Below are 544,970 nucleotides of genomic sequence, written 5' to 3' on the forward strand. Positions count from 1 at the left end.
ACAAAGATGTTGTCAGGGTTGGAGGATTTGAGCTATTGAGAGGTTGAATAAGCTAGGGCTGTTTTCCCTGATGTGTTGGAGGCTGAGGGGTGACCTTATAGAGGTTTATAAAATCATGAGGGGCATGTATAGGGTAAATAGACAAAGTCTTTTCCCTGGTGGGGGAGTTCAGAACTAGTGGGTATAGGTTTAGGGTGAGAGGGGAAAGATATAAAAGAGACCTAAGTGCCAACCTTTTCACGAAAAGGATGGTGTGTGTGTGTGTGTGTAGAATGGGCTGCCAGAGGAAGTGGTGGAGGCTAGCACAATTACAACATTGAAAAGGCATCTGGATGGGTATATGAACAGGAAATGTTTGGAGAGAAATGGGCCAAGGGTTGGCAGGTGAGGCTAAGGGTTTGTTTCCATGTTGTACAACTCTATACTCCAAAGTGAGGACTGCAGATGCTGGAGATTAGTGTCTAGAGTGTAGTACTGGAAAAGCATAGCAGGTCAGGCAGCATCTGAGGAACGGGTGATTTGACGTTTTGGGTATAAGCCTTTAGAAAGCAGAGCTAACATTTTGAGTCCAATCTGCTGAGTTTTTCAAGCAATTTCTGTTTTCATTTCAGCTTCCCAATGTCTACAGTTCTTTCTTTTATGAGTCTTTAGAATCAAAACATTAACACCATTTCTCTCCCTGCACAGATAGGAAGAGTTTCTCCAACACTTCCTGTTTTTATTTCAGATCTCCAACGTTTTTCATCAAGATAGCTACCAAACACTTGCTAAACACACTTTAAATAGATGCGTTTCCTCTCAATATAAATTGGAAAAATATAAGCCATGTATCTGACACATCGAATGGACATGGGAAACAAACCCATGGCAGATGGTCGAGAAAGATTGGCGGGAAATATAGATAGCGGAAATGACGCAAGGGGCAAACATGACCCAAATAAGGGAAGGGCAAGGCAAAACCAAAACGGAATTTTGTTTTTTTTTAAAAAAGGCGCATTGTTTCAAGATTAGACTGAATGGGCGTGTTACTTTTGTCTGTTATTTATTTTTGTGATTAATTTTGCCTCCCTGCCCCAACACCTTAGGGTTGACCTATGACCTGACGCTGATGTCCCCTAGCGACGGCGGCTGGAACACATGGTAACGCCGGCCCTGGGTTAGGAGGAGGCAGACACACACACACACACACAGAGAGTGTGAGTGAATGTCAGGAGGTGTTCCTCACCGCCATCACCATCCTGTACTACTCCGGCTTTAAATGAATAGGCGTCGCGCAGTGAGTAACGAACCCTTCATTATCCCGACTCTGCTGGAGAAACTTAACATTCACGACCCAATGTAACCCTTCCCCACCCTCCTCCCTCCACACCACCTTCCCTTTTTTAGCTTCTCCGGTGAGCCTTTCAGTTTCTTTTGTTATTTTCAATCGAAGTTTCAACCGGTCAAAAACATATTATTATTTTTCGTGTTATTATTTCGGCCGGTGGTGTTGGCGGCCACTTTATCAAGCGAGGAAGGCCGGTGTTTTCACCTCCCTGTCGAGATCCCATCTTGAGTATGTGGCTGCTCCTTTCCTTTGTGTGTGTCTCTGTCTCTTTCTCGTGCTTTTGAACTCTTCGAAGCAAATGGGAGTTCCCCCCCCCCCCCCTCATTCTTAGCCTCTTCCCTTCTCCGAGCACACTGTGCAGGTGTCTACCCGCTTTGTAATCTATTCTGTTGTATGTTTTGTTTTTAAATATTTTAAGAAAGGTTACGATAATGTTACATATGTTCTCTGAAGGAAATCTACACAGAGGGCTCTACTCTCACGAGGTTGCACTGTGAAAAGAAAAACTGCATTTAGATTCTGGTGCTTTTGAGGAGTCCCAAAGCCCTTTATCATTTGTGTCAGAGGATTCAATGCAGTGCATGTCTTCCACCTCTTTCCTACATTTTATTTCTGAATGATCACTTTTTTATGTTCAGTTCTGTCATTTAGCTCTCCTACCACTACTTGTAGGATTTGTGGCTATACAAAAGCTTTTTGAAGATTTGGAAATTTGGTTACACTCCAGTCTTCAGCAATGCATTCACCTGCCTGAATATTGGGAAGTCTGTTTGCATCTTTGTGATGCACTTAAGGTGAGGCTTGAATGGAGGAAATATTATAGTTTTAATTCACACACAATTCTGGCTTTCTTGTTTGCCTATTTCATGACATACCGTTTTCAGAGTTGGGAATAGGGGGAAGTATCCTTACATGCAACAAGCTGGTTTTCCATAGCAAAAGCAGAAATGGCTGAAAAGAAAACTCAGCAGGCCATGCAGCATCTGTGGAGAGAAATCAGAATTTCTGGAACCAAAAGGTTAAGTCTGATTTCTATCTGCAAATGCTGCCAGACCTGCAGTGCTTTTCCAGCAATTTCTGTTTTTGTTTCTAATTTCCAGCCTCTGCAGTTCCTTTGTTTTTTTTAAAGTGGACTTTCTACCATTTTTTCTTAAATGGCTTGTTTGTGATTTTAAAAATCATTTGAAGCATGTTTATGATTTGAATCTTTAATTTGCTTAATTTGGAGATTAGGGTTTTTGTTCATCTGGTAAAGAAAATGCTGCAGAAACTTTCCTTTTAAAATATTCAGCATTGGTAATCTTAAAAATTGGAATATAGTTTTTTAATGAAAATAAATGAAATAGTGTTTAGAAATGACATGGTTGTGAGAATTTTGGAAGTGACTGTTTTGAAGATCGTTTGAATGTCTACAAAGTGTTTTAATGTTATTTTAAATTTTCAAATATATTCTGTCACAATTTTGAATGGGTCAGTAGATTGTCATACTGACTTGTTACAGAGTGGAATTGGCAGCGGCCCTGGGAGAAGGTCACTTGTTCACCCTCTAAACTGAAGAAGTGTGTGCCAATTTTTATATCTTTGGAAGGGACAAAGTGGTGTATTTATAGTTGAATTCAATATTAGAGCTGAGTTTGCTTCATTTACTGTAACTGGTCATTGTTATATAAAAAACACCCCTGATTTTCCAACTTCAATGTACATGTTGTAGAGTCATAGAAATGTACAGCATGGAAACAGACCCTTTGGTCCAACTCGTCTATGCCGACCAGATATCCCAGCCCAATCTAGTCCCACCTGCAAGCACCTGGCCCATATCCCTCCAAATCCTTCCTATTCATATACCCATCCAGATGCCTTTTAAATGTTGCAATTGTACCAGCCTCCACCACTTCCTCTGGTAGCTCATTCCATTCACATACCACCATCTGCATGAAAATGTTACTCCTTAGGTCTGTTTTATATCCTTCCCCTCTCACCCTAAACCTATGCTCTCTAGTTCTGGGCTCCCTCTCCGCAGGGAAAAGACTTTGTCTATTTATCCTATCTATGCCCCTCATGATTTTATAAGCCTCTTTAAGGTCAACCCTCAGCCTCTGAAGCTCCAAGGAAAACAGCCCCAGCCTCTTCAACCTGTCCCAATAGCTCAAATCCTCCAACCCTGGCAACATCCTTGTAAGTCTTTTCTGAACCCTTTCAAGTTTCACAACATCTTTCTGATAGGAAGGACACCAGAATTGCATGCAATGTTCCAAAAGTTGCCTAACCAATGTCCTGTACAGCTGCAACATGACCTCCCGACTCCTGTACTCAATACTTTGACCAATAAAGGAAAGCATACCAAACGCCGCCTTCACTATCCTATCTACCAGCAACTCCATTTTCAAGGAGCTATGAACCTGCACTCCAAGTTCTCTTTGTTCAGCAACACTCCCTAGACCTTGCCATTAAGTGTATAAATCCTGCTAAGATTTGCTTTTCCCAATTTAAACTCCATCTGCCACTTCTCAACCATTAGCTCCTCTGATCAAGATCCTGTTTTAATTTGAGATAATCTTCTTTGCTGTCCACTGTGCCCCCAATTTGGTATCATCTGCAAACGTACTAACTATACCTCTTGTCAGGCTATTCAGTTCATCATGCCGGCTCTACCATTCACTGAGATCATGGTTCATCTGTTCTGAAATCTCTACTATCTGCAACAACCAACCACCCCATTCCCATAACTTCCTCGACTGTAGTTAGTCAAGGGAATCAGTCTATATCTAACTGTCCTCAAAAGGAAGCATCATTTCCACATCAACCTTTCCAAGCCTGTACTTCAGTCAAGTCATTCCTCACTCTTCTAAACTCGTGTTTGGGGGAAATGAAAAAGCCCAGCCTGTTCCAGCTATCATAAGCCAATTTAATCTAGTAAAGAAAACAACAAATGTTGAAGATCACAGCGAGTCAGACAGCATCCATGTAGAAAGAGCAAGCTAACGTTTTGAGTCCAGATGAATGTCCATCAGAGCTCTGAAGAGTCATCTAGACTCAACGTTAGTTTGCTCTCGCTGTGAGTTCTAGTATTTGTTGTTTTCGTATTATGATAGATTGAACAGGCTGGGCTTTTTCCATCTCCAGTGACCGACTAAACACTGACATTTACCACAAACCCACTGACCCCCACAGCTACTTAAACTACGCTTCCTCCCACCCCACCTACCGTAAAAATTCTATCTCTTATTCTCCATTCCTCCGCTGCATCTGCTCCCAGGAAGACCATTACCACCACAGAATATCCCAGATGGCTGCCTTCTTCAAAGACTGCAATTTCCCCTCCCACGTGGTTGACAGTGCCCTACAATGCATTTCCTCCACTTCCCGCCCCTCCACCCTTGAAGCTCACTCCTCCAATCACAACAAGGACAGAACCCCCGGTCCTCAACTTCCATCTCACAACCTCCGCATACATTGCATCATCCTCTGCCATTTCTGCCACTTGCAAACAGACCCCACCACAAGGAATATATTTCCATCCCTACTCATATCTGCATTCCAGAGAGACCATTCCCTCCGTGACACTCTCGTCAGATCAGTGTCCCCCTATCAACCCCCAGCACCTTCCTCTGCCACCAAACAAAGTGCAAAACCTCCGCCCATACACCCCCTCCCCAGATCGGGGAGACAGGACCCCATTTTCAGATGGTTTGAGAGAACAGGAAGACCACCAACCATCTTCCGGTAACCACACTGGTTCAATGTGGATTTCACCAGTTTCCTCATTCTCTCTTTTCCCCCCCCCCCCTCCATATCCCAGTCCCAAGTCTCCAACTTGACACTGCCCCCTTGACTAGTCCTACCTGTCCATCTTCCTTCCCACCCATCCACTCAACCCTGCCTTCTAACCTCTCACTTCCACCCCCACCTTAATCTACCCAGCACATTCCCAGCTACCTTCCTCCAATTTATCTCTCATCCTCACTGGCCCACAAGCCTCATTCCTGATGAAGGGCTTATACCCAAAACGTCAATGCTCCTGCTTCTCGGAAGCTGCCTGACCTACTGTGCTTTCCAACACCACACTCTCGACGCTGATCTCCAGCATCTGCAGTTCTCACTTTCCCCTGATGTGGAAACAATGCTTGCTTTCGAGAACAGTTAGATTTCCAGCATTTGTTATTTTCAGTATAGATTCCAGCATCTGCTGTAATTTGCTCCTACACTAATCTAATAATCCTCCTTTTAAACTATCTCCAACATGTTTTACATTCTTCCTTAAATAAGGACACCAAAACTGAATGCAGTATTTGAGATGTCATCTCATCAATCCCCTCAATAACTGAAGCACAATATCATTGCTTTTAAGTCAACTTACTCTCCTCAGAGTGCTAATGGAACCCTTTGCTGTATCTGCTTACTACCATATATACTCGTGTGAAAGTCAAATTTTTTTTAGACAATAAAGGTTCAATTTATAGCATCAATTATTACACTGGCAGTAGTTTTGAAGGGTTGAAGTTCATACTGCAGTTTGAAATACCATATTATTAGCAGAAGTCGATTTGATTGCTTAACTAATCCTGGGTAAAGAAGAAAAACACAGTGAATTATGGTACAGTTAATTATTGAATAAAAGCAAGAGAAACAAGAATGAATTATTGGCAGTAAATTTTATTTATACATACCAGTACAAAAATTTAACCTGTCAAAGATTCATTGCAATCCTGCAAAATCACACTGTTCAATACCATCATGGCCTGGTATAATGGCATACTTAGTGAAACACTTAAATTCTGAATGTAAAAGTGTCTTGAACGTTCCCGCCAAAGTCTTCCGTTTCCCTCCCGTTTATTTTCATGTTATGAACATTAGCAGCATTAACACATTTGTCAAAAATTAAAGATATTTGTGGCTAATATATCTCACTTCTATTCAGATATAATGGTACAATTAAAATGATTATCTTTTCAATGGTATTAACTTTTAGATATATAGTGAACAAAGTGCAATAAGTACCAATAGACTTAGTACCAGTCTGAATGGATGAATCAAAACATGTTGTAGTAAACCAAGTGGGATAAGTAGAGGAATGAATGGAGACTCAATATAGGAGACTCAATATAGTAAACAAAGAGCGATGAGTTGAGTTACCGGAATGAATGTGATTTTATTTAAGTGGGTTAATAGGAACATGCAGTTTCTTTTGTAAGAGGTTTATAATGTGATATTGTAGGATCAACGTTTACCCGCGATGTATGGAAAATACAAGATTTTTTGGCCAAAAAAAGATCTACTTTTACGTGAGAATATATGGTAATTTTTTTTGTGACTCATGCACAGGAACATTTACATCCCTCTCTGCCAAAGAATTCCACAAACTTTGTCTTTTCACTTTCGCATAATAAAATGTTTTCCATATGTTTGCCCACTCACCCACCTATCATTTTAGCCTGCAACCTCCTCGTAATCATTCTGCAACATACTTTTACAACCTAAGTAAAACAGATATTGTTTCAAATAAAAAAACAAACTGCTGAAGAAACTCAGCAGATCTGGCAGCACCTAGGAGAGACAATAGAGGAAGAAAGTGTTAATGTTTTGAGTCAAATATGACTTCAGAAGTTTGTAGACTTGAAATATTAACTAACTTCTTCCTCAGACGCTGTTAGGCCTGCTGAATTTCTCGAACACTTTTTCTGTTTTAATGATTTTTTTTTTCCCAGACTATCTTTGTCATCTGAAAGTTTAGTTGCTTAGATTTCATTCCCTCATCTAGATATTTTCTAATTTACCTGTTTAGCAATGTTGTTAGTATAAGACATAGGAGTGGAAGTAAGGCCATTCGGCCCATCGAGTCCACTCTGCCATTCAATCATGGCTGATGCGCATTTCAGCTCCACTTACCAGCGTTCTCCCCGTAGCCCATAATTCCTCTAGACAACAAGAATCTATCAATCTCGGCCTTGAAGACATTTAGCGTCCCGGCTTCAACTGCACTCCGTGGCAATGAATTCCACAGGCCCACCACTCTCTGGCTGAAGAAATGTCTCCGCATTTCTGTTCTGAAATGACCCCCTCTAATTCTAAGGCTGTATCCACGGGTCCTAGTCTCCTCGTCTAACGGAAACAATTTCCTAGCATCCACCTTTTCCAAGCCATATATTATTTTGTACGTCTCTATTAAGTCTCCCCTTAATCTTCTAAACTCCAACGAATACAATCCCAGTATCCTCAGCCATTCCTCATATGTTAGACCTGTCATTCCAGGGATCATCCGTGTGAATCTCCGCTGGACACGTTCCAGTGCCAGTATGTCCTTCCTGAGGTGTGGGGACCAAAACTGGACACAGTACTCCAAATGGGGCCTAACCAGAGCTTTATAAAGTCTTAGTAGTACATCTCTGCTTTTATATTCCAACCCTCTTGAGATAAGAGACAACATTGCATTTGCTTTCTTAATCACGGACTCAACCTGCATGTTTACCTTTAGAGAATCCTCGACTAGCACTCCCAGATCCCTTTGTGCTTTGGCTTTATTAATTTTCTCACCATTTAGAAAGTAGTCTATGCTTTTATTCTTTTTGCCAAAGTGCAAGACCTTGCACTTGCTCACGTTAAATTCCATCAGCCATTTCCTGGACCACTCTCCCAACCTGTCTAGATCCTTCTGTAGCCTCCCCACTTCCTCAGTACTACCTGCCTGTCCACCTAACTTCGTATCATCGGCAAACTTCGCTAGAATGCCCCCGGTTCCCTCATCCAAATCATTAATATATAATGCGAACAGCTGTGGCCCCAGCACCGAACCCTGCGGGACACCGCTCGTCACCGACTACCATTCTGAAAAAGAACCTTTTATCCCAACTCTCTGCCTTCTGTTAGACAGCCAATCCTCAATCCATCCCAGCAGCTCACCTCGAACACCATGGGCCCTCACCTTGCTCAGCAGCCTCCCGTGTGGCACCTTATCAAAGGCCTTTTGAAAGTCTAAATAGACCACATCCACTGGGTTTCCCTCGTCTAACCTACTTGTTACCTCTTCAAAAAATTCCAACAGGTTTGTCAGGCATGACCTCCCTTTACTAAATCCATGTTGACTTGTTCTAATCAGACTCTGCTCTTCCAAGAATTTAGAAACCTCATCCTTAATGGTATAAAAGGAGGCACTCCAAGTGGAGCTTGGGGCTGGAAGAATGGCCCAACTAAACTTGACAGGACAGGAGGTTGTCAGATGGGAATAGCACAATTGACCATGATTAGAGAAGTTGAGAATAATGAGTGCAAGTAATGTTTTTCCAATTCTGTTAAAAGTGTGAAAATCTAACTATAGCAATTCTAGCTCAGAATTATGAAAATAATAGATACCAAACTGATGAGAGTGAATAAAGATATGTGATTAGTGCAAGGTGGAGCTTTGGCTTTGTAAGGGCAAGAGATGATCTTGCTCTTGATGATAAAGAAGTCTAAGGATATTCTACACGTGACAGCAATATTAAACAGATTATCTGGTCATTCATCTTACTGTTGGACTTGTAATGTGAAAATTGTCTGCTAAATTTGTCCACATAGCAACAATGATTTATTCCTTAAGAATAATTCAATGGCAGTAAGCACTTTGAGAATTTCTGAAGTTGTGAAACTTTTAAATGCAAATTATTTCTAATCATCAAATGAGAAAAAATCAGTGGATGGGATGTAGAAGTGAATTATAATATAGTTCCTTAAGACTGACTTCATTTAATTTATCAATGTTGTTCTTTTCAACTGGGCAACTTTGCGCTGCGCAATTAACCATTGCAAAATAATAGTGCAATGCTGCACATTCTTAAGCATTGTGATTGAATTGCACTTGGCTTTGACAAAGAGAGGTGTCTAACACAGTACAAAAGATATGGAAAAGAGAAATGTGTTCAACATTTTAATAACTGCCAGGGGAGAAATAAGAACACAGCTGGCAAGCTAACATTGGTACAAGCAAATATATTTGCTGTATGGAACTGTATATGCCAGATCAGAAGCATTCCGTGTTGGATTGAATTGATGATTAATTCATTAGTTGAACATTTTCTTTTTTTAAAATTACTTTTTACCTTGGAATGTTGTGGCATTATGCAATTTTCCTCTTTTTTTAAGGACCATTCGTTCCCATTAAGTTAGGATCGTGGGAATATCACGTAATATAACTGACGAAAGTTAAGTGGTGTTGGATGATGATATGAAATTGATATTGCTAAAATAGTTTCAAGGGTCAGGAAGTCAGTAAAATAAATTGGGTGGAATTCAGCTACAATTGAATTGGTTTAAAGCACAATAGGACTGGCACAGTTTGTTCTTAAGTAAATGCTGCTGTGTATATGACTATAGAAATGAGACACTGATGTAATAATGTATAATTATAGTGTATTCTAGCGCTGCAAAGTATGTTCTTTGCTGAAGCTGATCTTGGAATTTCGAGCACTTGAACCAAAAAAGGGTGAGCTGAGTGTGTCTGCCATTGGGGTGAAGGAAGTTACATGGGCAAAGATGCTCAAGTCACAGTAAAAATAGTTCTTCCACGTCTATAGGGCTGAATATGAGAGTGCTCACACAGACCAGGTCAAAAAATAACTTGCGTCACAAATGGTTGACTGTTAATGAAGAGGTTTTCATAGAATCCATACAGTGTGGAAACAGGCCCTTCAGCCAATCAAGGCCACACTGGCCCTCTGACGAGTAACCCACCCAGATGCATTCCTCTACCCGATTATATTTATCCTGACAAATGCACCTAACCTGCACATTACTAAACATTATGGGCAATTTAGCATGGCCAATTCACCTAACCTGCACATCTTTAGATTGTGGGCGAAAACCAGAGTAAACCGACGTAGACACTGGGAGAATGTGCAAACTCCACACAGACAGTTGCCCGACGCTGGAATCAAACCCGGGTCCCTGATGCTGTGAGGCAGCAGTGCTAACCACTGAGCCACCATACTGTTTTCTTGATATCTAACCTAGGTCTATGCTTGCCTGACTTGAATGCATACCCTCTAGCATTTGTTACATTTAAACATGAATCTTTGATTAAAAACTGAACTTCCCCCTCCTAATCTGCTCTCTGATGTTCAACTTTAGTTCTGCATTGGCGAGGTCCAATGAGGCTTCATAATGGTGATGGCATCAGTAGAGCGGCGATGGCACCGAAGTGTAGCGACTTTCATTCGAGCGGCAGTGGTGTGGTAAAAGGGACTCTATTCTGGGCACCAGGCCCATGTCCAGGACAAAGCACTTAACAAGAAGACCTGTAAAGTTGAACACTGTTTCTTTATCTCAATTTTTATGCTTTTATATTTTGTGCTTTGGTTTTTTTCTATTTTAAGATGGTGCTGGCAAGTATATTTTCACTGTACTTCTGTAACAGCATGATATGTGACAACAAATTGAATCAAATTAAGGCCTTTTGGGCAGTGAAGCTGTGGAATAATAATGGGGAATCAGGAAATGGTTATGAATAAATACTGTACTTTGGATCTGTTTGACAGTAGAAAATGCTAATGGTATTCTAAAATGACTAAATCAGTGGGCAAAAGGAGAAGAGAAAATTAATACAGTAACTGTCACCAGAGGAAGAGGTCTGAAAGAAAGCAGCGGGGGCTAAACACTGATAAGTTCCATGGTCTTGATGCGATGCATCCTATGATATTAAAGGAAGTAGCAACAGAAATAGTGGAATACACTGGTATTAATCTTCCAGAAATCCTTAGCACTAGATAAGTCCCAAATGATTGGAAAACTGCCAGTATAAAATCTTCCTTTCAAAAAGAGAAAGAGACAAAAAAAAACACCTAATTATAAGTCAATTAGGTCAGTTAGCTTTGTCTGTTAGTCTGTTATAAAGGATATAATAGAGCATTTAAAAATACATTGTGTACTCAAGCAAAGTTAGCATAACTTGTTGAGGAGAAATCATGCCTGAAAAATGTTAGAGTAAGCAGGATAAATAAAGGATGTAATATATTTAAATTTTCAGAAGCCATTTGATAAGGTAGCACACATTTGACTCCTTAACAAGAACCCAAGGTGTTGAAGGAAGTATATTAGCATGGAGAGAAGCTGGCTAACCAATAGAAGATGGAGTTGGGATAAGGGCATTTTCAGAATGACAACCTTTTAACTAGTGAAGTTCCTTAGAGATCAGTGTGGGGCCACAACTATTTAATGTATGTTAATACCTCTTTAAGGAAAGTGATTGTATTATAGCTGAGCTTGCAGATGACACCAAAATAGATAGGAAGGTAAGTGGTGAGGATGACACCGGGTCTGCAGACGGGATTACTAAGAGGCCACAAACTTGGCAAGTGAAATATAATGTGGGAAAGTGTGAGGTTATGCATTTTGACAGGGAGCATCGAGGATCTGAATATTATTTAAATGGAGAAGGATTGCAGAAAGCTTTAGAATAGATGGATTTCGGAGTCCTCTTGCATAAATCACAAAAAGTTAGCCTCGAATTTCAGCAGGGAGTAGAAAAGGGAATTGGAATGTTGCCTTTTATTTCAAATGGAACGGCATACATAAGTAGAAGGCTCTGCTATGGCACTGGTCAGACATAACTGAAATACTGTGAACAGTTTTGGGTGCCTTTTTTAAAGAAAGATGTTGGAGGCAGTTCAAGAGGCTGATAACACACATATAGGGGGACTTACTTATGAAGAGAGGTTGAGTAGATTGGGCCTAAACTCAATGGCATTTAGAAGAATGAGAGTGACCTTGAAGCAGACCAGAGTCTTTGTGAACTTGACAGGATAGATACAGAAAGGCCATTTTACCTTGTGGGAGAATTTGGGACCAGAGGGCATCATCTCACAATAAGGGATTGTACATTTAAAACAGCGGTAGGGGTGAATTTCTCTAAATTGAGGCTAGTGAGTCACTGGAATTCTGTACCACCAAATGCTGTTGAGACAAGGTCATTAAGTATATTTAAAGCTGAGAGATTTTTAATTGGTATGGGAATCAAAAGGTATAGAGAAAAGGCAGAACAGTAGAGTTGTTACCAGCGCTCATGATCTCATTGAATAACAAAGCAGACTTTATAAGCTGATAGTCGAGATTAGAGTGGTGCTGGAAAAGCATAGCAGGTCAGGCAGTATCCAAGAAGCAGGAAAATCGACGTTTCGGGCAAAAGCCCAGCTACCTTGATAAGCTGATGGACCTACTTTCTGCACTTGTGTCTTATGATCTTATGGCATTAATTTTAATTCATTAAAAATGCTTGATATTGTAATTCAAATAGTGTAGTTTGGTATCATAGAATTATTTTCAACCTATTTGTTATGTGCTGGTTTATGCTCACATAGAGGTTCCTATAATGATGCTGAATACAGAAGTGGAGTTTACCTCTCACTCTGTCAAGGTACCAATTTGAATTTAATGTTAGGACAATAATCGGGACAGACCAACACTCTAGTTCAGCCTTTATGAATTTAGCTCCAGTTGAGAGCAAATCTATAGAATGGAGTTAAAAGAAGGAAAACTGGAGTCAGTGAGAAAATTCCCCACTGGTTGGAGTCATGACCTCGCTCGAAGAAAAAGTTTGTGCTTGATGGAGGCCAGTCATCTCAGCTGTAGATAATCTCTGTAGGAGATAGTGTCCTAGGCCCAATTAGCTTCAGTTGCTTCATTAATTACCTTACTCCATCATAAGGTCAGGTGGGGGCTTCCCTTTTTTTAATATAACTGACTGACTGCATAGGCTCCAAACCCATGACAACATCAATGTGTGTGCATGAAACCTTGAAGTGGTTGCACTTTCATGTGGCTTGGAGGGAAAGTTGGGTAAGAATGTCCCTAATGATTGCAAAACATTCAGCACCATGCACAATGACTCAGGTAAAATTGAGCACTAGGGCAGCATTCCGATTTAGCTGATGTGTAAGGTAATGTTTGCATGACCCAAGTGTCAGGCAATCATCATCTAGAATGAGAGAGCATTCAGCCTTTGCCAATGACATTGCTATCACTGCATTTCCCCACTATCAACAACCTGGATATTATCTCTGACCAGGAACTGAATTCTTCAGACCTATGTCATAACATGTCCAAACATGATTCGGAGACAGGTTGATTAAAATACCTATAAATACTGTGGCTACTGGAGCGATCAAATATTGGCAACTCTTGTAGTGAATAACTTGCTTCTTGTCTCCTTTGAAGCCTGACCACTGTCTAAAAGGCATAAGGTAGGAATGTGATGGAATACTTTCCACTTGGCTGGCTGAGTACACCTCCCAACAGCATTAAAGAAAATCTATACATTCCAGGAGAAAGCAGGTGGCTTGATTATCACCCAATCTAACTCCTTCAGTATTCGCACTCTTTACCACTGAAGCATGTGCCATCTAAAAGATGCTGCAACTCACTAAGACACCCTCCAAGCCCATCTCGTCTACCATCTAGAAGGAAAAGTCGATTGATGGATGGGGACGTCACAGCCTATAAATTCCTTGCAGGCCATGTGCCACCTTGATTTGGAGTTATGTTGCTGTTCCTTCACTGCCACTGGGTCAAAATCCTAAATTCTTTCCATAATGGCACTCTGGGTGAAGCTACCCCACATGAGCTTCAATATTTCAAGGAGACAGCTCAGCACAGCCTTAGCAACAGTTAGAGATGGACAATGAATACTAGCATGGTCAGCAGCACTTTTTTAAATCATTTGAATGAATTAAAAATGTCTTCAGACAGGTTTTGGGTCCTACCTCTCCAGCGTTAGAAGGAAAGTTAGTAGACATCTTCAATAATTTTATTATTTGTTCAAGCTAAACATTAACTTTGATCTATTATAACAATTGTGTTTTACCAGTTTAAATTCCAGTTTTAATTTTTATCGCAGTAAACCTTGACCAGTGATTTTTTTTTTATTTTGAATGAATGTTGGGCAATGCCCCTCACTGTCTTCATGTTTTCTTTAAGTTCAATATCGAATGAGTTCCTGAATAAATTTATATAATTAGTGAGAATACCAGCTACGTTTATCCCTTCTTAGTCCACAACTTTGTTACATTGCTTCTTTTTGAAAGTAATATGGTTGTAAAGAAAAGTATTGGAAAAGAGCAGACCATTAACTTTATTCAAAAACAGAAATTGCTGGTGAAGTGCAGCAGGTCTTACAGCATCTGGTGAGAAAACAACATTCATATTTCAGAGCTTTGTTTTATTAACTTTATCCAGATAAGCTTGAGAACTCAAACCAACAGTTTACATTCTCTCCTCCAAAAGATGTCTTGTTACCTATAACTGAACTAAGCTGAGTAAGTATTTACCAATGTACTGGTGTGTTTATGTAAGTCATTTACCAGTTGTGCCTCAAGGTTCAAATGTTGTGGAAGCTACTGTTGTAATCTAAGTAACTGGAATATGAATGTCCATATGGTCTTAATTCTTGTATTCAAAATTGACAAGTCCAAACTCATGTACTGGTTTATAGATTTTGAGCTAAGACATTCAGCTACCTTAGCGTCTAGTGGTAATATTTACATTTCATTGGGTACTGTGCTATCTCTAGAAACACCCAGAATAACTGCCTCTTTAATTATTCTCAGACTCTCCAAAGACAGCAGACTTCACTCAGTTTAGTATTATGCACATTTCTTTTCAATTGATATGATTTGTAAATTGGCACTGTAATGTCATTCCTCGCAAAGTATAACCTACGTTGGCACAGAATTTTTCCTGTTGTGGTTTGGAACCATATGATGATTTTGATACATGTTTATGCTTTACTGCATGCATGTTGGTGTCTACATGCACCATATCTAATCTTTTGCAAAATGTCAAAAATTCCATTGACTAGATTTTAGATTGCTTTTTCAACAAGAGCTAGATCGCTTTAGTGCAGTCAAAGATGAAAGGAACATTTCTAATATGTAGTCTTATGCTTATTTATCTATCTTGTTTAACCTCTTGTATTCATGGAAAAGAAGTACCAAACAAGAACAGTTTGTGTTTACAATGAAGCCTGAGTGCAGTTTTAAGGAAACAAATATGGTAAAAGCTGTGTCCAAAGTTTGCTGAGATGAACAGACCTTTTTTATTAGAGCTTGGAAATGCCCATTTACAAGAAATTAGTGAGGTAGCTATTAGTATATTGACCCTTTACATATCCCAGTGAGCCTGGAATTATTGGTACCTTCCAACAATGCAGCCTTCTCACAGATCAGTAAGATTCAATAATTAAGGTTTCTAAAAAGAGCTGTCTCGTGGATAATGCATTAAGCATTGCCTTTGCATTTTCCTCTATTGTTTTTAACAGATTTGCTTGTTTCCATGCAGTTCTTTACACAAGTTTGGTCATATTAATTTGACCCTTCCTTGCTTTCTTCATTCAGCCAAGTTCTATTCCAACAGGTTTATTTGGAAGTACTAGCTTTCAGAGTGCTGCACCTTCATCAGGTAATTGATGAACCTGAAGTAACTGAGTTACCTGATAAAGGAGCAGCGCTCTGAAAGCTAGTACTTCCAAATAAACACGTTGGGGTATAACCTGGCCTTGCGTGATTTTTAAATTTTGTCCAGCCCAGTCCAACACCAGCACCTCCACGTCTCGACTTAATTTAACCAGGCCTAGTACTTTATGGTTATGAATTGGTTTCCTTGGCTTGATACTCCCTTGTCAAGAAAGGGAATTCCAAACATTTTAATGGCATGAGAGTTTTAATAATGTAATAGGTGACATTTCTGGTGTAGGAAAGTTGAGGTATACGACTGAACACTAAGAGACTTAACATTCAGGCATTTCTTTGTAACAACTTCCTGATGTGCAAATCTGCTGGTTTAGATAATATAACATTTATATCAGTGAAAGCCAAATAAACTGATTCAGCTCCTTTTCTTGCTATATGGTCTTACCCAACAAATTTTGGCTTTCACATCAGCACTGACAGATGTATTGTTTCAGATTATTTACAATTCCATAAATGTTTACATTTTGTTGCCTAATGCATTGCATGCAACCTGAAGATTGGGTCTATGCCTGTGGCTTGAAGTGAAAAACAAAACACTTTCCTGTGATGCTGAAATAGTTGTACAAAGTGTAACGTCCAGATTTCGTATTACACAGAATGAGTCTGACAAGCTGCTATTGTGAAGCACTGACAAGGCCTTATGGAGTGAACATCTCCTTAATCATCATACTAACCCTATTTCTAAAAGAGAAATACATCAAATAAATTAAATGGTTCCATTTATAAGGATTAGTATCCAGCCGATTGAAAGAAAATATTCAGGACTGCAGCAATAAAGGAGGTAGATTGGGATTAGTTGACTTTTTTTGCAAGTAGCCAAAATGAACAAGTTGAGCTGAATGGTCTCCTTCTGGAAATCATTCTAGGATTCTGTGTTTCTAATTTGAGGAAAGGATAACTTATACTTACGTAGTGTAGTTTGCTATGACAGGGTGTAAGTAGAAGAAAGCGAGGACTGCAGATGCTGGAGATCAGAGCTTAAAAATGTGTTGCTGGAAAAGCGCAGCAGGTCAGGCAGCATCAAAGGAACAGGAGAATCGACGTTTTGGGCATAAGCCCTTCTTCAGGAATCGGTGTTCCAAGGTGCTTTACAGCTAATGATATATATTTGAAGAGTTGTCAAATTTTAATGTTGGAAACAGCAAGACTCCTTCAACAGTATTGAGATAATGCCCACATCACCTTAATGAACATCACTAAAAAAGGTTTACATAGTTTGACAATACAGAGCTAACTCCCTGTCCTTCTCTTAAGTCATATTATGGAACCTTTTAGCAGCTTGAGGGGACAGTTGCATGCCTCCATTCACCTCCAACTGTGTATACTTTTATGTGGGAGAAAGGTGAGGACTGCAGATGCTGGCGATCAGAGTAGTGTAGTGCTGGAAAAGCACAGCGGGTCAGGCAGTGTCAGAAGAGATTGAGAATCGTCGTTTCAGGCATTCTCCCTTCATCAGGATGGCTCGAAACCTCGATTCTCTAGCTCCTCGGATGCTGCTTGACCCGCTTGCTTTTCCAGTACTACACTCTTGACTCTGATCTCCAGCATCTGCAGTCCTTGATTTCTCCCACATAAAAGTGTACACTGACAGTAGGCAAGAGTGACAACCTTTGAACCATGATGGGCACACTTTGCCTTCAAGTCAACTGACTTTTAAAAGAATTTTATTTGAATTGTCTCGAGGACATATTTATTAATATTTCAGTATTATTGCTGCTAAAGCAGCCTGAAATAATAGGAACAACTAGAAAACTGTTGCTGGAAAATAGAGGTGGTCAGCAGAGCAGAAAGGTACTCACTTGTGGAATGGTCATAAAAAGAGACTGAGTTCTCCCCATTAGCCATACATTGGCTTTCTAGCCTGACTGACCTTGGATAAGCAGTGTGCTTAAATATAGAGGATTAACTTGCTGATTATAGAACATTTGGCCAGTTACCAAATATAGTCACAGCAAGCTGAAGAGCCCTTATTTCTGGTCCATTGTTTGAAGTGATTAGATTAAATGGTTAGTAATATTGCTTTTGTTCAGCCAGATTTTTTATCCCAAGTGATTTAGCCTAACAGCTTGGTCCACATGCAACTGAATACACAGGCTCTGGAATTAAATCTGGTGGTCATGCAACCACTCTTGGGTTTTGTAAAACAAAAACTGTTATTACTTGGTCTGACTTGCATGTAAATCCAGAACTACAGCAATTGACTATAAACTGCCCTCTGAAATGGGCATTTGACACACTTGTCTTCATAGGTAAGAACAAGGAGTATCGGAGTTGTGATGTCATGTTGTGGCTGTCAGGACATTGGTGAGACCACTTTTGGAATACTATGTACAATTCTGGTCACCCTTCAATAGGTAAGATGAGAGGATGCAGAAAAGCTTTACAGGGGTGTTGCTGGGACTGGAGTGTCCGTTTAAATGGAGAGGCTAAATAGGCTGGGACATTTTTCCCTGGAGCGTTCGAGAAGGAAGGGGTACATAGCCAAAGTCTTTTTTTTCCCTAGTGTGAGGGAGTCCAAAACTAGAGGGCATAGGTTGAAGGTGAGAGGGAAAAGATTTTAAAAGGACCTGCAGGAAAACTTTTCCATGCAGAGAATGGTGCATTGTACAATAAGCTGCCAGAGACAGTAGAGTAGGCTAAAACAATTGTAACATTTAAAAGGCATATGGATGGGTATATGATTAGGAGGGATTTAGAGGGAATTGGGCCAAATGCAGGCAAATGGTGGGTCTAGAATAGTTTAGGGTGTTTGGTTGGCATGGACGAGTTGGACTGAAGGGTCTGTTTCTGTGATATTTACGTCTGACTCTGTAAACCCCATGTGTGTACACCTGCTTCTCCTTATGCTAATTTTTACATTCCAGTATTGGCAAATAAGCTCTAAGTAAGATGTAGAAACTAGCAAGGAAAATTAAAATCAGTGGGGCTGAGGTGACTCTGAGCCTTTATTTTATTTAATGTACTAAATGGTATTAAATCTCCTTGGGACTCTGCCATAACCGCAACAGCCATTTCATTCAAGCGTTAAATGTGGTTTGCACAAAAGTTATCCATGGAAAAGGATCCATGAAGAAATGTCCAATAACAGTCTAATGGAAATGTTATGGTGAAATGTGATTTATATTGATGGAAAAGGCTGAACATTTCTAGAAGAATGCCTTGAAAACATCTGTATCGGGTGAAGAGAAAACTATCTGAAATGTTACAAAGTACAATTCCTGAAGCAGTAACACACAAGAAATAATCTCTGAAATTTGAAATCAATTTAAGGTTCTTGTGAAGATCTGTAGCTTGGGCTGTGGTTTGAGTTGTTGGTCAGTTTGTCGAGCCAGTTCGTTCTTCTTTGCAAACATTTTGTTAGATTAGATTAGATTAGATTAGATTAGATTACTTACAGTGTGGAAACAGGCCTTTCGGCCCAACAAGTCCACACCGACCCGCCGAAGCGCAACCCACCCATACCCCTACATTTACCCCTTGCCTAACACTACGGGCAATTTAGCATGGCCAATTCACCTGACCTGCACATCTTTGGACTGTGGGAGGAAACCGGAGCACCCGGAGGAAACCCACGCAGACACTGGGAGAACGTGCAAACACCACACAGTCAGTCGCCTGAGGCGGGAATTGAACCCGGGTCTCTGGCGCTGTGAGGCAGCAGTGCTAACCACTGTGCCACCGTGCCGTCTCCCCCGTTTGCCTCCGAACAACGCTTCATCCGGAGGCTACACAACACTGAAGATGTCACCCAGTAGGTGGATGAAACGTTGGCAAACGAAAACAACCGGCTCAGCGAACCAACCAACAACTCCCATTGAAGTCAGTTTACGGGATGTATTGTTGAAAGGTGTGGTGCTGGAAAAGTGGAGCAGGAGAGTCGACATTTCAGGCATAAGCCCTTCATTAAGAATGTCATTGGAAGGGCTTATGCCCAAAATGTCGACTCTCCTGTTTGGATGCTGACTGACCTGCTGTGCTTTTCCAGCATCACATTTTTTTTTTTTGACTCTTGACTCTCCAGCATCTGCAGTCCTCCATTTCACTTAGAGTGTATTGTTGGAATATTTCAGTACCAGGAGAATAATGTTAGTATGAGATCAAGGTGTTTTATTGAAATAGCAAGTAACTGGAAAATCTGTATCGTTCCTAAGGGCAAAAGAGATGTTCTGCAAGGCAGTTGCAAATGAGACTGTGTATTGTGAGCAGTGAGTGCAGTAGACTGGATTGAAATAAATGCAAGCTGTGTTTTGAGGATAGAGAATGCAGGTGGAAAGTATTACCTTCCCCCTCAAATGCAGATGGTGTGTCACGTGGAATATAGGAATTGTGTTAGGAATGGAGGAAGAATGCTGACAATGGAGGAGAGGGGAAGATTTATTTTGAGGTGTTAGAAATTACAGAGGATAATCCTTTGATTGTGGAGATTACCGGGATAAAAAGTGAGGGCAAGGGGCACCCTACTGTTAGGGGGAAGGGGTGACTGCAGAAGGATGGAAGATGGAAGAAATCCTCGGTTGAGGAAAGAATGTCATGACTGGGAAGGTGGCATCATCAGCACAATGAGTCCAAGACAGAAACTGTAAGAATGGAATGGCGTCCTTTCAGGAAATGGGTATGGTGTGAGGAGGTCTTCCAGTCCTGCTCAAATACTAGATGGTACTGAAGGTGATATTACCTAAGCAACCTGCTCATCTGTATTACACACCTCTAAAGCAGGTGGTACATGAATCTGAACCTCCTGGTTTAGAGATAGGATCATTGCCACTGTGCCACAAGAACTCAACAACTGGAGGACTTATGGATTGGAAATGTAGAATATCTATTCTAAACAAGGAGTAAGCTTTCACAAAACTAAAGCAACTATGGGGTCAGCCAGTTTAACCCCTCTGGTGGGAAAGTGCTTAGAATTAATAATTTAGGACTTTAACAAATTGGATTAATTAAAGAAAGCCTGCAGTGATTTGTTAGAAGGGCTTTGTGGTGATTTGAAGAAAGTTGGATGAGTGATCTAATGTGTGGCAACTATAAGGTGGATAGATGTGTAATTATCCACTTCCTTTGGAAAAACAGAATGGTGGTAAATGGTGTAAATTTGGTAAACATTGATGTACAAAGGGACCTGAAAGTCCTTGTGCATGACTTACTGAAAGAAAGCATGCTTGAGGGCTAATTTCTTAAGGGTTGTGAATCTGTAAAGTTCTTTACCACAGAGGGATGTTGAGGTAGTGTCATTAAGTATGTTTAAGGCTGAGATAGACTGACAGATTTTTAATGTGCAAGGGAATTGAGGGCTATGAGGAAAAGGCAGGAAAATGGAATTGAGGATTATCAGGACTGCCATGATCTCACTGCATAGTGAACCGATTCGGTGAGATGAATGGCCTACTACTTCTGCTCCTATTGTCTTATGGTCTTGTAACTGAATGGCCTCCTCTGTTTTGTGACTATTCTATGATTTGCATATACAGTGGCATCACTTTTTAAAACTCCAATGTCAAACATCATGTATGCTTTATTCTGTATTTTGAGATGACTCAATCTGTAACTGCAAACTATTATTTAGAATTAGTCATATAGAGTTTTTGCATCTTCGAATTTTGCTCTTGATTACCAGTTTAAGTAATTATGTCGCTAAAAAATATAATTATTCATATTGTAATCTTGAATCCACTGGTTGTAGTTTTCCTTTCCCACCATCTAGCACATTGCAACATTGCATTTCCCATTCTAAAGGATGTACTGTTATATGTGTGTATGTGTGTATACTTTATTTCAGTTTCAAATTATGTCAATTGTATTATTGAGTCCAACAAATGAACATAATCAAATTTCAACATCTCTTTTCTCACCTTTTTTGTGAGGGTCAAGTTTGATTTAATTCAGCTGGTGTAAAACATTTTGAAGAGTAGAGCTGATCACACAATACAGGTGTTGAAGTTATGGTTGGTCCATTCATTCTGGTTGTCTTAATATCTATATGGTTAAGATAAAACTACAACTGAAAAACATTGAGCAAAACTTAAAAATGCGACACATCTCTCTTGTATGATAGAATGCTTTTTGTTGCATGTAATATTGTGAGTGAGGTTGACTCATCATAGTATGTGAGGAACTGCTTATGTGTTACAAATTCTGTATCTGTTGTAATCAAGGAAACCTTTCCATTATTTTAGTTTAAAAAAAAAGGGTTTTATGTGCACTGATTCCAAACCCAGCTGAAATAATGCTGTTTGTAATCAGCAGATGTGACGCAAAGAAAAATGTGTTAGTACCAGATGATTGCTCATGAAATTGTACATGCAATAAAAGCAACTAATCTACTAGTGAAGCATAGTTAAGTAGTAGGAAAATAATTGAACCACAGCATCCTCATGAAAGTTAGTCCCTGTTTTACAGTTACACATTCTGCATTATAAATTGTTTTGTATTTCGAATGGAAAAGAACCATGAGATGCTGAATGATATAAGTTGACTGTTGCAGGATGAGTAGACAAGTGACAGATGGAATTCCATGCATAAGTGTGAGCTGATGTATTTTGGCAAAAGGGATACAGAGTGGCAATATATGTTTATTGATACAGTTCTGAAGAGCATGCAGCAAGGGCTTCGTCATTATCTTTGAAAGTAGCAGGCTATATTGAAAGTAGTTAACAAAACATACGGAGTCTACTTATGAAGTCTGAATACAAACGAAGTTGTGCTTAACTGTAACAAAGCTCTGGTTACACCAGAATGTTGTGGTTGGTTTGGTCACCACACAAAGAATGAGAGATTTACCAGACCATTTCTAGAAATGATGGAATTGTCAATAAACAGTGTTGTTCCTACATAGTGATTTTTCATGACCTTATGCACCTTTTACAGCCAATGAAATACTTTCATTGGTATTTTCACTATTGTGATGTCCACAACTCAGCAACCTAGTTATAAACAGCAGACTCCACAAATAACTTTTTTATGCTCAAACTCAGGATCTTAAGACAGAGTCAAAGCTGTCAAGGTTAAAGAAGTTATGGTTCTTCTTGAGATGAAGGAATTTCTGATAGAGGTACAAAATTATGACAGGTGATTCTTCATTTAGATTATCTAAACCTATGTTAGATGTGCTACACAGCTTGGAGATACTAATTTAAGACTTTTGGCGGGAGATGCAAGAACTTGTTTTGGCAATATGTGCAAATTAGCTGGAACTCCCTGCCAACAAGGTTAGTGGATGGCTTAGTGATGAATGATTTCAGAAGGAAGGTCAGTCAGCATTTGAGGGAATAAAACTGAAATGCTTCAATAGGCTGAGGAGTGGTAGATGCAATTTAATGTAATAAATGCAAGGTGCTGCATTTTGGAAAGGCAAATCAGGGCAGGACTTATACATTTCATACAAAGGAACTGGGGAGTGTTGCTGAACAAAGATATCTTGGGATGCAGATTCATAGTTGCTTGAAAGTGGAGTCGCAGGTAGATAGGATAGTGAAGGCAGCGTTTGGTATGCTTTCCTTTATTGGTCAGAGTATTGAGTACAGGAGTTGGGAGGTCAAGTTGCAGCTAAACAGGCCATTGGTTAGGTCACTTTTGGAACATGGTGTGCGATTCTGGTCTCACTCCTACAGACATGGTTCAGAAAAGATTTTCAAGGATGCTGTCCGGTTGGAGGGTTTGAGCTATCTGGAGAGGCTGAAAAGGCTGGAGCTGTTTTCCCTAAAGTGTTGCAAGTTGAGGGGTGACCTTTATAGAAGTTTATCCATGCCCCTCATGACTTTATAGAGTAAATAGACATGGTCTTTTCCCTAGGGTGGGGGAGTCAACAACTAGAGGACATAGGTTTAGGGTGAGAGGGAGATTTAAAAGGGCTTGAAGGGCAACGTTTTCACGCAGAGGATGATACATATTTGGAATGAGCTGCCAGAGAAATTGCTGGAGGCTGGTACAATTACAACATTTTAAAAGGCATCTGGATGGGTATGTGAATAGGAAGGGTGTATAGGTATATGGGCCAAATGCTGACAAATGGGACTAAATTAACTTAGGATATCTGGTCGGCATGGACGATTGGGCCGAAGGGTCTTTTTGTGCGATACATCTCTATGATTTAGCAAGAGAATGTGACTAACTATGTTGCATGACAAAAAGCCAGCAGGAAATGGATGGGCTGTAATCACTGATCTGAAAGGTCAACTGTGATAGGTACTATACGTCCCTGTATCTACTCTGCCGATTTTAATTTGTGGATAATGAATTGACCCTAAAATATCTTGTTTAATAAATCTGTTCTTCACACATGTATGCTTTTTAAAAAAAAAAATCCCTGGCAGTTTCACCATCAAGTTAAGTGAATCAGCATTTATTGTCTATCCCTAGATGCCTTTGGGAAGGTAATGGTATGCTCCCTTCATAAATCGCTGTGGTGTTACCCAAAGTACTGCTGGGAAGAGTGTTTCAGGATTTTTAACCTAGTGATCATGAAGGAATGGCAAATATAGTTCCAGATGGGAACTATAAGAGAAGGCAGTGGCCTAGGGGGAAGATAATGGCATAGTAGTATTATCGCTAGGCTATTAATCCAGAAACTCAGCTAATGTTTCTCAGTAGGTAATGAAATTCAATTTCAAGTAAAAAACCAATTTGGAATTAAGGATCTACTAATGACCCCACCTGGACCATCTGTGACACATCCCTCCCCTTCCTGGACCTCTCCATCTCCATTAATGACGACCGACTTGACACCGACATTTTTTTTACAAACCCACCAACTCCCACAGCTACCTGGATTGCACCTCTTCCCATCCTATCTTCTGCAAAAATGCCATCCCCTATTCCTAATTCCTCCACCTCTGCTGTATCTGCTCCCAGGAGGACCAGTTCCACCACAGAACACACAGATGGCCTCCTTCTTTAGAGACCGCAATTTCCCTTCCCACGTGGTTAAAGATGCCCTCCAACGCATCTCGCACACATCCCGTACCTCTGCCCTCAGACCCCACCCCTCCAACCGTAACCAGGACAGACCCCCCCTGGTGCTCACCTTCCACCCTACCAACCTTCGCATAAACCAAATCATCCACAGACATTTCCACCACCTCCAAATGGACCCCACCACCAGGGATATATTTCCCTCCCCACCCCTTTCTGCCTTCCGCAAAGACTGTTCCCTCTGTGACTACGTGGTCAGGTCCACACCACCTCCCTCCCGTCCTGGCACCTTCCCCTGCCACTGCAGGAATTGCAAAACCTACGCCCACACCACATCCCTCACCTCCATCCAAGGCACTAAAGGAGCCTTCCACATACATCAAGTTTTACCTGCACATCCACCAATATCATTTATTGTATCCGTTGCTCCCGATACGGTCTCCTCTACATTGGGGAGACTGGACGTCTCCTAGCAGAGCGCTTTAGGGAACATCTCTGGGACACCCGCACCAATCAATAACACCACCCTGTGGCCCAACATTTCAACTCTCCCTCCCGCTCAGCCGAGGACATGGAGGTCCTGGACCTCCTTTACCGCTGCTCCCTCACCACCCGACGCCTGGAGGAAGATGCCTCACCTTCCGCCTCGGAACACTTCAACCCCAGGGCATCAATGTGGACTTCACCAGTTTCCTCATTTCCCCTTCCCCCACCTCACCCCAGTTCCAAACTTCCAGCTCAGCACCGTCCCCGTGATCTGACCTACCGGCCTATCTTCTTTTCCACCCTCCTCTCTGACCTATCCCCTTCATCCCACTCCCATCCACCCATTGTACTCTTTGCTACCTTCCCTCACCCTCCTCCCTGACCTATCACCTTCATCCCTACCCCCACTCACCTATTGTACTCTATATGCTACTTTCTCCCCACCCCACCCTCCTCTCACTTCAGGCACTCTATATTCCTGATGAAGGGCTTTTGCCCGAAATGTCGATTTTACTGCTCCTCGGATGCTGCCTGAACTGCTGTGCTTTTCCAGCACCACTCTACTCCAGAATCTGGTTTCCAGCATCTGCAGTCATTGTTTTTACCTAATAGCCATAATCGATTGTTAGAAAAGCCTATCAGGCTAACGGATGTCCTTCAGGGAAGGAAATCTATTGTCCTCACCTGGTCTGGCCTACATGTGACTCCAGATGCATAGCAATGTGCTTGACTCTCAACTGTGTTCTTACATGGTCTACAAGCCCGTCTATTTTATCAATCACTATGGGGTCTTAAAAGAAGAACTGAAACTAAACAGACCACCTGGCAATAACTTAGGTGCTCAACCTGCACCTGCCATTGCCTTTTTATCAACCCTGAAAAGTCCTCCTCACTAACGTCTGGTAATAAATGCCAAAATTAGATGAACTTTCTCAGATTAGTCAAGCAACAGCCTGATATAGTCCATGCTGTCAGAATCGTACTTTACATGCAATGTCCCAGTCATCACCACCCACCACGATTCCTGGATGTGCCCTGTACCACTGGCAGGAGAGACCCAGCAGAGATGGTGGCACAGTGGTATACAGTTGGGAGGGAATTGCCCTTGGACGACTCAACATTCACTCTGGACCCCCATGAAGTCTCATGGCTTCAGGTGAAACTTGGCCCAGGAAACTTCCTGATTATCTTGTATCTTTCTCCCTTGGTTGAAAAATAAGTACTCCACCATGTTGAACAACACTTAAGGTGCAAAACTTACTGTGGGTGGGATGTTTCAATGTCCACTGCCAAGAGTATACCCTCCCAATTGTATACCATTGTGCCACCATCTCTGCTGAGTCTCTCCTGCCAGTGGTACAGGGCACATCCAGGAATCGTGGTGGTGGTGGTGACTGGGACATTGCCTGTAAGGTACGATTCTGACAGCATGGACTATATCAGGCTGTTGCTTGACTAATCTGAGAAAGTTCATCTAATTTTGGCATTTATTACCAGACGTTAGTGAGGAGGACTTTTCAGGGTTGATAAAAAGGCAATGGACCTATCTGGACAATTTTCCACATCGTTGAGTAGGTGTTGTAGCTGTATTGGAAGAGCTTGGCCAGGGATATGACGCACATGTTTTGGAGCACAAGTCTTCAGTACTATTGCTGGAATGTTGTCAGGGCCCATTAGTGTTTACAGTATCCAGTGCCTCCAACAATTTCCTGATATCACATGGAGTGAATCAAATTGGCAGAAGACTGGCATCTATAATACTGGGGACCACTGGAGGTAGCATAAATGGATTCTTCATTTGGCACTTCTGGCTAAGATTGCAGAAAATGCTTCTGATTTGTCTTTTGCACTGATGTGCTGGGCTCCTCCCTCATTGTAGATGGGCATATTTGTGGAGCCGCCTCCTTCAGTGGTTTAATTGCCCACCAGCATTCATGGCTTGATGTTGCAAGTCTGCAGAGTTTTAGGATCTGATTTATTGTTTGTAGGATCACTTCGTTCTGTCTGTGATTGGCTGTTTGGTACACAAGTAGTACTATTTGATAGCTTCATCAGGTTAACACTTATTTTGAGGTAAGTCTGGTGCTGCTTCCATCATGTCCATCTTCACTCTCCATTGAACCAGGATTAATTCTCTGGCTTGATGGTAATGGATGAAGGGCGATATACAGAGGAACCTCGATTACCCAGCATTCGGTCAACCAAATTTAAGATTATCTGAACAAGATTGTAAGATCCTAATGTGTGGCAAACTACGTAATCCAGCATTGATTTATCTGGTATTCGATTAACCAAACAAAATACTCCCTGCCCGTGTCCTTTGGACAATCGAGATTCCTCTGTATTAGGCTGTGAGATTGCAGATGGTGCTTGAGTACAGTTCTGTTGATGGTCCACAGTACCTCATGGATGTCAAGTCTTGAGTTGACAATCTGTTTGAAGTTTGTCCCATTTAGCACAGTTGATGCTTGTGAAGTGTTAACGACACTGTCGTGGTCAGGTGTATCTGCAGTAGATGAAGCGAAATATTATTTTCCCTTATGTTGGTACCCTCGCCAGCTGTTGCAGATCCAGTTTAGTAACAAGGTCATTTAAGACCCGACCAGTTTGATTGAGTGTTACTGTCAATCCAGTCCTGGTGGTGGACATTGGTTGAGGATTTCAGAGTACATTTTGCAACATTGCTACTTTATTCCAAGTGTTGCTCAACATGGAAGAGGTACTGATTTATCAGCTGAGGGAGGGTGGTACATGGTAATCAGAAGGAGGTTTCCTTGCTCATGTTTAACCTGAAGCCATGAGACTTCATGGGTTCCAGAGTTTTTGTTGAGGACTTCCAAGGGAATTACCTCTCCATTGTATACTACTGTGCCACCACCTCTACTGGGCCTATCCTGCTGGTGGGGCAGGACATAATCAGGGATGATGCTGGTGTCTGGGATATTGTTTGTAGGCCGTGAGTATAACTGTCAGGCTGTTGCTTGATTAGTCAAGAAAAGACAGCTCTCCCAATTTTGGCACAAGATCCCAGATGTTAGTCAGGAGGATACCATGGTTATTGCTAGGTAGTCTGTCCAATTTCATTTCTTTGTTGAGATTTTGTAGCAGTTGATACACCTAAATGGCTTGGTTGGCCATTTCAGATGGCAAGTGAAAGTCAACCATGTTTCTATGACTCTGGAGTCAGATGTATGCCAGACCAGGTGAGGATAGCAGAGTTCCAAGTCTGAAAGATATTAGTGAGCCAGATGGGTTTTTCTGGCGTTCAACAATGGTTTCATGGTCATCTGTAGATTTTTAATTCCAGATTCAAACCCAGGTCCCCAGAACATTAGTTGCATTTCTGCTTGAATAGTGTCATGGTAACATTAAGCCATTGCCTTCACTTGGCCTTGGAAACTTCTTCTGCAATACATCTTTGCATCCAATATACGCTGCTGTTACTGAGTTTCCTTTTAATGCCTTGTCTGAGCTGAAATGTCACCTTTTGTTTAATAAAACCTTAACTTATTTTGGGAATGCGACTTGAAAGAAGTTTTGGGATTTACATATTAATGAATCGAATTCTAAAAGATGAAAGACTTAACAGCAGTCTAGGTTTGTTCAATATTTTGCATCAGTTGTATGAAACTGATCTTTTGCTGTAAATTCTGTGTCCTGTGATCCTGCTCCACTAGCTACCTGATGAAAGAGCAGCACTCTGAAAGCTTGTACTTCCAAATAAGTCTGTTGGGCTATAATCTAGTGTTGTGATTTTTAACTTTGTCCATCCTAGTTCAATACTGGCACTTCCATGTCATGGTTACTGAGTATTGGTGATGGAGGGACTGAATGTTTGTGGAAGTAGAGCCAGTCGATCTTGGATAGTGTTCACCTTGTTGGTACTGCACTCATTTAGATGAATGGACAGTTTTCCTTCACACTCCTGTCTTTGTCCTTTTTATCTGTTGGATAGTTTGGAGAATCAGAAAGTGAGTTGCTCACTATCTGATTCCTTGTAAAAGTAAGTACTGTGGATAATGCAAATCTGAAATAAAAGCAGTGATGGAGAAGCTCGACAGGTCAGACTGCATCTATATAGAGAGAAAAACACTTAACGTTTTGAGTTCAGTGTAACTCTCCAGGCTTGTAAAAAGGCGTAAAATGTTGACTTTTATGCCGAGGATGGAGAAGAGGAGTGAGTGGAACAGTTTGTGACATTGCCGAGAGCAAACACCAAGGGGAGCACTGGTAGTGCTGAAGGATGAGTGCTAATGGTGGTGAGGTAGAGATGTAAAGTGGTATAAATGTTAGCTCTGAAAAGGAGAACATGGATCCAGTCTGTTTCTTTTAAACTTTGCTCTGAACAAAGAAGGCTGCTGGGATTGAATGTTGGAGATGCAATAAAGAAGGGAGAAAAAGTAAAATTTGAGGACAGAGGTAATGTTCTGGAAGTGTTTTGTTTTTATTTACTTGGACGTGGATCTCATGCTGAGTCGCATTTACTGCTCATTGCTTGTTCTCCTTGAGGAAGTGATGGTGAGTTGCTGCCTTGAACCACTGCAGTCTATTTGCTGTAGATAGACCCACAATGCTGTTAGGGAGGAAGTTCCAGGTTTTTGACCCAGTTGTGGAACTTAATATCGAGCCATAGAAGCTGTCATAGATGCTTCAGTGGAAAATGAGGAGATATTCCTCTAGCTTCCATTGCTTTTTGCTGGAACACTCGAAGTCCCAGGACAGAAATGTTAGCATTGGAGCAAAGTGGGTTATTGAAACGATAAGCAAGTGGTGAATCGGGGATATTCCACAAAGTGATTACCTAGTCTGCATTTGGTCTCACCAATAAAATTGATACTGTGATTTGAACAATGGATAGATAGGCTAGATAAAAGTATAAGTAAAACATTGCTTTACCTAGAAAGCTTGCTTAGCTCCTTGGACAGGCAGGAAGTTAATGCAGATAAATAGCAGATGTTACACCTTGTGCGATTGAATGGGAAGGCCTATGCAGAATGAGGAACTTTAATTGTGATAGCGAGTAGACCAGGATGTTACTTCAGACTACACTTCATGTTGTGCTTCCTGTAACGATTCCATTCTACTCTTCCTGTATTTCAGGCTCCATTGTATCTGTTCCATTGATACCACTTTGCACTGTGGTGACATGCAATGTATCCTGTTCCCTCGAGTTGTGGGGAAAGGCAGGAAAATGGAATTGAGGGTTATCAGGTCAGTCGTGATCTGAGTGTCAAAATGGAATTGATAGACAAATGGCCTACTTCTGCTTCTGTCTTTTGATTTTTGTGGTCGAACTCAAGACAGTATTTACACTGATTGCACATACAGCTAAACACAAGTCAAGAAATAGCTGTCAGAGATGCCCTCTTTTTGAAATTGTCTTCTGGTGGCACCTTGTCAAAACGTTTTCTGTGAAAATACATAAAACGGTGTGAACTTAACTATTGTAGATACAAGCTAAACTTGCCAGAAAGCAATAGACCTGGTCTGTTTTTAATAGTGTAGTAAGTTTTGATCATTATCAAACAGACTTTCTTGCACTGAAGATTAACTTTCAGGCATGAAGCAAAGTTCTAGTGTCATTTCTTTGCTGTTGTATGTAACCTAATTAAGGATGCAGGCAATTGTCTTTTTTGCATTAGCCACAGAAACACCATATTGTTAAGTGATTTGACTTGTGCTTGATCTACACCGTGATATTAATTTTTAAAAAGGTGTTCCTTTTTACCCTTCTCTCTCCCTCTTTTTTTTTCTCTTTCTTTCTGCATCTGATTTTTTTTTAAATTTAAAACCCCTGGTTCCAACTCTGCACTGCTTACAAATAATTCAGATTGAAAAATTTTTGCACAGTTGCTTGCTCTGCTTACACAGACTGGAGGCCTTATGGCACAGTGGTAGTGTCCCTTTCATTGAACCAGAATATCTGGGTTCAAGCCCCACCTGCCTGTAAGTTGTGTGGGAGCATGTCTGAACCAATTGATTAAAATAATGACATGCTGCACTTTTTTCAATAGTTAGCTGATGACAACTTTCAGTGCAAAAGCTCATTCAGAAACTTAGGAGCAAGTGTCATTGGCATCTTTCCATTTATTCAAGCTATCCTTGAATTGGAACTTGATCTGGCCTCAGCAAACTTGCTGTACAGAAAGACTCGATAATGCGCAGGTCTTCTGTCCTGCGAACGTGTTTCAGCCAGCAAAGTTACATCTGCTTGGTGAGTGCTAGCATACTTCAGAGATCTACCTTGGTAGAGTTACAGCCTTGGGTGAAATGCTGCACATGAATCACCATGTTTGAAGGTTAAAATTGTCGAGCTTTTTGTTAACTCTTAAGTTGTCCTTCTTTCACAGCCACCTATAACCAAGGTGCTATGAACAAGTGCAAGTATTAACATTCACTGCCGATCACCAAATCCACCACCTAGATTAAATGGTAAAACTTGAAAGCAGTAGAAGAATGAGAGAATTGCACTTTCAAATAGTCAGTTCTGGTATAACACGATAATTCTGTTTTTGTGTGATCTTGCGTTATAAGAAAATCATGTAATAGCTGTGCTATTTAAACTAATGGGGCAGGAATTGTGCTAAAGCCAATACAGGTAAGGAATATTTGCATTCACAAAACACGGTTTAAATTCTTCAATCACATTAAAGCCAATTTGCATCGAAAAAGAAACACCAGTTACAGCCAAACCAACTGTACTCTACTTTTTAACTTTGAAAAAAATCTAAAAAGAAATATACTCATGCTCTACTTTGAGGGGTGATTAAAAACACAAAAGGTGACAAACTTCTACAAATCATTAGTTACACTGATGATATGCACATTTATTTGTACCTTCTATTTGAAGGATTCTAAGGCAGTTGAGAAATAGGGATTTGCTAGGGTGATAGCTATGAGAAATAGGGACTCGTTAAAACATTGATAGACATATTTGAATTTGACATTGGTAGAAGTCATTTCTGGTCAGGGAATTATTAACTAGAGAATATAACTTGCAAGGTTATGTCAAAAGGAATGAAAGATGAGGTTTGGAATGCCTTTTCAAAATAATAAGTGGAAACAGCTTTTAAAATAAAGCATTAAGATTAAAAATGCATGGAATATGGTAGTATTGGTTAAGATTTTAAAATGAAAATTAGATGAAAAATTTTGGATGCATGCACTCTTAAAGAAAACAGTACTATAAATTACAGGAATGGTGCAGTAGTGTTGTGCAATCTCTGAACAGGATGATTAGGAAAATAGGTTAAATTGGGGAAAAAATATAGTATTATAAACAAATAATGTTACTCCCCAGGCCCACTGTCAAGAAAAGGCCGCCAGCATTCTCAAAGATCCATCCCATCCTGGCAATGTTTTTCCACGACCTCTACCATCGGGAGAAGGTACAGAAGCCTGAACAAGCGTACCAGTTTCTACCCTACTGTTGTTAGAATACTGAATAGACACTCAAACTCTTGGCATTCGCCTGTACATGTGTTTTTGATTTTGCCGCTGGTTAACTATTATTTACTTATCTATGCTACTTAATTCTGTGATCTGCCTGTATTGCTCGCAAGACAAAGCTTTTCACTGTGCCTCAGTACACGTGACCATAAATTCAATTCAATTCATGTTAGTTTAATAAGACCTTCAGTGTTTTGACAAGGGTCTTTCTCTTGGTATATGGCAATGGTTTCCCAATGAGACTTTTTTATTTCTAAATACTTCCACATGACTTTAGCTAGTTGAAAATGAGAACTCCACAAGCAGTTCCCTTCCAGCCAATGTTCAGTATTCTTTTTAGTGGTTCCCCTTGTTTGAGGTCAGAAATTGGCCATGTAGACCTTTTTTTCTCATTCTGCAGATGGGGACATGAAATCCAAGCTGTGGTTTAGGCAAGGTTCCAGGGCACTTCAAAGTTCGCATGTAGTCTGAGAAAATATGTATTAGACCTCCCTTACTGTTGTACTTTCCAAAGTTTGTTTGGCATAGCAATTGACTGCATGGGCAATGTACAGACAGTAACTTTGAGTCATATGATTTATTTGAAAAGTTCATCATGTATTACTGAAAGTATGATGGCTTTCAGGGTTGCATTATGAATTTTCAATCACTTCAAATCTGTTCATTTGTCTTTGGACTGGAAGGACATTTTTTGTGAAATGAAAACTTTTTGTATTCCCATTCTGAGCTTTGCACTATGCACTTTCCAATTATTTTATAGATTGGAAGTGCAGTGTAATTGATATTTCTTGAATTTAAAATGTGAAGGGAACTGTACTTTTTAAATTATAGTGTGGTGCAAAACTACAATATAATGTGATCTTCCATTTCTGACAAATGCTTTGATTTTTCAATTTTATGGAAAGCGGAATTAGTTTTATTTTACAAGCTATGAAATAAAGTTTAAGAATTAAAATAACCACCATGCTGTGCTTTTTAGCAACTAGCTGTTAATTTGAGATTTTACAGCAATAAAATAGAAAACTGGAAGTTTCATCGATAGCGGAGTTTTTCTCTGTACACGGGATATTAACTGTGGAAAATAATAGCACTTTGCACTTAAACTTTTATGTAATTTTCTTGCTGAGCAAATTGGATGTAATGGAAAACTGCTCTGGATTCAAGCTGCGAGTCATGTAAATGGAGAACAAAAATTTGAATCCAGGCTTAAATGACTGTTGAAAGTCAACATTGAGAATTAGGGAGGATGTACAGATAGTGTGCCTATGACCATATGAATTGCCTCTAATACTTTCATTGTTACATAGAGTCATAAAGATGTACAGCATGGAAACAGACCCTTCGGTCCAACCCAATCTAGTCCCACCTGCCAGCATCCAGCCCATATCCCTCCAAAAGTTTCCTATTCATATACTCATCCAAATGCCTCTTAAATGTTGCAATTGTGCCGGCCTCCTCCACTTCCTCTGGCAGCTCATTCCATCCCCGTACCACCCTCTCTGTGAGAAAGGTGCCCCTTAGGTCTCTTTTATATCTTTTCCCCCCTCTCACCCTAAACCTATGCCCTCTAGTAGAAGAATCCAACAGTCTCCTTTCACTATTTCATGAAACATGTACTGAATACTTTGGACAAATGTGTTGGTTTATAAGGTCTATATTTGCAGCATATTTTCGGATTATTTATTGTTCAATAAAGTTAAATTGTTTGGATGACTTGCAGCAATTAAGAAAGGAAATTCAACAACTTGCATTTCCTGTTTGCACATTCAGGACACGTGATATGAGAACATAATGAATGCAGTTGTCCACTTTGAAGGCAAATTGGGGCAGCGTGGTGGCTTAGTGGTTACCTCTGCTGCCTCACAGCTTCAGGGACGTGGGTTCGATTCTAGCCTCAAGCAACCCTGTGTGGTGTTTGCACCTTCTCCCCATGTCTATGTGGGTTTCTTTCAGGTGCTCCAGTTTCCTTTTTGCACAGTCCAAAGATGTGCAGGTTTGGTGGATTGGCTGTGCTAATTTGCCCCTAGTGTCCAGCAATGTGCAGGCTATGTGCGTTAACCGTGGGAAATACTAGGTCCTCTAGATAGGGTAGGGGGTGGGTCAGTGTGGACTCGATGGGCAGACTGATCTGCTCCCATGCTGTAGGGATTCTCTGATTCGAAGTGTGTGGGCACTCACCTAACAGAAGTAATTTTACTGGCTGGAACATGTTCCCAGGATGGAAGCAAGATACAAACCTGAGGATTTATCTGAATAATAAAGTAATTGGATGGATAGATCTTTGAACAGTGTGCGAGTTAAGGGTTGTGATAAGTAGGTGGGTAAGTGGAGCTGAGTCCACGAAAAGACCAGGCATAATCTTATTCAATGGTGGAGCAGGTTCATGGGGCCAGATGGCCTATTCCTGCTCCTATTTCTTATGAAGCAAGAAGACAGTGGGATGCTCAAAACTCTGATTTTAAGAACCCTTGCAAGTGTGGGAGACACTACCTGACAACTGAAAGTAATGGTAGCATCACGCAGATGGGTGCATGTTGCCATTATTATCAGTGAGAACTGTAACTTTAGAAAAGTCACCATTACTGAAATTAATGATACCTGATAACCGTCCTATGAGGCTCTTGTGACAGAATTTATTAGTCCTGAATTGTTCCATTTAGCAAAAGCGCATCATAGGAATCTTCCCCCTGTCCAATGGGTTTGATGCATATCTGTCACACATAGTTGGTAGGATGCTGAGATTATAAATCAGATTTATAAATGGTTTTATACTTAAAAGTACACTCTGCACAAAATGTATAACTGAGCAGATAACTTAGTTTCTCCCATTCCTAGAAACTGGTCAAATTCTAATCCATTCATCATTGATTTAATGTCACTGCAGCCTTGTAGAGTGAACGTAAGCTATTTGCAACAGTAATGAAAGTAATGACGGGAAGGGAAGTAAATTTGTCTGACCTTGTACCCTGCATACGCACACTGATAGTTACACTGGCTCATCCCCAGAATTGAGGGCTTGGCAACATAACTTGTTTATAATATTCAAACACATTTCTTATAGTATGCAGCATGTTGTACTAATTTGTTGTCTTTAGAAAAGGAGAATAACTTAAAATCAAAGACCTAGCAAACTATCAACATTTCACAAGTTCTGTCAGATTAATTAATGTAATAACTTGAATTGTCATTACCAGTACACAAAGTTCCTTTATTAACTTTTTTGTGTTTTAATAGTGTCGTGTACGAAAAGAAACCCCTTGCTCATCTGGAGGTTACATACCAAGTTTGTGTTAACACTCTGATCTTTATTCAGCACAACAAGACAGTATCATGTTTTATTTGGGGTCATGTTAGTTGATTTGCAGTGAAATAACATGCTCAAATTGTTAAACTAGAATTAAGTTTTTTCCCATTCTGGTGCGTAACTGTTTTGTTTAAATAACTTGAAATAATTTCACCATTTATGAGCAGGCACATGTTTAAGGGGGTACATCCCAGAGTTGGGGTCAAGTTTGCCATGCTGCCTTGCGCATCACAAGGACAACATCCTAAGATGCTTTTTTTTTTATTGGAATTTGCAGTGTCAGTTAATTCTCCATTTAAACTTTCCACAGAATTTCTTGGCATAACAGCCATGAGCAACACTTAAAAATTGCTAGTGTTAATGATAGACAATCCACCTCTCTGATAAGAAATATTACAAGAATGGGTTCTCATTCTGTCAATTTTGGAATGTTTTGGGGAGCTTCTAAAAGTCAAATTTAAAATAAATCAAATTTATCTTTCCTTGGTTTCGTCCCTTAATCTCCCCTTTCCCTCTTAAGTATAGAATCCCTATAGTGTGGAAGCAGGCCATTTGGCCCATCGAGTCCACTCCAACCCTCTGAAAAGCATCCCACCAGGACCCAACCTCCCTACCCTATCTCCATAACCCTGCACTTCCCGTGGTTAATCTACATAGGTGTCCAGGAATGTGCAGGCTATGGGGAATTTAGCAAAGCCAATCCACCTAACCTGGACTGTGGGAGAAAGCCCATGCAGACACAGGAAGAACGTGCAAACTCCACACACTGGTCTGAGAGTGGAATCAAACCAAGGTCTCTGGCACTGCAAAGCAGCAGTACTAACCACTGAACCACTGTGCTGCCTTCCTTCTTGATGCTTGCCTTTTATGATGTGGAGGTGCCGGTGTTGGACTGGAGTGGACAAAGTTTAAAAATTTCTCAGTCTCGGGTTGTAGTCCAACGGGTTCATTGGAAGTACTAGCTTTCAGATCGCTGCTCCTTCCAAATACACCTGGTGTTGTGATTTTTAACTTTGCTTTATTAAACATAACCATTGAATCTATTTGGTTTATGAGATAATGAAATAAGTTGGCAAAGTAGGAAATGGATTGCCACAGCTGATTTGGTAAAACAAAGGGGTTGAAAAGCTTGTTCTTAATTTTGTGAATGTACTCTGTTCAACACCCCCCCCCCCCCCCCCCACTACTCATCTACATGCTGCCCCTTAGCAACATTATCTAAAAGCATAATGTCAGGTTGTACTTATATGCTGACAAAACCCAACTCTATCTGTCACCACCTCTCAAGTCCTTCTGTCAGATTTTGCTTGTCTAGCATCTATGTGGTCCTGGATGTGCCTTTTCCAGCTAAATAGTGGGAAAGTCTGAAGCTGTTACCTTTTTTACTCCTTGATGCAAGCTTAATTCTTTGTTCACTCATCCCATCCTTGTCCCTGGTCATTCTCTATCCTAGGCTTAACCGCAACCTTTTGATGCCATGGCATCTTATTTATTCCTGACAGGAGCTTCCAGTCTGTCTTGGTGACAAAGGCAAGTTCCTCTGCAATAGTTTCTCTATCCACCCTTGCTTTGGGTAATTTACTGAAATCATCAATGGCTTTGTAATTTCTAGACTTGAAGTCACCAATACTTTGCTGGCTGATCTCCCATCAAACACCCTCCATTCAACTTGAACTCTTCCAGTCCTCAATTTTCTACCCACATCAGAAAATAATGAGAAGGAGGGAAGAAAGTATTAGGCTGCTTGCTGCCTGGCCTGAAAAGCAAAGATGGCAGTGAGCTCACTGACTAGTAAGCAGCTTGCTCCACAATCATGATCTGTTGCTGCTAATCTGAAGGTCAGAGAGTGAAACTTCTTCTCCTCACTGGGGACAAAGTTCCCAACCTCTGGAGCTACTGGTACGCTGTGCCTGCAGCTTCAATAGACTAGGCATCACCGGAGCTCCATATTAGTGCTGCCAGAACTGCACACTGCCCCTCAAAGGATGCTTAATGGATCCCACTGTGAGGTAACTCCAAGCATTAAGCAAGGAGCATTTGCTCACCTTGGGCAGGAGATTATGTGCAGAATTGTGAATAGCCAAGTAAGAATTAAAAATGGAGAAACTTTGTTCTCAGTGCCCAAGATGCCCACACACTGAAAGTGGTAAGTCTCCTTTTATTCCACTATTAATTTTTAAAAAATAAAGTCGACTGTCCATTCCCACTCACCTACATATGCTAGATTTTAACTTGTTCAAATGATTATTAATTATTTATTTACAAATGATTGGTGAGCTGCTAATAAATGGGCTGTTCTGGGCTCTTGGTCTGCCATTAATTTGATTTAATGTTTTTTCTTTATTCTTACATCAGATATGAGGGTCATTGGCAAGGGCACCATTTGATGCCCATGCTTAATTATCCTTTAACTATGCAGCTTGTTGATCTATTTCGCAGTGCACTTGTGGTCGCCACACTATCAGAAGGATGTGGATGCTTTGAAGAGTGTACAGAAAAGGTTTTCTAGGATATTTTCTGGTAAGGGGGATTAAAGCTATGAAGAATTATGGATCCCTAATCCCTGATTAGGAATAGTCAACATGGCTTTGTGTGTGAGAAATTGCATCTCATTAACTTGATTGAGTTTAATGAAGAAGTAACAAAGAGGATTGACATGGGCAGAGAGGTGGACGTGATCAATATGGACTTCAGTAAGGAGTTTGACAAGGTTCCTCAAGGTAGGATGGTTAGCAAAGTTCAATCACATGGAATACAGAAAGAACTAGCTATTTGAAAGCAGAAGTGGCGTGAATATTGAAGCCAGAGGGTAGTGGTGCACGGTTTCTTTTCAGACTGGAGGCCTGTGACCAGTGGTGTGCCACAAGGATCTGTGCTGGGTCCACTGCTTTTCGTCATTTTTATATACATGATTTGGATGTGAAGATAGGAGGTATGGTTGGTAAGTTTGCAGATGACACCAAAATTGGAAGTGTAGAGGATAGCAAAGAAGGTTACTTCGGAGTAAAATGGGATCTTGATCAGATCAGCCATTGGGCACAGGAGTGGCAGATAGAGTTTAATTTAGATAAATTAGGTGCTGCATTTTGGAAAAGCAAATCCGAGCAGGACCTATACACTTAATGATAAGGTCCTCTGGAGTGTTGCTGAACAAAGAGACCTTGGAGTTCAGGTTCATAGTTTCTTGAAAGTGCAGTCGCAGCATTTGGTCCATATCCCTCTTAAACCATTCCTATTCATATACCCATCCAGATACCTTTTAAATGTTGCAATAACGAAGAAGGCATTTGGTATGTATTGGCCAGTGCATTGAGTATAGGAAGTGGGAGGTCATGTTGTGGCTGAACAAGACATAGGTTAGGCCACTTTTGGAAAACTGCATGCAGTTCTGGTCTCACTGCTATAGGAAGGATGTTGTGAAACTTGAAAGGGTTCAGAAAAGATTTTCAAGGATATTGCCAGGGTTCAAGGGTTTGAGTTATAGGGAAAGACAGAATAAACTGGGGCTATTTTCCCTCACGCTCCGGAAGCTGAGGCGTGACCTTGTAAATGTTTATAAAATCGTGATGGGTATGGGTAGGGTAAATAGACAAGATCCTTTCCCAGAGTGGGAGTCCAAAGCTATAAGGCATAGGTTTAAGGTGAGAGGGAAAAGATTTGAAAGGGACCTAGATAAAACTTTCACACACAAGATGGGTGCACGTATGGAATGAGCTGCCAGAGGAAATGGTGGAGGCTAGTACAATTACAACATTTTTTAAAAGGCATCTGGATGGTATATCAATACAAAGGGTTTAGAGGGATATGGGCAAATGTAACTAGATTCATTTAGGGTATCTGGTCAGCATGGGCGAGTTGATCGAAGGGCCTATTTCCATGTTCTATATCTCGGACTCCTAAAGATTGGATAGACTGGGTTTCTTTTTGCTAGAACACAGGAGGTTGAGGGGTGACTTGATAGAAGCTTATAAGATTATGAATGCTATAAATAGAGTGGAAAGTTTTTTTTCCCAGGGTGGAAGGAATCAATTACGAGGGGACAAGGTGCAGCGGGCAGACTGGGAAGGGCAGGGGATGTTAAAAAGAGATGTGTGAGGCATGTTTTTCATACAAAGATTGGAATGCCTGGAACATTGCCAGAGGAAGTGGTGGAAGCAGACAAGTAGCAGCATTCAAGAAGCACTTGGATGAATACATGAAAAGGAAGGGAATAGAGGGATAAAGATCATGTAAGTGAAGAGAGTTTTAGTGTAGAAGGGCAAAGTGTGACGGCACAGGCTTGGAGGGCTGTATTGCTGTATTAAAACATACAGCACAGAACAGGCCCTTTGGCCCTTGATGTTGCTTCGATCTGTGAACTAATCTAAGCCCATTTCCCCCTACACTACCCATGTGCTTATCCAAGGATTGTTTAACTCTCCCTTGATAACAGTCAGCCAATGTTGCTGTATGTCTCAGTTCACATGTAATTCATCTCAGATCGGGATGACAGATTGCCTTCCCTAAAAGGCATTAATGAATCAAATGGTTTTGTTTTATGACGAGAATAGTTTCACCGTCACAATGACTTCTTAATTCCAGATTTTACAATTTCCACCAGCTCAAATTCAAGCATAATAAGAGAATATAGGAGAAGAACCAAAGGGTCCCTTTCTATGCTGTACATCTCTATGACTAATTAAGCCATTCAGCCCTTCAAGTCTGCTCTGTCATTCGACCATGGCTGAAAGTTTTCTCAACCCCATTTTCCTGCCTTCTCCCCATAACAATTGATCCTTTTTACTAATCAAGCATCTATCTTAAATCCGTTCAATGATTGCCTCCGAAGACTGTGGAGGACAAATGACTTGCACAAATTCACCACCTTCTGGCTGAAAAATTTCTCTTCTCATTTTGAAGGAATCGTCCCTTCACTCTCTATGTGGTCGGTTTCTAGTGTGTCTGTATCCCATCTTTTCAGAACAGTCTGTTTTGATCTAACATGACAGTTAGATCGCACAATAGCTGTGCCATGTAAATTAATGGGATTGGAATTGCTTTATAGCCAACACCGATAAGGAAAGTTTGCATTATACAAATAACTGTCTAAATGCATTAAAGCCAATTATGTTGAAGAAACATGCGTTATAGCAGAACCAACTGTATTCTTGAATTTTCATTTGAGATTCTCTCACTTTTACCACTGCCCCCATCCCCCAACAATCTTTCTAAACTCCATGAATCCGACCCAGATTCCTCAACCACTCCTCACGTGACAAGACCTTCATCCCAGGGATCATTCTTCAAAACCTCCTTTGGACCCTTCCACCACTAGCTAGCCCTTCCCTAGATAAGACATAGAGTCATAGAGATATTCTACGTGGAAACAGACCCTTCCGTCCAATTTGTTCATGCCGACAGGATATCCTAAACTAATCTAGTCCTATTTGCCAGCACTTGGCCCATAGCCCTCTAAACCTTTCCTATTCTTGTACCCATCCAGATACCTTTTTAAAGGATGTAATTATACCAGCCTCCACCACTTCCTCTGGCAGCTCATTCTGTATATGCAACATCCTCTGCGTGAAAAAATTGCCCCTTAGGTCTCTTTTTTTTGTATCTTTCCCCTCTCACCCCAAACCTATGCTGTCTAGTTCTGGACTCCCCCACAGGGAAAAGACCTTGTTTATTTACCCTATCCACACCCCTCATGATTTTATAAACCTCTATAAGGCCACCCCTCAGCCTCTGACAGTCCAGGGAAAACAGCCCCAGCCTGTTCAGCCTCTCCCTATAGCTCAAATCCTCCAACCCTAGCAACATCCTTGTAAGTCTTTTCTGAACCAAGGCTTGTGGAGAGGTGTGTGATCATTACCTAGGGAAGCAGAGTGGCAGAAGGCCTCCGCCTCTTTTGTAATCTGACGTCATACCCAGTGGTGGACGTGGAGGTGACAGTGGAGTCAGGTTGCTCCTGGTCCCATCGACCAGATTCGCTCCTTGAAGCCCCTGGTTATTCATTGTCATGGAGATTATCAGGGAGTTGGACCAGAAGAGCAGGAGGACAAGTAGCGACAGAAAATGACAATTTCATCCGTAAGAGGGTCTGGACCCGGGGTGGGGGTGGAAAGTTTAGGATACTTAGGGGTATAAGGTGGTGGGGCAGAAGGTGGGGACCCAGAAGACCAAAAGTTGTCGGGCATCTGTTGGCAATCTTTTTGTTTTTAGGGGGCTGATGGCCTTGCGCAACTTCTTTAAATTTATCTAAACACTGGAGCATGTAATTAGAATGCCAGGAGGGGTCGCTGTACCTACCCTCAATGTTTGTCCTCCTGTAATCAATCTTTTCCAATTTGAAGGAACCTCCTTGAGGCCAGTTGCCGTGGGACCACCCGTATGGGTTGGAAGTGAAAGCAATAGCAATCTACTGTCATATGTCTACTTCCAAACAATATCGATCTGTGACCCTGGCGGCACCAGGGCACCTCAGAACAAAACATTTACAGCCCAGGAACTGGGTCTTCGGCCCTCCAAGCCTGTGCCGATCCAAATTCATTGTCTAAATCTATTGCCCAATTCCTAAGGTTCTGTATCCCTCTGCTCCACCCCCTACTCATGCATCTGTCCATGCACCTCAAATGAACCTACAGTGCCTGCCTCTACTACCTCTGCTGGCAACGCATTCTAGGCACCTACCACCCTCCTGTGTAAAGCATTTTCCAAATATATCCCTCTTAAGCTTTTCACCTCTCGCCTTGAACGCGGGACCTCTCATTGTTGAATCCCTCACCCTGGCAAAAAGCTTATCTCTATCCATCATGTCCATACCCTTCATGATTTTGTAGACCTCAATCAAGTCCCCCCTCAATCTCCGTTTTTCTAATGAAAACAATCCTAACCTACTCAACCTCTCATCATAGCTAGCACCTTCCATACCAAGCAACATCCTCATAAACCTTCTCTGCATCCTCTCCAATGCATCCACATCTTTTTGATAATGTGGCGACAAGAACTGTACACAGTATTCTAAATGCAGTTGAACCAAAGTCTTATACAATTTTAATGTGACCTGCCACCTCTTATACTCAATACTCCATCCGATGAAGGCAAGCATACCATATGCCTTCTTGACCACACTATACACTTGTGCTGCAACCTTCAGGGTACAATGGACCTGAACTCCCAGATCTTTCTGCTCATCAACTTTTCCCAAGGGTCCTCCACTTACAGTATAGTTTGCTCTAGAATTAGACCTTCCAAAATGCATCACCTCCCATTTGCCTGGATTTAACTCCATCTGCCACTTCTCCACTCAACTCTGAAGTCTATCAATATTCTCCTGTTTTCTTTGACCGTCCCCTATGCTTTGTTACTCCACCAATCTTCGTGTCACCTGCAAACTTACTGGTCAGACCACCAGTGCCCTCTTCCATATTTCACAAAAAACAGTGGCCCCAGCACTCTGTGGAACACTACTGATCACCTTTCACCATTTTGAGAAACTCCCTTCAACTACTCCTCTGTTCCCTGTTGCTCAACCGGTTCTTAATCCACCTAGCCAGAACACCCTGCACACCATGTAACTTCACTTTCTTCATTAGTTTAGCATGGGGAACCTTATCACATGCCTTACTAAAGTCCATGTATATGACATCTTCAGCCCTTCCTTCATCTATCAACTTTGTCACTCAATATTAAGTGGGTAAGGCATGATCTCCCCCGCACAAAACAATGTTGCCCATCACTGATAAGCCCATTCTCTTCCAAATATAAATAGATTCCATCCCTCAGTACCTTCTCTAGCAACTTTCCCACCACTGACATCAGGCTCACTAGTCTGTAGTTATCTAGAATATCCCTACTACTCTTCTTGAACAGGGGGACAACATTAGCAACTCTCCAGAACTCCAGCACTTCTCCTGTGTTTAAGGATGCTACAAAGATATCTGTCCAGGCCCCAGCTATTTCCTCTTGCCTCCCTCAGCATCCTAGGATAGATCCAATCTGATCCTGGGGATGTGTCCACCTTTTAATATCCTTTAGCCGAACCAACGCATCCTCCCTCCTTATGTCAACGTGATCCAGAGTAAACAAGCTTCTGTCTCTAATCTCAACATTCATGTCCCTCTCATCAGTGAATACTGATGCAAAGTAATCAGTGAAAATCTCACCCATTTTCTCAGGTTCGATACACAACCTTTCTTCCTTATCCTTTAGTGGATTAACCTTTCTCAAGTTACCCTCTTCTTATATAAGAATAAAAGCCCTTGGGATTCTCCTCAATTCTGCTTGCTAAAGTTATTTCATGACCCCTTTTAGCCCACCTGATTCCTCAGTTAAGACTGGTCCTACTCTCCTGATATTCCTCCACGGTCTGTTCTGTTCTTAGCTGCCTGGACCTTGCATACGCTTCCCTTTTCCTCCTGGCTAGTCGCATGATTTCTCTTGTCATCCACAGTTCACGAATCTTGCCTTTCCTATCCCTTGTTTTCAAAGGGACATGCCTATCTTGCACTAGCTTTGAAAGCCTCCCACACATCAAATGTGGACTTTAGCTGCCCCCAATCCACATTTCCCAGCTCCTGCTGAATTTTGATATAATTGCCCTTGGCCCAATTTAGTGCTCTTCCCTTAGGACCACTCTCCCATCTTTGTCTACGAGTATTCTAAAACTTACTGAATTGTGGTCACTATTCCCAAACAAATCCCCTATTGCAACTTCTACCACCTGGCCTGGCTCATTCCCCAACACTAGGTCCAATATGGCTCCTTCCCTAGTTGGACTGCTCCAGAAGACATTCCTGGATGCTCCTTACAAATTCTGTCCCATCCAGACCTCTGACACTAAGTGTATGTTGGGAAAATTAAAATCTCCCATCACCACCCTGTTGCCTCAACAATCTTTACATAATCTGTTTACCTATTCATTCTTCTACCTCACGCTCACTGTTGGGAAGCCTGTAGTACAGCCCCAACAGTGTAACTGCACCCTTCGTATTTCTCAGCTCTACCCATAACACCTCACTGCTCAAGCCCTCCTTCATGTCCTCCTTTAGCGCAGCCATGGTATCATGTCTCTCTCTTCTCTTTTCTACCCCCCCCCCCCCCCCCCCCCAAATTTCCTTTCCTCCCTGTCCTGTCTGAAGCATCTACATCCTGGAACATTTAGTTGCCAATCATGCCCTTCCTTCAACCAAGTCTCTGTGATTGCAATACGTCATACTCCCAGGCAACAATCCAAGTCCTAAGTTCATCTGCCTTACCCATTATACTCCTTCCATTAACAGTATATGCACTTCAGACCACCTTTGCGTTCATCTGCTTTCTGTCTACCCCTCCCCTTAGTAATGCTAACTTCATGATTCTTAGTCTCTAGTCTCCACCTCACTGTCTACTAGTCTTCTCTTCTGGTTCCCAAACCCCTGCCACATTTAATTTCGACCCTCCCCAATAGCAGTAGCAAAATCTTCCCCCAAGGACATTAGTTCCAGTCTGGTTCGGGTATAGACCATCCAATTTGTAATAGTCCTACCTTCCCCAGAACCGGTCCCAATGTCCCACAAATCTGAACCCTTCCCTCCTACACCATCCCTCAAGCCTCAAGTTCATCCTGCCTATTCTTTCATTTCTACCTTGGCTTAGCACATGGCACTGGAAGCAATCCTGAGATCTACCTTTTTGAGGTCCTCCTCTTTTAACTTCTCTCCTCGCTCCCTGAATTCTGCTTTCAGGGCCTCATCTTGTTTTTCACTTCTATCATTGGTGCCTATATGCATCACGATAACTGGCTGTCCACCCTCCCCTTTCAGAATGCTCTGCAGCCGATTGGTGACATCCCTGACCCAAGCACCTGGGAGGCAACATACCATCTGGGAGTCTCGTTTTCGGCCACAGAACTGCTTATCTACTCCCCTTTCAATAGAATCCCCTATGATTATGGCCCTATGAGTCTTTTTCCTGCCCTTCTGAATTAAACATATTTACCATGGCGCTTCTGCGTCTTTTTTTGAGGGGACAAATAGAATGTGGGCTGTATTTCTCAGCAGGACATGGGTTACTTTTTCCTGGGGCCAGCCCACCTTTCTTATATTATGAAGTCATGGAGCCCATCATTGCTTCCTCCGTTCCAAAGCGATCTACGATCTGTGGCGAAATGAACAACAAACACACAGACAGACAAACAAACACTGGAGCTGTTGTCAATCCCTCTAAGTCACCTTAAAATGATTTCTGTCCTCTAGCAACAGGCTTTCGGGTCCCGTCTTATCACAGCATCTTTCCCTAACTTGGGATCAGCTTGTAGACTCAGGTTAGGATCACGCAAGCAGCAGTTTTTTTTAAATGCTTTAGGTTCACTCAGGATCCCGTAGTTAAGGGATCCTATGGGCTAACGCCAGATTGTTGAAGAAATCCTCCGGACTCTGACCTTGAGCATTGACAAACATTATTGCATGATGTCATGGGGAGAACACCATTCTTTAGTACGGTGCATCTCCAGTGCTTCCCAATTGCTGCGGATTTATATAGTACAACAAATGCCAAGCTGATAGTTTCTTAATCAGACTTAGAGCTACAGGATACTCTCTAAATGGTTTAATTAAGCATACAACCGGCAGAGTCTAAGACTGTACATAACCAGCTATTGTTCTCAAGCATTGAGTCAATACACACTCCAGATACTACGTTCACCCATTGATAACGTGTGGCTGAGTTGTGCTTTCTACAGATAAACGGTTCATGAGTTATGTTGTTGTTACAGAATGTTCGAGCAGGCTAGGGCCACCCAGGGCAATGGGCCAAGCCGGGCGAGAGCAACACCATGACTGACCACATTTTCTGCAAAGAAGCAGTCCAGCAAAAACAGCTTCCATACTTATCCTCACAGTCAGTCTGTCTTCTGCCAATCAGCCAATCCTGTATCCATGTCAATATCTTGCCCCAATACCATATCTGGTATCTTATTAGCAGACACCTCTGTGTCACTTTGTCGAAGACCTGGAAATTTTAATTAGATTGTGTTCACTGGCTGACTTTTGTCTAACTTGCTTGTTACCATCTCAAAGAATTTTAACAGATTTGTCAGGTATGATCTTTAATGAAGCCGTGCTGACTCAGCCCTATTTTATTTTGCCCTTTTGAGTACCCCACAATCTCATCCTTTCTAATGGACTCCAAAATCTTACCAACGAACTAGGATAGGCGAATTGGCCTACAATTTTCTGGCTTCTGACTGACTTGCTTTTGAAACAGGAGTGTTTACGTTAGCCATTTGTCAGTCCTCTGGGGCCCTTTCTGACACCAGTGCATCCTGAAAGATCACCACCAATGCCTCTACAATCTCCTCAGCTATCTCTTTCAGAACTCTGGGTTGTAGTCCATCATGTTTGGGTTAATTATCCACCTTCAGACCTTTAAGCTTCCCTCTCGATGTTTCCTTGGTGATGGCTACTTCATCCATATCTCCTCTGATTCTGTTGAAGTTTTGATGTGCTGCTGGTATCTTCGACTGAAAACTAATGCAAAGCACCTATTCAGTCCCTCTGTTCTCCAAAAACATACTATTCAAACTTCTTTTGTGTTACTAGCTACCTATTTGAGTCTGTATCCTCTAAGTGTTAGCCTGGGCCTCTGGATCTCTAGTCCTGTGATATTGGCATAATCTCCACTCCCACATTTAGAACATTAGATAATTCTTGGGTTCAAATTCCCTCTAACCCTCCCTACCTCTATAATCTCCATTTATGCAATGTCAGTAAAAGAGTGATCGACTTGCATTAGAAGTAGTAAAGAGCGGGTTCACTCAGCTGATTCCTACAATAAAGGGATTATCTTGTTAGGAATAGGCTGGATAGATTAGGCCTATACTTATTGAAGTTCAGAGCTTTGGCTCATTGTATCCCAACTGCTCGTTAAACATCTGTCTATTCTAATCCTATTTTTCCAGCCTTGCATTCTATAGTGTTTCAGGAGTGCGTCTAAGTACTTCTAAAATGTTGAGGAAGGCAGCAAATTGGAGTTAAAGTCGCAATCTGATCTAATCTATGAATAGTGGAACAGGCTTGATATGCCAAACAGTTTGCTCATGTTCTTATTTTGCTTTAATCATGTGGTCTAATTATGGTGCTGTTTAAGTGAAAGTCATGTTTGTCAGAATGGACAACAGGCAATTACTGCTACAGGCTGTCTTTTTGATCTTTATAATATAAAAGTGAAATTGTATAATTGAGAATGTAGCCAACCTAAGTTTGAAGTGGCTTATTATAACTTGGACTTTGTAAAGTGTTACACCCATCTAGCTAGTGATGATGCAAATGCACAGTGATACATTGCGATTTAATTTGTAGCATAATCTGCCTACAGTAAAAGAAGCTGTTGCAGCTTTCAACTCCTGACCAGTACACCATTGTTCTGACGTACATTATAAGATCCTTTCTTCCTCTTGCCTCCCTTAAAGGCCCCTCTGATGCAAGCTATGGTCTTTGGGGAGAAGGTTCACAATAGAGCTAGTTTGCTTTACTATAAAAATTTGATCAGTTTCCTGCTTGGCTCTGAACTTCAGCCAGCAGGCCAAATTTCCTGCCCCGTGTTCACCATCCTGGTCTATTTTCCCCTCCAGCTGTCTGGCCTTGATTTTTGGCTAGTTTCCCAGAAGAATCTGTTCTGGGATTGAAAATCACAAACTGCAGCTGACAGGTGGAAATCAAACTAAGGATGATCATTGGTGCTCAATTTTAAACAGGTAGAATTTCCAGCAGTTTAGCAGTATTCTCTTTTTAAAAATGCAGTAACTTCTCAATCTGTGGGCCTGTCTGTTTACCATCATACTTATGTATCTATATACTGTACTAAAGTAATCTGAAAGAAAATGTAAAGCTCAGATTGAGGAAAAATATTAGTTTTGAATCTATTCATAGTTTAATGTTATATATTCAGTCAGCTATCTTTTTGTAGGTTATTTAATGCTTTTTAAAAAAAAAAGTTACATTCCATGCAGAGGCAACAATTCATGAATCATTAGGGAATTGGTGATCAGGGTGTTTTTGGCTGCCTATGACATGAACAAGTAAACAAACTGGTTCATGTTTGCCATTTAAATTGGAGCTACAGCGAGATACTTTGCTGCTGCCAAGATGGATGAAAAGAAAATTGATAAATTGAAGTTTTCAACTGCTCCATACCTAAATATTAGTTAGTGGGAGATTTTACGACAAAAGTAAAATAGTATAATTGATCAGATGTCAAGAGTATTGTGCTGGAAAAGCACAGCAGGTCAAGCAGCATTCGAATGCTGCCTGACCTGCCGTGCTTTTCCAGCTCCACACTCTTGACTCTGATCTCCAGCGTCTGCAGTCCTGACTTTCTCTTAATTGATCAGATCAACCAATGGGCCAAGGAGTAGCAGATAGAGTTTAATTTAGATAAACGTGAGGTATTACATTTTGTTAAGACAAACCAGAGCAGGACTTATACAGTTAATGGAAGAACACTGGGGAGTGTTGCCAAACAGAGGCCTGTGGGTGCAAGTGCATAGTTCCTTGAAAGTAAAGTTACAGAGGGACAGGTTGGTGAAGAAGTATTTGGCAGGCTTGCCTTCATTGGTTAGAACATTTGGGATGTCATGTGGCTGTACAGGACATTGAGGCTGCTTATAGAACACTGCATACAATTCTGGTCACCCTTTTATAGGAAAGATGTTAAACTTGAGAGGGTGCAGAAAAGATTTACAAAGATGTTATTGGGATTGGAGCGTTTGAATTATAGGGAGAGGCCGAATAGGCTGGGGATTTTTACCTAGATCTTTGGAAGCTGAAGGGGTGACCTTTTAGAGGTTTATAAAATGATGAGGGGCATGGGTAGGGTGAATAGCCAAGGTCTTTTTCTGTGGGTGGGGGAGTCCAAAACTCGAGGCCAGAGGTAGAAAGTAAGAGGCGAAAGATTTAAAGAGGCGAACCTCTTTCATGGAGAGTGGGAGGTACAATTACAATATTTTAATTGTTATCTGGATGAGTATGTGAATAGGAAGGGTTTAGAGGGTTATGGGCCAAATGCTGGTAAGTGGGACTAGGTAGGATTGGAATGTCTAGTCAGCATGGACGAGTTGCACCAAGGGGTCTGTTTCTGTGCTGTACGGTGAGAAACTTGAAAGGGTTCAGAAAAGATTTACAATGATGTTGCTAGGATTGGAGGGTTTGAACTATAGGGAGAGGCTGAATTGGCTGAGGCTGTTTTCCCTAGAGCATCAAGGCTGAGGGTTGATGATCTTATAGAGGTTTATAAAATCACGAGGGGCGTGGATAGAATAAATGGACAAGGTCCTTTCCCTGGAGTGGGGGAGTCCAGAACTAGAGGGCATAGGTTTAGGGTGAGAGGGGAAAGATTTATAAGGGACCTAAGGGGCAACATATTCACGCCGAGGGTGTGCATGTATGGAGTGAGCTGCTAGAGGAAGTGATGAAGGCTAGTACAATTGCGACATTGAAAAGGCATCTGAATGGCTATAGGAATAGGAACGGTTTAGAGGGATATGGGCCAAGTGCTGGCAAATAGGACTAGATTAGGTTAGGTTATCTGGTCGGCATGGACGAGTTGGACCAAAGAGTCTGTTTCCGTGCTGTACATCTCTATCTCTGAGTAGTTTTATAAAGACACTTTATTTTAGTAGTATTGTTAATATTCATGAAGGACATACTTTTTGAAGAATTTTGGAAAAAGGAATTTGAGTTTTATGTACATACCTTACCTACCTTTTTAAAAGAGGCAATTGAAAGTTCACTGGAATTGAGTTTTTAATTTTAAACAAAGCTTCCAAGAAATCATTTGACTGTTGATAATTGTTTGCTCGCCTATAGACCCTGGCATGGAGAGGTTTTATTTTATCAAACTGAGTTGGAGGAAAGCTTGCTAAGAACTAACTACTCAGCTGGGGTCTCCCATTTCTGAAAAGAAAGCCTTCTGTGTCAGTTCAAAGTGAAATCTAGAAATGGCTATGTTGTTTCAAGTCTGGTGGCTTTCAAGTAGTAGTAATCTCATGCATCTCCTGACCGTTGTCCTTTTAGTATTGAGTTTACAGGTTTGGAAGGTGCTGTTGGAAGGGTCTTAATGAATTTCTGCAGTGCAATTGTAGATGGTGCACACTACTGCCACTGTACATTGATGAAGGGAATGAATATTGAAGGTAGTGGTCGGGGTACAAATCAAGTGAGCTACTGTGGTCTCAAGCTTCTTGAATATTGTTGGATTAGCACTCATCTAGGCAAGTGGCGTGTTTTCTATCACATTCCTGACTTCTACCATACACATTAGAGAGATATTGGGAGGTGAGCTGTAAGGTATTTGCCATCGATTTCCTAGCTTTTGATCAATATTATTGTTAGTCCAGTCCAGCTGAGTTTCTGATTAACGGTAACCCTAGGATGTTGATAGCTGAAGAATTGTGCTGCAGTAATGTCATTGAATGTCAAAAGGGTGATGGTTAGAATTTCTCTTGTTGGACATTGCCATTGCTTTGAGTATGAATGTAACTTGCCCCATATTTGCTCAAGCTATATTGTTGTTGTCTTGGTCTTGCAGCATGTAGATATTAACACCTCCAAACCCATCCCCCACCTCTGCCCACCCCAATCCATGCTGACCTTATAATGGAGGGAAGAGGATTTCAAGTTGATAATGGTTGGCCTTAGACTATTCAGCACAGATTGATTACCAACAACTGAGCTGAAAATGTGTTGCTGGAAAAGCGCAGCAGGTCAGACAGCCTCCAAGGAGCAGGAGAATCAACGTTTCTGGCATGAGCCTTCTTCAGGAATGAGCCTGACCTGCTGCACCTTTCCAGCAACACATTTTCAGCTCTGATCTCTAGCATCTGCAGTCCTCACTTCCCTCCTGATTTCCGACAACTACAGGCATCTTTCTTTGTGTTAGATATTTCTCCAACCAGCTGAATATTGCGCCTGATTTCCATTAATTCCAATTTTGTTAGGGTTGTTTGGTCCCACTGGGAGAAAGTGAGGACTGCAGGTGCTGGACATCAGAGGCAAAAAAAGTGTCGTGCTAGAAAAACAGCCGGTCAGGCAGCATCCAAGGAGCAGGGGAGTCAACATTTCATGCTGCGTTGGAGGGTTGAATCTGGAATAAGGTGGGGGGAGGGAAGATGAGGAAACTGGTAAAATTGACGTTGATTCCATGTGGTTTGGGTCCCAAGGCGGAAGATGAGGTGTTCTTCCTCCAGTCATCAGGTGGTGAGGATTTGGTGGAGGCAACCCAGAACTTCCATGTCCTTGGCAAAGTGGGAGGAAGAATTAAAGTGAGCGGCAACAGGGCGTTGGTGTTGTTTAGCGCATGTGCCCCAGAGATGTTCTCTGAAATGTTCTGCAAATTGGCGTCTTGTTTCCGCAATACAGAGGAGACCACATAGTGAGCAACGGGCACAGTAGATGAGGTGTTGGGAGCTCCAGGAATATCTCTGGATTTGGAATGATCCTTTGGGGCCTTGGATGAGGTGAGTGGGAGGTGTGGGCTCAGGTTTTACACCTCTTGCACCTTCCATCCCACCAACTTCCGGATACAGCACATCATCTTCCACCATTTTCCACCATCTAGTCAGACCCAACCACCAGAGTTATATTTCCCTCCCCACCCCTTTCAGCATTCCGCAGAGACCATTCCCTCGGCAACTCCCTCATTAGGTCCACACTCCCCAGGAACCACCCTCCACTCCCAGCACCTTTCCTTGCCACAGCAAGAGATGCAAAACCTGTGCTCAAACCTCTCCCCTCACCTCCGTCCACAGCCTCCAAAGGTTTCCCTACACATCGGCAGAGATCTTCCTGTACCTCCCAACACCTCATCTACTATGTCTGTTGCTCTCTATGTGGTCCCTTCTATGCTCGGGAGACAGGATGCCAACTTGCAGAACGTTTCAAAGAACATCATCTCTGGGACACGCACTAAACCACCCCACTGCCCTGTGGCTGGTCACTTCAACCCTCTGCACCACCCCCCTCCACCGCCAAATCCTTGCCCCCTGTGACTGGAAGAAAAACACCTCATCTTCCGCTTTGGGACCCTTCACCCGCACGGGATCAATGTCGATTTCACCGGTTTCCTCCTCCTCCTCTCTCTTTTCACCCCCCCTCCCTTTTTTTATATCCCAGATCCAACATTCCAGCCACCTATCCGCTCAACCCTCCACTCTGACCTGTCATGAACGCTCCTACCTTCATCCATTTATTGCATTTCATCCTCCCCCAAAATTCCTGATGAATAGCTTATGATCAGAACTTCCACACTCCTTGGATGCCTGACCAACTGTGCTTTTCCCGCGCTACACTTTTTGACTCTTTGGGCACACTGTCAAATGCAATCTTGATGTCAAGGGCAGTCATTTTCACCTTTATAACTTGACCACGTGGAGCAACTGGAGCAACCGATGCATTAAAATTTGCGTTCATGCATAATCTACTGAATCAAAGACTTTTGTTTTCAGAAAGCCAGTCTCTGATCAATTTTATTTTCCTTCTTCTTTGAAGAGTCTGTCTATGGTTGAGTGCTCTGGGGATAGTTAGAAGGATAAGCATTTGTACTTCTATATTGCTGATTCTGCAGAAATAATGTTTAATTCTGTGTTGATGATAAGCTCATAATTGTTTACTAACAAACTGAATTGTTTTTTAAAACCCTGATATAGATAGGTATTTAATTGATCATCTTGATTTCTGGAAACAAATTAAATAAAAAAGTGATTTATAACCTGCCCAATAGTGAGAACAGACTAACTGTGCACCACTCCAACTTTGGTCCAAATATCAAGTTGTGGCTTTTTGCAAGAGCTGATTGACTTACTCTGAGCTGAATAGATTCTTTGTCATCTAATTAAATTATGGAATTATAGTTTTGAAGGTACTGAATTGAATCATCTTTGTCTCACTTTCTGCTTTTTTAAAAAATTTCTTCAACTACATTAATTCTGAAGCTAAGTAACTGGTGTCCACTTTACAGTACTATTATTCTTCGCTCGCCTCCAAAAGGAGGATGAGCAACACACAGTTCTCCATCAGGTTTTCACATCCTTCCTTATAAGCACGCATTATAGTTTGGAATGCATTCAATTGATGGCAAGCTAAAGTTGTTTAGAAATAAATGATGTGGAATATTTATTTAGTCACTCTTTCATCTTCCAATTCCATCTCTGTTTTATTTTCTTGTTTTAAATATCACTTTCTTTTTGTACATTTTGTGACTTGCACAATGTCTGAAATGGGATACATGAAGCTCCCTACAGTACTCCAGTTGGCCTGAAGAATTCATACCAGACTTGAAACTTTACCTGTTTCGTACTCTCCACAGAAACTGCTCGACCTACTGAGATTCTCCAGTATTCTGTTTCTTTCAGAATTGCAGCGTCTGCTGTATTTACTTTTATTTCTAATGACCTAACCATTATCTTTTTAAAGTTAATAAATTAACTCTATTGTATTAGTCAACCTTTTCTGTTCTTGCCCGTGGGATGTCAAGACCAAATATGTTTTGAAGGTAAAGTGGAGTAAGTAGACAAGAGATTTTTGAGCGAGGGAATGTGCAGACAATTTAGATCACATTTTAAAACTTCCATTATTTCTGGCACAACTATGTTTTAACAAACCATCCTCAGAAGTTTCAGGTTAACTCTGTTTTGAAGAAAGAAAGGTTATTGAGTCATAGACATGTACAGCATGGAAACAGACCCTTCGGTCCAACCAGTCGATGCCGACCAGATATCCCAACCCAATCTAGTCCCACCTGCCAGCACCCGGCCCATATTCCTCCAAGCCCTTCCTATTCATATAGCCATCCAAATGCCTCTTAAATGCTGCAATTGTACTAGCCTCCACCACTTCCTCTGGTAGCTCATTCCATACACGTACCACCCTCTGCATGGAAAAAGTAGCCCCTTAAGACTCTTTTATATCTTTCTCCTCTCTCCCTAAACCTATGCCCTCTAGTTCTGGACTCCCCGACCCCAGGGAAAAGACTTTGCCTGTTTACCCTATCCATACCCCTCATTTTTTAAGCCTCTATAAGGTCACCCCTCAGCCTCCAACGCTCCAGGGAAAACTGTTCCAGCCTGTTCAGCCTCTCCCTCTAGCTCAAATCCTCCAAACCTGGCAACACCCTTGTAAATCTTTTCTGAACCCTTTCAAGTTTCACAACATCTTTCCGATAGGAGACCAGAATTGAACACAATATTCCAACAGTGGCCTAACCAATGTCCTGTACAGCTGCAACATGACCTCCTGACTCCTGTACTCAATACTCTGACCAATAAAGGTAAGCGTACCAAATGCCACCTTCACTGTCCTATCTACCTGTGACTCCACTTTCAAGGAGCAATGAACCTGCACTCCAAGGTCTTTTTGTTCAGCAACACTCCCTAGGACCTTACCAATAAGTGTATACGTCCTGTCGCACAAGTTAAGTACCACTGAATGTAAGCAACTTTTTTTAAATACAAAAGGAACTATATAATCAAAAGTATATTTGAACAGACTTTGCAAGATGTTTGGTTTTATTAGATGCTTGACTCCTCCCGTGACAATCGCTCAACAACAACCAGTCTAATTGTTTAGTTAAGTGCAAGTTAGACTGGTTATGTGATGTTTGGGAATGCTGTTGTTTAAAGCACCATAATTACAGAAGCAATATTGAGCTGAATTATAATTAAAGTACTTCATTATTTGATACAAAGATCAGATAAGTGGACTTCATTATTGTAACCTGTTTAGTTGCATACGTGTTGTTGATTTCTTTTGAAGTTGAGAAACTGTGTGTGTTGGTAGATATCATACTCCACAGTGGAGGTAAGCAAATGTTTGGTTCCAGCAATGAGACATTGGAATGTTGGTTCTTGGAAAATAAACACCAGAAGTATGTGCAGGTCAGATGAATTGGCCATGCTAAATTACCCATAGCGTTAAGTGCATTAGTCAGGGCTAAATTAGGGTAGGGGAATGGGTCTGGGTGGGTTACTGTTCAGAGGCTCATTATGGACTTATTGGGCCAAATGGCCTGTTTCCATACTATAGGGAATCTAATCTTAAAAAAAATACTGACAATCACAAAAATGCCTCTGTTTGACTTTGGACAGCAAATAATAAACTAATTGTTTAACAAATAGTTTTTTGACTTCTGCATGGCAATATTTGTTCACAATCTATGTGCCTCAAAGACAGACAGACAGAGAGGAAGGAATAGGTTTGCAAACTGAATAACTTTGGCCCCTTGGTCTAACAGTTACCTGTTAACAATATATTTTACCAAGTCACAAAGTTGTGAAATTTCTTATTTTGATTTCAAATTCCGGAAGGAACAAAGTTCTTACAAAATACATTATAGCTAATTCCGATGTGTTTTTATTAAAACTGATGGCTTTTGACTCTTAAATATCATTATTAAGAGGTTATGGTCACTGAAACAAAATTTTCCATTCTATTTTTCCCATTGAGAAAATGAATTATTTTATAATCCGAGCTTGAGCAGACAAAGCTTAAAGAGCCATTATTGATTTTTATTTTAAGGTATTTGGTTTTTCTCCTTTCACCTGTAAGCATTTTGCACTTAATCATGAGCAGTTATTTTCAGGCATTCTCAGTAGTTTTGCGGGTCTTAATTTTCCAGGTGTTCTCCTTGTTTTGTTTTTCAACCCTGATTTGTGGTGGTTTATGTCGCCTCGCTAACAATGTGAGGGAATGTAAATGTTGCTCTTGTGCTATTGTATTTGATTAATATTGTCCTTGGTGGCTCCTCACAGATGAGGATGGCTGTACAGACCAATGGGGCTTCTACAGGCTCTGTTGCACTTGGGGCAGATAGCGGTCAGGGTGAGGGGTGGTTGGGCGTTAGTGTGGCAGCACGCTCCTTGTGCTGTTTTCGCCTGGCTTCTACTGTTTGCTGGCAGCAAGTCTTAGGTGCTCGACGCTTTCCCAGATGCTCCTTCTCCACTTACGACAATTTTGAGATAGTGTTTCCCAGGTGTCTGTGGCAATGCTGTACTTCAACAGTGAGGCCTGCAGGGTTTTTCTGAAGCGCTTCCTCTGAGGCTGACCTTCTGTTTTGAAGCTGGGTGTAGAGCACCTACTTGGGTGTCTTGTCAGTCATGTGGACAACGTGCCCTGTCTATCATAGCCGATCAAGGGGAGTCAGTGCCTTAATGGTGGGAATGTTAGCCTGGTTGAGGATGCTGGTGTTGGTGCATCTTTCATCCACCACATTTGCAGGGTTTTGCGCAGGCAGAGTTATCCAGTGTCTTTTAGGTGTCTGCTGCGGACAGTCTGTCTCCGAGCCAAATTGGAGGGCGGGAGCCACCATGGCTCTGTAAACTGATTTTGGTGTCAGGTCAGAAATTGTTGTTCTTGAGCACTCTTTTCCTCAGACAGCCGAAGGGTGAGCTAGCACACTGGAGGTGATGCTGGATCAATTGCTGCTTTGGCTGACAGGACTCTCATGAAGTATTGGAAGTGGTTAATGTTCTCTATGGCCTCCCTGTGGACTTTGGTCAGGGGGTTCACTCTACAATGCCAGGCCAAGTTGATGGAGGTCTTGTGGGTATTCAGATTTAATATAATCAGAAATTGTATAACAACAGATATTTGCCAAGTTGAAGAATATATCAAAATCAGGGACAGGGCAGGTAATGACTAGCAATGTAACTAGGTTAATAAAGATTTTAGTTCTAGGTTAAATCTAAATACTACAGATGTTGGAAAAACTGAAATAAAAACAGAAAATGCTGGAAAAACTCTAGTCTGGCAGCATCTGTGGAGAGAAGCAGTTACATTTTGAATTCAGTATGACTTCTCAGAACTGGTTCTAGATAACCTGAAGTTACAATTCATTGCTGTTAGCTAAGAAATTATTTGGGTCACTGTGGGTCAACATGTTTGATGTACAGTCTGTTCTAATGTAACACAGTTGTTCTGTTCTCATGTGATCCTGTGTTACATGAAAATAGCGTAATAGTTTAAAGTATAACAGAGAATAATTAACTAACAACTATTTACAACTTCTTTCTCTAACCTATCCTTTACCTTCCCCTTCTCCAATACTAGTCTGATAAAATTCCTGATTTAAGATTTACCAAAAATTCAAATTTCAAAACCAGCTAGCTGTCGAATCTTCTCTTTATATCTTCCTTTGTCATCTTTTCTTCTTCTTAGGGATTTCTGTTTCACAGGTTACTGATCGATAAAGGTACCATTTTTAAGAGAGCTGTTTCAGGCAGTGTGCGTGCTGGTGGCTTGGCAGTTCTCTCTCAACTGTTCAGGTTTTCCTAGTCTTATACCCCCAAAGGATCGGATTATGTCATTGGCTTTTAAGATTTTTTGGGGAGGGGTGATATAATTTAAACCGATTGGCCAAATTTGAATTTGTTTTGTCTCCAGGCAACACGGCTAATCACGCTGTTTTGACCAAGTATTACATTTTTGCCTTATTCAGAACACTTGGTGCTGTGTCAGGTAGTTCTGTTAATTTTTAACTCTCATAAAGGTATAGTACACTTCTACACCTTCCTAACAACGGGAAGTGGATGAGGTCTGCTGGAGGGCATCATCGACCATGTGGGAGAGGAAATTGTAGTCTTTGAAGAAGCAGGTCATCTGGTATGTTCTGTGGTGGAACTGGTCCTCATGGGAGGGGAGGCGGAGGAATCGGGGAATGAGGGATAGCATTTTTACAGGAGGCAGGGTAGGAGGAGGAGGTGTAGTCCAGGTAGCTGCGGGAGTCGGGTTTGTAGTAGATGGTGTAGTGCTGGAAAAGCACAGCAAATCAGGCAGTATCCAAGGAGCTAGAGAATCAATATTTTGGGAATAAGCCCTTCATCAGGAATTCTGGTGAAGGCTTCTGCCCGAAATGCTGATTTCCCCAGCTCCTTGGAAGTTGCCTGACCACCTGTGCTTTTCCAGCACTACACTTTCGACTCTGACCTCCAGTATCTGCAGCCCTCACTTTCTCCGGGTTTGTAGTAGATGGCCTTGTTGAGCCGGTCACCATTAATGGGGAAGGAGAGATCCAGGAAGGGAGGGAGGTGTCTGAGATGGTCCAGATGAAATTAAGCTCAGGGTGGAACCTGTTCAACCTCCTCATGGGAGCACGAGTTGGAGCCGATACAGTCATCTATGTAGCGGAAGAAAAGCTGTTGAATGATGCCAGCGTAGCTGCGGAAGATGGGCTGTTCTACATACCCAATGAAGAGACAGGCATAGCTGGGGCCTTTGCGGATGCCCGTGACTAACCCTTGAGTCTGAAGGAAGTGGAAAGATTCGAAGGAGAAATTACTGAGGGTGAGGATCAGTTCAGCCAAATGAATGAGTGTCAGTGGAAGGGTACTGGTGGGGATGACAGGGAGAGGAAGAAATGGAGGGCTTTGAGGCCTTCGTCCTGGTGAATAGATGTGTATACGAACTGGATGTCCATGGTGAAGGCGAGTTGTTGGGAGCCAAGGGAACGAAAGTCATGGAGGAGGTGGAGGATGTGGGTGGTGTCCCGAACGTAGTTGGGGAGTTCCTGGACTGGGGGCATACGGAGTCCATTTGAGAATAGTCAATTATTCATTCAATTTGGTGCATATTCTTCCAAATAAATGAGATTTGGGTTGTTGCAAAGGGTACTTGCAATGATTATAAATTCCAAAACCACAGTGGACACCAGGATCCTGTAGTCTGTGTTGGAACATGGCATTTTTCTGATTGCTGCTAAAACTATGTCAAACATGCTGACCTACAGTGATCAGCAATATTTCTGGATTCCTGAGACTGTAAGATGTATGAGGAGAAGTTGGTTATACCCTTGCTTATTATCTCGTCAAAGAACTGAAATAAATCTGTCACAATTTTTCCCCTTCATGCAGCAATGCTGGCTCTCCTTAATCATGTGTTTCTGAATGCTGAGTTATTACAGCCTTTGGAATAACTCAAGTTTTCCCAATTACAGATGTTAAGCTAACTGATCTATTGTTACCTTTACAGTATTTTGAGTGTCTCCCTTCTTGAATAAGACTGTTACATTGGAAAACTGCCAATGTACTTTGGGATTTTTCCAAAATCTAAGCATTTTTTGGAAGATTGCTACCAGTGCATCTTCTATCTTGTAGCTACTTCCTTTAAAATTCTAGTATGCAGCCCATCAGGTCCAAGGGACTTGCCCGTTAGTTCTGGTAGTACCTATACTTTTTCTTCAGTGGTATAGTTATATTTATTTCACCTCAGCCACTTGGTTATTTAGTATTTTTATTTTAAATGCTGTTAGTGTCTTCTACTGTGAAGACTGCAAAGTGTTTATTTGACTCTTCTGCTATTTCCTGATTTCCTATTATACTTTCCTCAGCCTCATTCTCTAAGGGGCCAAGGTTTGCGGTTGCTTCTTGCTTCCTTTTCACATATTTGAAGAAACCCAGTTTCCACTGCTGTCAGTTATAAGGTTGTCCTAGTATTCGCTATCTTGCTTCAAAACCTATTACAGGTTGTTCTGCTATAAAACGTTTCATTAATCCAAACTCGCTGTGACACAGTTGACAACTTGGGAACAGTGTTTCTAAATTGTGAACTTGTAAGGAGTATATTGGTTATTATGCCATTCTGCCCCATTAATTTAAATGGTGCTGCTATTGCACGCTATTCTTAACATGGGATATCACCAGAACGCAAATACAGTGTTATAGCAGAACCAACTGTATCCTGTGATTTCTCACAGGTCCATGAGATTCCTACAATACAGTGTAGGGAACCTCAACAAAAGATTTGAGCAGCGCACAGCTGGTGAAACATTTTAGAATAAGCATTGAAAGCAGTCTGTGAAGAGATCCAAGCTGAGAGATGCTGCGGCAAATAATCTACTAAGTTAGAATAACTCAAAGGAAAATGAGAAGCAAATGAAATTGGATTTAAGATAAGTAATGGAGACAAAGGAGTATGATGGAAAGGCGGTTTCTTTGTAAATCTATAATCTATAAAACATTTGACTAGTTTTTGTATTCACATATATTGCATTATATTTTTATTGAATATTGCTTTTGAATATTTTGTCTTTGGTTGCTTGTTTATGATCTCCTGTTGTAAATTTTCACTCCGCAGAGGGAGTTTCTCTCACCTTGCCATTGTTTTCTATTTCTTATGGCTAGAATATTGAATGTCATGGTTACGTGCAAAAGAGCTTATTTCTGAGTGAACTGGCCACTCCCTGTTAAGTGATGGAAAACTGCACAAGTTCAAGTCGTCATGTCAGTTGGGTGTGGTAAGGAAACACAACTTGCCAAGGGTGTTATGAATGCTTATACAAATGAGTCCCTCAACACTTTATGTAATGTACCTGTATTTGCCTGCCTGTATTCTATATAATAAAATCTCTTGCTGTCACAACCATGCAGTTCTGATACAGTAGACTTGTAAAAGAAATGTTCTGAGCATTATTATTATTTTTGAAAGAAAACCTCTAATTTAAGTTTTGAAAATCCTTTCAAGTTGGAAGTCCGAGCAGACAACCATCTGTTACATTAGACTGTTTCAAAGCCAATTGTCATCTCAACATCAATCAAGGGAGATACTTAGAGTTTGAGTAACCCCCGTCAACAAAATGGGACCTTGTAAGGGTATGAGAATTTAAAACATTTGGAAGAACAAGAGACTAAAATGACTTCAATGTTATTAACTTTACCTGGTGGAACAGCACCACATTGTAAATTAACAACTATTTTGCTTTGGATGTGATAATTAAAGTCCCCTGTAAGCTGTGTGGTTGAACAGCTATTTGCAGGGGCCATGATCACCAATTGGCATGTGGGTACATGGACTTTTGATTCTAGAAGTTGTTGCAGCGCACAGACCCAGAAATGCTACACAGTGATAGAAAAAGATTAGAGGGAATGGAGGTGATTAAAAACAGGTTATGAAATCTGTTTAGTACAGAACCCCTTCTCAGAAATCTGAGAAATTTAATAAGATAGGGTTCTCATCCAAAAAGGACATAAGGATGATGCATAGCAATCAACTCCACTTGGCCAAATGTGACCAGAGAACTTGCAAGTACCATGTAATAGAACAAGTGAGGAATAAAAACCCATCTCTCTCACTCCACGTTGTCAAATCTTGCTATGCTGGTCTGTACAGGCAGACACTAACCATTCGGGTCCAGCAGCAGTCATAGCTGATTGATCAACTTTTGAGTTTCATTCTCTTCACTTTGGGAAGTGATAGGCGTGCAAAGATCTTACCTTCGTTTTTTATGTTATCCTTAACCAACTTTTAATTATTGTAGATATATTTTAGCTGATAATCTTACCGCTTATACTTGAATAACTGTAATACTTTTTCAATCATCTCACCTTCATTGCGTCTAAGACTAAAGCTTTGCATTAGCATATTTTCAAGTTGCAATATTCAATCTGAAAATGGGCTATTCACAAGCCTATACAAATTCTTTGTTCATGGGCCTCCCTGAAGAGATTTGATTTGTAGTTGTGATACTTTCAATTGAACAGTTAAGCACTGAAAGGAATATGCATGTTTTATGTAACTGTCCTGGATCTGTCTTGATTTATGTTGCAATAGGTGGTGGCAGTGTTTAGGTATTGTCAGGTGCTTGAGATTGCATTCAGATTCTTGTAATATTTGCTCTATTTTTACATACTTTTCTTTACATTCCTTTTTTTCAAAAACTTGAATTCCATACCAATGCACATTTATTGCTGTGAGCTAGAAACCATTATTGCTTTAAACCAAGAGCACACTGACCATATCTGGTTTACTTATAGAAGTTGTATATCAATTGATGAGGTGTCATAATTTAAAATAGCTTTTCCTTACCATGGCACTTGAGCCAATCATGATATGCTTATTATATATCTTGGTGTGCGTCTGTGTGAGCATTTTTATGTATAAAGACATATATAAATGATATGAGCTTCCCTGGCTGCCAGGAAAATAATGCTGATTATATTTTGTATCAGCTCTCTAAAACTGGTACCATGACAGGTTATCTCACATTTGTGGGTTTTTTTTTTAAGTGCTCAATCATATAATTTTGTCTTGAATTGAAGAAAATTAAAATGTAGAATTAACTTGGTTTTACAAATGTTAGTGCGTACTAAACCACAGTCAATCTGAAACATGTCCTGGTACTCTGGTGCAGGTTTTAAAAATGACTAATTCTTTGGGTATGAATGTTGCTGGTGAGGTGTTCCAAGTTCCCATCTTGAGCTATAACATTTTTTTGTGAAGCTGCGTGATGGGGCAGTTGAGATTCCATCAAGTTGATGTGGGATTAAGCGGATAAGAAAGACCGGTTTCTTAAAGGATGTTCACAGCTTGATAGCTTTATGGCTATGTTTTTGATTCTGCAGTTTGCCTTTGTGATAACATTCATGAAAGCATACTGCATTTGTATTTATGCAATTTCTTATTATCAGCCCAAAGAAACGGAGCTTCCTTCATAGGGTCTTATCAAATTGCTCACAACTATATTGAAGCTGTGATTTATTTTGTATAGAACTCATTTTTCTTTTTGTTTACATTTCTTTTCCAAAAACCACAACTTCCCTAATGAGGCACAAATAGGTTACAAGTTATTCTGTTGAACTCACTGTCCATTATTCCTGTGTATGCCTGAAAACCAGGGTCAACTTATTGCCCTTGTGTGCAGTGATCTTATGTAGGAAAGATGCTCTTGCTGTTTCGGTTAGCTTTGATGTTTCTCAATAGAGCCACCAGGTGGAGTGAAAGAGAAACATGTGAACCAGTTTGAAGATTGCAGTCATGAATGTGTTTATGAAGTTCTATTACATAATGAAAAGAAATAATTTGAAGCATCCGAATGGAGATTAATGGATGTTTAATTATGCTGCTCATGTTCTGTTGCAAAATAAAGCCCTAAAAGGAAATATAGGTACGTTCTACTTTGCAGTTTGCTAACAATAGGATTGTTGAAATTCATGAAGAGTTCCCCCCTGAGAGGAGCAGTTTTTTTTTGCTTTCCCAAGAACAGCGTGATGATTGACACTGGAAAATTTTATTTATTGTAATCATTTTTTTTCATTCATTCATTACCTGCTGAGTTTTTGTTTGGTGACCTGTTGGTACTACCCTGAGGCATTGCAGAAGCACTGCGTAGAAATGGAAGTCTTGCTTCACAACTTTCATACCATTCATGTTGAGATTACAAGAGTATTGCCAATTGTGCTGTTGAATCGACTATTTGCTTTGAGGGGAATTGTCGCACCTGTTACTCCTAAGCCCTTCTCGAAAGGGATCGGCAATCCATGTCACAATATGTAAAGAAATTGTATGTTCCAAATAAAAGTAATTCAATTTCTAATTGCCTCTAAATGCACTTTCTCCACAGTTTAGTAGTTGATTAAATCCCGGGTTTCGTTTTAATTAATGACTTTGGTAGGCTCAACTTACGTGAAGTTCTGTTCATTGTCCTCCCTATATCTGTGTTTGAGAAATGGGTATGTAAACTCCTTCTTCTGATTTTGTTGAACGACGCACTTCAGAACTTGTACTAAAATGAATAACATTCTGTTCTGTTGAAAAGGGTTGGACTGCTCTAGATGCTGGCATTAGCCCAGAGCAACCAGACCTAATAGATTTGTTCTACAGCCAACTGAATGGCTGTTCAGTTCCCCACAGAGGCAGCCTCTTTTTTTTTCTCTCTCTCTCTCTAAGTTGTCATTTAGAATTGCTAATTGGATACAGACTTTGCCTTTGCAAACATTGACTTGCAGGAAGTACATCGTTTGGGCATTCTCTTGAGAAGTAAGGGGAAAGTCCGAAGCATTCAGATAAGTTGAGACAAGGAAAGAACTTTGTGCAGCTGTATGGTGTGTTTCTGTCGGTTTTAGCTGGCTTGCCAGATGAGGTTTTCATATGTTTCTGTGCGTACATAATTTATGATTTTTTTGAAAACCACATTGTGTCTAGCTTGTTAAAGCAAAAAGCATTTGGGGGAAAAATGTGAATCCTCCTTTTGTTTTTGAGGGGAGACTCTAAGGAAATGCAAGCAGGATTTTACAGCTTTTGAGCAGGAAGTAACCACCACATTTTGCCACTCAGTAAGTTATTTCTGTTCTCCATTTAAAATACATGGTTAAGTGTACTTTCTGTTAGAAATCTGTGTTGGGCACAGTCTGCCTGAATTCTAAGTGAAAGGTTGAACCATTGAAACTCTAGCATGAAACTGTTAAGAGAACATAATATAATTTATGTTAGTAAACTATTAAGGTAGTCATGCACAATGTCTGTCACCAGTTCCTAAACTGCCTGCTAGTTGTTCTGCTCAGCTGTTTTTTCCTGGCTTTTAAAAGATATGACAAATGTAACAACTGTACAAAATAAAAGTAGTTCTTAAGTATTATTGTATATGCTTATTAAATTTCTGTAGCCTTATTCCATTTCAGCATTGGACAGAAGGACAGGATAATTTGTGTTGGAAGTGTCTGTACTATCTCTGCATGCATGTATATGTTAATGTTTGAAAATATTTGCAAACAACATTGTTTTGATGCATGATAACTTAGATGTTGCTTTGCTTGTGAGGATTAGTGCGCTGTTCTTTACCTGCCCAAAACTGCATACCTCAGTAATATCCAATAAAATGGTAATATCCATTTTTTTCAGGAACACATGTAACACATTTAAGGGAACCAATGGAAGTTACTTTATCTTATGAAATATGAGCGGTTGCCAAAAATAATCCTTTAGAAGATGTATTTTCTGTAACTTTAGTGCATTATAATACCTGATTTCCATTGCACTGATCTGAGGTGAGGCACACAATTGAAATATTTACAATTGCCCATTTAAGAAATCACTCACCATTTTGTTTTCAATAAAATGTTAGTGGATGCTAGAAGTCTGAAACAAACAGAATGCTGTAGAAATTCAGCAGGTCTGGTAGTTTCTGTGGAGACAAAAAGTTAACACTTAAAGTCTGGTATAACTCCTCTTCATTCTGAAAAATATATTTCCTTTGACTGTACTGAACTATCTTTTGTGAAATCGCTTTGGACATTACTGGTACCTGGAACTACTTGTTAATATATATTTTTATTTCGAATCATGACCTTCCAAAACATTATATAAGCTCTTTGGTTTTATTACATTGTCACTCAAGTGACAACTGAATCAGCAAATATAAATCATAGGGATAGATAAACCCAAATAGTTTTAAGTTTTAGTTTCAAGACTTAGTGTGTATTTACCAAAGAATATTTTAAGATGTCTGGTATAACCTGGGCTGTAGTGTTTGAGCTTCTTGCCTCTTGTCACCTTTTATATTGGATCAGTCATCATAGTCTCTGCACCTTCTCCAGTACTTGTGTTCAATTTTGGGTATCACATAAAAGTGCATTGCTGTAAATGAACTTTGCCTACAATAATGTAACACATCAGAATAATGTCAAAGTTAATTGTACTGTTGAATTCTGTGTATATTTTATTTGCCACAGTTCTCTAATCACAGAATTGTTATAGCACAAAAGAAGGCCATTTGGCCAATCGTGTTTCCACCAGTTTTCTGTGAATCTTGATTGGATGCACATTTCCTGCCTTTTCCCTGTAATTCAGTCTAGGTATTAAAATGATTATTCAATCAGTTCCAAAATTATTTCATTTAAGGCTCTTCCTTCCCATTCATAGTGTACTAATCAGTTACTTGTCAAATGTGCAAATCTGTAGGAGAGAAAGTGGTGGAAGTTCGTACAATTGCAACATTTAAAAGGCATCTGGATGGGTACATAAATAGGAAGGCTTTAGAGGGATATGGGCCAAATGCTGGCTAAATTAACTTGGGATATCTGGTCAGCATGGACAAGTTGGACCAAGAGGTCTGTTTCTGTATTTTGCATCTCTACGATTCTATGACAACAATATCAGGTTAATTAAATTACAACTACTTATGGTAGAACATGAACTCAAAATGACTGCATGAGAACTAAAACTTCTGTGTTCAGGATTGAAGGAGTGAGGTCATGAAGAGAATTTTTTTTATTTTGAGTCATTGTGTGGTTTGGGCTTTGAATGAGGGAGAGTCTTTATAGAACAGTAGAAATGGGTTGAACAGCACTTAATGCAGGATAAGTTAAGGGCAACAGAATTCAGATGAATTTATTTTCACAAATGAGAAACCAGGCAGGCGAGTGTTGGGATAGTTGAACCTAGGGAAGATTGATATGGACAGGAATTTAGGTGGTGGTGGTTCAGCCAAGGTAAGTTGAGCAATATTATGAAGTTGGAAATGGGCAGGCTTTTTAATGTAGGCAATATGGGTCTGGGGTTTGATGGGCTTTTGAATGTTTTGAACAAACTAGTTCAGTCTGAAACAGTTGGTGGAAAAAGTGGAGTTTGTGTTATGATCTTGGTAATTTTTATCATTTGCTCACCTTCTTGAAGTTTTTTTTTGAACATTGGTCTGCTTATATACAGGGATGATTGCTTTCTCTAGTTGGTGTAAAAGACAATGTTAATCTATATTCAGTCCTAGAAAATTAATACTGAAAAAAATGATAAAAACAAATTGCTGGAAAAACTCAGCAACTTATTCTGAAGGAAGGACACCTGGACCTGCAATGCTAACTCTGCTTTATCTCCACATACGTTGCCAGATTTTTTTTTCTTGCAATTTGTTTTTGTTTCTGATTTCCAACACTTGCAGTTTCTTTAAGAACATTATACACTGTCTGCATTGTTTTCTAGTCTAGCTTTCCTGCTACTCTCCTAACTGTAGCATTAAAGTGTACATTCTTGTTGTGCATGGCCACTTCTGGAAAATACAGGCATCTGGAACAACCATATCTTCTGGAGTCATCAACTATATGCCATAGTGCCAAGTTTTAAAAAAAGCAAATTATTTAAACTATGCAGTGAAGGCTAGGTGTTTAGAAAGATGTAGTTATTAAATTTAATTAGCTGGTGACTGGTGGTGATGCAATTTCATATTTATTCGAACAGGATTCAGGATGAAGTGGATTATCTAGTTTCGATATATAATATGCACTTAAAATGATTAACCCTTAAAACATTCGTCGTGTGCCTTGTCTGAATGACGAGTAATTGAATTTCCCGGCACTCTTTATTGATGTAGTTTTGTTGCAGTGCCATTCTCTAAGTTTAAAACAAAATAGTTTCTTAAAATATTTATTTCTTTATTCTTTTGTGGATTGAGTTATCACTGTCTGGGTCAGCATTTGTTGCCCATACGTAAGTGCATGTGAACTGAGTGATTTGGAAGGCCACTTAAGATTCAACCACATTGCTGTTTTTCTGGAGTTACATGTATGCCAGATGGGCTTGGCAGATTTTTACATCTTTCAACCTTCCCTTCACCCACACCACTGAATTCACTTACTCTTATTGACTCCTGATTATAAAATGTTGAGATTGTCCATTCCTTGTTTTCATAACCATTCATTTCCATGGCCTTCCTCTGTCTAACATCATTCGGCCCTACAATCCTCAGATTATGTGCTCTTCTCCATTTCTATCACTTCATCAGTTTTAATTGCGCTTCCAATAGGGATTGCTCTTTTGAATACTAAGGCACAAAGTCTTGAATTCATAACCTCTTCACCCCTTTTGACTCTCTCTCCTTTAAACTATCCCTAAAATCTCCCACTTTTATCCTGTTTTGGTCATCTTCAATTCCATATCCTTATGTTAGAGTCATAGAGATGCACAGCACGGAAACAGACCCTTCGGTCCAACTCATTCATGCCAACCAGATATCCCAACCTAATCTAGTTCCATTTGCCAGAACTTGGCCCATATCTCTCTCAATCCTTCCTATTTACATACCCATTCAGATGCCTTTTAAATGTTGCAATTGTACCATCCTGTACCACTTCCTCTGGCAGTTCCAAGATCAGTTGTGAATTTTGCTGTTTGTTGTTGATGTCAAGTTTGTCAAGGCTCCTGTGAAGTACTTTGAGATGTTATAGATCTTTAAATGCATATTGCATTGATCCACAAGGATATACAAAATTAACAAACATTTGAATTGAGAGCAGAAATAGGCCATTTGGCCCCTCAAGTGTGCTTCGCAATGCAATAAGATCATGACTGACCTGTTAACATTTCAAAATGTGGGCGGCACGGTGGCACAGTGGTTGTGGGCAGCACGGTGGCACAGTGGTTAGCACTGCTGCCTCACACGCCAGAGACCTGGGTTCAATTCCCGCCTCAGGCGACTCTGTGTGGAGTTTGCACATTCTCCCTGTGTCTGCGTGGGTTTCTTCCGGGTGCTCCGGTTTCCTCCCACAATCCAAAATGTGCAGGTTAGGCGAATTGGCTGTGCTAAATTGCCAGTAGTGTTAGGTGAAGGGGTAAATGTAGGAGTGTGGGTGGGTTACGCTTCGGCGGGTCGGTGTGGACATGTTGGGCCGAAGGGCCTGTTTCCACACTGTAAGTAATCTAATCTAAAAATCCACATTCATGTCTATTCTTGATGACATTTTTGGTTCCCTTGCCTAATGAGAATCTATCTACCTCTGCCTTAAAATTATTCAATGAACCTGTCTCCACTGTCTTCTCCAATTAGTGTTCCATAGTTGCACAACCATCTAAGAGAAAACAATTCTAATCATTTCTGCCCTAAAAAAGAAGGCACCTCATTTTAAAACAGCACCCCCTAGTTTGCCCACAAGAGGACGGGTCACTTCCACGTCCATTTTGTTGAGATAGTTTAGGATCTTGGACACACCAATCAGGTCACCTAACCTGCATATCTTTGGACTGTGGGAGGAAACCGGATCTTGCAGTGGAAAACCATGCAGATGTGCGGAGAATATGCAAACTCCACACAAGCAACCAAGGCTGGAATCAACCAAGGAGCAGGAAAATCGGCGTTTCAGGCAAAAGCCCTTCATCACGAATAGAGGCAGGATGCCTCCAGGGTGGACACACTGGATGCAGTCGGATGCTCCTCGGATGCAGTCCTCACTTTTTTGCCAAGGCTGGAATCAAACCCACCTCCCTGATGCTGAGAGTCAGCAGTGCTTACCGTTGAACCAACTTGCCACCCATGGTGGAAAGGCGTGGGGACTTGGGATTTGATTCCTGACTGTCAGATCTCCAGCCTTTTGACCTGTTCTTGTAGTCACAACCTCCATACGACTGGTCCTGTTCAACTTTTTGTCAATGGTAACATTCAGAATTTTGTAAATGAGAGTTTAATGGTGATATTGCCATTGAATATAGAGGGTGATAGCTTGAGATGATCGTTGCGCAGTACTTCTGTGGTGGGAATGTTACTTCTTGTTTGTGAGTCCAAGCCTAAATGCTGTCCAGGTCTTACTGCCCTTGGATATAGTCAGCTTTAATATCGGAGTTGTCTTAAATGATGCTGAACATTGTGCAACCATTAGCAAACGTCCCCACTTTTATGATTCCATGAAGGGAAGGTTATCCATGAAGCAGTTGAAGATGATCCTGAAGTGTTTCTGCAAACATGGGACTGAAATTACTGACCTAAAGTAACCGCAGCTGATTTCCTATCCAGCAGACTGTGTTTTCTCCAATTCTCCTTCACTGCAGTTCTGACAAGACTCCTCGTATTCAATCAAATGCTGTGCCATTGTGTCAAAGAGAGTATCTCTTTGTATTCCTCCCTCCCCTTCTCTCGCTCTATTGCTATCGCTCTCCATTGTTGTCTCTTCCTCTCTTCCTCCCTCTCCCCCTCTGTATGTATTCATAGCATTTAAATGATCTGCATTCCTGGACCTCCAGTCTGTTTAGACCTCCACTACTTCTAGCTTCTTAACATTTAGAAAGTTCCATCTTCTATCCTCAGGCCTTAAAGGGATGAGCTCATATTTGCCTGATCTGAAATGCATTTGTCACCATTTTGCCTACTTGTTTAACATATCAATTTCTGTAATTTTACTGTAATTCCATGTACACCATGGCCTGCAAATTTGAATGTGTGGTTTTCTCTCTCATCATCTAAGTGAGGAACACAGTGAATCATCAAGATCTCAATTCAGATCTTTATAGGGCACCACTAGTCAGGAGTTTAGTTGCCCTCTTCAAATGGCTTCGATTTTAACAACCCCTCAAATTGGAACAACAAATATTTGAAAGCACATTGTTGGCAAAGATGAAATATCTTCATATTTTATTTGTTATCCTTTTCATCATATTACTTTTAAAGCTGAATTTTGGAGCATTTAGCTTATGAGATGTGGAATTCTTATTGTTGATTTCCAAGTTGCAACTGTGTAGGGAGGAGCCAAACAGATGCTTCCCACAAGTAAGTGAGGGAAAACTGAAGGGAATCAACATAAACTACTTTTGTGCACATCCTAGAGGTCAGACCAACTGTCAAATTAAATAGCCTGGGAACAGGCTAAAACACATTGCAATCAAAATGTTTGGCAGTAGACTTTAGGTAGTAATTTAAATTACCTGATCAAAATTTGAATTAGGGTCATTTACACATTAAAGCATGTACTGTTAGAATTCAGTGATTTGAATTGTAGCTTTGTAAGAGTCACTAACAAGTCATCCAACATCCTATATTTAATCTGACTGACCCAGTGAGAAAGTAGTTGCAGTGGTTACATTGAAATCACTCTGTATCTATTAGTTGTTGTAATGTATGCAACAACATTAGTTTAACTACAAACAGTATTTGGCACATTGTTCTTGTGACATGCTGAGTGGAAAAACATTTTGATTTTCTTTAGCTAGAAGGCTCCATTTGGCACATTGATGATTGACTGACTGACTGCCATGAGAAATTGTTCAATTAACTTATACAATAGATTACTGCAATATATTTTGCTTCTGACTTTTTTTTTAAAAGAGCTTATTTCTGAAATTACTGTAAGCTGTTGACCACGAAAAATATATACACCTGTAAATTGTTTTGCAAACGTTTTTAGAATATATTCACAGCGTTGTAAACGACAAGGCTAAAGGTACTGCAAATATCTTTTTCTGTAGTCTCCTAACCTATAATTTTTGGAAACCAAAGTTTTTAATATTCCACTCCAGTTTCACAAAAGTTTAAATGTCTGTTCCATAAAGCTGGGTTTAGATCAATAATTTTGCTTGACAATGACTTTGTTTTACATGATTTAGGTCAGTGTGAAACCTTGAATTGCAGGACTAAGCTATAGAAAAGTGCAAGAATGCTTTGTTCAGATAACATATTTCCCATCCTAATACACTGTGTAGGTGTAGACACTGCACTTACAGAATGTATATAAATACTTGCATACGTGTGAATACCAATTTAACCTTGACCTATCCATCTGTGTAACCTCCTCTATTCCTACAACTCTTGGAGTAGACTACACTCCTCCATTTCTGGCCTCTTCAATTCCTGATATGAACTACTTTATCATTGGCCACTGTACATTGCATTGTCCAGATCTTAACCTCTAGAATCCCCCCCCCCCCCCCCCCCCCCATAAGCCTATCTTACTTTTTGAGAAGTTTCTTAATGAAAGCATGTATCCTGACCTAAAGTCATCTGCGCTTTGGTCACCTTACTGTGTCAGTGGTGATATATAAATAAGTACAACATGGAGAGAAAACAGTCAGTATTTCTGATCCAGTAAGTTTGTTTTCCCGAACTGTTTCTGAAGGAGAGTCACTGGTCCCAAAATGTTAATTCTGACTCTGCTTTTTCTCCATAGATGCTGAGTTTCTCCAGCACTTTGTTTTTGTTTAGTACAAACACATGTAGCAGTAAGTGTAGTAGTCGAGTCAGAATTTTTACAGCATGGTGAAAAGTTCGTTTTGCCATGTCCATATTGGTCATCAGCCATTTATCTATTCTAATCAAATTTTCCAGCACTTGGCCCTTAGCCTTGAAAGTTAGTAGATAAGGTAGGGGAGATCAAAATGTCTGTTTAGATGCTGTTCAGACCAGATGCTATCTGAGCCCTTTCGACAAAACTTTTAAATCTGATCATTTGTACCTTTTTTAAAACTAAAAGTAAAATAACTTTTTCTTGAATTCTTAAAGACTGCATTTGACACAAATGTGTTTAAAATTAATAGCAATGTCTTATGAAACTTTCTCACCACTGTTGTCAGATTAAACTTAGATTGCATAATGTATAGCAGATAGTTACATCTGTTTGCTGTGGAAACAAATTGAATATTAATACCGTTAGTTTAAGGGCTAGTTCAAAAAGCGATAATGTGATCTGAAATGGTAGCAATGTCATAACATTTGCCATTACCATTGTTTAACCATGATGCTTTAAGTGGGTTTAATTTACTCTTCACTGTTGTAATCAGCATAGCTTGTGATTTGATGCAGACGTCAACTATTTATGCACTGTCCTCCTTATAAACCTACTAAAAGTAAAGACTTATTGTTTGAAGTGTAACTAAATTGGTATTGGTGTACTTGGTCATAATTATTACTAAACAGTGTCTCTTGTCTTTGAAAGTCATTTTAAGTCTCATTCTGTGATAAGCGTTAGAGATTTTTAAAACCAATTTTAACTTTTTGCAACGTGTTTCTTAAATTTCAGTATCTGCTTCCAGCATGAGTATTTCCCAATCTGAACTGCTTCTCAGTCAAGTTATTTTTAAAAGTAGGGAAGGATATCTGTTTTTTTTTTTATTTCCTGGTTTGTTGTCTGAATTTAGCAATTGATTGGTATGTCAAATTTTACTTGATTTCATAGTCGCTGGGTTCAGGCAATCCCATGTAGCTGACACCATAATGGAATTGATTTAACACAAAATGTTAAATATTATGGCCAGCTTTCTTTGGAGTCAGAGTCGTAGAGACATGCAGCACAGAAACAGATCCTTTTGGTCCAACCCGTCCATGCCGACCAGATATCCCAACCCAATCTAGTCCCACCTGCCAGCACCTGGCCCATATCCCTCCAAACCCTTCTACTCCTATACCCATCCAGATGCATTTTTTAAATGTTGCAATTGTACTAGCCTCCACCACTTTGGTAGTTCATTCCATGCGTGTATCGCCCTCTGCATGAAAACTTTGCTCCTTAGGTCCCTTTTAATCTTTCCCCTCTCACCCTAAACCTATGCCCTTTAGTTCTGGACTTACCCCACCCCAGGGAAAAGATTATGTCTATTTACCCTATCCATGCCCCTCATAATTTTGTAAACCTCTATAAGGTCACCCTTCAGTCTCTGATGCTCCAGAGAAAACAGCCCTGCCCTGTTCAGACTCTCCCCATAGTTCAAATGCTCCAACCCTGGTAACATCCTTGTAAATCTTTTCTGAACCCTTTCAAGTTTCACCACATCTTTCTGATAGGAAGGAGACCAGAATTGCACGAGGTATTCCAACAGTGGCCTAACCAATGTCCTGTACAGCCACAACATGACCTCCCAACTTCTGTACTCCGTACTCTGGCCAATAAAGAAAAGCATACCAAACACCACCTTTGCTATCCTATCTACCTGCAACTCCACACTCAAAGATCAATAACAAATCATGTTCCTTGAACACAGACTGCAAAATCTGAGCCATGATATTCTGTCAAAGCAGAAAAATGAATTATTGATGGTGGTGTTGTGACCAAGGGTAAAATGGTATGGCCTCAGGTGGTTACCTTAGTCCCGTGTGTGTTGGTAGTTGTGCAGTTGCTAAGGAAACATTTTTTGTTTTCATGTGTGGTTTCCTATAGTGCAGCTGAAAAGGAAACAGCTGTCCAAGTCTAAGCATTTACTAGGTATTGATATGCCGGGAAGGGAAACTAAAATAATTCAATAAAAAATAAATTTGTGTTTATTGTGCAGACTGAACAATATAGCCTACATCAAGTGATATTTACTCAAGTGACTTTGTGCACAATGAAATGAACTTCTGAGAATTTCTTTTTTGATGTTTCTGTCGACTTAAGCTACTTTACTGGGATGGTTATAATATTTAATTCTCTTTCCTTCACTTATAGCATGCTTTTATCATTTAATTTAACATTCTAGAATTAATTCTAATTGAGTTGTAGTGACTGCTGTCTGTCTGAAGCATGACTTTTAAAATCATCTTTCTAAACTATAAACTCTGTTCCTGCACAAAGTCCAGAATTATTAGTCTTTGAAATGAATTTCCAGTTAAAGTTTTCACTATGCTGATTTCTTAATGAACAATAAATAGCTAATTAGAAATGGACTATCAGTGTTCATAGATCGAGGCCAAGGTTGCTTGCAAAATACTGCTGCCTGCTTAATTGGACTGATAGAATTACTGCAATTAATTTAAGTGAGGTTAGTTAAGGAAGCTAACTGAGCATGATCTGTTTATTATAAAGTAATTATTTTTAATTCCATCCTACTAAAATCTTAGTGACTCAGGAAAGCATGTGAATGATCACATGCATGCTTTTGCAGGAGTGGGGAGATCATTCAGAAGGATTTGAGCATAATTTGTTCTTGTGCTACTTGTAATTATTCCATCCCTTAATCTATATGGTAGGAGTCATGCATAATTATATTTACAAGTTTGTCTCTTCTTTAAGAAGCACCAGCTTGACAGAGACAGCATTAGATTGTGAGTATATAAATTTCAAATTAATATTTTAAGTTCCAATGACATTATGCCCCTTGTGCGACTGAAGTTGCCATCATGAAGTTTACTCAGCATTTAAATTGAATAGTTGTACATTGCTGCACTGAAGATCTAAAAAAAGTTACGTTATTACTATTGACTTCGTTAGTAAAGCTGTTGTGCAAATTAAATGGTACTTCTGCTCCTAGCAGACGGTTGTGCTGGTGAAGGTACATGAATGGCTGCCTGAGCAATGACCTGGTTCCATGACCTAGAATTTCCTGAACACTACTATTGTAACTGTTCTGTAGCTACTGTGTTAGCCGAGCACAGGATTTTGAAAAAGTTTGTGCTTCAAGTGAGGCACTTTGTTATTTCACCATACCAAAATATCCTGAGCCACCTTTCCCTGTCTGAATCCTGACTAAAGCTATTACGAGTTATAGTAATAAACTGCATTCATAGTCAAGACAGTGACAGTTGCAGAGCTCTTTGAATTGCAATTGCTTTCTTGCTACAGGTGGGTATCTTATAACAGGGGCCCTTGGTAGCCAGTGACCCAGATTTTTATTGCTGAAATAAAATCAATTTTAATTGCTAAATGCTAGTTGACCAATAATTTATCTCACCCAGTTGAAATCGGTTTATTTTACACAAAGCAGAGTTATTCAGTGTTTTTAAAAAAAAAATGGCAATTTCAAATGAACTCCAAATTAAGTTCTTCTCCTGTCATTGTCCTGCCATTCTTCTGTTATTCCCCCTTTTTCAAAACTGACATCATAGTCAAGTCATTCTCTGTGGTAGGACAAAGGTTTTACAAAAATATCTTGACTTAACATTTCAGTAAGGAATTTATTCATTTTCATTTGAGGAGCCAGGTTTTCCATATATGACTTTCTGTGGATTCAAAAAATGTTATGTATTCTCTTGCAGGAAAGTCCTGGGGCAGCCCTGAATAAAATGTATATACCAGTGGATGAGCAGTGGAATTGACTGACTCAGCTGCCACTGGGTTTGCATCAGGTTTAGTTCAATCCTGTTGGGTGAAAAATCTTGAAGCCTCCTTCCAATTAGATAATAGGGGTACTTATACCAAGTGGATTTAAGTGCTTTAAAGATGGCAACTTATCACGTTCTGAAGGGCATTGAGGGGTTGGCAATAAATATTAGTCTGGTCAACAAAACCCACCGAAACATCAGTGAAAATAGTGTAAATTAAAGTGTACATTTCACTGCTGAGATTCTACTACATGGAGGTAGCGTTCCACCGATTTATATATCTTGAGCCTTTGTTAGACTAAATATCAAATATATATTTTGTCTTCCACAAACACACAGCTAGCTAACTCTGATTAATAGCAATTGTGTTGTAGAATCTTAGTTTGAAAGGAGGCTATTTAATCCATAACTGTGCTGAATGTTTTGAAAGAACCATGCAATTAGTTATATTGTCCTGCTCTTCCCTCAATCCTGCAAATGTTTTCTATCGATAACATATCCAAGTCAATTTTTAACTAATGATTGAATCTCCTTTAATTACCTTTTCAGGCAGTACATCAAAGATCATGGAGAAAGTGAGGACTGTAGATGCTGGAGAGTTAATCAAAAAGCACAGCAGGTCAAGCAACATCTGAAGAGCCAGAGAGTCTATGTTTCAGGGATAAGCCCTTTAGGAATTCCTGATGAAGATCTTATGCCCAAAACGTTGACACTCCTGCTCTTTGGATGCTGCCTGTCCTATTGTGCTTTTCCAGTGCCTTGCATTTCAATTCATTCTAGATCACAACTTGTGCATATTTTAAAAAGAAAACTTCCCCCTCTGCTATTTTACAAATTATCAGAAATCTGTATCATCTTGTTACCAAATCAACTGTCAATGGAAGCAGTTTCTCCTAATTTTATATTTTGAAGACTTCCAGACTCATCTATTGTATGCTAGTGGCCAACACTATAATATATGCATCAGGTTTACATTAAATGCTTTCCTAACTGCATATTTTGGATTCTGGATATCCTTCTTCCAACATCATTAAATCAGATTGTCTGATCACAGTCACATTTCTGTTCATGAAAGCTCACTGTGTGCCAAATGACTTCTCTATGGACTGGTTTATGTTGACTGAGCAAATCACATTTCATAAACTTTGACAGTCTATCAGGATTGCATTCGATAATTCCATTTACCATTCCTTAGATGAATGATAGTAATCCTAATAACCTTACACAAGTTAAACATGCTCTTTATTTATTTATTTATTCATTCATTATTATTTATTTATTATTTATAAAATTATTTATTCATATGACATTGGCATTATTGGCAAGCCAGCATTTATTGTCCATCACCAATAATGGCAGCGGAAATGAGCCTTCTTGAACCATTGCACATGTGAAGGTATTTCCCACAGTAACGTTAGGCAGTTCCACAATTTTGACTGAGCAGCAGTGAAAGAATGATTTTTATAGTGCCAATTCAGCATAGTGAGAGACTTGGAAAGGAACATGGCAATGGTTAGGTCTTATGTGAATACTGCTTTTGTTCTTCTAGCTGTTAGAAGTCACAGGCACAAAGTAGCCATTTACAAGATGCACTAATGGCTATGCACTGCCACTGTGCTGGAGGAAGTGAATATTTAATGATGTGGATGGGATGCCAATCAAGTGGACTGCTTTGTATTTGTGTTGAGCTTCTCAATTTGTTATTGGATTGACACATCAGTCAAGTGGAGATAGTTCCATTTGTAACAGGAGGCAAATGCTACTGATGTTGGAAATCGAAAATAAAAATAAAAAATTGGGAAATGCTCTAAGTCCATGTAGAGCAAAACAAGATGATTCTTCATGTCAGTGACCTTGCATCGTACTTTGAGATTTGAATTCTTAATGGTCAAAAAACTGAGTGTCAAGGTCTGTCTTATTCACTGTAGAATAATCCAGTCTCTCACCTCTTGTAGCTGCGGTGTTTGTCAAATCCAATTAGATATCCTGTCAATTATGACAGTCACATTGTTGATGGTGATGAATTTGGTGATGGTGATGTTGAATGTCAAAGGAAGTTGGATAAACTTTCTTGGAAGATGATCATTTGCTGGTATTTGTATGTGCTAAATGTAACTTCCCATTTATCAAGCTACACCCAGGTCTTGCTACATATAAGTATTAGCCATTTCCTTTATCTAATGGAATGAAACACTGCAGTCATCAAACATGTCCAAATGCCCAGTTTTTGGTCTTACAATGGAAGAAGCAGCTGAAGCTGGTTGGACGATAATGTTCCTTCATTCACTGGATGTGGTCCTTGCTGGCTGGGCCCAGCACATTTTGTCTTTCCCTTGTTGCCCTTGGGAAGATGGTGGTGAGCTACTGTCTAGAATCACTGCAGTTCATTTGGAATAGCTACCCTCACTTTGCTGTTAGGGGTGGAGTTTGGGGATTTTAACTGAGCAATACTGAAGGGATATCAAAATATTTCCAAGTCAGGGTGATGAGTAGCTCGGAGGAAAAGTTGTAAGTGGTGGTGTTCCCTGTACCTGCTGTCCTTGTCCCCCCAGCTGGTAATGGTTTTATTGTTCTAGTGTTTGCTAAGTGTTGTCTAAGAGTTGAAAAATGTGGTGCTGGAAAAACACAGCAGGCCAGGCAGCATCAGAGGAGCAGGAGAATCGACGTTTCGGGCATTAGCCCCCTTCAGGAAGAAGGGCTTATGCCCGAAACGATGATTCGCCTGCTCCTCTGATGCTGCCTGGCCTGCTGTGTTTTTCCAGCACCACATTTTTCAACTCTGGTACTCCAGCATCTGCAGTCCTCACTTTCTCCTAAAGTGTTGTCTAAGGAGCCTTTGTGAATTTATGCAATTCATCTTATCGAAAGTACTCATTACCATTACTAGGTGTCAATGGTGGAGGGAGTGAATATTTTTGGATGTAGTGCCAGTCTCGAAGGCTACTTTTGTCTTTTGTGTTAAGCATCTTGAGCTGGGGAATGTTCCATCTTAGTGTCTTAAACTTGGTGGACAGGTTTAGTGTTGGAAATGAACAACTACCGGCAGCATGCCGTGCCTTATGGCTCTTCTAGCCATTTATATGGCTATTTCAGTTCAGTTCCTTGCCAGTGTTGAACCTCAGGATGTTGCAAGTGGGACATTTAGTCACTGAATTTCAAGTGGATGTGGGTTGGATTCTCTCTTGCTAAAGATGCTCATTGTTCAGCACTTGTACAAATATAACTTGCCACCGATATTGTCCAGATCTTGCTTTACTTGGATATAGACTGCTTCAATATCTGAAGGATTGTGAACACTGAACATTAGTGATCATCCCATTTTTGACTTTATTTTGGAGAAAGGTCTTTGAAGCAGCTGAAGCAGGTTGAACAATACTATTGCTTCCATCAATCGATCAAAGGTGGGCATGTTCACTATGCAAACATCAATGGTCAGTACCTTTTCATGACTCCTCTGGTAATTAAGACATTTTGGGTCTTGGACGTTGCCCTGATGAACACTCCTGCAGCAGTTTCGTAAGGCTGTGATGAATAGCCTCCATCAACCAGAAGCACATTTTATGCTTGAGTACCGAACTAGTAGAGAATTTTCTCTTCATTTCACTTTGTTTCGGTTTTATTGTGTCTTCTTGATGTCGTGTTTTATCAAATCCTCAAAATCGAGGTTAGTCACTCCATTTTTTTCTCTCTGGGTTTCAGCTCTACTCCATCTTTGGACCAAAACAGCAGTGAGGCTTGTGGAGCCAAATGGTCTTGGAGGAACCCGAACTGAGCACCAGTGTGTAAGTCGCCCTTATGTGAATTGGATCCTTGGAAAACATAATGTTAACATGAGTTTGTATTTAGTAAGACTACATCTGATCTCTGTTCTTGAATGAAGTGTCAGGGTGTCTAATTTGACTGTAATGACTCAGCCTTGAAAATGCCAACTCAAAGTGATGCAAAAATTTTGGAATATGTTTGAGATAATTAGATAAGCAAAACTGCAAAATTTTCACTCTGATGCCAATCTCTCCATTGAAGGAAACTCAATGCAAGTGAAAAAAGCAAGACTTCTGCTTGTTCATTCATGAAAGCAATACTGTGTTGACTTTTCATGGATTCTAGCTGACAACCTGCAAGATACATCGCTTGAAAATGTGTACCTTGCATCATTTGAACACCCTGTTTTGCTTGTGACTTTGTGTCGTCCCTATGTTTAGATGGGACCATTCCAGAACATGGGGATCCCTGGCACATTTTTCTGTAAAACAACTTTAACTTTTTCAGACATGTTTTATTTTAAATTTGTGACTTGATTTTTTTTTCTCTTTTTCCCCCTCCCCCCAAAAAAGCTGGTTTATGTCAAAACTTGTCAAAGGCTTCAAATGTTAACAACTATCTTTTTTAGTTTAAATGCCTCTAAAGTTAAAATTGAAATAATTCAAAACCTTTTTAAGAGCTTTTAGCATGTTATGATGTGAAGTTTCTTGCAGCTCTATCACCAGCTTTGTGTGCAAGCAAAATCAATGATCACTTGAAGAATGCAAATGTGACTATAGACTTGGCAACCACAAACTGTAGACCAAATAGCATGACAGCAAAACGGAACTCCTGAACAGATGGCCCTTTCGAAGCTTAGAATGCTAACTTACATGCCAAGTTTGTGCATTTGAAACATATTCTACTGTAACCTTAATTTGTGATGGCTTTGTATCTAAAATATACCAGATGCCTTTTTGAGTGCAAGCATGAGTACTTCATTTCTTTGCAAATAATCTTGCGAGTTCATTACAGTTTAGTGGTGATATGAGGTCCCTCTTTTTTTTTCATAAATTGTCAAACTTATGTATTGGAAAATTATAGGTTCAAGACCTACTCCACAACTTTTGTGAATGTAGTATTGAGGGATTGCTCGTTTTTCTTTTGAAGGTTAAACCAATGCTGCTCAGTTCTGTCTGTTTTGGTGTCGTCCCATTTTCCCCCTCAGTTGAAACAAAGCACTCAGACACAATATAGTTTTCCTCCTTCATCTTTATTTTGGGCCCTGGAGGGAGAGAGAACAATCACCATGTCCGCAGGGACATAGGTTCCTGGTCGTCTTCTCTCAAACAGCAGTTTCTTAATGAATTATATAGTCATTTTATAGGGAGGAGCATCTAGATAAGGCAACATACATATTGATTGTGTTGCCGCTTACAATCAGCAAGTGCCAATAGTAACGATTACACAACGCATGTTCTTAACCTTCACTCGCTTCACATAATGAATATTTTTTGCCTTGTTAAACTGACCTTACATACTGAATGCTTCCCATATTGTTGAATGGCTCTACACAATGAATGTTTTTCCACCTTGTTACCCCATTACCCTGGCCTCCAGCACCCCATTTTTAACTGCAAGTTCTTATCTGATCTGAGTCATACTCAGCTGAATCTCTTGTTTCACAAAACTAAAAATGTGACTCTTTCCCTTCCTGCTTATACCCTATACACATTCTCATTGGTACTTATGAAAGAACCCATGACAGTATTTGAAGGAAATCAGTTAATATCTTTTGAATGTTTTAACTAGCAGTCACCTCTCAATCTGCACCCTGAGAGATTGATCAACTGGTGATTTGTTTAACTTCCTGTTGTAAACCTTGCTGTGTGCCAACTTTTTCAAGTTGTTGCCAGGTTTCCTTGTCTGGCAACAATTCCAACAGCCGAATTTAATTCATTGACTGTGAAGCATTTTGGTATATTTCGAGCATGTCATAAAGTGCTATATTATATCAGACTTTTTTGTAAATTATGTTGGTAAACCGTAAAGTTGTCATTGTAAAAGAATATTCTTTATTCAAATTCAGATGTTCAATAGTGAACCCCAATTACAAAGGAACTGAAAATATTTAATAGGCTAGACTACAATGAGTTTGCTTCTTTTAATCCCTTAACCTTTTAATGCAAGTCTGAAACACATTTCCTATTTGTTGTTATTTTGAATAAATGCAGTAATGTGTGGTATACCTTTATTATCCCTTCTGCTTTGTCACAATGAACAATGGTGTTCTAAAATCCACACTTCACTTTAGTTGTCAACTATCATGAATGCTTAAGGTCCAAGTGGGTTCCAGACCAGATCCAGCCTTTAATCTGGATTTGGCCTGTTCAGATCTACATGTTGATGCAGAAGAATAACAAACATTAGTTGACTTTGCCATATCTGAAAGATTTCAACTTTGACAATTTAAACATAAACTCAGATGGCTGTAAGTCTCTGAAGTGTTGCATGGTAAGATTTCAAATTGTACATCTGGAGCTTTGAGAGCTGTCTTGAGGCAGAAATTTCTGAATGAAATGGTATCTTACCTGAAACCAATAGTGGAATAAATGGTGTGTTTTGTACTTGAATGTATTATATACTTGATTCTGGGAGAATGGTTTTTATGCCTGCTGCGTTCCTTTAGTAAATGATCATTGCTTAAGTACTCATAGTCTGTCAATACTGGTTTTTAGGTAGTTAAAAATCTCACAACACCAGGTTATATCAGGCACAATCACCTGATGAAGGAGCGTCGCTCCGAAAGCTAGTGTGCTTCCAATTAAACCTGTGTTGTGTGATTTTTAACTTTGTACACCCCAGTCCAACACCGGCATCTCCGAATCATGATTTTTAGGTAAGAATCTTTGGACAATGTTTAAAATTTAGGGAAAAAAAACGCAATACTGATCCTGTTTTTGTTTAATACTTATTCTGAGCAATCCTTTAGTCTCCCTGCCCTTTTCAAACAAGAGGATAAAGTCTCCATTCTTTGGCTGCTTCAGGGTTGTTGCAAACCAGCTGTTAGAGCATGAGGCTTGTTAGCTGCTTTTGAAAAGTTTTTGGCCTCAATTTGTAAAAGACTTATGATGAATGTCAGATATCAGTATGTTGGGGGTCAAACATTTTTCCCATCATGACACGCTAACAGGAAGAAAATATTAGTTTGAATGTTAAGACTTTTCTTAACTTAAATCTTAATATTCTTTGATATAATTATATGTATGAGGTTTTGGATGTTATGTTTTAGTTGACAATTTATACCTAAACTTAGCAGCATAAAAGTGTGTGCAATTATACTGGGACTGGCATCTGATGACTAATTTCTGCATCTACATACCAATGGAGTAGGAACAGTAATTTAAAAGTGAAATACAGCAGTTGCTGAAAAGTAGAAATAAAAATCAGGTAGCAGGTCCCACAGCATTTGTAGAGATAAAATCAGAATTGTCTTTTCAAGGGAATTATTTCTAGTCTTTTAGAATATTGCACACTATTCTTTTCCAATAAACCCTACTGAAAGGCCTTTGGAATCCGAGAGGGAAGGTAGACTTGACTTTTATGTAACAGCATTCATAACCAGAGGACCCCTCAAAAGGAAGAATTGGTGCCAAGCTGGGTATCATTTGCTTTAATTATGGCACTGTGAAGGTTCTTGGTGTTTCACTACATTGAAGAGATGATGTAAATGTGTTATTTTCTTTGTTTCAACACCTTGCATCATTTCACTGGTAATGGAGAGTAGACAAATTGGATGGTAATTAACTGAGCAGATTTGGCCTGCTTTTTGTGGGCAGGGCATAACTATCTAATTGCCCACAGCCATTAGGGTTTTGACTAGTTTCAGTGTCTTTTACATCTTCGTTACTGAAGTTTTCGTTGTGATATTCCTCCCAGGTTTCATGACCTTTGCTATGCCTAGTGTTCTTAGTTATTTTTTGTGGCTATCATGTGGAATGAATCAAATTAATTGAAGATTAGCAAGTTTGAAGCTGGGTGACCTTGGAAGGAGGCCAAGAGGGATCATCCACTCGGCACTTTTGAATTGCATTGCAATCACAAGTTTTCCTTTGGCACTGACATGCTGGGTTTTGTTATCAATTAAGGTAGAAATGTTTTTTGAACCTCGTGATCCTGTTAATTTTTTTTATCATTTGGGAACTGGTTATGGCAAGGCTATAGACTTTGATCTTATCTGTGGGAACACTTTTTTTTCTCCGTCTATCAGATGTTGCTTACCCTGTTGAAGCTTGTTAGTTGTCCTGTTTTATAGTTTCACAGGTTGGTATTTAGGCATTTTGGGTATGGTCAGCGCTTCTTCTGAACCATGCCTCATTGAACCAGGGTTGATCCCTATCTTGAATATAACAAGGTGCTGAACGATGAGCAGAAGATTGAGATGATGTAGAACTCTGCTTTTGGCTAAAAGTGCCTTACTTTTGATTTGAATGTAACCCATTTATATGATGTTAAGATCACATAACATGGTTGCTCGTTAGTGTGAAGACCCCTCTTCCTCTCCACAAGGATTATGCAGTTGTAACTTAAACAATTTGTGATGAACAAATACATCTGTGATAGGTTAGTTGAGGATTACATCAAGTAGGTTTTCCTGTCGTTAATTATCTTCCCACTTATCGCAATTCCAATCTGGTTGATACGTTACCCTTGTTGAGGAGTTTACACCTCCAAACTATTCAAAAAACCTACTAAAAATCCTTTTCCTCACTTTGTGATTCTGTTGTCATATCTGATGTGATTTAAGAAAGACATTTTCTTCATTGTCGGAAATATTTAAAGACCTGTGACAGCACCGAAATATCAAAAGTTATTGAATGATGATTGCAGATGTAAAATTATATTGAAATGGAGTTTACAGTTATCTTGCAGCATTATATCTGTTCCTTTCATTTTGTAGTGCCTTTGTCCCTTGTCCGCTGAACTATTGAGCATGTGAAGTATCTAGTTGCTTGATAAAAGATACAAAAAATGAGATGATACGTACATGATTATCTGTGGACAGAAGATTGCATCATGAAGCAGCAAACTTGTTTTGAATATAATTTCAGCTAATATTCGCTATATTAATGAACATAAGATGAGCTTCACTGATTGTAGCTGAGTGCTGGAAACCCATTTTAAACCATCTTTTTACTTATTCTTCCCAAAACACTCAAAAAAGGCTGCAAATACAGCAATAAATCTGTCTAAAAATCAACAATCTTCCTGGAAAATGTATTCAGTTGAACCTCCTTATGAAATGTGGCAATCAAAACTGACATATTGCAAAAGAGTGAATTGAGACTTAAGAGAATTTTTTTTTTTAAATCACCTAAATTATTTCCTACAGAGACAAAACCTAGCTTTCCAAAAAGGCAGTCTGATTCTTTTGAACAGTTTGATTTATTTTTGGGGTAATTTTGAATCAGTTATATGAATCCAAGCAATAAAAGGCAAAGACGTTTTGATCTGGCAATAGCACTCATCACAAAAATAATACAAAGGGTATGCAATGAAGGTGACTGTTGCTCCTTGTTGCCTAGATTCTTTGTCGGGACTGAACTGACAATTTATTACCTGAACTATATTCTCCTATGCTGAGTTGATTCAATTCCCATCTGATTCAATGACCAATCCACCTGATCTGCACATCTTTGGACTGTGGGAGGAAACCCATGCAAACACTGGGAAAATCTGCAAACTTCACACAGACAGTCGCCCGAGGCTGGAATCGAACCAAGGTCCCTGGTGCTGTGAGGCGGCAGTGCTAACCACTGAGCCACCGTGCTACCCAGGGTGCTCTGGTTTCCTCCCACAATCCAAAGATGTGCAAGTCAGGTGCATTGGCCATGCTAAATTGCCCATAGTGTTAGGTGCGTTAGTCAGAGGGAAATGGGTCTGGGTGGGTTATTCTTCGGAGAGTTAGTGTAGACTTGTTGGGCCGAAGGCCTGTTTCCACACTGGGAATCTAATCGATCAAAAAAACTAGTATTTGCAGTGCTAAGTCATAGCATATTTCGTAAGTGTTAAAAGTAAAATATTGGTGCTTATTTAGCTTTTGACATATTAATTTCCAATGAGTAAAGTGAATTCGTATTCCTTAATGCTTTTTAAATAAAAGTACTTCTACTTTCACTGTCTGCTTACTCATGTTTTAGTATTAATCATGCTTGGTGTCTAGTTTTTAATTACTGGCATGGTCGCTCAGTGGTTGGCACCGCTGCTTCACAGTGCCAGTGACTCAGGTTCAATTCTAACCTCGCAATTCCCTGTGTAGAGTTTGCACATTCTACCCATGTCTGTGTGGATTTCCTCTGGGTGCTTTGGTTTCCTCCCACAGTCCAAAGATGTGCAGGTTAGGTGGATTGGTCATGTTAAATTGCTTGTAGTATTCGGGGTTGTGGAGTTTGGGTGGATTAGCTGTGGGAGGTACAGGGTCGGGTTGGATGGAGGAGATGGATCTGGGTGGGATGCTGTTTGGAGAATCGCAATCTGTGTGGACTTGTTGGGCCGAATAGTCTGTTTCCACACTGCAGGGATTTGATGAAAAGCCAAAAAAAGTGGAGTTTAGGCTGTGATCTGTGTGTGTTTATCTTGGTGTCTGTTTTTCTAACTTTCTCTTTCCTATCCCCATACAGAAGAATTAAAATTTTTGGAATTGCTAAATGTTTGATATTATGAATTCTGATTTTCAATTTGTCATTTACAGAGCATATTTTCACCTGGTGGCTATGGAGGAAAATTCCCTGTAGGGGAATTAACCAGCACGTAGTGTGTTTGGGTCTTTTTTTAATAGCAACTTAAGCTTCTACATCGTGATTCTTTTATAGCAGCAGCAATTGCAGATTAATAATTAATATATGACCGTGAACCCTTACATCTAAAGGATAAGGGCAACAAATGCATGGGAACACCACCACTGCCAATTCCCTTCCAAGCCCCTCATCATCCTTAATGTGAAATATATCACTGTTTCTTCATCGCTGAATCAGAATCGTGGAATTCCCTCCCTGATGATATTGTGCATCAACCTACAGTATGTAGGCTGCGGTGGTTCAAGAAGGCAGTTGACGACACCTTCTCAAGGGCAACGAAGGATGGGTAATAAATGTTGACCAGCCCACATCCCAAGAATGAATTATAAAAGAAAAGTTATTGGATAAATGACTTCAGTGCCAAAAAGAGCAGCTTGCTTGTGTTAAATTACTAAACTGTTAGTAAATGGTACCATATATTTTGAAACTGATTTGCATTAGTATATCATAGCATTCAATTTGTCAACTTTTGTAGGGAGACAGTATTGTTTAAATGGTGATAGATTGGAAAAGGTTGATGCATGAAGGAACAAAGTACACTCCTCATCAACAGCAAGTATGTAGGTGCAGCACACAGTGGGAAGGTACATGGTATGTTGGCCTTTATTGTGAGACGGTTTGAATAAAGAGCAAGGAAGTCCCACTGCAAATGTTTAAAGCATTGATGAGACCAGACCTAAAGTATTGGCAGCTGCTTTGGCCTCCCTACCCAAGGAAGGATGTATTTGCCATAAATGGAGTGCAACAAAGGTTCACCTGGGTCCTAGGATGGATGATTTCTCATATGGTGAGAAATTGAGTTGACTGGACCTATATTCACTGGTGTTTTGAAAGGTGAGAAGGTGTCTTTTGAAAAGTGTGAAATTCTTGGGCTGGATAAAGTATACCATCAGCTGAGGCAGAAGTATACCATGGCCTGGGTCCAGATCAAAGGCTCACTGTCTCAGGATGTGCAATAGGTGAGATGACCAGAAATACTTCATTTACATAGTAGTGAACCATCAGAATTTTCTCCCACAAGAGGCTGTGGAGCTGAAATAATTGAATGTATTTAAGAAAGAAAGAGATTTCTGGAAGCTAACCATGTTGAGGGCTGTGAGAAAAACGCAAGACAGAGGATTAGCTATGATTATGTTGAATGGTGGATTGGTTCTGCTGAACCAAATAGCCTACTCTTGTTTCTGTTTCCAATATTTATACTCTCTGCATTTGTAGAATTGCCATGGTCGTCAATTGTAAGCCCAGTTTAACTTGTTTGAGGAATTTGTTTTTAACTTTGATATAGCAATGCCTATTAGAAACATATGGTCATGTCGTACATTAGGAAATAGCATAAGCAAAAATGATGAAGTGCTGGTGTTGGGCTGGAATGGACAAAGTTAAAAATCACAACACCAGGTTATAGTCCAGCAGACTTTCGGAGTGCTTCTCTTTTGCCCGAAAGTTAGTACTTACAAATAAACTTGTTGGACCATAAACTGGTGTTCTGTGGCTTTAGATTTTGTCCACAGGAAAAGAGCTTGAGTAACTCAGTCTCTTCAAACAAAGTTTTCTGTACATCTTGTCTGTCTGTTTTAGGATCCCTCAATGTCCAAGGAAACTACAACTATTATCAATCATGCTGACTGAATTGACCACCTTTGCCATCCTCCTCTATCCAGTATTCTGGCTGCCACGTGATCATCAAACTTCCTTTTCTTATGTTGCTAACCGATGCTGTGCTACATTCTTAGAAAAATGCATGCAGTCATCATTTACTCTGTCTAACTTTTTTTTCTAAGCTAGATGTTTAATTTTATATCGTAGGACATTTAAGAGTTCATAGTGAGGATATTTAAGAGGACAATGAAAGCCTTTTGGAAAAGTGCTGAAGGCAGGGACAAGGATTACAATGAGTGAAGGCTGATGGCATGTGGCCTGCCTTCTTGGTGCTTGTCTTGAGCTTTTAATAGGTCGAAGTATGAATTGAGCTATTCCAGAAAAACTATGCATGGTAGGAAAATTTAAAATTTGGAATATCTGGATAAAGGAGCTAAATTGATGAAGCTAGTCAACAGTGTAAAAGAAAGACTAGCTGATTCAAAAACTGTGATAAACATTTCTAAGACAGTGTAGATGATGAAATTGAGTCTGAAAGAATATTGTAGACTAAGAGAAGTAGAGGTGCAGTTACCTGTGAGAATGATTTCACTGGAGTTCACTTCCCACAGAAATATTAATGGCTGAAACATTGGAAAACCCTGATGTGTTTGCATATACTTCAAAAACTTGATTTTCTTGCATTATCGCACAATAATTACTATTTCTTACTGTTCATCTCAATCCAATACTCAATTGTTCTGAGGGGTGAAACTATATTTAACTTCTTGCAAATTATAAGCCAAGTATTTAGTTTGTTGTCCTGAAAAATTGAGTTTCTGGGTCTGTATCCCAATCAAATGACTGGGAAGATCTGGATTTTTTTTTTCATTGCTTGTTTCATTTTGAAATGTGGGAGAATGAAGGTTGAATAATAGGTTAGCAGGTGATGTCCCTTCATGCCAGTAGGGATTCCTTTACCTTTTGGAAAGAATGGCGAACTGTATCAGCACAAAGACGCTGGTGAAATGAATAATCAGTAAAGTCTAGAACCCAGTTGTCCTACATCTGACTATTGAATGCTTCGTTGATAGTGTCATACGCTGTTACTGATAGTAGTATAATATTCTAATTATTACCTGTTCACAAAAGATGCCAGTAATTTCAAAACCCTCAATTAATCTATAATTTTATTGCATCATCAATCTACATAAATAGATCTTGATAGAATTAATAATACAAAGAGTGTTTGCTTTTATGGGGAAATTTATAACTGGAGTGCTTCAACATAAATAATCAACAAGGAATCCAGTATGAAATACAGAAGAACCCTCTTTCTGTAAGGAGTGGTGAATATGTGGAATTTGCCATTGGAGGGATTTGCTGAATTAAATAGTAGATACAGCAGAAACTGGAGGCAGAAGACTGGGCATCAGGCAGAGAATTAAAATGGCAGGCATTTGGGGTCATATTTGCAGACTGAACAAAGGCAATTCAGAAAAGTGTTTAATCTCTCCAACACTGCTTTGTGAGCAGAGAACACTGTGCCCTAAATTAAAAGAAATACACATTGTGAAAAATATTTATAAGGCTATTATCATTTTTGGGATTTGCACTTATGAAATAAAGGTAGACAAACTAATTCAATTCAATTCAGGTTTACTGTCACATGTATCACAAGTCATCACTTATGGTACCATCTTAAGTACAAAGGTACTCTGATACAGAATCTCTGTATAAAGCAGAAGGATAAAGAAAACAAAGGTTAAGATGTTAAGCATTAAAGTCCTTCTTAAAAAGTTGAAAAACAAATCGAAACACTTACCATATATACTCATGAATAGGTCGATCTCATGTATTTTAGCCAAAAACATGTATTTTTCAAATCTCGTGTATATGTCAACCCGAGTTCTTCAGTTACAGATCAGAATTTGAGTCTGTGTACCTGCCCGTTGTGCTCTGCTCCAGTTTTTCAGTTTGTTGGCCATACAGCTCTGTTCAGAGCCTTTCAGTTCTCCAGATGTCACACGCTGCTCCAGGTTTTCAGAATGACAGTACTGGGCGACCGCCATATCCGCAGAGTCTGTTTCCACTGTTTGTTACCCGTGGTTTACCGCAGCCTGAACAAATTACAGGGAACATTCCAGAACCAGGGGCTGCTGGAAATGTAAATTTCCCATTTAAATGAATGGGTTCGCACCTATCCGCAGTTTTGGGCTGCCTTGGTAGATCTTGGAACGCATACCCCATGGGTACAGCGGTGGTGGGGACACTACTGTATTATTCTACTGTAGCGGGCAGAATGGAGACAGTTATTTTATAGATAAATATTCAATAATGGCCATAACTCTTTTTCCTTTTGTTTTATTAATTTGTGTAGAGATCTGGCTCTTGCTTGGTATGAGTCAAAAAAAATGGAAAAACATGAATTTCATCCCCTCAAAAACAATAACTTGTGTATTAGTCGACCCCCTAATTTCAAAGTACCACCTGTACACGAGTATATACGGCAACAGTTCAACACCACAGTCCATAAACACCTACCCATGCCAGACTTCAGTCCTCAAGGGCTCAACCTCTGCTACTTCGGGGTTTGACCTCCCCTCCACTGCTACCCCGGGCAGCCTGCTCTTGTTGCCTTGCCATCTCAGGCTGCCTGCTTCCACTCTCACCGCCAGCCAGCTCGGGCTTTAATCATGCCGTAATCATATATTATTCACGTGCATTCTCCATCTTCACTGCTCAAAGGAAAACAACAGACCTGCTCAGCTATTTCCAGAAATGTCCGTTCGAGCCAGAGATTTACAAACTCACTCCGTGACGTATTAAAATTCCCACTTGGATTTTGCTTTTGGTTGTCAGGATAACTTTGAATTTAGAAAGTAATTCAGATATTTATCTAAAACCGGAATCATTTTTGAAAAAAGTGTGGTTCAGTTAACTACCTCGCAGAATGCCTATATACCTGATTTTTTTTTTCTCTTTAACTCTTTCATGAGATATGGGCACTGTTGACTAGGACAGCATTTGTTGCCCATCCCCTATTGTGCAGAGAGTACTTAAGAGTCACCCACAAGCTACATTTAAGCCAGATCATGCATGGATGGCAGTTTCCATCCTAAAGAGCATTAGCAAAACACATCGGTTTTCCTTACGATTCATATGCTACCATCTGCTGTGGTGGAATCTGAACTCGGGTTTCCAGAATATTGCTTGGGTCTTTAGATTAATAAGCTAGTAATAATTATCATAGGCAGTTGCCTCCTTTTAAGTAAAGAAGTTTGTACTGCTGAATTTACTAAAGAGAAAATAAGTTAGAGGCCTTTGATTTAGTTATGGCTTCAGTTGCTCCCTAGCAGATTAATGAAGTTTTTGGTTCAAGGGTACAATTTTCACACTAGTGAAAAGAAGTATCCAAATGATTAGAATTTATTTTTTAAAAAAAATTCAAGTTGAGAACTGACGAGTTTTCAGCCAGCAGAACTAGAAAGATTCAAACTGTTTCGCCAGTCCAAGGAAAAAAGTGGAAAGAGTCAGTTAGAAAAGGAATTATATTTTTCTGGAAATTTAGTATCTGTAAAAGAATACTGTTGGGATATAGATCAAAACTTTTTGTTTTGCCATTTTATATTAAGATATTTCTGAACTATCTTCTATACGTATAATTTTCCTATTTTTTGTTTAATAAGATTGTCATTTCATTTAAGGAACATTTGTAGCCCCGAGAGTACATGTTCAGTGATTTACCAACACCATAATCAACTGCAAAAGTTAAACGTTTGACCAATCAGCCAGGTTCCACTCTGGGTTCTGACTTGACCGGACCATCGTAATAAGTAATTCTGCTTACAAAAGATGCAGTGTGACAGGACAGAGTGTTGGGATGATTGAGGAGTGAAAAAGAAAGATGTGTTATGGAAGGACATGCTTGCACTTGAAGGCTAGACTATAAAATGGCACTTTGTTCAAATTCCCTTTTGATATAGAGAAGTTTCATACCCTCCCTTTCCCCCCCCCCCCCCCCCCCTCATGGTAGTTGAAAGTTTGGTTTCTTCACTTCTGTCTACCAAAAGTAGATCTCAATAATTCGCATTTGATTTGGAATTTGTATAAACTCCCTATGCAAAAGATTGATTTGATCAGCAAGCTTTTAAGTGGCAGTCTAACCATTTGTTTGTTCTGCAGGCTTTCTATGGAAATAGATGGTATCATAGCTAACCTTCAGATCAGTCGATCTTGATTGGATCATTATTCATTTTCCATTGTGCAAAATCTAACTTGGACCAAAGTCCACCAATTTCAAAAATGAAATTACTCTGGAAAGGTCAAGTATCTCTGAATTGGATAATGATTAAAACAAAACACTCCACTTTGCTAACATGCAATGTCAACGCAAGTGGTGTGTTTCACTAACCAAATGGAGTCATCAGTCTAAAAATTACATCTTGCCTCCCACTAATTAAGTACCATAGTGTATAAGTTTTATTGCCAGTGTGAACCCAAGAATGTGCCAGAGGAAATAGTGGAGGCTGGTACAATTGCAACATTTAAAAGGCATCCGGATGGGTATATGAATAGAAAGAGTTTGGAGGGATATGGGCCGGGTGCTGGCAGGTAGGACTAGATTGGGTTGGGATATCTCATCGGTATGGGCGAGTTGGACCAAAGAGTGTTTCCGTGCTTTATGACTCTGGTCTGCATGTCTCTCTAGTTTATTGAATCAAACACTATGTTTCTCTGGGTAATCATAATTGGCTGTACTCCAAACATCCTGTGGCTACAGATCCCAAAAGGCCATGTGATGTGAATAGTAGAATCAGATCTCAACACTTCCTGAAAATTCCTAACTGTGCTAGTAACTATGCTAATTTAAGATTATTGATTGAGTTTATAATGTGGCTCAACTCTTACATTTGCTAAGAGTTGTATACACTCATACAGATTGACCTGTTCACTACAGGAACATAGGTAGCTCCTGTTGCATTGGATGAGGTATTGCCGTGGAAAATCAGAATCCGCTTGCCAACCACCAGCATCCTTTTCTCCTATAATACAAATTGACGTCAGCTGTTAAAATTTTGACACTGTTGGATTTGTCCTGATGAGCTAAAGACTATTAGACCTTTGGGTCTAAATCCTGAAACTTTCTCCCTACCAGCACTGTGGGTGTACCTGCATCTGACATCCCAAAAAGAGTAAAAGAAAACTTCCCACTGTTGCAGTTCAAATTGTACTGTGGACAAAGCTGTGGTTTAATATCTCTCAAAGAAGGCACCTCCATTGCTGCAGTACTAGAATGCCAAGAATGTTTTAAATTGAAGTATTTGGCCTTGAACTCAAGTTCACAACCTTCTGACTTGGCAAGAATTCTACTAACTGAAGTACAGCTCATGCCTGTGCTAGACTTAGCAGTGATGGAACAAAAAGTGTATAGTACTACTTGAGCTCTCAAATGTGAGAGCATTGTGGAGAAGCAACTAAATTCTGTACACTAACTAAACCACCTGATATTGCACATAAGAGAAAACCTTTTCCAACTGTCCAAATAGGAATGTAAAAGGAGGTTAAGAATGTTTAAAAAAATCTGGTTAAAATGTTTTCCACGTCTGATTCGATTGGTAACTGAAAAGCTGTACATTTCTTGGAACTTCTATAAAAAACCTGGAGTTAGTAGATTTCAGTGGTTAGATTCTTTTTTGGAGATGATCAGTGACTGTCATTTGTGTGGCACAAGTATTGCTTGCCATTTGTCAGCTCAGATATGGATATAGACTACTTCAATATCTGAGAAGTTGCAAATGGTCATTATCCTTGCACTGTTTCAAGGACAATGGAACCTTCACATTTTGCATCTCCTTGACTTTGCATGGAGCTGCGATACTATTCATCTGGGGGTTCTTAAGTTTTTAAAATTTGAACATTTCTTCCTACTGCAGATGTCGCTGGTTGGGCTAGCATTTATTGACCATCCGTAATTACCCCTGAGAAGGTGGTGGTGAGCTGCCACCTTGAATTGCTGCAGTCCATGGGAGGTAGGTACACCCCCACAGTGCTATCAGGAAGGTTATTTCATGGTTTTGACTCTGACAGTGAAAGATTGGCGATATAGTTCCAAGTCATGATGATATGTGGTTTAGAGGTAAACTTACAAGTGGTGGTGTTCCGTATTCCTGCAAATTTTTCGTTCTTCTGCATGGACATCTAAAGTTGGTGGTATTGTTGTGCACCTGTTGCCCTTGTCCCTCTAGGTGATAGAAGTTTAATATTTTGGCAATGTTATTGAAGGGAACTTGGTGAGATGCTGCACTACATCTTGTTAATGGTATGCACTGCTGTCAATATATGGTGGTGGAGGGAAATAATGCTGGAGCTGGTGGAATGGTTGCCAGTCAAGTGGACTGCTTTGTCCTCTATGATGTCAAGCTACTTGAGTGTTATTGAAGCTGCACTCATCCAGGCAAGTGGGGAGTATTCTATTTCTCCTATCTTATGCCTTTATAGGTTGTGAACAGGCTTGGGGAGTCAGAAGGTGAGTTACCTTCAGCAGAATTTCTAACCCCTGACTTGCTCCTATTGCCACAGTATTTCTGATTTGTACAATTTTGGTTTCTGTTCAGTGGTAATACCAGGATATTGATAGTAGGGATTCAGTAATGATAATAGCATTGAATATCTTGGAAAAGTGGTTAGATCCTCCTTTGGAGATGATCATTGTCTGTCACTTGTGTGTCACAAATACGTTCCATTTGTCAGCTAAGATCTGGATATAGACTGCTTCAATATCAGAGGAGTTGCAAATGGTCATTGTCCTTGAAGCGGTGCACAGATAATGGGACTTCACATTTCAGCAATTCAGAAACAACCGTTTCTCTACAATTCATTCCAAAATAGAATTTGGTTTGGGCCACTGTTTCTCTTTGATTTTAGTGTTAGTTACTGAATTCTGTTTAAAAATGCAGCATTTTCAAGTTGTATGAAATTACTGCTATTGAATTTTGTTTGGGAAAAAGTTGGAATTACCAGATTAACTTTGCTGCTTTCACATTGGCATACTTAAATCCCTGCCAGGAATTGGTTTTCAGTGCAATATGAGATTCATCTGAAAGCAGGAGTTTAAATTGCAGGATCTCACCTAAAACTGTAATACTATACTTAAATAAGTTGGATTAAGACCATGTTCTAAGGTGCAACGTTTGAACCTTTTTTTTCATCAATAGCACAATATTAATCAGGACAATAAGGTTGTAGAGGACAAATTACTCGCGCAGTTCTATTTATCCCAGATCATTACTAAACTATGTTTACTGTTACTATCTGCCTGATTGGGTAGCTTTTTTAGCAATTAAACCTATTGAAAACAGGATCTCGTGGAAAGTGCCAGGAAGTCATGATGGAATGATGGGCGGATTGCAAAATTGTTGGTAGCACTTGAGCCATCCTGTTTATTGACACGAGGATGGGAGTGCTTATGATTCAACAAACAATCTTTTATTTTGGAAGACAACTCCTGAGAAAATAACCTTTAGATATAATCTGGCAGGACATTCAACCATCTTTTTGCTTAAATGGCTACCATTGAGTTTTCTTTCAAGGCCTGCCATGGTGCACTATGAGTTCATAACTTGGATTGCTATCCAGTACCATTACCACTGGGCTGTACTGAGTACTAATATACTTCTGTCAATAGATATCTGCTTTCATTGGTTTTTGTGAGATTCTAGAGGGCTTTATTGTGAGCCTCAAAAGTTAAATATTTCTTTAAATATGTTGAATGTAAACTGGAATGCAAAGTTCAAAACCCAACTAGAATAGTCAAACTACTTTCTAGAGTTTAACCTTGTAATTCTGGTGTTTTGATTGTAAAACAACAAGAGTAAGGACAGTTTACTGATATGATTTGTCGTAGATTATACTAAATGCTCACATTTGAAGACTTGCAGAAAATAGGTGTTCACTGCTATGGCCATGAATTACCAGTGAATTTTCTGCTATAACATAGTGCCATACTGCTTAAGCTCTCTTATTTTATAGGACTCAGTATCATGTTCTTTTTTTAAAAAAAAAATCCTTACTTCTAAAATTCCTGTAGAAACCCTCCAAGGAAATACAACAGATTCCTGTGCTTTATACATATTGGTCCAATTTGTACATTTGAAATTATTAGTGTATGTTGTACCAGGATATTTATGAAAGTTAATTTTTGCTACAAAGTGAAGTTTTGTAGCTTTTCATAACTACTACTTTCTGTATGCAACTTATGAAAATATGCAATTTGATTGTAATATTTCTACATAAAAATAAGACATTGCATGTTGCAGATTTTAGTTTTTTAAAAACTAATACTCAGCCCAGCAAAAGTAAAACATTTCAGGTTGTATTATGCTCATTCTGTATTGGAGCCTGGAGAGCTTTGTAGGTTGAATTTCTGCAAGCTGAGACCTTATTGTGATTAATGGGGTTAGTGGTTCCACAGCTCTAATATGTAACTTTTTAAAAATAATTCCTATATCAAAGTTTGCTTTTTCTTTCTCCCTCTCAAAACTTGCAGATTTGATTTTTTTTTTAAGAGAAGGTTGGATCTCTAGTGTACTCAATTAACACTGGGTGTCTATTAGCACATGGAAATCTGACTCCAGAGCAAAATGCAATGCAGTATGATATCTGTAAGCATGAACTAAAAATGCACTAGTATGAATATCACAAATGGGTGTAAGTGCTCCAGGAATAGACGTTGAGACTTTACCTTTTTTTTTGTCACTGGAAATTAAATGATTTTTCCTGCGCCTGCTAAAATATTGATTACAGCACATTGTCGGATTTATCATTTAAAGCAGTTATTGGACCATTAATCACGCTAATTTATTTCGGAATCAATCGTTCATGTTTATAACCTTGTTTGTTGTGAAGATGCCTGTAAAATCTAAAGCTTATCTATAAACATAGTTTTTTCAATTTTTATTTTGCAGTGTAATCGTAAGCAAAATTGTGTTTGTGTGGGTGCGTCAATATTTCCATCTCCCCAAGGAGTTACCCATCACATTAGACTTGAGTAAAACTCTAAGTTACTAACTCAGTCCTTGAGCCTTCTGCCATTTATCTTTGATCCAGACCGTAACTCTAATTACCTGCATTTGTGATATAATTGATTGATTGATACTAATCTCAGTCTTAAATTAAGTTGGTCCTAGCCTCCATAGCCTTTTGAGGATGAATATTCTGGATTTTTATTACCTCCTGTGTAGAAAACGTGCTTTACAATTTCTGTCAAATGGTCAAGATCTAGTTCAAGATTATGGCTCTCCTGCTTTGGAGGGGGGGGGTATCACTTGACTCAAAACATTAAATCTGATTTCTCTCCACAGATGCTGCTAGGCCTGCTGAGTTTTTCCAGCAGTTTCTGTCTTTGTTTCTGATTTACTTTTGGTCTCTTCCAGCCAACTTTGGCCTATGATGGACAGGTAGTTTTTGGATAATGCATATTCCGGCAGTGCAATTTGGCAATAACGTTGCTGAAGAATTAGTGAACGGTATTTTCGAGACTGCTTATCACTGTTCGCAATAGCATGAGCCCAGCACGGATTGCTTCATATGCTTCATTCTGCGCATGCGCCGATGTCCATGCTGAAGTCACCGCATCGTTCTGTGTGCATGCACAATGTCAGCACCGATCTTCATGTCATTCTGTGCATGCTTAATGTCAGCTGTAAGAGCAGCTTTCTGTACACAGAGCAGCTTTCTTTATATTTTGTAAATGTATTGTGCTAAATTTATTTTTGTTTCATTAATAAATATGATTTCAACCTTCATTTGGGCTGTGCTACACTTTGCTCAAAAATCATCCAAAACCTTAACAATTGTTCGTGATATTTTTATTGGTCTGCCCCAACCACATTTTTCCCATAGGCCCCATTATTTATATTAAGTGAGGTTTTGCAGGAATGCAACAATGGCATTATAGGAGAACCATTTGTATGTGATTGTTTGAGAGAAGTGAAATGCTTTGAACTACTTGAAAATCTCTGGGGGAGACTTCTGAAAAGAAATGGACTGGGCACTGTCCACTAGTCTTGAACTGCCAAGTTTAGGGGGAAAAAAATTGTTTTCCTTCTTTCCTTTCATAAGGCCGGCCACTCTTGAGTTCCTTTTTCACTCCGTGACTATGCATGATTCATACTGATTTTTATTTTGCACTGACTCTTGTGCTCTGGTAAATCACATGAGGACCATTGAACACTTTGGTCCAACTTCACATTGGCAAGATTGGTGACAAAACAAATATATTTAGTGCCAATTATCAGTTATACCATGACAGGAAATTCTACCCCTTTTGTTTTCAATCCTCGGCGCTCCCTCAGATGAGAATGATTGATTGATTCTCTTCCACTCTTGGTGAGTCTGTAGATGGCTGTACAGATGATTACGGATAGAGGAAGATTAGTAGTTTGGGAGCCAATGATATTTCAAAATGCTTTTATTCCAATCACTGTTTTATGTGACTTTCTTAAGTTGAATAAGACAAAAGTGCTTACTGCTGGATTTCCATTCATTTATCCTGACAAGACGTGGAATTGCTTGCAATGTTGCAATATTCTGTTGTTGCTCCCTCGCTACTGCCTGGAAATAAGGTTTCTATGAATCTGAACAGGTGTGCAGTGACATAGCAGTTGGGATGTGCCACATGGGGACAAACTGGCTATCATAAGCAGCATTCTTTAAGATGCAGACATATTTGCACTATATGTTAAAGGTCTGTAAAGTAATATTGAAGGGATGTACAGTACAGCAATACAAAATAATAAGTGTGTTTCTGTAGGATTATAAGAATACAGGGGTCTAAGGTGTTTTTGCTCAAATCATTCAAGTTGGCAGGGCAATTTGAGAAAGGTGTTAATAAGGTATATGTGGTCCTCTGCTTTATAAATGACCTGAGTACAGAGTATGGAAGAATTAGTGGAATTTATAAAATGCTAAATTAGCTTAGCTGAAATATTGTGTACAGATCTGAGCATCAAAACTTAGGAAAGGTGTGAAGGCACGCAAGATTTGAGTGTGGTGCCAGAACTTGGAGATACCAATAAGGTAGAGAAATTAAAGAAGCTGTAGCTATTGTTGTAAAGGACAGCTGCCCGACTAATTGTTTTTGCAACGATCCTTTGTGAACATGTTGATTCAAATGATCCCGTATTATCATTCTATTATTCTGTGATTTAACAGAGCGATAGGGAAATGAAACATCCTTTAAGATTGAATTATATTCAAAGAATGTGGGTGTCACTGTCTGGGTCAGCATTTATTATTGCCCATCCCTGATTGCCTTTAAAGGTGGTGAAGAGCTGCTTTTTCTGACATGGTTTCAGTCCAGCGAAAGCGCTGTTTGGAAGGGAGCTTCCGGATTTGGATCCAGTGACATGAAGAAATAAGAATATAGTTAGTTCCAGGTCAGGATCGTGCGCTTCTTGGAGGGAAAATTGCAATGGTCACACTCCCATGTATTTGCCTCCCTTGTCCTTCTAGTATTTGTTTTATGTTGTGGCAATTACTATCATTGTACTTTAATCTTATTATGGATGAGACTAAACCCCTCAAAATATATTGAGGAGACAGCCTAGACCCTAACTTATTTTTGCAAGTAAGTGTAAGGCATTTCGTTCCAGATACAATTCAATTTGTCAAACTATTTGACTTTAAACAGTTTGTATTTTAACCTCAGCGTAAATATAGACAACATGAAAAAAGAAAAGAATTGGCTTAACTGTAACTCCGTTGAAATGCTTAACAAAATAATATACATATTAGCTACTAATTAACTGTTCCAATATAGTCACATCCCATAAACACACACTCTTGGCAAAGGCAAATTCAGTAAAATTGTCTCGTGCAATTTTAACAGTATGAAGAGAATCCAAGCTTTTAGTTGTACCAGAGAGAAGGAAAAAAAGCTTCCACATTCTGCTTCAAGACCCCCAGCAACTTCAGAAAGCTAGAACTAAAAATCCTGGTTCTGTGGGAGCTTGACCCCACCCATTCAGGCTGTTTCTATTGTTCCTGCTTTTTTTTTTAAAAAAACGCCCAAAGCCTCAAGCTGTTTACTTTACTGGCTTTGAGTAGACCACTCTATACCCCTGTCTCAACCTTTCTTCACAAAGTACACCACTTAAAGCCGTAGTATTGTCACAATTTTGACAAAAGTAAGTTTAAAGAAAAGTCGTATTGCACTTGAAATATTAACTGTTTCTCTTTCCACAGATGTCAGATATGCTGAGTTTCTCGAACACTTTGTTTTCATTTCTGATCTCTAAAATTTGCAGGTTTTGTTTGTTATTGGCAAGCATGTTTGGTATAGTTCTAAAAGCTTAAAGTCTAAAAGCGTTTGGACCAGGAAGAACAGTGGATCCAACTAGTCTGCCCTTTCAGTGCCTTCATGAATTTCTTCCTGTGGTTCTATGATGAATAACTGCATCTTAACACAATTTACTAAACCTTAGGTTGTATCCAGAACTGAATCACAAAAGACAATATTTGCAAGTTAAGGTCAACAAAAGGAAGTAGAAATGAAGGAGGATTTCTTTTATTTGAAAGAATGGTCAGTATGTAGAGCAAACTACATAGGTGATTGCCCTTTTTAAGGGCTTCAAGAGGGAAGAAACGTGGAATTTTGTGGCATTAATTTAGTGTTGTGTTCACAGATAGTGCCTGACTTGCTGAGTGAGTGTTTACAGCATTTTCTGTTTCTAATTTAAGATTGGTAGCATTTGTAGTATTTTGTTCTTGTTACAAATGGGATTCTAAGTTATTGGAACTGCTACAAATGGGATGATTCCCCATCTGAATCGCTACTGTATTGTTAACGATACCACCTCAGAGTGATTAGATAATATATTTCAATTAGCTAAATTTGTATAATCCTATTCATGTCTTATTATCTTTTAACTACAAAAATGTTTAAGAACTGAACAACTTGGAGTCTACTTAAAATGGCAAATGAAAGTGAATGTAGGTAGTTAAATTTGGAGCCGCTATACTTATTTCCTTCCTGAATTCACGCTAATACTGATCCAAATATAAATCATCTTTTATTATATACAAAAATATCTATTATTAGTTTCAAAATTGCTTGGGATCAGAACAGTTGTATGATTTGACTATTCTCTGTTGTCAGCAGGCCAGCCTAATAGCATTAAGGGGCCATTTGTTTCTGACATTAACAAAACCTGCTGTCAGTATCGTATGGTTTGGTACATGCAGTCACAACTGGTTTGGAGCAGTCACAGTCATTAGAAGCCAGGTTTGCAGGCAGAGCCTTCTCTGAAGATTCCATTTCTAGCACCTGGGTAGTAAGGTAAGTAGAGATTTGCAGATGAAGGAAGATGTTGATATTTGACAATTTAGTGGTTTCAACTTTGGAGCAGTATATTTGTGGACTTGTATCAAACTTAGTTAGGGTAGCACAGGTGCAAGTGAATGAGATTTACTAGAACTTGATCTAATTTTTTGTTAGTGCTTTCCTTCTAATGAGATTCCATGCATTGATTTCCAGTTTATGACTGGAAAATATATAACTGAGTGAGTGTATTATAAATGTCAAGAGAATGGAATTAGTTTTCATAATGTTACTATGGTATTGTCTTGCTTGAATTCAACAACATATTACACATGTTGCCTGGCAGTTGCTATACGGTAGTCCAATTATTGGGAATTTGGGTAGTTAAACAGAAGAGAACCTGTTTAGTATAGAAAATCTGCCTTTGGCTTGTTACGCTTGGGTTTCTAAAAGCAATATTTAGTCTCAGTACTAATTTGGGACACATTCTTGTTAAAATGGAAATGGTCTAAACTCTGCAGCTGATTTGTGCTGATGCGTGAAATGTTTACTGTCAGATTGACTTCCCTTTACAATTTTTTTCTTGAAACAAAAAGATTCTTTTTAAAGCATGTTGTTTCTTATAGAAGTCATATTTTCACAAGCTAGGCTATGCTCAAATGTTTAATGGAACAGCTGAACTAGCCACCCTAATAAGCTTGCAAATTTGATATTTAAGGTTCCAATCTCATATTATAATCAGGCATTTAATTCCTAACTTGACACATTGCTGCTCTGATTTACAATTCTAAACAGAAACTATGCATGATTCAGTTCCTCGATTTCTAGAGATTCAACCATGAATATAATGGTACTGCATTGCTTTCAGAATAAACAGTTGCCACAGAAGAGTGGGAGGAGTCTTCGTTTGCAGGGGTTATGTATATTTTAGGAGCTCTGCCCTAACCAGAACTTAACCACATGACCAAGTGTAGGAGAAGGTGAGGACTGGAGATCAGTCAAAAAGTGTGGTGTTGGAAAAGCACAGCCGGTCAGGCATCATCCAAGGAACGGGAGAGTCGACATTTCGAGGGTAAGCTCTTCATCAGGATATGACCAACTGTAGTCCAATAGAAACATGCTAGAGGAATATTTTTGTGTATAGTTGCAGATACCGTGCCCGTGGTGGGCGGCACGGTAGCACAGTGGTTAGCACTGCTGCTTCACAGCGCCAGAGATCCGGGTTCAATTCCCGCCTCAGGCGACTCTCTGTGTGGAGTTTGCACATTCTCCCCGTGTCTGCGTGGGTTTCCTCCGGGTGCTCCGGTTTCCTCCCACAATCCAAAAAAATGTGCAGGGGTTAGGTGAATTGGCCATGCTAAATTGCCCGTAGTGTTAGGTGAAGGGGTAAATGTAGGAGAATGGGTCTGGGTGGGTTACGCTTCGGCGGGTCGGTGTGGACTTGTTGGGCCGAAGGGCCTGTTTCCACACTGTAAGTAATCTAATCTAATCTAATCTAATAAATTTCAATGAGCTTTGTATAATTTTCATACAGCCTGAATCCATGCTACGTTAACTATGATAAGATTATAAGAGCAGGAATTAGGCCATTTGGTCTATTGAGTCTGCTCTGTCATGGCTAAGTGTTTCAACTCCATTTTCCTGAATTTTTGCCCATAACCTTTGATCCCCTTGGCAATCAAGAGCTTGTCTATTTGTTCTTCAATATACGCAATGACCTGGCCTCCACACTCTGTGACAATGAATTCCACAGATGCACCACTCTCTGGCTAAAGATGTTTCTACTTATCTCCATTCTAAAGGGTCTTTCCTTTCCTTTGAGGCTGTGCCTTCGAATCCTCATCTCTCCTGCTAATAGAAATATCTTCCCAATGTCCATATTGTCCAAGTCATTCAGTATTCTTTAAGTTTCAATCCAATGTCCTTCTGAACTCCATTGAGGAAGTTCCATAGTCCTCAAATGTTTCTCATGTTAAGCCTTTCATTCCAGGGATCATTCTTGTGAACCTCCTGGACCAGCTCCAGGGCCAGTGCATCCTTGATGAGGTATGGAGCCCAAAGTTGCTACGACACTCTAAATGTGATCTGACCAGTGCCTCATAACACCTCAGAAGTACATCGCTGATGGCAACAATAGCACAAGAAATGCAACATGATGGGAGTGGTGGGATTTTTCCTTAAAAAAACGAGGTTCTGAAAATCTCAAAACCTCAGACAAGCCTTGAAGCAGTACAGAAGCTGTATCTACAACAGAACCAAGAAAGAAAATCACTACGCAGTGTTGTTGAAATAAAGTTAAAAGAAATTCTACCTATTGTCAAAAACAGCACAAAACAAAATGATCTTTTAAACAAAATCAGCAACTGCATGTCTCCACTGAGTAACCTTAAAGTAGCAAGGCTACCATATATATGTTAGGTGTCAATTGCTTTGACAAAAGACCAGAAATATCAGATTAACTTCCGTCCAAATAACCTGGTATGGACTGAAAAGCCACAGATATCCTGTCTGAACGTAGGCTGTTTAAACAAAGAATAGGGCTATTAATTTCAAACTTAGCTATTGCAAACCACATAGTGAAAATAAAGAAATCAGAAACAAGAATCAAATAGTCAAAACTATTCTTGAGAGTCCGAGAGTGATCCCACTAAGCAATAAGAAGTGCTAGAATATCTGCTTCATATAAAGAAAACTTTAACATTCACCATGTAGAGTTGATATCTTATAGACAACAGCGACAAGACTTAATTGATCAGGTTGTCATAGGTGCAGTGACAAGGGTGAAGGTTTATTTTTCAGAAGCGGAGCTATCTGGACAGTTAATTAAGTTAAGTATAGCTTCAGAACTGATTTGAAGCTTTCAATAAAGACCTCTTGGAGAAAAACAAAGGTCACAACATTAACATGTGGCATTAAAGATGGCAGAGCATTGAAGCTATTGTAGCCAGACAACAAAACTGCAAGCATTAGGTACAGTTATCAGAATAGTAGCCATGATGCAGAAAGTGAGCAAGCTGTGTAAGAAGTGGGTCAGTTTCAAGCACTGCAACACCAACTTGCAGTTTTAGATCTTTATGGTGCAAAGGGTCACTCTAGGTGCCTATGCAAAAAGAATCTGAGGCGAAGAAGTTACCTCGGAGTACAACGGGGCCTTGATCAGATGGGCAAATGTGCTGAGGAATGACAGATGGAGTTAAATTTAGATAAATGTGAGGTGATGCATTTTGGTAAGTCAAATCAGGGCAAGACTTATACACTCAATGGTAAAGTCCTGGAGAGTGTTGCAGAATAAAAAGACCTTTGGGTGCAGGTTCATAGATCCTTGAAAGTAGAATTACAGGGTAGTGAAGGTGTTTTGAGTGCTTGCCTTTGTTGGTCAGTGCATTGAATGAATTGGGAGGTCATGTTGCAGCTGTACACAACATTGGTTAGGCCACGGTCTGAATACTGTGTTCAGTTTTGGTCTCCCTGCTATAAGAAAGATGTTGTGAAATTTGAAAGGGTTAAGAAAAGATTTGCAAGAACGTTGCCAGGGCGAAGGGTTTGAACCACTTGGAGAGACTTAATAAATTGGAGCTATTTTCCCTGGAGCTTCGGAGGCTGAGGGTTGACTTTATAGAGGTTTATAAGATCATGAAGGACACAGGGTGAATATCTAAGGTCTTTTTCCCCAGGGTAGGGGAGGCTAAAGCTAGAGTCTCTAGTTTAAGGTGAGAGGGGAAAGATTTAAAAGGGACTGGATTTGTTGGCATTTGGAATAAGCTGCCAGAGGAGGTGGTGGAGGGTGGTACAATTACAACATTTAAAAAGGTATCTGGATGGATACATGAATAGGAAGGGTTTAGAGGGATATGGGCTAAACTGAAAAATGTGTTGCTGGAAAAGCGCAGCAGGTCAGGCATCATCCAAGGAGCAGGAGAATCGATGTTTCGGGCATAAGCCCTTCTTCAGGAATGAGGAAGGTGTGCCAAGCAGGCTAAGATAAAAGGTAGGAGGAGGGACTTGGAGGAGAGGCGTTGGGAATGCGATAGGTGGAAGGAGGTTAAGGTGAGGGTGATAGGCCGGAGACGGGGTGGGATCAGAGAGTTCGGGAAGAAGATTGCAGGTTAAGAAGGCGGTGCTCAGTCCGAGGGTTGGGACTGAGGTAAGGTGGGGGGGGAGGGAAAATGAGGATGCTGGAGAAATCTGCATTCATCTCTTGTTGTTGGAGGGTTCCTAGGCGGAAGATGAGGCGCTCTTCCTCCAGGTGTTGTGTTGCCATGGTCTGGCGATGGAGGAGGCCAAGGAGAAGGCAGATGTTAAATTAAGGCAGGATCTGGTCAAGGTAGTTTGGAAACTGCTATTTGCAGATAAATGTGCAGCAGAACTATAGGGGGCCTTTAGAAATGAACTGAGGAGAGTACAGCCCCTTTTTCGGGTAAAATATGGGTGCAACAAGCGGAGAACCCTGACTATAGATAGGAATATTCAAGGCGAGATGAGATCGAAAAGAGGCTTTTAACAAGTATAAAGGGTGCAAATCAAGAGAGGCTGTAGTGGAGTTTAGGAAGTGCATTGAAGCAATTCGGAGAGTCTCAAGACATTATTCTCTCCTCCTTGATATATTGATATAACCCAAAGAAAGAGGGCCAATTAGGTACTAAGGGGATGATCTGTGTGTGGAGTAGAGCACTTTGATAAGGTGTTAAACCAGTACTTTGCTCCATCTTCACTAAGGTGGTCAAAAATATTGGTACGGAATTCAGGAAAGGAGAGACGGTGAGGTACTTCGAGTCATAGAGATGTACAGCATGGAAACGGACCCTTCGGTCCAACCCGTCCATGCCGACCAGATATCCCAACCCAATCTAGTCCCACCTGCCAGCACCTGGCCCATATCCCTCCAAACCCTTCCTATTCACATACCCATCCAAATGCCTCTTAAATGCTGCAATTGTACCAGCCTCCACCACTTCCTCTGGCAGCTCATTCCATACACGTACCACCCTCTGCGTGAAAAATTTGCCCCTTAGGTCTCTTTTATATCTTTCCCCTCACCCTAAACCTATGCCCTCTAGTTCTGGATTCCCCAACCCCAGGGAAAAGACTTTGCTTATTTATCCTATCCATGCCTCTCATAATTTTGTAAACCTCTATAAGGTCACCCCTCAGCCTCCGCGCTCCAGGGAAAACAGCCCCAGCCTGTTCAGCCTCTCCCTGTAGCTCAGATCCTCCAACCTTGGCAACATCCTTGTAAATCTTTTCTGAACCCTTTCAAGTTTCACAACATCTTTCCAATAGGAAGGAGACCAGAATTGCACGCAATATTTCAACAGTGGCCTAACCAATGTCCGGTACAGCTGCAACATGACCTCCCAACTCCTGTACTCTGACCAGTAAAGGAACGCCTTCTTCACTATCCTATCTACCTGCGACTTCACCTTCAAGGAGCTATGAACCTGCACTCTTTGTTCAGCAACACTCCCTAGGACCTTACCATTAAGTGTATAAGTCCTGCCAAAATTTGCTTTCCAAAATGCAGCAGCTCACATTTATCTGAATTACACTCCATCTGCCACCCCTCAGCCCATTGGCCCATCTGGTCCAGATCCTGTTGTAATCTGAGATAACCCTCTTTGTTGTCCACTACACCTCCAATTTTGGTGTCATCTGCAAACTTACTTACTGTACCTCTTTTATGCTTGTATCCAAATCATTTATGTAAATGACAAAAAGTAGAGGGCCCAGCGCCGATCCTTGTGGCACTCCTGGTCACAGGCCTTCAGTCTGAAAAACAACCCTCCACCACCACCCTCTGTCTTCTACCTTTGAGCCAGTTCTGTATCCAAATGGCTAGTTCTCCCTGTATCCCATGAGATCTAACCTTGCTAATCAGTCTCCCATGGGAAACCTTGTCGAATGCCTTACTGAAGTCCATATAGATCACATCTACTGCTCTGCCCTCATCAATCTTCTTTGTTACTTCAAAAAACTCAATCAAGTTTGTGAGACATGATTTCCCACGCACAAAGCCATGCTGACTATCCCGAATCAGTTCTTGCCTTTCCAAATACATGTGCATCCTGTCCCTCAGGATTCCCTCCAACAACTTGCCCACCACTGAGGTCAGGCTCACCAGTCTATAGTTCCCTGGCTTGTCTTTACCTCCCTTTTTAAACAGTGGCACCATATTTGCCTACCTCCAGTCTTCCGGCACCTCACCTGTGACTATTGATACAAATATCTCAGCAAGAGGCCCAGCAATCGCTTCTCTAGCTTCCCACAGAGTTCTCGGGTACACCTGATTTATCCACTTTTACCCATTTCAAGACATCTAGCACTTTCTCCTCTATAATCTGGACATTTTGCAAGATGTCACCATCCATTTCCCTACAGTCTATATCTTCCATATCCTCTTCCACAGTAAATACTGATGCCAAATATTCATTTAGTATCTCCCCCATTTACTGTGGCTCCACACAAAGGCCGCCTTGCTGATCCTTGAGGGGCCCTATTCTCTGAGGAGAAAGTGAGGTCTGCAGATGCTGGAGATCAGAGCTGGAAATGTGTTGCTGGAAAAGCGCAGCAGGTCAGGCAGCATCCAGGGAACAGGAGAATTGACGTTTCGGGCATAAGCCCTTCTTCAGGAATGAGGAAAGTTTCCTCATTCCTGAAGAAGGGCTTATGCCCGAAACATCGATTCTCCTGTTCCCTGGATGCTGCCTGACCTGCTGGGCCCTATTCTCTCCCTAGTTACCCTTTTGTCCTTAATATATTTGTAAAAACCCTTTGGATTCTCCTTTAATTCTATTTGCCAAAGCTATCTCATGTCCCCGTTTTGCCCTCCTGATTTCCCTCTTAAGTATACTCCTACTTCCTTTATACTCTTCTAAGGATTCACTCGATTTATCCTGTCTATACCTGTCATATGCTTCCTTTTTTTTTAACCAAACCCTCAAATTCTTTAGTCATCCAGCATTCCCTATACCTACCAGCCTTCCCTTTCACCCTGACAGGAATATACTTTCTCTGGATTCTTGTTATCTTATTTCTGAAGGCTTCCCATTTTCCAGCCATCCCTTTACCTGCGAACATCTGCCTCCAATCAGCTTTCGAAAGTTCTTGCCTAATACCATCAAAATTGGCCTTTCCCTCGCTATTTTAAAACAAATAGAATTATGGTCGCTGGCCCCAAAGTGCTCCCCCACTGACACCTCAGTCACCTGCCCTGCCTGGTTTCCCAAGAGTAGGTCAAGTTTTGCACCTTCTCTAGTCGGTACATCCACATGCTGAATCAGAAAATTGTCTTGTACACACTTAACAAATTCCTCTCCATCTAAACCTTTAACACTATGGCAGTCCCAGTCGATGTTTGGAAAGTTAAAATTCCCTACCATAACTACCCTTTTATTCTTACACATAGCTGAGATCTCCTTACAAGTTTGTTTCTCAATTTCCCTCTGACTACTGCGGGGTCTATAATACAATCCCAATAAGGTGATCATTCCTTTCTTATTTCTCAGTTCCACCCAAATAACTTCCCTGGATGTATTTCCGGGAATATCCTCCCTCCGCACAGCTGTAATGCTATCCCTTATCAAAAGGACACCTCCCCTCCTCTCTTGCCTCCCTTTCTATCCTTCCTGTAGCATTTGTATCCTGGAACATTAAGTTGCCAGTCCTGCCCATCCCTGAGCCATGTTTCTGTAATTGCTATGATATCCCAGTCCCATGTTCCTAACCATGCCCTGAGTTCATCTGCCTTCCCTGTTAGGCCCCTTGCATTGAAATAAATGCAGTTTAATTTATTAGTCCTACCTTGTCTCTGCCTGCCCTGACTGTTGGACTCACTTCTGTTCTCAACTGTATCCATCTCAGATCGATCTCTTTCCTCATTTTCTCCTTGGAGCCCCCCCTTACCCACCCCTTACCAGTTTAAATCCTCCCAAGCAGTTCTAGCAAATTTCCCTGCCCGTATATTAGTCCACTTCCAATTTAGGTGCAATCTGTCCTCCTTGTACAGGTCGCTTCTACCCCAAAAGAGATTCCAATGTTTGAAATGGAGAGTGAGGTGGTGTTTGAGGTTTTACCGGGCTTAAAAGTAGACACCTCCGAGTGTGACTGAGCTGTTTCCAGTGGCAGAGACGATGACTCCTGGCAATAGTTGGCGATTTCAGCACGCCTCCTGTGGGAGGTGAGGGAGGAAATTACAGGTACTCTGATTCAAATTTGTCAATCTTCTCTGGCCACGGGTGAGCTACCAGAGGACTGCAGGACCACTAATGTGCTTCAATCTTTTGAGAACGGTGTTAGAGATAAGTAGTAACAAGCTCGTGAGTCTCCTGTCAGTGGTAGGGAAACCACTGTATAAAAATCTGAAGGAGAGAATTAATCCCCAGTTTAGGAGCTAGGTTTTGATCAGAGATAGTCAGCAAAACTTTCAGGGGAAGATCCTACCTAACGAATTTGATTGCATTCTTTTTTGAGGTGGTGATCAGGTGTGTAGATGAGAATAATGCAGTTGATGTAGTTAATGTGGATTAAAGCAAAGAGTAGGTTTAGATTTATTGTCACGTATATAAAAATAGTGAAAAGCATTTTATCCCATGCAAAACACAAAGTGTCACCATGCTCTGAAACACTGAACATAATGCAAGACTTTATTGCAATAGAGTTCATATTTTCCTCTTGTTACCTTCCCCATGTCCTCCATTTGCTATTTCATATTGGCTGGGGTATATAACGGCTTCTGGGTCTCTGTTAAGAGCTCACCTCCACCATTGCTGCCACTCCCACAACTGCCATGGTGAACTGGAGCCATGACCCTGATCCCTTACCTCTTGTTCCTCCAGATGCTGCCAATTCTGAAGCTTCTGTGATCTCAGCACCAGAGCGCCCCATGGATCTGGGGCTGCGCGTGGCCTAATCCCAACCGACTCCCCTGCAAGGTAAAATAAAAATGAAAATACTGATGCCTTTGCTGTTGCTCAAACTGCCACCTATTGCCAGGATGAGTTGTCTCTGTCCCTGCACACCTCTGCTTGAAGCCTCCTCTGTTGCTGCTGCTGCTGAATATGCTCAGGAGGCTCGGCCAGCTCTCACCCTGTTGAAGATGCCGATGAAGGGTTTTAAAGCGAAACAAATTCTTTAGTCAACATTTCTTTAATAGTGAGATCGCGTTTAGAGTATTGTGTACAGTTTTGGTCTCCTTACTTGAAGAGGGATGTAGTTGCATTAGAAGCAAATTACCCAGGTTGATTCCAGAGTGAGGGGTTTGTCTTATGAAAAGAAGTTGAATAGTTCCTATTTTCTTTGGAGTTTACAAGATTGAAAGAGGCCTAATTGAGATCCACAAGAATCCAAGGGGATTTCACAAAGTTGACATAGACCGGATGTATCCTCTTGTGGGTCAATCTAGAACAAGACATCATGGTTTTAGGATAAAGGATATTTAAATCACAGATGCGGAGAAATTACTTCTCAAAGTTGTGAACTTGTGGAATTTTCTGTCCCAGAATGTGGTGATCACTGAATAAATTTAAGGTGGAGGTTTGTGGATTTTTAATGCGTAAAGGGTTATGAGGACCAGACGACCAAGATGTGATCAACCATGATCGTATTGAATGGCAGAGCAGGCTCAAATGCTGAATTGTTTACTCCTGTTCCTAGTTCTTTAGATTCTTTATTAGGACAACAACAAACACATCAACAACACATTAGATTTCAACACTTCTGTAAGTGCAGAACACCCAAGTATGAAGTCTAAATCTCTGGATCGTCACACCATTACAAGTTCCAGAAGGATTGTCAAACTAGCTACACATTACACAGATTCCTAACCTTTTAAATCCTTAAAGTTTCAATTCTTATTTATGTGTAAATGGTTTTGCAACCATCCTAATATGTCCATACTTTTATTCTTGAATTTATGTAATTTTATCATTGGGAAAGAAGAGGAATATGTCATGTCATTACTTCTAAGAGCTGAGTTGCTGGATGAGCTTGATTTACTAATAAGCCAAGGACCAGAATAGAGCTACATAACCAGCGACCATTTGCAGACCAGCAAAAGCATGCTTACAAAAGGATGATACATAAGTATTTAAATCTGTCACGGCAAGTAGTAGTCTGAGCTATTAAATATCAAGTAACCTGAATCAGCAATATACATTGTGTTACTCGTGGAAAAGTTGAATTTTTTTAAAAAAAATTTAACGGTTAAATTTATGGGTCGACTATTACATGGATACTACTTTTGAGGGGCTGAAATTCATACTACAGTCCAAAATACCATATTGTTAGCAGTAGCCCAATTGATCTAGCAAACAGGTATAGCAGATAATAAAGAGAATGGAATGTTGGCTTTTATAGCTAATGGAATAGAATATAAAGGTAAGGAAGTATTGTTGCAACTATACAAGGCATTGGTGAGACTGCACCTGTAGTATTGTACACAATTTTGGCCCCCCTTATTTGAGGAAAAGTGTACTGGCATTGGAGGAGGTTTGCTAGATTGATCCCAGAGATGAGGGGTTTACCGTATGAAAAGAGTTTGAACAGTTTAGGCCTATACTGTCTGGAGTTTATTAGAATGAGGGGAGATCAAATTGAGGTAATCAAGATGATAAAAGATATGGATAAAATAGACATGCAGCAGATCCTTCCTCTTGGGTGGCATTCTTTAGGATAACGGGTAGCAAATTTAAAATAGTTGGGGAGAAACTACTACTCCCAAAGTGATGAGAATCTGTAATTTGCTATCCAAAAGTGTGGTGGATGCTGGGACAGTGAGTAAATTTGAGGAGGAGTTAGACAGATTTGTAATTTGAATGGTTTGAAGTGTTCTGGAAAGAAGGCAGGAAAAAGGGGCTGAAGAGCATATCAGCCATGATTGAATGGCAGAGCAGACTCTTTGGGCTGAATAGCCTAATTCTGTTCCAATATCTTATGAACATATATCTAAATGAATAAAGGAAAAGAACACACATCACAGTAATATGATTGTATTCCATGAGTGCTATGGGGAACTGAGTTCTACTGAGCTGCACACAAGGGGAGGTTGTCACCTGCCTCTGACCTAATACATCTTAAACATTCGTGCCAAATTGGTGCAAATTGTACATCAAAACACAATAGCATGAAAAAAAAAACTTCCTCTTGTAACATCTATGCACAGCTTAATACCTTGATTCACAAATATTGACCTTATGTCTGTGAAGAACTAGGGTCGACTTTTGGCCAAAAATAGGGGGTCAACTTCTACATGTGATTGACTTTTACTGTACTATATATAGTACTTAATAAAAATATGACTGGGTAGCTTTAGGTGTTGACCAGTGTTACGAAGGAGAAGTGAAGGGAGAGGAGTTTGGGAAGTTTCTGCAACAAACAAAACCTGTTGTTTCATGAGCTTAGTTTTGGCTGCATTAATTAGGTTTAGAGGATCCTTCTGGTAGGCTGTGTCCACCAATTGAAAAAAGCTTTAGGAAAGGATTCATAGATGCCTTGTAGCTACTAGAAATCGGTGAGTTCCAAGGCAGCTGTTGCTGTCTTAGACCATGCTAATTCAAAACTTTGTCTCATCGCCTCACTGGGGATGACTACCCACAATTTGGGTAGCTCTGAGATGGTATTTTGATTTAGTAACTAAAATTTTTATGGAAGAAATATCTATTGGTTATTTGTTTCCTTTTACAATTATTGCACTGCTACATTAGCCCATCAAGTAAGACTGCATGTACATACAGGAGATTCTGGATCTATGAGTGTCAGTGTAGGAACATTCATACTTATGAACACAATCCTATGTATAGGGGTTTAATTTTAAAGACCCATATACAAATGTTTCCTGTATTTACGAATGGTTGTTTTATATCGTCCTGCGTGGGTGTTCCGACTTGGGTGCAAATTAACTTTTCCCCCAGGTTCTGCTTGTACACCCTAACTTTAGTAGACTTTGTGTGAATGAAGAACTCTACTAGTTTTGACTTGTTATTTGAATAAAGTGCTATAATGGAATTGCATACTCAATTCATTTGTAAATTCTGGAAAGAAAATTGTTTTGTTTGAGTTTAATTCAAATTATTCCTGCTGATCTGACCACTCTTGTGTTGAACAGCTTCAAATCTTCTTTTCAAGCAAACTCAAGTTAGCAGGAATAAAAGCAAAGTCTGCCCAAGCCAAAAATCTGAAATGAAGGGAAGTGCTAGAAACATTGAAGAACTGGTAGCATCTGTGAGCAGATAGTCAATAATATTGAGTCCAAAATTGCACTTATCCAGTTTTATTCCAAGTTAACAGAATATGCTTTATTAAAAATCTCATCAAAATTCATACCCACAGTACAGCTATGTGACAATTTTACAGATGTTTGCATTTTGAGAAAAATCATAGTGAGCAACAATGAAAAGCTGCTAAATGTTATCTTCAGTTGCATATCTATCTTTGAGGTTATATGAAGCATTTCCATCAAAAGGAAGTAGTTAAATGATAACTTAAAAACTTGCACCTATTAAAAACATCTGGTTCATTCAAATTTTAAAAAAAAATTCTGCCATGTATCAGGAGCCTGTTGTGATAGCACTGTTGATTATTTGCTGTTGTGTTGAGGGTTTTTTTGAGGCTAATATGGATCCATTTTTAATTGAACTTGAAACATTTTAGAGTATGTAATGCTGTCTTCATGCATTGTTTCTATTCTCTTTACATAGTATGTGAGCAGTCTACAACTTTCTTTGCACATTAGTATGGGAAATTGAAATCAGCCAAATTATTCATTTTAATATGTAGATATGAATGCTTGATAACAAATACCTGGCAAGAAAAATTGTTTTGATTACCCCAAAATATGGTATTGGAATTGGTGTAGAATGAACATAGCAAGTAATGTTTCTGAAGTATAAATATGAATTAAATGCTTTTGTTTAATAATTTTAATATCTATTTATTTTGTTGTCATTGTCACTGTAACTGCTACCAGTTACAGTTGTCTTTGCCTCAACATTTGATGACCAAAAGGAAAAGGTGAAAGCATTTTTCCCCCATTATTTTGGATCTCCTTGGAAACATGTGAGTGCACATTGCTGTTTTGAAACCAGTTCAAAAGAGGTGTATGAGAGAATGGTCACGGGTGCTGTTCTTTCGATGCCACCTCTGTGATGATTTGGAGATGCCGGTGTTAGACTGGGGTGTACAAAGTTTAAAAATCACAACACCAGGTTATAGTCCAACAGCTAGTGTGTTTCCAATTAAACCTGTTGGACTATAACCTGGTGTTGTGTGATTTTTAACTTTGTACACCTCTCTGTGAGGATGTCTGGGTGCTAGGAACGGAGTTGAAAAGATACATGCTAAAAGTGATTTTACATAGACCCAAGAAATGGGATTCAGGAGTGTTTTGTCCAAAAATCCTTGCAAACAAGACAAGTTAATTAAGCACTCAATGTATTGGATCGTAGCCTTTTTAACGGCAATATGGAGTACAAAAGCCAGGAAGCTATGGTAAACCAGCATAATGTATTTAGATTTCATATGAAACTTGTGTTCAATTTTGGACAGCAGACTTTGGGAAATTGTCAAGGAAGGCTTTTGGAAAGGGTGTTGAGGCACTTTACCAGAATGGCTCCAGAGATGAGGTATCACATTAAAATGGTTAGGTTGGAGACGATGGGATTGTTCTCCTTGGAGCAGAGGCAGCCAGGAGGAGATGATAAATCTCAATGGAGCTAGAGAGAGTAAACAAAGAAACTGCTTCCAATGGTCACTAGCTGGAAGACTTATCTAGAGGCAAAAGAATGACCACTCTCTGGAAGCTTGACACCATCCAGGACAAAGCGGCCTGCTTGATTTGCAGCCACCAATGTAAACATTAACTCTGTCCACCACCAGTATACAGTGGGAGCATTTATAGCTGCAATACAGCAACTTAGCAAGGCTTCTTCAACAGTACTTTCAAAGCCTGCAACTTATACCACCTAGAAGCGCCAGGGCAGAAGATACATGGGAACATCACCAGTTGAAAATTCTCATTCAAGTGACAAACTATCCAGTCTTAGAACTCTTCCAGCAACACAGTAGCTGTCCCTACAGCCCATGGTCTCCAATGGTATAATAAGGTGACTCATCTCCACCTACTGACAGGCAGTTAGGTATTAGAAACTAATTCTGGTCTACTCAGTGAACCCCACTTTCCATTGAAGAATTTTGTTAAAAAAGTTACATGAGGAAAAACCTTTTACGGTTTGAATGTATTGCCTAATAAGATGGTGGATATAATAGCTGTCAAAGTGGAGTTAGCTAAATACAGAAAGTAAATATTGCTAGGATTTGGGAAGACAATGAGAATGAGGGAAATCAGGAGGGCACAAAGGGGACACAAATAGCTTTGGCAAATAGAGTTAAGGAGTTGTGGTTCTGTTCGCCAAGCTGGGGAATTTGTTTTGCAGACGTTTCGTCCCCTGTCTAGGTGACATCCTCAGTGCTTGGGAGCCTCCTGTGAAGCGCTTCTGTGATCCTTTCTCCGGCATTTGTAGAGGTTTGAATCTACCGCTTCCGGTTGTCAGTTCCAGCTGTCCGCTGCAGTGGTCGGTATATTGGGTCCAGGTCGATGTGCTTATTGATTTGAATCTGTGGATGAGTGCCATGCCTCTAGGAATTCCCTGGCTGTTCTCGGTTTGGCTTGTCCTATAATAGTAGTGTTGTCCCAGTCGAATTCATGTTGCTTGTCCTCTGCGTGTGTGGCTACTAAGGATAGCTGGTCGTGTCATTTCGTGGCTATGTAGCTCACCAACTAAGCACATCGACCTGGACCCAATATACCGACCACTGCAACGGACAGCTGGAACTGACAACCGGAAGCGGCAGATTCAAACCACTACAAATACCGGAGAAAAGATCACAGAAGCGCTTCACAGGAAGCTCCCAAGCACTTAGGATGTCACCTAGACATGGGACGAAATGTCTGCAACACAAATTCCCAGCTCGGCGAACAGAACCACAACAACGAGCACCCAAGCTACAAATCTTCTCACAAACTTTGAAGAGTTAAGGAAAATCCAAAGAGGTTTTACAAATACATTAAGGACAAAAGGATAACGAGGGAGAAAATAGGGCCCCTCAAAGATCAGCAAGGCGGCCTTTGTGTGGAGCCGCAGAAAATGGGGGATACTAAATGAGTATTTTGCATCTGTTTACTGTGGAAAAGGATTTGGAAGATATGGAAAGTAGCAAAATAGATGGTGACAACTTGCAAAATGACCATGTTACAGAGGAGGAAGTGCTGGATGTCTTGAAACGCATAAAAGTGGATAAATCTCCAGGACCTGATCAGGTGTACCCTAGAATCCTGTGGGAAGCCAGAGACGTGATTGCTGGGCCTCTTGCTGAGATATTTGTATCATCGATAGTCACGAGTGAGGTGCCAGAAGACTGGAAGTTGGCTAACATGGTGCCACTATTTAAGAAGGGTGGTAAGGAGAAGCCAGGGAACTATAGACCAGTGACCCAGATGTCGATGGTGGGCAAGTTGTTGAAGAGAATCCTGAGAGACAAGATGTACATGTATTTGCAAAGGCAAGGACTGATTTGGGATAGTCAGCATGGCTTTGTGCTTGGGAAATCATGTCTCACAAACTTGATTGAGTTTTTTGAAGAAGTAACAAAGAGCATTGAGGGCAGAGCAGTAGATGTGATGTATGTGGACATCAGTAAGGATTTCGATAAGGTTCCCCATGGGAGACTGGTTAGCAAGGTTAGATCTCTCCGAATGCAGGGAGAACTAGCCATTTGGATACAGAACTGGCTCAAAGGTAGAAGACAGAGAGTGGTGGTGGAGGGTTGTTTTTCAGACTGAAGGCCTGTGACCAGTGGAGTGCCACAAGGATCGGTGTTGGGTCCTCTACTTTTTGTCATTTACATAAATGATTTGGATGCGAGCATAAGAGGTACAGTAAGTAAGTTTGCAGATGACACCAAAATTGGAAGTGTAGTGGACAGCGAAGAGGGTTACTTCAGATTACACCAGGATCTGGACCAGATGGGCCACTGGGCTGAGAAGTGGCAGATGGAGTTTAATTCAGATAAATGTTGGGTGCTGCATTTTGGGAAAGCAAATCTTAATGGTGAGGTTCTAGGGAGTGTTGCTGAACAAAGTGCAGATCCATAGCTCCTTGAGAATGGAGTCGCAGATAGGTAGGATAGTGAAGAGGTTGTTTGGTTTGCTTTCTGTAATTGGTCAGAGTATTGAGTACAGGAGTTGGGAGGTCATGTTGTGGCTGTACAAGATATTGGTTAGGCCATTGTTGGAATATTGCGTGCAATTCTGGTCTCCTTCCTATCAGAAAGATGTTGTGCAACTTGAAAGGGTTCAGAAAAGATTTACAAGGATGTTGCCAGGGTTGGAGCTTTTGAGCTATAGGGAGAGGCTTAACAGGCTGGGGCTGTTTTCCCTGGAGCGTCTGAGGCTGAGGGTTGACTTTTTATAGAGGTTTATAAAATCATGAGGGGCATGGATAGGGTAAATAGACAAAGTTCTTTTCCCTGGGGTCAGGGAGTCCAGAACTAGAGGGCATAGGTTTAGAGTGAGAGGGGAAAGATATAAAAGAGACCTATGGGGCAACTTTTTCACGCAGAGGGTGGTATGTGTATGGAATGAGCTGCCAGAGGATGTGGTGGAGGCTGGTACAACCGCAACATTTAAGAGGCATTTTGATGGGTATATGAATATGAAGGGTTTGGAGGGATATGGGCCAGGTGCTGGCAGGTGCGACTAGATTGGGTTGGAATAGTTGGTTGGCATGGACGGGTTGGACCGAAGGGTCTGTTTCCATCCTGTATATCTCTATGACTCTATGAAAGTAACTGGATTGCTTTTAGAAAAAACTGGCAGAGTCAATAGACCAGATATTCTTTCCCTTTGTAATGCTGGGATCTCAGGAGTCGCCTGAAGTAAATAACCCAGTTGGTAGTTTTCGCTGAAGATGGTTGTAAATACTTCAGATTTCTCCTCTGTGCTGGGCTGTCCCATCTTAAAGCTTAAAGATATTTGTTGAGGCTCTGAGTTGGTTTTGTTGTTCTCTGCCATTTACGACTGAATGCAGCAGATCTGACTCCATTGGTTGTGGGATGTCGTAACCCTGCCTATTGCATGCACTTTCCACAGTTTCGAGAGTGTGGTGTTGGAAAAGGACAGCAGGTCAGGCAGCATCCAAGGAACAGGAGAATGAGGCTTGTGGGCCAGGTCGTGGGGGGGGGGAGCTTGAGAGATAAATGGGGAGGGTGGGGCGAAGGTAGCTAAGAATGTAGTAGGTAGATGAAGGTGGGGGAGAAGATGATAGGTCGGAGAAGAAGGTGGAATGGATAGATGGGAAAAATGATGGACAGGTCAAGAGGGCGGTGCCAGATTGGAAGCTTGGGACTGGGCTAAGATGGGGTAAAGGGAAATGAAACTGGTGAAATCCACATTTAATCTCATGTAGGGTCCCAAATGGAAGATGAGGTGTTCTTCCTGCAGGCATCAGATGGTTAGGGTTTGGCGATGTCCTTGGTGAAGTGGAGGGGGGGGGGGGGGGAACTTTGAAGCGTTCAGCCACGGGGTAGTGGGCTTGGTTAGTATCGGTGGCCCAGAGATGTTCTCTGAAATGTTCTGTATCCCCGATGTAGAGGAGACCATGTCGAGTGCAACAGAAACAGTAGATGACATTATTGGAGGTACAGGTAAATTTCTGTCAAATGTGGAAGGATTCTTTGGGGCCTTGGAGGGAGGTGTGGACACAGGTTTTGAACTTCCTGCGGTGGCAGGGGAAGATTCCAGGAGTGGCGGGGGGCTGGATCTGACCAGGGAATTGCAAAGGGAATGATCTCTCGAAGCGCTGATCGGAGTGGGGTTTGTTTGTCGGTGGCAGAAGTGGTGGAGGATGATGCGATGTATACTTCCTGCATCTCTACCCTTGAACCCCACTCTTCCCAACGCAACAAGGACAGAACCCCCCCCCAGTCCTCACCTTCCACCCCCACCAACCTCTGTGTGTGTGTGTGTGTGTATATATATCACATCATCCTCCATCACTTTCACCACCTACAAACAGACCCCATCACTACAACTTCCCCTCCCACTCCACCAAGGGCCTGCAGTTCCTGGGCCTCATCTACCACCCAGTGCCTGGAGGAAGAACATCTTCTGTCTTGGGACCCTGCAACCACATGGAATTAATGTGGATTTCATCACTTTCCTCATTTCCTCTCCCCCCATCTGCCGAACCAGAGGAAACAGCTTAAAAATACGGGGTAGACCATTTAGAACAGAAATGAGGAGAAACCTCAGAGGAATGGATAGAGTAGACAGTCAGAAACTTTTTCCCCGGGTACAACAGAGTGTTACAAGGGGACATAAATTTAAGGTGAAGGGTGGAAGGTATAGGGGCGATGTCAGGGGTGGGTTCTTTACCCAGAGAGTGGTGGGGGCATGGAATGCACTGCCTGTGGGAGTGGTAGAGTCAGAATCTTTGGTGACCTTTAAGCGGCAATTGGATAGGTACGTGGATGGGTGCTTAAGCTAGGACAAATGTTCGGCACAACATTGTGGGCCGAAGGGCCTGTTCTGTGCTGTATTGTTCTATGTTCTATGTAAACCTCTTCACCCAGAGAGTGGTGGCTGTGTAAATGCTCTGCCCCAGAGGGCAGTGGAGGCCCAGTCTCTGGATTCATTTAAGAAATAGTTGGATAGAGGTCTCCAGGATTGTGGAATCAAGGGTTATGGAGATAAGGCAGGAACAAGATACTGATTAAGGATGATCACCAATTATCATATTGAGTGGTAGTGCAGGCTCGAAGGGCAGAATGGCCTACTCCTGCACCTATTGTCTATTGTCACCTTATCCCAGTCCCAAGCCTCCAACTCAGTACCACGCTCTTGACCTGTCTTTTCCAAATATCCGCACCACCTTCGTCTCCGACCCATCACCTTATCCCCCACCTTCATCTACCTATTGCATTTTCATTTACCTTTCCCCACCCCCCTCCCATTTATATCTCGGCCCCCCCAGCCCACAAGCCTCATTCATAATGAAGGGCTTATGCCCGAAATGACAATTCTCCTGCTTGGATACTGCCTGACTGCTGTGCTTTTCCAGCATCACAATCTACTCTGGTCTCCAGCCTCTGCAGTCCTCATTTTCTCCTAATTTTCCACAGTTTGGCATGCAGGTAGTTCTGTTATACTTTCATGTTCTGAATTTTTTTTTTACTTAGTGCTGGTCCAGGCATGCCGTCCTGTACACATTGAATCCAGAATTAGCCCCTTGGTGTGATGGTACTAGTAGAGTGGAGTATAGGCCTGCTTGCCAATTAGTACTGAGTAGTGCTGCTGCTAATGGCTGGCAGCATCTTGTATCTGGTCTCTATTTGCTAGATCTGTTTGAAATTTGCTATGTTTAGCAGAGGTAGTGCTACATAACACAATTGTTGCAGTGTTCAATACTGTCGTTACAGCCATGGACATATGCAGCTCCTAAAGGTTGATTGGTGAGGGTAAGATAATGTAGGTTTTGTCTCTTTGGTTTCCTTAATGCACATGGCAGACCCGGTCTAACAGCCATGTCCTTTACGATTGCCAACTTGGTGTTACGTTGAAGTCTTCCATCCAAAGTTCATTCTGCTGCCCTTTTTTTTTTTTTGCCTTCCATTCTTCTTTCAGGTGGTGTTCAGCATGGATTCAACATAGCTACACATTCTCCTAAACTGACCATTATAAACTCTTTTAACTGTCCAACTGTTTTTCTAGGTAAAAACAATGACTGCAGATGCTGGAAACCAGATTCTGGATTAGAGTGGTGCTGGAAAAGCGCAGCAGTTCAGGCAGCATCCGAGGAGCAGGGAAATCGACGTTTCTGGCAAAATCCCTTCATCAGGAATACAGCTGTTTTCCTGATGAAGGGCTTTTGCCCGAAACATCGATTTCCCTGCTCCTCGGATGCTGCCTGAACTGCTGTGCTTTACCAGCACCACTCTAATCCCCAACTGTTTTTCTCTCCTCTATTCTCCTGATCTTCTACATTTTTTAAAAAAAACTTTTTCCTAGCTATCATCAGCTCTGAAGAAGGATCACTGGACCCAAAACGTTAACTCTGATTTCTTTCCACAGATGCTGCCAGACCTGCTGAGATTTTCCAGCAATTTCTGTTTTTGCAACTTTTTTTTTTCTATTTTGGCTTGATAAATGTTGCTGGAGAACTGAATAAAAAAATTTGCCAGTTTTTTTATGGTCATCTAATCTGATTATTTCCTTTGTCCTGAATCAGACAAATGCCTTTGACTACTGTTTCACTCCTTCATGTACAGCTTACAACTCAAGTGGTATGATTTGGCAGTATTTACTGTATATGTGAGTTGGTGCATCAACTATTTGTTTTAATTCATGCAGATTGTGTAATGTATGAAACATACATATGTAATTACTTACAATATCTGAAAGTCAAAGAAGGCATAGCCTTCCATTAATGAATAATTACTGCTTCGAAAGATTATTTTAGTAAATTCAGTTGGCAGCAATCAAAAGATTTTACTTTGTTTCTAACCCCCTTCTAAAGAAGCTTTGTTCACTTTTTTGTTTTATCCTATTACTACCAGCTTATTCGGTCAGAATCGTAAAATTAAACATTAGTTAGGTGTGTTCTAGGCATATGATTTAATGACTTTATGCATTCCAACAAACAAACCCACCATACCAGTTAAGGTAGTTACTGCTGAAACTCTTGATTGCACCACATTGCTGAGGAAAAGGTACAGGAAGTGCTAAAGTACAATACTTAAAAGGCAGTAGAAAATTGGGAAATTTGCTCAGTTGTATTGCAAGCATGTAATATAACTGAAGAATGAGTTAGTCACAGCATAAATTCTTACTGTGGCATATGACAGTATGTCTAGTTTGTTTATACTAATGCTGATATTTCCTTTGTGAAAGCAACAAGGATTCATCACAGTTTAAACAAAATTATCTGAAGGTTAACATTTTAGATGTGGCATGAAACAAATTGCCTTGTCATTCAGTGGTTTAGATGCATTCAGTAGTTAAGTAATCTAAGATTGAAATGGGGCACAAGTCATCTTGCTCAACTGCTCTATTACCTTCCTGATTGTGGGCAGCTACTTAAGACAATTTTTTGTCTAATCTACCTTTTTATGCAACTCTTTTAAAATAACATAAATTTTCTCTCTCTCTCTCTCTCTCTAGTGGTTCAACAGCTCCTTTCAGCACACTTTTATGGAGTTTGTGAGAAACAGCAGTGGCTATTGCCCAGCACAACATAGCATCTTCTCAGACAAGTAAATTTGAGCAAGAACTTGAAGACCACCACTTTGGATTAACCATCAGAACTTTATTTTTGGCAAGAATAGGAGAAATAACAGACTTGGCCTGTTCAGTATCTCCAGTTGTGTTCCTACTGCCTTGAAATGCATCTCCAAATGGGGTGACTGAACTGCTGAGTTTAGAATTATACATGGTTTGAAGGAGAGTGCATAACAAGTGAACAAAGGAGGCTGATTTGAGAAGTTTCAAAGAAGAATATTTCCTTGCTGCAGTAAGAAACATACAATCCTATGAAGACTGTGCGCATGTATTAACTTGGAGAGATTGGGATCATATACTGACCTTGTACTAATACTTCTTTGTGCCGCTGATTCTGACCCCCCATGGCTCGGATAAATCGCCCTGCGCCCGTGGAAGTTAGTTACAAGCACATGAGGTTTCTCATTACCCACAATCCTACAAATGCTACACTGAGTGCATTTATAGAGGTGAGTCTTGAAGTGCTAAACATGTTTACAACATTCAAAGTATGCCGATGGGTCAAATTATGACTCTGATTGTGGTTGCATGAAGAATGATTGCATGACCAGAACATTTGGCTCCCACCAATGCATACTTAAGGTAGTGCCTTTTTGCTAACCCCAAAATGGAGTTTGAGTGATTTCTGTTTGGATTTTGTGTATTAATGGTTTCCTAGGATTAAAAATAATGACCAAATAGCTGTGCATCATTATTAACATCGATAATTACAAATCTATTGCAGCGCAGGAAACAAATGCTTATCTTTCTCTTGCACAAACTGATTCCGTTCCCCTCCTTTAAAACCACAACAGTCCATAAGGTACACCAGCAGTGACGTTAGGCAGGGAGTTCCAGGTGATACTGAAGGAATGGTGGTGTAGGATTATGTCATGATGGTACATATTTGGGAGTAAAACGTGCAGATGATGGTGTTCCTGTGCACCTGCTGCCCTTATCCTTCTAGGTGGTAAAATTCACAGATTTGGAAGGTGGTGTTTAGGATGCAGAACTCTAATATGGAGGGAGTAAATCTTGAAGGTGTTAAATGGGTATTTTCAAGTGGGCATGAGGGACGGAGGTATGTAACTACTGAATTCCTAACCTTGGGCTTGCTCTTATAACTGTAGTGCTTATATGGTTAGTCCAGTTCAGGTTTTGTTCAAGATGTTGAATCTCAAACGTTTGTGAAAGTGTGTAATTAAGGAGGCAAAAGAAAAGTTGGCCTTGAATGTAAGAGTAATGGAGTACAGATGTTGGGAAATCTTACTACAACTGTACAGGCCGTAGATGTGATCACACCTTAAGTACTACATGCTGGTTAAGCCTTCTTGCTTAAGGGGTATATTTATGTTAGAGGCAGTTCGGAAGAGATTTGGTAGTTTGATACCCAGGTTGAAAGTCACTTGCCTTTGAGGAAAAGTTGGGCCGGTTGTGCTGATACTCATTGGAGTTGAGCAGAATGAAAGGTATATCTTTTCGGAGGATTCTTGAGCTCGGTTACGTAGTTGTAGAATAAGGAATCCGTTATTTAAAATGGAAATAAAGAGCAACGTCAGCTCAGTTGTGAACCTTTGGAATTCTCTGTTCCAGGTAGCTGTGACAGCTGAACCATGAAATCTATTTATTGCCACAGTGGACAGATTTTGAAACATAGGGGAATCTATGGCTATGGGGAATAGACAGAAAAGTGGAACTGAGGCCAGAATCAGATCTGCAATTATGTTATTGAATGTCAGAACAGGTTCAAGATGCCTTATGTTCTATCTACTCTTTCTCTTGTTTCTTCAGTTCTTAATGTCTAGTCCCCAGATGAAGACTTTGCTTCTGACATTTATCACAATGAGCAATAAATGCTGCCTAGCCAGTGATGCCCTCATCCCGTGAATGAATTTTTTAAAAGTTTAAACTAATATTTAATGTGAAGCTCTCAAGTTACTGAAAAGTATAGCAATTTGCGTTGTCTTACTCTGAATTGAAGCATCTTGCACTCCTTCATCCTCAACCTTCATAAGTTCAAAACATGCATATGTTGGGTCCCTTGCTATTTTGTGGTTTAAATGAATGACTTGGAGTCTAATGTAGGAGGGTTGATGAGCCAGTTCATGGATGACACAAAAATTGGCGCGATAGTAAATAGTGAGGATAACCTTTGTAAGAGGATACAGATGATCAGTGGCAAATGGAATTCAGTCTGGATAAATGTAGTCACAGCTTGAGTATTTGTGCATTTCTGGAATCCAAGTTGTAGGAGGGATGTGATAGTACTGAAGTGAGTGCAAATCTTCCCTAGGCTGGAGAGTCTGTTATGAAGAGAGATTGAACAAACTGGGGTTGTTTTCCCTGCAGCAGAGGAGATTGAGAGGGTACACAGTTAAGATGTATAAAATTGAGGGGCATGGGTATACAGGAAGACACTATTCAGTGACTTGGGGTGTAGGTTTAAGGTAAAGGGCAGAAGGTTTGGAGGAAATGTGAGGAAAAGATATTTTTCACCCAGAAAGTGGTTAGAATCTAGAGCCTACTGTCTGGAAAAGGCAGACACACTCATAACATTTAAGAAACATTTATATGTGCACTCACAATGCCAAGGTATATAAGACCATGTGCTGGAAAATGGGATTAGAATAGATGGCTTTTGACTGGCATTGACATGACAGGCTGAAGGGCATTCTTCTGTGCTGTAGACCTGTCTGAGTATACACACAGAAATATGCAAGTAGAAGCCATTGGGTGTGTAATAGCTTAGTCTCCTTCACATCTGAAGGAGAAATAACTTTTGGGGTTTGGTCTTTAATTTGATTCTGTATAAATACGTCATGTGTAAAAATTATCACAATTCTGAGGTGGGGATAAACGGTTCCCGTAGAATAAAATAATGAATTCTGGATTAGTGGTGCTGGAAGAGCACAGCAGTTCAGGCAGCATCCAAGGAGCAGCGAAATAATGAATGTCCAGTAACCTAAAGTGAAATTTTAAACTTTTCTTGGAAGATGGAAAAGGGCTACCTTCAGATTCCAGATGCTTTCTTCTGAAATGATCCACTCAAAATTCATCAGGCATGATATCCTGATCTGCCCACAAATTGATTTCATCAGGTGTTACTATTGACACATTATCTGGTCCAATTTGAAACCATTTCTGTGATGCAGAGAGCTGTGCTAATGTAATAAATAATTCTATTCCTTAGTATTCTTTAACCAGTTCCTGTACTGCAATTCCAATCTGATTACATCAGAATACACTTACCAGGAACTTTGAACTGTAGATGATATGCTCATTTTAAATTGAAGCCATCTCCATTGAAGAAAGCAGAATTTTGAGCAAGTCTGACACTAAACCAATGACAGAGAGGCACAAGAGTTGTTTCTCATTTGTCGTCATAGGAAAATGGCAATAAGATTATTTTTGTGTAATGAAAATTTCTCAATTTTTGATTTTCAAAACCTTTATTGTTTTCTTAGAGTAAATGGAGAAAATGCCTGATTAAGTCCGAAGAAAATCTCTTTTTAAAGATAAAGAACTGAGGCAGGTTACAGTAGTGGAGGCATTTTTCCAAATGAAAGTAGTTTTGTTACGTCTACAAATGTAACATTTTATGAACAGGTGATCGTTCCATCTTTTGCAGATAGACAGCCTGTAGTTCAGAGTTTCATGAGCTCTCCAAACTAACCCTCAGAAGCCTAATGTAACCTACCAAATTTATTATAAGACAATTGGGTTTTAGTTATGGATCCCAAAGATGTTCACACAGTAATTCTAACTTTTTTGGATATTGACTGAAGACTAAAGCCAAGACTCAAGCATCATCCAACTTGAGACTCCTTGGAGGTTTAATCTTGGATCTGCTTCAATTCAATTTGCCACTTAAGCAATAATGCAGTTTCATCTCGGATTGAAAAATACTCTATACTGCAACATGAACCATTAACAGTTGAAAATATTTTTCGCACTTACAATTTTGGAAGTTTGCTATACTTTGACACTAATCATACATGTGCTCAGACCTTTGAGTAAAGGCGTTAGGGCACGAATTGACGTTGATGAGGCCTCTTGAGTACTGTGTGAAATTCTGATCGTTCTGCTATAGGAAGATTTATCATGAAATTGTAGAGGTTTTGAGAAAAGAATTACCAGGATGTTGCCAGGAATTTGAGTTATAAGATTAGACTGGCTAGGTTGGGACTTTTCTCACTGGAGCGTAGGAGGTTGAGGGGTGACCTTCTAGAGATTTATAAAATCATGAGGGGCAGAAATAAGGTGAGTAGCAAGTGTCTTTTCTCTAAGGTGAGGAGTTCAAAACTACAGAACATAGTTTTAAGGTGAGAGGAGAAAGTTTTACAAAGGACATAAGGGGCAACATTTTCATGAGGGTGGTTCGTCTCTGGGATGTGCTGCCAGAGGAAGTAGTGGATGCAGGTACAGTTACAACATTTAAAAGACATTTTGGTAACTACATGAATAGGAAAGGTTTGGAGAGACATGGGCTAAATACAGGCAAGTGGGACTAGTTTAATTTGGGAATATGATCAGAGTGGACTAGTTGAACCAAAGAGTTTGTTTCCATGCTAAGTGACTCTGACTCTGTATAGCTATAGTCAGTAAGAATACTGTGAAGTGGCTTCAAATTTGAGTAATATAGATTGCCAAGCTAAATGGGATGGTGCAGCTTAGAGCTAGTGCGATGCTCAGTTTTATGGTAATTGTGATAGTTGGTGCATTGTTGGCTGTTTTCTCCAATGTCAGTCCCAAAAATTGAGAATTGAAGGCTAATTTAAAAAGATATCAGTCTGAGTTGTTACAGCATAAAATGAGGCCCTTCAATTCATCGTGCCCATATCATTCTTCCAAAATCAATCAATTCTAATCCCAATTTTCAGCACTTATCCTGTAAATTTATAAGGTATGGCATATGAAGCGTTCATCTACATCGTTCTTCAGTATTTAGAGGGTTCACATCTCTTAAAGATGATGACAACTGAGCTGTTTATTCTCATCAGTCAAGTTTTGCTCATTTGAATGATCCAACTTCCTAAGTTGGACAGCTGTTGCAGATTGCATTAGAAATTCATTTTGTTCATTAATATCAGGTTGAATGTTAAGATTTTGTCCTCCAGCCCAGCTTATTTGATGGAAATGTATTCCATATACCCACAAACCTCTAGGTTTAACAAACATCCTTCAAATGCTGTCTAAATTTCCCTAACTTAAGGAGCCCATTGTTATCTGAAGGAAGTAATGGTTTAGTTTTGACAAGCATTACAGAATAAAAAATTGTACACTTTTTCTTAAATATTGAAATACAGAAGAAAAATTAAACTTGAACATTAGGTAAATGCCGCACAGAGATCTTAGAGGAAAAACGAGGAGGGAAATAACATTGTCCAAAAGGACATTGACAAGTTTGTGGAGTGAGCAGATAAGGTCCAATGCAGAGAAGTGTGAGATAATGCACCTTGGTTGGAAGAACAATGAAAGACAACATAAAGTAAGGGTACGGTTATAAAGGGAGTGCAGTTGCAGAAGAATCTGGGTGCACAGATCATTGAAGGTGGCAGAATAGGTGGAGAGGACTGTAAATAAAGCATGCAGTGTTCTCCGCTTTATAAATAGGAACATAAGAGTACAAGGAGGTGTTGTTATACAAGACACTTGTTAGACTTCAACTGTATTCCGTTCAGTTATGGGTTCCGCACTTTAAGAAAGATGAGAATGCATTGAAAAGAGTACAGAAACAATTAACTAAAGTTTCTCACACGAGGAAGCATTTTAGTAATGAGGATAGATTCATAAAGTTGGGACTGCTCTCATGGGAGAAAAGAAGGCTGAGAGGAGATACAAAGAGGTAAAAACAATGACTGCAGATGCTGGAAACCAGATTCTGGATCAGTGGTGCTGGAAGAGCACAGCAATTCAGGCAGCATCCGACGAGCAGCAAAATCGACGTTTCGGGCAAAAGCCCTTCATCAGGAATAAAGCTTTATTCCTGATGAAGGGCTTTTGCCCGAAACGTCGATTTTGCTGCTCGTCGGATGCTGCCTGAATTGCTGTGCTCTTCCAGCACCACTGATCCAGAATGAGAGGAGATCCAGTTGAGTTTTTCAAAATCATGAGTGAACTGAACAGAGATTGGATGAAGCAGTTTGCATTTGTAAAAGAAGCAATAATGAGAGAGATTTAAAGTGATGTGCAAACAAAGCAAGAGTGATAATAGAAAAAAAATTCTTTCACATAGCAATTGGTATACCCCAACAAATTGTAAAGGCAGATTGGATTGAGCCATTCAAGAGATCAGTGGATTTTTTGGATATTGATGGTGTGCAGAGATATGGGGTTGGGGGAGAAGCAGGAAATTGACACGAGATCATACAGCTTGTGCAGGCAATGATTTCCTTCTACACTCTTTTTAATGATTGTAAGATTCTGTGAAGCCTCTTGGTTTACCATAGTTTACTAGAAAAGTAGCAGAATCATTGCTAAAGGGTTCCAAATACTGTGTACACTCGTGTAAAAGTCAAATCTTTTCGACTTTTTAAAGGCTCAATTTATAAGGTCGCCTTGCAGGGGGTACTAGTTTTGAGGGGTTGAAATTCATGCTGCAGTTCGAAATACTATATTATTAGCAGAAGTCGATTTGATTGCTCAACTAATCCCAGGTAAAGAAGAAAAACACAATGAATTACAAAAAAGTAATTACCGGATGAAAGCAAGAGAAACAATGAATTACTGGTAGTAAATTTTATTTATACAGTCTATTTGAAAATTTTAATGTCAAAGATTCATTGAAATCCTGCAAAATCACACTGTTCAAAATAGTCATGGCCTGGTATAATGGCACCCTTTTAAAATGAAACATTTATTAAATTCTGCATGTGTAAACTTCTTGAACTTTCCTGCCAAATTCTTCAGTTTCCCTCCCATTTACACACTTGTGTAATGAACATCAGCAACATTAACCAATTTGTCAAAAAATTGAAGATGTGTAGCTAATATATCTCTCTTTTTTTAAATTCAGATCTAATGGCTCAATTAAAATGATTAGCTTTTTAACGATGTTAACTTTTGGATGTATAGTGAGCAAAGTACGATAAGTACTGATAGAATTAGTACCAGTCTGAATGAATGAATCAGAACGTGCTGTGGTAAACCAAGTGGGCTAAATACAGTTATGAATGAGTAGAGATGTAATATAGTAAATAGCGATGAGCAGAGTTGCTGGTATGAATGAGTGAATGCGATTTCATTGAAGTGAGTTAATGGTTGTAAGAGGTTTATAATGTGATATAGTAGAGTCAGTGTTTACATGGGATATATGGAAGATACAAATAGTTTTGGCCAAAAGTAAGGGGTCGACTTTTATGCAAGATCGACTTTTACACGAATAAAAGTAGTAAATTTGGGGGAATAATTATTTTCGAGGAGTATTTCTGTTGCACCAACTAGGTTTTCTTTCCCTTATCACTGCTCAGTGTCTGTCTTTTGTAGTGTTGCAGGAACCTGAGAGCAGGGCCTTCTGATCATGAGTCGCTTAACAACATTGATTTAACTAATGTCAGTGACAAACTGCAAACTTAGTGTTTTAGGGTCAATTATAGGGCAGACCTGCATGCACATTGCAGCAGATAGCTGGTTCTAATATGTATCTTTTTATAAAGAAGTATGCTATACAAAATTAAGATTATTGTGCTGAACCTTTATAAATTACTGGTGAAGCCTCGGCTGAAATATTGCCTATCAATTCTAGATATTACTCTATAGGAAGGACGTCAAGGTTTTAGAGACTGCACCAAGGAGATGCACTAGGATTTTACCAGAGATTAAAAGCATCAGTCACGCAGGGAGCTTAGAGATGCTGGGAAACATTTGGACTTGGAACAGACAAGGCTGAAGGGAAATTTACTGAAGTCATGAAAAAATTGAAATAAATGAGAAGATTTAGTTTCCATTGCCAATAAGGTTGATGATTGGAACTGTATTACCTATGGAAACATAGAAACAAATTTATAAGTAATTTTTCAGAAATAAAATAAATGTACTCGAGAAAAGGAAAATATTTTATGGTTGTGGGAGCAAGGATGTGAAACCTAGGATCGCTTTTTCAATGAGTTGAAATTGACGGAATGGACTAAATGACCATTTTCTGTGCTATGGTATCAATGTTAACATTTGCTGCTGTTGGCTATTAAAATCTCCAGGTTTAAATTGTTGAAGTCAGTAGGCTTAACAGGTATTTGAGCCTGACAACAATTACTTGACAACAATTACTTGCTTCATGTCATTCCAAAGCACTTCACAGATACCTTTCGAACAAAATAAAAGAAGGAACTTGATGAAATGACGGGAGACTAAGAAAGTAAATCTTGAGTGCCTTCAGGAAGGGTAAGAAGCAAAGATGTTTAAGAAGAAAATTTCAGAGTTAGCTGAAAGCACAATGTTAATAGTGGAATGAAGGCATTCTGAGGTGTAAAAGACTAGAATTGGAGAAGGCGTGGCTCAAGGAAGGTTGTATTACTAGATTAGATTATAGGTGTGAGGAGAAGGGTCCATTGAAAGAATCAAAGCTGAGGGTGAGAATTTTAAGATTTAAATGTTTCGGTCAGAACCCAGACAGTTGATGGTGCAAATTAGGATGTGAACAATAAAGTTTTAATTGAGTTCAAGTTATTGGTGGGTGGCAGATTGCCAGCTAACCAGGGCAGCATTGGAATAGTCAAGCCTGGAGACATCATCAGTTTGGAAGGGGGAATTCAGCAGCCACTGGACTGGGTTTAGTGCGGAGATAAGTCACAGATAAGAGGTAGACATAGACAGCAAATATCTCTCCAGTCCAGTACTTAAATCCCAAAACGCCAGTAGTTTGGAAGTTTTCTAGGCCAGCCCTGCAATTCACAGATTACTTTGACAGAACCTGTGACCTCCACCACCTAGAATCAGCAGGGCAGCAGACACATGGGAATGCCATGTATCCCTTCCACATTGCTCTCCACCCTATCTTGGGCCTTTTATTGACATGTTTTCACAGTCACTGAGTTAATCCTTGGGCATCTTCCTGACAGCAGGACATATCTAGACTGATTTAGACTGCAGCAGTTCAAGAAAGTTACTCAACACCATCTTCAGGGTAATTAGGAATGGACAATAAATTTTGTGAAAGCATTTTTAGAAGAATATCAGGCAGACTCTTAATGAAAATTAACTAACTCTTTCCTATTAAAAATAAGTATTTGCTTTTCAACCTATCATCCAACCAGTGAGAAATTTTGAATATGGCCAAAATGAATAAACCTACAGTCAAGTTTTACTTGTTCCTGTTTCTGAAATAAGGGCCAACTCCAGCTACATTTGAATTTTTTTTTAATTAGAAGATCCAAAAGATCTGAATTTGTATTAAATTTGGAGTTGTTTTTTAATTGGGAAAGACCCAACTTTCAAGCAGAATAAAAACAAAAGTACCTCTGATTCTTTCAGTCATCTGTCTTTTTTTCTGTATTGTCTGAAATGTTTCATGTGCTGTTCACTCCTTTAGGAACTGCAAAAATATGGTGTGACCACTCTTGTGAGAGTATGTGACGCCACGTATGACAAGACTCCACTGGAGAATGAAGGTATTGATGTAATCGTAAGTATGAAGTTTCACGTTAATTTCCATTTGGTTAAAGCAATCGTATGAACTTTTCCAAATAAAGTGAAAAAATCCAAATATTGAACTGAGCAAAACAACAAAAACCTGCTGTTAATGAATTGTGAATGAAGTGAGCATTTGGAAGCTTGCAATCTCAGAAATTTGTCATATCAATGCACTATGCTTATATTCAGCACAATGATTCAAACCTATTAGCACTCAGCCAAACTTCGCAAGTAAGTGCCTCTTTGCAGATCAAGATTTTTTTAAAGTGTTGGATTTATTAATTTTCAATGCTATGAAATATTCACTGAACTAATATAAACCACTAAAACATGACCAAACTTGCTTTTGCCCTTTCACGTAGAAATGTGGGCACAAATGTGGGAGCAGGAGTAGGTCACTCAGCCCTTCAAGCCTACCCCACCATATAATATGATTGTGGCTGATTCTCTATCATAATGCCATGTTGCACTTTCTCCCCATACCCTATGATGGCTTTAGTATCTAAAAATGTATCTATCTCTTGAATATATTTAGTGACTTATCCCCCACGGTCTTCTGTGGCAGAGAATTCTGTAGATAAAATACCCTCTAAGTGGAGAAACCAGGGAAGATATCCTCCTTGCATCTAGTATATGCAGTCCAGTTAGAATTTTGTATGTTTCAATCAAGGATAAATGTAAAGTCACCACAATCTTCGAGGATGTTAGGGTTGCACTCATCAGAGAGAGAGAGAGAGAGAGAGAGAGAGAGAGGGAGAGGGAGAAATGACTGGTAACTATTTAACCTGAGGTTCACCAAGCCTTTAGCAAGAAGAGAGATTAAGAAGCAGAATCCTTCATAATAACCTCAAAAGGTGTGGGAATTGAACATTGCCTCACAAACCAGCCGTCTAACCAACTGAGCTAATCTGTTTAGCTTACTACTTCTGTTCACAAGTCTCCCAAACAGCCAGCTTTTGATGTCATTATGCTGTTATCTCACCACCAATGTTGTCCTGTTTGTGCTCATGTTTATGAATAGTAGTTAATATTATCAGACACTTTTTTCAGAAGAATAGGTAAGTTGTAATTTTTTTAAAGTTTGCAGTCACTTCGATCTCAGTGGAGATGATTAAGTTGTCACAGATCATTCTTACTGCGCCATAGAACAACCTGCTGTAGAAGCGCATTTTTGGAGTCTTAGTAAATACTGCACTGGATTTATCTAGGGAAATATTCCATCTTGTATCTTTTCATGCCAAGACCCGACTTTAGCACTCACAATTTGTAAATGGCATTAGTCTAGTATTTGGTGACAGTCATAGGGGGCTGCAGTGTAGTGTGTTACTGAGAATGAAATATTGTCCCCAATCTTCACATTATGGCCTGTGGGTCAGGAAGCTGAGGATCCAGTTTCCCATCTTTCTATTCACCTTATCTACTTAAACCAATTTTCATTCCATTGTCACTTTTTAATTTAAATAATCCTATTTTTATGTTTCAATTCTCAGTTGTTAATACATTATTAGTAGAAAGGATTTTTTTGTATCTGGGATTTAAGTTTTTAAATTGCTATGCCAAATGTCTGGAACTCGACCGGTTTAAAATTTGCATTCCTCAATCTGTCAAATTCAGAACTTTTTAACAAGTTAGAAATTATCAGTTAACATCTTTGGCTCACTCTATAAAAATAAAATTTATACTTCATGGGAAAAAAAAGCCATGTGCAATATTACTGTTAAAAAAAACTTGTTGCTGAAACTTTTCATCTTGTATTCATTCTAACAAATGCAAGTACACCAAGTTTCCTCCTGTAGTATAACAATTTATACTACAGGAGGAAAAGGAGCACTTGACTTGTTGGCATGTCAACTCTGGCTGATGTGTTGTCATTAGAGAAATCCAGCTTTCCTAGGCTTCCAGGTAATTCAGAAAAAGGTGCAAAACTTACACTCTCCTTTGCAGAGAATGCATTCATGCGTATAAATATCACTTCCAGCAAGCTTAAATGCGCCATGCTTGAATTTGATTTGATTACCTTAAATTAATTGTCATTGTGGCTATAACTACAATCCAGATTGTTCAGTGTCTGTTGCCTATTTTTAGAATCGCATCTAACAGTATACAATTAACTTGGGTTTTGCTGGTTGAGCCAGCCAAAGGAACAAGTTTGATTTGGTGAGACAATCGTTGGGACATAACATCCTGTTTAATTGGCAAAGCACTGGTACTGAAGTTCAGACGAGACCTTTTCAATTGTGTTTTTGGACTGACTGCAGCATCTGATGAGTGGAAAGTAGCATTCACATCACCACTGCTTAGTTGCAGTGTGAAACAGCTTCCTTAACTACTTGTGGAAATTTCTGAGATACTTTGCCTTTCAAGAGTATTTGGAAGTCGACCAGGCACTTTTCAAGTGAATGTGGTAACCTTTTGCCCATTTGCAACTTTACACGTTGTTCAGCTAACAATGTTCTGATCAAGACAGGCTAGATCTTGCAAGAATTAGTAACAGTTCTCTGCAAACAAAAAGAATGTGTTCAAGTCTTGCATGGAGTTGGTGTTACTCAGGAGCAAGGAGAACCTTTAGTTCCCTGTTGCTTTATAATGTCCACACCTTGAACAGTTTACTAACCAATAGTCAATCTTTTCTAAAGTAAATTGTTGTGATCATTTGCCTGTTGGCATACTTGCATTTGTCCTGATGTGTTCAAGGTGAAAAGTGAGCTAGCAGGAAACAATGGAGAGAAATGTTCTGAGGAAGGCTCACTTGACTGTTGACTCTAATTTCTGTCCACAGGTGCTGCCAGACCTGCTGAGCTTTTCCAGCTATCTATTTTGTTGCAGATAAATGGGTCACTCTTTGATTTGGCAAGATGTAAGCCGAGGCATGGCACACTGATCAATGCTGGGACGTCATATAATCTATATCAATCACTTGAGGACTGAATGTATAGTTGCAGGAAATTGTAAGCACTCCTATGAGGAATAATTTGTCAGGTCACACTAGTTAACTCATTTCAGATAAGTCCTAATGCGCAGATGACAACTCTGGGGACCCTCGCCCTTTCCTCAAGCCGTGACTTGAATTGTCTTGCCAGTTAACTTAGCCATCCAAGAGGACCCTACCTTGCATCAAGGTATGTCTCTAGGTGGCCTGTGACTGTGTCCTGGAGTACACTATCCAAATGTTTCATTTACATCAGACTGTGCAGTTGACCGCACTCTGAGGAGCCCCACCCCACACTCGACATGTCTTAGAGTGTCTCTTAGTTTACTTAACCACCCAAGAGGTTCCTCGCCTAGCCATTACATTAAAGTGGCTATGATCATACTGGAGTCGCAACACTTGTTATTTCAGCACCTACTGCTCTTTGACACCCAGCAGACCCTTTTTAAAGTTCAGACATGACACCGTAAGGCGACACTGAAGAAGCCAGTGTTACACGTTACGATGGTACTCATGCAATCTGATCACTTTACCCATTGGTCCACACTTCTCATACACTGCTCGAAGTGCCAAATTGGTAAGGCAGTATGACTAAATGAATCACTTGACATCTAGATGTGCTTCATTGTCAAAGGACTTTATTGTTTTGCATTAGTGGGAAGAAAATCTCGGGGAGTACAGAGCATCTTCACTGAACAAAAGAAAGCAGACACTTTTTGTACATTGCTTTTAGCCCACTTTTAGCTGTTACAAACCAATCATGTTATTACTTGATTACCTATTTATCTAATCAGGTTAATGTTGTGACTGCCTGTTCAGTCAATAGACAGTTCTAGGTCTTCCCATGATTCCATACTGGTTCCACAATAATCTGTCCTGGCTCATCCACACCAATATTACGGTCAAGAAAACACACCAATGCCTGTACTTCCTCAGAAGGCTAAATAAATTTGGCATGTCCACAAATGATTCTTAGCATTTTTATATTTACATCATAGAAAGCATCCTGTGTAGATACATCAAAGTTTGGTATGGCAACTGCTGTTCCCAAGACTGCAAGAAATTAGACTTGAGCAGAGCCCAGTTCATCTCACAAGCCAGCCTTCCATCCATTGACTCCGTCAATACTTCCCATTGCCTCGGGAAAGCAGTCACATAATCAAGGACCAGTTATACTCTGTCCCACCACGTTCTGTCAGGCAGAAGATGCAAAGTTTGAAAACACATGCCAACAGTTTCAAGAACAGCTTCTTCCTCAGACTTGTGAAGTGACTTCCGGTATATTAAAGTTGATCTTCCTCTATAGCTGTAACACTATATTCTGCAATCTGTTCTATTACTTTGACATACTTCTGCAAAGGTATGATTTGCTTGGATAGCATGTAAAGCAATTTTCACTATCTCAGTGCATCTGACAAAAATAAATCCAATTATGGGCGGCACGGTGGCACAGTGGTTAGCACTGCTGCCTCACAGCGCCAGTGACCCGGGTTCAATTCCTGCCTCAGGCAACTGTCTGTGTGGATCAACTAGGTAAAAACAATGACTGCAGATGCTGGAAACCAGAGTCTAGATTAAAGTGGTGCTGGAAAAGCACAGCAGTTCAGGCAGCATCCAAGGAACAGTAATTGGGAGCAACGGATACAATAAATGATATTGGTGAATGTGCAGGTAAAGCTTTAATGGATGTGGAAGGCTCCTTTAGGGCCTTGGATGGAGGTGAGGAAGGTGGTGTTGGGCGCAGGTTTTGCAATTCCTGCAGTGGCAGGGGAAGGTGCCAGGATGGGAGGGTGTGTTGTAGGGGGGCATGGACCTGACCAGGTAGTCATAGAGGGAACAGTCTTTGCGGAAGTCGGAAAGGAGTGGGGAGGGAAATATATCCCTGGTGGTGGGGTCCACTTGGAGGTGGCGGAAATGTCGGCGGATAACTTGGTTTATGCGAAGGTTGGTAGGGTGGAAGGTGAGCACTAGGGGCGTTCTGTCCTTGTTACGGTTGGAGGAGTGGGGTCTGAGGGCGGAGGTGCGGGATGTGGGCGAGATGCGTTGGAGGGCATCTTTAATCACGGGGGAAGGGAAATGCGGTCTCTAAAGAAGGAGGCCATCTGGTGTGTTCTGTGGTGGAACTGATCCTCCTGGGAGCAGATACGGCGGAGGCGGAGGAATTGGGAATATGGGATGGCATTTCTGCAGGAGGTAGGGTGGGAAGAGGTGTAATCTAGGTAGCTGTGGGAGTCAGTGGGTTTGTTTTCTAAAAAAAAATGTCGTGTCAAGTCAGTTGTCACTAATGGAGATGGAGAGGTTCAGGAAGGGGATGGAGGTGTCAGAGATGCTCCAGGTAAATTTAAGGTCAGGGTGGAATGTGTTGGTGAAGTTGATGAATTGCTCAACCTCCTCGCGGGAGCACGAGGTGGCGCCAATGCAGTCATCAGTGTAGTGGAGGAAGAGGTGGGGAGTGGTGCTGGTGTAATTACGTAAGATGGACTGTTCTACATAGCCAGCAAAGTGACAGGCATAGCTGGGGCCCATGGCTACCCCTTGGTCGAGAGGAAGTGGGAGGATTTGAAGGAGAAATTAAGGGTGAGGACCGGTTCAGCTAGACGAATGAGTGTGTCAGTGGAAGGGTACTGTTGGGGACGTCGGGAGAGGAAGAAACTGAGGGTTTGGAGACCCTGGTCATGGCGGATGGAGGTGTAGAGGGATTGGATATCCATGGGAAGATGAGGCGTTGGAGGCTGGGGAAACGGAAGTCTTGGAGGAGATGGAGGGCGTGGGTGGTGTCTCGAACGTATCAAGGTAGGTAGAAATGAATTCAGTGTCTCCTGCCCCAATGGGTCGGCCAGGGTGGTCAGGCTTGTGAATCTTGGGAAGGAGGTAGAACTGGGCAGTGCGGGGTTCCCGGACTATGAGTTTGGAAGCTGTGGGTGGGAGATCTCCTGAGATGATGAGGTTCTGTGTTCTGGGAGATGATGGTTTGTGATGGGAGGGTGTGGTCATGGTCGAGGGGGCAGTAGGAAGAGGTGTCCTTGAGTTGGCGTCTGGCATCAGCATTGTAGAGGTCAGTGCGCCAGACTACCACTGCGCCCCCTTTATCTGCTGGCTTGTTGGTGAGGTCGGGATTGGAGCAGAGGGATTGGAGGGCTGTGTGTTGTGAGGGTGAGAGGTTGGAGTGGGGGAGAGGGGTAGAAAGGTTGAGGCGGTTGACCCAGGTTCAATTCCCGCCTCAGGCGACTGACTGTGTGGAGTTTGCACATTCTCCCCGTTTCTGCGTGGGTTTCCTCCGGGTGCTCCGGTTTCCTCCCACAGTCACAAAGATGTGCGGGTCAGGTGAATTGGCCATGCTAAATTGCCCATAGTGTTAGGTTAAAGGGGTAAATGTAGGGGTATGGGTGGGTTGCGCTTCGGCGGGTCGGTGTGGACTTGTTGGGCCGAAGGGCCTGTTTCCACACTGTAAGTAATCTAATCTAATCTAATCTAATCTAATCTAATGTCCCGGCGGCAGTTGGAAATGAAGAGGTCGAGGGCGGGTAATAGGCCAGCGCGGGATGTCCAGGTGGATGGAGTGTGTTGGAGGTGGGCGAAGGGATCCTCGGAAGGTTGGCGGGAGTCCTGATTGTGAAAGTAAGCTCTGAGGCGACGGAAGAAGTGTTCGACGTCACGGCATGTATTAAATTCATTAATGTGTGGGTGGAGGGGGATGAAGGTGAGTCCTTTGCTGAGGACTGATCGTTCATACTCCGTGAGGGGGAGGTCAGGGGAAATGGTGAAAACTCGACAGGGCTGGGATCTGGTGTGGGTGTGGAGCTGGGAGTGGTGGCGGAGTCAATAACTGGAGTGGGTGTGGTGGTGGGGGGAATGGGGGTGGTGTCATGAGCAGAGGTGGTGTTCCCCTCAGGGTTCTGGGGGGGGGGGCAGGGATGCACTCTATGCTATTATCTCTCCAACCCCACCCTCCTCTCACTTATCTCTCCATCCTTCAGGCTGTCTGCCTGTATTCCTGATGAAGGGCTTTTTCCCCGAAACGTCGATTTTACTGCTCCTCTGATGCTGTCTGAACTGCTGTGCTTTTCTAGCACCACTCTAATCTTGATTCTGTGTGGAGTTTGCACATTCTCCCCGTGTCTGCGTGGGTTTCCTCCCACACTCCAAAAGTGTGCAGGTTAGGTGAATTGGCCATGCTAAATTGCCTATAGTGTTAGGTGAAGGGGTAAATGTTGCTCTTCGGAGGGTCAGTGTGGACTTGTTGGGCCAAAGGGACTGTTTCCACGCTGTAAATAATCTAATCTAATCTAAATCACTTTTTTTTTCTTTGGGTCTTCCAACCTGTCAACCACATTACAGGCTTTAGCTCTTATGCTAATTATTCAGTTCTTCCCCGCTAATAGCTATAGCTTCTCTGCTTCAGACTGAATATCCTTGAGAATGCCGTTTAAATCCCTTACTGCCTGTATAATTAAAACACTTTTTTTTTTGTTGATTATCACCTGTGGCGACAAGTACCTGGGCGTCTTAACTGATGTCGGTTCGATGAGCTATACCAGATTTTGGACCAGCCTGAAAAGGGGTTTCTATCAACATTTCTCAAAGATGTTTCTTATCAAACTGTCTCTGTCTCTGTGATGCGGCTACATTTGCTTCTGTGTAACAGATCCCAAAAATGTAATGGGAGTGCTCCATTTTTTTTTTTTGGGACCAAAAGCTCAACTAACAGCACGCAGACTGATTCACAGGAATCTTTGTTACCTTTATCTAGTTACCCTGAATATACTTTCTCTATGAAGGCATCTAATTACTTTAGCCTTTATAGCCTGACTTTAACCAGCAAGCTGTAAGCTGCTGTTTCAGCTACAAATCTTCTTCAGCCATTTTATGTTAGCTGAAAACCACGTTCAGTTATGGGCAGCTCTTTACAGTTACTTTTCAATGCAGGTTAAATAACTATTCAAAACTACGATTCCTTATTTCTAATGAAATATTTGTACTATAAAATGTAATATTTGAACTGGTTAAAATTTCCATTGAACCAGGATGTAAAATCTCTAATGTCCAATGAGCTTAGCTTGTACTCTTTTGATACATTAGTCAGCTGCTATTTGTTAAACTGCAAGTTATCACATACAGGAAATTCAGTTATGGTGTTGTCAGACTTGCAAGTTTTCTGCCCTGTGCAATTTCAACAAACTGTGGTTTGAAGACAAATTTCCTTTCAGCAGTTGAACTTGTATTTTTGCTTATTTTCACAAATCCGTCTGTGTGCTGTTAACTGAGCCTTTGGTCCCAAACAAAAATGGAGCACTCCCATTACATTTTTGGGCTATTAATTGTTCAAATGCTATGTCAAAACCTAATCATGTAAGCAAGGCATCACTTCATGGGAACGGAAGTGTGACTGGTATATACATATAATATAGCTCTACCTGAGCTAAAACAACAATATTTTTGCACTAATATACTTTGTCCAAATGAAACAAGCCTGCTGAAATCACATTAATCTTTTTGAATAAGAGAGAGCTGAATGTGCTGTTAGCACATGAGGTTTGACTATAATTGATGCATCAGATTTACTTTAAAATTGCACAACATAAGATCAGTAGAGAAAATGTGAAAGATAACTGAAAGCTGCTTAATTCACGAAGGAAGAGGGTGTGCATTCAATTTAGAGCACAGGCTATTTGGTCCATGTGGCTTAAAGGGGTGAAAGCGGGGTGTTCCCTATTGTGCGATATATAAGCGAGGGTGAGTCCTCTACACTTAGCTACCTCCCCCAGAAGCCATTTAATTGTGGTGAGGTCATTAATGTTTATAGTCGCCCTCAGCGACTATAAACAGTGCATACAGAATAACTCGAGACTGTGAATAAGAGTCGACAGCAATTGCTCTTCAACACGAATGATCAATTACAGATGAGCAAAATACTGTTTGATGCTTAAAAATCTGAAATAAACACAATGTTAGAAACACATCTGACCGTATCGAAAACAGGTCATTTCAGGTCTCTTAGATTATTGAGATAGTTGTTTCAAGTTTACAATGACATGATGAACACAAAAATAATGTAACCAGCTTTGCTCATTTCCCTACCTGCCTTCCATTTACCCATGTTTATCTGAGTTCATGTACAAATGGGTTCCTTAGTGACTGCAGCATGAATAGTCGACCTTCTACAAAGGAGACTGCAGATGACTTACTAAGACATCCTTGAAGTTCTGGATCGAGATACAGCTTCAGACTGCACATCTCGGTCTGGGTTGCTGAAAACTGGGCTGGCTGTTAGATAATAGAATGGGCATTGACAGGGTGGTAAGTGTTGGAGAAGAATGGTGGCTTCTTGAAAGAATGCAGCTGGTTCTTGCTACAGGAAGTCAGGACTTTATTTTCTAGCATGTGACTTAGCGATCCTCCTGATTTGTTGGAGAACAAAGCCAGTAGCTTCCAGCCTCCATACAATGTGTCGGTGAGGCCTCAAGCATCCAGCTTTCCTTCCTGGTGGCCTTTGCTGAAAACCCCAGAGGTTTTGCTCTTCTCCTGATTCTTACCCAACCAATGTATATGAGCCTTAACCTGCCCATTATCTCTAAAAAATGCCACCCACTCCCCAGCAAACTCCCAACCCAGCTCATGGCATTTGCGCTGACCATACCAGCCATAAATTGGGTCAGTCGCACCTTTTGCCACTAAGTTAAAAGGTTTTTTGAAAGTTTCACTTCAGAATCCATGATCAAAATATGTGCAGATACTCTAGAACTTAGGGGATTTTGGAAAATCCACTTGTGCTTCTTTCAACCAGATTTCCTGAATTGCTATAAACTACTGAGTTTTGCAGCTCACCAACCTCATTTACTGTTGTTTGTGAACCTAAATTATAGCTTAATTGTATCTTTTTTTGACAAATCCTACATAGTACTGAAAGTAATAGCAAGTTAATGCAGATGCTGGAGAAAATCAATAGGTCAGGCAGCATTTGTGGAGAGAGAAAAACAAAGTTAACTTTGTAAGTCCAATGTTGCTTTTCTTTGGAGTTGAAGGAGGCTGTTATAATGTAGAATGGGTGTGGGATGGATGGGTAATATGAAGAGAGATGGGCAAGATAGGAAAAGTGCCCAAAAGGAAAAGAGCGCACTAATAGGGATAGATCTGAAGTAGGAGTTAATGGAATTTGGTAATAACAGAAAGCAATTTTGCTAAGAGGAAACCTATGCAAGCAAGCCGCTGGTGGTGGCGAAAAGTTAGTGGGTGTCAAAATACACAAAAAAAAGTTATGGAACGAATTAAAAACGTTGCTTGTTCTTTCAAGTTCAAATATTGGGATACCAGTCTAGATTATTTTCAAATGTCTTATTATGAAAGACGTGATGCATTAGATATTTAATAATGGTTTCATATTAATGTGTGCTGTTCTTAGAAGTAGCTTATGTTTTATATCCAACCATGTTGATAACAAAGTCCTCTTTATTGCAACATAAATCATCTGTTTTACTTGTATTCTTAACTTTTTAAGGATTGGCCGTATGATGATGGTGATCCACCTCCAAACAAAATTGTGGATGACTGGCTTAATTTGCTTAAAACTAAGTTCACCGAACAGCCTGGTAGCTGTATAGCAGTCCATTGTGTTGCTGGCCTTGGGCGGTAAGTATGTGAACATTGGGAAATGTCGAACATTAGTTATGTCTTTATCGAGGGGAAGTTGCTTTTCCATGTAACAATAAAGAGGCTGTTTCTTTATCAACAAAACAACATTTAGAAAATCTTGTATAATGTCTTTAAACTGACTAAGCATAACAACAATGGCTTAGAGGAGTAACTCAGACAAGGTAAAGGAAAAGGGGGATTGTGAATCTATATGGTCAAAGAAGCAAGACTTGGCAAATAGCAAGTGGAAGAATTTAAAGAGGCAATTCTAAAATGTGATTTTCAATCTATTCTGCCAAAATAGATAGAGCAATACGACTACAGTGCTATACAAGAAAAACAAAGGATTTGTCAACAGCACCTTCCAAAACTCTGCCGTCTCAAAGATCAAAGGCAGCAGGCACATAGGAAAATCACCTCTCGAATTCACCTCAAGCCGTTTATTGTCCTGACTGGGATATATATTAGTGGTTCTTCATGGTCATTGCCAAAATCCTGGAAATATCTACCCAACAACACTGGGTGTACTTGCATCATACACATATTCCAGAATTTGAAAACCATTGCTGATCACCACCTTTTAAAGGCCAATTAGAGATGGGAAATAAAGAAATAATAAAAATTCATTAACATATGAGGCTAATATTTCCATTAAATGAAGGCATTTAAGTGGAAACAAAAATAGAGTAGGTTAAGGCATATGTAAGTAGAGGTGCAGTGGCAGATTCTTGAAATTTCAAAATGTGCAAAATAGGTACATTCCAGTGGGAAAGGAAAATTTTAAAGGAGCCACATCTGTAGTTCACTAAAAATGTTAAAGATAGTATCAAAATTAAAGAAAAGCATATAATTTCAAAGATGGCAGGTCTGAAGATTGGATAGAATATGAAAACATCAAAAACAAAAGGATTGAAGGTTTAGATTAGATTAGATTACTTACAGCGTGGAAACAGGCCCTTCGGCCCGACAAGTCCACACCGACCCGCCGAAGCGCAACCCACCCATTACCATACATTTACCCTTTTACCTAACACTACGGGCAATTTAGCATGGCCAATTCACCTGACCAGCACATCTTTGGAGTGTGGGAGGAAACCGGAGCACCCGGAGGAAACCCACGCAGATACGGGGAGAATGTGCAAACTCCACACAGTCAGTCGCCTGAGTCGGGAATTGAACCCGGGTCTCTGGTTTGAAGATTGCTAAACGATTAATAAGGAGAGAAAATATTAGAAAATGAGTGAAAGCTAGCTGAAAATATAAAAGCAGATCGTTAACTTTTCCCCCTAAATTAACAATGAATGATCCTACTACAAGTGAGTCTAGAAAATTTAGTAATGAAACATAATGAGGCAAATGAATTAGCATATTTTGCATCAGTCTGCACTTGCAAAAATGAGCAACGTCCTAGAAATAGCTGTAATTTTAAGAAAACATTCATGGGATGTGCTTATTGTCCATACTGACTTGCCCAGAGAATAATTTACAGTCAACTACATTGTTGACAGTCTGGAGTTGCATGTAGACCATTTCAGGTAAGGATGACACTTCCCTCCCGAAAGGGCATTCATGTACCAGATGGGTTTTTAGAACAATGGTTAGACAAGCTCTTTTAATTCCAGATTTTTTTTTTATTCATTTATTTTTTATTTGTTTGAAATCGGGAAATAAGAGGGGTAGGGTGGAGCTCAAAATTACGGGTGAAGTGGTACTGAGCAAACTGTTGGGGCAACGGGTTGGCAAGACCATGTCTTCTAATATACTTCATTCCAGCTTTTTAAAACAGTAGTTGTGAGATAACTGATATATTGGTTTCAATTCTTCAAACCTCCCTTGAGGTTCCATTAGAGTGTAAAATAGAGGGAGACAGAAAGAAGGAAACTATACACTAGTTGGCTTTACACCTGTCATAAGGGAGATGTTAGAAGCTATTAATAAACTATAGCAAGGCACTTGGAAAAATTCATGGTTATTGAGCAAAGCCAACTTGGTTTAATAAATGTCTTATGAATTTGTTGAAATTCTTTGAGGAAATAACAACTCTGATTAAAAGGAGAAAAAATAATGTCCTATATTGTGATTTCCAAAAGACAATTGTTACGTTCCTGCATCAAGGGTTTTTGAAAAAAAAAGTTTATGGTGTAGGAATAGAAGATTGGTTAGCTCCAAGGAAAGTGGTATGAATGAGTTATTTTCTGATTGGGAAGGTGTAAAGAGTGTTGTCACAGGAATCCATGCCAGGCATCTAATTTTACAATTTATATAAATGCCTTGGATAAAGATACCAGAGATCTGGTTGCTGAATTTGTTGACTACTGGAAGATAGTTAGGAAAGTAAGTTCAGAATTTGACAGAACGAGGCTACAAATGGATGTAGATAAATTAGGTAGACAAAGAACTACCAAATGGAGTACAATCTGGGGAAATGTGAAAATTGTCCACTTTGGCAGGAAGTTTTTTTAAAAATGCAGATTATCTTCATGGTGAGAGACTACAGATCTCTGAGATGTAAAGGGATCTGGGTGTACTAGTGTAAGCATCATCTAAGGTTAATGTGCAGAAATGGCAAGTAACTAGGAAGATTAACAGTATATTATTTATTGCGAGAGAAATTGAAGTCAAAAGCAAGGAGGTTATCCTTCAATTATAGAGTCATAGAGATATACAGCTACAGAAGACTTTGGTGAGATGACATCTGCATTTCATGTATAGTATTAATCTCTATATATAGAAGAAAGTAGAAAATGCATTGGAAACAGTTCTGAGAGAGTTCACTAAAATTTAAAGCTGGAGTGGGTGGGTTGCCTTAAAAACGGTTAGACAGTCTAGGCTTGTGTCCACTGGAAACTAGAAGAATAAGAGATGACTTGATTGAAACATAGCAAGTCCTGAGGGATCTTGAGAAGATGGCTTTTGAAAAGACCATTTGTACTGTGGAAAAATCTAAAACTGGGAATAGGTTTAACAATAAATGGAGAGATTACCCAACTAAGAAACAAATGAGGGAATATTTTTCATTATGGTTAGTCCTGAGTCATAGTTATACAATACAGAAATAGACTCTTTGGTCCAACTGGTCTTTGCCAAACATAATTCCAAACTAAAGTAGTCCCACCTGCCTCTTCCTGGCCCATATCCCTCCAAACCTGTCCTATTCATGTATCCATCCAAATGTCTTTTAAACATTTGTAATTGTACCTGCATCCACCACTTCCTCAGGAAGTTCATTCTACATGCGAACCAGCTCTGTTTTAAAAACTTGCCTCCTATCTTTTTTAAATCTCTCTCCTCTCACCTTAAAAATGTGCTCCCTATTCTTGAAATTCCCCATCTTACGGAAAAGACAACTACGATCAACTCTACCTTTTACCACTCATTAAACTTCTATCAGGTCACCTCTAAACCACCTACACTCCAGTGGAAAAAGTCCTAATCTATCCAGCCTGCCTTTGTAACTCAAACCTTCCATACACAGCAACATTCTGGTAAATCTCTTCTGAACCCTCTCCAGCTTGTTAATATCCATCCTATAACTGGGCAACCAGAACTGGATACAGTATTTCAGAAGAGGCCTCACCAATGTCCCGTACAATCTCAACAAAACGTACCGACTCCTATACTCCAAGGACTGAGCAATAAAGGCAAGTGTGCCAAATGTCTTTTAACCACTTTGGAATTCCTGCTGCAAAGATAACGTCTTGCAGAACCTTTGAATATTTTCATAGCGATGGAAGATAATTTTTCACCACTTTGCTCCTCAAGAATCTATCAGGAGGAGATGAGAATGTATTGTAATTAGATCAACCATAATCTTATTGAATGGAGAGCAGGCTGAAGGGGCTGAGTGCCCTGCACCACCTAATTTGCATTTCAGTGATTGGGTGGGGATTAGGGGTTGAAATCAGCAATATAGAATAATCATAAGGTGAATAAGACGCTGAAAGTAGTTTATTTTCCCCGGGTTTTACTGGATCAGTAGGATATACGGATGTGGTTTTTTTTTAAAAGAAGTAAATGTAGGTACAGTCTATGGAGTTGAAGTGGAGCTGTGGCATTATAATTGTATTTTGCAAGAGTCTGGCACAGGATGAGGTAGATTTTGACTCTCTTAACTGGATGTAAGTTTGATCTCACACAAGGTCTCCCACTATCCCAATGAGCTAGCTGGCTTCCCCTCCAGGTTTTGAAATGGTATGATTCTACAACATCCCATGTGTGGTTTCACCAATGATATATACGTGATTAACGTAATTTATTTGTTTAGAAATACAATAAAGTGCTGGAATGTGTTTTGTTTTCCCAACAGTTGTATCTCGAGTGGTCAGTAATAGTATTCTGGTGTTTTCCTTCCTCGTCTTAAAGCAGATCTTTTTGTTATGTATACATTTACGGTCTGCTGATGTACTGTGCATGATCTTTATCTGTATTCATATTCATTTGTATGCAAAACACTCGAGTGCTAGAAATCTGAAACAAACTGAAAATGCTGGAGAAACTCAGTAGGTTTGACAGTATCTGTGGAGAGAGAAACCGAGTTAACTGAAGTTCTGAAGAGGAGGAATCATACTGGCCAGACCTGATAAATTTCTCCAACACTGTTTAAAATTAATCTGCCTCATCAATATGTCAGATTATTTTTATGCAGTCAATAAAAATAGGCAGTGCGACTCATTTGATATCATTTTCATCTTTGAGTAAAAAAGATTGTGGCTTCAAATCCTGTTTGATTTGATAATAAAAAATGTCAGCTGATACTGCATTGCACTGCTAAGAGAGTATTATACTGTCAGGATATCGGAGAATCACAGAAGTGTTATGGTGTAGCAAGAGGTCATTCAGCCCACTGTGCCTGTGCAAGCTCATTAAATGAGCATCATAACCCTAGTGCACATTTGTTTTTATCCAAGTAATCATCCAGTGCCCTCAACTGAACCTGCCTTCACCACACACAGCCTTCTGTAACCTAACTATTTCCTGACTGAAAAAGCTTTTCTTTGTTTAGCCTCACTTCATTCGCAGGTCCTTTTTTTTTTAAAGCTGAGATTTTAACTGATTTAAAACCAAGAGTCATTATTGCTGCTGCTTTCTTGGGTTGATGTAATCCATTTCAGAATTTTATTTTAATAATTGGAAAATGCTTTTAGGATATCAGAGGATTGTGAACGGCACTATGTAAATACAAGCCTTTTGTTACTTTTCTTTTCCTATGCTTACAGTAACTTGTTTTAAACACACAGGGCTCCTGTATTGGTAGCAGTTGCTCTTATTGAAAGTGGAATGAAGTATGAAGATGCGATTCAGTTCATCAGACAGTAAGAGCCATTTGTTCCTGGAAAAAATATTAACTATTTTATACAAACAGGCAAACATAAGAACAGGAGTAGGCCATTTGACGCTTGGTGCCTACTCCACCATTCAATATGTTCATGACTGATTATCCAACTCAGTAGTCTGTTCCCTTTTTCTCCCTACACCCTATGATTGTTTGAGCCCTAAGATCTATATCCAATTCCTTGTTGAATACATTGTGTTTTGGCATCAGCTGCTTTCTGTGGTAGAAATTTCCACAGGTTGATTTTGGGTTTAAAAAAAATTCTCCTCATCTTCGTCCTAAATGGCCTATCTTGTATTCTTAAATTGTAACTCCTGATTCCAGGGTCATTGGGAACATTGTTCCTGCATTTATCTCGTCTAGTCCTGCTAGAATTTTATAGGCTTCTATGAGATTCTTTCTTCTTAACTACGAAACTGGAGTTTCATCCTAAATGATCTAGTCTGCTTTCTATGCCTGGCCTGCCAGGAATCACTCTGGTAAATCTTCATTGCACTTCCTTCATTGCCAGAACATCCATCCTCAGGTAAGGAGACCGAAACTCCGCACAATGAGCAAGTGTGGTCTCTCCAAGGCACTGTACAACTGCAGCAAGACATACTTGCATCTATAATTATCTTGCTATGAAGGCCAACATGCCAGTTGCCACCTTCACTGTCTGCTACACCTGCATGCTTACTTTCAGCAACTTGTATACAAGGACACCCCCTTTCCCAATCTGTTACCATTCATAAAATCTGCCTTTCTGTTTTTGCTACAAAGTAGTGAACCTCACACTTATTCATATTGTAAAGCAGCTGCCATGCATTTGCCCACTCACTCAATTTGTCCAAATCACAATGAAGCATCTCCTGCATCCTGCTTACAGCTCAACGTCTCACCCAACTTTGTGTCATCTGCGAACTTGTGATGTTGGGTATTTAGTTCCGTCGTTAATAAATCATCAGTAAATCATTAATATATATTGTGAATTGCTGGGGTTCAAGTGCTGACTGCTGCAGAATCCCGCTAGTCAATGGCTGCTACTCGAAAGGCCTGTTTATTTCTTTCTTTTTGTTTCCTGTCTCCAACTACTACTCTATCCATGTCAGTGCACTATACCAAGAGCTTTAATCTTTCTTACTAATTTCTTACATAGAACTTTATCGAAAACCTTTTGAAATACCAAAAAACCTGCATCCACTGCTGCCCCATGTCAACTCAATTAGTTGCATCCTTGACAAATTCCAGCTTTGTGAAGGATGATTTCCCTTTCATAGATTGATGGAGCGGTGATGACCTAGTGGTATTATTGCTGGACTGTTAACCCAGAGACCCAAGTAATGTTTTGAGAACCTGGGTTCAAATCCCGCGACAGCAGATGGTGGAATTTGAATTCAATAAAAAAAATCTGGAATTAGGGGTCTGATAGTGATCGTGAATCCATTGTCGACTGTCAAAAATATCCACCTGGTTCCCTAATGCCCTTTGATGGGAGGAAACTGCCACCTTACATGTGATTCCAGACCCACAGCAATGTGGTTGAGTCCTAATTGCCCTCTGCGTTATTGGGATGAGCAATAAATGCTGGCCTAGCCAGCAACTTCTCAGTCTAATGAATGAATTTTTAAAATTCCGTGCTGACTCTTATCTGATTCTGTCACTGTTTTCTAAGGGTTTTGCTATTAAATCTTGTATTATTGACTCTAGCATTTACTGTGCTACAGATGTTGGGCAACTGGTCTATATTAATGTATGAATTATTCTAGTATTCAATGCCAACAAACCTTCAGAAGAAAAAGTTTATCTTTGCTGTTTTTGACAAATAAACCTTGACACTACAAAATGCGCAGAGAGCGTCAGAGTTTCTGATATTAACTTCAGCATGCATGGACACACACTGACATTTTCATCAGCGTAAAGTTGCAGGTGGGCCTCCCATATTGGGATTTCCGCCCCCTCCAACTGAACAGGCAGGAAAGTCTTTTGAATACCCAGCTGTTGCTAAAACTGCTCCACCCACCCATTCTCCCTTCCCCCACCCCCAGTGTGCAACATGATCCTCTTCTGATGCAATAAAACACACAAGCTGTGTCCTCTTTCCATTGCAGATCTGCCAGAATTGTTGTTTTGTTTAGCCTTAAACAACGTACACAGCCTTGAATTACCTTTCCCTCGGTCATAGATTCATAGGGTTATAAAGCATGGAAACCGAGCCTTCTGTAATAGTAAGACACTTATGTCCAATTGAACAATTGTATTAGTGTTTCATTACTCAGCCCGCACTGTAGCATTTTAAAATTCAGCTGTAGCATTTTAAATTTAAAAATCACACAACACCAGGTTATAGTCCAACAGGTTTAATTGGAAGCACGCAAGCTTTCGGATTGTCGCTCCTTCATCAGGTGGTAGAGTCATAGAGATATACAGCATGGAAACAGACCCTTCGGTCCAACCCGTCCACGCTGACCAGGTATCCCAACCCAATCTAGTCCCACCTGCCAGCACCCGGCCCATATCCCTCCAAACCCTTCCTATTCATATACCCATCCAAATGCCTCTTAAATGTTGCAATTGTACCAGCCTCCACCACATCCTCTGGCAGCTCATTCCATTCACGTACCGTCCTCTGCATGAAAAAGTTGACCCTTAGGTCTCTTTTATATCTTTCTCCTCTCGCCCTAAACCTATGCCCTCTAGTTCTGTACTCCCCGACCCCAGGGAAAAGACTTTGTCTATTTATCCTATCTATGCCCCTCATAATTTTGTCAACCTCTATAAGGTCACCCCTCAGCTTCCGACGCTCCAGGGAAAACAGCCCCAGCCTGTTCAGCCTCTCCCTGTAGCTCAGATCCTCCTGTAGCTGGTAACATCCTTGTAAATCTTTTCTGAACCCTTTTAAGTTTCACAACATCCTTTCCAATAGGAAGGAGACCAGAATTGCACGCAATATTCCAACAGTGGCCTAACCAATGTCCTGTACAGCCGCAACATGACCTCCCAACTCCTGTACTCAATACTCTGACCAATAAAAGAAAGCATACCAAACGCCTTCACTATCCTATCTACCTGCGATTCCACTTTCAAGGAGCTATGAACCTGCACTCTAAGATCTCTTTATTCACCAATACTCCCTGGTAGTAGTGGAGGGCTCAATCCTAACACCGAATTTACAGCAAAAATTTACAGTGTGATGTAACTGAAATTATACATTGAAAAATTGATTCTGTTAAGCCTTTCATCTGTTAGAATACCATGACAGTTTCACTTCTTTCATGTGTAAATTGCAAAACCTCTTTTTAAAAAAAGTTGCATTCTCAAGTTAGCTGTTAACAATGGTGATAGCTAGACAATATGTTGAAGGTGTTAGCCCCCTGTGTTCTCTGTCTATGCCATGATGTTTTGATTCTAATCTAAAAAGTGAGATAATGGAGTTTTACATGAATTCATGCAGTTTTTGAGCAAAGTACAATGTAACCCTGCAAATACAAATTCACCCCACAAAATATGTGTGTGCATGTGGGTCTTTGTCTGTCTGTCTGGGTTGGAGGTTGGGAGTGTGAGTAAGTGTATGTGTGTGTAGTGAGTGCAGAGTGTCTTAAGTCTGTGAGAGGGTGCATGTGGGAGTGTGTGTCTGTAAGGGTATGTGTGGGTGTCTGTGTGCGTGTCTGTGTATATGTGTGTGTGTCTGTATGTAGTGTAGACACACACTCCCACACTCTCACATGCACCCCCTCACAGACTTCAGATTCTCTGCACTCACTGTGCGTATACACACACACACACACACACACACACACATTCACTTGCTCACACTCAACCCCCAACCCAGACAGACAGACACACAGACAGAGACCCACATGCGCACACATATTTTGTGGGGTGAATTTGTACTTGCAGGGTTACATTGTACTTTGCTCAAAAACTGCATGCATTCATGTAAAACTCCGTTATCTCTCTTTTTAGATTAGAATCGATCTAAACATCATGGCATAGACAGAGAACACAGGGGGCTAACACCTTCAACATATTGTCTAGCTATCACCATTGTTAACAACTAACCTGAGACTGCAACTTTTTTTTAAAAAAAGGTTTTGTGATTTACACATGAAAGAAGTAAAACTGTCATGGTATTCTAACAGATGAAAGGCTTAACAGACAATCGAATTTTCAATGTATAATTTCAGTTATATCACACTGTAAATTTTTGCTATAAATCCTGTGTGTTAGGATTGAGCCCTCCACAACCACCTGATGAAGGAGCGACCCTCCGAAAGCTAGTGTGCTTCCAATTAAACCTGTTAGACTATAACTTGGTGTTGTGATTTTTAACTTTGTACACCCCAGTCCAACACCGGCATCTCCAAATCATTTTAAATTTAATTATTCTCAGCCAGTACTATGAAGAAAAAAACTTGTTTAAACAAGCTGCCAGAGGTGTCCTTGGCAGGTTCTCCTCTGTTAGAACAACAAGGACATCTGTCTTTAAACAGATCATATCTGCTAACACTCTACATTTCTTTTCACTTTTTTTCTGTCTTTTTTGAAATAGGAAACGCAGAGGTGCCATCAACAGTAAACAGCTCTTATACTTGGAAAAGTATCGGCCAAAGATGAGACTTCGATTCAAGGCCCATAATAATCACAAGAACAGTTGCGCCATTGTATGAATTTGAACACTTTCAGCCAACAATGGTTTACAGTGATTTTTATAAAAAATAAAATGCCATTGGGTTTCCTGTCTTCAAATCCAATTGGATGTTTTTTTTTGTCTGCCTTTAGTAACTTGAATATTTATTTATACTAAAATCACCAACTAGGATGAAGCACAATTCTTTTCTTTTGGAGGCTCGTTGACTTTGGTTTCAAGTTGTAAGAGTGGTTGCCTTTAGAGGCATGCTAATACTTCAACAATTTACTATACACCATAAAAGAAAAATCCTACAAGATATTTGTCTGTATGGCTTATATTTAATGGTAGGTTTGTGTGATGACCTGAAGAAATGGAACTAGGAAATTAATTGTAAATAGGATGCAAATTGACTTAATTATCCATTGTTCTACCAATTGACTGCTATAGATATTCTGGTGAACCAATGTCTTCAGTAAATTACCTCCGTAATGCCTAAATTCACTAATTGCAGATAATGATTTGCAATAGTATGGTCCATGTCTTGTGTCTGAAGCGGTGCATCTTTCCTGTCTTTTTATAAATAATATCATCTTATTAGAGCTACTAACCAATATATTATGTTTCTAGCCTGGAGTTGGTATTACAACCATTTTTTACTGGGGGAGATTTGCTCCACAAGCGCACTTTTGTTTTTCCCCAGTTTCATATTGAAAATTCCCTCTCGTGTGCTAATCCTTAATTAAACAGTCATTTCCAAATACTCTTTTAACAGGTTACTGAAAGTTTAAGAAAGCTCGATAAGGGGAATGGTAGGGGGTGTGCCAGGAGAGAGAAAAATAGTTTTAAATTTTGAACATTCCAAAGGTAAAGGGTGATTTTGATTTTCTTAAAAATAATTCTCAGTTTAAGCAGAAGTCCGTTAGAGATTCACTAAAACGTGCATGTGCACTATGCAATTCTACATCATGTTCTATAAACCACATTGATTCACGGGGGTGAGTATAGAGCAAAAATGCATTGGTTATTTTTAAGTACAAAAGGATTTCGTGACTTAAGTTCAGTATCCCAAGTTCTGCTTGCAGAAAAAGCATAGGACAGATCAGAGTGCATTCATACAGCGAGTGTAATGTCATTGCCAACAGGTTTTGTAGCCTTTGTTCAGCCTCGTTCGATTTCAGAATGGAGTGCAAATCCCTGTAGGAAGGCATTTCACTTTACTGTACAGGTCTTGTTAGTGTTAACATTGGTGGGGAAATGAGGCCTGTTTACACTGAAGTTAAATGTATCCTATGAATGCCATGTAAAGCCTTAACATTCTCCCATCTAAACCCCATCCCCCTCCATGCAATGTTATTGTCGTTAATAGTAACTTTTAATAAATGAGGAAAAATGTAAGTTGGCCATTCTAATTGGTTAAGTCTGGGAAATAGTGAAATACCCATACAATGATTCTGAAAAATTTTGTAATTTGCAAACATTTTGGAAGGTCTCATTTAGGAAGTAAAAGTAGCATTTCGTATTCTTATTTTTATGCTCATTCCATTTGTTTAATTTCTGTATCACTCTGGGTTAATTACTTTGTGCATGATGAAAGAAAACTGAGAATAAGAGACACACAAACCTCCAAGATAGTACTGAAAACAAACCTGACTATGAGAAAGGTTACTTGAAGTGACATCAATCATAGGTGGTACAAGTTTGTTTTTTTTTATAATATCTACAGGAAATTAAAACAGCGGCTCCTTTCTTTGAACCCTGCATCAAAGTCTGTTCACACAAAGGTTAGATTATCAGCTGTTTTAAAAATGAAACATTCAAGAAAGTCCAAAAAAAAATCAAATCAATGGAAGATTTGCTGAATTTTCTTTTTGCAATGAATTAAAATTACATTTTTGATCTTGGGATAAAGTTGGTGTCCTACGATATTTTCTGTGTAAAATGTGTAACTTCAAAGCTTTGAGTGTAGTGATTTGATCACTTCACTCTTATTTTTGAGGCTTTAAATGCGATTGAAAAGGTAAAAACTGAAGATTGTGAATGTCAAATGTAAATGTCAACAACCCAGTATTTGACATCCCTGGAATTCAATGTCATTTTGTAAAACCCTGTAATAATGGTTCACGTTTTAAATACATGATGCAATAGTTTGATTACATAACAAGTTGCAGCACACAATGATGGTGTAATACAGGTTCAGTTCTCCAATCGCCAAGTTCCTAAGATAGATAACTAGTTATGTATTTATCTTCTCTTTCTTATGTTCTCTGCTATCAACATCCAGTGTGCAATTGGCAAAAGGAGAGATAAAGACTTGACATTCATTCATTTTTTTGGTTTGCATCATAATATTCAAAGCAGTGACACTGGGTGATCATTTAACATGGAGATCTGAGTTGCGAACTCTGCGCTCTCTGGGGGCAAATAAAATTTTGTTATATCATCATTGTAAAGATGGGAAGTGCAGGGAAAACACAGTAGGTCTGGCAGCATCTGTGGAGTGAAACGGTTAATGATTTGTGTTCAATGACTCAAGTTATTCTTTAGTTCTGAAGAAGAGTCAACTGAACACTAATTCTGTTTCCTTCTCCACAGATGCAGCCAGATCTGCTGAGTTTCCCCAACAGTGTTTGTATTTTAGACCCCCAGCATCCATAGTATTTTGCTTTTATTATGTCATTGTTGTATTTCGTATAATCTCCAATTTTACTGTGGTAATAAAAGTATCAAAATTCATGATCGTTAAAGCAAGGTACATTAATTTGCTTTGTGCTTGTATGATTGCAATGAATAAGTGAAATGATTCAAATATCACGTGCTTTGAAAATCAGTCCGCAATACTTTAAGGAAAATACTACCTTCTAACCTACCTTGTGCCATCAAGAGATCTGCCCTTATAGGTTCCATTTACACCACCTTACAAGTGTTGTTAAACTATCTTTCTCTCTTTAATTACAGCATCAAATGTTATTTCATTTATTTAAAGCAGCTACTTCTTTCACAAGCTTTGGTGAGGTTTCTATGAAGTTTCCAGCTGAATAATTTGTATTTCTTATGTGACTGCATAAATTGCTGAAGCATTACAAATAAAAATGTTAATCTGCAGCTAATGAATAAACTCGCCTTTCCCTTTTAATAGAAAAAATGCAATTTACCTTAAAACAGATCATTTTGGTGACTATCTGCTCAACTGTAAGCCAACATTCAATAATGTAACTGTTCTCTTCAATTTTAATAATTATTGATGCATACATACTCATCAATATGGTCTGAAGTCAAACATAGCAATACAAAGTGATCATGCATCAATTTATTGACATTAATAAACTTTTTTTTAAAATGGGAAAGGCAATCGGTGATTTATGAAAAGTCAATTTGAAGTGCATTTTTATAGCATTTTACTGTAGCTCTAATCATGTCAATGACTGGTGTAACATGACAATATATTTCGCAATTACCTTCTTATTGTATTTCCAATCCGTCCAAAACCTGTTACAGCTCTCTACAAAAGAGGTCTTTCCTTTTTTATATATACTTTGCTTCAGCTCTTAAATGTAATACTGTAGATTTGATCCAAATATGCTGTTTTGGGTAATAGTGCTGCCATTTAAAAATTTCTTTGCTGTGTTGAATGCAGAAAGGAAATTTCAATCCCTTTGATGTCAGGTCTATGCTAAGCTAACTAATGTTGGTCCCGTGCAGGAAAATGTTATATTTTTGAGCAGACTTTCACAGTTTTAATCTATTAACTTTTTTGATAGAATATTTTTGGGGGTATAGAGGCAGATCAAAAAATATACATTTCCAATAAAGATGTAAGCCTAAATGTCACAGTTCACTGGTTGCAAACTTGATACTGAATTAGTATGTTATGGATTCAAACCCAACTTTATGAATTCAGTGCATGATTCAGGTTGCCTTTGTGACAAAGTTAGTGAGTTTTGAGAAGATTTGTAGCTCGGGTTGCGGTTCTGCATGTAGGTTTGCTCGCTGAGCTAGAAGGTTCTTTTTCAGATGTTTCATCACTATCCGAGGTAACATCATCAGTGAGTCTCTGGATGAAGCACTGGTGGCATGGCCCGCTTTCTGTTTGTGTTTAGGTTTCCTTAGGTTTGTGACAAAGTGGTTGTATTAGATTGCTGTCTTGTTGGCTTTATGAGATGGGTGAAAAAGAATCCATGCCACTATTCAAAGAGGATGAAAGAAATTCTGCTGTGGTAATCAATATTTATCTTTCAACGTAACCAATTTTTAAATTTAAAAAGTCACTTTGGTCATTTGTGCAAGTGTGCTGTCTGCGAATTAGTACAACATTGCTCTACATAACAATAGTGGTTGCACTTTAAATGTAATTAATTTGTTGCAGATTGCTTTAGAAATATATATTTATTTATTCTTTTCAATGTAATGGGGAAAGTTTGTGGGAGGAAGATAATGCTATCCACACTTAGCAACAGTCATGAATATTCTGTCAGATTTCAAGCTGCAAATGGGTTCAGAACAGAAGATCAAAATCAAACTCCTATTTTCTGCAGTTGACAACTTATCCACACAATTTTTCAATTATTCAGTTTAACAAATGTGCTCAGTCTTCTTTTTAATATAGGTCTGTTGGTTGTACCCAGCCATATGTCATTATTAGACTACTCTTGGGCCACTTTTTTATTTTTTGCTATGATAAAAGGTGGACCAGGCTAAGTGATTGTAAGCAGAGCATCATTGGGCTTTCAACTTACTTTACCATATTTTATGCTATATTTACCCCATAAACAGGTATCTGTCCTGGTGGTAAACAAAAATTGAGAGCACCTGGTGAAAATTCCATAGCAGGGGCTTTAGCATCAAAAGAAACACTGCCCCTCTATTAATACTGTCGATGTATATCAATAATAGGGAATTCTTGCCTGTTTTACTAACAGACTTGATGTTTCTTTGTTTAAGCCTGCAGATTAAGCTTGGTTGGCTTTTTAAGCACATTAATATAACAAATTCCATTTAATTATTAGAACTCATACAGTTTTAACAACTTAAAAGGAAAGTGAAGAGTAAATACCATTTTCCACCCAGACTGCAAGAAATGAAGAGATTTGAATGAGAAAATAAAAGTAATAATTTGGTTATTTTGTTCAGGTAATGCTATTCTTGTATTTTTTTTTTCTTTTGTATAACTGTAAGTTAGCGCTGTACATGACTGAAATCTCATCTCTTTTGATGATAAGCCCAGTTATGAGTCCCAGGCACTTCCTCTTATCTCTCATGCTAAATAAATGATTGAGTTTAGTTGGTGCATTACATGCAGTACAATGCCATATAGGAGCTGGAATTGGAAATAGCTTTAGGAGCCAAACTTGGTTCAATTGAATTGTGCTTCCTGTTGAAACATTGTGGTAAAGCATTTCGTTCATAATTCACCGCTCTCAAGGTTAAGGGGGATTTCACTGGGAGAGACAGAGCTCATAAGGAACACATTTGGATGAAAAAAAAATTAAATACTACCTGGAAATGGTTATATTTTTGTGTATTTCTTCAAAATTTGTAGTGCTTTTAATTATGTATTGCAACTACATTGAAGTTGATTAGATTTGTCTTCTGGTGAGTTGAAGTATTTGCTGAAGAAAGTTTTTTTACTTTTGGTCTTGGTAATTATGGAAATATAGTAGATTTCTAGTTCATCCCATCTTTGCTAATAGTCCCCAGAAATCTCTCAATATTGTGTGGTAGATCAAAACAGTGTTTCTGATGTTGTCCAGAATTGCACCAAAGGGATTAAATGTATAGTCGAGTCTCAAACAGAATACAGTTGCAACTCTTTGTATCCATACACAAAAGAATTATGGAGAAACAGCAATGTATGCAGAAACATGTGATACCCATGAGAGAAGAGAATGTTTTGAAACCACTGGAATATATCAATGAAGTTAGCTACACCTTTTTTAATCTATAGGCCTTATCAGAGGTTTGCAGTCAGAATTGAAATTATGCCAAGTATTTTATATTATTAGATTTGTTTAATATGTTAATTTGCATGATTGAAATTTTAGATCTAGTAAATAAATGAACTCCTTATTTTAACAGTAGTGATATTCTCTTAGTTGTTTAATTAGCTAACTTAGTTGACAAGTTCATGTTAGTATTGAGTGTAGATTTGCAGATGGAAGTTCTGTGGCCAGTAGAAGTACCCAGCTGTACCTGTTTAATAAATATATTTATTCCTTCATTTCATCATCTAGGATCAAATAATTTCCTTTATATAAACATGTTCTTAAATTAAAAAAACGTTACTAGTTTTAGTATTGGTGCTCAACCCTAACCTATACTAAAAGTGGTACATTAAATTAGGCCTAATTACAGCACAGAAGCAGACCCTTCAATCCAATTCGCCCATGCTGATGAAATATCCTACCCAATCTTTCCCAGCACTTGGCCCATACCTCTTTCAAGTCTTTCTATTCATACACTCATCCAAATGCTTTTTAAATGTTTGTTATTGTACCGGCTGCCACCATGTCCTCTGGAAAGCTCATTCCATACACTCTACTTTGAATGAAAAAGTTGCCCCTTAAGTCTATTTTATATCTTTCCCTTCTCACCCCTCCAGTTCTGGACTCCCCCACTCCAGGGAAAAGACCTTGTCTATTTATTCTATTCATGCACTTCATGATTTTATAAACCTCTAAGGTCCTCTTCAGCCACCAGTATTGCACAACAAAGTTTAAGCACACTGCTCATGAACTCATCAAAATAGTGTGTAATGAATGTATATTTAAAATGTGCATTAGAATTTATGGGCGCCACGATGACTCAGCGATTAGCTTTGCTGCTTCATAGTGCTAGGGACCCTAGTTCGATTCTCTCCTCAGGCAACTGTCTGTGTGGAGCATACACATTCTCCCCATGTCTGCATGGGTTACCTCTGGGTGCTCTGGTTTCCTCCCACAATCCAAAGATGTGCAGGCCAGGTGAATTGGCCATGGTAAATTGCCCATAGGTGCATTAGTCAGAGGGAAATGTGTCTGGGTGGGTTACTCCTCAGGCAGTTGGTGTGGACTTGCTGGGCCAAAGGGCCTGTTTCCACACTGTAGGGAATCTTAATTGTTCATATTGTGTTGAGTGCATAGATTCACAGAACTGTATAGTATTTCAAAATAGTGTCTACAGTAATATCCTAAAGGAAAATGTTAGTCTTTCAAAAAATATGATTAGTAATCCTATTAGTTTGAGCCAGGTGCCAGTTATTTTTATTAAATAGTATCAGTGTCTATGTGTTGATTTTAATTTTCTTTTGAGGGAAGGAAAGACGGAAAAAAGCTGGGTTGGAATGTTCAAGATGTAGTTTGCAGTTCATTGAAGTAAATGGTGTTCTGCCAGTAATTACTTTAAAGGGCATGATCAGTGCCAACATCTCCATTGTTCCAGTCAGCGAGAAAAAGCAATGCTAAGTATGACTGCCCTCTGCAGTCAGTTGAATTTTGCTTTACAAAAAATTATTTTAAAAATCCAGTGAAGTTGTGACACCGATATTCAAACCTCACCCTTCCTTGAAACAGGTTCCACATTGATAAAGAGAAAATGCGATACTTGTACAGTTAGCTGATAGAAACAATTTATTAATCTTTCTGTAAAATTTGAAATGTATTAATAGAATGGTATTGCATAGTTACATTCAATAACCATAGAATCCAAATATTTTAATGTATTTCTGGTTGATAGCTGCAAATTCTCTGCTATTGTGATGTTCTCAAGTCCTATACACTACTCAGAACCACTATAGACAAACAACAACTTCATTTTTTTTTCTGTATTTGTGGAAAAGGTTAATCCTACTCCAAAAAGAACTTTCCTATTTAAAGGTAGATCTGAACTTGTTTCGTGGACCTTGGATGGAGTTCAGAGTGGCTGAGAACTGACATCCATATCCTTTATAGGATTTTTTTTGAACCACCATGATTTTTCTGAATGAACATTTTTGGACTTTCAAAAAAAAAGTGATCGGAGTTTCAATTTGCATCCAGTTGGGTAACTTTTAAAAGGGCTCTTGTTTTCAAAAATGTATGTTTGTTTCTTAAATTCTGTAAATTCCAACTTTCTAGCAAGAACTTTATGCTCGATGTTAAAGTTTTGTATCTAGTTGATTTCATTAAAGTTTTTATTTGCTTTAAAAAGCTATTCATTTCCTAATGGATTGTTATAAGCTGGGGCAGATGTTTAGTCTGTAAGGATCAGACTAAGAATCTTACCTTAAGTTGTGAAGGGTGTTTTCTGGCGAGAGGTCTGTGACCATGGTGTTCCTCAAGGATCAGTGCTCGGAGAAATGGGCGATGGAATTTAATCCAGATAAGTGAGAGGTGATGAATTTTGGGAGTCAAATGCAAGAGGAAATTACACAATAAATGGAAAGACCCTTGGGAGCATTGATTATGCAGAGTGATCTTGGGATGCAAGTCTATACCTCTGAAATGGCAACACAGTGAATAAAATGGTAAAGGAGGTGTATGGCATTCTTGCCTTCATTGGTTGACACATTGAGTATAAAAGTGGGCAAGATGTTGCAGTTGTATAAAACTTTAGTTAGACTGCATTGTGTGCGCTCTTCTGGTCACCACACTATGGGAAGGATGTGGAGGCTTTGGAGAAGAGGTTTACCAGGGTGTTGCCAGAACTGGAAGGTTTTAGCTGGAAGGAGACACTGGACAAACTGACTGCTTTCACTAGAGCATCGGATGTTGAGGGGTGACTTGGTAGAAAAGTATAAAATTATGGGAAGGGTGGATGGTTGGGAGTCTTTTACCCAATGTGGAAATGTCAGATGTTAGGGAGCATAGGTTTATGGTGAGAGAATTAAAGTTTAAAGGAGAAAGGATTATACAGCCTGAAAACAGACCCTTTGTTCCAGATCAGACACCCCAATCTGACCCAGTCTTATTTGCCCCATATCCTTATAAATTCTTCCTATACCCATCCATATTGTAATTGTTCCTGCCGTCACCACTTCCTCTGGCAGCTCGTTCCATACACACTTTTTTGACCCTCTGCATTAAAAAGTTATCCCTCCTGTCCTTGTTATATCTTTGCCCTTTCACCTTAAACCTATGCCCTCTTGTCTTAGACTCACCCACCCTAGGGAGACGACCTTTGTTATTCACCCTATCCGTGTTCATAATTTTATAAACCTCTGTAAGGTCAACCCTCCGCCTCTGGTGTTCCAGGAAAAATAGCCCCAGTCTATTCAGCCTCTCCCGAAAACTCGAACCCTCAGTGCCAGCAGAATCCTTGAAAATCTTTTCTGCACCGTCTCAGTTTACACAGTCCGAGCAGGTGATGGAAGCCAATACATTAGCAATATTTTAAATGGCATTTAGACAGAAGCATGAACAGGCAGGGAACAGAGGGATGTGGACCACGTGGGCAGGTAGGATTAGTTCAGAATGGCATTGTGATCAGTCACAGACATGGTGAGCAAAAGGGCCTGTTCCTATGATGATCTGTTCTATGTTTGATTCACTACACATGACATCAAGAAAGGGATTGAGTATTACAAAGGCCTGATAATGTTGTAGCAATAGTTGTAAAGTCTTATCTCCACAACTTACCATGCCTCTTGGCAAGCTCTTCCAGAGCAGCTCCAACACTGGCATCTACCTGACAATATGGAAAATTGCTGGAAATGTGTTGCTGGAAAAGCGCAGCAGGTCAGGCAGCATCCAGGGAACAGGAGAATCGACGTTTCGGGCATAAGCCCTTCTTCAGGAATGAGGAAAGTTTGTCCAGCAGGCTAAGATAAAAGGTAGGGAGGAGGGACTTGGGGGAGGGGCGTCGGAAATATTATAGGTGGAAAGAGGTCAAGGTGAGGGTGATAGGTCAGACTGGGGTGGGGGCGGAGAGGTCGGGAAGAAGATTGCAGGTTAGGAAGGCGGTGCTGAATTCGATGGATTTGACAGAGACAGGGTGGGGGGAGGGGAAATGAGGAAACTGGTGAAATCCAAGTTCATCCCTTGTGGTTGGAGGGTTCCTAGGCGGAAGATGAGGCGTTCTTCCTCGACCGTCGTTTTGTTGTGGTCTGACGATGGAGGAGTCCAAAGACCTGCATATCCTTGGTGGAGTGGGAGGGGGAATTGAAATGTTGAGCTACAGGGTGGTTGGGTTGGTTGGTCCGGGTGTCCCAGAGGTGTTCTCTGAAACGCTCCGCAAGTAGCCGGCCTGTCTCCCCAATATAGAGGAGGCCATATCGGGTGCAGAGGATGCAATAGACGATGTGTGTGGAGGTGCAGGTGAATCTGTGGCGGATATGGAAGTTTCCTTTGGGCCTTGGAGGGAGGTGAGGGGGGAGGTGTGGGCGCAAGTCTTGCACCTCCTGCGGTTGCAGGGGAAGGTGCCGGGAGTGGAGGTTGGGTTGGTGGGGGGTGTGGATCTGACGAGGGAGTCACGGAGCGAGTGGTCTTTACGGAATGCTGATAGGGGAGGGGAGGGAAATATATCCTTGGTGGTGGGGTCCGTTTGGAGGTGGCGAAAATGACGACTGATGATGCGCTGTACATGGAGATTGGTGGGGTGGTAGGTGAGGACCAGTGGAGTTCTGTCCTGGTGGCGGTTGGAGGGGCGGGGCTCAAGGGCGGAGGAGCGGGAAGTGGAAGAGATGCGGTGGATGGCATCGTCGACCACGTCGGGGGAGAGATTGCGGTCCTTGAAGAAGGAGGCCATCTGGGTTGTGCGTTTTTGGAACTGGTCCTCCTGGGAGCAGATGCGGCGGAGTCGAAGGAATTGGGAGAATAGGATGGCGTTTTTACAGGGGGCAGGATGGGAGGAGGTGTAGTCCAGGTAGCTGTGGGAGTCTGTCGGTTTGTAGTAGATGTCCGTGTTGATTCGGTCGCCTGAGATAGAAATAGAAAGGTCGAGGAAGGGGAGGGAGGAATCTGAGACTGTCCAGGTGAATTTGAGGTCGGGGTGGAAGGTGTTGGTGAAGTGGATGAACTGTTCAACCTCCTCGTGGGCGCACGAGGCGGCGCCGATACAGTCATCGATGTAGCGGAGGAAAAGGTGGGGGGTGGGGCCAGTGTAGTTGCGGAAGATGGATTGTTCCACATATCCTACGAAGAGGCAATATGGAAAATTGTCCAAGTACACAACAGGACAAATGTAACTTGGCAAATTACAACAGCATCAGTCTCTTCTTGATCAGTGGTAATATGATAGACGTTGTCATTACTAGTGTTATCAAACCACACTTACCTCATAGTAGCCTGCTCATTGGTGCTGAGATTGAATTCCACCAGGGTCATTAAAATCCTGACATCAGTACAGCTCCTGGATGTAGATCCTGAGTCATGGGCAAACTGGCATTGGATAAATGAAGTCAGAGTTAAATATGTAAATCAAAGATTGATACAGATGAAGCAGGTTTCCGTTCATGGATTTTGACATCAATACTGGGCGATAGGATAGCACTTATCTGTGGGCTTCGCTTCAACCTGCTGGAGCAAATGGTTGAACAGAGTACAATAAATGAGTGGAATTGGGTCATTCAGCCTATCATGTCTGCTCCATTATTCAATCCTAGCTGATAGTTTTTCAGCCTCATTCTCTGGCCTTCATCCTTGACCCTCTTACTAATAAAGAATCAATCTAGCTCTGTCTTAAATATACTCATTGACTTGGCCTTCACAGTTCTCTGTGATAATGAGCTTCATAGATTCACCACCATCTGGCTGAAGAAATTCTTCATCTTCTCCGTTCCAGAGAGGCTATGCCTTCATGTCCTCATCTCTCCTACTGGTGGAAACAGTCTCTGCATCCACTCTATCCAGGCCTCAGCATTCTGTAAATTTCGATCAGATTCCCTGTTCCCACCCCACCCCCCATCCATCTAAGCTCCATTGAGCACAGAGTTCTGAACCGCTTCTGATCTGACAAATACTTCATCCCCAGGATCATTCTCATAATCCCCTTGACCCCTCCTATGCAGCACATCCTTCCTTAGATATGGGGCTCAAAATGTGGTCTGGCCTTATGCAGCCTCAGCAGTGCATATCTGCTCTTCTACTCTTGAAATGAATGTTAACATTGTATTTACCTTACTAACTGCCAATGAGCCTACATTTTATCTGAAAAGAATCCTGAAATAGGACTCCCTAGTTCCTTTGTGCTTCAGATTTCCAAAGCCTTTCCCCACTTGGAAAATAGTCTGTGCCTCTATTCTTCCTAACAAAGTACACAACTTCACACTTTCTCAGTGTATTCCATCTGCTGTGACTTTGCCTATTTTTCTAGCCTGTCCAAGTCTTTCTGCAGCCTTGCTGTCTCTTCAATGCTACCTACCCCTTCACCTACCTTTGTGTCATCTGCAACCTAGCAACAATACCCTCCATTCCTTTATCTAGGTCATTAACGTACAATGTTGTGATCCCAACGTTGACCCCTGCTGAACTCCACTCGTCACTGGCTGCCATCGTTGAAAAAGATGTCTTTATCTTTAATGCACAAGCATTGAAAGTCAGCGGTCAATGGACTGAAAGGATATGATAAAGTCAATGTTTTTTTTAATTGAATGCATTTAGTATTTGAACACAATAAATGAATTGATGGCAAGTACAGGTTATAAATATAGAGACACACAAGGAAATCAAAGGTGGAAACTAAATATTCAGGGGTATGTGACTTTTTGTAAGAAGAACCAGGAAGGAAAGATTGGTGGGGTAGCATTATTAGTACAAGTTGGAATAATCACAATAGCAAGAAATGGTCTTGAATTAGAAGATGTATTGATGCGGGCAAAGGTGAGAACTAAGAGAGAAGAGACAGGTTGGAGTAAACTATAGGCTTCACAATGGGACCGAATAAATCAGATGATAAGGAGGGCTTGAAGAAAAGGTAGGACATTAATCATGGGTGACTTTGATCTTCATGTAGATTGGGATAGTCCGATTGGTAGAGGAAGAATTCTTAGTGTTTTCAGTACAGTTTCTGAGAACAGTGTGCTGTGAATTGAACAAGGGATCGGACTATTTTATATCTAGCAATGTGTAATAAGGCAGTTTCATGAAAGATGTTAGGGTAAAGATCTCCTGGGTGTCAATGACCATAACACGGCCAAATTTAGTATTCGGTTTGAACAGGAGGACCTTGGGTTAGAAACTTAAATATGGGTCTTTTCAAAGGAATAAGGGCAGAGTTGGATGAAACGTTTGGGAAAGGGGTTTAACAACAAAGCGGATTGAGATTCAAAGGCAAATAAAGTTATAGAGACGTGCATCCTTCGGGACAAGTCGTCCATGCTGACCAGATATCCCAACTCTATCTAGTCACACCTACCAGAACCCGGCCCACATCCCTCCAAACCCTTCCTATTCGTATAGCCATCCAGATGCCTTTTTAAATGTTGCAATCGTACTAGCTTCCACCACTTCCTCTGGCTGTCTGTGTGAAAATGTTGCCCCTTAGGTCTCTTTTATGTCTTTCCCCCTTCACCCTAAAGCCTAGTTCTGGACTCCCCCACTCTGTGGAAAAGACATTGTCTATTTGCCCTATCCATGTCACTTATGATTTTATAAACCTCAGTCTCTGCTCCAGGAAAATAGCCTTAGCCTATTCGGCCTCTCCTTATAACTCAAATCCTCTAACCCTGGCAATCATTAAATCTTTCCTGAACCCTTCCGGCTTTCACAACATCCTTCCCATAGGAAGGAAACCAGAATTGCATACAATATTCCAAAAGATACTGACAATGACACCTGCCAGTCTTTGTATACCAGTTGCAAAAAGTAAGCATGAAAGTGCAAGAGGCAAATAGTTTGTTGACTTTCATAGTGAAATGATTTGAGACCAGGAACAGGGACCTCTTGCAGCAGTTATAGGGCCTTGGTGAGACCACACCTGGATTATTATGTGCAGTTTTGCTCGTCTCTAAGGATTGATGTTCTGGTGATTGCAGGAGTGCAATGAAGTGAACATAGGTCCCTCATAGAAATGGGAAAGCAATAACAGGGAACCAGGAAACCGGTGATGAGTTGAATAAATATCTTGCATCAGTCTTTATGGTAGAAGACACTAATAATGTTTCAAAATTACTAAATATTCAAGGGTAAAAGGGAGAAGAGGAAACAATTATCACTGGAGAAAGTGCTAAAGAAACTAATGGGACTAAAAACCAATAAGTTTCAATGACCTGAGGGGATGGATCCTAGGATGTTAAGGGAAGAGGCTATTGAGATAGTGGGTGCGCTGGTGTTAATTGTTCAAGAAACCTTATCCAACATCTAAGTTCTACAGAATTGGTAAACTGCCAATATAACACTGTTTATTCAAAAGCGGGGGAGGGGGAACATGCATCATATAATTATAGACCGATTAGCTTAATTAGGAAAATATTAGACCCTATTAAAAAGCGATGTAATAACACAGCATGTAGAAATATATATGATCAAGCACAGTCAGTATAGTTTCACAAAGGGGAAATCATGCCTGACAAATATACTGTAACTCGAGATAATAAGGAGGATATATAAAGAAGAAACAATGGATGTAATGTATTTGGATTCACAGAACGAATTTAATGAAGTATTAAGCATCAGACTATTTATTAAGGTAACAGCTTACTTAAGATAGCAGATCACCCAACATAAAGAAGTTAGAGTTAGGATTGGGGCAATCATGGATGGCAGGATGGCAACCTGTAACTAGATGATAAATAAAAATTTGTACACCCTAGTCCAACACCAGTATCTCCAAATAATGAAAAGAAATGCTAAGTGATCTCTTCTGGTAGGAAGAATAAGGTGACAATGTAAAATACAGGCAGTCCTGAATTGTGAATGGACTCCTTTCTTGAGTCAGTTTGCAAGTCTATTTGCATGCAAAAAGGTTTGGGTGGGATGCTCTTCAGATGGTCAGTACAGACTCAATGGCCCAAGTGCCCTCTATCTGCCCTGTAGGAATTCTATAACGCGTATAGTATTCAAATCTTAGTAAATGTGGCAATACAGTACAAAAGTAAGGAGTATTCCATTCAGTTCTGGGCACCACACTTTAGGAAGAATGTGAAGGTGTTATGAAGAAATAATGAGAATGGTTCAAGGTATGAAGAATTTTGTTTATGAAGATAGATGGGGAGGAAATCTGAGAGTGGTATTCAAAATCTGAGTGGTCTCGACTGAGCAACTGAGGGTGAAACTGATCCCATTTGTAATAGCACTGAGAATGAGAGATTAAAGTAATTCGTAAGACAAGCGAAGAAGCTGAGGAAAATCTTTCTCACGCAATGAATGGTTGAGATCTGAACTGCCTTTCCTGAGTGTGTGATGGAGGAAGATTCAATGGAGACTTTCAACGTTGGTGATCTGAAAAATGAAGAAGTGCAGGGCTACGGGGAGAAGGTAGGAAGGAGAATGATGGGAAGTGAGTTGCTTGTTTGAAGGACGGATACCAATGGGCCTAATAGCCTCTCCCTGCGCCATAACAATCCAATGCTCTGTGAATCCTCATTATTCTGCATGTGGATCTGAGAGAATTTCCCATCTGTTATTATCGGGAAGAGAGGGGGCCTTGGTTTGAGCTGGATCCCAACGTGAGGCCTCCCAGGGTCATTGGGAGTTCAGTCGCAAGCACAAAGTGTTTGGCAGTGGCTGACTGTTAAGTCTGTTTCCTGGTCCCTGGTTGATATTTTCCAATCGGCATCCTTCCTGCCTTCAAGGACAAAGTTCAGCTGAGTTCAGTAGGAAGATGCCTGTTTCCATGTGTTTGTGTCTGTGTTCTGCTTTACACATACACATCGCAGCAGAATGGAGCAAGTGACACTCATTCATCTAATCCGGCAGGATTTCTGTTTGAAGTTTAAAAACAGTGCCTGGACCCCATCTGTTTTCTTTCATACACCAGAGAGACAGCGTAGTGTTTAATATTGGTCACTGACAAGTTTTCCTTTAGACCCAGGTGACTTGCTCCAGGATGTTCCTGTTGCAATTTGTACTGCTTGTCTTTCTATTGACTTTCCATTCTGGTTTTCTTGCCTCTTGTCATTGTAAAGCCAATTTCGAGTTCAAGGGACCCTCCTCGTTATGCAGAATTAGGCAACAATTCCACCTTGAGTAGGCAGTTATATTTTGTTAACTCATCACCTGGTGGCTCAGTGGCTAGCACTGCCACACAGCACCAGGGACCCAGGTTCGATTCCCGCCTCGGGTGACTGTCTGTGTGGAGTTTGCACGTTCTCCCAGTGTCTGCGTGAGTTTCCTCTGGGTGCTCCTTTTTCCTCCCACAATCCAAAGATGTGCAGATCAGGTAAATTAGATTACATTACAGTATGGAAACAGGCCCTTCGGCCCAACAAGTCCACACCGACCCGCCGAAGCGCAACCCACCCATACCCCTACATTTACCCCTATACCTAACACTACGGGCAATTTAGCATGGCCAATTCACCTGACCTGCACATCTTTTGGACTGTGGGAGGAAACCGGAGCAACCGTGCCGCCCACTAAGTGGGCAGGTAGAGAAAGCCTAGTGCACCAGGTAGTAAGGCAAAAACCAAGTACTATCCTATGAAAGGAAAGGTTAACATAGGAATCAGAGGCAAGCAAATAAACACCTCTGATGTGCAAGGAGATTGCACATGCACAAACACATGGAAACAAGCATCTTCCTACTGAACTCAGCTGAACTTTGTCCTTGAAGGCAAGTAAATTGGCCATGCTAAATTGCCGATAGCGTTAGGTGCATTAGTCAAGGGTAAATATGAGGTAGGAGAGTGGGTATGGGTGGGTTGCTCTTTGGAGGGTCGGTGTGGACTTGCTGGGCCAAAAGGCCTGTTTCCATACTGTAGGGAATCTAATCTAATAAAATCTAAAGACCCAAATAATAAACATTGAAAGTCTAGCACCTGCTCCCCAGTGCCAATCACTAAGAACAGGGACAACAGACCTTCTGGCACACTGACGGTCACTCTAGGCACTGTCTCCGTATTAGAAAGGTTGAGAGCTGGATTCTGATAACCTATTTGAGACAAATAATTGATAAAGTAGCAGCATGCTTTCTCTTTTAATCTTAACCTCTGTCCCCAAATCTGATTGTTTCAGTAGCTTTTATTTGCACACATACAAAACAGCAGCAATGACGGCCTGTATTTATATAGTGTCTTTCATGCAGCAAAAGCTTCCAAGGAGTTTCATAAAGGCATCACCTGACCATGAGCACAAAGAGTTCCCACTGAAACTAAAAGGTGCTGGAGCTGATCTAACTGGGCTATTGTTAAATGTCAAACCCAAGTGCCTGTTAATGTCAGCTCTGATAATTGAGCAGTCAGTCTTAGCTAAGAACAGATGGGAATTTTCTCCAAGCAATATTAGAATGTGGTTCCACCAGTAGCGACACTGCGGTACAGAGTAAATGGAAGAGCTGCCTCATTGCATCTGCATGGCCCTAGCCATTATTAAGCAATCTCCTTGCACATCAGAGGTGTTTATTTGCTTGCCTCTGATTCCTATGTTAACCTTTCCTTTCATAGGATAGTACTTGGTTTTTGCCTTACTACCTGGTGCACTAGGCTTTCTCTACCTGCCAACGTGATGAGTTTTCTGTATACATTGCGGTTGCCCTGTACATAAGGGAAGACATTTATAGCAGCCACTGGTTCCTCTTCAAAGAATTGTTTCAACTGTTTTACAGTCAGTATTTATGTCAGGGCAGCCGGCAAGAAGATACTGACAGGTATTGATTCAGCCTGTATTAGAGCAGACAGCACTGTCATTCCACTTCAGGAAGTGCAAGTGTCAATGCCTCTGCAAATGATACTGTTGTGGATTAGTGGTGCTGGAAGAGCACAGCAATTCAGGCAGCATCCGAGGACAGGCAAAATCGACGTTTCGGGCAAAAGCCCTTCATCAGGAATAAAGGCAGAGAGCCTGAAGCATGGAGAGATAAGCTAGAGGAGGGTGGGGGTGGGGAGAGAGTAGCATAGAGTACAATAGGTCAGTGGGGAAGGAGATGAAGGTGATAGGTCAGGGAAGAGAGGGTGGAGTGGATAGGTGGAAAAGGAGCTGGGCAGGTCGGACAAGTCCGGACAAGTCGAGTTGCTGGAGGTTAGAAACTAGGATGAGGTGGGGGAAGGGGAAAGGGGAAATTGAGGAAACTGTTGAAATCCACATTGATGCCCTGGGGTTGAAGTGTTCCGAGGTGGAAGATGAGGCGTTCTTCCTCCAGGCGTCTGGTGGTGAGGGAGCGGCAGTGGAGGAGGCCCAGCACCTCCATATCCTCAGCAGAGTGGGAGGGGGAGTTGAAATGTTGAGCCACTGGGCGATTTGGTTGATTGATGCGGGTGTCTCTGAGATGTTCCCTAAAGCGCTCTGCTAGGAGGCGCCCAGTCTCCCCAATGTAGAGGAGACCGCGTCGGGAGCAACGGATACAATAGATGATATTAGTGGATGTGCAGGTAAAACTTTGATGGATGTGGAAGGCTCCCTTAGGGCCTTGGATGGAGGTGAGGGAGGAGGTGTGGGCACAGGTTTTACAGTTCCTGCGGTGGCAGGGGAAAGTGCCAGGATGGGAGGGTGGGTCGTAGGGGGGCGTGGACCTGACCAGGTAGTCACGGAGGGAACGGTCTTTGCGGAAGGCGGAGAGGGAAATATATCCTTGGTGGTGGGGTCTTAACAGACCCCACCACCAGGGATATATTTCCCTCCCCACCTTCCGCAAAGACCGTTCCCTCCGTGACTACCTGGTCAGGTCCACGCCCCCCTACGACCCACCCTCCCATCCTGGCACTTTCCCCTGCCACCGCAGGAACTGTAAAACCTGTGCCCACACCTCCTCCCTCACCTCCATCCAAGGCCCTAAAGGAGCCTTCCACATCCATCAAAGTTTTACCTGCACATCCACTAATATCATCTATTGTATCCGTTGCTCCCGATGCGGTCTCCTCTACATTGGGGAGACTGGGCGCCTCCTAGCAGAGCGCTTTAGGGAACATCTCAGAGACACCCGCATCAATCAACCAAATCGCCCAGTGGCTCAACATTTCAACTCCCCCTCCCACTCTGCTGAGGATATGGAGGTGCTGGGCCTCCTCCACCGCTGCTCCCTCACCACCAGACGCCTGGAGGAAGAATGCCTCATCTTCTGCCTCGGAACACTTCAACCCCAGGGCATCAATGTGGATTTCAACAGTTTCCTCAATTTCCCCTTTCCCCTTCCCCCACCTCATCCTAGTTTCTAACCTCCAGTAACTCGACTTGTCCGGACTTGTCCGACCTGCCCAGCTCCTTTTCCACCTATCCACTCCACCCTCTCTTCCCTGACCTATCACCTTCATCTCCTTCCCCACTGACCTATTGTACTCTATGCTACTCTCTCCCCACCCCCACCCTCCTCTAGCTTATCTCTCCATGCTTCAGGCTCTCTGCCTTTATTCCTGATGAAGGGCTTTTGTCCGAAACGTCGATTTTGCCTGTCCTCGGATGCTGCCTGAATTGCTGTGCTCTTCCAGCACCACTAATCCAGAATCTGGTTTCCAGCATCTGCAGTCATTGTTTTTACCTAAATGATACTGTTGTGTCAGTCCTTCTTGAAAGCTTTGGCTTGTGGTGAAAATAGTCGCTGAGATGGACACTGTGAATGGGTCTTCATGTGATACAAATATTTGGCCTCATTACTTAGAACCCTGTTGTCTGCTTTAGTGGGAGATTGGGTTTTACAGAGGTCAACCTGTCTTAGTTAGGAGGAAGGGCTAACATTGTCAGGGTACAGTGAGGACTGAGAGTGCAGAAAGATTTCCTGAGCGTCTGTTGTGTCCATGCAGTTCCAGAAAGTTTTTCTGACTTTCAAATTCAGTTTTGACTGTGTGTTTAATGAAGTAAAAACTCAAAAAGTAGTAAATCAATTTTTATCAAGTCCTCCCTCTCTTCCCACAGTGTTATGCTAGTCTCAGTGATTATGCCTGTAGACAAACACCAGGGGCACTTTCTCAACCCTTGTCAGTCTGGCATAGGTGCATTGCTTGGACACAGGGCAAGGCTCACAAATATCCCCCATTCCTGAACCTTGGTCACTGACACTCTTGAAGAAGAGGGTGAAGTCTTGTGCAGGTCATAATGCAAGGATTTCTCTGCACAATGAATATATTCTGAAATTAATATATCCAGCACTGTGTGAAAACTTAAAACGTGAAGTTACTGCCTAAATTGGATTTTCATGTTTAAGTGCTTTTTCTTTTTTTTTTTGGCATAGTATGTGTTTTTCTTTGCATGAAGTAATCATTTGAAGAAAGTTCTTGAGGTGCTAAGGAAGCTTACACTATCTGGGACAGACCCCCCCCCCGCCCCCCCCCCCCCCCCCCCCCGCCCCCCCCCACACATCTGGCTATCCCTGTGTAAGAAGTTCTCAAAAGCAGAAAACAAACCAAATGTTAACCACTAACATCAGAAAGCCCATTGAGTTTGGAATTCAACCCAAACATGTGCAAGTCAATGTGGGTGGCTGGAGAAGATTGATTGTGATTCCTTTTGACTGCAGTTTACCCCTTCCTTCCTACAGCTCGTAAATTGTACTGATGTCATGTTGTGATGAAGAGAGGGAAGGAAGTGGAAACTGGATACATTTGAGTCTTTAGCATGATAGATTTTGGATTCTGGTCATCCCTCCATGTCTGTAGGGATTCCTGTACCATCTGGAAAAATGCAGAACTGTGTCAGCATATAACAGCCACTGGTGAAATGAATCATCATAAAGTCTGGAGCTCCTGTTGTCCTGCATCTGACTTGAGAACACTTATTTCCTGTTTCCACAATCTAGAACTAGTGCTATTGAATGCATGCCAAATTGCAACAGTGTCAGATGCTGGTGCAATATACCAAAAGCTTTTGATTATTTACTATTCATAAAAGATACCATGATGTGGCAGTGCTGGTGTTGGACTGGGGTAGACAAAGTTTAAAAAAAAATCTCACAACACCAGGCTTTAGTGCAACAGGTTTATTTGGAAGCACTAGCTTTCAGAGCGCTGCTCCTTCATCAGGTGGTTGTGGGGCAGGATCATAAGACACAGAAGTCATAGAAAAATATTAGTGTCATGCAACTAAAATGATATATTGAACAAACCTAGACTGCTGTTAAGTTTTTCATCTTTTAGAATGGGTTTCAGATTTTGGTTCATTCATCTATTAATCCAAGCACTTCTTTTAAGTCACATTCTCGAGATAACTTAAAGTTTTATCAAAAAGGTGACATCTCAGCTCAGACAATGTATTAAAGGTGTGAGGTTAAAGTTGGTCTGTATCCCAAACTTGAGTCAGAGTGGTTTTATTTTCAAAATAGGAATTTATAAATTCTGCCTGCAAATCATATGCTTTTTGAGCAAAATAGAATGTATCTGCAAATATAATTCTGCAAATGCAAATTCACCCCATAGCTGTATGTGTGTGTGTTTATGCATGGGAGAGAGAGTGTGTGTACCTGTGAGTTAGCATGAGAGTGTGTGTGTGTGTTTGCATGTATGCATGCTTGGTAAAGTGTATGTGAGAGAGTGTGATGGAGTATAAACCTGAGAGAGGGTGTGTGGGGAGTGTATGTATGTGTATGAGAGAGGCTCTGCCTGAGTGTGTGAGTATGTAAGTATGTTTTGTGTGTGAGTGAGAGTGTGTATAGTGCAGTGGGGTCACCTGTAGTGTGATACGAACCTAAGGTCCCCGTTGAGGCCAACCTTTTGGGTTCCAAACTTGGCTATCAGCCTCTGGTCCGCCACTCAGCGTTGTTGCCTATCCCGAAGTCCACCTTGGAGGATGGTCACCTGAAAATCTGAGGCCGAATGTCCCTGACCGCTGAAGTGTTCCCTGACTGGAGGGGAGCACCCCCGTCTGGCGATTGTTGTGCAATGTCCATTGTTGTAGCATCTGCTCGGTCTTGCCAATGCAACATGCCTCAGGGCATCCTTGCCTGCAGCACATGAGATAAACAATGTTGGCCGAGTCACATGAGTACCTTCCGCGTACATGGTGGGTGCTGTCCCCACATGTAATGGTGGTATCCATGTTGACACTCTGACACTAGTAATACCAGCAATTTCAAAGCCCTGAGAGCCATGCCAAATGGAGTTGCTGGCACAGGGTGAGAGTGAATTCGATCGGAGATGGGACTGGAGGCGAAAAATTAAAATGACATGGAATCAAGGTCACATTCGCAAACTGAATGATTGCATTTCAGAAAACAGTCAGCATAATTGTGTTTGATCGTCCATAAGACGTCATTGTAAGCATTGAATACATAAGATAATAAGAACTAGGAGCAGGTAATTCAACTCTCCACCATTTCATCCAATCTTATCTCAGCCTCAACTCCACATTTCTGCCTGCTCTCTATAAACCCTTAACCCCTCTCAAATTAAATATGTGTCAATCTCCTTCTTTAAGTTACTCAGTGTCCCAACATCCATCACACAGAATCATGACCCTTTGAGAGAAATAATTTCTCTTCATCTCTACTCCTTATCCTAAAGTTATGATCTCATGCTCTATGTTGCCCCAAAGGTTTGCCAATCCTTCCACATCTTCGATACCTCAACTTGATGTCCTTTCATTCTACAAAACTCTAGAAAGTGTAGGCCCAAACCACCCACTATACTAAATCGGAAGAAATACATGTAACCTGCTATTTCACCTGAAGGGAGTGTCTGGGCTGTGGACAGTGATAAGCAAGAGGCACGTTGTTATATTTCCTGCGTTGTCATAAAAGGTGTAGTGGGGAGGGGACAGAGTGTTGGGGTGATTTAACAGTGGACCAGGATGGCTGGAGGGAACAGCATCTTCTAAGAGGGCAAGATGCATTTGGTGATGGAAGAATGTAATGTCTGTGCTTTGGATACTTTGACCAGTTTATGTATTAAAATCCTTTTATCTAATCACGCTTGTCAGTGAGCACAGAATTTGATTTGCTGTTGAACTCTATTTTATTAACCAAATATTCCATATTTAAAACACCATGTGAGCATTTCCCACATTCCCACAATATTTACTCTCTGTCTAGCTTTACCCATATTCCACAATGATCCACATGTTAGAGCTGGGCCATTGGAATCTCCTCCCTGTCTGACATAGGGTTGGCTGTCTTCCATGAAGGAGCGCCTTTCAAGTCAGGGCCAATCTTCTCCTGGATCTTATTGGGATGCTTCATGGTCTTTCATCATGAGTCTTCCTGAGCCTTCGCTGAGGGGTAACTTCCAGGTTTGTTTTGTAATTACTTGGTTCAAAACATCCACATGGGGTCGCGCCAACACCCTTTATTGTTGCCATGCCAGGGAGGTGCAAAGTGCACAGCCTCGGGCTCTGGTAGGATGTCAAGCTGCCAGAAAGTCAGAATGATACTTCTCCAAATCACAACCCTCAGGCTGGTTGTAACTGGTTCCCCAAACCTTTGTAACTTCTTCAACCTTGGCTTCCAGTGTTCTCTGTAGCTGACAGCTACTGACTGCTGTTTAATTCAGTTTGACCAATTTTCTGTCAGGCCTGATTTCCCCGTTGAGTCAATTTAAAATATCCGATTTTAGGCCCATGATCACTTGACCACAATACTTCCACAAGAGGCAGTACAGCAAAGGTTTCCTGAATTGGTCCCTCAGATTACAGGCCATAATTATAGACCAGGTGATGTTCAGAGGGTTGTGGGGGTGGAAGGGATTACAGAGATGGGGAGTGGTGGTGCCACGAGGGATTAAACCGAGGTAGCTCAAGAATTTTAAAGTCAAGACATTGTTAACCAGGAGCTCAGGTATGTCAGCAAACACAGGGCTGAGAAGTAAATAGGATTTCTTACAAGTTAGGATAGAGACAGCAGAGCTTCAGATGTATAATGGAAAACACAACAATTTCTTAACACCATTTTCTGTGGCTTGCAAAATAGTTTAGCTTTTGACACCTCACTTCTTACTGCCCAGGATTCTACGTGTTTCTATCCCAAACTCTAGCTCCTTCTCAGAGCCCTACCTTAATGGTGCTGGAGCTATGTCTGGTATTTATATAGCACCTGTAATGTATCATTATAGCACAACTGAATGGCAGTTTCCAATGTCTGCTGTTTTAGTCTATAATTAAGGACTGTACACGGACACTTCGAAAGATGCCATTGTAAATGCTACAACTTTACTTCCATCTGGTGGCCCTTTTGGGTATATGCAATTAATAATTGTTAACATTTCATTCTCTGTATTCCATTTGAACAGGTAATAGTAAGCTATCTCCCCTCAAAGCAGGTCTACAATTGGGAGAATTTGATGGGTGACTTAAACCCTTTGCTCAAGTCAAGCTAACGTGGTGAGTGTCAATGAGACTTTGTAAAATGCGGACCTTCATACACACACAATCCCATTCCAGTATCACCCTTCATCTTGTAAAAAGGTTACCCATGGGATATGGTGTCATTGGCTAGGCTAGCATTTATTGCCTGTGTCTAATTGAATTTGTGACGATGGCAGGGAGCTGCTTTCATCAACTGCTGGGGTCCATGTGGAATGGAGACACATACTGTGCTCTTAATCGAGGGTTCCAGGATTTTGATCCAGAGACAGTAATGGAATGGTGATATATTTCCAAAAACCTGCATCATCTAAGTATGGGGAGCATTTGACCTGCTCACCTCTGCTGCCTGGATTAGTCATCCTTCTCAGGTTCACCTCCTTCCTGATGGACTCAGCAAAAGGCTGTATACATCACATTAACAAGGCAGGAGAGAGTGGGCAGCCTGACTCCGGGTCTGATCGGGAAGCTTCTGATTCCCCACCATTCACTGAGACTGCACTAACGATGTTGGTGTCGAGCAGTGGGATCCCATTGAGGATTCCCTCCCCAAAGCCCATAGTGGAGACATATAGGTGATATCGTGTCATAGACCTTCTGCTGGCCCAGGTTGATAAGGCAAGCATCCATGTCCCTGCCCCACACGTAGGCAATCATTTCACTGAGAAGCGTGAGGTTCTCCGAGAGCACCCTGCCTGGTACAGCACAGGTTTGGTCAAAGAGAATCAGTCATCCCAGAGCAAACCTGACCCAATTGGCAGTTTTCCTCTTTTTTTTTCAAAAATATACTGTATTCATAAAAAAAAACTATATAGTCACAAGCACAGTTTGGTTCTGTACAGTAGCATATCAAGGAAACAAATCCATTCTAGTTTGATTCTATCCAAAGAAATGAAAGGCATCTCTTACACCTATAAGACTATATTTACATGTAACTGAGGCACCTGGAGAGTCTGAAAAGCAAACCAGAGAATTTTTTTATTTCAAAAATATACTTTATTCAGTTCAATACCTTAGTCACAAATGCAGTTCAGTTCTGTACAGTAGCATATCAAAGAACCAAAAACATTGGTGTTTGACTCCATCCAAAGAAACCATAGTCATACCAGCACCTTACAACCATTAGCACCAGCGACTCCCCACCTCTCTCTCTCTCGCGCTCTCTCATGCTCTGGATGCTGTCTGACCCGCTGTGATCTGCAGCAGTTTTTGTTTCCACTACAGATTCCAGCATTTGCAATAATTTGTTCCTTTATCTTACTTGAACCAGACTGCATTTGAGGCACCAGGAGAATCTGCTAACCGAACAGACCCTCCTTTACCTTCAGACTGCGCCTTGGCACCAGCTACCCCAAGCTTTAGTGCGTCCCTCAGCACGTAGTCCTGAAACATGGAATGTGCCAGTCTGCAGCACTCAGTCAGGGTCAACTCCTTGCTCTGGAAGACCAACAAACTAAAGGGTAGACCAATGAGTGACTTTCACTGAGTTGATGGTCCTCCAGGCGCAGTCTGTCACAGTGCGCATCTGAGGGAACAGACAATAGGGCAACAGTCCTGCATCATGGAGCTGATCAGGATGACCTCAACGCAAACCACTGCATCTTTCTCCAGACTTCCAGAAGGAGATGTGTGACAATCTCATCCCACCCCCCACTGCCCCTTTGAGGGCAGCGTGTATTGACACAAACTGACCAGGCATGCACGAAGGACCTCACCGGTAGTGCCTGTCTCACCACCAGCCAAGCGACATCTTGGTGCTTGTTGGAAAGTTCTGGTGATGAGGCATTCTGCCAAATGACATTGGAAGTCTGCTCAAGGAACAACCTAAGGTTCCCTCTCTCCTTTTTCCACAGGGCTCGAGGATGCTATGTGCTGACTTCTTCCTGAAGGACTTGCAAATGTCTCCACAATGGACTGGTGGTACGGAATGGTCCAACAATTTGGAGTGTTCTGCGACAACGCGGCCAGGCCCATCCTTCGCAACACTGGGGTCAGGTAGAACCTCCGTACGTAGTGACACTTGGTGTTTGCGTACTGAGGGTCTATGCACAGCTTGATGCAGCTGCACGTAAAGGTTGCCATCAGGGTAAGGATGCTATCGGGTACATTCATTCCCCTCCCCCCACCACTTTATCCAGGGTTGGCGATGACTTTCGACAGGATTTTGTAATCTCCATTCAGCAGTAAAATTCAACACCAATCTGTTATTTCCTCCCTCTCTCCCCATACTCTTGTCGATGAGGGTGATGATACAATTTCTCATGGATTCACACATGCTACCTGTCATACACCCCCAGTAGGCCCCGCAGAGCCGAATACAACTCGGCCAGCGAGCTGTCACTTTCATGAGTTTTATTGTTTGGCCTTGATCAACTTATCCAGGCATAATGGCTAGTCCAGCCTCTCCTGCATCCTGTTAGAGAAAACCTCTGTGATAGACAGCAGGAAACTGGAAGATCACACTGTCTGTGGGCTTTGTGTCTTATAGACTGACAAAAGAGGGGCTTCATGGTTCTCCAATCCATGTAGTCCCTTTTCAGCTCCTCAATGTTTTCTGGAGTCAACAGTTTCATGTTGAGCTTCCATGTTCCCTTGCTGGCAAACTGGTCGCCCTCTAAGTAACAATCAGCCAGCAGGAGGCAGTAGTCAGTTAGCACATAGCGGTCTTGAGACCCTGATAGGAAACAGGATCCACCTTCTCTGTCAGTTTGTGCCTGAGCAGAATGTCAAAGTCATTTGGTAAAATGCCTCATCACCAAAACTTTCCAACAAGCACTAAGACATCACTTGGCTGGTGGTGAGAAGGGCACCACCTGTGAGATCCTTCATGAGCACCCGGACTCTCTGCATGCTGCCCTCCAAGCAACTGGAGGGGTGGGGGATATGCTGAGACTGTCACACATCTCCTGCTGCAATGTGCCTTTGCAATGGAAGTCTGGAGAAAGTTGCAGTGGTTTATGTCGAGGTTCATCCTGAGTGACGCAGGACTCTGTGCTCTATGGTCTTCCCCAGGATATACACTGAGACAAACATTGACTGACCATCAACTCGATGAAAGATGCTGTTTGGTCTGCCTGAAGCTTGTTAGTTTTCCAGAGCAAGAAGTTGGCCCCAACTGAGTGTTGCAGATTGGCACATTCCAAGGTCCAGGACTACGTGCTGTGGGACAGAGTAAAGCTTGGGGTAGCTGCCACCAAGGTGCGGTGGGGAAAGACTACTGCCTAATGTCTTTCTGTCCAAGTTATCAGACCCTCCCAATGCCTCAAATGTATGTAAATATATCCTTGTATAAGCAAAAAGAAAAGCCTTGTTTAGTTCGCAATCTTCAAAGACTATATATATAGGATTGAACTGCTGTAGTGATTATGTATGTATAGAAAGATGATGTTATTACAGTTTTGAAATAAGGCCAAAGAACGGCGAGCCTGTGGAATTCATTACCACAGGAAGTAGTTGATGCCAAAACATTGAATGTATTCAAGAGATGGCTAGATATAGCACTTGGGGTGAATAGGATCAAAGATACTGGGGAGAAAGCAGGATTGGGCTATGGAGTTGGACAATCAGACATGATCATGATAAATCTCAGAGCAGGCTTGAAGGGCCGAATGTCGTCCTCCTGCTCCTATCTTCTATGTTTCTATGTTTCTACAAAGGAACTTGCAGATGGTGGTGGTCCCATGTGTCTGCTGTCCTTGTCCTGCTGTGAGCATTTCGAAGGTTCTGTCTCAGGATCTTTGGTAATTTCTCCCAGTGCAACTTGGAGGCGGCTACTGTGCTGCTACTGAGTGTTGTTGGGGTGGGAGTGGATGTTTGTGGCACCAAAAAGGCTGCTTTGACCTGGATTGTGTTGAGCTTCTTGAGTGTTCAAAGTTAAAAAGCACACAACACCAGATTATAGTCCAACAGGTTTATTTGGTTGGCTGTGGAGCAATCTAGGTTTGTTAAATATATCATTTTACTTGCATGATGCTGTGATCTTTTGCTATAAATTCTGTGTCCTATGATCCTGCCCCACTAGTTACCTGATGAAGGAGCGACGCTCCAAAAGCTAGTGTGCTTCCAATTAAACCTGTTGGACTATAACCTGGTGTTGTGTGATTTTTTAACTTTGTTCACTGCAGTCCAACACTGGCTCCTCCACATCATATCAGTATCCCAATCTTGAGTCAGACTGGCTGTATTTCCAAAGTAGGAATTTATAAAATGTTATATAGATTAACTGCATTGACTGCCTGCAGATTATATGTTTTTTGAGCAATATAGCATGTGTCTGCAAATACAATTCTGCAAATGCAAATTCACCCCATAGACTTATGTATGTGTGTGTGTGCGTGCATGAGAGAGAGAGAGAGTGTGTGTGTGTGCATAGGAGTGTGAGTGCACATGAAATAGCATGTGTTTGCCTGTGTGCATGCTTAGTAGAGTGTATCTGTGAGTATGACGGAGTACAAGCCTGTGTGTGTGTGAGGGAAAGACTGCGTAGTGTAGTGGGGCCACCTGTAATGCGACATGAATCCAAGGTCACGGTTGAGGCCATCCTCACTGAACTTGGCAATCAGCCTCTGCTTAGCCACTCAGTATTGTTGCGTATCCTTGAGTGTTGTTGGGACTAAACTTCATTTACATGTTTCAAATGTCTACCATAAGTGGTGATATTTATTGGTAATTAACCAGGAATATTTACAATGCAGGTGCAACTATCTCTGCTCAACACCTTTCCCTTACAAAGGAACCTTTGTAAACATTAGCAATGATGGGTACGTAGCAGGGTTTTGTCGTTACTGTATCAGCCATGGCTCCATTATATAGAAACTTTGAAAATAGGAGCAGGAATTTACCATTCTCCCTTTCAAGTCTGCTGTCATTCAGTATGATCATGGCTGGTCATCCAACTCAGTCCCTTGTTCCCACTTTTTCTTCACGATCTTTGACCTCTTTATCCCCAAGATTTATATCTAACTCCTTGGAAACGTTCGATGTTTTGTTCGCTAGTTCTGGTCTTCCCACCCATTGGGAACATCCTCCCTGCATTAAGCCTGTCTAGTCCTGTCAGAATTTGATAGGTTTCTATGAGACCCTCCCCCACCCCGCATTTTACCAAACTCAAAGGGATACAGTCCTAGCTGCTTCAGTCTCTCCTCTTGAATCAATCCTGTCATTTCAGATAAAATTTGCAGCCAGGAGAGCTCTGTCTGCACCTCTCAGGTGGATGTAAAGAAAGAATCCCCTGGTACAATGGCAGGGAAGAGTAGAAATTTCTCCCAAGTCTTCAGACCAATATTTATCTCTCAATCAACATGACAAAGCCATGTTTCTGTTTACTGTCTGCAGATTAAAATATGACAATACTTCAAAAGTACTTAATTGGTTTTGAAGCACGTTGATTCATCTGATGATTCTGAAAGGCACAATATAAATCAACCTTTATTTATTTGTGGTAACTCTCTGGTGATTCTGCCAGAGAGGTGCAGTGTTAAAGTGATTCATTGAGTATGTGAAAGATGATTTTTTTTTCCACTCTAACAAGTACTGTAACTACGGATGACCAAACGTGGTCAGTTTGAAACAGTGTCTTAAAGGAAGAGAGAGACTGAGAGAGAGAAGGATTCCAGACCCTGGACCCCAAGCAGTTGTGGAAAAGCCACTATGACACTGACTAGAAACAATATGCTAGAACAGAGGAGCACAGATACCTCTGAGAAACTGAATGGGATTACACAAGATGGGAAAGAGATTTCAAAACAAGAAGGAACTTGAGATGTTGCTGGACCAGGAGCCAATAGTAAGTACAGAGATAAGGGATAGGTCGGTGTATGAGAGAGTCAGGACACAATAAACACCAATCAAAACACTCTGATGTCACTCATTAGGTTAGAATATCATTCATTAAAGTGATCTGCAGTTCAGACTTGACAAGTGGGAGCTGATGAAAGTGGAGCGAGAGGAAGAGCATGAACCAGCAGCAAACTACAATCTTACAGCAGTGCCATGGGTGGTATTATTGTTCCTACTAACCTATAAAAAGAAAGTACAAAGTACATTTTAAAACTATTTTGAGTACAGTCATCGATGACTCCATTAGTTTGCTCACTTCTCGGACACAGATGCTTATCCATTTGTACTAATGAATTGCAGTTAATGTCGGACCACATGACCATATGAAATAGAAATGCGAGTAGCCCTTTCAGCCCCTCGAGCCTACTCCACCCAATCTTAGCTGATCCTTTTCTGTCCTTTCCCTGCAATCCTGGATTCTCCAATGATCAATCATCTATCTCAGACTTCAATATAAACAAGGTTTCTGCTCCCAAAGCTTGATGTGGCAAGAAGTTCCAAAGACTCAGAACCCTCTAAGAGAAGCAATTCCTCCTCATATTAGTCAGTAGAGCAATAGAAGGCCTCGCTTATATGGCACTGAGCATTGCCAGCTCACCAGCCAATATCTCCACCTCTGAGTGGGCCAGCATGGTGGCTCAGTGGTTAGCACTGATGCCTCACAGTGCCAGGGTCCCAGGTTCAATTCCAGCCTTGGGCGACTGTGTGAAGTTTGCACATTCTCCCCATGTCTGCATGGGTTTCCTCCGGGTGCTCCGGTTTCCTCCCACATCCCGAAGATATGCAGGCCAGGTGAATTGGCCATGCTAGGTTGTCCGTAGTGTTCGATGCATTAGTCAGAGGGGGAGTGGGTTACTCTTCAGAGGGCTGGTGTGGATTTGTTGGGCTGCAGGGCCTGTTTCCACACTGTAGGGAATCTAATCTAATCAATAATCTATCTCAGACTTCAATATAAACAAAGCTTGACGTGACAAGAAGTTCCAAACACTCAGAACCCTCTAAGAGAAGCAATTTCTCCTCATTTCAGTCAGTAGAGCATATGACCATGCTCACTTTTATGGCACTGAGCATTGCAAACTCACCAGGGCATATCCCCACCACTGAGCTTATGATAGAGGGAAGGTCAGTGATGAAGCAGCCAAAGATAGTTGGGCTGACAACACCTATTTTCAGCTATTCATCAATGAACTTCCCTCTATCAATATGTCAGAAGTGGGGATGTTTGCTAGCCAGTGTGTAATGTTCAGTCGCCTTTTGTGACATGTTTGAATAGCCACTCATTTATTTTGGGCAAGTGCATTGTTCACCCATTACAGGTCTATTAGAATGTTGTACTGCGCATATCTCAGGCATCCTCGACTTAGTCTGTATCGACTCCGAGCTTATCATTAACTGCAGACGATACATTGTGCAAAACAGGTTGACGAATTGTTGGAAATTAGCCCAATGGGTTCTCCTGAAGCAGAACTGAGCAGATTTGAACCTTCAATTGTCAGCTAATGTCCAGATTTTGATCGGCATTCCATCCCACACACTATTTTTTAAACTGAGATAAATAATTTTCACCTTTCAGAGTTTAAGGACAGGCAAATTATTTGATCATCTTTGCCTGACTGTAGTTGTTGTCACTGATACTCGGGCTACAAGGATATGCCAACTTTATTAAATATTAACTATTATTTTATCACATACACTTACACTTACCCAGCTCCCAATAATAGCCATGATGATCATAGAATCAAACACAGAGATAGGAGCAGGACTTGACTGTATCATCCAACCATCTTGGTCTGATATTAAAAACAATCATGGCTGATCTTGGGCTTCAACTCTACTTTCCATCCTACACTCCAGATCCCTGAGTTCTGGGATTTTCATATTCCAGAACGTTCAGGGAATTCATTTCCTTCAATTATTCCTCAATTCCCTGAGCCATCAAGAATCTGTCTAGAGCAATCTCCTTAAGTATTTAATGATAGTACGTTCATAATCTTTGAGGGAGAGAATTCCAAAGACTTAGAAGCACCTTTAGTCATGTAATGTCTACTCATCTCAGTCCAAATATCTATCCTGTTAACACAAGCCTGTATTTCCATGTTCTGAATTTCCCAACAAGCAAAAACTACTCTGTGTGTATCATTCAGAACCTTGTATGTTACAATGAGTTTATCTTTCATTCTTTGTAACTCTAGAATCCCCGAATGGTTACAGTACAGAAGGAGACCATTTGGCCCATCATCTCCATGCCATCTACCTTCAAGAACAACTCATCCTGTCCCACTCCATGACCTCTTCTCTAGAATCCTGCAAATGGAATTGGTTCTGCTGGCTGCTCATTTGAGGGTCTCGATGAGGAATGGTTCTACCATACTTTCAGGTAGAATTTTCCAAATTCTAACCACTCACTGTGTAAAAAGGTTTCGCCTCAAGTCACCAGTTGCTTCTGTCAATCACTTTAGATCATTATCCCACCATTCTGGATTCTTCCACCAATGGGAACGGTTTCTTTTATCTACTGTTACTGAATGCCTCTATTCAAATATCCCCCCAACTTTCTCCTCTCCAAGTCCATGCCTCTCCATGCTATCCATTTAACTGAAAGTCCTCATCCTTGAAACACTATAATAATCTCTTCCAAAAAAGAGCCTGTGATTATTTGGGAAAAAATTCTTCAATATGATTTTCAATAACTGTTTTATTATAGTTTTATGAGCAGATAAGAGGTTCTTCTCCAAAGGAACTTTTGAGTGTCTGATTTATCTTTTTAAGTTTCATGAGCATTGTGAAGGCTTGTCATTACTACATGAGGATATTGAAAGGAATCTTAAAAGCTACAGCAGATGTCAAGACATTAAACCAATGTCAAAATCAAATCCCAGGATCCACAACACACATTCATTACTGAGTTTCCAGACCATAGAATGCACAGGGGGATTTTATCCAGTGGAGAGAGGAATATTCCAAATATTTCCAATGCTTTGAGTCATAAAGTTTCCTCTCATTTCAGTCCTAAATATTGTCTTCTCATCCTGATACTTAGTCAGCTTCCTCAGTCTGGATCTCCTAAACGGGGAAAACAACCTTTCTGTATTTACTGTATCGAGCTGCTTTGGAATCGTGTCTGTTTCATTATATCACCCCTCGTTCTGCTAAATCCTAGAGAATAGAGGCTCAACTTGCATTGCCTCTTATAATATACAATCTTCTCATCCAGAAATCAATCCAGTGAGCATCTCTGCACCATCTCCAATGGAAGTGTATCTTGCCTTAAGTATGCAGAGTAAGACTGTACACAGTAATCCAGCCAGGAATTCTTTTGAAATGCTTCCTTCACTATATTTGAATCTACTTGTAATAAAGGTAAATTTGCAGCATGGAAACAGACCCTTCGGTCCAACTAGTCCATGTCAAACATAATCCCAAACTAAACTAGTCCTGCTCATGGACTGTATCCCTCCAAACCCATTCACGTATCTATCTTTTAAATGTGGTAATTGTGCCCACAGCCACCACTCCATCAGGGAGTTTGATTAGATTAGATTCCCTGCTCAACAAGCCCACACCGACCCTCCGAAGAGCAACGCACCCAGACCCATTTCCCCTACATTCACACTATGGGCAATTTAGCATGGCCAATTTACCTAACCTGCACATCTTTGGACTATGGGAGGAAAGTGGAGCATCCGGAGGAAACCCACGCAGACATGGGGAGAATGTGCAAACTCCACACAGACAGTTGCCTGAGGCAGGAATTGAACCCTGGTCCCTGGCGCTGTGAGGCAGCAGTGCTAACCACTGAGCTACCGTGCTGCCCTAAAGTTCATTCCATAATCAAACCACCCTCAGTGTAAAGGATTTGTTTTCTTAATTGCTTGCTGTACCTCCAATTAACTTTGTGTTCCTTATATAAGTACACCCAAGTCCATCAAGAACATTAACCTTTAAAGTTAATCTTTTTAAAAATACTTTAAAAAACACATTTATGGCCAAGGGACAGCTCATGTACTAGAAATAAAATCACTGGCAGAGCAGTGGGAGTTACAGAAAGTTCAGAATAAATATGTTACCATGTAACAAATGATGAGACTCAAAAATCTAGACTCCCCTGGGTGTCGAAGAGCACGTAGTGAAGAATAAGCTTAAACGAAAGGGAATCTTATGTCAGACACCAAGAGGTCAATACTACAGAAAGCCTAGAAGAACATGGAAAGTCAGAGATTGCAGTTTAAAAAGATTGAAAAACAAAGAGAAGGCATGAAAAGGTATTGGCAAGTGAAATCGAGGAAACCCAAAGCTGTTCTACAAATACAGGAAGAAAAGTGTTTAACTGTGGAAGAGATGGGCCAATTATTGACCAAAACATATTAATGTGTAGAGGTAGAAGAAAAAAGGACATGACCTCCCTGAAATTTAAAACCATCAGATCTGAAAAAAAACCCAAATCATGTCCATGACATTGAGTAGCCACATCTCACACAACATACATGTGTAAAAAGGTTAGCCTCACATAGGCATGACCAAACCGAACTTGGCTTACTAGATGACTGTTTGTGAAAACATTACTTCCAATGGTACGTGCTAATTGCAATTACCTAATGCATTTAAGAAATTGGAATGGACATTCTCACAAACAATGGTACAGAATATAGGAAAGAGAGAGACTGCTCAGTGGCATGGTGTAAAGATAACAATCTCTCCCTGAACATCAGCCAAGCGAAAGAGCTGATCATCAATTTCAGGAAGAAACAAGGAGGGCACATCCCTGTCGACATCACTGGAGTTGAAATGCAAATGGTCGAGTGCATCAAGTTCCTGGGAGTGATGATCACCAACAATCTGTCCAGGACCACCCGCGTAGATGTGACGGTCAAGAAAGCAAACTCTCACCTGTTCTTCTGCAGGAGGCTAAGCAAATTTGACATATCCATTTGTCGGGTATGTGGAACAGTCCATCTTCTGCAGTTGCACCAGCACCACTCCCAACCTGTTCGTCTGCTATATCAATGACTGTATTGGCACAGCCCTGTGCTCCCACAGGGAGGTTGAACAGTTCATCAACTTTACCAACACCTTCCACCCTGACCTCAAATTCACCTGGACCATCTCAAACACCTTCCTCTCCTTCCTGAACTTCTCTATCTCCATCTCTGACGACTGACTAACCACGGACATCTGCTACAAGCCCACTGACTCCCATCCTACCTTCGGTAAAGGCACCAATCCGTATTCCCAATTCCTCCACCTCTGCCACATCTGTTCCCAGGATGACCAATTCCACCTTAGAAAATCCCAGATGGCCTCCTTCCAATATTGCAATTTCCCTTCCCACGCAGTTGGTGATGCCCTCCAGTGCATTTCCTCCACTTCCCGCACCACTGCCCTTGAACCCCATCCCTCCCAATGCAACAAGGTCATAAACACCCCCCACCCCTCATCTTCCACTCCACCAACCTCCGCATACATTGCATCATCTTCCATCACTTCCGCTATCTACAAACGGACCCCACCACCAGAGATATATTCCCCTTTCCACCCCTATCAGCGTTCTGGAGAGACCATTCACTCCGTGACTCCCTCATCAGGCCCATGCCCCCCCCCCCACCCCCAACAGCCGACATCTGGGACCTTTCCCTGCCACCTGCGCCCACACCACTCCCCTCACCTCCATCCAAGACCCCAAAGGATCCTTCCACATCTGACAGAAATTTACCTGTACCTCTACCAATGTCATCTACTGTATCCGTTGCACCTGACATTGTCTCCTCTACATCGGGGAGACAACGGGGATTCTTGCAGATCGTTTCAGAGAACATCTCTGGGACACCCACGCCAACCAACTCCACTGCCCCATGGCTGAACACTTTAACTTCCCCCTCCCACTCCTCAAGGACATGCAGGTCCTGGGCCTCCTCCACCGCTAAACCATTACCTCCCGAGTCCTGGAGGAAGAACGCCTCATATTCCTCCTTGGGACCCTGCAACAACATGGGATAAATGTGAATTTCAACAGTGTCCTCTTTTCCCCTCGCCCCCACATTATCCCAATCCCAAGCCTCCAACTCGGTATAGCCCTCTTGACCTGTCCATCACCTATCCCATCTATCTGCTCCACCCTCCTTTCTGACCTATCACCTTCTCCCTCACCTTCATCTGCCTATTACACTTGCATCCACCTCCCCACCACCCCCAAACCCCACTCCCCCTTCCATTTATCTCTCAGTCTCAAACCACAGCCTAATCTATCATGCAAGCCAGCCTCCCATTCATTGACTCCATCCGCACTTCTCATTGCCTCAGACAGGCAGCCAACATCATGAAAGACCCCTCCAAACATGATTATAATCTCCTCCAACCTCTTCCGTCAGGCAGAAGATTCAAAGCTGAAACACACGTACCAACAGGTTCAAGAACAGCCTCTTTCCTGCTATTATTAGACTTCTGAATGGGCCTCTCAAATTTCAAATTTAACCCCTTCCCCGGTGACTTTTTTGGAGAAAACGTTTCATTTTCAGATGAATTTTTTATTGCTTTTTTTAAATAATATTTTTAATGCTGATTATGGAAATAACTTTTGTTTTTATCTATTTCCAATATTTTACTTGAAATTTTATTTTGAAGATACTATTTTCGGCAAAACAAAATTGGTCTTTCAAGTAGTTCATCTTTCGACCAGTTCATTTCTTGATCTGGCATTTTCACAATACCCCCAAGCATTTTCAAGGCGAAAAACACACAAATTTCTGCCTTTGTTACAGGTGCCACATACAATCTCTTTCTCCAGTTGTTCAGCAAAGCGATTAGTTTCGTCCACAACTCGATCAATAATTCTGTTGTCACATAAAAGACTAAAAAAATCCAAAAGAGTCATATCAGCTGTGTCTTGATCAATTGATATTCCAGGATTTCCAGTGAGTGGGAAACGTGTTGGTGGAGGAAGCATGCATTCTTCCGACACACATGTCGATACCAAATTCGTCCATCCTCCTCCTCCTCCTCACTTGAGAGAGAATAGCCATTATCAGACGAGCTTGCACTCTCATCTGATGTATCCAAGCTTCTAATAGAAGGTTCATACTCATTGTCATCTTCTGAGCTCGACATCTTGGCGTAATTTGTAAAAGAGAAACAGAAAAAACCGAATGACACTGTGTGCCCAAAAGCGGAGCGTCAATGCTTCTTGCAATGCCTGAGGCGGAAGAGTCACAGCTACCGGACGTATGAGTCACCGAGTATACTCGTTTCTAGCTGAGAAGGGCCCAGAAATGCCGAGAATTGACTAATAAACTCGTCTGTGGCTGTTTTTGAAATTATATGTTTTGGATGAGTTTACTCTGAAAAAGACAAATTGGGTGAAGACAAGTTAACTCGTCTTTGCCAGGTAAGGGGTTAATGTTGATCGTACTTTTTGTGCACCTTCTTTGCAGCTGTACCTATGTATTCCTCGCTCTGTTCAATCACCCTGTGATCTTTGTATATATAAGCTGCCTATACTGCACACAAAATGTAGTATTGCACTGTACTTATATGCATGTGACGATATAAATCAAATCAAAAGTATTTGCACATCCATCGATCCCAGAACCAATTATCACCTACTGTGGAGAAGGGATTGTATGGGTTTCTGATCAGGAAATAATATTGCGGTCATCCAGCTCTGTCTAAACTAAGAATGAAAGAGGATTCAGTAAGTTGACATCAAGAGGTGTACTTTCATAGAGTTATAGAGATGTACAGCACGGAAACAGACCCTTCAGTCCAACTCGTCCATGCCAACCAGATATCCCAACCCAATCTAGTCTCACCTGCCAGCACATGGCCCAGATCCCTCCAAACTCTTCCAAACCTTTTAAATGTTGTAATTATACTAGCCTCCACCACTTCCTCTGGCAGCTCACTCTATACATGCATCACTCTCTGCATGCAAACATTGCTCCTTGGGTCTCTTTTATATCTTTCCCCTCTCACCCTGAACCTATGCCCTCTACTTCTGGACTCCCTCACCCCAGGGAAAAGACTTTGTCCATTTATCCTATCCATGCCCCTCATGATTTCATAAACCTCTATAAGGTCACCGCTCAGCCTCTGACTCTCCAGGGAAAACAGCCCCAGCCTATTCAACCTTTCCCTGTGGCTCAAATCCTCCAACCCTGGCAACATCTTTGTAAATCTTTCAAGTTTCACAACATTCATATTTGTGATATGAATAGTTGTAACAAGAGAAGAACACCAGAGCATGGTTACCACAGTCGGGAGGAGGACAGAGATCTCTTGATCTAAACTTATGATCAACATTAATAATGACCAATAATAAGGGTCGTTAGTCAAATCGAACAGCAGTTTGCACTGTGACGGGATTTTAAGTTGCACCCTCCTCCTGGAGGGGCTTGAACTGTGGTAAGTTTGAGTCAGCTTTGTCTAAGGGTAAAATGTAAAAATCTGAACATGTTGCAGGGGACTTGAGGGAATCCTGTGAATTCATAAAACAAATCTAAGGTTGAGCCAAAAAGTCTGTTTGTTTCGTGCATTTTGTTCCTGTAATTTCTGAAGTTCACTAAGCGCTGTATGGGAGCAGTGAGGGAATGAGAATGGAAAGCCTTACCAAGGCTTGAGCCTGGAGCTTAATGTGTATTTTGTTCCTGTCTGTCCAAAAGAGGGGGATAATGCTGACATTTTAATTAAGGAGGAGATTTGTGAAATATTGGATAAAATTAACATTTCCTTCCTTAGTGGCAGGATAGGTAGAGACAGCAGTAAGTAAAGCATTCAGTATCCTCGGCAATGGATGGTTATTTGGATAAAACTAACATTCAAGAGTACGATGAAAAAGCAGGACATTGGCAATAGATAATGATGCCTATTTAAGGAGCCAGTGCAGCCTCCTGTTGTGCTGTAACAGTTCAGTGATTATGTTGATGGTTGGCCGGGTTGGATCTGTATATATTGGAGATTGGAAAATGAGAGATGATCTCATTGAAATATATTTGCTCTCGAGGAATTTTCTGGAATGTTAATAAGAATATAGGAGCTGCTGGGTAGAGTCATAGTTAGCAGATCAGCCAGGAATTCACAGTCCCTAGGTTCCAAGAGCAAGTGGCAAGTTGGATCCGAAAGTGAAGTACTGCTGGAAATCTGAAACCAAATCCAAGCATTGTGGAGAAACTCAGCAGATTATCCTCCAAAATTCTATGGATTCTGGGATGATTGCTGTGGATTGGAAGGTACCAATATCACCTCACTATTTATAAAGGGAATGGGAGAGAAAAAGAAGTAACTATATCAGCACTATCTTAAAAATCCTATATCCTTACATCCACACATCCACCACCTCCTGAGGCAGAGAGTTGTATCGCCCTTTGAGAAATATAAAATCCACTCATCCTTGTCGTAAATACAATGACACTTAAGTTTAAAGCAATGCCCCTCGTTCCGGACTGACCTAAAAGGGGAACCCCCTTATCAAGATCATTCAGGATCAAATGCAATTCAATCAAGTCAGCCTTCACCCTTCTAAACTCAAGTGAAACAAACCCAGTCTGTTGACCCTTTCCTCAAAAGATAATAGTCATGGTTTGGAGATGCCGGTGTTGAACTGGGGTGCACAAAGTTACAAATCACACAAGAGCAGGTTATAGTCCAACAGGTTTATTTGGAAGCACTAGCTTTTGGACCACTGCTCACAACCACCTGATGAAGGAGCGGCGCTCCAAAAGCTAGTGTTTCCAATTAAACCTGTTGGACTATAACCTGGTTTTGCGTGATTTGTCACTGAAACGATAACCTGCTCATTCCTGGCAACAATCAAGTAAATGTCTTCTGAATCATCTCCATTGCACTCACATCATTCCTTAATATATTTTCCTTAAGATTCATATTCCCTAACTTTTCATGGATGGGGGCTTCTCCCTTTAGAATTTGTTTTGCAGCAGGCATATACTTATTCAGGGTATACTGATAGATCCCCTTAAATGTCTGTTACTATGTTTCTATTCATCTCTCCCCTAATATTGTGTATGCCATTTCATTTCAGCTAGCTCAGCTTTCATGTTCTTAGCTGCCTTCATTTAGGTTTACAATACTAGTCTTAGGCCCAAACTTCTCCCTTTCAGGCTGGACATAAAACTAAATAATACTATTGTCACTGCTGTCTTAACTCAGAGGTCATTGACCAATTGAGTCATATTCCACAATACCAAGTCTAATGTAAACCGCTTTCTGGTTGGTTCCATACCATGTCGCTCTGCGAAACTATCCCTAAAGAATTCTATGCACTCCTAATTCAAGCTACAACTGCCTATCTGATTTTTTTTCCAGTTTATATGCAAACTAAAGTCACTCACACTTATTGCCATCGTTTTATCATAAGCATCCAATCCTTGTTTTCTGGTCTGCTTTGTCCAACATCATGGTAACTATTAGAGGGCCTGTAGACCCAAACTCACTGGTGACTAATTTCCCTAATTATTCCTCATCTCCATCCAAATTGATTCTCCATCATGATCTCATGAGCTAAAATAAGTTCTAATGCCAATCTTGATAAACAATGCTACCTCTCCAAATTTATCTAATTTCTTACTTTCCTTCAATGTCACATACCTCTCAATATTCAGGGCTCAATCTTTGTCATTCTTAAGCCATGTCATAGTCATGGCTTTCAGATCATATTTATTTACTTCAATGTACATGGTCTTTTTGTTTACATTGCTATGAATGCTGCACATATTCAGATACAGAACTATTAGTATTATCTTTTTGTTATCTTTGTGATCTCTAGTGTTGATTGTCAGCATAGTCCTAATTTGTTTTCATTTTGCCTGTTGCTGCCACTCTCTGATCCTCATTTCCCAGATTACAATTTTCCTCTCTTACGCTTTGCTATGTCACATCTTTCAGCATTGGATCCCTTTCCCCACTGTTTAGTTTAAAATTATTCTTTTGCCCTAATTATGCTCTTCATAAGAATGCTGGCCCCAGCCAGTTCAGGTGTAGAACGTCCCAATAGTGCAGCCCTCACATTCCACTTTAATGGTGGCCCATAACAAGAACTCACTTCCTCCACACTTTGACCAATGTATTCATTTTTCTAATCTTATGTACTCTATGCTAATTTACATGCGGCTGAAGTAATAATTGAGAGATTATAACCTTTGAAATTGTGCTTTTCAATTTAATGCCAAGCTCCTCGTACTGTCTATGCAGAATCACTTTTATAATTTAATCTATATCAAATGTTGGCCGTGACGACTGTATTGTTTCCCTCCCACTGCAGGTGCCTTTTGAGCTCTGAGCAGAAATCCTGAATGTTGCCACCTCATCAGTCACACAGCTGCTTACTGCAGAGCACGGTGTCAAACCTCCTCACTATACTACCACCTGTCATTACATTCCTTGTTGCTATTTGAGGGGCTTCCTCTCCCATGGTGCCATGGCCAGTCTGCACATTCTACTCTTGTTTATACAGGCTGGGAAAACCTTAAATCTGTTGTGCAATGCAGAGGCTGACAACAGTACATACCTCCCGTCTGACTCCCCTTACCTGTTTCACTCACAGTCACACCCTCCTATCCCTGGCCACTTGCCAAATCAGGGGATTCGATCCTAATTGCTGTGACTGCCTCCTGGTGTAAAGGATCCCAGTAAACTTTGCTGTCCCTGATGCATTCCAGTGACTATTGTTCAGCTTCCAACTCATAAACTCTCAGCTGAAATGCTCTGTACAGACCTGCTTGCCTTGGATCACACCAGAATCCAGGAACTCCCACATACTGCAGCTTTAACACATCACCTGAACTGCTATCCTTCAGTGATTTTAATTATTCAACTGTATTATCCACTTACTTATGTTGCCTTTTATAAATAATATAAACTTTACACCAATTTCTGAACTATTAAAATTTAAAAATAAAAAAAGATCTAAAACGCTTCTCAGGACCTCACCAAACAGTTGGATTCTTTCTCTGTACTGGAGCAAGAATCAATTCCAATAAATTGAAATCATACAATCGCTACAGAATGGAGTTAGGCCATTTGATTCCTCAAGTTCACGCTGATCCTCTAAAGAACATCCTAGACACACACATCCCCTATCCTATCCCTGTACCCCTACATTTGCCATGGCCAGTCCACCTAACCTGCATATGTTTGGACTGTGGTACCTGGAGGAAACCCACACATACATGGAGAGACTGTGCAAACTTCACACATACAGCCACCTGAGGGTGGAATCAAACTCAGGTCTCTGCGAAGCAGTGCTGCTAACCACTGAGCCACCGTGCCAGTCCTCTGACAGACCACCTCAGGGCCCTCTTCTTGTCAATTCTACTCAGAAATAGTAACTGCGTCCCTCATGGACCTCTCCTCATTTGCCAGTCTGCTTGGAGATAGTGACTCCCTATCTCAGGGTCATCACTCACATATGTGACTCCCTACCTCAGGGTCCTCACTCACTAGCTTCACTCGGAGATAGTGACTCCCTACTTCAGGGTCCTCACTCACACTCCACTTGGAGATAGTGATTCCCCAGTCATCACTTACCAGTTCTACTTCATTGAAGGCAGTTCAGAAAAGATTTACCAGCCTAATACCTGGAATAAGTGGTGTGTTCACTGGGAGAAAGTGAGGACTGCAAATGTTGGAGATCAGAGTCAAAATGTGTGGTGCTGGACAAGCACAGCTGGTCAGGCAGCATCCGAGGAGCAAGAGGATCGACATTTTGGCATAAGCTCTTCATCAGGAATGTGGGAGGGGCTCAAGAGGGCTGAGAGGTAAATGGGAGGGGTTTGGGGCTGAGGCAAAGGTAGCTGGTAATTGAGTAGGTAGATGAAGGGATGATGTGACAGGTTGGAGCGGAAGGTGGAGGAAATAGGTGGGAAGGAAGATGGACAGGTTGGGCCCCTCCCACATTCCTGATAAAGAGCTTATGGCCAAAATGTTGATTCTCCTGCACCTCAGATGCTGCCTGATCTGCTGTGCTTTTCCAGCAACGCAACCTCGCTTCTGATCTCCAGCGTCTGCAGTCCTCACTTTCTCCCAGTCACCCATTCCATTTCTGCTTCTGCCTCTATTCTGCTATTCTGTGGTGTGACCCTTCTCACTGAGCATGCTATCCATAGCAAGTCAGTCTCACAGATGTGTGTCAAAGTAACTCCAGTCACTACGCGAACTTGAAAACCCAGGGCTTAAGTTTATGTAGCTGCTATCTCTTCATTATAGCTGAACAAGCTGGCTGTGTTGCTTCTCAGCAGAACTGAAACCATGTTCTTGCAGGGGCATTTGCTAGAGTTTAAACTGGAGAGGATGGGAAATTGAATGGGCAGAAACAAGCGAGGGGAACCATGATAAAAAGGAAAGGTTGCAAAGCAGAAAGTAAAAATGGGAGGCAGAGGAAATGACAGTAGGCAGCAAATAGTACTACAATACAAAATAATTGTGCAAAAATATTAAAAGGATGTATAAGACTATTTTAAAGTCAAATCTAAAGGTATTATATCTGAATGCATAGAATATTTGCAGTAAAGTAAACAGTGCAAATAGTTCTGCGCAAGTATGATATGATTGTGATTATGGAGGACATGACTACAGGGTGTCCAAGGATATCCATGGGAATTCCATATTTAGGAAGGAGACAGAAAAAAAAAATGTGGCGACTCTGATTGTAAAGGATAAAATCAGGACAGTAATGAAAAAATATATTGGTTCATAAAATTTAAATGTAGAATCCGTCTAGAGGGAACTAAGAAGTAGTGATGGTGGAAAAGATTAGTGGGAGTTATCTATGGCCTTCCAGAAAGTTGTATTAAATTAGATGGCACCAAATGGGAAATTAGAGATGTGGGTAACAAAGGAACACCAGTAATCATAGGTCATTTTCATTTGTTGACTGAGCAATGTACATGAGTAATTATACTGCGATGGTTGAATTCCCAGAATGCGCACAAGATGTTTTGAAGAATAGCACACTGAGGAACCAATTAGATTATCCTAGATTTGGTTTTGTGCAATGGTTAATTAATAATCATTTTGTGCTGGGTGCTTTAGGAAAAAGTGAACATAACAGGATATAATTATTCACTTGGGTAGGAAGTGAAGAAGTCCAATCCAAAGCTGTGTCCCAAATACAAACAAAGGAAACTACAAAGATACAAGTGTTGGGTTGATTAAGATTGGCCAACTTCATTAACAGACAGTGGATATACAATTCTAAGATTGAAGGAATGAATGCATGCAAGAAAACACAAAAGGAAATATGGCCCCACCATCATGAACAAAAGAAATTAGTATAATATCAGGTCCAAAAAGGGAGTTTTATAACGTTGATACAACAGCAGCAAGCTTGAAGGGTGGAAATAATTTAGAATTAAGCAAAGGAGAACCAAGAGATTGATTGATTAAAGTGGGTAACGTAATATGAGAGTAAACAAAGTATTTCAAAGCACATAACAGTGAACTATAAAAACTTACATAAATAGGTAAAAAATATTAGTGAAAGCAGGTGTAGGTCCCTTACTGTCTTGCAATGGGAGAATTGAGAATGGAAAACCCAGAATTGCAGACCAATTGAACACTTGAGTTCTGTCTTAGTGAAATACCCCAGAAATGCTAGGAATCAGAGTCTTCTGAGAAGGAGGAATGACTGATAGTTTAAAAATAAATGCTGGGGAAATTAATAGGAATGAAATGTGATAAATTACTGGATTAATAGACATTATTGTTAAAGCACCATCTCCTCAAAATGTTGTTCCAGGATAAAGTATACAGTCCTGATGAAGGGCTTTTGCCCAAAACATCAACTCTCCTGCTCCTCGGATGCTGTCTGACCTGCTGTGCCTTTCCAGCACCATACTCTTGACTCTAATTTCCAGCATCTGTAGTCCTCACTTTTGCCCAAAGAATACAGTCACTTGGACAAGTGACATTGATTAAGAACAGTCAGCAAGCAAGGGTTTCTTGAAGGCAAATTGCATTTAACTAAGTGGATTGAGTTTTTTTGACGACACAACAAAAAGTGTCAATGTTGATCATGTGGTTGATTTGGTGTATTTGGGTTTTCAAAATACCATTGACAAGTGCTACACAGTGGGCTTAATGTCAAAATTGGAAACCATGGAAGAAAAAAATCAGTAGCAGTATAGGTATGCAGTTGGGTGAGTGATAGTAAGCAACAAGTAGGACTGAATGGTTGTTTCTCTGACTAGGGAAGACATACAGTGGAGCTTTCCAAAGGCTGTATTATAATCTTGGCTTTTCATTGATCATCTAGACAGGGATCCACATGATAAAATTTCAAAATTTGCAGATTATGCATATCTTCTCAGTATTGTACCCCATGAGGAGGATCTAAAAGACATAGGCAGGTTGAGAGGATAGGTGGACAAATGGCTAATGAAATTCAAAGCAAAGTGTGATTAATTTTGTGAGGAAAAGCAAGGAGAGACAACATAAAATAAACAGTTCATTCTTAAAGAGGTTGCAGATGCAGAGAGACCTGGGGATTTGCGGGATAGCTGACAGAGAATGTGATTAAAAGAATGTGTGGAATCATGAGCTCTATCAATAGGGGAATCGCTGGAGTATAGGTTACTGATCCCTGAGGCACCCAGCCTGCGCATCTTTCTAAAACATTGTCTCTGCCTCAGCTTGAATGTTGGGTCAAAATTTGGGACCAATACTTTAGGGTGAATGGGGAGGCAAGTGTAAAAGAGGCTGATAGAATGGTTTTGTGGATGAAGGACTTCAGTCATGTGCATAGATTGGGGAGAAAGTGAGGTCTGCAGATGCTGGAGATCAAAGTTGAAACTTTATTGCTGGAACAGCACAGCAGGTCAGGCAGCATCCAGGGAACAGGAGATTCGACGTTTCGGGCACAGGCCCTTCTTCAGGAATGAGCAGAGAGTGTTCAGCAGGAGAAGATAAAAGGTAGGGAGGAGGGACTTGGAGGAGGGGCGTTGGAAATGTGATAGGTGGAAAGAGGTCAAGGTGAGGGTGATAGGTCGGAGTAGGATGGAGGCGGAGAGGTCAAGAAGAAGACTGCAGGTCAGGAAGGCGGTGCCGGGCTGGAGGGATCCGGCTGAGACAAGGTGGGGGGAGGGGGGATGAAGAAACTGGTGAAGTCCAAGTTCATCCCCTGCGGTTGGAGGGTTCCCAGTCGGAAGATAAGACGCTCCTCCTCCGACCGTCGGGTTGTTGTGGTTTGGCGGTGGATGAGTCCAATGACCTGCATATCCTCGGTGGAGTGGGAGGGGGAGTTGAAATGCTGTGCTACAGGTTGGTTGGGTTGGTTCGTCCGGGTGGCCCAGAGGTGCTCTCTGAATCGCTCCGCAAGTAGACGGCCTGTCTCCCCAATATAGAGGAGGCCACACCGGCTGCAGCGGATGCAGTAGATGATGTGGGTGGAGGTGCAGGTGAATCTGTGGCGGATATGGAAGTTTACTTTGGGGCCTTGGAGAGAAGTGAGGGGGGAGGTGTGGGCGCAAGTGTTGCACCTCCTGCAGTTGCAAGGGAAGGTGCCGGGAGTGGAGGTTGGGTCGGTGGGGGGTGTGGATCTGACAAGGGAGTCGCGGAGGGAGTGGTCTCTACGGAAAGCTGATAGGGGAGGGGAGAGAAATATATCCTTGGTGCTGGGGTCTGTTTGGAGGTGGCGGAAGTGACGGCGGATGATGCGCTGTACATGGAGATTGGTGGGGTGGTAGGTGAGGACCAGTGGGGTTCTGTCCTGGTGGCGGTTGGAGGGGCGGGGCTCAAGGGGGGAGGAGCGGGAAGTGGAGGAGATGCGGTGGAGGGCACCGTCGACCACGTCGGGGGGGAAATTGCGGTCCTTGAAGAAGGAGGCCATCTGTGTTGTACGTATTTTGAACTGGTCCTCCTGGGAGCAGATGCGGCGGAGACGAAGGAATTGGGAGAATGGGATGGCGTTTTTACAGGGGGCAGGATGGGAGGAGGTGTAGTCCAGGTAGCTGTCGGAGTCGGTCGGTTTGTAGTAGATGTCCGTGTTGATTCGGTCGCCTGAGATAGAAACAGAAAGGTCTAGGAAGGGGAGGGAGGAGTCCGAGACTGTCCAGGTGAATTTGAGGTTGGGGTGGAAGGTGTTAGTGTAGTGGATGAACTGTTCAACCTCCTCGTGGGAGCACGAGGTAGCGCCGATACAGTCATCAATGTAGCGAAGGAAAAGATGGGGGGTGGGGCCAGTGTAGTTGCGGAAGATGGATTGTTCCACATACCCTACGAAGAGGCAGGCATAGCTGGGGCCCATGCGGGTGCCCATGGCTACTCCTTTTGTTTGGAGAAAGTGGGAGGATTGGAAAGAAAAGTTGTTCAGGGTGAGGACCAGTTCGGTCAGTCGAAGGAGGGTGTCGGTGGAAGGGTACTGGGTGGTACGGCGGGAAAGGAAGAAGCGGAGTGCTTTGAGTCCTTCGTGATGGGGGATGGAGGTGTACAGGGACTGGATGTCCATGGTGAAGATGAGGCGTTGGGGACCGGGGAAGCGGAAATCCTGGAGGAGGTGGAGGGCGTGGGTGGTGTCACGAACGTAGGTGGGGAGTTCTTGGACTAATGGGGACAGGACCGTGTCGAGGTATGCCGAGATGAGTTCGGTTGGGCAGGAGCAGGCTGAGACGATGGGTCGTCCGGGGCAGTCAGGTTTGTGGATTTTGGGCAGGAGGTAGAAACGGGCGGTGCGGGGTTGTGGGACTATGAGGTTGGAGGCGGTGGATGGGAGGTGATTGGGGAAACTGGGGGCTATTCTCCTAGGAGAAAACTGAGAGGAGAATTGATAGAGGCTTTCAAAATCATGAGGGAGCCTGGGCAGAGTTGCTGGGTAGAAACTATTTGTAATGGTGAAAGATCAACAAGAGGCAATAGATTTAAGGGAATTGACAGAAGAACTAATGGCAACAAGAAGGGTGCCAATGAATGTTTTGTTCATATGTGACACTCTATCCAGAGCAGAAGATTGCAGGACTACAGGAAAGAAAAGGTTGTGAGCAGACATAAGGAGGATTGGGGTACTCTATGCTACTTTCTCCCCACCCCCACCCTCCTCTAGCTTTTATCTCCACGTTTCAGGCTCACTGCCTTTATTCCTGATGAAGGGCTTTTGCCCGAAACGTCGATTTTGAAGCTCCTTGGATGCTGCCTGAATTGCTGTGCTCCTCAAGCACCACTAATCCAGAATAAGGAGGATTGGCCAACTGACCTCTTTCTGTACTTTTGTCATTCAGATTATCATAGAATCACAAAGTACAGAAGAGGCCCTTCAGGTAATCAAAACAGTGCCACCAAGAATTTACTACTGCCTTCACTAATACCATTTCCCACATTAGGCCGAAAGCTGTGAAGGATTTGATTTGATTTATTATTTATTATTGTCATAGTACGGCAAACGTTTTGTTATGACACAAAGGAATGTTATAACACTTCAGGTTCTCATCCAAGTACTTCTTAAATGTTGTGAGGTATCCCTTCTCAACTACCCACCCAGGCAGTACATTCCAGGTTCCCACCTCCCTCTGTTCTATTAATTTGGCAAAATACTTATGACGGGTTGTTGGCTGGGGCCTAAAATAGAGCAAAATATGAGCATGTTACAGGTAAGGATTCTCCCCTGAACTGTGTGAAAACTGGCTTTGGTCCTGTGCCTGAGATTTCCTTTTAGTATTGATTAAAGTCCACTTCAGTTATTATTTGCAATAATCAGTTCTCCAAGTAATTACAGAGAACTTGCAGTCCCCAGCAAACTCTTCCCAAAAATTAGAAATCTTAACATTTTGGTGACTCAAGGCAAATCTTGAAGGTAAAAGTTTCTCCTAAAGTTTGAAACTGTAAGATTGAAGTTACAGACAGTATCTCCACAACAAGCCCATTAGACTTGTAGCGTTTAATAAATGAAAATAAAAGATCAGGATTAACTGACAAACGAAATCGCTTTCACACATTGAAAGGGAATGTGTGAAAGTGTAAAGCGACCTTAGAGACAGCAATATTATGAGGAATGGGGGCGAAATGAAGTCTTCACACAGAATCCAAGGTAACGGGTTGCAAAGGCGGAGTTAGAGAAGTTAACTCCCTGATTGGTGCCGAGCCTGAACAGAAGCTCAGCTCCAATCTCCAGCAACCCCGACCTCCTGCAGAGGCAGCGGGAGGATGAAGTGAAGGCAAGGGAAGGGGAGGAAGGGGGGGGAGGGGGGTGGGGGGAGGTCAGACAACGGGATCCGCCTGCAGTCACAGCCATTGGGACAGTGCAGGGACAGGAGTAGGGCCGGCGGCCTGGGGGACTGCGGGCTGATGTGGGGGAGATGTCCGAGACGAGTTCGGTCAGCTCCGGCTCAACAGTGGGCTCAGGCATCCGGCTGTTGCAGCTCGCACACAGAGGAGAATGGGGTGCGCTGGAACATAGTCTGAGGAGCATGGATAAAGGAGACCGACACATCACTCTCACCGACGAAGTGTGTAACTTATTTAACTTTCTGTTCCTACTTACTTTTCATTCTGTTTACTGCTGCAGGGTCAAAGGAGCCAAGTTATTATTTACATTATTATGGTAATTATTTTCTTTCTTCATGGCAATCGGACCCCAGTTCCCTCAATGACTGACTGAACGAACTTTAAAATCGGAGCTTTGACGATGGGTGTATGTTTCCAAGAGCAGTTGATTATTGATGAAGGTCAATGAGTTCAAAAGTAACTCTACCAAAGCGAAATAACTTGGATTTAAAGCAGGGCTGCAATCAACAGGTCAACATTTTATTCCGCATTTCATTCTATCTTGAGGTAGTTCCCCTTTTTTTCGTAAGAAAAGGAACTAATCTGCTTTAAATAAACCAGTAAATCACAGCGATCATCCTCTGAGGATACTTTTGTTGGGTTTTCAGCGATTTTCTATGGCCAATCACTCACTAATAGAGGAGAACATTCGGCCCATCGCCTCCCCGAAAGCCCAGGGCACTCACTCGCTTTTTTCCTCTCCCAGAACTTTTTGAGGATAGGCAAGAAAGAGAGAAATTGGCTTCCCTCTGTGTGGGGCAGAAGCAACAAATATTTTAATGTTGTTTTAGCACGTAGCTGTCACGTTTAGATCGAACTGTAGATCATGCTGAAAAGAAGCAGCAATGCACCGGAGTTTTCTTGAGTGAGTCAAAGGGGGAAAGAGTCTATTGCTTACTAGTTCAATTTAAAAAAATGGGAAATCCAACACGCATTAAATTTAAAAGAGAGAACGTCTCGTACAGACAGGGAGCATAAAGATTACACAGGTTTAAAAAATCTTACAGACTTTTAGGTGTTAAATTCTTCACATGAGAACACAGTTGTTTAATGGTTGACTGTGTGCTGACCAATGGTGGAGCCTGGAGTACTGTATCTTGTTGCATAGTTTTCTCTTCCATTGCTTTTTCAGTGGGATGATGAGATACACTCTGGGAGACTCCGGATCTTGTTAGCACAAAATCATTTTTCATTCTTTCTCCTTGCTACTCAAAAGCAGATGTTGAAATATAATTTGGTGTGTATTCCTGAATCCAGCTCCATTGTCTTTCTGCTAGCTAGCAGGCCTGCCTTTCACCTCATAATGGGAAATTATTGAACAATTGTGAATTTAGAAAAAGTGATGTGAATTTCTTGATGCGGTGTCTTAGGTGCTTGGTGTCTTTAGAATAAAATGGTAATTTCAATGCAGATGGCTTATTTATTCCACATGAGGTTTCGGAAGCCTTCCTCAGGTAACATTCAAAGTCATTTCAGGTATATTTTTTCTTTTCTTTTAAAACACCATTGTGGTCCATGGAACGTCTGTTATAACAAACATGCGAGTTAGAATTTTACAGTTAATATTTACTACTGTTTTAACATCTCACCACCATGAAGGACAAATGTGAGCAGTATTGATCTTTTCTGTTTGCGATGAGCTTTCCATTACAAGGTACTTATAAAATAGCAGTCAAAATAGTTCAGTTGGGAGAGCATTAGACTTAAGATCTAAAGGTCCCTGGTTCAATCCTGGGTTTTGGCAAAAAGTGGCATTGCTTGAGTGCTCCCTCCTTTGTTAGGTGCAATAGTCAGGGGTAAATGTAGGGTGGGTGAATGAGTCTGGTTAGGTTACTCTTCGGAGGGTTGGTGTGGGCTTGTTGGGCCAAAGGGCCTGTTTCCACACTGTAGGAAATCTAATCTAATTAAAAATACACACATTCTGCATTGTCCTAACCTGGATTCACAACCTCCTTTGGAATTAAAATTTGGACTTGTTCACTGGGCTATGCAACCAAATTTTAACCCTTCACTGTCCAATACATACTGGATTCAGGCATTTTACAAGGTTGATTTCTGGAAGTCAGTGTGCAATAATCTGAGGTTTCCCTCTTGTGGGTTGTCTAGACTTTGCATTCTTCACCTCACTCTCATTTAGAGTCATAGAGATGTACAGCATGGAAACAGACCCTTTGGTCCAACCCGTCCATGCCGACCAGATATCCCAACCCAATCTAGTCCCACCTGCCAGCACCCGGCCCATAATCCCTCCAAACCCTTCCTATTCATATACCCATCCAGATGCCTCTTAAATGTGGCAATTGTACCAACCTCCACCACATCCTCTGGCAGCTTATTCCATACACGTACCACTCTCTGTGTGAAAAAGTTGCCTCATAGATCTGTTTTATATCTTTCCCCTCTCACCCTAAACCCACACCCTCTAGTTCTGGACTCCCTGACCCCAGGGAAAAGAACTTTGACTATTTACCCCATACATGCCCCTCATAATTTTGTAAACTTCTATAAGGTCACCCCTCAGCTTCCGATGCTCCAGGGAAAACAGCCCCAGCCTGTAAAGCCTCTCCCTATAGCTCAAATCCTCCAACCCTAGCAACATCCTTGTAAATCTTTTCTGAACCCTTTCAAGTTTCACAACATCTTTCCAATAGGAAGGAGAGCAGAATTGCATGCAATATTCCAACAGTGGCCTAACCAATGTCCTGTATAGCCACAACATGACCTCCCAACACCTGTACTCAATACTCTGACCAATAAATGAAAGCGTACCAAACGCCTTCTTGCATCAATTTGATTTAATTGTTTGAGATTTCAGTCTAGGTTTTGTTCCTTGGACTTCCTAATAGGTAATTCTGTGGTAAACTCATGGATATGCCTGAGGTGACCTCCATTGGTCGTGTCAGCTGTAGAGCATGTTTCATTTCCTTCCCCCTTTGTTTTGGCAATGGGTTTTTCCAATAATCCATTTCACTTTCTTTAGATCACACCTACCATCATGCTATCCTGTCCTGTGGCTCTTTCACTTTCTCCTTCCCTGCCAGAGAAATCATCTGGTCCTCCAGTACTTTTACCATGAAGGTACCTGTTAAACAGATCTCTGCATCAATTGCCCTTTCCCTGGCCCTGCCTCACCTTGCTTTTAATCTGTTGACTCTACACATTTGGGTCTGGTCCCGACCTGTTTTGATATTGCTGGCCTGACCTCAGCCCTGTTTAATTCAAGTGAGACTTCCTGATCCACACCTAATTCATGAGTTTTACTGTCCACTGTAAAGTTTGGGAACATAGGAAGATGAGTAGGCCATTCCATCCCTCTAGCTTGTTCCACAATTAAATGAGACTTTGGCCCACGTCTCTTAATACCTCACCTTAACAAAAATTTATTGATTCTCAGATTTCAAATCAACAACTGATCTAGCATCCATTGCTATTTGTGGAAGAGGTTGCCAAACAGCTGCCATCCTTTACGTGGAGAAGTGCTTCCTAATCGCTCCTGAACGGTCTGACCCTAATTTTCCGACCATGTCCCCTAGTTCTAGAATTCCCAACCAGTGACAAATACTTTACTTTTATGCGCATTGTCTTTCCCTCTTATTAGCTTGAAAACTTCGATCCCATTACCCCTATTTTTTCTAAATTCTTGAGAAAATAGGTCTTGTTTGTAAAATCTCTCCTCAAATTTAACCCCTGAAATCCTGGTATCATTCTTGCAAACCCATGGGGTACTCTCTCAAAGGCCAATATATCTGTCCTAATGTGTGGTGTCCAGATCCGCTCACAATACTCTCAGCCTTTCTGCTACTGGCTTGGTCCAGTCTTTCCAGTTATCTGAGCTTTTTTTTCCATTCTAGGGGTAGGTTTGGCTGCCAGCCCATTGTTTCCCAATAAACTATATATCTTTGGCATCGCAAAACTTGGGGCGACACCCATGGCTCAAAGGTCACAACACATTCATGAAGTAAACCTTATTCAGTGGCACCTCTGTATACTTTCCCAGAGCCCTTATAGCACGTTGGAGCTTAAATTGACTGCTGGTGGAAAATCTTTTCTCTTCCCCACTGGCAAGGTTTGTGAGCAGCCAGTTTCTCAGGAATGCTCATTTCTGTGCAGCTGCTTTATTGTACCGAGGGTTACAATCCCTATGAATGCCAGCTATTCGTGTTAGCGCTGATGGGCCACTTTTAATGCTCCAGAATCTGGCCCTGCAGCTCGAGCTTCTGAGAAATGGAGGAGCTAACTATTTCCTTTCACATACCCTAATTTTCTGAGTGAAAGAATTTGAGGTTGATTTCCTACCTGTCTTCCATCTGAATCCCTGCTGTTAGTGGTTAGGCATTTTCCTGCCTTCTCTGCCTGGCCTCTCCTTTCTCTCCAGCTTGTCTCAGAGATATTTAGCCCCCTCTGGTCAGTAACAGCTTTCAGACCCCAATTTCTCTGATTTTATGGGTCTGTATGGCAAATCATAGTCAACAGCTGGAATTGCTGCCTCTCTGGACCCTACTTATCTGTTTTCCACGATGTATGTTTGAATTTGAAAGGGTATGGATTTTTCAATGCACCAAGAATTACTTCACAAAGGTTTTCACAGGTATCCTCAATGTGAAGTGTCCACATCCACAGGTCAAAAACGAGCTGCTAAAGCTATCTAAATTAGTTTGGTCAGGCTTTTTTCTAGCGATTATGGTCTGCTCTTGAATCAGCCCCTTTTTTTGCCTCATCGTCAGTGGCACATCCCTCGAGTAAGAGAGAGTAACCTTCATGAGCTTCCCCTCTCAACCTGTCCAATGCCTCGCATTGGAGTAGTCACTTCATCTACTGTGCTAACCTTCAAAGGATATAAGGAAACTGACAAGCCCGTCCTCTTAAACTCTTGGAATTAAAGGGGCAAACTTGAATTCTCCACCCCTTAAATCTGAGTTAGGTGTGTTTCCCTCATCAGAACTGTCTGCATTCTGTCTCTGTTCTGAGCTGGAGCTATTTCATTTGGAACTCACTTTCACTTTCTCTTTCTTTGTATTCTTTTTTTCTCTCTCTCACTCAATCTCTCTCTCGTACACACACACACACACACACACATTCAATATCTGGAGATGCCGGTGTTGGACTGGGGTGTACAAAGTTAAAAATCACACAACACCAGGTTATGGTCCAACAGGTTTAATTGGAAGCACACTTCACCTGATGAAGGAGCGTCGCTCCGAAAGCTAGTGTGCTTCCAATTAAACATGATGGACTATAACCTGGTGTTGTGTGATTTTTAACATTCAATATCTCTCTCCTTTCCATTCATCTCTCGCACTCTTGTTTCCTTTCCTGGAATTTTCTTTCCTCCTTTTTCTTTTCTCTGTTTTAATCTCTAATCTCTGCCGTTCCAATTTCAGTTTATCTGGTTCACTTTCCACCTCTAAGTAGACACTTGTTTTGTAATTTCTGTTTTTCTAGCTTTCGAGGTGATCTCCACTTCTAAGTGTCTATCTGCACCTTTTTTAATTCTCCCAAGGACAGGGCTTTCAATTTTTCATAAGTTATTCATGAAAGCATTAATATTAAACATAGAATTGTTAGCACTTGTAATTTTAGAGGTTCAAGAAGACTTTTTTTCCACTTTCTCTTTTTAAACAGTTCTGAAAGGAGCAATTTAACTCACCGCCACCACCACAACCATCACTCCAATTCTATGGGAATGTTTTACAATCAGATGTGGACTGGGAATTAACTCTCCTCTTGGTCAATTGCAACAAATGTTTTTATTTCCTTTTACCTCGCAACCAAAAAAACTTCAATTAAAATTTGCTAGAAAATGAAGGAGCCAATTACCAAGTTTTTCTTGAGTGAAAGAAAAGAATTTTATGACCTTCTATCCCCAAGAAAGATGATAAAATCACAACAAAATCTTCATACACAAACACCAGAGAAAGTAAAGGAGTAAATGTACTACATCAAGCACGGACAGGGCGAATACATGTGACACATTTTTTTAAAAGTCCTTAGAGTCCTTTAGGAATTAGATTCTTATCTTGAAAACACTGTAGTTTACTGTTTGCCTTGTATTCTGAGCAGTAATGGAATCTAGAATTTTTGCTGAATTGTTGATTTTCCACCGGATAATGGCTTCTGAAATAATGAGAGGTATACAGGGAAGGAGGATGAAAGTTCCAATTGGAAATATAATCGAAGCAAGCAAACATATAAAATAGGAGTAGACATTAGTTACTCAGCCCTTGAGCTTGTTAAGTACCATTTAGTATGATCCATGGTTGATGTGATTACTCATGATAAGCCTTCACTCATTTGCTTATCAGTAACCTACCTTCCTTTGCTGTTAAAATGTCTCATCACAATGAGGAAAAAGAACTCCTCATCTCTGTCTTAGTTGGACAACCCCTAACATTTTAACAGTGAACTTTATAGAGTCATAGTAATACAGCATGAAAACAGACTCTTGGATTCAACTCATTTGCACCAACCAGCTATCCCAATCTGACCTAATGCAATTAATGATAACATTCCATTATCTTGTTGTATCTGTATACCAACCATTTATAAATCAAGCACCTGGACACCCAGATCTCAGTGCTCTGCAATCTCTTACCACTTTAGTCCTTCCAGCAAGATAGTCAATTTCACATTTTCCTGCACTATACTCCATTAGCCAGATCCTTGTTCACTCACTTAACTATATCCTTTATTGAATTTAATATCCATACCTTTGGGCCTTTCAACCAACTCATTTTTCTAAATTGTAAAAATCTGAGGTCCCAGATCTGATCCCTGTAGCATACCATTGTTACATCTTGCCAACTAGAAAGTGGCCCATTTATGACTGGTTTCCAACCATGCCAATATTATTGTTAATTTTTCTTTCTCCCTCTCTGCTGTTGAAAAGCAGTTGTGCAAATATAGTTCAGTATGTCTTTGAGTCCAGCTCCATTGTCTTGCTAAACTGGCTAACCGGTATGCCTCCCTTTAATCAGCCAATCTGTGAAATTATCATCCGACTATGCATTAAAACAGGAGATGTGAGTCTTTTGACACCAACACAGTTTCCTTGGTTTTGATGTCTGTAGATAAAATCATAATTTCAGTGAGGACTTTGGGGTAACAGGTTCAAATCTCATGATGACAGCCACTTGAATTTAATTTAAATTTGAATTGTGATCGTGAGACTATCACAAATTTTATTTATTCCTCATAGGTCTCATAAAGCTTCATCAATTTATGATCAGGAAACCACCACAGAGATGTTAGGTCTATTTTTCCTTTTAAAACCATTTGAGTTCATGAAATGGATCAATGATTAGATGATGAAAATTAAAATTTAATTGTCCATATTTCACCCAAATATAACAATGTTATTATTGAATTGTTATGATCACCATTTCAGGCAGCACTTTCAAGATCATAACAAGTTACTGCATAAAACAAAACTCCCATTTCTCATACACTTTTCCCTCTCATCATTAAGGAAAGCAGTCTATTAAATGTCTTACATCTGCATTTGCTCCTGATGCTCCCCCTGTCCCACCCCAAGAGTATGTATGCAGCTGGGGGCAGGGGACGTTAGCAATGTCAGAGGAAGTGTCAGGAAGTCTGATTGCTCATGGACCAATTCAGGCTTTTAATTGACAAATTAACAATGACTTAATGAGCTACTCTGACCACCACTATGATTTGGAAAGATGGTGATGGAGTGACAATGTTACTGGGCTAATATCAAGATTAGAGTGGTGCTGGAATAGCATAGCAGGTCAGACAGCATCTGAGGAGCAGGAAAATCGACATTTCGGGCAACAGCCCTTCATCAGGAATGAGCATTCTGATGAAAGGACTTTTGCCTGAAACATTGATTTTTCCTGCTCCTCAGATGCTGCCTGACCTTCTTTGCTTTTCCAGCACCACTCTAATCTTGACTCTAATGTCCAGCATCTACTTCTGCCTTACTGGGCTGGTAACCTATGGGCCCAGGCCAATGCATTCAAATTTAAATTCAATTAATTTAAAAAAATCTAAATTAAACTCATCTCAGTAGTTTTGATCACAAAACAATCCTCAAATTTTATAAAAATCCATATGAATCACTGATGGCCTTCAGGGACGGAAATCTGCTGTCTTTACCTGGTCTGACCTCCATGTGAATTCAGGCATACAGCATGTTGCCTGTTAGTCCTTTGTAATAGCCCAGCAAACCACACAGTTCGAGGGAGGGGAAACAATTGCTGACATTGCCAGCAATGTCTGTATCTGATGGAAGAATAAAGAAGAAAAATATGTAACCCATGACCGGAAAGGTCCCTGCAAGTGTGCAGCCTGTCAGCATTCACTGCCAGTATGTGACTTGACAATGGAAGCTGGAAGGTGACTCCTTTAAGCTATGCTTCCTCCCTCAGAAGCATATCCCACCCCTAACAAACTTCCTCAGTCTCCGCAATTCCTTCCTCCTTGGACCCCATATACCACATCTCTCTCACTGGGTGTGCTGGTGTAACCATGGTCATATGACCACAACCTCCGACAACTTCACTTGATGTCTGACTCCATTCACAATCACCATTAGTGGACACTGCATCCAGCGATGGTATTGCTGCCAATTAATTGACTGGCTACCAGTCCTAGGAGGGTGCACTCTCCTCTGCATGAGGGTGGAAAGCACAGCTCAAAGCCAGCTGTGTTCATTGTCAATGGGGCAATCTGCTAAAGCAGGAGCAAACTTGCCTCTGCATTTAATCTCCCCAGCTCCCAACCGCTGGTAAAACCCAGGTATGGAAGGGTATCGTATTGTAATTATGTCCCCTTGTCTATGGAGATGTTGAGGCAAGAAGAGTTTAAATACAAGATGAAAAGTCAGCATAGAAAGCTTAAATTTGGGCCTAGGAATATCAGTGGAGGTATAAGAATAAAAACAGAATATATCCCTGTAAAATAGAGTTTAATCACATCCGAACAGCCTGGTCGTCTTGTTAATTGCTCTGGAACCCTATTTCCTTTGAAAGTCTTTGACTTGTTATGTGAAATACCACAGAAAATCAACTCCTAAATAATGATTGCAATTTAGTGGCAGATGAGAGGATAAAATTTTGTACAGTCATATTTACTACATCAAAACAAATCAAGTTAAATATTTGCCAAGGGAAAAACATTGATTTCATAAAGAGTCTGAAAGGAATTTTGTTTTATTAAAAATTTTAAATAAAACTTTTATTACAAGTTATTAATTTCAGAAAAACATGAACTGCTGTGTCTGTTCATTGCAGTCTTCATGACGAAATAGCCAAATAGCAAACTTGGTTTATAAGAAAAAAACATTCTGTTATAGTGCTCATGGACACTCAAGTTCTGCCCTGGCTACTGGGCTCATGACTTCGTTAAAGCCTTGCTCCAATTCTCTGTATTAAATGCCAGTCAGTATTTTCTATTGTGTTTGATATTCTTATATATTTCAGCTAATGCTGTCAAGTTCAACATGGCACAGTCAGAGAATGTGGCACTTTCATTTGATGATGTTATATTTTCATATCCACATGCCTTTAAGCATATTTGCTTTGTTCAGTTTGATGCTTTTTTTTAATTTACAGGAATCCGGTCTGACTCCATTTTTGATTGCTGTTCGAGAAAACAAGTTGACGATTGTGGAAAAGCTGTTTGAGTTAGGAGGTAATCAAATCGATCGGTCAAAGGTAGGTTCTGGAACATTTCCAGAAACCAAATGATTACATTCAGTTTTTTGAGCATTGTGGAAGGGTGAGAAATGAAAGATCACCTCCTCTGGCCTTCACCTCTTAGAGTCATAGAGTCATAGCGATGTACAGCATGGAAAAAGACCCTTCGATCCAACCCGTTCATGCCGACCAGATATCCCAACCCAATCTAGTCCCACCTGCCAGCACCGGCCCATATCCAAAAAAACCCTTCCTATTCATATACCCATCCAAATGCCTCTTAAATGTTGCAATTGTACCAGCCTCCACCACATCCTCTGGCAGCTCATTCCATTCACATACCACCCTCTGCGTGAAAAAGTTGCCCCTTAGGTTTCTTTTATATCTTTCCCATCTCACCCTAAACCTATGCCCTCTAGTTCTGGACTCCCCGACCCCAGGGAAAAGACTTTGCCTATTTACCCTTGTTATGTGGTGTGCTTATGATCAATTTCTCATTGTAAATAACATCCAGAAGGCACATTGGAAGTAGCCTCTCATGGAAGTGAGGTCACTTGTCAAAAGTGGTGAGGGAGAGAATGTTTTTTGTCAAGAAAAACATTTTCGACCTCCCTTCCTCAAAAAGCTATGGAAGCAGCGTTTTTGAAGATTGTTAAGGCGGGGCAGACAGGTTTTTGATGAGCACACAGGTGACAGGTTGTCACGTGAGCGTATGGAGGAAGCAGGTCAGCCATTATTGTTTTGTATGGTGGGACAAAGTTGATGGGCTCAGCACCTTATTCTGCTCATAATTCAGATGCACGTTTGTAAAGAGTCCTGCACATCATACTGATATTTCACGTTGAGGATCTTTTGAGTGTTGAAAAAAGTGAGGCTCTACGTGTGCAATCCAAATGTCATGCAACTAAGCTAAATAAAGAGTTGTGATATGTGACTTGCATTCACATTGGGCAGAGTGGCTGCAGGGAGAGCCTAAATAACATATGTACTTCTCTGGAGGTTGTTCATCAGTAGTAGGATCTTGGTGTGAGTGGATTAGTCTTTCAACTCTGGAGCATGGGAGGTGAACTAGAGAGAAGGAGATAACAACAAGCTTTGATTTTCTCACATAGCCTCAGAGGAGTCCCTTCTGTCTATCCCAGACATTCAAACATGAAAATAAAACCCTTTTATGGGTTCCTTCCTTAAGTTCCTCCCTTTGAGTATCAAACACTAAGTCAGTCAGAGTGTACACTTGATACAAGAAAGGAACAACAGTAAGCCGTTCTTCCCCTCGAGCCCACTTCAAAAGAATCGTGGTTGATCCATCATTCCTCATGTCCACTTTTCTACTTTATCCCATTACCCTACTGATCAAGGTAACTTGTTCAACAATGTACCTCACAAAAGTCACATAGAGAAGTCGCTCACAGCATCAAGTCATTAATATATATTATGAACATGTTTACAATAGCAATGGACAGGGATAGGTATGTATTGCAGGGAAAGAGATATAACTAGGGAAAGGCAATTATGATATGATGAGGCAAGATTTAGGATGCATAGGATGAGCAAGGAAACTGCAGGGAATGGACACACTTGAAATGTGGAGCTTACTCAAGGACCAGCTACTGGTCAGTGAAGGCTCAGTTAAGGGGCTTGAGAGTTATAAGTTAGCCAGAAAAGATCTAAAGAGAGGGCTAAGAAGAGCCAGGAGGGGATATGAGAAGTTGTTGGTGGATAAGATCAAGGAAAACCCTCAGTCCTTCTACAGGAATATCAGGAATAAAAGAATGACTAGAGTAAGATTAGGGCCAATCAAAGATAGTAGTGGAAAGTTGTGTGTGGAATCTGAGGACATAAGTGAAGCGCTTAATGAATACTTTTCGCCAGTATTCATGTTGGAAAGGGACAATGTTAGTGAAAATATTTACAGGCTACAAGATTAGATGAGATTGAGGTTGACAAAGAGGAGGTTTTAGCAATTTTGGAATAACTAAAAATAGATAAGACCCCTAAGCCGGATGGGATTTATCGTCAAATTCTCTGGGAAGCCAGGGAGGAGATTGCAGAGCCTTTGGCTTCGATCTTTATGTCATCATTGTCAACAGGAGTAGTGCCAGAAGACTGGAGGATAGCAAATGTTGTTCCCTTGTTTAAGAAGGGGAATCAGAACAACCCTGGTAGTTATAGGCCCGTAAGCCTTACTTCGGATGTGGGTAAGGTGTTGGAAAAGGTTATAAGGCATAGGATTTATAATCATTTGGAAAGGAATAACTTGATTAGAGATAATCAACACGGTTTTGTGAAGGGTACATCGTGCCTCACTAACCTTATTGAGTTCTTCGAGAAGGTGATAAAGCAGGTGGATGAAGGTAAAACAGTTGATGTGGTGTATATGGACTTCAGTAAGGCGTTTGATAAGGTTCCACATGGTAGGCTATTGCACAAAATACGGAGTTTCGGGATTAAAGGTGATTTAGTGGTTTGGATCAGAAATTGGCTGGCTGAAAGAAGACAGTTGATGGGAAATGTTCATCCTGGAACTGAGTCACCAGTGGTGTACTGCAAGGATCTGTTTTGGGGATACTGCTGTTTGTCATTCTTATAACTGATCTGGAGGTGGGCATAGAAGGATGGATTAGTAAATTTGTGGATGACATTAAGGTAGGCAGAATAGTGCTGAAGGATGTTGCGGGTTACAGAGGGACATAGATAAGGTGCAGAGCTGGGCTGAGAGGTGGCAAATGGAATTTAATGTGGAAAAGTGTGAGGTAGTTTACTTCAGAAGAAGTAACAGAAATGTAGACTACTGGGCTAATGGTCAAATTCTTGGCAGTGTAGATGAACAGAGAGATCTCTGTGTCCAGATGCATAAATCCCTGAAAGTTGCCACACAGGTTGATAGGGTTGTTAAGAAGGCATATGATGTGTTGGCATCACATGTGTAGGGGGATTGAGTTTCAGAGCCACAAGGTTATGCTTCAGCTGTACAATACACTGGTAAGGCTGCACCTGGAATATTGCGTGCAGATCTGGTCACCGCATTATAGGAAAGATGTTAACGCTTTGGAAAGTGTTCAGAGGAGATTTACTAAGATGTTGTCTGGTATGGAGGGAAGATCTTATGAGGAAAGGCTGAGGGACTTGAGGCTGTTTTCATTAGAGAAAAGAAGGTTAAGAGGTGACTTAATCAAGACGTATAAGATAATCAGAGGGTTAGATAGGGTAGACAGTGAGACCCTTATTCCTCGGATGGTGAAGGCTAACACGAGAAGACATAGCTTTAAATTGAGGGGCGGTAGATAATGGACAGATGTCAGGGGTAGTTTCTTTACTCAGAGAGAAATAGGGGCATGGAACGGCCTGCCTGCAACAGTAGTAGATTCGCCGACGTTAAGGGTGTTTAATGGATATTGGGCATATATATGGATAATAATGGAACGGTGTAGGTTAGATGGGCATCAGATTAATTTCATAGGTCGGCACAACATCGCTGGCTGAAGGGCCTGTACTGCGCTGTAACATTCTATGTTCTGTGTTCTATTTATGGATCTAATACTGATCCCTGTAGAATCCTACTGCTCATAAGCCACCAACCAGCAGAATAACCCCTTATCTCAACTTGCTATTTCCTGCTCATGAGCCAGTTCTATATCAAATGGCAATATACTACCTCCAACACCATGGGTCAGAGGGTCATAAAGCATGGAAACAGATCCTTCAGTCCATGAACTGATCTAGTCCCATTTGTTAGCATTTTGCCCACATCCCTCTAAACCCTTCCTACTTATCTTCCCATCCAGATGCATATAGAACATAGAATCCCTACATTTTGGAAACAAGCTATTCAGCCCATCATGTCCAAAACGACCCTCCAAAGAACATCCCATCTAATCAATGTACTGTACAGCAGCAACTCCTGTACTCAACAAACTGGCCAATGAAGGCAAGTATGCCAAATTCCTTCTTATATATCCTGTATCTGTGACTCCAGTTTCAAGGAACTAAGTGACTTGATCTTTTGTGAGGTATCTTGTTGAAAATATTCTTGAAATCTAAATACATCTATTAGTATTCCTGTCCGCACACTGGTTGAGACTTCCTCAAAAATCTCTAAATAATTAGACAGACATGATTAGGGGCAGCACAGTGGCTCAGTGGTTAGCACTGCTGTCCCACAATGCCAAGCACCTGGGTTCAATTCCAGCCTCAGGCAATTATGTGGAATTTGTATGTTTTCCCTGTGTGTGCGTGTGTTTTCTCTGGTGCTCCAGTTTCTTCTCGTGGTGCAAAGATTAGGTGGATTGGCCATGGGAAATGGAGGATTACAGGGGAGTGAGTCTGAGTGGGATGCTCTTCAGAGGGTTGGTGTGGACACTGTGGGCTGCTCCAACATTGCAGGGATTCTATGATGATTTTCCTTTTGTGAAACGATGCTGACTGTATTTGGTTAGATAATGTTTTCTAAATATGCTGCTATGACTTCCTATATAATTGATTACAATTTTGCACTCATGTACCTGCTACAAGCATAGGATCTAATTTGCACATTTAAGAAATTGATGGTCTGTCCTGACAGGCACCCCAGATGACTAAAAATTGTCCAAGTTAAAATGGAGCGAGCTACACTTCCAGCAATATGAATGGCTGCATTTCTAGCACCGATAAATGGACAACTATACATTTAGTGTTCTCTTCCCTGTCCAAAATTTATCATAAATAATGTGTCTGGATCAAGCTCTAAAACAGTTTCCTGATTTTCTTTAAAAGACTCTGCATCGCATTCTCCTGTATTGTGAATGGTCTCCATGTGTTTTCAGTTTTCAGGAGACAATACAGTGAAGTAAATGAGTTTTCAAATGTACTTTAACAAAAAGCTTGAATATCGAATTCATTTTCCTTAGCTCTGTTGTTTCTTTATCTTTACCACTCTTTATCATTCTCTATCCTGTTGATGATATTGAAGCTGATGGTAGCTTCAAATGAGAATTTTGCTGTGAAGTAATTTCAATGGGAAGGAAATGAGTGGAGATGGATCATGAAGGTAAATGCTGCATTTATGTGCTTGTGAATGGATGTTGTTGAGTTTAACTTTCTTGGCTGGCAGGGAAAGGTTTCAGGAAATCGTACGGCTAGTGTAGAGTCAAACTAAATACATCTTTAACTGATGAGGATTGTATCAAATCAGTGAAGACAATGTACTTGATGGGCTGAATGTTCCTGACCATTCCATCCATTTTCTGAGATTGGCCTGTTTCAGCACTGAATTGTATATAAATCAATGCCCAGTATATCTTTAATGTTTTGATGTTTATACTGACTTTTTTTCTATACCATTTGAATGCTTTTTATTCTGTGATGAAAGGAAAATCTATGCATTTCCTTTACAAATTTGTATTTGTAAAATATTGTAGATGTATGTGTGTCAATTCTGAGAAGGAAATTTCTTTTTACGGCAGGTCAGAAAGTAATTTGGAACAATGACCTAAATGATTCGATACTAAGAAGGATTGTAAAGTAAAACATAAATTGCTGAACAAACTCAGCAGGTCTGGGAGCATTGGCGGAGAGAAAGCAGAGTTAATGTTTCAAGTCCAGTGATTCTTGTTCAGAATAGTCAGAATGTACTGAAGAAAGTTGTAGTGATTGTAATGAGGTCATCTGGTAGACCTCAGAATATAAATTCCCTGATTGGGGCTGATAATCTGATTCAATCAAGGAGCCCTGGCTGACAGATATATTATAGGAAAGGGGCGGGTATTCCATTACATAAAATTGTATTGAATTAAAGGGCAGAAACAAGCCAATTAACCCAATTGATCTTTACTGTGTTTATGCTTCTTATGAGTCTACTCCCATCCAGTTCATCCAACCCTTGTGCATATCCATGTATTTCTTTCTCCTTCATGTACTTTCCTGGCTTCCCTTTTGATACATATTAATATATGTTCACTCTGAGGAAGCTGGACCAGTGTCAAGGACTGTCCACGTGTAAATGAAGAGCGAGTTGGTGGCTTCTGTGGATAGTTCAGGTCACTCAACCCGAAATGTTAACTCTGCTTTCTCTCCACGGATGCTGCCAGATCTGCTGAGTTTCTCCCAGCAGTTTCTGTTTTTGTTTTAGATTTCCAGCATCCACAGTTCTCTGTTTTATTACAATAACGTATGTTACTGTTGTCAAACACTTGGCAGTGCTCCTGCAGTGTGAATGAATGTCATGTTTAGAAGCACTGAGTCTGTAACAGACCAGAAAACCACCAGCTCAGTTTTGAGTTCAGAACAGAAGTTGCAAAGTCTCAGTCCAGAAGAATCAGGAGTTCAGTTCAGAACGAAGGCAAGTTTCTCCGAAAGGACAACTTGAGCTGTTAACCAGGAATATCAGTCACCTTACCCTTAGCCAAAGTGCTTTAGTTTGTGGAGTTTTTGAGCCAGGAGAGTTTGAATAGGAATCTTCAAGTTGTTAGAACTAAAAGCTTAAGCCATCAGAATTCATACCAGAGGATTTAGAAAGGCAATGTAAAACTGGCTCTGCAATCCAAGGAAAGGAAACTGTGTGGAGTAAAAGTTTAGAGTTAGGATAGGAGTAATTGCTGTCTGTAATGAGCATCAGTAAGTGTACTGTGCTGGAAAACAGTTTGAAACTCTGTTTATTATTTGTGTTAAGAGCTTTCGTTATGTACATATGTTTTATTTGCTTTTCTCTCTACTGCACATTACACCTATGTCCTGTTATTAAAGACTATCTGCAACCTCATATGAATATATTTCAGTGTCTAAGTAGTTGTATCACCATCAGCTGGAATCACCACAGTTCATTGATTTATTTTTGTTTGCTGTGTTTGTTGGTGATTTTTATTAGCCACCGGGACAGATTGTGTACAGGCCACTGACTTGAAGCATGCTCCAAAACATAATCAGTTGTAAAAACATTAAGCCTTGCTTTGCTGCAGTAGGCACAGTTGAACTGTTGTCCTGTTTTACCCAGAGGGTGGTGAGAATGTAGAATTTGCTTTGTCTAAGAGCAGTTGAGGAACATGTATCAATATGTATCAAAAGGGAAGCTAGGAAAGTACATGAAGGAGAAAGAAATCCATGGATATGCACAAAGGGTTGGACGAACTAGATGGAGTAGACTCATAAGAAGCACACAGTATAAATCAATTGGGTTGATTGGCTTGTTTCTGCCCTGTTAATTCAATACAATTTTATGTAATGGAATACCCGCCCCTTTCCTATAATAAACTCCTTTGTCTTTCTTGATCGGTTCTTCCTGGCACTTGGAACAAAAAAATTGCCCATAACCCTCTATTCTCAATTTTCTTAGTGGTATCTCCAGTTGTGCTAATTAACCTGCATTAGAATTATTTTATGACCCCTTTACTAGTATTCCCATAAATTAATTACATTTCCTTATCTTGAGCACAATGTGACAGTGAGTCTTGGTTCTTTTGTTGAGGCAATTAAAGAGCATGGGGCACAGTCATATTTGAAATCATGCCAGCATTTCAGAAGCAGATACAACCTAGAACCAATGTTGGCTGGACTCTGCACTGCAGCACTAAATAATTACCGTACAATTAATCTCCGGAGTTATCCAGGCAGTGGTCCATTTTCAAAACCTGCTCTGGGTAAACCAGACCTCAGCTTATAGAGAAGGAGGGAACAAACAATGCAAGATGACAAATAAAAACTGCCTGTGTTTCTTCTCATAGATGGTTCAGCTACTTTAGTTGCAGACAGGGTCAGGCTCAGCTGATTCACTCCGTGATATAATAGACAGTCAGGGCACCCCATCATGGTCCCTGAATGAATGGCTAGTTCAATGAGATATTGTCGAGCTACTGGGGATTGTCGATCTGAAGAGCAATTGATGTTACCACCTTCCCAAAACAGTGGGTGAAATTTGAGTAGGAGGCAAAGAATAAAAGGCACAAACCCCTTGTATCTCTGAAGAGGTGCATCTACAGATGCACTGTCTCTGATTTAAAACAAAAAGTAAATCATATCTGTGCCTCATGATTTGTTTTTAAATTTTGCTAAAATTCCACAGAATCGGCAAAGCAGGCACATTGAAACAGAGGTACAGGCCAACAGTAGTTGTGAGGTAGCTTTGAAAGGAAGGCCAGCCATCTCCTTATTATGTTCGGGTCTTTCTTAAACCCTGGAGAGGCCTCGCAATATTAACTAGAACAGTTCCAGTAAACAATCAGCAGCAAATTGGTAATATTCAGCGGCAACAGGGAATTCAAGAGCAATTGGTGTGGCATTAGTGTAGTCAGTGTTTGAAGCAGTCAGACATCTGCTCAAGTTTATTCATGTAGGGGAAATATCATCGCTGTCTATTATTTACTCCTAAAGGTAGAGATATTTAAATCATGATACAGCCTGTAATCTGATTATCAGAACAGAAGCTACTTAATTCTTCCAATATAGATCCTCTGCATGTAGCACTTTTTATTCATTCATGATATTTGGACCCACTGGCTGGGCCAGGATTTATTACACCTCTGGAGTTGCTCTTAAAGTACTGGGGAGCTACCTACTTCAACTACAATGTGTTGGACTGGGTTGGGCAAAGTTAAAAATCACACAACACCGGGTTGTAGTCCAACAGGTTTATTTGGAAGTACAAGTTTCTGGAGCACAGCTCCTTCATCAGGTGGAGCAGGATCATAGGACACAGAATTTATAGCAAAAGGTCACAGTAACATACAACTGATGCAATATATTGAACATACCTAGATTGCTTTGCGTCTTTCATCTTTTAGAATGGGTTGCAGGTTTCAATTTATTAATATGTAAATCCCAGAACTTCTTTCAAGTCATATTCCTGAGATAACTTAAGGTTTTATATAAAAAAAGTGACATCTCAGCTCAGACAATGTATTAAAGGTGTGAGGATAGAGTCTGTATGTATTCCAATCTTGAGTCAGACTGGTTCTATTTCCAAAGTCAGAATTTGTAAAACATCATATGGTTTTAAAAAATTTTGACCGCTTACAGATTGTGTGCTTTTTGAACAAAATAGAATGTATCTGCAAATACAATTCTGCAAATGCAAATTCATCCCATAGACTTATGTGCTTCTTACTTCAACTACTGCAGTTGATTTCATGCAGTTACACTTAAGATTCTGTCAGTGAGGAAATTGCAGGATATTGACCCAGTAACATTGAAGGAAAGTTGATATGTTTCCAAGTCAGGATGGTGAGTGACTTGGAGGGGAACTTGCAGATGGCTGTACTCCCACGTATTGGCTCCCTTGTCCTTCTACATGAAGTGGCCACGGGTTGGAAAACACTTTCTAAGGAACTTTTGCAGTGCTTCTTGTAAATGATAGACACTACTACTGAGTGTTGGTGCTGGGAGAAGTGGATATTTCTGGGTGTGATGCCAGTCAAATGAGCTGCTTTGTCCTGGAAGGTGTCAAGCTTCTTCAGTGTTAGAGCTGTACTCCCCCTGACATATAGGAAGTATTCCATCACGCTCCTGACTTGTGCCTTGGAGATGGTGGGCAGGCTCTGAAGAGACAGGAGTTGATTTATTCACTGGCTTTGATCTGCACTTGTATCCACAGTATTTATATGGCTAGTCCATTTCAGTTTCTGGTCACTGGTAATCCTGGGATGTTGATAATGTTAGATTCAGTGATGATCACACCATTGAATGTCAAGGGACAGTGGTTAGATTCTCTCTTGTTGGAGATGGTCATTGCCTGGCATTTATGTGGCACGACTGTTATGTGCCACTTGTCACCCCAAATCTACATATTATGCATTCTTGTACATTTACTGCTTCAAGATCTGAGGAGTTGTGAATGGTGTTAAATATTTGGGCAATCGTCAGCAAACATCCCCATTTCAGACCTTTTGATGGTTGCGCCTAGGACACTACTCTGAGGAACTCCTGCAGAGATGTCCTGGAACTAAAGTGACTGACCTCCAACAACCACAACCATCTTCCTGTCTGCCAGATATGATTTCAACTGGAAGAGGGATTCCATCTGATTAATATCTGATTCCAGACTTGTTTGGGATCCTTGATGCCACATTTGGTCAAATGTAGCCTTGAGGTCACCTTACCTCTCGAATTCAGCTCTTTTGTACATACTTGAACAGAGACTGCAATGAGGTCAGGAGCTGAATGGCCCTGGTGAAACCCAAACAGTAACCCTGGCATTACTGAGCAGGTTAATGCTGAGCTGGTGCTGCTTGAAAGCACTTACTATGACACCTTCCATCACTTTACCAGTGATTGAGAGTAGACTGATGGGTGATAATTGGCCATGTTGGAATGGTCAAGCTTTTGTGTATATAACTGGACAATTTTCCACTTTCAGGTGTTGTAATTGTGCTGGAACAGCTTGGATAGCAGTGAGGAAAGTTCTGGATCACACATCTTCATTATCAGGATCCACAGCCTTTGTAGCATCCAGTGCCTCCAACTGTTTCCTGGTACCATCTAGAGTGATAGAATTGGCTGAAGACTGACATCTGTGATACAACGGACTTCTGGAGGAGGCCAAGATGGATCATCCACTCAACACTTCAGCTTTTTTTTTATGCAGATATGACGGGTTCCTGCATCATTAAAGATTGGGATGTTTGTGGAATCTCCTCCTCCAATGTTTGAGGTCCACAATGCACATTCACAATGCCTTATGTCAGGCTTGCAGAACTGAGATCTAAGCCATTGGTTATGGGATCACTTATCTGTATCACTTGCTGCTTATGTACTTTGGCTTGCAAGTAGTCCTCTTTTGTAGCTTCACCAGGTTAACACCTCCAGTTTTAGATATTCTTGGTGCTGCTCCCAGCTGGTTGATAATGGTAGAGTTGTGGATATGCCAAGTCAGGAGTATAAGGTTTCAGTATAATTCTGTCACCCTTGTTGGTTGCTGTTACCTGTGCCCAGTGGGAAAGGAGAATTGATAGAATTTTTCCCACCAAATTTCTGTTACAGTCAGGAGTGTCGTGTCTAACAGAATTATTAGAAATTGAGAGTATGGCATCCTCTCTTTTTCTAGTCATCAATATTAAGGTATATCTGTCGGAATACTATTTTCCTCTCTGATATAATTCAGAAAACCTAAAAGATGGACCACTTTAAAAGTTTTCATCCTTATCAAATGAAAGGCTTCCAGTCCCTTTTATTTTAATAAACAGCAAATCATAAAACTTTGTATCAGTCTCAGATTATTTCTGACAATTTCTGTTTCTATTTCAAACTTCCAACACCCAGGATATTTTGATTTGCCTTGAGTTAGTCTTCACTCCCCTTTCTTTCCTGTAGTCTTTTGCCTTGTTAAGTATAGCTAGGGATCAAATAGCTTAGTTGGTTGGATGGCCAGTTTGTGATACGGAGTGCTGCCAACCGTTTAAGTTCAATTCTCACGCTGGCTGAAGTTATCATGAAGGACTCTTCTTATTCTCAACCTTTCCCCTCGTTCTGAAAGAGCAACCTTATTCTTTCCCTTTACATTATCCAGTTTCCTTTCCAAAGGTAGCACACAACATGTTTACATCACTCTTTCAGTCAGTTCTCGATAAGTGAAATTAGTGTGCAGGTGAAAAATATTGGCTGGCACATTGCAGAAGTTTGACAGATGTTAGTGGATTTAATTGGGAATTTTACCGCCATTAAGGAGAACTGATCTTCCAATTAATAAGCTAATGTACAAATTTGCTCTTCCATCCAGTAAAATCCACCCAGAGAGAATCATGGCCTTGAGGAAAGAATCCGTTTCTGTGAATAATAAGCTGGTTATGTTGGGGACTTTTAACTTTCCAAACATAGACTGGGACTGCCATAGTGTTAAGGGCTTAGATGGAGAGGAATTTAAGTGTGCACAAGAAAAATTTCTGATTCAGTATCTGGATGTACCTACAAGGAAAGGTGCAAAACTTGACTTAATCGTGGGAAATAAGGCACTGCAGGTGACTGAGGCATCAGTTGTGGGCGGCATGGTGGCTCAGTGGTTAGCACTGCTGTCTCACAGTGCCAGGGACCCAGGTTTGATTCCAGCCTTGGGCGACTGTCTGTGTGGAGTTTGCACATTCTCCCCGTGTCTGCATGGGTTTGCTCTGGTTTCCTCACAGTCCGAAGATGTGCGGGTCAGGTGAATTGGCCATGGTAAATTGCCCAGAGTGTTAGGTGCATTAGTCAGAGGGAAATGGGTCTGGGTGGGTTACTCTTCGGAGGGTCAATGTAGACTTGTTGGGCCAAAGGGCCTGTCCCCACACTGTAGGGAATCTAATCACTTTGGGGCCAGTAGCCATAATTCTATTAGTTTTAAAAAGTTGTGGAAAAGGATAGACTGGGCCTAAAGGTTAAAGTTCTAAATTGGAGGAAGGCCAATTTTGACAGTATTAGGCAAAAACTTTCAAAAGTTGATAGGGTTTGGGGGAGGAGGGTGGGGGTGGCTGTTTGTAGATAAAGGGACTGCTAGAAAATGGGAAGCCTTCAAAAATGAGATAATGCGAGTCCAGAGACAGTATGTTCCTGTGAGGGTGAAAGGCAAGTCTAGTGGGTGTGGGGAATATTGGATAACTAGAGAAACTGAGGTTTTGGTCAAGAAAAAGAAGGAAGCATGTGTCAGGTAATAGATAGCAGGGATTGAGTGAATACCTAGAAGAGTATAATGGCAGAAGCAGTGTACTTAAAAGGGAAATCAGGAGGGCAAAAAGGGGATGTGAAATAGCTTTGGCAAATAGGGTTAAGGAGAATCCACAGAAATTCTGCAAATACATTAAGGACAAAAGGGTAACTAGGGAGAGAATAGGGCCACTTAAAGATCAGCAAGGCCACTTATGTTTGGAACCACAGGACATGGGTGAGATACTAAACAAGTATTTACTGTGGAGAAGGACATGGAAGATACAGATGATGGGGAAATAAAAAGTGATATCTTGAAAATGTCCATATTACAGAAGAAGAGGTGCTGGACATCTTAAAATGCACAAAGATGGATAAATCCCTGGGACCTGATCAGGTGTACCCTAGAACCCCGTAGGAAGCTAGATATGGGATTGCTGGACCCCTTGCTGAGATATTAGTATCATCGATAGTCACAAGTGAGGTGCTGGAAGACTGGAGGTCGGCTAACATGGTGCCATTGTTTAAGAAAGGTGGTAAGGAAAAGCCAGGGAACTATAGACTATAGACATTGGTGGTGGGCAAGTTGTTGGAGGGAATCCAGAGGGACATGAATGACATGTATTTGGAAAGGCAAGGACTGATTAGGGATAGTCAACACGGCTTTATACATGGGAAATCATGTCTCACTAACTTGATTGAACTTTGAAGAAGTAACAAAGAGGATTGATGAGGGCAGAGTGGTGGATGTGATCTATATGGACTTCAGTAAGGCATCCAACAAGGTTCCTACTGGTTAGCAAGGTCAGATCACATGGAATACAGGGAGAACTAGCTATTTGGATACAGAACTGGCTCAAAGGTAGAAGACAGAGGGTGGTGATGGACTGTTGCTTTTCAGACTGGAGACCTGTGACCAGTGATGTTCCACAATGACCAGTGCTGCGTCCACTGCTTTCTGTCAGTTATGTCAATGATTGAATGTGAACATAGGAGGTATGGTTAGTAAGTTTGCAGATGACACTAAAGTTGAAGGTGTAGTGGACAGCGAAGAAGATTACTTGAGAATGCAATGGGATCTTGATCAGATGGGCCATTGGGCTGAGGAGTGGCAGATGGAGTTTAATAAATGTGAGTTGCTGCATTTTGGGAAAGCAAATCAGGATAGGTCTTATGCGCTTAACGGCAAGGTCCTGGGGTGCGCTGCTGAACAAAGAGACATTGAAGTGTGGGTTCATAGCTCCTTGAAATTGGAGTCGCAGGTAAATAGGATAGTGAAGAAAGCGTTTGTATGCTTGCTTTTATTGGTCAGTGCATCGAGTATAGAAGTTGGGAGGTCATGTTGCAGCTATACAGGACATTGGTACAGCCACTTTTGGAGTATTGCATGCATTTCTGGTCTCCCTGCTATAGGAAGGATGTTGTGAAACTTGAAACGGTTCAGAAAAGATTTACAAGGATGCTGCCAGGTTTGGAGGATTTGAGCTATAGGGAGAAGTTGAATAGGCTGGGGCTGTTTTCCCTGGAGCGTCGGAGGCTGAGGGGTGACCTCATAGAGGTTTGCAAAATTATGAGGGGCATGGGTATGGTAGGCGAGGTATTTTCCCCGGAGTGGGGGAGTCCAAAGCTAGAAGGCAAGGGTTTAAGGAAAGAGGGGGAAGATATAAAAGGGACCTAAGTGGCAACTTTTTCATGCAGAAGATGGTACTGCCAGGAGAAGTGGTGAAGGCTGGTACAATTACAGCATTTGGAAGGTAACTGGATGAGTATGTGAATAGGAAAGGCTTAGAGGGATATGGGCCAAGTGCTGGCAAACACGATTACGTTTATATAGAATATATGGTCAGCATGGACAAGTTGGACCAAAGGTTTTTTTTTCCATGCTGTATGTCTCTATGACTCTAAGTAATTTCTTACAAGATCTCCAAATGTGGTGCTCCTCTGGGAATGTTGGAAGGGGAATTGAATTCAAAAGTATGGAGGGTGAACTTCAGTTATACAGGGCATTTTTGAGATCACATCTGAAGTACCAGGTACTGAATTATTCACTTTATTTATGAAATGCATTGGAGGCAGTGCAGAGAAGCTGCACTGGAAGAACACCTGGAATGGGAAGGTTGTCTTATGAGAAATAGTTAAACAGGTTAGAAGTGTGAGAGGCAACTTGATTGAAACACAACATCCTGAAAGGTCTTGACAGGATGGTTGTGAAAAGGCTGTTTCCTCTTGTGGGAAGAATCTAGAACTAGGGATCACTGTAATAAAAGTGTCATTTATTTGAGACAGAGATAAGGAGGAATTCTTTTTCAATGGGTGTTGAAAACAGAATCTTGGAATATCTGTAAGGCAGAGGTGAATAAGTTCTTCGAAAGCAAAAGGTGAAAAGGTTACATAGGCTTGTGAAGTAACCAGAACAAATCTTATTGAATGGCAGAATAGGCTCATGGGGCCAAATGGCCTAATTCTGCTCCTAATTCCTTTGTTCATATTAGAAAACCATCACCAATTCTATCCATGGTATTTCTATTGGTCTACTGTGAAGGTCTAATTGAGTTTTTTTTTCTGCTCGTAAATCTGTGCCTTTGTGCAGTCTCAGTCAATGTAACCTCCACACACCAAACCCTCGTAACCTTGTACCTGTGAATATGATTGCAATTGCTTGGGTGTGGTATGTAATTTATGATTTCACTTGGTTTTAGTCAACAAAGACTTTGTGCCCATTAAGGTGAGGAATGGCAGTGCTGGGGAAATTGCCAATTTTCTCATTCACTGTTAATTTTGAAAGGCCTTTTAGGAGAAGTTAAATAGACCAATGTTCTGTTAGACCCCAGTGCTACACTTCGATTCCACTTGCAACATAACTGCAACTAGTATATCATCAGGACATTTGCATTTCTTACACTTTTTCTGTCTTGGTTACTGAATGGCAAATCTTGTTGTACCTAAACTCCTCTATTAATGATGAGATATCAAAAGCAGTTCATTGAATGGAAGGTGCTTTGTGATCCTTAGGGGAGGCAGTGGTATAGTGTTAAAGCAATCCAGAACCCAGGCTAATCTTCTGGGTACATGGAGTTGAATCCCGTCCATGACAGATGGTGAAAATTAAGTTCAATGAAAACTGGAATAAAGAGCTGACTCAGTGGTGAGCATGTAACCTTTTTGATTGTTCTAAAAACCATACGGGAGGGAAATCTGCCATCTTGCCTGTTCTGGCCTATATGTGATATGTGGCAATATCACATGTGGCAATTTCTTAACTATTCTCAGAGCAATTAGGGATTAGCAATAAATACCCGATCTAGCCAGTGATGCCCACATCCCATGAATGAATGAAAATAAAGAATATAAGCTAATTTTAACTCTTGTTTATCCACACGATGTTTATTTTTATCTCAAAATATTCAAACCTTAGGCCATCATTCACATCAGAATGTCATCATTTCAGTGTTGATGATCAGTCCCATGCAGTTCCATATACTCCAAGTCATATCACACACTTCAAAGGCGAGACTTAGCTCTTTGTACATTGTACTGAATTCCAACTGTTTTCATAAAATTTCATCTATCTGGAGTGGGAATGATTTGATATGTTCTGATGTCTAAGAGGAAATCAATCCTAATGAGTACTGGGTAGGTTAGTAGATGAGTCTGTGATCTTTTACTGAAAAGCTGAATCTGAATCTAAATGGAAGTCCCTTCTCTCTCTTGACAGTGAGGCTGTCGTGTAGAGCATATTTGAAATCTATCAGCACAATTACAATTCCTGACAATGATTGACCAGAGTACAAATGTCAATAATTGCACTTAGAGATCATGAGAGTGACTTAAATGAGGAAGGGGAATAAAATGGTAAAGTAAAAGTAAAGACATGTGGATGCTGGATATCTGAAATATGACCAGGAAGTGCTGGAGAAACAGGTTTGGCAACATCTATAGGGCGAGAAGCAGAGTTAATGTTTGAGATGTTCTCACTGTTCTTTGGAACTTCCGTAGAACAGCCATGTGGCAATAAAATGACAAAAAAAGGGCAAAGATCTGTGGATAATGGAAATCAGATACACAAGCAATTGTTGCTCGAAAAACTCTGGTCTGGCAGCATTCATGGAGAAAAAGCAGTGTTAATGTTTCAGTCAGTGATGTTTCTTCAGAGTTCTCCATAGGTAAGGGTAAGGCAAATCTGTAGAGCAGCTCTGGCTCAATTGGGATCCAATTTTGCAATTGTTCAGCTATTTTTAAAAAATGTCGAAAGTATATACAGATTTTAAAAATGTATCTCTTTGGAATTCCAGTGAAAATAATAGATTAAAATACTAATTACAACAATAAGTGCCTAGAATGCAGTGATATTCACTTCTCCTGCTATCTTTTGGTACTGCTTTTCTTGAAATTGCTGTACAATAGATTTACGCTCCTGGAAGACATGTCATGCATATTCAGGGAAGAACTGTTGCCCCGAAACAAATTGGTCTTCATTTTATTCCTGTTCTTTACATGACCTGCATGGAAATAAGACTTTCTTCAGTAAGAAAAGTCACCCTGTGAAAGGTCAATGGGAAAGTAAAATTCTGCCAATAAAACAGCTTGGGTGTAGAATTGACCTTTTGATGAATGTATTTGTGTTGTGTATCCAGTCTGGAGTTGTGTTCCCCGCTGATAATGCTGCCACACAATGTAGATGAGAAGGAGGAAAGAAGAAGATTGAAGTCAATGAGTGGGATTGATGGTCTGGAACCAGTTTCTTATAAACCCCATTTTGATGCTGTTAGCTACTTCTGTCCACAACATTGGCAATGTGTCATTTCTGAAAGATTTTAACCAAAGCAGTGAACAGCATCATTTAAGAGAACAGTTAAATGAGCCACAAAACTATAAAACCATTTTGGCCATTTCAGGAAAGAAGTTTCTGAAAATGGAAGCCTTTTTTTGATAAAAGTATTTCAATTGAATTTGAATGCTGATCAAAATGCAAGATTAAAAAGAAATGCACACTTTGAATAAAGAAATCAATCAGAATAGTTTAAATGATCTTACAGCTGACACTTTAGCCTAGAATTTGGGTCACACCAGCCTGTTGGCACAAAGTGGGCACAGGCATTGGGCCCTCAGAATTTCACCCCCCCCCCCCCCACCCCACCCCACCCCAGTCCCAGTTCCTTGTACATCTTAAACCCACAAGGAAAATATATTCAAGCTCATTGTGTCTATTCCTGGGCACTATTAGCAGAACATGCAAAGGCTTCAGAGAGGGTACAGATAAATTTCATCACAATGAAGGACAGCATGACCTTGGTACTTTGGAAAAATACTGTTACTGTTCCCCTTGGAAAATAGATGCTTGAGAGGAAATTTGACAGGTGTATTGAGTGTGTCATGTTTCAGGCATAAGCCCTTCATCAGGAAGTGTTTGGGGGGGAGGTGGGGGGCACGTGGAGGAAAGGGGCGGAGAGATAAATAAGGGGCTGGGGGGAAGGTAGCTGGGAAGGTGATAGGTGGATGCAGATGGTGGGTGATTATGATAGGTCAGTGGGGAGGGTGGAGCAGATAGGTGAGAAGGAAGATGGACAGGTGGGTAAGTTCAAGAGGGCAGTGTCGAGTTGGAGGGTTGTATCCAGGATGATGTGGGGGTGGGAAGATTTGGAAATTAGTGAAATCAATGTTGATGCCGTGTGGTTGAAGTGTAAGGCAGAAGGTGAGACGTTCGTCCTCCAATTGTCGGGTGGCTTGGATTTGGTGGTGGTGGAGGACCAGATCTTGTGTGTTCTTCGTGGAGTGGGAGGCGGAGTTGTGGTCGGCCACTGGACGGTGGGGTTGTTGGGTGCGTGTGTCCCAGAGATCTTCCCTGAAACATTCCGTAAGTTTACGTCCTGTCTCCCCAGTGTAGAGGAGACCACATCGAGAGCGACAAACATAGTAGATGGGCTGGGTGGATAAGCAGGAAAATCTCTGCTGGATGTGAAAAGATCTTTTGGGGCGTTGGACAGATGTGGGGGTGGGAGGTGTGGGCACAGGTTTTATACCTCTTGCAGTGGTAAGGGAAGGTACGGTGCAGGGGATGGGTTGGTGAGAGGCGAGGACCTAACGAGTGAATCATGTGGGAATGGTTTCTGTGGAACACAGATAGGGTTGGGAGCGAAATATATCTCTGATGGTGGGGTTTGATTGTAGGTGGTGGAAATGGCAGATGATAATGCTCTGTATCCATAATAAGTGAGGTGGAAGATGAGGACCGGGTGAGGGGTTAATCCTTTTTGCAGTTGGAGGAGTGTGGTTCAAAAACGGAGGTGTGGGAAGTGGAGGAGATGTGCAGGAGGGCATTGTTGATCAAGTGGGAGGGGAAATTGCGGTCCTGGAAATAGGAGACCATCTAGGATAACCTAGAGTGGAATTGTTCCTCCTGGGAGCAGATACAGTGGAAGAATTGGGAGTAAAGGATCACGTTTTTATTTTTGGAGGGGGGGGGGGGATTTAGAATGAGGTGTGGTCCAGGTAGCTGTGGGAATTGATGGTTTTGAAACAAATGTCTGTGTTGAGTCAGTTGCTGGAGAGGTCCAGGAAGGGGAGGGAGGTGTCCATGATGGTCCAAGTGAACTTAAGGTCAAGGTAGAAGGTGTTTGTGAAGTGGCTTTCCTGTGCCTCTATTGTGTATCAATACTTAATAAAATGAATAGACTGTTACTTTCCTGAGGCAGGCTTGCCTTTCTCCCCTTAGGAACTGTCACTGAGTCTTTTTGATTTCTGCTTCCAATATAATTTGAACAATTAAATCTTCCTTAGACTTTGTGAAATCTGACAAAGTTTCTTCAAGAAGACCAACGACAATTTTTTCTCTTATGACCTCTAGTGAGAAAGCTCCATCATCACAGTTTTCCACTCATCGGTAGAGGTCTTTAATGCCATTAGCTACAGATTCCCCCGGGAGCTGTACTCTCCTGTTAAGTATTGCTCATTCACGAGTTTTTGCTCTCAAACTGAAGTAGTCATGAATAGCTTTTAGGGCATTGCCAGAAGTGTCTGTGCTCACTTTAATGTTCCCACAATTTTCTGTTATAGTTTACATTGAGTGCAATAGTGTATTAATTTGAAGCAGTTCTGCATTTTAAGAACTGTTGCCTTCAAGATGTCCAAACATGTATTCTGTCTGACATTAAACTTTTGTGAAAATATTATTCCTCATTCAATTTCCTCTCAATGTACTTATTAATTGTTATTGTACAGCTATAATAAATCTGTAGCATCTCAATATTGTTCATAATTTGCTTTTTCAACTTGTTTTCTTGCTGTCATAATGCTGTTCAATGCTGTTCTAAATTTTATATCTGTAAAATATGCTATATGACATAAAAATTGTAATTTCTTTGTCTCTGTCTTTTTAAATTCTGTATTGCAGTATTACTTTATAAGTATCGTAAATATTAAGTTTTTAAATGAAGCTTTAAATACCTTGTAAAGTTAAATGCTGCCTGTAGTGATTTAGAACTTTCAAGGTTTTAATTTGATTCCTTGCAATATTATTTCTCTTGTATTGTTGACTGGAGTTTTTCTGCCTTTTATAACAATCAAGATTTCTTGAGGATGCTGACTGTTGTACAATATTAAAGTGTTTTCTCCCTCAAGCTGAGGCAATATGGATATTTCCTGTTTTTAACAGTCCAAATGGTCTTTCTTCTCAATAAGTCTTTAAGGAACGTTTCCTGGCTGCAGCCTTTATAAGTCTTTATAAGTGGGAAGACTTTAAGTTTCTTCTGACTATTTGTCTTCCTAGACCCTTGCTCTTTCCCAATATATATTATTTTCTTCAGCTTTTCACTGTCTTTTCCAACTGTGCCTTGTGCTGCTTACTTATGATAATATCAATGTTTGTCTTTGAGAGACAGGAGCATTCTTTTTTTAACTCCCTTCCCATCCTTTTCTGATCTTGGCTCAGTTTCCCTAGTGCTTTTTTCCCCTTTCTCAGCTTTATCAAGAGCGGCATAGAGTTCAAGAACAGGGAGGTGATGTTGAATGTGTATAAGACACTTGTTAAACTTCAGCTGGAGTACTGGGTACAGTTCTGAGCACTGCATTATAGGAAAGATGGGAACACATTGGAGAGAGTACCGAAGTAGCTCACACAAATGGTTCCAGGATTGAGACACTTCAGCTATGAGGATAGATTTAAGAAGTTTGAACCATTCTCATGGGAGAGAAGAAGGCTAAAAGCAGATGGGGAGACACTGTTCCCAATCATAAAAGTAACAAGAACACGGAGGCATGGATTTAACGTGATCTGCAAAAGAAACGAGGGTAAAGTGAGGAAAAATCTTTTCACTCAGTGAGGAATTAGGTTCTAAAATGCACTACCTTGACAGTCTTAATTGAAGTATTCAAGAAGGCATTAGATGGTTATTTGGACAATAATAATGTGTAAGAGTATGAGGAAAAAATGTGATGTTACTAGGTGATGATAACCTGCCGGTGTAGGTGTGATGGGTCAAACAGCCTCCTTCCACCCTGTCTCTCTGATTCTATGATGTTGTGAGGGATTTCTAACTTTGCTTCTGGAGCCCGCTATGCTCCCCACAGAGCTCCCTTTGCTAAGACCACTGTGTTTTTTCTTCACTGTGGCTGTGTTTTCCCCTTCCCTTAGCTCACACTGTTGTCCCTCCACCGATTACCAGCTTGGTTGTGAAGGTTTTCTTTTCGAATGCTTCACTAACAAGCTAACATTATAGGAAAATTAACTCCTTTCATCATCAGACGTCCCTCGCAGATGAGGATGACTCTCTTCCACTCTCCAGGCGAGTCCATAGGTAGCTGTACAGACCGATGCAGCTACTGCAAGCTGTGATACACTTGGGGCTGATGGTTGTCATGGGAAGGGGTGAGTGGGGTGTTGATGTGGTAGCACGCTCCTTAAGCTGTTTTTGCCCGGCTTCCGCTTTCCAGTGGCAAATCTCGATGTGCTCGACACCTTCCTGGATGCTTCTCCTCCACTTCGGACGGTCTTGGGCCAATGATTCCCACCGACATCTGGGAATCACTGGGCTTGAGGGCATCCCTGAAGCACATCCTCTTTTCACCTGGGGCTCGCCTGCCATTTTGAAGCTAGGAATAGTGCCCCTACTTGGGGAGTCTTATGCAGTTGACATGCCCTGACCAAGGGTGGTCAGTGCCTCGATGCTGGGGATTAACTTCTTTGGAACTATTACCTTACACAATAGATTTAAACCAGTGATTCTGAAGCATCAGCAATAAGTTGTGAAGGCAGATCGGTATCTGATGTATGCATCCTAATTCTTTCGTTGCTACATTTTATGCAATTTGAAATTAATATTTTGTGAAGTGATTGTGTTAGAGAAGGGGGCTCCCACTTTCTTTCTATTTTGTTCTGCAACTGAGCCATTGTTTGAGTGATAAATGGTCACAATGTAATAGAAATCCTGGGTGGACGCAGTGAAATTCTAATATAGTCAGTGGAATCTATTTATTTAACCTCCCAGGAAGAATGCCTCCGTCTGAGGGACATGCTGTGATAATGAACCGTAGCTCACATCAGAGACTAAAAAGAAAGTGTTGGTCAACCAATTAATATTTGCTTACTTGTGTAACAGGCCAATGTGAGCCAACAGATCCAACCAACCTGGGTAGCGGCTGTCATTTGAAATTTGAAATGCTGATGGCGTTGTGTTGCTAAATTAATCTCTGCTAACCCAGTGCGTCATGTGCTGGCTTGACGTTGGAGCCTTTCCAAATCGAGCCCTGACTCAACGTTGCTGATAGATTTACTGGCTAAAAATTTAATCAGTGCATGTGAAGAAACTCAACAGGCGCAAATTCTGCTTTTGTCAGTGGGACCACACCAGTCAACATCTTTAACACCTTCATTGACCTGCATAATCATTTGTAAATGTTATAAATTCTAGCCTTCCATGACAAGAGTGACCCATCAACTACCACATTAGAGTAATAGGCGCTCAGTTAAAATTCCAGTTGATCTGCTGAATATACCCAGGCACAGCTCTCAAGAACAGTACATTTGCTTGATTAAAGGGAACATGCAAATCAAGGGGCAGGTTCAGGACATTATAAGGAAACTTTAATAATTATGAGTGAACAAAGCCAAGTGAATTGAAAGAAGCTGGTCGGTTTGTGGAAGGTCAAGAATCAGAAGATGCAGATATGAGGTAATTGGCAAAGAACTTCCAAGCCCTCACTCGCTCTCCACTAGACAGACAAGGCAATCTGAGCTATCATCTGCAAGTTCCTCTCCAAGTCAAACACCACCTTATCTTGGGGCTATTTTGTGTATTTTAATGAGATTATCTCTCATGCTGTAGGGAGTGCAGACCCAATGTATTTAATCTGGCCTCAGACTATGATCCCTCCACCCCAGGCATTTTAACCTTATAGAATCCTTACAGTGTGGAAACAGGCCATTTAGCCCAGCCAGTGCACACCGAGTCTCCAAAGAGCATTCCACCCAGACTCCCCTCCCCCCACCCTGTCCCTGTAACTCTGCATTTCCCATGGCTAGTCCACCAAACCTGAACATTTTTGGACTGGGGGAGGAAACTGGAGCCCCTGGAGGAAACCCGTGCAGACACTGGGAGAATGCGCACACTCCACACAGACAGTCATCTAAGGCTGGAATTGAACCCGAGTCCCTGGCATATGAGGCAGCAGTGTTAACCACTGAGCCATCATGTCACCGTATTTTACATAGAAAGTTAATTTGTGACTATTGTAACTTTCCTTAAGTAGGGGAATCAAAACTGCTCAAAATACTCCAAGTGTGTCCTCGCCAAGGCTTTTGAATATAGTAACACATCTTTGTTCCTATATGTAAATCCTCCTTTAATAAAGACAAGTATACCATTTCCTTCTTAATATCTTGCTGAATCTAAATGTTAACCTTCAGTGACTCATGATCAAAGGCATGCAGTCCCTTTTTGAAGTTAACTCTCTCACAATTTAAGAAATATTCCACATATTGTTTTTCTTTACATCATGCCACATTTTATACCCATCTGCCAAAATCCAATAGCCACTCACTTAGCCTCTCCAAATAAACTTGAAATATCTTTGCATTCACTTCACAACTATTTTTTGTGACATCTACAAACTTGGAACTGTCATGATTAATCCTTACATTCAAACCATATATCTAGATTGTGAATAGCTGAGGTTGAGCACTGATCATTGTGGTACCCCACTGGTCACAACCCGCCAACTTGAAAATGAGCCATTTCTTCCTATTCATTGTTTTCTAACCTGCCTGATATGTCTCTCAACCTCATTCTCCTGTCTTCTCCTAGAACCCTTTATCCCCTCACTAAGCAAGAACCTATCTATTCTTGTCCATAACCTCACACTTTCCCACATTGTATTCCATCTGCCACTTTTTTGCCCACTCTCACAACCTGTCCAAGTCTTTCTGCAGCCTCCCTGATCATTCAGAGCTACCTGTCCCAATATGTGCTCTAGTTCTGTTTACCAACAACTATGTGAGAACCTATTTGAAGCCTTCTGAAAATATAAATTTAAAGCATCCACCAATTGCCCCTTATCTATTCTGCTAGTTGCATCCTCAGAAAAGGTCACTAGTAAATTTGTCAAACATGAGTTCCCATTCATAAATCCATGGGACTCTGCCCAATCTAACCATTGTTTTCCTGCGATAGGCCCTTGTTTTCTTGCTCCCTTCTTTCTTAAATAGTGCAGTTATATTTTCCCTTTTGCAATCTGCTGGACCATTGCAGACTTTGTAAGGAGGAATACTACAATTGTGGGATGTGCAGGAAAGTTTGAATGTTAACTGAACATTCAATCGAATAGTTGGGAATTGAGATCTACGGTCTAGCTGTAAAGAGTGATAGATTAGAGGGTAAGAAGGTGCAATGCGTACTGATATTGAGTTCAGAAGTAACATGGTATCAGAAAATGATTATCTACCATAGAAGGAGCCTCTGGTAACATGAATGCAATCTCACAGTCACAGTACTGACAGACATTAGAGTTTTTGGATGTAGGTTTGCTCGCTGAGCTCGAAGGTTCATTTCCAGACGTTTCGTCACCCTACTAGGTAACATCTTCAGTGGGCCCCAGGCGAAACACTGCTGATAATTCCTGTTTTCTATTTATATGCTTGGGTTTCTTTGGGGTGGTGATGACAACCCCAGAAAGTTGCCAGTTGAAGTAAAAACTGTGATTCTGTAGGGTGGTATTTTTCACATAGAACGTTTCTTGAAGCCATTGAAGAGGCCGCAGATGGAGAGAGAAAATTATGGAACCTAAACAAATAGATCTAGGGTGAGGGATTTCTTGATGAAATCTGTTTTACTGAAAATAGTTTATATTCATCTAAAGACAGATTCCACAAAGTTTTATTGGTATCATAAATAAAACTTACAAGCAACTTTATGATGCCATATTGATAATATGGGGTAATACTGTGCAATTTGAGAAATTTCTGAGAAATAAGATTGGGGTAGAACTGTAAATTGGGATTAAGGCTTGTGAGCTTGTTAAGTATATTGGGATGGATCGAAGGTCAAGGGCTCCTGTGATACAATGGTAGTGTGTCTATCTGTGGATCAGATGCCTAGATTTGAGTCCTACATGCTCCATTGGTGTGTCATAACATGTTTGAACAGGTTGATTCAAATCCTTATAGGGCTGTAATGACACCGTGGTCGTATCCCTAGGTTCAACTCTCAGCTACCCCAGACATGCATTGTAACATTAAAAACAACTAAATCAAATGTCAAAAAAAAATTTTAATGGTTCTTTGTGAGGCATTTTGATTTTAAGGAGGATAATTTATAGTTTTCAGGGGACTCCTTTCTCATTCTCACTCACTCCTTTCTTAGATAATGCAGCCAGATAATGCACTAAATGCCACACTCGTCATGCACCTTTCTTATCCATGGCAATTTGTTTGCAGAGGACTTTCTTCTTTAGAAAGAAAAGGAAGCATAAATATGAAAGACTGTGTCCATATATATTATTAAATTTTCAAACTTAAATTCTATCAATAAGGTGGTTTTGTTAATTTTGTTAAATCTCCCTGGCTCTATTTCCAAAAAGCCTCTCTTCCCCGCAGTGCACAATGCTGAAGCCTTGTGTCAGGACAGCTGGTCTTTGGTAGAATGAAATCTCCCTTAGTTTGGGATTTACAGTATTTTTGTGTAATTGTTTGATGTTGTTGAGCTTGTATCTAGGCATTTCCCATGATGAGGAATTCTGATTATCCCTGAAGCATTTGGTGAGCTGTTTTTTTTTGAGCTGCTGTGCAGCACAAGTAGATTGTCACTTTACAACATGACCAGCACCAGCCTTGCCTCGTGCTGTATAGCCATCTTTTGGAAGGAATTTGATTTCTTCTGCACCCTGAGTTAAATTGAGCTTAGCTTTCATTTTAAAATAGGTGGCAGAGAAGGCTTATTTCTTTACATGTGGATGGATTTCAAAGGCAGGCTCAAAGGCGTAACAAATATTTTTTGAGATGTTATGTAACCTTTCATCAAGAGCTTAATAGTAATCAGTCCCTCTTTCCCTTCCTGGGAGACATTCAGGTTTTGCTACTTTCCTGACCCTTGGGTCATGGATCCGTTTTTTAAACTAAACATTAAACGAGACCAAACATTCCAAAGTGACATTATGAAGTAAATTATTTTAACCCTGAATGCAGATAAAGAATAACACCAAAGTACATTTTTAAAAGATGTATTAAATATGTAACAGGAATCACAGAGTGTGTAGCACAGAAACAGACCTGTCAGTCTAACTTGTCCATGCCGACCACATATCCTAAACTGAACTAGTCCCATTTGCCAGCATTTGGCCCATTTCCCTCTAAAGCCCATTTGGCCCATTTCCCTTCAAATATCCATCCATATTCCTTGTAAATGTTGTACCCACCTCCACCACTTCCTCTGGCAGCTCATTTCATACCTGCAATAACCTCTGCAGGAAGAAGTTGCTCCTTATGTCCCTTTTAAATTTTTCCCTGTCACCTCAAAGTTATGGCGTCCAGTTTTGGACTCACCCACCCCAAGAAAAAGACTTTGGCTAGTCACCCTTTCCATGCCCCTCATGATTTTATAAACCTCTTTAAGGTCACCCCTCAGCCTCTAACGCTCCAGGGAAGATAGCCCCAGCCTAATTTAGCCTCTCCCCTATTGTTCAAACTTTCATGGCAACATCCGTGAAAACCCTTTCTGAACCCTTTTGAGTTTCACATGTTCAAGCTCATGGGAATAGCAGCTTTTGCCATATCGCTCGTCAGTCACGCTCACTCTCCATCTCCTCACTTCATATTCCCTTTATACCCTCTGCACTACAACTCACTCCATCTGAACACCGCACCAGCTTCCACAACCTGTACCAGCACTAATATGCTGCCACCCACTGTCAGTTCACTCAATCTACTTTTACCTCTTAGGAGAAGGTAGCCCACAAGAAGGCCCAGAGAGAGTCGGGGTGCCCAAACTCAAACACCTAACCCATCCCACCCCCAACCCTCCAATTCGGCAGAGAATCCTGTTCATCACAGGAGAAGACCAGAATGCCCTCCTGCAGGGATCTAGAGAGAGAGGCAAGTTCCCCCAACCAGGTGGCAGGGGCATGCATAGGCACCTGGGTCCACTTAATGCAGTGATGATATGACAGTCCATGGCAACTAAATAGAGCACCCTCAGTGTCTGCCAGGCTGTTGCATCCATCTGCTCTCCATTGGTCCTCAGGACCAAAACAATGGTGATGGAGGAGGGGTAACCTGGTGACCACTCCATTTCTTACAGGGAGACAGGGCAGTACCAGGAGGCATACAGCGCAATGGCGAACCATACCCTGTTCTGTCAGAAGGCTCCTCCCAGGACTCTCTCTAGAGAGGGCTTGGACCTTCACCTTCCTGACCCATATTCAGACCAAGGAGGGTCACTTGCCTCAATCCTTCAGACCTGATGTCAAGGCCATCTGGATACAAGGTCCCGGGGAGGTTTGGTGGGGCGGGGGGGGGGGGGGGGGGTCACCCATCCAAAGTGGTGACTTTAATTGGCTGTTTTATGAGCTAACTGTCTTGAGAGGGAGAGAATGAGTCAGGGACACAACGATGATTATTTGCTGTTACATGAGTGGCAAGAGGATTGAAGATACTGTTTAGTGAAGAACTTGTCCCAGATCCATTATATTAGTAACAAGAACAGAAAGTGCTAGAAATACTCAGTTGGTCAGGCAGAATGTGAAAAATTGGCACGTTTATTCTGTTTCCCATTCCCCAAAGGCTGCCTGACTTGCTGAGTACATCCAGCATTTTTAGCTTCTGTTCTTTTTATATTCTACACAGTATTGTGGGCATCACTGGCTGGGCCAGCATTTATTGCCCATTGACAGTATTCTGTCCAATATTTTGTTTCAGATTTCCAGTATTTGCAGTTTTGGTTTCTTCTTGGGACCTGAGCATTGCTGGCTGGGCCATCATTTTGTTGCTCATTGCTATTTGCCATTGAGAAAGTGGTGGTAAGCTGCCTTCTTAAACTGTTGCGGTATGTGTGCTGTAGTTACACAAGCAATGCCATTAAAGAGGGAGTTCCAGGATTTTAACCCAGTGACAGTGAAGGAACAGCGATATCTTTCAGAGTCAGGGTGGTGTACGGATTTTGCTTTTGTTTTCATCATGTTTTTAGCTGCTAATTATTTACCTTGTTCATGTGATCTTTAGCGGTGACTTTGTAAGTGAAATAATTATTCTCTGGTCAGGATGGTTTCCTTGGTGACTTCTGGCACTGATCCAGTGATGTGATCAGAGAAATTCTTATTACGTTTGTTTCCCATTTGATTTTGTTGGAAAATTAGCCTGATGATAACAGATAAAGAATATTTTAAGAGTATTTGCATATGAATAGTTAAAATTTTCAGAACTTTCCTGACTATTTTAATGTAGGCATTAGCTCAATTAAATAAACAGCTAAATTAGTTAATAAAGCATGAAACAAGCATATAATAATGTGGCAAACAGACATTCGAAAGCTCAGCCTTCCTATTGACAATATTAAGATTTTGGAAAGTCAAACCTGCCATCATCTAATCATTACTTTGGAATATACTTTTCAATCTTTTGCTTTTTCATTTCAATATTTTCTTGGAAAGCATTTAGGGCTTCTCTCTGAAATTAACAGGCACGAATTTCCTCAAATGGAGTTATTCCTCCATTAGCAGAAATTTGGATGGGAAAGTGGCATAAAGGGTGATCCTACTGAACCTATGGTTATGCAAAGGGTGCCATACCAGTGGCAGTTACTGGCTAATAATCTATACATTCATTCAGCTCTGGTGGTAAGACAGGTGTGAACACTGAGGAAAATATTTATTTTAATGGAGTGCCTGAGCACACAGTGAATTTCTCCCCAGTGCTTTTACTAACACGAGTTTAGTGGCAGTTTAGGTCCTAATGTCTTTGTTTGAATGTATTCAAAAAGAATTCAATCCAAAGTTGGGTCATTAACTCGATCTGTATGTTCTGTACAATGTAAAATGGTCCCCCAGGTGCCTCATGCAAAGTCACTGCAGTTTTCTGCTTGATGGTCTGTCAGCAATTTCAGGTAGAACAGGGAGTGCAATATCAATTGTGGCAAGACAAACACCACACTGGTGCTTTCACTTTAGAAAGTGGGCAGCTGCTTTACTTCCTCACAATTCCTTTTGTATTTAAATCATCCTCTTTCATAGTCTGTACAGAGTGGCACATTCGTTAGCACTGATGCCTGATGGTGCCAGGGACCTGGGTTCAATTCCAGCCTTGGGTGGCTGTCTGAGTGGGGTTGGCACATTCTCCCTGTGTTTGTGCAGGCTTCCTCTGGGTGCTGTGGTTTCTTCCCACAGTCCAGATATGTGCAGATTAGGTGGATTAGCCATGGTAAATAAACAATAGGTGCAGGAGTATGCCATTCTGCCCTTCGAGCCAGCACCACCATTCATTATGATCATGGCTGATCATCCTCAATCAGTATCCTGTTCCTGCCTTATCCACATAACCCTTGATTCCACTATCCTTAAGAGCTCTATCCAACTCTTTCCTGAAAGTATCCAGAGTCTTGGCCTCCACAGCCTTCTGGGGCAGAACATTACACACAGCCACCACTCTCTGGGTGAAGAAGTTTCTCCTCAACTCTGTTCTAAGTGGCCTACCCCTTATTTTTAAACTGTGTCCTCTGGTTCGGGACTCACCCATCAGCGGAAACATGCTTCCTGCCTCCAGAGTGTCCAATCCTTTAATAATCTTATACATCTCAATCAGATCCCTTCTCAGCCGTCTAAACTCAAGGGTATACAAGCCCAGTCGCTCCAATCTTTCATGGTAAGATAGTCCCGCCATTCCGGAAATTGACCTCGTGAACCTATGCTGCACTCCCTCAGTAGCCAGAATGTCTTTCCTCAAATTTGGAGACCAAAACTGCACACAGTATTCCAGGTGCGGTCTCACCAGGGCCCTGTACAGCTGCAGATGAATCTCTTTGCTTCTATACTCAATTCCTCTTGTTATGAAGGCCAGCATGCTATTAGCCTTCTTCACTGCCTGCTGTACCTGCATGCTTACCCTCATTGACTGATATACAAGAACACCTAGATCTCATTGTACTACCCCTTGACTCCATTTAGGTAGTAATCTGCCTTCCTGATCTTGCCACCAAAGTGGATAACCATACATTTATCCACATTAAACTGCATCTGCCATGCATCTGTCCACTCACCTAACTTGTCCAGGTCACCCTGTAATCTCCTAACATCCTCCTCACATTTCACCCTGCCATCCAGCTTTGTATCATCAGCAAATTTGCTAATATTATTTTTAATATCATCATCTATATCATTAATGTATATTGTAAAAAGCTGCAGTCCCAGCACTGATCCCTGCGGTACCCCACTGGTCACCGCCTGCCATTCAGAAAGGGAGCCGTTTATCACTACGCTTTGTTTCCTGTCAGCCAACCAATTTTCAATCCAAGTTAGTACTATGCCCCCAATACCATGCACCCTAATTTTGCTCACTAACCTCCTATGTGGGACTTTATCAAAGGCTTTCTGAAAGTCCAGGTACACTACATCCACTGGATCTCCCTTGTCCATCTTCAGAGTTACATCCTCAAAACATTCCAGAAGATTAGTCAAGCATGATTTCCCCTTCATAAATCCATGCTGACTCTGACCTATCCTGTTACTGCTATCCAGATGTGTTGAAATTTCATCATTTATAATTGACTCCAGCATCTTTCCCAACACTAACTGGTCTATAATTCCCTGCTTTCTCTCTCTCTCTCTTTTCTTAAAAAGTGGGACAACATTAGCTACCCACCAATCCCCAGGAACTGATCCTGAATCTATAGAACATTGGAAAATGATCACCAATGCATCCATGATTTCTAGAGCCACCTCCTTCAGTACCCTGGGATGTAGACCATCAGGTCCCAGGGACTATCAGCCTTCAGACTTAACAGTCTCTCCAACACCAATTCCTGGCAAATATAAATTCCCTTCAGTTCAGGTCCTTCAGCCACTATTACCTCTGGGAGATTGCTTGTGTCTTCCCCAGTGAACACAGATCTGAAGTACCAATTCAACTCTTCTGCCATTTCTTTGTTCCCCATAATATATTCACCCATTTCTGTCTTCAAGGGCCCAATTTTAGTCTTAACCTTTTTTTTTCCTTTCACATACCTAAAAAAGCTTTTATTATCCTCCTTTATATTTTTGACCAGTTTACCTTTGTACCTCATTTTTTCTCTGCGTATTTCCTTCTTAGTTATCCTTTGTTGTTCTTTAAAAGCTTCCCAGTCCTCCGTTTTCCCACTCATCTTTGCTATGTTATACTTTTTCTCTTTTGACTTTATATGTTTCTGAACTTCCCTCGTCAGCCACGGCCACCCCTGCCTCCTCTTAGGATCTTTCTTCCTTTTTGGAATGAACTGAACGTGCATCTTCTGCATTATACCCAGAAATACCTGCCATTGTTGCTCCACTGCCATCCCAGCTAGGGTATTGCGCCATTGAACTTTGGCCAGCTCCTTCCTCATAGCTCCATAGTTCCTTTTATTCAACTGAAATATTGTCACTTGTCCCCTCTCCCTTTCAAAATGCAGGGTTACAGGCGGATAGTATGAAGAGCTGGGTCTGAGTGGGCTGCTCTTTGGAGGATCGGTGCAGACTCAATGGACCAAATGGCTTCTTTCCACACTGGAATGGATTCTATGATTCATTTCCTTTTATGACAATTGTGCAGAAATCATCACTGGCAGCCTTCCATCTGAGTAATGCAGCAAGCCCAATCAGATAGGGATGGGGAAGCTTTTGCTGATGGATGAACACACTAATACAGGGGAGACAGAGTGTGCTGAAGAAGTGATAAGGGTATCTTTAGTGCACAGTAGTATGGTAGTGATGTAATGCGATTAGTAACCTTGAGGTCCAGTATAATGTCGTGCCAATTGCAAGTTCAAATACCACCACTGTAGCTGTTTGAATTTAAATTTAACTTATGAATAAGTCATCTTTTGTTAGTATAATACGTGAGTATTTCTGAAAAAAAGATGCATTTTGTTGAAACTTCTCAACTTGCACTTATCAGAACAAGTAACAAGATTGCCAAAGGAAAGGGAAAACAACATATATAAAGTATGAGAGGGAGTCTGATTGGTTGCTGAGTGGACTTTGGTCACTTACAGGAGTTTTGATGGAGGGTGGACAGGTTAATGATAACTGACAGTTAACAGCCAAGTTTTGTTTAAATTTTAAACCAGGCAACCCTTAGTGTGTGAAGAATTGCTCTGATAACTGAGATAGAATTATCAGTTGGGTTAACAGTATGATAAATTTCTGTGTCCTGGAAACTATACAGATTAATAGACAGGGCCCTGTTCTTTGTAGACATGAAGAACATGTGTACAATCTATGTCTGTTTCAATGTAACAAAATAGGTGACAACCATTCTCCTATTCATTTATCGGGGTATTTCTTGACTAATCAGATAAACTACCTTGTATAAAATTTAAACAAGCTCAAACATTAACTGTCAGTCATCATTAACTAGTGCATTCTGCAAGGCAGTGCCTCTACCTGTCAGAGTACACATGCCAAACAAAAAAGCATTTTTCTTTCATATAATATCAATGTTGCTTTCTATTGAATAAAAGCAAAGTACGGTGGATGCTAGAGTTCTGAAATATAAACAAAAAGTGCTGGATAAACTCAGTAGGTTTGCATAGGATAGATCTAAAAACGATCTAAGGGACAACTTTTTCATACAGAGGATGGTGACCGTATGGAATGAGCTGCTAGAGGAAGTGGTGGAGGCACCTGGATGGGTTTTTGAATAGGAAGGTTTATGGGCTAAATACTGGCAAATGGTTGGACCAAATGGTCTGTTTCCATGCTATATATCTCTATGACTCTACGGCTTTATAATTGTCCTGATGAGTGCAAGCTTTGACAAAATGTATCTTTTTTGAGCAAAACTAATTAATAGATCTAGAATTACCTGATCATGAAATTACATCAAGTTTGCTAATGTCCTTTCAGGAAGGAAATCTGCTGTCCTTGCTCTGTCTGGCTTACATGTTACTCCATTTCTATGGTTTCCAAGGCCCTGTTTGTAACATGTTTGTTTTCCCATGTTTCAGGATGGAAGGACTGCACTACACATCGCTGCAGCACATTCGAAGGATGAAATTGTTCGCCTGCTGTTGACAAAGAGGTTGGACCCGAACCTAACAGGAGGGGTATGGATACAGTTACTTTACACATCGTGTTTATTGCTCGTTCACCTAAGAGCTGAAGCCACTGTAGAACACATTAGGTATACCAATGTGAGACAAAGTGAACTGTCAGCTGGCAGAGAGTTCACTCCGATTAAAATCACTGCTGAGTTATCCCGTTTGTTTTTTTTTTGGGGAAAGCCACAAGTTGAAATACTGATGAAAGGCACATGTTGTGATGAATAAAACGTTCCTTCACTTTTTGATAATAGAATGCTCGGGTAAAATTAAGGCCAAACCAGTCCAAGTGGACAGTGATGACGACTTTAACACTTGGTAAAATCTTTATACAGATGTGTGGAAAAATACCAGGGAGTATAAGAAATCTGTGGGATCTTAAAATGGTTGCAGCACAGAAAGAGGCTGTTTATACCTGTACTGACTCTATGATCTAATGTCAATTGGCGGCCTCTTTGCTGAACCCCTGTACATTCTTCCTTTTCAGATAATAATCCACTTCTTTCTTGAGTGCTTCGATTGAACTTGTTTTTACCACACTTTCTGACAATGCCATCTTGATCAGTTCCTTTTTATTCATTCATGGAGTATGGACGTTGCTGTTTGGATCAGCATTTATTGCCCATTCCTTTTTTGCCCTTGGGTAGGTCATAACCATGAAATGGTATTTTCTTATGTCACCATTGCATCTTTTGTTAATTATCTATGCCCTCCTGTCCTCAATGCTTCCACCAAAGGGAACATTTTCTTCCTATTTACCTGTCCAGAGGTCAAATGACTTTGAATTGATAGATTTTTAGTCAGAAAGTCAATCAAGGCTAATGAGGAAAAGATAGGAAAGTGGAGTTGATGATGATCAGATCAGTCATGACCTCATTGAATGGTGGAGCAGACTTGATGGGCTGAGTGGCCTCCTGCTGCTTCAGTCTTATGTAACACCTCAACAAAACCACTCAAGCTTCTCTTTTTCAAGAAAAACTGTCCCAAATTCTCCGGTCTACCGTCATAACTGAAGTTCCTCACCCCTGAAAACTTTCTCGTGACCATCTCGGCACCATATTTATCTCATACCTTTTTATGCCCTTCCGAAGAGCAGTGCCCAGAGCTAGTCACAATGCTGCGAAGCTGAGTCAACGTACAGACTTCACAGCTATATGGACCTCTATAGCAGCGTTCACTGGGAGCTCAGGGTAATGTTTGAAGTTGCTCGCACAAAAAGTTAGTTCTAAGAGCTGAATTTATCAGCTTGTCAGTTAGTTCAGTTGGCTGGATGGCTGGTTTGTGTTAGAAAGCCACACCAATTTTGGGGCCATGAAGGACTGTCCTCCCCTTGCCTGAGGTGTGATGACTCACCACCAGTCATATCGCCTCCCCTTCTCCTCTCACCCTTTCCACCCCTCTCTCCACTCCCCCTCTGCTCCCCTCCCCTCTCCCATTTTTCTCCCCTCATCTCTGTCCAACCCTCTCCCCTCTCCCCTCTCTCTCTCCCCTCCCTCCCCTCACTCTCAACCCCTGCTCTCCCCCCTCACTCCCATCTCTCTCTCTCTCTCTCTCTCTCCCCCCCGCCACTTGCCCTCCTCTCCCCCTCTCTCTCTCTGCTCACCCAATCTCTTCGGCCACCATCTCTCTCTCTCTCACCCCCACCCTCTCACTTACACCCATCCCCTCTCTTCCCCCACCCTCTCACTTGCACCCACCCTCTCTCTTCCCCCCAACCCTCTTTCTTCCCCGCCCTCTCTTTCTTCCCCTACCCTCTCTCTCTCCAGCCCACCTTCTCTCTTCGCCCAACCCCCTCTCTTTGCCCCGACCCTCTCTCTTCCCCTGCCCTCTCTACCCCGCCCCCTGTCTTCGCTCCACCCTGTCTTCCTACCCTCCTCTCTTCACCCCCCCCCCCCACTCTCTTCACCCTCCTACTCTCTTCCCACCCCCGCCTCGCTTACACCCCACCCCCTTCAATGTGAGAGCAGGACATTGGTGGCTTCACCTTTCTATATCTATCAACCAGACATAATACTTGGCAGTAAGCTGCATTTGAAAAGTTCAGTTTATAAAGAAAACCTGACCCTAGAAATTTTATTTTTCACTACAAGGTAAGGAATATGTACAATGTGCACAACCGTTGCATCGTGTTTTTGACCTTATAAACCAGGCAGAAACTTGTTAGTCCTCAACTTTCCTAACTGCTTGCAAGGAACTTTTATTGCCTGTTGCACTTCCATCGCATTCTAATTCAGTCTTTGCCTAATTAACTTGTGCTAAAATACCTCCCGTTATAATCAGAGGCCCACAGAAATGTTTGTAAATCTTTGTTCGGCTAGTAAATATTTCTTTCTGATATACAATGTTTTGCTGCTGATTAACATTGAATGTGTCTGTGTGTTCCACGAGATGCTCAGTCCCAGTGTCATGGCCAGTATTCATCCAGCCACTGCTGCAGGACAGCGGGATCAGAGCGATACACACTGAGCTGCTTGAAAAACAGACCAAACCTATTGAGGTTTCCAGTGATTTCTATTTTTGTTTCTGAAACACATGGGTGTACACGTCTCCATGCAGCATTTAGCATGCCTTTCTTATTGTTCATTTAGCAGTTGGTCCCGTGCTAAGATTTTTCAGATCTTCAAACAAACCTTTCCTCCTGTTTTTTATCCCCTGCTTCATGCTGTGTATAATTCTGTAGATGTTGGCTGATACACACCTCCTCATCCAAAGTGATCACTCTTCATTGTCAGACTTTGACTGTGATTAATGGCAAGCTATGCGGCCATGGAGGGAATCACACCAAATGTGCACACGTCTACGCTTCACTGGAACCTGAACCTCTGCCCCAAATATACAGAGTTAGATACGTAATATCCCGCAAGGCAACCAGTCCATCAGCTGAGTGTGTTTGAGTGGAAGATGGCGTGTCCAATCTTTTCCCACCAGCGTGGAAGAAAAATAGGAAACTGTTTGTGGAATCATCCAAATGGAGAGGTTGCAACGAAGAGAGTGAGAGATTGAAGACCAGAGGAGGAAGAAGATCGCACTTGGAGTACTGTGTCCAAATTTGGGTACCACACCTTAGGAAGGATGTATTGGCCTTAGAAAAAGGACAAGGTCGGTTTATAAGAATGATACGTGAACTCCAGGAGTTACGTCATGAGGTGAGATTATAGAAATTAGGCCAGTTTTCTCTAGAACTTAGAAGGGTAAGGGGCTTTTGAAACTAGAGGGCATAGTCTGAGAATTAGGGCCAGACTGTTCAGGAGAGATGTCAGGAAGCATTTATATACATGGTAGAGGTTTCTCTTCCACTAAACAGCAGTTGATGCAAGTTCAATTGTTAGTTTTAAATCTGAGATAAATAATTTTATTGAGCAATATTGGCCAAAAGCAGATATATGGAGTTAGGCAAAGATCAGCCCCGATCTCATTGAATGGTAGGACAGGCCTGAGGGGCTGAATGGCCTACTGCTATTTTCTTTTTCAGTCCTACATAACATGAACAATGTTTCCGGGTGTCCTTCGAGAGCAGTGCTCATAGAACTATCAAATAGGGATTCATGGGGCAACGTGACTCTGTATAGTTAAAAATTCACTCAAGGTGCTGTGTGAGGTCATAAAGAAACCATAGTCAAACGCAAGCTGTAATTGTCACATCACAAACTCCATTTTGGCATTTTGTGATGAGATGTCAGAGATATCCAAATTCTGATGGTGAAGCAGCTCACAATGTCCACACAGGGACTCCACTGGATAGAGGATGGGGAGAAGACTGACTGCAGTAAAATGGACTACGTGCTCCTCCAATTACCTGAAAATAGAGCGCCCCATGGAGTACCCCAGAGCTTGAGGTTACAGGAATGGTGTTGATCAAGTTTATTTGATACAATATCCATCATTTGCAAATGGATCCTCTTCTCTTTCAGCGCATTTGCTGAACACTTCAACTGATGCCTGTGTGGAAGGCAGCTCCTGCTTGGTCTGTAACTGTAAGCAGAAAGGGATCAGAGCTGGGGACCGGCACACAGGCTGACCCAGATTTGCAATGCCTTCCAGCGACGTTAGTTTCTGGAATGATCCCCAAATGTTGTCCTCTGATCGTTCGCTTAAAAGGAATCAGGACAAGTAGACATAGTTTGAAGCGATCTGCAAAAAGAAACAACGGTGAGGAAAAACCTTTTCACTCAGTGAGGAATTAGGGAATAGAATGGAAATGAGTCAGGTTAATTTGCTGAGTCAATATTTCTGAATTTCTGAATAACCTGCTGCAATGAAACAAACTCCAGCTTAGGTCCTTTAATTTAACAATGGACAGCTATCAAAGTGGTCTCTAACTATTTGTTACAAGCACCATTTTTGGAAGGATGACCTATGGGTGAGGAGTTGTTTCTATTTGATTAAAAAGATGTTGTGCCCTTGAAATCCGAAGCCGAATGATTCTGAGTGGCAATTACCAAAATGCAATGCCCTGTGGGTGACATCAAACAATGCAGGCATCTCCAGAAATTCCTGGAGCAGACTTGGGGGTGGCTAAATGGCCTACTGCTTCTATTTCATATGTTCAATAATCTGACCCTGTGACTGTAAGATTTCTTTAGTGTCTGGAATCTGTGGCTCAGTGGTCAGCACTGCTGCCTCACAGCACCAGGGACCTGGGTTCAATTCCCGCCTCGGGTGACTGTCTGTGTGGAGTTTGCACATTCCCCCCTTTTCTGCGTGGGTATCCCCTGGGTGCTCCGGTTTCCTCCCATAGTCCAAAGATGTGCAGGTCAGGTGAATTGGCCATGCTAAATTGCCCATAGTGTCAGGTGTAAATACAGGGTAGGGGAATGGGTCTGGGTGGATTACTCTTTGGAGGGTTGGTGTGGACTTGTTGGGCCTGTTTCCATACTGTAGGGCATCTAATCTAATCACCTAGAGTTATACAGCACCAACCAGGTATCTGACCTCATCACACTTGGCCCATATCCCTCTAAATCCTACCTATTCATATAGTCATCCAGATGCCTTTTAAGTATTGTAATTGTACTGTACCGGCTCCGCCATTTCTTCCCCGGCACCACACACACACACACACACACCACCCTCTGCGTGAAAATGTTACCTGTCAGGTCCTTTTTAAATCTTTCCCCTCTCACCTTAAACCTATGCCCTTGGCCAAAACAGGCAACAGTGACTTAGTTTTCACAGCGTGGCTTTGTCTACTCTGTCTTTTCCAGTTTTAATATCTTGAAAACTTTGATCAGATCATCCCCTAACCTTTTAAATTCTGGAGATGTTAACTCTGGTTTCTCTCCACACCTGCTGAGTTTTTCCAGCAGTTTGTTTTTGTTTCAAATCTTCTGTATCTGTAGTTCTTTGTTTTATTTCAATCCAGGCATCTCTCTGCTTGTCCAGCAGGGTTTTCGACTGAGGAAAAGAGCACAAGCCAAGAGGTAGCATTGATGATTAGATTCCTTACAGTGTGGAAACAAGCCCTTCAGCCCAACAAGTCCACACCGACCCTCTGAAGAGTAACCCACCTCCCTCTGACTAATGCACCTAACAACTATGGACAATTTAGCATGGCCAATTCACCTGACCTGCACATCTTTGGATTGGGGAAATTTGCAGCAGGGAAACAGCTCAGTCAATTCAAGTCAGTGGTGACTCAATATTTCTTATTGCCGCATGTAGAACACAGCATTGGGAACACAGTACGCTGAATGCAGGGAAGTGATTATGCATTTGAGCTGCTTCGGATTTTCTAGCTGTTTACAACATTTCTGTTTCTAAAGACTCGGTAATGAGTTTTCAGGTAAAGAAAGTCATAGGAGGGATAAACAGCAGTTTTAAAAAATAATGTCAAACTTGGAAATCCTGTAGCTTCCTCCTGCGGGAACTGAAAATGATCAGGACTTTGACTTACTCTCCAGCAGGAGTTAGACAGATGTGCTATCCAGATGTCAAAGTAGCATTAAGACCTTTAGAAAATCATTAATCAGACATTCAGGAGGGTTTAAGGAATCCTTTGTTGTTCCTATATACACACACAACAGCAGAAGGTGGTGAGTGGGGTAAATTCACAAGGACTAGTAATCCAGAATCCTAAACACTAATATTCAGGCACATGAATTTTAATCCCACCATTGTATTTTGTGAGATTTAAATTCAACAAAAGTCCATAGGGAGAAATTGTTTCCAAACCAATTTTAGGCAGGACTTCTGAGAACTGATGATAAAACTTTCCCAAGGTCTGGCTTTTTACTTTTCTGGAGGCAAAAAGATCATTTGTGATCCTGTTAAACTGAAAGCAAGCTAATGTATCTCATTGTTTACTCTGTCTTCACACACTGCACTCCAAATGCAAATTAATTCCATTATCACTCCAAGAAGTCTGTATCTTGTACAGGTTTCAAAAACACCACGGCTCCCAATATACTGACAAGTTTTAATATTAAACTATCTCGACTTAAAGGTTAATGCCCACATGCCATTATTTCAAAATCCAAGCTCTGAAATAAATTATATGCATCCATATATATTTCACACACAACTTACATCAATCCTTTTGGATGTAGGTTTGCTCGCTGAGCTTGAAGGTTCATATCCAGACATATTGTCACCCTACTAGGTAACATCTTCAGTGGGCCTCAGGCAAAGCACTACTGAAAATTCCTGCTTTCTATTTATATGTTTGGGTTGGTGATGTCATTTCCTGTGGTGAAGTCATTTCCTGTTCTTTTTTTTCAGGGGGTTGTAGATGGGGTCCAAGTCAATGTGTTTGTTGATAGAGTTCCAGTTGGAATGCCATGCTTCTAGGAATTCTTGTGCGTGTCTTTGTTTGGCTTGTCCAAGGATGGATGTGTTGTCCCAGTCAAAGTGGTGTCCTTCCTCATCCGTATGTGAGGATACTAGTGAGAGGGGGGTCATGTCTTTTTGTGGCTAGTTGGTGTTCATGTATCCTGGTGGCTAGTTTTCTGCCAGTTTGTCCAAGGTAGTGTTTGTTACAGTCCTTGCATGGTATTTTGTAAATGGCATTAGTTTTGCTTGTCTGTATAGGGTCTTTCAAGTTCATTCGTTGCTGTTTTAGTGTGTTGGGTTTGTGGGTTACCATGATACCAAGGGATCTGAGTAGTCTGATAGTCATTTCCGAGATGTCTTTGACATAGGGGAGAGTGTCTAAGGTTTCTGGACGTGTTTTGTCTGCTTGTTTGGGTTTATTGCTGAGAAATCGGCGGACTGTGTTCACTGGGTACCCATTCTTTTTGAATACACGGTATAGGTGATTTTCCTCTGCTCTGCGTAGTTCCTTGTGCTGCAGTATGTGTTGGCTCATTGAAGTAATGTTCTGATGCAGCTCCGTTTGTGAATGTTGGGATGATTGCTTCTGTAGTTCAATATTTGGTCTGTATGTGTTGTTTTCCTGAAGTCGCTGGTTTGAAGTTCCCCATTGGCTGTTCGCTCTACTGCAACATCTAGGAATGGCAGTTTGTTGTTGTTTTGCTCCTCTTTAGTGAATTTTATGCCAGTAAGGGTATTATTGAGGGTCTTGAAGGTTTCCCCTAATTTGTTTCGTTTAGTGATGACAAAGATGTCATCCATGTAGCGGACACAGAGTTTGGGTTGGATGATTGGCAGAGCTGTTTATTCAAGTCTCTGCATTACTGCCTCTGCTAAGAGCCCTGATATCGGAGACCCCATCGGTGTTCCGTTGGTTTGTCTGTAGGTTTTGTTTTTGGTGAAGTGTGTGTCCACTAGCTTGATGATAATGTTCTTGTTGATGAAGTTAGTGGTTCATACCTATTCTAATAATTTCAATAGTTGCTAGATGGCATAACCCCATGTGCTCTCATTAAAGCATTATTAATGCTTCCTATAACCTATCATTATCACAACAGATGGAGGACATAGGTTATCTCCATGTCCTTTCAGCTTTGTTGGAATATATTAGCCTTTATCTGAAACAGCCTGGTATGTGGGGCTGGGGCAAAGATGCTCAAGCCCTAGAGGTGTTGAACTCAATATTACATCCAGAAAGCTGCAGGGTCCCCAAGTGGAAAATGAGGTGTTGTTCTTCCAGCTTGTGCTGAGCTTCACTGGAGTACTGCAGCAAGCCTGAGTCAGAGATGTTGGCCATGGAACACGTGTTCTGCAAAGCTGTCGCGCGATCTGGACTTTATTTCTCCAATATATAAAAGACCACATTGTGAGCCGTGAATGTAGTAGACTAGATTGAATGAAGTGCAGGTAAAGCACTGCTTCGCCTGGAAGGTACATTTGGGCCCTTGGATACTGAGGAGGGAAAAAGTAAACTAGCAGGTGTTACACCTTTTGCAGTTACAGGGAAAGATGCCATGGGGTCCTGTGAGTTGTTGGGAGTGAAGGAAGAATGGTCTAGGGTGTTCTGGAGGGAACGGTCCTTGTGGACAAGGGAGGGGAGGAGAATATGTGTCTGGTGGTGGCAGAAATGGCAGCTAATAATCCTCAGGATGTGGGTGTGGGTGGGATGATAGGTGAGGACAAGGGGGAACATACCTATCTAGTGGGAGGGAAGAGAGAAAGTGAGGACCAAATTGCGGGAGACAGATCAGACCTGGATGAGGGTCCTGTCAACAAGGGGAGAAAAACCTGAGTTGAGGTAGGAAGAACTGAGTTCTGTGGGACAGGAGTAGGCAGAAACAATGGATCTGCGTAGGGAGTCCTGTTGTGAATTTAGGGAAGGAGGTGGAAGTGAGCTGTACAGGTTGGGAGAGTGTGAGCTTGGAGTCATTGCGGGGAGATCGTCAGATGAATTAAATTTAGTGACCATTTTGAAGGAGGAGTGGACTAGACTGTCCCAGAGGGAATGGTCCTTGTAGAAGGGTACCTTCTCTGATCTCCCAGGACCCACAAAGAGACAGGCATTATTGAGACCTATGTGGGTATCCATGGTCACTCCTTTGGACTGAAGAAGGTTAAAAGAGAAATTATTCAGGATAAAGGTGAGCTCAGCCAGATGGAGGAGAGTGGTGATGGAGCCTGTGAACTGAAACTGAAGTAAAGTGTCAGAGGAATTGCGGATGTAAGTAGGAAGGGACTGGTCAAGGGGAGAACAGAATCGAGTCAAGGTAGGGAGAGATGAGTGGAACAGAAACAGGCAGAAAGAATGAGTTTAGTGCACACTGTGGACACAATGGCCTGATGGTAGGGTCACATTCCAGGGAGAGATAGGAGGAGGAATCCTTCTACAAGGACCATTTTCCCTCAGGGTCAGTCTGGCCCACTCCTCCTTCAAAATGGTCACTAAATTTAATTCATCTAACGATCTCCCCTAACTGACACCAAGCTCACACTCTCCCAACCTGTAACAGCTCACTTCCACCTCCTTCCCAAAAGCCACAACAAGACTTCCTGGGCAGATCCATTGTTTCTGCCTACTCCTGCCCCACAGAACTCAGTTCTTCCTAACTCACCTCAGGTTTTTCTCCCCTTGTCCAGTCCCTTCCCATTTACATCCACGATCCCTCTGACACTTTCAGTTTCAGAATTTCCAGTTTGTGGGCTCCAGCTGCCATGGATGTGTAAACCCTTTTACATGTCCATTCCCCAATCAGGATCTCAGGGCTCTCCACTTCTTCCTGGAACAAAGGCCTGTACAGGCTCCATCCACCACCAGCTTCCTCCGCTTGGCTGACCCCATCCTCACTTTGAACCTCCTCTCGCGTTCTTCAGGTCAGAAGGGTGGCCGTGCATACTCACATGGGCCCCAGTTATGCCTGTCACTTTGTGGGGTACATAGAATATTCCTTGTTCCAGTCCAACTCCAGTCCCTCCCCACAACTCATTCTCTGATATTTCAATCACGTCATCAGTGCTGCTTCTGCTCTCGTCCAGAATTGGAAAGGTTTATCAATTTCACTTCCAATTTCGACCCCGCTTTCACCTTCACCTGATCCATCTCTGACTCCTCCCTTCCCTCCCATGACATCTCTGTTTTCATTTCTGGGGATCGGCTGTCCACCAATTGCCAGTACAAACCCACGACCTCCCACAGCTACTTTGACTAACATCCTCACACTCTGCCTCTTGTAAAGACTTTATTTCATTCTCCTAGTTCCTTTGCCTCTGTCACATCTGTTCTGATGATGCCAATTTTGACAAGGGAGCCACCAAAATGTCCACCTTCTTCCTCAACCGAGGATTCCCAGGGCTGTGGTTGACAGGGCTGTCAGCTGGGTCAGACCCATCTCCTGCATTTTAGCCCTCACCCCCTCTCTTTCCTCTTACAACAGCAATAGCCCCCACCCCCAGGGGATCATTAACTGCCATTACAGCCACCTCCACTGAGGAGACGGAAGGATTGGAAAGGCTGGGAGAGTGGGCAAAAAAGTGGCAGATGGAGTACAATGAGGTCATGAACTTTGGTAGGAAGAATAGAGGCATGGACTATTTTCTGAATGGGGAGAAAATTCAGAAGTCTGAAATTTGGGAGTTCTCGTCCAGGATTCTTTCAAGGTAAACTTGCAGGTTGAGTGAGTAGTTAGGAAAGCAAATGCAATGTTGGCATTTATTTTGAGAGGACTTGAATATAAAAGCAGGGATGTAGTTCTGAGACTCTGTAAGGCTTTGGTTAGGTCATATTTGCAGTATTGTGTGCAGAATTTGGCCTAATATCTCAGAAAGAATGTGCTTGCCATGGAGCGTGTTCAGAGAAGATTCAGGAGGAATGATCCCAGGTAAGAAAAGCTTAACATGTGAGGACTCTGGGTGTCTACTCAATGGAGTTTAGAAGGATATGGGGGAAATTTAATTGAAACTTACAGAATATTGAATGGCCTGGACAGAGTGAATGTTGGGAAGGTGATTCCCTTGTAGGAAAGATGATGACCTCAGGGCACAGCCTTAGAGTAAAAGGAAGGCCTTTAAGAATGGAGATAAGGAGAAACTTCTTTAGCCAGAGATTAGATTTGATTCCCTACAGTGTGGAAACAGGCCCTTCGGCCCAACAAGTCCACACATCCCTCCGAAGAGCAACCCACCCAGATCCATCCTCCTCTAACTATTTGCACCTAACACTTTGGGCACTTTAGAACATAGAACATTGAACATAGAAAAATATAGCGCAGTACAGGCCCTTTGGCCCTCGATGTTACACCGATCCAAGCCCATCTAACCTACACTAGCCCACTATCCTCCATATGCCTATCCAATGCCCGTTTAAATGCCCATAAAGAGGGAAAGTCCACCACTGCTACTGGCAGGGCATTCCATGAACTCACGACTCGCTGAGTAAAGAATCTACCCCTAACATCTGTCCTATACCTACCACCCCTTAATTTAAAGCTATGCCCCCTTGTAATAGCTGACTCCATACGTGGAAAAAGGTTCTCATGGTCAACCCTATCTAAACCCCTAATCATCTTGTACACCTCTATCAAGTCACCCCTAAACCTTCTTTTCTCCAATGAAAACAGCCCCAAGTGCCTCAGCCTTTCCTCATACGATCTTCCTACCATACCAGGCAACATCCTGGTAAACCTCCTCTGCACCCATTCCAGTGCCTCCACATCCTTCCTATAGTATGGCGACCAAAACTGCTCACAATACTCTAGATGCGGCCGCACCAGAGTCTTATACAACTGCAACATGACCTCAGGGTTCCGGAACTCAATTCCTCTACCAATAAAAGCCAGTACGCCATATGCCTTCATTACCGCACTGTTTACCTGGGTGGCAACTTTCAGAGATCTGTGTACATGGACACCAAGATCCCTCTGCTCATCCACAATACCAAGTATCCGACCATTAGCCCAGTACCCCATCTTTTTGTTACTCTTACCAAAGTGAATCACCTCACACTTAGCTACATTGAACTCCATTTGCCACCTTTCTGCCCAGCTCTGCAACTTATCTATATCCCGCTGTAACCTGACACATCCTTCCTCACTGTCAACAACTCCACCGACTTTCGTATCATCCGCAAACTTGCTCACCCAACCTTCTAGCCCCTCCTCCAGGTCATTTATAAAAATGACAAACAGCAATGGTCCCAAAACAGATCCTTGCGGAACACCGCTAGTAACTGCATTCCAAGATGAACTTTTACCATCAACTACTACCCTCTGTCTTCTTCCAGCCAGCCAATTCCTAATCCAAACCTCCAACTCAACTTCAATGCCATACCTCCGTATTTTTTGCAGTAGCCTACCATGGGGAATCGTATCAAATGCCTTACTAAAATCGATATACACCACATCTACCGCTTTACCCTCGTCTACCTCCTTAGTCACCTTCTCAAAGAATTCAATAAGGTTTGTGAGGCACGACCTGCCCTTCACAAAACCATGCTGACTATCCTTGATCACATTATTCCTATCCAGATGTTCATAAATCCTATCCCTTACAATTCTCTCTAAGACTTTGCCCACAACAGAAGTGAGACTCACCGGCCTATAGTTGCTAGGATTATCCCTACTCCCCTTCTTGAACAAGGGAACCACATTTGCTATCCTCCAGTCTTCTGGCACTATTCCTGTAGACAACGAGGACATAAAAATCAAGGCCAATGGCTCTGCAATCTCCTCCCTTGCTTCCCAGAGAATCCTAGGATAAATGCCATCAGGCCCAGGGGACTTATCTATTTTCACCCTTTCCAGAATTTCCAACACCTCTTCCCTACATACCTCAAAGCCGTCCATTCTAATTAATTGTGACTCAATATTCACATCGGCAACAATGTCCTGTTCCTGAGTGAATACTGACGAAAAGTATTCATTCAGTGTCTCCCCAATCTCTTCAGCCTCCACACGCAACTTCCCACTACTATCCTTGACTGGACCTATTCCTACCCTAGTCATTCTTTTATTCCTGACATACCTATAGAAAGCCTTAGGGTTTTCCCTAATCCTACCAACTAAGGACTTTTCATGTCCCCTCCTTGCTGCTCTTAGTTCTCTCTTCAGATCCTTCCTGGCTACCTTATAACTCTCAACTCCCCAGTTGAACCTTCACGCCTCATCTTTACATAAGCCACCTTCTTCCATTTAACAAGGGATTCCAATTCCTTATTAAACCACGGCTCCCTCACACGACTCTTTCCTCCCTGCCTGACAGGTACATACTTATCAATGACACTCAATAGTTGCTCCTTGAACAATCTCCACATATCAATTGTGCCCATGCCTTGAAGTCTACTTTTCCAAGCCCTGCATCCTAAGTCGTGCCTCACCGCATCATAATTTCCCTGCCCCCAACTATAACTCTTGCCCTTCAGTGCACACTTATCCCTCTCCATCACTAGAGTAAAGGTCACCGAATTGTGGTCACTGTCCCCAAAGTGCTCACCTATCTCCAATTCTAACACCTGGCCTGGTTCGTTACCCAGAACCAAATTCAGTATGGCCTCACCTCTTTAGCATGACCAATTCACCTGACGCACATCTTTGAATTGTGGGAGGAAACCAGAACAGCCGGAGGAAACCCGCGCAGACACGGGGAGAATGTGCAAACTCCACACAGACAGTCACCCCGAGGCTGGAATCGAAGCCAGGTCCCTGGCGCTGTGAGGCTGCAGTGATAACCACTGAGCCACTGTACCGAGAGTGGTGAATCTGTAGAATTCACTGGCACAGAAGGCTGTGGAGGCCAGGTCATTGAGTATATTTAAGACTGGGATAAATAGGTTCTTGATTCTCAAGGGGATCAAGGGTTACAGGGAGAAGGTGGAAGAATGGGGATGAGAAACTCATTCAGCCATGGTTGAATGGCGGAGCAGACTCGATAGGATGAATGTCCTAACTTATGCTCCTTTGTCTTATGGTCTGCAGCGATATGTCACCACCAGACACTCATTCCCCACCTCTCCCTTGTCTGCCTTCCACAGGGGTCATTACTTCTGGAAGACCTAGGTCCATTCCACCTTCTCTCACAACACATCCCCACAGGCTCAAGGAACCTTCCCCTGCATTTCCAGAAAATGTATTTCCTCCCTCCTTAGTGTCCAAGGGTCCAAATACACTTTCAAGGTGAAGTAGCACTTTACCTGCACTTCACACAATCTAGTGTATTGTATTAGCTGCTCACAATGTGGTCTCCTCTATACTGGGGAAAGAAAGCACTTATGTTCACAAAACAAAGACCCTGAGCTTCCAGTTGCTTTCCACTTCGACAGACCTACATTCCAGCAAAGCTCAGCACAAGCTGGAAGAACAATTCCTCATATTCTGCTCAGGAGCCCTGAAGCCTTCTGGACTTAATGAGTTCAACAATTTTTGGGCTTGATCATCTTTCCCCCAATCCCACACACCAGGCCTTGCCATAACACGGGCTGCTACCACACATTATCCATTGTCAGCTGCCAATAGTGCCCAATAGCAGCTATTTCTCTCTGGGCTCTATCATTTACTCTTTACCCCCCTCTCTCACCCCATCTTCTGGATAAAAGCCATGCTTTTTCTAGCTGCCATCAGTTCTGGGCCTGAAACGTTAACTCTGATTTCTCTCACAGATGCAGCCAGACCTGCTGAGACTTTCCAGTCATTAATTTTTGTTTCATGAGACTTAAGTCATAGAGTCATAGAGTTATGCAGCATGGAAACAGGCCCTTTCCAAACCCAATCTAGTCCCACCTGCCAGAGCCTGGCCCATATCCCTCCAAACCTTTCTTATTCATAGAGTCATAGAGATGTACAGCATGGAAACAGAGCCTTCGGTCCAACCTGTCCATGCCGACCAGATATCCCAACCCAATCTAGTCCCACCTGCCAGCTCCCAGTCCATATCCCTCCAAACCCTTCCTATTCATATACCCATCCAAATGCCTCCGAAATGTTGCAATTGTACTAGCCACCACCACTTCCTCTGGCAGCTCATTCCATACCACCGTCTGAGTGAAAAAGTTGCCTCTTAGGTCTCTTTTATATCTTTCCCCTCTTACCCTAAACCTATGCCCTCTTGTTCTGGACTCCCCCTTCCCAGGGAAAAGACTTTGTCTATTTATCCTATCCATGCCCCTCATGATTTTATAAACCTCTGTGAGCTGAAAGGTCACCCCTCAGCCTCCAACGTTCCAGGGAAAACAGTCCCAGCCTATTCAACCTTTCCCTGTAGCTCAGATCCTCCAACCCTGGCAACATCCTTGTAAATCTTTTGTGAACCCTTTTAAGTTTCACAACGTCTTTCCGATAGGAAGGAGACCAGAATTGCTCACAATATTCCAACAGTGCCTAACCAATGTCCTGTACAGCCGCAACATGACCTCCCAACTCCTGTACTCAATACTCTGACCAATAAAGAAAAGCATACTGAATACCTTCTTCACTATCCTATCTACCTGCGACTCCACTTTCAAGGAGCTATGAACCTGCCCTCCAATGTCTCTTTGTTCAGCAAAACACCCTAAGAACTTACCATTAAGTGTATAAGTCCTGCTAAGCTCTGCTTTCCCAAAATGCAGCACCTCACATTTATCTAAATTAAACTCCATCTGCCACTTCTCAGCCCATTGGCCCATCTGATCAAGATCCCATTGTAATCTGAGGTAACCTTCTTTGCTGTCCACTGCAGCTCCAATTTTGGTGTCATCAACAAACTTACTAAGTATACCTCTTATGCTCACGTCCAAATCATTTATATAAATGATGAAAAGTAGTGGACCCAACACCGATCCTTGTGGTACTTCACTGGTCACAGGCCTCCAGTCTGAAAACATCCTGCCACTACCACCCTCTGTGCCAGGTCTGTATCCAAATGCACGATTTCTCCCTGTGTTCCACTAGATCTAATCTTACTCACCAGTCTCCCATGGGGAACCTTGTCGAACGCCTTACTGAAGTCCATATAGATTACATCTACTGCTCTGCCCTCATCAATCCTCTTTGTTACTTCTTAAAAAAACTCAATCAAGTTTGTGAGACATGATTTCCCACGCATAAAGCCATGTTGACTATCCCTAATCAGTCCTTGCTTTTCCAAATACATGTACATCCTGTCCTCAGGATTCCCTCCAACAACTTGCTCACCACCGACATCTGGCTCTCTGGTCTCTAGTTCCCTGGCTTGTCCTTACTACCTTTCATAAACAGTGGCACCATGTTAGCCAACCTGCAGTCTTCCAGCACCTCACCTGTGACTATCGATGATACAAATATCTCAGTAAGAGGCCCAACAATCACTTCCCTAGCTTCCCACAGAGTTCTAGGGTACACCTGATCCGGTCCTGGGAATTTATCCACTTTTATGCATTTCAAGACATCCAGCACTTCCTCCTCTGTAATATGGACATTTTTCAAGATGTCACCATCTATTTCCCTACATTTTTTTTCCATGTCCTTTTCCACAGTAAATACTGTTGCAAAGTACTCGTTTAGTATCTCCCCCATTTTCTGGAGCTCCACTCAAAGGCCACCTTGCTGATCTTTGAGGAGCCATATTCTCTCCCAAGTTACCCTTTTGTCCATAATATATTTGTAAAAACCCTTTGGATTCTCCTTAACTCTATTTGCTAAAGCTATCTCATGTCCCCTTTTTGCCTTCCTGATTTCCCTTTAAAGTATACTCCTACTTTCTATATACTCTTCTAAGGATTCACTCTGTCTATACCTGACATGTGTTTCCTTCTTTTTCTTAACCACACCCTCAATTTCTTTAGTTATCCAGCATTCCCTAACCTGTACTCTTGGGTCCAAACCCTTTAGTTAGTTACATAACTTCCATTCCTGAAACCCAGGTGAGCAGGCATTTACACTGGTATTATTAGATCACATCGCTCAGCACCACACCTCAGGTAGCATGCATAGGCCTTGGGACCGTGTGTAACATAGATTTAGCAGGATAACACCTGGACTCAGAGGGTTAAATGCTGTAAAAAGACTAAACAAATGTAGTTTGTACTCCCTGAAATTTATAAAGGTGTTGAGATACGAAGAGCGAATAGGATAGTCAGAGAGGAATTATTTTTTGTGGAGTCAAGCAGTCACAGAAAATTAGACCTTTCAGGAGTGAAATCAGGAAACACTTCGATACAAAAGGTAGAGGAAATTTTGAATACATTTCTAAAAATAGTAATTGATGTTGGTTCAATTGTCAATTTTAACATTAAATTTGTTAGATTTTTTAAAAGCATAGAATATTGAACAACAACAATTGTATCGAGTATAAGAACTGATAAATGACATCTATAGTTTAATTAAATAGATACAATTAAAATGGTCTCCTCCTGTTTTATGTTTCTAGTTTCCTGTAAGTGACTTTGTTAAATGCCTTCTGTAAATCTTGTCCTCCACAATTCCTGTATTCCCTCTATCAATACAATCAGTCACTAATGCAAAGAAACTGCAATCAACTTGTCAAATGAGACCTGCCTTTGAAAGCTCCACACTATTTGCTCTTGATTATTCAATGCTCACTAATTATGACTGAAGAGATTTTCCATGCTGATGTTCGACTTAATTGTTCTCTGGAACAGTTAGTAACAGATGATTACAGGAAGTCTTTTTCTGTAAATTTAGTAAGTAAATCATAGTTTGTTGTCACAGCCCCAATCTGCATACAAAGGAAGAGAAATGCAGTGCAAAACATTTTGTTCTCAAGTCTCCAGCATTAATTATTTTAATTCACAATAAATTAACAGTAGTATTCATAAGGTAACAAACAATCCCATAGCATTCAGAGATTTCTTCATGGTAGTAAGATGTTATTTACGCAGTTCATTAATTCTGTGATCCTGGTGTCACATAAAATCTTTCTGGAGCCTAGTGATTGGCAGTTGTCTATTTCCATCCTTTCTTCTTGTGCTTTTTGTGAGGCTTCACCTTTGTTAGAGATCTACGTTGGACATTTTTCGGGGACACGTGTTTGTTGGCTTTTCCTTTCTTTCCGCGTTTATTGTGCCACTGACGACAGCTACTATAGGTTGTGTAGGTTTTTGACTTAGTCATGCTTCCTTTTGTGTTCAAACCCTGTTTAAAAATGATGACGATTCATTTATAAATATTTGAAGCATGTATTACATAGGTGATGCACACAATGATTTTGGGACATTTTCTTGCCTTTTAAGGTATTGTTGAATATAGATGTTATGATGTATTTCCTATGGTGTGAGATCACTGCTTTACAAAACATTTTCTATAGCAAGCATTCCTTTTACCAAACAGAATGCATGCTTTAGAAAATGTTTTGAATTGACAAATCTGTGGCTCCTCAATTCTCCAACTTTTTCTCTCCTGCTGCACGTTCTTAATATTCCCCTCCTGCTGCACATTCAAATATCCCACCTTCACTTCCAGAATTGTCCTAGAATGCACAAAGATTATCCCCAGCTTTTCCTCTAACCCTGTACTGACACCTTCATCCCCTCATTCCTCTGAGCTGATCGTGTCCAACTTCCCCCTCACCATTCCTTATGTTAGCTTCAAGTGTGTCCGTGTTGTCCCATTTCAACCTTCCATATCTCTTTCAGTGATAAGATCATCCCATCACTGCCTCCCTCTCCTCTGACCTCATATTTATGATCTCATGGTATTGTTGAGGTAAGTGGACAATGGGACCCAGTGGTCAGAATTGCCTTGTCCAACTACGCTTACCCTACTTCTGTTCTCTCCTGTCCAAAGTAATAACTGTTGTCTACATACCCGCGGAGGCTACATAAAGGGGAAAAAATGAGAAGTACACATTGGAATTAGATTAGTTTGCAAGTCTCTGGTACTTGTTTATTTTATTCGTATTCAAATCAATAATCTTCTTTGGTGCAAGTTACCAATCACACATGCTTCCTCAACAATAGTCGGTTCTTCAATGTTTCATTAAGACTCTTGTTTTTGGCTTTTAAAGTATTATCCACTTCATTATCTAACTTCAGCTTCATAACCTTTGGCTGCCTTTTGCTGGGTGCATACCGAATTCTACGTGGTGGTCTTGATCTCCTCCTGTTCTTTGGCTTTCTCGTTCGCCTTGATTTAGCATACCGTTTGCGGGCACGATTCTGCCTCTGACGGTATCTTGACTTAACCATGGCTTTCTTTTTCACCTCTGCTTTATCAACAGATTACTTATTTCAACTGACTAGTTGTCAGTCTGTTACTTATATTGCTTACAATGTGTTGTGGAACAATGCAACTTGAAATTTCTTTTATGACATTGCACTACCTTTTAAGGTACTGATATTTTGCATGATAAACTATGGGTATCATGACCTTATAAGGTGTTATTGAGTGCAGATTACAACCCTACCTGGTCCTAATAGTTTAATGACCATTGGGGTGAACTGTCCTTCCATTTCTCTGTTCTTGCAGTGTTTGGATTTTGCACATTCTGATTTTGTTTCTATGGTTTTTTTTTAATAGAATCCCTCCAGTGTGGAAACAGGCCTTTGATCCAACAAGTTCACACCAACCCTCCGAAGAGTAACCCATCCAGACCCATTCCCGTCCCCTATTATCCTAGGCTTAACCTTGATTAATGCACCTAAACTACACATCATCCCTGAACACTATAGGCAATTTAGCAAAACCAATTCACCTAACCTGCACATCTTTGGATTGTGGGAGGAAAGCAGAATACCCATGCAGACACAGAGAAAATGTGCAAACTCCACACAGACGGGTGCCCCAGGTTGGAATTGAACGTGGGTCCAGGGTGCTGTGAGGCAGCAGTGCTAACCACTGAGCCACCAGAGCTGTCCCAGAGTTAATTTAGATGGCTCAAGGAAATGGTAGAAGATACAAATATTGCTTTTAAAACTGGCTGGAATTCTTCCAAAAGATTTATTTGAGGTTTTCAAATCTTTTATTGGGTAGATTAACACTTCCCTTGACCTTTAGGAACAATTAATTGGTCATGATATTGTGGCAGTGCTTTCAGATGTTAATAGTGATATGGATTTTCTCAGGCAGCACATTCTAAATCCAAACCACACATTATGTAACAGAAAGAAGACTTTCTATACATTGCCTTTGGTTTGTTCTTTTATCACTTACCTTCGGTGTCTTGTAGTTCTTGACCCTATCACCAGTGGAGAGAGTGTGGACTGCAGATGCTGGAGATCAAAGAGTGTGGTGCTGAAAAAGCACAGCAGGACAGGCAGCATCTGAGGGGCAGGAGAATCAACGTTTTAAGCATAATCCCTTCATCAGGAAAGGCTTATGCTTGAAATGTCGATTCTCCTGCTCCTCAGATGCTACCTGACCGGCTGTGCTTTTCCAGCACCACACTCTTTGATCTTTCCACCAGTGGGCAGTGTATCTACTTTATTGAGATCTCTTATGATTTTCAAAATCTCTACCAAATCCCCTTTTCCCTCAAGAGAACAACCCCAGCTTCTGCAATCCCTCTCACTGAACTTTATCATCATTGGAACTATTTCCATAAATCTGACCTGCACCCTGTCTAATGCCTTCCCACAGTGCAGTGGTCAGATTTGGACACAGTGCCACAGTTGATGTCAAGCACTTGAGGTGTTGTATAAAGTTCAAATAACATTTCATTGCTTATATATTGTATTCCTCATAAAACACAAGATCCCTCAAGCTTTACTACCCACTCAGCTTACCCTGCAAGCTTAAATAATGGGTGTATGTCTAGCCTAGGATCCCTCTGCTTCTATATTCCCTTTTATAAATAAATCCCTTATTTTGTATTGACTTTCCTCATTCTTGCCCCCAAATGTATCCCTTTGCACTTTGGAAAATTATATGATTAATGTTTGTGAATTAAATGTAAAAAAAACTTCAAAACAGCTGACATGTGCATCGGACCTGATCGAAAAACAAAAACATTCCCAAAAAAATGTCTGTTAGAATCTCAATATGAAAAGCATAAAAAACTGCTGCCTCACAGCACCAGGGTCCCAGGTTCAATTCCAGCCTTGTGGAGTTTGCACATTTTCCTCGTGTGTGTGGATTTCCTCTGGGTGCTCCGGTTTCCTCCCACAATCCAAAGATGTGCAGGTCAGGTGAATTGGCTGTGTTAGGTACATTCGTCAGAGGGAAATGGGTCTGGGTGGGTTACTCTTCAGAGGGTCGGTTTGGACTTGTTGGACCGAAGGGCTTGTTTCCACACTGTAGGGAATCTAATCTAAAGTTTAAAGTGCACATCATCTAATGCCACTTTGCACTGTCAATAATTTCTATCTACTGACTAGCCTCATTATAACAAACATCCTTTTTCCTCTGAAGATCAAATAGAAAACCATATGGAAGCATCCTAAATCATAGAATTTGCATGATTATGTCACCAAAGATCCAGGTGGTAAAAATCAACACGGGGAAATAGGTTTGATGAGTAATTGATGAACATTAACTGTACACCAAGCCATCACATGGTCCAAAAATCCAAGGGATGAAGATCTGTGACCCAACTCTAAAACAGCTTGACCAAAGATATGAGTTCCAGTTACAATTCACAACCAATCAATTTCACATATCCAACTCAATTCCAGCACAGTGGAACAAAATATAGCCTTATTCCCATGTACAGACCATCATTGTGGGCCCCCTCATCATATGGATCACTTCAATGAAAACAGAGCTCCATGTGGACTTCCTGAACAAAAAAAAATGTAAGTCTTCTTGCCTGGCAGAACAATCCAAGGTCACAAGTCAAGGCAGCATACCAACAGCCTAAAGTTAACACCTAAGAACAAATCTGAACATTGAAGGGCAAGCAATAGGAAGAAATAGCCTGAGATAGAGCTAACACTATCACGATATACAAAGCTTTTCTTTTGAAAGTTAGAGGTTAGGTGCAAAAGCCTCTTTCTTCATACACAGGATGGTATCTCTTAAAGACGACGATGCAGTGAACACTGAACAAAAGACTTCCAGTGACCCGTCAAGTGTGAATACACAGTTGCAGTTCATACTCTCCAGGCTATCCCGCAGCACCCTATGAATAGTTCATGGTGAACCAATACCATTAGGAGAATGGCAACAAGCAATCACAAAGATGAAAACAAACCAAGGCCAACTTGAATGGTTCTACCTGAGATATTTAAGTCTGGTGGTCTTTTGCTCACATCAAGATGCCTATACTCCCCTTCCTTCAGTGATGCGATAGTTATATCTATTTTCAGGAAGGCAGATAAACCATGCTGTGGACGTTACTGAGGTGCTTGCCCCTCTTGTCTTTGGCAGGGAATTCGGATACATTTTATCCAAAATCACCAGTTTCTTATCCTGGAGAACGTTCTCCCAGAGACACCGTGTCGGCTTTAGACCTTTCAAAGGAACATCGTATGTGATATTTGTCGCTAAACCAATCCAAGAGAAGTGTTCAGACCACTTCATTGTCTTCATTGTCCTTATCCATCTGACCAAAGTGTTTGACTCAGTTAATTGCAAGGCCTTATGGATCATGCTTCAATATTTGGTGTCCAAGAAAAGAGTTTAGCAAGGTTGTATTGTAGCCCACAAATGTTTTTAGATTAGATTAGATTACATTACATTACAGTGTGGAAACAGGCCCTTCGGCCCAACAAGTCCACACCGACCCGCTGAAGCGAAACCCACCCATACCCCTACATTTACCCCTTACCTAACACTATGGGCAATTTAGCATGGCCAATTCACCTGACCCTGCACATCTTTGGACTGTGGGAGGAAACCGGAGCACCCGGAGGAAACCCACGCAGACACGGGGAGAACGTGCAAACTCCACACAGTCAGTCGCCTGAGGCGGGAATTGAACCCGGGTCTCTGGCGCTGTGAGGCAGCAGTGCTAACCACTGTGCCACCACTGTTTTACAATTTATCTCTTTGATGGGCAGTGGCCTTTGGTGCCAATATTAAGTAACACCTTGATGAAAGATTCTGTTGGCTAGTTGGCTAGTTTCATTTTGGCTAGGAGTAAACTGACCATGCATGGCCAATGTGGATGACTACTGTGTTGCTGCATCAGATTTACAAGTCACTCTTAGGATCTCTACAAGCCTGCAGAAAAGTAACTTGGCCTGTTGTCAAAGCAAAACTTACAAATCAACCTACATCTGGGCAGCCAAATATTTCACTGCAATATATGTTGAAGGAGAGGCTCTGAGATATGGGAGCAGTTTCCATACCCCGCGAGTGCCCTCTCTTAAAAGGCCACCATCAATGAGGAGAGACGACACCAGATCAGCTGGGCCAACTCAACCTTCTAGAATCATGGAATCCTAGAATCATAGAATCCCTACAGGGCAGATGGAGGCTATTCAGCCCACCAACACTCTGAAGAGCATCCCATCCAAACCTATGCCCTCACTTGATCCCCATGACCCCACATTTCCATGGCTAATTTAGTTAACTCACACATCCCAGGACACTATGGGGCAATTTATCATGGCCAATGCAACAAACCTGCACACCTTTTGACTTTTAGATTAGATTAGATTACTTACAGTGTGAAAACAGGCCCTTCGGCCCAACAAGTCCACACCGACCCTCCGAAGAGCAACCCAACCAGACCCATTCCCCTACATTTATCCCTTCACCTAACACTAGGGGCAATTTAGCCTGGCCAATTCACTTAACCTGCACATTTTTGGACTGTGGGAGGAAACCGGAGCACCCGGAGGAAACCCATGCAGACACGGGGAGAATGTGCAAACTCCACACAGTTCTTGAGCATTTGAAAATGAGAACCTCTGTGTGTCAACAAAATGCCTGGTTTACAAAGTAGTTTGCCATCACACTTCTATACTGGACTATGCATCAGACAACCACTGCTATAACCCCCACATTCAATGGGAAAATAGTCAAACAAACACTAGTGTGCTTTCTGGAGTCGGCTCCAAAGCCTTCAGGCAAAGGCCCTGCAAAATTCACTTTGACAAACTGAACACCCTTCAGATAATCGTAAAGCATCTCACTGCGTCCTATTTTCTCAACTACCAAATGTCCAGCCTTCCAGGAGTGCAGAAAAAACTCTGAAGATGCGAAGATGCTCTGAAACTTTCAGTGAATGACAATAGCAGTGCTGCTAATGACTGGGAGGAGCTCACTCATAATCGCTCAAAATGATGACAATTTATCCATCAAGCTGCATCATGCTTTGAGTCATAAAGTCTTATTGATGAGGCAGAGCTGCAGCAGAGAAGGAAAGAAAAGAAAGCAAGTCAGACTACCTCCTGAGGCATTCTGCCCTGTATATTCAAAGGTCTGTCGGTTGAGAATTTGTCTGTTTAGTCACAGGAAGACCATTGGCAGCAACTCACAACCTTAATGTTGTTCTCATATTCATGGAGAATCGACAATACTAATGAGGTCTTTGTTTTAATACCATTGAAGTTAGGGAAAGACGCAAAGCAAAATATCAGATTTTGTGATTTTAATACTGTGAATTATTGAGTGAATTGGGTTTCTCTTAACAGAAGCAATAAAAACAAATCCCAACCCAGATCTCCAGCACACTTCCATCCAGTACTGGCTAGGGGTAGTTTGGTTCAAGTAATTTAATTAAATGGAACAGAAATATACCACAGTTGTTCAAGAAATGAAAGAAAAATAGAGTAGATGATCGACAAGATAAAAAGTTCTCAATAAAAACTGTGATCTCCCCTTTTAATTGAAAGATTGTTCCAAGTCTCAACCATGTCCCTTCTCAGAAAAGCACAACAAATAAATTCTAAGCATTAAAAAAAGGGCTTTGGAAAATTCTGATGGTATCATTTCCTCTGTTGGCCATACAGTCCATTTCCTGTTGGTCTCAAGAAAACTCAAGCAGACAGGTGGTCACAGTGTACTTTTTCACCAAGGCTATCTGAGTGTGGACAAAGAACAGGCAGCCAAAACTCTCGCCCCCCCCCATCCTGAAGTTGGAATATTAGATGACTGTTTTTAAAAGGAATTCTTGGGTTTACTTGGAGACAGATGGATCAAAGATGATAAGTGACAGGATGTAGCCCACACCAAATAAAATGGGTGAGTAAATTAAGATTAGATTACTTACAGTGTGGAAACAGGCCCTTCGGCCCAACAAGTCCACACCGACCCGCCGAAGCGCAACCCACCTACATTTACCCCTTTACCTAATGCTACGGGCAATTTAGCATGGCCAATTCACATGACCTGCACATCTTTGGACTGTGGGAGGAAACCCACGCAGACACGGGGAGAACGTGCAAACTCCACACAGTCGCCTGAGTCGGGAATTGAACCCGGGTCTCTGGTGCTGTGAGGCAGCAGTGCTAACCACTGTGCCGTCCACTAAAGATGAGCTTCCTAGTGGGAATAGCAGAATGATGAGTCAGAAGCTTGAGGTGATCCCTGCAATGACCAAGGAATGATTTGTAGGAAGTGAGGTATCCAGAGTAATTCTAATTCTTTCCCCTCAGATGCTGTTTTTTTTTAACCATCTGCAGAACAAAGCCAGAAGTAGGACCTGCATTAGCACCTACAAATTGGGCGGTGCAAACATGTCAGCTTCACACAGCACCCTGTCAACTCTTAACGCCTCTTAGGAATGGTCTATTAGGAATTAAAGGGCACTTAATTTCAGGTAATTGGATCAGATCATCTTGTATGCCTTTTGGATTGACAGACAAGTTTCCTGTTTCTTGATTGCTTCTTTACCACATATACTTCCATAATCTGACTGCCTTATGGTGGGTGCTAGGTTAATTTGGAAGGAAGTCACTGAAGGAAGTCAAAGGCCCGACACAAAAACAATAAGGATACATGGGGCAAACTCTTACAAGAGTGATACATAAAGTTGATCTCCCTGAAAACTTGACAAACTCTGCTGTACCAGAAGATGTGGTTACTATAGCCTTTAACTACTCAGCAGCTAGCTCTTTGCAAGCTGTTACAAGAGTCATGAACCCCATGCAGTCATAACCAGTCATACTGAGTGAAATAAACAAACCCTTTTCTCAGGGCTAATCAATAGATCACCTTCACATCAACATCAGCATTAAGAGATTTGGGCTGACAGTGTCAAGTAAGATTTGCAACACATAAGTGCCAGGCAAAGATCATTTCCTTCAAAAGAGAGAATGTAACCACCATCTCTTGGAATTCAATGGCATTACCATTGCTGAATCCTCTACTATCAACTATCCTGGGGGGTTTGGCATTGACTAGAAACTAAACTAGACTAGCTATATAAATACAAAGCAGGTCAGAGGCTAGGAATCCTGCAGCCGGTAAATCACCTCCTGACTCCTCAGAGCTTGTTCACCATCAATAAAACCACAAGTCAGAAGTGAGATGGAATACTCTCCACTTGCCTATATGTGTGCAGCTCCAACAACACTCAAGAAGCTTGACACATCCAGGATAAAGCATCCCAATTGATTGACACCACATTCAAAAACATTTACTCCCTCCACCACTAACGCTCAGTGCGTATTATCTACAGGATGCACTGCAGAAATTCACCATGGATCCTTGGACAGCATCTTCCAAACATGACCAGTTCCATCTGGAAAGACAAGTGCAGCAGATATAGAACCTGCAAATCCCCTTCCAAGCCACTCATCATCATGTATCGCTTTTCCTTTAGTGACATTGGGTCAAAATCCTGCTACTCTCTAGTACCATTCTGGGTCTACCTGCATCAAATGGAGAGCAATGGTTCAACTACAGGCAGCACAGTGGTTAGCACTGCTGCCTCACAGCGCCAGAGACCCGGGTTCAGTTCCCGCCTCAGGCGACTGACTGTGTGGAGTTTGCACGTTCTCCCCGTGTCTATTTGGGTTTCCTCCCACAGTCCAAAACCATGCAGGTTAGGTGAACTGGCCATGCTAAATTGCCCGTAGTGTTAGATGCAGGGGTAAATGTAGGGGAATGGGTCTGGGTGGGTTGCGCTTCGGCAGGTCAGTGTGGACTTGTTGGGCCGAAGGGCCTGTTTCCACACTGTAAGTAATCTAATCTAAAAAGAAGGCCACCCACCACCTTCTCAAGGGCATTTAGGAATGGGCAATAAATGCTGGCCCAGCCAGCAATGAGTGAACAAAACTGAAGAAAAAGCTCTGGATTTACACCAGCGTCTGCCTTCCCTCTGTCCGAAAGATGATTGATTGTAAAATGTTGCTACAAGGGCACTCCAAAACCAGAATGTACAAAGCGTTTTGCAAGATACTCTGATAGTTGTCATATTGTACAGTGTTCAATCATCCCTCACCAACCCACCGGCCCCGCCACCAGTAATACTTAACCCTTTAACCAATGTAACAGGATAATTGTGTGGTAGTTCTTTGCTCATGGCTTTGATGTTCCCTCCACAAATCCATTAGGATGGAGTAAACCAGATATAACCAAATCTATGGAGATCATTCCTCGGGGTATGATAGGTTTTCTGCCACATGGGTTTGGGTGGCTGGACAGGGCTCCCTACAATGTGTGTCATAAACTGCTGCCTGCATCATAGTACTGTTGCTTCATGCTACTCAACATATTTGTCATACAGACAGGCCTGCATTTTGTGCAGGCAAAGTAACATGCAAGGAAGACACAAGATGAATACTGTCAGGAAGTAAGTTAAGAATAGACACCGTAACAGCCTGTGACAAGGGATGAAATAATTGCTGAGCAATTTTTTTGTCATTTCCAGTCACCTGCCATTAGGGCTTCTCTCCTTCAGGAGAAAAGTATGGACCTATGTGGCAACTGCCAGGGACTCCCTTGTGCATGCTGGTGGGAATTAAGATCCAAATGTTGGGATTCTATCAGATGCCGAGGCATTGACCATGTGCCAGGAGTTTCTTGCAGAGGCTAGTGAGTCACCGGTGATCCTGGCAGTAGCAGTGAGATAGGAATGTCAGGTGTGAAAGTTCCTTCTCTCAGGGTGGCACAATGGCTCAGCGCTAGAGACCCGTGTTTGATTCCAGACTCAGGCGACTGTATGGAGTTTGCATATTCTCCCCATGTCTGCGTGGGTTTCCTCCAGGTGCTCCATTTCCTCCCACAATCCAAAGCTGTGCAGGTTAGGTGAATTGACCATGCTAAATTGTCCACAATGTTCAGGGATGTGCAAGTTAGGCGCGTTAGTCATGAGAATTGTAGAGTAATAGGGTAAGGAAATGGTCTGGGTGGGTTACTTTTCAGAGGGTCGGTGTGGACGTGTTGGGCCAAATGGTCTGTTCTCATACTGTAAGGAATTTACTCTATGAATTACACTGAAATGGAACACCAGAACCATCAGGTGCAACAAACAGTCTTGGTGTACAAACATCACCGGTGAGACTGCCAATGGGTACTTCACCCTAGGAGACGATGCACATACAATAGAGTTACTTGTCAGGCTATGGGATAGTGCAGTTAAGATTTAACTATGTTGTTGTGGGGCTAGAGTCACATCCAGCCCAGAGCAATCCACTGAATATAACAGGCTGGATTGATCTGGGCTGTATGTGACTCTAGCCCCAGTAAGAGCACTTATGCCAAGTTTCATGTTTTTCTACTTGGTATGGACAGAATCTAATCAGGCTGTGAGTGGGCGATGGCAAGATGAATGGTAGGATCGGAGATGCTTGGCAAGCCCCATTCTCAACAGTTATTGTATCTTGGTTCACTTTAATGTTGTAGCAAGAACACTTGCAAGTCAGTGACATGTGCCCAACTCTAGATCATGACTGCATCTTGGGGGCTCTTCACTGTTCATTCAGTCTGAGCCTGCCTGAATTCTCACCACATCCCTGCTTTGCATTGCCTTGCACATTTTACCTTTAAGATGGCACTGAATTGCCACGGCATTTAAGCACATACAGCTATAGGTGTCAGCAGCCCTTAGCCCAGTCAATGGGGATAACCTTCACTCAGGGCGGGATCCCAGGGGATGGCATTTAGTGTAAGATCCTTAGGAGGTGGGTTCAGAAGCAGAGACTAGGGATGCTCGTCACTTCTGTGATGCCCTGTGTATGTTAAGATGAATAGAAATCAGGAATGCTACTTGGCAATACTTGACTATGGGCAGGATACAAGGGGCTGAGCTACATGATTGAAACTATTCTAAGAAAAATGCAAGGTGAACACAGTAAGATTATTTTCCAAGTCTCAAGTACTTGTTTTTTATTCAATATCAAGTGATAATCTTTTCTTAAGTAGCAACATGGCATTCAGACAGGTACCCTCATGGGCAATCTATGCTGCTTAAGCGATTCATTAAGACGTCTGTTGTTCTTTACTTTCAAATTATCAATTTCCTCTCTTGGTCTACTGCGGCGTTTTAGATGCACAATCTTCCTTACTCTTCTTCTGTAAGTAGTATGGCGGGGTCTACGACTAACCCGCCTTCCTCTTCTTCGACACCTTGCTTTACGTAGCCGTCTCCCATATCGTTTACGTGGACGACTGCGTCTGTTGCGATATCTTGACTTGGTCATGCCTCTCTGATTTGCAAACTGGTTTGTATTCTATCTCACTGATTTGAGATTTTCAATTGAGGCTTTGCCCCTGTAGGCAGCTTTTAATACCTGCGGCCACGATTGTTGAGTGACAGGATTGCCGTGTCGGCTATGAGCTACCATATTTGGTGTGCATTATGACAGAGCCTAATAAGGCAGTTTTACTTACAACTGATCACATCATTTATATCAGGGCCCAGTGGATAATACTTGATGGATTTCGTAGTTTAGATACCCCTTTCTTACCATATATAGACAAAGATTGAGCATTAGTATTTCAAAGAATGTCCGTTGTCTCAGTATCAGTTGTTGCCTGTGTTCTGCCCTCTGTACATCCAGACGTACCTCTTTGAGCTACCTTGCACATTCTGGAACAAGCTCAGTCCTCCCTGAGACACTGATAATCATTCACTTGCATTACTCTGCAAAGATAGCACGTCAACCCCATCCTACCCAGTCAGACACAACTAACCTCCGTGTCACACAAGCCTGTCTGCCAGATAGTATTTGTTCTGTGATGTATTACAGTTTTGCTCAGATACTATTTGTAAAGGGCTGATGTCATCTAGAAACCTTAGCTAGACCAGTATAATCTTTTGCTCAGATACTGTTTGTAAAGGGGCTGATGCCATCAAGAAACCTTAGCTAGACTAGTATAATCTGTTGCACATCTGAAGAATACAGCCATAGTGCTGAGCCAGTGAACATAGCATACATTTGAAATCATCATCTTTGGTCCACCTATGGAACATGCTTATGTGTTGAGACTAATTTTTAATGATTACATTTCAAAAGCATATTTCATTACCTCACTGTAAGTGTTGAGGATGACAAAGCCTGTAGAGTGATTATAGACAGGTAGGTGAGTGGCCAAAAAAGTTACAGATGGAATATAGTGTGGGAATAAGTAAGACAATACACCAAAAAGTTCCCTTGCACAAGTCACTAAAAGTAACAGAAAATAGGGAAGGCAAATATAATTTATTTTATTCTTTCTTGGGATGAGGGTTAGGCCCGGCAGCATTTATTCCGTAGAGTGCAGTTTAAGAGTCAACCACATTGCTGTAGGTCTGGAGTTACATGCAGGCCAGACCAGGTAAGGATGGCAGTTTCCTTCCCCAGAGGACTTTAGAAAACCAAATGGGTTTTTCCCTGACAATCAGTTGAATTCACATTATCTGTGTTATAGTTCAGTGGTAACACCACTAGGCCATCACCTCCCCTTTGGCCTTTATTTTAAAGGGAATAAAATAGGGAGATCTTGCTTAAACTACACATGAGTAGCTTGGGCCTATACTCACTGGAGTTTAGAAGATTGAGAGAATACCTGATTGAAACATATACATGTGGGAGAATCTAGAGGGCATAATTTCAAGACTGCTGTAGAAATATTGCCATCGAAAGTCAATGGGAGATGATTAGATTCTCTTTTGTTTTGAAATGGTCAATGCTTAGCATTTTTGTATGGTACATTTATCAGTCTAAACATGGATGGTTGAATAGTGTAGGAAATTCAATGGGAAAAACACTTTTCCAGGAATTTAATTTCAGATCACCAGCATGCGGAGCAATTAAATCCAAAGATGTGCAGGTTAGGTAGATTGGCCATGCTAAATTGTCCATAGTATCTAGGGATGTGCAGGTTAGGTGGATTAGCCATGGAAATAGGAATTGGGTTGTAGGAATAGGGTACAGGTGTGGTTCTGATTGGGATGCTCAAAGGATTACTCACAATTGCCTAAATGGCCGGCCTGCTTTCACTGTTGAGGGATGAAGTTGAGGACACATGAGACAGAAACTCTAACACTGAGGAGGCTGTGATAGTCTTCACTGCCTGGTTTCTCCAGCAATGTGTTTTGCTTCTTTTAAATCCCTTTCCTACATATCCACTGTGGTATGTCTCTGCAGGGGAATCATGTCTCACTCCCAGCTTTGAAACCCCCATCCCATTTTTTGGCAACAATCACCCATCGCCATTTAATGCATGGACTCCCAAGGCTACATGTGCTACAGGATTGAAAGGTGAAGGCAATGGGTTGAGTTGTAAACCCCGCCATACTATTTAGGGAGTTAAGGTCAACGTTGAAGCAACCAAAGATGGTTGGACATTTTTGCGCAATACTATCCAGGATTAGGGTTTGGCCATGGATGTTGATATTGGTGCTACATTGAAGGATAGTGAGGAAAATTCTCACCCTGTAGGACAAAGCAGCCTGGTTTATTACCACCAATGTTTAGCAATTAGGCTTAATCCTATGAAAAAATTGAGCCACACACCAATATTTTAGTTCTTTCAAATCTTTCAAGTACTTGTAGGCGTTTTATTCAATTTGAATCAGTGAAACACGGGTGTGAAGTAGCGAAGAAATAAAATTCCCTTCAAGTACAAGTCGGCCTTGTGCACATTTCCATTAGCACTTGCTAGCTCAAAACATGGTTCTATTTCTTTGTGGTCTATTGTAGCTTCTTAACAACGTCTTGCAGCTCTTCTGCGATGAACAAGATGAGCTCTGACAATAGTACTGGATCGTTGTTTGCATGCTCGCTTCTTCCGCTTGCACACATTCCTGCGCCTGCGCCTGCGCTTGCGCCCACACCCCTTCATGGTTCAGAGTTCAACCACTGACTTTCCTTGAATTGTCCACGTCTCCAGTTTTATAGTCATTTTACTTGAGTGACCAATTATGATGTCATTGCTATTTTGAAATTTGTCCACTGCCTTATAAGGTCCATATTTGACTTTAGACATGAAGTGTCCATTGTTGGTTGTGTTGCAAAGTGGATGTCACTGCCTTATAAGGTATCGTTGTGTGAACATATTGCAATTTAGTTTTAAGGTCATGTACCTCCAGGTGTGGACAATGGGGATAAAACTCACAAAAGGATGTTTACACAATCCCAATATACATTTACCATCAATGGATTCTTCCATATAATCAGGGCTTTGTCTGTATTCACCCCCAGTTTGTAGCATATTTGAGTAGTTTCTTCGCAGCTCATTGTTTTTCCCTTATTTAGTTGGAGGCATTCCTACATGATGCTTGAGCCTGAGATGTGGAGGAAGGCAAGAGTATTTTCAAAAACAAAAGTTGCTGGAGAAATTCAGAAGGTCTGACAGCATCTATGGAACAAAGCAGACCTTTCGGGTGCAGTAACCTTCTTCAGAATTGAGTTCTGAAGAAGGGTTACTGGACCCGAAACATTAACTCTGTTTCACTCTCCTAAGATGCTGCCAGACCTGCTGAGCTTCTCCAGCAATTTGTTTTTGTTTCAGATTTCCAGCACTTGCAGATCTTTGGTTTGTTTCTTTCAGTTTGGTTATAATTGATTTGACATTCATATACATATAGTCATGTACACCTCTGAAAAAATGCTTATCCATGAGGAGAGCCCATATTTCTCCAACCTTTTCTAAGACCTATAGACCCCAACTTCAGCCTTGTGTCTGCTTTACAGTATTTGAATTGTTACTTTGCAGCTTCTTTAATCCACAATTTTTCACAAAGCACACTTTCCCTCTGAGGTAGATTTTGCATATGGTTAAACTTTCCATATTTTAAATAAGCTAGAGTAAGGCATCTCAGGGTGGGGCCTGTGAGTTAGATTTCTTTCCTCAGCCTTTAGCTCCAACAGAAACAATAAGGAAGATAGATCGCGTCTGCAGGATTCTTAAGGGGGAGGGAGAGCAGCCGGAAGTCATGGTATACATCGGTACCAATGACATATGTAGAGAAAAGGGAAGAGGACCTGAAAAGAGAATGTAGGGAGTTGGATTGGAAGCTAGAAGGCGGGACGAGCAGAACAGTAATCTCAGGATTCCTACTGGTGCCATGTGCTAATGAGGCTAGGAATAGAGAGCAAGTGCAGATGAACACTTGGCTGCAAGACTGGTGTAGGAGGGAGGGCTTCAAAAATGTGCATCATTGGGATTCTTTCTGGGGAACGTGGGACCTGTACAAGAAGGACGGGTTGCACCTAAATTGAAGGGACATCAATATCCTGGGAGGAAGAATTGCTCAAGCTCTTCGGGAGGGTTTAAATTAGATTGGCAGGGAGGTGGAAACCAGAGTAATGGATCAGATGATGGAGTAGGTAGTGAACAACCAGAGAGAATCTGTGAGGAGGAATAGGCAACTTGATAGGGCATAGGTGCAGTCATTGTGATGGGTTGAAGTATGTCTATTTTAATGCAAGAAGTTATCAGGAGTAAGGGTGATGAACTCAGAGCATGGATCAGTACTTGGAACTATGATTAGATTAGATTACTTACAGTGTGGAAACAGGCCCTTCGGCCCAACAAGTCCACACCGACCCGCCGAAGCGCAACCCACCCATACCCCTACATTTACCCCTTACCTAACACTACGGGCAATTTAGCATGGCCAATTCACCTGAGCTGCACATCTTTGGACTGTGGGAGGAAACCGGAGCACCCGGAGGAAACGGGGAGAACGTGCAAACTCCACACAGTCAGTCGCCTGAGGCGGGAATTGAACCCGGGTCTCTGACGCTGTGAGGCAGCAGTGCTAACCACCGTGCCACCCATATGTTGATGTTGTAGCCATTACAGTTACTTGGATATCACAGGAGAATTGTTGGATGTTCCAGGGTTTAGATGTTTCAAAAGGAGTAGGGGAGAAGGTAAAAGAGGTGAAGGAGTGGCATAGCTAACCAAGGATAGTATCACAGCTGCAGAAAAGGAGGACATCAAGGAGATTTTGTCTTCAGAGTCAGTATGGGCGGAAGTCAGAAATCGGAAAGGAGCAGTCACTTTATTAGGAGTTTTCTACAGACCCCCTAACAGCAACAGGGACACGGTGGAGCAGGTTGGGAGCCAGATTTTCAAAATGTGTACAAATAACAGGGTTGTTGTCATGTGTGACTTTATCTTCCCTCATATTGATTGGAATCTCCTTAGTTCAAATAGCTTGGATAGAGCAGTTTTTGTCAGGTGTGTCCAGGAAGGATTCCTGACTCAATATCTAGATAGACCGACTAGAGGGGAGGCCATATTCGATTTGGTGCTTGGCAACAAACCAGGTCACATGTTGGATCTCTCGGTGGGAGAGCATTTCGGTGATAGTGATCACAACTCCATGACCTTCACTATACTTATGGAGAGGGATAGGAACAGATGATATTGGAAAGTATTTAATCGGGGAAGGGGGGATTACAATGCTATTAGACAGGAACTGAAGTGCGTAAATTGGGAACAGATGTTCTCAAGGAAATGCAAAACAGAAATGTGGAGGTTGTAGAAGGAAGCACTTGTTGATAGTGCTGGACAGGTTTGTTCCACTGAGGCAAGGAAGGGATGGTAGGTTGAAAGAACCTTGAGGGACAAGGGATGTGGAATATCTAGTTAAGGTCGCTATCATTGTCCCCGTGCCGAAGAAATCTTTAGTGTCTTGCCTCAACGATTACCGCCCTATTTTGTTAACCCCCATCATCATGAAGTGTTTTGAGAGGCTCATGATGAGGCATATTGAGACCTTGCTTTCCCCCCCTCACTAGACACCTGTAGATCATGTATTGTCCCAACTGCTCAACAGATGATGCCATCACCACCACCCTCCATCTGGCCCTCACCCACTTGGACAAGAAGGGCACCTATGTTAGATTACTGTTCATAGACTTTGGTTCTGTGTTTAACTCTATCATTCCTCAGCACCTGATTGGAAAACTGAGTCTGCTGGGTTTGAATATCTCCCGGTGTAACTGGATCCTGGACTTCTTGACTGGGAGACCACAGACAGTCCGGATTGGGAACAGCATCTCCAACAGTGTCACACTGAGCATGGGGGCCCCCCAGAGCTGTGTGCTCAGTGCACTGCTGTTTTCCCTCCTAAAACACGACTGCAGCGATGCACAACTCGGATCATATTATTAAGTCCGCTGATGACACCATGGTAAGATTAGATTAGATTAAGTTCCTACAGTGTGGAAATGGGCCTCATTAGCAGGAATGATAAGTCAGCATACAGAGAGGAGGTGCAGCAGCTAACGGACTGGTGCAGAGCCAACAACTTGTCTCTGAGCGTGGACAAGACGAAAGAGATGGCTGTTGACTTCAGGAGGGCACGGAGCGACCACTCTCCACTGGACATTGGCTCTTCCGTGGAGATCGTGAAGAGCACAAAGTTTCTTGGCGTTCACCTGGTGGAGAATCTCACCTGGTCCCTCAACACCAGCGCCATAGCCAAGAAAGCCCAGCAGCATTTCTACTTTCTGCCAAGGAAAGTCCATCTCCTCTCCCCCATCCTCACTACATTCCACAGAGAGTTATTGAGAGTACCCTGAGCGGCTGCATCACTGCCTGGTTCGGGAATTGCAACATCTTGGATCGTAAGACCCTATAACGGATAGTGAGGACAGCTGAGAAAATCACTGGGGTCTCTCTCTCTCCCCTCCATTACAGATATTTACACCACATGCTGCATTTACAAGGCTAAGAGCATTGTGAACCATCCCACACATCTTTCATTCAAATTCTTCTCCCTCCTGCCATCTGGCAGAATATACCAGAGCATACCATCTCTCACTGCCAGACTGTGCAATAGTTCTTCCCCCAAGCCATCAGACTCCTTAACACTGTCTGATTACACTCTATTCCATTTGCAATTCTTGGACAACCTTTTTGAATTGCTGCTAAAACAATGTTTTATTAATGAACATTCATTGTTACACTGTAATTTGTCCACCACTATGTCTATTGTCTTGTCCTGTCAGGATTTACTGTGCCGTCTTGCATGTTCTGCACTTTTCTATGTACTTTATACTGCCCTGCGTATGACTGTACTCTTGTGTAGTCTGTGTTCATATATCACCTTGGTCCTTGTCTCGTTTTTATTGTACCAGCTGTATATGGTAGAAATGACAAATATAGTTACTCTATTTTGCTCTCCTGGTCAAGACGAAGAAGGAAACTTACTTAAGGATGAGGAGGCAAGGATCAGGCAGAACTTTGGAGGCTTACAAGGTAGCCAGGAAAGAACCAAAGAATGGACTGAGGAGAGTGGGGCGGGGGCATGAAAAAGCTTTAGCAGGGAGGATTAAGGGAAACCCTAAGGTTTCTACACTTATGTGAGGAACAAGACGTTGGCTAGAGTGAGGGTAGGGCCAATCAGGGATAGTGGACGGAACTTGTGCCTGGAATTGGAGGCTGTAGGGAGGTCGTTAATGAATACTTTCATTCAGTATTCACTAGTGAGAGGAACCATGATGTTTCTGAGGACAGCATGAAACAGACTGACATGCTCAAACAGGTTGATGTTAGGAAGGAGGATGTGCAGAAAATTTTGAAAAATGTGTGGATAGATAAATCCCATGGGCCAGATGGGATATACCCTGGGCTATTACAGGAAGCAATGGAAAAGATTGCTGCACCTTTGGCAATGATCATTACATCCTCCCTGTCCACTGGAATAGTGCCAGATGATTGGAGGGTGGCAAATGTTATTCCCCTGTTCAAAAAAGGGAACAGGGATAACCCTGGGAATTACAGACCAGTCAGTCTTATGTCAATGGTGGGCAAAGGTTTGGAGAGGATTCTGAGAGGATTTATGATTACTTGCAAAAACATAGTTTGATTAGAGATAGTCAGCATGGCTTTGTGAGGGGCAGGTTATGCCTCACAAACCTTTTTGAGTTCTTTGAGGATGTGACAAAACACGTTGATGAAGGTAAAGCAGTGGGTATGATGTACATGGTGTGATGTACATGGATTCTGGCAAGGCGTTGATAAGGTTTCCCATGGTAGGCTCATTCAGAAAGTAAGGGGGCATGGGATACGGGGAAATCTGGCTGTCTGGATACAGAATTGGCTGGCCCGTAGAAGACAGAGGGTGGCAGTAGATGAAAAGTACTCAGCCTGGAGTTCAGTGAACGGTGGTGTTCCACAGGGATTGATTCTGGGACTTCTGCTCTTGGTGATATTAATAAATGCCTTGGATGAGAAAGTGGAAGGGTGGGTTAGTGAGTTTTCTGTATGACACTAAGGGTGATTGAGTTATGGATAGTGTGGAGAATTGTTGAAGGTTGCAATGAGACATTGACAGGATGGAGAACTGGGCTGTTGTTTGGCAGATGGAGATCAACTTGGAAAAGTGTGAATTCATTCACTTTGGAATGTCAAATTTGAATCCAGAATACAGGCTTAAAGGCAGGATTCTTGGCAGTGTGGAGAAACATGAGGTCCATGTCCATAGATTTCTCAAAGTTGCCACCATGTTGGTAGGGTTGTTAAAAAGTCATGTGGTGTTTTGGCTTTCGTTAGCAGGGGGATTGAGTTTAAGAGCCACAAAGTTGTGCTGAGCTTTATAGAGTGCTGGTTACACCACACTTGGAACAATAGTGTTCAGTTCTGCTCGTCTCATTATAGGAGGGATGTGGAAGCTTTACAGAGTGTGCAGAGGAGATTTACCAAGATGCTGCCTGGACTGGAGGGCATGTCTTCTGAAGAAAGGTTGAGGGAGCTAGGGCTTTTATCATTGGAGTGAAAAAGGATGAGAGGTGACTTGGTAGAGGTATACAAGATGATGAGAGGCATGGCTAGAGACTTTTTCCCATGGTGTAATTGTCTACCATGAGGGGGCATAATTTTAAGGTAATTGGAGGAAGTTTCAGGGAGATGTCAGAGGTAGGTTCATTACTCAGAGAGTGGTGGGTGCATGGAATACACTGCCAGCTGTCGTAATAGTGTCAAAAACACTAGGGCCATTTAAGCAACTCTTGGATAGGCACATGGAAGATAGTACAATGAAGTGTCTGTAGTTTGGTCTGATCTTAGACTAGGATAAAAGGCTGGCACATCAAGGGCTGAAGGGCCTGTACTGTACTATACTACATTCTATGTTCCATTTGCGCATTCATAACATCATTCACTGCCTCAGGGTGTCCCAATACACTTTCCAGTCAATTAGGTATTTTAGAAGCGTGGTCATTGCTATAATGTAAGAAACATGTTATTCAATTTGCCCATAGTAAACTCGCATGCATACATGTAAAAGGCAAATACTGAAGATACTGGAAATCTGAAATAAAACAAAGTGCTGGAGAAACTTAGCAGGTCTGGCAGCATCAGTGGAGAGAGAAAGAGTTAACTCTAATCATACCAGACTCAAAACATTAAATCTGTTTCTCTCTCCACTGACAATGACCAGATAAATCTGTTCGTCTGCTGCTTTTTGAAGAATCGATGTTAGGCAAAACAGTGGGATTTTTGTGTTAACGCCTGCGTCAGCAAATATAAAAGGGTTGTCAGCAAGTATGAGATACTTAAAACAATAAAACTCATTAGTTATGAAGTAATTAATTGATTTCTGTGTGCATCTTGCAAAAACGCACAGAGAGAAAGTGCTAAGAAAAGTCTCAATATTGTATACATACAGGTGTAAAACATGAACTTTCTTAAAGGCATGGTGTGCACACAACAGTACCCTCCTACAAAGGAGCGAAAGCAGAGAGTTATGAATGAGGGGGGTGGGTTATGTTCAGCAGCTGCAAAGGGTGATTGAGAGAGATAGGGCTTATTGTCAATGGTGACAGTTCAGACAGGGATATCTGTAGGTACCTTGAGGAACAGGACTGACTAAGTTTGAAAAATATGTTTGAGAGTTGCAGTGGATGAAGAGTCTGGTGACAGTGGGAATGTACTTTGCCATTGAAGGACCAGCTAAGTTCATTGCATATCTTTCAACATCGTACCCAGTTGCTTCTCACCGCATCTGCAAGTTGTTTACTCACAGATGCTGGTCTCTGTCATTTGCCAGGAATAAGATGTCTCTGAGGGCACTAAATAGCTGCAGTGTTGCCACCAATGATATGACATTTGCACCTCATTTAAAGTTTTTTAAGATTCTTGTTCTGAATGCTAACACCTCCGGCATGGATAAATTCTAAAGCCAGCAGGAGTCCTTTTACATACAAACAAGGAACAAGAGTAGGGGAAAGTGAGCACTGCAGATACTGGTGAGTCAGTCAAAAAGTGTGGCACTGGAAAAACACTGCCGGTCAGGCAGCATCCAAGGAGCAGGAGAGTCAAAGTTTCGGGCATCAGCCCTTTACCAGGATAAAGGGCATATGCCCAAAATGTCAACCCTCCTGCTCCTTTGATGCTATGTGTTTTTCCAGCAACACGCTTTTCAAAGGAACAAGAATAGGCAACACAGCCCTCCTCTGCCACTATAATTAGTCTATGTCAGATTTAAACTTAAGAACTGATCCCGCGTCCACTACTGTTTATGGAAGAGAGTTCCAAAATCTAGCACTCTTTGTGTGTAGATGTGCTTCTGAACATCTTTCTGGCCCTAATTCTCAGACTAGGCCTGGTTTTAAAATCCCCACCCAGTGAAAACAATTTATCCATTCTGCCTTTTCCTGTTAACATCTTGCAGACTTCAACCAGATCATCCATTAACCTTCCAAGTCCTAGAGAAAGCAGGCTGAATTTTTATTATTTCTTCTGATGACTTAACTCCTAAAGTCCAGCTATTATCCTTTTAAACCTGTGTTGAACTCCCCTCAGAGCTATTGCTTCCTCCTGAGGTGTGGTTCCCTGATCTGCTCAATGTACTCCCAAGTGCGGTCTAACCAGGGATTTGTATAACTGCAGCATAATTTCTGCATCCTTATATACTCCAGTCTTCCAGATATAAAGGCCAGCATTCCATTAGGTTTTTGATTATTGCTTGCACCTATTCAAAACATTTTAAAGATCTATGTACCTGACCCCCAAGTCTCTTTAGATGTCCACAATTTTTAACTTCATACCATTGAGACAGTACCCTGATCTCTCCTTTCTCGGTCCAAAATGTATAACCTCACACTTCCTGACATTGAACTTCATCTACCACCGTTTTGCCCATTTACTTAAGTCTATCAATATCTCTTTATTATTTCATGCTATCATCTACACTGTCTGTAATGCCACCTAACTTTGTGTCATCAGCAAATTTAGATATATGATTTGGTATGCTGTTCCAAAATCAATAATCAATAATATAATTAATTGGGGTCCTAACTAGGTCAAGAGTCCCAGGCCACCAGAGATTATTGAGAGTCTAGCTGAGAGCAAGGAAGGCACCAATGATTGACGGGTCTCGGGTCTTAGGGGCAGTAATGTTGTCGATTTTGTCATCCTTCGCAGCCGAGGCAGTGCCTTGGGCAGGAGAAAGCAGCAAGACAAAGGAGGTCATGCCAACAACAGAGAAACAGTACCTTTCCTCTGCTGACAGAAGGGCACTGAGATTTTTGCCCTCGTCACAGAAGACTTCACACCCTGCTACTCTGCCCCAAAATCCTTTTGAAGATTTTTGTTTCTTTGATTTGTAATTTTCTATGTGAAATAAAAAATGTCTCTGAAAGGCAAAACGCATCTTTTGTGCAAAGGACTGTTTTTGTTTTAAACCAGAAGCTGTATCTACATCTCAATTACCTGCTGATGACCCTGGAAGTAAGGGCAGATTCTCCATTCATGGCAGTGAGGGCAAGAATCACAGTCTCCTCACCGACACCGTGATACTGTTAAATGTTTTTGTTGAGAGTGTGTTGCTGGAAAAGCACAGCAGGTCAGGCAGCATCCGAGGAGCAGGAAAATCAACGTTTCAGGCCAGAGCCTTCATCACTGATTCCTGAGCTCATTCCTGATGAAGGGCTCCGGCCCGAAATGTCGATTTTCCTGCTCCTCGGATGCTGTCTGACCTGCTGTGCTTTTCCAGCAACACATTCTCGACTCTGATCTCCAGCATCTATAGACCTTACTGTCTCCTTGTTAAATGTCTTTGCCCAGCTATGGAGGACAAGGGATATATCTTGGAGAGGTATCTACTCAGTCCTTCCTATGACCTTAATATAGACCCATAAGGTGCTGTAGTCAAAGCCAAATGCTGTAAAGACCCATCAATAAGCCACATTTTGCAAGTCTCTGTTTGATGTATTTGCCCCTTTAATGTCCTAGAGACCAAGCATACTTTTTCACCTATTAACAACCAATGACTTGCACTCTGGGTGTTCACCCATCCATCTTCCACTTGTCTTAGCGTCCAGTGAGCAGGAAATGATGACAGAGAATAAAGCTCATCAGAACCAGATTCTGCATGGTCACCAGATTAGCCACCACCCCACAAGAATCTCCACATGCCCTTTAACATTGCACAATTGGGACAGCCCATTTGACCCAATGCTCCCCAATGTGAAGGCTTACCACATTGCACTTTGCCTCCAATTTTCTACCTTGCTGATGTGTGAATGTCCATCGAAGACCATGGTGGTGTTCACTACCTGGTTTCTCCCTCCACAGATACTGCTAGACCTGTTGAGTTTCTCATGCTATTTCTATTTTGTTTTGTTTTGTTTGAATCTCTAGTCCACCTCCTGTTACACTGTTCCACATATCCGCGGTCATTATTCTTGCCCCCAGCTCAACATGTCTCTGCTTCCCCCACTCCCAGCTTTGAATGCACCATGTTATTTTGGCAATGATCACCCATAGCCACTCAATGCACGGACTCCCAGGCTATATGTGCTCCAAACCTCTGACCAACAGACAATCCATCGAATGGACTGACCAAATCCCTGACTGTGTGTTGGCAGCTTCCCAACTGATTAGCTGCAGCCCCTCTGATAAATGTGATGGCCCTAGCAGATGCACTGCACTGCTGTTCACTCCCTGGAGTAGAGTCAGATATATCAGGACTGTAACTGGGCCAAGTAGGTCGATGATGGACCACACACACACACCTCCTCCTCTCACCCCAAGTACGATAGAAAGCCGTGTATTAATCAGCCAAAAGTGCAGTTAATAAGAACATTAATAAGCAATAATCCCTCATTACAGGCAATGTGTCTGACCTCAATGCACAATCTTAGTAAACAATGGAGCAGGGTTGTTCCTGATGTCAGAGAATTCTACAGGCTGCCAATCTCTGGGTAAAGAAATTTCTCATCTTCTCAATCTTACATGGCCAACCCAATAGGCTGTGCCTGCTGGTTCTGGACTCACTGGCAATCAGGGATATCCTTCCTGCATTTCTTGTGTCTAGTCCATTCGGGTTGTGTGGGTTTCCATGAGATTCCGCCTCATTCTTGTGAACTCCAGTCAATATAGTCCTAAGTGTTTGAGTCTCTCTTCATACATCAATCCTGCCATCCCAGCAGAGTGCCTGGAATGTGTCCACTGTCCCCATACCCAGTGTACACCCAGTATCACCAATGTTCCAGTGGATGGGTGCCCATTTCAGCAGCACTCCCCTTTTGACAGCGTGGTGATGACAAACCCCTCTTTGCATCAGTCCATGAGCTAGCTTGCAATCCAAGCACTGAGCTCCCAAACTCACCCTAAAGAGTTGGCAATGCAAACATTAATTGGATTGATTAGCATCAATCTCAGTGATGTAGGGGACTACTTTCCTGAGTAAAATGGCCAACACCTTAAACATTGATGTCACACTGTACAATGGCAGGCAGCAGGTGTTTTTTGGCCAACTTTAATTCTTACACACATCAAGATCTAAACATTCTGCTCTAAGCATCAGCCCCTTGATGAAAGTCTCTGGCTTATTGATGGTCTACAGATGAAATGTAAACTCAACATTATTTTCCCAGCAAATTGTTTCCCAGGGGCAATGGATAACCCAGGAAACTACAAACCTGTCAGCTTGGCATCAGTAGCGGGAAACTATATCTCTACAAATCATTGGTCAGACAACACATAGAGTATTGTGTTCAATTCTGGCCACCTTATTTAAGGAAGGATGTTAAAGCCCTGGAGAGAGTGCAAAGGAGATTTACTAGAATGAACCAGGACTGAGGGATTTTAGTTATAAGGAAAGGTTAGAGGGTTGGGCTTATTCTCCTTAGAGCAGAGAAGATTAAGAAGTGACCTTATATAATTGTTCAAAATTATGAACAATTTTGATAGGGTAAATTCCACTAGTTGATATGTCAGTAACTAGGGGTCACAATTTAAGATTATGAGCAAGAGCGCTCTTTACTCAGAGAGTTCTCAGGATTTCGAATGCACTGCTGAGAGAATGTTGGAAGCAGATTTCATAGAAGGTTTCAAAAGAACCAGATACATATTTGAAAGTGATGAATTTAGAGGATTACGGAGATGGGGCTTGAAAATGGGACGAGCTAGGTGACCCTCAGGAGCCTTTGCAGACATGATGGGTCAAATGCCCTCCTTCTGTATGTAAAATTCTATGATTCGATGAAGTTTTGGGCCATTGTATCTCAAACTTTCAGAGTTTTTTCCTCAAATTCCATTGATCTTTACAACTTGCTATCTACAATATTGTCCTCTTTGTATTGAGGTTTTGTGATGTATTTGGGGAGAGGTCAGAAGAACATGTTGACATGATTGGTTTTAACATGATTTATTTTATACACTCATGGGATATGGGTATCACTGGCTTTGCTAACGTTTAGTGTCCATCCCTAGTTGTCCTTGAAAATGTGGTGCTGAATTGCCATCTAGAACTGCTGTGGTATATTTATTGTGGGTAGACCCACAAAGCGGTTATGGAGGGAGTTACAGGAGTTACCTAGTGATACTGAAGTGATGATGATATATTTTCAAATCTAGATGCTGAGAGGTTTAGAGGGGAACCTAGGGGCTGGTGTCCCCTTGTATCCAATACCCCATCCTTGCAAGTGGCTGTGGGTTTGAGTTTGGAAAGTGGTGCCTAAGGAGCCTGTCATAATATCATGATAACAGTCCTTGTCTCTAATCAACTTATGATTTTACCAAGATAATAAGACCATACAGTATAGGATATAGCAGAATTAAGCCATTCACCACATTAGGTCTGCTCTGCCAATATGTTTCTCAACCCCTGCAACCCTTGATCCCCTTACTAATCAAACATCTATCTATCTAGTGATAGATGCATCTTTCAGAGGGAAATGGAACTGGGTGGGTTACTCTTTGGAGGGTCGGTGTGGACTTGTTGGGCCGAAGGGCCTGTTTCCACACTGTAGGGAATCTAATCTAATCTAATCTAATCTCTGTCTTACTTACTTGTCCTCCACAGCCTTCTGTGGCAATGAGTCCCCCACATTAGCCACCCTCTGGCTGAAGAAATTTCTCATTTCAGTTCCAGAAGGTCTTCCCTTCACTCTGAGGCTGTACCCTCGGATCCTAGACTCACCTGCTAGTGGAAACATCTTCTCCATTCTACCCAGGCCTCAGTATGCTGCACGTTTCAATCAGAGCCCTTCCCCATCCTTCTAAACTCCATTGCTAAAAACCTCAAATGCACTTCATATGACAAGCCCTCCCTTCCTGGATCATTCTTGCGAACCTCCTCTGGACCTCCTCTCATTGCCAATCTCGGGCCCAAAAGTGCTCACAATATTCCAAGTGCGGTCTGACCACAGATTTTTAAGGCATTAGCAATATATCCCTGCTGTTCTGTTGTAGCCCTCTCAAAATGAATCTTAACATCGCATTTACCTTCCTTACACCTGAACTTGCATATTAACCTTAAGAGAATCCTATGTTCCTTTGTGCTTTGGAATTTCAAAGCCGTTCTCCATTTTGAAAATAGTCTACACCTCAATTCTTCCTACTGAAGTGCAAAACCTCACAGTTTCCCATATTGTATTCCATCTGCCATTTATTTGCCAACTCCCCAAGCCTGCCCTTCTGCAGCCTCCCAACTTATTCAACACTACCTGTCCCTCCACCTACCCTTGAGTTATTTGCAAATGTCGCAGCAGTTCCCTCAGTTCCTTTGTCCAAATTATTAATGACCCCAATGGAACTCCACTCTGAAAAGGATATATTTATTCCCATACCCTACATCTGCCAGTCAGTCAATCCTCTATCCATTGCTAGGGCCTTACCCTGAACTCCATGGAGTGAGGCATCTTTTCAAAGGCTTTCTGGAAATCCATTTGTCAGGCATGACCTTCTCTGAATGAAGGTAAAAACAATGACTGCAGATGCTGGAAACCAGATTCTGGATTAGTGGTGCTGGAAGAGCACAGCAGTTCAGGCAGCATCCGAGGACCAGTAAAATCGACGTTTTGGGCAAAAGCCCTTCATCAGCCCTTCTCCGAATGAAGCTGTGCTGACTCAGTCATATTTTAGAATGCACTTCCAAGTACTTCGCAAGTTCATTCTTAATAATGGACTCTAAAATTTTACAAACAACTGATGTCAGGCTAAACAGGCTATAACTTACTGCCTTCCGCCTCCCTCCCTTCTTAAACAGTGTTGTTATATTAACCATTTCCCTATAAAGGGTTATGGGCACAGTGTGGGTAAAACTGGTGTTCAGACAGACATGACCATATTAAATGGTGAAGCAAGTTTAATAAGCTGAGTGTTCCTAAATGGTAGCATAGTGACAGTATTAGTCACTGAACTAATAATCAAGGGCCCAGGCTAGTGCTGTGAACACAGGTTCAAATCTCACTACCGTAATTCAGGGAATTTAAGTTCAATGAATAAACCTGAATTATGGAATTACGATCATGGAATCCCTGCATTGTGGAAGCAAACCCTTCAGGGAGACAGTGAGGACTGCAGATGCTGGAGATCAGAGTCGAGAGTATGTTGATGGAAAAGCACAGGAGGTCAGGCAGCATCTGAAGAGCAGGAAAATCGACGTTTCAGGCCGGAGCCCTTCATCACCTTTCCTGAGGATGCTGCCTGACCTGCTGTGCTTTTCTAGCAACACACTCTCGAAGCAAACCTTTCAGCCCATTGAGTGCACGTCAACCCAGCCAAAGAACATCCCTCCCAGATCCACCACAACCCCTATAATCCTGCATTTCCCATGGCTAATCCACCTAGTCTGCATATCCCTGAACACTATTGGCAATTTACCATGGCCAATTCATCTCATCTGCACATTTTCCGATTGTGGGAGGAAACTGGAGCACCCAGAGGAACCCACGCCGACACTGGGAGAAGAATGTGCAATTTCCCAAAGGTTGAATGGAACCCAGGTCCCTGGTACTATGAGGTAGCAATGCTAACCACTGAGCCACTGTGCAACCCTGAAAACTGCTCCAGGTTGAGGTAATTAGTCTCAGTGATGGCAATTATGACAAATATCATTGCTTGTAAAAATAATTTGGTTCACTAATCTTCATTTGGGAATATTATCTGTTTTTACATGACAACCTATATGTGGTGGAGAAAGTGAGGACTGCAGATGGTGGAGATCAGAGCTGAAAATGTGTTGCTGGAAAAGCGCAGCAGGTCAGGCAGCATCCAAGGAACAGGAGAATCGACGTTTCGGGCATAAGCCCTTCTTCAGGAATGTTTTTCAGAAAAAATTTCAGAAGAAGGGCTTATGCCCGAAACGTCGATTCTCCTGTTCCTTGGATGCTGCCTGACCTGCTGCGCTTTTCCAGCAACACATTTTCAACCTATATGTGGTGGCTGACTCAACTGCCCTCTGAAATGGCCTACTCAGTTCAAATCCTCCAACCCTGGCAACACCCTTGTAAGTCATTTCTGAACCCTTTCAAGTTTCACAACATCTTTCCTGTAGGAAGGAGACCAGAATTGCACACAACTTTCCAAAAGTGGCCTAGCCAATGTCCTGTAAGCCGTAACATGACCTCCCAACTCCTGTACTCAATACTCTGATTTCTGACCAATAAAGGAAAGCATATCAAATGCCTTCTTCATTATCCTATCTTCTGGGGGAAAGAAGAGTCAAGGACAATTAGGGACAGGTAACATATGCTGGGAGTGAGACACCCCCATCCCTTTGAATAAAAAGTGAAGATTTGTTTAGATGTTAATCTGTTGGGGAAGAGCAATAACTGCTTTCATTCCAGCCAGTTAGTCAAAAACATTTTTTTTTCCCCCAGTGAGTCTGTGCATATTTTTGTTTGAAACTATTTGCACAGGTCCTTTTGTTAAATGCCAGAAGGTGGGAAATCCTTGCAGCTGCCACTCAGGTCTTAATTGCAGAAAAGATGGATACTGATTGATTTTAAGGATTGCTGATCGGAAAAGGTGCAGGGAGAGGTTGATGGTGTGGTTAAACATGTCTGTCCCCATTCACTGCAGATCCAGCAGAATCAACTCACATCAGGCTGATTGAACAAAGGCCGAGCATTAATGCCACAACTTATTTAACATTCCCAGTGTACTTTCCCAGTGAATGGCATTGGAAAGCAATCAAGTGGCAAACACAATTCTTGGCACTTCTTCCCCAAAGTGGAGTCGTGGAGTCGCAGGTAGATAGGATAGTGAAGAAGGCATGCTTTCCTTTATTGGTCAGAGTATTGAGTACAGGAGTTGGGAGGTCATGTTGCGGCTATACAGAACATTGGTTAGGCCACTGTTGGAAAATTGTGTGCAATTCTGGTCTCCTTCCTATTACTCGATGACTGATATTGATTTTTTTTGAGATTGGTCCCTTCAGGAGCTGAATGTGGTCGACCCAGAGTTTGCCAGGAGTATTGAAAGGAAAACATTTACGGCAATGGATTAGTAAATTACTTTATGGATTAGTAAAGAAAATAGACTAAAAAAATTGAAAACAAGGAACACAATGTTTATTTGGAGTTTATTCAAATGGCTGCGGAATATTATGCAGCAAGAAAACCGTTTCCAGAGATGATCTTATTACAGACAGTGACATTTTCTTCACAAAATCATTAATGTTTCTCGATGGTAGCCGAAGTCTGACATATTTCCAATTTTAACAACGTCTTCTTCTTCTTCTCCTTTTTGGTAATCTTCTGATATGACGTCTCCTTCGATATGTTTTTGATCTATCCCTTTTGGCAACATGTAGGCGGCGTAAGTGCCGTCTTCGTAAAAAACAGTTTTCTTGTGGTGGTGGCTTACAGCTCGGCATTATTGTGTCTCACCTTTACTTCTGGTTTCGCAGTTTTTGTTTTCTTTTTTTTTGATGTTTTGATATTTTTCACAGCTTATAATATGAGGCATCTATTATGATGTGTTGGTTTTTGTGAGCTTTCACTGCCTTGTAGGGATTTACAACATGGTGTGTTTAACCCTCATTATGATGTAGGCAAGGCATTACTACCTTATAAGGTCTTGCATGCAGCGAGGATCCCTATTATCTACATTTTTTCTTTTTTGGTTGATGGGATACATTTTTGTGTTTAGGAGAGCAAGGCATTTTAATACTTGCTCCAGAACATCAAACAGCATGAACATTCCCGAGGTTAAGTAGAGCACAAGTTGCTACAAAATAAATCTGTCTCTAGTTAATCCTGATGCTTACTGTAGCTATTTCTATTTACTACACAAAATACATTATTGCCTTTGAATGACATCATGAAATTGGTCCCAAATTAGGAGCCATTTTGTATTATGGACTCACATCCACTGGGAGCAGGGTTGAAGATGCATGTTTCTTTATGAAGACTCTTTCAAACAGCCAATGGTAGACTCCCACTTTTTTGGCTTGGTTCCAGAAATAGGTTCCAGAATTGAAAAGACATTCAACTGACCAACAGTGCCCTTCACTGTCTATAAACAATTGTCTTCTTTGGAGCATTTGATACATTATGCTAAGTAATTACTTCTGGTTCTGGGCTCACATGAAAAAAGTAATCCCCTTTGCACCTTTTTCATGGTTTTAGTTTCATTCCAAAAGTGCAGCACCTAGAACCAAACACAACAATGAAAGCCTTACCAGAACCTTGTGTTCTAATATCTCTGTTTGTAAAGCCCAATGCACTGTATCCTTTCTTAGCTTCCTTATGGAAAGCTAATGGCATACTGGCCTTCATAGTGAGAGGATTTGAGTATAGGAGGAGGGATGTCTTGCTGCAGTTATACAGGGCCTTGGTGAGGCCACACCTTGAGTAATGCGTGCAGTTTTGGTCTCCTAGTCTGACGAAAGATATTCTTGCTATTGTGGGAGACCAGGAAAGGTTCACTAGGCTGATTCCCCAGATGGCAGTACTGACATATGAAGAAAGTCTGATCGACTCATACTCACTGGAATTTAGAAGAATGAGGGGGGATCTCACAGAAACATATAAAATCTGAAGGGACTGGACAGGCTACATACAGGGAGAATGTTCCCAATGTTGGAAAACTCCAGAACTATGGATCCCAGTCTAAGAATAAGGGGTAAGCCATTCAGGACTGAAATAAGGAAGAATTTCTTCACTCAGAGTTATGAGCCTGTCGAATTCACTTTCACAGGAAGCTGCTGGGGCCAGGTTGTTAGATATATTCAAGTGGGAGCTTGTGGCTAAATGGATCAAGGGGTATAGAGAGAAAGTGAGAATGGGATACTGAAATGGCATGATCAGCCATGATTATATTAAATGGTGGTGCAGGCTCGAAGGGCTGAATGGCCTACTTCTGCATCTATTTTCTATGTTTCTGTGTTATGATCTTTCTTCACCACTTTTAGAGATGCATGTATCCCCGAACCCTTTTAAAATAATAAGCATTTGGATTATATTGCCTCTCCATGTTGTTCCTTCCAAAGATCACCATTCACACTTCAAATGAGAATGATGTTGGTGCTTGATAATGGTCACTCCCAGCATACCTGAATTATATTGATTCACATTCAACTTTCACTTGGATTGTCCAGGTCTCTGCCCATTTCAGAAGCTTATGCCTACAGTCTGCCATTTTTGTACATTATTTAGTAATCACGTTGTATACCATGTGCAAGCTTCAAAGTTGTACTCTCTACATCCAAGTGCAAGGTATTTATGTATAACAAAAAATGCAATAGTAGTAGCCATAGTAATCATCTTAATAAACCTAATCTGATTTTTTTGATGAAATGAGTGCTCTTTTGAATGAATGTAAAAGGCCCCAATTTACTATTTTGAGGAAGACTAATTCCTGAAGTCTTGACTAATATATGTCTTTCAACCAAAATGACAATAAACATATTAACTAGTCATTATCACGGTGCTGTTTGTGGAAGCTTGCTCTGCACATATTGGTTACTGTGTTTTTATATTCCAACATTATTTACATTTCATTGTCAGTTAAAGAGCCTTGGAATGATCTGTGGTTGAGAGAGACACCATATAAATGAGATTTTTTCTGTCTTGAGTACCAGTTACTGTGTAGTTCTCTTCAACCATCCTCATTACTTGCTGTTTCCTATCCCTAAACCAATTACGCACACAAGTTACCACTGGTCCCCTAAATTTCATATGGTTATGTTTTTCTGAATGACCCCTTTACACAATACTTTGTCAAAAATCTTCTGGAAGTCCATGTATATGGCAGCAATGTCAATATTCTCATAGCCCTTATTATAGCCTCATCAATCAGCTCTATTAGATTGTCAGACACAAAATGCCTTTAGCCAATATACCGGCTGTCCTTTACTTCACTCATATTTCTTCAAGTGAGAATGGTTTTGGTGCTGATTAATGGCCACTCTCAGCTTGCCCACATTGCACTGATCATCCTTTTCCCTTCCTTCAATAGGGTTGGCACATTTACAATCCTTCAGTCCTGAGGCACCATTACTGTGTCTCAGGAAGATTGAAACGTGCAGAGAGCTTCTACCATTTCTCTCAGCAATGCAAAACCCCCTTTTCCATTTATTCCTAATAATTTATCTGTCTCCCTTCTCTATTGTGACATTAACTTGAGCCTCTTCCTTTGTGATGTAAACTCAGCCTCCATTTTGCTTTTTGCTCCTAATCTGTCCAACCACCTTTTAACTATTTTTTTCACTTTGTATTTGTCAATAAGTGACTTAGTTTCTCGTTTATGTTTCTCACTAATTTTTTCTCTTATTCTCCCAGCAAGTGAGGCCCCCGCACTGAAATAATGGTCTGCTCTGCACAGAAACACCCTTCCACCTTATCCTAATTTCCTCACTAGCGTCGCTGTCTTCCATCATCACCTTTCCGCAACACTATCCCCTCACACCACAGCATGCCCTCTCCCCGTACCCAAACCAGTTCCCAACATTATTCCCATCTAATTGCTATGTGTACCCATACCATTAATCCCTATCTACTAAAGCATAGAAAATAGGAGCACGAGTTGGCCATTTAGATCTTTGGGACTTCTCCATCATTCACCATGATCATGGCTGATCATCCAATTCCCTTTCTCCCTGTATCTTTTGACCTCTTTATCCCAAATAACAATATTTAACTCCATCATGAAAGCATACAAGGTTGTGACCTCAACTGCTTTCTGTGGCAGAACGTTCCAGAAGACCAGGAGACATAAGAGCAGAAATTGGGCAATTCAGCCCATTAAGTCTGCTCTGTCATTCAGTCATGGCTGATACGTCTCTCAACCCCATTCTACTGCTTTCTCATAACCCTTGATACTCCAGAACCTACCTATCTCAGTCTTAAATATATTTAATGACCTGGCTTCCACAGCCTTCTGTGGCAATGCATTCTATAGATTCAACACTGTCAGACTCAAGAGGTTTCTCCTTGTCTCTGTTCTAAAAGGTCTTCCCTTTACTCTAAAGCTGTGCCCTCAGGTCCTAGTCTCTCCTACCAATGGAAACCACAAGCTCATCCCTCTCTGGGCGAGGAAACTTCTCCTCACCTCAGTCCTAAATGGCCAACCCCATATCCATAAACCATGACCCTGGTTCTGGACTCCCCAGTCATCGGGAACATCCTCACTGTATTCACTCGGTATAGTCCTGTTAGGGCTTGGTAGGTTTCTACAAGATTTCATTCCTTTAGTGGATGTTCAACTTTCCTTTATCTGTATCCCTTTACTCCTCATTAAGAAGTGACAAATAAACCAAAAGAAGTCTGTTTGAGTGAGCTGTAAGACCCTTCTGTTTCTACTTAAATGAGTTCTTCTGTATTTTTATGAAGAGAGATTGCTTTGAAGGGGACCAGGCCTTAGGTGCTGCTCTGTTTCACAGGCAATGAGAAACGAAAATAAAGTGGTAAAAATGTCATTGTATCCATGGCTTCCTCAGGAATAGACAATGCCTATCTCACTGCATTATTCCTTGTTTTTCAGCACAAGGATCAGTTACCTCTACACTTTGCAGCTAGTCGACCCAGTGGTGCACTTAACATTGTTCAGACCCTGCTGAAATACTCAAACAAAGATGCTCGATTAGTGCAAGATAAGGTGGGTTACAGACAGTCTTCATTATTAGTGGTTATAGCTAACTATGCAGGCCCTATCATGATTTCTTTAATGCTGACATTGTTATACAAGTCCTCTTGTAGCTTATCCGGTTTTAGATATTCATTAGCTTTGTATTATCTTCAAATGTAGCCTTTGTGCTTATAATTCTTGATTATTTATTAAGATATTGAACAACTGAGAATTCTCTCTGATAACATTTCCCAGGTTGCAGACAAACTTTGCACTATTAATCTCATGGTTACTTGGTGGCCAGCCAGATCATTGTCTGGTGTCACCAAGTGGATCACTGATTAAGTGTGGTGCCACCAAGTGGATCTCTGATTGAATGTGGTGACATGAAGCAGATCACTGATTAAATATGGTATCACCAAGCGAATCACTGAATATGGTGTTACCAAGTGGATCACTGATTGATTATGGGGTCAGCAAGCAGATTAATGATTGAATACAGGGTCACCAGGTGGAATACTGATTGAATATGGGGTCACCAAGCGGATTACTGATTGAATATGATGTAACCAAGTGGATCACTGATTGAGTACAGGGTCACCAAGCGGAGTAGTGACTGAATGTGACGTTACCAAGCCGGATCATTGATTAAATGTGGATTTCGGATTGAATCTGGATTTTTAGTTTCGCATTCACAAAATGAAATATATCGTAGGAGAGCGTCGTTGAATTGTCAATGTCAGCAAACACTCTGTTGAACAAAATTATCTGCAAGGATCATGGACGTAATTGGTCAAAATATTAGACCATAAGATATAGGAGCAGAATTAAGCCATTCACCCCGTCGAATTTATTCCACCATTCAATCATGTCTGATATGATCCTTAATTCCATTCTCCTTCTTCCACCCCATAATCCTTGATCCCCTTACTCATCAAGAACATATCTAGCTCTGTCTTAGCGACGTTCAAAGTCTAGGCCTCCATAGGCTTCTGCAACAATGAGTTCCACACAGTCACCACTCTCTGGCTAAAGAAATTCCTCCTCATCTCAGTTCTAAATGGTCGTCCCTTCACTCTGAGTCTTTGCCCTAGGATCCAAGTCTTTCCTGCTAGTGCAAACATCTTCTCCACATCCAATTTAACCACTCACTATTCTGTTAGTTTCAATGAGATCTCCCTACATCCTTCTAAACTCCATCAAGTACAGATCCAGAATCCTCAACCATTCTTCACATGTCAACCTCTTCATCTTCCAAATCATTCTTAAAAACCTCCTGTGAACACTCCAATGCCAGCACCTACTTCCTTAGATATAGGGCCCAAAACTGCTCACAATGTTCAAAAGTGGTCTGACCAGAGTTGTGTACATCTCTGCTCTTGTATTCTAGTCCCTCTTGAAATGAATGCTAACACTGCAGTTGCCTTCCTACCTGCCAACTGAACCTGCATGTTAAGACAATTTAGACTCCTAAATCCCTTTGTTCTTCAGATTCCAAAGTCTTCCCATTTAGAAAATAATGAACTCCTCTATTCCTCCTGCTAAAGTGCATAATCTCAAGCTTGCCCATCTGCCACTTCTTTGCCCACTCTCCCAACCTGTCCAAGATTTTCTTCAACCTCCCCACCTCCTCAACACTGCATGTCCCTCGACCTATCTTTGTGTCTTCTGCAAACCTAGCAATAATGCCCTCAATTTCTTCATCCAGATCATTAATATATAACATGAACAGTTGTTATCCTCACATTGATTTTAACGGAATCTCACTGGCTGCAGTCCTGAAAAAAGGCCCCTTTATCCCTACTCTCTGCCTTCTGTCAGTCAGCCAATCCTGTACCTTGCCCCTAACACCATAGTCTCTTATTTAAGCACCTCTAGTATGGCACCCTGATAGAGGCCTTCTGAAAACCCAACTAGATAGTGTCCATTGTCTCTCCTTTGTCTAACTTGATCATTACCTCCACAAAGAATTCTAACAGATTTGTCAGTCATGACGTCTCCTTGATGAAACCATTGTTACAATGCAGGGTAAACCCTTCTGCTAATTTAAACCAAAAACATAGAAAAGCTCACCCAATCTTGTAATCTGTTAAATTATGAGTGACAGAGAACTACCCCAAATTCTAATATTTAAAGAAACAAAATTAACAATTTATTCTTTAACTCCAAAAGAGAACATTAAACAACAATTATCTAGACTGTAAGCCTCCTTTCTCTGAAAATGTGTTATCTATCTCCTATCTATAAGAATATACTGATCCGATAAAGCCCCTATAAAATTTACAGCAAATCAGTTTTCAAAACCAGTGGCCATCTTCAGGTGTCGAACTTCCTCTGTCTGTAGATTTCCTCTGGATCATCTTCAATCTTCTGCTGCAAAGATACTTCATATGAAGAAGGTACTTTTTAGAAGGAGGGTCAGTGGGGAGAGTCTGTGTGACAGTAGGTACTCTTAGTCTCTCTGGCTAACTGTTCAAAATGCTGACATTTTATACCCAAAACATTGGATTATCTCTTTGGTTTGATGTTGTCAAAACAGTAAAATTCAAATTCAATTGTGTTTTAGTATCTTGGGGCATAAATTAAACTGGTTAAATTCGAATTATTGTGTAAACAACTCAGTATCAGAGCTACAGCTCAAATGTTACATCTTCAAATTATCTAGCACACTCTGTGCCTGAAGTCAGTCACATGACAGGTTTGCCAGCTTTTCAACTTTCACTCTCTCTTAAAGTTATAGTATACACCTTCAACACCATAATGACTGAGCTCTACTTTACCAACACTTGCAAATACTCTAGGAGAAAGTGAGGACTGCAGATGCTGGAGATCAGAGCTGAAAATGTGTTGCTGGAAAAGCGCAGCAGGTCAGGCAGCATCCAAGGAGCAGGAGAATTGACGTTTCGGGCATGAGCTCTTCTTCTGGTCTCCTCCTTAAAATGGACTCTATAATCTTCACAATGACTGAAATCAAGCTAACTGGCTTATGTTCCAGAACTCTCTGGATTCTGGGAGATTTCCAGCAGGTTGTAAAACCTGCTAATGTGATGCCCTGTTCAAAAAGGGAAGGAGACAAAAAGCAGCAAAGTTTAGGCTGATTAGACCAACATTTGTCATTGTGAAAATGTCGGCATCCATTATTAAGGAAGAAAGAACAGGATATTTTGAAAAACTCAATCCAGTCAAACTGAGTTAATATGATTGTGTGAAAGGGAAATCATGTTTGATAAATTTACTAGAGTTCTTTTCCATAGGATCTCTGCAGTGTGGAAACAGGCCATTCGGTCCAACAAGTCCACACCAACTCTTCAAAGAGCATACAACCAGACTCACCCCCTCTACCCTATCCCTGTAACCCTACATTTCATATTGCTAATCTATCTAAACTATACATTATGGGCAATTTAGCACAGCTAATCCACCTAATCTGCACATCTGTGCACTGTGGGAGGAAACTGTAGCACCCGGAAGAAACCCACGCAGACATTGGAGAACATGTAATCTCCACACAGACAGCCGCACTGAATGGAACCCGGGTCCCTGGTGCTATGAGGCAGCAGTGCTGTTTCACTTTCTTTTCTTCTTTCCATAGGATGGCTGCATCCCACTGTTCTTAAGCATCGAAGTTGGTAATATTGCAGTCTGCAAGGAGCTGCTCAGTGTTAACGCTGATCTGCAGCTCAGGACCCAAAGGAAGGTATAAGTGAGCAAAGGATTGGGCCTTGTTAACTTGGAACTGTGTACAGTAATGCTTTTGTCATCAAAGGGAGTAAAATGTTGAATGAGTACGATCAGTTCTCCTTAACCTCATGGTTGTGTTCTTGTGCAAGCCCACATTATCAAAAAATTGCGCTTTAGAAATAGTGCTTAAAGTGTTGGCGATGTTCTCGTATTATAGCCAACACACATTTTAAAAGTTTACGCTTTACAAGTAGTGTCACCAATTCGTCAAATGCGTTACAACAAATTTGTATTGAGGAAACACACATTATAGCAAAACGACCTGTACATTCAACTTCCTAGTCCATGCACCCAGTACATAAATTTGGAAAGGCTGAAGATAAAACTAAACCCCAAGTTGTTTTCAGATTACCTTGGCTTGTGCAAACTCATTTTCTGTTCAGATTTGAAACTCCAGGTTCTACGGTAGTGAGGTGCGTTCTTTACTGAATCCTGTGAAAAGCTTCTTCTTACTGTTGAAGGTTACTGTTATGCAATAGAACATTTTGCTCTGTCATACTTCAGCTGGGTCATTTTTCTAAAGTCTGCTCTCAAGCTGCCAACTGATTGAGGGGAGTGGTGGTTTGTTCAATACCTCAACTAAAATATCGCAATTGCTGAAAATCAGAAACGAAACCAGAAAATGGTGCAAGTATTCAGCTGGTCAGACAGCATTTCTGGGAAGTGAAACAGTTTAACATTCCTGCTTAATGGTCTTTCATCTTAACTAGAGATGTTAGATCTTGAGTAATTAATGTGAAAATGTAGAATCTGAAAGAGATTTACAGTGCAGAAGGAGATCATTTAGCCCAAGAAAGAGTTTCCCAGTTGCATACTGCTACTCAGCTCTTGATTTGGCACTTCAAGAGCAGATCCAAGTATGTTTATCCCCAGAGACTGTCAGCTCTATTCCTCATCCTGTAATTCTAGTATGAAATACAGTAAAGCCTCTGTCTTGTTTGTGTTATTCTTCTAGGAATCTAGTGCAGTTAGCTGTGTTTTTTACCTAATGACAAGCAAAATCACAGCAGGTTTCCTGTTACTGCTGTCGTATTGGTCTGTTGGTCCACATGACTTGCACTGGGTCCAAACTGGTTTTGTGGACTCTAGCAAAAATTAGTAGCATCTTTTGCACCTATCAGAATTGCTATTTCTGTTACCTTCAACAAATATTTAAAATGCTGTAGATGCATTTAAGACAAAGCTTTTCACTGTGCCTCAGTACATGTTACAATAAATTCAATTCAATTCAATTCAATGCATTACCAATTGAATCAAGAATCAGATTCCTGCACATCCTAGTGAGCTGACATGTTAAAGCTCATTGACATGAAACATTGACCCTGTTTCTGTCTCCACAAATGCTGCATGGTAAGCTGAGCATTTCCAGAGATTTCTGTTCTTATGAGAGGTTTCCATAATCATGAGCTTTTATGATCACATGGATGTTAGTCCATCAGTGGATTCAGTACCATGAGTTTTAAGCACATATGTTTGAAATGAATTAAACTGTAGCTAATTTTCTGGCTTGCTTTTCAGGATAATGGTGACACTGTCTTACACGTTTGCTGCAGAAAGAGAGATACAGAACTAGCTAAGCTCCTTGTGGAGTCAGGTGCTGGCGTGGATTTTCAGAATGTGAGTAGAAAATATCTGATGGCCAATCAGACAGTTGCCCATTGGCAAGGACCAAAGTTTTAACTTGATTCTACTGTAGGAAAAAAGTTCTTCTTAATTGCCAGCACACTAAACAACCAAATTATCTTGATGGCAGAGGGTGAAAGATTGGATTTTAAAAAAAAGCAAGGAATTACTAAAAAGATTAATAAGGAGACACAAATTAGAGAACGAGAGAAAATTTGCCAAAAAAATAAAAAGATAGGCAACATTTCTTCAGATATTTAACAAAAAGAAAAGTAACAAAGTAAATGTTAGTCCAAGAGAAAATGAATACAGGAATTGAGGATAAAAAAAAGACAGATGGATTAAACAGGTATTTTACATTGGTCTTCACTAGTGACCGTGCACAAGTAGGATCCCAGAAATGTGAATCAGGAATTGAAAGGAATTCAAGAAAAGTACAATTACCAAAGAATTAGCACTGAGCAAGGTCTGGACCTGCGAGTGGACAAGTCCCCATGTCCAGATGGAATTCATTCTAGGTTCTTAAAAAACGTAGCTCGTGAGATAGTTGACGTGTTGGTTTTAATTTTCCAAAACTCATTAGATTCAGGGAATGGTCCTTTAGATTGGAAAGTAGTTAATGCAAATCCTTTATTCAAAAGGGAAGGAGGCAGAAACAATAGACTCATTAGCTTAACCTCCATCATAGGAAAGTGTTAGAAGCTATTATTGTCATTATAATAGGACACTTGGATGTGTTTAAGGTAAGTAGACAGAGCTAACATAGTTTTCTCACAGGGAAATCAGGTTTAATTCATTAATTGGGACTTTTTAAAGAAGTAACTTGCACTGCAGACAAAGGGGAACCTTTGGGCACATTGATTTTAGATTTCCAAACAACATTTGCTAAGGTGCCATGTCAAAGTTATTATAAAAAATAAAAGCTCATGACCTAGGCATATTGGCATGGATAGAAGATTCATTGGCTATCAGGCTACTAACAGAATGTCACGAATGGTCTGCCACAGGGGTCAATGCTGGAGCCTCACCTATTGACAACTTATAGAAATGGCATGGTTGAAGGGATCAATGGTATGGTAGCTAAATTTGCTGATGATACAGTGGCAGGTAGGAAAATGAATTGTGATAAGGACAGAAGGCATCTACAAATGGATATAGATAAACTAATTGAGTGGGCAAAGATCTGGCAAATAGAGTACAATGTGGGAAAGTGTGAAATTGGCAGAAAGAATAAAAAAGAAGCATATTATCTAAATGGTGTGAGGTTGTGGTGCTCTGAAATGCAGAGAGACCTGGATGTCCTAGTGCATAAATCATAGAAAGTTAGTATGCAGGTACGGAAAGTAATCAGAAAAGCCAAGAGAATCTATTACTTTATTGCAAGGGGAATTGAATGCTTCTGTTATATTGGTGAGATTGCATCTGGAGTATTGTGCCCATGTTCATACATAATAGTCATTCATGATTGAAATGGCAGAGGGTTTTGTTTATACCAGAATTAATACTTATATTTGGAGGCATGTGATACGATCAGGTCCCAGTGCATGAGACTGGGACTAAACTATAGGCTTGTTTTTTAGTGTCATATAGTCAAACAGTATGGAGGCAGACCCTCAATCTAACCAATCCATGCCAGCCATAATCCCAAACTCATTTAGTGTCAACTGCCTGCACTTGACCCATACACTTCTAAACATTTCCTGTTCATGTACTTATCCAAATGTCTTTTCAACACTATAATGTACCCGCATCTGTCACTTCCTCTGGAAGTTCATTCCACATGTTCATACCACTCTCAATGTAAAATGTCGCCCGTTACGTCTTTTTTAAATCTTTCTCCTCACAACTTAAAAATATGCCCACCCACTCTTGAAATACGTCACCCTAGGGAAAAGATACCTGCCTTTAACAGGGTGACCAAAACTAGACAGAGTACTTCAGAACAGATTTCACGAACATCCTGTACAACCTCAACATGACATCCCAACTCCTGTGCTGTATAGACAATGAATGTGTACATAATAAAACCAACTTGGCAAATGTTCATGGTCCCAATCCCCAATCCACATTATACACTGACACAATCATGTCCAATTCCTTCCTGCTGGAAAGAAGAGCCAGTTTTCTGTTTGGGAATCTTATGTCCCGTGGATGGATTTTCCCATCACTCTTTCCCAGAGGATTGGTATTAGCTTCCTACCTCTGGGTTCTCTAACCAACTTGGGCGCTGAATGACCTATCCATTCTGTCAAAGGAAGGATTCCTGCCCAGAAGTTAATTCACATGTGGCATGCTGTGTTTCAGAAGTTAAATCAGAAACATTATAAAGTTGGAATGATTCCTGGTCTTTTGTTTAATCACCTTTGAGAGTATGGAAGAATGTTTGCCTGATGACTGGTCAAACCTTGAGGTAGATGAAGGCTTACACTTTCTGTGACAGGAATTTGCCAACTTTGACTTTTGCATCTATCTTAAATTAGGTCCTTATTTCAAAGAGAGAGAAAGGGGAGGAGAAACATCACTGGAGCTTTGCCAGTTAAATATCATCTAGGTGAAAGTCTCATTTTATCTGGACTACAATTTTCCTCTTAACTCAGACAGTACAAATTACAACTGTCAAATAGAACACAATTGGTAATTTACTGTAAAGTTATGTTTCTTCATTCTGCAATGTAGGATGATGGTCAGACTCCCTTACATGTTGCTGCCTGGGAAGGGGATGAATTGATGCTGAAAGTCTTCTATCAATACAAAGCCAACCCAAACATCACGGACAAGGTACATATAATTTTCAATTCACAAAATAAAAATGAAGCAGAAAGCTGAAGTACTGAGGGAGTGCTGCTCAATTGATGTTGCTGTCTTTTGGATGCAGTAAAGGCCCCTCTCGTGAAACAACTCAAAGAAGAGGAATGGAGCCCATTCTGGACCCCAGAGTCCCCAGAACCCACCCTTTTCCCCACTAGCATCACAGCCAATACTTATCCTCTAACCAACATCAAGAAAGATAATAAAAACAGAAATTGCTCAGCAAGTCTAATAGCACCTGTGAAAAGAAATCAGAGTTAAAGTTTTGGGTCTGATAACGTTTCCTCAGACTCTGATTTCTCTTCACAGATGCTGCAAGATCTGCTGAGTTTTGGCAGCAATTTCTGTTTTTGTTCTTGATTGACAGCATCCGCAGTTCTTTCGGTCTTTCTCAAGAAAGATAATCTGGTCAACAGCGCATTGCTGTGTGTGATAATCTGCTGTATGCAAATTGTCATCTCCATCTCCTGTAGTGACTATACTCCAGAAAAAAAAGCTGATTGGCTGTAAATATACTTTAGGGCACTCTCAGATCAAGAAAGTCCTCATGTGTAATACATTTCTTCAAACATAAGTCCTTTTTCTCACAAATTAAACATACTGTCATTCTCATCTGTGAGAACAGAACAGATAGAAGATTGAAGGACATTAATGACTTTTATAACAATTCAGCATAATTGTTTCCTTGCCAAAGAATTAACGGAATAATTGAAGTATGAGGAAAATTCTGGAACAGCAATATTGAGTGGTCAGCTCTAAGTGGTACCTAGATTGATAAAAGTCCCACTCATCGCCAGCAATCACTCAAAGTGAGAAAGAGGTTTTCCATAGAGTTTTTTGACATAGGGAGGCAGTAGCTCCTAGATGTCACTGACCAGGAGATTCTTGCGCTTTTACTGCACATCATAAACAGGATTTGCAGGTTAACAATTAATTTATTTGGCCATAAAGGCCAGAGCTTCATTCTCAGAGGAAGGGACACTACCTGATTGTTAAAAATACAAGGAAAAGATAATCCAGCATTGTTCCTTAATAAAACAGCAACAGTATAATAAGATTCAATACTCTGTCCTCTGTGGTGTGAGAGGAGGCAGTGGTGGAGTGATAATATCATTGGACTAATAACCCAAAGGCTGGAATAAGGATCTGGAGACACAGGTTCTAAGGTGACTGTAGCAATTGTTGGAATTTAAATTCAGTTAATAAAATCCAAAGTTAGTGGGGCTAATGGTAATTATAAATTGCCACTGATTGTTGTAAAAGACGATCTGGTATAATAATGTCCTTCAGGGCAGGAAAGCTGCCAGTCTGGTCTACATGTAACTCCAGATCCACAGCAAAGTGGTTATCTCTGAAATGGCTGACCAAGTCACTCATTTCAACAGTGAGCAGCAAGTGCTGCCTTGCCAGTGATGACTGACAATCAGTAAAACATCTTCATGGGCTATTGTTCAGAAATTCTTTATAAAAATGTGGAAATACCACTTAAGAACAGTAAAGGGGAATTTTAGGATCACAGACTGCATCCAGCACAGGAGGCCATTCATACTATTACATCCATGCTAGCCCTCTACAAGACCAACTCAACCACTTCCCATTTCTTCCCTCTTAATCTTTCAAATCTACTATTTCCATTTAATTATCTAATTCTGTTTTGAAAGCCCTAATTGTGTCTGCCTCCATCACATTCTCAAGTAATTCATTCCAAATCTTAATCACTCACCTGCATAAAACGTTGTTTTCCCTCATGTCGCCTGTGATTCATTTGCTAATGAGCTTGAAATGATATCCATTGGTTTTCAAATCTTCAACCATGTGGAAGTTTATCTAACGATATGTTCTGTCTAAACCCCTCACACATTTTTTAAATACCTTTCAAATCTCCTCTCAATCTTTTCTTGCTGAATAAGAATAATCCCGGAAATCAGTCAGCAAAATGAAGTCTCTCATCCCTCGTACCATTGTCTTAAATATTTTCTGCTCCATCTCTATTGCCTTCGTATCTTTCCTGGCCCAGAACTGAATGGAGCACTCATGTTGAGGGTGAACTAAGGTCACTCTGGATGGATGAGTTTGAATTAGCCGTAAGACATTCTTCGCTTGTAATAATTCTGTGATTTTGTGAATGCCTGAACAAAAACTGCAATTTGTTTTATTTCTGGGCAATTAAAATGAAGTTTGCAGAGAATATAAAAGCAATCTGCACGGCTTTGACAGGCATAATTAATGCAAACAGAGTTATAAGTCTAAACGTGAGGTAGAATCATCAGTGTCTCCTCTGTGTTTCAGCTGGATCGGTCCCCATTACACATCGCTGCCGAGCGAGGACACACAAATGCAGTTGAAGTATTGACTGGGAAATTCAAGTCGAACGTGTTAGCCCGAACCAAGGTACTTCTTTCGTTCACAGTTTTCAAATGCTGGCATGCCTCCCTCGTATCTTAAATTAATAGGATTTACAAAATACGCAAGGACACATGACAGGTTAAACCAAGTGAAAATGGTTGGCAGGAAATTGTAAATAAATTCTTCCTGCTGTCTCAACACCAGAAATCACAGAAAGAAGGCAAACAGGATAAAACCCAGAAGCAATACAGAAAGAAAAATTACTATGGAAAAGAAATATCCTGACTATTGGAAAGTAGCCAGGCTCTTGAGCCTGTCAGGTTCATCAGGTGGTATTAAGTTCTTAATTATACTAAAAATTCCCTAAGGATCACAATAAAGCTAATAAACCTGAACAATTTGTTTTTCCTTAATCCTGTTTGCCATGGTCCTGTTTATCCCTCCTTAGTTGTTCTTTAATTTCTGTGCTACTTTATTTACATTCTTTGAGGGCTCTGTCTATCTTCAGTTTCCGAAACCTTATGAATGCCTCCTTTTGTTTTTGTCTGAGCTCACAATCAATAATCCAATAATTTCAACCTCACTGTAACTGAGACTCGATTTTTTAAAGAAAAGGATCACAATTTATTTAACTCAGTGTTCAATTCCCGAAATTCTATGTTGGATTTGAACTCATGTGTCCAGACCATTAGTACTAACTCTGGATTTACCAGCCCAACAGCATAAACAGTGCATTACTGCAACAATATTTATGCAAGGAGCTATTCATGTTAGTTTATGTTTCATTAATGCTCACAAATGAGACAAGTATATCAGCAAATAAAAAACAACTTACACTGCATGCTAATCAACTGTATTCTAATTGGCTAAAAATTGCAAAATGCTTAAAACCAGGATTAATTATGAAGTGATTATAACAAGGTCAGCCAGGTAGACCACATAGAATATGAGTTCCCCGATTGGGGCTGTTAAACTGGTCCAATCAAGGAGCCCTGGCTGACAGATAATGACAGGAGTGTCAGAGATTTACTCTGAGAGCTGGCTCAGAGGAAGCCAGAGCAGTGTCAGATAAGTACACATGTCAATAAAGGGTGAATTGGTGACAGGGTGCCAGACTCAGATTCTAGTGATGTGCAATGAGGATGAGATTTCAAAGCCACAGCTACTTTTGTCAAAAGCCCACTGAATTAATCAGGAACCAGAAACCTTGTGTTGGACTCTGCCTTAGAATTCATTATCGATATTTTCACATCCACAAAACAGGTGCAACAATGCTGAACTTCATCCTATTCTGCAACCGATGCCCCACTGTCAGTCAAACACCAGAGACACTAATGCATATAGACATTGGCACCAAACTGTGAACAGCCATTGAATACATATCACTGCACATGGGGGATGCCAGCACAACCCGAACTGGCACGTAAATCAGGGTTCTAGGGAAACTAATGCTAGACTGTCAGCATTGCAACATAAACATAGTGAATCTTCAACAGCCAACCAGGCAAAACTGTATGCATGTAGATCTAGCTGATTTATTTTCTTTTTCCTCCTCATCTCAGTGACATCTGCTACCTTGGTGAAGAGCAGTTAGTCAGAAAAGATGAGGAATTTGACTTGTATGTCTCAGTGCCTTAGCTGCAGAGACTGACTGCAGCTTCAGACTGGTCATGTGCTTAGTTTAATTAAACCATTTAAGCCAATCACCATGAAACAAATATATTCTTGTGACCTGCATATAATATGTTTTACTTGTTTTACTTACAGGATGGAAGTACCCTGATGCACATTGCCTCACAATGTGGCCACCCTGACACAGCACTGGCCTTTCTGAAGAAAGGAGTCCCTTTGCATATGCCCAATAAGGTAGAACACATCATTTTTTATGATTGTTTTATTTACTTTTTTGGTCTTTGACCACTGACCCTCTGGGCACAGATTTGCTGCATGGATGATTGTAGATTTGGACTGAACTCTCCTTCTGTATTAATCTATTCTTTTGATTTGATTTGATTTATTATTGTCACATGTGCCTAGGTACAGTGAAAAGTTTTGTTTTGCGTGCAGTACATGCAGATCAGGCCATACAAAGTGGCATTAGGGTAATAGAACAGAGGGAAGAATACAATATTATGGCTGCAGAGATCAACGTTAAATTTAAAACTTGAGAGGTCCATTCAGAAGTCTCTGAAGGAAGGGAACCTCACTCAGAAATCCAGAGCATTTGCCATTCAGTACCACCTCTGAGCATGGCTCAGCGCAATGCGTCAGTGAATTTCACTTCCAAAGATGTGGACTCAAAATGTGGACTCCTGTTTTTTTGTCTCTCTGTCTCTCTCTCTCTCTCTCCAAGATGTTGCCAGATCTGCTCAGTTTTTTTCTAGCACTTTTTTTGTTTTTATTTTAGATTTCCAGCATCCATAGCATTTTGCTTCTGGTTTTGGATTAAATGCACTGGGTGAATTGATGCAGACATTGGAATGTTCTCAAGCTCAACCAGTCTGCAAGGAGTCAATTGACCTCTGTCAAGGTAGCAATGCTACAGTGGTATCAGAGTTTGATTAAGGGAGGAAGTCAAGAAAGGTTGCTGATATGGTGACCTAACTTTGGCTGTGTTGAAAATCAATTCACAATCATCAGCAAATATGAGGGATCCCATTTCTCAGGTGCCAGTGGACTGCAACTTTTGATGGACCAGCCCACTGGTTTGCAGCTTCAGGAAAGGAAATTTGAAAAAAAAGCAGCATATTTTTCAAATTCATCAAATCAAAGAAGTGGCATTTATCTCTGTGGCTCATTCTCATCTTCCGTGAAGGAACGATTCACCAAATAGTCATTAGTAGAAGGAACGTGAATGTTGCTGAAAAAGACATGTTGTCAAAGTTTTTCATCTGAGACTCATCAGGATGATTCACAAGAAATACAAATGTAAAGGGAAAAAAGCATTTGTACTGTATAGGAGAAGAATGCTGATTGGTTGGCAAGTTGATTGTGATTAGAGGAGGCATTGCCATAGGGATTGCACACGCTAGGTGATGACTGACAATTAATAAACCTGGCATGTTGACCCTGATGTAGCATTGCGCTGACCGAAGCACTGGAGTGTGGCTGTCACCTGTTTTGTTGAGTAGAAACAGACACAGTGTGTACATTTGTTTATCAGATATGAAAATAAAGCACCGTGTGAATTTATATATGTAGCCTTCAGTATGTGCAAGTGCCCCATTGCAAGCTGGACTGACAATCCTAAATTTATCCTCAAAGTAACACACTGGGGGGTTATTTAATAAATGTTGTCCAGTAATAGAATCACAACCATTATTGAAAACTGTATTTTGAGTTGTTTACTTGTTTGCTGGTAGGGTACAATCAGTACCTTGTCTGCTGCAAACATCTGAATGGACATGTATTTAATTGCACATGTCCTGATTAGTGCAAAACAAAAAGCTGCAGAATAATTCGGAAATGTATTCTTTTCTCAGCAACAGTCAAATTCAGCATCACTTCTGTTGCTGCATTGCTTTACTTTGTAAGAGACCCTCCTGTGTCTCAGTAACCATGAGGTTTTAAGCTCCTCATTTTGCCTGAGTCCTGTCCTTTGGGGAGTTACTGGGGGTAAGGAAGGGAGAGGGTTAACCACCGCTGAGTGTCTGACTCTGGGCTGAATCTTACCAGAAACTGGCTAAGTATCATTCTTGGTGAGTTTTCACCCTGAGTGGGCAGGTGAGTTTTCTCATGCGTGTGTCCCAGACTCACTTCCTTCACCATGCACCATGGCTCCATAGTTTAGATCAGAGGATTCCTGATGAAGGGCTTTTGCCCGAAACATCGATTTTCCTGCTTCTCGGATGCTGCCTGACCTGCTGTGCTTTTCCAGCACCACTCTGATTTAAACTCTGGTTTCCAGCATCTGCAGTCCTCACTTTTGTCTACCATAGCTCCATACCACTCCACACATTCCCTATCCTTCTCACCAGAGGTGGGAGTGCTCCTCTCTGCTGGCACCTTCTGAGAATTCAGGCACTGGTGCCATATTTAGATGGCCACTGTGCATCCATTCGTGTGCTGTCGGTCTTCCACAGTCCTTGTGAGTTGTCCCAGAAATGGCCAGTGAGGGGAAATTAATGCCCCACTTTGCGGATGGGGATCTACCAGTTGTCATCAATGGAGCACTCCTCTTCCCCTAGGACCAACAGAGGAGACCAGGACACCTAGTAATTCCAGCCTGCTGTGAGGTTGCCATCTATGTTACCTTGACAGTGCAGTTCTGTGAAATGCCCCAGCAGTGTGGTGACCTTTGCTGCTCCACCAGGGTAAGTGCCAAGATCTGCTACCTCACACACGTTGCATCTCTGCCCATCGCAACCACCTCTCACCAATGCTCATGGTCTTCCATTCTCGCTATTGGACGAAATATCTTCTCTCATCTAACCCCCACATTGACAAAGCCTACATGCCCTCTGTTCCGTATACTCACTCAATGAGGGCACCTCATCACTTGTCCCCAATCTGCATCAGCACTAACAGCTGAGCCACCAACTTTCATCTTGTTCAGTCCCTGCTTTTCTCTCATTCCGTAGGAAAATGGCCTATTCTCAGGTGGGAAAAGCCAAAATGGGTGATAAGATAGCCAACATTTGGCTTCTCATCATTTATGAAGAGAGGATCCTGACCCTCGCTGCAGTGGGGACCAATCCAGTGGAGATGCCAAAATATCCATGTCCCAGCAACTTGGGAAGAAATGTACAAACATGGCGCACTCATAGACACTGAAGCCTATTCTACACACCTGTGGTTTAATAGAGAGAGCAGAAGGGTATGCCAGGAGCAGCAGCAGGCATACCTGAAAATGAACTGTCAACCTGGTGAGGCCACCGAATAGGTCTACTTGCAAGCCAAACAGTATAAGCATCAGTGATAGTCAGAGCTAACCAATCCCACAACCAATGGATCAGGACTAAACTCTGCAGTCCTGCCACATCTGGTTGTGAATGGCGGAGAACAACTAAATAGTAGAAAGTGAGGACTGCAAATGCTGGAAATCAGAGTTGAGACTGTGGTGCTAGAAAATCACAGAAGGTCAAGCAGCATCCGAGGAGCAGGAGAATCAATGTTTCGGGCATAAGCCCATTCCTGATGAAGGGCTTATGCCCGTAAAGTCAATTCTCCTGCTCCTCGCATGCTGCCTGACCTGCTGTGCTTTTCCAGCTCCAAACTCTGGACGGTGGACAACTAAATAATTCACTGAGAAGAGGCTCCAGAAATGTCCTCTTCCTCAATGAGGAAAAAGCCCCATACATCAGTGCAAAAGATACGGCTGAAGCTTTTATAGCAATCTTCAGCCAGAAATGCCAAATGGAAGATCCAGTAGACTCTTCCAGTGGTCCCTAATATTATAGATACCAGTCTTCAGCCAATTTGATTCACTCCATGTAATATCAAGAAACAATTGGAAGCATTTCAATTTAAATACATTCTCACATCTGTAACTATATGTTCATTTTTCTGCGTGTTTATATCTATTTGGCCACAACTCGACCAGAGAAGGTGCAAAGCTAATCTATCGTTATCATTCCACGATGTCGAATGGTCCAAGATGTGAAGTGATCGTCTCTTGCCTTATGTGAAGGCTTTGAAAACTTGGAAAATGATTGTTACTTTCACAACTAGGATTCATCTTGCCAGGTCACAAAACATTGCCTGTGGACTATTGGCTTTGGTAGGATTGATGTGTGATGTTGCAAGATAGGGTCAAGAATGAATGAAGCAAGGATTGGACTGCACACAGGTTCATGCCTAAGATTGACATTTATGTAGGGCAGACTCCCACCACCCCAACAATTGGTGGCCTCAGGTGTCTTTCAGTCTTACGATATGAGTGTCTGTGTAAAGCTAATAGGACCTCACCTCATTCATAATTGAAGCCCCATCTCATTCAATGTGAAACACATAGCCTGCTCACTTCACATGTGGTCACCACCATTTTCAGCTCCATTGTGCACTTGCAATTTACAGCACAATTGATAGAAACAGAATTGCTCATCACACAGAGTCTCAGGCTCAGCCTGTTACCCTTGGTGAGCCCCCGAATGTATACTTCTCAGTAGCTTTCCCAGCCAACCTTTTAAAACTCCAACACTCCCACCCAGCATCACTAACTACCTCTGCATCTGTCTGTTTTATCCACCCTAGCCCTAGGCACATCGACCCAACATATCAGGTACAGTCGGTTCTGATACATCATGATAGTTCCATTCTTGTGCGATCTCACATTGTAAAAAAATTGCCATTTAAACTAATGCAGCCGGACTCACATTATAGCCAATACAGGTAAGGAAGGTTCTATAAATAACGGTCTAAATTCTTCAATTGCATTGAAGCCAATTTGCATTGAAGAAACGTGCGTTATAGCAGAACCAATGGTATAGTTGTGCACTGTTTCCTTCAAGCAAGACAGGATATGCTGACAGTCGATGACCATCCTTACCTTTCAACATTACCACTTTCCCTCAATGCTGTAATATCTCTTCCAGTTATATATTGAGTTGCTCCCCTTTACAATTGCTTTCCCCATTGCATCCGGCCATACAGTCTCCAATCCCAACTATTTAGTTCCCCAGCTTCCCTCTTGCAGCACTGGCTCCTGATAACCTCCTATTGACTTTTAATGGATGGATGCCCGCAGAATAATTGTGGTCCACTCATTTTGAGCAACTTAGATAGCAAGCCGGAGATGCTCAGTGTTCAAACCCCTGACCGATACCCCAACTGACTTACCACTATTCACCAGTCTGTTTGCATTGGATCCACAGAGCTGACCATGGCCAACTCTCTTGACTGGAGAGGTATGAACCCTGACCCTGGCCATCCCGAGTAATTGACTGACTGTGCCCAATTATTTAAGAAAGAGTTGGATAGAGCTCTCAAAGATAGTGGAATCAAGGGTTATGGAGATAAGGCAGGAAGAGGATACTGATGAGGAATGATCAGCCATGATCATATTGAATGGCGGTGCAGGCTCGAAGGGCTGAATGGCCTACTCCTGCACCTGTTGTCTGTTGTCTATTGTCTAAATCTCTGAACTCATACAGGAGACAGCTGTTGACTTACTGTTCCCAAACTGAAGGTCGCCTCCCTTGTCTAGGCTATGGACTATGCTCCTTAGACTTTGAGCCAATGCACATTTGCTTGAAGCACTTGCACTTTGTTTGGCACATGGTGTGAGTGTGGGATTGATGTAGCAATGAAGCATATAGCAACATGTCCAACTCCTGTGACTGATTACTGCTGGCAAACACAGCAAGTTGCCTGTTCTAAAAGGCAAGTCAGAAAAGCAGTACTTCCAGCCTTTGGCTGAGGCGGAAAAGCACAGAAAGGAAAGACAGCGGAGGGAATTGGTGAACATGAAAATGTGCACAAAGTGAGTGAGCACTTAAAGAGTGAGTGAGCAAGCAACCCCGAGATGCTCCATGGTTAAATCCATGAGCTGGGTGCCTGTCCCTGAATGCAAAATGTCCTGGCGGCAGCATTGTGTTGAGTCCTGTCAGTGTGGTCCAAATGCAGCATTGATTTGGAGAATCAGTATGTGGTTCGGAGATGTGCCATGATGCTTTGGTGAGGCGGGTATGTCTCTGATGTCAGACTTCCTGGACAGAGTGTGCATGCAGTCACTGCCCTTGGAGTGTGCCCTGAGATATTGGCACCTGGTGTCCAAGATGGGAGAACAAGCAGTGAGCTGGAGTCACCAGGTAACCATCTAGCTTCTATCCAGCAGGTAGGAGAATGGAAAACTACACATTAATGAGGCAAGATTAAGATTAATGCAGTATCAATGCATAAAAATAGGCCTTTCGCAGTTCATCAGTAAAAGTCCCATCTCATCGTTTAACACTGCGTTATACAATGGGGTATTTTGATCTCAATCTCAATGCTGCATGGCTGGCCATGCAATTTCCCTAACTTCGCCAGGGCTCATATTGTTCAGAGGATTGGAAAATTCTGCTCCCTGTGGTGAAGGGCTACCTTGCCTGCTCTTTTGTGAGGGGAAATTATCTCACATTGACCGACTGACAACTGTCACGAAACCTGGAAAATTGCAGCAGTGAAGAAATATGCTCCAAATTTGCAAAACAGCTTGAGTGTTCAATGCACATTCTATAATTTGATGTTAGGTAATATATACAAAAATTATTTGTAATTAATAAAAGGTCCAACACAAAAATAGATTGGCACTTTTAATTCTTCAGTAATAGACAATCAATTGTGTGAATGCAGAAACAGAATTTCCTAAGGATATTTTTCAGGCCTGGTAACAAAACTCTGAGTTGTTTGTTCTGTTATTATTTTCTCAGATGGTTCTCTTTCCTCTTTCTCCAGTCAGGAGCAGTCTGTCTGCACGCTGCAGCAAGGAAAGGCCATACAGCTGTTGTGAAAGCTTTACTCCAGAAGGGAGCACACGTTGATGCTAAAACAAAGGAGTGCTACACAGCCCTACACATTGCAGTGCAGCACTGCAAGCCCATGGTGGTACAGACTCTGCTAGGCTTTGGGGCCCAGGTGCAGCTTAAAGGGGGCAAGGTAAGATCTGGCCTATGATGCACTAGGGACTGAAGAACAATGCATGTTTTCTCACTTTCTTTCCACAATGTCAGTACTGTTGGCTAACTGTATTACCCATCTAGAGTTACCCTGAGAAATTGCTAAACCTTCTTTCATTACCGTAGAACTTCTACAATAATCAAAGTCTTTGAATTCATTCACTAAAAGCATTTTGGGTCTATCCTACATGGTCTGCAATGGTTTAAGAAGGCAGCTCACCACCACCCAATAAAGGGCAATTAAGCATGGCCAATGAGTGTTTTGAACAAGGGTAACTGGATCCAAAATGTTAACTCTGTTACTCTCTCCACAGATGCAACCAGACCTGCTGAGTTTCTCCAGCAATTTCTATTTCCATTTCAGACTTTCAGCATCTGAAATTCTTTGTCTTACTTACAGGCAATAAATGCTTGTCCAGCCGGTGACACTCACATTCCATGAGAAACTAAAAAAGAATAAGTGTTTTAAGTAGCACACAGAGTCATAAAAATGTACAGCATGGAAACAGACCCTTCAGTCCAACCTGTCCATGCCGACCAGATATCCCAACCCAAACTAGTCCCACCTGCCAGCACCCGGCCTACATCCCACCAAACCTTTCCTATTCATATACACATCCAAATGCCTCTTAAATGTTGCAATTGTACCAGCCTCCACCACATCCTCTGGCAGCTCATTCCATAAACGTACCACCTTCTGTGTGAAAAAAAGGTCTCTTTTATATCTTTCCCCTTTCACCCTAAACCTACGCCCTCTAGTTCTGGACTCGTCGACCCCAGGGAAAAGACTTTGCCTATTTATCCTATCCATGCCCCTCATAATTTTGTAAACCTCTATAAGGTCACCCCTCAGCTGCCCTGAGTGCAAGAAGGCCTTCAGCAATTCCTCCGACCTGCTGGCCCACTGTCGGATTCACACGGGTGAGAGGCCCATCAGCTGCCCCGAGTGCAGGAAGGGCTTTACCCAGTCCTCTGCCCTGCTGGGACACCAGCGAGTCCACACTGGGGAGAGGCCATTCGCCTGCCCTGAGTGCGGGCGAGGTTCATGGTGTCCCGCAACTTGCGGAAGCACCAGCGGGGACGCCAGTGTTCTCGACAATCTGATTCTGCTGGTGATGCTGCTGTGGGTCACCCCCAGGACTGAACCTCCTGCCCGCTCTGACAGTGGGTGCGGTGGTAGAGTCAGTGGGCTTTCTTTTTTATTTGTTTTGTGCTGGACTGCATCCCCCTTGGACTTTGGATTCCAAAGTCGGCAAGCAGGGAGGCTGGGAGAACACAGCAAGCCAGGCAGCACCAGAAGATGGAGAAATGAGCATTTTGAGTATTAACCCTTCTTCTTCTACCAAAACGTTGACTTCTCCGTCAGAAATTATTTACCAGGGGGTTGCTGCGGGTTGGAGGATTTGAGCTGCAGAGAGAGGCTGAATAGACTGGGGCTGATTTCACTGGAGCATCGGAGGCAGAGGAGTGACCTAATAGAGGTTTATAAAATCATGAGGGCCATGGATAGAGTAAATAGACAATGTCTTTTCCCTAGAGGTGGGGGAGTCCAGAACTAGAGGGCATAGATTTACGGTGAGAGAGGAAGGAATTAAAAGGGACCTAAGCAGCAACATTTTCACACAGTGAGTGGTGCGTGTATGGAATGAGCTGCCAGAGGAAGTGGTGGAGGTTGGTACAATTACAACATTTAAAAGGTATCAGGGTGGGGACATGAAATTGGAAGGATTTAGAGGGATATGGGCCAAGTGCTGGAACATGTCAGGTATAGACAGGATAGATCGAGTGAATCCTTCAAGAAGTATAAAGAAAGTAGGAGTATACTTAAGAGGGAAATCAGGAGGGCAAAACGGGGACATGAGATAAGGAGAATCCAAAAGGTTTTTTACAAATATATTAAGGACAAAAGGGTAACTAGGGAGAGAATAGGGCCCCTCAAAGATCAGCAAGGCGGCCTTTGTGTGGAGCCACAGAAAATGGGGGAGATACTAAATGAATATTTTGCATCAGTGTTTACTGTGGAAAAGGATATAGAAGATACAGACTGTAGGGAAATAGATGGTGAAATCTTGCAAAATGTCCAGATTACAGAGGAGGAAGTGCTGGATGTCTTGAAATGGTTAAAGGTGAATAAATCCCCAGGACCTGATCAGGTGTACCCGAGAACTCTGTGGGAAGCTAGAGAAGTGATTGCTGGGCCTCTTGCTGAGATATTTGTATCATCGATAGTCACAGGTGAGGTGCCGGAAGACTGGAGGTTGGCAAACGTGATGCCACTGTTTAAGAAGAGCAGTAAAGACAAGCCAGGGAACTATAGACTGGTGAGCCTGACCTTGGTGGTGGGCAAGTTGTTGGAGGGAATCCTGAGGGACAGAATGTACATGTATTTGGGAAGGCAGAAACAATGTAAAACCTAAAATAACTGTCTAACAGGCAACCAAGTTCGAGTTAATCATTCTGAGCCAAGAGCATATCTTGGCTCAGAATGATTAAACTCGAACTTAGTTGCCTGTTAGACAGTTATTTTAAGTTTTACATTGTTTCTTAAACATTTGGATAAGGCATTGTAATTTCAATTTATTGGTGTCATTATGATGGACTGCACAAAGGATGGATCAAAGTGTTTTTACTGGATTCCTGTTGCAAGTGAATGGGGTTCAGTAGATTATTGTGCCTTTGGGAACTGAGAATAATTTCACACAGAAATAATTGGACAATGCTTCCCTTTCTGACCACGATTAAAATCACTAATTTAACATGATCGTTTGTAGGCAACTGTCTTATTTAGTGGGCAAGGGGGTGGAGATGCAGGGTAGGCTACAAATCAGTCAGCAGAGTTATGGTGTCATCGGGATGTACAGCATAGAAACAGACCCTTTAGTCCAACTAGCCCAATCCAACCAGATGTCATAAATTAATCTATTTGCCAGCATTTGGCCCATATACCTCTAAACCCTTCCTATTCATATACCTATCCAGATGCCTCTTAAATGTTGCAATTGTACCAGCCTCCACCACTTCTCTGGCAGTTTCATTCCATACACGTACCACTCTCTGCGTGAAAAGGTTGCCCTTACATCCCTTTAATATCTTTCCCCTCTCACCCTAAACCTATGTCCTCTAGTTTTGGACTGCCCTATACTGGGAAAAAAGACCTTGGCCATTCACCCTATCTATGCTCCTCATGATTTTGTAAACCTCAATAAGTTCACCCTCAACCTCCGACACTCTAGGGAAAACAGCCCCAGCTTATTCAGCCTCTCCTTATGGCTCAAATACTCCAACCTCAGCAACATTGTTGTCAAACGTTTCTGCACCCTTTCAAGTTTAACAACATCGTTCCTCCAGCAGGGAGACCAGAATCAAGCACAGTATTTTAAAAGTGGTCTAACCAATGGTCTGGACAGCTGCAACACGACATCCCAATTCCTATACTAGATATGTATGCACATTATGCTTGAGTCCTATTGATGAACAGCAAGCAGACGGCTAAGTCTCAAATTCAGGCAGCTATAAGCAGTTTAGTAAGTTGGTGAAAAGTCAAGATATCAGAAGGTAGGTAGCAAGACTAATTTGGAGAGAGTGAGCTCTTAACATAAGACCTTATGTATTATGGAGGTCAGACTCACGCTATAGACTGTTGGTCAGTGTTGTTTTGAAATTGAAATGCCAACACTGAACCTATGCCTTTCTCAAAGAATGAAGAAAACAAAGTTTCATGTATACTTAAGAAGGGCATGGTCATATGAAATTGTGCTGAATAGAGAAAGTGGTCCATATATATGCAAATAGTTGTCAGTTTGCCTCATGCTGGTCCAAATCAAGAATAAACACCAGGCAGCATGGAACTATTGGGCTGAATGGCTATTTCTGTGCTGGAAATAACAGGAAATACTGGGGGCAACTCAATCAGCAAGACCAAAACAGGTTACTGGTCAAACATCTCTCAGCAAATGAGACCTTGCTGTGCACAGGTTTGTTACCTGATTTTGCTACATTGCAATGACACCGACTGTTGGTTATGAAAAAGTTCAGGAACAACCTGCGGTCATGACATGCGCCTATAGAATTGCAAGTTTCTTTCCCATGTTAGCACCACTGAAACCTTGAATGTGAATTTGAAGTGATGGAATGAAGCAAGTTGAAAAAATGGCATTCTGCATTAATGTATGTAGAATTGTGAAAGCAAAATGCCTCTTACACAGTGGAACTGTTTTGGCCCTTTGAGCTTATTTTTGTTTGTCTTTTGCTGTTTGTTCCACTTTATAGGCTTTGGAGACTCCACTGCACATTGCAGCTCGGGTGAAGGATGGTGAGAAAGTGGCAGAGATATTGCTAAAAAGTGGGGCTGATGTAAATGCTGATCAAGAGGTAAGCATGCGTTTTTTAATTAAAACTGCCCGCTAATGATATACCAAGTATTTCATACTGTAGCACCAGCTTTGGGAATTAGTCCAAAATTCACTCTGGGGTTTTGCTAATATCCTAAAGTGGAACAGCCAAGATTTAGCTTTCATCATTCTTTTATAATTCTACATGAAACAAAATATATTGGGATATCTGCAAACTTAAACAAGGATAGAGAGTTTTCCATTGTGCCAATTATAATAAAGGAATCAATTTGCAATTATAAAGTAGGTAGAGATATGTAAAGTAGAATAAGAACTCTGACATTTACTTATTAGATAGGGTCTTTGTACTGCTTTATTTTCCAGCACTCACACCAGCATTAGCTTGAATTAGGCCATAAGTGTTGGCAAAATCCAATGCAAGACTACTTCTTGTAAGTAATCACTCAGAATCAGTTCCTATTTTCTCATTTTTCTCCTTTCCTGAAGCATTTGCCCCTTTCTGTAGTCTAGGTTCTCACACACACCTCCCTCAACCAAGCAATTATTGTTTGTTTACATATCATGGTTACAGATATCATTACAATGATTGCCCAAAAAGACATCATATGTACCTGTCCTTAGCTGACATCCATGTGCAAATAGACCACAGATATATACACATATACACAGAAATATAGCTACACACACACCAATGCTTCCCTGAAGGATAATGCCATTGGCTACTTTGCCAGGATGGCAAAGAGTTCCAGTTTCCTCCTACTTAATAATTGCGCCTGACAATACGCCCCCACTGCCCAAAGCGAGATTGCACCCAAGTTTTATTTCTATGAAAAATAATTAGCAAAGCTGAAACATATAAACCCCGAATCAGAGAGCAGTCAGAGCAGAGTAACAGATTTGTGACCAACTGCAAGGGCTGAAGTAGGGGTCATGGTGAGGAATTAAAATGTTCTCATTGAATCAGGATGGATTGATTCAGCAACATAAGCTGTCCTTATCTCCCTGTTTTGAAGGGCTTGATTTGAAGTCTGATTAATTTGAAAGATTTCTGTCCCTGAGGAGAGGGAGAGAGAAAAAAAGTGTCTCCAATTAAATTTTACTAAAAGTGGGTAAATTCTGTGCCACAAGCAGCCCTGAGGCTTTCAGTTCCACTGGTCAGTCGATTTTCAATGGATTGGAATTACCACAATAGCCGATGTACTTGAGAATAATCTATGTGCAATGAAAATACACCTCACTGCCCACTGGCCAAGCCAGGATCTCCCAGGGTATCATGGGTCTTCCTTCAGCCTGTGTTGTCTGACAGCTTGAGAGTACTCAGCCTAATTTGGATGAGGAGATAATACCATGGAAATAAAACAAAAAAACTTCAGATGCTGGAGATCTGAAACAAAAAACAGAAATTGCTGAAGAAGCTCAGCAAGTCTGGCAGCATCTCTGGGAAGCAAGCAGGCTCTTTGTCCAAACCAGACTCAAACCATTCTGGGTTTCGCCAGAAATTTCAGTTTTTGTTTCATAATACAATGGAAGGTCAATAGGATCCATTCACATTCGCCTCACGCACATTGATGTTCCCTTTGGTCCACAATATAACTGGGAGACAAGCTGGCTGGAACTCCTCCTTCAACAAAGGAATCTCTGCAAATGTCCAGATGGTGGTTATTTAACTAAGCATTTGCTGAGATTCAGGGGTGTTTGGAGCTCAAAATATCAAAGGTCATTTGATTTGCACTGGCTATTTTAATAGACAGTTCTTAAAAGTATTGACTAAAAGTTCATTATCTACTGCGACTTAGTCATAGAGTCATAGAGATGTACGCATGGAAACAGACTCTTCGCTCCAACTGATCCATGCTGACCAGATATTCTAACCTAATCTAGTCCCATTTGCCAGCATTTAGCCCATATCCCTCTAAACTCTTCCTATTCATATACCCATCCCATTGCGTTTTAAATGTTGTAATTGTATCAGTCTCCACCACTTCCTCTGACAGCTCATTTCATACATGCGCCACCCGCTAAGTGAAAAAGTTGCCCCTTAGGCCCCTTAGGTCCCTTTTAAATTTTTCCTCTTTCACCTTAAACCTATGCTATCTAGTTCTGGACTCCCCCACCGCAAAGAAAATATCTTGTCTATTCACCCTATCTATGTCCCTCATGATTTTATGAGCCTCTATAAGGTCACCCCTCAGCCTCTGATGCTGTAGGGAAAACATCCTGTTCAGTCTCTCCCTATAGCTCAGATTCTCCAATCCTGGCAACATCCTTGAAAATCTTTTCTGAACCCTTCTGCGTTTCACAATGTCATTCCAATAGGAGGGAGAACAGAATTGCACGCAATATTCCAACACTGGCCTAACCAATATCCGATACAGCCACAACATGACCTCCCAACTCCTGTACTCAATACTCTGACCAATAAAGGAAAGCATACCGAACGCCTTCTTCACTATCCTATCTACCCACGACTCTACTTTCAAGGTGCTATGAACCTGCTCTCCAAGGTCTCTTTGTTCAGCAACACTCCCCAGGACCTTACTATTAAGTATCTAGGTCCTGCTCTGATTCACCTTTCAAAAATGCAGCACCTTATATTTATCTAAATTAAACTCCATCTGCCACGCCTCAGCCCATTGGCCTATCTGATCAAGATCCTGTTGTATTCTGAGGTAACTTTCTTCGTTGCTCACTACAGCTCTAATTTGGGTGTCATCTGAAAATCTACTAACTATACCTCCTATGTTCACATCTAAATCATTTATATAAATGACGAAAAGATGTGGACCCAGCACCGATCCTTGTGGCACACCACTGATCACAGGCCTCCAGTCTGAAAGACAACCACCCACCATTACCCTCAGTCTTCTACCTTTGAGCCAGTTCTATATCAGAATGGCTAGTTGTCCCTGTATTCCATGAGATCCATCCTTGCTAACCAGTCCACCATGAGAAACCTTACTGAAGACTGAAGTCCATATAAATCACATCCACCGCTCCGCCGAGTTGAAGCATACTTTTTACATACCTCAACTTATGAACAAATTAAACATTGTTCTCCCATTGCTTAGAAAGTAAAAATGCAATTTATTAAGAAAAGGAGGCTTGAGCAAAGGTGCTACTACAGAATTATGTTCTTTCATATGAGCATCATTACAAATTGTATTGCTGAAGTAAAATTATGCTAATTTACTTTGATAAATACTTGCAAACCCAATACTAGCCAATGCATCAATCCCTCATTTGGCAAGTCACGTAATCAGAATGCATAAGCATTTCTAATTTTATAATTGTTATGTTTTGGCAAAAACCACATGATAAGGTGAATTTTTTTGACCAGAGTTAAAAGCTCTCAGGAGAATGCTATGGTTCCTAGGTGTGTACATTGTGGTTGAATGTTCATTTAACTAAATTGGTACAGAATAGAGGAAATCATGAAACATTAGTTTAGTTTTCTAGGATGACACTGTAGTTTCTATTTAACTTTTGAAATGATTTATCCAGAAGAAGATAATGTTGTTTTAAAAACCAATAGTGATTAAAAAAAGACTCTTCCTAAAGAAATAACTCACCAAAAGTATAGATACTCCTCCAATTTTATTGCTTTTACACAACTTTGGATGCAACTGAGCTGTTACTTACGCTGGCACACTATTGACTGTAGTGCAGGAAGCTATTAGATATGGTCTTTTGCATTTCAATAGACTGGAGATGATTTCAGATGTATCCATCACACTTTAGACAAAACTTTGAGGAAATTACCACCTGATGGTGTTCCAGTGTAAATCATTTATACATGAATTTCTTTAGAATAATTGTTGCAATGTTGTCCTTGCGCAGAGGTTACGTTAGCAAATTCTGGGAAATCCAGAGACTACCGCAAGATTGGTTAGGATTGATTTTTCAATCCTGACTCTTACTAGGCTGTCTGCTACAGATGCTCCTCTGTGGAGTTATATGGTTGGACATGTTTGTTATTCATCGTTTTTCTTTGTTTTGGTGTGGACAGAACGGTGAAACGGCTATGCATGTTGCAGCTCGTCATGGCAATTTGAAAATGATCCAGGCCTTGATTGAGGAGGGTGGTGATTTAACCTGGCAATCAAAGGTAAAGAGGAGCCACTCCTACAGCAAACAGATAAAGTAATGAAATTGACGTGCCATGAAATCTGTGGGAATTTAGTCAAACTTCAGAAAGGACCAGGGATGCCTCTCCCCATACGGGACAACTGGTCATATGCAGCTTGTTGGTCATCAATCCACAAGTGCAGAGCAAGGTGAAGAGGTGGACCTCTATGAAGTACCACATCGTGAGGATTGATCCTGTGCCATTATGATACTCTGAATCATACTATAGTCCTTTGAGCTAACTGAAAGTACTTCCAGACTGCTCAACCAGTCTCTTTACAGCATGAATTAGAATTGTGTAGATTTCTGTGACATAGAACATAGAAGATCATAGTGTGGAAACACCGATCCTCCAAAGAGTATCCATTGAATCCCATTCCCCATTACTCTACATTTACCCCTGACTAATGCACCTAACCTACACATCCCTGAACACAATGGGCAATTTAGCATGGCCAATTCACTTAACCTGGATTGTGGGAGGAAACTGGAGCACCTGGAGGAAACCCAATCAAACACGGCGAGAATGTGCAAACTCCACATAGACAGTTGCCTGAGGCTAGAATCGAACCCAGGTCCATGGCACTGAGAGCCAGCAGTGCTAACCACTGAGCCACCATGCCGCCCTGTGACATTGAGACAGACCTATGTCTATATTAATGTGGTACAAGGTATCTTTCCAACTTGTGTCATGTCAGTCTACCATCAGATCGTTCTACTCTTTACCCCCTCATGCTCATCTCATTAACCCATAAATGCATCTAAACCTCTCATCTCAATTATTCCACATAGTTGTACATCAGTCTTTAGAAGGATGAGGGGGGGATCTGAATGAAACTTACAGAATGCTGAACGGCCTGGACAAAGTGGATGTTGGGAAGATGTTTCCATTGGCAGGAGAGACAAGGACCCAAGCATACAGCCTTAGAGTAAAGGGAAGAGCCTTTAGAACGGAGATAAGGAGAAACTTTTCCATCAAGAGAATGGTGAATTTGTGGAGTTCATTGCCACAGGAGGTTGTGGAGACCAGGTCATTGAGTATATTTAAAACAGAGATAGATAAGTTCTTGATTGCCAAGGGGATCAAAGGTTATGGGGAGAAAGCGGAAGAATGGGGTTGAAAAACTTATTAGCCATGTTCAAATGGTAGAGCAGACTTGATGGGCTGAATGGCTTAATTTCTACTCCTGTGTCTTATAGTCTTTGGGGAAAAAGGCATCTCCTCAATTCCTTGTTGAATTTTTCGATGTGTACCTTATACTAATGGTTCCTTGGTTTAGAGTTTCCTCCAAGTGAAAACATCTTCCAGGCTCCACTCTCCGGACTGGATTTTATGCTCATTTTACGAAGGGAGATTTGAAGGCCAAGTGGTTTCTTGTTAAATCCCGGAAGTGGTCAGTGTCAGGAGTAGACTGCCCTCTAGAGTTGACTTAAAGTGCTCATCCAACAGCTCTAGGATTTAACCAGCAGTAGGAGAGGTCTGGCAGGTTCCCTGAGTGAGTTAGTGATGGGCCATGATGGGGAAGGCCCTCCTTAAAGAGACCCGGGGATCGTCCACATGCATCATCCAGCCTTTACCTCCATTACTCCTTTCCCCAAATGGCCCCTCAAATCCCAGTTCCCTATTTCCCTCTCCCTGGGTTTTACAGGGCATTCTAATTTGCATCACCCAGCAATACCACCAAATACTGCTCCAGATCCCATTCTCGGGCCTGTGTACAGAAGTGCCAGAGAGTTACCTGCTACTAATTGGGCTACAGTTCTCAGACTCCCTCTTCCTGAGGGGGCAAAAATCCCACCTTTGGTCTCTAACCAGTCAATTGGACATTAAATAACGATGGGTCAACCACTGTCAGGCTCCTGTGACTTTTTAATCGGGATGGTGCTGGAAGGGGGAGCAGGGCTGCCTCATTTAATTCCTCCCTCGGAACCAGCAATGAATTCCCCTCAGAAAACAGCAGAGTGAATATTTTCAGCAATAGTTTACAGAGAGGTTCTCCCAATCATCTAGTGTGGTTTTGGTGGGACATCTGCAGAAATTGTGTAAGTCACAAACACTCAAACAGGGATGATCAAATATCTCAGAATGTATTTGGGAATGCAAGGAGAATGTGAGCCTTGGAAGGCTTGGTATAGTCTTAATGATCATGGTTTGAAGGTGAACGAGTAAATGGAGTCTTACTTATTTATTTTTTGGGATCAAGGAGCTTAAAGTTATGTATACATAAGGTAGATTGTCTAAGCTTTGTATAAGTATTATCAAGTTTGTATAAGTGAGCAAGCTCAAAGCTGTCCAAATGGCCTTTCTTGCAATCATTTCTAGCTGACAATTCTCAGGTAGAAAATTGGAGGTTTGGCCATTCTTGAAAATTTAATTTAATTTCTAAGATTACTTTTCATTCAGTAACAATTGTTCAGAGAAATTACATAACAAACTCAAATATGTACTGGAGCCAAAAGTGATTGTCAAAACTTCAGCAGCTTGAATTTATTTAAATTGTAACATCTTATATAGAAGATTGTTTTACAGGATTACCACCCCTCAGTCACACAGGTAGAAGGCATTTGGAGGGGGAGAACCAAGATAACAAAACAACTTGCCAGGAGATTTTCATTTTTGTCCAAACATACAGCAGACCCTATCCGCATTCCATCTGACCTTTTGCGGTTTTTATTCCTGCTCTCACTACCCCTTTCTCTGCAAGAGCCTTCAGCTGAAATATTAACCTAATATCTGTTACTATTTTAAAAATTACTTTAATACAATCCAGACCTATGTCCAAATGTTAGTGAATTCCAACTGTAAAAATATTTCACATTATGAAAATAATTATGTATGAATAAATAAAAATGCTTCTGAACTCCCTCAAAGGGCAGCATATTTAAATCTATTTTATAGTTTGCATGTGCTCTTTCGAGTTGAAAGGTCATGTTCCAACATATAAACAAATGTATAACTCTATAAATGATAGAGAGTTACAAGATTAGCCTGTCAGAAACAACAAACTGCATTCATACAGCACCTTAAAATCTATCCCAAGGTGCTTCACAAATTATGAAACAAAATTTGACAGTGAGACAAAATTAAGAAATATTAATAGAGGATATCAAAGAAACAACCAAAGAAATAGGTTTTAAGGAATGTCTTAAAAAAACGAGAGAGGTATAAATACAAAGAGGTTTAGGAATGGAATTTTAAAAACAAATAAAGGTATATGAGATGACATCAGGCAGAATGGGAGTGCAGATATTTCAGAAATTTGCAGGGTTGGATTTTATGGCCAGAATGTCATGAGAAATGTGAAAGCCACAGCAGGGCTCTGTACGAAGTCAATGTTTTCTAAAAAGCAACTTTCTGAATGTTGCTTCGTTCCTTAGGTTGGAGAGAATCCATTGCACATTGCAGTCCGACACTGTCACCTCAGCGTTGTGGAAGAAATCCTCAGCTACCTGACCAATCAGAGGAGCCACACAGAGGCAGTTGCTTGCGTCAACCAGGAAAACAAGGTAAGATCCCAGACAAATAACAATACCCGAAAACTTTTGATTAAATGGAGAAATTTCCACAAAAGATGGAATTAAAGGAAGGGAGAAATCTAAGACACCATCCCTCCCCGTCCACTACAAAAGTTAAACTTTTTAATTACATTCGGAAGCCTCTTCCTACTTAATAAAGAAAAAAAGGTACTGCCCTTTTCTTTTTGTTTTCTGCAATATGATCACAAAAAGTGCAATCATGCACAGAATAATTTTCAACATCGCCCTCTCCAATATCCTTATTGTATTTGAGTACACATTAGTTAGTGAAAGGATGTATTTTGTTCAACAATACTTTATGTTGAATATAAATATTAATGTAAGTTGTATGTTATCCAAGTTCTTACCGATTAGAATTTCTTCTTTCCCTCTACTTTAGGGAATAAAACCATCCATATCTCTTTGGATTCCTTCCCTTTTCCGTTTTCCAAATTTCAATGCATATTTTAACTTATTCCAAATCACTTTTCTCTGATATTCCGTCCCTAATCTATTTCTGGTTTCATCATTGCAGCTTCTGTAACTAAACTCTATCCATCTGTCCCATGGTTTCAGTCTTTCCCAAACTCAATGTGCTCACCATTATTACCTAAAAAAGCTAACATCTCTGCAAAGCCAGCATTTGACTGAGTGTGGCATCAATGAACCCTAGAAAAACAGGAATCAATGTGCATTGAAATGGGGGAAAAGAGAAAAGGGCAAGAAACCAAAGAGGTACCAATAGGTTTAATTCTTAAAGGGAAAGAGGGGAATTCTAATTAATAAGATTAGAAGTGGAGATGTTGGGATGTGATTGCATAATCTTTAACAGCATTCATAACTCTTCAGGTACTAATGCAGTCCACATCCAAATGCAGCAAGACTTGGACAATTTCCAGATTCGGGCTGAAAGTGGGCAAATAATATTCACACTACACAAATGCCAAGCTGTGGTCATCTCCAATAAGAGAGAATGTAACCATCACCCCTTGATATTCAGTGGTATTGCCATTGCTGAATTCTCTACTTTGAACGCCCTGGAGGTTACCGTAGACCAGAAACTAAAATGTATCGAACATATATGGAAGATATAGACTGTAGGGAAATAGATGGTGACATCTTGCAAAATGTCCAGATTACAGAGGAGGAAGTGCTGGATGTCTTGAAACAGGTGAAGGTGGATAAATTCCCAGGACCTGATCAGGTGTAGACGAGAACTCTGTGGGAAGTTAGAGAAGTGATTGCTGGGCCTCTTGCTGAGATATTTGTATCATCGATAGACACAGGTGAGGTGCCGGAAGATTGGAGGTTGGCAAATGTGGTGCCACTGTTTAAGAAGGGCGGTAAAGACAAGCCAGGGAACTATAGACCAGTAAGCCTGATCTCGGTGTACTTGGAAAGGCAAGGACTGTTTAGGGACAGTCAAAGTGGCGTTGTGCGTGGGAAATCATGTCTCACAAACTTAATTGAGTTTTTTGAAGAAATAACAAAGAAGATTGATGAGGGCAGAGCAGTAGATGTGATCTATATGGACTTCAGTAAGGCGTTCAAAAAGGTTCCCCATAGGAGACTGATTAGCAAGGTTAGATCTCATGGAATCCAGGGAGAACTAGCCATTTAGGTACAGAACTGGTTTAAAGGTAGAAGACAGAGGGTGGTGGTGGAGGATTGTTTTCAGACTGGAGGCCTGTGACCAATGGAGTGCCACAAGGATTGGTGCTGGGTCCTCTACTTTTTGTCATTTACATAAATGATTTGGATGCGAGCATAAGATGTACAGTTAGTAAGTTTGCAGATGACACCAAAATTGGAGGTGTAGTGAACAACGAAGAGGGTTACCTCAGATTACAACAGGACCTGGACCAGTTGGGCTAATGGGCTGAGAAGTGGCAGATGGAGTTTAATTCAGATAAATGCAAGTTGCTGCATTTTGGGAAAGCAAATCTTAGCAAGACTTATACACTTAATGGTAAGGTCCTAGGGAGTGTTGCTGAACAAAGAGACCTTGGAGTACAGGTTCATAGCTCCTTGAAAGTGGAGTCACAGGTAGATAGAAAAGTGAAGAAGGTATTTGGTATGCTTTCCTTTATTGGTCAGAGTATTGAGTACAGGAGTTGGGAAGTCATGTTGCGGCTGTACAGGATATTGGTTAGGCCACTGTTGGAATATTGTGTGCAATTCTGGTCTCCTTCCTATCGGAAAGATTTTGTGAAACTTGAAAGGGTTCAGAAAAGATTTACAAGGATGTTGCCGGGGTGGAGGATTTGAGTTATAGGGAGAGGCTGAACAGGCTGGGGCTGTTTTCCCTGGAACGTCAGAGGCTGAGGGGTGACCTTATAGAGGTTTAAAAAATTGTGAGGGGCATGGATAGGGTAAATAGGCAAAGTCTTTTCCCTAGGGTCAGGGAGTCCAGTACTAGAGGGCATAGGTTTAGGGTGAGAGGGGAAAGAGACCTAAGGGGCAACGTTTTGACGCAGAGGGTGGTACGTGTATGGAATGACCTGCCAGGGGATGTGGTGGAGGCTGGTACAATTACAACATTTAAGAGGCATCTGGATGGGTATATGAATAGGAAGGGTTTGGAGGGATATGGGCCGGGTGCTGGCAGGTGGGACTAGATTGGGTTGGGATATCTGGTCGGCATGGACGGGTTGGACCTAAGAGTCTGTTTGCATGCTGTGCATTGCTATGACTATGACTCTATATAAATACTTTGGTGACAAAAGGAAGCCAAAGGGAAAAATATTCAGCAAATAATTCACTTTCTGAAAGTTTGCTTGCCATCTATAAGTCACAAGTCAGAGATGTGATGGAAAACTCTCCACTAGCTTGAGTGTATTCAACTGCAACAAAACAGAAGGAACTCAATACCATCCAGGATGAAACAAGCCCATTGACTGGCATTCCATCAACACCTTCAACATGCATTCCCTTCATCACCGATGAACTGTGCACCATCTACACGATGCACTGCAGTAACTCACCAAGGCACCTTCGACAACACCTTCCAAACCTCTGGTCTCTGCCACTTAGAAGAATGAGAGCTGCGTGAGGACTCCCAACACCTGAAAGTTCCCCTTAGAGCCTAACACCATTGTGCCTTGGAGCTATGCCACCATTCCTTCTGTGTAACTGAGTCAAAAACCCTTGAGTTCCCTCAGCACTGTAAAGTGCAATGTGTGTTTACAACCGAAGAAGGCAGCTCACCACCACCTACTCCTGGGTAATTAGAGACGGGCAACAGTGCCTGACCCAATCAGCAACATCCACATCTCATAAACGAATGCCAAAAATGAATTATTTACTAGTATGACACATCGATTTTCTGGTTCATATTTCTCTTGAAACAACAAAAACATTTCTCCCAAGTATTTTCAGAGGAAAAGAAACTAACTGATGAGAAAAAGGTTTGCTTCATTTCAAGTCAATTTTTAACTAAGCTGAAAGGCTTGTGGTTACACCCTCTGCTGTTAACTTGACAGTTCTTTCTGTTTTGTCCAGGAAGGAGAAACATCCCTACACCTGGCAGCAGAGATTAAGAAAGACGTGGTTCACTTTCAACAAGAAGATACTCAGATTGTTAAACTTCTCATGGAATATGAAACTGATATCACTGCAACAACCAAACTGGTAATTAAACCTGGGAAAGGTTCCAGCACACCAAGAATTAAATAGTTTTGATGCAGAGTGATATCTTATTTTGCTGTATCTAGAAGGATATGTGAATGTGGGAACCAAATGTGAAAAGTAAGACATAAAAAATACATCAAATATATCAAAATTACCCCTAATGAAATTGAGTGTTCAAAAGAATTTAATAGATCTTTAATAGTTAAGCAATATATAGATATTGGATGAGTGCAGGTTCAGGATTAAGATGGTATGTAATGTGAAAGGAATGAGTTTATGGGCCAAATGACCTCTCTCATTCTAACTTCTAATCCTAACTTGCAATTTAATAATGCAGACTTATTGTCACATGTATATAAAAAAGTGAGAAGTGCTTTTTCATATGTTATATGCAAAGTGTCTCCACGTTTCGGCACCATCTTGAACACTGAATATAATGTAAAACTTCACTGCCATAGAGTTCATCTTTCTCCTTCCTGTTCCTCCCCTGCTGCTCGTCCAATTCCTAGTTGATATTGGCCGAAGACTCTTAAAGGGGCTCCGGGATCTCTGTAAATGGCTCCAGGATATGTGTAACAAGCTCCATGGTCTGGGATCTCTGTAACAGGGCCCCAGCGTCTCTGTAACAAGGCCCTAGGGTCTCTGTAACAGACTCCGGGGTCTCTATACCAGAGTCTGGGGTCTCTGTAACAAGCCCCGGGGTCTCTGTAACAGACTCCGGGGTCTCTGTAACAGACTCCAAGGTCTCTGTAACGGGGTCCGGGATCTCTGTAACAGGCCCCGGAGTCTCTGTAACAGACTCCAGGGTCTCTGTAACAGACTCCGGGGTCTCTGTAACAGACTCCGGGGTCTCTGTAATGGGCCCCGGGGTCTCTGTAACAGACTCCAGGGTCTCTGTAACAGACTCCGGGATCTCTGTAACAGGCCCCGGAGTCTCTGTAACAGACTCCGGGGTCTCTGTAACAGACTCCAGGGTCTCTGTAACAGACTCCGGGGTCTCTGTAATGGGCCCCGGGGTCTCTGTAACAGACTCCAGGGTCTCTGTAACAGACTCCGGGGTCTCTGTAACAGACTCCGGGGTCTCTGTAACAGACTCCGGGGTCTCTGTAACAGACTCCGGGGTCTCTGTAACAGGCCCCAGGGTCTCTGTAACAGACTCCAGGGTCTCTGGAACAGACTCCGGGGTCTCTGTAATGGGCCCCGGGGTCTCTGTAATGGTCCCTGAGGTTCTCTGTAACGGGGCCTGTGTTCTCTGTAACAGGACCTGGGGTCTCAGTAATGGACCCTGTGGTCTCTGCATCGTGGTGTGGGTTGTCTGTAATGGGGTACGGGGTCTCTGTAACAGGTGCCGGGGTCTCTGTAAAGGACCCTGATGTTCTCTGTAATGGGGCCTGTGTTCTCTGTAACAGGCTCCGGGGTCTCTGTAATAGGCCCCTGGGTCTCGATTGTGGGCATCTGCCGTTGCTCCAGTCGCGATTGCTACACCTGACCTAGAGCCATGACCTTGGGGGTGGAAGCATAGTTTCTGTTCCTTCCATTCCCCATCCAACACTATTGTCACCCAGACACTGTCACCCAATTATAAGTCATCAGGTTCCCCCACTGTCCATTTTTCCAACACTAACGCTCCTTCAGGTGCCTGAACCTAGGCGCAGACCTGGAGCTTCAGCTCAGCCTGCGAGTCTGGACTGGGGGAATCAGCCCGCGAACTGCTCTTGAAAATTCTGAGATACGTTTATAACGTGAAATGCACTGTTGCACAAACATTCCCTGCCACCGTGTCCAGCAAAATGGAAGGTGACATTTTTGGATTACGTTTGTCCAAAACTGTAACATCCTGTTCAAACAGGGGTAATTATAGGATAGGGAAATGGGTCTGGATATGTTGCTCTTCGGAGGGTCAGTGTGGACTTGTTGGGCCAATGGGCTTGTTTCCATACTGTAGGGAATCTAATTTAAGCTAAAACACCAGTGAGGCCAGAACGACCTCTGTCATTTTTTTTTCAAATTCCTTAAGGATAGAAGGCATCAATGCTTTCCAGCTAATTGAAAATGCCTCCCCTTAATATTTATATCTTTAGTTATTCCACTGCTGCAACTATTTCAACAGTTGTAAACCAAATTGTGGATTTGCAAATCCATGTCAAATTTCTCCAAATTCCAAACTGCAGGGCAGAATTTGAAAAAATACAATCCAGGAAAGAGTTTGATTTTTCTTTTGAAAAAAAAAAGAAACGGCTGTCGGCAAAATGAGTTCTCATAATAGAGCAAAGTAAAATAATATAACAGGAAAGAGGGAGAACGACAAAAGAGAAGAGAGGGATAAGAAAAGGCCATTCAATCCTGCCAAGCCCACCTGCTCTAATTGATTCTGTAATGCAGCAGATCATTATAGACAGACAATTAAATGTCAGCACTTTGTCTCTGGGATCTGATTTGAAATTTGTCTTTGGAATGTATTGAAATGTGATTATTACTGCCTTTCTAGACACATGAGACGCCATTGCATTACTGTGCACATGTGGGGAATGCTGACGTTCTTCTTGAGGTCTTGAAATATATCAGTTCAAATAGAATCCAGCAGGTCATCAATAAACAATCTCAGGTACCTGTCCATGGTTTTTTTTAAACCCTGCTTATTAGTTGAGTGTTCTTAGATGTTAAGCATGAGTCCTTATTACCTAATTATTTCAAATAGACTTTCCATTCTTGCACACTTGCAAAGCCTGTCCAAATACTCTCGAAAGCTGCTTTACATCTTCCTTACAGCACACGTTCCTGCTTAGCTTTGTATAATCAGCAATTTTGGAAATTTATACACTTAGTAGTCATATACAAATCATTGATATATTATTGTGAACAGCCAGGGCCCAAGTAGTGATTATTATGGTACCCCACTAGTCACAGCCTGCCAATGGGAGAATTACTCATTTATTCCAACTGTCTATTTCCTGTCTGTTAGCCAATCCTTAATCCATGCCATTACCATACTGGCTATGCCATATGCATGCAGTTTGCTAACCGTGCTCCTGAGGGGGCCTCATCAAAAGCCTTCTGAAAATCCGAATACTCAACATTCATTAACTCTCCTTTAATGAGTTTGTTGGTAACATCCTTATGAAACAGCAACAAATTTGTCAAATATGATTTTCCATTCGTAAATCCATGTTGATTATACCCAGTTACACCATTTTCAGCCAAGTGACCAATTGTCACATCCTATATCATAAAATCTAACATTTTCCTTACTATTGATGTGAGGCGTATGGGTCCAGCTTTACTCTCTTGCTCCTTTCTTAAATAATGGGGTGACATTTCTGTATTTCCAATCTATAGAAATCATTCCAAAATCAGTTGAATTTCAGTCGCTGATTACCAATGCATTGACTATCTCTATAGCCAACCCCTTCAACCTTTCAGAATGTAGAGGTACTTAACCAATTTAAGTCTCATTAATTTCTCCAATACACCCTTCTTACTGATACTAATTTCTTTCAACGCCCCATTCTCCCCAGTTATTTGGATCTCACTTCTGGGCGATCCAAAGGACAACCCACCTCTATCACAGGTTACACTTGATGAAAAGCAAAATGGCCACAGTTATTAGAATCCAAGCACCACTGACCCAGATGACACTGAGAGCTGCTCACTGAGGTGTCCTCTGCTTCATGAATGACCTTCCTAGTATCATTACAGGATTAATGGGTTGATTCATGAGCATTCATCTCCATTCACAAATCTTCTGATAGTGAAACAACCACATCAGCGTAGATCATGAGACACTTGGAAATTTACTGGCATTCAGCTCATTCCCTCCTTATCCCCATAGAGCAGTAGGTGTCTGAACACAGCCCAGATGATCACGCAAGCCGCCCTCCCATCCATGGACTCCATCTACACTTCTCATTGCCATGGAAAGGCAGTCAGCATCATCAAAGACCCCTCCAACCCAGTTATAACCTCTTACAACCTCTTCCATCAGGCAGAAGATACAAAAGTGTAAACACAGGTACCAACAGATTCAAGAACAGCTTCTTCTCTGTTGTTATTAGACTGCTGAATGGACCTCTCCAATTTCAAATCTAATGTTTATCTTGCTTTTGTACACCTTTTATGCAAGCATAACTTTGTATTCCTCGCTCTGCTCAATCACCCTTTGATCTGTATACCATAGAGTCATACAGCAAGGAAACAGTCTGACTAGTCCGTACTGAACATAATCCCAAATTAAACTAGTCTCACCTGCCCGCTCCTGGCTCATGTCTTTGTATGTTATGATCTGCTTGTACTGCATGCAAAGCAAAACTTGTCACTGAACATGTGATAATAATAAATCAAATCAAATTAGCCTCCTCCTACTCTACATCCCTGCTGCATTCTCTCATCTCTGCAGTCTTCCACATCTTCTGCTGCCCTGACTTCCAATTGATCTTTGCTTCCTTTCATTACCTGAGGCCTGAGCTGGAGTTTTTACAGTGGATCTTTCTTAACCTCTTTCTTTCTTCTCCTTTAACATTTCTTAAAACCTTCCTATGTCCACATTTGGCCCAGCAAACTGAATTTTAACTGAACAACCTTTAGTGGGAGCAGGGCAGGAATTAGAACATAGAACAGGACAGCACAGGAAAGACTCTTTGGCCCATAATGCTGTGCCAAACGTGACACCAAATTAAACGGATCCCTTCTGGGAATGAGCTGAATGCCAGTAAATTTCCAAGTGTCTCATGATCTACGCTGATGTGGTTGTTTCACTGTCAGAAGATTTGTGAATGGAGATGAATGCTCATGAATCAACCCATTAATCCTGTAATGATACTAGGAAGGTCATTCATGAAGCAGAGGACACCTCAGTGAGCAGCTCTCAGTGTCATCTGGGTCAGTGGTGCTTGGACTCTAATGCCTTATGGGCAGCACGGTGGCACAGTGGTTAGCACTGCTGCCTCACAGCGCCAGAGACCCGGGTTCAATTCCCGCCTCAGGCGACTGACTGTGTGGAGTTTGCACATTCTCCCCGTGTCTGCGTGGGTTTCCTCCAGGTGCTCCGGTTTCCTCCCACAGTCCAAAGATGTGCAGGTCAGGTGAATTGGCCATGCTAAATTGCCCATAGTGTTAGGTATAGGGGTAAATGTAGGGGTATGGGTGGGTTGTGCTTCGGCGGGGCAGTGTGGACTTGTTGGGCCGAAGGGCCTGTTTCCACACTGTAAGTAATCTAATCTGTAAGTAATATAATCTGTAATCTAATCCTTCTGCCTTCCCATGGTCAACATCCCTCCATTCCTTGCATATTTCTGTGCTAATTGAAAAATCCCTTAAATCTCCCGTATGTATCTGCCTCCACTATCATCCATGGCATACCACATTTCATTTAAAAAACTTGCTCCTCACATCTCCATTGAATTTTCCTCCTTGCACCTTAAATGCATGCATCCTAGTATTAGACATTTTAGCTCTGGGATAAAGATTCTGACTGTCAACCCTATCTATGCATCTTATAATTTTATAGACTTCTATCAAGTCTCCCCGCAGCCTCGGTCACTTCAGAGAAAATAACCCGAGTTTTTTTAGCCTCTCCTTGTATTTCATACCCTCTAATCCAAGGACCATCCTGGTAAACCTCTTCTGCACCCTCTTCTAAGCCTCCACATCCTTCCTGTGATATAGTGACTAGAATTGAATGCAATACTCTAAATGTGGCCTAACCAAAGTCTTAAAAAGCTGCAAAGTAACATCCTGACTCCTGTACTCAATTCCCTGATCAATAAAGGTAAACATGCCATGCACCTTCTTTAACGCCTTATCCACTTGTGTGGCCACTTTCAGGGAGCTGTGGACTTGAACCCCAAGATCCTTCTGTACATCAATGCTGTTCAGGGTCCTACCAATAACTGTATGCTTTACCTTAATATTTTATCTCCCAAAGTGCAGCACCTCGTCCTTACCCAGATGAAACTCCATCTGCCATTTCTCTGCCCATATCTGCAACTGATTTATATCCTGCTGTATCCTTTGACAACCTTCTACACTATTGATCAGCAGAGTGCAGGAAATCTAGAAGTCAGGAGACCCCTTAGTCATATGTGAGATTTTTAAAAATAGGACGTACAATACAGTCCATTCGGCCCAACCAGTCCATTCCAGTATTGGAGCTTCACAGCATGTGTTATGATGCCAGCGAAAGGTTACCCATACAGAAGCCAATCAGATTCGGGAAGTGCTGCATTGTCATAAGTGGCAGCTTTCAGATGAAATGATAAACTTAAATCCTTCTTACGTTGTTAGGTAATATGGCACTGTAACGACAACATTCACCCCTCAACCAATATAATTAAAGCAGATTGTCTGGTTGAGGGACCTTGTCACTATTAACAAATTGATCTGGGACTGACTTTCTACTTTTAATTGCAATGTGTCTAAAATATTCTGTCATGAAATTACTAAGTGATTGAACAGAAAATGTTGGAATAAAATTGTTACATTGCATTTATTGCCAGCAAGCAGTTATCTACAGTTTAAGTTAACATTAGGAAATTAGTATTCATATTAGCAGTGGATGTCCTCTGGTCCTGAAAGTTTCAATCCAAATGAAATATATCCTGGAGCATCAGAAGCTAAGGGGTGACCTTATGGGGGTTTATAAGGGGCATAGGTACAGTGAATAGCCAAGGTCTTTTCCCCAGGACAGTGGGGTCCAAAACCAGAGGGCATAGGCTTTAGGTAAGGAGGAAAAGATTTAAAAGGGACCTATGGGGCAACTCTTTCACGCAGAGGGTGGTGAGTGTATGGAATGAGCTGTCAGATGAAGTGGTGGAGGCTGGTACAATTACGACATTTAAAAGGCATCTAGGTGGATATATGAATAGGAAGGCCTAAATTCTGATAAATAGGACTCAAATCGGTTTAGGGTATCTGGTTGGCATGGATGAATTGGACCAAAGTGTCTATTTCTGTTCTGTACAGCTCTATGACTGTCTGACTGTATGCTGGTTTTAAAGGTGAGAAAACAGTTTTACTTTTCAAAAAGCACCACACTAATTCTAAAACTACACAGTAGTCCATCTGTATCAATGTAATTTTGCTAATGCCTGTTTTTATTTCATGCCTTTCATCAATTGTTTGCAATATGGTACTTGCTGTGACTCTGAGCTGGGAGAGAAGGGGGATTTACACCTATTGATTGCTCATGGGATACCATTTCAATATCTGAAATGGTGTTCATCCCGTTCCCAGAGAGTTGGGTCTTGATCAAATTAAACATCACAAGTTGAAAGATACTTGAGGGTTTCAAGTGGCCGAATTCTTATGCTAATGCACTGTGTCCCTTCCTCTGAACCTCAGGCTTGGAGTTTAAGCATCACAAGTTTAAATATGCATCTTGAATAATGAGTCTGCACCTCTGTGACTTTATGACAAAGTTGGCTATGTATTTTCTGTCATATTTTAGAATGGATGTTCACCATTGCTTTTGGCTGCAGAGAGAGGGCACACAGAGATGGTGAAGATATTGCTGTTAAACCATGCCAGGGTAGATGTTTTTGATGAGGTAAGTGAAACTTCCATTCTAATGTCCAGGCATCTAAACTAGAAGTAAAATATACCGGGTAACCAAAGGCTGCAGGACATGCCGAGTATTTGGCTCGGCAGTGTTGAAATCTGTACTTTTTACTCAAAGTATCACCACATTGACTTTTATGTAACTTCTCACAATATTTCCATTTGTATTTTTTAGCACTGTTACTACCTAACAGTGTTACAAACACAGCAAAATCTAAGCTGCTGCCTAAAATTTCACATTCAGTTGCGGAGGCAATAGCCAAGTGGTATTATCGCTGGACTGTTAATCCAAAGACCCAAGTAATGTTCTGGGGACCTGGGGATTTGAATCTCACCACAGCAGGTGGTGTAACATGAACTCAGTAAAATCTGCAATTAAGAGTCTAATGATGACCGTGAATCAATTGTTGGAAAAATCCATTTGGTTCATTAATGACCTTCAGGGAAGGAAACCATCATCCTTACCTGGTCAAGCCTATATTTGAGTCCAGACCCACAGCAATGTGGTTGACCCTTAACTGCCCTCTGGGAATAAATGCTGACCCAGCCAGGGCTGCTGTCAATGAATTAAAAAAAAATCAATGTTCAGCAAGCAATATCCAAATATATTTGCCTGACAGTTTATTGAACTGCTGCTCTAAAGTTAAATAAGTAGCATTGTATGCTGCTTGATATTAACAATACAAGCTCCTGTCATTCTGCTGTGAAGGCTTGTTCTTGTTTGTTGTTGAACAGCATGGTAAGGCAGGGCTTCACTTGGCAGCGGAGAATGGACACGATCAGATCTCAGACATTCTGCTGTGGCACAAGGCCTTTGTCAATGCCAAAACCAAACTTGGCCTGACACCTCTTCACCTGGCAGCACAGAATGGTTACAACAAGCTGGTAAAGCTACTCGTGGAGACCCACGCAGCAAGTATTGATGCACTGTCTTTGGTAAGTTTCTAACTGTAGTTGTTTACTCACAATGAGTTACCAATGGGTTTATAGATTGCAAATGGCTTCTAGGAGGCACATCACACCATTACGAATGACGAATCCCACTCAACATTTGAGCACACACTATGGCGAATCACACATGTAATCAAAGTGTGCAGTCATTGAACTATTAATTAGCCACTTAAGGGTCTCAGTAATGGGTAGGTGGGTCACTCACAGTGTCTGCTGTTCCTCTGTTACAGTTCTGACAGATCAGATGGTGGGGGAGTGGGGATGTAAGTGACAGGAACGCCATTCGTTGAGTTTGACAAATTCAACAGCCTTGCTGCCTGCCAGCAGAAATGTGTAAAACCCTACCACGAAAAGCTGTCCAGGCATTATGTCAACGTGTGAGAAACGTGTTGATTTGGATCTTTGTACAGAAATGCACCTACCAGTGTGTACACATTTGCAAAACTGGCACACAGTTCAAACTGTTTTCGCACTTATTAGTGCAAGAGCTCGGACTGGCCATTAGGTGTTCTGTCAGACTGCCTGCGTTGTGATGGCTGCATCTTTTCAGGCATCTCACTGTAACTAGGTCAGCCAGTTGGACCTCAGAGAGCATCAGTTCCCTGATTAGGGCTGTTAATCTGGGAGCCCTGGCTGACAGATATAAACAGAAGTGTCAGAGGTTCTGTTCATTCTGAGAGCTGGCTCTGAGAGAACTGGATCAATTGCAGTGTCTTTCAATGTGTAAATAAAGGGTGATTTGGTGATGGGATACCTGTCTCTATGGAGTTATTTCAGTGGCGGCGAGAGTGGGATTAATGATGTAACGACGAAAAAGTGCCTACTAGCTGAAGCCCAACTGGACTTCAAACAGACGCAACAACTGGCTTTGTTACTAGAAAATGCAGCAAATGGAGCAAATGAATTGCAGGGTATTCTGTGGATCCCCTCTCTAGTCCAACTGAGTTTGGAGAATACTACTCGAGTGAAAGCAGATGCATAGTCTTACTCAGGACATTACAGAGGGAGAAACCATGAGTTGCAGAACAGTCGGAAAGGTAGTTAAGGAGCTGGGCATTTTCCTCTCGCACTGTTACCCTCTTACCCAAGCAGGGCCATTCCCGTGGTTCCTACACCGAACTTCATCCCCTTGCGCTTCGTGAAGTCTTGTATCCAGGACTGGCATTCCTGATGTCATTTCACTCACCATGTTATATGTCCTTGTCCTCAGTTCTCTGCCCACAGGCAGGTCCAACCCACAGCACCTGGACCAGGATGAGGAGCAGTTCCCAAATGTCAGAGTGGAGATCGAATGCTGCACGTTTGGCACCAAGTTGGCCTACACTGCCCGTTGAGCCAACTGAGCTGATCAGCTCTTGCAGGAGTCTACATTATTTACATTTACATTGTATCCTGGAACTTTTAACAGTGGCAGGAGGGTTCACTTTTTTCCATCAAGGAATGGACTGTAACCTCAAGTATTTTTGCCACCTGCCACTGGTGTATATTAGACCATGTTATAAACGCTCCTTCTCTGGCCATCAAGTCCTGTAGTGGGATTTGAACCTTGTTTTAATGGGTCAGAGGCTGGGGTGCTGCTCACAGTATCAAAGAAAAACCCCATTGGCAGGTGGATAATACGCACAACCATCTGAGCTGCCTGGGTCTCTCATTTATGAAGACTTCAAATTCAGATGTTTTCCTTATCAACCTGTCCAGAGATGTAGCAGGTAGGAAGTAAGCATGGGCTTCCTAGCTCTAAGATAGGAACACTACCAGTTCATCACAAGAACCCTTGAAGAACTCAAATATATATTGAGTGATCTCTGACTGTAGGTGGTGCTGTACTACAGTTTAAGTGTAGAGACCTTAGGATTAGTCAAATACTGTATTGGTTAGTTAGAGGCTCTCTGCTATTCAGTATTACAAATTCAGTGCAATAATGTGTTTCAGTTCCATAAACGCAATTGAATTCTTTTCTAATGGAAGCTTTTCATATGAAAGCATCCTTTAAAGTTCTAAAGCTTGATGAAAAATATATATAAAACTAAATTTACATCCAAATGTAAATGTGACCAATTAAACAAAAAGGATCACCTTATTATGCAATCATCACAAACTGAGGAATGACAAAAATAGGCAACTCTATTAATTGCAGAATTGCAGCTTTAAAAATGTTGTACGTTGTAAGTAATGCCGAACCACACCAGGACACCCATATCTATTTTGACTCTGGATTTTCAAACCTCCCAATCATGTAGCTCCTTTCAGAACCGTGAAAGGGTAACGTCCACTGAATTACTTGTGACATGACAGGCTGAGATCTGTGTGTAGATAATTCAGTGCTCTTTCTTGATAAATCAAGAGACAAGTAAAATATAATGAGACACTGTCAATGTGTGCTGCTGGCAGTCATTGTATCAGGCATTTTATGTGCAAATAAAGTGGTAGACATAAACACAGGATGTGATTACTGGTTATATGGCAGTCAGATGTCCAGTACTTGCAGTAATTGTGAGGGTAGGGTAGCTCAGTTGGTTCGACAGCTGATTTGCAATCCAGAGTGTTGTCAATGGCATGGCTTCAACTCCCACATTGGCTGCAATTACCATGAGCTCCTTAACATCTCCCCTCACCTGAGATGTGGTGACCCTCAGGTTAAACTGGTTATCTTTCCCTCTCTCTTTAAAAGGAGTGAGCACCCAATGATCCAGTAGGACTATAATAACTCTGCCTTTACAGCCAGAATATAGAAGGGTGGTCAGAATGTTTCAGGATTCTGTATCTTCTACCTGACAGAAAAGGTTGTAGGAGATCATTACCAGGATGTGATGGGTCTTTGATGATGTTGGCAGCCTTCCCACAGCAGCAAGCCATGTAAATGGAGTCCACGGATGGAAGGTTGGCTTCCGTGATGGTCTGGGCCGTGCACACAACCTTCTGTATTTTCTTATGGTCCTGGGCAAAGCAGTTGCCTTACCAGGCTGTTATGCACCCGGACGGTGTGCTCTCAATGGTGCATTTGTAAAAATTGGTGAGGGTTCTTACGGATATGCCAAATTTCCTGGGCTGCCTGATGAAGAATAGGCATTATTCTGCCTTCTTGATCATCACATCTACATGGGAAGTCCAGAACAGGTAGTTGACTATCGTCATTCTGAGGAACTTGATGCTCTCCACCCTCTCAATCTAGTTCTGTTGATGTAGATGGGGGTGTGTTCTCCTCCTTGCTTTCTGAACCCAATGATCAGCTCTTTAGTTTTGCGTATGTTGAGAGAGAGGTTGTTCTCATTGCTCCATGTCACCAAGCCCTCTGTCCCCTTCTGTATTTTGACTCATCATTGTTAGATATCCGTCCCACTATGGTCTTGTCATCAGCGAACTTGTAGCTGGCGTTGGTTTGGAATTTAGCAACACAGTCGTGGGTGTACAGAGAGTACACTAGGGGGCTGAGGGCACAATCTTGGGTGGCTCCAGTGTTGAGTGTTATTGTTGAGGAGGTGCAGTTACCCATCTTCACTGATTGCGCTCTGTGGGTCAGAAAGCTGAGGATCCAATCGCAGATGGTGGAGCCAAGACCAAGGTCGCAGAGTTTTGAGATCAGTCTGGAGGGAGTAATGATGTTAAAGGTGGGGCATGAGTTAATGAGCGGGGGTATAATGTAGGCATCCTTGTTGTCCAGATATTCCAAGGATAAGTGTAGGGCTAAGAATATGGGGACCTGTTACGTTGGTAGGCAAATTATAAGGAATCGAGGCAGGCTTGGAGGGTCATGTGGGTCATGACCAGCCTCTCAAAGCACTTCATGTTTATTGAGGTCACAGCCACTAGTTATTAAGGCACATTACATGTGCTTTCTTCAGTACAGAGATGATGGTGGTCTTCTTGAAGCAGGTGGGGACTTCGGCTTATAGGAGGTAGAGATTGAAGATGTCGGTGAATACCTTCACCAGTTGGTCCTCACAGGATCTAAGTGCTTGGTCAGGGACACCATCCTGGCCTGTCGCTTTCCTTGGGTTGACTCCCAGGAAGATTATTTTGACATGTGCAGCAGTGACCAAGGGAACAGGTGTGCACCATTGGCATTCTGCTCAAACTGACCACAGAAAGCATTAAGCGCATCAGGGAGGGATGTGTCTATCTTGCTCTGCTTAATTTTGTATCCTGTAATGTTGCTTAGGCCTTGCCATAAGCAGTGGGAGTTTGTTTGGTAGGTTTGGGCCTCTAACTTGGTCTGATAATGCCTCTTGGCATCCTTGGTGGCCTTGTAGTTGTTATATCTAGATTTCCTTGAATTGGTTTGGGTCATCCAACTTGAATGCTACACGTCTGGCCTTCAGTAAGGTGTGGATTTCACTAATTCCTATGTGGCATGTTCACAACAGTTCATCAACTTCACCAACACATTCCACCCTGACCTTAAATTCACCTGGACCATCTCTGACACCTCCCTCCACTTCCTGGACCTCTCCATCTCCATTAATGACGACCGACTTGACACTGACATTTTTTTCAAACCCACCAACTCCCACAGGTACCTGGATGACACCTCTTCCCACCCTACCTCCTACAAAAATGCCATCCCGTATTCCCAATTCCTCCGCCTCGCCGTATCTGCTCCCAGTAGGACCAGTTCCACCATAGAACACACCAGATGGCCTCCTTCCTTAAAGACCACAATTCCCTTCCCACGTGATTGAAGATGCCCTCCAACACATCTCATTTACATCCCGTACCTGTGCCCTCAAACCCCACCCCTCCAACTGTTACAAGGACAGAACCCCCCCCCCCCCCGCCCCCCCCCCCGGGTCCTCACCTTCCATCCCACCAACCTTCGCATAAACCACATCATCTGCTGACATTTCCGCCACCTCCAAAAGGACCCCACCCCTTTCTGCCTTCCGCAAAGACCATTCCCTCCGTGACTACCTGGTCAGGTCCACGCTCCCACTAACAACCCACCCTCCCCTCCTGGCACCTTCCCCTGCCACCGCAGGAATTGTTAAACCTGCGCCCACACCTCCCCCCTCACCTCCATTCAAGGCCCCAAAGGAGCCTTCCACATCCATCAAAGTTTCACCTGCATATCCACCAATGTCATTTATTGTATCTGCTGCTCCCAATGGGATTTCTTCTACATTGGGGAGACTGGACGCCTCCTAGCAGAGCACTTTAGGGAACATCTCCGGGACACCCGCACCAACCAATCACATCCCATGGCCCAACATTTCAACTCCCCCTCCCACTCTAAAGAGGACATGCAGATCCTGGGCCTCCTCCACCGCCACTCCCTCATCACCCAACGCCTGGAGGAAGAACCATCTTCCGCCTCGGAACACTTCAACCCTAGGGCATCAATGTGGACTACACCAGTTTCCTCATTTCCCCTTCCCCCACCTCACCCCAGTTCCAACCTTCCAGTTCAGCACCATCCCCATGACCTGTCCTACCTGCCAATCTTCCTTCCCACCTACCCGCTCCATCCTCCCCTCTGACCTATCACCTCCATCCCCACCCCCATTCACCTATTGTAATCTTGGCTACCTTCTCCCCAACCCCACCCCCCTCCCATTTATCTCTCCACCCTGGAGGCTCCCTGCCTTCATTCCTGATGAAGGGGTTTTGCCCGAAACATCGATTTTCCTGCTCCTTTTATGCTGCCTGACCTGCTGTGCTTTTCCAGCACCACTGTAGTCTAGACCACAATCTGCCTTGTTCAGTCAGTGAGATAATTTACTTCGCTAAAGGGAGGCAACCACTCCTCTCAGAGACAGAATCAAGGGAACGAGCTTACTACCTGTCCCTCCCTAACGTGAAATGTCAAAATTTCCACATGATTGAAAAGAATTGTGTTATTTAAATATGGAAATGAGGCAGGTCACCTTGCTTTGAGATATTTAGATTGAAGATGCATTTTTACAATGACTGTAATTGTTTATTTCACAAATGCATTTAGTCGAAACGGACTCCTCTCCACTTGGCAGCAGGGAACGGACAGCTCGATGTTTGCAACAGTTTGCTCAAGATGAAGGCTGATGTGAACGCTACTGATATTGTAAGTAACACCATTCAGTTAAGAATGTAAGAAATAGTAGCAGGGTGGACTATATGATTCCTTGAGCTTGCTCTGCCATTCACTGCAATCATGGCTGATCATCACTTCAACTCCACTTTCCCGACACTTCCCTGTAACAGAGAAAGATCAAAACTCTCACCCTGCAATATTTCCCCACAAGAAAACATCCAGATTGGATAAAAGTTCACAGCCCTCTTGAGCGAAGGAATTTCTCATCACAGTCTTAAATAAAGCACATGTTATGTATCCTTATTCCATACCCAGAAGAGATAACAGGTAAAACTGGTGAATGAGATCTATTGGTCCCACTTGTTTTGTGAGGTTCAGAATGGTGGACCAGTATGATGAATTGCAATTATTATTCGTGTCTTTACTGGGTTTTTTTTGCCTTTATTCATTCCTCAGCCAGATCTCTCAGTTTCAACAATGTCAAACCCCATCAGAATCTTTCAGTTAGATTAATTCTCATTCCTCTTAACTCTGGAGAGTAATTTACTGAATTTGCTCAGTCTGTTATCATACAATGGCTCTCATATCCCAATAGCTAACCTATAAAATGTTTGCAAGTACATTATTCCTTAAAAGTGGACACCAAAACTATGCATAGTATGTCAGATATCATCTCACCAAAACCCTGTACAATTGTAGCAATATTTCCATATTCTTTCACTTCAATAAGAAGTGTTTGCCATATGATTTCCTAACTTCTTTCTGTACCAGCAGGCTGAACTGCATACACTCAAGTCTGTCTGAGCATCAACATTTAGAATTTTCATTTCTTTTCTGTTCTCTCTGCCAAAGTGAACAACACCTACCCACTCCATCTACTCCACTGGAACTGTATTTGAAGGTGGGTGCCATGTAAACTCTTCATCATTCCCAAACTTTTAAGTGAATTACTCATTTCGACAGTGTAAGTAAGAATTTTTCTGCTACTAATATGGCCTTTAACTTCTGTTGTTAGCCACTGTTTAACCACTATTCCTGTGGGGCATTTATTCTTCAAGAAATGCACATTTGTTGCAAATATTAAATTATTCTGTTAAATATTTGCCGATGATTATTCACTGTAATATATTTACTGTGATTGCCCAGTCTCCCTTGGCCAGCCGTTTCTCCATAATTGCAAAGCTAGCTGAGATCACAGACCCATAGAATGGGGATTAAATTACAAACTCAATACCACGTTCTGTGATATCATAATCACTATTCCCTAGCTGCACATTTACTCAAAATTTCTAATTTACCATGTTTCAGTGCACAATGCTAAATCAGAAATAGCTTGTTCTGTAGTTAGTTCTTTGACGTAATGATCTGGAAAACTATCTTCAAACACATTCCATGACCTTTACACTATTACTGTAAGTTTAGATTTACCCAGCTGCTTAAAAATTGAAGGCCCCATTAAATCTGTATTGCCTTTGTTACATGCATCTTGAATCTCCTGATCTATATTTTGTTAGGGGGCCAATAAAATATTTCCACTCGGGTTGTCTGCTTGCTGTTGTTTCCTAGCTCCAGTAATTCTTCTTGACTTTCTATGCTGTAATCCTTTCCTGGTACTGCCTTTATTTCATACTTTATTTAAAGGAATTGTTCCCTTATTTAAAATCCCCTCACAGAATGCTGATGTGCTGGCTGGTAAAGCATTGATTGCCACTCTCCCAACCTTTTTTCCATTTTGCCCATGATTCCAGAATCTCAAATCTGCTGGAGTACTTTGTTTCCACCCTCGGTCACTCTACAACCTCATCTTACTTTGGTTATTAGATAACAACCCATTTATTTCTACAGTGCTAATAATGCAGCTATTTTGGTGTGGTAACAGTAACAAGGGGTGGAGTTTCCCCAGCCTCTGAACGAGGTGAGTAACGGTGAGTCAGCAGTGAAAAAATGGCAAGATTGGGAAATCAGAAATACTCGATGTCAAAAGGTTAAAAAAGTACAATTGTGCACATGGATAGGCTATAGGATTAGATTAGATTCCTTACAGTGTGGAAACAGGCCCTTCGGCCCAACCAGTCCACACCGACCCTCCAAAGAGTAACCCAACCAGAACCATTTCCCTCTTAACACTAACACTAGTGGGCAATTTAGCATTGCCAATTCACCTGACCTGCACATCTTTGGACTGTGGGAGGAAATCCACGCAGACACTGGGAGAATGTGCAAACTCCACACAGACAGTCACCTGAGACTGGAATCAAACCTGGGACCCTGGTGATGTGAGGCAGCAGTGCTAACCACTGAGCCACCGTGGATTATAGGAGTAAATCATTGAGTATCACAAGCAGGTTTTACTTTTCTTCAGGTGCCTAAGCTTTGGATTTCCTTGCCTAACACTCTTTACCTCACTTTAATTTGCTCCTTAAAGGCATCCTCTTTGACCAAATTTTTCCTCATCTACCCTCATGTTTTTGTGTGTGGCACCGCATCTAATTTTGCTTTATAATATTCCTGTGAACGACCTTAGAATGTTAACGTCCATATAAATAGAAATTATTTCTGTTGTTCTATTTGATCATATGTGGCTCAACTCAGTGCACCCACCTTTGTAATTCTTGATATTCTCAACAATAAGCAACCAAACCAAAGTTAGTCTTGAAAATTTCAATCGACAAGCATCTGCTATCAGTTAAGAGAGTGAGTTCCAGATTCTCTCCACCAGTTGGTGTGAAAAGATGCTCTTACGTTTCCTTCCGAATCTAATACCATCGATTAGAAGACAATGGAGGATGATAGTTTAATCAGAATGAAAATTTCTCCAACCCTGCTTCTGAATTCTCGTATTAAGTTAAAGATCTGGTTTCATTGCTGCTCAACCTACTAAACTCAAAATGAATACAAACCAGGTTTATTTAGTCTTTCCATGTAAGTTAGTCTTTAAACTCTGGTATTATTTTGATAAATCTATATTGTATTCCCTCCAACACTAATTATACTTTCCTGGCATTTAGCGCCGAAGCATGAATGCAATCTCAAACATTATTTCCTTACTTTTGAATTCCAGTCCTACTGGAAATAAGGGACAATATTCCATTAGCCTTTCTGATTACCTTTTCTAACCTGTGGACTAGTTTTTAATGCTTTATCTACATGGGCATCTAAATTCATTTGGCCCTCCATAACTTCGACGCTCCAATCCGTAAGTAAACATTCTCATTTGTTTTTCTCCGATCCAGAGTTGACAACCTCACACTTCCCCCCATTGAATTCTGACTTATCTCTTCTTTGCAAAACAGCATAACCTAATTTGAGTAGTTTGTCCTTAACTGGCTCTGAAACATGTGACATTTCGGAATGCAGTGCAAGAAGGAAGACAATCACCTTTTTTTAAATTCCCTGATGTATAAGACAGCTGCAATTAAATGATTCACACGATGATATTCAGATGAAACCAAAAGGAACTATCTGCCATGCGCTGATGGATGCATTGTTCCAAAAAGTTTGTATAACTGTGTTCTTTCCTGTATTCTGACCCTTGGTTCATGAGTCCTACAAGGTATACAGGAACATAGAAAACAGGTGTAGGCCATTCGGTCCCTCAAGCCTGCTCCACCATTTAATATGATCGTGACTAATCATCCAGCTCAGTTCCCTTTTCCCACTTTCTCCCCTTGCCATTGTGTTCCCTTTATTTGTAAGAACCATATCTATAAACACCTAACTATAACTACCAGAAATTTCTCTTTAGAAATCTATGTTGACTCTGTCTGATCCTAACACGGCTTTCTAAGTGGTCTGCTATTAAATATTTTACAGTACTGTAAAGAACTATGTTCTGACCTTACCATTAAAATCCTTCTCCATACTGCAGGAGTGGATCTGCTCAAAGGCGTCAGGACTCAAATAAGTATTTTAGACACAGTCAGTTTTGATCTCTTCTCTCTCCTTTAACAATATTGTTATATGATCTCTATTGATTATTGGTGTCTAACAGATGAGGGATTGTAAATGGGAGCTGCTTGTGTTTCTGTAAAAAAGTGCTAGTATGAATTGAAGCACCGAGCCTAAACAAAGGTTCAGCTTAACAAATGATTTTATCTGATAAACCTGAGGGAATGTTGCCACGTAAATAATAAACCAGGCATGATGGATTTTAATAAACTGTTTATCAGCATATAATTAAATCCTAAAGCTGGAACAGGCAGTCCTGAATCATTAAGTGCAGTGCAACAATTTCTGCATATTTTTAACTGTTCATTTAGGGTGACCAATGACAAGAGTGAATAAAGAAACACTTCAGAAATACATCTGCATCTGCAGCTGTGTCACAGATAATGTGGATGTTGTTGAAGCTTTTCATCTTGCATTTATCAGGATCAAATCACAAGAATACCAAATTTCTAAAGAGAAATTTGGCATTCTTGCATCTGTCCTGATGAGTGCAAATTGTAAAGCTTTGATAGGATGTCTCTTTTACAACACTTTCATGACTATTTGGATATCTGTCTGTGCTTTTCTCCCTCAGACATGTACCTAGTTTTTCTTTAACCGTATCGCTGATAAATGTCCCAACTGTTCCAAATTCCAACCACACTCTAGGTAAATGCTGAATGATATTTTCCCATTTTACCATTTCCCCAATGGTCATCCCATGGCCAACTGGAGTGTGATTGCTGTCTTAGGTTGACACTAGCTCAAAACACGCTTTCCCAAGAGACTGCACCAATGATGATCTCTAATCATTGTCCTCTGCTGTTTCCCATCTTTGACAGCATGGACAAACACCACTCCACCTCGCTGCAGAAAATGACCATTCTGAGGTTGTGAAACTCTTCCTCAAACAGAAACCGGAACTGGTGACTTCTGCAAACATAGAAGGCTCTACCTGTGCACACATTGCCGCATCAAAGGGAAGTGTCGCCGTGATAAAAGAGCTGCTAAAATTCAACAAAGCTGGAGTCACTACCGCACGGAACAAGGTGAATCCTGTGGTCTTCAAATTCTGGGGAAATTAAACAAAAATAAATAGATAAGTGAACAATAAATGACTACATGGGAAATTTCTGAACACTATAGGGCCTGGATATTCTGGTACTGGGTATTCTGATGGCTAGAAAGTGGTTGGAGCAATGTTGACTTTGTAGACCTTTACAGTATCCAATTTCAAAATTGGAAGGATTGTGGACTCTGGGAAGAATGGTGTTGAACTTTGAAGTATACAAGGTGTGTTGGCCTGTGTGCCTAACTCACCAGTTTTGCCATTTATCTCTCTGGGCCCAATGTGTTTTTGGCTGTATAGCAAGGACTTGATTCTAATTCTGGTTGAGAAAAGTCAAAAATATTACAGGTCCAACACAAGCTTTCCTCAACTCACAAGCATCAAAATAAACAATTTGATTTACTAAAACAAAACAAAAATGTTTTGTAACTGATGCAGAGGAAGGCCTACTTGCCTGGTTGTGAATGTTGTGACTTTGTAATTTTCAGACAAAAGAATCCACTCCACTCCATCTCGCTGCTGCTGGAGGTCATGCTGAGGTTGTTAAGGTATTGTTGGAGGCTGGTGCATCTGCCACTGATGAGAATGCAGTGAGTATAGATCCAGTGGAGCTCTCTAAAATTATGTTGGGGTGGACAAACCCTTGCACTTGTGGAACTTTTAAAACTGGTGGGAGGGGGAGGTATTAGTGCAAAGGAAGTAATTACTAAAATCCAATAAGGAATTCAGGAGAAACTCTTGAGAGAATACAAAATGTGTGGTAATTCAGATGAGAAAAAATCAAGATGTTTCTGGGAACTTTGAGAGCGAAATGAAAATAAAGCCATCTGTCATTAGATTTTGGTGTGCAAATGGGACATGACCACCAGTGAAGATCAAGTGAGTTCAATGATCTGTTGATCTGCTGGGTAATCAATATGATTCTATTTAACTGAGCTACATCTCAATGCCCACAATTGTTTTGATTCTTTCTTCATGTATCATCCATTCCTTGCATGGACAAACAGGTTCTGTAACATATTAGCCATTGTGGGCGTTGGCAAAGTGGCCAAGGGCAATCTCATCTTCAGAGGCGGCACTGCAATGTGTCCCCAACCCTAACACATCACTCATCCTGCTCAATGTCTTCATACGAACCCAATGGAAGCAGCAAAGTTCTGTGTGACACTTAGATACAATCCAGGTTCCATTTTCATGAAGCCAGCAAAGGAAGTGCTCTTAATGGTGGCAGTGCGAACTTTGTTTTATCTATTCATTCATGCGTCATGGGTGCCACCTTGCTTGACCAGCATTTATTGTCCATTCCTGAAGCTTCCATTGCCTCAAGTACGTCCAGCCATTCCACTGTCTCTGAGCCTCCATCCTTGATGCCTGTACCACAGATTTCCCATATATCTTTCATAAATGTAACTATATATAAGGAACACTTCACAGGTATATGTGAACAGCAGTAGGACATTCAGCCCCTCATTCTGCCCCATCATACTGATCAATATCTTATTCAATCCACCTTGGTTCCCCTTTCCCTTAATCCCCTCACCTAACAAAATCTATTGATCGAATTTTTAATTGTCCTAACCTCAAGAACCTTCCTGATATAGAGTTTTTCAGATCCCCACTAACAAGAAGAATTTTAAACTAAGTCTTCTTAATCTGGACTCCGTCCACCAGAGAAAATAGTTTTTTGTTTGTTTTGGAGATGTGAGCATTGCTGGTTGAGCCAACATTTATTGCTTATCCTTATTTCCCTGGATCAGATGGTGATGAACTGCCTTCTTGAAACACTATTGTTCTTGGGCGGTAGGTGCATTCACAATGCTGTTTGTGGGGTGGGGGGAGTTGCAGGATTTTAACCAGTGATAAGGAAGCTATGGCATTACATTTCCAAAGCAAGATCAAGTGAGTTCAATGATCTGTTGATCTGCTGGGAAATGAACTTGCAGCCAGTGATGTCCTACGCATGGCTGCTTTTATTTTTCTAAGTGGTAGAGGTTGCAGGATTTTTAGAAACTCTCACAGGAGCCATGATAAGTTATTGTAATATAAAATAGTTTATCCTATTCTGCTCTAAATTATTTAATCATCTTAAACATATCAATTATGGCACGCCTTAATCTTCATCTATACTCAAGGATATATAAGTGTAATGATTTGCCCTTATAATTTAGTCCATTTAGGTCCTGCATCATCCTGTGCTGTTCCTTTCAGATTACAATATATAAAATAGCCTTGTGTAACAGATAACCCCCTATTGTTTGGCACAAAAATTTATATGTAGGCCTCGGCACATTGTGCAAGTCAACCCCTATTTTTCAGTTAACAAAACTATATTAACATAAAGTCTCAGCTTCAGATTTTAAATTCAGGAAAACATGTTTAGGGTTTATCAATATTTTCATTTTGAATGCATGAGGCCAACTCAAGAAATATCAGTAAAAGGGGCAGCAAACATTTATGCTGGACAAGAGGAGAATGGTGACTGATTGACAAGCTGACTATGGTTGATAAAGGTGTTTTGCAATAGTTACTGATGATCGACAGGCTTTGTTTAGATTTTGAACCAGGCAAGTGAAATGACTATGCAAATTTTGCAGAGTTGAAAGAAGTTCTTGGTGTCAACAAACAACAGATCCCTGTGAATCAATATATGTAATTTCCAGTACACATGTATGCCGTACCTCGAGCACAACTGACAATTTTAAATTGAATGTCAGTGTAATTCTTTGCAGAGTCAGAATTATTCAGCAAATGTTTTCCATTTGCAGAATTGTGTCTAATGTTGGGTATGACATACTAATTTTGTATGCATGGACTGACTGGGTGCAGTCAGTACTTGCTCATTGCAAACAGCCACAGGGAGAAGCTGTTTGATATTCGTCTTCTAGTCTTTTGGGCATATGGCTACATACCTGGCATCACAATGGCACAGAAATTCATATTATTCAATTGTGTAATAGGAAGAACTTCAAACTCAGAATATCCTGTAAGGGTACAGTATCTCAAATTTTTTAAGCTAGTTGTTCAAGGGGTGGCAACTACTGCTGCTAGTTGGGGCAGCGCAGTGACTCAGTGATTAGCACTGCTGCCTCACAGCGCCAGCGACCCAGGTTCGATTCCAGCCTTGGGTGACTGTGGAGTTTGCACATTCTCCCCTTGTCTGCGAGGGTTTCCTCCCACAATCCAAAGATGTGCAGGTCAGGTGAATTGGTCATGCTAAGTTGCCCATAGTATTCAGGGAGGTGTAGGTTAGATGCATTCGGCAAATATAGGGTACGGGAATGGGGCTGGGTGGGTTACTCTTTGGGGAGTAGGTGTGGACTTGTTGGGCCAAAGGCCCTGTTTCCACACTGTAGGGATTCTGATTCTGATTCTAAGTTCACAATGCTGCAGGATGTTGCTCTTCTGTCAAAAAGATACTGTGCGAACTCGAACTTGATAGAATTAATAACTTTCTCTAGTAATTAATTGCCATCTTTAGGGGGCCCATATCGTGAATCCCTCCCCATTTCATTCCCATGCTTTAGGTACGGTATCAGTTTGTTCCAAGCCAGGTCTCCCACCTCTGTTGATGACACCTATCTAAAGAATACCACAGCCCAATGAGTGTATCAACCAATTAGCTCTGTGCTTCAATTCACTGTCATTAATCTGAGTAAGATAATGGATCTCGTTTCTGAATATGCTTGAGTAGGTTTCTTGCTTGTTGTACTTGGGAATGATTATTCTTCCTGAATACAATTGTTTTCATTGATTAATTAATTTTTATTTTTATTTATCAGGAGGGAATGAATACAATTCATTTAGCTGCTAAGAATGGGCACATTAATGTCCTGGAAGCCCTGAAAGGCACTGTATCCTTTAAAATAACCAGCACAAAGGTTAGAGACACAGCCTGACCCTTTATGTTCTCTTTTCGTGTTGATGTACCTTAGCTTTAGCATTGATTTGGTTATCATTTGAAACCTGGGTAGAACCAAACTAAACAAATGTCTTGCAAAAGCTCTTCTAATTGTTCTAGTTGTTACAGTGAGTGCCAAAGCCATTCATCTTACCCCTGATAATTACCTATTTATTGTCACATAATAAATTCATAATTGTTTCAATTGTTTATTTTTCGATAATAATTATTTGAAAGTCTCGTTTGACCTTTTTCATCACATTTTCACGCAGTGTATTCCAGATTCCAATCATTCAATGTATGAAAATGTTTTCCCTCATGTTGCTATTACATCTTTTGCTGATTAACTTAAATTTGTGGCCTCTTTTATTTAATTTATCCTCTTTTTATGTTTCAGTTATGTTGACATCACAGTCAATTATTAGTATTTTGCCAAAATCCACAAATGTGGTTAACAGTAGCTGAACCAGCCATGACCCACTGATCTGGTTTTTCATCATATGATAGATCCTTCCATTAAAGGGAACATTTCTCTCTCTGCTCTTTGAAAATCCATCATGATTTTGAATACCTCAATCAAATTTCCTCTCCAAGGAAAACAGTTCCAAATCCTTCACCCTATAGATCTTACTGAAATTCCTCTTTCATGGAACCAATCTCATGAGTCTTTTCTGCACAGTCTGTAATACCTCCACATCTTTCCCTGAAATGTAGTGCCCAAACTGGACACAGTAGCCCAGTTGAGGCTGAACCAATGTTTTATACATTGGGTTTAACTTAACTCTGTTACTATACACTAACTCTCACTGATAAAACTTTATTAATCAGCCTCTCAATCTGTCTTGCTTCCTTCAGTGTTTTATATACATACAGGTTCCATTGCACCTGCAACCCCTTTAGCTTTTATTTTATGTCCTTTCTGCACTTTTCCTACCAAAATTGAATGCATTCACACTTCTCTGCATTAATATTCCACTGTCCATTCCACTGTCGAGAATAGAAGAGTAACTTATTGTCACTTTATAAAAAAATACAGTGGAAAGCTTTTTAAGTTACTGACGTTCGACACTTTTCTGCTAAAAGTTTACAATACATTCAAGCTACGTAACATTCTCACATTTGAAATTGTGCCTTCCAGAGCAAGATCTCGGTCATTCCATCAGGAAGAATAGGGTGCCTCACACCAATACTCAGGAATGCCACTATAAACCATCATCCAGTCTGAAATACAATCAGACACACTGAGATTTGTTTCTTGTCACTCAGCCAATCTTATATCTGTGTTGCAACAGTGCCTTTTGTTCCATAGAACTTTGCTCATACATCATTGGCAAAGAGGAGATTTATCATTAGTAAATGTTTAACAAATTTGAAGCTTTGCAATTCCCAACCACTTTCTGATTGGGTAAATCAGATAAAGTTGGTGGTCGCACATCAGAATTTTCGAACACTAAATTTCCACACACTTTGCAAACATCGAGGGCCAAAGGGCGTGTACTGCGCTGTATTCTTCTATGTCTATGTCTCAAGAGATATAGAGTTTCATTTCAAAGTTCTCTATATAAAGTCTACAAATCCCAACTGTCTGCCTGTGTAGAATGCTTAATCAGTATTGTGGCAGTTCATAATAGGGATCCAGCATTACAATGAAAGGGCAGGTCCTTGGAAGTTAATTTATGCAATACAGCAATTTACAAGTAAAGAGGACATGAATGTGGACTGTTCCTTTATTTTGAGGCCATAAAGGTAAAATACACTTGATGTGCATTCCTGGATGATTGAGTTAACGTGACAAGAAAGACATCTGTGTTGTTGCATTAAGGGTTTGCAATCTAGACTCTTTCTGTCTCTGTGTATATCAATCATGACTCAGTTGGTAACTCACCTGCCTCTGGGTTAGATGGTTAGGCTTTCATGTCCTACTCCAGGATCCAAATCAAGTTTCATCCTCAGCATTTCCCTATTACAGATAACGTTTTTTGGATGAGACCTTGAACCAAGTTCCTGCCTGCCTCTCTAGTGGATTTGAAATATCTCATGGGCATTTTTTGCAGGAAAAATAAAGGCATTATCCCCTGTTTATAGGCCAGCATTTCCCCCTCAGTCAATGACAGTTAATTGGACACAATCGCACTACTGTTTATGGAAGTTTGCTACTTGCCAATTAGCTGCTGTTTTTCCTCCGTGGATATATCAAAAATAGATTGTTCGGAAGTACTTTTAAATTACTGATGATCGTGAAGTGTACTATATTAATAAATGCAAATATATTTTCTTTCTCATTGGCCTCTTCAGAAGGCATTTCCACTGGGTACAAAGCTGTATTTTGTCTGGAGCTGAGTTAAAAAAGGAGCAAAAGTCCTGACTCAAACCTCAAAGATGAAAATAGCTTGGCATAGAAAGAGATGCAGCCTTCAGTAACAGCCCACAAAGTGGTTTCTTCAGTCAAAGTGGCTTCCTCAGTATGCAGCTCAGGAATGCCTTCGAGCAGGTCCTTCTATCACTAATGTAGTGGCCACTTTTGGGTAAGTTCAAAAGTACAGAGAAGTGAGCAGATGGGTAGCTACTGCCTTTTGACCCAATTCAAATTTGGTTTGGTGGGCTTTTGTAAGGCCTTAAAGGGAGCTTAAAGTTCATTGAGAAGTATTATCAATAGCCATAGACGAGGTGCCAGAAGTCTGGAGGTTGGCTAATGTGGTGTCATTACTTAAGAACGATAGTAAGGAGAAGTGAGGGAACTATAGGCCCATGGGTCTGACATCAGTGATGGGTAAACTGTTGGAGGGGATTCTGAGAGATAGGATTTACATGCTTTTGGAAAGGCAAGGGATCGTGAGCATGACTTCGTGCGTGGAAAATCATGTCTCACTAATTTGATTGAGTTTTTCGAAGAAGTCACTAGGAAATTTTATGAAAGCACGTTCCATATGAACATCAGCAAGGCATTCAACAAGGTTCCACATGATAGCCTGGTTAGCCAACTGAGATCACATGGAGTCCAGGGGGAGCTAACAAATTGGATACAGAACCGGCTCAAAGGTAGAAGACTGAGGTTGGGTTGGAGGGTTGTTGTTTCAGATTGGAAGACTGTGACCAGTGAGGTGCCACAAGAATCAGTTTTGGCTTTATGATTTTCATCATTTATATAAATGATTTGCACATAAATATAGAAAGTATGGTTAATATGTTTGCCGATGACACCAAAATTGGTGGTGTAAAGGACAGTGATGAAGGTTATCTCAGAATACGATGAGACCTTGATCAGATAGGCTGATGGGCCCTGGAGTGACAGATCACTTTAATTTAGATAAATGTGAGGTGTTGCATTTTGGTAAAAGCAAATCAGGGCATTATACACTTAATGTAGGGCCCTGGGGAGTGTTGCAGAAAAAAGAGATTGAGGGTGCAGGTATATAGTTCCTTGAAAATTGAATCACAGGTAGATAGGGTAGTGAAGAAAGTGTTTGGAATGCTTCCCTTCATTGGTCATAACATTAATTATGAGAGTTCCAACTTGGGATGTCAAGTTCCAGCTGTATTGGACATTGGTGAGACCACTTTAAGAATACTGTGTGCAATTCTAGTTTCTCTTCTATAGGAAAGATGTTGTTAAACTCAAAAGGGTTCAGAAAAGATTTACAAGCATGTTGTCTGGATTGGAGGCTGAGAAGTGACCTTATAAAGGTTTATAAAATCATAAGGGGCATAAATAGGATAAATAGACAAAGTCTTTTCCCTGGGGTGGGGGAGTCCAGAACTAGAGGGCATAGGTTTAAGGTGAAAGTTTTAAAAAGGACCTGAGAGTCAACATTTTCATGCAGTGTGGTGCATGTATGGAATGAGCTGCCAGAGGAAGTGGTGGAGGCTGGTACAATTACAACATTTAAAAGGCATCTGGATGGGTATATGAATAGGAAGGATGTAGAGGTATATGGGCAAATTGCTGATAAATGGGACTCAATCAGCTGAGGATATCTGGTTGGTGCAGACTAGTAGGACCAAAGGGTCTGTTTCTATGACTCAATGATTCTGTAATTCAAAATTCAAGTGGAGTTTGGCAGATTTGATGCAGGAGCCTTTAAGAACACTTTTAACTCTGCCAATTTTCCCAAAACAGGAATGATTTGAAGGAGAATAGAGTTATATTTGTTTACCACCAGCCTCCTAGCCATTTAATGTGTGACAAACTATCTGCAATCTACAGGAGTGCATTTACACCGTATTCAATATGGAAACCCAATCATGTGGAAGCAGAATTAAAAGGATTGTATTCTTACCTTGAATGTAAAAGTCCAATATATCTTCAGAAGCAACATTAAATCTTTTTATATTTGCCCACAAACGTCTGAAAGTCCTGTAAGTAATTTGCCAGTGATTTCATCATTCAATGGCTTCATCATCTTGAGGTTTATCTCATTTTAGATCATTTTGTCAGGTGTAGCAGTTTAGTGCACTCACATACATGAGATGGCACTCCCTGAAACTCAAGTGCCTCTTTATCTAATCAAATTCATTTTCCTTCTTTGAAGACTGGATTCACTGCTCTTCATGTGGCTGCACATTTTGGCCAGATGGATTTTGTGCGGGAGATTCTAACCAAGGTACCAGCAACCATACGCAGTGAGACTCCAAAGTCCACCAGTGAGGGACAACTGATGAAGGAGCCGACAACCGAGGTATAAGAGTTGACATTCTTCTCACATTGGGAAGAGTTAACAGATATGAACAATAAAAAAACATTAACTTTTAAACTGTTTTAGCTTTTTAAAACTATTTAAAACTTTCACAGCACTCATGTTAGACATCCACAAGCACCTCGTTTTTTTTTAATTTTTATGTAGTGAATCCATATAGCAGCAACTTTTCAGCTGAGGATGTAGAATGGAGCAGTGAATAAACAAAAAAAAATCAGTTTTATTACAAGGGCTCCAAGGATTAAATCATGGAGGGATTTGTTTCAATTAAGCTTGTATTCCCTGCAGGATAGAAAGTTATGATGTACATTGATGGAAGCGGTCATGATTTTCAAAGAAATCAATTGGATAGACATAGGAAAACGTTCTCTGTTAGCTTAGAATTTGAGGGCAGTGGAAAATAACCTTCAAGCCAGAACCAAGCCATTAGGAGAGAAACTAAGACGCATCTTTCTTGCAAAGGATAAAAATTCAAAGACGGGAAAGAATTCTCTCCCACAAGAGGCAGCAGTTAAGTTGTTTGTCAGAAATTGCTAGATTTTCATTTTCCAAAGGTATAAAAGGATACAGAGCCAACATAGGATACAGATCAACCATGACGATTAGATTAGATTAGATTACAGTGTGGAAACAGGCCCTTCGGCCCAACAAGTCCACACCGACCCGCCGAAGTGAAACCCACCCATACCCCTACATTTACCCCTTACCTAACACTACGGGCAATTTAGTATGGCCAATTCACCTGACCCTGCACATCTTTGGACTGTGGGATCTGTGATATTATCTCCAATTATAGCTGTTATCTGTGACATTACCCCAATTATAGCTGTTATCTGTAATATTACCCCAATTATAGCTGTTATCTGTGATATTACCCCAATTATAGCTGTTATCTGCGATATTACCCCAATTATAGCTGTTATCTGTGATATTACCCCAATTATAACTATTATCTGTGATATTATCCCCAATTATAGCTGTTATCTGTGATATTACCCCAATTATAGCTGTTATCTGTGACATTACCCCAATTATAGCTGTTATCTGTGATATTACGATCAAGGGGCTGAATGGCCTCCTTGTCCTCCTATGATTCAGTGCTTTGGGCTTCTGATCAAAGCTTTTATTACAAGTGAGTCTTTTTGTTTAAGCAAATGATTGAAGTGTAAGGATATCGCCTCAATTGAGTTCAGCCCTGAAGGCAGATACAGGATCAGCCGACAGCAGACAGTAAGGGGCCACTAGAAACTATCCAATACAGACTCTGAAGCAGTAAATCATTGTTGCTACTGGTAATGAGTGTACATTAAGTTCCAGAGTTGGTTGTAAATCCCTCAGTTCTGCTCAGTGTTTAAAATTGTGCAGTGGAGTAAGTTGCAAGGATATGGCAGCAATTGTGCAATGTAAGGAACTCTGCATTGTGTCACATCTGAGAAATACTCCTCATAAAATGGCAAAACTCATGACCAGGTGCACTCTGATCCAAAATAAAACAAATTAATTGTATTTATAAACCGCTTAATCATTCATCCAGACCTTGCTGGATTTGGTCCTCCCTCACATTTAGACTATTTTTTTGGATGTGTTTGTGTTTTAAATTTTACCTCCCTGATTTTCCATCGGGTGACAATTGCAAAACAAAGGAATAATTGCTCACTCAGTGTTATGGAAATCCAGGTGAATCTGGGGCTAAAGACATTATTGTCTTTAGCCATTCGCTTCATAAATTAATATTTCAGGTTGAAGTTACCCCAACTGCTTTACACAGGAAGCCCTGCTTGTTCTGTACACAGTGCTGATGAATCTCTACAGAAGGGTTTGAGTTTAACTCAATCAACCACTCTAACTTTGGTTGCATATTTCTGGCAACTTTGCAAAAGCAGAAATCCACATTTGTTTGAGAGATTCACTGGCGAGGACTTCAAGAGTTATTTTCTGAATTAGTCAGAGAATTGCTTGAAAAATTGGGTTGCCTTCTTTTAGGAAATATGGATCCTCGATAAGTAAGTTATAATTGGTCATTTTCCATCGGGTGACAATTGCAAAACAAAGGAATAATTGCTCACTCAGTGTTATGGAAATCCAGGTGAATCTGGGGCTAAAGACATTATTGTCGCTGTTTCAGTCAGGGTACACACCATTACACCTGGCAGCACAGTCTGGGCATGAGAACTTGGTACGACTTCTGCTGAACTACCCAGGGGTTCAGGTGGACACTCAAACCAGCTTACAGGTAAGATGGCCAACTTTGTTGACTGAATATGTGTTTGTGCCATTTACTGCTTCATAAAAGTTATCCACTTTCACTGTAGTGAAATCACTGAATGTATAAGATTGAAAACTAGAACATGGGATTTTAAAATCAAGACATTGCTTGCATAGAAATTAATGTAGCACAGAAGTGACAGGTGAATTAGACTTGGTCCAAGCTAAGAAGCAAAGATTTATGACACCAAGGTTACTCAAGGTAGAGTGTAAGAGACTGGCCAGAAATGGCTTGCACCAACCATGCCAGTTCTAACAAAGGATGGATGAGGATTTGAGTGCAACAGATGAATGGAGATAGGACAAAGACAATGTGGAAGGGCAAAAAGGTTATTGAAAACATGAAATGCTTTAGTATTCTCGCGTTTATTAATAAAGACTGTTTCAGTCTGTGTTGGTTTTCTCTCTCAATATTCACAGTAGGAATTATTAAACCAATTTAAGTTCCTTTTATGGGGATAAGTCAATTGAGGGCAAATTTTTTAGTGGATACATGAAGAGACTGATTTACATGAAGGCATTATGGAATTGAAAAGCGAAATAAACCAAGTGTTAATATAGCATTTACCATATCCTCAGGACATCTAAACCACTTAATGAACAATGAATTACAATGGAATATGAAATTAAATTTGAATGACTTGTTATTTTCTCTCCTTAGTCATATACATTCCTCAGAAATCTTTCTTTAGGGTATAAACAAATGCTCAAGAGGCTAGAGACTACTCAAGCATTTGTGGCAAAGGCTCACAATATAAAATTCAGGTTCCTATACTTCCTAATCAGACTTATCAAATGACCCACATCTTAAAAAAAAGGACAGAAAACATGTACTTGCTCATGAATTTACCACAAGCACTTCTGCCCCAACAGATCTATTGGAATAATTTCACAAAAAAAAATCCATTCCTGTATCTCAACAGTCCCCTCACAGGCTGTCCAACTTCAGTGAGGGGTCACCCCAATTTCCACATTAAGCTTCTTGTTCAGTTGGCAGAGTTGAAACCAGTTTCTTACAGTCAATTCTTGTGCAGTCACTATTTTTGTTATTTTCTATCATTGACGTGTCTCCCAAAGTTAAAAGGAAAAGGCAGGGAAGTGGAGTTGAGGATTATCAAATCACCCATGATCTCATTGAATGGTGGAGCAGACTCAATGGGCTGGCTGACCTATTTTGGCTCCTTTTGCTCTTATGGTCCTCAGGTCTCTTAAAAAGAAAACTACTAACCAGCTCACTTATTACTAATAAGAATTCCCTAAACTCATCACTTCAACAGCCATGTAGGATGTCTTCCTCTCTGACATGCTCATAGCTTTCTGCTCTGGGGCTTTCCTCTCACTGTCCTCTAAGCTTTGCAGGAGTTCTGCCCAGTTCTGACTGCTTGGTCACTGTTCATAGCAGCACCTCTGTTGTGTTAGACCTCTTCCCTCTTCAGAAACTTGCTTCAGACACTTTAGCGGTTATCTCCTCAGATGGCTTGCTGGCCATTTTGCTGAATTTGCATGATGTTTGGGTATATGCTGTTTGAAACTGAATGTTCAATGTGACCTTTAAAGAACAACAGGTCCAAAGATGTTCCACATGACTGAACAATTAAAATCAATTTTCTCCATTGTTGAACCCAAGTTCCTAAATAATAATAACAATATAGCATAAACCTATATAACATTTGCCTAAGTGTGTGTGTATTTTAAATAGGCATTGGTTATGCTGTGATTATATATTGAGGAAATGTAGAGGCATAAATAGATTAAATGAAAAAAAATAATTTGGGCACTTCACATCAAGCTTACTCTGTTCTAGCTCATCTCACATCAAAACACAATTGATCCTTGAGCTGTGTCTAACTTTAGCTTTATTAGTTTGTTTGCAAATATACACTAGAAAGACCTTGGTCCAATGGGAAGTTGTCACAAATACTTGATCCATAATGGTTAGCTCTGCTGCCTCACAGCATAAGGTACCCAGGTTCGATTCCACCCTCGAGTGATGTCTGTGTGGAGTTTACACATTGTCCCCGTGTCTGCATGGATTTCCTCCCACAGTCCAAAGATGTGCTGTTTGGGTATTTGGCCATGCTAAATTGCCTGTAGTGTCTAGGGATGTGCAGGCTAGGTAGGTTAACTGTGGTAAATGAGGGTTTAAGGGGATTGGATGGGTGGAGAGGGCGGTCTGGGTGAGATGCTCTTCAGAGGGTCAGTGCAGAGTCAATGGGCTGAATGGTCTCTTCACTGATTATATGAGTCTTTGACAGGTGAGGTTAGCTATCTTACACCATTACAATTTCAGTAAATCTACTTACAGGATGCTACCATCAGACCAATGAAATGAGTAATGTGGTTTCTGAGTTTTCGGACTGGTGTGTTATTGGCTATGTAGGATGTACATTCAAACAATGGGCATACTGCATCCCACTGAGGATTTGCTCAACCAGCCTGTGTCTGTAATCCTCAGAATACTTTGTCTAACATTCAGTGCAATTCTGCTATTGGACAGCATTTATTAAATATCCAAACTATGTCAAAAATTATACCGGTAACTAAGATTATCAGTCGGGTTTGGACTGTGATGCGTTGCCTGTATATATTAACACGCAGGATCATCTTCAATGTATATAAATAGCATCCTTTCTATTTTGTGAAAAGAAAGGGGTAATGGAGACTGCCAAACTCTGCTTCATTCCCTTGATAATGCCTTGAGAAACCAAGGTCTACCTTCCTGGTGTGAGAACTGAGATTGAAAATTAGTTGTTCCTGGTGCATCTCCATGCCAATAATGGCCCAAAAGACCAACATGTTCTTCTGATGCTGTATAAATTGGTACCCCTTTTCAAAGTCTATTCCAGTGTTCTAGTCCTGATGAGTGCAAGATGACAAAAGCTCAACTTCATGCCTCTGTTTGGCAATGCTTAAGTTCTGTAAGACCAAGGATTTTTTTTTAAATTTTTACCCCAGTTGACTGAATAACAATATCAACAATGATTGACATTGTCGGAAAGTTTATACTTAGCTGCTCAAAGTAGATAAGGAGTTCCATATCTGAGGGTGACTCCTCCATTTTTCTGGATGGCTATGAGATTGTTCTGTACAGGATGCAGCAACCATTTAACAACTGGTTCAAAACAAGTGACGTCAACCAGTGATTGTGGGAACATGATAGTAAAGCAGGCACTTGATACTGTGACTCATTTCCTCACAAAGAATGAATTGGTCTCGGAAGCTATTTTTTTTTGAAACATATTAAAGTTCTTCAGTGATTAGAGAAAAATAAACGACTGGGAATAATTTGGCTGCCAGGTTGAAAGTTTCGTAAAATGGAGGATTGTCAATTAAATTATTTTCAAAGTCCTGCACAGGGTCTATAACACTGCTGCTGAAGATAAAAGAGGAGTTATACAGTAATTTAAAAATCACAATTTGGCTCAATAAATCAAAACTCCTATGTCAATAATGTTGAATCAAATATCTAATCCCGTAAAGAAATCATCCAGCTGCAAGTAGCTTTAACATAAAGGTTGTACAATTACCTTTTCGATTTATCATGAGCTGTATAATCATGTTCTTTTCTACACTGCAGTAGTGACTACTCCTCAAAGGGACTGCATTGATGTGTTTTGAGTTGTCCTGAAATTGTGGAAGGCAATATATGAGTGTCGGTGCTCTTTTACAGATCATTATTTATGAAGCAGAAAGAATTTCATTGAAATGTCTTTACCATCAGGTTGCACTCCGCCTACTTGCGGAGCGTTTCAGGGAACACCTCTGGGACACCCGGACCAACCAACCCAACCACCCTGTAGCTCAACATTTCAATTCCCCCTCCCACTCCACCAAGGATATGCAGGTCTTTGGACTCCTCCATCGTCAGACCACAGCGAAACGACGGTTGGAGGAAGAACGCCTCATCTTCCGGCTAGGAACCCTCCAACCACAAGGGATGAACTCGGATTTCACCAGTTTCCTCATTTCCCCTCCCCCCAGCCTGTCTCAGTCAAATCCATCAAATTCAGCACCGCCTTCCTAACCTGCAATCTTCTTCCCGACCTCTCCGCCCCCACCCCAGTCTGACCTATCACCCTCACCTTGACCTCTTTCCACCTATCACATTTCCGACGCCCCTCCCCCAAGTCCCTCCTCCCTATCTTTTATCTTAGCCTGCTGGACCAACTTTCCTCATTCCTGAAGAAGGGCTAATGCCCGAAACGTCGATTCTCCTGTTCCCTAGATGCTGCCTGACCTGCTGCGCTTTTCCAGCAACACATTTCCATCTCTGATCTCCAGCATCTGCAGACCTCACTTTCTCCTGCACTGAAATATTGAAATGTTAGTGCTTCTGAGCCAGTTATTTTCTGTGAAAGTGCATGCACAATGCCCATGAAAGATGTAAAGTATTTCTAAAATGTTTAATATAATTGTTCCTTGTGCTGTACTCATCCTTGCTCTTTTTGCCAACATTTTTCTTCTATTTCTGTTATTTTATTTTTCATTAACATGGCTATTTAAATGTTTTTTTTTAATAATTTATGTGTAAATGTATTGTTCCTATGGTTGTTCTTAATTTGATGATTCTGAACTACATAGCTTTATGTTTATCTTAGTGGTTTTAAGGCTAACTCAGAGCTGCCCTTTCCCTACCAATCCTTTGGGGTCTGTGATACCTAGAAAATGTGGGGTTAGTGTAAGAGCATCTCATTCAAAAGGTGGAGGCACGAGCCTCTCTGCTCACATCTGTAGGTGACTATGCACCTGCAGAAGTTACTTTCCTTTGCTGTGTTCCCCCATCGGGCTACCAGCTTCCATTGGTTCGTTGAGGAAAGATCATCTCCAGAATATTTCCTGTCTAAACATGGAGAGGCCTACAGGAAAGGGGCAGGGCTTGTACTCTCTGGATGAAATTGGTGAGGTCCTCTTTCAACCTTGTGTTGACCTGTTCACCTTCACTTCATTCAAAAGCTGTGTTTCCACTGTGGAGCTGGAATGGACACTCATGGATTAAAGAGACCAGTCCTGCCTATCATTTGCTTTTGAAGTGGTATATAGAGGCACCACCCTTATTCAGTCAACAGCAGAGATCTCTATATATGATTTGACACAGTGTAGATGCAGCAGGATATTTGCAAGAATGGGAAAGCTTGGTTATTAGATGAGACTCAGAATGCTGGGACTATTGGAACACCTGGGATAATTCGTAGTGGTTTTTAACATTACAAGAGATTTTGCTGAATTGAATGGCAAAACAACAACTTAAATTTATATATTGCCTTTAGTCAAATGCTGTTTTCCTGTAGCCCACACACTCCCTTTTCAAATATGTATCTGGTTTTCTTTTAAAAGCGATGATTAAATCTGCATGCATCATGCTTACAGCCAGTATTTTCAAGATTGTAATAACTTGCTGCTGAAAAAGATTTATTTTCAACTTTTCTATGGATTATTTGCCAGTTAACTTAAATTCATGTTCTCTACTTATTGGCCTCCTGCTATCAAAATCCCTTCATAGTTTTGAACACATATATCAGCTCGGCCTTTAACCCTTTCTGTTCCAAGGGGGAGTAATTCTTCACACCCACCTATAAGATTCAAATGGTGGCAATTTAGGAAAAAGTGAGGAGCAACGAGACCTGGGTGTCATGCTGGAACAGTCACTGCATGCAGGTGCAGCAGGTAGTGAGGAAAGCTAATGGCATACTGGTCTTCATAGTGAGAGGATTTGAATGTCGGAGTAAGGATATCTTGCTGCAGTTACAAAGGAGAAAATGCGTATAGGGCCTCACCTTGAAAATTAGGTGCAGTTTTGGTCTCCTAGTCTGAGGAAGGATATTCTTGCCATTGACAGTGTCCACCAAAGAGTCACCAGACTGATTCCCGGCATGGCAGAGCTAACATATGAGGAAAGACTGGATTAACTGGGCGTGTACTCACTGGAATTTAGAAGGATGTAGCGAGATCTCACAGAAACATATAAAATCCTGATGGGACTGGACAGGCTGAATGCAGGAAGAAAATTCCCGATGTTGGGGAAATCCAGAAATACGGGTCACAGTCTAAGAATAAAGGGTAAGCCATTCAGGACTGAGATGAGGAAGAATTTCTCCACTCAGAGAGTTGCGAACCTGTGGAATACTCTCCCACAGGAAGCTGTTCGGGCCAATTTATTAGATATATTCAGGAGGGAGCTGGATGTGGCCCTTGTAGCTAAAGGGATCAAAAGTTGTGAATAGAAAGTGAGAATGGGATACTGACATTGCATAATCAGCCATGATCATATTGAATAGGAATATGAGCCATAGGGAGAGGCTGAATAGGCTGGGGCTGTTTTCCCTGGAGCGTCAAAGGCTGAGGAGCATAGATAGGATAAATAGACAAAGTGGGGGAATCGAGAACTAGAGAGCGTAAGTTTAGGGTGAGAGGGGAAAGACATAAACGGGACCTAAGGGACAACTTTTTCACACAGAGGATGGTCCATGTATGGAATGAGCTGCCAGAGCAAGTGATAGAGGCTGGTACAATTACAGCATTTAAAATGGGTATGCATAGGTATATGAATAGGAAGGGTTTGGAGGGATATGGGCTGGGTGCTGGCAAATGGGACCAAATTAGGTTGGGATATCTGGTCAGCATGGACAGATTGGACCGAAGGGTCTGTGTCCGTGCTGTACATCTCTGTAACTCTATGAATGGTGGTGCAGGCTCAAAGTGCAAAATGGCCTACTTCTGCACCTATTTTTATGTTACTATATTTCTATGTAAAGACCCTCATTGCTGATGTGGAATGACTGATATTTTTAACTCATAGGACCTTAAAGCTATATGATACAATAGGATGTCGTTCAGTTCATTGTGACTGAGCTGGTTAAAGAAAAGTCTTCCTGCTTGAACCCCCATTGCAACTCCTGGTCTGCAGCCTGCAGGTTTCAGCAATTTCAGCAATTCAGGTGCTTTCCACTTGTTTTCAGATAGTGAGTTCCTAACACCCCATTACTCTCTGGATGATAACATTTCTCCTTATCTCCCTTCTGATTCTTCCACCAAGCACTTTAAAACACACTCCTTGCTCATTGACCCCAATGTCAAAAAGATCCTTCTCAGCCATTCTTAATAGGTCCTTCATCATTTTATCAATTAAAATCTTCACTCAGCCTCATATGTTCCAGAGGAAACAACCCCAAATGGTTCCATCTTGCCTGTTGGTTAATATTCTGCTTACTCATCCTTCTGTTATTGGAGACAAATCCTCCACATTAACCCTCAATGATTTGAACAACTTTATTTTGAACTTCAGTTGTTTTTTCTCCTCTCTTTTGTTTTTCAAGTTCCTTTTTTAAAGTACACCCCTTTCTCTTTTAAGATCATGTCATCAGATGAGTACTTGTACTATGAACTGGAAGAGTTTAAAGTAATTTGCATTTGGAATATTGTGAGCAGTTTTGGGCACCATATCTAAGGAGAGATGTTCTGGCCTTGCAAGGCTAGAGAATGATTCCAAGGATGAAGATTTTGTCATGTACGGAGCAGTTCAGGACCCTGGCTCTGTGCTGGATGGATTTCGGAAGGATGAGGAGGGAATCTCATTGAAACATAGCATACTGAAAGATCTGGATAGACTGGACATGGCGAAGATATCTTCTGAAGTAGGAGAGACTAGGACCTGAGGGCTTGGCCTTAATGAAGGGACAGCCTTGTAGAACTGAGATAAGAAGGAATTTCTTCAGCTAGAGGGTGGTGAATCGGTCACATAGGGCTGTGGAGGCTGAGTCATTGAGTGTATTTAAGGCAGGAATAGATAGGTTCTTGATTAGTAAGGGGAAATTAAAGGTTACAGGGAGAAGTCAGGTCAGTAGGGTTGAGACCATATCATCTATGACCGAAAAACAGAGCAGACTTGATGGGCTGAATGGCCTAAATTTGCTCCCGTATCTTATAGTTAGGGCTAAAGGAAGCAATGTAAGATAAAGTCACGATAGTCTTGCTCTCCCATTAGAGTGGTTTTAACCTGAGGGTTACTACACCTCAAGTGAGGAGTAAGATTGAGAAGGAGAGTCCTTCGTGGTAACCTTAGCCAGTACAGGAATTGAACCCACACTGTTGGTATCTCTCTACATCACAAACCATCCATCTAGTCAACTGAGCTACCTGGTTCCTCTATGAAAGGATAGATAAACCCAGAATCTGGTTCCTTGAACCTCTTTAATACAGGAACCATGCAGAACGTTGACTTTTTTTCAAGAAGGGATTAGATATGCTTCTTAGAACTAAAGGGATCCATGGCTGTGGGGAGATGATGGGACCAGGGTACTGAGTTGGATGATCAACCATCATCACATTGAATGATGGAGCGGGCTCAAAGGGTTGAATGGCCTACTCCTGCTTCTGCCTTCCATGTTTCTAACCTGGGACAGGCAATAAAGGTTGGCGCAGCTAACTACTTCCATATATTCATGAGTGAATAACAAAAATAGGGAATGGGAAGATAATCCGCGTGTGAAGGTGGAAGGGGTGGAATGATTCTCAACAAACACATTAGATGCAGGCTTTGTAAAATCTGTCAGCTGGCATTCCTCCAGCCTACCTACCCACCTCGATCTATCTGATTGATGCCCTGAGTGGCCAATTAGTTGCCACTTAAGGGCCTCATTCTTTTAGTTTTAACTGCACAAGCTGGAGTCAGGCAAGCAGGGAGGATAACTCCATTTCTAATCCCTGGGGTCCATCGATGGAAGCCTCCATGCCTGAAAATCATGCTCCTTCCTTTCACCTTTCCCTAAATCTCTTGAACCTGAATCTGCTGAAACCACCCCCTCCATATCACTCAGAGACTACAGAGTTGGAGACTAATCTGAATGGCAGGCACCTCTCAAAGGGTCCTGAGATGGGACATCTTGGGACAATTGACGTTGCTGCGGTTGGGTGCCTGGAAGCATCCTGAGTGGGTTTCTCCCCATTCATACTTCATCCAGAGATGGTGGAGGGAACCGCAGTGCCCTATTTAGTTTAACCCTTGACATCTGTCTTCACAAAAGAGGAGGGCAGTGCAGGTATTACAGTTAAAGAGGAGGCAATGGAATAACAACAGAAATATCAAGTTTATTAATGTCAGTTGTTGATCGAGGGTTGGATGGCGTTAGAGGGGGAAAGAATTATGTTTCATTTCAGAAATTCTCATTTACTTTTGCTTGAAAGAAAAACCTTTCTGTCTTTGAGAAGCTGTTGTTCTGCTTCCATTCAATTAGCTTAACATTATAGGGTCTTTCCAAGTTATGATTACAATTTCATTCACTTGAACATTCTCACACACATGCACATACAAATACGTCCCAGTACACACATAAACAATTCTCCGAATCTACGTTGGAATGAAACAGCTGACCACATTTTTTATTTGATTTATAGTTGCAATTAACATTAACTTGAAAATGTTCCAAATTTCTTAAAGGTCAGTTTCAAAACATAAGAGAGAGAGGTACAGCCCATTAACACTGCAAGTCTTCCTTGGCATTATGTGAATTAGTGTTCAGAGCAGAGTCCCTTGTTTCCTGTTATAGAGCAGGTTTTAGAATGCTACACGAGCATATATTCAGAATTTCATCCATTCATTAAACAATGGAAAATCATGCCGGACAGTCTGACTTACCCATTGGCTATTTCTGATATATGCTTCTGCAATATACAAATAACAATTTACAGTTCACCTTGTCACATTATTCACATTATATACAATTCATATTATTCACAGTGATGGAACCAGTGCTGCACAGATGACTCCTGTCCATAGTGGCATACATTGTCACAATGAGCAAGTATCTCTCAGAGTTGCAGTAGAATGGTCCCACAAACAGCCTTATCAGAGCACTGAGCATCTGGAGTGGGAGTGGAGAAAGACCAAACTTACCCCTTTTTAAAGTGCCATCACAGCAACAGCATAGCCTAACCATAGCAGGTGGCATGGTGGCACAGTGGTTAGCACTGCTGCCTCACAGTGCCAGAGACCTGGGTTCAATTTCCGCCTCAGGTAACTGTCTGTGTGGAGTTTGCACATTCTCCCCTTGTCTGTGCGGGTTTCCTCCGGGTGCTCTGGTTTCCTTCTAAAGAACGTGCAGGTTAGGTGAATTGGCCATGCTAAATTGCCAGTAGTGGTAGGGGAATGAGTCTGGGTGGGTTGCTCTTTGGAGGGTCAGTGTGGACTTGTTGGGCCGAAGGGCATGTTTCCACACTGTTAGTAAGTAATATAAAGCCAGCAATTAGTGGGTGGTAAGGCTAACCTTTAAAGAATAAGCCACTCCAGGAGCTTAAAGGTTGTACATAGCAATGAAATAGGCTCCAAGGGCCAGCTGCTGGCTTTCCTGCTTTTACAGGGCTATTACTGTCACCTTGAGCAGTTTGGACAATGTGGTGTTCTCCATCACAGTTGAGAAAACTGCTAGGAGCTGCTGTTTTGCCAGAGAGACAAGGTAGTGCGGGAAATCCAGTGCACTGCTATCTATTCCCAGCACCCTTGCCTTTTGCCAGTTCCAAAGAAAGTAAGATATCCAACAGTGGGAAAACTTGCAACAACTCACCATCACTTCACTGAGCTTTCTCTTGATCTCCTGTTTATTAAGTTAACCCTTTGAGTCAGCCAGTGGAGTCAGCCAGTGATTTGGCACCAACAGTATTTGTTCTTACTTGTGGTTAGCAGTCTCTGCTGAGGTTGATGTTTCAGGTTTCTTGAGGAAGTCCTTTGTCTGAGTGTGTAGTCATAGAGTCATCCAGCATAGAAACAGGTCCTTCAGCCCACCAGCTCTATGCCAACCAGCAAACACTAAACTACACTAATCCCATTTACCTGCACTTTGTCCAAAGCCTACTGTGCCCGGGCATTTTAAGTGCTCACCCAGATGCTTCTTAAATGTTGCAATGGTATAGTCTCCATCATCCTCTCAGGCAGCACAATCCATATATATATATATATGTATATATATATATATATATATACCACAGACCTGCATTCCTGCAACTTTACCACCTAACCCAACTACCACTTCACCAACTTACCAACTCAAGAACCTACCCACCTCATCCATCTACCTCCTGAAAAAAAATCTATCTCATATCTTCTCAAAACCACTTGCTCCTCACCTTAAACGTATGCCCTTTGGTCTCAGTCACGTCTGCTATGGGAAAGACATACCTCTCGTAATTTTGTGTACATCAATGAGATCCCTCCCCTCGGCCTCCTCTGCTCCAGGGGAAATAAACTCAGCCTATCCAGTCTCTCCTCATAACTGCGTTATTTTATCTCAGACAGTATTCCTGGTGAATCTCCTCTGCACCCTCTCCAGTACAGTTCATTGCAAAACATAATCATTTCTCACAGTCCATCCAGCTTTGATGTCCACAGTTTGTCCAAAGCTTCAAGTAATGCTGTGGCTGCTGCGGTTGGATGTTATTGTTGGAAAAGGGCTTTGCACTCAGGGTTCCAATAAGGGATGCACTGCTCTCTAAAACTTTTAACAAATATTATTCTTTGCTGCAGCTATAAGCCAGGTCACAGTTTGTTTATATAGTTTGGTGTTTGGGAGAATAAAATGGATGCCTTTCTCCACAACAACTTCACATTGCTGCTAATTGTTGGCTGTGTGTTTAATTGAAGGGTTCATAGACATTGAGACCTCTCAGCTCACCAATCTTGATTGTTACTGGGGTGGTCTCTTCATGTTCTGTCCTTGGGATGGTAAAATAACTAATAACTACATTTATCATGTAAATTACTGTGGTACTTTAACATGGTGTGGATCTTGTAATGACATAATCATCATTAGTGTCACGTGTATATTGTAACATGAGGAAATCAACGTTACTTGTCCTCAGAACATTGTCCACATCTTTACATTTGGTTCCAGAGAAATATTTAGTTGACAGATCCACACACCAGGGTCCAATCGTCAGAAAGATTGACCCTGAGAGAGTATGTTAGGATCACTTTGAGTTTTAGTTTTGCTCATTGATCACAGTACTCACAGGGAGTGCTCGCTTGGTGTTTTGATGATATTGGTTAGAGATTCGAGAGTTCAAGAATTCTCTTGACCACATGGGCCATGAAAAGGCTGACATGAGATTAGGTGTATGTGAGGATACACATGAGTGAATGGGCAGGTTAGTAGGGCAATTGAAGTAAATAGGTGGGTGGCTGAGGTGAAAGGTAGCTGAGGAGGTAGATGGATGAGGTGGTAGGTTCTTGAGTTGGTAAGTTGGTGAAGTGGTAGTTGGGTTAGGTGGTAAAGTTGCAGGAATGCAGGTCTGTAGGGCACTGGGTGGATGATGTAGCAGACTGGCAGATGGGTAGGTTGGCTACTGTTACAGATGAGTAGACTGGCAGGTGCATGGAAAGTAGGTAGGATGTCAGGGGGTGTGTGGGCAGGTGGTATGGGCTTTGGTACCAAGTTGGTTTAGGAGGGATTTTCAGAATCACAGAGAGTCAGCCCAGATCAGGGGGTTAGTTAGGTGGAGGGGTTAGTTAGGACAGCAGGTAGTGAACAGAGTTAAGGTGGGATTGTGGGCCAGGTCTGTGTGTGGTTGTGGGGAGCCAGTTGTACAGTCATCTTAGGGCGGGGGGACCTGGACCTGGGGCTAGGTCTTTTTAAAACCATCAGATCTAGGAGCAGAATTAGGCTATTCAATCCAGCATTCTATCATGGCTGATATTTTTTTCAACCTCATTCTCCTGCCTTCTTCTTGTAACCCTTGATCCTCTTACTAATCAAGAACCTATTTCACTCTGTCTTGAATACACTCAATGACTTGGCCTCCACAACCTTCTGTAGCAATGAGTTCCACAGATTCACCACCATCTGGCTGAAGAAATCCTCCTCAGTTCAGTTCTAAAGATTATCTCTTCATTCTGAGGCTATACCCTCAGATCTATGTATTTCCTTGCAGCAGAAACATCATCTCCATATCCACAGTATTCTGGCCTCCCAATATTCTGAAAGTTTTAATGAGATCCCCCCCTCATCCTTCTAAACTCCATTGATTACAGACTCAGAGTCCTCAACCACTTCTCATATGACAAGACCTTCATTCCTGGGATCATTCTTGTGAACCTCCTCTGGACACCCCTCCTATGCCAACACAGCCTTCTTTAGGTACAGGGCCTAAAACTACTCACAAAATGTCAAGTGCAATCTGACCAGAGCCTTATACAGCCTCAGCAGTACATCCCTGCTCTTGTATTCTAGGCCTCTCAAAATGAATGCCAACATTACATTTGCCTTTCTAACTTCCAACTGAACCTGTCTGTTAACCTTAAAGAGAATCCTGAACTAGAACTCTTAAGTCTCTTTTGTGCTTCAGATTTCCGAAACCTTTCCCCATTTAGAAAATAGTCTGTCTGCCTATCCTTCCTACCAACGTGCATAACCTCATTTTTTTCCCACATTGTATTCCATCTGCCACTTCTTTGCCCATTCTCCTAACCTGTCCAAGTCCTTCTGCAGCCTCCTTGCCTCCTCAACACAATCTGTCCTTCTGCTTACCTTTGTGTCATCTGCAAACATAGCAACAATGTCCTCAGTTCCTTTGTCCACATCATTAATGTATAACGTGAATAGCTGTTGTCCCAACACTGATTTCTGCACAACTCTACTAGCCACTAGCTGCCGGCCCGAGTAGGACCCCTTTAGCCCCACACTGTATTTTCTGCCGGTCAGCCAATCCTCTATCATGTAATTACTTTACCCCTAACACCACAGACTCTAATCGTATTTAGCAGCCTTCTGTGTAGCACCTTGTCAAAGGCCTTCTGGAAATCCAAATCGATCACATCCACTGGCTCTCCTTTATCTAGCATGCTCCATACCTCCTCAAAGAATTCTAACATTTTTTTTCTGTCTAACGTTCCCAGGACAATTAATCAGGTAACTATGTCGGAACCATCCAAAGTCTCTGGCTGCAGATCAGTCTCAGAGACTTTTTGCAAGAGACACAAGGAGCAGGGCACAGAAGTTCAAAGTTTTGGTAATTTCCGCAGTGGCCAATCGATCAGGAGTTTTGTTGGAACTCAGCGTGTATCTTGGGGAGTACAATGGGTCTCTACAGCTCCAGAGACCAGAACATCCCAGCCATTATCCCTTATATTTGTTCAAATATTCCTTCACTGTCCATGTGGTTAAAATATGAGATGGTCACTACTAGAAAAGGTTTGGCAAACATTTTCCCATTTAAATTGGGAGAAAACGCAGAAGAGTTCATGCCGTCACCATGCCCTTACATACATGTAACTGCTATGGTGATGTGTTTTAACAGGTGGGGCATGTGTTCCGGAACAAGTTGACGTTATAACAAATATATTTCCACCAGCATGTTGACCATCTCTATTTTTATTGTAGTACTGTGTGGGCTACACAGTGTTGGTCAAGCATTTGAGCAGGAGACCATATGAGTAAGGTAGTGACCGGCTGCATCTCGTTCCAGGGTTCCACGCCCCTCCACCTCGCAGCGCAGAATGGCCACACTGCAGTCATCGGGCTCCTCTTGAGTAAGTCCACCACCCAATTGCACCTCAAAGACAAAAGAGGACGCACCTGCCTGCACCTGGCAACAGCTAATGGTCACATCGAGATGGCACGAGCTCTGCTTGGCCAAGGGGCAGAGATTAACATCACAGATAAGGTGCGTGATGAGAACCAAGACACTCTGGACCCCAACACTTTGGATCTTCCTTGCCTCTATTTACTGCCTATATTTGAACAGGAGTTTTGGTTCACACTGACTTCAAAATCAGTCAGACTGCAAAACAGACAACAAATTCATTCTCACCTGATGTTTATACAGATGAAATTCAATATTCTCCTATTTTCCTATAACCCCCCGTGCTCTCTGGCATGAACAAACTCCAATGTATGATGTTCTAGTCTAATTGTACATTATGCTGCTCATTACGCGTTCTGAGAAGACTGGAACTTTTCTTTGTTTTGTCTCTGAGCAGTAAGAGAATTTAATTGAAGAGTTATGTTTTCACAGTGTGTATGTGTGCTTTTACAGGATCCTAATTTCTCATTGCAATTCTCCACTAAACACCGGGCAGCATGGTGGCACGGTGGTTAGCACTGCTACCTCACAGTGTCCAGAAACCCAGGTTTGACTCCAGCCTTGGCTGACTGCCTGTGTGGAGTTTGCACGTTCTCTCTGTGTCTGCATGGGTTTCTTGTGGGTGCTCCAGTTTCCTCCCACAGTCCAAAGATGATGTGCAGGATGGGAGGATTGGCTGTGCTAAATGCAGGGTTACAGGAATTAGGTAGGTCTGGGTGGGATGCCCTTCGGAGGGTCAGTGCAAACTCAATTGGCTGAATGGCCTCTATCGGCACTATGGGCTTTTGAAAATTCAATTCTATTCTAATTCAATTCAAATATTGACTGTGATAAAGAGAACCATCCTCAGTGAGTAAAGTCAGAGGGTGTGTCAGGCCATCTCCCATTGTGCAGCTCACAACAAGTATGGAGAGAGATAGATTGAGTTAGAAAGAATTTTAAATTTAATTGAGTATTTCCACTCCTTTGTTTAGAATGGCTGGACCCCACTGCATTTTGCAGCCAAGTCTGGTTACCTGGATACGGTGCAATTTCTGGTGGAAAGTGGAGCTTCTCCCAAGCTGGAATGTAAGGAAGGAAAGACTGCCCTACAGTATGCGGCAGCTGACCACCACCAAGAGGTGGTGAGCTTTTTAATCCGAAAGAATAATATCACCCTTAAGCTAACAGAGGATCGCAAGGTAAGCAGTTGAAATGCAGAACTGTGGGAGTGCAACTCGTCTGCTGTATCAGCCTTCAGAGATGCTGGTTACACTTTGCAACACATTCAGCATAAGAAATAGTTCGTAGAATCATTGCATATTACAGCACTCGAGGAAGTCAATCTACCCATCATGTCTTTATTGAAAGAGCTATCTAATTTGTCCAAAGCCTTTTCCTCACATCATGCAGAGAATTTCCCTTAAAGTATTCACCTGGTGCTCTAGTGAAAGTTGCTACTGAACCTGCTTCAGGAGTGTATGCAGACCATAATAACTCTCTATAGTTTTTCTCCCTTGCTCCTTCTGTTTCTATCTTGTCTTGAATACTTGTGTCCATCAGCAACATTTAAAGGAACTCATTCGTTCACGTTTGCAGAGACTGACTACAAGGTGGCACGGTGGCACAGTGGTTAGCACTGCTACCTCACAGAGCCAGCAACCTGGGTTCAATTCCCACCTCAGGTGACTGACTATATGGAGTTTGCACATTCTCCCCGTGTCTGTGTGGGTTTACTCCGGGTGCTCCGGTTTCCTCCCCATAGTCCAAAAATGTGCAGGTTAGGTGAATTGGCCATGCTAAATTGCCCATAGTGTTAGATGAAGGGGTAAATGTAGGCGAATGGGTCTGGGTGGGTTGCACTTCGGCGGGTCGGTGGGCCAAAGGGCCTGTTTCCACACTGTAAGTAATCTATTCTAAGGCATGGTAGCTCAGTGGTTAGCACTGCTGCCTCACAGCACCAGGGGCCTGGGTTCAATTCTAGCCTCTGGCAACTATCTGTGTGGAGTTTGTACATTCTCCTTGTGTCTGCATGGGTTTCCTCCCACAATCCAAAGATGTGCACCTCAGGTGAGGTGGCCATGCTAAATTGTCTGTAGTGTTAGGCGCATTAAGCAGGGATAAATATAGGGTTGGTGTGGACTTGTTGGGCTGAAAGGCCTGTTTCCATGCTGTAGGGAATCTAATCTAATCAAGGTCACCCCATAAAACTTTGAAGACGTTTAAAGGATATTACTGAGAAGGTCAATTCAATGTAAAAGGGAAACAACCTTTTTATTACTGTATGACAAGACAGTGCTGTTTGGCATTCTATCAATGAATCATACAATTCTAACACAGGATTCAGGACAAAAACCTTTATATCCAGAGAGTGGTTAGCACGTGTGACACACTACTACAAGGAGTGGAGGGAGGGCCTTTTGATTCATTTAAGAGGAAGCTGGATAAGCACATGACGAAGAGAGGATTAAAATGGTGTTAGATGAAGAAGGATGGTTTGATTCTGTGTAAAATTATGAGAGGCTGCCAATCTGCCATGATACATTTAACAATATGTGCCAAACTACAACTTGTCCCATTGTGTAAACGACCTCAAGACTAAAATGCTATACTGTTGCAAGATTCATTATCGGTATGCTTCAGTTCCCTAGGTACTCTGTAGTGGATTGCCCATCAGAATAACCCAGCACAATTGTTGTGTGTGATTTCTTTTACAGTTCATCTTTGACCTCATGGTTTGCGGAAAGCTCAACAGGAACAAGGTCATTGAGGAGTTTGTCTTGAACTCAGCTGCCCCCATGGACACTGCCATCAAGCTGTCCCGTGCTTTTGGCATCACCGCTTTGAAGGAAAAGGAGAGATCCATGGAGCTTTTGGAAGCAGCCAAGTACTGTGAAAACATGGCGGCCGAGCTGCTCACTGTGGCGTCTGGTTGTCGGAGTGCCGGATACTTGCTCCGTGCCGTAGACCATCGTGGCACCACAATGCTGGACTCGTTGATAGAATGTGAACAGAAGGATGTGGTGGCTCACCCAGCGGTTCAGAAATACCTGACCGATGTCTGGTACGGGAACTTGAAGTGGGCGCACTGGAAGATAGTCCTTTTGTTCTTTGTCTTCCTCATTTGCCCCCCGATCTGGCTGATGTTCTCCCTTCCATTGAAGCACCAGTTCAACAGGATCCCAATTATGAAGTTCATGAGCCATTTGGTTTCTCACATTTTCCTCCTGGTGTTATTTATATTAACCATTGTCTACCCCCCACTTAGCCCAACGTATGAAGGGCGGACGCTTCCAGGCTGGAATGAGTGGCTCCTATTGGCTTGGCTTTCAGGAATGCTGGTCTCGGAACTGACACACCCTGGCGAGAGGGCAGGACTGGCATGGATACGGGTTTTCATCCTGGCATTTTCCGCTATTGCCGTCTTCTGCCACCTGCTTGCGTTGGCTTTCCGGGACCACGACCGGCTGCATTGCTTCTTTGCCCGAAACATTTTCCTCGCGGTGGCCATGACACTTTGCTTTGTGCAGTTTTTGGAGTTCCTGACATTCCACCACCTCTTTGGCCCCTGGGCTGTCATCATCCGAGACCTGATGAAGGACCTTGCCAGGTTCGCAGTAATTCTGGCCCTATTCCATGTAGCCTTCACCATGCAACTTTCAGCAGTTTACCAGCCTGTATATCCTGCTCTGCTGGGCAGTCCATCTGCCAGAAATGGTACAGATTCAGGAGGCAATTCTTACGATGTCCAAGACCCTTTGGATATTACTGTCCTACTATTTTTTGCTCTGTTCGGTATGGTGGATCCAGACACTTTACCTCCATTACATCGGACACCTACTTTCACCCAATTCATTGTCAGATTTGTGTTTGGAATGTACCTTGTCATGACCCTGATTGTCCTCATTAACTTGCTAATTGCTATGATGAGTGACACCTACCAGCGGATCCAGGCGCAGTCAGACACCGAGTGGAAGTTTGGGAGGGCCATGTTGATCCGTGACATGATCAGGAAATCAGGAACCCCTTCTCCATTCAACTTGTGCACCAATCTTTTCTATTACATCAAAATGCTGTGCAAACACAGGGGTAAGTCCAATGAATGGAATAACGAGTGGTCCTATCTGTATCAGCAAGGGTTCCGGCACCAGATCACTGGCCTGAGATAGAGAGAGGGAGCATAGACCAGGGTTCCTGCCCTTGATCATACCCACTGCCTTGGGAGTATTGACCACATCCAAATCATTAGATTCGAGACATTGCCTCGATTGATACAAGTTCTGATGTCTCATGGTATAACAAGCTCTTTTTTTGTGTGTTCTTCTAGTTCCTCCTGGAACTCTCAGTCTCCTTCTTCTTGTTCTTCATTAGTCCCCAGGACAAACAGTCTTTCGGTCCCCAGGTTACACTCAGCCCTGTATTGACAGTTCCTCTCTGTGTTGCTACCATTTCATATTAGGCTTTTCAGGAAATGCTAGGCCCCATACCCGTGCACAAGCCCCAACTCCTTTCTCCCAGCCTGAGCCCCAAGCCTGATGCATAATTCCACCTCAAATCCTACCAAAGTCCTAGTTGCTGTTGCTCAATTCTGTTCTTTTATTCCTCAATTTTTATCTCTTCAGTTCCATTTCAATTCTCTTAACTTCTGAGTCCAACACGTCTGCACAAGTTCTCATGTCCCCGCATATGAGCCTCAATCCCAGTCACATCCTCATCTGCACGCTCCCCCACAATTACACAAAATTCCTCCCCACACATGCCCTCCTGCCCTCCCAAATCAAGCCCCAGCCTATCTCCACCGTCACAACCCAGGTGCCAGTCTTCTGCCCATGCCCCTATTTCCGTCTCTCTTGCTGTCTTTCTGAGTCCCTGTATTCACACAGCCCCCACCCCAATAAATGCAGCAATGCCCAGAATATCTCTCTTCCTTCCCTAGCTTCTGTAATAGTCCCAATCACTAGAACTTTGTAGATAGCTGCAGGCCTGAGAGATTCCTGATAACCCTGGGAGGGGCTGGGCACTGGTTGGGTGAATGAGGACAGCCCAGGGCCATTGAATTGACCCAGGACAGGAATTCTCTGTGTTTCCCAAGCTGGATAAATGCAGTGAACTTTGTTAGTGCCCAGAGATCAGGGAGGAGCCAATGTAATGATTTTCTCCAAGGGCATGAAGACTATGGATTCTTCTCATGTAACACTTTGATTTATGTTACTGCATCACGTTCCTTGTAACAAATATTTCCTGTTTATGTGAATCATACAGAACAGTAGTTGTGTTTGTGGTAGAGTGATCAGAATGAATTTCTTCTGCCTTGGACAAAGAATACATTTGAATATATTGTTATACATTATCAGAACAAATTTGAAAAGATATAGCTAAAAAAAATAACATTTTGGATATTTTATAGAGACTCCCTTAGTAATTAATATTGTAAACCTGAAGCAATCAAGAAAAAAAAGTGAAGTCCACCTTGCTGTTGAGAGTTGGAAAGGATGCCAAGAGTCGTAATTCTAACCTTCAGGTGAAATGGTCTGTTTGACTGTTCTCTTACCTATTTAACATTTTCACCTTCCTTATCCCAGGCCAAACTGGCTGCTGAGGCTCTTTGCCCATGTTTAGTAATAAAACCTCACCTATAGGTTCACTAAAGTAGGCATACCTCCTACAGGCAGAGTCAGTTACATACCAACTGTCCAGACTACAATGTCAAATACATAGAACATCGAACATTACAGCGCAGAACAAGCCCTTCAGCCCTCGATGTTGCGCCAATCTGTGAACTATTCTCAGCTCGTCCCATCGCTACACTATCGCATCATCATTTTTTTTTCTGGTAAATCAAGTGATGTAGGATAATTCATTCACTCAGCTTTGAAATGACCCAGTTGAATGACAAAATCTTCTAGCAGCACCATGTCATGTACGGTATTGGACCACTTCAGACTAATTTATAAATCAGGCCTGTTGAATCTTTTCACACTGGAGAGGACCACATTTTGATTTTTCAAACACAGGCAAATGGGACTAGTTTAGTTTGGGAAACTTGGTCGACATGGACGTATTGGGCCGACCGGTCTGTTTCTGAGCTGTATAACTCTATAAATCTATAAATTATCCTCATTATTCCCAAACAAGTGACCAAATAACAACATTGACTCTGTTTCTCAGTCCACAGATGCTGCCAGAGCAGTTCAGTTTCTGTCTTTATTTCAGATCTCTAGTTTCCACTGTATTTTGCTTAGAAAGAAAATTGTATTTGTATGGACCATTACTGCTCACTAGATTTCTCAAAGTGCTTTCCAGACAATGAAGTGATTTTGAGTTTGAGTCATTGGTGTGATATAGAAAATGTGACAGCTCATGTGCATATAGTATATCTCCGCAAGTGGCAATCTGACAAAAGGCCACATCATCTCTTGTTTTGCACGATTGATTGGGGATAAATAGTGTCACAGCAACCAGGGCTGCTGTTCTTCACAATAAAAAGATAAGAGCTTTCTGTGACTGTACAAAGGGCATATGGGACATTTCAGCTGACAGACAGTACCCTCCAAAATGGCAGCACCTCTCGGTTAGCACAGAAACCTAAGCTTTGATTTTTTAAAGTCCAAAAGTGGGAGTTGAATCCACACTTTTCTGCCTGAAAGACTGTCACACTGAGTCATGTCTGACGTCAAACCTGGATAGAGATTTCGGTCACATCTGATGTTACTGTTATGTAAATAAGTAAGTTTACAAACTTTATGAGAAGTTAAGTTGCAGAGTCTAATTAGTGAAGCTATTTACCTGCTTAAATTTATTTCCTACTCTTGGATGAGATGTTCAATTAATTATCTTTTATCAAAAAATTGTTAAATGTAACTCTTAGTTTATAGTTATTCTCCACACAAACTTAATTTAAACTACATATACTTGAGAATGGGTGAATGACATGATTGGATGATGATTTAACATATGGTTTGCAGTTTTCTTTATGTAGGTTCACTGGAGACAAGAGATAATTGTTTGATAAATCACAAATTTATTTTATTGCTACAAAGGGAAAGGAAAGCCATGGGAAATAGAATCTGTGTTTTGTGATGTTGATTGAGAGATAAATATTGTCCAGACAACCAGGGTTCTTCCTCCTCTAAGTGGAGTCATGCAATCTTTTACATTCTCCTGAAAGGACAGATGGATCTTCATTTAATGTCATAACTAAAAGATGACATCTCCAATTCGTCAGTGCTCCATCAATGGGTGGAGATATTTCAGCCTGAATTTTACTGCTTAGGTTCAGAAGTTCAGACTTGAACCCACCACTTTCTATCTTCAGAACAGGAGGAAGTCATTGAACTTCAGATTGAACACAAACAAACCTTTGCCCCAAATAGAATATGTTCCAATTCCTTGTGTATTGATCAAATAGATTGATGCCATTGCAGTGGGAGAATTAATAGGATAGGCAGACGGTGTGTTGATCCAAATTAGCCAATACACTCCTCGAATGTGCAATTGAGAAGTTTAAACATCAGAATCCTCAATGGCAGCAAAAATAGAAATTGCTGGAAAAGCTCAGCAAGTCTGGTAACATCTGAGGAAATTCTGAGGAAGGGCCACGCAACCTGAAATATAAACTGTAATTTGTATTAACTGTGCAGAAATAGAATGCAGAGTCTGTCAGGAAGGATCCACGGTTGATAGGGCAAAGGAATGGGTTAAAGTATATCTGTTTCAATGCAAGAAGTATCAGGAATAAGAATGATTAACTTAGAGCCTGGATCAGTACTTGGAATTATGATGTTGTGGCCATAACAGAGACATGGATTTCACGGGGCACTATGGTTGCTGGATGTTCCAGGGTTTAGATCTTTTAAAAAGAACAGGAAGGGGGAATAAAAGAGGAGGGAGAGTAGCATTGTTAATTAGAGAGTGCATCACAGCTGCAGAAAAGGAGGTTGTTGAGGAGAGTTTGTTTACTGAGTCAGTAACAGGAAAGGAGCAGTCACTTTATTGGGTATTTTCTATAGACTCTTCAATAGCAGCAGAGAGATGGAAGAATAAATTGGACAGCAGATCTTGGAAAGGTGCAGATGTAACAGAGTTGTTGTTATGGGTGACTTCAACTTCCCCAATATTGATTGGAACCTCCTTAATGCAGATGGTCTAAATGAAGCTGATTTTGTCAGCTGTAACCAGGAAAGATTCCGATTCAATATGTAGATAGGCCGACCACGGGATGGCCATATTTGATTTGGTACTAAACAATGAGCAAGATCAGGTGTCAGATCTCTCGGTGGGAGAGCACATCGGTGACAGTGACCACAACTGCCTTATTTTTAGCATAGCCACGGAGAGAGATAGGAACAGATCGTGTGGGAAGGTATTTAATTGGGGGAGGGGAAAATATACTGCTATTAGACAGGGTTTAGATCAGAGTGGTGCTGGAAAAGCACAGCAGGTCAGGCAGCATCTGAGGAGTTTCCAGCATCTACAGTCCTCACTTTTGCCTTGCTATTAGACAGGAGCTGGGGAGGATAAATTGGGAACAATTGTTCTCCAGGAAATGCACAACAGAAATATGGAGGCTGTTTAATGAGCATTTGTTGCAAGTATTGGATAACTTTGTCCCACTGAGACAATGGTAAAATCAAGGAGCCTTGGATGACAGGAGAAGAGGAGCTTCTCATCAAGAGGAAGAAGGAAGTTTACTTAATATTCAGGAAGAAAGGATCTGGCACAGTTTTAAAGGATTACAGGGTAGCTAGGAAATAACTCAAAAATGGACTGAGGAGAACGAGGAGGCGGCACAATAAAGCCTTGGTGGGAAGATTAGGGAAAACCCAAAGGCAATCTATGCTTACGTGAGGAATGAGAGAATGATCAGAGAGAGGGTAGAGCCAATCAGGGATAGTGGAGGGAACTTGTGCCTGGAGTCTGAAGAGGTAGGGGAGACCCTAAATGAATTTTTTCCTTCAGTATTCACAAGCAAGAGGGACCTTGTTGATAGTAAGAAGACCATGGACCAGATTAATAGGCTTGAACAAATTGATATTAAGAAAGTGAATGTGCTGGAAATTCTGGGAAGCACCAAGATAAATAAGTCCCGAGGGCTGGACCAGATATATCCAAGGTTACTACAGGAAGCAAGGAATGAGATTACTGCACCTAAGGTGATGATCATTGCATCCTCACTCTCCACGGGAGTAGTACCAGATGATTGGAGGGAGACGAATGTTGTGCCTCTGTTCAAGAAAGGGAATAGAAAAATCCCTAGGAATTACAGATCAGTCAGTCTTGCATCCCATGGAAGGGTTCTGAGAGATAAGATTTATGACTATTTGGAAAAAGATTGCTTGATTAAAGATAGTCAGCATGGCCTTGTGAGGGGTAGGACATACCTTGGAAACCTAATTGAGTTCTTTGAGGACGTGGCGACGCAATTGATGAAGGTCGAGCAGTGGATGTGGAGTATATGAATTTCAGTAAAGCATTTGATAAGGTTCACCCCTGTATTCTTATTCAGAAAGTTAGGAGGTATGGGGATATAGGGAAATCTGGCTGTCTGGATATATAATTGGCTGGCTAAAAGAAGACAGCAAGTGGTGGTGAATGGAAAGTATTCTGCCTGGAGATCAGTGACCATTGGTGTCCTGCAGGGATCTGTTCTTAGGCCTCTGCTCTTTGCAGTTTTTATAAATGACTTGGATGAAGAAGTGGAAGGGTGAGTTAGTAGCTTTGCCAATGATACAAAGGTCATTGGTGTTGTAGATAGTGTTGAGGGCTGTTGCAGGCCACAATGAGACATCGACAGGTTGCACAGCTGAGGCTGCAAAGTGGCAGATGGAGTTCAACCTGGATAAATGTGACGTGATTTTGGAAGTTTGAATTTGAATGCTGAATACAGCATTAAATCAGAATTCATGGCAGTGTGGAGGAACAGCGGGATCTTGGGGTTCACGTACATAGATTCCTCAAAGTTACCAGCTAAGTTGATAGGGTTGCTAAGAAGGTTTATGTTGTTTTGACTTTCATTAACGGGGGATTGAGTTTAAGAGCCGCGAGGTTTTGCTGCGGCTCTATAAACCCTGGTTAGACTACACTTGGAATATTGTGTCCAGTTCAGATCGCCTTATTATAGGAAGGATGTAGATGCTTTAGCGAGGCTGCAGAAGAGATTTACCAGGATGTTGCCTGGATTAGAGGACTTGTCATATGAAGAGACAAGAAGGAAGAGAGGTGACTTGATAGAGGTGTACAAGGTGCTGAGAGGCAGAGTTAAAGCAGATAGCATAGACTTTTCTCTAGGGCAGAAGTGGCTGTCCCAAGGGGTTAAGATGATTGGAGGAAGGTATCGGAGAGATGTCAGAGATAGTTTCTTTTTGCAGAGAGTAGTGGGTGCATGAAATGCACTGCCAACTGTGGTAATAGAGTCAGAGACATTAGGGACAGTTAAGTGACTGCTGGACTAGCACATGGGCGGCAGTAAATTGAAGTGTGTGTAGGTTAGGTTGATTTTAGATTAAGATAAATGTTCGGCACAACATCATGGGCCACAGTACAGTGCTGTGCTGTTCTATGTTCTCTCCACAGATGCTGCCAGGCCTGCTGAGCTTTTCCAGCAATTTCTACTTTTGTTTCTGACTTAAGGCATCTGCAGTTATTTTGGTTTAGGTTTAGAATCCCCTGTGGTCCAGATTCAGTGGTAAGTCTTTTTAATTAATTAATTCATGGAGCATAGGGTATCACTAGCGAGGCTAACATTTATTATCTGTTCATCATTGTCTAGAGGGCAGTTAAGAGTCAAATGTATTGCAGTGGGTCTGGAGTCATATGTAGACTAGACCAAGTAAGGATATCAGATTCCTTTTCTAAAGGGTATCAGTGAACCAGATGGGTTTTTCCAACAATTGGTATTGTTTGCATCATCTTCACTTATGTCTTGTCATTTTTAAAAGATTGAGTTCAAATTTCACCCTCTCTCATTTCCTCAGAACATTAGAGCCTGGTGTTTCTGGATTACAAAGCCAGTGACTTAACCACTGTCCCATCACCTTCCCTGAGTATTGTGTCAATAGGCTGGCAACTAAAAAGAACTTCAAAATATTACAGTAAACTATAATGAAACATTAAGGATCTTTCACTCCTGAATGACAATAATACATTAACCAATGTCTCCTCAATCTATCAAATTTGTCAATTTTTGTTTGATTTCAATTTTTTTTGTAATTGATTAGCAAATTTTTTTAACTTTACAAACATATAAAATTATTGAAAAATATAATCAATAACAAATATCAGTATAATAAAAAGAAAAAAACACAAGTTACAATGCAATTACTGTCGACTAACTACTTACCTACCCTATAATACAAAACAAACCCTAACACTGTGCAAAGCAACACCAAAAAAAGAAAGAAAAACAAAAAAAACAAAAAACAACACAAAATACAGAACAGCTATGCTTGGCGCAAAGCTCCCAAACAAAGGAACGGGAGCATTGTACATATACCCATATTAACTCAGGAGACCCCCTCCAGGGCCCAGAGCTTGACAAACCTAACCATCCTGATTAAACAAACAGCTAGTTTAGATAACTGACAAATCTACATCCAAATAACTCATGTAGGGCTGCTATGTCTTATAAAAGTGGTCTGTTGTGTCATGCACCATGTTTGTAAAAACGTCCAAGGGAATGTGCTCCATAATTATTTTCTGCCATCCCAGCAACTCTGGCGGGTTCTCAGACACCCAATTCATCAGAATATTCTTCCATGCACAGTATGCAAGAATATTAAGTAGTTTCTTCCCATACCTGTCTAAAGATGGTAAATTCAGTAGACCTAAGAGGAGAGATATCAGGTCTACTTTCACTTCAGTCCTCAATATCCTCCCTATCTCTCCCACCATAGCGCTGCAATAAACACAGAGCCTGTGGCATGACCAGAAGCAATGGGTAAGAGAACTTAAACTTAATTTACATTTGAGACACACTGAAGATGCCCCTTTTTTTAACTTCGCCAGACGGTCTGGTGCAAGATGAGCCCTGTGCAGAATTTTTAACTGCGTAGCGTATGTCCTATTACAGATTGAGATCTTTTGAGTATTGTCCCATATGTTCGCCCATGTTTCAGAAGAGATCTCCACTCCTAGCTCTTGCTCCCAGACCTCAAATAACCAGTTAATATCCTGCTAAGCCCTGCCACCCAGCAGGCGATAGAGGGCACTAACCGAAAGGGTGCTTGTGGAACGTAGCAACAACCTCTCTGTATTGGGTTTATAGGGCTTAGTGAGAAGCGTAGTCTTCTTCTGGATGAAATCCCTAACTTGAAAAAAACGGAAAAGATCTCTGCTGGGCAACCCGTATTTGCGGCTCAGTTGCTCAAAAGACATCATAACCTCCCCCTCAAATAAGTCTCCCAAACTAGAAACTCCTCTCGCTGCCCATAGTTTGAACCCTGAGTCCCTCATTCCTGGTTGGAACCCTGGCATGCCAACTATCGGTGTAAGTGGCGAGGTCTTGGATAAACAACCCTCACTCTGATGCAACGCTCTCCATGCCTTGACTGTACTAATGACAATGGGATTCCGGCAGTGGTCCATAACTGTTCTCATCTTATCCATTAACAACAGGTTAATAAGAGGGCACTTTGCCTGGGAGGCTTCAATATCCAGCCATATTGAGTTTGGATCGTTACCGAACCAATCACAGACAAAGGACAGCAGGGAACTCAATTGATATCTCCTGATGTCTGGGAAATCAATTCCTCCCCCTCCATGAGGCAACTGCGATTTAGTAAGTTTGATGAGGGGCCGCCCACAATGCCAGACAAAGGAACCAAACCACCCCATAAGCTTCCGCAGCGTTGACCTGGGAAACATTATAGGGAGCATACGCATGGGATAAAGCAAACGAGGAAGAACATTCATCTTAATGAGAGATATTCGGCCCAGCCATGAAATTGGAAGAGCCTCTGGAGATCTCGCCTAATATTGTCAAGCAAGTCGGCAAAGTTAGTCCAAAATAACAGATCAAACTTGGGGGTAATAAAAATGCCAAGGTATCACAACCTTGCCCGTGACCACTTAAAAGGAAACTTAGGACCACATTCAACTTCTGGCACATCATTAAGGTTCCCCAAAGGCGTACCCTCCGATTTTGCAAAGTTAATCCTATATCCTGAAATAACCCCAAATGAATTAACACATTGTATCAAGTGGGGTACGGAGGTCATCAGGTTCGATAAAAACATCATCCGCATACAGTGTAATCTTGTGTGCTCTCGATCCCATTTCCGGAGCGATTATGAGGACTGATGTTTCTGATGAATGGCCTCTGCCAGCGGCTCTATCACCAACATTAACAACAACGATGAGAGGGGGCAGCCTTGCCAACTACCCCTACCAATCCTAAAATTCCCAGACTTCACCCCGTTGGTGATGATCGCAGCCAGAGGGTGGCGATTTGAAACCTCCACCCACCTGGCAAAGACTCCACCTAACCTAAACTGTTCTAAGACATAAAAAGATACGGCCATTCCACCCGGTCAAATGCTTTCTCTGCATCTAAGGAAATCACCAACCCCTGAATCGATCATTGCTGACAAACATGGACCATATTCTGCAACCTTCTAATATTATTAGAGGACCTACAGCCCCTTATAAAGCCTGCCTGTTCCTCTTTAATAATGTGGGCCAACACCCTTTCCAATCTCAGCGCCAGGATCTTGGACAGAATCTTGAAGTCTGAATTTAATAGAGAGATGGGCCTGTATGAGACACAATCCTCAGGAACCTTCCCCTTCTTAAGAATTAAAAAAAATTAGCTTCTCTCAAAGATGGTGGTAGGTATTCATGCATATAGGAGTGATTGTACATCTCCAACATCGGCCCTGACAGAATCCCTATAAACTCCTTATAAAACTCACCCGGGAGACCATCAGGGCCAGGCGCATTCCCACTCTGAAGTTGCTTAGCTGCCTCCTGTATTTCCTGAACTGTCAAGGGGGCATTAAGGAGAGAGGCCTGTTCCAAGGTTACCCCTGGGAGGTCCAAATTTTTAAAATGGTCTCCATTTTAGCCCTCCTGTCCTCGCAACCTTCAGACCAATAGAATTCAGAGTAAAAGCTCCAAAAAGCCTCATTAATCTTTTTAGCATCGTATGTAAGGACCCTGGGTTCATTGCTGTGGGAGACTGCCTCGGCTGCCTCGGCGGCTTTCAACCACGTCTCAAGTAGACGCTGCTGTTCCTCTTTCTGTCATTTTTGGCTAGCCGAATAGGAAATAGCTAATCCCCTAGCAAAGGCCTTAGCAGTCTCCCACAGCATAGGATTGGGGAGCACACTTTTTCCTCGTGAGGTACGCTAAATACTTCCCTGGCCTATCCCCATATTCGAACAGCCTTAGTTTAGCAAAAGCAAGTTCTTTCTTTGTGTTTTGTGTCAGTATTGAATTCAAGGCAGCCCGGAGGGCCGTGATCCGCTGTAGCTTAGTCACCGAAAGCCATGCAAAAGGTGCTGCCTCGGCGGCTTTCAACCACGTCTCAAGTAGACGCTGCTGTTCCTCTTTCTGTCATTTTTGGCTAGCCGAATAGGAAATAGCTAATCCCCTAGCAAAGGCCTTAGCAGTCTCCCACAGCATAGACGGACTACTAGCCATTCCTGAGTTGATAGTCAAGAATGTCTGAAACTGCTTCAAAAAGTATTCCACAAATTTGGAATCCTTAAGGAGAAAAGGGTCCAAATGCCAGTGCCGCAAACGTAGCCCTTCACTCTTGCCCTTAACCTCCAAATATACTGCTGCGTGATCAGAAATATCTATATTCCCAATTTTACAACCCATAATCAAATCCAGAAGGGCCAATGGAGCCAGAAAGAGGTCAATCCTCATGTGACATTTATATGGGTTTGAAAAAAAGGTGAAATCCCTGCTGGTAGGATGAAGACATCTCCAAATATCCACCAGCCCCAACTCCCCGCATAAGTCAACCACCTGCTTGGCCTGCGAAGAAATAGTTGGAGGCCCACAAGGCATCCTGTCCACTGTCGGATCCAAAAGACAATTAAAATTCCTTCCCCCTCACTATAATAATGTGCTGTGTTCCAAAAGCACTCAACTTAGAGAAAGCACTAATCAAAAATTTGAGGGGATGCACTGGAGGACATAGACATTTAAAATGCCATATTCCTCCCCATGTATCAGGGCTTTACATATCACAAACCGTCCCTGCTCATCTTTCACCTGCTCTAATAATGTGAACAGAAGATTTTTCTGGATAAGTACCCCACTCTCCTACATTTAGTAGTAAACAATTAAAAGAATACCCGGTCATAACCCCCCTGTTGTAATTTCAGGTGTTCCTCATCATCAAGATGGGTTTCCTGCAACAAAGCAATATCAACCCTTTCCCTCTTAAGGCTAGAAAGTACTTTTTTCCTTTTAACAGGCGAATGATTTCCCTTACTGTTCCAGGTGCGCCATTTAATAAGACACTTAGCCATATCCCCTTTCAGAGACCCTTGAACCCCTCGGAGGGAGAACCCTGCTTACAAAGCGCCGAGCACAAGTAAATAAAGACTCATAGAGTCGAAGAACTATATATACAAAAACTACTCTATCATAACTATAAACAACTATTATTACCAAAAAACTACAAAGAAAACCAACTATAAAACCTTGAATGGAAGACTTTTCCCCTTGCCCATAGGGGGCACTCATCCTACCCATCCCCTCCTTCACAGCTCCTTCAAATCCAGACTATGCCCCAGCCTTAGGCCAGAAAAAAAACAAGGAGATGATCCTTCAATCAACAGAAAAAAGACAAAGTCAGGATGAGCACCCCACCCATCCCTGTCACCCCTACTTGTGACTAAAGGAGAAACAGAACAAACAAAAATAAAGGGGGAGAGACAAGAAAGAACATCCACAAAATTTCCCATCAGAAAATCCAGTTATTGAAAAAAAGGAACAACTTATTCCAAGGTCTTTTCCCCCCTTTCCAAAAAGGAAATTATTAGGAAGAAAGAAATGAATAAAAAAAGGAAGGGAAAACATGGGGAAAGATAGAAAAGAGAACAAACATTAACTATATTCTTCAGGCCAATCCGTCTATTTTAAAGTGTTTACAAAGTTTTAGCTTTATCCGCTGAGTCAAATGTATAAACTGAGTCCTCGTGGCTGAAACGGAGCACTGTGGGGTATCTCATGGAGTACTGGATGCCCAGGTTCCTCAGCCTCCTTTTAACTTCATTGAAGGACTTCCTCTTTCACATTACAGCTGCTGAGAAATCCTGGAAAAACATTATTTTTGACCCCTTGTACAGCAGTGCCTGTGGATCTTTTCTCAGGGATCTGAAGCTTGTATGACTTTTTGCTTGACCTGATACGAGTGGAGGTGCACTAGGACCAAGAAAAGAAAGATTAACCGGGGAGGGATTAGACAACCTTGGCTGACAAAGGAAGTCAGGAAATGTATTAAAGAAAAAGAGAGATCCTATAAAGTGGCTAAGAACAGTGGGAAATCAGAAGATTGGGAAGGATACAAAAGCAAACAGAGGATAACAAAGAGTGTAATAAGAAATGAGAGGATCAAATATGAAGGTAGGCTAGCCAGTAATATTAGAAATAATAGTAAAAGTTTCTTTCAGTACATAAGAAACAAGCGACAGGCAAAAGTAGACATTGGGCACTTCAAACTGATGCAGGAAGCCTAGTGATGGGAGATAAGGAAATAGCAGGAGAACTTAACAAGTACTTTGCGTCAGTTTTCACAGTGGAAGACATGAGTAATATCCCAAAAATTAAAGGGTGTCACGGGGCTGAGTTGAGTATGGTTGCCATTACGAAAGAGATAGTGCTAGAAAAGTTAAAAAGTCTTAAAATTGATAAATCTCCTGGCCCCGATGGGATACACCCTAGAGTTCTGAGAGAGGTGGCTGAGGAAATAGCAGAGGCATTGGTTGAGATCTTTCAAGAGTCACTGGAGTCAGGAAAGGTCCCGGATGATTGGAAGATGGCTGTTGTAACCCCCTTGTTCAAGAAAGGATCAAGGCAAAAGATGGAAAATTATAGGCCAATCAGCTTAACTTCGGTTGTTGGTAAAATTCTAAAATCCATCATTAAGGATGAGGTTTCTAAATTCTTGGAAGAGCAGAGTCTGATTAGAACAAGTCAACATGGATTTAGTAAAGGGAGGTCATGCCTGACAAACCTGTTGGAATTTTTTGAAGAGGTAACAAGTAGGTTAGACCAGGGAAACCCAGTGGATGTGGTCTATCTAGACTTTCAAAAGGCCTTTGATAAGGTGCCACACGGGAGGCTGCTGAGCAAGGTGAGGGCCCATGGTGTTCGAGGTGAGCTGCTGGGATGGATTGAGGATTGGCTGTCTAACAGAAGGCAGAGAGTTGGGATAAAAGGTTCTTTTTCAGAATGGCAGCCGGTGACGAGCGGTGTCCCGCAGGGTTCGGTGCTGGGGCCACAGCTGTTCGCATTATATATTAATGATTTGGATGAGGGAACCGGGGGCATTCTAGCGAAGTTTGCCGATGATACGAAGTTAGGTGGACAGGCAGGTAGTACTGAGGAAGTGGGGAGGCTACAGAAGGATCTAGACAGGTTGGGAGAGTGGTCCAGGAAATGGCTGATGGAATTTAACGTGAGCAAGTGCGAGGTCTTGCACTTTGGCAAAAAGAATAAAAGCATAGACTACTTTCTAAATGGTGAGAAAATTAATAAAGCCAAAGCACAAAGGGATCTGGGAGTGCTAGTCGAGGATTCTCTAAAGGTAAACATGCAGGTTGAGTCCGTGATTAAGAAAGCGAATGCAATGATGTCTCTTATCTCAAGAGGGTTGGAATATAAAAGCAGAGATGTACTACTAAGACTTTATAAAGCTCTGGTTAGGCCCCATTTGGAGTACTGTGTCCAGTTTTGGTCCCCACACCTCAGGAAGGACATACTGGCACTGGAACGTGTCCAGCGGAGATTCACACAGATGATTCCTGGAATGACAGGTCTAACATATGAGGAACGGCTGAGGATACTGGGATTGTATTCGTTGGAGTTTAGAAGATTAAGGGGAGACTTAATAGAGACATACAAAATAATACATGGCTTGGAAAAGGTGGATGCTAGGAAATTGTTTCCGTTAGACGAGGAGACTAGGACCCGTGGACACAGCCTTAGAATTAGAGGGAGACATTTCTTCAGCCAGAGAGTGGTGGGCCTGTGGAATTCATTGCCACGGAGTGCAGTGGAAGCCGGGACGCTAAATGTCGTCAAGGCCGAGATTGATAGATTCTTGTTGTCTAGAGGAATTAAGGGCTACGGGGAGAACGCTGGTAAGTGGAGCTGAAATGCGCATCAGCCATGATTGAATGGCGGAGTGGACTCGATGGGCCGAATGGCCTTACTTCCACTCTTATGTCTTATGGTCTTATGGTCTTATCGGACCGAGCTGGCCTGACCTTGCACTGTAACCCGATAAGCCCTTTCAATTTGCAGCCTGCTGGACTCGATGTGAAGGCCCAAAAACTTCGACAGCCAGCTTTCAAAGAAGCTTGCTGGCTGCTCACCTTCAAGGAGCCCGACAATTCGGAGATTTATCCTCCGACCTCGATTTTCGAGGTCATCAATATGGCCTCGCAAGGCCCGCATCTCTCGCTCCAGCACCTGGATCCAACTGGATGAGGACTCCATCACAGCTTCCGAGGCCTTAGTTTGACCCTTCACCTCCTCCAGCCTCTCCCCGAGGCCCTGGATCTCCTGCAGCATGGTTGCAATAGGTTGGACCTGGGCACAAATCTCCCTACGGATCTCCTCAATCGCAGCCCCAACTTTCAAGGTGAGTTTCTCCATCACCGCAGCCAATTCCTGTGAGTCTGTCAGGTCCCTGGGGGGTTCAGGAGAGACTGCTGCTGCTGCAGTCTCTTGTATGCCTGGTGCTGCTGTTTGCTCGCTCCTTTTCCCTTTGGCATCCTTCCCAATCTCAAATATTCCTGAAGAAGGGCTTATGCCCGAAACGTCGATTCTTCTGTTCCTTGGATGCTGCCTGACCTGCTGTGCATTTCCAGCAACACATTTTCAGCTCCAATCTCAAATATTAACAGGTATGTGTTCTGGAAGGTTTTGAACTAATAATTCCACCACATAAGTTGGCCAGGGATGGCAAAAAGCACCAGTATGCCTTGGCTGTTAGGCAGAGGTGTCCACAGCAGTTCTACAGAATCGCTGCCATCTTGCCGAGTCCTGTTTGATTTCAATCTTACCTCCTTGCCATCTCATCTCAACTTTTAGTGGCCTTTCTTGATATGTTATCCACCTCAAATTAAACTGCAGGGAGGTGTTGGTGAGGGAATAGTCTGAGACAAGGCAAAACATCTCAAATGGTGTGTTATGGAAGACCCACTTGAACAGTATGAGTCACCGCACAATTTATCTGTTAGGCAACCATTTAAATGTTGGAAACATTACCTCCTAACCAAATTTGGAATGCAAGGAGGTCGGTTTCATTTTGCCTGGCAGGAGATGCCAGACCTCATGATTTTTAGGTTTTGCCAAAAATAATACCCAGGGCATTTGAGAAAAAAAAATTGACAATTTATATTTAAGAACAGTACAGAAAATGAGCAATTGACCATGAAATAAGATGGTGTCAGAAGGTCAGATGACTCGTCCTTCCATTGCTGAATATACATTCAAGGCTGGGAGTTAACTTACTTGTCTGGTCAGAACATTAAAATATAAATTGTCTTTTGGAACATTTCATTGAGAAGACATTAAAAATTTGATAGCTTTAAATACCCAAATACCAACAGAAACTGGTACACAATAACCTCACACTTTGTGACGTAAAAAAATTCATTAGATCACAAGAAGATGCAAATTGCCAAGTTTCAAAGCGTGTTGCATATGAGTGCTAACACCAGGGAGCAAGATGGCAGCAGAGTAGGATGCTCCAACTGGAGCTCGTCTGCTCCACCTGTTCTCTTCTTTTTCTCTTTTTCTTCTTCTCTGTGCTTTTCTTCTTCTCTTTCCCTCTCTGACTCCTGGCCTACGGTGACAATTCCTGGCCTCCGGCAAATAGCTCTCAGCCTCCGACAAGTGACGAGTCCCAGCCTCCAGTGACTGACTCACGGTCTCCAACGAGTGACGATTCTAGCCCTTCTGTGAGTGACTCCCAGCCTGGTGCAGCAGCCTCCCGGCGTGTCAACCTCCTACAGCAGCCTTCTGGCACTGGCATAGCGACCTCCCAATCTGGCACAATGGCCTCCTCCCATAGGACCTCCCAGCGTGGTGACCTTCAATCCTCCTGCAGCAGCCACCCTGCGTGGTGTGTCACCAGCTTGGTACGGACAGGAAGCTAGGTGCCAGCATGGTCTGCTGTACTGAACCTTTATCTCTGTAACGCTGGGCATTTTATTTTTGTGTTGTCTAAAATCTTGTAACTAAAGAAGCTGTGCCTAGATACTTTTGTATCTAAGTCAGTGCTTTAATTGATGACATATGAACTTTTCTCTGTAGGCATTGAGTATATGTGACAATAAAGGCTATTCTATTCTAGTCTACCTTCTGTGCCAATACTGTGGTGGGAGTGCTGCTACTATGATATGACAAAAACCAATTTATGATAAGGAGTTAATTCACTCATATTGTTGAGCTCAGTCTCACTTATTAATTGGTCGGTGAGAGGAGGAAACCACACAAAAGGAGATCATCCCAGCAAAGAGTGACTTCAGCCTAGAATCCACTAACAGGCATAAACGTGGGCTAGCCATTTATTTACTGATATGAAGAGCCAAGCCAAATCTTCACGAAAGGTGTTCAACTGCACATCAACTGGAGCAAAGCTGTAGATCTTTTGCTGTGAGCAATAATGTTCATCATCATTTCATTGCAGCCTCCATTTCTGCGATGAACCATAAGTGAATCACTAGGCCAACAATACTTTCAGCTTCCATCTCAAAAAGAGTCAATGAGAAGAGTAATCTTTTAGACTCTTAATTGCTACCTACTTGTGTGTGCATGAGCGCATGCACACATTATTAGATACCCACTTCTTAACCCCCTCAGTGTTTTTTCCTATAACTGCAAATAAGACAATAAGTGTTAAGTTACATTCACGCCACACAAATTCCAGGCAATGACCATCTCTAATAAGAGACAATCTAACCACTATCCCTTAACATTCAATGGTGTTGCCATCATTGAATCCCCCACTGTCAACTTCCTGGGGTTATCATTGACCAGAAGCTGAACTGGACTCACCACATAAACACAGTGGCTATAACAGCAGGTCAGAGGCTAGGAATATTGCAGTGAGTAACTCAACCCCAGACTCCACAAAGCTTGTACATCATCTACAAGGTAGGAGTGGGCTGGAATATTCCCCACTTGCCCGGATGGGTGCAGCTCAAGAAGCTTGACACCATCCAGGTCAAAGCAGCCTGATTGATTCGCACCACATTCACAAATATCCATTTCTGCCAGCATCAATGCTCAGTAGCAGTAGTGTGTACTATCTTCAAGATGCACTGAAGAAATTCACCAAACAGCCTGAGGCAACACCTTCTGAACCCATGACCACTTCCATCTAGAAGGACAAGGGCAGTAGATATATGAGAATACCAACACCTACAAGTTTCCCTTCATGCCACTCGTCATCCTGACTTGAAACTATCTCACTGGTCCTTCACTGTCACTGAGTCAAAATCCTAGAATTCCCTCTCTAAGGGCATTGTGGGTCAACTATAGCATATGGAATCAGCTGTTCAAGAAGGCAGCTCACCACTAACTTTTCAAGGGCAGCTTGGGATGGGCAATAAATGTTGGCCAGCCAATGAGTGAATTTAAAAGAAAACAATTTTCTTTAGCATGCAGTTACATCACATTTCTGTTAAAAAGCTGTAATAATCCAAAGACAATAATAAAACATACCTTCAAACACACACCAAAACATAAGTATAAATTTAAAAAGGGGAGAGTGTCTAGTAGAATCAGAACTTAAAAAACATATTGTTTAATCAGAGTCTTTCTTAAATCCCGAGTTATTATAGTTGAACTTGAGACCATGTCTGTTTAGTTGATGTCTTCTCTCTCAAAAAATAAGGATATTTGTGTGAGCATTGAGTTCTCAGCTAATTGATGTTTCTCAGATTTGTTGTATCAACTGCATTGGCCTTTGCAATACAGAAACTAGAGAGAGAGAGAGAGGAAGTTTTCCAGTCCTATACAAATCAATTTTCTTTTCTTCTCTCTGCTTTCTGCCAAACAGCTACTGAAATATAGTTAATTAGTGTATTCCTGTGTCTGTCTCCATCATTCAAACTGAAGATGACAGCTAGGCTATTGTGTTTGAATGCACGTCTTTATGACAGTAGGTGTTGTGTGTTGGAGGGGTATGGATTGGGGTTGAGTCAATCCTGAGGCAACTGCAGAAGATGAAGGGAACTGGTGGATCCCCAGGGTTCCTTGAGAGGCCCAGAGGAGCACCTTCTAACCCATGAGGAAAATTACCTGAGCGTCTTCTAATAACGGGACTGTTGCTGCCAAGCCAAGCACTAGAAATCATTACTATGATTATCTGTTGACATTGGACTGTGTTACAACTGATATGACTGGACTTCAGTATTTAGAGTTATCTGAGGCTCCTATTTACTGCAGTAGGAGCACTGACACTGCGATTAAGGTGGCTGTATATGCAAATGCATCAGAACTGTACAGTGTCAGTGTTCCAGCACATTATATTTCCTACTCATCCAAATGCCACCAAGTGGGCAGGGCTAGAATCTGGCCTATTGTTTGAGCAATATAGTTTGATCCAAAATTCCTATGTACATGTTTGGATAGGAAATTAATCCCATACTCCACAGGGAGTTAGACTGTAAGGGAACTGAGATTGGACTATCAGTCCCACACTTATAAATGTTTATCCCAATCTATTGTTCATTTTGAGTTATGTTCTCCACTCTGTGGAACACACTTTTAGTGGATTTACTATCTAATCACCTTAGTTTGCAGTTATATTCTTAAATGTAATTTATCAAAATGAACAGTTTAGTTGGATTCAGGAATTCTGAAGACTTCTGCTACATCAGCTTCTATGATCTTACTCTGCTGGAACAACATAGTTCATCTTTTATAACTGTTGCTGATTACTTAGATTCCTGAGACCTGTTCTTACTCAGCACTGCCCCCTCTTAAGGTCAACAATATGTTTACTGTGGTCTGTTTCGGTCAAAGTCATTCACAAATCTCATGGGTTTAGCTGCATTTTGTTAAGTGTTTTACATCAGAACACCCCAAAAAGGAAGTGAGAACATCAGCAATTTGAATGTTGTTCTGTTTTAAATCCTTAACGTACAGCATGACAGATATCCAAGAAAATTGGTGTGGCATATGAAATAATCCAAAGTATCTTGCTGGTGTAGTTGCAGTTTGGCAGCATATAGAGTCAAAGAGTCATACAGCATGGAAAAAGACACTTCAGTCCAACCAGTCCATGCTGAACATAATCCCAAACTAAACTAGTCCCAAACCAAACTAGTCCCACCTGCCTCCTTTTGGCCCATATCCCTCCAAACCTTTCCTATTCATGTATTTATCCAAATGTCTTTTAAAATATTGTAATTGTACCCACATTCACCACTTTCTTGGGAAGTTCATTCCACATGCGAACCACCCTCTATGTAAATACATTTGCCTCTCATGTCTTTTTCAAATCTCTCTCCTCTCACCTTAAAAATGTGCCCCCTAGTCTTGAAATTCCCCATCCTAAGGAAAAGACAACTACCATTAACTCTCTCTATACCCTTCATTATTTTATAAAATTCTATCAGGTCACCTCTCAACCTCCTATGAGGAGAAAGTGAGGTTTGCAGATGCTGGAGATCAGAGCTGAAAATGTGTTGCTGGAAAAGCGCAGCAGGTCAGGCAGCATCCAGGGAACAGGAGAATCGACGTTTCGGGCATAAGCCCTTCTTCAGGACGTTTCAGGCATAAGCAAGGTAAAGAAGGGCTTATGCCCGAAACGTTGATTCTCCTGTTCCCTGGATGCTGCCTGACCTGCTGCGCTTTTCCAGCAACACATTTTCAGCTCTGATCTCCAGCATCTGCAGACCTCACTTTCTCCTCAAAGATTTCAACCTACTGCGAATCCTCTTACAAGGATGCCTTCCTTGAAGAAGCTCTCTTCCTCCCTCTACAAAGATTTCAGTGAGTCCCTCTCTCACTGCATCCCCCCAGGTCATCTCCTCTGCACAGAAGCTCTTCAGCCACATTCCCTAACAGAGTCGCTACCACAGCCATATCTCCTTCCTCAGCACCTGCCTACGATTCCTGAAGAAGGGCTTATGCCCGAAACGTCGATTCTCCTGTTCCCTGGATGCTGCCTGACCTGCTGCGCTTTTCCAGCAACACATTTTCAGCTCTCAACCTCCTATGCTCCAATGAAAAAAGTCTCAGCCTATCCAGCCTTTCTTTACAACTCAAACCTTCCGTACCCAGCAACAGCCTGATAAATCTCTTCTGAACCTGCTCCTGCTTGATAATATTCTTCCTACAAATGGACCAGAACTGGACACAGTATTCCAGAAGAAGCCTCATCAATGACATGTACAACCTCAACATGACTTCCCAACTCCTATATTCAAAGGACTGAGCAATGAAGACAAGCATATCAAATGCCTTTTTAACCACCTTGTCTATACATGACGTAAACTTCAATGAATTATGTTCCTGCACCCCAAGGTCCCTCTGTTCTACAACACTACCCAAGGCCCTACCATTAATTATATAAGCCCTGACCTTGTTTGTTATACCAAAATGCAAAACCTCGCATTTATCCAGATTGAACTCCATCTGCCATTTTCCAGCCCATTCACCCATTTGATTAAGATTCCTTTGTAATCATAGAAAACCTTTTTCACTGTTTACTATGTCACCAGTTTTGGTGTCATCTGCAAACTTACTAACCATGCCTTCTATATTCTCATCCAAAAGGACCCAGAACCAATCCTGCAGAACACTGCTGGTCACAGGCCTCCAGTCCAAAAAGCCACCCTCTACTATTACTCTCTATCTCCTGCCAATTTTGTATCTAATTGGCAAGCTCACCCTGAATCCCATGTGACCTATTTTTTACTGATTAGTCTACCATGTGAAACCTTGTCAAAAGCTTTACTAAAATCCAAATAAACAATTTCTATTGCACTGCCATCATCAATCTTTTTGGTAACTTCCAAAAATCTCAAGTTTGTGAGGCACGATTTTCCTTTCATAAAACCATGCTGACAACCCTAATCAATTTTTGCCTCTATAATTGTCCATAAATCCTAACTTTTATAATCATCTCCAACAATTTGCACACAACCAAAGTCAGACTCACAGTTTCCCCAATTTCTGCTTAGAACCTTTCTTAAACAAAGTTACAACATAAGCCACCATCCAGTCATCAGGCACCTCACCCATAGTTATAGATGATGCAAATATTTCTGCAGGGGGTCTCGGAAATTCCTCTCTTATTTCTCACAATGTTCTGGGATACATTTGATCAGGATAAATCCAGGTGATTTATCCACCTTTTTATTCTCTAAGACCTTCCAAACTTCCTCTTCTGTAATGTGAACTGTTTTTAAAATATCAAAGTTTATTTCATGATGCAGGTTAGAAGCTTGGGATTGTAAAATTTATAGTTCATTATCAAGCATTACATATAGTTAACAGACTCATTAAACCAAAGGGACAGATATTTAAAGCCATTTACTGGTTTCCAATTGCAAACCAAATAAGGTTAAAATGACTGTGTCTGACATTAGCAAGTAGACATTTAATATCTTTAATACGACCTTTTGTTTTTTATCTCAACCAAGGCATTAACTTTTTTATTTTAAATACATTAAACTTTCATCTGCTAATATTTTCAACAACAGTTTTCAGCCCACAGTAGGAGATTGCTGAAAACAGTCAAATTTACAGTTTAAAGGTTTCTGTATTTATTGTGTTGCTGGAAAAACGCAGCAGGTCAGGCAGCATCTAGGGAACAGGAGAATCGACGTTTCGGGCATTAGCCCTTCTTCAGGAATTCCTGAAGAAGGGCTAATGCCCGAAACGTCAATTCTCCTGTTCCCTAGATGCTGCCTGACCTGCTGCGCTTTTCCAGCAACACATTTCCATCTCTGATCTCCAGCATCTGCAGACCTCACTTTCTCCTTCTGTATTTATTGCAAAGGTAAGAGTGGTCATTTAAAACATCCAGATGAACAAGATTTAATATATCTGTTGAGGAAAAGTCAAGCAAATGTGTATCACTTAATAAAATTAATTCTGAAGAAAACACAATATTTTTTAATTTAAATGTTTTAAATTGAAATTTTCAAGTTATCTGCTTCCAACAATGTTGACGACCAACTAATATCACTGCTAGGGAAACCTTTGGAAAAATTTCTGAAGGACAGAAGTCATCTTGACTTAGAGAGGCAAGGATTAATCAAGGATAGTCAGCATGGCTTTGAAAGGAGGAAACTATGTCTAACAGATATGATTGAGTTTTTTAGGGAGGTGGTTAGGCTTATTGATTATTGTGACGCAGTGGATGTAGTCTATAGGACCTTCAGCAAGGCTTATCCAAGGCTATAAATTAAAGAATGGTCAATAAGAGCATTGGATCCAGGACAAGCTGGATCCAACATTGGCTTATTGGCTGGAGAGAGAAGGGAAGGTGAATTTTTATTCTAATGACACCTGCATCCAGCAGACTTGCTATTTGTAGTATACATTAATGAATTGAATTGAATTTATTGTCATGTGTACCGGGCACAGTGAAAAGCTTTGTCTTGTGAGCAATACAGGCAGATCGCTTAGTTGAACAGCACAGATAAGTAAATAATAGGTCATCAGCAGCAAAAACCAAAACATAGGTATAGGCAAATGCTAAGAATTTGTGAGTCCACTCAGTATTCTAACAACAGTAGGATAGAAACTGTTTCGAAACCGGCTGGTGAATGTGTTCAGGCTTCTGTACCTTCTCCTTGGTGGTAGAGGTTGTAGAAAAGCATTGCCAGGGTGGGATGAATCTTTGAGAATGTTGGCGGCCTTTCCTTGACAGTGGGCCTGAAGTGGATTCTATAGATGGAAGGTTGACCTTTGTGATTGTCTGCGCCGAGTTCACCACTCTCTGATCTACACACGAATGTGAGAAGTTTGAAATCAGTTTGCAGATGACACAAAAATTGATGGTGTTGTAAATCACAAGGAGGAAATCCCCCTGAGTTGTAAATATCTTAGTAACTGTTCTTTGTTTTTTTTAACGTTTTCCCCTTGCCCACTAAATAGGCAAAAGTGAGGACTGCAGATGCTGGAGATCAGAGTCTAGATGAGACTGGTGCTGGGAAAGCACAGGAGGTCAGGCAGTATCCGAGGAGCAGAACAATCGACATTTCGGGCAAAACTCCTTCATCAGGAATGAGGCAGGGAGCCTCCAGGGTGGAGAGATAAATGGGAGGGGTGGTGGGGCAGGGGAGATGGTAGCCAAGAGTACAATAGGTGAATGGGGGTGGGGATGAAGCTGTTAGGTCAGAGGGGAGGGTGGAGTGGGTAGGTGGGAAGGGAGATTGGCAGGTAGGACAGGTCATGGGGACGGTGCTGAGCTGGAAGGTTGGAACTGGGGTGAGGTGGGGGAAGGGGAAATGAAGAAACTGGTGATGTCCACATTGATGCCCTGGGGTTGAAGTGTTCCGAGGCGGAAGATGAGGTGTCCTTCCTCCAGGTGTTGGGTGGTGAGACAGTGGCGTTGGAGGAGGCCCAAGACCTGCATGTCTTCAATAGAGTGGGAGGATGAGTTAAAATGTTCGGCCACGGGGGCGGTAGGGTTGAGGGTGCGGGTGTCCCGGAGATGTTCCCTAAAGCGCTCTGCGAGAAGGTGTCCAGTCTCCCCAATGTAGAGGAGACCGCATCGGGAGCAACGGATACAATAAATGACATTGGTGGATGTGCAGGTGAAACTTTGAGGGATGTGGAAGGCTCCTTTGGGGCCTTGGATAGAGGTGAGGGAGGAGGTGTGGGCACAGGTTTTGCAATTCTTGCGGTGGCAGGGGAAGGTGCCAGGACAGGAGGGTGGGTTGTTGGGGAGCGTGGACCTGACCAGGTAGTCAGGGAGGGAACGGTCATTGTGGAAAGCAGAAAGGACTGGGGAGGGCAATATATCCCTGGTGGTGGGGTCCGTTTGGAGGTGATGGAAATGTCGGCGGATGATGCGGTTAATGCGAAGGTTGATAGTGTGGAAGGTGGGGACCAGGGTATTCTGTCCTTGTTGCATTTGAAGGGGTGGGGTTTGAGGGCGGAGGTGCGGGATGTGGATGAGTTGCGTTAGAGTGCATGTTCAACCACGTGGGAAGGGATATTGCGATCTATAAAGAAGGAGGCCATCTGGTGTGTTCTGTGGTAGAACTGGTCATCCTGGGAGGAGATACAGCGGAGGCAGAGGGATTGGGAGTACAGGATAGCATTTTTGCAGGAGGTAGGGTGGGAGGAGGTGTAATCCAGGTAGCTGTGGGTTTGTAAAAAATGTCAGTGTGAAGACGGTCATCATTGATGCAGGTGGAGAGGTCCAGGAAGGGGAGCGAGGTGTCAGAGATGGTCCAGGTGTATTTAAGGTCGGGGTGGAATGTGTTGGTGAAGTTGATGAACTGCTCAACCTCCTCGCGGGAGCATGAGGTGGTGCCAATGCAGTCATCAATGTAGCGGAGGAAGAAGTGGGGAGTGGTGCCAGTGTAACTACGGAAGATGGACTGTTCTACATAGCCAACAAAGAGACAGGCATAGCTGGGCCCCATGCGGGTGCCCATGGCTACCCCTTTCATCTGGAGGTAGTGGGAGGATTCGAAGGAGAAATTGTTAACGGTGAGGGCCAGTTCAGCCAAACGAATGAGAATGTCGGTGGAAGGGTACTGGTGGAAACGTCAGGAGAGGAAGAAACGGAGGGCTTGGAGGTCCTACCTGCCAATCTCCCTTCCCACCCATCCACTCCACTTCCTCTCTGACCTATCACCTTCATCCCCACCTCCATTCACCTATTGCACTCTTGGCTACCTTCTCCTCAGCTCCACCCCCCCCCCCCACCCCTCCCATTTATCTCTCCACCCCGAAGGCTTTCTGCCTCATTCCTGATGAAGGACTTTTGCCCGAAACATCAATTTTCCTGTTCCTCGGATGCGACCTGACCTGCAGGAGGTAGGGTGGGAGGAGGTGTAATCCAGGTAGCTGTGGGTTTGTAAAAAATGTCAGTGTGAAGACGGTCATCATTGATGCAGGTGGAGAGGTCCAGGAAGGGGAGCGAGGTGTCAGAGATGGTCCAGGTGTATTTAAGGTCGGGGTGGAATGTGTTGGTGAAGTTGATGAACTGCTCAACCTCCTCGCGGGAGCATGAGGTGGTGCCAATGCAGTCATCAATGTAGCGGAGGAAGAAGTGGGGAGTGGTGCCAGTGTAACTACGGAAGATGGACTGTTCTACATAGCCAACAAAGAGACAGGCATAGCTGGGCCCCATGCGGGTGCCCATGGCTACCCCTTTCATCTGGAGGTAGTGGGAGGATTCGAAGGAGAAATTGTTAACGGTGAGGGCCAGTTCAGCCAAACGAATGAGAATGTCGGTGGAAGGGTACTGGTGGAAACGTCAGGAGAGGAAGAAACGGAGGGCTTGGAGGTCCTACCTGTCAATCTCCCTTCCCACCCATCCACTCCACTTCCTCTCTGACCTATCACCTTCATCCCCACCTCCATTCACCTATTGCACTCTTGGCTACCTTCTCCTCAGCTCCACCCCCCCCCCCCACCCCTCCCATTTATCTCTCCACCCCGAAGGCTTTCTGCCTCATTCCTGATGAAGGACTTTTGCCCGAAACATCAATTTTCCTGTTCCTCGGATGCGACCTGACCTGCTGTGCTTTTCCAGCACCACTGTAATCTAGCACCTGAGATCTCAGCTTGATTCGGAGGTTCATTTGCTCTCTAGCCAAACCTTGATTCAGGATCACCCCTACAGTTCAATTTGTAACAACCAAGTATTCAAGTTTCCAGCTCCACGCAGCTTCTAGTTCTGCACTTCTTTAGGTTTGAAATGCTTTTAGCATTAAAGGTAGATTTTGCCTTCTAGAATCTTGCCAGGTATTACTTTTCTGCAAGCTTCTGGTCTGTTTATGTCTTTAGCTGCTGGTTGACTGCACAAGTCACTCTGAGAAAGTGTGACCATAATGTAAATTTACTGTTATTCTTTGGGATCTACAGATCCCACTTTGTCTAGCCTGGTAGGGGAAAAGCACAAGGTAGTGTATCAAAAGGAGTCATGGAGTCTTGTCTTAAATAGTGTGTAGTTTATTGCATGACAGCGATCAGGTATGAAGTGTCTTGGTATGATAGACATCATAAGCCTATGGGGAGATCCACATAGTAGGTCTATTTCCTTCTGAAATCCAGAGCTGTTCTCCCACCAAGACCTTATGACATAATATTGGTAGAACTTGTTTGTAAATTTCTTGATTGAGTGAAACAATTGAAAATCTCCAATGGCTTTCAAATGCAAGTTTTGACATCTGATTCCATTGTTGTGCACCTCATTGGCTAAGTCCATGAAAAAATGTGCATATTGCACTCACTTAGCTTTGGGGAGTATTTCCTTGTCAGAGTTCATATTCATTCACTGTGGGCCGAATATTTCCACAATTGGTTGTAGCTCAGTGCTTCTGTGTCTATCTGAGAGTTGGTACTTCTTTTGCATGTCTTCTGTATCTGTACTTATACGGCAGATGACTTATACAAATATTAAATCCCCAAATTCTGCAGTGATTCATGCAATATCCAATTTAGTAGGAGGTCTCAATTGCAAAATTAATGCGAAAATTTAAACTTACGTCACACCAACAAGCTGTATGGCTTCCTGCTGCTCCTGTTCAGAATCACGATCATTCTAAACACTTAGCTGGTAAGAGGTAACCAATATACTTCAAACATTTGAATGTTTAATTTCTGTTGCCAAGTAGCTTTGAAAAGTCAACAAAAGTCAGCACCACTGACAACTGCTAAATATCTACTCATGCAAATTCTGTTCCAGCATAAAACAGTGCTCTTCTTGAACTCTTACTGTCAACAGCAATTCTAATTTGTGTGGAATTAATGGTAATACCACACCATGTGGCAGGAATTCTTCAGCATCATGTTTTGACATTGAAATGTTTTGTTCAAGTTGTTATTTATTTTACCCAAATGCAAAGAAGCAAGGTGAGAGTGATGATTTATGGCACCAAGATTACATTTGACTGAGCACAGCATCAAGGAGCCCTTGCAATGCTAGAATCAATGGGAGGTGGGCAAAAACCCTACACTGGTTAGGGCCAAATGAAGATGGCTTAGGTCAGTCATCTCAGCTCCAGGACTTCTCTGTAGAAGTTCCTCAAGGTATCATTTCTAGGCCCGAATATCTGCCTCATCAATGACCTTCCCTCCATCATAAGGTCAGAAATAGGAATGTCACTCATGATGGAACAATATTCAGTACCATGTGCGACTCCTTAGATGCTGAAGCAGTCCATATCTGAATGCAACTAGACCTGGAGAACATTCAGGCTTGCACTGATAAGTGGCAAGTAGCATTTGTGCCTCACAACTGTCAGGTAAAGTCCATCTTCAGCATGAGAGAATCTAACCATCATCCCTTGATGTTCAAAGACATTATCATCACTGAATCTCCCCATCATCAGCATCCTGCAGGTTACCATTGACCAGAAACTGAACTATCAAGACACAAATCAGGATTGTGATGAAATACTGTCCAGTTGTCTGGATCAGTATAGCTTCACTAGCAACACTAAAACAGCTTGACACCATCCAAGATAAAGCAGCCCATTTGATTAGCATCACAAACATCCACTCCCTCAGCCACTGACACGTTGTTCAACCACCTTTTCTGGAAAAGAGTTCCAAAGGCTCATGACTGTCTGAGAGAAAAAAAAGCCCTCCTCTCCATTTTAAATTCTTTTTTTAAAACAATGACCTCGAGTCAGTATGCTGCACAGACCCATGTGGTGGGATACTTCTGTGCGTATTGTAGGGCATCTCTGTAGTTGTCTATCGTGTGTTTCAATAGCGCAATAATGTACTCAATGTTAACTTATATACAAATATAGTTTCAAAATAGGATTATACAGTGGCATGAGCATGTAGCATTTCATCCAAGTTTCAAAATGGAGATTGCCAGTAGAGGAGCATTGACTAAAACTTTTATACCTTTGGCCAGATTGTCCTACAGTCCCTCTCCCAGTAAAGTGGCAAGGTGTTGAAATTCTTCCAAGTCCATGGCCATCAGTTAGACAGGAAGCTCCATCCCTTTCTCTGTACTTGACTCTGCAAAGTTTGGAAAAGTATCTCCTCTGACTATCACTAATTATGGGTTTTTTGGAATTCTCACATCTTAAATCACTCCAGTACCTGCTGGAATCATCTAGGCCAATACTTCAGTGCTGTCCAATTCAATGTGAAAGATCCCAGGTGCTGTTTGAAGAAATTTTACAATGAACTGGCCAACATTTACCTCTCAACCAGGATCCTCAAAACAGATTTAAATTGTCATTGCTGATATTGTCATTTGTGGAATCTTAGTTTGTGTAAATTGGCCTGCTGTGTTTTTCTAGAAAACAATTATGCCTGCCCTTCAAAATGGCCCACCTCTCTTGTTTCACCTGGAACTCTGATGGCTGGTTCAGGAGCTAATTGTTTTCTTCATCTTCAAATTTGCTTCTATCCATTCAACTATCTCAGCCCTCGGCAAAAGTGACGACTGCAGATGCTGGAAATCAGAGTCTAGATTAGAGTGGTGTTGGAAAAGCACAGCAGGTCAGGCAGCATCCGAGGAGCAGGACAGTTGAAGGGCTTTTGCCCGAAACATCGATTTTCCTGCTCCTCGGATGCTGCCTGACCTGCTGTGCCTTTCCAGCACCACTCTAATCTATCTCAGGCCTCGACCTATCCTATATTCACCACTAAATCAGTTATTGATACCAACCTCTCTTACATCTCCCCAGGCCACTTAAGTGTGAACCAGAACACCAGAACTTCTCCAGGATATTCTTCCCTGATCTGACTCATCAATTTCTATGGCAAAGTTACTGCTTTCCACTTACTCCTCTCAACCCCAGCTCTGAGTTTTTGAACTACCCATCCTCAGCCTATTTCTCACCAGTAAAATCAACTTGGGCACTGTTCAGTCTTTCCAAACTTCAACTGTCATTCCCTCCTTACAAAGTGCACACTGAATGCTTTCATGTTAATGGAGTCTTTAAATGTCCACCTCGCTGCCAATAATTCTGAGTGTTGGAGCTTAACATTTTAGGTTTAATGTTTTATAGAAGTCATCTGAAACATTAACCCACCTGTTCTCTTTCAGACTGACCTGCGTTTCATTTTCTGTGATTATTTTAAGATGAGATAGCGCTGTTTGTTGTCCATTGGCAATACTCCATGACACCTTCACTAAATCAAGTCAACCTGCATTTTCAAGGCAGCACTCTAACACGACAATATTTTTTTTTGTTTTAAACCATAGGTAAACTGTGCTCCACTGAGGGCAGAGAGCTGATGAATGAAGAAGATGACCTTGAGACAATATCAGATACACATTCTATCGACATGTTGGCACACACATCTGTTGGTTGGATACGAAACCCCTCAAAGAGAACAACACAAATCTCACCAGAAGGTACTTTTATTATTGTAGTACCAATGTTAAGTACTAGTTTTCAGGGAATAGAGAAAGGCCCAGATTGTGACAGGTTCAGTTTGAATTTGGGCCTACACTTGGAAAAAATAATTAGCAATTGAAGAAAGACACCAGTGAAACAACTTTGCAACAGACACATGCCATTGATGGTGAGCAAATGGATTGAACAACAAACAAAAACAAACTAGACTGCATACCACCTAAAACTGCATATAGTCTTCCAGCATGGAAGAGGCCTTGCAATGCTTTCATTCTCAGTATTTGGATGCTGTTGATCCTCTTGCTGTTGTTTTTATTATTGCTCTTGCAACAAGGTGGAGTAAAATGTATTAAGTTACTCACTTTCTGTACTTTGAATCTAAAAGTAGAACATTTTTTAAAAATGCATAAAACCTGCATATTTTATTGTCCAGAGGTACTTGAATGTAATTGTGCGAGGAACACAAAGTTATCAGATGCATCATGCATTTAGGAGGGCAAAAGCCATTTTTGCCTTTATTGAAAGGAGATTAAAGCATTAGAATGAAGTAATTATGAAAAGAGGCTGTATAGGCAGAAGTTGCTTTCTTTGGAGCAGGAAATGCTGAGAAGGGACCTGACTGAGGTGTAAAAGATTGTGAGGGGCACGGACATGATGGTTAAGAAGCAGCTATTTCCCTTAGTCAAAGGGTCAAGAATAAGGGGCATAACTTTAAGGTGAAATGTAGGAGATTTAGAGAGGATTTGAGAAAACTCTTTTTCACCCAGAGAGTGGTGGGGTCTGGAATGCACTAGCTTGGAGGGTAGGAGAGGCAGGAAACCTCACAACCTTTAAAACACTTGTGGATGAGCACTTGAAATGTTATAACATTTGAAATGTTATAATGTGGACCAAGTGTTGGAAAGTAGATGGGTCACTGCAGAATCGATGGGCCAAAAGGCCTCTTCCATGCTGGAAGATTATATGCAGTTTTCATCTCCATATTTAAGAAAGGGTCTATTTACTTCAGAAATAGTAGAATGAAGGTTCATTAGATTTGTCCTTGTGATGAGAGAGAGGGATGTCAAATGAAAAGACACTGAGAAATTTCTCTAGGCTTGAGAAGAATGAGAGGGGAAGGGAGATTGCAAGATACACAGTGACAGGTTGTTTTTCTTGTCACAGAGAGATTGCAACCAATGTTCATTAGACTTTATAGGGACTGGCAGGACTGTCCTATCAGAAGAGATTGCTTTCACCACGTATATATTTGCTAGAGCAAAGCAGATGAGAGGGGATCTGATCGAAATCTAAACAATTCTGCACAGACTAGATGCAGGGAGGATGTTTTTGCTTATTGGAAGTCAACAACCAGGAGTCACAGTCTCAGGATATGTATAGACAGACCATTTAGAATAGAGATGTAGAAAAACAATGGTCACTCAAAGGGCAGTGAACCTGGGGAATTCTGTACCACAGAAAGTTCTGGAGGCCAAGTCACTGATATTGTAGATATTCAAGAAGTATATAGATAATTATTTAAATTTTAAAGGCATTAAGGGTTATGGGAGAAAGCGAGAATGTGGCATTGAGATGGAGGATTAGCCATGACCATATTGACCATATTAAAGGGCCGAAGGCTCCTATCTTCTATCTTTCTGTCTTGTTTCCCCTGGTTGGGGTATTGAGAACATGAGGCCACACCAACAGAATAAAGTGCTGCTCATTCAGCACTGAAAAGTGCTATAGCTTTTGAAGTTCTGAATCTTTGAAATTCTGAACTCCAGGGGCTTTTGTGCTGCATTGCTGATTTAATTTAAATTTAGTTAAGAGTATTTTTAAACTTCTAGCAAATCCTATGATTTGGAAACATGGAGTTGAGGCTGAAGATCAGCCCTATTGAAGATAAAGGGGACTCAATATTAGATTACATTACAGTGTGGAAACAGGCCCTTCGGCCCAACAAGTCCACACCGCCCGCCGAAGCGCAACCCACCCATACCCCTACATTTACCCCTTATCTAACACTACGGGCAATTTAGCATGGCCAATTCACCTGACCTGCACATCTTTGGACAGTGGGAGGAAACCGGAGCACCCGGAGGAAACCCACGCAGACACGGGGAGAACGTGCAAACTTCACACAGTCAGTTGCCTGAGTCAGGAATTGAACCCGGGTCTCTGGCGCTGTGAGGCAGCAGTGCTAACCACTGTGCCACCATGCCGCCCCATGCTTTCGTCCTGCTCCTATTTCTTTTGGTCCCATGTTCTTGTGTTCCATGTGAAAAGAAACTGATCTGAGAAGAGTTTCAATATAAGCTCATTCCGATTAATTATGAGCATAAAGAAATTTCTCTTGCCCAGTATGACCAAATGGCCAACATCACTTCAGATGCCTTTTGTATGGCCCACTTTATATTCAGCTCTCTTTAAATCTGACCAGGTGATTAACACAAGAAATTCTTACCCACCGTCTTAGGAGGCACGTTTTGCAAACCAATTCTGTATCTCTTCTTACAGTATGTGTTTCATTCAGATGCCAGTTTTCATTCCATCACTTGGCCCATGGTGGAAATTATTTTCCGTGTGATACAGACAAGGGGTTATACACTTTACATGGCAATACCTTCTTCGTCCTGAAGTATTATTCATTGAAAGGAATAGATATAATTTACTATGGTGAGGCAAAAATCTATAAAATGTTTTGTTTGACACTCAAGATTGCATTAAGAACTCCCTAACTTTAATTCTGGGGAGCAATGGATGATTATATCCCAGCTTTGCCAATTAAGATAAAATGTATAAATAGTAAAGAGTGTCTAAGAAAGACAAATGGACAGTGAAAGCAACATTAATCAAAGGAAAAGACATTTTTATGAGCTTGGCTTGAATTCTGTCCATTTTAAGAGCTTCTAAATATATGGCGAGAGTTTAACAGTCAAGAAAACATAAGCATAAACTTACACTTAAAGCAGTTGTCAAGGAAGTGGAAGCCCATAGAATCCAAGGCAAAGTAGCTGGATCCAAAATTGACTGGAAGGCAGGATGATCAGAGGATGTTTCTATAACTGGGTCTCTGTTTCCAATAGGGTCCCTTCTCTGTTTCCAATAGGGTCCCTTTGGTTCATTACTGGGGCCCTTGCTGTTTATGGTGTACATCAATGATTTGAACTTCAGTGTAGGAGGTACGATAGTGAAGTTTGCAGATGACACAAAAGTTGATAGGGTACTGAATATTGAGGAGGATAGTCATAAACTGCAGGAGGATTTCAATCGTTTTCCCAGAGTTGAAATGTTTAATATTAGAGAGCTAGCATTTAAGGTAAGGGGCAAATATTTTACAAAGAGAGTGTTAGGAGTCTGAAACATGCTACCAGAGGTAATAGTAGAGGCAGATACAATAGGGGTATTTAAGGGGCTCTTAGATAAATACATGAATATACAAGGAATGAAGGGATATGGACCAAGGGCAGGCAGAAGAGATTAGTTCAATTTGACGGTGGGGCTGAAGGCCCATTCCTGAGCTGTACTATTCTGTGTTCTATATTCAATGTTCAATGTACAGGGGAACAATGTAATGGGCGGGCACTATTTCGTTCAGATAATTGATTATTCAGTTAATTGATTAAATGCCTTTCCTCTGGGGCTCGGAGTTTTTAAATGCAGCTCCCTGTTCAGGAGTCTGCAGCAGCACACAGTGCACGAGCCTCCGCCCTCAACTCCGTGGAACCCCACCCCCCACCCCCACATTCGTCCAACACCACCCCCCCACCCCCTACACCGTCCAACGCCACCCCCAGCCCAACCCTGCCCCCTCACCCCCAACGCCACCCTCCACCACAACCCCACCCCCAACCCATCCCCTCGCCCCCAACACCGTTCAATACCACCCCCAACACCGTTCCTGCACCTAACCCCATCCAACACCACCGCACAACCCCGTCCACTCCCGCCCCCCCCATCGCCGGGGCAGCTGGACTAGACGCCAACAACAAGACTGCTGCTGCTGCTGCCTTTGTGGGGTAAGTCTCCAAATAGCACACACACGCAGCCACAGCCACACACACAACTTTTTACTGCAACCTTTTTGACAGGTTCCACCTTTGCCCTGTACAGGACAATGTTCAAGAGATTATCTGGTGATGGGATTGGGAGGTGTGTTTAGGGTACCCCCTCCCCCCCCCCCCCTTTGTAGAACCCCAGAGAAAGTATGGGGACAGAGAGAGGGCGGGCAGACAGTCATTTGGGGACTGGTATTCAGATCATTGATATTCAGATAATCGAAGTTCCTCTGTACTGGTCATGTGGGCAAAGCAGTGGCAAATGGAATTCAACCTGGATGTGTAAGGTTGGGAGGGATAACGAGGCCTGAAGGCATCCCTTAAGAAATGCAACATAAATGTCAACACATGGGAGGCACATCGTTCAAATGAAACTGACACGGAGAAACTTCCTATATAAAGAGAAACAATCCTTTGAGAACACCTGGAGGGAAGAGGAAGTATGGAAAAAAGAACCAGAAAAAGGAATGCCACAGACATCAAGACCAAGGACCAGTTCCACTTCCCAGCAGCACCTGCTATCTGTGTGGTCAAAGTTGCGGCTCTAGGATCAGGCTTATCAGCCACACAACAACTCACAGAGCCCATGACCAGAGACATGGTTTTTCCTCGGTGGACAGTCATATTTGTCAGTGAATAATTGCCGATAACGAACAAGGCAAATGATTATACTGTAAATGATGAGGCTCTGGAAAATACTGAAGATCAGAAGGACCTTGGTATGCTTAACCACGGCGCTTCAGGGGTTAAGTTATGAGGAGAGATTTTCCCACAAGGCCTGTTTTCTCTAAAATTTAGAAAATTAAGGGATTAGCTGATAGAAGCCTTCAAGTTTATAACATGAAAAGATAGGGTAGAGAAAGATAAACTATTTCCACTGGTTGGAGATTCTAAAACTAGGGGGCATAGTTTAAAAATTAGAGCCAGACCAATCAGGAGATATGTTAGGAAGCATGTCTGCACACAAAGGGTGGTAGAGGTTGGGAATTCTCTTCCACAAATGGCAGTTAATTCTAGATCAGTTATTAATTCTAAATGTGACGCAAAAGTGTTAAGGGATATGGGTCCATATGGAGTCAGGGCACAAATCAGCCATAATCTCATTAAATCATGGAATAGGTTCAAAGGGCTGAATGGCCTACTCCTGTTCCTATCTTCCTACAATCCCTGAAGATTGCAGAGCAGGTAGATAAGGTGGTTAAGAAGGCAAATGGGATTCTTCTATTTTAGGCTGAGGCATAAAATTCAAGGAGGTTTTGCTGGAACTGTTAGTCTACAGCTGGAATACTGTGTGCAGTTCTAGTCACCACGTTATAGGAGAGACCTGATTGCACTATAGAAAGGGTCAGAGCAGATTTACCAGGACAATGCCCGAGATGGAGATTCTGAGCTATAAGGGAAGATTAGAAAGGCTGAAGTTGTTTTCCTTGGACCAGCAAAGGTTAGGATAGGATCTGTATAAGATTGTATAGGGCGGATAGGAAAACACTTTTTCCATTAGTAAAGGGTTCAGTGATCAGGACGAGGTAGTCCTAAGCTCAAAGGTAGAAAGCTAAGAGAGTTGAGGAGAGATGTATTCACCAAGAGGGTGGTGGGAGTCTGTTGAGTCAGAAACTCTCATAATACTTAAGCGGCACTGCTATAGTCTCCAGTGATATGGGCCAAGAACTGAAAAATGGTATTAGTATAGTCCCATCTTTGTTGACTTATGCGGTCATCATGGCTTCATTCTTTGCTGTAAATGACTATGAATTGTAAAAATCCAAAGTTTGAAACCAAGTGCTAATAACAGAATATTTCTATTTGTAATGAGTGTGAATATGATTAATCTAGCTTCAAATATTACCTCTCCACAGGTTTCTTAAGAGGCATAAGGCAAAACGGTCCGATGCAAATTGAAGATGCTATTGACTGGCACAACGTGGTGATTCGTTACTTAACAATGAAAGGGCAGACAGATGCTGGTATGTTTGAAAAGGATTCCTCCCAGACTGAGGATGTAATCAATGCAGAACATTTTATGGCTTTTGTTTTGTAAATAGTAAATTCCTGAATGGTATATACACTGAGGCAAACTAAAAATGAAATCATACAGGACACTTTTTACAGCAGGAGCACACTGATACTTCCTTCAGCCTTCGTGGGATGAGGATGGCACTGGCAAGGCAAGCAATCATTGTCCACCCCTAATTAGCTTTGAAATGAGTGGTTTTCTCAGCTATTTCAACCACATTGCTATGAATCTGGAGTCACATTTGAATAGACGAGATGAAGATGAGAGATTTCCTCCCCTAGACAGTCGATGTTAGTAAAAACAGTTAGCATCATTCATGACTAGCTTTCAATTCCAGATTTATTTTAATTGTATTTAAATTCCACTAATACAGTTTTGGGATTTGAAAAGAAATCCCTGAACATTACTCCTATCTTCTGGATTACAAGTCCAGTGACATAATATTACACCTCCGCGTTTGCCTTACACGCTATTAAGAATGCCGAGCTGGCGTAGTGAATTTACCACATTGACTCAGAATGGGATGGGATATGCAGCCTGGTTCCTTGAAATGGCACATTGTTCCATTGAAGACGCTCAGGTGAAACATGAGCATTCATCAAAAGGCCAAATGTTGCCTTTCACTGTTAGCTGTGAGTAAAGCATATCTTGTCACTGCTACCCATGACTGTCATTCACAATTCATCGATTACAACATGGGCCTCAAAATATCTAACCATGTTACCAAAAGAAGGACATAGAACAAAACCTGAAAACAGCTGAAGGAAAATGATCACTCTCATCTTTGGCCTAAAAGGGGAGGGATAACAGCCAGAAATCATGTTACATATTGGCACTAATGATATAGCCAGAAAAAGGATTGAGGATATAAAAAGTGATTTCAGGGAGTTAGGATGGAAGCTGCAAAGCAGGACGAACAGAGTAGTGTTCTCTAGTTTACTACCGCTGCCACGAGATAGCGAGGCGAGGAACAGGGAGCGGGCGCAGCTTAACACGTGGCTGCGCAGCTGGTGTTGGAGGGAGGGCTTCAGATATGTAGATAATTGGGATGCCTTCTGGGGAAGGTGGGACCTGTACAAGAAGGAGGGGTTGCATCTGAACTGGAAGGGGACCAATGTCCTGGGTAGAAGGTGTGCTCAAGTAGTTCAAGAGGGTTTAAACTAGTCTGGCAGGGGGGGTGGAACCTGAGCTGTAAACCGGAGGTGAGAGTTGATGCAGATGAGGCAATAGCAAGAGGTAGACCAGCTAGTGGGAAAGATTTTCCTGGGAAGGAACCAAGGGATCAGTTAAAGTGTGTTTGCTTTAACGCAAGGAGTATCAGGAATAAAAGTGATGAACTTAGAGCATGAATCAGTACCTGGTGCTATGATGTTGTGGCCATAACAGAGACATGGGTTTCTCAGGGGCAGGAATGGTTGCTGGATGTTCCAGGGTTTAGAGCATTTAAAAAGAATAGGGAGGGGGGGAAAAGAGGAGGGGGTGTAGCACTACTAATCAGAGAGGGTGTCACAGCTACAGAAGCTTCCATTGTCGAGGAAGATCTGCCTACCAAGTCAGTATGGGTGGAAATTAGGAACAGCAAGGGAGCATTCACCTCGTTAGGGGTTTACTACAGGCCCCCCAATAGCAGCAGGGAGATGGAAGAAAGCATAGGTCGGCAGATTTTGGAAAAGTGTGGATGTAGTAAGGTTGTTGTAATGGGTGACTTTAACTTTCCCAATATTGATTGGAACCTCCTTCGAGCAGAAGATTTGAATGGAGCTGTTTTTGTAAGGTGTGTTCAGGAGGGTTTCCTAACTCAGTACGTTGACAGGCCGATGAAGGGAGAGGCCATTCTAGACTTGGTGCTCGGAAACGAGCCGGGACAGGTATCAGATCTTATGGTGGGAGAGCATTTTGGTGATAGTGACCACAACTGCCTCACATTCTACATAGCTATGGAGAAGGAGAGGATTAGGCAAAATGGGAGGATATTTAATTGGGGAAGAGAAAACTATGATGCGATTAGACATGAGTTAGGAAGCATGGACTGGAAGCAATTGTTCCATGGTAAATGCACTACAGACATGTGGAGACTGTTTAAGGAACAGTTGTTGCGAGTGATGAATAAATATGTCCCTCTGAGACAGGCAAGAAGGGGTAAGACAAAGGGACCTTGGGTGACGAGAGTGGTGGAGCTTCTTGTCAAAAGGAAGAAGATAGCTTACATAAGGTGGAGGAAGCTAGGGTCAAGCTCAGCTCTATAGGATTACAGGCAGGCAAGGAAGGAGCTCAAAAATGGTCTGAGGAGAGCCAGGAGGGGACATGAGAAAGGCTTGGCAGAACGGATTAGGGAGAACACAAAGGCATTTTACACTTATGTGAGGGATAAGAGAATGGTCAAAGAAAGAGTAGGGCCGATCAGGGATAGCATAGGGAACTTGTGTGTGGAGTCTGAGGAGGATGGGGAAGCCCTAAATGAGTTTTTTGCTTCTGTCTTTACAAAAGAAATGAACTTTGTAGTGAATGAAACCTTTGAAGAGCAGGTGTGCTTGCTGGAATGGATAGAAATAGAGGAAGATGATGTGCTGAAAATTTTGTCAAACATTAAGATTGACAAGTCGCCAGGCCCGGACCAGATTTGTCCTCGGCTGCTTTAGGAAACGAGAAATGCAATTGCTTTGCCACTTTCAAAGATCTTTGCATTCTCGCTCTCCACTGGAGTCGTACCTGAGGACTGGAGAGAGGCAAATGTAATTCCTCTCTTCAAGAAAGGAAATAGGATATCCCCAGCAATTACAGACCAGTAAGTCTCACGTCTGTCGTCCGCAAGGTTTTAGAAAGGATTCTGAGGGATAGGATTTATGACCATCTGGAAGAGCATGGCTTGATTAAATGCAGTCAACACGGCTTTGTGTCGGGCAGGTCATGCCTCACAAACCTTATCGAGTTCTTTGAGGATGTGACTAGAAAAGTTGATGAGGGTCGAGCTGTGGATGTGGTGTATATGGACTTCAGCAAGGCATTTGATAAGGTTCCCCATGGTAGGCTCATTCAGAAGATCAGGAGGAATGGGATACAGGGGAACTTAGCTGTCTGGATACAGAATTGGCTGGCCAACAGAAGACAGTGAGTGGTAGTAGAAGGAAAATATTCAGTGGTGAGTGGTGTTCCACAGGGCTCTGTCCTTGAGCCTCTACTGTTTGCAATTTTTATTAATGACTTGGATGAGGGGATTGAAGGATGGGTCAGCAAGTTTGCAGACGACACAAAGATTGGAGGTGTCATTGACAGTATAGAGGGCTATTGTAGGCCTATTGTAGGTGGAACATTGACAGGATGCAGAGATGGGCTGAGAGGTGGCAGATGGAGTTCAAGCTGGATAAATGCAAGGTGATGCATTTTGGAAGGTCGAATTTGAAAGCTGAGTACAGGATTAAGGATAGGGTTCTTGGCTGTGTGGAGGAACAGAGGGATCTTGGTGTGAAAGTACATAGATCCCTTAAAATGGCCACCCAAGTGGACAGGGTTGTTAAGAAAGCATATGGTGTTTTGGCTTTCATTAACAGGGGGATTGAGTTTAAGAGTCATGAGATCTTGTTGCAGCTCTATAAAACTTTGGTTAGACCGCACTTGGAATCTGTGTCCAGTTCTGGTCGCCATATTATAGGAAAGATGTGGATGCTTTGGAGAGGGTTCAGAGGAGGTTTACCAGATTGCTGCCTGGACTGGAGGGCTTATCTTATGAAGAGAGGTTGACTGAGCTCGGACTTTTTTCATTGGAGAAAAGGAGGAGGAGAGGGGACCTAATTGAGGTATGCAAGATAATGAGAGGCATAGATAGAGTCGATAGCCAGAGACTATTTCCCCGGACAGAAATGGCTAACACGAGGGGTCATAGTTTTAAGCTGGTTGGAGGAAAGTATAGAGGGGATGTCAGAGGCGTTCTGAGAGCATGGAATGCGTTGCCAGCAGCAGTTGTGGAAGCAAGGTCATTGGGGACATTTAAGAGACTGCTGGACATGCATACGGTCACAGAAATTTGAGGATCAATGGTCGGCACAACATCGTGGGCTGAAGGGCCTGTTCTGTGCTGTACTGTTCTATGTTCTATGTTCTATCTCCCTGACCCCACCCCCCAACATTAGCACATCAAAAGGAGATAAACAATTTCTCTTGGGACAATTAAAATAGCCATATGACTTCAACAAAATAAAACTAATTTTTATTTTGATCCTTTGTATCGTTTAGGTTTGGTCTTGATACAGCTGCAGTACGAAGGAAGACCCAAAATCTATAAGTGTGATTTTGGCTCCAGTTGCCAAATGCCAGTATTGTCAAAATCATGAAGGGCAGCCCAGACTACGGTGTTACTTAATGAAGTACATGAGAAGCTAGTCCAGTGGTTTGTGCATCTCCGAAGGACATCGCTACATTGGAAACAGTTTCCTGTCAAGCAATGGTGATCTGTGGAACAGTATCTGTATAATCATTGATATAGTAGAGTGTGATATATTTTTACTTCATTCACGGCTGCATATGTTTAAAGGGCATCAACTCCATATCTAAGTTCCTACTTGGTGGGGGACCTGAACATAAGGCAGTGTGTGATTTTTTTTTAATATATATATGCTCAACATGACATGACAAAGTTTGTCTTGCGCCATGAAAATGTACCTCTTTAAAGAGGTGATTCATTGCTTTTGTTGAAATAATGTGCTCACTTTAGTAACTATAGCTGAGAGAAATACGCCAAAAAAGGAAAATAAGGAATAACAGTGAGGTGTGAATGTTTGATGGTAACATCAACTTCCTACGCTCCTCATTTACTCTTTAATTCTGCATTGCTTCACTTCCTGGTGGAATTGTGAAACATTGAAGTTAATGCCTGACCAATGGATTTTTATTTTATGTCTTAACTCCATTTAATATGTGCTATATTAATGTATTCAGAGTCTAACCTCATTTTTTGCTCAAGATATAGCAAACTTACAGCAGGTTGTTGAGAGGGTCTTGCAGTGCAGGTTGGAATTATGTTGAGTATTTCCTTCATGTTTTTGGACATATTTCTCTTTCACTCTCCTGACCCTCCTCAGAAATCCTCAGCAAAATGGGGTAAGTAAATGATCTGATTCCAAGCCTCTTCCATTAATACTATTCTGAAGCATGCTCCCACAGTGTGCACTGAAGTGATTTTGAATCTAGTCCATCACTCCAGCAGATCGTACTTCTGCTTATCAGAAAGATACAAACGCTAACATTTCTGAGTGTCTAGGATTAATTTTAATTTATCTTCCTCCCACATATTATCCCCCACCTTCCATTCCCTCTAAAGCCTTTAGTGCTCCATATTAACTGTGAAGGTGACCAGAACATGGGTGGCCCACTAGCTCAGTGGTTAGCACTACTGCCTCACAGTGCCAGCGACCGGATTTAATTGCAGTCTCGGGTTACTGTCTGTATATGTCCTTCCCACGTCTGCACGGGTTGCCTCTGGATGCTCTTTGGAGGGTTAGTGTGGACTTGATGGAGCGACTGGTCCACTTTCACACTGTAGTGATTCTAGAACATGTTCATCAGATTCCTTTCAGGCAAGAGTTAGAGATGTTTCCAACATCCCATAGTTTGCTGGCCATTATTGCAAAGTAGAGGGGGAGAAGGAGACCCTGGAGTCAATGAGAGTTAACAATGCAATCTCTCTTCCAATGACATGATGTGGAGCTGCAGGCTTTGGACTGGGATGGACAAAGTTAAAAATCACAGAACTCTAGGTTATAGTCCAACAAGTTTATTTGGAAGTACATGCTTTCGGAGCACTGCTGTTTTGTCAGATAGCTAGTGGAGCAGAATCATAAGACACAGAATTTATAGTAAAAGATCAAAGTGTCATACAACTGATGCGATGCATTGAACAAACCTAGATTGTTGTAAATTCTGTGTCTTATGATCTTGCTCCATTAGTTACTTGATGATGAAACAGCACTCAAAAACTTGTACTCCTAAATAAACCTATTGGACTATAACCTGGTGTGATTTTTAACTTCTTCCATTGACTACACACGCATGGTACTTTACTTGCACTTCATGAGGGATTCTGCTCCCCCAAAAGGACAACCACTGATAATGTGGTGATCTCCATATGTCAGGCATACATGCAATATAAATTTTGGTGGAAAAGGTTATTTCGCTGCCTGGATCGCCCTGCATTATTCAGAGGAGCAGGTTGATTCTCAGTGATCTGCTGAAAACTCCATCATGAGGGAGTATCCTTTGCCACCACCTAGTTAGCAGAGTAGCAGGAGTGTGAGAGAAAAGGAAACCTAGACTGTCAGTGAAAATCTTGGCTGTCATCCCAATCAATACCAGCTATTCTTACACAATTCCCATTCCAGCTGTCTCAGATCCTATCTTCTTTCTGTCACTGACCATCATAGCATCCATTTGGCCACAATGGAAAAATAAAAGTCACCACAAAATAAGCGTTCCAAGTCAAATTTACAAAGGACCTCATACGTATTGCATGCAAAAGTCAACTAATCATTCCTGTGCATTTTCTCAATGCCTTTCTTCCAGTTTCCTTTGAGTCTTCTCATACTCAAGTAACTATACCTCAGTGGATACAGCAAAACTGGTAAAAGTCACTGAAGGATATAAGGGCTGGCTTTGAAGTTGACCCTGGGTGGCTCAAGGCCTGGGAAGTACAATCTTGGTTCGGATGACAACAGTCTGGATTGCCTGCCTGTCAGCCAACTGTAAGGATGGTGGTGGAGTGTGAGACAGGAGGATGAAACACTGTTATCTCAAAGAAAATGGAGTCCCTGTTGCTCCTTTGGAATGGTGCTAGATTGTTGGCCAGTTTTGACACTCTGCAAGCTGCTTTGCCCATGATAATCCACAACAGTCTGAGCTTGTATGATAGCAAGCTGCTGCCATCACATAACTGAGCTTCCCCTGCAGCACCCTGACACTAGTTAGTTGATTCTCGGGTTCCAAAGGAAACTGCAACATCAGCTACCAGAGCTTTATCATGGTTGGGCCTACAGGTTTGCTAATGGAGCTTATCCATCTCTTCTTTGCTAGAAAGAATGAGTTCCAAACTCTGCACAAACCACTGTGCCCAACCAAAATTGGTCTCTCCCATGTTCCTTGACATTAATTGTCAAATTTAAAAATGTGTTGCTGGAAAAGCGCAGCAGGTCAGGCAGCATCAAAGGAACAGGAGAATCGACATTTCGAGCAGGGCTTATGCCCGAAACATCGATTCTCCTGTTCCTTTGATGCTGCCTGACCTGCTGCACTTTTCCAGCAACACATTTTTAAGCTCTCATCTCCAGCATCTGCAGTCCTCACATTCTCCTAATTAATTGTAGAATTTCTAACTGTAAAATTCCAATTGTGGAATTTCAAAATACACAGGCCATTTATTCTGCACACTCATCAGCATTTCTCTGTAACCTGAAGTCCTAATTTTTGTGCTCTGTGGCGGAAGCTATGAGCAACTATGCCCTCAGTGAACTGGTACCTGCAATACACTTGCCCTTTGCCAAGGCTGCAGTGTACTTGTGCCTGCTGCTTTACCACATGCAGGTTCCGACTCTATCCTATCCTCTAAATTACAGGTTGCTACACATGAGCTGCTCAATGTGATCTCAAGTTGCCTTGTGTCTTCATCATCACTGTCTTCTCACCATTCTCTCATTGCCTGGTCAGCTTGTACTTCTTGCATATTGGAAAGAAAAACAATTCAAGGGTAAGGTGAGGTGAGGGTAGTGGAGGTACAGGTCATGATTGTGGGGAGATAGGAAAGATGCATGCTTATGTCATCATAGCTTGTAACTCAGAAGAGAATGAGGAAAGACAGATGTAAGAAGGAAGATTAGGTATGAAGATACCATGATCTTCAGTAGTTTCATCCCGTTACTGGACATGGTCAACACCACCTTCCCTGATGTTATGTACTTCCCTTTCCTGCAAGACAGAGGGACATTTGTCAGTAAGTGTGGTGCAACATCTTCGGGTGATGCGGCTATCATGCTGAATAGCCGATAAGTGTGCAAGTTGTTAGAATTGAAGTGAGGCCCTGTGGCAGAGGTTGAGGATAACCATATTAGATATGTGTCCAGATTAATGATAGGTGAATGAGGGGGGGAGGGGTGCTTGTGGTTTAATCAGTGCCTCAAGATAATTGTGTAGGTTTTAGAACACGGAATTTGAAGCAGCATTCAATAACATTAACCAGTCCTCTCACGTCAATGACTGTAATGCAGCACTCCATTTAGATCTTCAGGGTTGAGTCCCAACATTCTTGTCTTTATTAGCTAAATTTTTAACATGCGTCTAGAGGATCTCCTGAATCTCTATTCAAGAAATTGCTCCTATATTCTGCCCCCTCCATTAACGCAGCACTGGAATAGGTTGCAACCCAGCTCAAAGCTGTGCTATTATGTAATGCTCTCTAGGTCAGATATGTTTCATGCACAACTGTCAGTTCTTTATTTAACCATAACCCCCCCCCCCCACCTTTGGCAGGTACAGATTGTTTTAAACAAATTTCTTTTAAGCAATCCAGGTTAGCTTTAAATAATGCCAGAAAGTCATCGTTCTGAACCACATACAATCAGTCATGAGCCTGGTTAGTGGCTGACTGCACACAGGAATCAGACAGATGTGAAGGCAGCTCAGTAGCACATATTTCCTGTATCACAAGCAACAAATGACAGCATGAGGACTTCATCATCCATTGTGAAAGGTGATCCAATTTAGCCGCATCTTGAGGAGTTTGGGGAGTAGCTTCTTTAGACTATTTTTGGCAAGTTATCAGTTTTGGCAGTGACACTAACATGGATTCCAACAACAACAACAAAGAACTCTGTGGTTACTATCCAACTTCACTCTTCATTTGACTACATTCTACATTCAAAAACTTTTAAGAGACATTTGGATTTCCCCTTATGTTAATTGGAAGATGCTATCAACAGTACTATGGAATAACATACAAACAGCATGCAAGGCTATGAATCAAGTGCTGGAAAATGGAATTAGTGTAGATAGGTTGGCACAGACTCAGTGGGCCGAAGGGACTCTTCTGTAATATGACTCTATGAGACAGACAAAGTTGAATGCCAGAGTTGGAGTGAGAGTAATTGCCCATGACACCTTGTCCTGGCAAAACTGAAGTCAGTCGGAAATTCAGGGAGTAGGGTGCGGGGAGTGGACTCTTCCCTGCTTGGAGTGCCACACCTGACACAGAGGAAGATAATTGTGATTTTTGGAAACCAATCATGTCAGTCCCAAGTATCACTGCAGGAGTTCCTCAGGGTATGTCCTGGACACAATAATCAGCAGCTGCTTCACTAATGACAGCATAAGGTCAGACATGGTGACTGCTCTGATACTGAAGCAGTCTGTATTGATTTATAGCAACTCATGAACAACATTCAGACATGGGCTGATACACGGCAAGTATCATTCATGCCATACAAGTCACAGTCAATAACCATTTCCATCAAGAGAGAATCTAACCATCATCCTCTGACATTCAATGGTGTTCCCATCACTGAATCCCCCACTATTAATACCCTGGGGGTTAACATGGATTAGAAACAGAACTGGACCATCATATAAATGACACAAAGGGCAGGTCAATGACAGGAAATTCAGAGGCTTGTAGTTCACCTCCTGACTCTACAAATCCTATCAACAATATACAGGGCACCTGTCGAGGGTGTGATGGAATACTCCCTACTTACCTGGGTAAATGTAGCTCCAAAAATGATCAACAAGTTTAACATCATCCGGCTTAAAGCATCACCTTCAATGTTCATTGTCTCCACTGATGCGCAGTGGCAGCATGTGTGTATTACACAACGTCCATTGCAACAACTCAACAATGGTCCTTAAACATCACCTTCCCATTCCACAATCTCTGCCATCTAGAAGGGCAAGGGCAGCAGATGCATGTGAAAGCCACGACCTGCAGGTCACACACCATTCTGACTTGGAACTTCATTCCTTTACTGTTACCAGGTCAAAAATACTGAAGCTCCCTTCCTAACAGTCCTGTAAGTATGCCAGTCCGGTTTGACTGAGGCAGTTCAAGATGGAAGCTCATACTATCTTCTCAGGGGCAAGTAGAAATGGGCAACCAATAATGGCCATGCCAGTAATATCCACATCCCATGAAAGAATGAAAAAGAAACTCACTAAACTATTTACACTCTCTTTGCCCTGTTTAATGCAGTTTCAGTTTTCTCTAAGACATTTTATATTCAGCTTTGTTCTCTACTAAATTCAGAACCTTGGACTGATTATGTGTTTTTTTGTTTCATTTTAATTTCAATGTCGTTGTTATCTGGGGAGCTCCAGCTGTGGATGCCCATTTTATTGCCCCTCATAGGCTTTCAACTATTTCATGATATTATAAGACCATAAGGCCATAAGACTTAACAGCAGACGTCGGCCATATTGCCCTTCAAGTTCTCTCCACCATTCATTGAAATCATGGTCAATCTGATAATCCTCAACTCCATTTTCCTGATGTTTCCTTATTCCCACCATTTCCCTTGCTAATTAACATTCTATCTGTCTCAAAACCTTGAATTTACTCAACACCAGCCTCTACAGAATTCCACAGATTTACTTCGTCTAAAAGAAAATTTGCTCTCTCATCTTTGTCTGAAATGTTGACACCTTACTCTGAGCTTATGTCTTATATCATAGACTCTCCCACAAGGGAAACAATTCTCCACTTCTACCTCATAAAGTCCACTAAGAAACCTGTATGTTTCAATAAGAACACCTTGCAGTCTTATGAATTCCAATGATTACAGGCCCAAACTACTCAACCTTTCCTTATAAGCAAACCATTAACTTTCTTGATTAACCATCCTCCCACATGAATCTTTCAACCTCATGGCTTTAATTATACTATGCCAGTTTGCCTCTGACTGAAATACTAATCCCAAAATTATTATCTTGGACGTTAACTTTGTAATTTAACACCTAACTGTTCAAAGTCTTTTTTATCAGACTCTCCGATCGACCGACCAATATCATTGGTACCAATGTGGAAGACAACAACTGGATCCACCCCAATCCACTCCAAATTCTCTTCAGTCCTGAGGATATGTCCTTAACCCTGGCAATAGGCAGACAACACATGCTTGGGCTCCACACTCACAGCTGAAGAGAACAGTCACTTTCCCCTTAATTACAGTGTTGCTAGCTGTAATTATTGGCAATTGCAAGGGCTGAGGCTTCTCGACCACTGTCTCCTGGATACCCATGCCTATCTGGAAGGAGGACTGCAGATGCTGGAGATCAGAGCTGAAAATGGCTCCTGAAGAAGGGCTCATGCCCGAAACGTCGATTCTCCTGCTCCTTGGATGCTGCTTGACCTGCTGCGCTTTTCCAGCAACACATTTTCATTTCTAGCCATGCCTATCTGACCTGTAGTCACACTGTCCTGTCCCTGATCGTAAACCAAACTTGAATTACCTAATCTGAAGGGTATAACCATCTCCTGAACGAAAGTATCCAGGTAATTTTCTACTTTTCCTGTTGTGACATTATGCCTGCAGTTTGGACTCCATTTCCTCAACTTATATCCAAAATTCTGTGAACTGCAAACATTTACTACGAATGTGTTTACTCTGGATCACCTTCGTATCCAGTAGCTCCCACATGCTGCTGCAGCAACACATCACCCATTCTTCCATCACTATTAATTAATTAATTGCTATATACTGCTTTCCTTTCTTGTGCTCTTTATGCTTCTGCACCCATATCATATATTTACCAAAAGCTATTTCTAAGAAAAAAGAGAGGGTAAAGAAGACTCGAGACCAATACACAAACTAAAAGCCTTTTATATTAAAGATGTGAAATAACAGCATCACTGACCAATCTAGTGCTTTCCCGATACCCATGTCATATTATGGTTTGATATCTCTCCCATCACTTGTCTCACGTTAACCTCTTGAATAGACTTTTTAAATCCTCTCCTGCTCATCTCTCGCTCTGGAGAGTTTACTTCTTGCAATAAGCCTTACTTAAAGTGTCATCACCAAGGCTACCTTTCCTCATCTCCATGACATCATCTGACTTCACCCCTTCCTCAACTCATCAACTCAACTGGAACCCACACTGTTTTGTTAACTCTAGACTTGTTTATTCCAATACAAACCTAGTCATTCTCCTACATTCCACTACCTCCTCCCCCCATACAACTTGCTGACCATGTTCCAACTCACACCAAATTTCACTTACCCATCATGCCTGTTCCCACTGAAATACATTGGCTTCCAGATAAACAACTCTGTGTTTTTCAAACGCTCATCCTGTATTCATACTCCTGCATGGATCACCACTCCCAACCTGTGAGATATTCTGCAACACCAATGTCCTCTAAGATACCTGAACTCATCTTCTTCCCTGATATTCATCATTCTCGTATAGATGGAAGTGTCTTCAGCTTCCTCAATCATAGATCTGAAATTCTCTCTTGAAATGTCTTTCTCTCTCTCATCCTCTCTTTACCTTGCTTCCTGCTCTCACTGGCCCTTGAAAATCTGGGGGAGGTGGTGTAAATCTTGCACTGGGCCGTACCCATGTCTGCAGCAGATCTACAAGATGAACAGCCTCTGGTATGTTAGAACAGTGTAGGTAAGGGAAGTTGGCAAATCACTTCCATCACTTTGGGATAAGGATTGACTCTAAGGGCTGGGTCAGTCAGGCTGGGGTACGAAGCAGGGCTGGGCAAGTGCCATGACTGGACAAGGTGCTGCCCTCTCCTGGGGGCCAGTGGCAACTCTGGACGTGTGCCGGATCACCCCAGCTGCGGTGCCTGTCGTCTATCCATAGCAGGCAGATGGTCTCGGCCAGCACCTAGTTGCTGATTTAGAACTGGTGCGGACCAGGGGAATCCAACTGTTTAATTTAAAAAAGGCATTGCAAAGGCGGTAGGTCAGTGTTGACATGATGTGATTTCTGTCCAGTGCTCTGAATGTCAAAATGAAGAAATCCATCTTTTAAAACATTCCCTAAAACCTATCTCTTCAACCAGTGTTTGGTCATGTGCCCTGTGAAGGCCTGTTAAAATGTCACTATATTTTAACTTGTAAATTGTTACTGTGCCTGAATATTGTCTATTTGTAGGTCCTTCTGACATTTACTGTGTCATTCATCAATGTTAGGTTCTAATAAACCTCAGCTAGATCTCATTTCAACCCATTGGAATCAGGTCCCCTCCATTTAAGTGTTTTCATGTTTGATAGTTTCCTGACTTTGTAATCGTGCCTCTGAACCTGATGATACAGCTTTATAAATGCTTCTCTTTTGCTGCATTTCATTCCTCAGAAGTAAATCTGACACTCCTTCCTTCCTTCCTTGTTGACCTAGAAGCATGTCAATAAAGAAAACTCTCTTACACACATTTTAAGATTTACTTCCCCTCTTTGCCCCTTATTTGTTATTTTCTCCATCTGTCTCACAGTGATTGAAGTCCTACATTAAAGCTATTCCAAAGTTCTTGAATTTTTCTGTAATTTGCCTGCACACTTTTTTCTAGTTCCTTCCCACTGTTTGACCTATAGCATAAACCCAGCAGCATAATCTTCCCTTCATCATTTCTTAATTCCAACTGAATAGCCTAGTCTTTGAACCCACAAGCACATCCTCCCTCTCCAGTATTACGGCCAGGAATTTGATTGTCCAGTCTTCCCTAAGATCTCATTATTCTCATTATATCATCATAATTCCATGTACTTGCAGCTCACCAACCTTACCACAATCAAAACATTGACATCCATGCACTCCAAATCTTCCTCCCATTTCCCCGATACCCAAAACCTGTCACTTCAGAGCTATTCTTTATTCTAATTATGTTTCTTACAGTCTTCCATGCACATCATCTTTATTACAACAACATGGTTTTCCTCCTTCAAACCAAATGAGTTTAAGCTAATCCCAATCTGCTCAACAAAATCCAGCTTGTTCAATTCATATATGAAAACCTTAAAACTGAATATTTTAGTTTCACTAATAGGAGATCTGATAAAACAATCAGGTAAGAAAACTGTAATGTTACTTTTCAAGAAAATAATCAGATTCTTGTTGCAAACCATCGAATGTTCATACTTCATGTTTTAAAAATAGCCCTATACAACAATTTAGGCTAGTCGAAATTCTCATTCAATAAAGTGATTAAGGTTGAAACTGCATTCTTAATTTGTTTGCTCAACTTTCATTTCTGAAGTGTCCAGCTAATTTGCATCATGAATTCTATTTTTCTTCTCTGTATTTCAAAAGTGGGAGGAATATTGCATAATTTTCAGTCATTATCATAACTTCTTAGATTTGGAGAGAAAAGGAATAATGTTTAACATGTGCTGTACGGGTGAGAAACCTGTTGCAGTATTAGAAAACATTTGTTTGAACTATGCTGCCAATAATGTATTAGTAACAAACTAGATGATGGTAGTTGGTGAAAGAACTAATAAGCATCAGGGTGTTGTACTGTGGACATTTTGTCCTAATTAGTATGAACTACTTATCCTTGACGTAATGTTTTAATGAAAAAAAATTCATTGTTATTCTGATGAAGAATTAAAAAGATGTTTGGAATGATGAGTTGTGTGTGTATTATACATATCTTCCACTACCCTTATCCTCCCATCCATTTTCACCCATTCTTAATGGTGGAACATCATAAGAGGAATTGGCCATTCCATCCATTCAAGCCTGTCACACAATTTAATATGGTTGAACACTTCAATGCCTTTTGTCCATGCCATCCCCACAATTTAAACCAATTGTAATAAAAACAATTATCAACAACTAGTTTAAATATACTCAACAACTATGTGGAAGAGAATTACAAAGGCTCACAACCATCTGAGTGAAACATTTCTTACCCTCTGAGTAAAACATTTCTCCTCATCTCAGACCTAAGTGGTATTTCTTGATTATTAAATTGTGACCCCTTGGTTATGCCATTTATTCCATCTGATTCCATATTCCACTGCTATGGTTCTTGCTCAATCACTGACCCTGTCTAAATTCTGTTGAAGGAAGTGAGGACTGCAATGCTGGAGATCAGAGTCAAAACGTGTGATGCTGGAAAAACACAGCACATCAGACAGCATCCGAGGAGCAGGAGAGTCGACGTTTCAGGCAAAAGCTCTTCATCAGAAGCTTTTGAAACCACTTTATATTGTCCTCATAACATACATTCCTGCTTAGCTTTGTATCATCAGCACATTTAAATTTGGTTCCCTTCTCCAAGCCATTGAATATATTATTGTGAACAGCCAGGGCCCAAGTACCCATCTTTGTGGTACCCCACTAGTCACAGTGTGTCAAAGCAACAACAACCATTTATTCTTACTCTCTTTTTTTCTCTGTTAGCCAATCTTTTATGCATTACCTCCTATCCCATGTACTTTAACTTTGCTAAGCAATCTCCTGTGAGAGACCTAGTAGAAAGTAAGGACTGTAGATACTGGAGATCAGAGTCGAGAGTGTGGTGCTGGAAAAGCACAGCAAGTTCTGCAGCATCCGAGGAGCAGGAGAATCAACGTTTGAGGCATAAGCCCTTCATCAGGAATTGATTCTGCACTGAGGATGCTGCCTGACCTGCCATGTTTTTCCAGCACCACACTCTCAACTCCTGTGAGAGATCTGTCAGGATGATACTAGAGGCACCCTCCCAGACCAGTCCAAACAGCAGAACCATATCCTGAAGAGCCCTATCTTCTGCTACACCATATCCCTGGTCACAGCGTATGCATCAACTTAGTGAAGGTGCTACAGCGCTGAGTGAGCAACCCCATTACATTAACAAGTGAGTGCCTGCTGTGTTCTAACCCCCTTCCCACACAAGAAACCCATCAGCCATTCAGATGTTCATCGCATTCAGTACAGTCCATCGTCATATTTATATGAGATGATGACGAAGCAATGTCCCGCCTTCCTCCCATAGCAGCCCTGGAAGTTTCACAAGTGATAGGACACTTTTTAACCAGCATTCACTTCTTTTTATCTCATTGCCACTAATTTCTGCATCATTGGGATGTCAGATGTTAGATTTGAAAGCATTGATAATATGGAGCTAATAATATTTGATCAACATTTGAAGTCTAAGCACTTGCATTGGAAATAGGTAAAGAAGTGATTGTAAATGAATTATAGCTGGAGATTGTTGGGATCACAGCTGATGGTGGATACCTTCAGCGCTGACCTGATCACGCACCCGCAGACACTCCTTCCACACCCCTCCCCCTCCCCAGCCACCAGTTCCCCTCTTCCATTGCCCTGACAACCCATTTCCAATCATCCTCCTCCACATTGATCTTCTCCTAAAATGGGCCTCGTACCCCCGAACATTAGCATTAAATGTTGATGGTGCTCAATCTGCTCCTCTGCACTTACACCCCCACCTCCCCCCGGCCCCCATGGTGGTCATTGCACTATTACCGCTTCCTATCCTCCAGCAACTTCTGATGCTGTTCCACATGCCCTCTCACTTCCCCGCATTCACCTTGATTTTTTTCCATCACTGTCATTGACCACACCTCCTGTCTCTGTCCCCACCAACCCCAGCTCCTACCCCAAAGCTACAACTCTTCCACCCCTTTTGGCAGTGATCCTACCACTGTCGTAGAGTCATTCGGCATGGAAACAGACCCTTCGGTCTACCTAATCTATGCTGACCATGTTCCCAAATTAAACTAGTCCTATCTGCCTGTGCTTGGCCTATATCCCTCCAGATCTTTCCTATTCATGAACTTATCCAAATGTCTTTTAAATGTTGTAACTGTACTTGCATCCACCATTACTTCTGGAAGTTCACTCCACACACGAACCACTATCTGTGTAAGGCCCCTTTCCACCCTCATTAATAGTCAGATAGACACCCCCCTCCTGGACTGTATTTACCCAACATACCTGACTGAATTCAACAAGCAACCCCTGAACGATGACTGACCAGACACCTGACCATTGAGTTTGTCACTCCTCAGCTGATAGATTCCCCTGACTGCTGCTGCTGGCCACACTGGACTGACCATTGCGCTGACTGCAGTCAGACTGATTCCTTGACTACGACCATCCCACACTGACATCTGACCATCGCCAGGCCCTAGGATTGTGAGCCCTGATTAGCAGTGCTGGACCGTCTAGTCGACAAGGCCCCATCCCCCTCCCTTGACTGGACTGAGGACTATCCCTCATGCACTTCTTGTCATGGCCTTTTGGTTGAATCAACATAGTGTGTATTTGCTGGCACATGTTGTGGGAGTTAGATTGATATCTCAGTGTTGAAACTTTATTGCTGGAACAGCACAGCAGGTCAGGCAGCATCCAGGGAACAGGAGATTCGACGTTTCGGGCACAGGCCCTTCTTCAGGGGCCCTTCCTGAAGAAGGGCCTGTGCCCGAAACGTCGAATCTCCTGTTCCCTGGATGCTGCCTGACCTGCTGTGCTGTTCCAGCAATAAAGTTTCAACTTTGATCTCCAGCATCTGCAGACCTCACTTTCTCCTCGATGATATCTCAGTGTGCCATACAACAAGATTTCACTCCAGCCCCCACTTCACTGCTCAATAAATCCCTTCTGTAAAGCATGATAAGTTTCCAGTCTGTGTGTCTGCATAAAAACACACATTAATACACCAGGACGAATAGCCTTTGGTTCTGGTTGGAGCAGCAACATGCTAAAAGGCATGGCAAGATAAGGCATGGATTGTATGAGAATACAGTGATGTGCCAAGTGAGTGAATGTGTAGATAATAAGCGAGCAGTGCTGACATGCTGTCTGATACAATCTATGAGCTGGGCGCCTACCTCTGGGCACAAAGTGTACCTACTTGCAGCCTTTCAATGCTGTTAGCCAGCACACCACGCACTGCAGATCCTGAGCCAGTCTGCAGTTGTATGGCAGAGGTGTCATGCTGGGTGTAAGTGTTTGGTAAATGTCAATACCTGTTGATGGAGGATGTTTGCTCTTGTGCTCATGGATCACATATTAAGTTGCTGAACACCATGGAGGCTCTTTGCAGCCAATTGATGTCATCAATTTTACTAGCTCTGACTCCCAGATCGAGTTAATCAGCATCTTATGTGTTCAGCACATTTGGTAAGTATGAACCTGAATTTTAATGAGGCGTGTTTTTAACAATCCTCCTTGCATGAGCAACTCACTGCTACCTAACAAGAATCTCGCCTTGCCACTCCCAACATTGAGATAGGCCTCACCAGACGTTTTGTGTGAATCTACCACAAATCACACTATAGCCCCCCCCATCACTCAAACCCCTGTGAGATTCTCTTGCAAATGCCCATTATCATGGTCTTCATAATAGATTTAGCATTTCCCCAATTATGGATGTAGGGTTAACAGGCCTATAGCTCCCTGTTTACCCCCTCATTCCCTTCTTAATAATAGAGGGACATTTGCTTGCCTCCAATCTGTGTCAAGAATTTTGAAAGATTATCACAAATTTGTTGACTAGCCTTATAATTACCTCCTTCAACATGGTTTCCCTAGTTAATTATTTGTATTCTGTTTCATTCTTTATTCTTTTCTGTAGTCCGCCTAGACCCTAAGATGCAGTGAGCACTGTCCCCTAAATGCTCTCCTATTGATCCATTTGGCCCACTTTATTCCCAAGAACCAGGTTTAGCAGTGGTTCCTGTCTCATTTAACACTGCTGAAGTGAAGTTTTCTGAAGATATTCTAACAAAACTGGCTCCTACCACTAATATCACACATTTCAATAATTAAAGTTTCCCATTGTAACAGCAGTTATAAAGATAATTATAAGTGTTATCTAAAATTCAATTTATGATATCATAGTGTGGACATGTATATATAATCTTGAACATTTTTTTAAAAGACCAGATTTCAAAGCATAAACCACTGGCTTGAGCAACAAAAATGTTGTATTTACAGATTGCAAACTGGTTGAATGCATAAGTCTACAACACCGTCAGAGAAAGGTGGCATGACCCAATTTGTGGGTGTTGAACACTGAGAGTCAGAGAGAGCTTACAATCTGAGAAATAGTCTTTACCTTCTTTCCCTTTCTCTGAAACCCCTTTGAACCTGAAAACCCACCAGAAGACCTGTCACTGCAAATGGAGCATTCTAAAAGGCAAACTCTGAACCTACACTGCTATCTCCGGTCAGAGAACTCAACCAATCGTAACTGATCCAGGTTGAAACCCTGGTGCTAATAGCTTGGAAAATGATTATGGCTTTAGACCAGCATTTTGACAATCTATTAGTAATTATTTTTTCCCAAGTTTAAGTGTTTCTTAGATTAGAATCTGCTGAGTTTTTTTTTCAGATTTAGATGATGTATATGCATTATATTTCCAGAAGGGGTGCTCTATATGGTGACGAAATATCTGAAAACAAGCCTTCCAGCTCAGTGAGCAAACTTACATCTGAGCATTCAATATGTTTGCTCATTTTAAACAATTGTCATTAATATTTGTCTTTTTACTTGAGTAAGATTCTTTTTGCAATAAACTACTTTATTTTATTTTCAGAACTTTGGCTGCTTTGTTTTTGACACTGAGTTATATATCATCTCTCATCTAAATAATTGGCAATATTATTTTTCCTTTTAAATTCAAACTTTGTTGTGATCAGTGAAGCATTGGGAGAAGGAAAGGCATCAATCTACCCTGTAATTGCTACACCATTCTGCAATTTCATTGCTGATTTCTTTCTCTGCATCTTTCCTCCTCGTTTGCAGCCGATAGAATATACCAAACAACACAATTACATCTTTTCTGTTCCTTAGTTCTCGCCAAATGCATTCTGTCCATGACCCCCATGGGATATTCTCTTTCTCCAGGGTTGCAATGCTCTTATTCAATATCATCATCCCTCCCCTTTGTTTCCCCTTTCCTCTGTTTCCTTAGCTCGTTGTATGTCGGAATATTTCACATCCTTCCTTAAGCCAGGCCTCTGTTAAAGCCGCAACATCATATTTCCAAGTGGCAATCAATACCTGTAATTCTAATCTTATTTATAATGCATGCAGAGTAACCATGATTTAAAATGTATTATTTTCTGCCTCATCTGAACCCACCTATTAAATTGTATTCCTTATTCTTGTGCTATCATTGCTCAGTGCATCTTTGCATTCCTCTCTGATATTATCTTTTGGTTCACACATCCCTCACAACGTAGTTTAAACCCTCCACAATAACACCAGCAAAATGGCAAGCAGGAAACTCACACCAATTCTGTCTGGGTGCAATCCCGACCCTTACAGGCACCAGCTCTCCTCAGTTCCAATGAGTCCTGTACATTGTGCTTTTAATCATGCATCATATTTGCAGCCGCCTGTTTATCTGTTTTACCTTCTCGTTCCTATTCTCACTTGTACATGGTGTTGGGAGTAATACGAAGATAGTCAGTTTTGCTGGCCAATTTCTTACATACTTATCTAAATTCTGACTGCTGGACTACAGCTTTCTTTCTACATTATTAATACTGATGTGGACCACAACTGCTGGCTGTTCACTGTCCCTCCTCAAAGTTGTCTGCAGTGTCTCCGTGATATACTTGACCCCAGCACCAGGCAAGCAACACACTATCCGCTTTCCACAGAAACTATTCCTGTAACTATTAAATCACTTATCATTATTGCTCTTCCAGTATTGCTACTATCCCTTTGTCCAGCCCAAGGACTCTACTTGTGCTCCCCAGATGAACAATCACTCTCATCAATATTCACAGCTGAATAGATGTTAGAAAGAAGGAAATATCCACAAGACGATTGCAGTACCTGTTTGTTCCTTTTTGACTGTCAGGTGGCCAATCATTTCCTCTCTCCCTGCACCTCAACTTCAGAGTGGCCCCATCTATAAAATGTGCTACCCACCTTGCTGTCAGCATCATGGATATATTACAATGAGCTGGCGCTCAAGGTCTGAAACCCAGAGCTGTAACTGAGAACTCTTCGATGCAAATGGATCTCTGGGACACGAAAAGAGTCCACTTAGCACAGGATGTACTCTCTCAAGATTGTAACAGTTCTATTTATTTTCAGTTAACTTTGCTACTATTAATGAATGTTGTCTCTGTTTGTAAATTTTACAGCTATTAATGGACCTTACTACTATTGATAAATGCTACGAAAATAATACACACTGTCTGCAGTAGTAGTCATCTACATACCTCCCTTAGTGGTGGGCATCGTTCCTGATTATTTATTTATGAAGTCAGCAAGTAGCAATGATTTGCAGAAGAGAAGATTGAAAATTACTTCGTCAAGTTCTTGGGGTTGTTGAGTGAAAAGCGATCAGAGGGTTCCAGTGATAATATTGGATTTCAGGGGCAATCTAATAACTTGTTTTGTTCTCGTAGATGTCGGATGATATTTGAACTTAAATCACCTAACAAGAGGCCTCAGTTTAACTGAGTATAAAGTGACTCTGACATAGTTTTTTAATGAGTGGATCAGAAGGCAACAGATTCAAGAACAGCTTTTTCCCCACTGTTATCAGACTAATGAAAGGATCTCTCATATTTTAGTGTTGATCTTTCTCTGCACCTTCTCTGTAACCGTAACACTATATTCTGCATCCTGTTCTTTTATTCTGAAGTATTCATGTAAGGTATGATTTGTCTGGATAGCACACAAAGCAATACTTTTCACTGTATCATGGTACATATGACAATCATAAATCAAATTAATAATTTGCCTTCAATTCCATCAACTTTTTTCTATTCATTCATAATGTGGGCATCAATGATTTTGATTGGGAAAACTGAAGGAATAGTGATATATTTCCAGTTAGAAAGATAAGTGACTTGAAGAGAAACTTGTAAGCTATAGTGTTCCCAAGTAACTGCTGCCCTTGTCCTTCTATATCATAATAGTTGTGGGTTCGGAAGATTCTATCTAAGAAATGTTGATGAATTTCAGTGCATCTTGAAGATGGTGCACACTGCTGCTATTGAGTGTTAATGGTGGAGGCTGTACATGATAGTGGATATGATTTAATCAAGCTGTGTCCTGGATGGTGTCAAATGCCCTGAATCCTTTTGAGGCTACACCGATTGAGAGAAGTGGGGAATATTCCATCATGCTCCTGACTTGTGCCTTGTCAATGGTGGACAGGCTTTGGAAATCAGGAGATGAGTTATTCGCTACAGGATTTGTAGTCTCTGACCTGCTGTTGTAGCTATAGCATTAAAACAGCTAGTCCAGTTGAATTTATGATCAATGGTAACCATCAGAATGTTGAGAGAGCGTGATTCAGTGATGGTGATGTCATTGAATGTCAAGGGGTAATAGTTAAATTCTACCTTATTGAAGATGATCATTGCCTGGTATTTGTGTAGCATCTCAATTTTAGACAACTGATTCTTAAAAGAAACTGGATTAAAGATCTTTGGGATAATACCTATCTTCGCCCATCAATTTTAGGACCCTCTTCAAAAAATCCAATCAGATTCATGAGACATGGCCGATCCTTTATAAATCTGTAGACTCTCCTTGTTCAGTGAAAATGTTCTAGGTGTTTAGTCACACTGTCCTTCACTACAGGCTTCAGTGATTTTCAATAACCAATGGTGGGTTAACTGCTCCATTATTTCCTCATAACAAGGTTTTACATCCTAAAAGAGAACCAGAAATAATGCTGACACAAGCATTTTTGATTATTTACGAACTTTAGCAGGACTCCATTCTTTCCTCAGGTTCCACTTGCATGTGATTTCACATTATCTGGCATCATTGATAATGCTCTCTAATAATTGGTATAATAACTATTGACCCTTTGCATTGCACTTCATTATGGTTTCCAATAATTTTTTGACAACAGATGTTAGGTTAACTAGTCCATTATTCCCCAAACCTTCTGACTCACCTTTCTTAAGTGTCCTTCACTAACAGCATTGTGGGTCTTCCTCCAACACATGGACTACAGTGGTATAAGAAGGCTGCTCACCACCACATTCTCGTGGGAAATTAGGGATAGGTAATAAATGAGAGCATGTCATGCACAATTTTTCAATCTAAAGAAATTGTTCCCAAGTTGAACAAATAATGGAAAATTACAGTTTGGGCCTGTGCGCATAACCACCATTGGGCCCATTGACTAACTCATTAAAAAAAACTTCTTTAGTGCCTATTCATTTGCCCTTCATCTGTTCAACAATTGGATTTTACAACTATTATGCAATACAGCAGAGGAGCAAAATAAATTCACATGACAACTTGTGGATGATAAACAACTTCCTACTCTGTTTCATTCCCCCCAGTCCTAAATTGTTTCCCACAGATTCTTACTCACAATGTTCCTGGAGACACAAGATATGTTTATAGGTCATTAAAAGTGCAGTTCTCAGGCCAGACGTAGCCGACTTCTAGCTACGGTGAATAGGGTCGATGGGCAGAATCACAAGGGAGGCAGTGGGATGGTCTCATTCTGCTTTGAAGGACATGCTTCATGAAGGGGTTTTCTCATTGGTTCAGCTCGCCTGCCAATACAGAAGCAGGCAACAATACACCATGAATTTGCCAACAGGGGTGGCTACCATTTTGCTCAGTAGGGAAGCCTCCCCTTAAAATTATGTCCCCCAGTAGAGTATTTAATACTATGTTATGTTAAAATAAGATGAAATATGGCAAACAATAGTCACAGATTGTATAAACGTGATGGGGCCATTCAGAATATTCAACCCATTTCAATGCCCATTGTAGAACCAGAAAAAAAATGGCCACTTCAGAAACAATTTGGAGATCAAATTCAAGGCCACATGATGATGACACAGCTTTCCATTCCAGCTTGTGTCAAGGAAATCTTAAGGGGTTTAATTCTGATTAAGCAAAGTGGAGAATTTAATCTGCGCTCAGCCCTTATCACATCCATTGCTGGGCAATGGGATATTTGGCAGTTTAGAATCTCTTTAGAATCACCCCAATTTTGTGGAATCACTTTGATAGGCATTGTGGTTCATGGCATCTCAGAACAGTTATGAACCAGGAAAGAATCCTAGTACAAAGACAAGTTGATTCAAAACATTTTACAAACTTCACATCTTAGACTAAGATCAATTGTAGTTTCTAGTATACGTAGTGTATGTTAAGTTTGGTGTGCTGTTGATAGATGGATTTCGGATAGTGCTTCATTTAGCAAAGATATGTGTCCCTTATGTTGACTAGCATTTGAAAGTGTTGAAAAATGTGGTGCTGGAAAAACACAGCAGGCCGGGCAGCATCCGACGAGCAGGAGAATCGACGTTTCAGGCATAAGCCCTTCTTCAGCATCTGCAGTCCTCACTTTCTCCTAGCATTTGAAAGTGGAAAAGTGCCGATTCATAAGTCCACATTTTCAACAGAATAAAATGCTCTTCTGCATTGAGTGCTACTTAGATTAATATTTGCTGTGTCACATGTATGCTGTGCTTACATTGATCGAAAGATATGATGATCCCAGCTGTGCTATAACAGAACAAGTCAGGAATCAGGCTGATAGTTTTTTTTGTTTTAACATGTGGTCTTTCACTGCAACACAAATAATACTGCAACACAAATAATACTGCAGATAAAACAGATATTAATGATGTGAAAGAAATTCAAATAAAATAGAATAAACTTAATTTACATATAACACAAATTGAAGGATTTAAAAATAGACAGTAAAATATAATCCTTCCACCCTAAAAGCATACTTATCAGTATTTACATCAGGAAATTCCATTTCTTTCACTTCTATAGAACTTCAACTAAGGATAGCTTCAACTCCCATTCTTGAGAATCTGATAGCCTCTTCCTGCAGCCTTCAAACGCCTGAACTTAAACTTTCTCAGCTTCAAATAAACCTTTCTGGATTTTAACAAAACACTTCTGTATTGGGAATTTTATTAAACTCCTTGTGTTAAGGTAATCTATTTTTAATAATTCTAAACTATCTTCTTACATTCTCAGGCCTTTAAATGTTTAGCTTTAGCTAAGAACCCTACAGAGCTGCCCAAATTAAATCAATAAAATTAAGACTTGTACAGCCAAATCCAGACCCCATGGTTGCTAGAAATATACAGAGGAAGATTAAACAGAAAAAGAAAGCTTATGATAGTCATAAAAAAGCTCAACACTGCAGATCGCCTGGAGGAGTAGAGGGATACCCGGCTATCTAAAAATAGAGTGTTCCCAGGAAACCTTTCATACGCCGGATATTGCCAAAAATTTCCTGATGAAGGGTTTTTGCCCGAAATGTCGATTTTCCTGCTCCGCGGATGCTGCCTGAACTGCTGTGCTTGTCCAGCACCATTCTAATCTAGAAAATTGCATCCAGCAAAGATGCATGAATTATAAGGGAAACATTTCGCCGTTTTTCGTAAAAGTGAAAATCCTTTCAGATTTGCAAAAACAGGTACTAATGTAGGTCTTTCATAAAAGTGAAGTGGCGTGAAGTGAACGTTCAAAAAGCTGGGAATACCTGTATAGAAAGTACAGTGATCAAATAAGAAAAGAAATAAGGAATCAAAGAGAAGGCATGAGAAAATATTAACAAGCAAGATAAAGGAAAAGCCAAAGATGTATAAAGATCGAAAGTATATTTAAGGAAAAAGCATAGCTTTACGAGATGAAGAAGATAATTTGTGTGAAGATGCAGAAGGTATGGGAAGAATTTTGAATGATTTATTTCTCTCCGTATTCACAAAGGAAAGGGATAATGTAGATATACTAATCTAAGAGGAGCATTGTGAAATATTGGTCAAATTAATTATCATGAGAGAAGAAGTGTTAGAGATGTTAGAAATCTTTAACATCCCAGGTTCGGAAGGATTGTTCCCTAGGAAGTTGATGAAGTTAGGGATGAAATAGATGCTCTGAGGATTATTTTCCAATATTCACTCGACACAGGTGAGATGCCGGCCAGCTCAAGAAATTGAAATGCGGATCCACGGTTTAAAATGGGCACAAAGGAAGGGTAAACAATTCTAGACCAGTTAGTCTTACTTCATTGGTGGGGAAATTGTTAGAATCAATCCTGAGAGATTGGATAATTGTCATTTAGAAAGGCATGGACTAGTCAGACATAGTCAGCATGGCTTTTATGAGAGAAGATCATGCCTTATAAATTTGATTGAATTCTTTAAGGAAGTGACAAGGAGGATCAATGAGGCTAGTTCAGTGGATGTTGCCCTCATGGATTTTAGTAAGGCATTTGATAAGGTTCCACATGACAGACTGGTCAAAATAAATGCCCATGGAATACAGAATAATGTTCCAAATTGGATCCAAAGTTGGCTTAGTAACGGGAAACAAAGGGTAATGGTTGTTGGCTGATTTTGCAAATGGAAAGCTGTTTCAAGTGGTGTTCTATAGGGTTTAGTGCTGGGAACCCTACTGTTTTATACATTAACAATTTGGATTGAACGTAGGGAAAACAATTGAGAAATTTGCTGACAACACAAAAATGGCTGTGTACTGGATAGTATAAAGAATTGGTTTAAGCTCCAAAATTTGAGATTCTTGAGAAGATTTGTAGCTCAGGTTGAGTTTCAGTTTGTAAGTTTGCTTGCTGAGCTGGAAGGTTTGTTTTCAGACATTTTGACACCATGCTAGGTAAAATAGAGTCATAGAGTCATAGAGATGTACAGCATAAAAACAGACCCTTTGGTCCAACCCGTCCATGCCAACCAGATATCCCAACCAAATCCCAACCAGTCCCACCTGCCAGTACCTCGCCATTATCCCTCCAAACCCTTCCTATTCATATATCCAATGCCTCTTAAATGTTGCAATTGTACCAGCCTCCACCACTTCCTCTGGCAGCTCATTCCATACACGTACCACCCTCAGTGTTGCCCCTTAGGTCTCTTTTATATCTTTCCCCTCTCACCCTAAACCTATGCTCTCTAGTTCTGGACTCCCCGACCCCAGGGAAAAAACTTTGTCTATTTACCCTATCCATGCCCCTCATAATTTTGTAATCCTCTATCAAGTCACCCCTCAGCCTCCGATGGTCCAGGGAAAACAGCCCCAGCCTGTTCAGCCTCTCCCTATAGCTCAAATCCTCCAACCCTGGCAACATCCTTGTAAATCTTTTCTGAACCCTTTCAAGTTTCACAACATCTTTCCGATAGGAAGGAGACCAGAATTGCACACAATATTCCAACAGTGGCCTAACAAATGTCCTGTACAGCCATTACATGACCTCCCAACTCCTGTACTCAATGCTCTGACCAATAAAGGAAAGCATACCAAACGCCTTCTTCACTATCCTATCTACCTGCGACTCCACTTTCAAGGAGCTATGAACCTGCACTCCAATGTCTTTTTGTTCAGCAACACTCGCTAGGACCTTACCATTAAGTGTATAAGTCCTGCTAACGTTTGCTTCCTAAATTGCAGCACCATGCATTTATCTGAATTAGACAATAGACAATAGACAATAGACAATAGGTGCAGGAGTAGGCCATTCAGCCCTTCGAGCCTGCACCGCCATTCAATATAATCATGGCTGATCATTCCTAATCAGTATCCTGTTCCTGCCTTATCTCCATAACCCTTGATTCCACTATCTTTGAGAGCTCTATCCAACTCTTTCTTAAATGAATCCAGAGAGTGGGCCTCCACTGCCCTCTGGGGCAGAGCATTCCACACAGCCACCACTCTCTGGGTGAAGAATTAAACTCCATCTGCCACTTCTCAGCCCATTGGCCCATCTGGTCAAGATTCTGTTGTAATCTGAGGTAATCCTCGTCGCTGTCCACTCCACCTCCAATTTTGGTGTCATCTGCAAACTTACTAACTGTACCTCTTATGCTCGCATCCAAATCATTTATGTAAATGACAAAAAGTAGAAGACCCAGCACTGATCCTTGTGGCACTCCACTGGTCACAGGCCTCCAGTCAGAGAAACAACCCTCCACCACCACCCTCTGTCTTCTACCTTTGAGCCAGTTCTGCATCCAAATGGGTAGTTTTCCCTGTATTCCTTGAGATCTAACCTTGCTAATCAGTCTCCCATAGGGAACCTTGTTGAATGCCTCACTGAAATCCATATAGATCACATCTACCACTCTCTCCTCATCAATCCTCTTTGTTACTTCTTCAAAAATACTCTATCAAGTTTGGGAGACATGATTTCCCACGCACAAAGCCATGTTGACTATCCCTAATCAGTCCTTGCCTTTCCAAATACGTGTACATCCTGTCCCTCAGGATTCCCTCCAACAACTTGCCCACCACTGATGTCAGGAAAATATAGCCACCTCCCTGGCGGGGAATTTAACCCTGGTCTCCCGCATGACAGGCGGGGATACTAACCACTATACTACCGAGGACTAGATGGTAACCATCAGTGAGCCTCCGGTGAAGCACTGGTGTTACATCCCACCTTCAATTTATGTGACTTAGTCTCTTAAGGTGGATGATATCATTTCCAGTTCTTTTACTCAGAGGTTGATAAATGGGGTGCAAGTCGATGTGTTTATTGATGGAGTTCCATTTTGAATGCCAGGCTCCTAGGAATTCCTGTGCATGACTTTGTTTAGCCTGTCCCAGAATGGATGTGTTGTCCCAGTTGAAATGGTGTCCTTCTTTGTCTGTATGTAAGGATATTAGTGATTGTGCATCATGTCTTTTGGTGGCTAGTTGGTGTTTGTGTGTCCTGGTGGCTAGTTTTCTGCCTGTCTGTGTGATGTAGTGTTTGTAACAGTCCTTGCATGGTATTTTGTAAATGACATTTGTTTTGCTGGTTATTTAGGTCCTTTAGATTCATCAGCCACTGTTTAAGTGTGTCGATAGGTTTGTTGGCTATCATGATGCCAAGTGGTCAGAGTAATCTGGTAGTGATCTCAAAGATGTCTTTGATGTACGATAATGTGGCTACAGTTTCTGGGCTCATTTTGTCTGCTTGTTTTGGTTTCTTGTTTAGGAATCGGCAGACTGTGTTTATTGGGTGGAAGTGAGGACTGCAGATGCTGGAGATCAGAGTCAAAATTAGAGTGGTGCTGGAAAAGCACAGCAGATCAAGCAGCATCTGAGGAGCAGGAAAATTAATGTTTTGGGCAAAAGCCCTTCATCAGGAATGCAGTTGCTGGGCTTTTCCAGCATTACTCTAGTCTTGACTCTGTGTTTATTGGGTACCCATTCTTCTTGAATATGCTGGATATATATTTTTCTTCTGCTGCTCGTAGTGCTTGGGTGCTGCAGTGTGTATCCTACCCAACTTCTGGGTCTGCTACGTGAATGATACCTTTGTCATCACAAAATGGAACAAATTAGAGGAAACCTACAACATCGTCAACAATGTCCTTACTGGCATAAAATTCACAAAAGAGGAGGAGAACAACAACAAACTCTCCTTCTTGGATGTCACAGTGGAACGAACAGTTAATGGAGAACTTCAGACCAGCGTCTCCAGGAAAGCAACACACACAGACTAGATACTTAACTACAGAAGCAATCATCGCAACACCCATAAACAGAGCTGCATCAGGACATTATTTAAATGGACTACAAAACAATGCAGCACCCAAAAACTACAAGCAGCAGAAGAAAAATACCTACACAGCATATTTAAGTAGCATGGGTACCCAATAAACACAGAGTCAAGATTAGAGTGGTGCTAGAAAAGTACAGCAGATCAGGCAGCATTTGAGGAGCAGGAAAATTGAAGTTTTGGGCAAAAGCCCTTCATCAGGCATTCCAAAAGAACGGGTACCCAATAAACACAGTCTGCCGATTCTTAAACAGCAAACACAAACAAGCAGACAAAATGCACCCAGAGTAGTTTGGCTGTTCGTTCAAGTCTCTGCATTACTGCTTCTTCTAAGAAGCCTGATATTGGTGATCCCACGGATGTTCCATTGCTTTGTTTGTAGGTCTTGGTATTGAAAGTGATGTGGTTAGTGAGGCACAGGTCTACTAGCTTGAGAATGCTGTCCTTGCTGATGAAGTTGGTACTGTCTGGTGTTTGTGTCCTTGGTTTCTTTAATAGTGCCATCAGTGTTTCTTTGGCCAGGCTGATGTTAATTGATGCGAATAGGGCTGTTATGTCAAAGGAGACTATTATTTCATGGCGTTCAGGAATTTTTGAGTGGAGTGAATGGAGTGGTATGAGTCTTCTCGGTATTTTAGTTTTCGGTGAAGTTTCCTAGCTCGTCCGTATGTCGGTGTTCCAGCTAATGTGACTGGTTCTGAGGGGGCCCTGTGGTTTGTGTACTTGAGGTAGTCTGTAGAAGCGGGGTGTATTTGATCCATCCTGTTTATTTTTTTGGAGATCTGTCTTGTTAATTTGTCCTGATTTATGAAGTTTCTTCAATATGGCTGTGACACAATTTTCTAGCTATGGAATTGGGTCCATCGCCACTTGTTGGTAAGTGTTGGTATTGCAAGCAGTGAGTTCGCCTTTTCAATGTACTGTGTTCTGTTTAGGATGACTGTCATGCGCCCTTTGTCTGCAGGTAGGATTACAATGTTTCTGTCTTTTCTGAGTCCTACATCGAACAGACAGGCAGAAAACTAGTGAACATGATACACGAACACCAACTAGCCACCAGAGGACATGATGCTCTATCACTAATACCCTTACATATAGATGGAGAAGGACGCCACTTCAACAGGGACAGCACATCCATCCTGGGACAGGCTAAACAAAGACACGTACAGGAATTCCTAGAAGCCTGGCATTCAAACCAAAACTCCATCAATTAACACATCGATTTGAACCCAATTTACCAACCCCTGAGAAAAAGAACTGGAAATGATATCACAGACTTTAAGAGACCAAGACACATAAATAGAAAACAAGACATAACACCAGCACTTCACTGGAGGCACACCGATGATGTTACCTAGAATGGTGACAAAACATCTGAAAACAAATCTTCAGGCTCAGCGATCAAACTTACAACCTGAAGCTCCATAATGATACAGATAGTTTGGTGGAGTGGGCAGGAAAGTGGCAGGTGGAGTTCAACTTTGAAAAGTATGAGGTAATGCATTTAGGGAAGCCTTACTGTATAAGGGAATACAAATAAGTAGGAATATACAGAGCGGGTAGATGAACTGAGATATTTTGGTGTGCAAGTGCACAGGTCCATAACTGTAGCAGTACGGGTTGATAAGGTTGTAAAGAAGGCATATGGAATGGTCTCCTTCATTGACAGAGATATAGAATACAAAAGGAAGGATATAATGATGAAACTGCATAAGACACTGGTCATAACTGGAGTATGGTCATCACATTACAGGAAGGACGTAATTGCTCTGGAGAAAGGATTTACCAGAATGTTGCCTAGGCTGGAGAATAGTAGCTATGAGGAGGGATTAGAGAGGTTGGGGTTGTTTTCCTTGTGTAGAGAAGATTGAGGGGTAATATTATTGAGGTGTAGAAAATTGTGAGAGGTGGAGATACAGTAAATAAAAGAAACCTGTTTCTCTTAGCAGAGAGCTCAGGTCATAAATACAAGATAAGTAGCAGAAGGATAAGAGGGAACGTGAGGCAACACGTTTTTAAGCAGAGGGTGATGGGTGTCTGGAATTTGCTGCCTGAGTTGGTGGTGGAGGCAGAGGCCCTAAACTCTTTTAAAAGTACCTGGATCTAAGTGCTGTAAACTGCAGTGTTATGAGCCATGCACAGGAGGATGGCATTAGAAAGAATGTCTGGGTATATCTGGGATGGCATGGTCAAGATGGGCCATTGGTGCTGTATCATTACCATGGTTCAATTCTTCCCCAAGCAATGGATGTTCCCCTTAATCAAAAGAAAAAATACAATCCCTGACCTTCTAAACTGGAGTTTAATGCATAACTGTTTACCTTGTTTACTCACTAAATTCTCCCAATGTAAACAAATGCCATCAGTCTCCAGAAAGTTTTTACCATTGAAACAGAAATAATTAGAAGTTATAATTAACGTCCCTTTAGCAACACACAAAAAAAGTTCAAAATCCACGCTCAAACATAAATTTTATTCATCACACCTTAAATCACACAGGTCAGCATCTAGTGGTGTTGTACTTCCTTCTTGAACTGGAGACAGTCATTGCCTCTAATTCATTCTAACAACTATCTTACTTCATCACAGTGCCGACGGTATAGCCTTCCTCACCAAATCACTTCTCCCCACTCTTGTGATATATTCTTCAACTTGACAAATTTCGGATTGTTCCAACCTATTCTCCTCACCTTTCAAATTTTCGTTGTCCAAATTTCCACTCAGAATTTCAGTCTACAGCTAAAAGCCCTGCTTGTGCAATCTCCTCCTTTCTCTACATTTTCCTCATGTTACCCATTCAGAAGACAGATTCATTATCCTCAGACACTACCTTCAGCACTGTTACCTGCCGTTTCATCTACATCCATTAGTAGGGATCTTATATGAAGGTGCCAGTCCAGACCTCAAGTTAAAAGTCAGTGATGAGTCTGACTTGTTACAGCCAGGAAACCCTGACTGGACTTGAAGACCATTGGTCTGAGGGTGAGATTTTTATCCCCCGCTTGCAATCTGGAAGAAAGCCCAGTCCCCAACAGTTAGCAAGCAATCAGAGGCCTGGCATCAGTCTCAACAAAACAGCGCCACTCAGGACTGTGGCTACAGGTGGAACTGCAGGCAGTCCATAATGAAGTGTGTTCTGGACTGGTTAAACAGGTGCTTGGGTGTTTTCATGGAGGGTCTCCTCGTGGGTCTGCTCCTGGGCATGGCCAAACTGCCCATAAACAGGTCCAGGCAGCGGGCCATGGAGGGAGTCATTAGAGCTGACTGCCTGCCCCTCTTCCGTGGTTACGTTAGATCCTGGATGTCTCTGGAGAAGGAACACGCGGAGTCCACCAACACCCTCGAGCTGTTCAGGGAGAAGTGGGCGCCACAGTGAGTGGAGTGTATTATTTCCCCCTCCAACTCAATTTTGATTTAATCCCTGCCCTCCCCTTCACTGTTTGACCACACAGCATTGCCCTTTGATGTGAAGGTCACTGCTTATCACTGGCCACTTGGGTGTTTCTTTTCTTCCTGGTGGTGGAAACTGAATAAGGATTCGTGCACCTTGTGTCTTTCACTGTGTCTCACACCTGCACACACACAACGTGGGTGCGGGGGGAAAAATAAGCACTACCACAGTTAGGCGGTAGTGTGGGCATAAAGAAAACAAAAAAACCCAAAAAACACAAAAATTTGAAAAAAGAAAAGAAGGAAAAAAGAATAAAAAAAGGAGTGGCAGAGGTTCTGAAAAAAGAGCAATGTCAGACATATTCTTCACTCTTAAAAAAAGAAGAAAAAAAGAAAAAATGTAACTTGGTGATGGGATACCGGCCTCTGTAGAGTTATTTCACGGGCCACTACATATCTCCCCCCAGTGCTCTCACATGCACCCTATCATGCTTTCCAATTATATGTATCTCACAAGCTGCCAACCACTTCTGAGTATCAGAGGTTCTGTTCTTTTTTTTTCATAGAATCCCTGCAGTGTAGAAGCAAGCCACTTGGCCAACAAGTCCACAAAGACCCATTCCCCTACCCAATTACTTTATATTTACCCTGACTAATACACCTAACCTACACATCCCTGAACACTACGGGCAATTTAGCATCTCTGGGGAAGCCAAACAGTGTCAAGGATTCTCCATGTGTAAAGGGACTTGGTGATGGGATACCGGCCTCTGTAGAGTTATTTCACGGGCCACTACATATCTCCCCCCAGTGCTCTCACATGCACCCTATCATGCTTTCCAATTATATGTATCTCACAAGCTGCCAACCACTTCTGGGATGGGCAAGTGGGGGAGGAGGACATGAAACTCCTTCACTATCTCAAGTTGAACCCAACTGGTTCGATCCAGAAAGCACTTTTGACTCTGTAAACTCTACATCATAAACAACGCTTCCAACGCTAGAATCATAGAATAGAATCCCTCAGTGTGGACGCAGGCCATTCAGCCCATTGACTTTACACTAACCATCTGGAGAACATCCCACCTAGAACCATGTCCTTACCCTATCCCTGTAACCCTACATTTCCCATGGCTAATCCACATAACTTGCACAAATCACAAATCTGCCTATTTCCTGCAATTTTCCAAGCATCTGCAAAACGTTTGCTCATTTTTGCTGAAGCTCAGATATGAAAATTTGCTAAGATCTTGTTCTCAGCACGAGTGGCGCATCCTTAACAAATTAATCCCAATTTGCACTGAAGGTATTAAGATGCCAAGCATAGAGCTGAATTCTATCCAGGTCAGGCTAACAGGACTTGAAGAACTATACTAAGCCAGATGATGCTGAAAATGATCACCACTGGGCGGCACGGTGGCCCAGTGGTTAGCACTGCTGCCTCACAGCGCCTGTAGACCCGGGTTCAATTCCCGACTCAGGCGACTGACTGTGTGGAGTTTGCACATTCTCCCCGTGTCTGCGTGGGTTTCCTCCGGGTGCTCCGGTTTCCTCCCACAGTCCAAAGATGTGCGGGTCAGGTGAATTGGCCATGCTAAATTGCCCGTAGTGTTAGGTTAAAGGGGTAAAGGTAGGGGTATGGGTGGGTTGCGCTTCGGCGGGTCGGTGTGGACTTGTTGGGCCGAAGGGCCTGTTTCCACACTGTAAGTAATCTAATGATTTTGTTTTGTTGAAGGTAGAAGTAAAATAATGGTTCCTTTTATAAGCAAAACTCTTGCTAAAGCTAAATCCACCTGAAAATTGCCCCAAATTCTGGTGTGCATCTTCTACAGTTACTTTTACAGTCTTCTTCGGTAGTTCCTTTGAGGCTGAAATAAGACATATCACTGGTTGCTCATACGTTCATAGAGATATACAGCACAGGAACAGATATTTTGGTGCAGTTCGTCTATGCCAACCAGATACCCTATATAAGTCTCGACCCATTTGCCAGCATTTGGACCATATCCCTTTAAACCCTTTCTATCCATGTACCCATCCAGATGCCTTTTAAATGTTCTCATCGTACCAGCGTCCACCACTTCCTCTGTCATCTCATTCCATATATACACTACCCTCTGCGTGAAAAAGTTGCCCCTTAGTCCCTTTTATATCTTTTCCCTCTCTTCTTAAACTCTAGTTCTGGACTCCCCCAACCCAGGGAAAAGACCTTGCCTAATCACGCCCCTCATGATTTTATAAACCTCTGTAAGGTCACCCCTCAGCCTCTGACGCTCCAAGGAAAATAGTCCCAGTCTATACAGCCTCTCCTCGTAAATTTCTTCAGAACCCTTTCAAGTTTCACAACATCCTTCCTGTAGCAGGGAGACCATAATTGCATGAAATAATCCAAATGTGGCCGAACCAATGTCTTGTACCGCTGCAACATGACCCCCCGCCCCCAACGCAATGCACTGACCAATAAAGACGAGCATACCAGACACCACCTTCACTATGGAGCTGCTTTCATGGGATCTTTATACAATGAAAGTGGTTGTTACCTTCTCAGAGCTGAGTTAGATACTACCAAATCGATGTTTATCTGAGCTTGCTATCTGCAAGAATATTGACATAGTAAATCACATTCTGCATGTTAAGCCTGCTGCATTATTATTTTATGATCACAGTTGATCAAAATCATCACAGCCCTTTGTCTACACCATGAGACCATATGACAAAGGAGCAAAAATAGGCCATTCAGTCCATTGAGTCTATTCCACCATTCAATGCAAATGTGGCTGATCTGATAGCACTCAACTTCAATTTCTAATTTAAATGTTGTCAAAGAATTCCATACAATCACCACACAGTTAAAAAAATATTCTCCTCATCCAGGTCCTAAATCAAAACTCCTTATTTCTAAAGTGAGCCTCTGGTTCGAGACTCCCCAATCAGGGGAAATATCTTGCCTACCCTAGCTATCATACTTATAAATACTTTGCAGATTTCAATATAATCATCTATTATTCTTTGAAATTGTAGAGAATACAGACCTGGCTAGTCATAAAGTTATACAGCATGGAAAGAGACAGTTCAGCCCAACTCATCCATGCCAACCAGGTTTCCTAAACTGAAGTAGTCCTATTTGATTGTGTTTGGCCCATAGTTGAAAAATGTGATGCTGGAAAAACACACCAGGCCAGGCAGCATCCGAGGAGCAGGAGAATCGACGTTTTGGGCATAAGCCCTTCTTCAGGAATTGTGTGTTTGGCCCATATTCCTCTTAAACCTTTCCTATCCATGTACCTGTCCAAATGTGTTATAAATGTTGCAATTGTACCAGCCTCCACCACTTCCTCTGGCAGCTCATTCCATATGCACACCACCCTCCACAAGAAAATGTTGTCACTTAGGTCCCTTTTATATCTTTCCCCTTTCACCTTGAGAATCCTAAGGGATGCAACAGCTGATATTTTAAGGATGAGTGTACATATATTTATAAAACTGTAAGAAGCTTCAAAGGGATATGTCACCATCTGCCCTCAGTGAGGCATTTCTTCCTTTCCTCCCCAATATATCTAAATGCATTCTGGACATCAGCAGCTACATGCTCTGAAATTTGCCCTGTTAGCCTGAAATATGTCATTAGTTGACCCAACAAAGTCTAGTCATCAGGGCCCAGGTTTCCCGTGAATCCCCTGTCCAGAAGCAGGTTCACCCTCCCTCAGCTTGGACCTCTGCAGCCATTGACCTCCTGGACAAGATGGAGGTGGTGTGCCCTGAGAGGAAGCTTCTGGGGTTCTCGTGTGAGACTCCTCCTGCTGGCACCATCCAGTCTGCCTGAGAGGAAGGGACATCTGGGAATGTGGTCAAGGTCTCTCGCCCTCTTCTTGCCTTGCCATTGATATTGGACACCTACGGTTAGAGCAATGGGGCGCAGGTTTGTGCGTGCGCCTGACAGACGCCAAATATGTTAGTCAAGGCTTTGCCTGTTCGTGCGTGCCAGAGCAAGCTCAGTATTGATAATATTGTGGCCCCCTTCCATCCTTCGATTCAGTTTACAGACCATCTCTTACAAATCTGCCTGGTTGTTTGCCTGCTGAAGGTTCCCCATTCCCAAATCAGCAGTTTGTGCTCTTCTCTAGCTAAATCTAAGATCTTCTTCCTCATATGGCTTGAGGAACCTTGTGTCTGACATCCTGTTGTCAGTCTGCCCACTCTCAGATCCATGATGGGCCTGTACTTGGACAAAAGAATTGACTAGGATGGAATGAGAGATGAACTAGTGATGATGCAGATGCAAGAGAGGTGTTGAAGTCCTCATTGAGTGAGTAGGAAAGGCAGAGGTTTAGGAAGGTCTGGTCATTCAAAAGGATGAGAGCAGTTGCATGGAAGTGAATGTAAGAGTCAGAGCTGTAGTCCATGAGCCTGGGTTTGAGGTAAATGTAGTGGTAGGATCAGTGACTGGTGGCGGCCTTGTGAGGTCACATTCTGACAGTGGTGGCACTGATCCTTGTGGGCCGCAGGAGGCAAAACACCTGATCCTGCATCGCTGTGCATTCCCTTTCAACCAGGACACTACACTGACCCAGTTACCAAAATCTCCATCTAGACTGGCTGAGTCTGGTGTTGTGGCATCTTTGAAGGTGCCAATAGTACCAGCATTGAGGCCATGAACATCTGAAACCAACTTTGCTGGGTCAGTCACCTATTTAGGAATGCCTGAGTCCCAACTTAAGAAGAAAATCTTCTTCACACAGCTCAAGGAAGACCTCAAATGAGAAGAGGACAAAGACTCTTTGAAGGCTTACTTATAGAGTCATGGAGTCCTAGAGATGTACAGCATGGAAAAAGACCCTTCGGTCCAACCCGTCCATGCCGACCAAATATCCCAACCCAATCTATGCAATGTGAACATCAATGCCTAGGATACCCTCACTCAAAAAATACTGACTTGTGAAAACTCCTGTTTGGAGGGACATAATTCTTCAAGAATAGCCGTTGGCAAGAGGGAATATAGAAAAGAAAACAGGGAAAGGAATGTCAATGATCTCAAAGACAAGGACCAATTCTGCCTCCTGAAAATACTTGTTTTTTATGTTGTGGAGGTTGCAGCTCAAGGATTCAAAACACTGTCATATCATATGTAACAATATAAATGACAATCTTATCGGGAGAAATTGTTCCTTAATGTAAATGATTATCTTACATACATTTGGGATCATTTTTCCTTGGTTGTGCATATAATTATGCTGAATGATGAAACAAAAAACCATTAAAAAGGGAAGTTAGGGCAAATTCAAAATTTAACTGCAGAGAAGGGAATCCTAATTACAGGCATTCTGTCAAAGCAGCTCTCAAAAGAAATCCTCTCAAAAATGAATCATTTTTGCCTCAGGATTCACATAAAACAAATCACAGCAGAACAAAAGTTCAAAGTGCTGTGGAAGAATCTTGAGAGATTTGCAAAGGAAGATTCAGCAACGTGACTTGCACAAGATGGGTAGAGCGATGAGACTCGGAAAAGGTCACAGGAGCAATATGTGTCATTCACAGAGGGAACTGGGTGAGGCGAGAGGAAATTAGCAAAACCAATGCATTTCAGCTGCATAACTAACTATCAGACCATCAAAGAATGAATAGGAAACAAGAAATGCATAACTCTAACGAAAAGGCTCTGTTGAGTACCTTTGTTGAATGTATTCAATAATCCACTTCAAACCTCATCATCAAAGAAGCGAAAATTCATGTTCTCGAACCAAAAGGAGCTGTGCAATATCATATGTCATTGTCAACCCTCAAGCTGAAAAGTTACATGGACCCTGGCAGTGTTACTTTAAAAATATTTCAATCCATGGTTAAAATAGATTAGCTCTCTGATTCAAAATAATTTATATAGTTGTATTGAAATGTTGATATCAACTGCTCACTGAATTGCAACCACATTAATTATAACTCTGTGTCATTAGAAAGCGCCTGCATTTTAAACATGCTCGCGAACTTTACTGTGAAGGTTATGATAAAAAGTTATACATGATTCTTGATGGAACATATTGTTTTTGTTCATTTTAATACCTTGCTGCTTCGCCTCGTAAATGTTTAAAAAAAATCGAGTGAGTTTAAAAAGAAGGGTATTTTCAGGATACAGCTTTCCAAATGATATTTATGACACGAAAGAAGAACTTGTGTTAACATTTACATCTAAGACTGCTCAAATGAAGTAAAACAGAAACTCAGGAGCTATTTTCAGAAGTTGTTTTTATTTCTTCATAGGGTGTGGGTGTCACTGACAAGTCTGGCATTTACTGCCCATTCTTTACACTCTGTAAACTGAGGGGCTTGTTAGGCTAGCTCAGACAATAGGTCAGAGTCAGCCAAGTTGCTGTGGGTCACACATAGGCCATACCAGGTCACAATGGTAGATTTCCTTCCCTCAAGGCCATTAGTGAACCAGATGGCTTGTTACAATGCTGGTCACATTACGATGACCAGCTTTAAATTCCAGATTGTTTACTAACTTAATTTAACATTTATCAGCTCCCATGATGGCATTTAAACCTGTGGTCTCAGAGTGCAACAGCTAGTCCAGTGGCCTTATCACAACACCACTTTCATACAATATTTTCAAATATTAATTTATGGGATTATTATTAGCTGTGTCAACATTTACGTAGAGACAAAGAAGGGTTATACCTAAACTGTTGATTTCTCCACCTACTGATGCTGCCTGGCTTGCCGTGTTCTTCCAGCCTCCTATGTGTCAACATTTACTGTCCATCCTCTGGCTGTCCTTGAGAAGGTGGTGGTGAACTGCCTTCTTGAACCACTGCAGAATATTTGGTGCAGGTACCACCCACAAGGCCATTAGGAAGGGTGTTCCAGAATTTGACTCAGTGACACTGAAGGAGCAGAGATATATTTCCAAGTCAAGATGGTCAGTGGCTTGGAAGGGGATGTACAATAAGTGGTTTCCTCCTTGTCTTTCTAGGTCATAGTCAACATGGTTTGGAAAGTGCTGTCTAAGGCTCCTTGGTGAACCTCTGCAGTTCATCGTGTAGATTGTACATTCTGCTGCTACTGAGCATGGTGCCAATCAAGCCAGCTGCATTATCTTAGATGGTGTCAAGTTTCTAAAGTGTTGCAACAGCACTCATTCAAGCAAGTGGAAAGAGTTGCATCACACTCCTGACTTATGCCTTGCAGATGGTGGACAGGCTTTAGGGAGTCAGGAATCCTAGCCTCTGACCTGCTCTTAAAGCCCCAGCACATATATGGATAGTCCAGTTTAGTTTCAGGTCAAAACTAACGACCAGGATTTTGAGAGTTGGGGCTTCAATGATTATAAAACCATTGAAAGTAAAGGAGCAATGGTTAAATTCTGTCTTGTTAAAGATGATGATTGTCTGAAAGTTGTGTGATTTGAATGTTACTTGCCACTTATCAGCCCATGCCTGGATATTGTCTAGATCTTGTTGCATCAGAACAGGGACTGTTTCAGTATATAAAGAATGGTGAATGTTGCTGAACGTTGTGCAATCCCCACTTCTGACCTTATGATGGAAGGAAGGTTATTGTTGGAGCAGCTGAAGATGGTTGGGCTTACAAGATGCACTTTGGATGTTCAACAAGGATCCGCAGACAGCAGTTTTCAAATTCATGACCGCTATCATTTCGAACTACAAGCACAGCAGATATGTGGAACACCACCACCAACAAGAGTCCCTCCAAGCCATTCATCATCCCGACTTGGAAATATATCATCATTTCTTCATGATCGCTGGTCAAAATCTTGAAATAACTTCCCTAACAGCATTGAGGATCTACCTACATCACATAGAGTCATGGATTCATAGAGATGTACAACATGGAAACAGGCCCTTCAGTCCAACTTCTCCATGCTGATCAGATATCCTAAAATTAATCTAGTTCCATTTGCCAGCACTTGGCTCATATTCCTCTAAATGTTTCCTATTCACATACCCATCCAGATGCCTTTTAAATGTTGAAATTGTACCAGTCTCCACCAATTCCTCTGGCAGCTCATTCCATACATGCACTCTTTCCTAACAACCTTAGGGGCAACTTTGTGTGAAAAAGTTGCCCCTAAGGTTGTTTTTAAATCTTTACCCTAAACTTATGTCCTCTAGTTCTGGACTCCCCACCCAGAGAAAAGACCTTGTCTACATATGAACTACAGTAGTTCAAGAAGACAACTCTCTAACATGCACTCAAAGGCAATTAGGGATGGGCAATAAATGCTGATCCAGCCAAGAAAGACCACACCCCTGACTAAGTAATAGTAAAACTAATTGTATTATTTCAGGGTGTTATTCACTGCTACACAAAGAGGCATACTGAGGATTTTTGTTCAAACAGACCTAACTACATTACATTCTAATTAGCCAAAGATCAGAAAATGGAGAGAGACCCTGCCTCTCCTAGGACTGTAGGCTTTCCATTTGTTGCATGGTGCTATTAATTCCATCCACGTGACTGTCTGGACATTGCTGATCAACTTTGCCACAAAGCACAGCCAAAATAAATTTCAATCCACCAATGTCCATATGATATGTGAGCATATGTACTCTTTAGTTCCTTATATCTTTGCAGCTGTAATGATACTGTTATTCTGCAGCAATTTAGTAACCATCCCAATAAACCAAAGGCTACTGGGCACAGAGGGCTATCTGCCAATGGCATGGTTAATGATTCCAATGTACAACCTTTCAGTATGTATACAATGAAAACCACACTGTCATAGACAACGTGGTAAAGAAAACCACTGGCGTGCTGAACCAACAGCTGTTCTGAAGGAGCTCTGCAGTGCTCAGTAGAGCAAGTTTCATAATTGTCTGTTCCATGCCACACAGCCTCACCATCAAGGAGCAGGGACTATAGCTTCCAGTCAGCAGCTGTGCAGCATCAGCACCAGGATAAGGTGGAAGAAGTTTGTCTGACTTTTTAAAAAGTTTGTTCACAGGATGTGAGCATTGTTGGCTAGGCCAGCATTTGTTGTCCGTCCCTAATTGCCCAGACGACAAGTAAGAGACAACAATTGCTGTAAGCCTGGAGTCATAGTATGCCAAACTGTCAGCAGCTTTCTTTTCTTAAATTAGATTAGATTACTTTACAGTGTGGAAACAGGCCCTTTGGCCCAACAAGTCCACACCGACCCGCCAAAGCGCAACCCACCCAAACCCATTCCCCTACGTTTACCCCTGCACCTAACACTACGGGCAATTTACCATGGCCAATTCACCTGACCTGCACATTTTTGGACTGTTTTGGACTGTGGGAGGAAACCGGAGCACCCGGAGGAAACCCACGCAGACACGGGGAGAACGTGCAAACTCCAGACAGTCAGTCGCCTGAGGCGGGAATCGAACCCGGGTCTCTGGCGCTGTGAGGCAGCAGTGCTAACCACTGTGCCACCGTGCCGTCCACTGGCAGTATAGATTTAGATTAGATTACTTTACAGCATAGATTTAGATTAGATTACTTTACTTAAAGGACATCAAGTGAACCAGATGGGTCTTTATGACAATTGACACCGTTGCATGGTTGGGTGGTACAGCAAACTTTTCAGAGTTTAGTCAAGGCAGGTTATAAAACAAGACATCTGTCACACTCATTCGCATAAATGCATCCACGCACAAAGGTCGGTTACAGGTGAAGCAATAGACTATTGAAAAGTGGTGTTAAGTCAGCCTCAACTTTATGATCTCTGTCTTCATCCTGGCAGACCTGGTTTCTTGAACGAATTGATTCTTAAAGTCAGAGGGAGAGTCTTGTTGAGCAAAGTATTCTCAGCAGACTGTGAACATTGCTTCAGTAGAATTTCTAGGGTTTCGCAGATGACCTTTATCTGAAGTAATTAAAGATGCCACAGTCCTAGAGAGCTGCATTCTCAACAGACAGAGATAATTGGAGACAGTTTAATCTGAGCAGATGCCATCAATGCTGACCAGATATCCTAACCTAATCTAGTCCCATTTGCAAGTACTTAGCCCACATCCCTCTAAACCCTTCCTATTCATACACCCTTGCAGATGCCTTTTGAATGTTGTAATTGTACCAGCCTCCACCACTTCCTCTGGCAACTCATTCCATACACACACTACCCTTTGTATGAAAAAGTTGTCCCTTAGGTCCCTTTTAAATCTTTCCCCTCTCACCCTAGAGCTATGCCCTCTAGTTCTGGACTCCCCCAACCCAGGGAAAAGACTTTGTCTATTTACCCTATGCATGCCCCTCATGATTTTATACACGTCTATAAGGTCCCCCCTCAGCCTCCGATACTCCAGGGAAAACAATCCCAGCCTAGTCAGCCTCTCCCTATAGCTCAAATCCTCCAACCCTGGCAACATCCTGGCAAATCTCAACAGACAGAAATAACTGGAGATGGTTTAATCTGAGATTGAGAAGGAAAGTCTTTCATGGTGATGTCAGCCAGCATAGGAATTGAACCCATGCTATTGGCATCATCGCTGTGCATCACAAACTCGTCACCAAACCAAACTAAGCTAACCAACCCCTGACTTTACATACTAGGGAAGTCCTTCCTTCTTTTGGGATCCCACTTACAAGGTTTTACTGTTAAGTACCTTGACTGCTTGGATAATTTTCAGATAGTTTGATACCTTTGATAGCTTCCAGCTAAATTTTAAAGTGCGCAACTATGTTTCGTGTCATTTGACTATTTTAGCAAGACCTTTTTCCAAATAAAAGACACTGTGCTATTAATTTAAATACTTGGTTTGTTAGTTAGTACTCTGAGAGTTTGAAACAGTCATCATCTTCATTTGTAAATGACCCATTAAGTTTGAGAATTCTGTTTTCGATTGGAATGTTTATTTTGTTCTCTATTGTGATATAAAGCCACAGTAGAAGTTAGATGGCTCTCAATCCACCATCTTTCTTCAGCCATTTGTAATATGTTTTGAAACCTAAACATATTGACTGGAAGTCCAGAAAATAATGGGAAATGACACTTCTCATTTTTTAAATGGGTGATTCCTTATTTTGAAACTATGTCCACTAGTACTAGAATCTCCTAAGAGGAGAAATGTCTCAGCACCTACCCTTTCAAATCTCCTCAGAATTTCAATTGTATCTCAGTCTTCTAGATTCTGATATCAGCTCCATAAATCTTCTCTCAACTGCTTTCAATACAACTGTGTCTCTCTTTAAGCATGCAGGCCAAAACTGCATACATTATGCTAACCCTCACCATTTACCCTCTCCAATGCCCTGTATAATTGTAACAAGTCTTCCCTATTTTTATAATTCATTCAACTTGCAATAAAAATTGCTTTTCACCCAAATTACTTGCTGTACCATCATGCTGACGTCTTGCCATTCATATACAAGGGCACTCAAGTCCTTCTGCACTACAGAACTCGATGTTCTTTTTCCATTTATGTAATGTAATACTGTTTCTCCATCAAAGTGGATGTCTTCACATTTTCCTACATTATACTCCATATTCCAAACCTTTACCTATTCACCTAACCTACCTAAATCCCTTTGCTGTTTGTATTATCCTGTACCTTGCTTTCCTACCTAATCTGTATTTTCAGCAAATCTGGCTGCAACAGAATTGTTTTGTTCATCTAACTCACTAAAATAGAGCGCCACTCAATGAATACAGCCATCACTTTGTGCTGTAAAGTGTGTGTGTGAGTGAGTAAGTGAATGATTGCCATAGTCCTTCAGAGCGAGGATGATGCTTATTCGTGAAAAGAGCTTGTGGACAATGTCCTTTTAACAAGTGGAGTTTATTCTGTTGCAGTTACAATACCACTGTGTCTGACCAGGAAACTCCCTCATATTTATTGCAAGAGAGACAGAAGTATATAAGTAACTGTGTGTTTGGATAATTTGGCTGTCTTGGCTGAACAGTTGACAGTGTGATGTGGCTCAGAGGTTTGCAGCAGTGCTGTGTCTGAATGTTAGACATGATGAAAATTGTGATAGGTGAGTGATGGTGCTATGGTGGAGACAGCAGTGTTTGGACAATTAGAAGATATGACATCTGAAGATCCATTCATTGACCTTAACCACTTGCATAAGGCCTCTGTACTGTTGTCGCATGGGCATCCGTTCCTTTGGATTTAACTCCTGACCTTGACCTCCAGGTCTGACGGCTCCCAGTGCCTTTTGGTTGTACTTGTGGAAGGCCTCCAGCCCTAAAGATCCCACATCCTTTTTACCTCCTCCGCCAAGACTTCCATTCCAGCATCAAGTAACAAAACAGTTTCAAAATACCTGCATGACTGGCACCCACACCATCCATAATGTACATCCCCTTTAAGAGGTGTGGGTTCACACTGAACAGTGGCTAAGTGTTAAACCATCTGCTGATACTTACAACTAATCCATAGTTAGCTGCTGCTCACAGTAAATACTATGATGAGTAGGCAATACGGAATTGCAATTTCTGTACTTCAATCAACATGCATGGGTCAATCATTTATTGTGAATGCACAGCAGCCTTTGTGATTATTCGATTGACTTTCCTTTTGAATGAAATTGTAAGTTCATAAGTTTAGATTTCTCTTCTGAGCTACACACTGTACTGCAGTTCTTTTTAAATATTCACTTTCTCTTTGGCTGTTTAATCTCATATTAATGACCTGACATTCATCCACATACAATTTGAAGTCTCATCCCCTCATACCCCAAATCCTTCTTTAGTGGGTTACACTTTTCATTTTTTTAACTTATCTTCAGGTTAAGTACCACCTCGGGGCTTGTACTTTAAGGTTATCTAACCCATTAAAATATATTCAAAACAACAAAACCTGACTTCTGAGGAATTTCAAAATTATGAGACATTTTGATATTGAAAGTAGATATTGAGAAAGTAGATATTTTTCCAATTCACAGTAACGGGGAATACAGGTTGAAAATAACCAGCACAAAATGCAATGGGAAAGTGAGGACTCTTTTTTTTTGTTTCTATGCTCTGTAATGCAAAGCCTGAAAGACTGGAGAAAGCAGAGGAAAGTACCTTTCAAAAGAAATTGGATCTCTACTTATAAGAAAAAGAAATTATAGGGTTGTGGAGGAACACCAGGGGAATTGAGCTAATAGATAGCTCTTTCAGAAATCCTACATAGAGACAATGGGCCAAATGACCTCCTTCTGTGCTGGATGAGTTAATGATTCTCTAAAATTGGTGTCATGGCCTGAGCTGCCCAGAAACAATTACATCTCACATGTCTGACAGATTGAAAGCCATGACAAATAATTGATTAACAAATGCAGGCAAAAGTCCCGAGTGCTTGTACTACAGTGAGAACAACAACTAAATTCAGGGATGTTTCATATTTTAGTAAAAATCTAGAATCTGTCTATCCACCCCAAGCAGTGTTTTCTCTCAGATCATAAGTCCACTACTGCCAATATCATTCAAAAGTGTTCTACTTATGAAATCACAAAACAGTGTCAAACTCTATCCCTGATTATGGTCTAGGGCTGTCACTGTGCCAATGATCAATGCCAAAGATAAATTAATGTCATAATATTTAATGATCTGACAGTACAAAGGAGATTCAAGTAATATATGTTTGGGTAGTGAGACTGAAGTATCAATGTCAAAGCTGCAGATACTGACACCTTTGTTTATAAGCTCTTCCTCTGTTAACAGCAAATCAATGGTTAGAACCTGGAAAGCAGCCAAGTTGATGAAGGTTTGCTGTTCTTTTCTCCCATATATGGATTTTGCTGTTCTCCCAGAGCTCACTGTGGTCTTCCTGCTAAAATCACCAGCATGTGAATACCTAACAAGCCACATATGATTGAGTGCCTGGTGCCCACTAGTAATAGCATTCAGCAATAAAAAAGCCTCAATTCTTTATTCATCAAGGAGCCTGCTTTCACTGTTCTCTTTCAAATTATCTTTCTTCTGTTGCCTGTGGTGTTTTTTTTTAAAACTTGTTTCACAACAAACATCTCTCTGAAAATATGTGAATCATCTGGATCATTATTGTCATTAAAACTGTCTTTACTTCAGAAAAATGTTAAACCCTAGGCTTGAAAATTTAAAAGGGACCCATCCAAATTGTAGTCCACCTTTTTAATGATGGCAGAAACATTACTCCAGTCAGACAATTTCAAACATAGTTAACTGCAATTGCAATGATTTTAATTGTAGTGACTGCAGGAAGTGACTTCCACTGATGGTTTATATGACAGCCAATTGATACATGCAAGTACTAACCAGTAATCTTCTTGAGAGCATCAGATACATGGAGTAATTATAGGTACTGAACTAAGCAAAGGGCTTAGGTGACAATGTAAACCATTAGTAAAATCTTCAAGTGGCTGGCAAAGATCCTCTGAGCTTCAAGATTATATTATACTCTTTAAATCATTTCATAATATAATTTTCTTTAATAGTGTATATTTGATAAGCACAATGACATGGCTTCTTCTTGTTTTCGTTTTGGCGCTAATGGCAGCCAGTGAAAGTTAGTGCAGAACAATTGACATAACGTTCATTAGTTGCTATTGTATGGAAAATGCTAACTTAATAGTTCAGCAGCAGATACAAGGGTCTCTTACATTTATAAGCCGGGTTTTAACAGAACATTACAGGCTCCCACTGGTGGTTTTACAGGTCAGGGTGGGGGGCCGGGATGGGGTGAGGTGGGTGTTGGTGGTTTGTGGGGAAAACACAAATTTACCAAGTGACCTTTCCACCCCAGGTCAACTACACACACATATATACACCCGCACACAATTTTGAAGGCTGCAAGTTGAGCTCACTGAGATTCTGGTAGGTTATTCTACTCAGGTTTTGGTCTGATAAGGCTGGGTCTCCTGCTTCCAGTGTCCACCTCCCCTACACACATCCACCAGTAGGTTTTCCTGGCATGTGCTCCCACACTCCCCTCAATCTGGAACCTCCTACCCTGACCATGCTTAAAGACCCTGGAACCTACCTTATGTCCAAAGTGACTAGCTGGCCAGTATGATTATGTGACTACTCTCTGAGTTTGTTGTACCCCCTAGTGAGGGATAGAAGTCTTGCCTCCAGCCAATTTATACTCTCCAGGGCATTAAACGGCTGCGAGGCAGTGGATAGCGGCAGCTACAAAATTTTGTTCTTTAAATGGATATCAGGCAGATAGAGATAAAGGTGAGATGAGTTAAATTATTCCATCATTTGCAAACTTGTCTACATGCTCAATGAGGGTGTAGACACCTTAGTTGTAGCATTTGGTAAGTGCTGCACATCGCAGTCAGACTAATTCATTCCCAGCTGCAGGCAGCTATTATTGAACTAACCTGATTCAAAGTTAAAAATCACACAACACCAGGTTATAGTCCAACAGGTTTAATTGGAAGCACACTAGCTTTCGGAGAGACGCTCCTTCATCAGGTGATTGTGGAGGGCTCGATCATAACACAGAACTTATAGCAAAAATTTGCAGTGTGATGTAACTGAAATTATACATTGAAAAATTGATTGTCTGTTAAGCCTTTCATCTATTAGAATACAGTGATAGTTTCACTTCTTTCATGTGTAAATCACAAAACCCTTTTTTTAAAAGTTACATTCTCGGGTTAGCTGTTAACAATGGTGATAGCTAGACAATATGTTGAAGGTGTTAGCCCCCTGTGTTCTCTGTCTATGACCTGATGTTTAGATTGATTCTAATCTAAAAAGTGAGATAACAGAGTTTTACATAAATTCATGCAGGTTTTTGAGCTCAGAGTTCTACATGAATGTATGCAGTTTTTGAGCAAAGTGCAATGTAACTCTGCAAGTACAAATTCACCACACAAAATATATGTGTGTATGTGGGTCTTTGTCTGTGTGTGTGTGTGTGTCTGTCTGGGGTGGGGGTTGTGAGTGTGAGAAAGTGTGTGTGTGTGTGCATGTAGTGAGTGTGTGTGTGTGTGTAGTGAGTGCAGACTGTCTTAAGTCTGTGAGGGAGTGCATGTGTGAGTGGGAGTGTGTGTGTCCATAAGGGTGTGTGTGGGTGTCTGTGTGCGCGTCTGTGTGTACCTGTGTCCGTGTGTATGTGTGTGTGTGTGTGTGTGTAGGAATATCTGTGTGTGTGTGTGTAGTGCAATGGTGATCACCTGTAATGTGACATGAACTCAAGGTCCCGGTTGAGGCCCTCCCTATGGGTACTGAACTTAGCTATCAGCCTCTGCTCGGCCACTTTCCTCTGCTGCCTGTCCCAAAGTCCACCTTGGAGGATGGTCACCCGAAGGTCCAAGGCTGAATGTCCTGGACTACTGAAGTGTTCCCCAACTGGGAGGGAATCCTCCTGTCTGTTGATTGTTGTGCGGTGCCCATTCATCCGTTGTTGTAGCCTTTGCTCCATTTCCTCAATGTACCATGCCTCCGGGCATCCTTGCCTGCAACGTATAAGATAGACAACGTTGGCTGAGTCACATGAGTACCTGCCATGTACAAGGTTGGAGGTGTTCCACACTTAATAGTGGTATCTATGTCCACAATCTGACAGGTTGTCACTCACTACACGCACACACACACTCACCACACGCACATGCATACACACACACTTTCTCACACTCACAACCCCCACCCCAGACAGACACACACACACACACAGACAAAGACCCACATACACACATATATTTTGTGTGGTGAATTTGTACTTGCAGAGTTACATTGCACTTTGCTCAAAAACTGCATACAATCATGTAGAATTCTGAGCTCAACAACTGCATGAATTTATGTAAAACTGTTATCTCACTTTTTAGATTAGAATCAATCTAAACATCAGGTCATAGACAGAGAACACAGGGGGCTAACACCTTCAACATATTGTCTAGCTATCACCATTGTTAATAGCTAACCCGAGAATGCAACTTTTAAAAAAAGGTTTTGTGATTTACACATGAAAAAAGTGAAACTATCACTGTATTCTAATACATGAAAGGCTTAACAGACAATCAATTTTTCAATGTATAATTTCAGTTACATCACGCTTGCTATAAATTCTGTGTTACGATCAAGTCCTCCACAATCACCTGATGAAGGAGCGTCTCTCCGAAAGCTAGTGTGCTTCCAATTAAACCTGTTGGACTATAACCTGGAGTTGTGTGATTTTTAACTTTGTACGCCCCAGTCCAACCCCGGCATCTCCAAATCATAACCTGATTCACATTGTTTTGTTTGTGGCCAACCCCACCACTAGGTGGAGCACCATGTGGGTACACCAACACACAAAATTCCAGCATCACATTATAGTAACCCTGTGGCTGGAATGGCAGGTTACAAGAGGCAGGCACTCACCCTGAACATTCACGGTGATCTGACTGGCATTAACACAGTGATTAAATCATGGCAGTCATTTGCAAGACAGCAAATAGCACATGCAGAGATGTCTCTGCTCTTTTAAATGGAAACTAACAAAAATGGTCAAATAGCCCTTTCCCACTGTAATAAGAATATAAATTAACAGGGAATGGAAGCTTGAATAAGGAAACAGAAATTTACTAAACCATAATAAATTATCTGAGGTGATGATACATCCCCAACCCCTGTGGTGCTCACTAATTTCTCAAGGTTTCTAATATGCCAGAGAGCACCACATGCTCCAACTCCATGGACACCAATTACCATGAAAGAGGGGAGAACAGTCAGATACAATGAACCCACTCCTCAGACCCCTGCCCTGACTTGTTAGTGGCTACTTTGCCAAGACCCAGGATCATATCCATGAGAAAGCCTTCTCACCAGTCCATCCTTGCCCGCATGAGGTGTGCATAGATCATGAAGGTGGGGTTGAAGTACAACCAAAATTTGCACAGCAAAAAGCTGAAAGGAGCTACAAACGCTCCATGAAAATATGATATACCCCTCGGCTGCCATTGCTGTATTGGGAACACACACACACTGTATTTACACCTCCCCAACAAAGAGGGAAGCAAAGAGTTTAAAGGCAGAGCTCTTAGAAAATTAAAAATCACACGACACCAGGTTATATTCCAACAGTTTTAATTGGAAGCACTAGCTTCAGGTGATGAAGGAGCAGCGCTCTAAAAGCTAGTGCTTCCAATTAAACCTGTTGGACTATAACCTGGTGTTGTGTGATTTTTAATTTTGTACATCCCAGTCCAACACCGGCATCTCCAAATCGTGACTACCATCGCGCTCTTAGAACACACTATTCTCCTTCCCCATTGAACAAAAAAGTTTACATTAAAATGTCAATAGGTGTACATCATTTACCAAAATATATGACAAAACAAACAGCACAGTACCTGAAATTCAACATGGCGATTTAAAATTTGTTTCTACTGCAACCACAACCAACATCTATGCATCCAAAAATCTTTAAAAAGTAATTTACAAGTAAATATTTCATTTTTCATAACACTGCTTAAAGGGGGATCGATTAACTTAAATGGTTAGTGTGGGATGGATAATTATGCCAATAGTGGGGGCTCAGTCTCTGTGCTCATTGTGGTAGTTCATAAAGACCAGTGTCCTCTTTTTATTCAGCCATGGGATGTGGCCTTCAGAAGCTGAGCCGGCATTTAGCCGTTGTACTCCATTTGTGAGGCAGAAGTAAATAGATATTGGTAGAGCACAGAGTGAAAGGTTATCAGGGATCAGCAGGAATGGGAATATGAGGTAACGATCAGATCAACCATGGTTTTATTGAAAGGCTAAGCAGGCACAAGGGGCTGAATGGATCAGTGGTGCTGGAAGAGCACAGGAGTTCAGGCAGCATCCAAGGAGCTTCAAAATCGACGTTTTGGGCAAAAGCCCTTCATCAGGAATAAAGGCAGTGAGCCTGAAGCGTGGAGAGATAAGCTAGAGGAGGATGGGGGTGGGGAGAAAGTAGCATAGAGTACAATGGGTGAATGGGGGAGGGGATGAAGGTGATAGGTCAGGGAGGAGAGGGTGGAGTGGATAGGTGGAAAAGGAGATAGGCAGGTAGGACAAGTCCGGACAAGTCATGGGGACAGTGCTGAGCTGGAAATTTAGAACTAGAGTGAGGTGGGGGAAGGAGAAATGAGGAAACTGTTGAAGTCCACATTGATGCCCTGGGGTTGAAGTGTTCCGAGGCGGAAGATGAGGCGTTCTTCCTCCAGGCGTCTGGTGGTGAGGGAGCGGCGGTGAAGGAGGCCCAGGACCTCCATGTCCTCGGCAGAGTGGGAGGGGGAGTTGAAATGTTGGGCCACGTGGCGGTGTGGTTGATTGGTGCGGATGTCCCGGAGATATTCCCTAAAGCACTCTGCTAGGAGGCGCCCAGTCTCCCCAATGTAGAGGAGACCGCATCGGGAGCAACGGATACAATAAATGATATTAGTGGATGTGCAGGTAAAACTTTGATGGATGTGGAAGGTTCCTTTAGGGCCTTGGATAGAGGTGAGGGAGGAGGTGTGGGCGCAGGTTTTACAGTTCCTGCGGTGGCAGGGGAAAGTGCCAGGATGGGAGGGTGGGTTGTAGGGGGGCGTGGACCTGACCAGGTAGTCACGGAGGGAACGGTCTTTGCGGAAGGCGGAAAGGGGTGGGGAGGGAAATATATCCCTGGTGGTGGGGTCTGTTTGGAGGTGGCGGAAATGTCGGCGGATGATTTGGTTTATGCGAAGGTTGGTAGGGTGGAAGGTGAGCACCAGGGGCGTTCTGTCCTTGTTACGGTTGGAGGGGTGGGGTCTGAGGGCGGAGGTGCGGGATGTGGACAAGATGCGTTGGAGGGCATCTTTAACCACGTGGGAAGGGAATTGCGGTCTCTAAAGAAGGAACTCCCCACATACGTTTGAGACACCACCCACGCCCTGAAGAAGGGTTTATGCCCGAAACGTCGATTCTCCTGTTCCCTGGATGCTGCCTGACCTGCTGCGCTGTTCCAGCAACACATTTTCAGCTCTGATCTCCAGCATCTGCAGACCGCATGTTCTCCTCAAGGCCCTAAAGGAGCCTTCCACATCCATCAAAGTTTTACTTGCACATCCACTAATATCATTTATTGTATCCATTGCTCCCGATGCAGTCTCCTCTACATTGAAGAGACTGGGCGCCTCCTAGCAGAGTGCTTTAGGGAACATCTCTGGGACACCCGCACCAATCAACCACACCGCCCCGTGGCCCAACATTTTAACTCCCCCTCCCACTCTGCCGAGGACATGGAGGTCCTGGGCCTCCTTCACCGCCGCTCCCTCACCACTAGACGCTGGAGGAAGAACGCTTCATCTTCTGCCTCAGAACACTTCAACCCCAGGGCATCAATGTGGACTTCAACAGTTTCCTCATTTCCCCTTCTCCCACCTCACCCTAGTTTTAAATTTCCAGCTCAGCACTGTCCCCATGACTTGTCCGGACTTGTCCTACCTGCCTATCTCCTTTTCCACCTATCCACTCCACCCTCTCCTCCCTGACCTATCACCTTCATCCCCTCCCCCACTCACCCATTGTACTCTATGCTACTTTCTCCCCACCCCCACCCTCCTCTAGCTTATCTCTCCACGCTCCAGGCTCACTGCCTTTATTCCTGATGAAGGGCTTTTGCCCAAAACATCGATTTCAAAGCTCGTTGGATGCTGCCTGAACTCCTGTGCTCTTCCAGCACCACTAATCCAGAATCTGGTTTCCAGCATCTGCAGTCATTGTTTTTACCACAAGGGGCTGAATGGTCTACTCCTGATTCATCTCATAGAGTCATAGAGATGTACAGCACAGAAACAGACCCTTCGGTCCAACTTGTCCAAATCTACCAGATATCCCAACCCAACCTAATCCCACCTGCCAGCACCCGGCCCATATCCCTCCAAACCCTTCCTATTCATATACCCATCCAGATGCCTTTAAATGGTGCAATTGTACTAGCCTCCACCATTTCCTCTCGCAGATCATTCCATACAGTTTGTATCTACTCTGGAAGTGACTGAATTAACTAGGTACTCCTGATGGAGCCAGTGGACAAGCTCCTGCTCTGCTCAAGCCAGTCCAATACCCCAGAGATGTGCTGAAATAAGCCAAGGGCCTCTCATTTGTACATACAACTAGGTCTAATTCCCCTTTTTATTTGATTTCAATGTTTGCCTGAAAAATAGCTGAATCCATCAGTTGTCCTTCAAACACCCTGGGGGGTTCTGAACATGGGTTCCCAAAATTGACCTTTCGGTCACTGTTTTCCTCCCATAATACAGGTGCAGCATGTTCACAGTCATCCTGCTGTGTAAACCATTCTAAGTTCGTCCCCACTCGGTACATAGTTTACTTTTTAGTTATCATGATGATGTATGTAAGTTCACGAAAGAAAGTATTCACTTGTGATATGAACAGAATCCCTACAGATTGCACCATGTGTCATGAATGCAATGTTCTTTCTTTATAACTTTTTGAGAAAACATATCAGCGAAGCCAAAAGAAAAGTTTTCCCACAAAGTCTGTTTGTTCTTTCTGATATTTTTAGACTACCACTAAAAAAGAAAGGAGACCTATTTTGCCATTTGTAAGGAGAGATTTCAGAGCCAGTTAGAGCTCATAGATCAAGGAACTCATATACTAGAAGATGATTAATTAATTGTCTTCCTTGACACTTCTTTGTCAGTAATGACTTACACAGAGGCACGTCAAAAGAGCTTGGTAGTAGCTTGCTAAATATTTGCACTCGGAAGCCTGGAACATTGGATAAACAGTAAGATTGCTGTTCTCTGTCACATTGATGAGCAGTTTAAGCAAATAATACAAACTGTGGGATGAATGCCGACAGCAACAATGATACTGAGCCTTAAAATATGGTCTACATTACACAGTGCCAGACCCAACAAATACCTTTAAATATTAAACACAGAACAGGTCACATTCGGTTTCAACTGAATTTTCCACACCGTGTAGAGGTGAGATTGGGGATGGTTGGGAAAATGAAGGTTGGGGGTGGGGGTGGATGCCTCATTGAGACAACTTCCTAACCTGGAACCTCTAAGTGACCTTCCTGGGCAAGCAGCGTGTTAAATTGGTAGCCCGCTCAAACCATCCACTGGGTCCACTGCTTTTCATCATTCACATAAATTTATGACTTGGATGTGAACATAGGAGGTATGGTGAGTAAGTTTACAGATTTTGGTGAAGAAGTTTACCTCAGAGTACAACAGATTCTTGATCAGATGAGCCAATGGACCAAGGTGTGGCAGATGGAGTTTAATATAAATAAATGTGAGGTGTTGCATTTTGGAAAGGCACATCAGGGGAGGACTTATACAATGAATGGTAAGGTCCTGGGGAGTGTTGTTGAACAAAGAGACCTTGGAGTGCAGTTTTGTAATTCTTTGAAAGTGGGGTCATAGATAGACAGGATAGTGAAGGAGGTGTTTAATATGCTTACCTTTATTAGTCATTGAGTACAGGAGTTGCAGCTGTACAGGACATTGGTTAGGCCATTTTTGGAATACTGTATGCAATTCTGGTCACCCAGCTATAGGAAGGATGTTGTGAAACTTGAATGAGTTCAGAAAAGATTTACAGGGATGTTGGCAGGGTTGAGGGGTTTGAGCTATAGGGAGTGGCTGAATAGGCTGGGGCTGTTTTCATTGGAGTGTCAGAGGTTGAGGGATGACCTGATAAAGTGGAGTGTCCTGAGGGGCATGGATTGAGTAAATAGACAAATTATTTTCCCAAGGATGGGAGGGTTCAAAACTAGAGGGCATACATTTAAGGGGAGAGGGGAAAGATTTAAAAGGGTCCTAAGTGCCAACTGTTTTACACAGAGAGTGGTGCATGTATGGAACGAGCTGCCGAAGGAAGTGATGGAAGCTGGTACAATTACAATGTTTAAAAGGCATCTGGATAGGTATATGAATAGGAAGGATTTAGAGGGACATGAGTCAAATGCTGGCAAATAGGATTGGGTTTATTTAGGATACTTGGTCAGTGTAAACTAGTTGGACTGAAGGGTCTGTTTCTGTGCTATACATCTCTATGACTCTATGACTCTGTGCAGATACCCACTGCCTCCTTGGAATTGGTCTCCAGCTAATTGGCTGTCAGCTCTCAAACATGGAATTTCCTCCCCAGCAGAGATTGAAGATCCAAATGAGCTCACTACCAATATTTACACTCAGGGAATCACCTAATCTTGTTTCAATGTCACTGCCGCATATACAGCCTATAAACAGGCCATTCAATCCAACGGATCCATGGGAGAGCATTTATGCCTCACTGGATCTTCATTCCATTTTTGAACACTTAAATCTATCATCCTACCCTCTATTTCCTCCAGCTTCCACTCTAATACCACACCACAATTCACACAAACATAGTGTGAATTCCCTATGGTAACACATTTCACATTCTCAATCTTCTTTAGGTAAAGAATATTCCTCTGAATTTTCTGTTGTCTTCCTTAGTGACTACCTAATATTGATGGTCGCTAACCAGGTGCAGGGACAGGAAGTACTGGCACTGATGCCGTTCCTGGTCCAGACCCACAACACCCCTAAGTGCAGCAGCCCTGTGCCTTGAGTCCTATGCCCTGATGTGCCCTCTGTTTTGGACACTGCCTCTGTGTTTTTAATTCATTCATGGGTGTGGGCATCACTGGCTAACTAGGATTTAATGTTCATCTCATCCCAGAGACAACCACATTGCTTTGAGTCTGGTATCACATGTAGGGCAAGCCAGTTAAGGATGAAGATTTCCTTCCCTGAAGGGCTTAGTGAACCCAATGGGTTTCCCCTGACAATCAGCAATGATTTCATGGTCATCATGAGCCTGACGTCAGCGGTGGGAAAATTGCTGGAGAAGGTATTGAAGGATAGGATCTATTTATATTTAGAAAAGAATGGGCTTATCAGTGATAGGCAACATGGTTTTGTGTGGGGGATATCGTGCCTTACCAACTCAATAGAGTTCTTTGTGGAAGTGACCAAGTTGATTGATGAAGGAAGGGCTGTTGATGTCATATACATGGACTTTAGGAAGGCATTTGATGAGGTTCTCCAAGGTAACCTAATAGAGAAAGTGAAGTCACATGGTGTGCAGGATGTTCTAGCTCGGTGGATAAAGAACTGGTTGAACAACAGGAGACAGAGAGTAGTAGTTGAAGGGAGTTTCTCGAAGTGGAGAAAGGTGACCAGTGGTGTTCCACAGGGGTCAGTGTTAGGGCCACTGCTATTTGTGATATACATAAATGATGTAGAAGAGGGCACTGTTGGTATGATCAGCAAGTTTGCAGATGACATGAAGATTGGTGGAGTAACAGAAAGCATAAGGGACTGTCAAAGAATACAGGAGAATATAGATAGACTGGAGAGTTGGGCGGAGAAGTGGCAGATGGAGTTCAATCCAGACAAATGTGAGGTGATGCATTTAGGCAAGACTAATCCTAGAGTGAATTATTCAATAAATGGAAGAGCCTTGGGAAAAGTTGATGGACAGAGAGATCTGGGAATGCAGGTCCATTGTACCCACCTGCTGCACCGGTGGATAGAGTGGTCAAGAAAGCATATGGTATGCTTACCTTCATTGGATGGGGTATTGAGTATAAGAGCTGGCAAGTCATGTTAAAATTGTACAAGACATTGGTTCAGCCACATTTAGAATATTGTGTACAGTTCTGGTTACCACATTGCCAAAAGGATGTGGACACTTTGGAGAGGGTGCAGAGAAGTTTTACGAGGATGTTGCCTGGTATGGACGGTGCTAGCTATGAAGAGAGGTTGAGTATGTTAGGATTGTTTTCATTAGAAAAAAGGAGATTGAGGGGGGACCTGATTGCGGTTTACAAATTCATGAAGGATATAGACAGGTTGGATAGAGATAAGCTTTATCCCAGGGTAAGGATTCAATGATGAGAGGTCACACTTTCAAGGTGAGAGGTGAAAAATTTAAGGGGGATAAACACGGCAAGTACTTCACACAGAGGGTGGTGGGTATCTGGAATGCGTTGCCAGCAGAGGTGGTAGAGGCAGGCACGGTAAATTCATTTAAGATGTGTTGGACGGATGCATGAGTAGGTGGGGAGCAGAGGGATACTGATGCTTAGGAATTCGGTGACAAGTTTAAACAGTAGATTTGGATTGGCTCAGGCCTGGAGGGCTGAAGGGCCTGTTCCTGGGCTGTAAATTTTCTTTGTTCTTTATTTGTTCTTCGTATTAAGCTCTTGTTTCCACATTATTATTGAATCCAAGTTCCACCATCTGTCATGTGGCAACTTGAATCCAGGTCTCCAGAACATGACCTGGGTCTCTGGATTAATAGTCCCAGCAATAATACCACTAGGCCATCATCTACACTACTTACACACTTCACCACGAGTAGAGTTATTTTTCTGTCCACTCTGTCAAAACAGTTTTATCATGGTAATGATCTTTATGATGCCATCCCATATTCTTCTTTGTTTCAAGAGATCCACACAAAAGGAAACAAGAACAATTGATGTGAAAAAAAAAATTTCATCTTGCAATGTACTTGTCATCCTTCGCTGTGAACGAAATATGGAAACTAGTCATTAACCATTGGGTGAATTCTTAGAATCATAAAAGACTCATTGAACATCATAAATAAATGAATGAAACTGAGAGGACATGGCTTTTCAATAAGCAGAAGTATCCCATGGACTTCCTTACTGGCACTAGTGTTCTGACATGAGGCAGTTGCACATACTTTACACACAGCCAACATGGTCAGTTTTTGAGCACAGTTGTGCAGTTAGTTTCAGCCAAGAAATCCTGAGAATGTCACTGAAGATAATGAGAATAGAAAGAAAGATGAGGAAGTCAAGAAAAAAAAACAATGCGCTGTGACAATTGAAATTTTGAAGTGCTTGTTCATTTTTCAATCTAGTCTGTGTGAGAGCCAGCAATTGAGTCTCTATTATTCCATGTATTTAAGAGAAAGCACAAAGAAACAGAGCAAAAGGGGGAGCTTAAAATGGGATATCTTGGAAGAGCTGTGCCATTATTCAGCTAAGAAGATATATTTTTTATATAGAATCCACACAGCGTGGAAACAGGCTTTTCCCCAACAAGTCCACACTAACCCTCAAGAATATCCCACTCAGATCCTTTCCCCTACCCTTTATTTCCCTGGACTAATGCACCTAGCCTACACATCCTGATCATTATGGGATAATTTAGTGTAGCCAAGTCATCTAACCTGCATATCTTTGGACTATGGGAGAAAACATATGCAGACACAGGGAGAATGTGTAAACTCCACACAGACAGTCACCCAAGACTGGAATTGAACCTAGTGCTACAATGCAGCAGTGCTAACTATTGAGCCACTGTGCCACCCCACCTACTACATCCTGCTAACTTCCAACAGGTGTAGCTGCTCAAACAACAAAATTCATATCTGAGCCCTCATCAGGACAGCAGTAAAATCAGAGAAGGTAAAGTCAAAAAAAAATCTAGACTGAATGTTTTCCACATGGCGGGAAAAAGTTAGAATCAGGTCCATTCGTGTAAGTAGCTCTCTGGCAGCAGTGTGTTGCGTTGTTAAAATATTCAATGATAAAATAGAAATTAGTTTAATATTTTTTATGTGTTGTGGTTCTGTTCGCCGAGCTGGGAATTTGTGTTGCAGACGTTTCGTCCCCTGTCTAGGGGACATCCTCAGTGCTTGGGAGCCTCCTGTGAAGCCAAGCACTGAGGATGTCACCTAGACAGGGGACGAAACGTCTGCAACACAAATTCCCAGCTCGGCGAACAGAACCACAACAACGAGCACCCGAGCTACAAATCTTCTCACAAACTTTGATTTTCTTAAGTTTTAGGTATTCAATATTCCTATAAAAGAACACCCGTGAAATAAGATAAGAATGCCATATTAGCTTTTATAAGTTTCAAAATTATTATGATTTATGATAATTCTGTTCATAAAGTCATAAAATAATGCCTCTTTTAGTTCATTTTGGCTGAGTCCATTTTTTGGAAGAGTTTTCTCACTTGTCCTATTCTCCAACCCTATCCCTAGTTCCTTGCTAAATTTTCCCTTTAAAATGTTTGTCCAATTTGCTTTTTAAGGATATATTGAAACTACTTGCACCATACTTTCAGATTATGTTTTCAACACTACAATAACGAGCTGGGTACAAAATATCTGCATTTTACCTCTGCATCCTTTGACAATCATCTATAAATCTAAATCCTTTCTACACCTCTCTAACTCCCTTCCCTACTTTAAGATATTTGAAAATCCTGTCTCTTTGACCAAGCTTTTGATCTACTGTCCCAACATCTCCATTTTTGTCATGATGGTCAGATTTGTTTGGTAATGTTAGTGCAGACTGATACAGTTGTTGGATATGATCCTTCTGGCATCAGAAACTACTTCTCCATGTTTATCCTTCATGATATTGAATACTGTTATTCAATCTCCCCTCCAACTTCACTGCTCTAAAGAAAACAACTCTGTCACCCCATATCAGAAGACCGGTGTCTTAGGTGAGGGTGGGTGGCACAGTGGTTCAGTGCTTAGCACTACTGCTTCACAGCACCAATTCCATCCTTGGGTGACTGTCTGTGTGGACTTTGCACATTCTCCCTGTGTCTACATGGGTTTCCACCTGTAGTCCAAAGATGTGCAGTCTGGGTGGATTGGCCATGCTAAATTGCCCACAGTATCCAGGGCTGTACAGGCTAGATGGATTAGCCATGGGAGTGTGGGCTTGCTAGACTGAATGGCCTGCTTCCCTATTGTGGTCCTAATCCAGTCAATCTTCCTTTGCACCATTTCTAAGTCCACAGTCATGCAGAGATCTAAGATATGATTTTTGATTTTGCTAATTTTCTGACAGTTTCTAATTTAGCATCTATATTATTATAATTTTGACAGTTATTTGCTTTGACTGCATCTACAGAACTCCAAAATGTAAACGTGTGAGCGAGAGAAATGGGAATTTTGAAATAATGGTGTAGATTTCTCATTTTACATCCGCTCTTTTTCGATTGTTCAGTTTTACATGTTCTGTCTTGGACAGACAATAGAAAATATATAATTGCCGTTAATCACTAAGAACAGATTTCAGAACAGATCAGAAAAGATCCTGAGGGGTCTTGACCAGGTGGATGTTGAAACTAGAACTGGGGCCAATGATTACATAACAATAACAGGTCACCCATTTACAACAGAGATGGGAATTTTTTTTTCTCAGTAGGTTGAAAGCCTTTAGAATTTCCTTTCTCAAAAGACATTGGATGCGGAATCTTTAAATATTTTAAAGGCAGATTATTGGTAATCAAGGGAGAGAAAGATTATCATGGGTATGCACGAATATAGAGTTGAGCTTAAAATCAGATCAGCCATGATCTTACTGAAAAGTGTGGCAGGCTCAAAGGGCCAAGTGATCTATTCTTGCACTTTATTTGTATGCTGAATACAAACAAGCAATTTAAAATTTTAATGCTATGCCAATTTATGAAGAGCTCAGCTGAATGCATGTACTGTCTATCCTCTCTCCTCTTCTTGCTGCTGATGTGGATTTCCTTCGGATTAATTCTTACTTATAAGCAAAGTACTGCAGTGATCTGCCACTACCTTCCGCAAGATACCTGACCAGGAGACTCTCACACTTAGAATCTGTCAGCCATCAGACAAACTGGAAAGAGTTACAAAGCTTACAATCATCCTGTTTGGCCAAAGTATGACAACAGTTTCCACGAGGAAGGTTTTAAAGGGATATGGGCCAAATGCTGGCAAATGGGATTTGATTAATTTAGGCTATCTGGTCAGCATGGACGAGCTGGATTGAAGGGTCTGCTTTCATGCTGTTCATCTGTGACCAACGAGTCCAGATGTAAGACTTGGACTAGAAGCTTCTGGCCCAGAGGTGGCTACTACCACTGCACTGCAATACCTCTCATCATTTACTATGAATTACTAAATCTATAGGTTGCTCTTAGAGAAATACAAAGGTTTAAAAGTTAAAATTTCAGCTTCTTATCCCTGGATGAATACACTGAGACCAACTCTTGTCACCATGAATCTCTTTTCTAACTGCACACCCAATGTGAAACAGCTCTTTTGATGCAACATTATCAATGATGTACTGAAATATATTTCAATTCTTATTTTTTTCCATCGCAGCTGCAAATGAGACTGTATTTCTGACAGCAAGGACAGCATCATTTCTTGTGTATAGACTTTAATAGATTGCTTTTTCTGTTCTGATGGATGATATCTGGATCACAAAATGCTATCAGCAGACCCCTGGAGACACAGAATTTTCACAAATACTTTTTAAAAAGCGAGCCAATCATTTAAGCATCATTGGGGTTGATTTGTTTTGGCTGAACTCATGGAGCTACGTTGCTGCCATAAATAAATGAAGATTATTAAAGCAAGATTGCAGTGAGATGTAATCTGATAGGCTTATAATGTACGCAAAAGCATGGTCTGGCGATTTAAAAGAAAACTCTAGGGGTGTCTTAGAAAATTGTATTTAAATGAAAATAAAGCCGAGTAGTCAATCTCACAGGAAATCATGAATCATGATATTTATCTCAAGTTGAGATCCCAGTTCTTTTCAATGGTCTTTTGAGTTTCTTATGGGTCAGTAAGGATGATTTTCCAATAATGAAGGAAAAAATGTCCGTTGTTCGAGTTCTCCCTCAATGAATTATAGAATCCATTGATTTTGGCAAGATTGTCTACTTTAAACAGGTGCCCGTGAGACAATAAATAGCAAAGGAATGAAGAATGCAGTGGATCTGAAAGGCTGCTGCAGTGTCGATCATGTAAATGAAGCAAATGGTAATGCACAAAATGGCCCCTTTGGTAAAGAAAGTCTGAATTTACTGCAGGAGGAGGTGAACAGTCAGAAATTGGCATTTTTTTCAGAATAGGAAAAGCATCAAACATGGAAGGGGCTGGCCACATATAAATATTTCAATGTCCCATCTCTGGGCTCCTGAACAGATGAGACTGGACTGCTCTGGACTGGGTTGGGGTGGGGAAATATGTTATAATTAAGTTAACTGTAAAATCCAGAGATATAAAATGCAAACTCCAAGCACTTAGCTGGTGTGGCTATGCTGCATGAAGTGTTTCCCCATCCCAACTGTAATGCCTAAAAATATGTTAAATGCAATTTTCTTTTACTTTCCTTCACTACACAGAGCTGTGACATGTTTTTACCGGCTGGTCATGATTGCTTCTGAACACAGACAAGTCACAGAGACATCCCTCTACCTTTATGATGGAAATATCTGTTTGATCTTTTCAAAAGGAAGCTTCAGATAGCCATCAGTAGATGATCAGCTGCATTGAGCTGCCTCACTCCATAATGAGGAGATGATTCTTGAGCACTGAGGTTTCAGACCAGGATGAACATGATTTTGATGCAGATTAGATATTCCTGTTAACGTCTTCCTGCCATTTCTACAAAAAACCCAATTAGTATGAATTTCACTTGAACAAGTGTTCAAAGTATGGCACCAGAGCATGTTAGACCACTTCTCTGTCTTATTATTCACTTCCTTGTTCCCACCAGAGCAGCCATCACCAAGCAAACAATCCCTTCTCACTTCCTAGTCCTTGCACAATCACCAACTTCCCTCTTGCCACTTTCATCATTTCACATTCTATGCATCTCCTTCCAAAGATCAGCTTCCCCTTGATGCCATTTGCTTTTTCTCACACATCACACCCATTCTCTCCTCTCCACGATCAGCCCACTTCCCATCCCCTACATGTGAAGTGTCATTTACTGATAATCACCCTCTCATTCTGCAGGACAAACCATACTGACACAAGGGAGGGGGTTAAGATAGAAGAGAGAATTTGTCAATACCATGCTCTGTTCTGAACTGGAACAGCAAAGCATTGAAAAATTGGGGATCTCTCGAGGAATTGCAAGAAGTACACACTTTGAGCCAGCTGTGGTAACGAATTGTAACTCTTCACAATCTTTGTAAAATGTCCTTTAAAATGTCAAGCTGCATTGTGATTCCTGCCATAAATTGGCATCCAGCTTCTCAGTATCATTTCAATACCTGCCCCTTTTCTCCTTCTTCTAGGTCATTCTCAGCAGCTGCAGAGCCATTATGTCATAGGAAGAAATGAAACAGCACTTTGTTACACTGAGAAATGTCAACACGCTATTCACTATAATATGGCAATCAAAGGAGTAGGAGGAAGTGAGTCTTTCTGAGACTGCACAGTCTCACACTGTCAAGCACTAGTACAAAGATCAACAGAGTGGGGGATGGCGGGGGAAGGTTAAAGACTGGCCTAGGGAGGGCTTTGTATGCAACATGCACCAAGACTCTAATTAGCAGCAGCAAGAACAGGCATCTCACAACAATGCTGAGGACAGAGATGAGGACTTTAAGATGAAGAGAAAGCTGCTTATTTCACATATTTCTGGGCTTGAGCATGTTGTAGTCCACCTGAAATAATGTGGCTGAATCTAGGATCACTACAACCAGGCCTCCGGAGCAGGAATCGACATTCACAAACTGAGTAGTTTTGATGTAAACTCCCACAGTTAGGATGTTGTCTCTGGCCTTAACCCTGTGCCCTCATTTGGGCAGGCAGGAGATTCCCTTGGAAAGACGGATGGGAGGCAATATTAGATTTTAGCCAGCAAGTTTTCCTGTTGGGTGAGACTTGTGACTCACTGAATCAGAATTCAGTCAGTGACATTATAGGAGTCCTTCCAATTTCAATGTAGTTATGAGGAATCTCCCAGTTTTGGCAGGCTCATTTCCACCTGAATCCATCCTGCAAAACCCCACCACCTCGCACCATAGTCTCCTAGCATCCTAACCTTGTGTATTTACTTTCTGACAGCAGCTGGCAAAGTGACTGTCTGTGATTCTGGATCTTTCCAAAGCAAAATACAGCAGATGACTGCAGTTGAAAAAAGGGGGCTTCTTTACTTTTCTCCCCTACACTTCTATATGACGAAGGAACTGTTGCAATGCAAATAAGGCTCTACATTTCTGAAGGATTTCTGATTGGACTCTCATCCAGACTGCAGAGCTCTTTCATAGCATAAAAAACAAGGATCAAAGCAGCAACCAGTGAGAGAATACTACTCTTCGGAAAATCTGGCTCAAAATGTGGAGAGGATGTATTGACAATGAACAAGGCCACAACGTTGTGTGGATACATGGCATTGATGAATCTGACTGCACTTTCTAATCCTACTTGTCACATCCTAGAATGTTTGGACAGATGCATGAATAGATCATTAAATAGATAGATTTTCAAAAGCATATTTATGATGTTAGTTGTCCTCTTGGGAAATAACTTGGAAGGAGACCAGAACTGAAGATGGAATGTATTAATGCTGAATTATACAGCCAGGCAATAATTGAAATGTCTGAAACCAACTGACAATGGATACATTTTTTTTTAAAATGTAAATAAATATATAAAACTTATAAAAGCAGTTGAATTACTTTGGGTTCCAAAGACAAAATGGTATCTTTGTTGCACACCTTATTATGTCAACATTATGTCAAATGTACCCTATGGTTCATGGCCATAAACAAGTCTGACACAGCACAGAATTCAAAATCGAGCAATGCTAGTGCAGAGACATTCTGAAAAACAGAAGTGCTATGTGCAAGATGGTTCCTATTCTGACGGTTTGCAAAAGACCACTCAAAAAGTTGCACAAGAGGCAATTTTTAAATAGCGTTTGATGTGGCAAAAATTTTTAAATTCTTTGTTTGGAGCATATTTGGACCTATTTGTGATGCATTGTAAAGAAAGAATGTCCAGTGACTTCCATAGTTAAATGAAAACAAAATATTGTGGATGCTAGAGATCTGAATTAAGAACAGAAGGTGCTGAAGAAACTCAGCAGGTCTGATGGCATCTGTGGAGAGAGAAACAGTGCTAACATTTAGAGTCTGGTATCACATTTTTTTGGAACTCAGTGTGGTTCCTGTTTCATTACTTTTTCTTGAATTTGGCACTTAATAAGTTTCCCCCTTTTTAACTCAAGAAAGCCAGGTTAATTGGGCTTCTTGGAAGATACTTGGAATAAGGAAGGTATCTATGAGGGAAGGGATCCTTTTTAAAGTAACCTCATTGTGACTGACCAAGAGGAGGATTGAGTTAAGAAGTAGATCCAGTTCATTCCTCCAGGAGCATAACCATCTGGAATCCTAATGAACTGAAGATTCTCACCCAGGGACCAGTTATAACACCTTGCAGGGCAACTCAAGGAGCTCAAGGCTTAGAGAGCTCTGTTCCAGGCAGTACCACCTCACTAAGGATGGCTACTGTTTTGACTGGCTGGCTGCTGAGGCAGAGTGGAAATGACGGGAACATCTCTGCTAACATTCTGAGGGAAGGCAGCAGGTTTGTGTTGTTCTGGTAGGGCTGTCGTTCAGGTGCCTGGCTCCTCAGTGAGGGAAACTCTTGGAGTCAGAGTCTTCCTTGTTCAGAGTCTGCCTTGTCAGACTGCTAATGCTAGTATGCATCAACCTGAGTGTTTTCCTGTAATCCTCCCAATAAGGTCCTCATCTGAGTTCCTCACAGCTGAACAATTGTACAATCCTGCTTTTGAGGAATTCTTCCTGTCCTCACACCCTCCCTGGATCCCAATCATACTCAGTGACTCACCATGTGCAGGCTCCAAATCTAAACTAGTTGCTGAAGTGCTTGCATTCTTCTTCAGAGATCTGTTGTTGCTCTCTTTTTTCCTTACTTCATTGGCTGACCAGGCAGCAAGTCTTGATTACTTTAAAGCTAAAAGCTTAGAAGGAGGATAGGGGTGAGAAGCAGAGACTAAGAGGAAGGAAAAGGGGATGGCATGGTGGCTCAGTGGTTAGCCCCGCTGCCTCACAGCACCAGAGACCTGAGTTCAATTCCCATCTCTCGTGACTGTCAGTGTGGAGTTTGTACATTCTCCCTGTGTCTGCATGGGTTTCCTCCGTGTATTCCGGTTTCCTCCCACAATCCAAAAATGTGCAGGTCAGGTGAATTGGCCATGCTAAATTGTCTATATATTAGGTGTATTTGTCAGGGGCAAATGTGGGGGAATGGGTAGGATACTCTTTGGAGGGTCAGTGTGGACTTGTTGGGCTGAAGGACCTGTTTCTATACTGTAGGGAATCTAATTCAAAGTTAAAAATCACACAACACCAGGTTATAGTCCAACAGGTTTATTTGGAAGTACTTAAGGCAACAAAGGCCAATATATACTTCATGCCCACTTTTCACGTCATGAGAGCTGAGAAGTAATTGATGAAGATGGACAATGCAACAATTCACCATCACCCTCTACTGCCTCAGTGGGAGTGGCAAGAACATAAATCTCAGGCCCTGGTGCTATTCCACTCACAGGCCCCTGGAGAGTCTTGAGCCTCTGGTTATTGAGCCCTGATTTAATCTGATGTCACAGAAAATATTCAGCAACACTGAGTGCCACTGGCATAGTTCTTGATAATGTTTTGCACCATATCCTCCATGTCTGCTGCTCTTCCACTGGTCGTGTATATATCTCTCCTGTTGTAGGGTACCCTTCTCTAAAAAGGAAGGGAAAAGAAGGTCAGGGATTATGTGTTAATCTGCTTGGGTGATGCACCTGATATATTCTTTCATTATATATTGCCCAGAAAGCAGTTTACAGGCAACCAAATGGCTATGAGTGTGAAGTCACATGTAGACCAGACCAGGTAAAGATGCCACATTTCCTTCTCTAAAGGATATGAGTAAACTAAATGACTATAGCTGAATAGCTATAGGTCTGGGGAGTCACATAAGAGGTGCATGCAGTTGAAATGATTTGAAGGTGCATGTGGGTGAGGTGCAGGGTTAGAAGGTGGGGTGGGGTAAGGGGTGAGGTGGGAGGGGAGATCTGCCAGCCAGTGCTGCTTGGCGGTTGATAAGGGCAACATAGAAAAATAGAAATATAGAAAATAGGACCAGGAGTTGGCTATGCGACTTTGGTTCATATTCACTATGATCAGGGCTGGTCATCAAGCTCAATACTCTATGCCTGCCCTGCCCCCCCCCCCCCCCCCCCCCCCCCCCCCGTATAGCCTTTCATCCCTTTAGCCACTCAAGCTACATCCACACCTTCTTGAAAATGCATTCTGTTTTGGACTCAACCACTTTCTGTGGTAATTAATTCCACAGGTTCACCCGTCTCTGGGTGAAGAAGTTTCTCCTCATCTCAGTCCTAAAAGGTTTACCCTGTATTCCTAAACTATGACCCAAGGTTCCTGAACTCCCCTGCCAGTGGAACATCTTTCCTACATCTAACCTGTCTAGTCCTGTTAGGATTTTATGGGTTTCTATGAGATCCTTCCTCATTCTTCTAAACACTAGTGAATACAATCCTAACTGACTCAGTCTCACCTTAACGTCAAGGCTGTCATCCCAGGATTCAATTTGGTGAACCATCGCTGCACTCCCTCTATAACAAGAACATCCTTTCTTGGATAAGAAGATTAAAACTGTGCACATTTATTCCAGGTGTGACCTCACCAATGTCCTGTTCAATTGGAGCAAGATGTCCTTGTTCCTGTACTTGAATCCTCTCCCTGTGAAGGCCAACATATGGTTAGCCTTCATAACTGCCTGTTCCACCTGCACTGTGGGGTGTGAAGTATAAAGGGATTTCAAAGGTGGGAGGACAGTTTGGGGGAGGTGGTTGGGTGGGGTGTCTGAAATGTGATGTGTGGACAGACACACTCAGCTTGACTATTCACTTCACTCGGCGCTTCTATTATATCCTGGATGCCACACTCCAGACATTAGTTAAATTTGCTATTTGCTCCCATTCTCTTCTGAGGCACATTCAGACCTCTATATGAAACTTGGCTTCCTTCCCAGATTCCAGTTATTTGACCAGTACCTTCAGGGTGGTCTCACTGAAGCACTTTTCTCTGATATGTCAGTCTCCTTCTCTCCGTGTATTTTTAAAAGCAATTATCCAACAAACTGCATTTCTGCAAAGTCCCTGATGTGGAGGTTGCTTCTTTAAGAAGGGAAGACTGTAGGGAGTATTTGGCTTTTATAGGACGCAACACCATTCATCGCAGGAGGCACTGTATAAAGAGCAAAATGAGATGGGTGCATAAATTTTACATGTTTCCCATCTCATTTCCAAGGAGCCGGGGTAGTTAAGCATCCCAGATCTGTGTCCAAAGAACTTTGCAGTATTTGATCTACGCATTGAAAATGTCCTTCATCGTCAAGTTACAGGACTTCCACCTTGTCCTATTGGAGGATGAGGGGTGAGCTGAGATGATTGATAACCATTTCAAACAACAATGGTCAGTTCCTAAAATAAAACAGTTCCTGGCATCAACCAACAGTTTCCATTTAGTCTTTTGAAAACATTTTTCAGAGAGCTCTACGTCAATCAATATCCTCCCAAGATTTAGTAACAGCTACGATGGGAAAACATAAACAGAGTCTGAAGTGCAAACTGGCATGGGCGAGGACAAACTCAAAGGACCATCCAGTACTTTCTCTATTTAATTCCCCAAGGAAGTAGAATGCTGTTTTCCAAACCAAAAACAGAAGATTCTTCTAATTCACAATTCAAACTGCACAGCCATTGGGCATTCTATCTTCCATACCATATGTTGGTGACAGAAGTGTACTTAAATGAGTGTCTTTCATGCAATCAACCCAAGTCTTCTTATCATAGACAATTAAAGTCATAGAATCATTCAGCATGGAAACAGACCCTTCAGTCCGTCCAGTCCATGCTGAACATAACCCCAAACAAAACTAGTCCACCTGCCTCCTCCTGGCCCATATGCCTCAAACCCTTTCCTATTCATGTATCTATCTGAATGTCTTTTCAATGTTGTAATTGTATCTGCATCCACCACTTTCTCAGAAGGTTCATTCCACACTCAAACCACCCCCTGTGTAAAACATTTGCCTCTTATGTCCTTTTTAAATCTCTCTCCTCTCACCTTAAAAGTTTGCCCCCTATTCTTGAAATCGACCATCCTAGAGAAACTACAACTACCATTAATGCTACCTATACCTCTCATTATTTTATAAATTTTTATCAGGTCCCCTCTCAACCTCCTACATTCCAGTCAAAAAAAGTCCCAGCCTATCCTTTTTTTATAACTCCGTACCCAGAAACATTTTGGCAAATCTCTTCTGAACCCTCTCTTTGACAATATCCTTCCTATAATTATGAATATCTTCATCTTCAGATTGAACAATAAGTCATTGTTGAACAGGACTGGAATGTTCCTATCAACAAGTAACAATCAAAAACAAATAAATAGCCACTGGAATGGACTATTCAATTATTCAAACCTGTTCAGTCACTCAGTTCTATCGTAGCTGATCCATCTTCACAAATAGGCTCTATGTCTAACAGAAATCTTAATCGCCGGTTGGGATTCTTTTTGTATCCTTAACAGTTATTTTACCTGAGAGAGAGTTAAAGGGTTCAATGTCATTTGTGTGAAGAGGTGCTCCATGACAACCTTCTTGAAATAAAGATAATATGGGTTCGGGGGGGGTAGGAAGAGGCTGAAGTGATTGGTTTGAGCGTTTGGGGAGGAGATAGAAATGGGCTGTGTGGGGATGGGGCCACTGAGATGGGAAGCTATGGAGGGGATGTCATAGAGTCATAGAGATGTACAGCACAGAAACAGACCTGTCGGTCCAACTCGTCCATGCCGACCAGATATCCCAAACCAATCTAGTCCCACTTGCCCGCACCCAGCCCATATCCCTCCAAACCTTTCCTATTCATATACCCATTCAGATGTCTTTTAAATGTCGCAATTGTACTAGCCACCACCACTTCCTCTGGCAGCTCATTCCATACATGTACCACCCTCTGCGTGAAAAGGATGCCCCTTAGGTCTCTTTTATATCTTTCCCCTCTCACTCTAAACCTATGCTCTCTAGTTCTGGACCCCTCCCCCCACCCAGGGAAAATACTTTGTCTATTTATTCTATCCATGCCCCTCATGATTTCCTAAACCTCTATAAGGTCACCCCTCAGCCTCTGATGGCCCAGGGAAAACAGCCCCAGCCTATTCAACCTCTCCATATAACTCAAATTTTCCAACCCAGACAACATCCTTGTAAATCCTTTCTCAACTCTTTCAAGTTTGACAACATCCTTACGATAGGAAGGAGACAGAATTGCATGCAAATTCCAACAGTGGTCGAATCAATGTCCTGAGTCCTAGAAACTGCAGCCTAATGTTCAATTGTTGGATCATGGTCCATGAGGAGATAAATGATCCTGACCTTACAGTTGATTGCTATTATAATAGGCAAAAGGGCCGATGAAGGGCTTTTGCCCGAAACATTGATTTTCCTGATCCTCGGATGCTGCCTGTCCTGCTGTGCTTTCCCAGCACCACTCTGATCTAGACTGCTATTATAATACACCATCTTGTTTTCATAATAACATTTCTGTCCCACGCCTGTTCCGGTGTAGTCTAGCACAATCTGGATCAGCACCTCATTTTCCACTTAAGGTACTTTAAATTTTGACCACACAGCCCCTCCCCTCACTCCACCTACTCCCATTCGCATCTTTCCCCCAAGTGTCTTGTTTACATGCGTTTTCTACCAGCAGAGCTGACCTATTTTTGACTATCCACGTTTATCATTAACACCTATTCATTAGCTATATCACTCCTCTACCACTAATAGCACTCCCTTTACTTTTCACACTGGGTGTCCTCATCATCTGTTCCACTTGCTGGGCTAGTGAGAATCCCATTCCCAAACCGAACGGAAGGGAAGGGAATGTAACCCACAGCAACATCATTTGTGGAAGGATCCAAGGGAATGGCAGTAATTTAAACAAACAATTACCCATTGGCACATATAAGGAACAAAATCAAGTCTGAGACTACAATCAGTCAAACTGGGTTGGTGCAAAGTTAAATGAGGGTGAACTGCAAGATGTAAGTCCACCCCTCAGGAGGAAAACCTTAGAGTACCACCTACCAACTTCTTAGAAAACAAATTTGTTAAAATGCCTGAGGCTGGGACATGTATAATAGAACAGTGAGGGGTTACAAATTGGGGATGTGACAACAGTCCAGTGAACAAATCCAACTGCTAACATCCAATCAGCTTAGGGTGAAGAGAATGAATGTGGAATACATGGGTGTCTCCATCCCACCTTTTTTATTGTTCTTTCATAGTCATACTGAATATGAACACGTATTTATTAAAAAAAATGGAGAAATGTTGTTCACATTACGTTCCTTGTGGTGGGGAAGTTTTATGGTCATCGTGAAAATAAACTATTAATATGTAATGTTAATCATTTGACTTTAATACCAGAGACTTGCATGGAACAAAAAAACCTTTTTTTAAAAAGTATATTACTAGCCGAAAATGACCGTTGAAATCATCTTATTAGCTCAGGCAGTCTACATGGAATATACAAAAACCCGCTGCCTTGAAATGACCATTTTACTCAGGGAACAATGAAATTCAGTGAGATGTCAAGAAAGTTGCATCTTTTGCTTTCGTCACATTTGCCTAATAACATCACTCATTGATGGTGAAAGGTTACTTGTGCAGAATTCAGCTTGGAAAAGGCAATGGGAATATTCAAACAAATCATATTTCAGTAACTTGCTTTGAGGAACAAAGGAAGGGAAATCATAATGAACTGACAATGGCAAAGAAATGGAAAGCTCCTGTCTTGCTCGATCTCAATCTCAGTGAACCAGGGCAGGTGGGAAAAAACAATTTGGAAAGACCTTAGTTAGCTGAGAAATCAAGGTTATCTGCAAGCTTCGCCAGTCCTGAGGAAACAAGACCCACGTTACACCTTCACAACTCAAAGACTCTAAAAAACAGTAAAGCTGTAACTTCCTTTATCTTCCCCTTTATCCTCTGTCACTTCATCCCCTCATCCCTTCTTTGTAAGTGCATTACCACTGTCTTATGAGTGTGTGTATGTTGTGTTTCATTTTTTTTTCAGGTAATGCAAACATTCTCTTTCAGTAAAGAAAGTTTGGGAGTTAGAATTGGTTCACTTTCATGTTTTGATTTGATTAGTCAAGTTTAGTTGAAGTGTGATAGTACATATTGACAAACCAAAAATAAAAAGCAATTTGGTTACAACTGGCCAAAGGATGGGAATAAATAAAGACTGGAACCATGCCTCTTTCTCACCGAGTCGAAGCACTATTCGACTAGTTATCATAAATACTTTCAGGAAACTCAAGGGAATGCCAGCCTAGTCTGTGTCACAAGATTACCTATCAGCTATTTCCAATCAAATGCAACAGTAACTAATAAGAGGAGGAAATACTGAAATTATTCCAAAGCTCTGGATATAGGTTTGCTCGCTGAGCTGGAAGGTTCATTTCCAGATGTTTTATCACCCAACAAGGGAAAATCTTCAGTGGGCCTCCAGGTAAAGCACTGTTGATGATTACTGCTTTCTATTTATATGTTTGGGTTTCTTTGGGTTGGTGATGTCATTTCCTGTCTTGATGTCGTTTATTGTTCTTTTTCTCAGGAGGTGTTAGATGGGGTCTAACTCGATGTGTTTGTTGTTAGAGTACCGGTTGGAATGCCATGCTTCTAGGAATGGCATTCCAACCGGAACTCTATCAACAAACATATCGAGTTTGACCCCATCTACCACCCTATGAGGAAAAGAACAGGAAATGACATCACCCCAGGAAATGATGTCACCAACCCAAAGAAACCCAAACATATAAATAGAAAGCAGGAATCGTCAACTGTTCTCCACCTGGAGGCCCACCGAAGATGTTACCTAGTAGGGTGACAAAATGTCTGGAAATGAACCTTCCAGCTCAGCGAGCAAACCGACATCCAGAACCTCAACCTGAGCTACAAATCTTCTCAAAACTCACTATTCCAAAGCTATTATGATTGTCTCGCTTCATCATGAGTTTGCCTCCAGCGAAAATTTCATATTTAATGCAACATTGAAGACATAAGACACCATTAAAAATCCTGCATGCAAATTGAAAAATAAAATCCTTGGGATATTGGGAATATGGAATGAGAATCAGAAACTCCTGGAAACATTTAGCAAAATATTAACACGTATAGAGTTAACATTTAAGGTTTGTGATTTTTCATCAGGAGGTGGAAACGCTAGGGATGTAACAGGTGTTGAGCAAGGGGTGGGTGGCACAAAAACAAGAGGATGATCTCTGATAGGATGGAAGTCAGGAGAGGTTGAAAGATGGATGACATAGCCCTCCAGGGTAAAAGGGAATGGAAATGCAGCAGGGTCAAAGGAGATAAGATGCTATAGCAGACTTTTTTAAAAAAAAGTATATCGGTCAATTCCTAATCAGTGCACATAGAGTCATAGCACAGAAGCAGACCCTTCGGTCCAACTTGTCCATGCTAACCAAACATCCCAGTCTGGCTTAGCCCCATTTGCCAGCATTTGACCCACATCTCTCTAAACCCTTCTTATGCATACAGATGCCTTTTCAATGAATGATTCGGTTTTTGTCTGTTTTGTCTTCCACCCATCACATACCTTCCTGATGGATAATAATTGGCTTCATGCACAGACTTCTTAAATGGGGGCGGACTGGCAAATCTGGTGCCTCATAGGATTCAGCTCATGATTATACAGACTGAATACTTTCAGTGCCAGACCACTGTATTGATAGTAGCTGCTGTATGAATTATTTATGCTGTTATGATATTTATATACAACTGTTCCCTCTGTGTGGGTGTGTAGCCATGTTACAACTGGGAATGTCCCATTAAGATTCCCACAAACAATGTTCCCTTTAAGGAGTGTACATACGTCACCTCACTCCAATCTTAAAGTGACTGTGCAGAATATCAAGCCGGTTGCACAGAACAAACTCGAAACTAGAAAGATATGCAGCTATGATATTTATTTGCAGTTTTGAATAAGAAAAACATTATTAACTAATTCACCAGGAACAAATCAAATTTTTCATTTTAAAAATATTTTTATAAGTCAGAAGACCATCAGACATAGGAACTGAAGTAGACCATTTGGCCCCCACCCTCCCATCCTGGCACTTTCCCCTGCCACCACAGGAACTGTAAAACCTGCGCCCACACCTCCTTCCTCACCTCTATCCAAGGCCCTAAAGGAGCCTTCCACATCCATCAAAGTTTTACTTGCACATCCACTAATATCATTTATTGTATCCGTTGCTCCCGATGCGGTCTCCTCTACATTGGGGAGACTGGGCGCCTCCTAGCAGAGCGCTTTAGGGAACATCTCCGGGATACCCGCACCAATCAACCACACCGCCCCGTGGCCCAACATTTCAACTCCCCCTCCCACTCTGCCGAGGACATGGAGGTCCTGGGCCGCCTTCACTGCCGCTCCCTCACCACCAGACACCTGGAGGAAGAACGCCTTATCTTCCGCCTCGGAACACTTCAAACCCAGGGCACCAATGTGGACTTCAACAGTTTCCTCATTTCCCCTTCCCCCACCTCATCCTAGTTCTAAACTTCCAGCTCAGCACTGTCCCCATGACTTGTCCGGACTTGTCCTACCTGCCTATCTCCTTTTCCACCTATCCACTCCACCCTCTCCTCCCTGACCTATCACCTTCATCCCCTCCCCCCACTCACCCATTGTACTCTATGCTACTTTCTCCCCACCCCCACCCTCCTCTAGCTTATCTTTCCACGCTTCAGGCTCACTGCCTTTATTCCTGATGAAGGGCTTTTGCCCGAAACGTCGATTTCGAAGCTCCTTGGATGCTGCCTGAACTGCTGTGCTCTTCCAGCACCACTAATCCAGAATCTGGTTTCCAGCATCTGCAGTCATTGTTTTTACCTCTATGAGTGTATTGTGCCATTCAATAAGATTGTGGCTGATTTGATCATCCTCACCTCTACTTTCCTGCCTTATCCCCATAACTCTGGATTCCCTTGCTGATTAAAAATCTGTATATCTCAACCTTAAAAATATTAAATAGCCCGGCCTCAACAGGAAATAATCATCAGTGTCACATCCCTCTGAGAGCAAAATTCCTCCTTATCTCTGTTTTAAATGTGCAACCCCCATTCTAAGATCATTGCTTCTTGTCCTAGACTCTCCCTCAAGAGGCAAACAACTACCCTGTCAAGAATAATTTAGATAAAGGTGAAGTGCTGCATTTTGGAAAAGCAAATCAGAGCAGGACTTAAACACTTAAGAGTAAGGTCCTGGGGTGTGTTGCTGAACAGAGACCTTAACTTGAAAGGGCTCAGAAAAGATTTACAAGGATGTTGCCAAGGTTGGAGCATTTGAGCTATAGGGTGACATTGAATAGGCTGGGGCTGTTTTCCCTGGAGCATCAGTTGCTGAGGGGTGACCTTATAGAGGTTTATAAAAATCATGAGGGGCATGGATAGGATAAATAGACAAAATCTTTTCCCTGGGGTCGGGGAGTCCAGAACTAGAGGGCATAGGTCTAGGGTGAGACGGAAAAGATATAAAAGGGACCAAAGGGACAACGTTTTCATGCAGAGGGTGGTGCTTATCTGGAATGAGCTGCCAGAGGAAGTGGTGGATGCTTCCAGCATTTAAAAGACATCTAGAAGGGCATATGAATAGGAAGGGTTTAGAGGGATATGGACCAATTGCTGGCAAATGAGACTAGATTAGGTTAAGATATATGGTCAGCATGGACAAGTTGGAATGAAGAGACTCTGTGCTGTATATCTTTATGACTCTAAGTCCACATGTATGTTTCAAGAAGGTTGCCTCTCATTCTTCTACAGTGTCTCACAAATACAGACTCAATTTACTCAACATCTCTTCATAAGACAGTCCTTTCATACTTGTTATCAGCCGAGTGGATCTTCTCTGCACTGCCTCCAGTTCCTCCCTCAGATAAAGAGCCCAAAACTGTCCATGGTATTCCAGCTATGAACTGACTAGTACCTTGTACAGCTTTGTCAAAAGCTCCCTATATTTAAACTCTACTTCTTTTGAAATTAAAGCCAACATTCAGAAATAATTCCACAGAGGCCAATATCCCATCACCTTAATTTACATGTGGAAAGTCCCTGACACCAATTCCCTCAGAGCCAGCTATCAGAGTGAACAGAATCTCTGACATTCCTGATTGTATCTGTCAGCCAGGGCTTCCTGATTGGACCAGATTAACAGCCCCAATCAGGGACTCATATTCTATGAGGTCTATCTGGCTGACCTCATTATAATCACTATACATTACGCTTGCCATCTCTATTCCCGCTGAATGTTTCTGGTGAAGGGCTCATGCCCAAAACATCGACTCTCCTGCTCCTCGGATGCTGCCTGACCTGCTGTGCTTTTCCAGCACTGCACTTTTCGATTCTGATCTCCAGCATCTGCAACCCTCACTTTCTCCCATTCTTTATATAGACATGAGTATTTTCCTAATAACAGATCTTAATCTCACTAGTCTATGGTTAACTATTTTTTTCTTCCCTTTCTAAATAAAGGTGTTACACTGGCAGTTTTCCAATCTTCTGGGACTTTCCCAAAATGTAAGAATTTCTGGAGGATTGTTAGCAGTGTCCCTCTCTGTAGCTACTTCCTTTAATATTCTAGGATCAATTCCATCAGGTCCAGGGGAATTTTCAGTCTTTAGCCCCATTGGTTTCCCTAGTACATTTTCTCTACTGATAATTCAGGTGCATAATCCTTTATCTGAAATGTTCGGGACCAGCTGTTTTTGGAATTTGGAATTTTTCAGAAAAATTGATGGCAGTTTGATGGTGAAATTTTAAAAAATCTTACCGGAGGAGCAGACTCACTGAGTAAAACAGGCCCTGAAACAGAATTGAAGCCTGCCAGTGCTGAGCAGTGCTCCCCCACCGCACATCACATCTAAGTGGCACGCATCAAGTGGGTGTCGACCTGGATTAGCTGTTTGCACACCAAATGTTAATGAGAAAAAACTTCACAAAAAAACTTTGGGCTTTGGAGCTTTTCAGATTTCAGATAAAGGGTTGTTTACCTGCATTTATTCCTGTCTTCCTTTTGACGCTTGAATATTTAGTATTTTTAGAATGCAATTAATGTCTCCTACTGTGAAGATTGATATGAAGTATTTATTCAACTCCTCTGCCATTTCTTGGTTCCCCGTTATTACTTCCTCAGTCTCATTCTCTCATAGGCCTATGTTCACTGAGTTTCTTCCTTCCTTTTTATATATTCAGAAAAGTTCTTGCTGTCTGTCTTGATATTACTTGGAAGCTGACTCTCAAGGTTTATTTTCTTCCCTTTATTTTGTTTTTTTGTTGTTGGCTTCTAAAACTTTCCCAATTCTCTGGCTTACCACTAACCTTAGCTATGTTGTATGTTTTTTCTTTCAATCTGATGCCATTCACCACTTCCCTTAGTTATCCCCTCTTAGAATCCTCTTTCCTCACTGGAATATATCCTTGTTGTGAACCATGAGCAATTAACTTAAATAACTAACATTGTTTCTCAACCATCTTTTCTGCTGAATTCCTTCCCAGTCATTTCAGTCAGGACTGCACTCATGTAAGTACCTATTTTTTAAGTTGAACATAGTTGGTTCCAACCCAAGTTCCTCCTACGCAAAGGAAATGCTAAATTCTACCATGTTATGATTACTGTTTCCTAAAGGATCTTTACACTGAATTATTTTCTGAAACCCACCTCATTATACATAACCAGATCCAAAATAGTTTGAGCCCTGGTATGATCCACAGCATATTGTTCCAGGAAACGATCCTGAATATACTCAATTACTTCTTTCTCATGGTTTCCTCTGCCAATCTGACTACATGAAGATTAAAGTCACCCATGATTATTGTACTGCCTTTTTTGCACACACTCAAATCTTCCTGATTTATTTTCTGTCCCACTGTAAGGCAACTGTCAAGGATCTAAAGTCTACTCCCACCAGGATCTTCTTTCCCTTTTTATTTCTCACCTCCACCCGTATGGATTCTATATCTTGAGATTCAATAACACTTTTGCTGTCATATTTATTCTATCCAGCACCAACAATTACACCTCACCACCCTTTCCTTCCTTCCTCATCTTTTGAAAAGTCACAAACCTCAGAGTATTTAGGTCCCAACTTTGATCTCTAAAACCTTCAGCACACCAGGTCACAGCTCTATAATAGCTAGAAGATCATACCCATTAATCTGGATTTGTACACTTAATTCATTCAGTTTGTCGCAAAAACTATGCACATTAAAGTCAGAGTAATTAATTTTGCTTTTTTTTTCATTATTCTTTTCCCTTTTTGACCCTGTTTACTGTTAATTTCACCTGCTTGTATACTTCATCCCTTCCTATCCCACTCTATCCAAATATCTGTCCTAATTCCACTGTATCCTACATCGAAGATAGGAGCAGGAAGAGGCCATTCGGCCCTTCAAACCTGCTCTGCCATTCATTACAATCACAGCTGATTGTCCAACTCAATAGCCTAACCCCAACTGCTATTAGTGTCTCCTACTGTTATTGTTATATCTAACTGCCTCTTGAATGTATTCCTTGTTTTGGCATTAGCTACCGCCTCTAATGAATTACACAGAATCCTCTTGCTTTATCAGGTTACATTTTCCCATTCCCAGCACGCGCCTCTTAATTAGTTAAAAGACCACTAAACTGCCCTGATTATTTCATTTGCCGGGACACTGGGGCCAGCACAGTTTTGGTGAAGTCCATCCCAGCAGAACATTTGCTTTCTATCCCAACACTGATGCCAGTGTCCTATAAACTGAAACCCATCCCACCCACAATAATCTTTTAGTGACACATTTAACACCAGAACTTTTATTATCCTATGCCAGCTTGCCCGTGGCTCAAATAGTAATCCAGAGATTATTACCCTGGAGGTTCCATTTTTAAATTTAGCTCTCAAGTGGTCAAAGTCTCTCAGTAAAATCCCCTTTCAATGTTTTTGGTACCAACGTGGACAATGACAACTGAAGGCCTCTTCCTCCCTCTCCAAGTTCTTCTCCAGTCCTGTGATGTTGTTAACCCTGGCCCTGGGCAGATTACACAGCCTTCAGGACACCTGGTCACAGCTGCAGAGAACACCATCTGTCCCTCTCATTACACTGTCTCCCTACCACTGCTATATTCCATTTCCTTCCCCCATGGAGTGGCTCCTTGTAGACAGTACCGTGCTCAGACTGCTCATCTTCCATGCATTCCCCACACTTGGCTGAACAGCTTGCAAGAACCTTATAGCTGTTGGACAATTACAGCGGCTCCTCTGTTAACCTCTGGGTCCTCATAGCCGCCTAACCTGATGCTCGCACCCTCCTGTACCTGGTCATAAACCAAATTTGAAGTACCTAAATGAGGGATGTGACTGGCCTCCAGAGCAAAGTGCTCAGGTAACTTTTCCTTTCCCTGATGTTGTGCAATGTCTGCAGCTCAGACTCCAATTTCTCAGCTTAGATCTGAAGTTCCTTGAGCTGCAAACATTTAATACAGCTATGTTCACTCTGGATCACACTGGGTTCCAGTAGTTTCCACATGTTGCAGCAGCAACACATCACTTATTCTGCCATCACTCTTGCATTTGATTTTTAATTACTTGAAATTCCATGTCCTTTATACTTCACTCTACTGATATACATATATTGTTTTTAAAAACTATAAAGACAGAATGAAGAATCATCAGTCAGAATCAAAGACTTAAGCAGTTATTTTTAAGAACAGAAAGCAGAAAACACTGGAAATCTAAACACAAACTGAAGACATGACTTTTACTTTCATGACTAAAATGCAGTTCACTTAAAATCTTTCTAACTTCTTACACTGAATCTTCCCCAAATTTTAAAATCCAGCCATACTCTGGAATACCATTAGAACTCAACAATATACAATTAATAGAACTGCATACAGTGTGACTCTATTATAAAGATTGGCAGCTTTTTTGTGCAACTTGTGGAATTTTATTGTGTAACAATATTTTAATAGTATGACTATGACGTTATGACCCACTGTGCTGTTATGAAGAGAATTCCAGGATTTTAACTGGTGATAGTGAAGGATGAATGCAGTAGTTCCAAGTAAGGAGGGTGTGTGGTTCAGAGGGAAGTTTACAGGTGCCAGTTCCTCGTGCGCACCTGATGACCTTTTCTTTGTTGTTCTTCAGATATATTATATAAAATAGACTTTGAGGCACAGGGCACAGTTTCAAAACTTGCAAATGATACAAAAACTGATTTGATTTTTTTTTCATTTTGATTTACTTGATTACCACATGTGCAATGAAAAGTATTGTTTTACGTGCTAACCAGACAAATCATTCCTTACATAAGTTCATCAGGGTAATAGAATATTGTATTACAGCTACAGAGAAGGTGCCGTGAAAGATCTCCCCTAATATATGAGAGGTCTGTTCATAAGTCTGATAACAGCAGGGAAGATGATTTTGAATCTGGTGTACATGATTTCAAACTTTGGTATAACTTAGGCAGAAGGGGTCCTTGATTCTGTTGGCTACTTTCCTGAGACAGCAGGAAGTGTAGATGGAATCAATGGAAGGAAGGCTGGTTTTCGTGATGGACTGGGCTGCATTCATAACTCTCTGTAACTCCTTGTGATCTTGGGCAGAGCATTACCATACCAAGCTATGATGCAGAGCTGAAAATGTGTTGCTGGAAAAGCGTAGCAGGTCAGGCAGCATCCAAGGAACAGGAGAATCGACGTTTCGGGCATAAGCCCTTCTTCAGGATTCCTGAAGAAGGGCTTATGCCCGAAACGTCGATTCTCCTGTTCCTTGGATGCTGACTGACCTGCTGCGCTTTTCCAGCAACACATTTTCAGCTCTGATCTCCAGCATCTGCAGCCCTCACTTTCTCCTCCAAGCTATGACGCATCCAATTAGGATGCTTTCTCTAGTTGCATTTATACAAAATCATGAGTCACAGTGGACATGTCGAATTTCCTTAGCTTTCTGAGGAAGTAGAGGTGTCAGTGTGCTTCCTTGCCACTGGAGCAGGAGAGATTGTTGGTGATATTTACTCCTAGGAACTTGAGCTCTCAACTACCTCCACATCAGTATCATTGATATAGACGGGGGTGGGGGGGGGGGGGGGCGAGTCCTCCACTCTGCTTCCTGAAGTCAATGACCAGCTCCTTTGTTGTGCTAACATTGAGGGAGAGATTATTGTCTTCACACCATGCCGCTAAGCTGTCTATCTCTTTGCTGTACTCTACCTCATCATTGGTTGAAATCCAGCCCACTAAGATGACATCATCAGCAAATTTGCTGATGAGGAAGACAGATTAGAACTTCAAAATGACACAGGTAAATTGGGGAAATGGGCAGACAGGTAACAGATGAAATAAATGAGGTAAAATGTAATGTGATACATTTTTGTAGAAGATCTAAGAGATACTATATAAAATCAGCGTTCAACTCTAAAGGGAGTGCAGAAGCAAAGGAATCTGAATGTAGATGTGTGTAAGTCATTAAATGTGGCAGCACAGTTTGCGTGTGCAGTGAATAAAGCATACAGTATTCTCGGCTTCATTAATAGGAGCAGAGTATACTGAATTTATATAAGAAATAATTTCAGCATCAGCTGGAGTATTGGTGTTCAGTTTTGGGTGCTGCACTTTAAGAAGAATAAGAAGCCCGGTCAAAGGGTGCAGAAAAGATTCAGGAGACTTTTTCCAGGTATGACAAACATCAGTTAAAAAGATAATTGGAAGACATTTCCCTAGGACAAAAGAAGACTGAGAGGAGATTTATGTGTTGTAGAGATTGGAATGAGGTTGGCCAAGTAAATCACATTGAGTATGAGATACCTGACTGGCCCAGATTAACAGCCCGAGCTGACAGATATAAACAAGACTGTCAGAGTCTCCTCACTCTTGGGACTAGCTTGGAGATAGCTGGTCAGAACCATGTATTGTGAAATTAAAGGGTGATTTGGTGACGGGATACCTGCCTCTGTGTAGTTATTTTACTTGTGGCATTCAAATTCATGAGGTGCCTTGGCAGAGTAGACCAGAGAAAATATTTCCACTTATAAAAGGACTGAGCATGAGAGGGCACAGATTTCAAGAAAGCAGTAAAAAAAACAATAACTAGATGAGAAAAAAGAAATCATGCAGCAAACTCTCAAAGGTTGGGATTGTGTAGCCTGAGAGTGTAACAAAAGCAGATTTAGTTGAAGATTCAAAATGGAATGAGGTTGTTATCTGGAAAGGAAATATATAGGGTTATGTAGAAAAGGTGGGAGATTGGCATCAGGTAACTTGCTCATTCAACGAGCCACAGGATGGGTGAATGGCCTTGTATTATGATGTAACTGCCTGTGACTCGGTGATGAGAACTGCTTTAGTTACAGAATTGCATCCTCATAACCTTGTTTTTAAATCATGTTCTTTAAAGTTAATGGCCTTAACATACTTAATTTGATATTATCTTTCTCATAAAGTTTTTACTGCTCATGTCGATGAGATAAGAGCTGAGATTAGGTATGAAGCCATATGATGACCGATGCTTAAATTCATTCCAGGACCCTGGACACTTTTGTCTGTCTTTTTTGTTTAATCTGTACAGTCTCTTTTCATGAAAGGTTACACTGCCCTGCCAGATTATTTCATAACCTGTGTTAAGCCTCATTTTAAATTACTTTTATTCCCTTTAGTATTCTTATCTCTGCTTCACTCTGTTAATTATTTTTCTGAGGATAGATCCTGAATGGGTGGGAGGGCTAGAATGTCTTTTTTCTGTTTGACTCAATTGATAGCACGCTTGTTCCCTGGATTACACGTCAGTGAGTTGGAATGCAGTTTCAGGGACTTGTACACATGATACAGACTTTGGTACAGAGGCAGTGCCACAAAGCTGGAGGTGCTATCTTGGAATCAGACATCAAAAAAGCAGGAATTTTCCTGTTGTACTAGCCAACATTTATCACTCGCCCACAAAATGACCGGCCATCCCAATATATGTGGGGTGTTGCTGCTACAATTGTGTGTGAATAATGTAAGTATCTCTTAATCTTTATAATGTACTAAAAGAATCATTCTTTTATGTATCGAAGTAACAATAAAACTCCCTATGTTTACTTACATAGATCTTACACAAGTTCTTCATTTCATTACCAAGATTTTTTAGTAGGTTTTTTTTGTCTACAGTCTTAGACTACGAGCAAAAATAAAAGCAATGTCAATAATAGACATCTGAACTGGTTTGCTTACCAATTTCTCCTTATCTATAGTCAGAAGGTGAAAAATAAAGCAAAAAAACACTACTAATTCCTGTCAAGAGATTAGAGGAAATATAGTTTGTCAACTTAGCAGAAGTTTGTCAAGCTTCATAAGTCAAGATTAATGAGACTGAAACTGCATTATGTTTCATTTTAGTTATTCATCTCTACTTGGGAATTCCAAATTTGAGAAAATGGAAATATTTCCTTTTTTTTAATTTGTAAGTTCTCCATTAGACACTCATTTTTGGAAATGTAGATGTGTGCCTGACAGTCAAATAAAGCAAAGTATTATGGATCCGGGAAATCTGCAATAAAGAGCAGAGAATGCTGGAGAAACTCAACAGGTCTGGCAGCATCTGTGGTGAGAGAAACAGGTTGATGTTTCGAGTCCGGTGTGACTGAAGAAGTGTCAAACCGAACTCAATAACGTTAACTCGCTTTCCCTCTCCACAGATGATATCAGAGATGCTGAATTTCTCCCACACTTTCTACTTGTATTTCAATACCTGACAATCCTGGTAAATAGGAACAGATTCATTTCCATTAGCATGGTATAAAGCTAATAAATCATAGTGCTGTACGGACAAATACTTTGTCCAATTTAATTTATTGAATGTTCCATCCACCGCTTTGTTTACTCTTCTGCTGTTCTAATCTTGAGGGTTTGTCCACTTCATTCTTCTCCTTCAGAATTCCATCCCTATGAACGCAGTTTGTTATAAATTTCAACTTTAACCTAATCCACTCCTCACTGTTTCACATATCTCCTCTTCTCATGCATCAAATTTTATTTTAGTCTTCTCCACTCCTTCTGCTACTAATATCTAATTCAATTATTCTTCATCTCACTTCACACCATGCAGTTCCACTTCTAATGGAATTCATTGATGGGATGAGGATATTGCTGATAAGATCAACAATCATTGCCTTTAATTGAGAGACTTGTTAAGTGACCTTAGATAGTAATCAACCATATTGCCCTGGATCCGAAGTTAGACAAGCAGGAGTTTTTTTGTCTCTAATATGTTTGACACTGGCTGTTCCACATAATTGTAATAGATCCCATTCCTTAAAGGACAGCAATGAACCAGGTGGGTCTTTTACAAAAACTTGGTATTTGCACAGTCATTACTATCACCCAGGTTTTCCAGGGCAGCAGTAATCTCCACACTGCTACATGCTTCAGAGATCTTGACAATCTATAGCAGGCACCTCAAACCACCGGGGAAGTGTCACTAGAGGTACTTTCTCAATATCCTGTAAATTCAGAATTAAAAAAGGCAGTCCAACAGCAGTATCTCTTGCCAACATTCCAAACAATGAGACACTAATCATTCAAAACCAGCTCTGTTAAGCCGCACATATCAGTGTTAAGCCTTAGAGCAGTCTGCTAAGCAAATTCTCTACTTGCAACTTGGTCACAGCAGGAGACACCCAGGAACACAGCAGAAACATTTCATAGGTGACCTCAAAACATCCTGGCTAACTGACTGGAGACCCTTACCCACTAATTTGACTTATCTATCTCAATTTGTAGCCTCTTGAAGCCCTTCCCATAACTTACATTTCAATATATCTTTGAATCAATCTAGCAACTATGCTTTCAGTCCCTTCATGCAAGTCACTTATTCCGTTTCCAAAAATCTTGAAGTTGAGCACTCATCCCTATTGTACACCACTGGTTATGTCTTGCTGACCAAAAATAATTCATTTGTGCACACTCACTGTTTCTGTTAGGCAGCCAATCTTTTCTCAATGTGATCCTTTGTACAATGAGTTTTATTTTCTGCAAAAACCTTCTTTGTGACACCTTTGTTTAGAGATCTAAGAACCCTATTTGATTTGAAAAATCAATTTTTTCTGGAACTCTAAGTATAGTACATCCACCAGTTCCCTCAGCAGATGTTACTTCTTCAAAGGATGCCAACAATTTGGATAAACACAATTTCCTGTTTATAAAAGCAGGTTAACACTGCCTTTTTTTCTAAGTCCTCTTTAATGATATCTTTAATAATATTTTGCAGCATCTCCTCTATGACTATTGTTCAGGCCTGTCTTAGGCCAGCTGAAGTGTTCCAGACAACCTCAGCACAAGCTCAAAGAACAACATCTCATCCTTCGCTTGGGGACCTTGCAGCCTCTAGAATTCAACATTGAGTTCAATATGTTTAAAGTTTGATTACATACATCCATGTTTCTTATCCACCCCATTACCTGTCTTGTCATAACATGGGTTGCTTTCATCATAACCTACTCAGTATTCCCTACTCTCAGCTCTCATTATCACTTACTCAGTTTCTCTTCTATCCTGGTTTACTTTTAATTGTATGTCATGTCTACCTCTACCGCTTTTGTATCTCTCTCTTTATCTCTCTGAGCTCCATCTCCCTCACACCCGCTCAACTCTATCTTCAGGATATTTACTATCATTTCCAAGCTGCTATCAGTTCTGATGAAGAGTCATCAGACTTGAAACATTAACTCTGCTTTCTCTGCACACATCCTGCCAGACCTACTGAGTTTCACCAGCAATTTCTGGCTTTCTTTTCCATTATTAATTCCCCAGACATTCTATATGATAATTACTCATCTTGTGAACTAATTTCCTTTTTAAATGTCTATGGAAAATCTTACTATGTGTTTTCATAATTCTATCTTACTCCCACTCGCACCATAATTTATCTATCCTTATAAATCTTTTAGACATTCTTGCTTGATTTTTAATATTCTATTCAATCTTCTGAACTGTCACACATCTTTGTACAACTATATGCTATCTCTAAGTTTGATATGATATTTAACTGTTTCATGGGACCTTTTCTTCAACTTTTTCATTTCTCATTGGAAAGTGTCCATTTTGTATTCTGAAATATCTGATACCCTATTTCCATTGAGATATTGCTTAACTTAATTTGCCAGTTCACTTCAGCTCGTTCTGCTTTTATGCCCAAGTAATTGCCATTTTTTAAGTTTGAAATTCTAGTCTTGGACACACTCTTCTCTCTCTGAAACTGAATGTAAAATTTAATCATATTATGATTGTTGCTATCTGGGGGCACCTATGCTATGAAGTAATTAATTACTTTTAATGCATTGCATAATAAACGATCTAGTATACCCTCCTGCCTGGTTGGCTCCAGAATATATTATTCCAACAAACTATCCTGAATACATTTTATGAACTCCTTATCTAGGCTACTTTAGCCTTCCTGACCTTATTCAGTCTATATGTAGAAGATAATTGTCATTTCTTCTGTCCAACTCCACTTCTGCACACACATCCACAGATTCAATCAATAAGCACATCAACCTGGACCCAATATACCGGCCACTGCTACGGACAGCTGGAACTGACAACCGGAAGCGGCAGATTCAAACCACTACAAATGCCGGAGGAAAGATCACAGAAGCGCTTCACAGGAGGCTCCCAAGCACTGAGGATGTCACCTAGACAGGGGATGAAACGTCTGCAACACAAATTCCCAGCTCAGCGAACAGAACCACAACAACGAGCACCCGAGCTACAAATCTTTTCACAAACTTTGAACAAGAATAAAATATATAATAAAGCGAAGGATGACATAAAGAGGTTAATAGAAATGAAGTTAATAAATTAAAGACTTTTAAAAATAACAAACTATTAAATAATGAAAGGCCACTAAGGAATAAACAAGATAAATAACAAGAGCTGCCATAATAAGCAGAGTTAAAAAAAAAATTCATTTTCACTGAGAGGAAGTTTTGTGGTGCAATGGGTAGTGTCCCTGACGCTGGACCAGACACTCTGGGTTCAAGTCCCATTCTAGAACCTGATGACCAAGGAACGTGTGTGGGTAATGTTGATAGGTCAACAGGATGTTAATAAGTTGCAAATCCTTCCAATACATGCCACTGACAGGCAGCTAGAGCAGGAGAGATTCCTGGTCAGTCATGTCATGGAAAAAGTGTTGGAGCCTCATCACTATTTGTGTGCGGCACGGTGGCACAGTGGTTAGCACTGCTGCCTCACAGCGCCAGAGACCCGGGTTCAATTCCCGCCTCAGGCGACTGACTGTGTGGAGTTTGCACGTTCTCCCCGTGTCTGTGTGGGTTTCCTCCGGGTGCTCCGGTTTCCTCCCACAGTCCAAAGATGTGCAGGTCAGGTGAATTGGCCATGCTAAATTGCCCGTAGTGTTAGGTAAGGGGTAAATGTAGGGGTATGGGTGGGTTGCGCTTCGGCGGGTCGGTGTGGACTTGTTGGGCCGAAGGACCTGTTTCCACACTGTAAGTAATCTAATCTAATCTAATCTAATCACAGATTCAGACTGCAGCATGCATGTGGAAATGCTTGCTGCTGCAGTATGCAAATTCCCTGAGTGATCTGTAACACACCACAGAGGAAATGATAACATTACCTTCAGTCCAGTTAGGCATTATCATAGTTAAGATAATAAGAAAGGAGATACAAGCCAATTATTAAAAGGACATGCTTCCAGGTCCAGGTGGATAGTCCCCTTGGATTCTCAGCAGACTAATTTTTTTTCTTTATTCGTTCACAGGATGAGGGCATCACCGACTAGGCAGCATTTATCACCCATCCCTAATTGCCCAGAGGGCTGTTAAGAGTCAACCACATTGCTGTGGGTATGGAGTCACATGTAGGCCAGACCAGGTAAGGATGGCAGTTTCTTCCCAGAAGGACATTGGTGAGCCAGTTGGGCTTTCCTGACAATGATCAATGGATTCATGTTCATCACTAGATTCTTAATTCCAGATATTTATTGAATTCAAATTCCACCATCTGCCATAGCAGGATTTGAACCTGGGTCCCCAGAACGTTATTTGGGTCTCTGGATTAACAGTCCAGCAATAAGACCACTAGGCCATTTCTTCCCACAAAAATCAATAAGAAAGTGAATAATGCTGAATAACATATTGTGTAACTTCAAAATTGGAGATAAACATAATCCAGTTAACTGCGTCCTGCTTAGTTTCACATCACAGTTCAGAAAATACTAGTTTATTGGTTACAAAATCTGAAACAGATGATTTGGAGGGGGACGATGTTAAGGATCTAGAAGAAATGACAGAGATAAGGAGGAGGGAGGACATGGAGGAAAAATCGAATAATAAGTTTAAAATTAAGCTTTTGCTGAATGGGAAGCTAATATAGAGCAGTGACAACAACAGGTGACCTAGACTTGGTAAGGGTTAGGATAAGTGCAGCAGAGCTTTTGATAAATTCAGATAAATAGAGGGTGAAAAATGGGAGAGCATTGGAATTGCCATGTCTGGAGGTAGCAAAGACTTGAATAAGATTTTCAAAGTAGAAAAACTGAGGGAGGATTGGGGGTCTGCCATGTTCAGCAGATGGAACTGAAAGATTTCGGTCTTGGACTGGATAATGTGGTTGGGAGCTGAACATGGGGTCTACTATGACACCAAGTTCGAAAAGAGTCTACTATGACACCAAGTTCGAAGAGTCTGGTTCAACCAGGAGGACAGATGGAATTTATGTTTAGAGATCTGAGCTTGTGTGCCAGGGTCCAAAAGTCAAAGATCCAAACCACTTGTATGACAAATCTGTAATAATCAATGGAGAGTAATATTGGGTATAATCAGTATTCATGTGGAACCTGATTAACCTAAAGTATCTCCAGCTATTTGCTCTTCTCACTACAATATATTCATGGTCACAAATGGAATTTACCTTCCTGTTTTACTCTGTCTTGAAAAGATTAGGGGTGACGTCATCTCTATTTATTTCCCCACAATCAACATTTGAATTGCCATTTTAGCATATCAACAATTTGAACATGATTTGCAAACAGCATAAAATTGTGAAAGTTTCCATCCATAAGACAACGTTCAACAAAGACACATTTTATTAGTTAACAAACAAGATGTGGCAACACAAACTTTGAACAATAGATTTTTAAAGCAGCATGTTTAAATTAAATAAATCATTACTTCTGAAATAATACATTTCTCTTCAAAACTTCAGTTAAGAAAAACTGTATTTACTCATCTGATTACAGGGTTCAAATTGATTTTAACATCAAATTATTTAATCAGAACTCATGAAGAGTGACCAGACTCAAAATATTAACTCTGTTTCTCTCTCTACAGATGCAGCCAAACTTGCTGAGTTTCTCCAACAATTTAAATTTGTGTTCATGATCAGATTCCCTACACTGTGGAAACAGGCCCTTTGGGCCAACCAGTCCACACCGACCCTCCAAAGAGCAACCCACCCAGACCCATTCCCCTATATTTACCCATGACTAATCCACCTAACACTATGGGCAATTTAGCACGGCCAATTCACCTGACCTGCACATCTTTGGAATGTGGGAGGAAACCAGGGTACCCAGAGGAAACCCACGCAGACACGGGGAGAACGTGCAAACTCCACACAGACAGTTGCCCAAGCCGAGAATCAAACCCGGGTCCCTGGTGCTGTGAGGCAGCAGTGCTAACCACTGAGCCACCGTGCCGCCACATATTTCCTGCATCTACAGTTATTTGTTTTGTTTAAATTAATTTGTGTTATCTCAATAACTATGTGGTGGACAAGGTTATGAAGAAAATGTTTGGTCTGTCAAGGATATTGATTTTTAAACGTTATGATTGACATACTGAGTTAGACCTGTCCCTATGTACTGAACTGTATTGTGAGTAAAAGCCAGCACCAAATCAATCCCCTGATAATGAGACGTCCCTCAACATATAGCCTCAAGTAATACATTTTGATCTTATTAATTCTATTCCTTTCACTGGTATTTGCAGTTGTTCAGTGGAAATAAATTTGCCCTTTTCAAACATATGGTGACGATGTCTCAAAACCAAAAACTTCACATTTGCACTCTCTGTCCTCTTCAACTAATTAAAAGGAAATTCCTATCCAAGGGCATTGCTTACATTACAATCGCATTATCATAGTCGAGACAGAGAGACTCCAACCTCTTCAAATAAAGTCACTTTACTCACCTAAGTGTTTGGATAATGGAATTATTCATTGCACTTACCCGTTTGTTCTGCTTATTGTAACTTATATACTGACAATTTACAATTTATTTCATTCCACTCCTTTGGCTTAATTTTGCTTTGTGTGTAATTCAGTGGCAATCCTTTGTAAGATGTGCAGGGCCATTTTTTTGGTTCAAGCCCAAAAATAACTGCAATATCAACTTGCAACCAAGGCCACAGCCAGGAGACTCCAACCATGTTTAGCTTCAGTTCTTGTTTCAGTTGTAATTGGCACATTGCAGACTGACAGTCAGTCTCATTACTAGCTCACTGGCTTGATAACATAGAAAATAAATTAACCTCTCAGAAGGCTGGTTTGCAAGATATGTTGGAGGGCTGAGGGAAGTGAATCTGGCAATGGAAATAAAGGGTAAAAGCAAATTACTGCGGATGCTGGAATCTGAAACCAAAAGAGAAACTGCTGGAAAATCTCAGCAGGTCTGGCAGCATCTGTAAGGAGAGAAAAGAGCTGACGTTTTGAGTCTAACTGACCCTTTGTTAATGTGTAACCAGCTTTTCCTCTTCTGGCATTGGAAATACAAGGGTTAGTGATGATGGAATGGAAATCAAGACAAATCTGATAACAGGTCAAAAGATCTTTGCAGGATCCAAAAGGGAGTGGTGTCCAGGTGTTACGGTTAGCTCATCACAATTCTTCCAAAGTGTGCAATTCGCACATACTTTGTTTATTCATTTCTCCACCTAAGTTGCAATCAATGTTATCATTTAGTCAGCTCTGGCAGGAATGCCTGACACCAGATGGAATCAGGTAACAAAAGATATTGATGAGTTAATTGAGGGATAATTGGGTGAGCACTTGAGGCTGGTTGATAAGTATATTCAAGGCTGAGATGGACAAATTTTCATTCAGTAAGGGAATCAAGGGTTATGAGGGAAAGGCAGAAAAGTGGAGTTGAGGTTATCACATCAACCGTGATCCCATTGAATGATGGAGCAGACCCGATGGGCTGAATGACCTATTACTACTCCTTTGTCTTAAGGATGACAGTTTGTGCTCCAAATAGCCACTCCACAATTTGGATTGTGCTCCAAATAGCCAATCACTGATTGGCTGTGATATAGCCAAGTATCTAACCCTGCATGGAATTAAGCAGATACTGTATGCCTTCTGTCTGGATGTCCTTTGAAGCACTTAGAGGTTGAATGCTTCTACCTGCACTGTAGTGGAAGCTGCAATATTGGTCATCAAATGCTGTGTCACAGTTGGATCTTCAAGTGTTCACATGGAGCTGACCAGCTCTCTGACAGATTGGACAATGGGCTCCAAGTTCTGTGCAAAACACAGAGCTGGGCACCTCCATGATCTTTGACAGTGCGGACAAACCAAGTATCTCATTCTGCATTGCCAGCAGGCTTTCTCTGTATTACTGTCACTGATGTCCTTAGCTTTCCAGCAGAGCTCTTGCAATGTAACAGAGGCCCCAAACAACATAGGAATGCTGACCAGCACCTAGATTCATTGTCAGAAGAAGCTTAATGACCTCATTGTGTTCCAAAAAGTGATTTTCATGTGGCATTTATCATTCTGTTTCCATAGCAATTTCCCAACACAACCCCTCTGACTAATACACCTTACATTTCCATTTATACAACTCTATCCAGGCACCGCCTTAAATCTCCACCTGAACAGCCAACATTCTGACCTACTCACATCCTTTTCATAGGATGACAGAATAGCTATAGCATAGAAGGAGGCGATTCAGCAATTAAGCCTGTTGTGTCTATGCCAACTTTTTGCAAGATCAACACCCCTAATCCCACAGCTCTGCAAATAATGATCCAATTTTTTATTGATTGCCTCGATTCAACCATAGTCTCAGACAGAAATTCCTGACCCTAACTACTCACTGAGTAAGAAATGTCCTCCTCTTTAGCCAATCGCTGTAAATCTGTACGTGTTCTATCTCAATGCAAAGGAATCGTTTGCTCCCTCTCTATTCTATTCAGACCTTCATTAAGTTTGAACGATGTCCCATTGCCTCAATATTTTGCCTGCTTGCACCATCCCTCCTGGCCACATTGCTCAAATGTGTCCATTTCAGCCTCAGCTCCCATTCCACTTCAACCTTCATAACTCTGGATTTTGGAAAGCACATGACTCCTGGATGAGGGACAGAACGAGACTGGAATTGCAGCTCTCGCCGCTCTGAATACAATGGAGGATGTGCTGCAGATCAGCCAGTGCCTGCATGCACTGGATATCAGCATAAACACAGGTGGCTGATGGAATTATATGAAGTAACTCTTAACAGATGCTGGTATTGAATTGAAATCCTCACAAACAAAAATGTAATAACATACACCATGCTGAGTTTGTACCCTGGCCTCATGTCAACACTAACTCATGTTTCTTTATCTGTCACAGTTCTTCACTGCACATGGAGGAGCTCCTTGGGAAGAGGCTGTGGAATTCTCAGGGAAGAGTGAGCTCTCTTGAGATGCACTCTCATTTATCTCATGCGCACCAACTGGGGGTATGATATGCATTCTCTCGGAGAGCAACATTCTTGCAAGGCAGAGCAAATGCTGGAGACAGATGGACCATTGTAAATCACAGTCAGAAGAGGCAGGCAATCATCCTCAGACATAAGTAACTGCTGAGCCTCAGCAAAGTCATCCAGCAGAAGGAAACTTTCAGAACAGCAACAGGAAATGCACATGACTCTGTCAGCATACCCAGATAAAGTGCACAGCCTTGGAGAGGTATGTTTGTCTTTGTATTCAATGACCCCATCTCCACTGCTCTCATAGACCTATGACCCTCTGAGCCAGCACAAAAAGAATGGGAAGGATCTTGTGAGTGTATTTGGAGAAGTAATAAGTATTGATTTGTTTCGTCATGTATGTCCCATTTGTTGGTGTGACTTTGCTGTGTGTAAATTGGCTGTGCATTTCCTTCCATAACAAGTGAACTCACTTTGAAAGTAATTCAGTACTGTATTTAGTTTGAGAATATCACTATGGTTTTTCCTTTAGCCAGGCTTTGCAATATCATGCAATTATTTCTTCACTTATCCTACTCTTTCTCTTAACTTCAGTGAGGTTTTACATAATTAATCGTCAGTTTCTCAATTTTGGCAGCACTAACTCAAAAGAAAATTTTCACAGCAAGCATGCATAGCAGTTTCATCCAGACTCTTATTGTACATTTGTTTTCAAGGTTTCTACTGCTAACTTGCAATTGCCATCAGACCTTCATTTCCACAGGCATGTATTATATTATCACTTTTTGCTATCCAAATCATTACAATGGCTAATGGATAACAATGAAGTTTGAGATAATGATCATTTTAAGATTTTTGGATTTGCTAGGACATGCTTTGACCCAAACACGGGCACTCAGATGGAGCAAACTCAATGAGATGAATGGCCTACTTATGCTCCTATATTCACAAATATTTCAATCTATTTGCTGCAGGGGCCAAATGACCTAGTGTGTTCTCATGTGGCTCATCACACTTTCAGCCAACATATTGTATTTTGGATTGCAAAACACCAGACTGTTAATATATCCAAATGGAAGTTATTCCTCAACATATTACTTGCATGCCCAACAACACGATTGATGTTGCTAACATAATGTGGCTGCATTTGCTTCCAAAATAAAAGTCAATTAGGAGCTTTTACACCCACCCAAAAACAGCTGAACTGGCCACAGAAAGTCAGTAATGAGACAAATAAAGCAATCATTGTCAATAGCTTGCAAGAATAGTTAGGAATTTGGGAACATTTTGGGCTTCTGAACAGCTGAACTTTGCTTTTCCTGTTGAGTTCCCAGTTTAATCAAGGTTTGGATCACCAAACTGACACCACTGTGTTCTGTTTCTGACGTAGTGTTGAGGACTCAATGTTCCCATTGTAAGCACTCGGTGTGGCCAAAGCTGTATCATTCATCAGCCAATTAATGCACTCTATGTACAGTTGACGTTTAAGACAAAATGGAATGAAAAGATGTACTTTGTGTTATTTCATCAATAGCCAAGAGCAAATGGCAAACACCTTGTTCTACATCCTCTGATGAGTGACTCACTTCCTGACTCCTCAAAGCCTGTCCACCATCTACAATGCAAAAGTCATGAGTGTGATGGAATACTCCCCACTTTCTTGGAAGGGTGCAGCTCCAACAATACTCAAGACACTTGACACCACAAGGCAGTCCACTCGATTGGCACCACATCCCCAAATTCCAGCGTCGATGTTCAGTCACAGCAGTATGTACTATCTACAAGATGCACTGCAAAAATTCATCAAGGCTGCTTACAATATGTTCTAAATCCACCACTGCTACCATCTAGAAGGGCAGAGCGAGTACATGGGAACACCACAACCCATGGTTTCTCATTGAAGCTACACACCATCCTGACTCAGAAATATATTGTCATTCCTTCATAGAATCTTGCAGTAGAAGAAGCCCTTTGGCCACACTAATCTATCTTAACTCATCCCACTTTCCAGTGGCCCTTAGCTTTGAATGTTATGACAATTTAAATTGACATTTAAAATTATCCCTCCAAGTTATGGACCATTCCCCTATAGGTAACAGCTACTTCCTATCCACCCTACCCAAGCCTCTCATAATCTTGTCCCCTCTCTGTCTTCTCTGTTCTAAAGGAAGCAACCTGAGATTATCCACCCTCTCTTTGTAGCTATAATGCTCTATCCTAGACGACATTGGATTGGAATAGTTATGTAGCAGCTTTGGACTTGCAACTCTGAATGGGCCAAAAGTCCTTTTTCAGTGCTGTAAATGTCCATGACTCTCTGACTATATACTGATGAATCTCTTCTGCACCCCATTAGTGCAATCACATCCGGCGTTAGACTGGGGTGGACAAAGTTAAAAATCTCACAACACCAGATTATAGCCCAACAGATTTATTTCGAAGTACTAGTTTTCGGAGCACTGCTCCTTCATCAGGTAGCCATGGAGCACGATCATAAGACCAGAATTTATAGCAAAAGATCTTAGTGTCATGCGACTGTAATGATACATTGAACAAACAAGATTGCTGCTAAGTCATTCATCTTTTAGATTGGGTTGGAGGTTCGGTTCATTAATATGCAAATCTCAGAACATCTTTAAAGTCGCATTCTCAAGATAATTTAAGGTTTTATAAAAGAAAAGGTGACATCTCAGCTCAGAGGATAAAGTCTGTCGGTATCAATCTTGAGCCAGACTGGTTCTATTTCCAAAGTAGGAACTTATAAAATGTTACATGGATTGATTGCTTCCATTGACTGTCTGCAGATTGTGTGCTTCTTGAACAAAATAGAATGTATCTGCAATTACAATTCTGCAAATGCAAATTCACCCCATAAATTTATGTGTGTGTGCTTGCATATGAGGGAGAGACAGAGAAAAAGTGTGTGTGTGTGTGAGAGAGAGTGTGTGACTGTGAGTGAGCGCAAATGGGAGTGTGTGTTTACATGTGTGCACGCTTAGTAGTGTGTGTACGTGTGAGTACGATGAAGCATATGTTTTGAAGTTACAATCAGTCAGTCATGACCTTATTGAATGGCAGAGTAGCCTCAAGAGGCTGAATGGCCTACTCCTACTCTTTCTATGTTTGTTATGTTTGTGACCTCATAGAAGTTTTGAAGTTGATAAGAGTTTTTGACAGAAAAAGAGAAAAGCTATTCCCCATGGTGAGTGATAGGTGTCATAAATTTAAACTCACTTGACAAAGACAAGCCCAGTTTTAAATCTGTTTTACTTGGGGGTGTCTTGAATGGATTAAATCAGTCCTAGAGGGGAGACAATGATTACTGTTGTGATTTCAAATGATAATGTTCACCTAAAATTTTAATGGAAGTTGACTACATAAATAATTTTTAAAATGGTAGTTTGCACATACTTAATGATGATCAATTTACAGGGTTACAGTAGGGGGATGGTACCATGCATTTTCAAAAGTCCCAGCACAGACATAACAGATCACATGGCCATTCACTGCGTGCTAGCTTTCTATGATTACTAACTTTTTATAAATTCACTTTGTCATCGTCTTCTGTATTATAAATTAGTTAGTGGATAACCTTTCCTTTAGTTTCAATTTTCACTCTCTTTCTTTTATTCAACCGTGGTGTTTCATAATTAGCCACTCTCCCCTTGCATTTTAGAGGAATATATCTCTCCTGAAGTACATAGGTTTTAAAGAGGTTTTAGATTGGTTCAATTTGGTTGAGCTGACCTAATTAAAAGTAAACACTTTAAGCAATAATTTAAATATTTTGACAAAGCAGGACCATTGGGCAGGACAAGAACATTGAGGTAATGAATGCTCCTAAAACCAAGGCTGGAGGATTGTGCCATTGTTCTAGTTCCATTACTTCACCTGTTGCAACATAGAGTCATAGAGATGTACAGCATGGAAACAAACCTTTCGGTCCAACCTGTCCATGCCAATCAGATATCCTAACCTAATCTAGTCCCACCTGCCAGCACCTTACCCATATCCCTCCAAACCCTTCCTATTCATATATCCATCCAACTGCCTCTTAAATGTTGCAATTGTACTAGCCTCCACCACTTCTTTTGGCAGCTCATTCCATACCCTCTGTGTGAAAAAGTTGCCCTGTAGGTCTCTTTTATATCTTTCTCCTCTCACCTTAAACCTATGCCCTCTAGTTCTGGACTCCCCGACTCCAGGGAAAATACTTTGCCTATTTACCCTATCCATGCCCTTCATAATTTTGTAAACCTCCATAAGGTCACCCCTCAGCCTCTGACGCTCCAGGGAAAACAGCCCCAGCCTGTTCAGCCTCTCCCTACAGCTCAAATCCTCCAACATTGGCAACACTCTTGTAAATCTTTTCTGAATCCCAAACTTTTTTATCAAGTTGATCCATTAAATAAATGATCGAAATCAGACATTGAACAGAAAAGACTATCAACCAGATTGTTAATAAGCATGATTTTGTGCTTATTATCAAAATTAAACTTATTCAATAAAAATCCAATAATTGGTTGACATCCACAGTCAGTATTATAAAAATATAGATGTACGGCCCTAGAAACATGCACATACTTCAGGAAAAGAAAAGAACCAGATTTATCTGCAGAGATTAACCTTCTAAAAAAACACTGATTTGATTTATTTATTATCGCATGTATCTTGTCACTAAAATTCAATGATAAGTATTTGTTAGTATCACTACTGTCCAGCGCCATCTTAAAACGCAGAAAAATAAAACCAAAATATGGAATTTAAAGGCGCAAAGATGAAGAAATAAATAAAAAGTATCCAATGTACCGTTCTTGAAGGTAAAAGGACAAATCATAAAATGTTCCAGAGTCTGGAGCAGTGATATTCTGGCACATGCAATCAAGTCACTGGTCATTCGAGATTGACTCTGAAGTCCTGCACTGCATAAATTTTTAAGAGGATTTTATGTAATTTAGATTGGTTCAATTTGATTGAGCTAACCTAATGAAAGTCACATAGATAGTGCTGACACAGCAAATACAACCATGAGATGTACTTTCAATCACTTGTTCAAAATATCAAATAGGTTTTACCATGAACAGGTATAGAGGGCTTCCTTTTGAGAAATTGGAGAGACTAGTTGGACAACTTGTTCATAGTTAGCTTTCCTCCAATGCATCTTGTACTTCGCAGAATTTGAACCAGATTAAAGTCACTATTCAGAAGTAGCTCCAATAGCATCTATAGCAAAGCAAGCAGTTGTCACCACTCATGTGGGTTCAATGAAGCCTTGTTAAAAACATCTTGACAGTAAACTTTCAATGACATCTTTTAAAGAATCCATTCCTGGTATTTCCACAAAGCTAGAAATAAATCAATTTTTCCACAATTCTTCAAATGTAACTCCTCCAAGAAATATTAAACATAATTTACCTTTGTAAAACTAATATAAGATTTTTAAGTATAATTAAGTAAAGCATTCATCTAACAACAAAATAACAAACAAGAGACATAAATGTTATAGTTATCTGAAATATAAGACAGACTTCAAACTGGATCAAAAACCTGGCTCTTTGACAGAAAACCACTTCAATCCACAAGAGAAATTACCTCAGACAGAAGCCTCTGTCTAACTGCCCTGACCTTTAGATAGATCTAATCTCCAGCTGATGCAAGCCAATGCCCAACCATACTCAGTTATCTGGAGAATCCCTACACATGGGCACCAAACATGACATTCAACTACTTACTTATTGTCCCTTTAGGGTTAACCCCCTTAATTTAATAAATTTTTTTGTTAAAATCCAATTTACCAATAATTTGATTAGATCTTTCTATGTGTACACGATTGCTCACTCAAAGATAATGCATTGTCTCATAATTTTCACTTTATCTTACAATGAACAGTTTCCCAGTCAGTTTGTGTTCTCTTGCAAGGACAGTCATGGCCTGATAATAATTAGCTGGAGGCATCTTAACTATTTAATTCTCAGAGGTAGTTTGTAACAATGTTAATAAAAATACAGTTAAGACTTAATAGTAAAAAATAATATTAAAAGACAATACAGCCTTTCTTCATAACCAGTTATTCACTACTTATTCTTCAATCACAGATGTGACTGAAAAGTTTCTCATATAATTGTTACTCATAATTTGGATTGTTTGTGTCCTGGGAAGTGTGGCTCAGTAAAAATGGAGCGGTGTTATTCACAAATGGTACGTTGGTCTTGTTAGACATGTAAAGTATTTGTGTTTGTAAAAATAAGTCTCTTAAATTAGAAGATTACTTAAATCTTCTTAATTTTACATTGCTTAAATCTCTTTAAACTTATTATTTTAGATATTTCCTCCTAATAGAATCATAGAATCATACAGCTTGGAAATAGACGCTTTGGTCCAACCCATCCATGCCGACCAGATATCCTCAACTAATCTAGTCCCATTTGCCCATAATCCTTAAAACCTTCCTATTTATGCACACATCCAGGTGCCTTTTAAATGTTGCAATTGTTCCAGCCTCCAACACTTCCTCTGGCAGCTCATTCCATACACGCACCACCCTCTGTGTGAAAAAAATTGGTCCTTAGGTCCTTTTTAAATGTTTCTCCTCTCACCCTAAACTCATTGCCCTCTAGTTCTGGACTCACCCGACTCAGGGAAAAGACTTTGTCTATTTAACCTAGCCATGCCCCTCATGATTTTATAAACCTCTATAAGGTCACCCCTCAGCCTCCAATGCTCCAGGAAGAACAGCCCCAGCCTATACAGCCTCTTCCAAGAGCTCAAACTGTCCAACCCTGGCAAAATACAAGTTCACAACACCCTTCTTATAGGACGGAAACCAGAATTGCACACAATATTCCAAAAGTGGCCAAATCAATGTCTTGCACAGCCGCAACATGACCTTCCAACAACTTTACTCAATGCTCTGACCAATAACAGAAACCATACTAAATGCCTTCTTCACTATTCTGTCTACCTGTATCTCTACTTTCAAGGAACTATGAACCTGCACTCCAAGGTCTCTTTGTTCAGCAACAATGACCTACATTCTTAATCAATTCAAGCATTTTACAACCTATCACCCTAGGTTTCTTCTATCCCTGCAAAGTTAACTTTTTCAAATTGACTGCTTTCCAACAAACCTTTCAGCTAAATCTACAACTTGTTTCAAAAATATTGCAGTTGAGGGTGAAAACATTTTTCCTCAGTTGTTTCTGGGTGGCTGAAAAATGAGTTCAAGAAAAGAGATTGAATGTGTCGGAATTCAGCTGAATTTAGCATTTAGATTTCTTTTTACTGAAAGGATAAGCTGGTAATATTGCCAGAGTGACTGATCAAGAATGTACATCATCATACATGGATTTTCTGCAATGAGAATTTTATATTGAATGAAGGACTCATCTCCCCCATTTCCCTCACAGAATCGTACAGCATTAGAAAGGCCCCTCAGTCCATGTGTACCTGTGCCAGGTCTTCAGAAGAGCTCGAATGTTAACCTAGCAGTATCATTTTAAAGCAACTGGAAGGCAAGTGAGAAATGGGGAAATATGAAGACAAGGTTGTGTCAGTAGTGGGGCGAATTAAATAGACCTCAGATTTATCCACAGAAACATGCGTATAAAAAGTAAAGGGCTGTGCTAAGATATTCTAGAACACTGGTTCCATTTGTGCTACAGCATGGGGCTCATGTTTTCCAGTCTTTTTGAAATGGTTTCAGAGGGTTTAGGTGGGGATGGGAGGTTGGAATGCCTATGGGTCAGATGAGCTCTGGAGCGCATTCCCATCTTTGTGTGCTTTAGGAGCACAGTTAACAAATGGACAATGGTTTAAATTTTCCCAATGGTGCGATGCTGTGTCAGGAGCCCAACAACGCAGTGGTGGTGGCTTAATGGTGGAAAGTACAAGATTTAGAACAAAATTGAATATTTTATTTAATTTGCTAGTGTTAAATTGCAATTCTCAGGTCTCCCCAAGCAAACAGAATGCCATTGCATGCACTCGACAGAGTTGGACAAACTCCTCAAGTATAGCTCTTGGAGGAAAGCAGTTGATCTCCTGCTGAATGTTCCTCTTTGATGCTCCTCATGCTGTTTGCCCTGAGCAGCACACAACACTGACTAGGTATCCAAGTTATCCATAGGCCTTACTAAATGGACTGTTCACTGCTCACCCCAGCTGCCAACTCTAATTGGGTATTTAGGGTGAGGTGGGGGAGTGGGGAAGGTGGGTGCAGCTTCTTAGCTTCATCTCACGAACACCTCACCATTGCCACTGGGCACCATACTTCAGGATGGGTATGAAGGACATGGAAGAGTATAGACTAGATTGACTGCAAACCAGAGATGAAATACTTCAGCTTTCTGAAAAGATCATGGAAACTCCGGCTGTTTTCCTTAGGTTAAGAAGAGAATTAAGAGACATCCATGATCATCAACAAATTTGATAGAATAATAAAGGAGAAACTACTTTTAGTGGCTGAAGTGTCAGTAACAAATTTAAGGTAATTTTGCATCAGTATTTACTGTTGAAAAGGGCATGGAAGATATAGAATGTAGGGAAATAGATGGTGACATCTTGAAAAATGTCCATAACACCGAGGAGGACGTGCTGGATGTCTTGAAATGCATAAAAGTGGATAAATCCCCAGGACCTGATCAGGTGTACCCTAGAACTCTGTTGGAAGCTAGGAAAGTGATTGCTAGGCCTCTTACTGAGATATTTGTATCATCGATATCACAAGTGAGGTGCCAGAAGACTTAGGTTGGCTAACGTGGTGCCACTGTTTATGAAAGGTGGTAAGGACAAGCCAGAGAACTATAAACCAGTGAGCCTGATGTCAGTGGTGGGCAAGTTGTTGGAGGGAATCCTGAGGGACAGATGTACATGTATTTGGAAAGGCAAGGACTGATTAGGGATAGTACATGGGAAATCATGTCTCACGAACTTGATTGAGTTTTTTGAAGAAGTAACAAAGTAAGCACGTAGCCCAAACTGTGGCTCGTTAGTGTAGGGGTGTGGTCCTTGCTTAGGGTTTCCCATAGTGCTGAAGTGCCAGAGATCCCGGGTACGAATCCTTGTTTCTGTGCAGCACGGTGGCTCAGTGGTTAACACTGCTGCCTCACAGCACCAGAGTCCCAGGTTCGATTCCAGCCTCGGGTGACTGTCTGTGTGTAGTTTGCACATTCTCCCCGTGTCTGCTTGGGTTTGCTCCGGTTTCCTCTCGCAGTCCAAAGATGTGCGGGTCAGGTGAATTGGGCATGCTAAATTGTCCATAGTGTTAGGTGCATTAGTCAAAGGGAAATGGGTCTGGGTGGGTTACTCTTCAGAGGGTCAGTGTGGGCTGGTTGGGCCGTAGGGCCTGTTTGCACACTGTAGGGAATCTAATCTAATCAAAGAGGATTAATGAGGGCAAAATGGTAGATGTGATCTATATGGACTTCAGTAAGGCATTTGACAAGGTTCCCCATGAGAGACTGGTTAGATCTCATGGAATACAAGGAAAACTAGCCATTTCGATATAGGACTATAAGATAGAAGACAGAGGGTGGTGGTGGAGGGATGATTTTCAGACTGGAGGCCTGTCACCAGTGGAATGCCAGAAGGATCAGTGCTGGGTCCTCTACTTTTCGTCATTTATATAAATGATTTGGATGTGAGCGTAAGAGATTTATAAAGTAAGTTTGCAGATGACACCAAAATTGGAGGTGTAGTGGACAGTGAAGAAGGTTATCTTGGATTACAGCAGGATCTTGGTCAGATGGGTCAATGGGCTGAGGAGTGACAGACAGAGTTTAATTTAGATAAATGTGAGGTGCTGCATTTTGGGAAAGCAAATCTTAGCAGAACTTATACATTTAATGGCAAGGACCTCGGGAGTGTTGCTGAACAAAGAGATCTTGGAGTGCAGGTTCATAGCGCCCTGAAAGTGGAGTCACAGGTAGATAGGACACTGAAGAAGGCATTTGGTATGCTTTCCTTTTTTGGTCAGAGTATTGAGTTTGGTCAGAGGATTTGGGAGGTTATGTTGCGGCTGTACAAGACATTGGTTAGGCCACTGTTGGAATATCATGTGCAGTTCTGGTCTTCTTCCTATCGGAAAGATGTCGTGAAACTTGAAAGGGTTCAGAAAAGATTGAAAAGAATGTCGCCAGGGTTGGAGGATTTGAGCTATAGGGAGAGGTTGAATAGGCTGGGGCTGTTTAACCTGGAAAGTTGGAGGCTGGGGGGGGGGGGGGGGGGGGGTGACCTTAGACCTTATAAAATCATGAGTGGCATGGATAGTGTAAATAGATACAGTCTTTTCCCTGGGGTTGGGGCATAGGTTTAGGGTGAGAGGGGGAAACCTAAGAGGCAACTGTTTCACACGTGAATGGAATGAGCTGCCAGAGGAACTGGTGGAGACTGGTACAATTGCAAAATTTAAAAGACATCTGGATGAGAATATGAATAGGAAGGGTTTGGAGGGATATGGGCAGGATTCTGGCAGGTGGGACTAGATTGGGTTGGGATATCTGATCGGCATGGACAAGTTGGACCGAAGGGTCTGTTTCTGTGCTGTATATGACTCTAAGTGTTAAAAAAACAAGAATGGAAATGAAGGGACGAGATAGACATATGAACTGATAGATTTTCAGGATTTTATCCATGGAAGTGGAACTTAAACAGAACTGCAGTCAGGACCCATGTACAAATTTGAAAAATTTGAAAAACTTCAGATACTAATTCTACCGCAGAATGTACGTTTGCAATTCAACTTATAATTTGTTTTTAAATTTGTAAATCAAGATAACTTCATGCTGGACATAGTGTTTAATTTCTGGAGCTTCTTTGTTAAGTTTCACCTCTTTCTCTATTTTTCTCTATGACTTTCTCGCTTCCATATATTGTTTTAGCATTATTGGGTAGCACTCACCAAGATGGGAGATATGGTTTTATAAATACATAGAGTGCAGCGGTCTTAAGTTAAGTCTGTCGGAGGTGGATGTCCCAACCCCTGACAGCTGTCATTCACTGCTGGAGGACCAATACTCCATTTGCCTTTTTTATTATTTGCTAAACTCGGATGATCATTGTTTTACAATTCATGCATAAAGCTTCCAAAATATCCACTTTAATAGCTTTCAGCCATTTTTCTCCAGTAAAATAATATTCAGCTCCTTTATTTTTCCTGCCGCAGGTCATAACCTCACATTTCCTCACGCCATATTCTATCTGCCAATTTTTTAACCTGTTTAACTTGTTAACGTTTTAACTTGTTTAACCTGTTTCTGTATTTGTATTATTCTAACCACTTGTCTTCCAACCTATTTTTGTAACATCTGTAAACTCGGCTATTGCACATCCTCTTTCCTCATCCACATCAGTAACATGTATTATAAATCATTGTGGCCCAGTACTGATCCCTATGGCACTTCACTAGTTATGTTTGATCTGATTTGTTATTATGTAGAGGTGCTGGTGTTGAACTGGGATCGACAAAGTTAAAAATCACACAACATCAGGTTGTAGTCCAACAGGTTTATTTGAAAACACAAGCTTTCCGTGTTGGACTATAACCTGGTGTTGTGTGATTTTTAACTTTGATTTGTTATTGTCACATGCGCTGAAATGCAGTGAAAAATATTATATTGCCTGCTAACCAAGCAAAGCATACCTTACATAAGTACATCAGGATAATAGAACAGAATGCAGAATATAGTGTTATAGCTACAAAGAAGGTGCAGAGAAAGATCAACTCTAATATATGAGAGTTCCATTCGGAAGTCAGATAACAGCGGAGAGGAAGTTGTTCTTGAATCTGCTGACACGTGTTTTCAAACTTTTGCATCCTCTGCCTGATGGACGAGGGTGGAAGGAGTATTTGATGATGTTGGTTGCTTTCCCAAGGCAGCACGAAGTGTAGACGAAGTCAATGGGTGGGAGGTTGGTTTTCGTGATAGACTGGGCTGCATTCAAAACTCTCTGTAATTTCTTGTATTCTTGGGCAGAGCAGTTGCCATACCATGCTGTGATGCATCCTGATAGGATACTCTCTATGGTGCATCCATAAAAATCGGTAAGAGTCATTGTGAACATGTTGAATTTCCTTAGCCTTCTGAGGTGTCTATGACTGTAACGTCAACATGGATGGAGCAGGATACATCCTCTATTTAATTCTAGGAACTTGAAGCTCTCAACCACCTCCACCTCAGCAGCATTGATACAAACAGTGGCATGTCCTCCACTCAGCTTCCTGAAGTCAAAGACCAGCTCCTTTGTTTTGCTGACACTCAGGGAGAGATTGTTGTCTTTACAACATGCCACTATGCTGTCTGTCTCGTTCCTGTATTCTGTCTCATCATTGTTGGGGATCTGACTCATCACGTTGGTGTCATCAGCAAATTTATAAATGGAGTTAGAGCAGAATTTGGCCACACACTCGTGAGTATATAGGGAGTACAGTAAGGGGCTGAGTACATAGCCTTGTTAGGCAATAGTATTGAAGATTATTGTGGCCAATCCTCACTGAGTGCGACCTGTGGGCCAGGACATCATGGATTAGTTGTAGAGTTGGGTGCAGAGTCCTAGGTTTTGGAGTTTGGAGATGAGTTTTTTGGAATTATGATGTTGAAGGTGGAGCTAAAATTAATAGGACTCTGATGCAGGTGTCCTTCTTATCCAGATGTCACAGGGATGAGTGTAGGGCCAGGGAGATGCTGTCTGGCATGGACCCATTGTGACAAGAGGCAAATTGTAGTGGATCAAGGCATTCTGGGAAGCTGGAGTTGATGTGTGCCATTACTAACCTCTTGAAGCACTTCATGATGATGGATGTCATAACCACGGGGCAGAAGTCAAGGAGGCACTTTCCCTGATTTTTCTTTGGCACCTGGATGATAGTGGTCCTCTTGAAGCAGGTGGGAACTTCAAAGTTAAAGGTTAAAGATGTCTGTAAATAATCCTGCCAGCTGTATTGAAATGCATAGCTAAGGATTCCATCCAAGTCAGTCACTTTCCATGGATTCACTCTCAAGAAGGCCAGTCTGACATCTGCAGCAGTGACTATGGGTACAGGTGCACCCAAGGCTTTCAGGGCAGGCGACATCATTTCACTAACCTGTTCAACACAAGCACAGAGTGCATTGTGCTCATCGGGGAAGGTTTCATGGTTGTCAAGGATTCCACTCAAGTTTGTTTTGTAGTATTATGTCATGTAATCCTTGCCACAGCCAACATGCACTCGTGTGGTTAGTCTGGGACTCTAGTTTAATCTGGAATTGTCTTTTGGCATCCCCGATGGCTCTGTGAATACTGTACCTAGATTCCCTGTATAGGTCAGGATCACAAGATTGAAGGCCTCAGACCTGGACTTCAGTGAGAGTGGATCTTCCAGTTTTTTTTTTAGATTAGATTAATACAGTGTGGAAACAGGCCCTTCGGCCCAACAAGTCCACACTGACCCGCCGAAGCGTAACCCATCCATTCCCGTACATTTACCCCTTTACCTAACACTACGGGCAATTTAGCATGGCCAATTCACCTGACATGCACATCTTTGGATTGTGGGAGGAAATCGGAGCACCCGGAGGAAACCCACGCAGACACGGGGAGAACGTGCAAACTCCACACAGTCAGTCGCCTGAGTTAGGAATTGAACCCGGGTCTCTGGCGCTGTGAGGCAGCAGTGCTAACCACTGTGCCACCGTGCCCTTCATCCATGGTTTCTGGTTGGGGATTTTTTTGGATTAACTTCTTTGGCACACAGGCCTCTGCATTCTTACTGATGAAGTCTGTGATGGTAATGGCTCACTCATTTTGATTGGCCTCTGATTTTGTGAATTTAAAGCAGTCCACTGACTCTAAGCAGTCATGTCGGAGCTCATCCATCACCTCAGACCGGAAATGTATGACTTTCTGCACCAGATCCTTACGCATCAGTTTCTGCTTGTAAGCACAGCTCTATGGTCTGATTTACCAAAATGCGGGAGGGGGGGGTTGCAGTGGGAGGCATTTTTGATGGTTGTGCAGCAATGGTCAAGGGTGTTTGGGCCGCTGGTGAGATAAGCGATATGTTGGTGGTAGCACACTCTTGAAATTGACCTGATTGAAGTCACTGGCTATGATGTGATACAAACTGCAGTCAGGATAGCAAAGTAAACCCCCGCAGCTGCTAGTAAGTTCAGTACTCCACTTCACCATTAGATATTTTAGGTCCAGGCAACATCAGGGTCATCGTGTGTAAGCAACAAGAGGTATTTATAAGGAGGTAGACCTCCCCACATTTTGCCTTGCTCCAGGACACGATGTAGTCCATCTGGTTGTAAGGTAGAGTCAGGTGAAGCAGGAGTGAGCCATGTCTCTGTAAAACAAAGCACACAGCAGTCCATCTTGGTAGGTGAGACTAGCTTTAAGTTTTTCCAGCCAATTTCTATGGCTTGGACATTTGCCAGGAGTATGCTGGAAAATGTTTGAAACCGTGTTTTTTCAATCTCAACTGTAGACCAGCGCATCTCTCACGTTTCTTGGATAAGTGGTGGGAAATCTTGAAAATGGCCCCCTTATCCTAACTCTCTGTTTTCTGTTCGTAAGCCAGTCATCTATCCATGTTAAACTATTACCAACTCAATTGGCTGGATAGTTATTTTGTGATATCAAATGATGCCAAAAGTGTGGGTTCAATTTCTACAGCGGTTACCATGAAGGACTCTCCTTCTCAACTTCTCCCCTGGCTGGAGCTGTGGTAACCATCAAGTTGAGCCACCACCAGTTGTCTCCCTTTAATGAGAAAGCAGCCCAATGCTCTCGCAATTTCTGCACTATTAATGTCTCCAACATAAACTGCTGAGAGCTTAAGTTCTAGCAATACCGTCCTGCATCTTCTTGTACAGATCTCAAAAATACTATACCTCTAAGGCTGTTGGATAGCATCATGACATGTGACATTCTAGTATCAGTTGGTCAGTTAAGCAAGCAGTAAGTCAGACACTATGTACATGATTTAATAGTAACATAAATAAGAAAATGGAGTATTATTTGCTGTTCTGGTGGTCACACTATAGGAAGGATGTGGAGATGTTGAAAAGGGTGCAAAAGTTTCCAGGATATTAACTGGATTAGAGTATATTAGCTCTAAGGAAAGGTTGGATAAACTTGGATTGTTTTTGCTAGAACATTGGAGGCTGACCGATGACCTGATAGAAGTATATAAAATTATGAGAGACATGGATAGAGTGGATAGTCAGAGTCTTTTTCCCAGCGTGGAAATGTGAAGTACTGGACATAGGTTTAAGGTGAAGGGAGAGTTTCAAGAAGTTGTACGAGGCAAGTTTTTTATACAGAGGACGGTCAGTACCTGGAATATGTTAACGGTGAGATGGTTGAATTTTTATGATAGCAATGTTTAAGAGGCATTTAGACAGACATATAAACTCATTGAGAATAGAGGGATACAGGAGATGTGCAAGCTGATGGGATTAGTTTAGAATGGCATCATGTTGGCACAGACATGAGGGCCAAGAGGCCTGTTCCTGTGCTATACTGTTCTACATGCATAATCTAATCCAAACTCTATCTAAGTCTGCAGTGTCGTATTGGTGTACATACTTCATTGTTAATAAATTAATAATAATTTAGAAGGCTACATCTATATTGAAGAACAGCAAAAGGAACAATTGTGAGTACAATCTCTCTGAAAAAATGGAAGGCCACAGTTTGTCCCTTTAAAAACATTAGTGGTTTGCAAGAGGCCCAGGACAGTTTCAAATTGACAAAACAATTGCAGAAGAATGTGCAAACCAAAACATTAGAAAAAATGCATTCGATATATTGTTAAAGCTAAATCTGTGAACAGTCATTGGTTGATTCTGCTATTTTGTTTTTTTTTAAATGCTACGTTAATAAAAAAGAAAGCAGCAACAAGGAAAGGAACACCAAAATAAGAAAAGCATTATACTGAGCTGCAGACATTTTGTATATTGGCAAAATGTAAAGAGCACAAAGTTCCAATTTAAGGATGGAAGCAAAATCTGACATGGATTGGCATTCACTCAGAATTTCAGTTATTTGAAGAAAGAACAAAGTGTCACCTTGACGACAGATAGCTTACAAAGAAAGACAGGCAATTAAACTTCTTGTCACCTTGGGAAACAAAAATCCTTCGGTATTTCTAATGATAACCATAAAGGTTCTGACAAAGATTTCCAATTTTTAGATGATCAAGGTAAGGCCTATATCAACTTCAAGATACACAGCTTGAGTTCATGTCATACCAGTAAGAGTTAAACAATAGACTGATTTAAAGGCAGCTATTCACACAAAAAGTCCCTACCTTGACTTCACCAAACGTACTTTAGGTGAAAAGCTTCCAGCTTATTGTCACTACCTTTACACCTGTCAAACCTTTTCAAAAGGGACTTCTGGACAATCCTAAAGATTACACCATTGAGTCACTGCTGAATAAGTATGCACATTCAAAGCAAAGCTCACAGGTCAGCAACATCTGCAGACGTTTGACTCTGCAGCAGCTGTTGCAGCCATCAACAGGATCTATGAAACATCTAGATCTTGCACTAGATATGGATTGCTTTGGTGAATGAGACAATATCCAATGTTTTGTGTTACATACACGCTATGTTGTACAAAAAGTCCAAGTACACAAAGAAACCCTAGAGCAACAAATGCTTCATAGCAGCAAAGGAAGCATAGGAAGATTCCTGAACAAGGGCTTATGCCCGAAACGTCGATTCTCCTTCTCCTTTGATGCTGCCTGACCTGCTGCGCTTTTCCAGCAACACATTTTTAAGCAAAGGAAGAATGGCCAACCAAGGAACAAACGTTCTTCTATTCATGAAGTACTGCAATAAAGTCTGAGTTGCAACTAAAACATTGCAGCTTTCAGACACCAGTAAGACAATACATTTTGTAAACCCGACACAAAACATTCTGAAACAACTCCTCGAAAGCTGGCATCCCATCATCAAGTCAGCCTTTAATTACACGTGCATAGTACATCACACTGACCCAGCTAGCGCAGAGCCAGCTCTCGGAGTAAACAGAAGACCTGACAATCCTGTTTCTAGCTGTCAGTCAGGGCTCCTGATTGGACCAGATTAGCAGCCCCAATCAGGGAACTCATATTCGATGATGTCCACCTGGCTGACCTCATTACAATCACTACAGATGCCATCAGATAATCTGAAGCTGTTCCATCCATCCAAGTGATACACCCCAAAAGATATGCACTAAGTGCCAGAATTGACACTGCTGCAGTTGTTTACACATCTTATAAGGAATGTGCTCAGGAAATTAGTACAATATGGTGCTTATACACATAATAATAAGATAACTGCTTATACTGGGCTGACATCCCAAAATTGGCATTACTCATCTTAAATGTCAATACAGCTCCTTGGGTTGGACGCCTAAAATATTTTACATCAGGATCTTTAATTATTGATTTATCTCCACACACAGATCTACATATTATTATGATACACAAGGTGTTGAATACCTCAATTCCAACACCAAAGATTCCAGCCTGCAAAAACAAGACTACCTGTAGGCTGACTTGACTCTCTTGTCAACTTTAAAGGAAATTCCTTTGACCAGTCCCCAGGCAAGGTTCTCTTTTTTTAAGCAGTCCAGATGCGATACCTCAAACCATTAAGCTCATGAATGAGAAGGGATGTATCAGCTATTCTTGGCTATTCACTCATGCCTTGGTTGGTTGCAACGTGTTTAATTTTTAACAGATCTTTTGTAGATAGTTTTCTCCCAGACCCAAATGAGTTTACATTTTAAAAGGAGTCAATTTAAGATGGCTTTCTTGAACTATCAAAAAAGACTGAGTTTATTAATTTCTAAACACAAGAAGAGATAGTAATGCAACAGTGGCATGGATAGAGGATTGGCTAACTGGCAGAAGTCAGAGAGTGGGAAGAAAGAGACCTTTTTCAGGATGGCAGATAGTGAGTAGTGGAGTCCTACAGGGGTCAGTGTTGAGACAACTATTCACATTATACATTAACAATCTGGGCGAAGGAACTGAGGCATTGTTGCTAAGTTTGCAGAGGACACAAAAATAAATGGAGAGACAGGTAATTTTGAGAAAGCAGGGAGGCTGCAGGTGGAATTGGACAGTCTGGGAGAGTGAGCAAAAAAGTGGCAAATGGAAAACAGTATGGGAATAAGTCAGATTGTGCACCTTAGTTGGAAGAATAGAGGCATACACTCATTTCTAAATGGGGAAAGGTTTCAGAAAACTGAAGCACAAAGGAACTTAAGAGTCCTAGTTCAGGATTCTTTTAAGGTTAATATGTAGGTTCAGTTGACGATTAGGAATGCAAATGCAATGTTAGCAATCATTTTGAGAGGTATAGAACACAAGAGCAGAGATTTACTGCTGAGTCTGTATTAAATTCTAATTTTAGTTTTGGGCCCTGTGTCCAAGGAGGGGTGTGCTGCAGTTGAAGGGGGTCCAGGGGAGATTTACAAGAATGATCCTGCAGATGAAGGACTTGTCATATGCGGAGTGGTTGAGAAATCTGGGTCGGTACTTGATGGAGTTTAGAAGGATGAGAGGGGCTCTCCTTGAAACTTAGAATACTGAGAGATGTGGATAGAGTGGAGGTAGAGAAGATTTTTCTACTAGGAGAACAAACTACAACCCAAGGGCTCAGCGATTGAGTGAGGGGTTTGACTTTTTAGAACTGAAATGAGGAGGAATTTCTTCAACCAGAAAGTGATGAATCTGTGGAACTCATTGTCACAGAGAACTGTGGAGGCCAAGTCATTGACTGTATTTAAGACAGGAATGGATAGATTCTTGACTAGTAAGAGGAAACAAGGATTACAGGGAGAAGGCAGGAGAATAGGGTTGAGAAGTATATCAGCCATGATTGAATGGCAGAGCAGACTCAATAGGTTGAATGGCCTAATTCTACTCTTATATTTTCTGGTCTTATGGTCTAACACACATACACACCGATTGTAAATAAGAGAGGAGTCCATAAAGATACAAGTTAAAAACATAAATGGTTCAGGGGCTGAGTTGTTCATGAGGAGCAAATAGTTGAATATTAGAGCTGTTGCAGATAGCATTGCTGTTGGTAATTGAATAGTTGATTAAGATTCTTGGCTTTTTAGATTATTGAAACCCATTTGTCCTGATTTCTCTAGGCAGCGCCTCACTGACAGTATTCAGTGTTATAGAGTATTTGCTCTTTGTTTTGCAATGCAGGGGTGTTTATGTGGCTTTTCTCACCCTCACTGCAGTCTAATTCACACACTCAGACATCCAATACTAACACAGACAGACCAAAGTTGAAGTGCACTTTTAACTCTTGCTCTAGTTGATAAGTTAAGTGGGGGAATTAAAATGTGAATTATCCAAGCTGCTGTCTTCTTTACCATCATGTTTTCAATCTGAGATATTCCCAGGAGCTAACAAATTCAGTTTGCAGTGCATTTCTCTCAATTGAAGCATCTTTGACAAGAGTCATCTAGACTCAAATGTTAGCTTGCTTTCTCTCCATGGATGCTGCCTGACCTCCTGTGATCTCCAGCAGTTTGTATTTTCAGTTTAGATTCTAGCATCTTCAATAATTTGCTCCTACATTTTTGATAATTTGTCAGGTGCAACATTCCTGAGATCCTTCTCTCTTTCTCTATCTAAGCAGTCACTGAATTTGCAGCTGCAGCAAACCTTCTGTTGTTTTTTTTAAGGAAGTCCCATTTGCAAAGAAAGTTCGATACATCCAAGAGTGATCAGGGATTACAATTCACTATCATGACAGCAATGCAGTATTACATCTGAAAGGTGATTGATCTTCCTTATGAATGCAGTATTCGCATTCTCAATAAGCTCAAACTGGAACCAGATTCCATTGTACAAAATATAATTTGCAAAGTTGAGAATCCCATCAATTAGTGCAAGTCCGTTACGGGTGTTTTGAAGTAAGACTGTCCGATATGCATATGATTAAATCCAAGGACACTGAGCAGTGCACTAACAAGATGTCCTCACAAGATTCCTACCCAGGAAGAACTTAATCGATGCCAAGTTTTTTTTCCCAAGCTCAATGCCACGGACCTTTAGAACTCCCTTCTGTGGATACTGTTTTCATAGAACACCATTTTGATTGTCCATTAACCAGGATATTTTCCAATAATATATAGAGCACATCATAGAGGATCTCTGTATTTCAGATGACATTGCAGTTTTTCGAAGAACTGAATATGAGAATGACAATGCCAGCATTGGCTTATGGTAATGGCAAGTAAACATCGTCATATTTTGAATAGCAAAAATGTTAAATCAACATTAGCCAAATCAATGTCTTTGGACCAATCTATTTTCAAACTGCATTAGATCTGATCCTGCTGACATAGTTGACAGACAGGAATATGCCTGCATCACAAGATGAAGATAACCTACAAAGGTCTTTTAGTTTCTTTGACTTTTAACCCAAATATTCTAAACTTTGCAACCAAAGCTTATCGCTGAGAGGTTTTCTCCATAAAGATACATCATGTATGTGGCAGCAATATATTTTTCAATCATTTAAAAATGTGCTATCATCTCAGAGTGAAAGTGAATGTATTGCAGAAAGTTAAAAATCACACAACACGAGGTTATAATCCAACAGGTTTATTTGGAAGCACTAGCTTTCGGAGCACTGCTCCTTCATCAGGTGGTTGTGGAGGATAAGATTGTAAGACACAGAATTTATAGCAAAGGTTTACAGTGTGATGTAAATGAAATTATATATTGAAAAAGACCTGGATTGTTTGTTAAGTCTCATTTTTTGAATGAACATATTGGTTTTGGTTCTCTCATATGTAAATCGCAAAACATTTTTTACAAGTTATATTCTCAAGTGAACTTTAACAATTGATGTTATGTTGGCCCAGATAATGTATTGAAGGTGTGAACTTCCCTCTCTGAGGCTGTGAGGGAAACCTCCCACCATGTATATGGCAGGTACTCATGCGACTCAGCCAACGTTGTCTATCTCATATGCTGAGGGCAAGGAGGCCCTGTGGCAAGCCATGGTCCATTCATCCACTGCAGTAGTCTCTGCAGAGACCAAGCAGAGACTACTGCAATGGATGAATGGACACCACAGAACAATCAACAGACAGGAGTGTTCCCTCCCAGTTGGATAACACTTCAGCGGTCCGGGACTTTTGACCTCGGACCTTCAGGTGACCGTCCTCCAAGGCAGACTTCGGGACAGGCAACAACGCAAAGTGACTGAGCAGAGGCTAATAGCCAAGTCTGGTACCCATGGGGATGGTCTCAACCGGGACCTTGGGTTCATAACACACTACAGACGACTCCATTGCACTATACACATGCACAGACAAACGGACACACACACGCACATACACAAACACTCCTACACACACACTCACGCAGACCTTCGCTCATACGTTCACACATACACTCACGGACTTATACCTCCTTACACTCACACACATACACATAATCTCTCACAGACACTCATCACACCCACACCCCCACCCCCTCCCCCTCCCCCCCACACACACACACACACACGCAGACATTAGCATATAACTTTGAGGGGTGAATTTCTATTTGCAGAATTACATTATACTTTGCATGAATTCATGAAAGGTTCTGTAAATCTGTTTTTTTAGATTAGAATCAGGCTGACCATTGTGGCACAGGTAGTCTCATGGGTGGAGGGAGGGGGTTCACACCTTCAATGCATTATCTGGGCCAACATGACACCATTTGCTAAAGTTCACTTGAGAATGTAACTTTAAAAAAGTTCTGCGATTTACATATGGAAGAACTTAAACCAACATTCTAAAAGATGAGAGACTTAAACAATCCAGGTCTTTTTCAATATATAATTTCAGTTGTACCACACTATAAACTTTTGCTATAAATTCTGTGTCTTACAATCTTATCCTCCACAACCACCTGATGAAGGAGCAGCACTCCGAAAGCTAGTGCTTCCAAATAAACCTGTTGGACTATAACCTGGTGTTGTGTGATTTTTAACTTTGTACATCCCAGTCCAACACCGGCATCTCCAAATCATATATTGCAGAAAGGCTTTGGAGCAGGTTTATTACAAGATGAGCATATCTGTTAAAGAATGAGTATGTTTACTACAACGTGAGCATGTCTACTACAGGATAAGCGTGTTTATTAAAAGATAACCATGTCTATTACAGGATGAGTTTGTCTGTCACAGGATAAGCATGTTTACTACAAAAAAAATGTCTATTATAGAATAAGCATGTCTATTACAGGATAAGCATTTCTATTATGGGATGACAAGCCTATTTGATTTGATTCTAAAATCCTTCCAATAGTTCAGGCGAAGACCTCACACATTGAAAGAGAAACTTTCGCTCTAGTTTTTGGAATACAAATGTTCCACACAAACATACTTGGCAAGTGTTTCACTGTTCACATTGACTACAAACTTGTTGAAATGATCAGTCAAAAACCTTTCTCAAATACACCTTGTGCAGTTTCACTGAAACAGTTTAGAAGTACAATACAAAGCAGGCTGACACATGATGGTCACAATGTTCTCAGCTGATTTCCAAATCCAGCTAAGAACAAGAATCTTCCTCTGGACCTATAAGTGGACTTTATTAAATCTGTGTTAGAAGATATTCTCCACATCAACCTCATTCATTTTTGTCATAACCAAGCTGAGTAAATTCAGCAAGATGCATCAGATAATGTCTAATTACAGCAACTCAAGAGATCATTGTCAATGTATGACCTGAACACATTCATCAAGTTTCTGAGCACACACATTCTCTCGGATCATTCAGAGATGAACTGGAGCTTTTGGATTTTCAAAGACAAGAAAGTGATTACTCTACAAGTTCTACATCTTGATACACCTGAACACATCAACATATGTAACATGGGTGCAGAAAGCAGAGTATGGCTGGTGAATCCAGCTATTGCTCACAGAATACTGAATGGCCTGGACAGAGTGGATGTTGGGAAGATGTTTGCATCGGTAGGAAATACTAGGATTCAAGCACACAGCTTTAGAGTAAAGGGAAGACTCTTTAGAATAGAGATAAGGAGAAGTGCCTTCAGCAAGAGAGTGGTGAATCTATGAAATTCATTGCCACAGGAGGCGTTAGAAGCCAGATCATTGAGTATATTTAAGACAGGGATGTTTAGGTTCTTGATTGTCAAGGGGAAAATGTGGGAGAATGGGTTTGAGAAGCTTATCAGCCATGATTGAATAGCAGAGCATACTCGATGGGCTGAGTGGCCTAATTTCTTCTCTTATGTCTAATGGTCTTATCGTCTATTGGCTCAGCATCGATGAGGATTTTGATCAAATGATCAAGTCGTGTGAAACACATCAACTCCATGAAGCTCAAGAATCGTGAAAATCTCACATTGCACATGAAATTCATTAGCAACTCTCATGCTGGGAAAACATATCTGTACGGTCCTTCCTTCATCCACTCTTACCACCCAACCACATGCACACAATGCATTGCTGTAAAGAAGTGAGAAAATTGGTACAAGAACATGATCGAAGAGCGAGCAGACAGTTATCCTGAACTGAACCAGGAGAAAGCATCAAAATTTAAGATGTCCATACAAATACATGGGTTCATGGAAAGTGTCCAACCACAGATCATACCATGTTGCCATAAATAATTTAAAACCCTAAATGGAATAGGCAATATGCCCAAGTTGACTTCTTACCATTCTCCTGCCTTTTCCCATTCCCTTGCATATTACAAACATCTGATGATCTCTTAATGCTTCAACTGAATCTTCCTGCACCATACTTCAAAGCAGTGCATTCTTGACATTAACAGCACATTGTGTGAAAAGGCTTTTTCCTTTGTCTCACACTTCCATTTTTGTAAATCACATAAACCTATTCCTTTACCACATGTAATAATATGATAAATGAGCATGTAACCCATACTATATGCAAGTCATTTAGAATACATAACTGTTATTTAACTTCAAGATGTCTGTCTCAATAGGAATTTGAGTCTCTGTGGTGTATGTTACAGTAGCCAACATATAGTAAGACACATCACATCACACCTCACCTCATTATTACATCTTTTCCTCCCCAAAGACATTTTTTAAAACCTATGAGATGAATAGGCTTGATCATCTATAATAATATCTTCTTTCATGGTTCAGTATAATGTCTTCTCTGATTGTGATGATGCTGCTCCTTTAACAAGATTATGTTGTCCTTGGTTTTTTTTCTCACAAGATCATAAAGACTCACATTCCGAAATGTCTGGCGTTGATCTACTTGAAGATGCCTTTAAGATTTTTTTTTTAATTTGTACAATGAGAGGGGAGTGGCCAGTGCCCCCAGTTCAGCTTTTCTCTGGCTTGGGTTTGGTTTAGTTTGGTTTTAGCAAGCAGTCAGTTGTGAAGCTGCTAGACCTAAATAAGCAGGTCCATGCCAATCCTCCCTCTCTCTGACATCTCTCCTGTAAGACCATGTTGGATTTTTCCTTTTTTTTGCAAAGGTGTGTTTATGGGGATTGTTGCAGGAATTTGAAACAGCATCATTAAGTTGGGATAATCTGTTGTGTTTTCGGATAGGTTGTTACTCTATATTCTGTTCTCTTTGGTTTTTGTTTCATTTGGTAATCTTGTAAATAAATTCTGTTTTGTTTCAAACTTTACATGATTTGACCAACTGCATCCCTCCTAAAATATCTGTGTTATACTTGCTTAAAGCAACTTGCAAAGTTAGGTTTTGGGCTACTTTCACGAAATGGTTTGAGGGGATCTGGCCTGATCCATAATATGCTAATACTCCTGAGAAATATCAAGGAACGTTTTGCAACAGTAAAGATGTTATAAAAATGGTTCTTGCTATGTCTATTGATTAATTCTTGGCTGACAGAATCACAGAATTGCTGCCATGCAGAAGGAGACTACACAACACATTATATCTGCATTGGTTAGCTGTAGGAACAATTTGAATAGTGCAACTCCCCCTACTCATTTTACCATTGGCTTGTACATTCTCCCTTTTAAGACAATAATCAAATTGTCTCTTCAATATCTTAATTGAATCTGTCTCCACCATAGTCTCAGGCAGAGTATTCAGACCCTGAATTCAAAGTTGTGAATCATTTACAGCTTTTTCTTCACTTGTACCCTATACACCAAGGTTTAGGTTAAATATATGGAAAAGCATACCGATCTCTACTATTCAAACATGCATTAATCAGAACATTCTATTTCCCGTCATTCAGCCAATTTTGACTCTGTATTTTATGTTATGAAGTTGTAGACATGTACTGTACCTTTAAGGAAGCTGAAATTTCTGGCTGGCACAGAGCATGCTGCAAGATTTAAAAATGTTACATTTGGTTGACTCAAATAGCTGGAGTTGTGTTGCCATGGTACAAAACAAATTCAAGTTCAGCCAATTAGTCTAAATTATGCCCCAGATACCAAAAGCCAATCAAATTTGAATGTTACTGTTTTGGGTGACATCAACCAATGAAATGATCCAATGTTTTGGGGTATAAAATTGGACATTTTGAATAGTTAGAGGGAGAACAGCAAAGAGCTGCTAACCACCAACATAATAGCCAGCTGAATAGCCTCTGAAACGCACCTGTTCATAAGAAATTTGTGCAGCAGAAGACCGAGGCCGACCTAGAGAAACCTACAGAGAAAGTTCGACATCCAAAAATTACAACTGGGTTTGAAAGTGATTTGCCATAAATCTAAGAGGGAGTTTATCAGACCAGTATTGTAGAGTGGGAGCTAAAAATAGGTTTAAGAGAAAGGAGTTGTAAATAGTTGTTGTTTAATGTTCTCTTTTGGACTTAAAGAATAAAATTGTTATTTTTCTTCAAATAATGAGATCTGGGTTAATTCTACATTTAGCAGATTACGGAACGAGGTGAGCTTTTCTGTGTGTCGGGTTTAAATTAGCAGAGGGGTTTACTCTGCGTCGTAACAACTGTTCTATAAGGCTTTGTCCACAAATCTGTTGTGTGGCGCTTTGTCAAATGTTTTTGGAAGTCCACATACACATCAGCAGCATTACCTTTATTAAACTTCAATTACCTTTCCAAAAGCTCCATCAACTTGAGACACAATTTGGCCTTGAACAAATCGTTACCAACTTTCCTTAATTAACATACATTTTCCTAACTAACTATTAATTTTATCACAAAATGATGCTTTCTAGAAGCTTTCCCCACCACAGATGATGAACTTAGGCACATTTTTACACACTTTTTTGAACAAGAGTGTAACAATTGCAATTCTCCAATCTTTCACATCACCCCAAGTCTGAGGATGACTAGAAAATTATGGTTAATACTTCACTCAATAGCCCTGGATACATTCATCTAGACCTGGCTTCTTGTCTACTCCAGGTACAGCCAATCTATTCAATATCTCCTCTTTATCAATTATAATCAATTCAATTATCTGACTTACCTCCTTTTTTCACCATGACCCACACAGCATCTTCTTTCTTGCTAAAAACAGATCTAAAGTATTCATGTATTATTGACCATGCACCTTGACTTCAAGTATAAATCCACGTTTTGCTCCCTACGAGTCCCACTCCTCATTTTACCACCCTTTTACCATTCAGATGACTATAGACATCTCTTGGATTAGCTGCTAGTTTCTTTCCATAATCTCACTTTGTCTCTTTTATGTTTTTCACTTTCCTCCTGAAACTTCTATGCTCAGTGTGGGTCTTGAACTTACTGTCCACCTGAGTACATGACATCAGCATGTTTATTTTCATCTTCATCTCTAGCTCTTTTTGTCAGTCAGGGAGCTCCAGACTTGTTTGCCCCTCTCTTTCCTCGTTGTGGCAATGTACTCAAATTATCCCTTTTCTCAATGAAGTTCATTGTTCACATACTGTTTTGTCTGCCAGCCTTGCATTCCAGTTGATTTGGGCCTCATCCATTCTCACCACACTGAGTTTGGGTTTTCCCCAGTTTAATATTCGTGTATTCATTAATAAATAATTTATGTAAATAGAGAGTAACAGCAGTCCCAGATGGATCCTTGTGAAACCTCACGTACCATTCTGAACAACTACCTTTAGCCCCTACTGTCTGGTTTCTGTTTTGTAATTAGCTTGCTATTCTTTGTGTTATTTGTTTTCTGATTATAGCAGTCCCAACCCTAGATATCAGTCTTCAATCCCTGAAACTATTCTGTTAAATCTCCTCCCTACCTTCTCAAGGACACTCAAATCTTTTATGGCAATCAGAAGTGATCACAATTCACTTACTTCCCCGGAAATATAACATCACAACCTCCTGTGCATGATTCACATTTTGTGTGACCTCCTCCTGAAATCCCCATCTCCCCAGCAGCATTCCCAGGTCTCCGCTTTCTTCCTCATTGCTCCTGTTCTCCCTCTACGTTTGGCGGTTTCTAAGACAACCTAAGAAGCCTAGCATCTTTCAAAACTGAGCTGAAGCAAAAGCTAGTGAAACCTTGGTCTACAAAGTTTTAAAAAAGCACACCAGCAGTCAATAAAGGCTAACTAAAGATTTAACTTGATGAAGGTAATGATCCTTTCAAATATTTCACCATGATTTGTGACTGTTAGAAACTAATAGATTAATTATTCCTTGACACCAATTTCAACAAAATGCCTTGTTTTATATTTTCATTAGCTCAGCATTTGTTTCAGGCAGACATCCAAGATACCTGGATAACATCAGATCCAGTAGGATACAAGATAGGAATCTCAGGACAATAGTAGGCCATTCAGCCTATCAGAAGAAAGTGAGGACTGCAGGTGCTGGAGATCAGAGCTGAAAATGTGTTGCTGGAAAAGTGCAGCAGGTCAGGCAGCATCCAAGGAACAGGAGAATCGACGTTTCAGGCATAAGCCCTTCTTCAGGATTCCTATCAGCCTATCAGCCCTTCTCTGGCATTTGATGCAGTCATGGCTGATTTCATACTTCAATGTCTTTATGCAATTAATAATCAAAAATTTATCATCCTCTACTTTAAATATATTCAAAGATGTATTTCTGCCGCAAAGTTTAAACATTGGCTTCACAGTACTAAATTGGTGTTTCACTCACAAAATGGGCAAAGCAAGATGCAATTTCTCCTTTAATTAGTCATTATGGAACCAGGAATAAAAACATATATTTGTTAGATGCACACATCTTTTATTCACTCCTGGGATGTGGGAATCGCTGGCTGGGCCAGCATTTTTTGCCTGTCGCTAGTTATACTTGAGAAAGTGGTGGTGAGTTGCCTTGTTGAACCAAAGACCCACAAAGCTATTAGATTAGACTGGATTAGATTAGATTCTCTACAGTGTGGAAACAGGCCCTTTGGCCCAACCAGTCCACACCAACCCTCCGAAAAGTAACTCACCCAGACCCATTTCCCTCTGACTAATACACCTAACACTATGGGCAATTTAGCATGGCCAATCCACCTGACCTGCACATCTTTGGACTGTGGGAGGAAACCGGACCACCCGAAGGAAACCCACGCAGACATGGGGAGAATGTGCAAACTCCACACAGACAGTCGCCCGAGGCTGGAATCGAGCCTGGGACCCTGGTACTGTGAGGCAGCAGTAAACAGTTCCAGGATTTTGACCCTGAAAGAATGGCAATATATTTTCCAGTCTGGAAGGTGAGTGACTTGAAGAGGAACTTGCAGTGGATAATGTTCCCATGTATCTGTTGTCCTTGTTCTTCTACTATGAAGTGGTCATGGGTTTAGAAAATCCTACCTAAGGAGTCTTGGTGAATTTCTGCACAGCATCTCATAGCTGGGAATGTCAGGGGTGGAGGGAGTGAATATTTGTGGATGTGGTGCAAATCAAGTGGATTGCTGATTCCTGGATGATGTCTAGAATCTTTGGTGTTGTTCGAACTACAAAGAGAGGTGACATGTGAGTGCAAATCACGATTCAAAAATTCTTTTCAAGCACATTAAAATCTTAAATACCATTTTGCTTTAATTCCAGCAATACTTCTTCAGCTCATTTTACTAAACTGATGGATGACAAGGAAGAAAAGACTGCAGAGGAATCTTGCCAGATGTCTGGGATTCTGGGGTAGACGTGTTGCCTTGAATAATCTTGAAGATCTCTACAAAGCTTTCCTCTGGCCAAGTTAGACTTATCTACAATGCACTTCGTTTCAACAATGTCTTTTCGACCTTCTCAGCAATGTGCATTTTATGTCATCAATTCTTTGCCAACAATCTTGTGATGTTCAGCAAAACTTGGAAACTTTTCTTTTCAGTGCCTCAACAGAATGCAATAGTGGGGTAGTTGTGTGCAGTTGGTTTTGGTCGCAACATGACTGTCCCAGAGAAAGTATTTAATATCTGGCAGGCTATTTGACAGGAATGCATAATTTGGGCTAGAAAATGTGTGACCAGTTTAACATTTCTGTTGGATTCCATTTTGTATCTGGAGCCATATATTAAATGAATTTGTCATACATTTTATAACCTATTTGTGCTTATAGAGGAGGCAGAATTGAAAGAAGGAGTCATAAAGTGGACTCAAAATGTTAAGTCTGTTTCTCCCTCTACATATGTTGTGAAAAAAACGCGAAGTTGGCTGTGAATCCTATTGGATTGCATGGATAGTTGGAGCAATGGGGAATTTACAGGAGCCAGGGGTGAGATAGAGTCATAGAGATGTACAGCATGGAAACAGGCCCTTCGGTCCAATGCATCCATGCTGATCAAATAGCCCCACGCAATCTAGTTCCCACCTGCCAGCACCTGGCCCATATCCCTCCAAACCCTTGCTAACACCATCCCACTCCCAGCTGTTTTTCCCAGTGGTGGAATTGGAGATAGGAGGCTACCACAGCCTCTACAATCAATTAAGGTAAATAAATGGTCTATTAAGTCAATTGTCAGAGGCCACAAAGCACTAGGAACTCCATTGTTAGCCTGGAGTGGTGGCCTGGTAGCAGTGGCCTTTTTCAAATTTTGGTTGGAAGTTTCAGGATGGTAGAGAAACCACAGATACAGGCAGGTAGATGATCACCTCTAGGAAAAGTCAGAGTGGTAAGCAGGTAGTGCAGGATTATCTTATGGCTAACCCATCTCAAACAGGAAAGCTGTTTTGAAAAACATAGGGTGTAATGGACTCACAGGGAAAACAGCATGGACAGCCAGGTTTCTGGTATGGAGACTGGCTCTACTATAATGAAGAGTACATCAGGTTTGAAGCAATCAATTGTAATAGGGACTCTCTAGTCAGAGGCACAGACAGACATTTCTGCGCCTGTCAGAGAAACATCAGAATGCTGTGCTGCCTCCCTGGTGTCCGGATTAAGGATATCTTGGAGACGGTGCAGTATATCCTCAAAGGGGAGAGGTCATTGCACATTAGTACTAACAGCATAGGAAGAGAAAGGGATGAGGTTCCAAAGAGAGAATATAAGAAACCAGGCAGGAGGTTAAAATGTAGGTCCTCAAGGGTAGTAATATCTGGATTACTGTCAGTGTACCTGCTAGACAGAGTAGAAATAGGAGGATAGAGCAGATAGAGCATGGCTGAGGAGCCGATGCAAGAGGTAGGGGTTCACATATTTGGATCATTGGAGTCACTTCTGGGGTAGAAGGACAGGATGTACTTGAATTGGAAGGGGACAAGTATCTGGTGGGGAGATTTGCTAGTGCTGCTCGGGAGACTTTAAACTAAGAAGGAGGGGGGGAATCCAAGGGAGATAGTGAGGCTGATCTAATTGGGAAGAGGAGCAAGTCAAATAGGGCAGGCAAGAGCAAGGCAGAAAAAGAGGTAAAAGCTGAAAATATGTTGCTGGAAAAGCGCAGCAGGTCAGGCAGCATCCAAGGAGTAGGAGAATCGACGTTTCGGGCATAAGCCCTTCTTCAGGAAGGGCTCAAACAGAAAATGAGGTAAGACTGATAAATTAAACTGCATTCATTTCGATGCAAGAGGACTAACAGGTAAGGCAGATGGTTGGAAATATAGGACGGGGATATCATAACTGCTACGGAAATGTGACTAGGGGAGGGGCAGGGTGAGCAGCTCAATGCACAGGATATAGATGGTTGAAGGAGAGGTACAAGAGAAAAGGGGAAGTGGTATTTTTGATTAGGGGTAACATTATACCTGTACTGAGTGAGGATATTCCTGGGAATATGTCCAGGGAAGTTATTTGTGTGGATCTGAGAAATAAGAAAGGAATGATCATCCTCATTGGGATTGTACTGTAGAACCCTTTTGGTTAGTGGGAAATTGAAAAGCAAATTTGTAAGGATATCTCAGATATGTGTAAGAAAGATACACATGTGTAAGAAAGATAGGGTTACAATTGTAGGTGATCTTAATTTTCCAAACAGAGCCTGGGATTGCCATAGTGTTAAGGACTTGGATGGAGAGGAATTTGTTAAGCGTGTAAAAGAAAATTTTCTGATTCAGTATGCCGATGTACCAACTAGAGAAGGGACAAAACCTAGGAAATAAGACAAGGCCGTGACTGAGGTGTCAGTAGGGGAGCACTTTGGGGCCAGTTATCATAATTCTATTAGTTTTAAAATGATTATGGAAAAAGACAGACCTGATCCAAAAGTTTTAAAGTTCAAAACTGGAATAAGACCAATTTTGAAGATATTAGGCAAGAACTATCAAAAGTTGATTGGGAGCAGATATTCACAGGAATAGTGGCAATTGGAAAGTGGGAGGCCTTTAAAAATTAGATGATGAGAATCCAGAGACAGTGTGTTCCTCTTAGGGTTAAGGGCAAGGCTGGTCAGTATAGGGAATGCTGGATGACTAGAGAAATTGAGGCTCTGATCAAGACAGAAAAGGAGGCAAATGCTATGTATAGACAGTGAGGATCAAGTGAATCCCTAGAGGAGTATAAGGGCAGTAGGCAGGAGGGAAGTCAGGAGGGCAGAAAAGGGACATGTGATAGCTTTGGTTAGTAGGGTTAAGGAGAATCCAAAGAGATTCTACAAATACATTAAGGACAAAAGAGTAACTAGAAGAGAATAGGGCCCTTTAAAGATCAAAAAGACCAGCTATGTGAAACGCAGGAGATGGGTGAGATACTAAATTAGTGTTTCACGTCAGTTATTACTGTGGAGAAGGATATTGAAGCTAGAGAACTTGGAGAATTATATAGTGGCACATTGAAAAATGCTCATATTACAGAGGAGGAGGTGCAAGATGTCTTAAAACACATAAAGGTAGATAAATCCCTGAGACTGATCAGGTGTACCACAGAACTCTGATGGAAGATAGGAAAGTCATTGCTGGGCTCTTTGCTGAGATATTTGTGTCATCGATAGCCACAGGTGAGATGCTAGAAGAACTGGAGGTTGGCTAATATTGTGCCATTATTGAAGAATGGTGGTAAGGAAAAGCCAGAAAATTATACACCAGTGAGCCTGACATCAATGGTGGGTAAGTTGAAGGAGGAGATCCTGAAGAACAGGATTTACATGTATTTAGAAAGGCAAGGCCTGATTATAGATAGTCAACATGGATTTGTATATGGGAAATCATGTCTCATGAACTTGACTGAAATCATGTCTCATGAACTTGACTTTGAAGAAGTAACAAAGAAGATTGCTGAAAGCAAATGGTGGACATTGTTTATACAGACTTCAGCAAGGCAAGGTGCGACAAGGTTCCACATGGGAGGATGGTCAGCAAGGTTAGATCGTATGGAATCCAGGGAGAGCTAGCATTTAGGTACCAAATTGGCTTGAAGGTAGGAGACAGAGGGTGAAGTGTTGCTTTTCAGACTGGAGGCCTGTGACCAGTAATGTGCCGAAAGGATTGGTGCTGAATCCACTGCTTTCTGTCACTTACATAAATGATTTGGATGTGAATATAGGAGGTATGGTTAGTAAGTTTGCAGGTAACATTGCTGGTGTAGTGGGCAGAAAAGAAGGTTATCTCAAAATACAAATGGGCCTTTTTCAGATGGGCTGATGGGCCGAGAAGCAGCAGATAGAGTTTAATTTAGATAAATATGAGGCTTTGCATGTTGGTAAGGCAAATCAGGGCAGGATATAAACACTTAATGGTAGGGTCCTGGGGAGTGCTGCCAAACAAAGAGACATTGGGGTAGAGGTTCATAATTCCTTGAAAGTGGAGTCACAAGTCAACAGGGTGGTGAAGAAGGCATTTAGTACACTTGCCTTTATTAGTCAGTGTATTGGATATAGGAGTTGCAGCTGCACAAGACATTGGTTAAGCCACTTTTGGAACACTACATTCTACTCTTGACTTCCTGCTATAGGAAACATGTTGTGAAATTTGAAAGGGTTCAGAAAAGATTTATAAGGATGTTTTCAGGGTAGGAGGGTTTGAGCTGTTTGAGACAGAGTATGAATAGGCTGGGACTATTTTCCCTGGTACATTGAAGGCTGAGGGAATGACCGTATAGAGGTTTATAAAATCATGAGGGGCACAGAAGAGGTGAGTAGCCAAGGTCTTTTTTACCCAGAGTAGGGGAATCCAAACCTAGACAGCATAGGTTTATGGTGACAGAGAAAAGATTTAAAAGTGACCCAAGTGGCAACTTTTTCATGCAGAGGGTGGAATGAGCTGCTAGAGGAAGTGGTGGAGGCTACAAATACAGCATTTAAAAGGCTTCTGAATGGGTATGTGAATTGGAAAGTTTAAGAGAGATATGGACCAAATGCTTGCAAATGGGACTAAATTAATTTAGAATAATTGGTGGACATGGATGAGTTGGACTGAAGGGTCAGTTTCTGTGCTGTATAACTCTATGACTCTATGTCTTGCTGAGTTTCTCCAGCACTTTCAGTGTCTGTTGATGCTGAAGTTAATGTTCTATCTGAGATTGGTGGTGAGGGGGATATTCAATTGGCTGTGATGGTGAGGATATTATCACTTCCCATTTCTACCCCAATTAATTCCAGTGCAAGAGGTTTGTTGTCAGCCTTCTTCACTGACTCCAAATGATCTCCTTAAATGAATTTTTAGTGCCATCTTGCCTCTTCCTGGCACACTACTACTGGGGAGTCAGCATGCAGACATCTCAAAAAGCACAAAAGCCAAAGGACATGTTGTGAATGAAGTGAATGTCTGTTGACAGCTATCCACTGCCTTTGCTGCCAACCACCCTTTCCTATCTCCCCATCATCCAAATCTTGAAACCTTGTAACCCCATCCTAATGTGACTCTCCTGTGGCCAGGATACCAAGGATCACTAGCTTCATCTACCACCACTCTCCCAGTGGTGAAGAATAGTAGG

General features: G+C 41.6%; 2 protein-coding genes, 1 long non-coding RNA gene and 1 other non-coding gene across 15 annotated transcripts; all 4 read left to right on the forward strand.

Annotated features, from left to right (window-relative positions):
- Positions 1 to 1,135: 1,135 nt before the first annotated feature.
- On the forward strand, positions 1,136 to 156,101 carry LOC122548896 (protein tyrosine phosphatase type IVA 3-like). Of its 12 annotated transcripts, XM_087986633.1 has the most exons (9): positions 1,176 to 1,276; positions 10,427 to 10,595; positions 80,141 to 80,223; positions 110,770 to 110,865; positions 123,144 to 123,709; positions 132,766 to 132,858; positions 143,291 to 143,421; positions 148,662 to 148,736; positions 153,288 to 156,101. In XM_087986633.1, the coding sequence occupies exons 5-9, from the start codon at positions 123,605 to 123,607 to the stop codon at positions 153,403 to 153,405; spliced, it is 522 nt and encodes a 173-aa protein (XP_087842759.1). In that variant the 5' UTR covers positions 1,176 to 1,276; positions 10,427 to 10,595; positions 80,141 to 80,223; positions 110,770 to 110,865; positions 123,144 to 123,604; the 3' UTR covers positions 153,406 to 156,101. The 12 variants fall into 12 exon arrangements, with proteins under 12 accessions (XP_043543761.1, XP_043543762.1, XP_043543771.1 ...); XM_043687826.2 differs by lacking the exon at positions 10,427 to 10,595 and having other exon boundaries at positions 1,136 to 1,276; XM_087986631.1 differs by lacking the exon at positions 110,770 to 110,865.
- A 46,651-nt stretch (positions 156,102 to 202,752) lies between these two features.
- Positions 202,753 to 424,552, forward strand: trpn1 (transient receptor potential cation channel, subfamily N, member 1). The gene is made up of 29 exons (XM_087986636.1): positions 202,753 to 202,902; positions 212,293 to 212,394; positions 245,607 to 245,705; positions 297,899 to 298,012; positions 301,575 to 301,679; positions 303,242 to 303,340; positions 306,023 to 306,124; positions 308,444 to 308,545; positions 310,268 to 310,366; positions 316,877 to 317,077; positions 321,367 to 321,468; positions 325,456 to 325,554; positions 328,953 to 329,081; positions 332,592 to 332,720; positions 335,209 to 335,325; positions 340,162 to 340,260; positions 341,007 to 341,207; positions 347,158 to 347,256; positions 351,996 to 352,202; positions 352,711 to 352,812; positions 356,002 to 356,100; positions 360,650 to 360,796; positions 362,940 to 363,047; positions 377,528 to 377,725; positions 378,619 to 378,825; positions 380,341 to 381,712; positions 411,189 to 411,341; positions 417,239 to 417,346; positions 421,627 to 424,552. The coding sequence occupies exons 1-29, from the start codon at positions 202,753 to 202,755 to the stop codon at positions 421,722 to 421,724; spliced, it is 4,947 nt and encodes a 1,648-aa protein (XP_087842762.1). The 3' UTR covers positions 421,725 to 424,552.
- Positions 204,392 to 204,464, forward strand: trnal-uaa (transfer RNA leucine (anticodon UAA)). The gene has a single exon. It is a non-coding gene; the product is annotated as a tRNA-Leu (tRNA).
- Positions 424,553 to 500,985: 76,433 nt separating the features above from the next.
- On the forward strand, positions 500,986 to 510,736 carry LOC148150482 (uncharacterized). Its single transcript, XR_015756862.1, has 3 exons — positions 500,986 to 501,059; positions 505,824 to 505,936; positions 510,680 to 510,736. It is a non-coding gene; the product is annotated as an uncharacterized LOC148150482 (long non-coding RNA).
- The last annotated feature ends 34,234 nt before the right edge of the window (positions 510,737 to 544,970 follow it).

Source organism: Chiloscyllium plagiosum, unplaced genomic scaffold (genome assembly GCF_037043375.1).
Source record: "Chiloscyllium plagiosum isolate Xiang-an unplaced genomic scaffold, Cpla_swu_hap1 HiC_scaffold_4, whole genome shotgun sequence".
Lineage (NCBI taxonomy): Eukaryota > Metazoa > Chordata > Chondrichthyes > Orectolobiformes > Hemiscylliidae > Chiloscyllium > Chiloscyllium plagiosum.

What these genes read in the sequence shown, in the direction of transcription:
- LOC122548896 (XM_043687826.2), top strand. Translation starts at nt 123,605, where the DNA reads ATGGCTCGGATAAATCGCCCTGCGCCCGTGGAAGTTAGTTACAAGCAC. An exon ending in TGTGTTGCTGGCCTTGGGCG is followed by an intron (nt 143,422 to 148,661) that starts GTAAGTATGTGA and finishes TTAAACACACAG; the next exon opens with GGCTCCTGTATTGGTAGCAG. An exon ending in GCGATTCAGTTCATCAGACA is followed by an intron (nt 148,737 to 153,287) that starts GTAAGAGCCATT and finishes TTTTTGAAATAG; the next exon opens with GAAACGCAGAGGTGCCATCA.
- trpn1 (XM_087986636.1), top strand. Translation starts at nt 202,753, where the DNA reads ATGTCCGAGACGAGTTCGGTCAGCTCCGGCTCAACAGTGGGCTCAGGC. An exon ending in ACACTCAAACCAGCTTACAG is followed by an intron (nt 363,048 to 377,527) that starts GTAAGATGGCCA and finishes ATCTCGTTCCAG; the next exon opens with GGTTCCACGCCCCTCCACCT. An exon ending in AACACAAATCTCACCAGAAG is followed by an intron (nt 411,342 to 417,238) that starts GTACTTTTATTA and finishes ACCTCTCCACAG; the next exon opens with GTTTCTTAAGAGGCATAAGG.